General features: G+C 44.6%; 5 protein-coding genes and 4 long non-coding RNA genes across 20 annotated transcripts in view; 5 read left to right on the forward strand and 4 right to left on the reverse strand.

Moving 5' to 3' along the window:
• LOC310714501 overlaps window positions 1-2,736 on the forward strand; it is a 4,327-nt gene extending 1,591 nt beyond the window's left edge. The window contains exons 2-3 of the long non-coding RNA XR_014529844.1: window positions 1-415; window positions 448-2,736. The exon at window positions 1-415 is cut by the window's left edge and continues 843 nt beyond it. This is a non-coding gene — a long non-coding RNA (uncharacterized lncRNA). The remainder of the gene's footprint in view (window positions 416-447) is intronic.
• Window positions 2,737-8,032: 5,296 nt separating this feature from the next.
• On the forward strand, window positions 8,033-276,606 carry TRIO (trio Rho guanine nucleotide exchange factor). Of its 7 annotated transcripts, none has more exons than XR_014529571.1 (57): window positions 8,033-8,829; window positions 74,082-74,156; window positions 80,265-80,379; window positions 84,043-84,235; window positions 85,092-85,604; window positions 97,634-97,756; window positions 103,651-103,842; window positions 109,502-109,633; window positions 119,783-120,013; window positions 125,219-125,341; window positions 126,857-127,048; window positions 133,422-133,591; window positions 135,137-135,311; window positions 137,103-137,298; window positions 139,825-139,991; window positions 144,753-144,872; window positions 150,326-150,517; window positions 152,695-152,844; window positions 156,810-156,924; window positions 160,127-160,242; window positions 165,776-165,898; window positions 170,226-170,420; window positions 170,574-170,689; window positions 171,509-171,575; window positions 172,207-172,316; window positions 173,968-174,037; window positions 174,732-174,821; window positions 178,493-178,585; window positions 183,982-184,093; window positions 186,259-186,449; window positions 189,004-189,105; window positions 190,110-190,252; window positions 191,893-191,992; window positions 204,923-205,166; window positions 228,640-228,932; window positions 230,545-230,715; window positions 237,042-237,137; window positions 238,393-238,541; window positions 239,141-239,207; window positions 242,014-242,117; window positions 244,062-244,131; window positions 245,412-245,501; window positions 246,791-246,883; window positions 247,560-247,610; window positions 247,998-248,075; window positions 249,881-250,072; window positions 254,331-254,508; window positions 256,720-256,932; window positions 260,306-260,553; window positions 262,432-262,570; window positions 265,486-265,513; window positions 266,337-266,499; window positions 266,676-266,797; window positions 266,895-266,973; window positions 269,408-269,608; window positions 272,446-272,584; window positions 274,109-276,606. XR_014529571.1 is itself a non-coding variant. In XM_083518908.1 (57 exons), exons 1-57 carry the CDS (start codon window positions 8,724-8,726, stop codon window positions 274,649-274,651), a joined length of 9,219 nt encoding a protein of 3,072 aa, XP_083375034.1. In that variant the 5' UTR covers window positions 8,033-8,723; the 3' UTR covers window positions 274,652-276,606. The 7 variants fall into 7 exon arrangements, 6 of the variants coding, with proteins under 6 accessions (XP_083375034.1, XP_083375039.1, XP_083375037.1 ...); XM_083518908.1 differs by having other exon boundaries at window positions 256,720-257,492; XM_083518911.1 differs by lacking the exon at window positions 8,033-8,829 and adding an exon at window positions 10,533-10,811 and having other exon boundaries at window positions 256,720-257,492.
• Window positions 146,328-163,977, reverse strand: LOC310714426. Its single transcript, XR_014529745.1, has 3 exons — window positions 163,870-163,977; window positions 149,112-149,272; window positions 146,328-146,662 (listed from the first exon to the last, which is right to left on the reverse strand). It is a non-coding gene; the product is annotated as an uncharacterized lncRNA (long non-coding RNA).
• Window positions 247,331-308,999, reverse strand: LOC310714376 (uncharacterized protein). 2 transcript variants are annotated; one of them, XR_014529652.1, is made up of 6 exons: window positions 308,861-308,999; window positions 306,017-306,074; window positions 271,823-272,015; window positions 262,330-262,475; window positions 258,328-258,451; window positions 247,331-248,151 (listed from the first exon to the last, which is right to left on the reverse strand). XR_014529652.1 is itself a non-coding variant. In XM_083519814.1 (4 exons), the coding sequence occupies exons 1-3, from the start codon at window positions 308,957-308,959 to the stop codon at window positions 262,348-262,350; spliced, it is 285 nt and encodes a 94-aa protein (XP_083375940.1). In that variant the 5' UTR covers window positions 308,960-308,998; the 3' UTR covers window positions 257,499-258,451; window positions 262,330-262,347. The 2 variants fall into 2 exon arrangements, 1 of the variants encoding a protein (XP_083375940.1); XM_083519814.1 differs by lacking the exons at window positions 247,331-248,151; window positions 271,823-272,015 and having other exon boundaries at window positions 257,499-258,451; window positions 308,861-308,998.
• Window positions 282,332-316,058, forward strand: OTULINL (OTU deubiquitinase with linear linkage specificity like). 3 transcript variants are annotated; one of them, XM_083519646.1, is made up of 8 exons: window positions 282,332-283,137; window positions 304,236-304,389; window positions 306,062-306,093; window positions 306,195-306,286; window positions 308,999-309,148; window positions 310,088-310,216; window positions 311,845-312,117; window positions 313,987-316,058. In XM_083519646.1, the coding sequence occupies exons 2-8, from the start codon at window positions 304,283-304,285 to the stop codon at window positions 314,164-314,166; spliced, it is 963 nt and encodes a 320-aa protein (XP_083375772.1). In that variant the 5' UTR covers window positions 282,332-283,137; window positions 304,236-304,282; the 3' UTR covers window positions 314,167-316,058. The 3 variants fall into 3 exon arrangements, with proteins under 3 accessions (XP_083375772.1, XP_083375771.1, XP_083375773.1); XM_083519645.1 differs by lacking the exon at window positions 282,332-283,137 and adding an exon at window positions 289,183-289,334; XM_083519647.1 differs by lacking the exon at window positions 282,332-283,137 and adding an exon at window positions 289,209-289,399.
• A 19,410-nt stretch (window positions 316,059-335,468) lies between these two features.
• Window positions 335,469-337,861, forward strand: LOC310714515. Its single transcript, XR_014529857.1, has 3 exons — window positions 335,469-335,644; window positions 336,740-336,784; window positions 337,111-337,861. It is a non-coding gene; the product is annotated as an uncharacterized lncRNA (long non-coding RNA).
• A 30,258-nt stretch (window positions 337,862-368,119) lies between these two features.
• Window positions 368,120-505,217, forward strand: ANKH (ANKH inorganic pyrophosphate transport regulator). 2 transcript variants are annotated; one of them, XM_083519451.1, is made up of 12 exons: window positions 368,120-369,203; window positions 460,363-460,579; window positions 465,524-465,642; window positions 469,543-469,626; window positions 472,982-473,152; window positions 474,952-475,086; window positions 479,580-479,672; window positions 482,549-482,644; window positions 495,246-495,375; window positions 497,650-497,773; window positions 503,320-503,419; window positions 504,372-505,217. In XM_083519451.1, the coding sequence occupies exons 1-12, from the start codon at window positions 369,108-369,110 to the stop codon at window positions 504,483-504,485; spliced, it is 1,479 nt and encodes a 492-aa protein (XP_083375577.1). In that variant the 5' UTR covers window positions 368,120-369,107; the 3' UTR covers window positions 504,486-505,217. The 2 variants fall into 2 exon arrangements, with proteins under 2 accessions (XP_083375577.1, XP_083375578.1); XM_083519452.1 differs by lacking the exon at window positions 368,120-369,203 and adding an exon at window positions 376,404-376,789.
• LOC310713730 lies at window positions 412,196-418,005 on the reverse strand. The gene is made up of 3 exons (XR_014529434.1): window positions 417,920-418,005; window positions 417,218-417,407; window positions 412,196-412,629 (listed from the first exon to the last, which is right to left on the reverse strand). It is a non-coding gene; the product is annotated as an uncharacterized lncRNA (long non-coding RNA).
• A 9,270-nt stretch (window positions 505,218-514,487) lies between the features above and the next one.
• OTULIN (OTU deubiquitinase with linear linkage specificity) lies at window positions 514,488-534,245 on the reverse strand. 2 transcript variants are annotated; one of them, XM_083519461.1, is made up of 9 exons: window positions 534,114-534,245; window positions 531,879-532,126; window positions 529,349-529,678; window positions 523,154-523,230; window positions 520,395-520,498; window positions 518,701-518,844; window positions 518,260-518,385; window positions 515,788-516,057; window positions 514,488-514,741 (listed from the first exon to the last, which is right to left on the reverse strand). In XM_083519461.1, the coding sequence occupies exons 2-9, from the start codon at window positions 532,082-532,084 to the stop codon at window positions 514,547-514,549; spliced, it is 1,452 nt and encodes a 483-aa protein (XP_083375587.1). In that variant the 5' UTR covers window positions 532,085-532,126; window positions 534,114-534,245; the 3' UTR covers window positions 514,488-514,546. The 2 variants fall into 2 exon arrangements, with proteins under 2 accessions (XP_083375587.1, XP_083375588.1); XM_083519462.1 differs by lacking the exon at window positions 529,349-529,678.
• Window positions 534,246-548,774: the final 14,529 nt, after the last annotated feature.

Here is a 548,774-nt window from a genome sequence, read left to right on the forward strand (position 1 = left end):
GCTACGCAGTAGGCAAAAACCAAATGGCACCAGCCAATCTGCCAAATGGACAAAATTCCTACCAGGCCCCTGCCCCAAAAGCAGGCGACCCCATGACAGGCATAGCAATGTCAAACGCAACAGCCCTAAATTAGGGAGGGTTGGCGGGCGATCCGATGCACGCAGCAAAAGAGATAGAAAAAAGCTGCGTGCCAAGAATATATAATCTTCGGGCCAACCCTCTAAATGGTAACATCAAAATCTCCCCAACAACCCAAATTGGCTCAATCACAATCATGGCCATCCAAACAGTAACCAAGAGGGGGGTGTCCTGTTAGACCCCACCGCAACACGTGCTCTTCATGAAGAACACGCTTTGTATGATCACTGACTAGTGCTGACAGCGAGCTCCCTTGGCTGTGGTAGGGAACTTCTAGTTGGGGAATTCCTGAGTGCAGCCAATTCCAGTGGGGTTGATTGGTGCTATTGCAAAGTGCTGCTTACAAAGGAACCAGACAGGCCAAATTTGTGGGCCAAATTGGTACTCTTGTTGGGCTCACCAGTTAGAGGTTCCTTACCCCTGCAGTATATATTTAAAAGGGGGGGGGAGGTAAAAGTGAGTTCTCCTTTGAAATTGGTGCAGGACACAGAATTGCAGCGAGTATAAAATAAAGGAAGGGGGAATTAGCAGTAGAACAAATATAAATTTGCATTATGTGGACCACATCTTTAAAATATGGGATGAGAAACAACATTGTACATATGAGCAGGAAAGCTCCAAAACCACAAGGTGGTGGTCTCAATGTTCTGTGGCAAGCTGGTCCATCAATCTGAAAAGTTCTTAAATCAGAAGCAGAATTGGAGCGAGTGCCGGCAGTGGATTCAGTTCTGTTTCCCCACTGAAAAGGCACAGCAGGTAACCACAGGAAATCTGTTGTGCATCTCTCTCCATAGCTACACCCAGACAATGTTCCTCTTAATGTTGCATGAGCTCATCTACAAATAAAAATGTAGTAAGGCTGCCATATGGTCTGGCAACATGTAATAAAATAAGATTTGCTTTTGTTCTTTTTTAAGTACAATTTTACAGCTTGAACAATGAAGGAAGATTGAAGAGACCTGTGTTCTGGAAAGCTGAATTTGTGTGTGAGGGACATATGAACAGTATAAGCTAAACAAACTATAGCTTAGGGCCCCACTCACTTGGGGCCCCCCCAAAAATATAAAGGGAAAAAACTGGATGTACATTTCCAAAACAGAAGATAAAAAAATAAAAATAAAACCTAAATACAGCACCAGTGTTTTGTGTTGCGTAGGCTCCTATGATGTAAGTAATGGGCCCCGCCTGCTAGCCTGCTCCCTAAAATATCACTGGTTTGCTCATTTCTATATATAGGGTGCCTACATTCTGCATGGACTGGTGGCATGGCAACATGTGCAAATGGCTTTAGATACCTATTAGGTCCATAAATTCCATCTAGCATATATTCAACACAAAAACCAGCAACAATTTGTTGTTGACAAAGGACAGCTGGACATATAAAGGGCCCCATTACCTTCAGTAGCTTAGGGCCTCTTCAAACCTAAATACGGCCCTGAGCATGGGCCAGCTACAGTATCTCTTGCCTTCAGGCTGTCAGCAGTTGCAAAACCCTTTCTCTGGTAACTCCCATGGAGGTAACACAGTTTATCAGATCTTTATATAATTGATTTAATGCGCCATTCCCCAATACAAGTACCTTATACAGGGTATAAAATCGGGAACTGCTCCCTGTACAGCCTGCTGCAACACCAATGAGAGGTGCTTAAGGTAAAGGTAAAGGGACCCCTGACCATTAGGTCCAGTTGTGACCGACTCTGGGGTTGCGGCGCTCATCTCGCTTTATTGGCTGAGGGAGCTGGCGTACAGCTTCTGGGTCATGTGGCCAGCATGACAAAGCTGCTTCTGGCAAACCAGAGCAGCGCACAGAAACGCCGTTTACCTTCCCGTCAGAGCGGTACCTATTTATCTACTTGCACTTTGACGTGCTTTCGAACTGCTAGGTTGGCAGGAGCAGGGACCGAGCAACGGGAGCTCATCCTGTCGTGAGGATTCAAACCGCCGACCTTCTGATCGGCAAGTCCTAGGCTCTGTGGTTTAACCCACAGCACCACCCGCGTCCCTGTGAGAGGTGCTTACTTTGAACCAAATAATGAAGACCTGTTGTACCCTCAAGAAAAAATACTCAAGAGAATCTCTAAAGATCAGCTTGTAAACAGACACATGCGAGGACCAATGACACATTCTCAAACCCTGTGATAATAATTCTAGCAAAAGAACATATAGGTGACCATTTCCACCACAGTCCAATTATAGGAGCAACCAGTGCTTTTTTCTGGGGGGACGCAGGGGGTACGAATACCCCTAAACATTTTTGTGAATCTTTATACTTTTGTCCATTTACTGTATTTATTTTTCCCGATTTGAGCTATAAAATGGTGCTTTTCTTAAGTCAAAATGAGAGTACCCCTAAACATTTTTAAATAAAAAAAAAGCCATGAGAACAACATCTGAAGGAACTCCAGCAGCAAATCTACAACCTAGAAGGTTTGAAGTTAAACCATTAAAACGGGCCAATATAATGGCTTCTCTGTATTTAGGTACGGATTAAAAAACATTAAGACATATATTCAAGAGTAGACCCAAGCCATGCCCTGTGACTGCCATATATAACCCATTGGTTAATGTGTTTAGCTTCTGCAAATCCCTTTTTAAAATTTTCTCTTTAGCTATACGTTCTGGAGGTCCGTTCTTAACCTGAAACTGTTCTTAACCTGAAGCACTACTTTAGCTAATGGGGCCTCCTGCTGCTGCCGTGCCGCCGGAGCACGATTTCTGTTCTCACCCTGAAGCAAAGTTCTTAACCTGAGGTACCATTTCAGGGTTAGCGAAGTCTGTAACCTGAAGCGTCTGTAACCTGAGGTACCACTGTACATTTAGCTTGCTTCAAATCCACCGACCACAAACAAAAGGGAAAGGAAGCAAGGCATTTTTCCCTGTTAACTCTTTTACATGTAGACACTTAAGAGCCTACCAACTCCCAGTGACTTGGAGGCGGCAGGAGAATAAATTCAGAGCCAATAATTAAGATATATCTGGGCCAAATAAACATATATGGATAAACTTATTTATATGTATAGACTTATTTAGGCATATATTTATCAAGAAGCCTCCTCTGTACCCGGCTCAGACCTGCCCTTGTGGTGACAGTCTCAAGAAAATATTGGAAAGGATTCAGGTATTCCACCTTACCACCTCCTTCCAAGTCCCTATAGAACTGTTCTCCTTGCTATCACTGAAACACAGAGCGAAACACTTGGTTTCATATCCAATCTCTCAACGGTTATCATAATTCCCTGTTTTGCTGTCTTTGCATCTCATGTCAGATCTCATGAGAAATACCACCACAACTGACCTGGACAGAACAAGCCGGGATTGCCTTTTTTAGGCTAAAGTCTTGTCATTCCTTTCTTTTTTAAAAATTATACTTTTTCTCTTTTACATTCTAGAATATTCACTTAAACACCCTTAAAATATCAATGACTTTCCTCTCTTTCCATGGTTCATTTTGCATAACATAAATCCTTGCATATTTTGTATAGACCAGGGGTCTGCAACCCGCGGCTCCGGAGCCGCATGTGGCTCTTTTACACCTTTGCCGCGGCTCCGGGGCGGATACTAGCGAGGGGAGGAGGCACATTGTGCGCCCCGACACTCCCCACTGTGGCGGGCGCTGTACTGGCTGTGACATCACATGAGGGCAGTGTGTGCATTAGTCATGCACCGTCCCGACGTCACCTTCCCACCCACTGTCAGATCGGAGGGCAGCGGCGCGCATGCTTTAAATGTCGCAATGGTTTTGCGGCTCCCAGGGGTTTTTTTTCCTTCGGAAACGGGTCCAAGTGGCTCTTTTTGTCTTAAAGGTTGCAGACCCCTGGTATAGACCATTCAGTAGTCCATTATAACATCCATCAAAACTTATTTACACTGCTGAATTTAACTTAATGCTGCCCACGTTTTCAAATATACAGAGTTTTCCTCCACATATTCAATAAACATTTGCCAATCTTCTTTAAACATATGTTCTTCTTATTCTCTTGTTCTATATGTTTGATCCGTAAACTGCTCATATTCCATCAGTTTCAGTTGCCATTCTTCTTTAGTTAGGACTTCGCTCGTTCTCCATAAGTCTTGTCATTCTTAAGATCCCATTTTTAAAATGCCAGGCTTTTCTCAACCCTTTATCCTTCAGACGGAGGCCTCTGGTAGAAGCCTTTAGGTGCCGTCCTCGCAGAAGATTGCGAGGGACCAGAACACCTCCTTCTATATTTAAGTCACCAATTACTTCCCTGTGAACAAAAACTTCCCACCATAAAATGAGAGGCCCTAGCCATAAATTGGGCCATTCGTTCCCTGCATTATTCTCCATTTAGTTGCTGACGAATGGCGGAAAGATGCAAACCCCCACATTACTTGGTGGTGTTTGTCAATGCAGCTCTATACATTTACTATTGCCCATCAGAAAGGCTCACAGCCCCCCGCTCCACTTGTCAAGGATCTTGGGATGACACTTTCCTGGCAGAGAACCAACACGGCCTGATGTCCCTCTTGTTGGAAAGGGTACCTTGGCGTACGCTGCTACCAGATGAGAAGGCTGCCCTAATGTTGTCTCTGCTGAAGTTCCCCTGAGCTGGGGGCGAGTTTGGCTGCTGCCCAACAGCAGGGAAGCCGGTTGTTTGACTGGCCGCTACGCCAACCCAGAGACTAGAAAGGAACCGAGCTGCTGCTCAGTACTGAAGAAGGGGCAGGGTTGCCAAAAAAGCGCAGGTGAATGCAAACAGTGGTCAGTGCTGCAGAAAGAAGCAGAGTTAAAGGAAGCAGTAGAGGACAGGTCTAAGGGATGCGGGTGGCACTGTGGTCTAAACCACTGAGCCTCTTGGGCTGGCCGATCGGAAGGTTGGCGGTTCAAATCCCTGTGACAGAGTGAGCTCCTGTTGCTCTGTTCCAGCACCTGCCAACCTAGCAGTTCGAAAGCAAGCCAGTGCAAGTAGATAAATAGGTACCACTGCGGCAGGAAGTTAAATGGTGTTTTTGTGCACTCTGGCTTCCATCACGATGTTCTGTTGCACCAGAAGCGGTTTAGTAATGCTGGCCACATGAGCCGGAAAGCTGTCTGTGGACGAACGGCGGCTCCCTTGGCCTGAAAGCGAGATGAGCGCCACAACCCCATTGTGCTGGTCCTGGGGGGGAAAGGTACTAATACCGTAGCCGAAGTTCAGTCCAGAGTCACTAGCAGGGTAGACGATCACTAGATGAGACACGAGGTCCGAAACAGGGAGCCGGGCGGGGGAGCAGGAACGCTGGTAGGGAAGCAGCAGGAAGCCAGGTGGGTAACAGGAACACTGGTAGAGCAGAAGCAGGGAGCCAGGCGGGGAACAGGAACACTGGTGGGTCAGCAGCGGGCAGCCGGGCGAGGAACAGGAACACTGGAGAGTCAGGAGCAGGAAGCCGGGGGAGGAACAGGCACACCGGGAGTGCAGATCTAGGTCTGGGTAAAGCAGGTACTCCACAACGACGTTGCTCCCGCAACCTGGGACCGGGCTGCCTGGCCTTTATCTTCTTCTAAGGCCGGGGGCGGTCCCGGCCCCCAGGAGCCCCGCCTCTCCTGGCCTTAAGGCGAGCACTCCTCCTGGGAGAAACCAGTTCCCTTCGCCTCTCTGCCCTAAGCCTCTGCAGTTCAGGAGAGGCCGAAGGGTTACTGGGCCCCGGGGGAGGCTCACCTGTAGCCACTGAGTCCTCCAGCACCTCTGGGGCCAGAATGGTCTCACCTGGTGCCTGCCCCTGAGGATCTGGCACAGGTGCAGGCTCCTCAGCATCTAGGCCTTGCCCCAGTTCAGCCGGCCCTGGAGGCGGGGACTCCTGTGCCGGCTGGGATTCCTCTGGTTCACTCTCAGACTCGGAATCCCAGGCCATCACACCCATAGTCACCTTTGACTGGACGTAACCGTCCGGGGTCCTTTACATTTTCCCCCCAAAGGACAGCCACTCACCCAAGCAGAATGGGGAGAAACCGAGAAGGAAGGAAATAAGAGAGTCACTGAGCAAGGAGCAGAAGAGTCACTGAGCCAGGAGCAGAAGAGGCAGGCTTGGATGAAAGGGAGCCCAACATAAAATGCAAGAGGAAGGATGGAAAGGTTAGAAAGAAGCAAACAGGGCTTAAGCTACCCTGGTTAGGACCACAAGCAAGGCACTCACCTGTTGCTGGAATTGCAGGAGGCTCCTCCCCATCTTGAGTACATAGGAGGCAGATGGGATACCTACAGAACCTGTGCAGAAAAGGGACAATGACTGGATGCAACACCCCCCAGGCAGTTAGTCCAACTTCCCATATGGAGAACATCCTCTGCAACACTTACGGGAAGCTGGATTAACTGCATGTATTGAGGTAGATGGCCCCTTTTCTGCACAGGCTTTGTCCACGATGGCACTGAATGCTTCAATGTGCCTCTGCTTGCTGACCACTTTGCAACAGCCAACATCTAACGCAAGCATAGGCAAACTTGGCCCTCCAGATGTTTTGAGACTACAATTCCCATCATCCCTGACCACTGGTCCTGTTAGCTAGAGATGATGGGATTTGTAGTCCCAAAAACATCTGGAAGGCCAAGTTTGCCTATGCTTGATATAATGAATTGTCCAATGATGGATTTAAAGAGGTAATTCTACAAGTCATGCAACTGGTTCTAATGCAGGCAATACATTTGAGGAGCTTTCTTGCCAACTTAAATTTCAACCATTCTCTGCCCCTTGGTTTGAAGAAGAGCAGGGAAGGGACTTCTGTTGCCCTCCTGATGGACTGCAGCCATCATCACTGACCCATTGGTCATGTTAAAATTGTAGAGTTGGAAGGGAGGGACCGCAAGGGTCATATAGTCCAAACCGTGCAATACAGGAATCTTTTGCCCAAGGTGGGGCTTGAACTGACAACCCTCAGATTAAGAATCTCATGCTCTACCGGCTGAGCTATCCACAGGGCTAATGGAAGTTGGAGTCCAACAACATCTGGGTGGCCCCAACTTCCGCATCCCAATGTACAGATGTAACACTCCCTTAAAAAAAGCCGCCGGACCTTTAAGGTGAAATAAATCAGATTAGCGAAGTGGAGTGTTTTGGACCAGCAAAGTGTGTAGATGACCTTTTAAGACTGGTAAAAAGAGAACTGGGTTAATAAATTTTGGGAAGATTTCCGGCAAGCTGTCATCACTCCGCAGGTGGCAAAATTTGTTAAGGCCGGTGTCGCTCCTCTCAGACTTTGCCAGCACGTAGCTTGTCACTCTCTTTAATCTGCTTTACTTGAGGCTGTGATTTTTGCATTTCGTGTTAATGGCCCGTTGGCAGTAATAAACGAACTGCTACTTACTCCCATAATTGTAATTGCACACGTTGACAACTGATTCGGGCATCTTCCTCAAACGAGGCTCCTGCTAATAATGAAAGGTTAGAAAGCGGGGGAGGCCGCTTCACTTTCACCTTCCAACGCTCCTCACTGCTCTCGGCTTTAAGAGTTTCACTTCTGCCATAAAGGAAAGGGCACTTGACCTGCGGCCTCGCTTTATGGGCTCCCCATTGGGGGGAGGAGGAACCACACCTTCCAATGGCCTCCCCAAGAGAGAGGGCGCGCTCTGCTCCCCCCCCCCCCTGCCATCAAGGCGCATTAAATGCATACTCCGGCGCCGAGGCATTAAAGGGGATTTCCCCGCTTGCACATAATGCACCCCCCGCCCAGCCAATAGCAAAATGATCTTTCCTTTCGCTCCGCGCCCCGACTGCCTCTTTCCTGTGCAGCCTCGCCGAGCGCGCACGGAGCTGCCCGGAACTTCCCGACAGGCTACCGCTCCCCTCCCTCCCTCCCTCCTGCCCCGCTCCGAGGCTGCTTTCTCTCTTCCCCCAGCCAACCCCCGGCTTCCCTGGGCGGGGAATCGCCTCCCTTCCTTCCTTCGCTGTCCCCACCCACCTTTTGCAATGGCAAGCAAGATGGAGGAGCGGGGCGGCTTCGGCGCCCTCCCAGGGCGCTGTTGTTAAAAAAGCGCAGCTGCTCCCCAAAGGCTGCGGCGCCCTTGCTGCCCCCCCCCAGCGCGCCCCGCTGCCCCCCTCTTCCCGGATTGCATCCCTCCCTCCCCACCCTCTCCCCCCATGCGCCCTCCCTCCCCTCCTTCCTGGCAATTGTCTTTGCTTCTCCTCCCCCCTATCCCGCATGCACCCATTGCTTATGCACGCGCTCTCTGGAGAGGCTCTGCCAGAGCTGTGATCCCTCCACGCGCGCGCGCGCGCCTCCATCTATTATTGCGATCCTTTGGCTGCCGCCGGTGCAACCGGATCGATCCATCCACCCATCCAGCTGCCCCTTTCTTTTCTCTCCCCCCCCCAATTTCCCCCCTCCTCTCTCCCTCCCTCCTTGCGCCATCGTCATTGCCAGCGCCGCCGCCGCCGTGTTTCTTGGATGGATTTCTTCTTCCTGGGTGTTATTGCTGGAAGGTGAAGCCGGAGACCCGGGGCCCCCCGAGGTTTTAGATCTCCTCTTCCTCCTCCGCGACCCCCCAGCTCCTGTCAGCGATCAAGGCCGAGAAGGGAGCGAGGAGCCCGGTCAGCGTGGCGGTGGCAGCGCGCTCGGGTCCGGAGGAGCTACCGACCGCGTCTCGCAGCCATGAGCGGCTCCACCGCCGCCTCCTCCACCAGCGGCAACGCGGCCGGCGAAGGGGCGGAGGACGCCGCCAAGGATTCCGCGGACATCGCGGCTTTCTTCCGATCGGGTGAGCGCTCCGCTTGGCCGGAGGGGAAAGGCGGTCTGGCGTTGGGGAGGAGAGGGTTGGCCTTTCCAAGGAGTTTGGAGAAGGAAGCGAGGGGGAAATCTCGGTCGTTCCGATTTGATTTCCCCCGTCCGGTGGTTTTGTGCGCTTTGGAGTGTCGCTGCTTTCTGTGCCCAAGAGCTAAAAAAAAAAAAAGGGGGGGGGAGGTATCAATCCTTGCCTCGGCAAGCCTCATATTTTTGCAGGATTTCTATGGCCGTGCGTTGAAAAAGGCCAAGTGTTCCCGGACCAGCCATATGTATCGCTGTATGCGTTTTACAGGGTCTCTTTAATATTGGGTCGATGAATCTGGCTGTCAACTCCAAAGCCCCATATAGATTCTCTTTTAGCCAGTTGGGGTACCCCATTCTTCAGAGCCGCCTCACCTCCTTTAAAGACTAGATTTCCCCTCCTTGATAAAGTCAATAGACTACAGAAGGCCAAGACTATCTGTGGACTGTAGCATGTGTCTGGGTGTCATAATCCACAGCCTTTGTCACTGTTTCTAGACAGCTGCTGTAACCAAGGAATGGCAACCCAGCCGCTTCCCCATCTTTCCCTTCCTCCATGGGGGGGGGGGGACGAGCATTTGTTTTCTTGTCTAGCTTTTGGCTCCAGCTCTGGGTGTGTGTTTATTTCTATTAAAATGAAAAGCTTCTCTCTCCATCTCTGCCTGCCTGCCTTTGCGGTTCGAATGCAAGTCTGGGAAGAGCAGGGTGTAAATAATCTACAGAGAGGCTAAGATAGAGTTGGCTTTGTTTGTCCGTTTTTCTTTTCTTTTCTGGGGAGCGAACATTTATATTTTTATTTTTAATACAAATCTGGCCTAAGGAGCGGACAGTTGATTGTCTTTGTGCATTGATTTTGGTAGATGGTCGGATTTCGGGGGGGGGGGAGCTGTTGGCAGAGGAAGACATGCATCTTGCATAGTTAAGCTGTAAGGGAAATACTTTGACACAAGGCAGGTGCTGGGAGCCTCTCCTTACATGGTCACTCCAGCTGTTGTCCAAACCTCCTTGTATCCTGTTACCCTAGGGTGGTAAAACTTTTATTATTATTATTCTTGCTATTGAGTGCTTGAGATGGGGTAATGGCTGCAGCTGGGAAACAGAATGGATAAGGCGCAGAAGGCAGGCGATTCCTCCAAAACAGACCTTTCCCAGAAACCCTACAAGTGCAGAAAGGTAACCTGTACATTAATGATGCCTGCCCTGTGTGTGAAACTGCCATGTTGCAAGGCTCCCAGTGAATCCATTGCCTATGGCCACAGGGACTGTGGATTTGTATAAGACAGTAAGGGGTGGGAAAGGAGTAGTTAGCTGGGCCTGTACGTATGTGTCTGGGCTTGCAGCTGAACTGAAAACCACTTTCTCCCCTTGGAAAATGGGGTGAGGGAAAAGGGTGGTTGTCGGGTCATATATGCACGTCACAGACATCCCTTTGCTTCTGGAGCAAACGTACCCGGTTATGACAAATCCAAGCCAAAGCAACGGAGTCTCTGTGAATTCAGGTGGGGAGGGATATCTCTGGAAGGAGGGAGGGAAAAGGCATGGGGTTGTCCCAACCAATGCCTGCCTGCTGTTGGGGGGGGGCAGGGGGAGGAGGCTGAAGGGGAAGCCCAGCAGAAAGGCCCCCTGTAACGGCTTGCCTGTCAGACTTCTCCTGAACACTGCTTTAGACAGAAGCTCTCGCTTTGGGTTTTCCTCCCTCCTGCCAGAATTTGTTTGGTTCCTCCTCCTCTGCTGCTGATATGCCGCTCATCATCATCCTTCCAAGGAGGGGGGGAGAGGGGAAGATAGGGCAGCAGGCTTCTTCGCTTGCTTCATCTGGATGCCTTTAAAAGGACCGAGCCTAGGAAGTGGGGATAGGTTGTGGGGGGGGGGGGAAGAGAGAAAGAGAAGAAATGCAGTCTCATCTCTGGAGAACCGAAGGGGCTTCTGAGTTAGGTAGGTATTTTGCCTCTATTAGTGAAGGAGTAAACCACGATTGCTTGGAATAAGTGTTCGTTTGCTAGCGTTTGCCCTATTTGACGGAGAACTGGGGCAGTGGCGGGGGGGGGGGGGACACAGGCATATGGAGAAGGGAAGGATGAAAACTGTCAGTCGTTGGGTCTCCTCTTTATTCTCCTCCTTCCCACTCCCCGAGTTGGTTATAGTCAGGGAACTTGTATACAAGGGTGATCACAAGCTTCTCGGCTCACAGTCCCTTAATCTGGGCCAGATATGATCCTTGAGGGTGGTGGCTGTGTGGACAGGTGGCTGCTTTTCTCATGAGCTGTGTTGTTGTTGTTGTTGTTGTATGAAATGGGCTCCCAGGATAGACTGCATGGATCATGTTCCTCAGGAACCCATAATCCCTGTTGGACATCACTGCCGTGGTTAGATTGTCTCGCAGCGCTGAGTTGCAGGGAGACCCATTCATTCTGCATGGCTTCAAGGGTGAGTGTTTTGCTTTCCTGGGCATTTCTGTCATCACAGGAATTGGTGAGTTGCTTCCTAGGTACACTAACCATCCCAATTGAGGTTGCTTTCCTCTAGGTTTGATCTGTGCTGCGTGACAAAGATGTTCTGGTGTGTGCCCGTTGCGAGGCATAAGTGATTTTTTTACTGTTGAAAAGACTTTCTGCATTGGGGTTATGTCAGAGCGTTCTGGCTTCTCTTCAAGACAGGCTTTCAAATTCATCGGCAAAATTTACTGGCCTTCATACCTGTCTATAGATTCGCAGTTTTGGGCTGCAATCCTGTATCCACTGTCCTGGGGATAAGACTGTTGAATTCAGCTGGATTTGAAACCTGACAAAGGCAACATATGATTTCCCTTCCCTGGGCTACCTTGAGTTGATTCTTCTTGCCTCAGAGAAGTGACTACAGTATTTGCAAACCTTGTACAGAATGTGTTATGCCATGGTGGTTCTGCTTCAGGTTTTACCTGATTTCTGATTCACCTGTATTGCTACCCACTTTGAGCCATTCTGCAGTGAAAGCATCTCTGAGTGAGAAGACTGGGAGAATTGGAAAGGCTGTTAAACAATAAACACAGGAGCTAATCATTGACAAATCCTTCTCTTTAGAATCCACTTAGATCAGGCATGCAGAGACACATGGGCTGTGTGTTAGATTTAATCCCACCTAAATCATTTTTTTAAGAAGACCTGATTTGGCTTTCTTTGTGTCGATTAGCCATTGACTTTGGGAAATTGGGAAAGGCATTCAAATAAATGCACGTCTCTGTAGGAAAGTCCTGGTGTTAAGGGTAATAATAGGCAATGAATGAGGTGGAAAGTGCAGCAATAGGAGACAAAAAAAGGGGGGGGGGACTGGGAAGAACAGGGATGGGTGGATGGAATACCCTTATGGCGTTTCAAGCATGCAAGTAGGAGTTTGGGCGGGCACCATGACTGGTCTTCCAGGACCGGCAAAGAGGGGGCTTTGATTTTGGAATGGTGCAGCTGCTATGGAAGAGTATCTGAGTCATTGGGATGGGTGAACTTTTTATGGCGTGGAATGTATTAACTGTGGACTGCTGGTTGCTTCCACTGGACAAACAAATCAAAATAGGTCCTCGGAGCTTCAATGCTGAGGCCTGTAGGTGCTGTTGAATAGCTTGAGGACCTATTAAGATAAAGCCTGAAATGGAATATGGAGGGGCTGGGATGCTGTGCAATGGCTGGTTTGGTGCAGTTAATAATGGTACAGCACTCCCATGATGTTTGCTTGTTGTGGGACATGGGGAGAATCCAAAAAAGCAACTAAAATCATGCTTTAAAAAATAAAAAAAATCAGATAGCTGTGTTGCATGTTGGAGGTAGCAATGCCTCGTTTTGCCTATAATATAGGAATGACCTTTTTATTTAGCCTTAAAATGTTGGTCTCTTGAGCTATAGGAACTACAGACTTTGTGTCCAAACTATATGAGATGCTCTCTGATTAGATTTCCATAAATTTTCTGGGGAAGGTGGAAAATCCTCAAAATTGGATTCTTGGGGAGAAGGGGTTTCTGACTTCCTTTGCCCCCTACCCAGTCTGTCTCCAGGGTTAGAAACTCAGCTATATAAGCCGGGTGCCAAATGGGTTGCAGTCGCTAAAACAGAATGCCTAGTTGCCGTTTTGGGGCCAGGTGGCTCGAAAGTTGTCTTTTTCAGTTCGACTTTTGGGTTCCTGAAATTCATGCCGATCGTGCAAATAAAATATAATGGATAGAATTCCACAGGGTGTGTTGCTAGTGTGTGAAAACAGTCAGGGTCCAAGGATTTCTAGGCAAGCACCTCCAGATGGCGTAGACGTCAGGCGCCATCCTTGCGCCCGGGCATCTTCACTTGGTCACAAACGGCCAATAAAGGTAAAGGGACCCCTGACCATTAGGTCCAGTCGTGACCGACTCTGGGGTTGTGGCGCTCATCTCGCTTTATTGGCCGAGGGAGCCGGTGTACAGCTTCTGGGTCATGTGGCCAGCATGACTAAGCCGCTTCTGGCGAACCAGAACAGCGTACGGAAACACCATTTACCTTCCCTCCAGAGCGGTACCAATTTATCTACTTGCACTTCGACGTGTTTTTGAACTGCTATGTTGGCAGGAGCAGGGACCGAGCAACGGGAGCTCACCCCATCGCGGGGATTCGAACCACCGACCTTCTGATCGGCAAGTCCTAGGCTCTGTGGTTTAACCCACAGCACCACCCGCGTCCCTCAAACGGCCAATAGACAGGTGCAAAATGTGCCTGGCGAATTTCAAGCATGGTTTGCCGTCTGTGGGAAGCATGTGTGGTTTTTGCAGCTGTGCAAATAGCAGATTTGGCATTGTGGAGGTGCAGAATTTATTGATCCAGGATAGTGGCATAAGTGGAAAAGGGATAGATCCCCTTCTTCCCAGTGCCACAGCCCCAGTCCAGCGTGGCTGCTTTGTATAGATCAGAGCTCTGATCTCAGTTCATCTCCGTTAGCTTTCCGGTAGTAGGCTGTGGTACCTCAAAAGGAAAGAAGCACTTGAAAGCAATGCCATGTTTCCCGTTTTCTTGGAAAGGGTAGACGTATTTCTCAGCATGCTGTAGCTTGGGTGGAAATGTTTCCTTAATGCTTGAAATAACAGGCACAGTAACACTTTTGGCCCATTCCAATACGCACACTTTGAACGGATGTTGTTGCGCTTGTGGGCTTAATACTTTGGCATGCGCGCCGTTCCTGCCACTTTCAATTTCCTTATTTTTATTGGCAGAGATCAATATTGGTAGCACGATACTGCCCTCCATATTAAAAAGGCGGCGCGAGGGCCTTTCATGCGTTGACTTTCCGAGCCTCGTATACACTGCTGTGATGTAAGCGGGACCAGGAGAAGCGAAGACTTCCTGTGCTCTTGTTCTCTCTCGTTCCCTGCAATTATATAACTGGGCCCACTCAGTTTGATGTGCAGTATAGCACTTCGTGGTCTACATTTTTTAAATGCTTCCTAAAAATAGAGGGAGGGATGACTTTGAAACAAACTAGATCGAGGAAGTTGTGTAACGCTAAGAGTTCTTTTGCTATTTCAGTGGGTAATTTGAACTACTTTGAAAGCAGGGTTTTCTCCCTCTTGGGGGCCACATTCTCTTGCGGGGTAATCTATTTGGGGCCGCATGCTGGCTGCGGTCAGGGCTGCTCCCATTTCTCGCCCCCATTTCTTTCCCTTTTCTTCCCCAACCATTTGGTTTCATGCAGAAGGTCAGAGGTTTGAACTGAGAGTTTGTGGAGAGCTTTGTCCTTCAGTCCATTTCAGTTTTGCTTCCTTTCCACCCTCCTTGTTTCCCTCTAGTTTTCCTCACCTGCATGGAAACAGGCCATTTTAATGGAATTAGTATATTTTTATTAAACCTTTTTTTTAAAAAAAAACAAACCCCAAAATGCCCAAACTTTTGAAATGCACAGTGCATTTCAACTCTTGATTCCTGGATATAAAGTAAATATTTGCCCGGACACTCTCTAAGCCACTAGCAATCATACTTCCTACATTCAGATAACATCAACTTGTCTCAAATAAATGCTGCATATTGCTAAGAATTCTAGCATGCCCAGTTGGGTTCAGGAATAACACCAGACCATGGTGCTATGTGAACAAGCAATCAAAAAACCCTGGGCTCCTCTTCTCAGGCATGGTAATGATTCCCTATCCCGTTTCCTGTAAAAAAAAAACAGCTATAAGTAAGTCAGAAATTAAATCGCTATAACAAATGGGGGGGGGGACGCTATGTAAAAATCACAGAGATTTATTTATTTTTTGCTCTCTGGCGCCATTTGGGGTGTTGCATGTTTGTAGCACATTCAAAACGTTGTGTGTGGGGTTTTTTAGAAATATATATAACTAATGTAGCTGAGTCCCTGGTTTTAAGGCAAAACACAGTTTGCTGTTTCATCCAACCCAGCAACCTACAGTTTGTACTTCTGCAAGCCATAGTCTGCTAGTTTGGATAAAGTATGGTTTGCCTTAATCCTGGTGTGTGAAACCAAGGCTTCTTGACTGCTTATTCACAGAACACAAAACCATGGTTTGACATTGCACCAGAGTTTTTTGGTCTCAGCGTCTTTCTCTCCTAGTCTTAAGGTGGGGCATGGCAGGAGCACAACTTCTCATTTTTATGGCTTGATATCTTTTCAGATAAGAGAGAGAGACTACCAACAGACAGAAAAGTAAGAATAGAGAGAGAAGGGCAAAAATGTAGGGCAAAAATGGTCCAATCTTTCAGGCTGGGGTTAAACGTGGATCTAGGAAAGTTTAGATATTTATTACATTTGTATACCACCCTTCCTTAGACAGTCTCAGGGCGGTTCACAACAAAATAAATCACAAAATGAATAATAAAAATAAGAGCAAAACACACCCCAACCGACACATTTAAAAGGGCTTAGAATGTTGTTCAGCCAAATACCTGGTTGAAGAGGAACGTTTTCACCAGGTAGGTTCATATGGAAAGAGGCGGTCCTTGCGATATTGCAGTCCTGAGCCATTTAAAGCTTTATAGACCAAAACCAGCACTTTGAATTGGGCCCAGAAACTAATTGGTAGCCAGTGCAGTTGGACCAGGATCGGTGTAATATGCTCAAACCATCTTGCTCTGGTGAGCAACCTGGCCGCTGAATTCTGCAGTAACTGAAGTTTCCAAACCGTCTTCCGAGGCAGCCCTACGTAAAACAGTAATCTAACCTTAAGGTTACCAGAGCATAGACTACAACAGTTAGGCTATCTCTCTTCAGATAGGGGTGTAGCTGGGCCACTAGCCAAAGCTGATGGAAGGCACTCCAGGCCACTGAGGCCACCTGAGCCTCAAGTGACAGCAAAGAATACAGGATTATCCCCAAGCTATGAACCTGCTCCTTTAGAGGAAGGATAACCCCATTAAGAGCACACAATCTCTCACCCATCCGGTCTGGTTCTGAGATGTAGAATAGCAGAGTCTGGGACGATTCCTACGGAGAGAGATGGTCCTTGAGGAATAATAATAATAATAATAATAATAATAATAATAATAATAATTTATTTATACCCTGCCCATCTGGCTGGGTTTCCATCCACTCTGGGTGGCTTCCAACAGAACATTAAAATACAATAGTCTATTAAACATTAAAAGCTTCCCTAAACAGGGCTGCCTTCAGATGTCTTCTAAAAGTCTGGTAGTTGTTTTTCTCTTTGACATCTGGTGGGAGGGCGTTCTACAGGACAGGTGCCACTACCAAGAAGGCCCTCTGCCTGGTTCCCTGTAACTTGGCTTCTTGCAGTGAGGGAACTGCCAGAAGGCCCTGGACCTGTGTCCAGGCAGAATTGCGGCCCTGAGCCATTTAAGACTTTATAGGTCAAAACCAGCACGTTGAATTGGGTCCGGAAACTAATTGGCAGCCGGTGCAGCTGAAGACTGCTACTCAAGATAAACACAACATTTGTCTGAAGTTGCTTGTTGCAGGCGAAGTTCGGTGGTTCTGTGCAAAGCTATATATGCTTCTTGGGTCATTCCCAGTCTTCCAAATGAGTAAGCTTCTGAGAAACATTGGGATTCCCTGAAACATAACTTTGAAAGCCACTGCTTGTGAATGGAGCCAACATGCCTTCTGATTAAGGAAGGAAAACCTTTGGTCTTTGTTTTTTTCCTTGGTTATTTCCCCAGGACATCAGTTCTTTTGCCAGATACTGGCATTCTGTTTTGCTATTTCAGAAACTGTTCTTTTTTGTTCACCCTTCATTTCTCATCTTGGTTATCATCATCATCATTTTTAATTTGTATACCACCTTTCTATCTTACAGCGGTTTACAAGCTGAAGAAACAAAAAATGTACATCTTGCAACAATCTAATGCAATACAAAAATGTGAGAATAAAACATAACTTTAAAATAGGCAACCAACAATACAAAAGTAACATTCAACAATTATCAGAACAGTATAAAATAATAATATCAACATATAAAAGTTAAACAGAAATCCACTCAACAGTTACAATAAATAATATCTAAACTATGGTCAATAAAACAATGGCAAGCCACAGTACATAAAACAATACAATACACATTGAGAAGCAGAGACTAGAGGGTAGACTAAGGCAGGTGGAAGGAGGCCTTGCCTGATGGAGTCTCTTCCCTCATGATTCTTTTTTTGGGGGGGGGGGGACACAACGACTTCCTTCCTCAATATAACCTTTTGTCCGCAATTCTGCACTTTGTCCTGCTCACCATGAGATGCAGCTATTACTGTTAATATTACAGTGGTATCTCGGGTTACATACGCTTCAGGTTGCAGACTCCGCTAACCTAGAAATAGTACCTTGGGTTAAGAACTTTGCTTCAGGATGAGAACAGAAATCGTGCTCTGGTGGTGCGGCGGCAGTGGGAGGCCCCATTAGCTAAAGTGATACCTCAGGTTAAGAACAGTTTCAGGTTTAAGAACGGACCTCCAGAACAAATTAAGTTCTTAACCAGAGGTACCATTGTATTATTAGTTAATAATAGTTTATTAGCTGTCCTCCACCCTAACTTCCAAGGGTGGGTTGCAACAATTTAAAGAATACAACACAATAAATGGTTTAAAACAAATTCGTTCTGGAGGTCCGTTCTTAACCTGAAACTGTTCTTAACCTGAAGCACCACTTTAGCTAATGGGGCCTCCCACTGCTGCCGCACCGCCGGAGCACGATTTCTGTTCTCATCCTGAAGCAAAGTTCTTAACCCGAGGTACTATTTCTGGGTTAGCAGAGTCTGTAACCTGAAGCATATGTAACCTGAAGCGTATGTAACCAGAGGTACCACTGTACAATCACAAGAATAGGGTGGGTTCTAAACATTTATAGTTCAGGAGTCTTTGGGTAAAGAAGTGTGTGTGTCACTCTCATGTCACTTCCCTCTTTTATTCTAATCACTGACATCCAGTTTTGTTTTGTTTTCTTCAGTTTACATGGTTGCGTCCTGCCTTTTAGAAATTCCCCACAAAGCAGCATTCTAGCATTCTTTGATTCAGCTCCCCTTTGATTTCTCATTAGGCTTCAGTTTTGACTGTGGCTCTTTTCTTGTTAAGGCAAAGATCTCGTGTTCCACCTCCTTTTTTCTCTGGCCTCTTCCTGTGCCTGGAATGGTTGTTCTGAACATATTTTACCGTATTTAAAAATGATGTTTCCAATTTATCCAAATTGAATCTTTTTGAACATGTCACCCTTGATACCGCTAAGAAATTAAAATTACCAGGATGTCATAGATCCACTCTGCCACCAAATTCCACTGTTGAATATTAATATAGTACATCATTTTGCAATCTGCTGATTTATTCCCTTCTAAACTACAAATGGAATTTTCTACTTGGGCCAACAAAGCAGAAATTGATCTGCCCCAATATGAAATGCAACCAACGTGTTATCTGCAGTTCACTATGATATTCCAGTCCTTGCAACCCCTCTGAGCTTTTGAGCCTTTTTGGAGATAAAGGGTGGGCTTTTTAGTCACAGGACAACTTGGCGCGTGGTTTCATGAATTCTAAGGGACGCGGGTGGCGCTGTGGGTTAAACCACAGAGCCTAGGACTTGCCGATCAGAAGGTCGGTTGTTCGAATCCCCGCGATGGGGTGTGCTCCTGTTGCTCAGTCCCAGCTCCTGCCAACCTAGCAGTTCGAAAGCATGTCAAAGTACAAGTAGATAAATAGGTACCGCTCCGGTGGGAAGGTAAACGGCGTTTCCGTTAACTGTTTTGGTTCGCCAGAAGCGGCTTAGTCATGCTGGCCGCATGACCTGGAAGCTGTACGCTGGCTCCCTCGACCAATAAAGCGAGATGAGCGCCGCAACCCCAGAGTCGTCCGCGACTGGACCTAATGGTCAGGGGTCCCTTTACCTTACTTGAATTCTAGAAGACATTTCAAAATCAGGAAATCCTGAGAAGGTTAGAGTAGGGTGCCATATTTAGCAAAATGTCATGCTATAGTTCTTTCTAGCACATTATAACTAAAGGCTGCAGGTGGGTGAATAATGCTGGAATCTTTCTTGAATGTGCAGGGAATTTTTTTTGTATATCGAGGGACATTCTGCAGGGATGTGCTAAGTGCAACCAAAAACGATAATTCTCAAGAAAGAAGTGTCCACGAAATGTCACACTAGTTCGAACAAATTGGGGATTTCTAGTAAATGATAAGAAACCAACAAGTCTTGAGAGATTTGAGGTGGTGGAGCAATTATTTTGATCTCTCGCAGCTTCATGAACCATGGTTTATGTAGTGGGGGACAAGCATCGGGACCAAGTGCTTCTCCCATGATCCCCCACCTCACGTTCTGGAACTTTATTTCTGACTTTTATTAATCCAGGGTTGCTGTTACTATCTGATCTGTGAACTATTGCTCAATCTTGGGTAGCAAACCAGGATGTCAGCCGATACGCGAGTGAAGGGGAAGAGCACTTGAACCCAAAACTTGTTCCTAGCTTCAGGAACAGCACTTGAGCGTTTTGTCAACGCAGACAAAACACATACTGAGGAACTAACTGGTTTGTGAAGCTGGGAAGGATCACCCAGACCATACCAACATGTGATTTTGTAAGAAAACTCTGGAAAGAATTGGGATGCGGCTGTGTTAGACTAACTGTGAAGGCAGCCCCAAGTGTACCACCCTAAACTATGGAGGAAGGGTAGAACAAAAAAGCAGTGTCATTAATCTAGAGTGTAAATAAGGTCACTGGGCACCTTGTAATTTTACTTTTCCAATTCTTGAAGTGAGGAGAAGCTGCCATCTTGTGGGATTCCTGTCCTCCAAGGCTACGCTGCTCATGAGTAGAGCCAGAATGTCGCCTGAATGGGCTCTTGGAGCTCTTTGTGGCAAAAGGGATGGGTTGGGAGAGGAGCTACGGAAAAGCATAGCCTACTTTTTATGAGGCCAGTCATGTGACCGTTACATCACCATGTGGAGTTTTGAGCCTAGCCATGTGGCTGTTGCATCACAAGAGGAGTGGGTGGGGCTACAGCAGGTTGAGTTTTTCAGCCATCTTTCTCTAGCCTAGTGAGCACTTGGTCACTTGCTTACATTGAGGTGAAGTACCCCCATGGGATTCACCACTCCAGCAAAGGACCAGGGCTACTGTTGACCTGATACTCAGGTAAGGCGCCAAGGAACAATGTACTTCAATGAGGGGCACATGCTTTTCAGGCTCAATTGTGGACATCTCTGTTTAAAGGCATTCTGGAAGTGGGAATGGGCAGAATCTGTTCCTGAAGCCTTGGAGAGCTGCTGTCATTCAGAGTAGGGTAGTACTAGATTAGGTGGGTCAGCTGCTTGCATGCTTGGTTTGTAGTCGTCTTACGCAGCCAGAAAATGTGAGTATTGCATAGTTTATTTCTAACCTCTTTTTCTTCTTCAAGGAAAAGCTTGGATATCTTTTTGAAATAATTCTAAATGGTTCTTCATCCCAACCGATTCCCTCAGTGGTGAACAATAATAACTATTCAATAGAAGCAAAATGTGATTCATCATAAAACAATAAAAGCTAAAAGGCAGCAGCAAAAAACAAGCACTGTGTGCAAGACAAATGGAGCCCCTTTAAAATGCCCGAGTAAGCAAGCAAATCTTAACCTGGCATCTAAAATATTGTAATATTTTTGCCAGTTGAGCCTCCCATGGGAGAGTTGTTCTAGAGTTGAGGTTCCATCTCGGGAAAGGCCCTCTCCTTGTTGGGAACGTATTGCAGTTCAGCAAGCGATGGAACCTGGGGAAAGGCCTTAGCTGAACATCTTAATGCGTGAGCAGGACAAATGAACTATATGGATCCCAAGCTGTTTAGGACATTAAAGCAAAGGATCAACACTTTGAATTGTGCCTGGAAGCGGATTGGCACCCAGCGTAATTCTTTGAGAATTGGGGTTATACACCTCCATCTGTGCACAGAAACATTTGGATGGACTGAAGCTTTTAAGCCATCTTCAAGGGCAGCCCCAAGCATAATCCATTACAGTAGTCCAACTGGGTGGGCACCAGAGTATGGCTCACCATAGTTTAGCAATCCCTACCCAGGAATTATAAGCATACACAACTGTTCAGTTCTGTCAGTGGCTGTTGGTTACAATTGTCCCAAACAAATACCGTACTTTTCTGTCTATAAGACGAGGTTTCTTTCTTCAAAAATCATGTTAAAAATTGGGGGTAGTCTTATACATGGGTAGTGCATTGTGGGGACGTGGGATTGGTGGCTGCAACGAGTCGGAGAATGTTATTGGTGGCTGCGTCAAGGCGCTGGTGTTGATTGGCTGTCGTTGTGACAATTGGGCAGTCGATTTGCTGCTTTTTTCGGCGAGGGGACAGGGGATAGGTGGCTTTTGCAATGCCGGCAGCGGTGGATTAATGAACATATGCATTTCCCCCCAAATAAATAGGTAACCTAAATAGCCTTGGTGCATTTCTGTGGAGGGTGTTGCGCAGTTAAAAATAAATGTAATTGAAGCTTTTTTGTGGCCATTCGAGTGTGCCAAGTACAGTGGTACCTCAGGTTAAGTACTTAATTTGTTCCGGAGGTCCGTTCTTAACCTGAAACTGTTCTTAACCTGAAGCACCACTTTAGCTAATGGGGCCTCCTGCTGCTGCCGCGCCGCCGCTGCACGATTTCTGTTATCATCCTGAAGCATTCTTAACCCGAGGTACTATTTCTGGGTTAGTGGAGTTTGTAACCTGAAGCGTATGTAACCTGAGGTACCACTGTACACGCAAGGCACCGAGGCAAATGGCTGATTAATTAGCCGGCGCCCTGTTGCTGAAAGCTACTCCCTTCTGGCGGGCAGGGAGCGTTTGCAAAGTCCTGCACGCAAGGTTGGGGCAGACGCGGCGACACATCTCCCGATCCCTCTGGGAAGCATGCACTTTTCCCTGTTTTTAACGATGACCCCTAATTAGCGCCTTTTCCCCAGCCCCGGGGAGGAGGAGGGGAGCAGGAGGCACGTTTGGACACGCAGGTAGAAGTCTCTCGCGTGCAGCACTCGGCAGGGTTTTTGAGAGGGTTGCCTTGCAATGGCTTTTACAGTCCCAGTGAGTCCGAGGCTGGACTGAGACAGGAGGGGGAAAAGGAGGGCAAAGCAACGGTGGCGAAGCGAGAGGCTCAAAGCGTGGGCTGCAAAGACAGACCCCTTGGCAACCACGGCGGGTAAAGCCCAACAACTTTGGGGAATCGCCCCATTTTTGAATTTTTTAGTTCCCCAAAATAGGGGGCGTCTTATAGACGGAAAAGTGTGGTAACTTCAGTGTTCAGAGGCCAATAAGCAGATGCTAAACTGCCTCGGCCCAGTATACCTGAAGGAGCGTCTCCCACCCCCATCGTTCTGCCCAGACGCTAATGTCCAGCGCCGAGGGCCTTCTGGCAGTTCCCTCATTGCGAGAAGCAAAGCTACAGGGAACCAGGCTGAGGGCCTTCTCGGTAGTGGCGCCCACCCTGTGGAAACCCCCCCCCCCATCAGATGTCAAAGAGATAAACAACTACCTGACATTCAGAAGACATCTTAAGGCAGCCCTGTTCAGGGAAGTTTTTAATGTGTGACATTTTAGTGTGTTTTTGGTCTTTGTTGGAAGCTGCCCAGAGTGGCTGGGGAGGCCCAGCCAAATGGGCGGGGTACAAATAATAAATTATTATTATTATTATTATTATTATTATTATTATTATTATGTCTACGGGCTGAGAATCTATGTTACCTTACGAGCTTCTCAAGGAAATCTTAACAAGGGGCTCTATCTAGAGTCATACAGTGGGAATTAGTGTTTGATTCCGCAAGGAAATTCTTCTAAGTTCTAAACAGAAATCTAAAGCCAGTTCTTTTTGTGTAACTTTTATTATTTAGAAAGCCTGAGGTGCTTCTCCCCACCCCTAATTAAAACAGGGATTGGTGTGCGAGTCGGAACTGCGAGGGGGGGGGGGGGAATAAAATAAAATGGTGCTTCTGTTAATGCTTCTGAAACGACAAGTTGTGTTTTACCAGAAATCTCCTGCAGAGAATTATTAGCACTTCATTTTTATATTTCTGGGAAGCGTATATCTGTGTGGATGCCTTCCAAAAACATTAACTCTTTAGGAAGAAAAACCTGTTGTGGTTTTCATTACCAATATGGGAAAACATTTTGGGTCTTCAGAGCCTGTTTCTTACTGTGAGGGGTTGCACGGTGAGAAGGAGGCTGCTAGGCTAGATGTGCTGTTGTTGTGATCCATCTGGCTCGTAATGTTCATCCGCATCCTGGTTCTGGTCTTGTATGTCTTCTTCAGCCTGAAAGTTCTCACATCCCAGAATGTTCCTCCACATGGAAAATTGCTTCTTGCTTTTACTTCAGGTGTCTGCAACACACTGCAGAGGGGGCCTCCTGGGTGGGAGAGCTGTCCAGAGAACAGGGGCCATAGCAAAGACCCGCTTCTATGTTGCTTCTAGATGGCACAGTTAGCGGAGTCTCCTTTGATGATCTGGGTGACCACAAAGGTGTCTCTTGGGGGAAGGTGGTCCCACTCAATCACCTGGTTCCAAGTTGTTCGTGTGTGTTGCTAGCAAGAGGTGGAAAGAAGATAAAGTCCCGTCCAGAGAAGAATGGCAGATTAGGTTGATGGATTATGCCGAAATGGCAAAAATGACCGGAAGAATCAGAAATCGGGAAGACCAAATTTTTAATAAATGATAAGTTATTTCCCCATTCTCTATCTTAAGAACCATTGTAAACAGTTAAAATTGTCAGTAGAATTGGAATAACACTTGTAGTTTAATGGTGGATTTTGGATATAATGGAGATGTAAAAGATTTGGATTATTATAAAAGATGCAGGAGATAATGACTAGCAATAGGACCCACAAAGGGGAGGAGGGAAGTCCAGGAGATCCTTTGGAATCTTGTTCTTATGTTGCATGTTGAAGATGTGATTGTAAAACTAATTTAAAAGCCACTCCATTCTGAACTAGCTCTAGCTTCCAAACCATTCTCAGGAGTTCATAAACACTATTCCAGTTGCAAAGTTCCCAGTGTGCAACCGCAGTTGCTAAGCTCGCTCTGTCCAAGAAAGAGCGGTTGATGTGTCAACCAAAGGTGACCATCTATACTCCTTTCCTAGTGACAATAGTGGAACCTGGAGACCCCCCCCCCGCAAAGTACGGTCATTGGGAAGCCCTCCAGCTCATTTCTTTGTGTGCAGATGTTTCAGGTCCAATCTCCAGCATTTCCAGGCATCAATTCAGGTAAAGCATATTGGTTTGGGATTCTGATGTTACAGACAAGTAGAACTGGTTGTCATCAGTGCAACGTTCGAAATTCGCCAGGCGCATTTTGCACTTGGCCACTTGCGACCAAGTGAAAGATGCCCAGTGCCTGACTCCGTCTCCACCACCTGGGGATCGTTGGATGTTGACTGTTTTCACACACTAGCAACGCATCCTGTAGAATTCTACCCGTTATGTTTTATCTGCGCAATCAGAATGAATTTCAGGAACCAAAAAGTATTGAAAAATACGATTTTCGAGTCGCCTGGCCCCCAAATGGCAACTAGGCATTCCATTTTGGTGATTGCAACCCTGATTTAAGGAGCCATTTGGCGCCTAGATTATATACCTGAGTTTCTAGTCTTGCATCATTGTACAGTGATACCTTGGTTCTCAAACTTGATCCGTTCTGGAACTCCGTTTCAAAACCAAAGCGTTCCAAAACCAAGACGTGCTTTCCCATAGAAAGTAATGCAAAACGGATTAATCCATTCCAGACTTTTAAAAACAACCCCTAAAACAGCAATTTAACATGAATTTTACCATCTAATGAAACCGTTGATCCATAAAATGAAAGCAATTATCAGTGTACTGCACTATAAAATAAATAAGACAGTATTGTAGATGATAAAAATAAAAATGGTTATTTTTCCTTACTTGCACTGATGATAGTCATTGTTTGGATGGGGGGCTTTTATCCATTTCTGCAGTCACACAATCAAATCAGTCAGTAGCTGAACTGGGTTCCACACAGTCACAAAAACAAATTAACCAAAAAAGCCTCAAAAACAAAACCGCAAAATAAATAGCAAAAACAAAAGCAGCAAACTTAATCCGTTTGACTTCCGAAATGTTTTTAAACCAAGGCGCAGCTTCCGATTGGTGCAGGTGCCCCGGAAACAATAGCCGGCAGCCACATTGGATGTTCGGCTTCCGAAAAACGGAACACTGACTTCGGGTTTTCGGCGTTTGGGAACCAAGGCATTTGAGAACCGCTGTGCTCCAAAATCTCCTAATGACAGCTCCCTTCATCTTAATATTAGATAGCATCTGAGTTACAACAGCCATACTGTACCATCAAGGTTTGTATTGACTCCAGTTATCCCTCTCTGCCTGTCCCCCATCCCACTTTCCTTGAGAAGAATAGGGAAATTGGCAATCAAGCCATTGCAAGTCAGAACTAAAATTTAGGAGGGGTTTAGGCTCAGTTTATAATGGGACCTCCCACTTCCAAAATTTGCAGTCATTGGTATTGGCAACTGTTTTCTTATTTCCCCCACATGATAACATCTAGTTTGAGTCTTTCCTATGGATACTTTGCTTACTGGCAAGCGACCTAATCAAAAGCATCATGAAAATGAAGGATTCTGTTGCATATTGTACCGCTTTTCTCAGCGGGATGCAAAAAGAAGAAAGTGTTGTTGTTGTTTTTGTTGTTTAGTTGTGCCCGACTCTCCGTGACCCCATGGACCAGAGCACGCCAGGCACTCCTGTCTTCCACTGCCTCCCGCAGTTTGGTCAAACTCATGCTGGTACTTCGAGAACACTGTCCAACCATCTCGTCCTCTGTCATCCCCTTCTCCTTGTGCCCTCCATCTTTCCCAACATCAGGGTCTTTTCCAGGAAGTCTTCTCTTCTCATGAGATGACCAAAGTATTGGAGCCCCAGCTTCAGAATCTGTCCTACCAGTGAGCACTCAGGACTGATTTCCTTAAGAATTGAGAGGTTTGATCTTCTTGCAGTCCATGGGACTCTCAAGAGTCTCCTCCAGCACCAGAATTCAAAAGCTTAAGGGCCCTCAATTTTCGCCCTCCCTGCCCATCCTGTTTTCTGTGAAACATAGGTGGGGAGTTCTCTGACGCAGCTAAACTTGAAGTTCTAAATGGAAGTAGGTAGGAAGAAGGACTGTGATTCAGTTTGCTACCAGCCCCTGGAAAGCTGAATCACTTTGTTCAGGAAAAATGCGGCATGACTAGGAAGTGATTCATAGTGCTGGTGACTTCCTTGCAGCTCTGGTTTCGATGCTCACTGTTATAGAAGGAGAAAAGGGGGGACTGGAAGGGGAGGAAAACTTGGGTTGAAAAAGAGACTCCAGTTTGCACTTTTAGACTGCACGAGCTATTCTGCCTTCCAAGAACTCTTTTAAGTCGGGAAAGTCAATGTCCAGAAGATGCATGCAGCGAAAACACGCTATTATTGTGGGCACCCCGGATCAGATCTTAAAAGTCACAGGTGCTTTTTGGAACCCCAGTGCTCGTCCCCTAAAAGCAACACTTGCGTTCTGTGGAAGTAAGGGAAGCACATTCTTCTCCTTTAGTGAATGCTCCCTTTTCTTTCCTCAACCAGAGCCAGCTCAGAGGGTACTTCAAACTCTAACCCCATTCCTGGACTTCCAGGTTTGCATCCACCCATCTTTGCAGGGGGGAAGGGGTGAGTTTTCCCCCAGATGAGGGGGAAGGGCAAGAGGAAGAGGAAGAGGGAGGTGTTCCTCCAAACACCCTTTGAATCCAGCATTCGAATCTGGACACTGTTTGACCTCCAGCTCCTGTTGGCCCCAGTCAGCGTGGCCAATGATCGTGGAGGAATGGAAGTTGTAGGACAGTATCATCTTGTTGACCTCTGCTCGCATCTAGAATACAGCCATTTTTTTAAAATAAAGGTAAAATGCTACAAACCCAGTTGGAGTCTACTGCTTTTAGGCTGCAAGTGATTGTGAGTATGTTTGGACAAGCAAGCTAGTTAATAATAATAATAATAATAATAATAATAATAATAATAATAAAATAATTAGTAGACTTGTTTGTGGGGCCAATCCAGAGTATCTTCGGAGAACCCTTTTTATTTTTGCTAATGTCCTCTGTTCATCCTTAAATACTGCCTCTCAGTTCTCGTTATGGAAGTCTACAGTGCTGATGGATAGTCCCCCTTGATCAGCGAAACCGGGTTAGGGAGAGGACCGTATCACTGTAGGCCAAATATTTCCAGAGCTGAAAAGAGTTGTGACAAAGCTTCTAGAACTGGTATTGTTTTGATACGTCGTTGGGCTCCGTGCAAGGCCGAAAAGAGGCGTAGAAACAAATCATTGTGAAGCCTTCATCAGCAGAGAAGCTCCCTTGCTTCTCTTTTGTTCACGATTGTTGGAAAAATCTCTGCCAGGCAGACTCATTTTCTGGTTTTTGTTGTTGTTGCTGGAGGAAGTGGGCAATGCTTTCTTTCACACAGGGGGGTGGGGGTGGAAATGAGTCAGTGAAGCCAGGTAGGGAACATGCAAGCTGACTTTTGGCTAGTGGGAGTGTATCTGCGACACCAACCCACCTTTCAATAACGTGAGTGTCTTAAGAACTGTGATTTTTCCAGACCAGATGGCTTTTTGGGTTGGCCTTTTATTGTTACACGTGTTTCAGGCTTTCTTTCTTTTTAGTGTTTTGTGCTAGGTTAGGGTGGGTCCTAAATTCCAGTAGCTGCAGTGCTTTTGTTCTAGAAAAAAGGGTACTGGTGCTGAATACCCTTGCATTGAGTTGAGTTGGTGGTAGTGCTGTGGTCTAAACCACTTGAACCTCTTGGGCTCGCCAATCAGAAGGTCGGCGGTTTGAAACCCCGCAATGGGGTGAGCTCTCGTTGCTCTGTCCCAGTTTGAAAGCACACCAGTGCAAGCAGATAAATAGGTACTGCTGTGGCGGGAAGATAAATGGTGTTTCTGTGTGCTCTGGCTTCCGTCATGGTGTTCCTTTGTGCCAGAAGCGGTTTAGTCATGCTGGCCACATGACCCGGAAAGCTGTCTGCGGACAAACGCCGTCTCCCTTGGCCTTTAGTCACCTTTGACCAGACTTAACCGTCCACGGATCTTTTACCTTTACCTTTTACCCTTGAGTACCCTCGGGGGGGAAAAATGGTAGTAACTGCTGAGGGACATGTCATGCTCCTTCTGGGGTAGTTTGTCCACCTTTGGTTCCTACCCTGCACTCTGCTGTCACCTGGGGGTGCCTGCTTTGCACTTGTAGGTTCCCCACATGGTATTTAATGAAGGTGCCCGGTGAACTTCCCTGGGGAGAGCATTCCACAGATGGGGAGCCACTGCAGAAAAGGCCCGTTCCCGTGTTGCCACCCTCTGGACCTCTTGTGGAGGAGGCACATGAAAAAGGGCCTCAGAAGATGATCTCAGGGTCCAGGTAGGTTCATATGGAAAGAGGCGGTCCTTGTGATATTGCAGTCCTGAGCCATTTAAAGCTTTATAGACCAAAACCAGCACTTTGAATTGGCCCCAGAAACTAATTGGTAGCCAGTGCAGTTGGACCAGGATCAGTGTAATATGCTCAAAACATCTTGCTCTGGTGAGGAACCTGGCCGCTGAATTCTGCAGTAACTGAAGTTTCCACACTGTCTTCCGAGGCAGCCCTACGTATAACGCGTTGCAGCAATCTAACCTTGAGGTTACTAGAGCATAGACTACAACAATTAGGATATCTCTCTTCAGATAGGGGTGTAGCTGGGCCACTGGCCAAAGCTGATGGAAGGCACTCCAGGCCACTGAGGCCACCTGAGCCTCAAGTGACAGCAAAGAATCCAGGATTATCCCCAAGCTGTGAACCTGCTCCTTTAGAAGAAGGATAACCCCATTAAGAGCACGCAATCTCCCACCCATCTGGTTCTGTTATGTAGAATAACCTCCCTCCTTCAGATATTCTGCACCTCATGTGGACAAGAAGAAGAGGAGGAGTTTGGACTTGATATCCCACCTTTCACTCCCTTTAAGGAGTCTCAAAGTGGCTAACAATCTTCTTCCTCCCCTACAACAAACACTCTGTGAGGTGAGTGAGGCTGAGCTACTTCAGAGAAGTGTGACTGGCCTAAGGTCACCCAGCAGCTGGATGTGGAGGAGCGGGGACATGAACCCGGTTCACCAGACTACGAGTCCACCGCTCTTAACCACTATGCCATGCTTGGCCTGGTTCTTGGGTCCTGTTTGCTCCATTACATGATTGTGATAACTTGAGGAGATACAGTGGTACCTCGGGTTACAGACACTTCAGGTTACAGACTCCACTAACCTAGAAATAGTACCTTGGGTTAAGAACTTTGCTCCAGGATGAGAACAAAAATGGCGCTGTGACAGCGGGAGGCCCCATTAGCTAAAGTGGTACCTCAGGTTAAGAACAGTTTCAGGTTAAGAACGAACCTCCAGAATGAATTAAGTTCGTAACCCGAGGTACCACTGTAATGACTGAAGGGGGCTTATGAAGCTTATCAAGTGGCTTTGGGCCAGCTACCATCTCATGGCTTGACGTACCTTGATGGTTGTGAGCGTAAAATGAGACAATCTTTTTGGACACTTCCCTGAGCTTGTAGAAAGGGCAGGTTAGGAACAGGATACATTTGCACGTGTGTGTTTGTCTGCTGCCCGTTTTGCATGCGACCAAAACGTCAGCGTTTGGTCTGACTAAGAGGAACATAATGTATGTCTGGCTTTAATCTGGTTGCTCATGTCAGAAAGCAATTTCTTCACCAGGTTGGCTGCAGATAGGAGCAAACTACTGCCCTGTGTCCATGACTTTAAGCAAGATTCTGGCTCCAACTATAAAAGGGTGGTGTGGGGAAAACTAAATAGTTTCATAGCTCCTACAGCTAAGTGCCTACTCAGTCGCTTTGACCATGGAGGTGGAAAAGCCAGGTGAGATGTGGTCCAGGAACGAGCCCCTTTGTCTGCCTAAGGACAGGTCTTGTTCTCTTCACCCCTTTAGGGGAAGTGTTGAGGTAGAACTCCCTACAGTGATGAGCTTTCTAGGATCTCTTCCTGATAGATTGATCTGCTGTGGGTGGGAAGACTGTTACTTGACATCAGCTCTCGCCTGATGTCTGGAGAGCAAAGTGCTGTTGCACTTGAGTCCTGCTAATGGACTTCCTATAGTCATCTACGCCAGTGTGGTGTAGTGGTTAAGAGCGGTAGACTCGTAATCTGGGGAACTGGGTTTGCGTCTCCGCTCCTCCACATGCAGCTGCTGGGTGACCTTGGGCCAGTCACACTTCTTTGAAGTCTCTCAACCCCACTCACCTCACAGAGTGTTTGTTGTGGGGGAAGAAGGGAAAGGAGAATGTTAGCTGCTTTGAGACTCCTTTGGGTAGTGATAAAGCAGGATATCAAATCCAAACTCCTCTTCTTCTTCTTCTTCTTCTTCTTCTTCTTCTTCTTCTTCTTCCTTTGTGAACTCAGGATGGGCCACTTTCCTGGTCTGTCAAGCAGTTCTTACGTTCCACTTTGCAGCAAGAGACATAGAGGGCTCCAGATTCGAGGTGCTGATCTTCCTAGGACAGAACCCTTCCATCCTTGATTTCATGTCTCTTCTGGACCACACAGGGGCCCGTGAATGTCCTCAACCAGCTTGCTACTGGTGAATATGTCTTTTAATCTGGTGCGATGAGCTCAGTGCAACATTGGGTAGGGCTAGGCGACACCTGGTTTTCAACATTGCGATCTATCACCAGCTGAACATTGCGATACACTGATATATCACAATGTTTGAAATAAGGATGGAGCTATGTAGACACATTGTCTGCCTTCCTGATTCACGGTATATTGCCAGGTCAGGAATTTCGAAACCGATATCAGGATATGGACTTCAGACCAATTTTGGATGATATATTGATGTATCGCCCAGCACCAACGTTGGGTAGAGTTCTTGTCCTCAAGACTTTGGAGAAAGGCAGGGGATCTTTCTTCCAAAATAGCAGTGAAGTAGTGAGGGAGTTTCTAGATCTCAGCATGGTATCTAGGGGGAAGACTTTGTCCCCTTCTCAAGTGGTGGTGGGGAGGTGGCAGGGCTCGTGATGAGCGTAAGTTTTAGCGGACTACCAGGGTCAGCAACTCATTCTCCATACAATAAGACAAATCTGTGTTCAGGAGGCTCAGACCCAAGAGAAGGTAGGTCCCTGGAGATTTAACTCCCCTATGGGGATCAGTCTGTCTCAGTGTGATAAATCCTCTTTCCCTGCCACAGCGTGTGGAAAGGTTTTCGCCGGGTAAAACACACCATTTAGGCTTGATGAATGAAAATAGCTACTAAGGTTTAAAAGGAGACGAGGATTCCTTGAACTTCAGCTGTTAGCTCTGATTGCTGTGCTTTGCTTGTTATGTGGTTCAGAGCACACAAATGGACTGCGGAATGTAGAACGAAAGCATTAAAGGCACTGGGGGAGGAGCTGCTGGAAAGATTAATATAATAATATTAATAACAATCCCACAACCCACCCACTTGCCTGTTAGATGTCCGGGAGAATACCTACAGCAAGCAAAAGGATTATGAAAGATGGGCAGTGTTTTACCGTGAGATGAAAGGTTTAAAGAGATAAGATTCTGAAGCGACCAGCCTTGTTTATCCAGGCTAGTCCCTATTAAGTTGCAAGCCCATCCATTAGTGCGATATGTCCAGTAAAGACAACTGTATGGGAAGAATGTCTCGGATGCTTAGTGTGCAGTTTAGGAGACAATATAGCTTTTGTGTGTTAATGGCTTTCGGAACTGGCTTGCCAAATAGCTACACGACTAGAGATGAGAGTGTCTGGGGGAATAAAACAAAAAGAATACCAGGGTGCTTATGTGTGCATAAGAGAGAGAGGGCATGTCTGTCTGCTTTCTCTTCTTACCCATACCTTGCAAAGCAGTGTTTGTAGAAATTATTTCACATCACGGACATAAGAACCTTTTTTCTGGAACATGACTAATCTCCAGGCTTACAATGTGTTTTTAATGCACTCACCATTTACGTATGGAATAAGTTTTAGATACTAAAACATTGCTTTCCTCTCCAACCCTTTCTCTTCTCCTTTGTTATTGAAATGTTGAGTGTCTGGTGCTTGCTGTACGTTTTTGCTCCTGAATCTATAAAGTCCCATATACACCGACATAGTAGCAGTCATACAGAACAGGCACCGAATGCTACAGGTTTGTGACTGGGGCTGCAATCGTAGCCCGACCTACCTGGGAATAAACCCCTTAGAAATCAGTGAGACTCACTTCTGAACAGCTGTGGCAAGGAGTAAGACTTGTGCTGTAAGCTTGTTGCTGTTGTTTAGTCATTTAGTCACGTCTGACTCTTTGTGACCCAATGGACTCCAGGCACTCCTGTCTTCTGCTGCCTCCCACAGTTTGGTCAAACTCATGCTGGTAGCTTTGAGAACACTATCCATCCATCTCGTCCTCTGTCGTCCCCTTCTCCTTGTGCCCTCAATCTTTCCCAACATCAGGGTCTTTTCCAGGGAGGCTTCTCTTCTCATGAGGTGGCCAATGTATTGGAGCCTCAGCTTCAGGATCTGTCCTTCCAGTGAGCACTCAGGGCTGATTTCCTTCAGAATGGATAGGTTTGATCTTCTTGCAGTCCATGGGACTCTCAAGAGTCTCCTCCAGCACCATAATTCAAAAGTATCAATTCTTCGGTGATCAGCCTTCTTTATGGTCCAGCTCTCACTTCTATACATCACTACTGGGAAAACCATGGCTTTAACTATACGGACCTTTGTTGGCAAGGTGATGTCTCTGCTTTTTAAGATGCTGTCTAGCTTAGTCTTGCTGTAAAATAGTCCTTTTTTCTTAATTTGACGTGAGCAACTCCCTGGCATATGGGGCAGGGGGGTGTATGTCAGACTTGGTACATCTCTCTCCCATTTACCCCAATGGCATTATGACTAGAAGGTAGATCCCATTTTTTATTCTCTACCTTGAAACGGGCAAAGCTCTTGGGTTACCCTTTTGAAATGGTTTCTGTACTTTCCTGAGATATTTCCCTATTTCAAGAAAATGTATTTCTTGTTTCAGTATTCTTTAGTAACTAACCGGTTCTTTAAAAATGCCCACACAGCCTGCAGCTGGCTTCCTCCTAAGGAACTAGAAACTTGAAGGGAACAAAGCCTGTGTGTGTGCGTGTGTGTGTGTGTGTGTGTGTGTGTTCAAATGTGTAAAAATTGCTTATGTACACATGGCAGATCATTTGAAATGAAATACACCATCTTCTTAAGCTCCTTAGCGTGGCTTAATTTTGACAAAAGCTATTTATGTATGACCTTACTGCCCCCTTTTTATTCCGGGGGGAGGGAACTAGAAAATAATGGCTTTTCCATGTCTTCTGGGACAGATTTGCCCTGTTATCTATTGATTCGCACTGTTTGGCCATGTAAAAACCGGACTAATACCGTGATTTTCACCTTCCTGAAGTTACTTCATCTTTGTGAACAAACAGAAAATCCTGGGAATTTTCTGCCCCATTCCCAGTTCTGAACCACAGTAAGGAGAATGTGATCCAGATTCTTGGTATGTTCCCAGTTGATGTCAAGGAGAGGCACTTGAGGATTCTCTTTGGACCTGATTCAGTTATTTTTGGCTTGTAGTTTTGCTGCTTCTAATCAGTGCAGAATCCAAACTTCTGTTGTGTTTTAAAAAATGGAGGGGGTGAAGCATGCATACTCTCATCTATATTTTACGTGCTTTGTGGGTGAGGTACATAAACGCTATCTGGAAACTGAATTACCTTCTTTATGTTACTTTGACATGCCAGTCTGGATTTAGCTGGTATTAAAACTACATAGGGAGGTGGGGGAACATTATGGCTGCGTGGCAACACAACGTCAACTGTGGTTTAGTGTTAACATGAACAAGCCTAAGGCTTAGGTGCTCCCCCATTCCTCTAGTTTGCCCACAACAAGGATATTGAAAGCTTTTGTGTCTATTTTTAACTAACTTCAGTTCTGTGTTATGTCCAAACGTAGACAAAACTGTGGTTAGTATTTGCTTATGGCTTAGTGAAACAAGCCAACTTCAAACTAGGATCTACAGAGTTTGGCTTGTTTTAACAAACCCTTGTTAATATTAACCACAGTTTAGGGTGTAACAGTAAACTGCGGTTAAATGAAAACACCACTTGTGGTTCCACCAGAAGAACAGGGAGGATGGAGAGCGCACAAGCCAGACATAACATGAAACAGCAGCTTAGCATCACATTCAAATCAGGTGATTGACCAGACTTGCGCTGGAACAAAAATTCCCCTAACCGTAATCTGTACCTTGGATTATGACTTTGGCCTGCCTACATAAATGGAGCATCATATGAAAAAACTTTTCCTGTACCGCTTCAGAATGCAGATGTAGGATGTATATTTAAAAACTGCTTTATGGAAGAAGCAGACAACAACAGTTTCTTTATGGATATTTATACTCTGTAAATGGCCCTGTAAGCTACAACTTTAAATTTCCTAAGTGGGTGTGGTGTGGGAGGAGGAAATTTAAGAAATTGGTGAGGGAACAGGAAACGGGCAACTTCACTTACACCATATTGAGATTTGTTTCGTTTGGGGAATGAATTTCAGAAGTGAAGCCCTGCAGCACAGAGATTATGGCCTGGGATCTGAAGGTAAAGTGTACAGTGGTACCTTGCAAGACGAAAAACGCGCAAGACGAAAGAGTTTTCCGTTTTTTGAGTCGTTCCGCAAGACAAATTTCCCTATGGGCTTGCTTCGCAAGACAAAACGTCTTGCGAGTTCTTGCGAGTTTGTTTCCTTTTTCTTTAAGCCGCTAAGCCGTTAATAGCCGCTAAGCCGCTAATAGCCGTGCTTCACAAGACGAAAAAACCGCAAGACGAAGAGACTCGCGGAACGGATTAATTTCGTTTTGCGAGGCACCACTGTATTAGTTCTGGGAGAAGTTTCCAACCAGAAACGTATCACCAATCCTTTGATTGCCTTGTTAGCATGGAACGAACGCCATTCGTGATTGCTGTTTTGCAATAATTTTTTCACAAAATGGTTATGTGACGATTGCGATTATCGTCACTTTTGTTTATATGTGTACAGTGGTACCTCGGGTTAAGTACTTAATTCGTTCTGGAGGTTCATACTTAACCTGAAACTGTTCTTAACCTGAAGCACCACTTTAGCTAATGGGGCCTCCTGCTGCTGCCTTGCCGCCAGAGCACAATTTCTGTTCTCATCCTGAAGCAAAGTTCTTAACCCGAGGTAATATTTCTGGGTTAGCGGAGTCTGTAACCTGAAGCGTATGTAACCCGAGGTACCACTGTACTGGCCTTCGTGCGAGAGGAAATACAGAGGCGTTCTTCTCAAGTCGTTCCATGTTCTGACTTAGTACATTTATTTAATTACTGTTTCGTCTAACTCAATAGCCTGAAACCTGAGGTTTTGAGGGTGGTTCTTCCTGTTCACTGATGCTATTGCTTACTGTTTTGTATGAAAAAGACCATTATCTGCCTTTCTCTGAAGATTCTGGCTGATTTCATCATGGCCGAGGACTGGTGTATTCTTTCATTTCCTTTTGGGCGTTGGGAGCGTTAGTTTGTTATCCAGCTTTGCCCAAACAAACCTTGTGCATTGCTAAAAATAGGACACTCCGGGTGCCAACTTTCTCTTTGAGTCATGTCCTACACGGGTCATTCAAAAGAGGGAAACTTGTGTGAGAGAGTCAGAGAGAGAGGGAGCAGCTGCAACTGTAGACTAATGACTTTGACATCGTTCTTGAACGCCTAAGTGTAAATGATGTGCATCTATTGGGTGTGGCCCTATTTTTGTATTCATTCATTCATTCATTTAATTATAAAAGGTAAAGGACCCCTGGATGGTTATGTCCAGTCAAAGGTGACTATGGGGTTGCTGTGCTCATCTCTCTTTCAGGCTGAGGGAGCTGGCGTTTGTTCACAGACAGCTTACTGGGTCATGTGGCCAGCATGACTAAACTGCTTCTGGTAGAATGGAACACTGTGATGGAAACCAGAGTGCACAGAAACACTGTTTACCTTCCTACTGCAGCGGTACCTATTTATCTACTTGCACTGGTGTGCTTTCGAATGGCTAGGTTTGCAGGATCTGGGACAGAGCAACGGGCGCTCACCCCGTCACGGAGATTCAAACCACCGACCTTCTGATCGGTAAACCCAAGAGGCTCAGTGGTTTAGACCACAGCGCCACCCGCGTCCCATGCACATGATCATACATAGATAAATAGGTACCACTGTTGCAGGAAGGTAAATGGCTTTTCTGTGCACTGTAGCTTCTGTCATGGTGTTCTGTTGCACCATAAGTTGTTTAGTCCTGCTGACCACATGACCCGAAAAGCTGTCTGTGGACAAATGCCGGTTCCCTCGGCTTGAAAGCGAGATGAGCACCATAGATGAGCAAAGCAAGATAACCCCATAGTCGCCTTTGACTGGACTTAACCGTCCAGGGGGTCCTTTATTTAGTTATATACCTGGACATCAAGGAGATAGGATGTTGTAGTCACAAATGCCCATTGCTGGATCTGGATGCTGGCTTTTAGATCAAGAGGCAATTGTTCTTTCGAAGGACTCTTAGAAGTGGGTACATTAGCTGTAGATCAGGGGTCAGCAACCCTTTTAAGCCATGTGGCCAGTCCACCAACCACCAGACCATGTGGTGGACTGGACTACATTTTGAAAAAAACTAATGAACAAATTCCTGTGCCCCACAAATAACCCAGAGATGCATTTTAAATAAAAGCACACATTCTACTCATGTAAAAACACCAGGCAGGCCCCACAAATAACCCAGAGATGCATTTTAAATAAAAGGACACATTCTACCCATGTAAAAACACACTGATTCCTGGACTGTCCGCAGGCTGGATTGAGAAAGCGATTGGCCCGCATCCGGCCCCCAGGCCTTGGGTTGCCTACCCCTGCTAAGGATTATTTGTCGTTGAAGTGGCATCCTGGGGTCACTCGCACAAAATCCCCACACTAACAGCACAATGACCCACATTTCTCTTTATTGCACACCTGGGAAAGCAATAGTACACCTTTACTGGGAGTAACCAGCGTTCATCGTGTGCAGCCCAAGCTTCCTCAGAATACATTTTAAACCTTATAAACCTTTCACTTCAGCGTTGTTCTCATTGATCTTTCCCTCACAGTTTTGCTTTCAGCCCTTCTGCTGGCTGGCAGGATAGGTGGACCTGGGGTCATGTAAACCTCACAAAGTGTGTGCCATCCACTTCTTTCCTGTGGGGTAGCTTCAGATATGAGGGTCAGCACCATAAACCCCTGGCTAACAGTTTAATTAGATTAACTCGCTTTGATCACTCAACCGGGGGTGAGTTTTAATTAGCTTTCAATCCTCTGTGTGTGCAGTTGTTTTGCTGTTCCCACACAATTTGTCTGTCTTGCCCTGTTTCTTGCCCACTTAATTCTCTGATGCAGATTGTCAAACCAGTTCTGCATTAAATCCATATTTTCTCTTAACACCATGTGCCTGCTGTTCTGTTTTTACTGGAATGGTTTTACTTGTTCCTTTAGCTGTATTTTTTTATTATTAATTACTGTACAGTGGTACCTCGGGTTACATACGCGTCAGGTTACATACGCTTCAGGTTACACACTCCGCTAACGTAGAAATAGTGCTTCAGGTTAAGAACTTTGCTTCAGGATAAGAACAAAAATCGGGCTCCGGCGGCGCAGCGGCAGCGGGAGGCCCCATTAGCTAAAGTGGTGTTTGAGGTTAAGAACAGTTTCAGGTTAAGTACAGATCTCTGGAACGAATGAAGTACTTAACCCGAGGTACCACTGTATTATATTATTGCAACCTGCCCTGAGACATGATGATGAAAGGCAGAAAAAGACACCTCATCTATCAATAAATAGGTAGCTTTAAAACGGCATTCTCTCCTTTCCAGGCTATCTGTTTTGCAATTGAAACTTCTGAGGCTGACTTACCTATGTTACTGAATGGGCTTGAAAAAAAGGACCCAGGGAAAGGAATTGGGAGAAAGAGTTTTTGTAACGTATGGAACTTGCTGTGACAGCAAAAAAACCACTTCTGATAATATGTATGGGAGAAGTGGAAGATGGGACAATTCCATCCTGACTGAGAAGAGAACATTTAAATGGGGCATCTGTTCCGTTCCCTTCATGCCTTCTCTCATTCAGTGCATAGTTATTCAACATCACAAAATACAGTGATGGCCCCAAATTTGTTGTTATTTAGTCATTTAGTCGTGTCCAGCTCTTCGTGACCCCATGGACCAGAGCACGCCAGGCACTCCTGTCTTCCGCTGCCTCCCGCAGTTTGGTCAAACTCATGCTGGTAGCTTCGAGAACACTGTCCAACCATCTCGTCCTCTGTCATCCCCTTCTCCTTGTGCCCTCCATCTTTCCCAACATCAGGGTCTTTTCCAGGGAGTCTTCTCTTCTCATGAGGTGGCCAAAGTATTGGAGCCTCAGCTTCAGGATCTGTCCTTCCAGTGAGCACTCAGGGCTGATTTCCTTCAGAATGGAGAGGTTGGATCTTCTTGCAGTCCATGGGACTCTCAAGAGTCTCCTCCAGCACCATAATTCAAAAGCATCAATTCTTCGGCGATCAGCCTTCTTTATGGTCCAGCTTTCACTTCCATACATCACTACTGGGAAAACCATGGCTTTAACTATACGGACCTTTGTTGGCAAGGTGATGTCTCTGCTTTTTAAGATGCTGTCTAGGTTTGTCATTGCTTTTCTCCCAAGAAGCAGGCGTCTTTTAATTTCCTGGCTGCTGTCACCATCTGCAGTGATCATGGAGCCCAAGAAAGTAAAATCTCTCACTGCCTCCATTTCTTCCCCTTCTATTTGCCAGGAGGTGATGGGACCAGTGGCCATGATCTTCATTTTTTTGATGTTGGTCCCAAATTAGATGGCTTTAAAACAGGATTAAACAGTTTCATGGAGGATGAGGTTGTCAATAACAACAAGTTCCTCTTGAGGCTGAGAAGCAGTATGCCTTCCAATTCCAGTTGCTAGAGCGGGAAAGTGCTATTGTCGCCATATCCCGAGGCACCTTATGGGTCACTATGGGGTGCTGGGCTAAAGATCTAGCAGACCTGCTATGTTGCAGCATGGTGACTGAGGTTTTAGTTCTGTTGATTCATGAATAGAAGCGGTGGGTTCAATTGTCTTCTGAGACTTAGGTTGGAGCAAACTGGTTTGAATTTTTTATTGTTATTATTAAAAAAAGTTGACGTGATAAGAAATATTAGCTTTGGTGTTTAGCTCTTAGAATCATAGAATTGTGGAGCTGGAAGGGACCCTGAGGTTCATAGAGTCCAGGGGTGAGCAAGCTTTTTCAGCAGGGGGCCGGTCCACTGTCTCTCAGACCTTCTGGGGGGCCGGACAATATTTTGGAGAAAAAAAAATGAACAAATTCCTATGCCCCACAAATAACCCAGAGATGCATTTTAAATAAAAGGACACATTCTACTCACATAAAAACACGCTGCTTCCCAGACCGTCCATGGGCCAGATTTAGAAGGTGATTGGGCCGGATCTGGCCCCTGGGCCTTAGTTTGCCTACCCATGATCTAGTCCAACCCCTACAGTGCAAGAATATGCAGCTAGCCCATACAGAGATTGAACACATGAACGTGTGGCGCTACCAGCACCACACTCTAACCAAGTGAGCTCAAAGCACTTGGTATTCACTTCAACCATCCTTAAAACAGGCCTGCAAAGTATGTTGCTGTTATTCTCAGGTGACTGAACAGAGGGATGAGGTTGAATGATGGCTTGCTTGGCATCACCTGGTGGCCCAGAAGATGTTTCCTCCTCTCTCTTTTTTGTAAATATTTTACAAAAACTAAACCGTTCAGTACAGTGGTACCTCTAGTTACGAACTTAATTCATTCCAGAGGTCCGTTCTTAACCTGAAACTGTTCTTAACTAGAGGCGTGCTTTCGCTAATGGGGCCTCTTGCTGCCGCTGTGCCCCCAGCACACAATTTCCGTTCTCATCTTGGGGCAAAGTTCTCGATTCGAGGGAACTCTTCCAGGTTAGCGGAGTTTGTAACCTGCAGCGTTTGTAACCTAAGGCATTTGTAACTCTAGGTACCACTGTATTCCATTATTGCATCCATCAAAACTTGTTTACACTGTTGGATTTATCTTAATGCTGCCAGCGTTTTCAGTTGTTTCCCATATATTCAATAAACGTTTTCTAATCTTCTTTAAACGTATGCTGTTCTTGTTCTCTTATTCTATATGTTAAGTCTGTGAATTGTGCATATTCTGTCAACTTAAGTTGCCATTCTTCTTTGGTTGGGACTTGGCTCGTTTTCCAATTTGGGGCTAACAAAACACGGGCCGCAGTAGTAGCATACATAAACAACCTTTTTTGGCACCTGGGGATTTCAGTCTAAATTATCCCCAACAGAAAGGACTCTGGGTGGCTTTTTTTTGGGGGGGGGGAGTACTTTTAAACATTTTTCCGAAGACGCTTCTTCCTTCTGTGGTTCAAAGAAACAGCACTCCCAATCTTTCCATTCTGTGCTCCAGGGTGGAAATGCTTATTTATTTATATCAGCCTTCCTCTCACAGAGGGGTAGGGTGGGTCATGCAGTAAAAAAACCCCAATTGCAGTGGTACTTCAGGTTACATACGCTTCAGGTTACATACGCTTCAGGTTACAGACTCCGCTAACCCAGAAATATTACCTCGGGTTAAGAACTTTGCTTCAGGATGAGAACAGAAATCGGGCTCCGGCGGTGTGGCAGCAGCAGGAGGCCCCATTAGCTAAAGTGGTCTTCAGGTTAAGAACAGTTTCAGGGTAAGAACAGACTTCCAGAACGAATTAAGTTCTTAACCTGAGGTACCACTGTATGGTGAAACGTAATAAGAAAGAAATCCATTGCAGCAACTAAGCTAACAGTAATACTTCAAACCGTGTGTGTGTGTGTGTGTGTGTGTGTGTGTGTGTGTGTGTAATCTGTTCTGGAGGTTCCTGCAACACTCTGGAGTAGATTTAGGGAGGTTGCAGGAGGGGAGATACCTTATGCATGCTGAAATATTGCATTGGTGGAACATCTTGGTTGAATACCCATGAGAGACAGTTCTTCTTACTGGGGGAAGAAATGGCTTATCTGGAACCCCAGACACCTTTCAGAAAGCCCTTCATAGCTTTCTTTAAATCATAAGATGAGAATATCAGTGAAGGCCCTAACCCACCAACGGTCCATTTGTGTGGGGAGGAGGAACTACATCCCTGCACTGAAAGCTTGCCCTTAACTTGTATTTTTCAAACAAACGTGAGGCAGAATCTTCCCTTATGACCTCTGGAACTTGAAGCAGAAGTGAATTCCAAAAAGGCTCATTTGCTGCCTCCAAAACGGCCGCCTTCTTACACTTTGACATGTCGCCTCACTTCTGAGTCTTGTGTTTTTGGGAGTGGGTGGAGGCAAATGACGTTGGGCTTGCGGTTCGATAAATAGAAGTATTGAGACCCGGCCAAAACACGGGTCATAAGGGAAGTACTGAATCAGAAGCTCACTCCTAAATAAGGCGTCTGTTTTAAAAACACAAACCTTTTGCCTCTCGTATCTGCTGCTCCCTGGATGGCTGAATCGCTCGTTTTTATACATGAGTAAAGTGTGACCGGTGCTGTGAATCATCATTTGTTAACTCTCCATATCTGGTCTGTGTTGAAACTTTGCTTGTAAAGACCTAGAGAAAGTCTTTGTGCCCGAGATTAAAAAACAAAAATCAAACCCATGCTCAAAACTCTCCCTGTTTTGAGTTGGTGAAAGAATCTTTCTTTTCGCAAAATCCTCTGAATCAATAATTGCTTATTTGCCTTGCTTCTGCTCTTCCTCATAAAGAAGCATTGTCTGTTTGGCATTTCGTGAAATAATCAATTCTGGGTATGTTTGAGTATCTCCAACGAGGCGGCACAATTTGACGAACAGCCGTGAGGAAAACAGAAATATCAAACTTTCGGCGTAGCATTGCTCCGAAAAGGGTAGATTTTGATAATAACAATGAAAGGAAGTGTGCTTGTGTATGCATGTTTAGACTCCATTGTCCGTTGGTGGCGTTCAGTGAAGTTGGTGGGTTCTGAAACTTTTTGGAGGACAGCAGGCCTTGCGTCCAAGGGGAAATCTTGAGTCTCAGACTTCTTTCGTGAAAATGCCTCCCGTGAGGCAATGAGACAAATTGGGCTCTACGAGAGATGGGAACCTTTTTGACTTGAGGGCCATGTTCCTTCATGTGCCCATTTCTGTGGTGCATTGTGGCCAGAGGCAAACAATGGGTTGATCAACAGATGCAACTCCTCCTTTAGGTGACTTTCCAGCTATGCAGGAGTCAGATATTTCTACATAGAGACACATCTCTCCTTGCCCTTATCCAGGCAAGCAAGAAACATGTTCGCGGTTCAGGGATGCATTCCTGACAGGCAAAAAACACTTGAGGGCGGGGAGCAGGGCTGGTGAATATTGTTATTATTTTGACTGTTTCATTATCTCGTTATTTCCTCCAGGAAGTTCAAAGTGGTGTGTAGGGTGTCTCCCTCCCCATGTTTTCTTCACAACAGCCCTGTGAAGTCGGTTGGGCTGAGAGATAGCGACTGGCCCAAGATCACCCCAGTGAGGGATGTGGGAATTTGAACCCATGTCTCTCATGTTTCTAGTCTAGTACCACCCATTTTGTGTTATCTCTGAGGAGATAGACCCACTGACTTGGAGGGTTTCCTCCCCTCTTCATAGTAAAGCTTCTGTGTGTGTTTGTGTACGAATGCAACAAAAACTAGGTTAAGATGGGTAAATGTTAAATTGTAGGTATAAAAGTGATGCAATGAGAGATGGGCTGCTTTTATGAATTGCACAACTAATATCTTCAGTATCTCTTTGTTAGGTATTACGGACACTAATTAGTTGGTGTCTGATTTGTACTCAGTGTTGCCATGTACTTGGGTTTAACTTTTTTGGAAGAATTTGTATTAATTCATCTTGTATTTTTATGCTGTGAACCACCCTGACATCTGCAGATGAAAATATCATTTAATAAATAATAATATCTCATTTAATATAATGATGATGATATAAATGGTAGTAAAATGCCTGGGCCCTGATCCCAGTGAAGTCAAGCTCCTGTCAGCAGCAATGAGACTTGAATTATTTTTATTTTTAAAAACAAATTTTATATATACCACTTGATCGTAAGACAGCCTCTAAGGAGTTTAAAATATATTAAATGTGTACTGCTGATGCTTAAAGCTGCATGCTAGGCAGCAGAGGGACGCGGGTGGCGCTGTGGTCTAAACCACTGAGCCTCTTGGGCTTGCCGATTGGAAGGTTGGCGGTTCGAATCCCCATGATATGGGGTGAGCTCCTGTTGCTCTGCTCCATCTCCTGCCAACCTAGCAGTTTGAAAGCACGCCAGAGCAAGTAGATATATAGATACCGCCCTGGTGGGAAAGCAAAAGGCATTTCGTTGCAGTCTTGCTTCTGTCACGGTATCTCGTTGCGCCAGAAGCAGTTTAGTCATGCTGACCACATGACCGGAAAGCTGCCTGTGGACAAACGCTGGCTCCCTTGGCCTGAAAGCGAGATGAGCACCGCAACCCCATAGTCGCCTTTGACTGGACTTAACCATCCAGAGGTCCTTTACCTTTATTTTTATAAAAAAACCCCACAAACAAACAAAACCTGCTAGGCAATGTGCTTCTTCAACCCTGAAGCATTTTCTAAACATCTCGTTTCCCATGTTTTATTGTTTGCCTTCGAGTTATCTGGATTCACCTTTTCTGTGCTCCTAGGTTTGTGATACACAAGCAGTAGGCACCCTAATGCATTCCTGAAATATCTTGGTGTAACCAAGGAAGCTGGATGGGTTGTCAGCTGCTTAATTGTGTGTTGAGTATCTTTTGCCCATTGCCAAAGGTCTTTGGCTGCAATCCTAGATGCACTTACTTGGGGATAAGTCCCACTGAAGTCAATGATGCTTCCTTCTGGGTAAGCATATCTAAGGTAGTACTCACATTTCTTAACAGCAGTCGGGAGCTAAAAAGGGGGGGGGGGAGCAGGATACTTGCATCATTTTGACCGATGTCACTCCTTCTGAGAAGCTATTCCAAAATCAAAAGCAATCTGAAAAACAATTTGGTGTAGCTAAAGGTGAGAGGAATGAGTTAACCTGTTCCAAATCAGGAGGTCTCTGTAATATTCTGAGCCAATCAATGCTGCTGATAAACAAAAGGTGGCAATTTTTTCTTCAACAGGAAACATTGCATTTTCACTTGACGCTGCTGTGCTGGCTTTTGCACACGCAACTCCTAGTAGCAAGAAAATTGCATAGCTTGGCATTTTCTAAGGCTTCGCATTAGTAATTGCCCCGATTCGTAATTGCACTGCAATTCACTGGCTCAATTGATTGTAAACACACTAAAAACAATACTTCCCCACATCCCAGTTGCCAGCATAGCACCTTGCATTACAGGAAAAAATGCCTGAGGGGTGTGCACTGAATACTTACTACCATTTAAAATTTCTGAGTTGAGCATATGTAAGAATTTTGTTCGAGGAAAGTAAATCCGTCTTAAATGTAACATAGATTGACTTCAAAACTGCTTCCTCCAACTCTCCCCTCCATTTAACTGTTGTACAGTGTTAGGTTTCCTTTGACATCATGGAATCAAGGTTTGAAGCTGGTTCCAAATCCTGATTGATTGATTGATTGATTGATTGTACCGCCCTTCATCACAAGATTTCAGGCTGAAGTCAACAGTTGTGTTGGCCGAGTGACCTTCCCTGAAGCACAAGCCTAGGCACACGGTCTGGAGGCCCTGGGCTGCCCAGATGACAAGACCCCATTCCAAGCCTAACTGATGTGGTCCAAAGGAAAGCAGAGAAATACATTTGGCGCCAGCTTGTCCACAGGAGTTGACGGAAGGAGACCTACAAGGTGCCTTCCAACCATGTTAGATATTCCACTTTAGATTTCTGTAGGGTTTACTTCTCCTTTCCTTTTTCCAAAGATAGCCCCTGCAAAGCAGCAGAGATTTAGGGCCAGAGTTTTCCTTCTCTTGCATGGGCTGCCTTCCCAGGTTGCTGCACCTTACTTTCCTATACAGCATGTGCAGAAACTGCCTTTGTGACCCACAAATGGTCTTGTCCGCTCCATCCGCCAGGGCCTGTCTTTGTATGCAGAGCAAGTCCCTAACTTGGCTACCCTGTCCTGGTTTAGCTGCCCGGTTGAAGCCGTTCCTGTGCTGTGGCCACTGTCACATGCTGACAGCTTCTAGGAGCCACAGATAAAAGTGGACCAAAGGTGGACAAAATAGCCCAGATGGGGCACGACATGTTCCCCACCAGATTTAGTACCCCCTTCTTTCTTTCTTTCTTTCTTTGGCAATCGCTTGTAGCCGAGTAAGATTGTCTTCCATGAACACGGTCTTAACAGTGAGTCCGTAAGTTACTGTGGAGGCCAATTCTGGATCCACACATTCTTCCACAGTGGGGACATAGGTTTCTGGGCAGGAGTTGATCAAGGTGAGGGTTTGCCAAGCATGCCTTCCTCTTAGCACGCTTCTCCCTTTCGTCCTGAGTTCGAGCGTCTTCAAAACCCATGACACCTTTGGTAAAGGCTGTTCTCCAATTGGAGCACTCGCAGGCCAGTGTTTCTCAGTTGTCGGCATTTATACTACATTTTTAAAGATTTGCCTTGAGAGAGTCTTTAAACCTCTTTTGTTGACCACCAGCATTACTCTTTCCATTTTTAAGTTCGGAATAGAGTAGTTGCTTTGGAAGACGATAATCAGGCATCCGCACAACATGACCAGTCCAACGAAGTTGATGTTGAATAATCATTGCTTCGGCACTGGTGATCTTTGCTTCTTCCAGTATGCTGGCATTAGTTTGCCTGTCTTCCTAAGTGATTGAATCTTTTGAGGAGTTGGAGATGGCTTTTATAAGTGGTCCATGTTTCACAAGCGTGCAGTAAGGTTGATGATACAATAGCATTGTAAACAAGCATTCTGGTTTCCCTGCGAGCGTCTTGGTCCTCAAGCGCTCTGCACTTCAATCTGGAGAAAGCTGCAGTTGCAGAGTTCAGACGATGCTGGATTTTGGCATCAATGTCGGTCCTTGTGGAAAGATAACTGCCGGCGCCCATCTCACCTGGTTTCACTAAACAGAGAGCCAAGACAGTGAAGCCCTCTACTTCAGAATCATAGAAACATAGAATTGTAGAGTTGGATGAAACCCTCTAGACTAACCCCCTGCAATGCAGGGATATGCAGCTGTCCCACACAGGGTTTGAACCTGCAACCTTGGCATTATCAGCACCATGCTCGAACCAACTGAGCTATCCTGACCTGTCATGTGGTTTTTGCTCTGCCAGGACCGTTTCATCTTGATCACAAGTAACATCATGAAAGTGCTAATGCCTAGAGGTCCTTCTTTGTCTCTGTACCAAATTCTTCACGCTTTCAAAAATGCTCCACAATCTCAAAATTCACTATTGACAGCAGCACAAAAGAGAGAGACCCCCCCCCCAAAAGAAACGGCTGGTTATCCTATTCCAGTAGAACAGTTTCCTGCTTTGCATGGATACATAAAAGATAGGATGGAGTCTAATAATCTGAAAGTGGCTGCTCAGCTCTTAACAGGTGGCACTATAATATGTGTATCGAGAGAGATTCTGTATAATGTGCCGGTTACTTAGGAACTGGGATATTGCTTCTGTGATTGTGTAAACTAGCTTAGAGAACATGCTAGAGAAGAAAAACAATTTAATTGTTTTTGGTAGCGTACTCCTGCTGGACTGCCATTAGCTCTGGGAAAGGCTAACTGCAGGAGCAAGAAGGCTTCCATGGGAAGAGATAGTCTTTTAGGTACATATTCTGGACCTTCAGTTGAGCATGGCTGTCACACCACCACGTGTCAAATATTCTTCGACGCAGAGCACATTGCAGGTATTTAATTTAAAGGTAACCAAAGGCATGTCTCACTGTGGCCAAGTCTGATCTTCTTAGGTTTATTTCGATGCTGGTCATAACTTCTACTGGCGTATCCAAAAGCACTCCCAGACCAGAAACGTTTAATTTCGAGGGGAACACAATGGCATACAAGACAGGCTGAACCTCTGCTCCCAGATCAGTTGACGTCCTTTGTTCTTCCTGATTAGGCTTCGTTTCGTTAGTCTTCGACCAGTCTATTTTTGCTTCCCAGAACTGATTCAGAATATCAGCAGCTTTTCTGAAACTGAGAGAGAAAGCCTTGTTGGGTACACTTTTGGGAGAAGGTCACGTCCATTTTATAACAGCTGCACTGGCTTCTACTAGGTTTCTGGACACAATTCATTAAAGACCTAAAATGCTTTGAGCCCAAGGTAGCTAAAGGACCGGCTCACCCCTATAGGCCTGCCTACTTTTTTAAATCTGCAGAGCAGGATTTCCTCCACATCCCATGATTTGGGGAGACACAGCTGGCTGGGGCATTAGAGAGGACATTCTTTGGGGCAAATTGATTTGGTCCCCTTTCTTGGCATTATATTTGCTTCCCTCACCACCACACCAGCCTGTCAGTGCACGTTCTCCAGACAGATGACAAATGCTGGGGTTTGGTGCTTTGTTTTTGAAAATTGAATATTACTTGCTTCACCGGGCTTTGATTCTCCACCCCACCCCCCACCACCACAAACACATACATAGACTTTCTTATGAGAAACAGGTCACTTAGTCAGTGCTTCCTGGTCAAATAAAACAATGTTGTGACACGCAAACTGGCTTCATGATGACGCCAGTTCCACAACCGTAGCAGAAGCACTGCTTTGAACCTGTTTGTGATGTCTTTATGATGCTGCAACAAATGCACCTGGTTTTCAAACTTTCTATAGCTAAGGACCCCTCAAGCATTGCAGGGGATTCTGGGTAATTCCAACACATATCATGTGGCAAATTGGTCAGGCTTAGGCCTCTTGGTGGCCTTCTGTGAGAATGAGCACACACAGTGCTTCCTGCCATATTTGCATTGCAGTTTTTCAGTGGTGGGCAATGTTTCTTTTTAATAATATTTTATTAAGCTTTCTGTTTTACAATTTAAAATACTCTATTTCCCATCCTTAAGACATCAATGACTTCCCTTCTTTTCTTTCCATGGTTCATTTTACATATCACAAATCCCTGCATATTTAACGAAAACTTGAACTGGTGGAGGTGGTTGCTGCAACATCTCCATAGTGCCCAGACCTGGAAATAGCTAGGTTGGTGCATGTAGCCACCCAGAGCTATAGAAACGACTGTGGTATCTTTGACCATAAAGAGTTAACTGTCTGTCGTGTGCATTCCTTAGCTTCAATGCTTCAGGTGAAATACCTGAATTTCTGTGCTTGGAAGTTCAAGTTAATAAGGAAGCTGAGCCACTGCTGCAAAGGAGGTGAAAACGTCTATTCTAGTACAAATGTTTTACTAGGAAGAAAGGGGGAGGTGTGCTTTCGGATACCAAATACTCCAGTAAGAAGCGCCACTTGATGACTTGATTTCCTTAACTTGGTGTTGGCTGAGATTTCAGAAATTGCCTTTGAAATCTGGCGAGAATATGCTTCTGTGTAATAACAAAAACGTCCTCCAATTGCTTCCTCTTGCATGCTCTGTAACCTATCATTACCAGAAAAAAAATTAGTTGTTTTTTTTTACTGGTCAAGCTCATCTGTCTGTAGTTAGGCGGAGAAATCTGTACGCCATAGATGAGTCATTTTCAGCACTGACTCAGATCCTTTTCTCGACTCTTTTGGAAGGAGATGCTCACTTCAAAACCTTCTGGAACTGAAGGCTTGGCTGCCGCGTTTGCCTCTTAATAATGAGCTATGTGAGCAGAATCTGCTTCTCTTCCTAAACAGGCCTCTAGGGATAGGGAGTGAGGCAAGGATTGCTTTGGGTCAGTTGTACTGCATTGCATTGCATTTTCCTTAGGTAAGAGCAGGGGTTGGCAAGGTTTACCTCACCTGGGCCGGTTCACTCCAGCGCAGACCCCTCCGTGGGCCTGATTTCTGGCGCCTGCGCAGACACGATTTCTGGTTCCTGCGGAAACAAGTCCCCGCGCCGTGCTGCACCATTTTAGCTCAATGCGCGGGGACTCACCAAGTGGGTGGCTCAGTTCGGGGGCGGCTCGGGGGCCAGTTAAATGGCCCCCGTGAGCCGCTTGTGGCCCATGGGCCTTAGGTTGCCAACCCCTGGGTAAGAGCATAAGGAACCCCCCCCCATGGATTCAGTAGTGGTGAGGTTATGTTGTTGTTGTTTAGTCATTTAGTCGTGTCCGACTCTTCGTGACCCCATGGACCAGAGCACGCCAGGCACTCCTGTCTTCCACTGCCTCCCGCTGTTTGGTCAAACTCATGCTGGTAGCTTCGAGAACACTGTCCATCCATCTCGTCCTCTGTTGTCCCCTTCTCCTTGTGCCCTCAATCTTTCCCAACATCCGGGTCTTTTCCAGGGAGTCTTCTCTTCTCATGAGGTGGCCAAAGTATTGGAGTCTCAGCTTCAGGATCTGTCCTTTCAGTGAGCACTCAGGGCTGATTTCCTTCAGAATGGATAGGTTCGATCTTCTTGCAGTCCATGGGACTCTCATGAGTCTCCTCCAGCACCATAATTCAAAAGCATCAATTCTTCGGCGATCAGCCTTCTTTATGGTCCAGCTCTCACTTCCATACATCACTACTGGGAAAACCATAGCTTTAACTATACGGACCTTTGTTGGCAAGGTGATGTCTCTGCTTTTTAAGACGCTGTCTAGGTTCGTCATTGCTTTTCTCCCAAGACACAGGCATCTTTTAATTTCGTGGCTGCTATCACCATCTGCAGTAATCATGGAGCCCAAGAAAGTAAAGCACCCGCAAAGGTGTTCCATGAAGCTGCCACCCTATTTAAATGTTGCTTGCAGTGGGTGCTGGGCTACTTGCTTCTGCACCGGTGGAATATCCTCCTGTGACCCAGGCAGTCTGCATGCTGCGCCGTTTGTGTTGGACAGAGCCTCTTAAAGTCTTAATAAGACGCTAGCTGTGGGAAACAGCTATAGGATTAAGTGCTTTCTGCATTTGGGCTCCATCTGCACGAAGCATTTAAAACAGCATCGTACCACTTTAAATGGTCGTGGCTCCCCCCACCACCGAGTACCTTGGGAACTGTAGTTTGTTAAGGGCGCTTAGGGTTGTTAGGAGACCCCTGTTCCCCTCACAGAGCTAAAATTCCCAGATTTGCCAGAGGGATTTATTGTTACACCACTCTGGGAACTGTAGCTTTGTGAGGGGAACCGGGGTTTGCTAATAACTCTTTCACCTAGTCCCCCTACCCGCTTACCAGGCAGGTGGGGTATAAATAATAAAACTGTTAGAATTATTATAATTTTTATTTTGCCTTCTTGGGGCAGTTGGGACTCTGCTCAGATAATGAGCGGAGGAAGTCTATAAGCTAATCTTGGCGGTTTTGCTACTTGCCTTCTCTCATTCCTTCAGTAGAAATGATTTAGTACAAAATGTTTAACTTTCTCCCCTGTCCAGGCTTTGTTTTAAAACGAGCTGCTTAAACTAATGTGTGTGTGGTTGGTTTTTTTTATAGTACAGGTCCAACCAGTCTGAACCTTCCTGTTTTCTGTAGCGTTTTAAGGATTGTGTAGTTTAAGATCCAAATTGTCCTGAAATTGGCAACTGCCTGGCGCCCAGGCCTTACTGGTAGGGGGTCTGTCAATTTCCTGCAAGTACCTTATAGCAAAGTCTCCTACGTTTACTGTAAATCTCTCTAACGTCAGCTTTAAGAAGCTGTTTTGCATGACGTGAAGCTGCATGTGGGGAAAACACACGCGCGCGCGCACGCACACACACACACACACATATATATATATATATGCGCTTTGCAACTAATGCAGGTCCAATTGAGACCATGTGGAGATCTCTGAATGCCAGGCTGGTGACTAGGGAAAGCAAAATGTCACTTAGAGAAGGATCTGAAATATTTTCCTTGAATTAGTTTTATTCTGGATTGTTTTGTTTGATTTTTTTTCTTTATGTTGCAAACTGCTTTGAGATTTCTTTAAAATATAAAGTGGTATGAAAATGGAATCAATAATAATAATAATAATAATAATAATAATAATAATAATAATAATAATAATATCAGGGAAAGGGGAACAGTTTCTAGACCATGGGTAGGCAAACTAAGGCCCTGCGGCCGGATCTGGCCCAATCGCCTTCTAAATCCGGCCTGCGGATGGTCTGGGAATCAGCATGTTTTTACATGAGCAGAATGTGTGTTTTTATTTAAAATGCATCTCTGGGTTATTTGTGGGGCACAGGAATTCGTTCATTATTTTTTCCAAAATATAGTCCGGCCCCCCACAAGGTCTGAGGGACAGTGGACCGGCCCCCTGCTGAAAAAGTTTGCTGACCCCTGGTCTAGACTTGCCATTGTGGCGACTGCAGCCCAGGTTTAAGGTGCCATTTGGCGATTAGATTTTATGTCTTGAGTTTCTAACCGTGTGTGTGTGTGTGTAGCGCTGAATAAAGCACGTACTGTTGGCATGCCGCAGGCAGATAAACACTGACCAGCACTCCTTTCCAAAGCAGTAATATTAATGATAACCGAAAGTTTTAGCTTAAGGCAAAGCATTAACAGCAGACCAACCAGTGGGTAAAATGTTTGCATACATAGCCCTCTTTAAGTTCAGCGCACACAAATTAAACCTAAGCGAGTTTCTTTCTAGCATTCTTAATTCCTGCAATTCAGTGCTCCTGTCAGCAACCCCTCTTTCTGCAAAGATTTGTTTGCAGCCCTTTCACTACCCCGGTCTGGGACCTTTCCCTGTAGCAGTACTGGCCATGTCCTGTCGTTAGCTGTGAACAGTTGCAGCTTGGTATTACGAGGGGATTAAAAGCAATCATTGCCAAAGCCTATTTGGTAGCAAATCCAGTCAAAGCAACTGTTGAGCAAGCTGACGTCCTCACAGGGTCTGGGAGGAAGATGTCCAAGCAGACGTCGTGCGCCGGGCTATGGGTGTCGTGAAGACCCCGATCTTTAACGCACAGCCATGGTGGAAGAAATACTGTATCTTCAAGATCTGCTGTTTCAGGAAGAGAGCAAGACAGAAAGAAGGGGAGGTAATTTAAGTTCAGCAAGAATTGGCTTTGGCTAGCCAGACGTTTGGCGCTGACCTAGTTTGTGCTTGCATTGAAGCAGTGAATTCCTAGAACCTGAAGCTGCCCTTGTCTTCCCTTTTTAAGAGGGGACCGTTTTGTTTTAGCAGTGAGCTTCAGGGTCTATAAGCAAGTATATTGATTTTAAAAGTATATTGATTTTTAAAGTTGTTGCTTTGATTATGCTTGAGATTTAGCCCTGTACTCAGCTGTTGCGTTTAGCTTCGTGTGTGTGTGTGTGTGAATGCTAATTAGCATTAAAGGGTTTGGTATAATTTCCTCTTTCTTAGAAATATGTGACTCTTTTTTTTACCAAATGGAAGCCAAAGAAAATGGAGGGTTGGTGATACTCTAAGAATGGCAGGCTGGTTTGTTGGTTAATAGTCATGTAGCTTGCTGAACCTATAAATGTATTTAGTGTTTCATCATTTCTTCAGCTGCAGCCTAGGATCCACTGTCTTGGTGATTTTCTGCAGGTGATTTTATAATATACCAACTAGGAATGGTTCATTCCTATATGCTGTATAGAACATGCTCTATATATTATAACAACCTTATAATTAATTGAACAGTGATTTATTTTGATGAGCCATTTTTTAAAAATATAGTGCTGTCAATGTACAGGTCATTTTGTTGAGTACCACAAGCCAAAACCCCAATGAGTTTCCAATTTAAGTGTTGACGAACGAGCAAATGAACAAATGCCTACATCATTTCCAGTTTGGTGGCAGGCTGTTTGTGTGTGTAACTGTAGAGACCATACAATGCTTTGTTGTTAAAAACGTAGAAAAAAGAGAACCCTGGCCCGGTGACGGCATTTGGTTTGGCCTAAGAGGTGTCAACGCGTGTCTAATTTTAGAAGATGGTGGCAGAATTCTTACTTGACACTGTTTCCTGGTAACCTTTTTGTTGATCCTTTCGAAAGGCATCTGAGAAGGAAAGTTACACGAGAAAATGCCTGGTATGTGACCTCATTTTCCATTTCTGTTTCCAGATGTAACACTGTAGAGTCTCTTGAAAAAATAATAATAACGGGACTCTGGTCGTGTGATGGAAATGGCTACAGGTTTAATAATCTGATATTCTAGGCAGAAAAGAGCTAGGAAGTAATCAAGCCTATAAATGGCTTTTTCGGGGGTTGGCATGATACGTGCTTCATCTTTGCCATCTGATAACCTTCTATGGATATTAAAAGCATAGGTCTGAAAAAGAGTAATACAGATGTGATCTTGGTTGGAGTGGCCACTTACGCTGGAAAATTCCCAGCCAAGGAGACTCTTGGAAGATGAAAATGCTGAATAAAAATATTGACTTTGCCACTAGGCTGCATTAATGCGATTTACTTTTTAATCTTTTCATTTTGAGTCCCGGCCTTAATACATATTATAACATGAAAAACTGCAGTCGGGATTCCTGTGCTAAATATTACTGGCATCAGATGCTGTGCGAAATTTCTGTGGCTTTCACAGTCAGGTCCTCGTCTTTTTCGTGCGTGTGTTCCTGCCTATCGACTGATCTTTAGCAGCTCTCCGCTCTTCTTTACTGTCTCATTATGCAAATATTTTCAAGTGAACATAGATCTTCAGACAGATTCCCCCCCTTCCTTTGCCAACTTCCTTTATGCATCTGTATCTAGGCCAAGCATTGTTGGACTCCAACTCACATTAGCTGTAACCAGCATGGCGAATATTCAGAGATGTGTGCTAAAAAGCAAAACAAAACATGCCACTGCTGGTTAGGAGGAATTAAAACTATTTCCTTGTCTAGAAGAAGGAATCAACTTGAAGATATACCGCACACTGTAAGTGGCAACTTCTAACATTGAAAAAACACACACAATCTATGCTTCCGTGCTTGTGGTCAAATGTTACCATGATTGGAGTAACCTCAGGGCTTTCCTGATAGTCTCCAAAGCGATTGCTTGAAAAGCAAGCGCAGGTGGAGGATTCAAAGGTGTTTTAATGATAATTCAGCTGCTCCTATTAGATGCTTAGCAAGCAGCAGCTGCTTACAGGCCCTGCCCATTGTTTGATACAGTGCAAGGCTTTCTCTTTATGTTGACTGTCGGTGCAGCCCAGCAGCACGGTTTGCAAGAATTTGTTTACCTGGTGGAAGGTGAGGAGTTTGCTAAGTGATGTGTGTGCAACTGTTGTATCATGCTTTGGAAAGTGTACTTCGAACTTTATACTTTCAGTTTGCCCCACCCCTTGCTGCAAAGCCACAGGCTCATATTGGTGATCTCAACCTGTTGGTTTTAAATGATATTTACCGTTGTGTTGTGATTACAGTCCTATTACGAAGCTGTATGCATCTGTACAGACACAGCAAATGATTTTGGGGGCATTGGCTAGTACTTTGCATCAGGATTTGAAGTTCAATGGGACCACCAGGCCTTTTTAGTGAGCGCTCGTCTCCTTTCTCTCATATGGAAGGCATATTTGGGGGTCCTTTGAGTGATGATTTAACCTGCTTCCCTTCTGTTCTGAAGTTGGGGGGCAAGAGGTGTGAATTTTGCTTCTCTTTGTGCTATTACAGTGGTACCTCGGGTTACGAGCTTAATTCGTTCCGGAGGTCCGTTCTTAACCTGAAACCGTTCTTAACCTGAGGCGTGCTTTCGCTAATGGGGGCCTCCTGCTGCCGTGCAATTTCTGTTCTCATCCTGGGGCAAAGTTCTTAACTCGAGGTACTACTTCCGGGTTAGCGGAGTTTGTAACCCAAAGTGTTTGTACCCCGAGGAACCACTGCATTACACTTGACGGTAGCGTGCATATTTTGCTACAGTGAATTGCCTCTGCAATTTTGTGTTGTCGTGGATTAATGGCATCTGATCTTGGTGACTTTGCGCAGCGTCCTTAACTTTTCTATTGTGAGTCTTTTTCCATTGACAAAAAGGAAGGCCCAGAGGTCAAGTTAAAGCAGCAATTGTATACAGTGCCCCAGACATTAGCAGTAGTATTGCCACATAGCTTATATTTGGTTCTGGACCATGCCCCCAATGTCTTGATTGTTGCTTTCCTTTTTCTCCTGTACGATTGTTGGACATTTAGGTAGCTAGGTAGTTTTCCTTAACATTTGACCTGGCAGTTCAGCCTGGCTATAGTCCTTCCGATGGCACAATGGAGGAGGCATAGCTGTCAAAACTTCTTGTCTTGCCACAGCCCTATAGCATCACCGTGCAGTTTACCTGTTGCTTGGTAATGTTAGCTGTTACCTCTTTTGAGTTAGGTCCACAATCCACTCTATTTTTCTTGTGGATAGAAGTACAGTGGTTCAACAGTTTCCAGGTGTTTGTATACTTTTGGAATTAGACATCTGCTTCCATTGTTTATGATCAAAGTTGTACTCTAGTCTTCTTTAAAAACATAAACAATAGCCCCTTATAATAGGTCTGGTCTCCATTTTCACTGTAGTACAATTGCCAATAGCTTCCAGTATGGATGAGAGATGCTTTCGGCTGCATCCATTTATGACAACTTAATGGTCAGCATCTTAAAAAGCAGAGACATCACCTTGCCAACAAAGGTCCGTATAGTTAAAGCTATGGTTTTCCCAGTAGTGATGTATGGAAGTGAGAGCGGAGTCTGTAACCTGAAGCGTATGTAACCCGAGGTACCACTGTATAACATTGTTCCCTGCTCAGGCTGCAGAGAAGCAGCATTTTGGTTTCCTGAAATGCATTCCGATCGTGCAGATAAAATATAGCTGATAGACTTCTACAGGATGTGTTGCTTGTGTGTGAAAACAGTCAAGATCCAGTGATTCCCAGGCATGCACCTCCAGGTGCTGGAGACATCAGGCACCATTCTGGCACCTGGGCATCTTGGTCGCAGGTGGCCAATAGTCAGGTGTAAAAAGCGCCTGGCTAATTTCAAACACCATTAGGAGCTGATAATTTACAAAGCAATTTACAAAGGTGACAGTTGTGGCTGTCCTTACTGCTGTGGCTTTCCTCCCTCTCTTTGCTGTGGAGCGGGTCATTCACATATTTATAGAAGAGAGCTATATTTCTATCTATCGATCCATTATTATAGCTGTAACTCTTGACCAAGTGCCTAGCAGACAAAGGTCTTCAGACATTTATGGTTGCTGATGATAACCTAAGAGGTACAGACAGAGGCAAAACGGTGTTAAAGTTTTGCAGAAGGAATGGTTCATAACGTCTGTGTGTGTGTGTGGTGCATTCACTCGTGAATAACGCAGGAAAATGCACACAGACTATTTCATCTCCAGACAGTGCTTTGCGTAGCAGAGGTGGATCTTAAGAAACTAGCACAGACCATGCAGACCTTGTAAGAGCCACATGGTTAAACAAAAGGTAAGCGCTGCATTTTTGTACTGATGAGAGGGCTGATTTGTGTGTTCTCTGAGCAGGGAGCTGGCTACAGCCGACTGAATTCAGGCAGGCAGCAAGAGCTTGGAAAAAATGGGTGTTCCCTTAGTGTGGCTTATGTCACTAGTGTTCGCCACTGGACAGAGCGCTGACTTAATAGGCAAAGCACAATGTAAGTGAAGCAGCCGGCTGGGCTGAGCAACAAAGGGAGTTGCCACCAGTTTTTGTGTGTGTGTTTTTTAATGCACATCTGGGGAAAAGAGTGTTTAGTGCAGTGGAGTTGCCTCACCCTTAGGAAGGAAATTTGTTTTTTTGCTTTTAATGACAAATGGAAAAGGGAGTGACCTTCCTGTCCTCCGTTTACAAAACCCCACCCTTTGAATTCGTCCAGAAATCAGGTTGCCGTCCCAATTTTGCTGTGAGCTTAATACCATCTGTGGCTCCTGCTTGAGGTTTTAAAAGCAGGTTTCATCAGATTGCTTTGTTTGGGGTGGGAGAGGGAAAAACAGGTGTGTTTTGTGTGTGTGTGTGCTGAGTTCTTTCTGACACCTGGAAGCCCACGTAAGAAGAGGGGGATCAGGGCAAGGTGGATCTCTCTCTCTTTTTCCATTTTGTGACATTTTCCAGCTCCAAAGGTAGGAGGAGGCAGGTGATAACTGCAGGAGCAGCAGAGGCGAAGCAGCTCCATCTGGCTGGGTGCTTTTGGTTTAAGCGTATTCACTGGCTCAGCTCTGCAAAGCGATGATGTAATCCGTTCTGCTGCAAGGGCTGCTGACTGTGGGTAGATGTTCTGTTGCTGCATTTTGCACGGATACCCGTGGCATTGTGCGGCTTCATTATCCAGAGTGGTTTCAGAGCTATCGTAAAAGGCAGGTAGATTTTTGCCCCTTTCCCTTTGGAGTTTTGAATCATCTCCAGCATTGCGTCGCCTCTGAATTCTAGCAGGGCTGTGTTTGCTTATTAGGGAGGCGAGGGCTATCCCTTGTCCTCACAACTTGCCACTGTCAACATGGAATCTTTGGGACATGTGCCTGGGGATTGGATGCTGCCCTCATCCTCGGCTTTAGGGTGAGGCGGGGGAGGAAATATGGGTTGCTCATAGCAACCGCTTGCCTACATAAAAAGTGCATTTTTTCCTCTTTTGTGTGTAGCTCATTTTTCTTGGGATCTGAAAACATGTCACATATGGGCTCACTGCAGGAAAATCGTGGATTTTAATTTTTTTTTTTGCAATAAAAATGTGTTTTTCTTTTAAACCAAAGCATTTTTAATGGGGATTCAGGTGGTGCTTTTGAGATAGGGATATTGGGGTGGTGATTTTCCAGGAGTGGCTTGAAAGGAGTTCTGCAGTTTAGCACCAAACCTTTGTGCACAAATGCACAGCAACCAGAACTCTTCAAATCGTAGCGGAGGGAAGCAAAAAACGGATATGAAGGAAGATGAGCTAGCGCAAAATGAGCAAATTGGGGGAAGAGTTCAAGCATCAAATTGGGTTTCTTTACAATTGAAATTGGGGCGGAGGGCTCCTTAACACAGTTACATGATTGTGCTTGTCTTACTCAGTTTTGCAATTGCTCTTAACCATTCTCAATACCACTTTCAGTAGGGTGGGTTTTTCCTAAAGCATTATATGGGGAGTTGGCATTTTTCCAGCAGAGCTGGACACTGACTTAGAATCAAACAGTTGGAAGGGAGCCCTGAGGGTCATCTAGTCCAACCCTCTGCAATGCATGAATTTCAGCACATGGTCTCCCATCCAATTTGAAACCATATCTGACCCTGCTTAGCTTTGCAAACGTGCTAGTGGTTTTATTGCTGCACCGCTTTGGGTGGTGGTTATAAAAATCTGACAATGCTTCAACCCTCCCCTAGTCAAAAAAAGACAGGGTGTTTTCCTTTGGCCCTTATGACAGAAATAAGTTTTTAATTGTTTGGACAGTGTCTGGTGAAACTTCTTAAGCAGGGAGCGGCATGGCCAGCAAGCTTTCTAGTGATTGGAGAATGAGATGCTATTGTCCACCTTAGGACTTGGAGACGTATAAAAGAAAATCACAAAAATTGGAAGGTAGTAATTCACACGATCCATTGTTGCAGAACTGCACTCTTCTTGGTGTGGAATTTCAAGAGCACACAGCCCGGATGATTGGGGAAAGATTGCCAGTTATGTAGCTGAGGATCACATAAGAAACATTTATAGTCCCTGAAAGGGGTTAGAATTTGACCTCATGAATTTATGAAGTGTAGTGTTTATAATTATCTGGGTTGCTGTGTTTTGAAGTTGGATCAAACACAGACTTCTGACACCTGCTTCATCCCTTTAAGATGCTCCAAAATTTTAGTTATGCATCAAGTAGGATTTAACTTTGTTCACCCAAGACCCAGTCCCTTGCACTATTCTCCCCAAAAATTTCACCTAGAACTATAACTCCACTTCTTCAATTTCCCATAATCTTTGACCTGTTGGTGTGTTTGCAATTTCTTTTTTTAAAATAATATTTTTATTAAATTTTCAACAAAAACAAACAACAAACACAACAACAACCACCACAAAAAAAAAATATACACAAAAACAATATCAATACCATAAAATGGGATTCTCTTGGACTTCCCTCTCCCCTATTGTTAATCATTTCCTCCTGCATCTTTTATGATAATCCAAAATCCTTTACCTCTCCATTGTGTCCAAAATTTACTATCAAACTACAAAATTCACCATTTTCAAGCGGACCACTTGGGATTGCTGGCTACCGGGACTCTTGCAATGATTGCTGGGCTGGGTGGACCTTAATCTGACCCGTTGAGGAACTCTTTATCATGGTAACAAAGACAGCATGTGAAGGAACATTTAACACTGATTAGTTGTGCCTTCAGTACTTCGTTGTTGTTGACATCCATCTGTCTTAAGAGGGCACCTCCAAGGGTGAGGTCAAACCACTGGATTGGCAGTACTGAAGTGACCTTCCATGGTACGCGAGTCTGATCAGTGTGCCTGGAGCTCCTGGGCTGCCCAGATAGCAAGGCCCTCCTCTCTGCCTCACGGATGTGGTCCAAAGGAAAGCAGAACAACACGTTTGGCACCTGCTTGGCTGCAGAAGTTGCTGGAAAGGGGCATGGGGGCACCATCCAGCCGTATTAGGGCTTCCACTCTGGATTTGTGTAGGACTTACTCTCTATCTTCTCCCAAAGATATCCCACAAGGCGGCAGAGATTTACTTTACCACTAAGGGATAAGAAATTAAGAAGAAAAGATAAAAAGGTAAAGGACCCCTGGACAGTTAAGTCTGGTCAAAGGCGACTATGGGGTTGTAGTGCTCCTCTCGCTTTCAGGCCATGGGAGCCACCGTTTGTCCACAGACAGCTTTCCAGGTCTAAACTGCTTCTGGTGCAACAGGACACCATGACGGAAACCAGAACGCACAGAGACGGTGTTTACCTTCCCGCCGCAGCACTACCTATTTATCTACTTGCACTTGTGTGCTTTCGAACTGCTAGGTTGGCAGGAGCTGGGACAGAGCAACAGGAGCTCACCCCGTCGTGGGGATTTGAACCGCCGACCTTCTGATCTGCAAGCCCAAGAGGCTTAGTGGTTTAGACGGTAGCGCCACCTGCGTCCCATTACATCTTCGGGTATTTCACTATGCTACTGCTCTGTAAATTCAAAACTAGTCCTGAGAGAATATGGCCTTCTAAAATTCTCAGAAAACTGAGAAACTCTGATTCTCTTTATGTTCAAAGGAACTCTGTCTTGGTTCATACTGTTGGAAGAAGGTAGCTGGCGTTGACCAAGAGAGGAGGACCGGAAGGAGTGGGGGCCATTCTCATTGTTTCCGTTGCCCATATTTAGATGAAATTAAGACTGTTAGGATGCGGGTGGCACTGTGGTTTAGGGCTTGCCGATCAGAAGGTCGCGGTTCAAATCCCTGCGACGGGATGAGCTCCCAGCTCCCATTGCTCGGTCCCTGCTCCTGCCCACCTAGCAGTTTTAAAGCACGTCAGAGTGCAAGTAGATAAATAGGTACCGCTCCAGCAGGAAGGTAAACGGCGTTTCTGTGTGCTGCTCTGGTTCGCCAGAAGCGGCTTAGCCATGCTGGCCACATGACCTGGAAGCTGTACGCCGGCTCCCTTGGCCAGTAAAGCGAGATGAGTGCTGCAACCCCAGAGTCGCGACTGGACCTAATGGTCAGGGGTCCCTTTACCTTTTAAGACTATTATAACTGGATCTAGTTTGCTGGATCCAGATTTCTCCACCTTCTTACCTGGTAAAATGGGAGCTGCTGTTTCACTGATTATTATCCAGGGGATGACTGGCAGTCCTCAAGTTTGGTAGGGGCTTGAAAGAGAACAGTTTAAAAAAATTGTCAAGATTTTCTGGTAAATGTCAAATGCATTGGTAGTTTCTGGGGGTTTGACGGTGAAAAGGACTGACTGCAAAACTGAGGAGTGGGCTGGCTTCTATTTTTGTGTGGGCGGCTCCCCACCCCCACCCCTCCCTCTAATCCGTCTGTGACCCACCAACCTGTTTTCCAGCTAAGGTAATATTTAAAAGGCTCTGTGTATCTACTTCATAGTGGGTGGAATTTTGTGTGCCTTTTATACAATCTGGAACCAAATGATCTCATCCTGGTCAGATGCTGCAGTATGAGAAAGCACGCTTTTATCCTGACTTTCAGATGAGCTAGGATTATTTTAAATATTATGCTTGGTGGGGTTTTTTGTTGTTGCTTTTGGCAGTAGTGGTCTCCTTGGCTTTTTTTTGCTCAAGAAGAGTTGGAATGCGTCCCAAGTTTGGATTGACTTGCATGTTACGTTACGTTAATTTGTTTGAGGTTGAGATGCCATCATTCACTCAGATGGCACAGTTTAGTCTTGGTTTTCTCTTGTATAAATCACGAATTTGGAGTGACTGACTCTCAACAGCGATGCTCCTTAGGAAGGAAAGTGGGCAATAAATCTGCATTTGGGGCCGTTCTGTGGACTTATCTTTACATTGTGGCGATTACAGTAATTGACTGATAACAGGAAAGTGTGATTCTGTGGTCCCAGTGCTACTGGTAAGCTGAGCATTTCCTCTTGCTACAGCAAGCAGGTTTGCAACTTCAAAACTCCTAATGTTGATCTGGCCATTGCTGATTGGTTTGCACAGCCAGCAAGCTAGAAATAATATAAAGGGCAATATGGCGGCATACTCAACTGCTAGAAACTACAGTCCTTTGATATCAAAGTGGGGAGGAGATTCACAGGAACTGCGTGTACCAGGCTTCCTCACACTTGGCCCTCCAGATGTTTTTGGCCTATAACTCCCATGATCCCTAGCTAGCAGGACCAGTGGTCAGGGATGATGGGAATTGTAGTCTCAAAAACACATGGAGGGCCAAGTTTGAGGAAGCCTGGCGTGTATGGTGCAATATCCTCATTGGACATAAAAAAGAACAGCATTCATTTAGACAATGCATAGTCAGCTCCAAGAAAAGCAGAATGTATATATTTTTTTATGCACAGTGGGGTAAATTTACATCCTCACTTTGCATAATCCTGGTTTTGGTAGCTCTGGGGAGATGGAAGGAACTGTGCCAAAATGCTTGCCTCTTCCCTCCACCCTTCCATGTGTGTTTCATCCTAAAGTTTTGGTATTTTGCTCCATTTGTAAAACAGGCACATATGTGCTGTGCCATTGGCCCTTCCTTAAATATGGTGGCTCAGTCTAGACCAGAGTCAGATGGAAAGTGAAGATTCTGTCCATAACAGAATCTTCATCCGAACCAGCAGCCTACTGGAACTAGTGATTCTTTGCAGATTCAACCTTCCTGCTGAATATAAATCTTGGCTAGTTCTGATTAAGAGACATCTTGTCAACAGCTACCTAAAGGTGATCTCCTCCACCCTATCCTTTTGGCTCTCTAACAAGAGTCCAATTCTTGTGTGGAGCCAGGGCAACCATCCCAAGTTACCATCTCTCTCTCTTTGCTTAGGAAAGCTTGCCTTGCCTGTAGATTCCTGTCCCCCTTCTTGATTCATCCTTTCCTGCTATCACCACTACTTTCTCTTCCCAGCTTTCCACACCTCGTCCCCTTCTGGTCAAGCTTGTGGCTAAGCAAGTTGTGTGATAGTCACACTGAGTGCTAGTAAATGGAACTATATATGGCAGCAGGAATAATAATAATAATAATAATAATAATAATAATAATAATAATAATAATAATTAATTTTCAAAAATTATTTATACCTCGCCCTTCCCGGTTCAGAAAACCGGGTTCTGGGCTGTTAACAACAAATTTAAAACACTTAATTGATGGAACAAGAAAAGCATAAAATACAGTATAAAACGTGAATAACAATAAATTCAAAAATCAATTTAGGGGGGAAATCCATCCAATAAACATTAGATTATCACCAGGGCTAGCTGGCTAAATTAGACCTATTTGGGCCAGCAAGGAGACCAAGGGAGAATTAGCTGTGGGATCCCAGAGTGGGTAATCTTCATAAAAAGGGGAGGGGGAGGGAAGGAAGGGGAATAAAAGATCAGGCTAAGTTCAAATAGAAAGCCAGGCAGAACAGCTCTGTCTTACAGGACCTGTGGAAGGAAGTTAAATCCTGCAGGGCCCTGGTCTCATGGGACAGAGCATTCCACCAGGTCGGAGCCATCACTGAGAAGGCAGCCTCCTGCAGGTTTTAGTCATCAGAAAAAAACTGCTTCAACCCAACCTAACAATATGTTGGGCTAACTAACTTTGAGCCTGATCCTCAAAGTGTGATACTGATGGCTCCTTGTATGCAAACTAAGTTGCTGCGGTTCTGTGGCTTTTGTGACTCTTGAATGAGTTTGGGCGGTAGTATCAAAGTTCAAACACCAGTTACGCCACCACCACTTTATGTCCTCTAAGAGCTCTCAGTCTAGGTAGCTGAAATTGCTAAAGAGTTTGGGGAATAAAGGCAGCCAAGCAAATTAAAACTTTTTTAAAAAACAGAGAAATTAACTGATTAAGAAATCCAATTAATCATATTTTCTGATCCCTTGTCCCCGATGTTCCTTCTCCCCAGCATCACCATCAAAAATGAAGATGAAAAAAAAAAGGCTTAAAAAAATAAGACTTTTCTGGCATGAGTATTCCAGAGTTGGTTTCTATTAGGGCTGGTTAACAGGCAGAAGACAACTTTGGGCGCCCCAAGAAAATTTGCAATGGTTTTTCGTCCTTCCCTTTTTCAAGTTTTAAATTCCATGTATAAGACGAGTTGTTTTTTTTAATAAAAAAGTATGTTAAAAATTTAGGGTCGTCTTAGACATGGATTGTCAGTGGCTATTTGGTGTGTTATTGGTGACTTTGTCAAAGGCTTGTGTTGATTGGCTGTCACTGTGGCAATAGGGCAGGTGATTGGCGGCTTCTGCCGGCGCGGGGACAGGCGATAGGTGGGTTTTGCGACATGTATGAGTGGGAGTGTAGGTCAGGCTGGTGAGCGATTTTGGCAATCCCCCCTAAAAAACTCAACAACTCTGGGCCACCCCCCGCAAGAAAAAGGTCAACAGCGCTGAACAATCTCCCCCCATTTTCTTAATTTGGAGTCCCCCAAAATAGGGGGCGTTTTATACCCGGCGACGGTATACCTAATGGTCAGGGATCCCTTTACTTTATGATATATAAAATGAACCCTGGAAAGAGAAGAAGGGAAGTCATTGATATTTTAAGGATGTTAAAATGAGCACTTGAAATTGTAAAACAGAAAATTTTATAAAAATGATATACAAAAGAAAAGAAAAGAAAGATCTCATAGAATCATAGATTTGTAGAGTTTGTTCATGATATGCCTCCACACCAGACAGCTGGGATTTGGAGCTTGTTGAATGTTGGAAGGTTCAAGGTGCATAAAAGAATTTGCTTCTTCACGACTACGGAACTCACTTCTGAAGGAGGGTGCCCGTGGTTGCTACCAGCTTGGATAGCTTTAAAAGAGGATTTGACAAGTTCATGGCGGAGCGGGCTATCAATGGCTGCGAACCACAATGGCTACGCTCTGCCTCCACAGACGGAAGCAGTCATGCTTCTGAATGCCAGTGGCTGGAAACCACAGGAGGAGAGTATGTTGCTCTTCTGCTTGGGTCCTGTTTGCAGAATTCCCATGGGGATCTGGTTGGCCGCTGTGAGAACAGGGTGGTGGAGGAGTAGATGGGCCACCACTAACCTCTTTTTGGTGTTCTTGTTTTCTTGTGACATGGGGACACCTCCCTCCATTAGGGCATCGCTGTCAAGATTATCAGTGAACTGATACAAAACTAGGGCATAACTTTTCTAGATGGTTCAATAAATTCAGTATTTGGTGAAAGTATTGTTCTTAAAAGCTTTCTCCTAGTCTTCTTCTTAGGTTAGTCTTGTTTCATACCATTATTGCAGCTTGTAAAGGTAAAGGACCGCTGGACGGTTAAGTCCAGTCAAAGGCGACTATGGCGTTGTGGTTCTCATCTCGCTTTCAGGCCGAGGGAGCCGGCATTTGTCCACAGACAGCTTTCTGGGTCATGTAGCATGACTAAACCACTTCTGGTGCAATGGAACACCACAACGGAAGCCAGAGCGCACGGAAACACCGTTTACCTTCCCACCACAGCAGTACTTATGTGTCTACTTGCACTGGTGTACTTTTGAACTGCTAGGTTGGCAGGAGCTGGACAGAGCAACGGGAGCTCACTTGGTCTTGGAGATTCGAACTGCCAGCCTTCCGATCGGCAAGCCCTAGGCTCAGTGGATTAGACCGCAGCGCCACCCACGCTTGTACCCAACAGTGAACTGATTAGGGTTGCCAGATTTCTAGAAGTAAAATGGAGCTTTTGGGGGAAAATGAAATTCAAAGTTGTTGAACTTTTTAAAGGAAAAAATTCTGGGAAATTCTGGACGTATGGCAACCCTTGTAGTGATGGGATATTTAGAATTACAGTGTTAGTGGCTCACTTTTGAAATGTACATAGAATTAGCATTGATTTCATATACCTAAAGGAGATTATAGCTTTATAGAACCTTTTCCTTTTAGTTGTCTGAAAAGCTTTGAAGGCCACCACAGATGAGTTAAATAGAGATTTAAATGAGTTAAATAGAGATTTGACATGAGACGATGAGTAAGTTTTAGAAATGAGTCCTTGAAAAGTGCACACAGTCATACCTCGGGTTAAAGACGCTTCAGGTTGAGCATTTTCAGGTTGCGTCCCGCAGCGACCCGGAAGTAACGGAACGGGTTACTTCCGGGTTTCGCCGCTCATGCTTGCGCAGACACTCAAAATGATGTCATGCGCAGAAGCGGTGAATTGTGACCTGCGCAGACGCAGGTTGCATTCTGCTCAGGTTTCGAACAGGGCTCCGGAACGGATCCTGTTCGCAACCAGAGGTACCACTGTAGTTCAAAAAGCAGCCAGACCCCTGAAATGGAGGGTAGAGGAAAAGCCCATCCACAGTTGTTGTTGTTTTTAAAAAACAAAACAAAACAAAACAAAACAAAACCAGAGGCCAGTCCATCTAGTGTAGGCATAGGCAAACTCAGCCCTCCAGATGTTTTGGGACTACAACTCCCATCATCCCTGACCACTGGTCCTGTTAGCTAGGGATGATGGGAGTTGTAGTCCCAAAACATCTGGAGGGCTGAGTTTGCCTATGCCTGATCTAGTGCCTTTTCGTTCCTCCAAAATTTGGGCATGGGAGGACAGCTTTGTAGGTGATAGAACTTGAAGGAGGAGAAGCCAGCCAAAGGGGTGAAAAACAAACAGGATATATGCTACAATATTGTATGGGAGCAGAACAAAAACATCTGTAAAGTGATGGGCAAAATGCTTCCTCCAGGTGCTTCCCTGTGCTCAAATCCTCCTGAGATGGCAAGGCAAATGGACAAAAGAATTATTATTTCCTTGGACTTTTATGTCCGACAACATTACTGTTGTGAAATATGGACACAGTGAGTAGAACGAAGCTTAGAAGGCATTCACAGGGCAGTTTATTCCGTTTTCACGACTTTTCCCAGCCTAGCTGTTAATTTCTGCATTGTATTTGAGGTTTCACGTGACGTAAAAGCCACTTCTGGAACTGTAGTGCTCATTTCCATAGAAAATACTAGCTGGAGCGGCTGCACTGCATTGTAGGGGTCTCTTAGCCAAATCTTTTGCAGGATGCTTAAGGAATTATTATACCTGCATTTAATGGTAGATGAGAATGTCATGCTAGAATGTTAAAATTCCTTATAGAGAACAGATATGCGTATATGAAGGCATACTTTTTTGTGATTTTTAAAAATGTACGTGATGTTCAAGGTTATATGCATTAAATGGCTCAGGACTGCAATACCTCAAGGACCGCCTCTTTCCATATGAACCTACCTGGACCCTGAGGTCATCTTCAGAGGCCCTCCTTCATGTTCCTCCTCATCAAGAGGTGCAGAAGGCAGCAACATGAAAACGGGCCTTCTCTGCAGTGGCTCCCCGTCTGTGGAATGGTCTCCCCAGGGAAGTTCGCTGGGCGCCTTCATTATACACTTTTAGGTGCCAAGCAAAAACATTCCTTTTTAACCAGGCCTTTGGTTGACCCAATTTACATCCTATGCCCTTTTAAAATGTTTTTTTTTGGGGGGGGGCTATTGGGTTGTTGTTTTTATTTTTATTCGGTATTTTGTGGTTTTATATCTTGATTTTGTTCTGTGAGCCGCCCTGAGACCCCCCCTCCTTGGGTATATAAATTCAATAAATAATAATAAAATGTTAATAACGGGGTGGGGACAAAGTATCAAATAATATCAAACAAAGTTTGGATCGCTTACGGGGGGTGGGGGTGGGAGTGTGTTGCCTGAAAGTATTATTCCTTGCCTACAGTGGGGTTTATTATCTTGGCTATTTATAGCGGAGAGTTTGTTATCTATGACATTTGTGGCTTGCGAGGATAAACAGAAAAGAAGCATTGCAAAAATGGGCAATTCTCCCCACACTCATGAAGCAAATTAGCTGTTTCATTGTTCCTGCAGAAATCTTGTGGCCCTGTTAAATTCAGGCTCGTCAAAGCATAAACGACTGTGCTTTGTTAGGTCAGGTAGGAACGACGTGAAGCCCAGTTCGTGAATCGATACGGTTCAAGCGTCTGCACGGAATAACGAGATAATAATTCCCCTCCCGTGTGCTGCGTGCAAGCGGGATTCAAATAAGGGAGCTCTTTCTAAGCTCCCCAGCTCGGATCTCGGCTGCGCTGCCTTGCACTCTCGCAAATCCGGCGAATACTGCAGGCATTGCAGTGGCAGCAGGAGCTGCAGACTGCCCTGATTTTGAAAAGATGACATCATCTCTATTAATGTGCGGTGCTGAGGATGCTGGAGGGAGGGATGCCGAGGCAGTGTGTGAGTAGAGATGGATGCAGATATTTATGGATCTGTACACGCATGCAGCAATTTTCAGAAACCCTTCTTGTTCAGACCTCAGCTATAGATGTTCTGGGGTTATTTACTTTTTAAAAAAACAACCTTGTAAATGGCTGGTGCTAGGCATGAATTTCATGGCACACTTAGAGGGGGGAAAGAGGCACAATTTGTTTCTGGGTAAATAACCAACAATGAAATGCAGACTACTTTATTTGGTAATTGCTGATGCTTACCTGGGCTGAAATCCATTCTGGAGGGAATCGTTTTAAGGCAACCTTTTAAAAGACATGGAGTGTTTCCAGCTTTGTTGATATATTTATTTTATTGTTGGGATTTAATGAAAGGGCACCCAGTTCACAAAACCACCCCCGCCTTTCCCCTTCAGGATGTGTAGAACATCTTAATTTGGCCATAAACGGGTATTCTTGTATTTTATTAAGGCATTCCTCAAGAGTTGGGAGATATTGATTTCTTTGGATATCTGGAATAAATGAGCTATATATTTAAAAAGGGGGTGGGGTGGGGACCGGGACTTATATGCTTTTACCAAATGTAAAAAGCTGGTCAAAAGAATTGCCCACAAAAATGCAAGTATGGAAAAGCTGGCCACCTCCCAGAACAAAGGAAGCTGAGAGGGGGAATGGAATTAACAGGTAACACTGTGAGTAATGCAGTAGGGAGGAGAGAGGTGTATAGATTTAAAGCTCGTTGGTTTGCTACTGACCATCCTCTCTTGGTCCAACTCCAGATGGTTGGGTGGAAAGTCTGAAGGCTGGGGGATGTTGCAGATGATGCGTTTGTGTGTAACCACCCCTCCCCTAATGATTTTCAAAGTATTTCCAGCAGAAAAGTCTGAAATTGTTTTGTGTGTTGCATAAACGTATCTCATTCCAGGGTACAGTGGTACCACGGGTTAAGAACTTAATTTGTTCTGGAGGTCCGTTCTTAACCTGAAACTGTTCTTAACCTGAAGCATCACTTTAGCTAATGGGGCCTCCCGCTGCCGCCGCGCCGCCAAAGCACGATTTCTGTTCTCATCCTGAAGCAAAGTTCTTAACCTGAAGCACTATTTCTGGGTTAGCGGAGTCTGTAACCTGAAGTGTCTGTAACCTGAGGTACCACTGTACTTACCCAAGTTAAGAGAATTGCATTAAAAGTTCTTAAGCTAACGTAGCCGATTTCTTTGTAAGCCCATACGAAAGCTCTGTGCAGGGATCAAACACAGGCATAGGCAAACTCGGCCCTCCAGATGTTTTGGGACTAAAACTCCCATCATCCCTAGCTAACAGGACCAGTGGTCAGGGATGATGGGAGTAGTAGTCCCAAAACATCTGGAGGGCCGAGTTTGCCTATGCCTGATCAAACTGAAGCTCAAAGTTTAAAAGTACAGGGTCGTTTCTAGTTTGGGTAAGTATCTTCGTGGTCACAAGGCATCAGATACCTTTTGGAAGTGGGCCAAACATGCAGTGAAGCTCCTTTGATGGAAGAGTGCACCAACGTGTCTCTCCTAGGTTTGAATTCAGGAGCAGGTATATTTTTCCAGCGGTGCCAGCCAATGAATTTTATGTCTGCACCCGCGAACTGTGACTCGGAGGGGTCCTGTGAAATTGTAATGGAGGTGAATGGCTGCAAAGCAATTAGCAGCAGGCAGAGCCTGATTCCCATTTCATTTGCTTGCCATATCAGTTTGGCATTAGGTACCTGTACATGTAAGGGACGTGGGTGGTGCTGTGGGTTAAAACACAGAGCCTAGGACTTGCCGATCAGAAGGTCGGCGGTTCGAATCCCTGCAACGGGGTAAGCTCCCGTTGCTCGGTCCCTGCTCCTGCCAACCTAGCAGTTCGAAAACACATCAAAGTGCAAGTAGATAAATAGGTACCACTCTGGCTGGAAGGTAAACGGCGTTTCTGAGCACTGCTCTGGTTCGCCAGAAGCGGCTTAGTCATGCTGGCCACATGACCCGGAAGCTGTACGCTGGCTCCCTCGGCCAATAAAGCGAGATGAGCGCCACAACTCCAGAGTCGGTCACGACTGGACCTAACGGTCAAGGGTCCCTTTACCTTTACCTGTACATGTGGGACCCTCCCAGACTCCTTCGCTCATCATTTCAGGGCCCCTGGAATGTGAGAGGCAACGCCTCATAAAAGATATTACACAGTGCAGGATTATTCATGAACAGTAGCTTCATATAAAGTCGGCCTGGATTGGATCAATTTTAAATCATTGGCAATTTCCATCCGCTTCTTGCATTTCCAAACTCATACATTATCCCAACAAGCATGCGTACTAATTGGCTGCTAGAAGAGTTGAAATCTATTTTTCTTGCAGCTAAATAAAGTATGGGTAGCTACCAAGGAGAATAATTCGGAACATCTGGTCATGTTGCCCGTTTCCATTTTGTGCCTTGGAATGAATGTGTGTTGGAATTGATATACAGTGGTACCTCAGGTTAAGTACTTACCGTATTTTTCGCTCTATAAGACGCACCAGACCATAGGACGCACCTAGTTTTTGGAGGAGGAAAACAAGAAACAAAATATTCTGAATCTCAGAAGCCAGAACAGCAAGAGGGATCGCTGCGCAGTGAAAGTAGCAATCCCTCTTGCTGTTCTGGCTTCTGGGATAGCTGCACAGCCTGCATTCGCTCCATAAGACGCACACACATTTCCCCTTACTTTTTAGGAGGGAAAAAGTGAGTCTTATAGAGCAAAAAATACGGTAATTCGTTCTGGAGGTCTGTACTTAACCTGAAACTGTTCTTAACCTGAAGCACCACTTTAGCTAATGGGGCTTGCTGCTGCTGCTGCTGCGCCGCCAGAGCACGATTTCTGTTCTCATCCTGAAGCAAAGTTCTTAACCTGAAGCACTATTTCTGGGTTAGCGGAGTCTGTAACCTGAAGCGTATGTAACCTGAAGTGTATGTAATCTGAGGTACCACTGTAGAACAATGCTGTTGCTATGCAAGCACTCTCCCCATCATAGGTGAGACCTTGTGCAGGGCTCAGGCTGACAGCTATAAGACAGCCGAGCTTTGATGCTTTGACAGAGGAGCAGTCCTCTCCTTGTTGCTAGCTCAACCTTTGCTGAAAGGAGTCCAGCTTGCTCCAGCAGTCATTTATGTTAACAGAGTGAGGTAGATCCCGGTGGCAGTTGGGCTTCTGAGATGGAGTCCTCTGAGGACGTCAGTATGACATCCTTGGGCCAGAGGGGTGCGCTAATATCATAGGCTCATATTGCAGATGTGGCCGCCGAGATCATATAACACTGGTCCTGAAAGATCTTCATTGGCTCCCAGTACATTTCCAAGCACAATTCAAAGTGCTGGTGCTGACCTTTAAAGCCCTAAACAGCCTCGGCCCAGTATACCTGAGGAAGGTTTCCACCCCCATCGCTCAGCCCGGACACAGGTTCAGCTCTGAGGGCCTTCTGGATGTTCCCTCCCTGTGGGAAGTGAGGTTACAGGGAACCAGGCAGAGGGCCTTCTTGGTAGTGGCGCCCGCCCTGTGGAACGCCCTCCCATCAGATGTCAAGGAAATAAACAACTACAGTGGTACCTCTAGTTGTGTTCCGCTCTTGTTACAGACTTTCAGCTTATGAACGCGGCAAACCCGGAAGTTTACTTCCGGGTTTGCCACACACACGTGCGCAGAAGCGCTCGGTCGCGCCACGCACGTGCACGGAAGAGGCGCTCTAGTTGCAGACTTTTCAGGGTGCGAATGGCATCCCAAACCAGATTAAATCTGCAACTAGAGGTACCACTGTACCTGACTTTTAGAAGACATCTGAAGACAGCTCTGTTTAGGGAATTTTTTAATGTTTGATGTTTTATTGTGTTTTTAATATTCCATTGGGAGCTGCCCAGAGTGACTGGGGAGGCCCGGCCAGATGGGAGGGGTATAAATAATTCATCATCATCATCATCATCAGGGGATTGCCCCGCATGCAGTTCCCCTTCTGACATTAGTCCTTAGTTTCATTCCCTGAAGAAAAGGGAGTCATCTTCCAGGATCATGACATGCACAAGGCAGCTTACAAAAGAGATGAACTGTACAACCTTAACACCAAACAAATTAACAAGCAAGCAGAGGTTTTAAAAAGCAAATCACACAACGGAAGATTGAGGGCGGTGGGATTGCACTCTCCTCGCCTTCCCTGGCTTTAGTTTATCCTGCCAGCCGTAACCAGCACTGTTTGTTTAGGGAAGTAAATGTGAGATTAAGAGGTTGTGTTTCGCCATTCTATAGGTATCTAAGGATACTAAGCAAGATCACTTACTCGCAGACTAAAGGACCGAAAGTTTGCATGAGGAAAGGCTGTTGGTTAACTGGGCAGTGTAATGTGCCTGTCGTGAAAAATAAAATGTCCACGTTGTTTTGGATAATGCAACTATCTGCATTTTCTGGAAACAATTGAAGACATTTTGTTCTGATAAGCTTACCCAACTGGATAAAAGTTTAATGGCATCCCAAACCAGATTAAATCTGCAACTAGAGGTACCACTGTACCTGACTTTTAGAAGACATCTGAAGACAGCTCTGTTTAGGGAATTTTTTAATGTTTGATGTTTTATTGTGTTTTTAATATTCCATTGGGAGCTGCCCAGAGTGACTGGGGAGGCCCGGCCAGATGGGAGGGGTATAAATAATTCATCATCATCATCATCATCAGGGGATTGCCCCGCATGCAGTTCCCCTTCTGACATTAGTCCTTAGTTTCATTCCCTGAAGAAAAGGGAGTCATCTTCCAGGATCATGACATGCACAAGGCAGCTTACAAAAGAGATGAACTGTACAACCTTAACACCAAACAAATTAACAAGCAAGCAGAGGTTTTAAAAAGCAAATCACACAACGGAAGATTGAGGGCGGTGGGATTGCACTCTCCTCGCCTTCCCTGGCTTTAGTTTATCCTGCCAGCCGTAACCAGCACTGTTTGTTTAGGGAAGTAAATGTGAGATTAAGAGGTTGTGTTTCGCCATTCTATAGGTATCTAAGGATACTAAGCAAGATCACTTACTCGCAGACTAAAGGACCGAAAGTTTGCATGAGGAAAGGCTGTTGGTTAACTGGGCAGTGTAATGTGCCTGTCGTGAAAAATAAAATGTCCACGTTGTTTTGGATAATGCAACTATCTGCATTTTCTGGAAACAATTGAAGACATTTTGTTCTGATAAGCTTACCCAACTGGATAAAAGTTTTTACCACTAGTGTCTACTTGCTAGGGTTTTAGTCTTGCTTTAAATATACTTGTGTTTTAACTGTCATTAATTATCTTACCTGTAAATTGCATTGAGAAGGTGATTTAGAAGGCAATTAATAAATGTAATTATAATAATAAATAACAATTTTGCAGCTTACCTTGAAAAATGTCACACTGTCTTCATTGGTGTTCAGTTCCTATTAAGTGTGTTTTTGGATTGCAGCCTAAATATTTGCAGCACAATGATAAATACATGGCAATACTTATTGTGTCATACTTCTAGTGCTTGACCTCTCGGCTCATATTTTGGACCTGTTTATGTTCTCTTATGGGCTTTGAAATATATGTGTGAGGGTAATGGACTCAGATTTAAGATTTTATAACTGCAGTTGTTAGAGTAGGCTTGTATTGCATGTGGGTGACATTTAAACTAAGCTGTTTTTTAAAAATCTGATTTTAGGGCTGCTGTTCTACTACAGCTGCATTGGATAGGGTAGAGTTTTTCATGGGGAACTGTCCAATAAGCAGTCTTCTTCGCTCTCCGCAGTGTAATATGAAATGGTACAATCCATAAAAAAGCTATACCATGAAATGCTATAGTCCCAGAAACTTTTGTCTTTGTTGAATATGTATAGCTCAGTTCTCTTCTGGGAAACGCATATTGATCTTAAAGCCAAGTAACCTCCATTTTATTTATTTCTTCAGGATTTCGTAAAAATGATGAAATGAAAGCTATGGAAGTCCTGCCAATCTTGAAGGAGAAAGTTGCATACCTGTCAGGTAAGGAGATGCATTTTGTGTACAATCTTATTTCATGGATATTTATTCAGTGCTCACCGGCAACACAATGTTGTCCATTTTTACTCAGCAGTCAGGCTCAGTTGGGTCAGTTGAATTTACCTGCATGGGAGTGTGTTTTGGGCTTGCCGTCTAGGACATGAATGAGGTGTTGGCGGCAAAATAAAATATAAGATGCTTTGAAGAAAAAATTAACCAGGTGAGACATCCTAAACAGTTTCTGATGGGTTTGCCTTACTGGTTAAAAAAAATGAAAGGTTAAGGACCCCTGGACGGTTAAGTCCAGTCAAAGGTGACTATGGGGTTGCGGCGCTCATCTCGCTTTCAGGCTGAGGGAGCTGGCGTTTGTCCACAGAGAGCTTTCTGGGTCATGTGGCCAGCATGACTAAACTGCTTCTGGTACAACGGGGACACCGTGATGGAAACCAGAGTGCACGGAAAAGCCGTTTACCTTCCTGCTGGATCGGTACCTATTTATCTACTTGCACTGGCATGCTTTCGAACTGCTAGGTTGGCAGGAGCTGGGACAGAGCAACGGGAGCTCACCCTTTTGTGGGGATTCGAACCGCCGACCTTCTGATCAGCAAGGTTCAGTGGTTTAGACCACAGCGCCACCCACGTGTGCCTGAAGCTGTTACGGCATTTCAAAACCAGCTAGTTTCTAAATCTCTGGAAGAGCAGGAACTGAAAGCCGGTTGGTGAAAGAATTGGACCCTAAACATTGAAATGAGCTTTCTACGGCCCCATACGTCACTAGGTAGCTTTCCAGAGAGCAGCACGCAATGTGCTTTAATGGTTTGCGGCTGTTAAATAGACTACGTCTGTGACATTCTTTCAAGTTTAAACACTTTAAAAGCTGTTGGGATTATCGTGGAGCAGTCTTTTCGCCCACAATCCCTAAGCAACTGACTACTTAAAAGGATGTGTTCTGCCTCCCAGCTCTGTTTGGTTTAGCGGTGTGAAATCGCAGAATGCAAAAAAAAGGGTTTTAACTCTGTCCTATCGCCGCGGCCCAGATTTGCTTGAAAAACCCACTCGCTGGGCTCAAAACAGCACCCTCCCCTTTGACGCATCCCAACAAAAAATAAATGCGAATGCTGCTTATATAGTTGTGTTATTGTGCTCGTAGGAAAACATTTAGCTCTGTATAATGCTTTTCAAACTCGGAAATCTCTGATTTGAATCTCATCTTAGCCATAAGTAGCCTGAGGAAAATTCCAAATCTGAGTTATGAGGATAATTATTCTGATTAGAGACAAGAAGCTCCTTTTTTGAAAGGGGGGATGCAAAAAAAAAAAGGGAGCCCCCTCCCTTTCCCCTAAAAACTGAAAAATGTTGGACTATGACATATGAAAGGGTAGCGAAGTTTGTTTCAGTCTGGGCAAGCCTTCGGTTGTTTATTATTATTATTATTATTATTATTATTATTATTATTATTATTACTGCCTTTCATCTGAGAATGGCAGGGTGGTTTACAATATAAAAACTCAATAATGCACAACAAAGTAACAAAACCAGTAACACCCTGCCACACACACAATTTAAAAGGACATAGATTGTGTTAATAGCCAAAGGCCTGAGACAAGAGGAGTCCTAGAAATCCATGATAAATAGAACAAATATGAAGAAGCTGAAACTGAACGATAGCTCAGGAAAGGGGACTGATAATATTTCATGTAGTATTCATTGAGTCTTGGTTTCCTCCCTTTCTTCGCAGCTCTTTTTATGGAAATAAGTGCTTTATTTCTGCTTGACACTTAGCTCATGGTGCCTAAGGTTAGTAAGGGTCACGTGTTGCATGTTCTGCCACCGTGAGCAATGGCCCCGACACAAGTTACCACCTTTTAGTGGAGGCAAAACAATAGAGAAGATTTCTGAGATCCCAAATTCAAGCATGATTTATCTGACCGTTGCGCAGGAGCCCAGAAAAGCACTGACGCCGTAAGTCAAGACGCACACTCCCTCCCAACCCCATAACTGTACTTGGGGGGGAACTCAGAACCTTCAGAGTGCTACATGGTCAAAGTTAGCTCTGTACCCCTCAGCCAAGTTTGGGGCTGGCAGTGGGGTATCCGATTTGTAGACATTTTGAGTGTTAGGAATATGGTTCCGTCTTTCTCAATTTCTAATAGTCAAGGTGGCGTAGAACAGCCATTTTTGCTGACCTTTGTTTTACTCCAGACACTGCTTGTATGTTGGTTAGGACAAGCCATACTTGTATGGGCCCTCGAAGTGTGAGATAGAAATTTCTCTATAAATAAGTCAGTCAGTCAGTCTTATACGAGTGAACTATTCCCAAATCAAGCTGAGCTCTCAAATCAACCTACACACACACACACACACACACACACACACACACAGATAGTTGTACCTCAGAAGTCGAATGGAATCCGTTCCCGAAGTCCGTTCGACTTCTAAAACATTCGGAAACCAAGGTGTGACTTCCGATTGGCTGCAGGACCTGGTTGGACGTTCGGGTTTCAAAGAACGTTTGCAAACCGGAACACTCACTTCTGGGTTTGCGACAGTCGGAAGCCAAAATGTTAGACTCCCAAGGCGTTCAGGATCTAAGGTACGACTGTACAGCCTAGGCTTTAGTCGGGGTAGTTTGGTCTATGGTTAGCAGAAGATATGCGCCCTAGATTCCATGTTACATCTTTCACCAAGATGGGCCTCGGTTTCTTAATCAAAATGCCTGCCTTTTGCTAGGGATCTTCTGTAGCTGCGTAAGAGGCAGCCTACCTGCTTTTTATGTCAGCCGGTGAAAGTATATGGAGCTAGAACCATTTTTCTCTTTTTGTTTCATGGGCTGCAGTTCTGTGGTTCTCTCGTTCATTGTTCTTGGTTAAACAAGACTGTGTTTTCTCATCCGGGAGAGCTGACTAAGCTCAACTCGCCCTCGGTGTAAGTCTTTCTCTGCTAAGCCAAGTTAACGGAGCAACGTGGAGCTGATAGGTAGTTAGACTTTGGAAGTTTAAAGTTTCTCTTTGTTATCCTGGTAGTGCCTCATAATATATGAGTCCAACAATGCTCTAACCCCGGTAAGTGTTGGTATCTATTGACAATGTCTCTCTCCTGTGTTAGAATATCTTTAGTTTTGGCAGTAAAGCTGGAATAACTGAGCACCCATCTAATCTGGGCTTCTACATGACCCCTGGAGACCCCAGTGGGTTCTTGCTGTTGTGTTTCAGGGCAGAGGTGGTGTTGCCCTGTGTGTAAAACTGGGTGACACCATTTTTTCTTGGTTTACTGTACTCCAGAAATGTGTGAATCCTAATCAGAGATGACTGTCAAAGATTAGTGCTAGAGAGAGATCAATATCTTATTGGGTTTGGGTTCATTAACTGTTGCACATTCCTTTTCTGCCCCCGCCAAGCCCACATTCCTGGAGATTATAATTTTGCAATAGCGTTAAAATAAAGAAGAAAAAGACCTTCCCCCCCTTTTTAAAAAAGGCTGTGTAACTGTATAGATATGTTTGTTTAATTTAAAACATTTATTATGAGCTTTTCATTGCAAATACAACTCCTGAGCAGGTTACAAATGAAAGCAGTTCTGGATATAGATACTAAAAAGCAAGGCAGGTGGTTAAGAAACCAGCTGAAATAAACCTCAGCACTGGCACCAAAGTCCACAAACTGCTGTGTTGAATAACCAGGCCTTCATTTGGTTTCGAAAGGCTAAAGTAGTGGGTGAGTCTCCATGGCAGATCTCTACAAATAGCATGGTTGTTCCGTAATTGATTGGCTAATTTAACTAGAGTGAGCTGGAAAATTGTCCTGGGGGTGATAATAAAAACAGGTAAAGTTGCGCAGTTATGGGAGGAGTTGAAACTGATGAGATTGCTTTTTGTGCCTTTGCTCCACTGCAGTAAGTCCAACAAAAATTGTCTTCTGGCATTCCTTTTAAGTCAGGGGTTGGCAACCTAAGGCCCATGGGCCACAAGCGGCCCACAGGAGTCATTTAATCGGCCCCCGAGCCGCCCCCGAACCGAGCCGCCCACTCGGCGAGTCCCCGCCTGCTGCGCTAAACCAGCGCAGTGACTTGCTTCCACGGCACTGAAAATTGTGCATGCGCAGATGCTGAAAACTGCGTCTACGCGGACGCCGGAAATCATGTGCGCATGATCCGGCCCAGGGAGGGATCTCCGCTGGAGTGAACCAGCCCAGGCGAGGTAAACCTTGCCGACCTCTGTTTTAAGTGGTATAGTAATACTGATGTTAGTGATGGATGCCTCTACTTCCCCATAATTGGATCTTAAGTTAAGCACGCAGCATCACCAGGAATGCAAATAGTCCCCTGGACGTCAAGGAAATAGTCACAGCAGTGGCCACAGACTTTCCATGTCAGGTTTGGCACATGTCCTTTGTCCTTTCTCAAAAGGGGGCCAAGGTAGGAGATGAAGGAACGTCTGATGAGGTCATAGCCAGTCCTGGCTCCGTATCGTTTTGCACACTGTGCATGCAGCTGACTCCGCCATGTGTTCATTGCAGCTCAGTGTTTTGCTGTCTTTTGCAAATGCCTCAGCTTCTATCTCTTGTAGCCTTCAAGGGCCCCAGTAATGGATGCAGAAGGCACATGATATAGTTGCTGCTGTGAAGCTAAGGTTTCCGGGATCTGGCCAGTGTCTGCATGGAAGACTAACTGGGAACTCCGTGCAGCCTTCTCTATAAAGTCCTTGGAAGTAGGGATAGGGTTGTTGGTTTTCTGGCTTCGAAGAACAATCCTGGTCTGCATGTTTTTGTAGTGGTCATGTTGCTCCAATAAGTAGCTTTCTGTTCTCGGCCTTTCCAAGTGGTATGAGAGGCGTTGTAGAGTGTTATTAGGAGTACCAGTAATTTCTCTACCACTGTAAGTGTGCAAAGTGGTTCATAGACACCTAGTTAGCTGGATGAGACTGGGCAGGGGAATGGGAGGAGCAACAGAGGGGTGTGGTCAGGGACTGGCTGGACAATGAGGAAGTGTAGGAGGAGCCACCCTAGGGAAGCTTCAGAAGAGGACACGGTGGGATACGGGAACACAGATCAGAGGATGGAAGCGGGGGCAGAATGGCTGGATGCTGAACAAGTAACAGGCTCGAGTGAGAGAGAGGAAGAAGAGGCAGAAAACACTGCAGATGTAGGACAGGTAGCGGAGGAGGAGGAAGGGGCTGAGGCTGCAACAAATTCACAAGAGCCTGCCAGTCCTACTGTATTCCGCTCCGCTCCGCTTCCCTCTTGTCTCTGGGAACTTGGAGACTTTTGCATGTAGCAGAACGACGAGCAGAGACTGCAGGGGAAACAGCCTGACAGGGAGGAGACTTAGGGGGAAGTGGGAGGCTGGATTGTCAGTTCTGGCATCTGCTTGCAATAGGTTTCTTTGTATTCTGTTTCCTTGAATAAAGAATCAACTTTACTGCAGGTCAGTTTCCGTTCTGACCTGCAGCTCACAGGTGTGAGCAATAGATAGTGTTGGCATTGGGAGTGGAAGATCTGGGTTCAAATCTCCATTTCACCTTCCAAGCTTATTGGTACAAGGTCCCAGGGTACGGTTTGAAGGCACATGAGGCCACCACCTTGCTAAAAACTAAGCAAATTGTAGTCTGATCCGTGTCTGGATGGTTCACTGTCTGAGAATCACATCTACGCTGCCTTTGGTTCCATGATGGAAGGAAGGCCAGATACAAATGCAATAAAATAAAGCACAAAATAAATGTTCAGGGTTGTTTGGGGGATTAACAAAGGGTTGCTCTGTGAATGCTGATCTTGAGTCCTGGGACAAAGGCTGGAATGCCAATGTGTTCAGATAAATATTAAATATTTACTTCCAGCATGTTCAGCGTGGTTCTTGTAGACCTGAAAACAAGACCTTTTGTAAACTGCTTGTCCCCTGGTGGTGTGTGTGTGTGTTTGTTTTCAGCAAGATCTTAAAACATATTGGCAACATCTTTTTATTGAGCCAAAGCCACGCTTGTAGAAATGAACATGTGTAGAATCCCGTGCTGTCTTCTCAAATGCGTACTGTCAGATTTCAGCCCTCCCCTGGGCAAAATCTCTTATCGCCAATGCGCACCGTAGCCTGCAGTTGGCACTCAATATGTTTCTTTTTCAGGTGGAAGAGATAAGCGCGGAGGCCCCATTCTAACATTTCCAGCTCGCAGCAACCATGATAGAATACGACAAGAGGACCTTAGGAGGCTCATTTCATACCTAGCTTGTATTCCTAGGTAAGGGCATCTTCCCTGTATTATGATTTGAAGCTGCGCTACTTTGCTTCGCTGTGTCAAAACAGTTTAAAAGGGAGTCCTGTGTGGGTTCATATCAAGTTCATGTTCCTCTAACCTTCCAGTTGTTTAAGGAGATGTAACTCAGCAACCAGGCATGCTTCTCTGGAGAATTCAGATTGCTCTCAAAGAAGAAGCAGATCACCATAAAGTTGGAGTAAGGTTGTTTTTCTGCACCAATCTCGCCCTGAATGATCGGGGCTGCAATTAACAACGACAACAACAGCAAATGCATTATTCCAAGAGGATTGCCCTTAACCAGGAGTGCAAAGTGAATTGTGGCGTGAAGCCAAAGCCTGAATCACTATTGCTGCATTTGCTAGCGTTTTTCAGGTTGCAAGACTAGTTTATGCAACTGGTGATAAACTCAGATGATTAAAACAAACCTATCCCTGGACTGTACCACTTCCTGCAGCGGGTTTGTGGTTGTGGGGCACTTGTCTCTGTGCATACATATGTACACTATTCCACATTTACAGACAAATTGAAAACAGCATGTCAGGGAAAGGGTTCACCCTAGTCATCTCTTTGACATAATTTTTCCTGGGGGTGGGAGTGTGTGTGTGTGTGTTAGCCTTGGACTGTGCAACCTACGCCTGCTGCCTGAAGTGGCAGAGTCCGGGAAGAGCTTTACCACATGATTCTGTGGATTTATAAGCTATTCCGAATTTATGAGCTTTTTGGCAAAGGAAGAAACCAGTGTTCCAAGGAACAAGGGAGAAAGTGGCTTTTTGCGAACCGTAGCTTCTTGAGTACCGGCCTTGTTGAGAGTTATTTGTGACTTTGGCCAATTTAGGTGCTTTGGCAAAGTGGCAACACTTAAAATATGTTTTTCCTGGTTCACACTAGGCCGAAGCTGCTGCTTCTTTTTTAAAAGTGCCAGTTTCACAGGGGGAGGACATTTCGTTGAACCGACTATTAATTCCAGAGTAAAGTTTGCACCTTATAAATGGTACTGAACATGACTCTGCAAGACTGCTCTTCAACCCAGAAATAGCTCACATCTGAGCTGGCTGCCTCTCCTTCAGTCGGTCAGAATAATATTGAGTGAAGTGTAAATTTCCTCCTTAGGGCCAGCTGGCCTTACTGTATCTGGTTATGAATTGTAGGGCTTCAGAGCTTTCCAAAAGACTCGGCGTGGACCGAATGCCAGGCTGAATTTAGGCACTGGTAGCATTTGACTTGAGTAGTCAAGTACACAGCTCTTTGTTTTTTCTTTTGCCACTTAAGTAGGTTGTTTGGACAATGGGCAAGTCAGCAAGGCACCTTCGTGAAGGAAGGGAGCATTGTGGGATGGCTGACGAACATTAGAGAGTAGTTTTTGTCAGCATTGGAAACTTGGGCAGCGAGCTTAGCCACTCATTTGGAGGCAGCTGATAGCTGCTAACCTGGATGGCTTTAAAACAGGGTTAGGGAGATTCATAGGATTAGGCCAGCTCCTTGAAGAATAGGATGCTGGACTACAGGGGCCATTGGCCTGATCCAGTAGGTAAAGGTAAAAGTAAAGGGATCCCTGACCATTAGGTCCAGTCGTGACCGACTCTGCGGTTGCGGCACTCCTCTAGCTTTATTGGCTGAGGGAGCTGGCGTACAGTTTCCGGGTCATGTGGCCAGCATGACTAAGCCGCTTCTGGTGAACCAGAGCAGCGCACGGAAATGCCGTTTACCTTCCCACTGGAGCGGTACCTATTTATCTACCTGCACTTTGACGTGCTTTCGAACTGCTAGGTTGGCAGGAGCAGGGACCGAGCAACGGGAGCTCACCCCATTTCAGGGATTTGAACCGCCAACCTTCCAATCAGCAAGTCCTAGGCTCTGTGGTTTAACCCACAAATTGTTGCATACACAGGATGAGGTCCACTTGCACAACCAGACCACTCTGCCTCCTTCCCCTCTGCCCCCACCCCCTGAATCTGCTCTTGAGGGCTGGAGGGGGAATTCAGAACAGGATTAGCAGGGCACTGGGATAAGAAAGGGAGAAGGGGAAGCCCTGCTAGACTAGTGGAAACCCCTGCGCTGGATACAACCCACCCCTCCGCCTGTGCACGTCTGAAGTTTAAGCTAAAAAGTAGAGCATTAACATTGCTGCTGCTTCTTTGGCGATCCCTCATAGCAGAGTAAGATTGTCTTCCATGAACACAGTCTTAACAGTACGCCCATAAGTGACTGTGGAGGCCAATTCTGGATCCACACATCCTTCCACAGTGGGGACATAGGTTTCTGGGCAGGAGTTGATCAAGGTGAGGATTTGCCAAGCGTGCCTTCCTCTTAGCACGTTTCTCCCTTTCGTCCTGAGTTTGAGCGTCTTCAAAGCCCGTGACACCTTTGGTAAAGGCTGTTCTCCAACTGGAGCGCTCGCAGGCCAGCGTTTCTCAGTTGTCAGTGTTTATGCTACATTAGATTTGCCTGTCCTTAAACCTCTTTTGTTGACCACCGGCATTGCGCTTTCCATTTTTAAGTTCTGAATAGAGTAGTTGCTTTGCAGCTCTGCCCTGACTGATCTTTAAAGGAGAAACATCCACCATGAAGCCAAGGTCCCCTAGCAGATGGCTGAGAGAGTTGAAGCAGTAGCAAAAGTCTGCGGAAGGTCTTGTGAAACAAACAGCTTGCATGGATGCCTCTTCCTCCCGAATTCTTCACCCAACCAATATCACATGGAGGGGTGATGCAGAGGGAGGAAGGCACGAGAAAGCAAGACCTCGTTGGCTGCACACATAGTTGGTAGTACCCCAGCGTATTTTTATTGGGGAGCGTGGGGAATATGAGTGCTGTCACCCTGGCCTAGGGGACGAAACGTTGCAGTGTATTTTCAGCCCTCGCAATCCCAGAGGAGAGATAAATAGGTTTTCAAGGAACTAGGACAGTCCATCAACAGACAATTGGTTTTTTGTTTCCTGAATCTCCCTAGGCTAAGTGTCATCAACATTCTGAAGTCAATAGGTCCTTGTTAGACTATGTAGGAAGTGTTTAAATTAGAGGACATCGTAACAAAACAGAACTATTGTCTCACTGATATCTGGCTCTGTGACGCTACGGTTGCTTCTGTGCTGAGTTTTAAATGAACTGTTAAATTTTTGCTGAAACCTATGTTGTGCTTTATCCACTAGTGCAGGGGCACTCCAATAATAAAGGTAAACCAGGCAGGTGCCTGGGGAGTCGTAGAGTCATAGAATCGTAGAGTTCGAAGGTAGCCCAATGGTCATCTAGTCCAACCACCTGTGATGCTGGAATCTAAACTAAAGCATCCAAGACAGATGGCCATCCAACTGTGAATACCTGTTGCAGATGTTCAGATGTTCTGCAGAAAGAGGGAGGAGAGTGTGTGCCTGAATGTTTGAGGAGATGCACGAGACATCTTGGCATCTGGTTGCCTGGGTGATGTACATTTAGTATGTGTAAAATGTTCATTCGTCTAGGGTTGGCCATGCACTAGCGCTTAATCCTACCAGGTTGTGTAAAATTCCGGTGAGATGTCCCCTTTCTACAGGTGAAGCTCCCATTGAGTTGACGGATGGGAACGAGAATAGAATTGGCAGGCAGAGCAGCCAGGTTGGCGCCTGGGGACCACTCCTGCCTCTATTAACTGTTGTCTTGTTTGCTTTCTAGTGAAGAAGTATGTAAACGAGGTTTCACCGTTATTGTAGATATGCGTGGATCTAAATGGGACTCTATTAAGCCACTTTTGAAGATCTTGCAGGAATCCTTTCCCTGTTGCATTCATGTTGCACTGATAATCAAGCCAGACAACTTTTGGCAGAAACAGCGGACTAACTTCGGCAGCTCCAAGTTTGAATTTGAGGTAAACTTCTCAATAACCAATGTTGGGTGCCCAAAGTGCTGCAGGGAAACCCGCCATTTGATGAACAGTGTTTTGGGAAATGTTGTAGAACTTTCATTTGGTACATTAAAGCCTTCCATTTCAACGTTGCTGAGGAAACTTACGGAGCATAAACTCCTGTGCTCCTCCATTGATGCTCAAAAGGGCAAGTGGGAAAAATAACCCCAAATGGCAAAACAAACAAACTAGAAATAATTCCTCAGTGGCTCTGGGAATGCTGGCTGTGCTCAGTGCTTCCCAGCAGAGAGGTGACGGTGGTTTTCCTTGCTGCATCCCCTTTGCCGGGTTGCTGCACTGTGGGAACCACCGCTTGAGGCTTTGTTTGGCTGCTGGCTGGGCTTTCTGCCTTTGGCTTGGAGGGGCTCAGAAGCTGAACATACTTGTGCTTGGAAAACCCCTTATTTTGGCTGCTGATCCCTTATTTTCGAGGCTGCTAGTCCCTTATTTTCAAATCTGTAAGTTGACAGCTATGATGCCCATATGTTGCTCACACCGTGGAAGGAACCAATGAGCTCAGGTTGCTATGGACACATAGCAAAACTCCCTCTGCACCAACACATACTTATGACATCATAATGCCCATCAGTTTCAGTGACATCATAATGACCATCAGTTTCAGTGGCCCAGCCATGCCAAAGCTTAGGTGATCCCTACAGGCAGAGGTTCAGATCTCTTTACATGGTTAATCACTGCGATTTGGGGCCACAACACAGCTCCCCCATAGTTCCCTGGAGTTTGGTTCAGTGGAATTGTACATTTCCAGCGCTTTAAATGTATCTCGTTGTGTGGTTAACCTTTAACCGTTGCTGCTTTTCAGACCAACATGGTGTCTCTGGAAGGCCTTACCAAAGTTGTCGACCCTTCTCAGTTAACTCCCGAATTTGACGGCTGCTTGGAATATAACCACGAGGAATGGATAGAAATCAGAGTTGCCTTTGAGGATTACATTAGCAATGCCACACACATGCTCTCCAGGCTGGAGGAGCTGCAGGACATATTGGCCAAAAAGGACTTGCCTCAGGACTTGGAGGCGGCTCGGAGTATGATTGAAGAGCACTCGCAGCTGAAGAAGAAGGTCATCAAAGCGCCCATTGAGGACCTGGACTTGGAAGGGCAGAAGTTGCTGCAGAGGATACAGAGCAGCGAGACCTTCCCCAAAAAGAACTCTGGGTCTGGAAACGCGGATCTGCAGAACCTCTTGCCCAAAGTGTCCACCATGTTAGACAGGTTGCACTCGACGCGGCAGCATCTGCACCAGATGTGGCACGTGCGGAAGGTGAAACTGGACCAATGCTTTCAGCTCAGGCTTTTTGAACAAGATGCAGAAAAGGTAAAATGGCGGCAGGGGGTGGGGGTGTTTCTTGGCCAACTTCTTAAGTTGATGGGATGCGGGTGGTGCTGTGGGTTAAGCCACAGAGCCTAGGACTTGCCGATCAGAAGGTCGGTGGTTCGAATCCCCGTGACAGGAAGAGCTCCCGTTGCTCGGTCCCTGCTCCTGCCAACCTAGCAGTTCAAAAGCACGTCAAAGTGCAAGTAGATAAATAGGTACCACTGCGGTGGGAAGGTACATGGCGTTTCTGTGCACTGCTCTGGTTCGCCAGATGCAGCTTAGTCATGCTGGCCACATGACCCGGAAGCTGTACGCCGGTTCCCTTGGCCAATAAAGCGAGATGAGTACTGCAACGCCAGAGTCGGCCACAACTGGACCTAATGGTCAGGGGTCCCTGTACCTTTATGTGTCAGCACCCAGTGGCACTGTGGGGGTCCACAGGATTCTTTTCCAAGGAAGGGGCCAAGTAAAGCAGTCAAAGGATACTTTCTCAGAATAGAAATGTGGAGGAGAATGTCTGTAAATTTTACCTCGTATCTACAAATGCTTGAAACTTTCTGTTTTTTAAAAATGAAACCTGGGATTGGTTGATTTTGGTTCATCTGGAAACGGGGGAGAGCTGTCCCCTGTGTACTGCTCGCCCTGCAGATACCCATTGATTGCTCTGTGCAATGGACAGCTGCTGGAACACCCCGTACGGCTGGATGTCTTCTCCTTTAGGAGCCTTGGATTTAGTGTCTGTGTGACTGCTCAGGCTTGAGGAGGAGCTGGCTCCCCCTGTATGGAGCCAGCATGGTGTTGCCCAGAGCCTGCAGCCCATAAGCTCCTGGAACCAGATGTGGTCCATCAATTGGCCCTTTAAGTCATGCTAAAATGGAATTCTGAATGCTTATCTTTTTAAAAAAAGGTAGGGGGGCAATTGGCAAGCATAAACTAGCTTCCAGTTTTCATAGGCGTGAAGCCTCAAGCCTCACTATAGTCGTTGAGACCTATCCATGCTTAATTTAGGATTGGGCCTCTTAGACTGCCGTCACGCACTTTGGGGAGTAAGTCCTCTTGAACTCTGCATGCTTCAACTTCCAGATAAAACACACACATAGGATCTGCCCCTAGCTAAGCGTGGCGTTGTGGAGTTTCATGTTGGTGGCCCCTTTTTTCTGTTGCCGTAATGACTTATTTAGTGGGACGCTGGTGGTGCTGTGGGTTAAACCACAGAGCCTAGGACTTGCCAATCAGCAGGTCGGCAGTTCGAATCCCCGCAATGGGGTGAGCTCCCGTTGCTCGGTCCCAGCTCCTGCCAACCTAGCAGTTTGAAAGCACGTCAAAGTGCAAGTAGATAAATAGGTACCACTCCGGCGGAAAGGTAAACGGCATTTCCGTGCGCTGCTCTGGTTCGCCAGAAGCGGCTTAGTCATGCTGGCCACATGACCCTGAGCTGTATGCCGGCTCCCTCGGCCAATAAAGCGAGATGAGCGCCACAACCAAAGAGTCGGCCACGACTGGACCTAATGGTCAGGGGTCCCTTTACCTTTACCTAATGACTTATTTAATCCAGATACCTCTATGATTTAGGCAAATTAATCGTAACAACTGGGATTTGAGAGAAATGCTTTATGTGCTCACACTGCTTTTCAGCGCAGATCGGCTTTCGAAACAGATAACAATTAAAATCCGTCATGCAACAAACAAAAGCCCAATAAAACTGCAAGCCTCTCAATGCAGTGATTGTGGTTTACATCCCAGCACCCCAGACTCCTTGTTCTAATTTTTACCAATTTCTCTTAACTCCTCTTTCACTAGAAGGGTTGGGGGGTATACAGGCAACTGAAAGCAACACCTCGACCTGAGTCTCGAGAGAATAAACTAACCAGAGTTCATGCCCTTTCCCTAGCTTGCTCCTAAAGTGACCACCACAAAGGTTGTTGCTCCTTTGGGGTGGGGTGACCTGCCACCCTTGGTGGGCCCAGTGTAAATAACCTCTCTGGAGGTAATTGCAGAAGCAGATGTTACTCACAGCAGGGGTGGGGTAGGGCAGGCCTTCTCTTCTGCCCTGATATTTGCTCATAGTAGACCACTATAAAGCAAGCAGCACATAAGCGGCACACAAATCACTACCAAACCATTCTACGTTCTAAGACTTACATTAGTAATCCAGAACTTGAGAGAACAATGTACAAGATCTACTACAGAAGCCACAAACAGAAAACTCATTCAAATTGTGTCCGAAAGGAAGATTCAGTCTTTAAAGTTCCTTTAGACGGGCTCCTGTAGATATCAACAAAGGTAAGTTTGATCAAACGAAGTGTCGGCGATGTTGCACTCAAGGGTTAGATATTAACGAAGATAAGTTTGATCAAACGAAGTGTTGGTGATGTTACGCACAAGACTTAGACAGGGTGCCGGCGTTTGTCACCTGTTTCGCCTTGGGCTTCTTCAGTAAATTCTCTCTCATGGTTTTGATATATTTATAAACATTCAACTTCATATGCTAAGTCCTTTCTTGACTTAAGCATTTATTCATTTACATAAACTGGCAGCAGATCTCACCACAGCATCAACGCTGTAGTGTTCTGGATTTTCATGCCACTTAAGTTGTAAGTGTCCAGCGCTGCTTGTCGCTAGAATGATGTACGGATTATTTAGTAAGAACGTACTGACTACCCTTCTTGTCACAGGAACATGCCGGTCAGTTCAAAGATGGAGTTAACTCTTTATTAGCAAAAACACGGTCTCTGCAGACTTGGCTGAGTGTCAGGCCTAATGAGTAGAGCAGCTCATTCCCATTGATGATCTTCCATGAAAATCACTTGCCAAGACTGAAAGGCCCTGTCTCCTCGGGTCTTTCCGCAAGCAAGCGGAGACTGTGCCTGAATGTAGCCAACCTCTCCTCCAACCTTTTCATGCCTCTCCTGGTTCTAGGGGACAGAGGAAGGAGAGCTTGTCGTAGCAGGATGGGGGAAAACTTGTAACATTTCACCTTCCTGACTCATCTCTGCCTCTTGGCCTCCCTCCTCCCCGTCTCCTGCTTCCACTTCTGCCTCACTGCCACACTGGGAGCCAATGTGGTGTAGTGGTTAGGAGCGATAGTCTCGTAATCTGGGGAACCGGGTTCGCATCTCCACTCCTCCACATGCAGCTGCTGGGTGACCTTGGGCCAGTCACACTTCTTTGAAGTCTCTCAGCCCCACTCACCTCACAGAGTGTTTGTTGTGGGGGAGGAAGGGAAAGGAGAATGTTAGCCGCTTTGAGACTCCTTCGGGTAGTGATAAAGCAGGATATCAAATCCAAACTACTACTCTTCTTCTCCTTCTCCTTCTTCTTCTTCTTCTTCTTCTTCTTCTCCTTCTCCTCCTCCTCCTCCTCCTCCTCCTCCTCCTCCTCCTCCTCTGATTCTGGACATCTCTCTGCCATAGACTCTCCCTGCTCACTAAGACCTGTTACCTCTTCAGCTTCTGATACCTCTTCTTCCCTGTCCTCTCCCTCTGACCACTCATCGTTGTCCCACCACCAATCCCCGGGCTCTGAGCCTTCTTCCCTTGGTGGTTCCTCAGCTGGTTCCTCCATCCTCTGCTCCCAACCAGTCCATGACATTGTCATGGGGAAACAGAACCTAATCACTACATGCTCCCCATGTGCAACTCTTTGCAACTGGTATTCCAAGGCATATTGCCTCTGACAGTGGAGGTAGAACAAAGGTTTCATCGCTAGTAGCCATTGATTTATGTCTCCCTGTGCCAGGCTGCGTAGGTACAACTTCTGTGCTGTTACTGAACATATGCAGACAAGGATGAGTCTAGACCCCCCTAATCTATCTTGATTCCCACCATGGCTTTGCAAGAGGCATTTCACTAATCAAATTACATCCCGAGTAAGTTGTAGATTAAATAAAAGCCCACGTATATTTGACAGTGACTCCAGTTTAATATTGAAACATAGAATTGTGCTAAGCATTATTGCTTTATGTTGCAGGGTTACAACTACCTAGGGATGGTATCAAGGGTTTGTAATAGCCCCCAAGAGTAATTCCAGTGGGGCCTTACTCATACCTTACTCATACATTTTATCCTCCAACTAAAAGGTACCTAGAGACAGAAATTAAAAACATGAATAATGTGCATATTTCAATTTTTATTACAAAAAAGTAGGTATTGTGGAATGAATGTTTGGGGTCGTTTGGACCGCAAGTAATTTAGACATGCAGTTTTTAATTGCGCATTTTCTTTCTGTTGCAGAGGGGGTGTAAATGCTCGCAGTGCGCTCTCCTTAGCGAAACCCTCAAATTTAAGATAGAAAGCCCTAGAGCAGGGGTCTGCAACCCGCGGCTCCGGAGCCGCATGTGGCTCTTTTACACCTTTGCCGTGGCTCCGGGGTGGATACTAGCAAGGGGAGGAGGCGCATTGTGCGCCCCGACACTCTCCACTGTGGCGGGCGCTGTACTGGCTGTGACGTCGCATGGGGGCGGTGCGTGCGTTAGTCACGCACCGTCCCGACGTCACCTTCCCACCCGCCCACCCGCTACATTGTAAGTGGCATGTACGCTGGTCACTGCATTGAAAGGGGGCATGTACGCTGGTCACTGTTTTGAAGGGGAGTGAAGAATACACACACACAAAAAGGTAACTTGTTAATTTAACGTTTATTTCTATGAGGAGGAGTAATTCTGAGGGGTCAAACAAAGAAATAATAAAAAGTGAGAAAAAAGTTATTTTTATAATGACGAGTTTTGCGGCTCCCAGTTGTTTTTTCCTTCGGAAACGGGTCCAAGTGTCTCTTTTTGTCTTAAAGGTTGCAGACCCCTGCCCTAGAGGAAGCAAAACGATTGGCTTCTTTCACCGTAAAGTGTGCGTTACACCTCAGATGCTTGGGAGGGTTTTAAAAGGTTAAAGCTGAATATTGTTCAAAGCTCAGGCCTGCTTGTGTAAGGACCAGTTCCAAAATCAGAAAGCCACCTCTCTCTTATCTGTATGCAATTGGCGACCCTGAGGTTAGAACCCTGGATGTTTTCACTCTGCTTCTGCTGCAGTTAGAGCGATGGCTGGCAGGGGATTTCCTTTTGCAGAACGCTACGAAGCTATAACACTTCCTTTGGGCTCTTTCTGCAAAGAGAGTAGAGTTGAGAAGCTCCAGGTGTACTCATACCTGTTTTGCAGCCCAACCCGCGGGGAGAGATTTTCCTGTTTTAGAATATGCACATCCATCTAGCCCTTCCGTACAGCCAGGGAACTCCCCCCAAGATTTAGGGCTCAACAGGGGCTGGGAAGCAGCATATGGAAATAAGAGATTCATTCTCTCTGCCAATGACAACAGGAGATGATAACAGGAATCGGAGCCAATTCTGACATCATATTTTTTCCCCTCTAGCTGAATACCCGTGGAGGATTAACTATGAGAAAAGAAAGTTGCTAGAATGGAAAATGCATGTGGATTTTACTGTTTTTATCCTAAACGAAAGCATGTGTATATACAATGGTGTTTATATCGACGTTTTGCTTACTAGTTTGGACACTCTTCATTAAGTTGGGAGTGCAAGGGCCTGATTCAGTGCCCGCTCGCCCTGAGCAAATTGTTCCTGCCTGTGAAGTGCCATCCATTTTTGCAGTGGTTAAAAGCAGGGGGAAATTAAGTAGACACCGTACAGAGGTGGGTGGAGTACAGCACAAATTATATGCAAATCACAGGGAATCGGAGAACACGCTCTTCCGCCCAAATCTCTCAGCTGATCTGCACAGATCACCTCAGGAGGAGAGGGGGACAGTGCGCCCGGCCTGTGTGTATATGACAGAGATCCTTTTTTCGGTCTACGAATACATTGCAAGCTTTGTCCGTAAGCTTCTTTCACAGGTGTTTTAAGCCATCTGCAGGACCAGGGTGGTGATGAATAATAAAGCATGACTAAAGACCAACGTTGGCAAAGGAATTAGACAGATTCTTTCACACAGAGGGTGGGGAATCTTCTGACAACTGGTCCTTCAACGTTTTCTTACCCTCCATGTAGCTATAGATAGGCTCAGGCGACCAAGACACAGAATCATGGCAGAGTTGGAAAGGACCCTGGGGTTTTCCTCATATGTATATGGTTTTTCATACAGTGGTACCTCGGGTTAAGTACTTAATTCGTTCCAGAGGTCCGTACTTAACCTGAAACTGTTCTTAACCTGAAGCACCACTTTAGCTAATGGGGCCTCCTGCTGCCGCTGCGCCGCCAGAGCATGATTTCTGTTCTCATCCTGAAGCAAAGTTCTTAACCTGAAGCACTATTTCTGGGTTAGCGGAGTCTGTAACCTGAAGCGTATGTAACCTGAAGTGTATGTAACCCCAAGTACCACTGTATTAAAGTTTTACAATCACATATCCAATATACATCATAAAAAGAAGATTCCAAAGGATCTCCTGGACTTTCCTCCTCCCCTTTGTGGGTCCTATGGTTAGTCACTTCCTCCTGCATCTTGTATAATAATCCAAATCTTTTACATCTCCATTCTATCCAAAATTCACCATTAAACTACAAGCGTTATTCCAATCCTATTAACAATTCTGTTTACAATGATTTTCAAGATAAATTATAAATTTTCCCCATTCCTTATTAAAATTTTGGTCTTCCTGATTTCTGATTCTTCCGGTCATTTTGGTATAATCTAGCAACTTGATCTGCCATACTTCTCTGGTCAGGACTTTATCTTCTTTCCATCTCTGGGCCAATAACATCCACGCAGCGCCTAAACCTCCTAAAAGAAAGGCTTCAGGTTTTTTTTGGGTTTTTTAGAAAAAGTTATTTTAAACATTTTTTTCCATTCGTTATATATCATTTCCCAAAATTCTTTTACAACCTGACACGTCCACCACATATGATAAAAGGTGCCTCCTTTTTCCTTACATTTCCAGCATATATTTGACCCTGTTTTATACATTTTTGCTGGTTTACTGGGAGTTAGATACCAACGGTACATCATTTTCATATAGTTTTCTTTCAATGTACACCGGTACCTTGGTTCTCATAGTTAATCCATTCTGGAAGTCCGTTCCAAAACCAAAGCATTCCAAAACCAAGGTGTGCTTTCCCATAGAAAGTAATGCAAAATAGATTAAGACTTCAAAAAAAACCCCAATTTAACATGAATTTTACTATCTAACGAGACCATTGACCCATAAAATGAAAGCAATAAACAATGTACTACAGTCACACAATCAATCAGTAGCTGAACTGGGTTCCACACAGTCACAAAAACAAACAGAAAAGAGCCGCTAAAACAAAAATGGAAAATAAATAGCAAAAACAGATAGACCTCAGCATAACACTCAAAATGGAAGCATAACACTCAAAACGGAGCACGTTCGACTTCCGAAAAAAGTTCGCAAACCGGAACACTTACTTCCGGGTTAGCAGTGTTTGGGTTCCAGGTTGTTTGAGTACCAAAGCATTTGAGAGCCAAGGTACCACCGTATAACATGCTGTAAATTTTAAATTTCAATTCCGTAACTTCTTCCATGCTGTAAGTCCAACCCTCTTAAATGCATGGGCCGCAGATCTGCTTGGAATCCAAGCCTTCTCTCCGAAGTGCTACATTTTTGTGATGTGAGGGCACTTGCAGGCAAAGTCTTTGCTATGCGAACCTTCTTTCTGGTATAGCCCTTGCGTGAAGACTCTACCATCTTAGAGCTGGCTGAGATGTAATAACATCTAGGAACACTGAGAGCATGTTGGCACTGTGATTACTCTGCACATGTGCAAGCAAAGTGCATTAGTAATCATGCCAGTGGGGTTGGGGAGGAAAATTCACCCAAGAAAGCATCAGCTGGCAAGTGTTGTCTGTTCAGGGATGGAGACTTGCTGTGCGGAAATGAGGCCCTTTCTAGACTGGCCTTAGAAAGAGCACTAATTAGGTATGGATTAAGCATCAACATTGCTCACTTCAGGTGAGACGGAATGGTAAATCTCAAACCCAGATAAGGGATCTGTCTTGGAGATTTTTTGTGTTCGCCTGCTTGTTGCTAAACCATACCAAAAACAGAAATCAGACACAGATAGGTAGCCGTGTTGGTCTGCCATAGTCAAAATAAAAAAATTTCTTCCAGTAGCACCTTAAAGACCAACTAAGTTAGTTCTTGGTATGAGCTTTTGTGTGCATGCACACTTCTTCAGATACACTGAAACAGAAGTTGCCAGACCCTTCTATATAGTGAGAAGGTGGGGAGGGGTATTACTCAGAAGGGTGGTGGGAATGGGAGATTGGCAGATAGCTGAGATGAGCCTGTTGACGACTCTTAACGACTGTAATAGGTCTTACAGGAAAAGGCAAGGGGTGAGAAGGTGAGAAATGGCTTAGTCATGTATAATGAGATAAGAATCCAATGTCTTTGTCCCATTCCCACCACCCTTCTGAGTAATACCCCTCCCCACCTTCTCACTATATAGAAGGGTCTGGCAACTTCTGTTTCAGTGTATCTGAAGAAGTGTGCATGCACACAAAAGCTCATACCAAGAACTAACTTAGTTGGTCTTTAAGGTGCTACTGGAAGAAATCAGACAAATAACATTGGAGTTTTGTAGCGAAGCTCAAAAACATAGTGAAGGGGAAGAGCCAGCCGAGACAATATAATTGGATGTTTTATAGAACTCTATAAAATTGCAGCTGTGCCATCTAAAGCACACTACTGATAAAGAAGCAAATGTAATTCATTGACTAATAAATAATTGCATCTTTTTACACAGACTGTGTTTATTCCCTCCCCCCCACCCCCGTTTCTAACTAGCTGTGCCTCTGTTTCACAGGGGATTATCTCCCTCACTTACAGCCAGCCTATACAATAAAAGGCTAAAAGCCAAATTAAAACAAAGATTAATGCCTAAGAAGGATGCGCATGCACAGGGAATCGTAAGGTTGGCTTGTTAAGCGGAAGCGTCAGTGTCAAATTTTCACAGGAAGCGGAGTGCATGGAGCTTAGACGTATCTAAAAATCACGATTTGATGCCCTGAAGATTTCACTTCAAATCTGCAAACTTATTTTTTTTAAAAAAAAAATCTGGTGAACTCTGAAATGCCGTGAAGTAGATTATTAAAAAATCTAAATTGAAAATTTCTCAAGGGCTCTCTTGAAGCCAGTCTTCCATGTATGCTGTTTGTTAAATTACTCTTCTTAAACGCAGGCAGGAAGAAATGCTTTGTGACTGAAGGAAATAGTTAACCTGTTCCTTGCCAAACTGTACCAAATGATTAAGAGGGTTTTTTGGGGGGGGGGGTCTAAGTCTAAATAGGCCTTCAAGGCCATTTTGCCTGCTGCAGAAGCATAGCTGTCAAGCATCCCTTATTTGGCGGGACAGTCCCTTATCCCAGCGCCATGTCCCGCTGCTGTCCCTTATTGATGATGTCCCTTAAATAAGCTACTGAAGGTAATGGGGTCCTTTCTATGTCCAGCTGTCCTTTGTCAACAACAAATTGTTGCTGTTTTTTTGTGTTGAATATATGCTATATGGTAATTTATGGACCTAATAGGTATCTAAAGCCATTTGCACACAACAAAATATGAATTTTATCAAAGTAATTGTTGATCCCTTATTTTGGCTGCTGATCCCTTAGTTTTGAGGCTGCTGGTCCCTTATTTTCAAATCTGTAAGTTGACAGCTATGTGCAGAAGGCACAATGAAATACTCAAAGGAAGTAACTGATGCCCGAAGAGTGCAAACTATTAACAATGGCGGTGCAAGGGGCACCATTTGTGCTTGGGTTTCAAGCAGCGAAATGTCTCGGCCTGCATCTGTGCTGGTAGTGAACATATTGCTCCCCATTAATTAGAGCTGAAATGTTTAATCAAGCTTAGCCGGGCCAGCTCTGTTGCTGGGGGTGGTTGCCAAACGTCACTGGAAGCCAAGTTGGCCCAGAAATTTCTGTGTTTTTTGTGTCCGCCATTGCTTTTCCCCATATTTCCACGGCGGATGGAACTGGGAGTGAGCACGGAGCCCAGCCACGCAGGCTTTGTTTTGCTGCCAGTCCTAGGGACTCCTGGCTGCCAGGCAAGGACGCAGCTGCCTTAAGTTTTGTGTAGGTAGTGCCACAAGCGCTCACCTTCCAGCTCCCCAGTTTCCCAAGTTTGCACCATTCACAGGTGTACAAAATAAAACTAGGGTAGGTTTCTCCCTCTGTGAACTCTCCATTCCCTGGTATCTGGACCAGACATTGAGAAACAAGCTGGTTGGCTAACCCTTGTGATGTCGCCAAGAAACCCATCTTCTGCCCCCCCCCCCCAATCCTCTACATAATCTTGATTTCTAGCAAGACGACAACTTGCATGGACACTCTCTTAAAAAGCCCAGAGCAGACAGCCCGTCCGAAGCATGTCGGAAGAGGCAAGACTGACAGCTGTAGCCATGCTCGGTTTGATGTACGCTGGTCTGTCATTTCAGCTGCAAAATTAGTAAATGCTGTGACCGGTCCTTTTTATATTGCAGCTTGTCTTTCCTCCATATCTCAAAATGCGGAGAACTGGATATAGCATTCCCGCTGTACTTTAACTACTGCAGTTCCGGGTGGTCCGTGTGAACTTTCATACTGTGTTCATTAGCAATTACTTGTTGTGGCCCTTTCAATGTACACAGTTGCCTCGCAGCCCTTACAACATTTATTTCTGTGCTGGCCTCTGAGATGTCTTAGAAATGTGATATCCAGTGCAACTGAGGCCCCCTTTGCTTTTTGAATAGTTCTGATGACTGCTGCTGCTGCTGCTGCTGCTGCTGTTGCTGCTGCTGCTATTATCCTGAGTTAACCAAGTGTTTGTTGGTAGTATTCCTGCATAATTGGCCGTCTTACTTTCGGTCACTGTGCATTTGTTTAATGTCCTCCCTGCCTCTCTTTTAGCTGTAGTTTTTTTTTTTTGTTTTACATTAATCTCTTCTTTCACTCAGTTTTCAGCCCAATTTTCCAGTTTATTAAGAATCCTTTGGACCCTGTCCTAACCCTCAGTTGTGATAATGGCATTTCTTCCCAGCTTTGTGGAGCGCTTGGGGAGCTCATGTTTGCTCCCTTTCAAACTAGAGAATTTGAAGTGTTGGAACAGGATAGATACCCATAAGGCCCACCCTAATGCTTGCCCCTGCTGTTTTAGTCCATTGTTGAGCAAGTTGAGGAGTGTGGTGCTCTCACAAGTTAGGTATCCACCAAATAATACGGCCTTCTTCATAGTGTTTCTCTGTTTTTACTTGTGCTTTGCAAATGGGTACACAATGGACATTACTAGTAGTCCACAACAATTTCTACTTGCTTCACTAGTCACTCCTATCATTTACCATTTGGAGCATGTCAATGGCCGAAAAGAGCCGACTCATTTCTTTGCAAAAGCTTCTCCCAGCTGGTTGCTTGGGGGCAGTGCTTCCTCGCCACAGTTGTTGTTGTTTAGTCGTCTAGTCGTGTCCGACTCTTCGTGACCCCATGGACCAGAGCACGCCAGGCACTTCTGTCTTCCACTGCCTCCTGCAGTTTGGTCAAACTCATGCTGGTAGCTTCGAGAACACTATCCAACCATCTTGTCCTCTGTCGTCCCCTTCTCCTTGTGCCCTCCATCTTTCCCAACATCCGGGTCTTTTCCAGGGAGTCTTCTCTTCTCATGAGGTGGCCAAAGTATTGGAGCCTCAGCTTCAGGATCTGTCCTTCCAGTGAGCACTCAGGGCTGATTTCCTTCAGAATGGAGAGGTTTGATCTTCTTGCAGTCCATGGGACTCTCAAGAGTCTCCTCCAGACCATAATTCAGAAGCATCAATTCTTCAGCGATCAGCCTTCTTTATGGTCCAGCTCTCACTTCCATACATCACTACTGGGAAAACCATAGCTTTTACTATACGGACCTTTGTCGACGAGGTGATGTCTCTCCTCGCCACAGGGGTCTAGGCAATTGGTTATTTACAAGCCCGGCTGGCAGAACTCTATGCTTAAAGCTTTGCTAATTTGGAAAGTCTTTGCTTGTAAACATGCAAAATATGTTGTTGTTGTTTAAGCTGGTGCCCTGTCCTGTGATGAGCATTAATTCCTCTTTTCTTTTAGATGTTTGACTGGATCACACACAACAAAGGCCTGTTTCTGAACAGCTACACAGAGATTGGAGCCAGCCACCCTCATGCCATGGAGCTCCAGACACAGCACAATCATTTTGCTATGAACTGTATGGTAAGAATATTGGAACTTGCAACGGCACTTTGTATTTGGCAAACATCTTGTATTTGACAGTGCAGAGACTCATGAAAGTCTGACCCCAGGTGCTGGCCCTGTCAGTATGCAGTGTGCTGGAGAGGAAAGAACAGAATCCAATCTAAATAAACAAGGTAGGAGAAGAGAAGGGAGGAAGAGAGACTGAGAACAACATAGATGCTTCGGGTTTTGCAGAACTATTACAGCTGCCATGGTAGCAACTTGCAAGCAACATGTGAACAGGTCCCCCTACCCAGAGGGCCTGTAATCTTCTTATTCAGTGGAGGCAGGGAGTAAACTGAGAGAAAAATAACTTTGTACATTATGGCATGAGGACTAGGGAGTTGTGCCCAAGGCTAGTGAGTCATGCTGCATAGAGGTAGCCAGATTATAATGTATATGGACTCCTTCCAAATTCAGCGAAAGCTGGAGGCCTCATTCCTGTGTATGTGTGCTTTTGCCACAGGGATTGTGAATGGCTGTGCAGCGATAGATTAGCTAATAGTAATAATTCCGCAAGTTGCGAAACTCCGCTGAAACAGCTCAGCTTTCAGGAACCGTTTTCCAGGCTGTCGTTTTTAAATGAGGGTAGGTAAATTAAAGCCTGGTGGAGTTTTGTTTGCACACAAGAGAATGGGGACAACTACGTCACACACAGACACACAAACACACACACACCCTGAGAAGGCGCATGACAGTGTTACACGGATAAAACGAAACCAATCCTAATTTGATCCATGTTTGAACAGGGGTCAGCACTGATAGAAGAGACATTGGCAGTTCTAAAAAAACAGTTTGAAATGAACTAATATACCAGAAAGCTAGGATTTGCTAAAGCTTTTGTGGTTTTGGTTTGTCCTTGCTTGCATTGCTTTTGGTTTCAGATTAGGGATTCGAATGCGGCCTATTTTGACATCGTTTTCTAACGTCTTAATGATAGCGGTTCGTTGCAGAGGCCTGCATGGGCTTGCCTTTTATCAAAAGGCACTAATTACTGAAGTTAATTAGCATTTTGGACAGTCTGAGCCGAGGATAGGGATTGAGATCGAGATGGAAACAAATGCTGACATGTCTGAAGAGTTCGTTCTAGGTGAGGGTTATGCAAAAGCCGAGCCTTCTGCTTGTGTTTCTGGCTTGACATTCAGCCCTTAGGAGTCCAGTGAATAGAGAGGCCAAGCGGTCACTTTCCCAGAAATGTTGTCACTAACAAATCAAAGAGCAGGAGTATTCATCAGTCCAGCAGGCCATAGTGAACTATCTGTGAACCAGTGAAAGCAGTGAATGTCCTGTGTGAGTGCCTGGAGGTGGTTGGAGGATGGATGTCGGTTAACAGATTGAGGTTGAATCCTGACAAGACAGAAGTGCTGTTTTGGGGGGACAGGGGATGGGCAGGTGTGGGGGACTCCCTGGTCCTGAATGGGGTAACTGTGCCCCTGAAGGACCAGGTGCGCAGCCTGGGAGTAATTTTGGACTCACAGCTGTCCATGGAGGCGCAGGTTAATTCTGTGTCCAGGGCGGCTGTCTACCAGCTCCATCTGATACACAGGCTGAGACCCTACCTGCCCGCAGACTGTCTTGCCAGAGTGGCTATCTCTACTTATCTCCTACTTGGACTACTGCAATGTGCTCTACGTGGGGCTACCTTTGAAGGTGACCCAGAAACTGCAATGAATCCAGAATGCGGCAGCTAGACTGGTGACTGGGAGTGGCCGCCGGGACCACATAACACCGGTCCTGAGAGATCTGCATTGGCTCCCAGTACGTTTCCAAGCAAAGTGTTGGTGCTGACCTTTAAAGCCCTAAACGGCCTCGGCCCGGTATACCTGAAGGAGCGTCTCCACCCCCATCGTTCAGCCCGGACACTGAGATCCAGCTCTGAGGGCCTTCTGGCGGTTCCCTCACTGCGAGAAGTGAGGTTACAGGGAACTAGACAGAGGGCCTTCTCGGTAGTGGTGCCCTCCCTGTGGAACGCCCTCCCATCAGATGTCCAGGAAATAAGCAGCTTTCTTATCTTTAAAAGAAATCTGAAGGCAGCCCTGATTAGGGAAGTTTTTAATATTTAAGGCTGTATTGTTTTTAACACTTGATTGGGAGCCGCCCAGAGTAGCTGGGGAAACTCAGCCAGATGGGTGGGGTATAAATAATATATTGTTATTATTATTATTATCTCCCAGGCTGCGCACTTGGATTCAGCTATCCAGTCCTATCAGCAGAAGCGCTGCTCAAGGACTTTCACTTACGCAATGAACCTTCCCCCCACCCCAGTGACACACACACACACACACACACACACACACACACACACACCTGGTGCAGCCCCTGAAATTGGCTCTCAGTGGGTGGCAGGAGAATCCCCCAGAACAACATGCAAAGCAATGGGAGGAACATGTCATCTGGCAAACAGGAATGCTTGCACAGGTGGCACAATTGAAAAAGCGAGGCATTGAAATTGACCCAGTGGGTACCTAGTCGTCTGGGATGCAGCTCTGCACTGAGAGTGAGGAGGAAGTTCTGTGCAGAAAGCCCTAAAAATGGGACTCCTTTTTGGCCATATCCTTTTTATTAACTTTACAGTAATGTTTTCCATTACAATCTCTCCTCTTATACAATTTGGCTTTTTAGGGCCATGACTCCCTTCAAACCTTCCTTATGATTTTCTATCTTTCATTTCAAATTTCTGCATTTTCACTACTCGACCATTGCTTTCAAATCAAAAACATCAAAGCATCATATTTTCTAATTCGTCCCTGCAGTGATTTTTATACATTTCCGTACAAAGCTTCTTGCAAATCCTACCAACGTGTTTGATTGACTACAATTGTCTTTTAAATAATTTACAAATTTAGTCCAGTCCTTGATGAACTTATTATTATTTGAAAAATGGGACTCCTTTGCTTTGTATAATGGTGAGTTTGTATAGTATCGGTCTATAAGGTGTGGTTGTGGCCAATAGTTGGTAGCCTCCTTGGATTTGAGTGGAACTGCTAAAGTAAAATCTCACATCCTAGCAGTCTTATTTGAATACAGCATGAAGCAATGAGGTCAGATAAGGTTAAAAAATATATATAGTCCAAGAATAGGCAGTAAGAAGTCCTCCCTGACCCCCGTTAAAGTCCCTCCCAGCCCTTCTGAAGGCTTAAGGTTTCTTTTTCTTTTTTTCAAACTTCTAAGATTCCCTTTTAATTCACAAACCCGTCAGGCTGATTTAATAAGCTGTTTTTAAGCCCTCCCAAAGTTCCGTTTGAGGCCGCAGCAAACAAAAGTCACAGTGTTAATAGAAATCTGTGTAAATGAGATCAGTCGAAGGTACAGGGTGATTTTGCTGTTTCTGCAATGTGCTTTACTCGATCAAATAAAAGTAGGCTTTTGCTCGAGAGAGAGGTGCTCATTTTTCTGCCCTGCTTTGAAAACATGTTGCGGCAAAGGGCTTGGAGAAAGCAGTGCTGGCACGGTGGCATTTCGCTGTTGCTTTCCAGAAAACAACAGGGGGTGCTGAAATTGTGAACAGTCAGTTGCATTTTGTCCCTGATGGAATAGCGAATGCTGTTTACCTGCTAAGTGCACACACCCCTTTCTTCCCGTTTTTTTAAAAGGGAATATAGGAAGCTGTGAATTCTTCCAGAAGCCTTGGAGTTAAGAGGGGCTGTCTTGTGGCATGCCTAATGGCTAGGAAAAAACCTTCCCCAACGTAGTGCCCTTGCTGGCTGGAGCTGATAGGAGTTGTTCTCCAAAACACCTAGAAAGCACCAGTTTGCTAACTTTTAGCTACCTAAACTGGTGCTTTCTAGGTGTTTTGACACCGGTAAAGTTAGCTAAAATGTATAGAAAAAGAGAAAGAAAATGTTGGAAATGTAAAAAAAGTAGATGGTGATTATTTTCATATGTGGTGGACCTGTGACAAGGTTAAAAAAAAATTGGGAATCAATTTATGATGAACTTATAAATTTTTATAAATGAATTTATAAAAATTTAGGTATACTTTCCCCAAAAGACCGGAAGTGTGTCTGTTAGGTTTAATAGGAATGGAAATCAAAATGGGAGACCAAAATTTGTTCATGTATGCTACGGCTGCCGCAAGAACCCTCCTGGCCCAAAGATGAAAAACACAAGACATACCAACCATCCAGGAGTGGCAGGTGAAGTTGACAGAATACGCAGAACTTGCCAAACTGTCAGGGAGGATCCGGGACCAGGGAGATCAAAGATACCAAAATAATTGGAGTAAATTTATTGAATATTTAAAGGAGAATTGTAAAGAGGTCAAGACACTAGCAGGATTGGCATAATACCTTCAATGTAAATAGTACTATTGTGAGAATGATGTGCGTGATAGAAAGGGGTTAAATATATCAATTACAGGGAGGGAGGGGAGTTGCGACTCGGCAGAGTCAAAGGGAATGTATGGCATTAATATGGCTTGTTGGAAAAGAATATGTAAGGAAAACAATAAAAAATTTACTTTAAAAAAAATAGAAAGCACCGGTTTGTGGAAGGCTGGCCTACAATCTTAGTCCATGGTGTTCTCTGAAGAATAGTTCTCATGAGGGGTTGATGCCCATTTGACGCCCCCATTCCCCATAGTCCTTGTGCCTTGCCGGGCTTTGGGAAGGAAGTATGGTGGACCGGACAGTATCCCAGAGTCCTCCCTCCTTCCCAAAGCCTAGTTAGCGCTTGCCCAACTTTGGGAAGGAGATGGGAGGGCTCTAGGACCCTGCCAAAGCCTTGTGACACCTTCCCAAAGCATTTTATCTCATTTATCTGGCTTTGGGATGGCGGCATGGGGAGGGGGCGCCAAATTTTGTGCCAAGGTGACAACCTTTGTTGTTGGATGGGTAGCTAGGGAGCAGCAGTAAGCCATGTTTTCCTCTGTACTAATTACTTTGCGTTTAATGAAAGTTTAGATTTAATAATGCCCGTGTAAGCTCCGAATTTTGCACCATGTGCTGAATTTAGCATCCTTCCAGCCTACTCTCTTGTATTATTTTTTTTTAAAAATAATGGATGTTCCGACTTTCCCAGGATGTCAAATTCAGGATACTGAATTGTGAACTTACACAAAATGTGCACAGCCCTGGTTATCACAGTATAAGGATACGAGCGAAAAGCTGGTTTGCAACATGATAGACTCTTACTTTCTCAGAGAGGTCTGCGGCATGCTTGGAATAATAATAATAATAATAATTATTATTATTATTATTATTATTATTATTAATTATTTATACCCCGCCCATCTGGCTGAGTAGTAGTAGTCCAAGCGGGAGATAACTAGAGCATGTACCACTCTGGCAAGACAGTCCGCAGGCAGGTAGGGTCTCAGCCTGCGTACCAGATGGAGCTAGTAGACAGCCGCCCTGGACACAGAATTGACCTGCACCTCCATGGACAGCTGTGAGTCCAAAATGACTCCCAGGCTGCGCACCTGGTCCTTCAGGGGCACCGTTACCCCATTCAGGACCAGGGAGTCCCCCACACCTGCCCACCCCCTGTCCCCCAAAACAGTACTTCTGTCTTGTCAGGATTCAACCTCAATCTGTTAGCCACCATCCATCCTCCAACCGCCTCCAGGCACTCACACAGGACCTTCACCGCCTTCACCGGTTCCGATTTAAAAGAGAGGTAGAGCTGGTATCATCTGCATACTGATGGACACCCAGACCAAACCCCCTGATGATCTCTCCCAGCGGCTTCATATAGATATTAAAAAGCATGAGGGAGAAGACGGAACCCCGAGGCGCCCCACAAGTGAGAGCCCAGGGGTCTGAACACTTATCCCCCACCACCACTTTCTGGACACGGCCCAGGAGAAAGGAGCGGAACCACTGTATAATGTGTTTTTGTTCTTGTCTAATGTGTTTTGTTTTCTCTCTTTCCAGAATGTGTATGTAAACATAAACCGCATCATGTCTGTAGCCAACCGTTTGGTGGAATCTGGTCACTACGCCTCGCAGCAAATCAAGCAGATTGCTAGCCAGTTGGAGCAGGAATGGAAAGCGTTTGCTGCAGCGCTGGATGAGCGAAGTACCTTATTGGACATGTCGGCCATTTTCCACCAGAAATCGGAGCAGGTCAGTAATTCTGCACGGCGGCGACAGCAGGCTGAACATGTACGGCCCCATTTAATCCTGAAATGGGTTTTGCCTCTCATGAGCCCCTGTTTGCATGTTTGCCTCTTAAAGGGGCTTTGGGACAGGGCAAGTTCCTGGTTTCTTTTTTCTTTTATAATAATTTTTATTAGTTTTCAATTACATCCCAATAATAGCCTCATTATAACAATGCCAACTGATAATGCAATTGTTAATACCAATAATTCAAATACCAAATTATATGATTTAGATAAGGTGCCCCCACGAGCTAGAATTGATGACTTGATTATTTGCTTTGTTTATGTGTTCCAAAATTTCCATTACATTCCAGTCCTAATAATAATCCCTTACACAACAACTGCAGTATTCATAACTTCTGTTCGTGTTGACACATTAAATGATTTCTAAAACTACAAGTGAGGAGCTCAAACTATATCCTTGTTCTTCCTCTGTGTGGCAATTATCTTGTCCGTGGTGTTTCCTCCTGTCCTTGTAAGATGTTATGTCTTTCTTTCCCCCGGTTGTTGCTGTTATCCATCATGCCGTGGGCGAAGCTGATATCCCATTGTTGTTCCAAAAGTTTCCCCATTGCTCCAGCAGGTTCTGTTGATCCTCAACCTGCTCCAAGTCCGTTTGACTTGAGATCCTTGCTTTGGACAAGGGACGAGGGCCATCGCTCCTCAACACATCCTCACAAGGAAATCCTCGTCTTGATTTTGGTTTTTCTTGTTCCCTCCAGCAAAGCACACACAAGCTGCATAGGTCTGCCTTTCATCCTCAAAGCATGGGCAAGTAGAGGGATCTCATGGCAAGCCTGCCTGTAACTGCTTTGGGAATTGATGGTCACTATAAGCTACAAATAGTGACGCGGGTGGCGCTGTGGGTTAAACCACAGAGCCTAGGACTTGCTGATCAGAAGGTCAGCGGTTCGAATACCCGCGACGGGGTGAGCTCCCGTTGTTCGGTCCCAGCTCCTGCTCACCTAGCAGTTCGAAAGCATGTCAAAGTGCAAGTAGATAAATACCCGCTTCCGGCGGGAAGGTAAACGGCGTTTCCATGCGCTGCTCTGGTTCGCCAGAAGCGGCTTAGTCATTCTGGCCACATGACCCGGAAGCTATATGCCGGCTCCCTCGGCCAATAAAGCAAGATGAGCGCCGGAACCCCAGAGTCGGTCACGACTGGACCTAATGGTCAGGGATCCCTTTACCTTTACAAGCTACAAATAAGTTTTTTTAAAAAATGTGATGCCTTGTTAAGAGGCAAACGTACAACGTGGTCTTGGAACTCACCTGCTGGTGAGTAAAAAAAGCATAAGCAAAAGCAGTTGCTTGTGCCAATAAAGTTTCAGCGTCTTGAATGGCATCATGATAGTTCCACCGTCTACATTATCCATCAAACGTTTTGCAAGGATCGTAGAGGATAACTAGAAAGCTGAGGACGCTGGGATGCAAGATTAAAATTAAAAGTTTAACCTGAGGCAAGCGTTTGACTAGGGTCTCTAGCTGCAGGCGTTCTCAGCTATTTAAAGTAACAGTTCTAAGTTATGCGTAGCCACAAGTGAATTAAAAACCTGATTTAGTGAGAAGCAGGCATAAATGTTCCTCTTATCCCCTGGAGGGCTGTCTCTATAAGTAGAGCGTGTCTTCCTTAAGGGAATGAGCTGCTCACTTGCAAACTCGGCTTTGAGTTGCCCGTCAGTTTTGTTTCTGTTACAGTTAGTGGTGTTACTTAATTGTCCTTTTATTGAGCTAAACGAAAGAGTGAAATATACGGAGCGGCTCTCTTTGACTTGCTACGGCTGAAGTTTTGTATTTGACGCTCTAGATGTGATTTTTAAATTATTATTCCATTTTACAATTAAGATTAACATTCAAATGAAAATCATAATCATACACTTATAAGATCCCCTGAATCCTTGGATTCTCCCCCTCCCTGGGTTCCATTGTAAGTCTTTTTTCAACTGCGTTGTATAGTGCTCTCCAATTATCAGTTAACTTTCATTTTTATCACAGTTCTTGTTACATTACAAGTGTTGTTAAAATCCTGCCAATATTTTTAATTGTTTACAGTGTTCTTTAAGGTAACATATAAATTTTCCCCATCCTTTATTAAATTTGTTGTCTTCTTGATTTTTGATCCTCCCGGTCATTTTTGCCGTTTTAGCATAGTCCATCATCTTTATCAGCCATTCTTCTCTGGTAGGGACTTTGACTTCCTTCCATCTGTAGGCCAAAAGTAACCTCGCAGCTGTCGTTGCATACATAAATAGTCTTTTTTGCTCCTTTGGTATTTCTGCACCTAAAATTGCTAACAAAAAGGCTTCTGGTATTCTAACAAAAGGTTATTTAAACATTTTTTTAAATTCATTGTAAATCATTTCCCAGAATGCTTCAGTTATCTTGCACATCCACCACATATGATAGAATGTGCCTTCCTTCTCTTTACACTTCCAACACATGTTTGTAGCAATTCTATACATTTTTGCTAGTTTAGTAGGAGTGATTTATCCCATCAAACAGCGAAGAGGATCAGATTAAAGGAGAGCAGCCATCTCTATACCTTCAGTAGTTGTGAAGAATAGTCAATATTTCATATAGTTCTATAAGAACTATATGAAATATGGCAGAAAAGATTTATGAGACCGGATTTTAAGCTATGGGTTATTAGAAGTAATAGGATAACAAATGTAAGATTAAGAGATGAGGTTTGAAAATCATTAGACGTGGTTGATGGAAGTCTCAGGCGAAAATAGCCAAAATGTTGCATGAGACGAGATGATATGTTCTGTTTGGAAAATATATGTAAAAACTAATAATAATAATAATAATAATAATAATAATTTATTATTTATACCCCGCCCATCTGGCTGGGTGTCCCCAGCCACTCTAATAAACTAATAAAAATGTATATTAAAAAAAGAAAGAAAAGTCAATTCTGGCAGGGGCAGCTTTTTAAAATAGCTGCACAAAAAATAGCTGCAACCTGCCAAAATAGTATATTGCTATTAGTGGAGCAAAAGAGGGATGAATGTGGCGCAGATGGGAGACTTTGTACCAAAAGCAAACATGGAACTGGGTTGATTTTGCTTGTGGTGGAGCAGTGGCTAATAAGACATAGAAGACCTAGATTCAACTCTTCCTTCACCTAAAGGAAAGCCCTGAGCAGGTACACTATCTCTTGCAGAGAGAACTGAGGTCCTGACTTCAGATATCACAACCTGCCCAGGGCTGCTGTATAGGGATGGTGATAAATGCTAAGTATTTGGGGAGGGGTCATAGCTTAGGATAAGTGGTTTGCATGCAAAAAGTCAGTTCCTGGGGTCTTTAGCAGAAAATCTCACCAGACTGGGAAAGAGAGAGACCTCGAAGCCAGCTGCCAGTTGAGGTAGATGGCATTGGACAGGACCCAATGGCAGGTTCTTCATCTGCCATCTTCAAGGGGTTTAGTGCTTACCTACGTTGTGAGTTCAGATACTGGCGATGCGTTCGGTCTACCAGGAGGCAGGTTCCTCTGTAAAGCCAGTCAATTTCCCCTCCTTCTGCTGGAGATAGTTGAGGGTTTTAGGATTGGGTTTGCTTCCCAGCTCTGGGCCACGATTACTGTATTTTTTGCTCTATAGGACACACTTTTCCCCCTCCAAAATTTAAGGGGAAATGTGTTTGCATCCTATGGAGCGAATGCAGGCGCCTTGGCTTCTGCGATAGCAACGCGAAGCCTCCGAAGCGCAGAGGGAGTGCTCCCTCCGTGCTCCGGAGGCTTCGCGTTGCTTTCACTGAAGCCTGGAGAGCGATAGGGGTCGGTGCGCACCAACCCCTCTCGCTCTCCAGGCTTCAGGGATAGCCGCCTGAAGCCTTCGGAGCGCAGCGCGAGTTCCCGCTAAGCTCCGCAGGCTTTGGGTTCAGCAAAAGGAACCGGAAGCCTGCGGAGCGCAGCGGGAATTTGAAAGGAACCTGAAGGGAATTCGAAAGGAACCTGAAGCCTCCAGAGCCCAACGGGAACTCCCGCCGCGCTCCAGAGGCTTCGGGTTGCCTTCACTGAAGCCTGGAGAGCGAGAGGGGTCAGTGCGCACCGATCCCTCTCACTCTCCAAGCTTCCAAGGTAAGCCGCCTGAAGCCTCCCAAGCGCAGCGGTAACTCCCGCTGTGCTCCGGAGGCTTTGGGTGAATGCACCTTGACCGCACCTTGTTTTAGAGGGGGAGAACAAGAGAAAAAAAATCTCCCCCTCTCTGCACAGTGCCCCTTCAGCAAAGCGGCAGGAGAAATGGAAGGGGCTCTACAACAAGGAGCGAAAAATACGGTACTTGGCTACTGCTGCTGCTTTTTAGTAGATCCCACGAGATTAAAATAACACCATAAGGAACTTGGGTGACAGGGGTTGGCAAACCTTTTCAGCAGGGGGCCAGTCCACTGTCCCTCAGACCTTGTGGGGGGCCGGACTATATTTTTGGGGGGGAAATGAACGAATTCCTATGCCCCACAAATAACCTAGAGATGCATTTTAAATAAAAGCACACATTCTACTCATGTAAAAACACGCTGATTCCCGGACTGTGCACGGGCCAGATTTAGAAGTCGATTGGGCCGGATCCGGCCCCTGGGCCTTAGTTTGCCTACCCATGGCATCCAGCCTTCTTTCTCATTCCCAGTTTGCGTTCTAGTGCTTGCCTTAAGTTCTCCCAGTACTAATGCCAGTTTGAGCATGCTTCTGTTTCACAAGCAAAAGTTGGCATTGCGTAATTTCAGAACAAAAAAGGTGCATCGCTTGCAGCCAACTTGCTATTGGATGATGCGTCTATGGTCCCCCAAGTGCGCCTGGTCATTGTGGCAGGAGTGCCCAAATAATTAAGAGGGAGAGACTTTTCTTTCAGTGTTTTCGGTGTAAACTTGAGGAGAAATAAAAATAGAACATGTAGGCGGAGTCTGGGACTAATTGAATTAGCCTTATTAATGCATCGTTCTGCTGTGTGCTTAATTGTAGGGCTTTCGCCACAGGAAAACAGGCTACGAATTATAAGCTAACACCATGACTCTGTATGTTAGGGAGCGTGTTAACAGTGAGGATGATCGGGCTGCCTGATCCGACAGGATTTTCTGCTGCCAGAAATTGCAGCTGAACCCTTTAAAGATTTTTGGATGCATTTAGAACTGTCCTGTTTCGCATGTCAATTGAGGTTTGGCTTCGGATTGCTTTAGTGCTTCCATATGTGTTTGTTTCCTCTCCCAAGCCCCTCCACAGCTTAACAAAAGAGCTCTCATTTTACTCAAGCGATGTCCCCCCCCCCTTTCTTTTACAACTGTCTCTCCGTTGCAGAGGATAGCAAAATAAATATGTAATTCTTCTTCCTTCTTTTTTCTGAAGGCATCCTATTCTTTGATCTGGATTAAGCAAGGGCAGAAACAAATCGGAATTCATGCTAGTAGCTAGCCGAAGAGGTTCCTAAGGCATTCCTGTTATTCCTCGTAGAGCGTTTTCTGGATAGAAGAGCGCAGGGTTTTAAAGGCAGGCGGATAAAAAGCTTGCCTTCAGGAGGGCTAGTTTGCTCCTTGATTCACCCTCGTTTGTCTAATGTTATGCACGAAGCCTAATGCAGTCTCTTAATTTACGTTCTGGTGCAATTAACTAGGATTTTCCTTCCTTCCAGTATATGAGTAACGTGGATTCCTGGTGCAAGGCCTGTGGAGAGGTAGATCTCCCCTCAGAACTTCAGGACTTGGAGGACTCCATCCATCATCACCAAGGAATATATGAGCACATTACTCTGGCATATTCTGAGGTAGGTAACACCACTGCCCCTATTTTTAAGTGGGATGTTTGTCGGACTTAATCTGATGCAAGGGCTGCTTCACACTTTTTAGCACCGAAAAGCAGCACCCTAACGAATAACAGTTATAAAGGCATAAGTTTGTGGGGACTGGCGACTCCTTCATTAGATACATGTAGTGTTATCTTCAGTTGACGGCACGCACACGTGAAAACAGAGGTACTTGGGGCAGAGAAGAAATAATATGCCCGCTGTTTACTTCTCTTGTACAGTGGTACCTCGGTTTAAGAACTTAATTCGTTCCGGAGGTCCGTTCTTAAGCTGAAACTGTTCTTAACCTGAGGTACCACTTTAGCTAGTGGGGCCTGCCGCGCCGCCGGAGCACAATTTCTGTTCTCATCCTGAAGCAAAGTTCTTAACCCGAGCTACTATATTTCTGGGTTAGCGGAGCCTGTAACCTGAAGTGTATGTAACCTCAGGTACCACTGTATATGCAGGCAGTGACCATTTTGTGTGGGGTTTCCGTTCCTGGCCCCCACATGCTTTTCTTGGGGCGAGCATAAGCCTGCCCCCTTATGCCCCTGTTCTGCCCTCTCACTGCCCTTTTCCGGGTCCCACATGTCAGTTGCAGGTCAATTGGATGTATGCAAAATGGTTGCCACCTGTATTTCCAATTGAGGATAACAGTTGGTTCAGCTGATGAAATGGGGTCTAGTTTGCAAAAGCTTGTGCCCCACTCCCTTTCCTGGAGGGGCCATTGTATTTGTTGCTGCTTGGGTGTTCTGTATTTTATTGTTAGGTATTGTTTCAGCCTTCATTAGCATGAAATACTGGTTTGCTCTTGGTTGATATTAAGAGTGGGTTTTTGTTAACGTCGTTTCCTGTTTCGCAGCTGTTGATTCATTTTCTTGAAATGTTGTTAACTTTTATTCCACATGTCACTGTGCTGCATTGAGCATGGTTCTATCATTATCATCGTTATTATTAATTTCATTTCTATACCGCTTTATATTTTTAAGAAAAATGTCAAAGCGGTTTACAGCACATTAAAACATCAACAAAATGATCTAGAATTAAACTTTACTGAAGAAATTAAAATATAAAGCATACAAGTTCAAAGTAACATAATGAACAGAAAACTAAAATATTAAAGATTTCAAAATAAAATGTTACAAAGGAGGTCATCTACAGAATACGTACTTAACACAAACACAAACATGGTTCTATCAGCATACAAATAGACTCATGATATTAATAATATATACAAACGTGTTGGAGTAAGGTTACCAGATTTTTTTCAATGAATCCCGGGACACTTTTCAACTTGAGTGGATTGTGTATGGGAACTGATTTGTAAATCTGGGGACTGTCGTCTGGTAACCTTACGTTGGAGAGTATTCTGCTGCTTTTGCTACGACAGATTAACCCCGCTTTTCTTCTGGAAATGTTTACGCTTTTTAAGTGTACACAAAGATGCTTTAAGTGTACAGTTCTGCATAGTGCAAATGTCAGGCATACAGTTTGCAAACGTGTGCGATACGAATTTGCTGATTTGGGAAGGAGCTGGGATTGGCTGCAGCTCCCTGTTGAGAGTGCATCTGTAGGAAAGCCAGATTTGCTTCTGTGTGAAAGGCCCTAAGGGCTGAATACTACTAGGGACATTTCATGCTGTTTTTCTGTGGGCTGTGTGCAAGCGTAATGTCATTAATTAATTTGACTTTTTGCCTCATGGATGCAGCATTGATTTGATCATTCGGTTTGGGTCTCACAACAAATGCTGGCTTTGTTTCACGTTATCTTGGCGGGGAAGAGGTGCTATAGCTGTTAGATGTATTGTGTCAATAAAACAGCTGACCTGTGAATTTCACCGCATTTGTTGAGGTGATGGGTTCACTCAGTCTTTACCCAGGTTCCCTTCCTTGCTAGGGGATATTGCTGTTGTTATTACTGTCAGTAATAATAATAATAATAATAATAATAATAATAATAATAATAATAAAGATGATGATGTTGATGATGTCACCCACTCTTCACCATAAGGTCCCAGGGCAGATAGAAGCAACGAAAACAGTACTATTGAAAATAAAACCAAGCAACCATGCACAATGGGTATCAGGTTAATTTCCGGTTTCCAGGTGGGTCACAAATACTTTTCAGCTGTCAAAGGCAAGGGTAAAGAGATACGAAGAAAGCAAAATAATGATGCTAAATGAACCTCTGTAGACAGTAAATTGCACAATTTGGGGGATACCTGAAAGAAGCCTTCTTCTGGGCTGCCCCTCCTTGAACTTCTGAGATTGGTGGAGATATGAGGACAGCTTCTTCTGCTGAGCTTCACACTTCGATGGTCTGTAGGAGAATCAATTGGTCTTTTGGGAAAATGTAAGCCTTTTCACTCTTCCTGGCAGCCTTCAGTCTCACCCGCTCTACCTTTACACTTGGAAAGCTTTCCATTCTGTGCTTTTTCTTCTCTAGCTCTTGACTACAGAACATTCTTTGCATTTTTCTCCTCCCTCCACACCCAACTGCTTTTTCCTAAATCCTCACAGTAATTGCTGTGGAAGCCTGAGAAGAGGCAAGTAGAATGGTAGTTTTGTTCACGAATTGGGTAGTTGTGAAGTGTCCCTGATCCTCTTTACCAACTTCAGACACCTGTCAGCTTATTAGTGTCCCTCAATATAGTTTAACAGTGATAATCTTGAAGACTTGTTTTAGTAAATTATTGCCCTTGTTCTGTATACTGGCCAGAGGAGGGATAGATCTAACCTCACTTGCCTATCCTTTCAGGTTGAAATGTTCCAGTCAATTTCTTTCAGTATCCATCTTGCCTGTCTTTCGATTAACTTCAGTGTGTGGGCAGGAACACTAAAACAAGTATTTTCTGTGCTTCTATTCTCCAACCGTTATAGTAAACAAACAGACCTGTGAAAAACCAGAAATATTGTGTGTCGCGGGTGGCACTGTGGGTTAAACCACAGAGCCTAGGACTTGCCGATCAGAAGGTCGGCGGTTCGAATCCCCGCAATGGGGTGAGCTCCTTTTGCTCGGTCCCTGCTCTTGCCAACCTAGCAGCTCAAAAGCACGTCAAAGTGCAAGTAGATAAATAGCTACCGTTCTGGCGGGAAGGTAAATGGCATTTCCAAGCGCTGCTCTGGTTCACCAGAAGCGGCTTAATCATGCTGGCCACATGACCCGGAAGCTGTACGCCGGCTCCCTCGGCCAATAAAGCGAGATGAGCGCCGCAACCCCAGAGTCGGCCACGACTGGACCTAATAGTCAGGGGTCCCTTTACCTTTACTTTAACATCCACCCTTATACCCAAGAGATTCAGAGCAGGAGAAAAGCAGTTTGTGTTTATGAAGAGTCAATCAGATTGTGTGTAAATACAAATGTGACATCTCACATTCTTGTGGGATAACGGCCCATCATGACGCCACCTGTTCTCCAGAAGCAAAAAATGCACCTAAACGTGAAGGAGGGTGGGCCTTGGCCTTCCTCAACCCCAGCCCATTTACTGCCTCCTTAATTTTGCCTTAGCTCCTTGTGAGTTATAAATGTGACCTCTCACATTACTATCTTCATGCAGCGAAGGGAGTTAGGTGGGAGTTTGCAATCTGCTCCCGATCTCAGAACTCCTGGAGGCTTTGAAGAGTAGGGAGAGAATTGGCATCTGAAGGCGCACCAAAAATAATCCCTGGTTTTGCTCAGTCAGTCGTTGCCATCTGTAGCTGAAACATGAACGCTGCACCTTTGACTCGGAGCTATCTTGGCAGAGAGGAAAAAGGACACTTCTTCTAACAGTGCGTGTTGATACAAACTGAAGTCATCCCCCCCCTCTAGAAGAGGCAGCCAACACCTTAAATGAGCCCCGTGGCCACTTTTTCTCTGCTGGAGTCAAATGATGGAGACGCAGGAAGGAATTCAGTGTTGCACTAAATCAGGCCTCCTCAACCTCAGCCCTCCAGATGTTTTCAGCCTACAACTCCCATGATCCCTCGCTAGCAGGACCAGTGGTCAGGCATGATGGGAATTGTAGTCTCAAAACATCTGGAGGGCCGAGTTTGAGGAAGCCTGCACTGAATAAACATACGTTCCTTCAATACAAGCATTTCTTATTGACCTCACCGCCCTATGTTATATTCTGGGGGTCCTCCTGACCCCCTAAAACAAGTTGGGGTGGCAGAAGAGGGAAGAAAACCCCACTGCTTTAGTGGGAACCATTGTAGTGGCTCCTTCTGGCAGAACTACTTACTTGAACCTGGCCCTCAAAATCCCAGCCTTTTGGGTGAACCAGTTGCTGTTCCTTCACTCCTAGTGCCAGAGATGAAATCACCGCTTTGCTATAATTTCAGTACATAAATGTGCTGTGTGTCGTCGGCTACATGTGGGGGTTTCCAGCAGTTGGCGTCCAAGAAGCAGTTCTCTGTAGTAAGCTTCCACAGCAAGAAGATGCTCTAGGGCAAGAGTGTGGAAAACCTAGGTCCCCATTGGGCCAACTCTGACAAGTGGGTTGTTGCCCCGAGTAAGTAGTGAAGTTTCTTGAGAGACCTACCCAATACAGTTACAAAAGAATAAAAGTTTCCTCAAGGAGAGTATGTAGCTTTGTGTCCCTTTAAGGTTCCTGACTAATGCGAAAAAAACGACGAAGAGAGATGAGGCGAGGGAGCAGGATTGGAGAGGCAATGGAAGGGCGATAATAAGAATGATAATTTTATTATTTGTACCCGACTCATCTGACTGGGTTTCCCCAACCACACTGGGCAGCTTCTAACAGATATAAAAACGTAATAAAACGTCAAACATTAAAAACTTCCCTGGACAGGGCTGGCTTTAGATGCCTTTTTAAAGTTGTATAGTTACCGTACTTTTGGCTCTATAAGACTCACTTTTTCCCTCCTAAAAAGTAAGGGGAAATGTGTGTGCATCTTATGGAACGAATGCAGGCTGCGCAGCTATCCCAGAAGCCAGAACAGCAAGAGGGATTGCTACTTTCACTGCACAGCTATTCCTCTTGCTGTTCTGGCTTCTGAGATTCAGAATATTTATTCTCTTGTTTTCCTCCTCCAAAAACTAGGTGCGTCTTGTGGTCTGGTGCGTCTATTTATAGAGTGAAAAATACGGTATTTATCTGCTGGGAGGGCGTTCTACAGGGCGGGCGCCACTACCAAGAAGGCCCTCTGCCTGATTTCCTGTGATCTCGCTTCTTGCAGTGAGGGAACCAGAAAACCCTCAGAGCTGGATCTCAGTGTCCGGACTGAACGACTGGGTTGGAGATGCTTCTTCAGGTTTACAAGGATGATTGGGGTTGGAACAATCTTCCCTCATGAGGACTGAACAATGTGGTCTCTTGGGGACAAATAATTCAAGACTTAGATTCCTGAGGGGGAAGGGTTATCTGAGGCGATAGGTGAATTTGAATCTGGCCGCTCATAGGGAAAGGGGATTTTCCAGATGCACTGAGTCACACAAGGTATGGCAATCCAGTTTTCCCCAGTCACAAGATAGAGAGGGTGGTCTTAGAGAGCAGAGGCAAGAGCCATGAACCAATTATAGTAGTGGACCCAACATCTGTGCTATCCTTGGAATTTCAGTGCTGAATGCAAAATGGTGGCATCTGTGTACAAGACAGATGAAGAACACTTAAGAGATCCAAGCGACTGCTGATCAGTTTACTGTTAAGGCAAAGTCACTTAGAAGGGAAAGTTTTCACCTCCGAAGCCGCCATTATTTTATTGCAGTTCCTTTTAATGCAGAGATGAAGGGGCAAAATAAAATCTGTACTAATTGTGCACCACATCTCCTGCCTGCTAAATTTATATTTAAAAGCAAAACAGATACGCTGTGCTTTTTAGCTGGATAAATATCACATACAGCATCTTTAAAATAATAAAGTGAGAGTCTTGTGAAAGGTGGGAGGCGTCAAGTCTCTAAAAATGTTTTCAAACGAAAACCCAGGATATTTCTGAAATGTGGTGGTGTCGACTTGTTGCCATATGTGCTGGTTAGCAGCTAACCTGTATTGGGGACACTGTTTTTCAATTCTGCATTGGCAGAAAGGCCAGAAATGTAAGCTCTGCCCACTCATTGACACCTACGCAAGCCCAGGCCCAGGCAAAGGGCTTTTTAATCCCATCTCTCTCTGTGTCTGCAGCAAAAGCACATCAGCTGCTATGGGCTTGAACTTAGGAATGGGTAGCACATTGTGTGTAATTGGGGGCAAAAAGGTGCTACCAAGGTGCTTAATTGAGCTGGCACTCTGAGTATGCCCTTGATCATTTAGCTTCCTTCAAGAGTAGATGAACCAAGAGAGAGAAGGCTTTGACAAATGCACAGGTGCCAGTGAACCCTGGCATACCTTAACTATCCTCATTAATATCAGGCACACTTTCCCTCTGTATCTGAGAGTGGGCAAGAGCTCCAGATATACGCTAATACCCGACTCTGCACTCTTTATCAGTTTCCCTACTTCTAACAGGGCATCGATTAGCCCTGGTGTGAAACTTTGAATTGGCAGTCACACACAAATCAGGCTACAGTGGTACCTTAGGTTAAGTACTTAATTTGTTCCGGAGGTCCATTCTTAACCTGAAACTGTTCTTAACCTGAAGCACCACTTTAGCTAATGGGGCCTCCCGCTGCTGCTGCTGCTGCTGCGGCGCCGGAGCCCGATTTCTGTTCTTATCCTGAAGCAAAGTTCTTAACCTGAAGCACTATTTCTGGTTACAGATAGGTAGCCGTGTTGGTCTGCCATAGTCAAAATAAAAAAATCCCTTCCAGTAGCACCTTAAAGACCAACTAAGTTAGTTCTTGGTATGAGCATGTGTGTATCTGAAGAAGTGTGCATGCACACGAAAGCTCATACCAAGAACTAACTTAGTTGGTCTTTAAGGTGCTACTGGAAGGGATTTTTTTATTTTCACTATTTCTGGGTTAGCGGAGTGTGTAACCTGAAGCGTATGTAACCCGAAGTATCACTGTATATCATTTCAGCAGGCAGGAGGCAATTACGATGGCTGAGGATGTAAAAAATAAAATTAAACCTGGGAGAATGCTATGGTCCACATCTTCCCCATGCCATTCCTTGCACCTTCAACAACATGGTGCCCTCAGATATTCTGGACCAGGGGTCAGCAACCTTTTTCAGCAGGGGGCTAGTCTTACCGTCCCTCAGACCATGTGGTGAACCAGACTATATTTTGAGGGGGGAAATGAGCAAATTCCTATGCCCCACAAGTAACCCAGGGATGCATTTTAAATAAAAGCACACACTCTACTCGTGTAAAAACACCAGTCAGGCCCCACAAATAACCCAGAGATGCATTTTAAATAAAAGGACACATTCTACTCATGTAAAAACACACTGATTCCCGGACCGTCCGCGGGCCGGATTTAGAAGGCGATTGGGCCGCATCCGGCCCCCAGCGTTAGGTTGCCTACCCCTGTTCTTGACTACGATTCACTGTATCTTAACACCTTTTTTATTGTGCGCGAACATTCAGACCTTTATATCACCTAGCTACAGTTTCTAGTGCTATTATCCAGTAATAGACTGTAATTTCTCTCAGTATTAAACAGCTATTTGACATTGCTCTTTCAGTCATGTTAATTTGGGAGGATTTTCCCCCAGTTAGAAACAAAAACTCCCAAGAGATACCAACATTGTGTTGAAAAACCAATTCTTTAATCTGTTAGAATGTGTTTCAAGAGGGAGGGAAGTAAGCAAGCTTTTACTGTCAGGGTACAGAGTCGGTTATTGTCATTGGCGTGAAGCGAGAAAGAAATTAGACCCCATTTCTACATAATGTAAAAAGGAGCTATGAAGATTAAGGCAACCATGTTTTTTTCCTCGTGTTCAATAAACTTTAATAAATTGTAAGTAAAAGATGTGTTCACTCAAGCATCAGATTGATCACTGAGTGAAAAATTACTGCTGCCACCACTGTCATACTTCATATTTGGCTGTTCTTTGAAGATAGATGGGCAAAGGAACCAGGTTTACTGAAGACTTTCCGTCCTTCTGCAGACAAAGCCACTGCAAGCATTGAGCCCGATGAGGCTGGAATTCTTAGCTAAGCAAAATGCATTCATTTAGTCAAGCTAGATGCCGATAAAACTTTTCAATGAAATCGGTTTCAAGCAGACTCAGTTCCTGTATGGCTTCAAAATTCAGAGAGAGGCAATCTTGATTCTTGACATTCATTGCCAAATATGTCTTAACGCCCAGGCCTTAAAAACCCACCACGTAGTCAAAAGCCTCCAGCTGCCTGTAGCAACTTCTGTTTTCGGGAGGTGTTCGTCAGCTAGAAGGCCTCATTTTAGTGCCCCCTCTCTATCTTTTGTGTGCTGTTTCTCATCCGCTTGCTTGGTCGCCTGTCGTATACAGGTTCATTTTGCAGAAAGGCAGCTGCTTCGGTGCTTCGTATGGGTTCGGCTGGTGGTGGCACTTGTCAGAACCAATTGTCTTCTAACCATATGAAGACAATTTGGAGAGTTTACCATTTAATGCTAAAGTTCAGCGATAATACAACAGCTGGAACACACTGAAATGCTTGCTGCACTAATGTGTAGCTATCTGATGACAGCTAACAACTGGCCGAATAAATTTATTTGACAATGATGGCACTTTCCCACAATTGTGTGATCTAAACCGCAGCCTGCCTGTTGCTCCTCAGCCTTAAATATTATGTATTGAATGTAAAGTATTGAGTTATTGAAACTAAGGCCCCTTCTGCGCTGTAGATTTAAAACACTATTATTGCACGACTTTGAACAATTTTGGCTTCCCCCAAAGAATCATGGGAACTGTAGGGGTTTTTTTAGGGTCCTGACAGTTGTTAGGAGAGACCTGTTCCTCTCACAGAACTACAATTCCCAGAATGGTTCAACAATTGGTCCCTCTCCCCAGGAAACTCTGGGAATTGTGAGTGGAATAGGAGTCTTAGAAAGGGCCTGACTCTTCCACTGTATCCACACCCACCCCTCTACTTTTGGATCCACTTCAATGGTAGATGAGATAATTAAATATGACCATAACCTTTTAACAAGTTATTTAAAAATATCTATGGAATCATTTGTAAGATGAACGCTGTAGGGTGATAACCATATTTCGGGTTCCGTAAAAGGGGGGGGGGAATCCTGCAATTAATGTTTTTTTAAAAAATTCAGCAAAAGTAAGGTGACAAAGCTATTTGTGTTTGAAAGGCTCTGGGTTTTTTAATGGTGCCTGCTTTTATACAGCTGGATTCAAGTGACCATATGTCGTTGCTGCTACTTAAATTCGCATACCTCCCTGTACTCACAGGTCTCAGGGTGGTTACAACATAAAATCACAATATAAAAACACAAAAATACGTAATAAAAACAACCCAGTGCCCCGCCCCATACTCCAAATACCTTCCTTATTTCTGTGTGTGTGTCTCTGTCTCTCTCCCTCCCCCCAACCCCCTGCAGCTTGGGGGGGTCTTTGAGAGCAGGAATGGGGAACCAGTGGTGGTAACAACAACAACAATTATTATTATTATTTATTTATACCCCGCCCGCCTACCTGGGTTTCCCCAACTGCTCTGGGCGGCTCCTAACAGAATATTAAAAGCACGATAAAACATTGAACATTAAAAACTTCCCTAAACAAGGCTGCCTGTTATTACTATTACAGAACTACTGGTTACTACTATTATTATTTAATATATTACCTGTCCCAAGCAGGATTGCAATGCTTTAAAATCCAACATTTAGAGCAACTTACAATCACAAAAATAGAGTGGGTCCTAAGATGATGATATTATTATTATTATTATTATTATTATTATTATTATTATTATTATTATCCAGACATTGTTGGACTACAACTCTCATCATCGGGAGTTGTAGTTCGGCATCACCTGGAGGGTTGGGTCACAGGTTTCTCCACCCCTGCTCCGGAAGAAGAATTTATTGTAGCGAATGGGACTGTGGCTGAAAGAGAAAAGCTGTACTCCCCTCCTTTGAACACAGTCGCCTTTTAATTCCATCCATAATAAGTAATGCCATGCTTCCCGTGCTTGAGGTGGAGATAATCTCCTTCATCGTTAGATGGGTAAGCGACTGTGAAATTCTAGTGCCACATCCTGGAAATTTGCGTAGCCTGCAGGTGAGCTCTTAAATTCTTGTCTCACTGAACAGGTGAGCCAAGACGGGAAGTCACTGCTCGACAAGCTGCAGCGGCCTTTGACTCCTGGAAGTTCAGACTCCTTAACCGCTTCCGCCAACTACTCCAAGGCGGTGCACCATGCCCTAGATGTTATTCACGAAGTGCTTCATCACCAGAGGCAGCTGGAGAACATCTGGCAGCATCGCAAGGTCCGCCTGCATCAGCGGCTTCAGCTGTGTGTCTTCCAACAGGACGTTCAGCAGGTCAGTTCATGGCTCCTAGGGTTGGGAGATCTTCTGTTGCAGATGCTTGCAAGGGGTTTTTATTTTTATTTTTGACAAAACCACCCGTTTCCTATACGTTGCCTTTGACTGAGAAAAGAAGAGAACTGGGGGGGAATTAGAGTTCTCAGCCAGTGTGCTTCGGATCCCCTTTCAGTTAACCAAGGGCACTAGATGCGATTAAAATGATTATTGGGGGCGCAGGTGGTGCTGTGGTCTAAACCACTGAGCCTCTTGGCCTTGCCGATCAGAAGGCCGGTGGTTCGAATCCCCGTGACGGGGTGAGCTCCTGTTGCTCTGTCTCAGCTCCTGCCAGCCTAGCAGCTTGAAAGCACACCAGTGAAAGTAGTTAAATAGGTACCGCTGCGGCGGGAAGGTAAACAATGTTTCCATGCACTCTGGTTTCCGTCACAGTGTCTCGTTGCACCAGAAGCAGTTTCGTCATGCTGGCCACATGATCCAGAAAGCTGTCTGTGGACAAATGCCGGCTCCCTCAGCCTGAAAGCGAGATAAGCGCCACAACCCCATAGTCGCCTTTGACTGGACTTAACCGCCCAGGGGTCCTTTACCTTTTACCTAAAATGATTATTGACAGTTTATTGAAAACTAAGCTAAAATTGAAAACCAAGGCTGATAACAAATCTTAAATTTCCAGCTGAGAAGGGAGAACATTACTGCACACTGTTGATGGACGAGGATATTTGGCACTCTCTATACAGTAAGCCATTAGTGCAGAAAAGAAAATGGCAGCCGATTCTGGCTGAGTCTTTAGAGGCCTACAACCTGAGAATCTTGTGCATCCTCATTGTACTTTCATATTGCAGAACATGCACGTGAATACTATACTTTCTGAGTTGTACAGCATCAAGGCATGTATGATGAAGGCAGATTTGGTTTAAATTTAAGGGAAATTGTAAAAACAAGTGTACACCTTGGCTTCCACAGAAGGCCTCGCGTTCCTCCTCTCCTCAACCTTTCTCAGAACAAGTAACTAAATTTTGTGTGGAAAATTCCAAGCACGCTCAGTTGAAGGAAACCGGGAGTCTTCCAAAAGGAGGGTGCATATTAAAGGACTGAGCTTGAACTTTCAGTGAGGTGGCAGTTGATTCCCGGCCAGGTGACAAGAGAAAAGCCTAGTTGGGGATCTTGCATTTGGGTGAAGGGGGAGATCACACGCAGAAACACACCTCTGTTCGCTTTTGGTGATCTGGTGGCAGTAGAAACTCTCTACCTCTCAACACAAGTTAGTGGAATAAATAATAGATGGCATGGACAGGGCATGTTTGACTGTTAAGTAAAAGACTTGTGCGTCAGCAACCAGAGCTGGACTAACAGAGGAAGAAGCAGGACTTTGAAAACCTGTCACTGCGTTCTCCTTACCAGCCAATCTCCCAGGACCTTCCAGCCTCTTCAAAGTAAGTGAGGCATGTCTGGGTCTCTCGGTGGAGTATGGAGGCGAAGCCCCTACCATGCTTGTCAGGCAGCTTCAAAAGATCCCTGTAGGGACCTATTCCCCAAGATCATTTGTTGGCGCCATGCAGCCTCTGACAATTATAAAAATGACTAAGGTGACCCACTAACCTGAAATGCCTTCTTTCCTTGTCCCTTCCCCAAGCCTCACTGGCTTTCATTTACATCAGGAGCCCATGCTGTATCTATTCCCTTCTCCCACATTCTCACCTGCATTTCCTACTGGTGGATTAAAAGGGGGGTGGGGGGAGAGGAGGAAAGGAAACGGTTTTATTTTGTCACCAAATTGACAGGTGTAATTTTGAAAGTGGCACTGCTGTCATATCATTTGATCTGCACATACCAGTTTGTTGAAAGCAGCGGTTGACTGTCATCTGCATCAGTGACTATCAGATGAATTAGGGTGGCTTTGAATCCATCAAAAATTGACCTCCTGAGGAATGCAGAGACCCAGAGTGATTTCACTGTTTGGGCAAAAGCGTCATCTGTTGTAATGTTTTGCCACTTTCTGCTCCCATGTCTACCCTACATGAATTCCCTAGGTGTGAGAGTTTCATATCCTCCTTACACACACACACACAAACACACACACACACACACACACACACCCCACTTGAGCAATTTTTATCTGGCCTGATAGCTCACCAAATTTTAATCAAGTTTGCTCTACATTCTCGCCGACTGCAAATAGGTTGCATCTTCTCAGCCTGTAGGATTTAGCAGAAATGATAAGTTCTTCCAGATCTGCTTTCAAGCACCGTATCTTTTCATCCTACAGCCAGGGACCTGTAAAGTAAAAAAACATGAAACAGTATACAAAACAGTTGAAGCTTAAATTGTACGTGATGAACAGGCTTCATTTTGCAATGGGTTTTTCTGCTGCCTGGTCCCTAAGCAAATGATGTCACCTGGCTCCATGTTGTTGGAGAGCGAATGTGGCTTAGAAAACTAAATATAAGTTCCAATAGCTATTCAGGAAGCTGCTGAAAATGCTCATAGCAAGGATATACACACACACATAAAAACTACATCTGTTTCTTTTGAATCAATGGGGAATTCTTAGATGGAAGGATTTTGGGGCAGACCAGGGAGACCTGCTCCTAATATCTTAACGATGTTGACTGGTTAGGAAATTCTGGTTAAGAAAGAACCAGGGTTAGTCAGAACGCCAACAGCAGCCTTAACAATGATTTAAAACGCCAGTGGGAATTTCTGCACGAGGAGAATTTCTGCACGGCTGTTCCATTCACTCCTGACCTCTTAACCATGGTAAAGAGACCAGGTACTTTATTTACATTTTTTGAACCATCATAGAAAACCGCATGCTCAATTCAAAATTATAGTGCAGTGTTTGAAGACATCCTTTCTTCCTTTGCGCAGAACTGCTTCCTTTGTTCTTCATTCTTCCTCCTTCGCAGACCTGCAGTGCTCTCTTTTTCCCTCTAATTTGAACAATGGTTGAACTTCTGGCTAATGTTCAAGGCTTTTGCTATAGTCAACCAGGGAAGAATCTGTAGAATGAATGTTTGCCCGAAGGCTGTATAATATCTCTGACTAATATAAGCAGAAGCGGAATGTCTGATGAATGAGGCTTCGCTGTGTTTGCAGACTCCAGGGTGGAAGTTGGCTCTTAACGTTACATGCAATTCCTGAAAATATTACTTGGACGGGCTTGAATTAAACTTTGCTTTTAAGGAAGAGCTCTTCAGTTGCACTGGAGCCTGCCAGTATGATGCATCTGTAGAGAATTTGTGGAGTAGGGGAACATCTTGCTTTTGTTACCATCTTAATTGCAATAGCATTGTGATGTGTCTGTTGGCTTCAGAACCCAGAATGTTTAGCTGCTGAGTAGGTTCTGATTAGAAAAAACTTTGGGGCCCGATGTGTATTGAAAGCAGAGTTCTTGCCCGATGAGACAATTAAAGCCTTGCATTTGATGGTTAGACATGCAAAGCAACGTCTCAGGATAAGAGACAGTTCTACTTAATTTCACTGGTTTTCAAATGTGACGCCTACAGGGAACGCTTTGTATGAACTTGTCTGCCAAGCAGGCCTTGCATATAGACCTTGGAGTGTGCAAAGGATTCTGGGGAATGTTGTAGGGTGCACATTTAGTTCACATGAGATATTTGTTGGCAAGGCTTGTTACACCTTGCCATCACTGTATACAAACTGTGTGTATGTTTCGAAGGGCAATTAGTGCATCATATCAGTAGAATGTAGTGTAGGTGGCCACAACAACAAGCTATGAGATCTCTTAGGAAAAATATGGACATTTTATATGAATTAGCAGTTATGCAGTTAGTACTCGATGGGGCCGTTGCCTTTTTGCTGCTTCACAAAGATCCAGCTCTCACTCTGTGCAGCATCTGTGTGCCTTGGTCAGGCCACACCTGGAATGCTCTGTCCAATTCTGGGCACCACAATTTAAGAAAGATGTTGACAAGCTGGAACGTGTGCAGAGGAGGGCAACCAAGATGATCAAGGGTCTGGAAACCAAGCCTTACGAGGATCGATTGAAGGAGCTGGGTATGTTTAGCCTGGAAAAGAGGAGGCTGAGAGAAGATAGCCATCTTCAAATATCTCAAGGGCCATCACATGAAAGAGGGCACAGCTTGTTATCTCCTGCTCTGGAGGGTAGGACTTGAACCCATGGCTTCAAGTTACAAGCAAGGGGATTCCCAGTAAATGCCAGGAAGAACTTTCTGACAGTAAGAGCTGTTCAGCAGCGGAACAGTCTTCCCCCGGGAGTTTGTGGTCTCTCCTTCCTTGGAGGTTTTCAAGCAGAGGTTGGATGGCCATATGCCATGGATGCTTTAGCTGAGATCCCATCATTGCAGGGGGTTGGACTAGATGTCCCTTGGGTCCCTTCAACTCTACAGCTCTATGATTCTATGTAATTGAGAATCCTGACAGGTTTGGGGGATTTTCAGTTATGGAAAGTACATTTGACTGATTGATTGATTGATTGATTGATTGAAGTTCCTTTTATATTGCCTTTCAGGATCATAGATCCTCCCAAAGCAGCTTAGGAAAAATCAGCCATTGCCAACCTCATGCCCTCCAGATGTTTTAAACTATGGCTGTGCCGGCTGGGGACTATAGGAATGGCAGCCCAGAACATTGGATTCAGTAGCTCAAGCGACACCTAACCCCATAGGAAATATTTTGCTTGCTTGGTTCTAAAACCCTCCAAGGAGCATCTCTCCCTTTGGAGACTTGGCAGTCTGAGGTCCAGTGCGCACGATACAGCTGCCAAATTATACCAAGTCCATGTCTGCAGCAGCTTCTTGCATGGCCAGTTGACTCACTGTAGAGTTTTGAGATTATTATTTTTTGACGTCACTGCAGACTTTAGCCAGAGAATTGCCACAAATCTGTGTGGTGGACAACCACTTTGCGGATTGTTTTTAATGTAGCCTCTATGCAGCAGGTTTTTTTATGTGCAGATTAATCTGAGTTCGGAGTTTTAATAAACACTAGGCTTTAATTTGATTTTTACTTGGCTTTTATTTGGATTTGGATATAGATCTATATACACAAAATGTTGCCTGTCCTGGTCTTTTGGGATATTTTGGGGAGAAGGAATTTAGATAAACCTGGAACTTGATTGTGGTTAAATTGATCTGCCCTGTTCATTACAGCAGCAGTAGATGCCATTTGAGCTGCGTTGTAAGCATATAATTGGGATTCCTTCATGCTGATATTTTCTTGCAGGTGCTGGATTGGATCGAAAACCATGGAGAAGCTTTCCTTAGCAAACACACAGGGGTTGGTAAATCGTTGCATCGAGCCAGAGCCTTGCAGAAACGCCATGAAGACTTCGAAGAAGTGGCACAGGTAGGACTCACCCATGAGATGTTCATTTTAGCATGTCAAAACAGCTTGTAAAATAATGTACTGCAAGCCTTGGGGGGGGGATCAAGTAGTTTGGAATTTTGGCTGATATATCGTCCCCTGAGCTGGGTGATACTCCGATTCGTTGTCTGAACCAGCATGGCGTTCACATTGTGAACTTTTTGAGCTGCCGGTACATCACAGTTCCCCAGCCACTGCACCTCAAACCAAGAAGTTGCAGCTGACCATGATTTTAAAGTTGGCTTCTGAATCCTGGTTTGTTTGGGAGCCGTTAAAAGTAGTTCCCTGAACAGGAAGCTACGGCTAACAACATCACAAGCAACCTAGCGAAAAACAGATTTGTAAGCCGCTGATCATCTTTATTAAGACAGAGCTTTACTTTTGAGTTTAATCAGAACTGTTTGTGTTTCAAGTATACAGCACTGGAATTCAGCCAGGAATTCGGCCAGTTCTGGAGTTCCTTTCTTTCATGCTTGATGTTCATGGTGGCGATGTGGAAGAACTATTCATCTAGGATTATGTGCCATTGGCATCCCGTCAGTTTGGAAATAGCTCTTGTCAGTGGATTCTAAGTTCTGTGCTCCCGGTCTGTGTCTTGTGTTCTCGGCAGAGATTTGTTGGTGTACCATATTTTTCCAAATTGCTAGGCCGCCTTTCAGAGCTAACCCTCCCAAGGCAGCTCACAACATTGCAAACACTAACAATTCATAATACAGTCGTACCTTGGAAGTCGAACAGAATCTGTTCCAGAAGTCCGTTCTACTTCCAAAACGTTCAGAAACCAAAGTGCGGCTTCTGATTGGCTGCAGGAAACTCCTGCAGCCAATCGGAAGCCACGGAAGCCCCATTGGACATTCGGCTTCCAAAAATGGTTCGCAAACGGGAAAAGTCGCTTCCGGTTTTGCGGTATTTGGGAGCCGAAACGTTCGGGAACTAAGCTGTTCGAAAACCAAGGTACGACTGTAATAGATTACAATCCCTAAAGTTGCAATATAAACATGTCAGCCGAATAAAACACTATCACTATTAAAAAGTATAAATAAAAAATATAAAAACAAGCAGGGTGGAATAAAAAATAGAAACAGCAACCAGGAGCTCTTTGAATGTTGAACGGCTGTGCCATGCGTTGGATACAAAAATTTAGAGGAACTGAACAAAGTTAGCTATGAAAATGACAAACTTCAGTGGATCAGGTACTTGTGGGTTGTTGGTTTTTTTTGGTAAACTTGGGGGAATCTCTTCCTATGGATGTGTTGTAAGATTATGGTAGAGATCACCATATTTTTCCATGTATAAGACTAGGTTTCCCCCTAAAAAATAATGTCAGAAATTTGGGGGCGTCTTATACACGGATACCTCTCCCACTATTTTCTTAAATCAGAGTCCCCCAAAATAGGGGGTGTCTTATACATGGGGGCGTCTTATAGATGGAAAAATACGGTCAATCCCTGCAGAAATTTCCCTTTTGTAATAACCCTTGCCCTGGTTTTTCTGTAGAATACATACACCAATGCAGACAAGTTGCTAGAAGCAGCTGAGCAGCTGGCGCAGACAGGAGAGTGTGACCCCGAAGAGATTTATCAGGCAGCACACCAGTTGGAAGACCGGATTCAAGATTTTGTTCGGCGTGTAGAGCAACGCAAGATTCTCTTGGACATGTCCGTGTCTTTTCACACTCACGTTAAAGAGGTAAGTAAGCAGCAAAGTGTATATGTCAATGATAGTTCTGGGACCGTAGTTTAATGTAAGCCGGTTTCAAACTGGCTTGGGCAAGGATGACTTCAGATTTGATGGAGTCCTTGCAAACTGTCCTCTGGCGGGCCTCCTCTTCTGACTGTGCGCTTTGGCAAGCTAATGCTTTCCCTGGGCCTAAGTCATATTTCCTGGAGCTAGGGGACTCGTTATTTTTATTTATTATGAAATTATATCCCACATTTCTGCAAAAGTACACAGGGCGGCCTGGGCAAAGTTGAGACGGTGCAAAATACGACAAATATGCGACCTAAAAACAAGTCTAAATGCAACCTACAAGCAAAACCATCAACAGTTAAAAATGAACAAACTGATCACGCAGAAGATGATTGGGAGTTGTGGAACTGAAATCGTTTCCCTCTGCTGGCTCCCAATATCTTTTTGCCATCCTTAACCAGGGTGTAATGCTTCTAGGGGTTGCTCATGTGTAAGCCGGTGCAAACACCTGGCTGGGTTGCCTGAGTGAACCTTTTCTGTCAGGACAGCCACTCACCCGTGGCTGTCTCAATCGCTGGCAGAATCCGTCAGTGGGCGTTTCTTAAACTTCTTCCAGCAAAGAAGCTCTTTGACGCCTAGTCTCCCCCTACTCTCTCTGCGCGACAGCCTCCTGCGCAAGGAGAGCCGTAGGCAGCGGAGGACCCCTATTCTCCCCGCTGGTCCCCAGCAAGGAGTCATGGGACCGCCTCGCCGCTTCCCCCATCTGCCCCCCTTCTCCACTGGTGCTACGCGGATTCTCTTCCCCAGAAGATGGGCTGCCTCTCCCAATCCCGGGACGCTCTCTGGAATCCCTCTGGATTTTGCTCTCTCCCTCTGGCACTGATGGCAGGGTTACCTTTTAACTAAGATTTGAAGCCAGGTTCTGAATCTGCTTCCACAGTTCTGATCTCTGATTACAAGTGTGTCAGGAAGAAGAGCAGGCTCTCAGCCGAGGAAGGGCCTGGCGCTTTTCGCAATTCCTGCCTGACCAGGATTTTCAGCTCGTTGTCAGAAGCACTCAGGCTCTTAGCGCTTGTGTTTTGTTTTATCCATTATGTATTTGTCAGCTTCTTTCGGGGCATTCACCCCGAAAAGCAGCCTGAAGATATTTTAAGGAAGAAAACCGTTCTCAGCAAGCTCATAAAACCTACCATTGCTTGAGGCAGTTTGAAGCCATGCCATTAAGTTTGTAGCATATATCTGCTCATCTTCTGCATAGAGTATGAATCTTCAGTGCAGGGCTGACCCAGTACATTTTCTTTTTGCCTGAGGTGAAGGCCAAGAATGCCCTCATTCCATGTGCAGAAGTCAACTGGACTGACAGTTGAATGTTACTTCATTGTTGGTGACAGAAAAACATCCCCCCACCCTGCCATACCTTGGAAAGCAGGCTAGTTTTGGAGGCACAAGGCAAGGCATGTGGCAGCTGCCTCACTCTGCCTAATAGCAGAGCTGGCCCCCACATAGGTGAAAATCTCGCTTTGTGTTCTTAAACTCCAAAGTCAGTTGTTTTCAGCAGCCTTAATCATAAGGTTTACTGTATTGAGAAAAATGTAGTTTCCCTTTTTTCCAGGAACAAAATCATTGTTTCCATTGCTCTCTCGTGCCTCTGAGCTGCAAATTAGGCCATTTTCGAAGTTCAAATGCTTCCCCTTGGCACTTGAAGCTACTTTCTCTTACCTCATTACATAGCAACTTCCTGTCTGTCGTGTTCTCACCCTTACTCTGGATGTAACACGCAAACAGCAAGCTTGGCTCTGAATCAGAATGGCTTTTATGATCTCGGTGTAGCATTGCTCGATTTGTTTGCCCCAGAAAGTGTTGTCTATCTTTCCATTATTTGCAAATGGCAATCTCCACTTTGAGGTGGGAAGGTTTCTCCGTCGTTTGTAGCGGAGGAAATGTTCAGTTGAATTTGGTTTTATGGTGTCCATTTAGGCTGTATTTGGGCATGTGTGCATTCACATGCATGCAGCATGTGTGTACAGTGAAACCTCGTGTTACGTACCGTCCTCGCGAATGCTTTGGGTTACAAGCTCCTCTAACCCGGAAGTAGATGCTCCCGGTTGTGAACTTTGCCCTGGGACACAAGCGGAAGTCGTGTGGCGGCAACGGGAGGCGCCATTAGAGAAAGCGCGCCTCATGTTACAAGCAGTTTCAGGTTAAGTACGGACCTCCGGAACTAATTAAGTTCGTAACCGAAGGTACCACTGTACATAGATGTGCCCATGCCTTCCTGCAGACTTGAGAGAGAAAAGCTGGGTTTCAGTGGCAACTAAAATTAGGTGTCTGCCTGTGTCCGTATCTGTTAGTGTTTGTCCTAAGACATAAGTTGATCTTTGGTTCTGAAAGGGCTTGCAACTAATTCTGGCAAGAAGGCATTGATTGAAAGGCGCTCGTGCCATGATGAAGGTCACCTGCCAGAAGGATCTTAAATAAAGCCTTAAGATGTACTACTTGAGTAAAAATCGGAAGTGGCTTTGATGGAGGATACAATTAGATGTGATTCATAAACGTTGGGAAGCCAGCGCAGATGTATTGGAATGGTGCCTAGCTTTCCCCCAGTGCAGAGAAATAATACCCTGGCTTCAAACCTGCCCCCTCCAATTTCTCCGCATCTATTCCTTGTCTTAGTTATGGCAATATTCCATGGTGTGTTAAGGAAATATTCTATCTAACCTACCAACAGTGCAGCTGTAATTTAATGTGAATTCCTGGTGCTGTTTTTAGCAACCCCTGTGATAACCGGAATGAGTATATTGGAGGTGGATCAGGGAAGCTTAGGTTTGAATCTCAGTTCAGCCATCAAGTTCACAAGGGGATCTGGGACCAATTTGTCTGTCTCCGCCTAACCTTCAACAGTGGCATAGTGTGGGGGGTGCAGGGGGGCCGGCCGCACCGGGCGCAACATCTGGGGGTTAGGGGGCGCAAATCCATGGGTTAGGGGGCGCAAATCCACGGGTTAGGGGGCGCAAATTACTTGCCTTGCCCCGGGTGCTGACAACCCACGCTACGCCACTGACCTTCAAGGTGATCGTTGGCAGTAGGGGGCAACCCAGTGTTGCTTTGAGCTTTATGGAAGAGAAATGGGGTACAGGTGTGGTTGATAAATAAGCCTGAGAGGAGGATATGATAACCATCTTCAAATATCTTAAGGGCTGTCACATGGAAGATAGAGCAAGCTTGTTTTCTCCTGCTCTGGAGGGAAGAACCTGAACAGATGGATTCAAGTTGCAAGAGAGGAGTTTCTGAACGAGCATCAGGAAGAGCTTTCTGATGGTGGGAGCTGTTTGACATGGAGCAGACTCATTTAGAAGGTGGTGGACTCTCATTGGAGGTTTTCATGCAGAGACCTGTCATGGATGCTTTAGCTGAGATTCCTGTGTTGCAGGGGGTTCGCCTAGATGGCCCTCAGGGTCCCTTCCAACTCTACAATTCTAGGGTTCTGTGCGTATTAAGTTGTGCTGAGCTGAGGCAAGGCGTGTGAACTGGGTTTGAGTAACTATCGTGGAATTATTCTTCCTTCTTGATTGCAATACACTGGTACTTTGGGATGCGAACGGGATCCATTCTGGAGCCCAGTTCGCATCCTGAACAGAACATAAGACGCGTCTGCACATGCGCGGGTCACGTTTCGCCACTTCCGCGCATGCGCGTGACGTCATTTTGACCGTCTGCGCATACGCAAGCAGCGAAACCCGGAAGTAACGTGCTCTGTTACTTCCAGGTCGCCGCGGAGCGCAACCCGAAAATACTTATCCTGAAGCATATTTATCCCGAGGTATGACTGTAAGATGGTTTTGTGCCATGACCAGGTGTTTCAAGAAAAGTGATGGCACCCTGTGGTGTCATTGGGAAAGATGGCACTTTGTACCTTGCTGATTGCAGGAGACGGTGATTTCTATGCACCAACCTTGGATATTATCAATGGAATCCATTTGCACGTGCAAGTGGGAATCGCACACGGACCTTCCCACGTTGGTGAGGGCAGCTGTTTTTGCCGCCTGAGGCGAAACGAGAAGTTACCACCCTGTTTGTGTGCCACCCACTCTCCCCTTGCCACTATAGTTACTCAAACGAGTTCACACGCCTCACCTCAGCTCAGCACAACTTAATATTTTACTAGCGCCTCAGTAAGGCTGTGTGAGGACTTTGTGAAATTTCACAGGATTCTCCCTGAGGTCTTGCCAGAACCTGGAAGCCGCTGTAGCTGCGTCTCCTCCAGCAGAGACGGCCCTTGGATTCTGCCGCCTGAGGCAGTTTCCTCAGTTTGCCTCATGGGTGGGCCAGTCCTGCACATTGGCAACAACCAGATTAATAGTGGGTGCTATTCCCAAACGTTCACAGATCTGTGTTTCTTGGGGTGTTCATATCGACCAGGCCCCTAATTCCTCGCCTCAGATGTGGAAGGTGAACTTAACTTCACAAGTAACCTCCTACTTAGCGATGATATTCGTTGAATGCTCAGTGGCCCAAAATCATAACCCGGAGGCAAAAGTTCAAAGCATTTTTGCGAGCAGGCTCACAAACCGATTTAAACCCAAAGAAAAAAACCCTGACCTTTTGTGGGTTGTTACTCTTTCAGCTTCAGTGCTCAAATGGATCGTGAACTGAGCATCTTGCAACGGGTCTGGCTCTGCCTTGTGCCTGTAGTTAGGAGCTGGGTGAGAGACTCTGTCTTGAGCAAGATGAGTAGGAAAAGGAGTCTTGTTTACAGCAACAGTTGCTTAGATGGAAATCCCAGGGTAGGGATTAATGGCAGAAAACCTTCGGCCATTTCCCAGAGTGCCGCTTATCAACATTCCCCGAGTAACGCAAAGTCGGGGCGGGAGGTTGTTCAAAAGGTGCTCTGAGTAATGTCTGCATGTGTCTGCGCTCATAACTTTTTGACTGTCAGCCGTACAAATGTGCATTTAAATAACTTCCTTTCCTCCAATGGGAAATGCTGGAACAAGAGCTGGCCAGGTGTTTGCGCAGCGGTGCCAAAGCGCAGGGAACAAATCAACTCTGTCAACTCTTTGTGGAAGATTTCAGCAATGGACCCATAAGTGCCTTAATATTTTTTTGTGGTGCTTAGTACACCACACTCCTCGGTGTCTTGTGAAATGCGCGTTCAAATACTTTTTGTGTCAAACTGCCTGTAGAGTTTAGAAAGCCATGTCAACTTCTTCCTCGGTCATTGGTGCAAGTGTCTTCCTCCTGATTTTCTGCAGAACTCCAGGCTAGATTGGAAGAATAGAGGCCTTTATTGGCATTAGATGAGGATTAGAAGGCATGTTCCAAAAAAGTCTGAAGCTTTCGCAGTCTTGAGAAATGAGACTTCACTGCAGAAAGCTAATACAAATTTATCGTTTGCTTTTCTTGCCACATTTTCTGTGTTTGTGTCACTCGCATGCAACGAATCTCGTGTGATTTTACAGCTGTACAATCAGAAGGGTTTTTAGCGCTTAGAGAAACAGTGCTGTGCCAAACACAAAGCGGTCTGTTTCTCAATCCGCTTTTTTGGTGACATTGCTCCTCTTTTGCTTTACGCTAAAGATGCAAATGGAAAACCAGAAATGAAACAGCACTTTTGCAACGTCAGAATAGTCAGGGTGCAAGACTGCCACATGGAACAAGTGTCCGCTCTCAGATTCTTTATATCAAACTCTCGAACATTGAGGTAGGGGAAGTAACTCTGAAATGAATCTTAAATTGCTTTAAATTCAAATTGCTTCTGGTGCTTTGATTCCTGAAAAGAGATGGAGGTATTGTGCAAAGTATTCGGTTACACGATTTTACAAACTGGTAACATGCTCTCTCAGCAAGGGCAGCATGCAAATTTAGTTAATTAAGAATAGCTCAGAATCTTTACAGCCTCAGAAACACAGTAATATAAGTAGCACTATCTGAATATTGCAGGTGGAGGGTGGGGAGCTGGAATTGAAAAGCAATGGCTTGCCTAAGGCTCCCTAATGTGTTCAGACTGAGGTGAGACTTGAACTGGGGACTTTATCTGGCTCACACTCAGAGCCACTATTCTCTACCAGCTGTGAGCAAGGAGTTTCCAGTTTTAAATCTCAGCTTTTCCTGAAGACTCACTGGGTGACTGGAGGAGAGCTGCTGTTTCCCCCCAAGGCTCCTCTCCCATCTGTGGCACAGACTGAATAATACTTGGGGGCTGTATAAATGCTAAGTAGCATTATATTCACATCGCAACCAATTTTCCGTAAACTGCCAGCAGGAAAATGGCAAAGGGAGGGGGGCTGGGAAACCCAATTTGTTTCCCGGTTTGTTTTCTTCAAGCAGCCCGTGGGGCTTCGTTCTTTGCTGATTTTTCTTCTTCCTCCCGCAGCTCTGGACGTGGCTGGAAGAGCTGCAGAAGGAACTGCTGGACGATGTCTACGCGGAGTCGGTGGAGGCCGTGCAGGAGCTGATCAAAAGGTTTGGGCAGCAGCAGCAGACCACGCTTCAGGTGACGGTGAATGTCATCAAGGAAGGCGAAGATCTGATACAGCAGCTGAGGTAAGAGGCTGCCTTCCCTGGAAAGAGCAGCCCTGCATTGTGTTCTGTGCCTTTCCTTCTGCAACGTGCAACCGAATGCCTTCCGTCTGCTTCGGCTGGTGGCCCAGCTGCGTCCCTATCTGGACAGCGATAGCCTAACTACTGTTGTCTATGCTCTGGTAACCTCAGCATTGATCCAGAGCAGATTCCAGCATATAGTTAGCAGAGTAAAACCTCAAACACACTGCAGGATTCCCAGAGGCAATTAAAATTTCATCCAGCAGAGCGTTACTGCTACTGAAGGCAGATGAGCATAATGGTCACAAATCCATCACATTCAGGATTGGCACTGTCCATAAGAAATCCAGTTGTAGCATACTTAACCTAAACTTACAATAACATAATAAGTCTAAAACCTAAACACTAAGCATACTATGTACAGAACACCACACCAAAAGCAAGAGAGATCGAAAGAGAAAGTGAAACACAGGCTTCTTCTGGCCTTACTTTTATAGTCAGCATGACCTTGACAAAAAGAGATAAGAGGACCAGTTTAAGCCAGCTGTACTCCGCTTCTCTGAAGGAATAACCCAAACATCATGCACCTTCTGCTTGTTTCTTTCACACAGAGAAGCTTGCAGAACCCTCTTGAATTACAGTGGTACCTCATCTAGCGTCCGCTTCGTCGAGTGCCTGTTCCATCGAACATACGTGGCAAACCCGGAAGTACCGGAATGGGTTACTTCTGGGTTCGCCGCATGCGCAGAAGCACAAACCGCTCCGCCCGTGTGCGCAGACGCGGTACTTTGTCCAGCGTCCTTTTCGGCCAGCGACTGGGGCTCCGGAACGGATCCCAGTTGCAAAACGAGGTACTACTGTAATTAGAATAGGAAAGATCTCTTCACGTCTGATCAATACAGTGGTACCTCCAGTTACGAACGGGATCTCTTCCGGAGGCCCAGCCATATCTCGAAAACTTCGTAACCGGAGGCGCTTTTGTGCACATGCGCGCAGTGTGATCGAGCATTTCTGCGTGTGCAGAGCACTTCGGCCCATGCGCATGGCAAAACCCGGAAGTATACACTTCTGAGTTTGCTGCAACCATAACCCGAAGATTTCGTAACCTGGATGTTACGCAGCACGAGGTACCACTGTACTTTCTGCATTAAGAAATGCAAATTGACAGACCCTGTGCCCACCCTGCCTTTAGGGACAGACTTTCATATTCCAACGGCACCCTGTGAGAGCCCCAAATTTTGTACCCCAATCCACCTCCCTCCTTCCGTTCTGCTCAATTCATTACGTCATAGTTGTGGCGCTGAAGAATCCTGTGAGTGTTCTGAAGAATCCTGTGCTGGACACCCAAGCTCTGATTCCTCAGCCCTTGAGGAGATGTGGAAAGGGTTTCCTGAGGGAAGAGAGTTTGAAAACCAGTGGCAAGGACTGGCTCTTCCCCTGTGACTCTCGCAGGACAAGAAGGGCAGTGGAGACTACTATTCACGTACACATGTTTCCTTTCAGGTCCTGTTTTCCTACTTACAAGTTTTTCTCCCCCCTTTTTAATAGGGATTCTGCCATCTCAAGTAACAAGACCCCCCACAACAGCTCCATCAATCACATAGAGACGGTCCTTCAGCAGCTGGATGAGGCCCAGTCACAGATGGAGGAGCTGTTTCAGGAGCGCAAAATTAAACTGGAGCTCTTCTTACAGCTGCGGATATTTGAGAGAGACGCCATTGATGTGAGCCTTCAATTTCCGCAGAAATGTTGTGGTTTTTTCTCTCCTTTCTCGCCTGAAGGGTGGGCTGGGTTTAAAATGGGGCTTTTCACTAGAAGAGCAAAAATATGAAGCTGTTGTTGTTTCCTCTGATTGATTTGGTTTCCTTTAACCCCCCACAGAAAGAGACAGGACTGGGTACTTAAGGATTGTAATCTCAGTGCTAATGCAGACAGTTATAGCCCTGGGAAAGTTCAATCTATTTTGCTGTCAAGGAGTCTGAATTTACAGCCATCCCCTACCTGTTTTTCAGGAATGTGGTGTGAATGAATGAATATATCTGTTGGGACCAGAGAGAGAGAGAAAAAATATAAGTACTCCTTACAGGTTGCTTTGTTAGTTATCTGCTCCTTTCTCCTGTGTACGTCAGTCCCTTAAGTATCAATATATTTGTGTCTGCTTAAATGCTTCTGATGCTCCATATGTTTTCGTTTTGGAAAGCTCCACAGACATTGGCAGTTCTTCATTCTATCGTTTTAAATTGCAAGCACGAAACCTTTAATGCCATGCATTGTGCAGCACCCATTTTTAAACTGGTTTTAGTTCAGTCCCTCTTTCACAATCCATGTTCAGAAACGGTGACTTGCATAGATTAGAAGAATCTTTATTTGCTTCTGCCACTAGCCATAGCAATAAAATAAAATGTACTGAAGATAGAGGTAAAAACTTAACAATAGAAAATACATTTTGAGGGTTTACATCAATAATCAGATAATAGGACTTCTTCTAATTGCCCCTGCTAAAAACCTCTCAGCAGATGATCCCCAACCACATACTCAATGCTTCCCATTAAATCCATTTTAAAACTTCAGCTGAGGCGAGTGTGAAGTCTTTCTTCCTCCATCCGATATCAGTGTTGCCCACCGATTCTGCTTCTGTTCTTCAGTTCGTATCCCTTGATTTGTGTTCCAGCCAGCTGTTGAACATACAAATGGATGCCTCCATCCTCCTTCAAACATTGACTGCAAACTAAAGTCTTCTCCCCATGAGTTTATGAACAGCCGCTTTGAGATAGATGGCTTATATAGATTTCAGGTCTGGTTTTCATTTGTCAGCTTGTAATCAGACCTTGTCCTTTAAACTGTCCAATCTGGGTGCTCCGTGGAACTTGTCTTTCCCTCGGAAGTGAAGTTCAAAATGTCTCTTACAATCTTTTAGTGCCAGCAGTCTGATTCCAGTTCAAGGAGACCCCACCTTTTCAAATACAGTTTCTCCTGTCCGAAAATGCTACCCAAAGTCTAAAAGCTTCTCGTTGACCCATCAACCCCATTCACAACATTGCGACCTTAGTCTTGTTAACTAGACCTGCACATGAAACAAGAACCTCCCATCTAATAATCTTGGTCTGATATCTAGGCTTCTTTGACTACAATTCCCATTGTCTTTGGCATACCACATACCATGGGTGCCAACTCCTGTCAAACGTGCTTGGAAAAGGACAACGGCTTGTTATTATTAGTGACTTCCTACATCTCACGATGACGGTCTCCTGTTCTCAAGGCATTCGTTGTCCACAATGTTTGCATCTCTCCAGTGTACCTGAGATTCTCATGTGGGTTCCTTAGGTCTCTTGATCCCCACCGCCAAGGTGTTACAAAAAACAAACTTGTTCTTGGAGAGTAGACTGCTTTGTTACTTTTTAAACCAAGTGATTGATCCTCTGATGCCTTTTGAGTTCCACTGGATAGCCACGGCCTTTGTTGTTCTTACTCATGTGCTCAGTGTTTTCTTCTTCTTCAACTTCTCCCGCTTTAGATCATTTCAGACCTTGAGTCCTGGAACGACGAGCTCTCGCAGCAGATGAACGATTTTGACACCGAGGATCTCACCATTGCTGAGCAGAGGCTCCAGCACCATGCGGACAAAGCTTTGACCATGAATAACCTAACCTTTGATGTCATCCACCAAGGGCAGGATCTCCTGCAGTACGTCAATGAAGTGCAGGCTTCTGGTAAGATGCATGCGCCCCACCTTAACCAGGTTAATGGATTTATAGAGATTATCTAAGCTGATTTAGGGCACCTAGGGCTCCGCTGACTCTGAAAGAATCTGAAAGAATCTCTGAGAATTAGGACGCACCACGTTCTGCACATTAGAGGGGGGAAATACCTGTTTATTAAAATACATTTCAGTATGGATTAACACATATTCTGTTTTTAAATATAGACAGGCACGGTCAGGGCTTTTCAGCTGAGCGGTTTCGGCTACTAAGCTCTGCCCTGAATAAGTTCCTGGCGAAAACGTTAACTAATGTAATCTTGAAACTGTAAGCACAGAGGATATGATCCATTGTGCCCTTTGATGAATCCAATAGCTTAAGCACACCCTGCTGCTGCTTTTTAAAGGACCTCGTATGTTTTAACAAATGCCTTTTGAATGTATCCCATTTCCCTTAAAACTCCCCCCCCCAACCAAAAGCAGTCTGCCAATTCTTCTTGTGGTTTGCTGTTGGCAAAAGAGAAGCCTACAGTAGTATATTTTTGCAGAGTTCTGAAAGGCAAGATTGCCCCTAAGGAAAGAATTTCATGTCAGACAGTAATAAAATATTTTGGGCACTTAAGAGACCCTTTTCTCTCTGGTTTATTCTTGCATTCATTGCCTTCCCGCTGTGTTTGGTTTTGTGGTATCAGCTGGTTAGTCATAGGCACAAAGGACCAAAAACCAAGGCAAAAACCAAGGGGAGTATTGCTTACAAGCACCCAGGCCAGAAGTCAAGTCGTGTCTCTGTTTAAAATAATGGTGGTTAGTAGCAAAGCTGATGTATTTGAGTGTCTCCAACAGAAAAAGATTGAAATGATGCTCAATCTTTTGCTGTGTGATTTTTAATTGCACTTTTATATTTTCAGGGCTGTCCAGGACAGAATTAGCATGAGGGGGGGGGGGGGAATCGGCAAAATGTCTGGATTTTTGAAATTTCCCCAAAAAAAGCTCAGCAACTTTTTGTGTCCAGAGATTTACTTCTTGAAATATGGCAATTAAAATTAAATTAATTTTAAAATTTAAATTTAAATTCTGTCGATTTCAAATAGAATATAACAAACAAAAGAACAGTAAAAATGCAGCTAAAAATAAATACGAACATTTAGCACAATGGATGTGTTGTCTGCTGTCTTTGGCCCCAAATGCATGGACACACTGTGGACAATCTGAATGAAGCGTGTGGTTTGCTGGTGATCTGAGGAGCGTCCTGCAGCCAATGAGAAACCGCGATTTGGTTTTCGAACGTTTTGGAAGTGGAACGGACTCTGTTCAACTTCCAGGGTACAACTTTATATATTGGGTCAGCAAACTTTTCCATCTGCAGGCCAGATCGCCTGTACGCAAAAGCGCGCATACCCATGCGCATGCACACACGTCCATCGCTCTTTCCCCGCTGGCTTTTGGAGCCATGGCGGGGTGTGGGAGGAGGTGTCTGCAGCTTCCTATTGGCTGCAGGAGCTTCCTGCAGCCAATAGGAAGCTGTGGCTGCGTCCCGGAAATTAGTCCCTGCGCAGAGCTACTGCCGCAGCACAGGGACTGACTGAGCGGGCAGCAAGGGCCGGGGGCTGGTTTAACGACGCACTCTGGCCGTATCCAACCCATGGGCCGTAGTTTGTCGAACCCTGGTATATAACATCACACCAACACAAAAGGCCCCAAACTTTCACTGGCACCGTGCCTGATCAAGAGCCAGATTTTACAACCTGTATAAATTAGCATCTTGTTTTCTGCTGTTGATAGAGGCAAGATTTTAGGCGGAGCTCTGAAGCACCACAGCAGCACTTCCCCCCCTTCCTTGTGCCGCTTCCTTCTGATATGCCAGCAAATAGTACCCGCACGGGTGGCGCTGTGGTCTAAACCACTGAGCCTCTTGGGCTTGCCGATCAGAAGGTCGGCAGTTCGAATCCATGCGAGGGGGTGAGCTCCCGTTGCTCTGTCCCAGCTCCTGCCAAGCTAGCAGTTCAAAATCACACCAGTGCAAGTAGATAAATGGGCACCACTGTGGTGGGAAGGTAAACAGAGTTTCTGTGCGCTCTAGTTTTTGTCATGGTGTCCCATTGCACCTGAAGCAGTTTAGTCTTGCTGGTCACATGAGCCGGAAAGCTGTCTGTGGACAAATGCCGGCTCCGTCGGCCTGACAGCAGAATGAGCGCCGCAACCCCATAGTTACCTTGGACACGGGTCCTTTACCTTTTTTTTTTTACCCACGCTTGCCCAAATCCATTTTTTTCAGGCACTAGGGCTATGCACCCATCTTTAAAAAGGCATAAACCTGAGATATTATGCACACAAATAAATGTGCATGGTAAAGTCAAGACCTGGGAGGAAGAAGTAGTGGGAAGTCCCAAAATAACTGCTGCGAAAAAATGGGAAATGTTGTAATTGTAAAACTGAAAACTCAAGGTGGGGGGGGGGAGGTATTGCTGTGTGATGCTGTGAAGGAACTTCAGATGGTACCTGTGTTTGCCGAGGTGACATTTGCGAATGGTGCTTGCAGGTGTCGAGCTGCTCTGTGACAGAGACGTAGACATGGCAACGCGGGTTCAAGACTTGCTGGAGTTCCTTCACGAAAAGCAGCAGGAGTTGGACTTGGCGGCAGAGCAGCATCGGAAGCACTTGGAGCAGTGTGTGCAGCTGCGCCACCTGCAGGCCGAAGTCAAGCAGGTACGAGGCAGTGCTGTGCTACGTGCCCGTCTGTTCGGTACACAACCTTCTTCATAAAATGGTCACGGGGATAGCGGTTGTACAAGCCTGTTTGAAGAAGCAGCAACCACGGCACAACAGCAGTTCGTGTTAATCATTCCACTCTCAAAATCAAATACCTTTCTGGGTCTGCGTCCCTACCCTACAAGTACCAAAATACCTGTGTGTGGCGGTGTTTTTTTGCTTCATTTTTTTAAAGTCCAAAATTGGGTGGCATGCTGTACACAGATGTTCAATGCACAGGGGTTAAAAGCGAAGCTGCCTGAATCGCCAATCTCTCCCTCAAAAGCTCAGCAACTATTTTGCGAACTCCCCCCCCCCCCAGCTCTTAATTTTTGGTTCAGAAAATAGGGGTCATCTTATACTTAGGGGCATCTTAAACACAGAAAAATACAGTACTTTTTATGTACAAAAACATGACACTGGACTCCATAAAAGATACAGGAGTGGTCTGTAGAAAGCTGCCCCCGGTCAAGTTCCATCAAAATGAATGGGAATTGTAGCATAGATGATGATGAATTGTTTTTTTATACCGCCCTTCATCCAAGAATCAGAGGGTGGTTTACTGCATGAAACCACAAAAACGGAATGGCATAATAACAAACAAAGCAATACCCCCAAAACAATAACAACACACAATTAGTTTGACAGGCCATAGATTGTTTAAATAGCCGGAGGTTTGGGAGAAGCGAAGTGTTTTCACCTGGCGCCTAAAGAAACATAGAGACCTCTCGTTTTATAACTGAGCTACGCTGTCAACCAGCGTGGCAGAATGAAACCAGAGGCTAGCCACTTTTAGAAGCAGAAGCTGAAGCTGTGGCTTTCAACCAGGGTGCTGTGGCACCCTGGGGTGCCTTGAATGATGGTGGGGGGTGCCACGAGCAACACTGGCCTCTGTCCCCCTTTCCTTCCCTCCCTTCCTCTTATGCCCTCTTGCGTTTCTGCCTCCCAAAGGCTTGCATGGCTGTTCGTTGCAGCAGCCCTGACTACAAGCTCCGCAGGCAAATGGCGCCTCTGGGGCTGGCCAGTGGGTACTGGTTGCCAGGAGCTGAAGCAGCCGTGGAATAGGCAAGCAATTGGGTGAGGGAGCCCAGCCAGTCAGTCTGCCAGCCCTCGCTGTTGGGAATGGACGGATAAGTGGGAGACCGGGCAGGCAGGCTGGCCTTTCTTGTGCTTGATGTGTGAAAGGCCTGCCTGGGAGCTGAGTGCCCGGTGCTGAAGGGGAGCCTTTCCGTCATGCAGGCTGCTGCCTCCCCAATCTTTGGCCAGTCTCTGTCGGGCCACTAAGGCTGGGGGCGCATCCTCGTCCCAGGCCCTTGTGGGGCAGTGTGTGGGGGCACCTCTCTTTGGGGCAGACCAGGGTAGTGGCGGCTGCTGCCCAAAGGACTCCCAAGGAGAGGGGAGATGAGAGGAGGCCGAGGGAACCCCCCCCCCACAAGGGGAGGGTGTTTGGGAAAGGGAGATAGGCTGCCAGCTCTGCAGGCAAGGGGGGGACATAATTGGGCCCCTGAGCCCCACAGGGCTGCCCCAGAAAGTATGTGGTTGGTCAAGGGAGCCATGGACTTGAAAAGTTTGGAAACCTCTGAGCTGAAGAATTACGACAGTGCAGCGACTTCTAGCTGAAGGGATCCCACAGAGCTCTGCCTACGTTCTTAAACTTTACGTCGGAGCTGTTCTCAGCAGATTGCTTTGTATGCATCATGGCACCGATATTGCTTTACTCTCCTGCTTAAATTGCTACTCTTAATAACTGCTGGGATATCACTGTATCTCATCTTATCCTTCCTGCTAAGTCTTTTGAGTGGTGGTGTTTTTAAAAGAAAAGTTTGTTACTTATCAGCCAGCCAGCTTGAGCACGCAGGACATCTGAACATATATGCAGCTTATGCATCTGGTAAATTTTGCCCCCGTTGTCAGAATTATTATTATTATTATTATTATTATTATTGGCATTTTGATTTTGCCTTCCAGCAGATGCGTTTGAGGCAGCTGACAAAAGCTAAAAGTCATCAGTATTAAATAAAAACCAAATGCCAAAAAGCAACAGCAACCATTAGTACCCTCCATGGGTGTAATCTGTAAGGAAATCCACTATAAACTTCAACATGGCCAGCATAGTTTCCATGTTTGCTCCTTCTCGAGAAACTTCCTTCACAGGGTCTCTGTTGGAAACTTAGATTAGGAGATTAGATGGAGGAAATTTAAAATAAACTAGTCAAGTGTTTCACATTTGCATTGTCTCATAGATATGTTCCATATGCATGTTGATTTATCTCAGCCAATGTGCTAAAAGCTCTTAAGTTACTGTTTGCATTGTGAATTTAAACATATTAGGAGTTGAGGCCAAAATAGTTCTATTTCCCCTCTTTTATCGATTTGCATGAAGTTGGATTGGTGGAATTTACTCACAAAAGACCAGTGAATTAGAAAACCCCCAAACCAGATACATTGATCCCAATTCTGTAGTCTTCCCAATGAAAAGGATTCCTGAATTGAGTTTCTTCTCCACAACTCTTATGTTGTAAGCCTTTGGGGGGGCGGAAAGCTCTTTTTTATCTGTTGACATAAGTGACCTTGATGCAGAAATACACATTTCATTCTTAAACCAGGAAGGAAGATGTCTTGCTGTTTTTCCTCTGAGATAGAAAAAGCTTTGCAGCTCGGCAGGTGTTCAGCCAGACAGAGAGAATTGAGTGTTTGCTGTTTGTTGTGTCGGCTTCCTGCGACACTTGATCCACAGTTCCTTTAGCTAATGACCGCAACTTCCTGCCAGATTTGCTGCTGCTGGACTAGGGGACAAAAGGATACTTTCTTAGTTGGTTACACCAAACTTTGGCTTCACTAAAATGGCGGGTGGTACGAATAATCTGATGAGACATGCATTACTATTTTTAAAAAGTTTGCTGTACAAAGATGCAGGCGGTTGATAGTTGAACACTTTGTATTTCTGGTGTGACATTTCCCTCTGTTCTTTGTGTCCTTTAAAGCGTGTCCCTAACTTTACCCTTTAAGGCTCACGATTTTTGCAGGCATAATTTCTTTTGAATTAGGTTTCTTCTGTGCAGTCAAGGTAAAAGCAGCCATGCTCTGTAAATACAACAATAATAGTACAGTTTCTGTCTCCCTTGGACGTATTTCCAAACAGTCGATATTTTTAATGTTAATCTTGCTTTAATAAAGTACATATCTGCAGTTGGTGTTTTATCTCTTACCAGAAAAAAATGCAGCTACATGTTGAGCTGCCACTAATAAGAATGTTGTGGCTTTGTTTTCTAGATAGTGCTGAGTTTATCCAAAGCATCCATTAACAGGACACAATGGGATTGATCTCCTTTGTTCTTTTTAATCTTCCTTGCAGAGAAAAAGGCTCTGTGCTTTTGCCACCATTATTGTAAAATGGTGATCTCTGTAGCACTTGGTCCATCATTGCGAAGGTGCATTGCGCTTTCAAGATCTAGTGCAGTTGCCACACTTACTAGCATGGAGTGATCAGGTGTGAACCAACTCACCCTGCTCCACCCTTGCACATCGTCTCCCTCCTCTGCTAGGGCGCCCTGTGATACTGAAAAATTGCTAACCCTGGCCCACGATGCACCTTTTAGAATCCTGATTAAATTTCCATTCATGGCAATCAAATGTATGGTAAGCCAGGATTTGAGGAGGCAGGAGGAGGGATGGGAGTCCACAGGAAGTATGCTGCTTCCTCTACGGAAAAGAACAGAAAACCAAAGTACGTTTGATAATAAGCTGGTGAAAGCTGAGCTTTGGAACGGTCTGACGTTGGCACCATCGTTAACACTGCCGCGTGAAACAAATTCCCCCATCTTTGAGTATTGCTCTTTAACAATAGGAACGTTTTCAGATGTATTGCTCTAGACCAGTGTTTCCCAAACTTGGGCCTCCAGCTGTTTTTGGACTATAACTCCCATCATTCCTAGGTAACAGGTCCGGTGGTCAGGGATGATGGGAACTGTAGTCCAAAACCAGCTGGAGACCCAAGTTTGGGGAACTGCTCTAGACGTAAAGAGAATGTTCTAAACCAGTGGTTCTCAAGCTTTCCCCCCAGGTCACACTTTCAGAATAAGAATTTGCTTGCACCACACCGAATTTTACGTTGTTAGAAGTACATTGGAAAACCAAAAGATACAACTCCTAGCAGTGCTTGGTTTATAACATAGAGCACAACTACTTTATCATATGATCGTGGGACATCAAGAAAGTATAAATCAATGCAGCTACATACGAACATGGATCATTCCCAAAATATAAGGATAAATGAGTCTTATTCAGCACACTGTTAGAATGGTGTTTCTGGATCACAACTGGGATTGTCTTCAGTATCACCCATCCATATTCTGCAAATAAATAAATACAGTGGTACCTCTGGTTACGTACTTAATTCGTTCCGGAGGTCCATTCTTAACCTGAAACTGTTCTTAACCTGAAGCGCTACTTGGGGCCTCCTGCCACGCCACCGCACGGTTTCTGTTCTCATCCTGAAGCAAAGTTCTTAACCCGAGGTACTATTTCTGGGTTAGCGGAGTCTGTAACCTGAAACGTATGTAACCTGAAGCGTATGTAACCCGAGGTACCACTGTACTCTGATACTATACTGTATTATACTATATGGAAATGTTTAAATGTTTGCTTTTTCTGGAATCTTCCTGCCACCCCCTTTGAGAACCACTGTGCTAAGCTGTGCTCTCTCCTGCTGCATTTCAGGTATTGGGCTGGATCCGAAACGGAGAGTCCATGTTAAATGCCGGACTGATCACTGCCAGCTCGCTACAAGAAGCTGAGCAGTTGCAGCGCGAACACGAACAATTCCAGCATGCAATAGAGGTAAAAGTGTTTTGGGCTATTGCTCTCGACTTTGCGGTCCAGCAGAGCGTGCCGAGATACCTTTCGTTCTCTTTTTGCACTTACACTAGAGCAGGCTTCCTCAACCTCCGCCCTCCAGACGTTTTTGGCCTACAACTCCCATGATCCCTAGCTAGCAGGACCAGTGGTCAGGGATGATGGGAATTGTAGTCTCAAAACACCTGGAGGGCTGAGTTTGAGGAAGCCTGCACTAGAGGAACAACTCGGTTTATAATTTAAATTTGCTGGTTACTAATCATGTGTCAGATTGATAGTGTTTAAATCTCCCAATGCCAGTAGATAGCTGCAGAAACAAGGCAGTCCTTGCCTGATTTTTCATGAGTCTGCTGCTAACTATATTTTACACAAGAGGAGAGATGTTAGTCAAACGCCCGTTTGCCTGTTGATGTGTATCAGCCAGCAGAAAAACGACTAAGGTATTTGTCAACATGGCACAATGACCAGTGAAGGGTTCCTAAAGATGCCGAAATAATATTTTGGCTCCTGCTTAGTGAAAGTCTTCATGCAGAATGACCCAGATTCAGTCCAGGTCTCCAAAAGACTCTTTTGTAAAATGCTGGAGAACCGCGGCCAGTCAAGGTGGACACAATATTGAGCCTGATTGCTTGCTAGTCTGACTCTGCTTAAAGCAGCTTTCCCGCCTTCTTACAAAAGCGTCAGCCCTCAGCAGGACAAAACGGAGATTAAAAACTTTGTTCATAAATTTGATTTCTGGTTACCTCTTGAGCAGCATTTGTGGCTATCACTGTGCATTTCACCGGGTGGAATTCATTGCTGAAGATTTATTAACCAAGAGATAGTTCATTTGCTATGGGGGCATCATCATTTTCCATTGCTAAATGCCACGCACTACCATGAAGCAATAATGTGGAAAGCCCTCGTGCCACTGCTAACGTGCCTCTTAATTTAATGTGCTTCTTTAGTTCAAGGGGCCTGCCAGACTGGTGACTGGGAGCAGCTGCCAGGACCATATAACACCGATCCTGAAAGATCTGCATTGGCTCCCAGTACATTTCCAAGCCAAATTCAAAGTGTTGGTGCTGACCTTTAATGCCCCTAAACACTTTCAGCCCCATATACCTGAAGGAGTGTCTCCACCACTGTCATTCAGCCCTGAGGTCCAGCTCTGAGGGCCTTTTGGGGGTTACCTCACTGCGAGAAGTGAGGTTACAGGGAACCAGGCAGAGGGTCTTCTTGGTAGTGGCACCCGCCCTGTGGAATGCCCTCCCTTCAGATGTCAAGGAAATAAACAACTATCTGACTTTTCTAAATGCAGCCCTGTTTTGGATATTTTACAATTTGTTGTGAGCTGCCCAGAATGCCAGGGGCAACCCAGTCAGATGCGTGCAATATTACTACTACTACTACTACTACTACGACTACTACTACTACTACTACTACATGACCAGCAATCCTGTTCTAATCTTCACCTTACTTGGGATAGGTGACGTGACTAAAATAGAGGCCCAGAGCATTGAAAACGACTGCTGTACGGTTTAATTTTTTTTTCTGGTAATACGTAGTGAGATGTGAGTGCTTAAGATTGCTAAAAGTAAAATCCTTTGCTTTTATCCATTGGGAAGCTTTTTATTTTCAGAAATCCTTGGTGCTACAGTAACTGCCTTCTGTTCTACTGTCGTTCTGCGGAGTTTTCCGTTTTCCCTTTCTGTTGTTCACAGTTTGCAGTGTCTGTGTCCTCACTCTTGGCAGCTTTGGTAAATTTTCGGTATAACATTCCTTCCTTTTAGAATCTGCAGTGTAGATATTTGTCCTTTTAGGGGATAAATGTGTAGGAACTATAACCGGGGGCTACTTTGGTAGAATGCGATAGAGCGGGCTATATACTGGTTATACTTAAGAATTCCAGAGCAAAGTTAGATTTCAAACCTGGAGGTTCTGCTTTCCTCCAGCACACCCTCTCTGCGTCTCCTTTTTATTTATGCATTTGTTTTCTAGCGTTCATACCCCTCTTTTCTTCCATCAGAGCCCAGGGTTTTTTGCTAAAAGCAGCAAACGTCTCAAGTCAAAAAGGGACCCAGGAATCTGCGTGGCCACAGAGCACTTAATAATAACCTGTAGCAAAACAGTTTGGTACATTTATGCTCTTTTGCAGCTCTTAAACAAATATCTACTCTTCATTGCTGTAAAGAAGTACCTGGTTACTAATACCAGCCTATCTCACATTGTTGTGGTAAGGATACTGTGAAAGTATCTGATAACCACTTTGAACACTCAACAGTAATAGGATTGAAGCTTGTTTGAAAAGTGATATTTAAAATTACATAATAGCAGTAATAAGGGACGCGGGTGGCACTGTGGGTTAAACCACAGAGCCTAGGACTTGCCAATCAGAAGGTCAGCGGTTCGAATCCCTGCGACGGGGTGAGCTCCTGCTGCTCGGTCCCTGCTCCTGCCAACCTAGCAGTTCGAAAGCACGTCAAAGTGCAAGTAGATAAATAGGTACCGCTCCGGCTGGAAGGTAAACGGCGTTTCCGTGCGCTGCTCTGGTTCGCCAGAAGCGGCTTAGTCATGCTGGCCACATGACCCGGAAGCTGTACGCCGGCTCCCTCGGCCAATAAAGCAAGATGAGCGCCTCAACCCTAGAGTCGGCCACGACTAGACCTAATGGTCAGGGGTCCCTTTACCTTTAATAGCAGTAATAAAGCATTTTGGCAGCGCAGGTGGAGTACAGTTGTATGGGCTTCCCTCTACACATTCAACGAACCCATCACGTATGATTGGGAGAAGCATCGTAGCTGCAGGACCCCCCCCCCATTCACTGCATGCACATTATTGGGGTGTTTTCAGTCGGCCCACATCCCTCTCCAAGCAATCAGGAACACACCATCTTTGAAGAATTCCCGGTCTTGTTGAAAGGGGAACGCTTCTGCAAGCATAGGCATGCAGTCCTATAGCAGACAGGTGAAAAATGAAAAAATTCCTTCCAGTAGCACCTTAAAGACCAACTAAGTTAGTTCTTGGTATGAGCTTTCGTGTGCATGCACACTTCTTCAGATATCTGAAGAAGTGTGCATGCACACGAAAGCTCATACCAAGAACTAACTTAGTTGGTCTTTAAGGTGCTACTGGAAGGAATTTTTTTATTTTGACTATGGCAGACCAACACGGCTACCTATCTACTCCAGGTGAAAAATGGCCACATGGCAGGGGGAAACCTGCTTCCCCTGCCCCCACCCCCAACCCATGAGCGTTCCAGAAGACTTGATAAAAGTGGGACAAACTTATTCCCCAAGGGTCCCACTTATAGGGTATAGAGAGGTCCCCTTTTTGCAAATAGTATAATTAGTATAATAGTATAATTCATATAACTTCGTATAATTCGGGCAGTTGCTCCAGGTGTGGTGCTCTGGTTATGGCATGTGAAGCTTTGCGAGCACATAAAAAGGCAACCAGTTACTCCCAGTCTCCCGAGGCTGCTTGAACTGGGATCCAGTATGCGGAGCAACAGGGGCCTGTTGCCTAGTGCGCCCTGCTTTCCCTACCTACCCAGTTTAAGGGTGTGCGAGCATTGTGTGCAGATATATTACTCTTCATTCGCGTGCCATGTAGTCCCCGTTACAACCTAGACCTGGAATCCTTAACTATAATCAGGTGAGAGTGCTCTGATTTCTGTCTCGTGGGGCTTGCTTTCTCGCGCTGCTGTATTGTTGCAGCTGTGTGTAGACTAGATGTAGATGACACAAAAGGTGTGTGCTGAGAGCCTAGCTTTTAGGGGAGGTGGTGGGGAGGTGGGACTGAAATATGAATCCTGTTATCAGCTTCTCAACCATTCCAGCAGTGGCTTTCCTTCCCCGTTAGAAGAAGCTACACAGAACCAATGGAAAGAGAAATACTTGTCTCCGTGTAGTTTCATCAGTCATAGGTGACCACTCCCTGATTTTCCACCAACATTTCATAGGTTGCCTTCCCATTCCTGGTGGGAAAATACCCCCTCTCCCCAGTGTGGTACCCCCTCTCGATGTGATAAAAGCCTACCATCTTGCACAATATTATCAGAGAGCTTCTGGAGCATCTTTTCTGCTTCCCTTGGGGTTCGCTACTTGCAAAGAGGAGATTCTGTTCTCCTGCCATGCCTCTGTCTCATGGCTTTTGCCAGCGGTGCTTTGGCTTGGCTAAGGAAGACTGACAGAAAGCCTCAAAACAGGAAACACCCACCAAGAAGAGAGCCCTCCAACTAACCTCATTTCAGGAATTTTGGGATCTGTGGCGTTTTTTGCGTCGCGACCTCCTAATTTCTCCTGCAAAGTTACCCTTCAGAAAGTGGCCGCTCTCCCACCGATCCTGAACTATTTCATTCTGTCTGAACGCAAGAGACGGTTCCGGTGAAATGTTCTGGATTCCTGTGGGACAATGCTTGGAACCATTCACAAGTATCATTCCATGTTGGGGGGGAGACAACGCTTCACGATGCTACACACATAGCTCAAGGGACTCACATGAATTATTATTGGTAAGAAATAACTCAGCTGCTATGTACACAGCGCTGTTTAGAGCAACATAAGCAATGGGCGTTGGGGGGAACATGGGTTAGTGCCCCAACAAGCTCACAATTTAAACTACTACAGCAAGGGAAAAGGTGGGGATGTAGCAAGTTTAACAAGGTGTGTTTGGTTCACATTCTTTTGTTGGGGATGAGGTCAGGTGCTGTGGTCTAAACCACTGAGCCTCTTGGGCTTGCCGATCGGGTTGGCGGTTCGAATCCCTATGATGGGGTGAGCTCCTGTTGCTCTGTCCCAGCTTCTGCCAACCTAGCAGTTCAAAAGCATGCCAATACAATACAAGTAGATAAGCAGGTACTGCTGTGGCAGGAAGGTAAACGGTGTTTCTGTGTGCTCTAGTTTCCGTCACAGTGTTCTGTTGCACTAGAAGCGGTTTAGTCACGCTGGCCACATGACCCAGAAAGCTGTCTGTGGACCAATGCGGCTCCCTCGGCCTGAAAGCGAGATGAGCGCCACAACTCCAGTTGCCTTTGACTGGACTTAATCGTCCAGGGGTCCTTTACCTTTATAGCTTTGAGAAGGATTTCTAAGGCAGAGGTGGCACCTAGAAGTCAGTCTAACTGTTCTGGCTCGTGGATAATTCTTTAGTAACACTTGTGGACAACATATACAACTGATGCCACATTTTAAGATACACACACAAGGATAGCCTCAAAAGCCAGCACTTGAATACAGATTGCTGCATTGCTGGGTTGGCTTCCTTGACCCTAAGTTGGCCAGAGTTAGGAGGAGGGAGAAAGAGGAAGGACATTTCGCTTGCAGTTGCCAGATTAATGAGCATTTAGCTGTTGTGCAATCGCCATTTAACTGTCAAGAGGAGGGCGTAACCCATTTTGAAAACGCACAGAATGCTTTTCACGAATTAAGTGTTGTGTTCCGTTTGTATTTGATCAGAAAACGCACCAGAGCGCATTGCAAGTGCAGCAGAAAGCCGAGGCGATGTTGCAGGCGAATCACTACGACATGGACATGATCCGGGACTGCGCGGAGAAAGTGGCCTCTCATTGGCAGCAGCTGATGCTCAAGATGGAAGATCGGCTCAAGCTTGTGAACGCCTCTGTGGCCTTTTACAAAACATCTGAGCAGGTAGAGGGCAATGGCTCGCCGAGCCAACAGTGTGGCTGCTGGTAAATGGTTTCAAGGGCTGGTTTCACGACAGATTGGTTTTAAAGCCCAGATTCACTCAACTGAGGTTAATAAGGGAAAGCAATTCCATCTTACAGACTTGGTTCATTTGCTTTTCTCTGTATGTTGCCATCCAGCATTACAGTCACAATACTTGAAAATGGAAACACGTTCCTAGGTGTAACTTGAAAATGAGCATCTCTGTGTGTATATTTTTTGTATAAAACGAAACACACCATTTCTTGAATGGACTGGGTTTCAGGTAGTAGGTGTATAAGTCCTAAAGCCTGCTTTCTAGAAGTTTCTCTACCACTCTCCCTTTAACCTCAGTAGTTTATTGATTCCAGATTAAATTAATCTAAGGCCAAAACTAGACATCAGTGAAGGCGAGAGGGTCCTGTTGCTGCCCTTAACTTTTTTTTTAGAGCTTCTTAACTTTTCTTAGGCTTCTTAACTTTTCAAAAAGCGAGCCTTACAAGTAATTGCAGCTCGGGAGCAATTAAGCCGTTCCAGTGCTAAAGATGGGCTTGCTCACATTACCAAGGGCTTACTAACAACTGCTTTGTTCACTTGGCTTTAGCAGAATGGACCTGTGGTATTGAAGTAACCTCTGTTTGCAAACCACAGGTGAGGGAAGCTGGGAGTAGTGAAGAGACGTAATGTTGACCCAGTGTTTGCATTGTGTGACTTCTGAGGAAGCTGTCAAATCAGGTTGTAGATGTGAAGTGAATGCCAGTCCTTTCAGTCTTCTTCTTTGGCAATCACTCGTAGCTGAGTAAGATTGTCTTCCATGAACACGGTTTTAACAGTGAGTCCGTAAGTGACTGTGGAGGCCAATTCTGGATCCACACGTCCTTCCACAGTGGGGACATAGGTTTCTGGGTGGGAGTTGATCATGGTGAGGGTTTGCCAAGCGTGCCTTCCTCTTAGCACGTTTCTCCCTTTAGTCCTGCATTTGAGCATCTTCAAAGCCCATTAAAAAATTGTCCAGTAGCACCTTAGAGAACAACTAAGTTTGTTCTGGGTATAAGATTTCATGTGCATGCACACTTCTTCAGATAACAGACTGTTAATGACTGCAGTTAGTCCTACAGGAAAAAGCAAGGGATAGTATGCAGATGACCAAAAAAAGTCAACAGGTTTACCATATCCATTGAGTCAATCACCCATCTCCTACCACCCTTCTGAGATAAACCCCACCCCACCCTCCCACTATATATAAGGGTCTGGTGACTTCTGTTTCAGTGTATCTGAAGAAGTGTGCATGCACACGAAAGCTTATACTCAGAACAAACTTAGTTGGTCTCTAAGGTGCCACTGGACATTTTTTTTTTTTAATTATTTATTTCAGCTGCGTCAGACCAGCACGTCTACCTACCTGAATCTAGATTCAAAGCCCATGACACCTTTGGTAAAGGCTGTTCTCTCTCTTTTTTAAAAAAAGATATTTATTAGGAGTTTGCAAGTTACAAAAAGAGAAAAAGAACAATAAAAAATTAAACAAAACAAAACAATACCTTACATCAAAAAAGAAAAAAAAAGAAAAAACAAAAAAATACAATAAAACAACGAAAAAACGGAACAAAAACATTTAAAAACACATCCAGCCTTTCCATGTCTTTACCTTTCATATACTTGTTTCATCGACCTCCTCACACCTCCCTTTTTTGTATTCTAGTTCAATTAGCTATTTCAGCAAGTCCTTTCCATCTTTCTCAATTTTCGTTCTAAAATTTGACTTAAGACACTCTAACCTTAAATTTTCCACTTTGGTCCATTAACAATCTATTTTTACTTAATTCTTTATAACATTTCTGCTAAAGCCATATAACTTCGTTCCAGCATCCTTCTAACATTCAGGTAAGGCTGTTCTCCAACTGGAGCACTCGCAGGCCTGTGTTTCCCAGTTGTCGGTGCTTAGACTACATTTTTAAAGATTTGCCTTGAGAGTCTTTAAACCCCTTTTGTTGACCACGAGCATTACGCTTTCCATTTTTAAGTTCGGAATAGAGTACCGTAGTTGCTTTGGGAAAAGTTAATCAGGCATCCACACAACATGACCTTTCAGTATTGATGGGTTAGCCCTCATCCTGCAACAGAAACCCTTACTCTGTCTTTTCTTGTCTGTTGGCCAATAGGTCTGCAGCGTACTGGAAAGCTTGGAGCAAGAGTACAAGCGAGAAGAAGACTGGTGCGGAGGAGCTGACAAACTGGGCCCCAACTCGGAAACAGACCATGTAACGCCTATGATAAGTAAACACCTTGAACAGAAGGAGGCATTTCTGAAGGTAACAAGGAGAAGTTCGTGTGTCTATGAACACTATATTTCAAGGCTGGGTTTTGCAACCGTGCATATAAAACGGGCAGACAAGATTGCCTAATCCACGGGTAGGCAAACTAGGGACCGGATCCGGCCCAATTGCCTTCTAAATTCGACCTGCGGATGGTCCGGGAATCAGCGTGTTTTTACATGAGTAGAATGTGTCCTTTTATTTAAAATGCATCTCTGGACCAATGGTACGAAATACTATGGGAAACAGCCCTACTAGAAAAAATAACCAATAAACTGAAACTGACACGGGGACAAACAGAAGAAGACGCCTTTACCCCGGTATGGCTCCCCTTTATCACATACACAGCCCAACAAGACAATGGCAATAATCCACCAACAGCATACAAATCAATATGGCTAACCTGATTCAAAACACCCACCCACCCCACTCACACACGAAAACACAGATCACGTCAGCCAATCACAAACAAACAACCATACCCTAGGCCAACTCCAACCTCTCACCACCAAAGAAACTCAAATGAACAGCACGAGCAACGCTGACACCAAACCCTACATACATTAAGCAAAAAATAAAAATAAAAAATGCATCTCTGGGTTATTTGTGGGGCATAGGAATTCGTTCATTTCCCCCCCAAAAAATATAGTCTGGCCCCCCACAAGGTCTGAGGGACAGTGGACTGGCCCCCTGCTGAAAAAGTTTGCCCCTGGATCCATTACGGAAGGATTGCCTATTTTGTGAAATTCTCTCCCCCTTGAGATAAGCCGTGCCCTTTTGTTTTATTTGCGTTTTGACACTGCCCCAAACCCATACCTTTCCACCTAGGCTTTTTGGTAGAGTTGTGCGAATGCTCTACTGCCTACTAGTGATGATCTGCTGAGATCTGATTATTATATCTTTACCTTAATGTGTTTTAGCTGATGTTTTGCCCATTTAATTTTTTTTAAATTGCATTGTCTTATCGTACACTTAAGTTGTACCTACTGTACCCTATGTTGGTATTATTGGGCCGCCTCCAACCTTAGTCATCCTTAGAGTAGTCCCATGGGAATCAATGGACTTGACTCACTTGGGTCCATCATCCTAAAGGGAAGGTGCTACACAGCGTGGAATCCTGTTTGTGCTCGTGGAAGGGTTTTTGATTCTGCTTCCTCCTAAGGAAGAAAAGGAGAGATGGTTTTTGTGTCCTTCTCCCTCTCTGTGCAGCCCTCAACACCCCTGAAAATTTGCTATATTTTGTTGGGGGACCCTCCAGAGAAGGCGGAAGGAGGAAGGGAAAAACAGCAAGAAATCATCTCCCTTTCCTCGGCCATTAGCAGCAGGTGTCCATCGAATCAAAAGCCTGTCTATCAACTTAAGAGCACCAATTGGATCCTCCTACCTAGTAGGAAATTGAAAAGTGGGTCCCTGGTGTGGCAAAGTTGAAGCCAGCAGCTGTCAATCCGTTCTACTCTTTCTGCAGAGAAAAGGGGCAAGGAAAGATGGACTGGAAAGCTAACGGGCGGGCGCAGGATATAGAAGAAGGTTTGCGGCTTCTCAAAATAGCAAATAAAAGCTGTCAAACACAGTGCAGTTAGTTAATTGGAGCAGAAGGCTGAAGAAGCGAGGAAGCACAAGGACATGAATCTGCTTGATTGCCCATTTAATATTGAAGCAAGCTCATTTTTGGCCGTTTCTGGCGGTGCTAAAAATAAAGCAAAGCTTATGAGATACCTTGCGAAAACAGCAGAGTCTTGCGGCAGTTTTCAAAATTAATAGGTTTAATTGTGGCATAAGCTTTTGTGGATGAGGGTCCACTTTGTCCATGAATTTTGTTGAATAAATAAGAATTCTAAGGTCAATGTATAAAGGGCTTAACATAGTGACTTGACCGGATCGGGGGCTTCCAGCTGTCACCTCTGCTATCACTTTTCCATTTTTTACTAGTAATCTGTTTTCAGATATCAGAAGCTCATTTTTAGAGAAGAGAGAGAGGCAGGAAAGGCTGCAGTGGTTAAGGGAAGTGTGTGTTCTGTAGTGTAAACTGATTGCTACTTTGTCCATTTAGGTGAAGGTGACCAGAAAGTGAACCTCAATTCGTACCATGCATGAAATGCAAAATGCTTCCCTTTATTTCTATTGGCTTTTCAGCTGCTACTAAACATGGTTACTCAGATGTGAACCTCATTTGAGTACCTAAATCTACATTTAGGGCTGCAGCCTTTATAATATCAGTGGGCACCTCTGTCTTCTGCCTCCGATATTCAGTTAGTCTCCTTGATTAGTAGCTTCAAGAGATTTCAACAGAACTGAGTGCTGCTTGGGTTTTTTTTATGTTAGAGCTTGTTTTATTCTTTGGCCTGCTACCCGAAGAACTCCAAATCTCCAAAACGAACACTCTTGCTCTTTAGAAGCTAGTATAATTAAGAGATTTTTGCACGTATGTCCTTGTCTGCTGGTGCTCCTCGTTTATAATCTGCAGATTATGAGTCCTAGCAAATAATGTAATAATTGAGGGCAGCTGGTCACATCAAGCAACTATTTCCCTATTAGTGTTTAAGAGCAAAACACAGCATGGAAATGCTGTGAAAGGATTTACTTCTGTTCCTGAATCCTGAGTGTTGCTTAAGGAAGAGAGAGCTTAACCACAGTCTCATGTTTGGCTGCTGCGCTAAACCAGACCTTGTTTTGGCTGCCACGGCATGCTAAAAGACTCCAATTACTGAGGTCCTCAGATGGGACGCTTCTAGGGGTTATCCACACCCCTGAGGTCCCTTTGGTCATCACTAGGGACCAAGCCCTTAGTGTGGCAGACCCTGCCCCGTGGAACTCCCTGCCACAGTACAGATTCAACAGGAAGCATCCCTCCCTTCTTTCAGACAACTTTTTGTTGAAGCACCTTACAACATGCATTTTTTCCTTTTCTTTTAACCTATCAGTATTTATTGATGTATTTAATGGTGCCTTAACGGCCATTTGGCTCATTTTTATTTATACACGTTGCATCCGATCTTGCTATATATATTTTTGTATGAAAGTGCAGATTATAAGTTTGCAAATAAATAAAAGGACTTGGGGGAGGAGGGTGGGGAGCAAAACCGGTGTAATCTCCTCCTTAGGAACCAGTGTGCTCACGCTAAGCTATGTTTCTTGGCTCAGCATTATGTCTGAACATGGCCCATGTAAAAATATGACCAGCGACTGTCCTATAAACGTAACTAAACTGCTTTTCCCCCTCTCTAAACCACTGTGATGATGTTTTCCTTGATCAAAAAATAGCTTGACAGTTGATGCCCTGCAGCCACGCTCTGGAAACAGTGCTAGCGTGTGGTACTAGGAGAACTGAGGTTGGGGAACAAGACTCGCACTTGCCAGGCATGGAACATCCATGGAAGAACATGGCACAGAGGAATTGAGCCTTCCTACTTGCTCATAGAAGGGACACAGGTAGCGCTGTGGGTTAAACCACAGAGCCTAGGACTTGCCGATCAGAAGGTCGGTGGTTCGAATCCCCGCAACGGGGTGAGCGCCCGTTGTTCGGTCCCAGCTCCTGCCAACCTAGCAGTTCGAAAGCACATCAAAGTGCAAGTAGATAAATAGGTACCGCTCCGGCGGGAAGGTAAACGGCATTTCCGTGCATTGCTCTGGTTCACTAGAAGCGGCTTAGTCATGCTGGCCACATGACCCGGAAGCTGTATGCCAGCCCCCTCGGCCAATAAAGCGAGATGAGCGCCGCAACCCCAGAGTCGGCCACGACTGGACCTTATGGTCAGGGGTCCCTTTACCTTACTTGCTCATAGAGAAGCATCTGTGTTGTGCAGCCCAAGAGGAATGGGCCAAATTTGCTTTGTTTGTTCAAGCCATTACACGCAGGCTGTAGCGGAATTTAAATTTCCACTTGTAGTGCCTAAAACGACAAGGTCAGTGAGCATCACTTTGCGCATGCCTGCCCTGATGTGTCTGTCTGTGGTCTCTTCCAGGCTTGCACGCTGGCTCGGCGAAATGCTGATGTCTTCCTGAAATACCTGCACAGGAATAGCGTCAACATGCCAGGGATGGTGACTCACATCAAGGCCCCTGAACAGCAGGTGAAAAGTAAGCATGCACGATGGGCTGGCTACCTGTCGATCTTAATACAGTTCAACCATTCCGCTGGTAAGGTTGTGATACAGTTCTGGTTTATGCGGGTGATACTCACGAAGCACACACAGAACAAGGGTGCAAATCAGCTGTGCATTAGCTGCCCCTGTTAGCATCTCAAGCCATGCTAAGAGCAATAAAGAACTCCTAGCTGTGGTTGTCACCGGGCAAAAAAATAAGTTTTTTTGGGGGGGGGAGCACAACAGTGGAAGTTGTGGGATTTTTTTGCAACTTGAGATAATGTATTAATAACAAATGACCACAGTGCCAAACATTTAAGCATGTTTCCTTTGTTTGTGTAAATTACACACTTACCTGTGCCTGCGTGTGAAACAGAGTTTCTTTTTCCCCTCTTTTTGAATAAATTTTATCAGGTTTTATAAAGAGAGATACAAAGATGATAATCAAATATCTTTTTTTGTCCAGGCTTTAGATCAGTGGTTCCCAACTTTTTTTGGCCATGCATCTCTAAAATCCTGATTATTCAAAAAGTGAACTCCTATTCACATGGAGGAAGCCTAAAAGGCCATTCACTGTTAATAACTCATTCTCGAATTGCCTCCCTTAAAAATCGAATTGCTCCCCTGGTTGGGAACCACGGATCTAGATAAAATGAAAACATCGATCGGGGGGGGGGGGGGGGAGAGGAAAAATAGAGAGAACAAAAAAGGAATAGATAGAGATAGCATTAAGAGAGAGGGAGAGGTTAAAAAACTAAGAAACTTCCAATTAATTGTCCGTCAGCTATATATATAAATACACAGATTTTCTAAATATTTCATGCAAATAAAATATTCCACAAACCCAGCAGCACATTTATTTATTGCAAACTGCTAAATAAAACAAAATAAGAGCTGTAACAGAGACATTAACACAGAGAAAATGATCAAGACCTATCCTTAAAATAAGCAGGAATCAGAATGCACAAAAATAATGAAATCAGTGTCCTATGTAGTGCTTATAAAGTCTTCCATGAAGTTAGTTGGTGGTTGCATTTTAAAACCCTGCACAGCTTGGCCAACGTGGGTCCCCAGTAGAACATCTCTTCCTACAGCAGCCTGACATACACCTGTTTTCAACGTCCCTCCTCTGAGTGGCCAGACCATTGGAGGTAAGGCAGGTGATAACTGGGGAGAGAGCTTTTTCGGTTGTGGTGTCCCATTACTAAAACTCCCTCCCCAGGTGAGCTTGCCTGGCACCTGTGTTAGTAACTTTTTAAGGGCATGGTGGAGAATTTTTATTGCCCGCTCCCCGGCCAGACTTTTAACACCTGGTTGGTTTGTTTTTTTAAGTGATTAGTGGCTCTGTTTTTAATGCTTTTTCTGCACTCTGTTTTATTGACTGTTCCTTTAAATAGAAAAATGATAGTTGTAAATTGAAGGGTGTTACAGAAATACCTTAAATGAATAAATAGACGAATTAATGTGTTTGAAAACAGCAAGCTGAGGACCAGTTATGAGTATGATGAACACTTTGGAGTGTGGAAAAAAATTGCAGATCTCAGTGAGGAGCTGAAATGGCACCACTCTGCTTCATTTATTTTATTTTGTGTGTATATTCACAGCTTTGTATTTTCATGTTGATCTGCCATGAATTCTGGGACATTCAGTGGCCGCCTTTGGATGATCGTATCTCCATTTAATAAGCCAAGATACGAATGGATCTAGTATCTGTGCACTTCTCCCTTTGTGCAAGCAAATGAACACGCCAGGAAGTCTTCAGTTAACACTAGTTTCTCATTAGGTCTGAACTGGGATGCTACGGCCAGTGGTTTCAGAACAAGCCAGGATATGAATCCAACTCTAAACTATGATTTCATATCCTGGCTTGTTCTGAAACTGTCAGCGTTATGTTCCTAGTTTGGATGCAGTGGAACACATTGGTTAATGATAGGAAGATTTGCTGACTTGTTGGTTCACTCACATAAGAGGAGGTGGATGTGTGCAAGGGTACTAAGCTTGTTCATATCGCAGCTTATTAAGCAATATATGATAATCCAAACAGAGTTAGATACACTGATATCCCGAAAATTCAAGCAGGCAGCACTGGGTGTAGAAGTTATCGCTTGGAGAGTTGCTTCATGCATTGACCGCTTGCCATAACAACATAAAGGCCATATTTAAATGTTAGGCACAGATACACCAGACACTTTAAGCATGTGGGTGGTGCTGTGGTCTAAACCACTGAGCCTCTTGGGTCAGCAGTTCGAATCTGCATGACGGAGTGAGCTCCCATAGCTCTGTCCCAGCTCCTGCCAACCTAACAGTTCAAAAGCACACCAGCGTGAGTAGATAAATAGGTACCACTATGGTGGGAAGGTAAACAGCGTTTCCGTGCACTCTGGAATTTGACGTGGTGTCCCGTTGCACTAAAAGCAGCTTAGTCATGCAGGCCACATGACCCGGAAAGCTGTCTGCGCACAAACGCCAGTTCCCTCGGCCTGAAAGTGGAGATGAGTGCCGTACCCCAAAGTCGAATTCGACTGGACTCAACCGTCCAAGGGTCCTTTACCTTTACCCTTTACACCAGACATAGGAGATTCAACCTTCCTACAGACAAGGAATCCTTACTTTGTATTGCAAGAGCAACATGTGAGATTTAATGAAACTTCTTTTTCAGTCTGTTCTCTTGCCACTGCTGCTTGTTTTCAACTATTGCTGCTGTATGCCTGACTTCTTTATGTTCATTTGAGTTACCGTATTTTTCGCTCTATAGGAAGCACTTTTTCCCTTCCAAAAATTAAGGGGAAATGTGTGTGCGTCCTATGGAGCGAATGCAGGCTCCTTGGCTTCAGCAATAGCAACGCGAAGCCTCCGCGCTCCGGAGGCTTTGCGTTGCTTTCGCTGAAGGCGGGAGATCAAGACTCTCCTGGCTTCAGCAGAGAGGGAGAGCTGTGCAGCGCCCCTTCAGCCAAGCGGGAGGAGAAAGGGAAGGGGCTCCATTTCTCCTGCCGCTTTGCTGAAGGGGCGCTGAGCAGAGAGGGGGAGATTTTTTCCCCCTTGTTTTCCCCCTCTAAAACAAGATGCATCCTATGGTCCGGAGCATCCTATAGAGCGAAAAATACGGTGCCTCAACGGCTTGCCAGATATATCAGTTCCATAGGCCTTTGCTTTTTGCTCAGCGCACCGATTGATTTGGCCTCTTTATGATCCGGCAGATATCCTGAACGAGCTCTTCCAGAGGGAAAACCGTGTCCTACACTACTGGACAATGAGGAAAAGACGCCTTGACCAGTGTCAGCAGTATGTGGTCTTCGAGAGGAGCGCCAAACAGGTCAGGGCCTGTATTTTAAGCAGCCTTTTCTTCCTGACGCTGTTGGATTGGAATGCCCATGTTTGTTTGCAGCCCTTCTCTCAACAGGCAGCCCAGAAGCGAGTCGCATCACGTCTCGCTGATTTGTATAGCCTGTGCTAAAAAAATGCCCTCGTGTCCCTTTTCTCCGTTGTGGCAATGCTGAATTTGCTTGGGAGTGTGTCGGCACTCTAACCTCTGGTCCTTTTGCGCCACAAGGAGTTTCAGTCAGCACGATGCAGCTTGTGTGCGAAGTGCTGTATGTGCTAATAAATCCCTAAGTATAAATGACTTGGGACGCGGGTGGCGCTGTGGGTTAAACCACAGAGCCTAGAGCTTGCCGATCAGAAGGTCGGCAGTTCGAATCCCTGCGACGGGGTGAGCTCCTGTTGCTCGGTCCCTGCTCCTGCCCACCTAGCAGTTTGAAAGCACATCAAAGTGCAAGTAGATACATAGGTACCACTCCGGCGGGAAGGTAAATGGCGTTTCCATGTGCTGTTCTGGTTCACCAGAAGCAACTTAGTCATGCTGGCCATATGACCCGGAAGCTGTACGCCGACTCCCTCGGCCAATAAAGCGAGATGAGCGGCGCAACCCCAGAGTTGGCCATGACTGGACCTAATGGTCAGGGGTCCCTTTACCTTTACAAATGACTTGCTTTTAAACTACAGTAGGTTGTATGCTGGTGGCCCACTAGCAGAAAGTTGGAAGCACATAACTGGGATCTAGAGGGCCAGGCGCAATCTTCTGCTTTGCAGCCTCAGAGGTGTTCAGGTCCTGCATTCCCTACGCATCTCCCGAAAAGCCGCTTGTGAGGGACCCGCTAGCATCTTTTGCAGCAGCAGGGTATGTAGACCGCCAGCGGCGCTCAAGCTGGAGTTGCCTGTTGTTCGCCCTAATTGGCTGCGTTTACTACAGCCGCCAAGGCATGGCTGGAAGGATCCAATGGGCTGGCTCTGGAGATAGCACAGGTAGGGAAGGAGATTCAGGGACCAAGCAGCCTCTTTCACCAACCTTCCTTGACCCAGCTGCAAGATTTTATGAGCCATATACAATAACAATAATAATAATAATTTATTATTTATACCCCACCCATCTGGGTGAGTTTCCCCAGCCACTCTGGGCGGCTTCCAATCAAGTGTTAAAAACAATACAGCATTAAATATCAAAAACTTCCCTAAACAGGGCTGCCTTCAGATGTCTTTTAAAGAGAAGATAGCTGCTTATTTCCTTCACATCTGAAGGGAGGGAGTTCCACAAGGCGGGTGCCACTACCGAGAAGGCCCTCTGTCTGGTTCCCTGTAACCTCACTTCTCGCAATGAGGGAACCGCCAGAAGGCCCTTGGCGCTGGATCTCAGTGTCCAGGCTGAACGATGGGGGTGGAGACGCTCCTTCAGGTATACAGGTATACAACAGAGAAAGGAAAAAGCGAAGGGCAAAGGAAGAGCGAGTATGTACCGGTGCCATAGAAAAGATGGTCCACTCGTTTGGGTAGTTCTATGGGGATGGAATTTTGTATGTTGGAATTCACCAGCTAGAGTGTTTCTCAGAGTGCAGGTTCCTAGTAACTTTATTTATCACAATCTAGCTTTTACTAAGTTTTCTAGGTAGCCTGTTAGTTGGGAGTATCCATTTGTGGGTGGGGGGTGGGGGGTAGGGGTGGTAGAGACACAAAGATGGAATGAAAAAGTGTACAGTAACCCAAATTGTCTTTTATATATTTTAATATTATACAGTGCAGTCACAGCAAAGAAAAAGAATGTAGCATTAAGATTATGGTGTCATTTTACATGGTCTTAAAACACTGGCAGTCCGTATAGATTCTCCATGGACAGTTTGGGGAGGCTGGTGGGAGAGCTTTCCTTTCTTTCCCCCTTACATTTGAAAAAAAAAAGGTTTCGTCAAATGTCTTTTCCTTTATAACCCCCTTTGCAACTCTTCTAAGCCCGGTTAGTTTCTGTTCTTTCTTTTTTCTTTCTAGACATCTTTATTGAAAGTTCAAAAAAGTACTTAATTATATTATATGTGCGCTAAACTTGGTGAGACGTAAATAAAAGAGGAAAAAAGAAACAGCACCCATGTATAAGGGGAAATTAAGCTGGAGGAGGAACAACCCCAAACTGTATACTTTACAAAGCTGTTATTATACAATAACCCAGATTGTGCAGTTTGCACTCTGCAGCTAGTGGCACATTTTAACAGTGGCTTAATAGGGTTGTATCCAGCACTGCACAATTCCATTCATGCAACAGAACGTTCCCCTTCTCTTCCCTGCAGCTTCCCACACACCTTCCAAATCTGGTCCAGAGTTTTTGGCGGAACCCTTTAGAGCAGATTTTGGGAACGTGCGAGGAGAGGAGGGAAAGAGGAAGTCCTGTTGCATCCAACCCAATGAATCGCCCTTCCCCCTCTCCAAAAGAACTCTAAAATTGTGTTTTTGTTGGGGTGCTAGGAGTAGAGATGTAAAGATGGCCATTGCCAACACAACGGTAAAAGAGGGTTGAAAACCATTTCTCTCAAATTTGGTTGAAATGGATTCAGACATGTGATTTGATTGTAATGTAACATATTTCTAAAATGAATGTATTTAATACAGCTGTAGGAACTCATTCCAATACTATAGAAAACAAGCTTTCAATTAAATGTAATAAGACCAAAATAACTAAATACACAGAAAAGTGGTGGGAGGTCAAGCTTTTTCCGGGCAATATCAGCGGGGACTGGTGGGGCAGGTTTCAGTAAGTTTTGTTTCAAATGAGGTATGGATCTCTGCAGATTTTCTGATCTCTTGGAAAATAAGCTATTCTTTATTGAACTGCTGGTCCAAAAGCTGCTGTTCTATTCTCAGCAAAGTCCCGCTGTTTCATTTCTGTAAAATTATGTGTTTGAACATTGATGCTCTCAACAACCAAACTTCTTTGATGGTTGTATTCAGCTCAGTTTAGCTGGTAGATATTCTAGTGTATAATTTTTGGTAGCTGGTATGGAGCTTCAATTGCAGTGTAAAAAGACCCCTGACGCCTAACATCTCTTTATATAATTCTCCAGAACATTGTATTCTGCCTGTCGCATCTCAAGTATTTCTGACCTGGAACTAGCTGTGCTTTGTGCATTTTTTAAGTGCTGATGTCATTTCATCCTTGAAAAATGTTAAAACAGAGCAATCATAACCCTTTTTTTTACTCAGAAGTAAGTCCCACTCAGTTTGGTGGGAACTACTTCTCAGGGACGCTGGTGGTGCTGTGATCTAAACCACTGAGCCTCTTGGGCTTGTCGATCAGAAGGCCTATACGTGACCGCTCCTTGATTTTCCACCAACATTTCAGAGGTTGCCTTGCCATTCCTGGTGGGAAAACACCCCCTCTCCCCAGTGCGGTACCCCCTCTCGATGTGATAAAAGCCTACCATCTTGAACAATATTATCAGAGAGCTTCTGGAGCATCTCTTCTGCTTGACCTAGAGTTCGCTATATGCAAAGAGGAGATTCAGTTCTCCTGCCATGCCTCTGTCTCATTGCTTCTGCTGGTGGTGCTTTGGCTTGGCTAAGAAGACTGACAGAAAGCCTCAAAACAGGAAACACCCACCAAGAAGTGAGCCCTGCAACTAACCTCATTTCAGGAATTTTGGGATCAGTGGCATTTTTTTGCGTCACGACCTCCTAATTTCTCCTGCAAAGTTACCCTTCAGAAAGTGGCTGCTCTCCCACTGATCCTGAGCTATTTCATTCTATCTGAACACAAGAGACCATTCCAGTGAAATGTTCTGGATTCCTGTGGGACAATGCTTGGAACTATTCGCAGGTATCATTCCATGTGGGAGTGCTATACACATAGGCCAAAGGAGTCACATGAATTATTATTAGTAAGAAATAACTCAGCCACTATGTACACAGCGCTGTTTAGAGTAACATAAGCAATGGGCGTTGGGGGGAACATGGGTTGGTGCACCAAGAAGCTCACAGTTTAAACTACTACAGCAAGGGAAAAGGTGGGGATGTAGCAAGTTTAACAAGGCGTGCTTGGTTCACATTCTTTTGTTGGGGATGAGGTCAAGTGCTGTAGTCTAAACCACCGAGCCTCTTGGGCTTGCCGATCGGAAGGTCAGCGGTTCGTCTCCCCATGACGGGGTGAGCTCCCGTTGCTCTGTCCCAGCTTCTGCCAATCTAGCAGTTCGAAAGCACACCAGTGCAAGTAGATTAATAGGTACCACTGTGGTGGGAAGGTAAACGGCGTTTCCGTGCACTCTGGCTTCCGTCACGGTGTCTCGTTGCACTAGAAGCGGTTTAGTCATGCTGGCCACATGACCCAGAAAGCTGTCTGTGGAAAAACGCCGGCTCCCTCGGCCTGAAAGAAAAATGAGCACCACACCCCATAGTTGCCTTTGACTGGACTGAACCATCCACCCTTTACCTTTTACCTTACTTTCCAGAAAGACTGGTGTCCAGTTGGTGCCCTTGCAGTTACAAAGGGCTTTTCATAGAATTGCAGAGTTGGAAGGGACCGTGATAGTCCCCCCTGGAGTGCAGGAAACCTCTGCCCAATGTGTGCCTCAAACCCCTGATCCTGAGGTTAAGAGTCTCATTCCATACTGACTGTTCTGTCCCAGATACGGTCTTCACAATATTTGAGCAGTAGTATATTTGCATGGAGAAGAAGGAATCTCTGAATTGTAGAAACCAATGGCTACATCTCCCCGCCACTTAACTCCAGGCCTTGATGTTCCAAGGATCATTCACAGGTTCTAATCTCTTTCTCTCTTTGCAATTTGTGGTTTGTGCCATCAAAGGCTGCTGGAAACCTTTAAGCAAGTATCTCTATTCAAAGCACATTCACTTCGATTTTGATCCAATGGAATGCTTCCGCTATTGGAAGGAGGAGGGCAAGTTTTGCCCATCTCCCCTCTCCCTCCCATCCTGCAGTCTCCAGTTCTCCCCAGGAATTGGAGACCCGCTGCAATAGGGTGACATGTGGCAGGAGGGTGTTACAGGAGGAAGGACAAATTGGCAAAAAAAGAAGAAAACCATTAAAAGCTCTTCCATGCACAGAAGGGCGTTGATTGAGTGCATTTATCTATTTATATTTGGTGCAATTGTACCCCGCTGTTCAGCCAAAACAGACTCCCAGAGTGGCTAAAACGAAAATAGACCCTAGAATCTAAAAGGCACGGCACGCAAGGAAAAAGGGACAGGGAGGGAAAAGGTGTAAAAAGCGATTGCTGGCGCCACTTCTTGAAAGTTATATAATAGTTCTTAAAGTGACCAGCTAAAAACAATTCAGGGGTAAGAGCTGCCTAATGGAGCTGATCTTTCAGGAGAGGTGATGTGACAAGCTCTGCTTGTCATCTCTCCCACTGTGGCAGCCTGCTTGGATAATGTTAGGAGATGCCTGGGCGATGTTAGGAGAAGCCCAGGAACTGGTGACCTGAGTTTCAAATGGGATTCTACACCTAGGAAATAAGTTGCCTTTGCTAAAAGGTAGTCTAACGCTTCTTCTTTGTGATCTTTTTCTCCCTTAGGCTCTTGAATGGATCCATGACAATGGAGAATTTTATTTATCTACGCACACTTCCACTGGCTCCAGTATCCAACATACTCAAGAGCTGCTAAAGGAGCATGAAGAATTTCAGATTACGGCCAAGGTAAATTGCGATGGTGGTTAAGGTCCCCTGCCATTTTCTTGCTGTGTCTTGCGCCTGTTTTTATCTCTTTGGGAGAAGTGGAGCCACATTGTTGATCGAAAGGGGTGCAGGGCAGGCAGGTATGTTCCCTCTCCCCAACCACATGTAGTCTCTGCATCTGGACTGGGGGACCCTTTTCTGTCAAAGGCCACTTTCCCTGAGCATGCAGATGAAGGATGGAGCCAGAGACAAAAGTGACTGGGCAAGCTTCCAGGAAAGGACATATCTCTCTTGTTGCAGAGAGCCTTCTCCTTCATCCTCCTTACATCGCCTCATCTTTTGGGGCTTTCTCCACCATGATTTCCCCCTTCTCCTCTCCAGCCAGGCTCTGAAATTGAATTGAGGGGTGCATATGACCCTTAGCTCAGCGGTTGTCTACACCTCCTCTACTTACTGCTACTACTAATAAAATAATAATAATAATAATAATAATAATAATAATAATAATAATAATACAGTCATACCTTGGGTTACAGACACTTCAGGTTGCGTTTTTTCGGGTTACAGACCACCGAAACCCGGAAGTACCGGAACGGGTTACTTCCGGGTTTCAGCGGTCACGCACAGAAGTGCTAAATTGCGCATGCGCAGAAGCGCCGAATTGAAAACCGTGCATGCGCAGATGCGACACAGCGGGTTGTGAATGTGCATCCCACACGGATCACGTTTGCAACCCGAGCGTCCACTATAATAATAATAATTTATTATTTATACCCCGCCCATCTGGCCATAGCTGTCAACTTGCAGATTTGAAAATAAGGGACCAGCAGCCTTGAAATAAGGGACCAGCAGCCAAAATAAGGGACCTGCAGCCTCACCTGTTCCAGGCACTCCAGTCTTCCTGTCCTCCTGCAGTCTGGTCAAACTCATGCTGGTAGCTTCGAGAACACGGTCCAACCAACTTTGTAACCAGAGGTTCAACTGAATAGAATCTGAATCACATGCACCACAAGGCCTATGCAGCCTCAACTTAAGATGGCTCCCCAGCCTGGCTTTGCACTGCAAAGTTTGCAGCAGCACGTGCAACAAAATGGCGTCCAGCATTCAAAAAACCCCTCAGCTTGCATTAACTAGCCACACACAAGGCATGCAAGCTCCACCCCCCAGTCGTTCTTAGACTTCTTATTGGGGGAACAACACAAGCAACACAGTTAGAGCCTCCCTCCTCCCTGGCCGGCAGGCAGGGAGGGAGAGGAGCTGCTTCATTTGAAATTTAAGGGACATTTAAGGGACATCCATCAATAAGGGACAGCAGTGGGACATGGCGCTGGAATAAGGGACTGTCCCTTCAAATAAGGGACACTTATGCATCTGGCTGTGTTTCCCCAGCCACTCTGGGCAGCTCCCAACAGAATATTAAAACCATGATAAAACATCAAGCATTAAAAACCTCCCTAAACAGCGCTGCCTTCAGATGTCTTCTAAAAGTCAGATAGTTGTTTATTTCCTTGACATCTGACAGGAAGGCGTTCCACAGGATGGGCGCCACTGCCGGGAAAGCGTGGTTCCCTGCAGCTTCACTTCGTGCAGAGAGGGAACCACCAGAAGGCCCTTGGAACTGGACCTCAGTGTCCGGGCTGAATGATGGGAGTGGAGACACTCCTTCAGGTTCCAATGAGTTCTTTGAAATGACTGTGTGGTTTGGGGTGCTGCTGCTCTAATTTGCATTATGCGTCTTGCCCGCTTGTGCCAAAGTTTCTTGTTAAAGGGGAAAAGAAGATGGCAGCAACACCAGTCTCTCTTTTTGCTTTGTAACAGGGTCCTCTGTGTTCTGGAAGCATATAGGGTTGGCTAGCTAAGCATGTAGGGATGCGGGTGGTGCTGTGGTCTAAACCACTGAGCTTCTTGGACTTGCCGATCAGAAGGTGGGCGGTTCGAGTCCCCGCAACGTGGTGAGCTCCCGTTGCTCTGTCCCAGGTCCTGCCAACCTGGCAGTCCGAAAGCACATCAAAGTGCAAGTAGATAAATAGGTACCGCTCCGGCAGGAAGGTAAACGGCATCTCCGTTCGCTGCTCTGGTTTCGGTGTTCCGTTGCACCAGAAGCAGCTTAATCATGCTGGCCACATGACCCATAAAAACTGTGCTGACAAACACTGGCTCCCTTGGCCTGAAAACGAGGTGAGCGCCACAACCCCAGAGTCCGTGACTGGGCTTAACTGTCAGGGGTCCTTTATCTTTAGCTAAGCATGTAATGAACAACTCAGCACTTGACCACTAAACCGCATTCTGCTTATATAGAGCAAGCAAAGATATTGTGTGCTTTGTAGTCGCAGGTATTTTGTACCTACGGAGTCCATTCCATGATGGATACGCATATTTGAGCTATGTTGTGAAAGGAACGCAAGAATACATTTCATTAGTTGATAGTGGTATCGAAACAATTTGAGTATGGTGTTTATCAGTAGTGTGTTTCAGGAAATGCAGGGTCCAGAGGAAGAACTGTGCTTGAGAAGTAAATGAATTATATTTTATTTTATTTATGACCTGTGTGTGGTGCCTCAGAGCATGCCCTCAGAGCCAGTGTGGTGTAGTGGTTAAGAGCGGTGGATTCGTAAGCTGGTGAACTGGGTTCGATTCCCCGCTCCTCCACATGTAGCTGCTGGGTGACCTTGGGCCAGTCACACTTCTCTGAAGTCTCTCAGCCCCACTCACCTCACAGAGTGTTTGTTGTGGGGGAGGAAGGGAAAGGAGACTGTTAGCCGCTTTGAGACTCCTTAAAGGTAAAGGTAAAGGTACCCCTGCCCGTACGGGCCAGTCTTGCCAGACTCTAGGGTTGTGCGCCCATCTCACTCAAGAGGCCGTGGGCCAGCGCTGTCCGAAGACACTTCCGGGTCACGTGGCCAGCGTGACATCGCTGCTCTGGCGAACCAGAGCCGCACACGGAAACGCCGTTTACCTTCCCGCTGGTAAGCGGTCCCTATTTATCTACTTGCACCCGGAGGTGCTTTCGAACTGCTAGGTTGGCAGGCGCTGGGACCGAACGACGGGAGCGCACCCCGCCGCAGGGATTCGAACCGCCGACCTTTCGATCGGCAAGCCCTAGGCGCTGAGGCTTTTACCCACAGCGCCACCTGCGTCCCTTGAGACTCCTTAGGGTAGTGATAAAGCGGGATAATCAAATCCAAACTCCTCCTCCTCCTCTTCTTCTTCTTCTTGTAGTAAAGAATTTCAACAAGAATCTTTGCTGGTTCTGTTATTGGATCCCACCTTTTATGCTCTTAGCTGTGCCACTGAAGTTTGGTTTAAGTTGAGGCTGTGTCAGAGAGCCAGTCGCTTAAATGACAACACCAACATCACGTTTTATATTCTTCTTATTCCAGTTCTTGAGATTTAGGCCATCTAGGATGGTTTATGTAAGGGGGGCCATAAAGCAATTGGCATGTGATGAGCAGGAAGACAGGGATTAGTTTGGGGGTTGTTTAGGAGAAAATGGAAATTGTAGGGAGATATAAATATGCTGGCTGCGAGGAATCCTCCTCCCTTACTTCTGCAAATCTATTGAGATATTCCTTGGCTTTCCTCTGCCACCAGGAGGATTAGAAACTTCAGCTCTCTGTTCCTCGCTTATCAGCAATCTGGGGTAACATAAACTTGAGCTGCAAGGCTGGAGGAGCAGATTTCTAAGATTAATTCTGCCTGTCAAATCCTGACTTTGTAGGACCCCGAAAACTCAAAATAGATGGTTCCTCCTTTAAATTGATGGTTTGAAATCAAATAACAATCCTGATTTTTTTGTGTTATGGCAAGAGCAACAGAAAGCTGTTCAGAGATGCCTCGTCTGTTTGCAAACTATCTGCTAAACATCTTGAAGGTCCCAGGCCACAGAGAGGTTAGGCTGGCCTCAACTAGAGCCAGGGCTTTCTCGGCTGCGGCTCCGATCTGGTGGAACGCTCTGTCACAAGAGACTAGGGCCCTGCGGGACTTGACATCTTTCCGCAGGGCCTGCAAGACAGAGCTGTTCCGCCTGGCCTTTGGCCTGGGCACAGCCTGACTCCCTCCTTTGGCAATCTTCACAGAACTCTAGCCCAATGGTTGCCATTAATCTGATTTGAATTAATTTTATAATGAAATGATTTTAGAATGTTGTATTATTTTATTGTTGTTAGCCGCCCTGAGCCCGGCTTTGGCTGGGGAGGGTGGGATATAAATAAAATTTATTATTATTATTATTATTATTATTATTATTATTATTATTATTATTATTATTACACTTGTGAGGATGCTTCTTTTACTGGATAGTTGTCGTTCTGCCACAGTTCTACCTTTCTGCCTTTTGTGTTTCCCACAGCAAACCAAAGAGAGGGTGAAGCTGTTGATACAGCTGGCCGACGGCTTTTGTGAAAAGGGCCATGCCCATGCAGCGGAGATTAAAAAATGTGTCACAGCGGTGGACAAAAGATACAGGGACTTCTCTCTGCGCATGGAAAAATATAGGACCTCTTTAGAGAAAGCCCTGGGGATCTCTTCGGATTCCAATAAATCGGTAAGTGCTGCAGGGTTTTTCGGGTTTTTGTTCTTCTGCTAGCAGAAACGTGGGCTGGCTTAGTGCGGCGGCTTAAGCTCCTTACTAGACAGCTGCCTTTTCTCTTTTCCCCCTGCCTCTGCTAATTCTGTTGTCTTCCCCCTCTTAATTCAGAGTAAAAGCCTGCAGCTGGATATAATCCCAGCCAGTGTCCCTGGGTCAGAGGTGAAGCTGAGAGATGCTGCTCACGAGCTTAATGAAGAAAAGAGGAAGTCTGCCCGCAGGAAAGAGTAATACTGTGTTTTCCGCACTCTATAGAAATCTTTGTGCATGGTTTAGCTTCGTGTGTGGTTTGATATCTCCCCCCCCCCCCATTTGTGCTTTTCCACTTCCCAGTACTAGCCTTACACATTGAAAGGAGCAGGCTTTTTGAGTAGATGAAATGTTTGTTTTTGTTTGTTTTTTTAAAGCTCTCTTCCTGTATAGATGGTAAATTTTAAGTTCTCCTTTTGGAAATTCTCCATATACACGATAAAAAAGGACAGTAAACCAAGCATGGTGTGCAGAAGAAAAAGGGAGAAATCAAAGGGTTCCAAAAATACATGATTTATTATTTTGTTAGGAATCTGGCCTCAGTCTGTAAAATCCCAATGCTTTCACTTCTCGCTTTTGTGTGTATTCTTTGGATATACTTGAAGTGATTTATTTTCCGGGTTTGTTCACTGACTTTACAGCAGAGTTCCCCTGTTCAGACGTAACGGGGAACCCTGGCTTAATCCAGGCTACCATCTCCGTGCCAAAGCTGGTTCTCAAGGGGTGAGGGAGAAGTCTTCATAAACCATGCTTTATTCAGTCTTGGACTGTTGACCCAACGTTGTCTCTGCTCAAGAATCAGCGAAAACAAATAAACTCCTCCCTCCCCCCTTATAATTACCGTATTTTTCGCTCTATAACACGCACCCGACCATAACACGCACATAGTTTGTAGAGGAGGAAAATCCGTAGGCATGCCATCCGTAGGCATTCCCTCCATAACACGCAATGGTGAATCAAGAGGAGAGCGGTGTGCGACAATTCCAGCACACTGATGTTTCCTTTCTGTTTCAAAGGTTCATTATGGCTGAGCTTATCCAGACAGAGAAGGCTTACGTGAGAGATCTCCGGGAGTGTTTGGATGTAAGTGTGTGACCATGTGGGGTGGGTCTCACGTAGAACTTTTGCAAACTGTAGAATTGCAGGGCCAATTTGTGCCATCTTGCATCGTAAGCAGACCTGTTTGGTCAACAGAATTGTACTAGGCAGCCATTGTTGACTTGGCCAGCATCTTGTTTTGCTGCTGCAAAACTCCCATGTTAGCTGGACATGGGCACAGTTTGTTTACACTTTTTATTTTTGGGGAGGAATCACCGTGAGCGGACTGCTGCCTTTGTTTACGCTTTGGTGTTTTCTATAAAAGAGATGATCCTCTGCTAATGCTTCCATTATGTGTATCGCACATTCGAGAACTGGCTCATTCTCTTTGAACAGAAATGCCTGTTCATTGTTAAAACCAGAGAGGAATCGTATTCCTGTTGTAGCTATTGCAGTGCTTGGATTTTAAACTCTATGACTTCATGAAGTATTTTGCCTATGGTTAGAATTTCATTTGTATCAAACCAGACCAGAGTTTACAATAAAAGCTAAAGTGGCCATACATTACAGATATTGGTGTGGTCTTGTATATCTCAGTTTTGGAAAGGTTGCTTTTTGAGTTGTTACCCTCGAGCAAATTCACAGTTCACCCTTTTTGTCTTGTGCTTTTGACCAGACATATCTATGGGAAATAACAAGTGGCGTTGAAGAGATCCCACCTGGTATTGTCAATAAGGAACATATTATCTTCGGAAACATGCAGGAAATCTATGAATTCCATAATAAGTGAGTATGAAGACCTGATGTCAGTAAAGACTGACTTAATGCATTTCTTCCACTTGTAAAGAAATATATGGTTGTTACTTGCCTGTAAATATACCGAGAGAGTACGTAGCTACAATGGGTGAATCTTCAGTTCCTGTGGCACCCACTTTTTGTTAAACAGCTGGTTAAAATAGACTTTAAATCTCTAGGCCAGAACAAAAGTACAAAATGCCAGGTGGTTCAGTCTGGTAAAGAATGAGATATTCTGTATTTCTTTTTCTTAGCAGATCTGCATAGTCCATAAACGAACGAGTATGACATTTCATTTTTCATTTATGGGGTGATAGCTGCAGAAAGCTCTTTTCAGATATCAGTAACGGTGAACTTGCCATAATTGGAGCGCACAGCCTGAATTCAGGATTTGTATGAAGCTTCATACTCAATAGAGGTGCAGAACAAAGAGTATTTGCCAGGGAGGTGGGGATATAACTGCACCACAGTGCACAAAAACCACGCCTAGGCCTCCTGTTAACAAGAGGCCAGTATCACCTGCTGGGTTCAGAAATGCTAGTGCACTGAGTTGACAAAACGATGTTGCTTTTCTGTTTTTTAAAAAACATTCTCACAATTTCTGAAATGCTGCCCTGAACATGAGAACAAATACCAACCGGGCCTTGCAAGCAAAGAAGTCATCTGATGCACACTTGTGTGGCGGAGGAGCCCTATTTTATCCAAGATTTATCTGCGCAAACTGGAAGTCAGGAGGTCCTCTGTATGTTTCGAATGGTGGGCACCAGAAACAAGCTCTGTGCCACCCAGTTCTCTTGCCCTCCTGCACCTTTTAAGGAGTGACATTCAGATCTTAATGTGACCTGTGTGGAGACCTCTGCTCCATGTGGACATATACACAGATTTGGGGCTGTCTGTAGGCCCTTTCTTGGCTCCTCAGTATGCTACCCAGGATTATAGCCAAACCAGTTCTGAGTATGTAACTAGGAGTCTGTCATTTACTCATCTTCACTGTTGTGCTTGAAACTACATCAGGATGGGAGATACAGTGGTATCTCTAGTTACTAACTTAATTCGTTCCGGAGGTCTGTTCTTAACCTGAAACCGTTCTTAACCTGAGGTACCACTTTAGCTAATGGGGCCTCCCGCTCGATTTCTGTTCTCATCCTGAGGTAAAGTTCTTAACCCGAGGTACTGTAACCCAAGGTGTTTGTAACCTGAGGTACCACTGTATATTAATTGGGTTTCCACAGTGCGCCATAATTTCTTACTCTGTTATAACGCACTGTGTGTTCAACGCCCAATTGGGGGCAGCTTGAGTTAGCCCTTCGTGGTAGAGTAGAAGTGGGTTTTATGAAGTTTGGCTGCTGCTGTCGTCACACCTTTCCTATAACGTGTTGATTGTGTGGTCCAACCAAAGTAAAGCAATTTCGAAATTGCATTTAGTTCTGTGAGGGAATCCGTAGCATGTAGCATCCTTTTATTTCTTCTGTTACTATTAGTCGAATGTAAATACTTCAGCTGAAACTGGATTTTACAGATAGTTTTTCACAGGTATATGTACGTATATGTTTATGGTCACTACTTAAGATTTTTGGGTATCCTAATGAAAATCTGGCAAGGGCTTTGAGAATAATTTTGTCACTTTGTTGTTGTTTTACAGTATATTCCTGAAAGAGCTAGAAAAATATGAGCAGCTTCCTGAAGATGTTGGTCACTGTTTCGTCACTTGGGTAAGAGAGCTGGTTTTTTCTATAGCAAATAATCAGAGGTGTGTGTGTGTGTGTGTGTGTGTGTGTGTGAGAGAGAGAGAGAGAGAGAGAGAGAGAGAGAGAGAGGGGTGTGTTGTTAAAAAAACAACAGCCCTCTGTACATGTGACACCACTGTCCTGAAAAAGAAATTAAGTCAGATTCAGAGACATGTTATGAGAAGCTGAAGACTAATGGGGTTCATCAGCTCTATAAAGAGCCAACTTAATTTTTTTCTGCCATTTATTTCTATTGATTTTTCAAATTACTACAAATAATTGCCAAATTGATACAATCTAAAGAGCCAACTCTAAATGGTGTTGGGGCATAGAAGATGGTTTGCAGAATGCGAATAAGAATTCTGTGTTTCAGTTTTAAAGAATACAAAGAGGCATAAAACAGGATCAAAATGCAACAATATTAAAATGAAATTAAGGCAACTCATGGTGGATCCTTTGGATTTATTGATGCAGAATAGATTCATGGTTAGAATCTTTAACTGCTAGGCGAAGACACGTTTGTTAATAACATCTGAATGGATGAGTGTCAGAGGGCCTGTTACAGTTTTAACTTTATATTCTGACTTTTCTTTCCTCTTTAATTGCTCTTGCAAGTTTCCTTATCCAGCTGATGTAACGTTTGGAAGAAAACGCTCAAAATTTGTTTGTGTTTTTGCAGGCAGATAAGTTCCAGATGTATGTGACTTACTGCAAGAACAAACCAGACTCTACGCAGTTGATACTGGAACACGCAGGTTCTTATTTTGATGTAAGTACCAGGACCCTTGTGCTTGAATTAAATTTCTCACCCTTTTGAAAGTACAGTGGTACCTTGGTTTACAAACTTAATCCGTTCCGGAAGTCCGTTCTTAAACCAAAGCGTTCTTAAACCAAGGTGTGCTTTCCCATAGCAGCGGGGGACTCAATTTGCAAATAGAACACACTCAACAGGAAGCGAAACATGTTCTGCTTCCAAGGCAAAGTTCACAAACCAAAACACTTCCTTCCGGTTTTTCAGCGTTCTTATTCCAAGTTGTTCATAGACTAAGCTGTTCTTAAACCAAGGTACCACTTTATGTTTATGAATGAGACACCTCTGTGTCCCCATGTTTGTGTGTGTGGTTCTTAGACAGAAGTTCATAATGAGTTGAGCAATATCCTATTAGTTGTTGTTCATTTTTTAAAGTTACCAGCCTGCAGACTTTGTAATGCCTCGTCGAAAGGGGTGCTGCTATTATATTGTAAAGTTATTTAGCAACCATCGGCCACAGAACTTCTCTGTGAGTGAAATTATAAACTGCCCTGTGGTCATTCTATGTTGGACATTTTAAAATAAAATAAAAACAACTCAGCAAGAATATAATCAGTGTCCCTAGTTGTGTACACACACACACACACACACACACACACACAAATATCAATATGCTGTTATTTCAACAGCTGGAGCAGAAATTGCTTTTAAAATACGGTGCTTTGTTCCTCTTTGAAACCATCAACTGTATTGTGCTTGTAGGATTTGCAGAAATAGGACAAGGCGCAGTATATCTCTGCCAGGCATAAGTGAAAGACGAAAGCTGCTTCTGGAAGCACAAACGGCTCAGAAATACATATAGGGGCTTAAAACATTATATTCTGAGTATTATAACTTAGTCTAGCTGGTATTGATTGAACAGATCACTATATTAAAAACCCCTACCAGTGTGTTGTATAAAGAGTAGTGAAGACCATTAGGTCCAGTCGTGACCGCCTCTGGGGTTGTGGCGCTCATCTCGCTTTATTGGCCGAGGGAGCCGGCATACAGCTTCCGGGTCATGTGGCCAGCATGACTAAGCCGCTTCTGGAGAACCAGAGCAGCGCACGGAAATGCCGTTTACCTTCCCGCCAGAGTGGTATCTATTTATCTACTTGCACTTTGACATCCTTTCGAACTGCTAGGTTGGCAGGAGCAGGGACCAAGCAACGGGAGCTCACCCCATTGCGGGGATTCGAACCACCAACCTTCTGATCGGCAAGTCTTAGGCTCTGTGGTTTAACCCATAGCGCTACCTGCATCCCTAGCTCAACCAAAGACCTGGTTAAAAAGGAACGTTTTTGCCTGCAGCTGAAAGGTGTATAATGAAGGCGCCAGGCGAACTTCCCTGGGGAGAGCATTCCACAGATGGGGAGTCACTGCAGAAAAGGCCCGTTCTCATGTTGCCACCCTCCGGACCTCTTGTGGAGGAGGCACATGAAAAAGGGCCTCAGAAGATGATCTCAGGGTCCTGGTAGGTTCATATGGAAGCAAACTTGGGTGGTCAAGTGCCTATTACTTTGGACGTAAAATGGCTCCACCCACATATAAGGTAACAGTAGCTCCTTAAGTATGTAGAAATGTGTTCATTTTTAAATTAAAAGCAAAGGAGCAGGTGGGATGGACCCTGGAAGCCCAGTGATGGTCTTCAGAAAGTATGCAATGGCACCAAGAAGGGGAGTTCTTGAATTGTTTTGTTTCAGCCCCCAACAATTTAATGCCATCTTACAGGCTTCCCACTGTGAGAACAGGATGCTAGACTAAATGGACTTCAGACTTCACATGGGCGCTTCTCTAAATGCAGCCCACCACATTCATGCATTATTCTATTTGTTTTTAAAACTTGTAGCTCCCTCTGCTGGCTTTTTCTAAAAGAAAAATATCCTCTCTGGTACAATAAGCAGTCCTTAAAACGGCAGATCCACATGTGGTGGACGTGTGAAAAGATTAATATTTTGGGGGGGGGGATATACAATGAATTAAAAAAGATGATGGGGATAACTCTTACTAAAAAAACCAGAGGCATTTCTATTAAGTATTTTAGATAAAGAGATCCCAAAAAATCTAAGAGAGGTATTCTTGTATGCAACCGCAGCGGCTCATATACTTGTGGCCAAGGGATGGAAAGATCACGAGGCTCCAAAAATAACAGATTGGCAAATCAAATTACAGAAATTGGTGGAGACAGCTCATCTGACTAATAAACTCAGAGGAAACTCGAAAGCAAAAATTTGCGGGAAAATGGGATGGTTATAGAAGATATGTTCAAAAATACAATACTAGTTTTGACTCCATGCTATCATTCGAGTGAAAAAGGAACTAAAAGGAGGTGGACAACAATTAAGGATTTATTATGTTTTCAGAATGTATTGGAAAAATTATATAGAAAGGTTTATTGTTTTGTGTACATTCAAATGTAAGATAAAATATATGCAAAGGGACTTGACAGGAAGTCATAGTTGAAGAAAAGATTTTGGAAGATAAAAGGGGGGAAATATTTACTTTCATTATTATCATTTTCTGTGCGGGTGTGGGTGTCTGCACATATGTGTGTTTTTGTATGCATTGTTCGGGAGGAAATAAGATGGTAAATAACAAATAACAAACTAAATATTGATGTATGTAATTTTTATTTCTTAATTATATTTAGTGGTAGTATGGCTGTATTGTTTTTTGTAACATAAAACCATTCAGTAAAAATTAAAAAACACAAAAAAAGGGCAGATTGCACTCATAGGCTGTCGCCCTCCCATCCATCTCCCAATGTTCTCATTTCTGCAACCAGAATAAATACTGTAGAGGAATGGTTGATTATAGTTTCTCTTGGAATGGATGAGAATACGATGCGGCATGTAAATAAAATTAGTAAGCGTGCGGCTGGATGTTGGATTTGGTATATTGTATTTTGTGTGCGTTTTCTTTAGGCATGTGTGTCCTTAAAAAAATTACTTCATTAAAAAGAAATTAAAAGGAAGGTAGTCGAGGAGCTTACAACCCCAAAGACAGAGATTCCAGGGTACCAATAGAGGAAGGGGCTTTTGGGGAAAGAATCTGAAAACTCATGCTAGGTTCTCATCATAACTGCAACACATCTGAACATTTCTGTGTTATGCTGATGAGAAGCAAGTAACACTTGCCTTCTGTTAACACTACCCAACTTTCATGACATTGCACTATTAATATATTATTATTATTATTATTATTATTATTATTTTATTTTATTTTATTTTATTTTATTTTATTTGTAATCCTCCCAGCTGATTAGGTTGGCCCAGCCAACACTCTAACTCTACCAAGAGTTCTGTGTATTATTTTTTTAGTTGCCTCTGTTTTTTTCTCATCCTGCTCGTGGTGGGAATTCTAGTAAATAACGCTCTTCATAATGAGTGGCTTACTTGTCAGCTATAGTTCTGTTTTGTGTGAAAGTAGTTACAGTCCTGTGTGCACTGTGATAACCCCCATGGAACTTAGTGGTACTTGCTTTTAACTAAACAAATGTTGACTCCACCTAAAAATTGTAAACCGACTTTGGATCTCATAATACAGATGCATAACTACTGTGAGTTCTGCTCCCATTCTTGAAACAGAGAATGTTGCAGCAAACTTTCTAAGTTGGCTACTACTCTCATATATTTTTCTTTCCAACACAGGAGATACAGCAGCGGCATGGGCTAGCCAATTCAATCTCCTCATACCTTATTAAACCTGTCCAGCGGATAACAAAATACCAGCTTCTTCTAAAGGTAAGCACCATTTTCTTATTGGCATAGCCACCAGATGTGTGGGTGGGTACCTTTTACACTCAAAAAGGTGCTGCTTCAAACGTCTTATGTATTTGAGTGTGGATATTGAGGTACAAAATAGGCTTATTGCGTCAGTTATGAAGGACATAAATCCTTTACTCTTTAAAAAAGGGGTGATAAATTGTCATAGGGTTCTTTCAGAAATCACATTTCTAAAGTGCACCTTCAGTCTACACTTCATGCAGGCAACACGATTGCTACAACATGCACAGCAGTGCAGTTCTACATCTTGTACATGAATCCAGGACACCTGTCCAAACAGTGTACGCCTGTATGTCTTCTATAGGTTATGTACTGCAAGAGCACACACTTAATTTGGCAACTATGTTTACCGCTTCACGTTTTGCAAATGTTTGATGGGATGTACAGTGGTACCTCGGGTTAAGTACTTAATTCGTTCCAGAGGTCCGTTCTTAACCTGAAACTGTTCTTAACCTGAAGCACCACTTTAGCTAATGTTCTGTAACCTGAAGCGTATGTAACCTGAGGTACCACTGTACCAGGAAAAATAGAGCGGTGACGTTTGCCATGTGAAGCATGTGTTCTGTGCTAAGTGGATTTTCAGGACCACCTTTTGATTTAGGTTTTTAATGGCATTCAATTAAATGTTTTTAAATAATATATAACTTTTTTAAAAGCATAAGTGTTTGGGGATGAGGAAGATTTAAAGTCCTAAATGAATAAATGAGGAGCTTCAATCCCATGCAGTTGTATTTTGGTTGCATTCTGACCCAAAGGGCCCCACTTGAAGCAATTTACAGCAAACCATAAAATACAAATTTAAAACAACAGTAAACAGCATAAAATGTTCAGCAGCACAAAAACAAAACCATCAGTGGGCAGAGAGCCAGACAAGGATCTGATCAGAGCGAACAGACCATTGAATCCCCGTTTGAACTTCCTGAAAGATGCTTGATGAGTTTCTGGGGGGAGGAATTCCCAGAAAGCCCCCACCCCCCATGCCGCCCTAGAGATCCTGTCCCAAAGAGCTTAGTAGGCAGGGAGAATCAGATAGGAGCAGGCGGTGCTTCAAATACCGCAGCCCAAAACCATTTAGGACTTTAAAGGTGACATCCAACACTTTTGAATTTGTCTCAGAAACAAGCCAGGAACCAAGGCAGATCAAATAATGTCAGAGTGATGTGCCTTTGGCATCTAGTGTCCTCACCAGCTTCAGTCTCCAGCACTCTTCAGAGGCAGTTCCATGTGCGGAGCATTGCTGTAGTCCAGCCTAGATGTGGCAGCGAGTGCAGGCATTTGATCTCCATTTGGGGCACAGTCTGTCACCCCCTTTTAACATCTGCCAATCAGCATGGTTACATTGACCCCTGAGGCTGCTCCCACACTGGCCAGTGTGATCACTTTCTTAGCCATGCAGCTCCTCTTATTACAGTCATACCTTGGAAGTTGAACGGAATCCGTTCCAGAAGTCCCGTTCGACTTTCAAAACATTCGCAAACCAAAGCGTGGCTTCTGATTGGCTGCAGAAAGCTCCTGCAGCCAATCGGAAGCTGCGGAAGCCCTGGCGGACATTCAGCTTCCAAAAACAGTACCAGGTTTGCGGCGTTCAGAAACCAAAATGTTCGAGAACTAAGCTGTTTGAAAACCAAGGTACGACTGTATAGTGTTTTGGGCTTACAGGGCAAAGGGGCCATATTTTCAGACATGAGGCTAAACAAGCTGCTAAATGAACTTCACACGCTGTTGTTGTTTTAAAAAATTGTATACTGCCCTATATCCATGGTCTCGGGGCAGTTCACAATATACGAAGCACAAAATACGAAATAAAAATAATCAAAACAATAGAACAGTACTGATGTATACACACTTACAAACAACGTAAAGGTAAAGGGACCCCTGACCATTAGGTCCAGTCGTAACCGACTCTGGGGTTGCAGCGCTCATCTCACTTTGTTGGCCGAGGGAGCTTCCGGGTCATGTGGCCAGCATGACTAAGCCGCTTCTGGCGAACCAGAGCAGCACATGGAAATGCCGTTTACCTTCCCGCCGGAGTGGTACCTATTTATCTACTTGCACTTTGACATGCTTTCGAACTGCTAGGTTAGCAGGAGCAGGGACCAAGCAAGGGGAGCTCACCCTGTTGCAGGGATTCGAACCGCTGACCTTCTGATCGGCAAGTCCTAGGCTCTGTGGTTTAACCCACAGCGCCACCTGCGTCCCTTATAAACAACATACTCCCCAATAAAAGCCCCTAAACAATACTCCAGCCCACAGATGGAAAAATCAAAATTAACATATAGCATTTAACAACAATTTAAAACAACCCAACCCTCCAATTAAAACAGCACCCACGCAAGTTAAACCCTCATCCCTGTTAAAACAGTAATTTTAACACAAGGGGGCTGGCCCCACACCCTTGTTCCACCCTCGAAGTGCTGCCACCACAGAGACGACGCTCTTTGGTCTCTCCCCTTTGGCGGCGACGGCCCCACCAGGAAGTTTTTACTTGGAAAGCAGCCACAGAAAAGTCAGTTACTGTGTCAGTCAGTTCATGCAAGGAGCGCCTTGCTTGACAAGGTTTCCTTTGGTTTGTGAAGTCGTCGGGAGGAAAAGTAAAGGAAGAACTGGGGTTCATCCCAACTGGCCTGAGCGTACGAAATCGAAAGGAGAAGTGCCCTTGTTTGGCTCCTCCTGCCACCTGGACAAATCAGTGCACCTAATAAAATCTAGAATATGTAATTGGAGACAATTGCTTTGCATATGCGTTACTGCTCTTGCTTATTCACAGGCACTTCACTTTATTCATAAATTAAGTCTTGTTGTTTGCTTACAGTCTTGCCCCCACCTCTCTTTCGTGGTTTTAATTAAACATGTTGCTTCCCTTCCCTTGCATCCCTCCTTCCTCTGTGTAGTCAGCAGCAGAGAGGGATCCCATCTTTCCAATATGCTTCAGAGAGCAAGGTTACTGCGCACCTGCTCAGCGGAGTGTCCAGGGACCCAAAATCCATTAAAAGCAATTAAAGGAGGTTTGGCAGATGGTAGAGCTTGCGTATGAATAACTAGGCAAGAGACTTGAGAGCCTGCCCATGAATGAAATTGTCTACTAAATGAAATTTGTGACATTCAAGCAACTTTTCTGAATTGTATTAGATGCACTTAATCCATCTCCTTTGGATCCCTTTTAAGTGTCACGGGGGGGGGGGGGAACGACCCCAAAGTAATCTAGTTTTTTATGGAATACAGTAATCTAGTTTTTTCTGGAACACATTAATAGCCCTTTGAGAAACCTCAGGCATTCTTTATACCGCAAGGCTAAGGTGCTGTTTGCTGAAGATTTTACACTAGCCTCTTAGATAAAAGCAGTGGGGCTTGTTTATAATTAAATGATGGGGCAGAATTCTAAATGTGGGGAGAAATTCAGACCCGTGGTATAGTTGAGTAATTTGAAGACTTCAGGCTTAATGTCCGCGTGTATTTATTTATTGATTGGAGAGTGCTTTTTAGATGGCAGTGGGCATCGCTTTGCTTGCTTAAAAACATGGTAAGATAACCCTGCTGTGCTTTCTGTCCCCTGCTTCTTCCATTGAGTAAGTGGGGTCCTGAACTTCTGCCCCACAGTCCTGCTCCAACAGCACCACTGCTTCACACATTGATTTCCTGACATCTAATGCTCCTCTCCATCTGGTCCAATCAGGGTCAAGCTCAAATCCCTTTGGGACTGACCCCCCAATTTCTGACCACAGAGCCAGTCTTACCTGCCATTGCTTTTTTCCTAACTTTTGGAGACACTTGGGGTGTTGGCAAAGCATGCTGATACCCAGGCTCTGAGTTCTGGGAATGTGGTTATATGCTCATAAATAGCATTCATGCAAAGCCATGCCAGTAGCGTAACATTGCCCCATCCTGCTGTTCTCCATTTCCCCAGTAATTTGGGGAACAACGGAGATCGCATTGGGCTCTGCAGTAGGGACCTGATATGCTCCAGGTCTTCTTTGGAGAGTAGGTGAGTTTTCAGTTGTCTGACATTCAGAAAGGCAGTGTGTGCTTCCTGAATTATTTCCAAAGGGTACTGGGGGCAGTGTTTGTATATAAAGCCGCTGACTTTTGTGCCACAGTTTCCCCCCCTGAAGTTTCCCCTTTTGTGACAGTTCTCAGGTGCTAACAAGCTTTACTGTTGGTTTTTGTGAAAGGAATACAGTGGTACCTCGGGTTAAGTACTTAATTCGTTCCGAGGGTACGTTCTTATCCTGAAACTGTCCTTAACCTGAAGCACCACTTTAGCTAATGGGGCCTCCCGCTGCAGCTACGCCGCCGGAGCACAATTTCTGTTCTCATCCTGAAACAAAGTTCTTAACCTGAAGCACTATTTCTGGGTTAGCAGAGTCTGTAACCTGAAGCGTATGTAACCCGAGGTACCACTGTAGCAGGAGAGCAGAGTTTCCAATACTTAAGACTGTTTCTTAGCCTCCTCTGAAACCCTGGACATTGTGACCTATGGAGATGAGCCATAGCTGAGCAAAAGTGCATTCTTTGCACTCATAAGATCCCACATTTGAACACTCGTATCTCCAGTTAAACGCTGTTGGGTTACTTCCACTGGGAAGGATCTCTGCCTTGAGGACCTGTACAGTCACTACCAATCAGAGTAGACTGACTGACAGCATCACAATTGGGGATTGTGATTCCATCTGACATCAGACAATCTCCATCCCCTGAAGGTTTCGAATGGGCCTTGAAGATTTTAGTACAGCCTTTAGCAGCTTACATTATCTTGAGTTTCAGAGCCAGTATTTTCACCTGATTTTGCTAATTTTATGTTATGCTAGATCAGTGTTCATCCTCTTGTCATATAATAATGTTCTGAAATCTGTTTTGAGATTCACATGGTGGAGTTTTTTGTATTATTTATTGAGGCTTGAGTTGTATTCTGTTGTATGTTTGATCTGCGGCTTGTAAACCACTTTGGGAATAATTTTTCTTTGAAAAGTAGTACAGTGGTGCCTCGCAAGACGAAAAGAATCCGTTCTGTGATTTTCTTCGTCTAGCGGTTTTTTCGTCTTGCGAAGCAAGCCCATTGACGGATTAGCGCTATTAGTGGCTTTTAGCAGCTTATCTGCTGATCAGATCAGCTGATAAGCGGCTTAGCGGCTTAGGAAAAGGGGGGGAGGAAAAAAAACCAGCAGGAACTCGCAAGACATTGTCGTCTTGCGAAGCAAGCCCATAGGAAATTCGTTTTGCGAAGCACCTCCAAAACGGAAAACTCTTTCGTCTAGCGAGTTTTTCGTCTTGCGGGGCACCACTGTATACAGATTTGTAAAAACAGAGAGATCCAAGCGTGATAAGCACTGTAATAAATGATTCTGTTGTCTTTGCAGGAGCTGCTCACCTGCTGTGAGGAAGGTAAAGGAGAAATTAAAGACGGCTTAGAAGTGATGCTAAGTGTGCCAAAGCGAGCAAACGATGCCATGCATCTCAGCATGCTGGAAGGTAGGATCCAGGGCATTCACTTTGCTCTGTGAAAACTTATTTCTAAGAACTCAACAGCAGCTCTGGGTAAACACCTATTTACATGACAGCCTGTGGCAAGCAAAAATCACCTCCAGGTGACCAGGGAAGGTTTTGTAACCTGGAAAACAGCTTTAGAAATTGTGATTGCCATTGCTCCAACCACACTGAAATAGTCTGCTGGACCATGAGGTTCCACTTTCACAGTCTGTGTTCAGGTTGTTCATACATTGGTAATGGGGAAGGCCTTTTTATTGTACAACTCATTTCTTACCAGTAGAGGGATATGCAACCAGATAATAAGAGATCAGGCCCATGGTGAAATCACTAAGCAGCTAGTTTGTGGCACACAGTCCATTTATATTCAAACAGCATCTTGGGTGTGGTAGAATCATCGCCAAATTACTACTTTGAGGTGAATTTTGAGGGTTCTGCGGATAAATTTATGTAGGCATTTCATTGGTCAATTAAAATATTTGTTATAAGTATAAAAAATGTGTGTGATTGCTGCTTTTTTTCATCTTTTACAATGACAACCAGTTGAAGGGTTCTGTCTTTAATAACATACCTGGTCAATGCTTTCTAGAATATTTCATCTTAAATCTTTATCTTGACCTTCCCATAACTTGAGTTCCTGCTTAAAAGATGTCACACGTTCAGTTTTTAAAAAAACCTGGTGGCATCTGATTGAAAAACTTTCGCAGTTACATTTTATGTGAATTATGCCTGTCTGCATGCTTAGTTTATTGAAAGTTTTTTTTAGTTCAAAAATGAACTTTTTTGGAAGCCTTTTCCTCAATAAACAATCACTTACCTAGTAAACCTTTTATTTTTGCCTTCATGGTCTGTCACTTTGCACAGTTTCTAAACCCTGAGTAATTCATATCAATAGTGGTTTGTGAGGCCTTTACTACCACATATTTAAGCAGAAATGCTGCAGTGACCATGAAGTCTAGCATTAGTAGTTGCCTTGTCAGGAAGCATGTGGGCAGGCTTTATGGAATATTCCAATATTTCTTTTACACAGGTCAGCCTTTTAAACAAGCTCTGTTGAACATTTGCATAGTTGACATGTTGACATCTCAAGTGAAAGCATTTCCTTTTAGGAGCTGATTTCTACGGCTCCAAATCCATCTGTTGATACTTGTGTCCTTTGATGGATTATATAATAGACTTTATTAAAGTGAACAGTTCCTTACTACCATATACATACATTTTCAGTTTGGCGAGGCAGGGATGGAAGTGATGGAAATTGTGTTTCACTATTTCAAGCCGGTTCTGTCTTTGGTAGATGCTCTTTGGAAAGTATAAAAAGCTTCATCCACGTTAAACCATTGGCTTGTGTCTTTCCTGCGGACTGAATACCTTTTATATGGAGCTAATAAATGAAAGCATCTCCCACTTAATAATAGGGAATGAACTTTTAAGTAATCATGATTTATTCCCCTTGTTTTCACAACTCCTTTATGGGTTTGTAAATTCAAGGTAGCAGCTACATTCCAAATGGCTATTTGGGAGACACTAGTTTTAAGAACTGCTACATGAAGCCATATTAGCTTTTCTAAAAGAGGCATTGTATTTATGCATGCGGTCCATCCCTAGCAGGTTGAAATGAAGCACAATTGTGGAAGTTCTGGAACCATTTTTGGTTGAGAATCAGTTGAGTCAAAACTGTTATTAGAAATTTCCATTGCAAAGCAGCTTGTAATCAGTTTTTTTTTTAGTTTTTTTTTGAGGAGGGGGGAGACAACTTCCATGAAGTTTTGCAAAATGGAAATATTGTTCAGTGCGAAATTAAATGCTAAATAATACATTAAAATATGTTGGTAGCTTTACTGAGACTGTAACAAAGTATTAAGGCAGGGGACTTCCAATTTTGCATTTTCAGGAAAACCCTTGCAAGGACATGTTGATTATGTAGATTAGTTCTCTTAGAGGTACCTAGCTTGTCCATCATTACTAACCTTGTCGTGGGGGGGGGGGTGCATTAAAGGCTTCTGAGGAAGTCCAATGGTTTCCCAGAACTAGTTCAAAAACTGCTAAGGTAAGAGAGTGTAGGAAGCTTTGTCACTAAAACAGAGCTTTTTGGCTCCTCACCAGCCTCCGTTTCTCCTTGCTTCTTTCAACTATTCCAACTTTCTTCCTAGGTTTTGATGAGAACATTGAATCTCAGGGGGAGCTCATCCTTCAGGAATCCTTCCAAGTGTGGGACCCCAAAACTCTCATTCGTAAAGGTCGCGAGAGGCACCTTTTCCTCTTTGAGATGTCGCTGGTCTTCAGTAAAGAAGTGAAGGACTCCAGTGGGAGAAGCAAATACATCTACAAGAGCAAATTGTTTGTAAGTTTGAAGCGAAAACCCAGCCAAATCTAGTTATTAACGACAAGCAGATGGGCTCGGATGTTGCAACCATGCGGAGCTTTTCGGTATAGTCACTACTCTTCCAGGCTTTCCTTCGAGGCTGGAGAAAGGAAAAGAGCCATTTGAAGGTTAACTGTTTGCTGTAATAGGGCCATACTATTTGGCAGCTGTAGGGAAAATGGCAAATCTTGCAAAGCCAAGGGGAAAGATAGCTGAAGGAGCACAGATCCATTTCAGAGGCCTCATTCTCTGCACATCGCTGACACGGACTGGCTGGCCCAGTTGCTAGCCAAACACTTGGTTGGGGCCGCTCAAAGCCTGGCCAATTAACTTCAATCTTCATTATTCCATTTTTGAAGCTCAGACACATGGTGCTCTCCAGACGCCATTTTGCCTCTAAAGAATCAACAGCTTTTTAGGGAAAAACAGATCTGATGCAGGAGTGTGCACACTTGAAAACCACAGCAGCGCATTTCAATTTACCAGTCTTATAATAGCCAACTAGTAATCGCAGACCCAGCTCCTGGGATTGGGTGGAGGGATGGATGTGAGAAGAACTCAGGCAAAAGGTGTAGGAAGTTAATTATTTGCAGTCTTCTCTAATGGACTGATGTGGAAAGAGAGTGGCTTCTGGTTTTCTCCTTTTTTGCAGATCAAGTGAGAAAATTGGGTATTTTAGGGTCTTTCTCTTATGTGCTGATGAGGATTCCTACTTTTTTAGGGGGTTCCATTGTCGTATCGTTTTAAATGTCCAGGGGTGGAGAGGTGGTGTGTCTACTCCTCATTTAATGAAGTGAAAAGCTTTCCAAGTTCCCAAATCCAAATAACAATTCTTCCTTTGTGGAAATCATCAGTTTTGCAGATCCAAGGCAGATGTCTATTAAGAGCTGCATTAGTTCTTCCTTGTGCATTTCTGACAATTCCAACATCAATGACTGCTGGCTTTCAGGGAAAGTCTTTCTGCAGTGGCCATTCCAATGCACAGATTCCCCCATGTGGAAAGGCCCTTTAAATGTACCTGTTTAGAAATGGGTCCTGTATTGCGAATCTTAATTGAGAAGATTGTGGGTGTCGTTCCACATAATTAAAAGACCTCAAATTTATTAATAGTTGGATGATTTGAGTAGTACACAGGTATTTTCAGAGAGGGTCCCATGGAAAACATATGGTGGTTTATGCCTTTTTATTGCAAAAGGAACTAATATTAGTGTCGGAAGCCAGAATGAGGGAGCTGAAACAGTCACATATGCACCTCCTAGCATGGTTCTACAACTGTGACCTAGAAACAGACCCAACATTAGACAGAAGAATAACTTCAGGGCACAGACTGCCAGTCACGCCAATTTGCGTGAAAGCTTTTGACTGATGCAACCAAACATGATAGCTTTTGTCCTAAACCAGGATTTGACCTAGAGCTTTCAAAGGAAGAGACTCACAAATTTATTCCACTGAACCATGTAAAGTGAGAATGATCTACAACCGATTGTCAACTGCAGCATGTCAAAGAACAAAATCCAGACATGTCATCTTTTGGCTTTTGAAATTATTCCAGTGTTCTGCTTTTTGTCCAGAATTATTGATAGAGCCTCTCTTTGTCCTATGTAGAGTTAAGATCCTGAACTACTTTATTCTGCAGTATCCTGTTTGACAACTGAAACAGAATGCAGAAAAGAAGTAGAGAAATAAACATTCCTAGAAGGGGGCTACAGAAATCTTCTGAAAATGCCAGCATAATAATGGATCCTTCAGAGTACTGATTGACACCCACTCTCACGAGAGAGAGAAAATACACTCTAACAATTTTATAGCTAACTATAACTGTGATCCTAATGCATAACTACTCATAAATAAGTCCTATTCAGTTTACTGGAGTAAGTGTATATATGATTGCAGTCTAAACCGAAGCATTTTTGGATAGTCTTTGTCCCAGTAATGACAAAGTAGATGAGAAAGGAAGGTAATTATGGAAGCTTATTATAATACTCAACCTATCATAAAACACCCTATAAATCAGTAACTGACATCACCTGCTCATTCTTTTATCTCAAAGCGGGAATCTGAGATTAGCAATTGGAAATTAATTACTGTCGATCAATACCTGTGTCATGTTTAATGAGCTGTAACTTTCCCAAAATCAGCAACCTCTGTCCATTCAGAGCATTCAAAAATACAGTAGAATTTTAGCAATAGCTTGGTCAGATCGCAAAATACTTTTTATTTAAGATTATGGCAGAGCAGACATTAGAAATCACTTAAGAAGTATTTAGTGTTCTTGACTAAGCGGGGGAAAGGACAGACTGGCTGGGGAAACTCAGCCAGATGGGTGGGGTATAAATAATAAATTATTATTATATAATTATTATTACTGAAGGTTGGCCATGGAATATGGATAAAATACAGGGCTGTTGTCAGCAGGAAACCAGTCAGGGAACAATGGAAGCAATTGTTTGTCTGAAAGGGCATTGACCAGAAGTATGCCTATGCCTGTTCTAAAAATCTGAATTATATTCCTCTAATCTCTTCTGATTTTCAGACCTCAGAGCTGGGTGTCACAGAGCACGTGGAAGGTGACCCTTGCAAATTTGCACTCTGGGTTGGTAGGACTCCTACTTCAGACAACAAAATTGTACTAAAGGTAACCGTGGGTGTGCAGATTCTCTTTAAGTGTGTGAAATTATTTTTCAATAACTGTCCCCCCCTTCATCCGGCCTGCAGAGCACATTACCAACAGTTCTGAGCCTTACACATGAATTCGGGGTTCAGTAAGATGGCTTCGAGAGGAAAAGAGCAAGCAGTTGAAATGTCCTGCTGCATTATGGTTTAACTGTCATTGAAATTCTACTCAATATTGATCCATAGCAGATTCCAATGTACAGTTAGTAAAAACTTCAGCACGTTGCAGGATTCCCCAAAAATAGACCAGAGGCAATTGATATTTCATCCAGCAGAGCTTTACTGCTACTGAAGGCAGATGAACATAATGGTCACAAATCCAATACATTCAGGATTGGCACTGTCCATAAGAAAACCAGTTGCAGCAGACTTAACTTAAGCTTGCAATAACTTACAATAAGTCTAAACCTTAACACTAAGCATACTATGTACAGAAAAACACGCCAGAAGGAAAAGAAGTAGAAAGAGAAAGTGAAACCAAGGCTCCTTCTGGCCTTACTTTTATAGTCGGCATGACCTTGACAGAAGAGATAAGATAACCAATTTAAGCCAGCTGTACTCTGCTTCTCTGAAGGAATAACCCAAACATCATTAACCTTCTGCTTGTTTCTTTCACACAGAGAAGCTTCCAGAACACTCTTGAATTAAGTAGAATAAGAAAGGTCTTTACACATCAGATCAATACTTTCTGCACTAAGAAATGCAAACTGACATTAACTCTGTGTGCAAACCAGGCAACTGTATGAAGTATAATGTGAACTTCTCTTTTTCACAACTGCTGTAATATAATTAAGAAATACAATTTTGCAAATATAAACCATGAATATGCAACTGTAAATGACACAGCCAGGTTTGCTTCATCCCTCCATCATACATGGAGTTGACTAGTGAAGGTAACATGAAAAAAAAATTAAAAATCTGCCCTATTTTTGTATACCAAAACAAGTTGCTTATTTTGTCTTAAAGGCCTCCAGTATTGAAAACAAGCAAGACTGGATCAAGCACATCAGAGAAGTAATACAGGAAAGAACGATTCATCTCAAGGGAGCTTTAAAAGAGCCAATTCATATCCCCAAAACTGCACCAACAACAAAACAGAAAGGAAGAAGGTTAGTAACTGCAGAGAATGTCAAGGTATACATTTTCAGCCTGTCATTCACGAGATTTGTCTCAAATGTATGTGGGGGTTTTTATGTTGCTTGTTAGATCTCAGTACTGAACTGTAAGTTCTTCAAATAATTACACAGCACAGAAACTTGAGCACATGCATTATTTTGTTGCATGCTATTCAGATCCTTCTTTTAAAAGTTGCTGTGCTTGGCTTTTGAAGAAGTTGACACATGTCAGATGTACTAAACAAACAAGCAAGCAAGCTGCTGACACTGTACTGAAATGTATTGCATAGCAAATTGCAGTCACCAAATGTCTGGCTCCGTAGTTTCAGAATGCATAGGTTTAACACATTAGCTCCCTTTATTTTGGGAAGTATGGGGGGGTGAGTGGGATGTGGCTTGGAGAATGTGCATAAATTGTCAACCTAAACAGGGATTTTTGTGCTTTCCCCAGTTCATAATCTCCTGATATATAGTAGTCTGTCTGTGCTAAAAGTGATGGACAAAGGAATTTATTCATTTCATACATGCCAAGATCAGTATACTTTCCAGTGAGCATTGTAAAAACAAAACACCTCCTCCCTTAGGCTCACTATTTGTATGGATTTTCTGTACCTTCATGTGAACTTGCAGTTGGTAGTGTTTGTATACATCCTTTATCTAGTTTGCATTATCCACAAATTATATTAACCACAATTGATTTTAAAGCTAAGCGATGTAACTAAAAGTACAACAGCATGTCTGATTTCCTTCTCTTGGGTTTTGTGTAGCATATTATTGGCCTCCGATTTGAATGTCACGGGACACGGGTGGCACTGTGGGATAAACCACAGAGCCTAGGACTTGCCGATCAGAAGGTCGGTGGTTCGAATCCCTGTGACTGGGTGAGCTCCTGTTGCTGGGTCCCTGCTCCTGCCAACCTAGCAGTTCGAAAGCACGTCAAAGTGCAAGTAGATCAATAGGTACCGCTCCAGCGGGAAGGTAAACAGCGTTTCCATGCGCTGCTCTGGTTTGCCAGAAGCGGCTTAGTCATGCTGGCCACATGACCCAGAAGCTGTACGCCGGCTCCCTCGGCCAATAAAGCAAGATGAGCACCACAACCCCAAAGTCGGCCACGACTGAACCTAATGGTCAGGGTGTTGGGATACTGCCAGGGAGATAAAGCCCATCATGGCCCCCACGTCGTCTCCAGACGATCCATCGATCTCCCGTAGATACAGTATCAGCAATTAGCGACACGAGCTCCAGAAAATAGCTTGTGACATTCCAGAGCTGATGCACACTCTATCGGCAGATAATTCACAGCAGAAGTTGCACGCAGGAGAGCGTTATTTACAAGTTTTATTCAGCATTGATCAGAACAAAGAAAAACATGACTGCCTGCTTCAGTGTCTCCAGACACAGAGAGAGAAACAAAAGCAATAGAAAACATAAACTTCCTGTGAACAGGAAATGCGCTGACTCTGTGACTCACAAAGCCTGCTCCCTTTTAAGGTGGAACGGAAATATCCTAACACAGGGGTCCTTTACCTTTTACTATTTGAATGTTTGCTTTTGTACATGGAGATGAATATTAACATCACCCTACACAGAAAATGTTTTTCCAGCTAATGACTCTTAACTTCTTATGTTTTTAGAGATGGAGAAGACTTGGATAGTCAAGGAGATGGAAGCAGTCAGCCAGATACGATTTCAATTGCATCACGAACCTCCCAGAACACACTAGACAGCGATAAGGTAAGACAAAAGTATAATTAGGTTTTTGGTAAAAGTTTGCTTATGCCTTTTTTTTCCCTATAATCATTGGCAAGTGATAGCTGTGACTTCCTTTACATTACCTCTTCATATTTGGGAATAATGCACGTTTTTTTCCTACAGTGGGTCAAAATGCCACTTGAATGGGCGCTCAGAATTCATAGGCTCGAAATCCGATCTTCATGTACCTAAGAATGGGATTGTATGTTTCCTTTACTTGCTTTTATTTCCTGTTCTTCCTCAAAGTAATGTACAGCTGCTTACATATGGTTCCCAGGTGGTGTGCTGTCCAGACATTGCTCATGGCCCTAACCCTTTAGTTTCAACAGTCCAAAACCGTACAATGGTCTTCACACTATTCCCTGGGCCAAGATAATGATCTGTGCAAAAGGACTCTAGCTACTCATCTTTTAATAGGTCTCGTGGATGCTTTCAGTGCAGCTGTATATAAAATATAAGTGGATATTTTTACATTCTCCAGTAAATCAATTCCTAAGTTTCTCTAGTTCATGGTTTCCTTTTGTTCAGCTTGGGCCTTAGCCTAGTACAGTCGTACCTTGTTTTGCGACCGGGTCCGTTCCGGAGCCCCGGACGCTAGACGAAAAGGTCTCACGACAAAGTGCCACTTTGCGCATGGAGCATTTTGCGCTTCTGCGCATGCGCGAGCTGCAAACCCGGAAGTAACCCATTCCGGTACTTCCAGGTTTGCTGCGGATGTTCGGCGAAATGTACACTTAACGAGGTACCACTGTATGTGAAGCTTTTGGTTTCTTCACAAAGGCGTTGTTGAGCGCTTCCATCACCAGAAAGCAGCTTTTCTTCTTAGAATTTGCATCAGGGGATGGTTGTCGGAAGCAAAACTTATTTTTCACTATGTAATTGAAAGGTTTGGAGGTGTGGATCAGCTGACCTGATCCACAGCTTTAAAAATATTTACAGGCATTCTCCTCTTCTCTCTGCCCTCCGCAGCTCCCCTGCATACAGAGAGCTAGCTTGGAAAGGGAGAGCTTTGAAGGTGCAGATTTATTTTTTCAGACTGACAGCCAACTCAGTACAGGGTCTTTGCAGCCTACCCATTGCTGGGCAGTCTTACACCTGAGAAGTAACCTTTCTGCCTTCCAGTATTTTGGCTAATAACACACACACAAATTAAGATTACTGGTGGGAGCATTTTTATTAAAATTGTGCTGTTCGAATTATGTACAGTTTAATGTTAAATTCAGTGTATTGGACTACTTCTACACAGACTTCTACTGTTTGGCTAATTAATGGCACCCTGCAATTGTACGTTTGAGGCTCAACGTTCACCGCAAAATTTATGACTCCAGGCCTAGCCTTTCCGTGTTTGTGTCAATATTTGGACACTGCCAGGATACCTGTGACTCCTGAGAACTATCTTGCCACAGGCAATTCCAGGGCAGCAAATCTGTCACCTGAGTGTCACAATGTAAATTTATTATAAATATCTTTTCTGGCATCACTGTGCCAGTAGCAAAGGTGCGATTTATTTGTTTGCTTATTTGTTTTAGAACAATGCTGTCAGAGAAACTATGTCAGTTCTGTGTAGGAAAAACCTCTTTTTAGTTTTCAGACGATGATAGGACCAGTAGATGATGCTGTGACATGATAAATTTAGACCCTTGGGAATCGCTTCGCTTTTTTCATGGAAAGTAAAGTTTTCCTCCATATCCTCAGGAATGTTGGAAACAACTTTGACCACAAAGCGCTTCATAAGGAAGATTTTTCAAGAACGGGCCTTTATGGGTGCACAAGTATTTATTATTTGTGGTGAATTCACATAACCGCTCATTCTGAAATCCTACACCTTTGACTCAATATTACTGTGCAAGCAAGGGGCAAATAAAAGATTCAAGTGACAAGCCCTCCTGGTAAAACAGGGGCTCAACTTTTATCTTAAGCTTGAGCCAGTAAATAGTACATTGTTATTTCTGGTCCTCCTGGGTGAGCAAAGTACAGAGGACTAGAGACTCAGCTACACAGCTGCAAATAAAACGCTTTAAATGTGTTGTAAAGTGCAATATACAAATGTGACACTAGGTGGCAGCAGTGAGCTATGCAAAATTCAATGTATTTTTCCAAAAAAAAAAAAAATTAAAGCATTTTCAGAGCATTTTTTTCTATGTGTGTAGATTCCACCTTGGTGTGCACAACTAGTAGAGTAAGTAAGTACTAGCTGGCTGGACCTGGTTACCTTATGAGAGTAGCAGTTTGTAACAGAGCTAATGCAGCTGAATGATGTTTGGATAATTTGCTGTTCAAGATGTTGTACACTACATCATTATTCTGATATGAAGGCTTTACTGAGAACTTAATGGCTCCAGAGTAGATTTTTAGTTGACAAATAAACACACACCTCGAAATAATGTTTTAACGGGCTGACAAGCTTGTGACCCTCTAGATGTTGTTGGGATTAAAGCCACAAAGGAGGAAACTAAGAAGAACTCTTTATTTTGAGAAATCTTTTTACATATATAAATCATAATACGTGGCTTACTGTGAGTACGCAGGCAAGATGCCTATGTGTTTTCTAGAAAGGCAGTGTGGAGGGAAACCTGGGCAAAGTTTCTGAAGTTCTGATTTGCAAATTCATTAAAAGTTGGGAGGTTAAACTGGTATTTAATTTCATTTTTATTATTCATTAGAAATATTTATAATCTACCGTTCAGCAGAACGTCTCAGGGCAGAAAGATGCATTGTCCAAACCAACAATTAAACACTAAAATGCAAAATCCCACTACAAAGAAAACCAGCAACCAAACTCAAATGCCCACTTCACCTCACTTTTTAATTTTGCATATTTGTTTCTGCATTACTGTATTTAGGAGGTTCAAATCTTTGTTATGCAGCTTATCAGCAGAATGTTTATGAAGTGATGAGCAAAATCTAATTTTTTGATTTTGCAGAATGAGGTAGTAATGAGGTGGATTTGGATTTTCGATCGTTTCACTTTTGTTGTGATGTGAGCCGCTCTGGGCATATTCGTAGGGGAAAGCAATATACAAATAGTAAATAGTACATAAATAATAAACCTAAAAAGCTGAAGAAATAGGATATTTGCTAACTTGCGGTTAAGAAATATTGTTCAAAGCATCATACAATAAAGACTAAAAACAAGAGTCTTACAATAAGTATAATCTCCTTAACATCTATTAACAGATACCAAAACTCCCTTAGAAATGTATCTAATTATTTTCAGGCCCATAATACTAAGATGGGACTGCCCTGATGAAGACTCGGGCCTTCTTTTCATGCTTAATGGCACAGACCTAGTTTCCTCAGGAAGGTGGCTAATTCCTTTTAAGACCCAGATTGGTTCAGTTTATGAGTTTCGCTTTTGATGGGGGCTAGATGCATTTTAACTGCTATTTTTATTTGCTACGCAGCAGTGCTGCGCTTCAGTTTTGCTTCCCTCCTCCTTTCCACTTTCTTTATCAGAATTGCTTTGATGTTTTATGAAACTTCAAAGGCCATCTGTGGCAGAAACGCAACACACACACTTTGTAGATTAAGTGAAGTGGTGGGAGAGTCTGGATGAGGCATGGGTCTGCGGACGGCGGTTAAAAAATAAACTGTTTGCCACATGCTAATTTGAGGCATGACTCTAATAGTAAAATGTCAGCATCTTCCAAAGGGTGGTGATGCTTGCTGCCTTGTAAATCGGCAACTCAATCTGTCGCGCTTTTTTTGTAATAGTTTTTGGGACTTCTCTGAAGTGTTGCCTTATGCTTCTTCCCTCTCTCCCCCCCCCCCCCGGGGTTGGTAAATCATACACAATCCTGAGCAGCATGTCTTGGGTTATCTGTACATTCAAAAGACAAAGTAGGGCTCGTAAAGAAGCCCTGCTTCTCTTGAACTTCGGAACTGACCCCCTTGAAATAGCTGTTTATTGGGCTTGTCTGAGGGCCGCAGCAGCCATATATTTTAGGATCTTATATATGGTGTTTGCTCTCGCCCAAGTCAAATTTGCATGTCTCTTTATGAAAGCAACCATCAGCTTTGCATGGGCTCAGAAGCACTTGAGGTACCCTGATTGTTGTTGTGTTTTTTTACACAAGTTGACAGCCCTAGGGTTGCATTCTCAGTGCTAACAACAGGAGCCACTTTTCCATAAGTGTATGGGAAAATGTTCCCTCCCGCACTGCTTGCAGTATGGTGTAAGGTGAAGGGAGCCCTGACTATTAGGTCTAGTCATGACCGACTCTGGGGTTGCGGCGCTCATCTCGCTTTATTGGCCGAGGGAGCCGGCGTACAGCTTTCGGGTCATATGGCCAGCATGACTAAGCCGCTTCTGGCAGAGCAGCGTACGGAAATGCCGTTTACCTTCCCGCCGGAGTGGTACCTATTTATCTACTTGCACTTTGACGTGCTTTCGAACTGCTAGGTTGGCGGGAGCAGGGACTGAGCAATGGGAGCACATCCCGTCGCAGGGATTTGAACCGCCAACCTTCTGATCGGCAAGCCCTAGGCTCTGTGGTTTAACCCACAGCGCCACCCACATCCCCGCAGTATGGTGTATGAGGCCCAATATAAAAATCAGAGGAAGGGGATGTGACTTGATCAAGATCTATAAGATCGTGTATGGTGTGGAGGAAGTGAATGTGACTTTTGGTTATTAGCCGTGACCCCCGCTAATTGATTTACGAACCTCTATTAGCGATTTATGGCTGCCCGGTCCGGCGCGCTTCCCTCAGCTGCGCCACTCAGTCACGGCTCAGCAGAGTTTCACACAGCGGTGTAGAACTGTCACCAGCTTGATTCAGCTTCCAGACAAACACACAGAGTCCAGTTTGTCTATTTACAGCTTTTTATTCCAACATTTCTCAGGAATTTCCAGGACTATTTGCAGCCATGCCCAAACTGCGTCTTTTCCCCACGGAACACAGAGTGGGACTGGCTAACTCCTCCCAAACTCCTCCCAGCTTCGAAAGCTGACGTCAGAATGGTGTGGCATCATGGGAAGAACTTAACTCGTTAAGTTCCAACTCCAACACCCTCCCTTGCCGCACCTTCTGACAAGACCCTTTTGAGTTCAACACCTTTCCCTTTGCCTTGTGCTCCTTCCCAGCATCTTTCCCAGGCACCTGTTGAACCCCTTCAACATTCCCAGAATCACACTGTGCGAACCAGGCCCACGCACTTGTTGCTTGGTACCTTTCCGGCGGAATGCCCTTTGTTGAGCGACTAGACCTTCTGGGCACAAACTCAGATGTTACCTCTGACTCACTGCCACCAGGACCTGTGTCCTCAGCCTCACGGGATTCCCCCTCTGACTTAAAACGTTTTCGAACCCTCTCCATTACACTCACCGGAGAACTGGGCTCGCTTTTGGGTGTTCTCTTAACCTGTGGAGAAATTACAGATACCTCCTCCTGTTCCTGACCTTGGTCAGTTACCTGATCGTCATCATCAGACTCAGTTTCTTCTTCCTCCCCCTCAGAATCTTCCTGTTCTGAATCAGAAAGACATTCTGAAAGAACATCACGCTTTGAAGCAGGTTTTGACTTTTCATCCTGCTCATAGAACTCAGCGTGCTTACTGATCAGTAACTTACTCTGATCACCTGATGGAAATGCAAACCTCCATGCACTTGCTGTTGGCTCATACCCACAGAAGATCATTTTCCGGAACTTGGATCCATCTGGCCCCTGCAACGCAGCAGGTACTGACACAGACGCATGTGACCCGAACATACGCAAAAAATGAATCTGGGGTTTCCTGCCATGCAACAGCCCAAACGGTGTGTCCCCTACCATGGAATTGTAGGTGCGGTTCCAGGTGAAGCTCACATACTTGATTGCCTCCAGCCAAAACCTTGGAGGTAACCCAGAATCTTTCAGCAACACCTGTGCAGTTTTAACCAGAGCCTGACACTTGAGCTCTGCCTCCCCCCTCTGATTGGGTGAAGTCACTGTGTGACGTATCCCTTTCTTGCGAAAGTACTTCTGCAAAGCAGAACCTGTAAACTCAGCTCCCCTGTCACTTGTGACAGCTTGCACTTTGGTGGAAAACTTTACTTCCACCTCCTCAATCCAACGTTTGATCAGCTGTGCTGCATCACCCTTGGATTTGAGACCGTGTGTCCAGGAATTCTGTGTAAAATTATCCTGTATCGAGAGCAGAAACCTTGACCCTCCCAGACTTGGTTCTTTTACAGGACCCCACAAATCTACGTGAATTTGTTCAAAAGGCCTAGTGGTTGTCCTCTCAACTTTTGGATAACTGCATCCTTTTACCTTTGCCAGCTTGCAAGTTTCACAACTTACAGCATGTCCACATTCTAAAATCTTACACCCCTTAGAAACCTCCGGCAGCACCTGTAGTTCTTCTACTGAACTATGTGCCGTCCTAGCATGCCAAATATGGACACATTCATCATGATTGGGAATTGTAGCACGCAGTGCTTGTGCTTTCTTAACCTTCCCATCACCCTCCAGAGACGTTTTAAGAATGAAGAGATCATTCTGCCCCTTTTTAACCTTGGCAAGCATCCTCCCTCCTTTGGAGATTGTGCACACATCACCCTGAAAACAAACCGTAAATCCCATTTTCAGTAGATAAGGCACAGATAAAAGACAGTGGTTCATCCCAGGAACGGTACAACACTCCAGCGTTTCCTGTAAAATACGAAAATGCAGATTTACAACGTTAGTCAAATTTCCTTTCTGTCCATTTGCAAACAGTACAGATTTTCCGGCAGGAATTGCCGTGCAGTTCCACCTCTCGACAGCAGGTGTCTCTGGAATCAAATTGCGATTAGCTGCAGAGTCAATAACGAAACGAAACTCAGTGCTTTGGTCACAGCTGTCTTCAGACAAAGCCAGACTTGCTGCTATCTGATACGTCTCCCCACGTTGTTTTCCGCGTCCTCCTCTTGCGTTCCCAGGCTGGCCTGCTCTCCCAGACTGGTTCCCATGGAAACCCGACTGATTTCCATGAAAGGTGTCCTTGAAGCCTTCCTGTCCAGCTGCCCTCCCTTGCTGTGGGCAGTCTTTTTTCAAATGACTGTGAGATCCACACACGTAGCACCGACGAATGGCAAAAGCCTGAACAAAGCTCTCATCTTGCTTAGCCCCCCCCTTTTTCCCGGTGGAGCTACCTGCACCAGACTTGCTCTCCCTGATGCGCCTTTCCTGTTCGTCGGCCAAGCGTCCTGTGACGTACGCCAAAGTCAGATCCTGCGGACTCATAGACTCCAGAGTTAGACATAAATTGTCATAACTTTTGTCCAGAGAGCTTAGCAAAATATAAACCTTCAATTCATCTGTAAAGTTCACCTGCAACAGCCGCAGTTCATTAAACACAGAGAGCATCTCTGTAACATGTTGTCTTATGTCCCCACCTGGACGCAGCTTCATTTCAAACAAACGCCTGGTGGTGTGGATTTTAGCACCAGCCGTGGTCCTGTGGTGCACTCTTTCAAGAGCAGCATAAGCTTCATGCGCAGTTTCCAAACCCTCCACATGGGGCAGCTCTGAACCCTCCAAACTGAGCACTATAGCTCCCAGGGCCTTCTGGTTTTTTCTCTGCGAAGCATGCGCATCTGCAATTACTGCTGCTGCAGCTCCGGCGGCTGGTTGAGGCAGTGGAGGCCTTAAGACCGCGTCCCACAGACCCTTGGCTACCAGCCAGGCCTTCAGCTTTCTGCTCCATTCTCCCCAATTTTGGCCGTTTAACTTTTCGAAAGGTACGGAGAATGAATCATGGCCGTCCGCCATCTTCTTCCGTTCTCCCAAGGGGGCCCCAAGCTGTACTTACAATAACGTCAGCTCCTCTGGCTTCTCTCCCTGGAGAAACGATACCCTGCTGTTCTCAGCTCCTGGCTCCACAGCAAACCTCTGCGTTTTTTCAGCTAGCTGCTTTCAAACTCCGCAGCTGCTCCTTTGCCTCCTGCTCGACACCGCAGACTTCAAACGCATTCCGGCAATATCTTCCGTGACAGTTTTACAAGCGATGATTTAGGATCCATAACCTGTGACTTTTGGTTATTAGCCGTGACCCCCGCTAATTGATTTACGAACCTCTATTAGCGATTTATGGCTGCCCGGTCCGGCGCGCTTCCCTCAGCTGCGCCACTCAGTCACGGCTCAGCAGAGTTTCACACAGCGGTGTAGAACTGTCACCAGCTTGATTCAGCTTCCAGACAAACACACAGAGTCCAGTTTGTCTATTTACAGCTTTTTATTCCAACATTTCTCAGGAATTTCCAGGACTATTTGCAGCCATGCCCAAACTGCATCTTTTCCCCACGGAACACAGAGTGGGACTGGCTAACTCCTCCCAAACTCCTCCCAGCTTCGAAAGCTGACGTCAGAATGGTGTGGCATCATGGGAAGAACTTAACTCGTTAAGTTCCAACTCCAACAGTGAAAAGAGGGAAGATTCATCCTCTCTCACAGTGCTAGAACTCTGGGCCAACCATTGAAGTTGAATGTTCGAAGACTCGAGACAAACAGAACGAGGCATTTCTTCACACGGCACGTAGTTAAAATACAGAATTTACCACCACAGGAAGTAGTAATGGCTACTGTTGGACTTTAAAAACAGCCCTGTTTGGGGAAGTTTTTAATATTTAATGCTGTACTGTTTTTAACACTTGATTGGGAGCCGCCCAGAGTGGCTGGGGAAACTCAGCCAGATGGATGGGGTATAAATTATTATTATTATTATTATTATTATTATTATTATTATTATTATTATTGGGGGTTGGACAAATTCAGGGAAGATAAGCCTATCAGTGACTAATGGCCATGATGACTGCATGCTGCTTCCCGTGCTGGATGCAGTAGGCCGCTGGAAACCAATGGCTGGGGAGCAGAAATGGGCCGCCCCACTTGCTAGCAGGTTCCACAGGGGCAGCAGATCTTGCCTCCAAGGAATGTGTCGCCCACTGCTGCTGCCGCCACACGATCAGTAATGGCTGTGGCCTGTTCCTTGGAGTCACGATCTGCCTCCTCCTTGGCAGCCTCTTGGATTCGTCAAATCAGATGGATGAGCTTCTCCTCTTTTTCCTGATGTAGATCTTCACTCATCCCTTCTTCCCTGGTGGAAGGGGGAAGGGTGCCATTTTGTGGTTCTCCTCAGGTGCCAAGATGGCCGGGCTTCTAATAGTCTATTTTGAGCACTGGTTGTGGAACTAGGTGGATCTTTGAGCTGATCCGGTAACACTCTTCTTCTTTTGCTAAATCCTCAGTGGTTAATAGTGGAGAGAGATGCAGAAGCTGTTAAGCACCTTAAAATTGCACTTCCTGAGCTGCCCTGATGCATTTTCGATGCAATTTCATGCAATTTACTCGAAAGTCAGTCCTACTGTCCTCAGTGAGGCATACTCCCCAGTGAATATGACTGGGATGGCAGATTTCCTGTCTTGAACCCTTACTTCTCAAACCCCAAGATAAGTGAGCAAGACTGGGCTTCCATCTGCCCTTCCAAATACCTCTTAGCTAAGTCATTGTGCTTTGCAATGCACTGTGAAGAGCAAGCTTTTATCTTTATGGCGTTTCCCACTTTGATACAGCTTCCTCTGGAATGAGCACGGTATCTCTGAGGCAACAAGAAGCACTTTCAAATGCTCTTCAGTAAAAAGGCTTTCATAAGGATGTGTTTCATTTCCTTCTGTGTTTAAATTCCAGCTTGGCTGACTGACTACCTTGGGAAGGCTGTAAACAGGCAAATGTTTCGGTCAGGAAAATAGGATAAAGTTAATAATTCTGTCATGGTTTTTGAGGCGTGCCTTTTACTTAGATAATTATAGAGCATAGGTTTTCCCCCCCCTCCAGTTGCTGCTAAATTGTCAAAGGATACCAGTAGCACAATAAGGTTCCATAATCTGGAATATATTCTCTCACACAGAATCCAGAAAATATATTTCCTTCTTAAAGCAAGCTTCTAGTCCTTATGATTTTTTAAAAAAAATTTTTTGAAAAGGCTTTAGCAAAGCAAAATGATACTGCTCATGCAAATACCCTTCCGCTTGCTCTACTCAAACCTCTGCCATTGCTTAAAACTGCAATTTTCTTCTCAGTATTCTTCCTTTCTTGTTATACTCAAAGCTTCAGCTCAGCTGCCTTGGTGTGTGAGAGAGACAATGGGTGCAGAACCCTCAAATACTGCACAATACTTTACTCAATGCATTTTATTTCTGGAAGGGGTCTGTGTTTGAGGGAAAGTTGAGGGAGGGAAAAAGGAGCTGAATGTGAAAATGGGGGTTGCAGAAAAGCAAATAAGAAGCTTAGGACTGGGTGTGAAGGTGGAATTGAGTGCGAGAGAGGCTGCAGAGTAGGAGACAGTGGCCTTGTAACTGGGTGGAAGTTGAAAGAAGGCCTTAATAGTTGCTTTTTAAATTTTTATAATAATTTATTAGTTTTCAATTGCAGTCCAATAAAAGCCTCATTATAACAATGCCAGTTTATAATACAATTATTAATACCAATCATTCAAATACCGAATTGTAAGATGTTATGTCTTTCCCCTGATTGTTGCTGTTAATCCATCATGCCTTGGGTGGAGCTGATTTCCCATTTTTGTTCCAGAAATTTCTCCATCGCTCCATCATGTGCTTCATTGTTTTGCACCGAGAACTGTCCCAGTAAATAAGCTGTTTTCACTACTTTTCCTCTCAGCTGGAAAGAAGGAGTGGTCTGTGGAACTGCAGATGACTCAATAAAGAACCTTATCAGTTCCTTGGCAGCTCATAGACGCCTTTCATCCTTCCTTCCAGCTGAAGATATATGACCATTTATCATTCAAATTGTATTAAATTCCAAATCCTCTTAGCGTTATTCAGTTGACTTCATAGATACTAAAGGATGGGGAAGAGTCAGCTCTAAGTTTCCATTGTAAACCTTTTGCAAAATAGAGCTTCCCTCCCTTTTTCCTTCCCCCCTTTTTTGCACACACTGTTCCGTTTGAAGTTATATTCTATATTTATAATCCAATTTCCTCCATCCTTGCTTGTACAAATATAATTTGAACTAGCATTCAGAGGAGGGTGGCTGAATCATAAATGTAGAGAGGAAAACTTTAAATAAAGAAACCGTAGGCTCCCCTCTCCCCCCACAGTCTTTTGCACCGAATGAAGTCTTATCTCAAATTTAAACCTTGAAGTCCTTGCAGTTGGTTTGTTCCGCAGTTTTGATCTCATCAATTCTATCACGCATCCGTACATTAGTCCAAATTAAGCTCTAGTTAACAAGAGAACCTCTGCTTCTTAATGGTGACATTGGAGGGTTTTCGGCAGGCAAAGTGCTTTTGCACTCAGCGCCTCCCTGCCCACCGCATCCCATGCCGGAGCGAGAGCCAGGTACCAAGACGAACTCTGAGTGAAGTCCATTTCCCCCATCCCTGGGGCGGAATTTGCAAGGATGATTTACCCTCAATCATCCTTGTTTTTCCTTTGCCAACAATCTCCCGCTGTCATGAGGGCTGTCTCCAGTAAGGCATGGAGGAACCGGAAGCCCTGGCCTTAGACATTGCAATGTGCAGCAGGAGAAGAAAGAAGCAGGAGATTCCCATGGGAGTGGTCTGTGCGCAACAAGGGTGTAAAGCAGGGCTGCAGAATACAAGATATGGCTTCAGAAATGGAGTTAGGAAGTGGAAAAGTGAGGGCAGTAGTTGAATAGGGTTGGAGGACCAAGGGGGTTAATGTAGGGGTGATTGTTGAGTGGAGGAAGCAGGGATGCACCCCCTAGTTATACATACAAAGGACCTGCCCTAAGTCCGCCCTCTCCCTTCCATCCTTGTTTTTCGTTTGCACTGCTTTACTTCCTCCTTGTTTGGTTTAATACACCAACGCCCAAACCTGCAGGAACGCCAGCTTCCCACGTGGAGACTGACGTGTTCCAGACACCTGCAGGTTATTTGAGCCTCGATCCTCCATGACAAAGCTGGTAGAGCCCAGTTTTGAATGATCTGTTATTCAGGCTGATCTTCAGAATGTTCTGTTTGCAAAGTTGTCGGTGTGTGTACATTTGAGGGAGGCCTACGTTTTGTGGTCAAACTCTAAATCAAAAAGGCCCTTTTCTCAGAGCCTTCGGGCATACAGCTGTTTTCAATTGTTCCTGACTCCTATCTAGGGAGAGCCATAAAAATAAATCAGTACCAAAAAAAAAAAAAAAAAAAAATCGAGAGCTTTCCTTTGCCTCCCCCCTCCAGCCCCTCTCCCAGCCTCCCTTTGGCATAATTTTGAATGGACTGAGAGCAAATATATAAGAGAAGTAGGGCTGAGGTGGGAAAGGGCACCCCAGCTCACATTTAACAAGCGAGAAGGCAGCTTGTTTCTGAAAGTGTGCACCTCATAACTTGAGTAGAGACTGTCCAGAGAGACTTAAGTAGGAGCAGTATGATTAATTCCTGCCTGTGTCTTGACGGGTTCATGCTGATTTATTTTACTTCATTATGAGAAACATAAGGCTTCTCTTTACCTCCCCTCTCCCTCTTCCAGAACTAGGATTTAGGAAGCAAGGCTGGCAGGCAATGGTCATGGGAAAGCTCTGAGAGAATTGCAGACATCCTGAATAAAGTTGTGTCACACAGAGTGTGGAAAGGAAGGGAGAAATTGACCCAACTTTTTTTTTAAAAAAAGTGACTCCGTAGCAGATAGCTTCTTACACTTTTCCTTAGCATGGCCTATCAGTGTCCTTAATGACCAAATACATTTTCCTCACAAAATCGCCTGTGCCTTTCAGAGTTCAGAAATGACACCAACCGGTTTAAAAAAACTGGCACAGTAAAATCACTTTCCTTGCAATGTGTTAGAACGTGGCTGAGAATTGCTTTTTTGCCCCTGCTTGTTTTAGGACCATTGTAAGAAATACTGAAAATATATTGATGTGGGATCCCCACCAGAATTCTACGATACTAAACATTTCTCTGTTTTGTTGGCTTCTTCTGCAGCTGTCTGGTGGGTGTGAGTTGACTGTGGTCATCCACGATTTCACGGCATGCAACAGCAATGAGCTGACAATCCGCCGTGGTCAGACAGTGGAGGTTCTAGAGCGGCCACACGATAAGCCTGATTGGTGCCTAGTACGAACCACCGACCGTTCCCCAGCTGCGGAAGGACTTGTACCCTGTGGGTCTCTCTGCATTGCGCACTCTCGAAGCAGCATGGAGATGGAGGGCATCTTCAACCACAAAGGTAGGAGAACCAGGACTTGGAAGTCGTCTGCCCTTATATTTCTCCAAGTTTTGTTTATCAGTGCTCTGAGGGGGTCTTTGGAAATTGGTGCACTGCTTAGGAGTTACAGGGGTTCATGCCTGTTAAATGACCGCCACCTCAGCCCTGCACATGTATTTTTTTTTTTAGATTTTAGAATATTTTTATTAAGTACAAATTAGAAAACATACATATTCACAACAAAAGAAAATACAAAAGAAAAAGAAGATATATCTAACCAAGGGAAAAAAATTAGAGAATATTTTGTCTCTTTTCATACTTACAGTTATTTATACCTCTATAAAATGCTATTCACAATAAAGCAGTGGAATGAAAGATAAGGTATCAGAAAAAAAGAAAAAAAGAACAAAGAAAGAATAAAGAAGTAAAAGAAAAAGATCATAGGTGCAGCCCTGCACATGTATGATGAGACTCTGTGCACCACGTTTTGTAGACTTTGGGTTGTGACATTAAAGTGGAGCTTCACATAATTGTTGTCCACACTGAGTATTCCAACAGCTCCATGGGTGTGGCAGATAAAATATGGGTGGTAATTTGGCTGTGCTTGTTGAACAGCCCTATCGGAGTGGTTGAAGAACTGCGGGACGTACCACGTGGCTTCTCAAAAAATTGCAATAGTTCCACACAACTCCCAAATGTAAAAGCGTGTATTGCCATATAGCTAAATGACTAGGCTCTACAAATCGAGATCCCTCCGACAGCTGGTAAGATCCCCTCTCCCAGTTTCCCCCTGTGAATTGCGGAGGAAAGGGAAAGGGTCTATTCACAGGTTTGCCCGCACAACACACTGGCCAGACCTTGGCTTAACAAGACTGCATGCGTATGTGAGCTCCCGTCTCCTTTTTGCTGCCAAGCCATATTGAACCAAGCCAAGGTTTAGCATAGCCTGTCATCCAAACTGAGCCTGGTGGTTAAGCTCTCTCCTCTCTAGCCGTGAGCTATATAACCAAGATCTGGGTTGAGTTAAACCCTGTGGCTAGTGAGGAGGGTGGGTAACAAGCCCTGATTTCGTTGACATGCTAAGCCAAACTTTGGCATAGTAGCCAAAAGGACCAGAAAGGAGAAAATCAGCTGTGAGTTCTTCTCCAGGAGCCCATGCATTCTCACCAAGGTGCAAGGTTTGACATGACCTGGTAAAAGCCAGGTCAGTGTGCCAGGAGCGAGAGAGCGCAGCCCCAACTCCTCAACATCCACGTCGCCCAGAGAAAACTTTGGAAGCTGAGCAAGGGGCCAAGGTTCGCACTGGTCTTTGGAGAAAGGAGTGGGAGTGGTAAAAGAGATTTATATTGCTTTTCTCCTGAGGTCAGCACAAAGTGTGAGAGAGATACTCCCACCTTGAATGCAGTGAAGAACTTGAAGGGGCTGGGTAAATAACGCCCACAAATAATGGCTGTTAACACCAGCGTGATATTTGTGGACCCTTGCGCATGACAATCTCGTGCTTGACAGTCCGAGGGAGTTAGAGAAGTTTGAGGGGAGCGCCGTGTGTTTAGAACAAGCCAAAAGATATATTGTATGTACTTGTAAAACAGACTTACCCAGCACAAACTGCTTGTTAAAGTCTGAGCCGTTTGTTCCATACTTAATTGGTATAAGACATCCGTGTACTCAGAACTGTCTCGGTGTTCTGTTTAATGTATTTGTCAGACTCTTCATAACAGTTTGCCCTGGAGAGAGACTGCAGCCTTCAAGAGTCTCACCACCACAACTTTCTTACATGCACTAGGAAGAGCTTGCAGAGTAGAATACATAGTAAAGTAAACTGGTTTTAGATACTTAGCTTTGTATGTTTTCTCTGGTTCCAAATCATGGAACAACTTATTAAGTTGCAATTGTTAAGAATTTTCCCCGGGGGGAAATAAACCTTAGCATATATTTAAGATGGTGTTTGCAGCCTATCTGCTAAGCGACTGAGCTGTGAACCAAGAACACCCAGGTTTTAATCTTGTCTCTGGCCTGAGTATCCTTCAGTAAGCCAATAACTCTGAACCTCGCCTGCAATCTGTGGATAATACTTTAAGGACTGTTGGAAAGTTTACTGAGAGTTTATGAAGTGCTTTGAATGCTCACATCTTTGAATGCTTATTATTGATAATGTTATTATTACAAAGAAAACCTTGGAGTAATTTTACAGCTAAACCTTAGGATGGTTAAAACACCAGTATGCTAGGCTTTGTTTATTCTGCTCACTTGTTCTTCATCAACCAAAATACGCAAACTGTCATATTGCTGGGGGCATATTTCTGTACAGTATTGGTTTTTAATAGCTCTCAGTAAAAGGCTTTGTGTGAACACTGGGCCAACTACACACACATTAAATATACAATTGGTTGGAGTTCCTGGACGACACTTGACCATGCAGCCAGATGTGTTGATGGAGTGAAATCAGGTTGTGTATGTGACAGGATGGCTACATTTGCTTCTGTCTCTTGCTAAATTCGAAAAAGTCATTTCAACATTAGCAGAGAATGTTCTGAAATCAGCGGGCGTCAGGGCCACCAGATTCTGATGATGTAGCAACAGCAACTGAATTGACTGGTATTCCTAAAAATCACGGTTGATATGCCAGCCCATGATAAACAACTGCCTCTCAGGCCTTGAAGAACTTGATTATCTTATGATATCCTGTTTTAAGTCAACTATGTCAATGTATTTCTTATCAGGTTTATACCTTGTCCTTCTGCACTAGGCTTTCAAGGCAACTGACAAAAGGACATAGCAATACAATATAAAAAGAGTTATTAAGGTGTAGGAACCACAGTCACTATAGAAGAACAATAAATTGTTCAGCTGCAGAGAGAAGGTGTTTGTGTGCTTGCCCTCCATTAGATTGTTCTTGCTTCTTAAAGTAATTTAGGTGATATATGCTGCATTTCTCAAGATAGCTTAGTGAATTTATTTTGCAGCTGTTTGGGACTTCTTGTTTCCGTGTTTGTCCACAGGGCTGTTTTGAACATTGTGGCCAGTCTTTCATTGGGAGTGCAACTAATTCCACATGCCACTAGGCCGCATGACAAACTGTTTCTGATGTTATCAGGACTTTGAAAAGCAGTTTGTGATATAGCGTTTAAGGGCTTTTATGGATTAAGAGGACTTCCATGATAGCACCTGAGTGTCTTCTAAACATAAATTTAAAAAATCCATAACAAACTTGCAGAAAAATGGCAAGCAGTTCAGTTTTAGTGATTCTGAGTCTTGGGCAAATGGTGTTGCAAATCTCTTGCAACTTTTGGGGTTTCAGTAACATAAGTAAGCTTATTCCTGGCCAGCATTTACCATAAAACATAACTGAATCATTTGGTAAGGCAAAAGGATTTAGGTATTATCTATGTTGGTTTATTCTGTATTTCCTTGACAGTGCCTTGAAAAATTAAAGCAGAGTTGGGGATCTGTATGCTTGAGTCATAATTTTGCCAGTAAGTGTTCTAAGGCATGCATATTCAGAAGCTCAGGATTTTGCTTCCAATTAGTTGGCTAATTAATTGCTTAGTTGTGAATTGCCACACTTTCACCGCTCAATTTTGGAGCTCCGCAGAGAACGTGAATGGGTTAAATGAAATCCTAGTTAGTCATAAATGTGGACATTCTGATGTCTTGCTCAGGGTTGTTTTTTTTATCTCCCATTGTGCTAATGTCTCATTCACTTGCATCAGTTTTGGCAAGATTTGTAAAGTCAGGCGAACTAGAAGCTGAGACGCATTTGCCACACCTGAATGTTCCTTGTTCCAGCTGTGGCTTCATTTAACAGTCCACATTTGAGTAGTCACTTCTTTTTCACGAACAACAAAAGTTAGAAGGCAGAATTCTTTATGCAGTCTTTTTGACCACCTTGAAGCAATTCCTGAGCCTTTCAGGCCATCTCCCATCAATTTCAAAAAGGCCTTTAATAGGATACTGTAAAGAAAGCAGAGCTGTTGGCTGTGTCTTGCAGGCAGGGGGTGTGTGGGGTGGAGATGCAGTGAATTATTGAGCACTTGGAAGAAAAGGCCTTTGGGCCATTTGCACTCAAATTGGGTCAGCATCTGGCTGACCCAGTAAAAAAAATTGCTTTTGTTTGCAAGGATGCGAAACTACATGAAATAATACCCTAGATATTTTCCAAAAGAAACAGTTTTCTAGTCATTCAGTTCCTTTGCAAACTGGCTTTTTAAAAAAATCTGGGGGGTAGAAGGAACCGCGAGAATTCAATGAACAGGGCAATCTTTGTGTTTATAACCTAAGAAACCCAAACCCTACTGGGTGCAGCTGTGCTGGTAGTGCTGAAACTGTAGGCACATTGTACAGTAAAGGCAAGAAGAACTCTGTCCAGAATTTGTTATAAAGTCACATTGTGTTTACCCAGAAAGTATTGACCCCAGAATGATTTACCGAAGCTTTCTTGTTGGGGAAGATTGTGCAGCTTTTTTGGCTGAGTCCAAGGTAGTTAAGGGCGGAGAACAAAGATGAAACTGGCAGGATGGAATGATTCTTTGCTGCTGAGTTCATGAGCAAGCACTCCCTGCCTCTCTCCTTACAGGAAATGTGTACTGTAAATAAAATTCCTGGTAATTTGTGTAACTTGCGTTTTAATCCAAGCATTGAACAGTTGCGGCCTTATGTTGGACCTTTTGACTTTTGGGATTGGGTGGCCTTGCGTCCTGTGAGTTTGAGCAATGCAGCATGATTTCCAAGTTGCATTTTGCCAAAATGACAAATTGTGATTTATAAGACGAGGGAATTATTGTAAAGTGCGTAACAGAGAGAAATTTGCTCAGTAGTTCAGTAGAGTGGCATGGAGCCTCCCTCCCCCTCCCGCACCAAATGCTCCATCTATTAATCCCGTATTCTCTTCAATATAAAATTCTCAAAAATGAGGAGCAGTATTCACAGTAACATACATCAAAAAATCAATGAAAGCAGGAACTTAAAAGCAGGCAGAGGGACAACAACTACTAAGCCAATGTTTTAGCACTGAAGGGGCTGCATAAATAAGGAGTCTTTGGAGCCTTTATAAAACGTAACCACCCACCTAAGCTTTCTTACACAACCAGCGTTAATTGGGAAGGGTGCAGGAGGGGCCATACTTGGAAAATTAGATTCTGCAATTTCATGTGGCTTTCATGGGCATAATAATCTAGAGAACGTCCTACGACTATGTCTTACAATAAAAGAAGAAAAGGTGGGTTTTGCTGGCAAACCATGTTTTCTTGGCAAGGTGGAAGGGCCAAGGAACGGAGAAAGGCCTTGGTGCGACCTCCTCTCAATTACCAGCTCCTTCTTGCCATAGAGTGAGTCAGGTTTACTGCATGTTGGCAAAGTGTTTGTTGTATAGATTGGACCAGGGGTAGGCAACCTAAGGCCCAGGGGTCGGATGCGGCCCAATCGCCTTCTCAATCCAGCCCATGGACGGTCCGGGTTTCAGCGTGTTTTTACATGAGTAGAATTTGTGCTTTTATTTAAAATGCACCTCTGGGTTATTTGTGGGGCATAGGAATTCGTTTATTTATTTTCAAAATATAGTCTGGCCCACCACATGGTCTGAGGGACGGTGGACCGGCCCACAGCTGAGAAAAGTTGCTGACCCCTGGTTTGGACCAAAGGGGCTGTTGTCTCTGACCCCCATTGTCCAATACAGTTACTTTAGAAGGGAAGACTCTGCCTTCCTTCTTCCCCCAAAGCAGCTGGTGTGGGGAAGGATTTCTTTGCTGTAATTTATAAAAGAAGGCCTAAACAATTAAATTGCAAAAAGAACATCAATCACATTGGCTACAGGAGTTGCACAGTGATAATACTTTCTAGCCATTATGACACTCAAACTAAGATGAAAATATGTCTTCAACAAAAGTTTTGTGATACTTCTGTAAATATATAGTTGCTAATGGCTGCATCCTGTTTAAGAAGGTAGAGCTTAAAAATAGCACCTCCTATTGGCCACTGTCTTCCCACACAGATATTCCACATATACACACAGAAACGCATATGTATGTGATGCTATATTTGACAGTGCACATACAGGCTTTCTCATAATATTTGAAGAGACCTTCGCTAGTATAGGAAAAGTTCCCAAGGAATGGTAGAATCATTTCTGTATCATAAAGTGGTGTGGAACCATTTCCCCCCTCAGTTCTAAACATTCACTAGAATCGAAATAGCCAAAAAATATATGTGAGAATTTACACTAACCAATCACACACACACACAAAACGGTGATATGTCGTGGCATTTTCTCTCTCCCTTTGGGCAAGTAGCTTCTGGTGTTTATGATTGGGATAGCCATAAGTTGAAAATTAAGGTAGCATTGGAAAAGAATGCCTAACTCATGATTTTCGAGCTTAAGTTCATGATACAGCAATGTGCTTTTTATTAGCTTGACTAGAAGAAGGCCTTACTGCTGGATGGGCTGGTCCCTTGCTTTTGCACCGTGAAATTAACCATCCACGGTCCTTTCTGCTCGCTGAATTGCACTCCAGCCTCTCAGAGGGAACGAATGAGCTAGTTGTCGGTGGAGCCAAGAATTTTTCTTGAACTTCAGTTAGGCTAGTTACGGTAGAGGGTAAGCCATCGCATCTGGCTATTCCCACGTGTGAGCCTAAAATCTGGAGCTGCGCTGTGCAAGTGAGTCAGAGGAGAGCATCCCCTGAAGGGAGTCGCTGCCTTGAAGCTACGACAAGGGGCTTTAAAAGAACTGTTATTCTGCTCTCAGTTCTTAGCTAAGGAGTTCTCAGAGGGAAGGAGGAGGAGAAGGAGGAGAGCACAGTGTGTGGAAATCCTCTGCAGGAGTTTTGCAGCAAGCTAACAGTTTGCCATGTCAAACGGAGTAGAGCAAATTGACACCCTGGAATCTCTTCATTCACCGTACTGTGGAAATGGGCAGCCGGGCAGCTGCAAATACTGGATCCTGGACTTAGGTACAGATGGCAGGCAAATATTGGTTTGGGCGGGAGGAGGGCAAAGGGTTTCTTCCTCTCCTTTTCAGAAGCAGATGTGTTTAGGTGAACAGTATAGCATGCTGTGGGTTTAATACCAGCAAAGGGGAGAGCAAATGTACTTCAAATACCTTCTATCAGACTCTTATTTCTAGAAGGTACAAGCACAGTGATGCTATTCTTTCCATTCCTAAATTGCTATAAAGGGAGACAGGGGGGTGGGGGGGTGGAAATGGGGATTTGCAAGCCAGAACGGGGAAGAGTAGCATAGCTGTTCCTGTCCAATGGTCTACCTAAGAATATTTATCCGTAGCAGAAAGAAGCCACTTTCCATTTGCATGAAATGAAGGTTGATGCGGGGGACAGGGAGAGATGCATGATCTAAAATGTCATTTATCTTATGCAAATTTTTGAAAACCTTCTTCAGCAAGGGGGGGAAAAGATTCAGACATCTACAAATTAAACATTTCCAATTAAATATGATCAGGCAAGTCAGGAATCAAAAAGGAGGCGGTCTATTAATACATCAATGCTAACTGTGTGTCTTCTATACACTATTACAAAGATACACAAACCTATCAGGGATCAGATTTTTCTGTTTGCCTGTTGTACCAGACCAGTCATCCAACAAATGGGTTGATTGGCTCTCAATATTATCAGATGTCATTATCTGTTCCAAAACAAGTTTTATCTTCTTCCGTGGCGTTGTTTAGTCTGCCCGCATGAGCAGCCATTAACTTAAATCTAACCATGGTAATAAATTTTAAAGGTCTGTGTTTCTTTGGGTGAAAGGAATGGGATACTTGAAACTTGCTTGATGAATAGAAATTACAAGGATTTGCACTAGAGACTGTTGAAACCCATTGTCATAGAGGTTGATTAAAATGTATCTGGATCTTTATGTTCCCTACTTATCTTGAATGTAATCTAAATGCAGTAACTGGCATTCTAAGGATCTAAGGCATTCTAATGTTCATGTGCAGCCTGATCCTGTTTATAACTTAAAGGTAAAGGGACCCCTGACCATTAGGTCCAGTCGTGGCAGACTCTGGGGTTGCGGCGCTCATCTCGCTTTATTGGCTGAGGGAGCCGGCGTACAGCTTCCGGGTCATGTGGCCAGCATGACTAAGCCGCTTCTGGCGAACCAGAGCAGCGCACGGAAATGCTGTTTACCTTCCCACCAGAGTGGTACCTATTTATCTGCTTGCACTTTGATGTGCTTTTGAACTGCTAGGTTGGCAGGAGCAGGGACTGAGCAACGGGAGTTCACCCCATCATGAGGATTCGAACCGCCGACCTTCTGATTGGCAAGCCCTAGGCTCTGTGGTTTATAACTTACTCAGAATCAAATCCCTCTGGCTTCACAACTGCTTACCAGTTAGGATTGCAAGCTCAAAGTGAATTAGGAACAGTTTGGGTAGACTGAACCTGGGGCATGCATCTGGGCTGGAGGAGTTTCAACTGTGGAAAAATTACTGCAAGGTACGGCTGATGTGTGACAAATGTCTGAAATGAATTGGAAACAGCATGGAACTGTGTACCTTTCATGTTCTTCGTAGTGGAAGAGTTCTTGTGCCTTTTGAAAAGTCTGTAGATCTCACTGTGCTGTTCATGATAAATTCCAGCTCCAAAGATAGCGTAAACATCTCTGAGGAACATCTGACAACCTCCCAGATGCGTTACTTAGCAGGAATGTTTCTCAGATGCCACAGCCTGCAGTGTCGTTCGGATAGATGCTGTACCAAACCAGGTAGATAAAGCACATTCAGTTGTGCATTGCATTTGCCAGCTTAGGCTCATAGAGCATGCTCACGCTGGGCACAAGCAGCAGGAAGTAAGTGCACCTGGCTAGATGGCACATTTTTAAAAGCATACTGGATCTGTGAGCAACCTAAGAGGGAAAACATGAGGCAGAAATGCATTATAAGAGAATTTTGCTTTCATGCAAGAATCTGATTATCTCAAGCTCATGTTTGTGGCCAATGCACTATGCATTCTGATGACTATCTAAAAATTAATTGAAACTATTACTTCCATGCATTGGCATTTAGGCTTATTCATTTTTCCTCTTTTCGAGGTCTGTCAAAGCCTCCCCACTTTATTAATCATTACTGCACATTTTAGTGCAGAAATCAATATTTCCAAGGCCATCCTAATGTTTTCCCACTTACGCCTCAAGTTAAAAATGGCTAGCAAATGGCTTGCATTCCAATGAGCTGAATCACCTGGCAGGAAGTCTCTACAGTTCCTGGGTGTTGTGCAGTCCATTCTGGGTTTTTCCCTGTTTCCTTTTGGTCTGTGTAGAACTCTTCACATTGTTAACTCCTATAGAGGATGTTCTGGGGGCAAGTCAGCAGAAATAACTGTGATATTGTATAAACCAAAACCTCATTAATTACCGTTGTACATTTTGCATGTCTGTAAATAAGAACTGAAATTTGTAAGATTCAGCCTCCTCTTTGATATATGGTTACTTCTATTTAAAATAGACAGAGCCTTTTCAATATGATTCTCCTCCAGACATCTATAATTGCTATATCACACTTTGCAGTACTGGGATGTTGGCTGCAGCGGGGCAGCAAGCATGCTTTCCCACCAAACTTTTTCTTTGAGTATTAAAATTCATACATGCTTTAAAATCTAGATTAAAATCCTTTGTGTTACTACATCACAATGCCTTAAAAACAAAACAGTCAACAAGTTGTTACAGAGAAAGTCCTCTCCCAGGAAGAATGAGAAGAGAAACTGTTACCGCATTTTCTGCCCCAATGTAAGATTCTTTAGGGAAATGTAACAGGGAGAGGTTAGAGTCAAACAAAAACATATTTTTAAAACACTACTAGCTATCTCAAAAGCAACAGCTTCTTAGCTTGGGTTTCGGGTTTTAATATTGTAATTTTATGTTGTGAACCACTCTTGATATCTATGGATGAAGGGCTGTATACAAATTTAATAAATAAATAATAATAATAGATTTTGCCCCCCACTGTAGGCAGCAGTGGAAATGTACAGTCATACCTCGAGTTAGAGACGCTTCAGGTTGTGTTTTTTCAGGTTATGGACGCTCTGAAACCCGGAAGTACCGCAGCGGGTTACTTCCAGGTTTCGGAGGTCGCGCATGCGCAGAAGAGCTAAATCGCGCTTTGTGCATGCGCAGAAGCACTGAATCGCAACCCGTGTGTGCGCAGACGCGCCGCTGCGAGTTGCGAATGTGCATCCCGCACGGATTATGTTAGCAACCCAAGCGTCCACTGTATATTGGATTGTGTAATGGACACACTTGATTTTTATTTTCAAATAACCAGAGGCATACCTTCCTACTTCCTTAACAGATCATACGAAGCCATGTTTCACTGGTAAATTTCAAAGGTGACATGGAACAGTATGGATGGAAACCGAAAGAAACATGAGACATGTTAATGCATTCTGTAGCGTAACAGGAAATAGTGGGAGGAGGGTTCCGTTAGCTTTGCCTTTTAGTTATTACAAAATCCTATTCACCCTAATCGAACATACGCAAATGGAGCCCCGTGAAAGTAAGCCTGGGCTGCCTTATGCTTTCCAGAGCAGGAAATGCTCCATTCTTGCCATGAGACTGCACACACTGAGTATTGCCAAGCACTGCAAGACATGTCCACGTGGGACTATCGTTTTCAGGGAGCTGTACCACAGATTCAGCGCATCTGATCCCCACGATCCAAATGCAGAGAACAGTATAAAATCAGTAAAAGAAACAGGTCTCACAAGTCTTTAAGATCCACAAGCATGAGACTCGTAATCTCGGGGTGGTGGGTTCGAGTCCCACGTTGGGTGGAAGGTTCCTGCATTGCAGGGGGTCGGACTAGGCGAACCTCCCTGGTCCCGTCCAATTCTACAAATCTGTGATTCCGTAATCTGGACTGGGGCATGTGTATCCCTTTCTGTGGGGGCACTGCTTCCTGTTGTGTGCGTTTTATCGCCCTGCAGAGAGAGCTTGTAGCTGCTACATAAAAGGTAAAGGGACCCCTGACCACTAGGTCCAGTCGTGACCGACTCTGGGGTTATGGCGCTCATCTCGCTTTATTGGCCGAGGGAGACGGTGTACAGCTTCTGGGTCATGTGGCCAGCAGAAATAAACCGTTTCTGGCGAACCAGAGCAGCGCACGGAAACGCCGTTTACCTTCCCGCCGGAGTGGTACCTATTTATCTACTTGCACTTTGACGTGCTTTCGAACTGCTAGGTTGGCGGGAGCAAGGATCGAGCAACAGGAGCTCACCCCGTTGCAGGGATTCAAACCGCCGACCTTCTGATCGGCAAGTCCTAGGCTCTGTGGTTTAACCCACAGCACCACCCGTGTCCCTTCAGCTGCTACATAGAGAGGCTGAAAAAGAGTGGGGTTAGGTGTTGCTCACGTAGGGCTCTCATATTTGTGCTCAGGATTTGTTGCCGTAATTGATTCCGGCTGTACTTCAGGTAAGATTTATGGCTCAAATGGAACACACGAGCTTTCCTCGCTAAGTACTTTTTTTTTTTTTTAACATTCACATCCAGTATCACGATGGTGCGTGCATGTAATATATCTCTCCGTTTCTACTTGAGGGATAGTGTTACCGTGAAGCGGTTGCTGGGAAAGGGCGCTCAGGAAAAGAGGGTGAAGGCTGGAATGCAGTAAAGTATCCAGTGTAGCTTGCAGGGTGGTGTAACTCTTGGATGCGTGCCAGTTCTGAAAGAAGTGCGTAGTCCTAGCCTTTGTGGCACAGATGGAAGTTGTTAAATGTGTTGCTGTAGACCCTCGCCAGAGTCGGCCAGAACAATGGGCTGCAAAATCTCCCCTGGAACAGAGCACATCTGGGTGCTGAGGAGAGGCATGTCTCTCGGCTAATGCACTGCAGGCCTGTGTTTCCTACCTTCTCTCAGTGGGGACCGTCTCTCAAGCGTTCTTTTGTGCACAACTCATAAACAGGAAGTTCCAGTTGAAATCTCCCTTTTAACGAACTTGAAGGTCTTTTTTTAAAAGCAAAAAACCCCTATTTTCACGTGTGCCCATGGAGAGGGGAGGAGGGTGTCTAAGGAAATAGCGATTTGCTCCTGAATGGGCTTTTGTTAACTTGAGTTTAGGGGCACAATTTCTGCCTGTGATGGATGTGGTCTGAGGTTCGAATTCTTCCAAAGAGCTTTAAACCACAATAAGGTGAGAGACCCCCATCGTTTTCTTGCCACCCACTTGCTCCTTTTAAATATCAGTTCTCCCTAATGTATTGTAGGGCTAATTCGTGCATGTTAGGTTCATAACTTGGTGGTAATAAAAAAAAATGGGAACTCGCATAGGATTTGAGCCATCGCAAATCAAACACCATTTGCATTGCAAGTCAAACCCACTGCTTTTCTATGCATTCAGTTTATGTGTTCTGCGTCAGATGGTCACATTATGTTCATGTATGTGTGAACTAGCTGGAAGCTCCTTTCTGAAGGCCATTAAAGGTGGAAAAACTGGAGGGGGTTGTCAGAGCTAATAACAACTTGGCATGGGAATGTTGAGGGTGCATGAAAAGGTATGAGAGAAACATATTAAAGCGTCATCTCTCAGAGTTTCACTTCCTAGATCCAGCTAAGCTGAACTTCTAAATAGGGGTGTCTTTTTAAGGGTCTAGCTTTGACCCATAAGCAGTGGGACAATGCGCTGCCTCTATAGCATGGGGCTTTTTGCATTACAGATTGGGAAGCAGCTCTGTGGCAACTCTCAGTGCTACAAAGCTGATTTGAGAAGCTGAACCTCTCAAAATTTGATGGCAACCAAGAAGCCAAATTTCTTGGGGCTGAAAAGGTCTCTGATGAACCCCAAAGAGCCATCCCATTAGACATCTAAACCCAGCTGTTCACCTGCCTAGCTCTTTCATGAATCTTTCTATGAATCTTAGTCATAGCCTTCAAACCACTTCCTCCGGATTAGTCCCGGTGACTTCACTATGACTACTCCAGAATAAGTATGTTTGTGAATATGTTGGTCCTTAACATTCCCCATTGGTTTTGAAGTGGATACTTTTGTTCTATCATTTCTCGTAATGTCTCAGGAAAGGGGAAAAACATATACTTGCATAATTCCTAAAGAGCCTTCAAATCTTAATTACTAATTCATCAGGCAAAGACATTTTTTTCTATTGTATGTTATGCATTACTAAATGCATGTGTTAATAAGCCAACATTGTATTATTACATGATCATGAACTTGCCTGCGAAGCATTTTTAGTTATGCCCTGCTCTCTCTCTCTCTTATTTTCATACGCAGAGAATTGTAAGTCTTTGTTAAGCAAAATCCATATGGAGGAAGGTGCTGGCTTTGAACCCCATTAAATACATTGGGGATTTATTTACTTAACCCACAGCTTCTCAATACTTTTGCTATTAAAACAATGTTCCATAAGATAATGGGAGGGGGGGAATGCTTTCCTAACAGTCTTATAGCTTTGCATCCCATCAAAGTTTATGCATTGCTTGCAAGTTGCATGAAGCTCTGAAGGGAAGAGGAATATGTTGGTATCCATCTGTTTCAAGAGACAAAGGAGCACATGTTCCCCACTGAAAGTAATAGCCCTTCCCTAACATCCCATACACCCCAAGAGGAATATAATATAATCTTCTTTGTACACATAGTAGAAGGATATTTATAATTTATCACTCCCTACCTTGGTGATTCCTTAACTTAGATACCTGGGGTACAGTTTTGACTTTTCGTTTTCTAGATGAAAATTGGTGGTGCCCTTGACACTTGGAAATAGAGAATTTCATACTCTTGATAAATCCCAGAAAAATGGGTAGACATCATCATTGCAAATGCATAATAGCCATTAATATTGCCTCCTGTCATCTTGCTTTTCCCCTTTGTCTTGTGACTTCTAGGCTGTAGTGATGGTTCTGCAATTGCCCTGCACTCATCAGCTGTGAATACCAGGAAATCCTGGTATATGGCTTTGCCTCTTTCAAGACGATATATTGGGACAGAGATGTTGGCTCAATGCTTTGGACGATATAAAGTGTTGGGTGCATCTAGTGTAGTACCTTAATTTTTCAAGATATTATTTCAGCCCCTCTGGCAGTGTTAACACACTGTTTGAGAATGCCCTAGCTATGAAACATGTTTGCTGCAGAATTCCTATGAAAATTGGTGAGGTTTTGGTGCTGGAGCTATTTGCTGTGCAACTGTGATTTTACTTCATACTCTCTAAGGAACATTACACACATTGCATAGCAGTGAATCAAAGTTTTCTGCAGTGCATTCACTCTGTGCCATAGTTCACACATAATACTAAGCCATGGTTTGTTTAACAAACCACAAGTTTTTCTGCAGCTGCTCAAACAACCCAATAGCTTGTTTCTCCACAGTTTGTTTTCTTTCCAACTACTCTTTGCTTCTGCCTTTGTAGCTTGATGAGTGTCTGAGGTGGGTAAATTGCTGGCTTCACACATAATACCATGCCATAGTTAAAGCATAGTTCATTAGGCAACAACAAACCATGACTTCGTATTGTGGTTTGTTGGCATTAAATAAGCCGTAGTTAAACCATTGGGTAAAAGTTGGATGATCACATTAACAATTTTAAAATAAATCATAGTTTAATCAACCCATGGTTTAGCTCTATGTGCGAACCAAGCCAGTGAAGGGTTGCAACTAAAGCTGGGTCTCTCAAGTACCTATATGACGATTGCACAGGCTTTTTGCCTGCACACTTCTTGAATCCAAGATACTTTTATAGATATACCTTTAAAGCAACTTTAAAACATGGGTAACTGAAGTTGAAGAAAAGTGGTGATGCTTTTGACTTGTGTTTATCCTTTGGGGTGCAGAGAGGAGCAGTGGCATGTTGTTGTTAATGTTGTTGTTGTTGTTAAAAATGGATATTTCATGCACCTAGCAGCGGCTTTATTTCATCAACTGATTCATCATTTTCATTGAGATTTGGAGCAAAAGGAGCTAAGAAACAATTCAGTGGCAAAAGCTGCAGAGCTTCCCCCCCCCCCCTTTCAGAACACTGTGTTTTAATCAGAACTTGTCATGATCTTGGAAGTGCAGAAAACCAGCCGTACCACAAAAATATATTGGTTGAAACATGGAACTCTTGGCACTCATGCTAAAACAAGCCCCACAGCACAGTGATGGGTTTTTTTTGCCAGAAGAAAGCCCTTAAGTAATATCCGTATAAATCCGAAACCTCCGGTTTTAATCTAGAGAGAGGGCTAAAGTTGGCTCTATTAACTGCATCACATAAAGTGATGCCTGATTCAGTGATGATGGAATCCTTTGTTCTTGGCTACTAACAACATGAATGATACTTTTCCTTTTGTAGTTTGGAAAGCATCCTCTTTGGAGGGGAAAGGAGATTTGAGTCCCGTTTCCTCTTTGGTTAAGAGCTCATAAAAGTACATGTTTGGGACATGGCAGTCACTGTACAACATATTAATATGTATGGTTTTCCCATTCTCCTTGCCCAGTTGTACTGTGTCCTTGCTTGGCTTCACTGTTGGGCAGGACAAAGGTGGTAAATGTAGGTTGAATGCTGTTAATGCCTGTTTCCGGGTTTAGGGCAGTCAGCAGGCAAATGCAATGCCCATGCTCAGATGCAGAGCAGCATACCAGAGATCCAGCAGGGGGCAGTAGTCTGTTTTCCTTGGCACTTGCCCTTGTTCCCAAGCAATGGAGACCAGACTCTGAGTGGCTTCCTCTTAGATCGTGCAGGACAGATGTTCTCCACCAGCCAACACTGCTGATGGCAGCTGTAGTCTAAAACAGGGATGTCCAACAGTTCGGTCGCAATCTACTGGCAGATCCCCGAGAGGTTTTGGTAGATCGCGGTCCATCTCTGGTTCCCTTTCCTTAGCGTCACTAAAACTGACTCCTGCCCTGCCCTCCATTGTTGTATGATCTCTGGAAAGGAAGATGGGAGCTTTCTCTGTGCAGCTGTTTTGATCCATAGCAATCTTTTTGTGAGTGACTTTACCCCCTTTGACCCTTGCCTTTAACTCCCCCCCCCAAAAAAAGTTAACCCCTAAAAATGGGGCTTTTCTCCTCCCTAAGGAAATCTCAACAACTTTGAGCTGAACCCAAAAAAATAGGGGTAGATCACTGCCAGTTTTTAATTCTGAAATTAGATCGCAGTCTCTTGAAAGTTGGCCACCCCTGATCTAAAATATTTGGAGGGCACCAGATTGGGTTTTTAGCTGTCAGATCTGTTCATTCACCATATTTTAAGTGTCAATAAGAACCGTCCACTGAAAATGTGTAGCAAAAATGTTACACGATGGGAAATGAGCATCAAACGGCTATGCTAGTTGAGGAAACAATATTGGTTATGACTCTTGGTTGTGTTTAGTCACAATAGCAAACCAGGATTTGCTTTGTGTAATGTGTGAAATGGCCCTTCCTTGTTGTTGCACCTTCCCCGTCCATTTGCCAGCTTCAGTTATCCTTCCTTGGCCATTGACATGTGGAGTGCTCCATGCTTCTTATGTCGATAGCGTGCTCTGTTGGCCATAAATTATGCCTCGAGGGGATACACAACCCACTGTCTCAGTAGTAGCATATGTGTCACATCTGGCTTTTAGAAAGCATACCGTGGAGGAATTGGACACTTCTGCTTTTATGTCTGCCTTGAGTGGAATGCTAAGTTGAAATTAAGGCCCCCTTTTTTAAAAAAAAAAAAAGCTTTTATCCTTGGGCTTTTGTTGAATCTTATAGCATAATATTTTCCTTGCTTGGAGGACCCATACCAAAGATCCACTTAGCACAACAGTTGTATACTTTCTAACACGCCTGAGAAACACTTAAGCTGGACTTGACTATCTCTTGTTTGACCTCAGCATCTGGTACTCGGAGGTACAGTATATCTGCAAATCAATTTAGCCACCTTTGCTAATAGCCATGGATATGTTAGATTTCATGTTAGCTTTCAATCAGTCTTTAGTGTCCTTTTCTTCACATAAGTAGGCTGGAAATTATGATAGGCCCTGGAAGGTCTAATGAAAACTGTCCATCTGTCTGCATGCGTAGGGAGCACTGCCTTGGCCCTTGAGCCCTTGGAATATGTAGGGTACAGATGTGAGTAAGTTTTGCCACAACCGAGCTCCTTAAGTCAGGAGAAAAACATAGAATAAGCTTGTACTAATGAGATTCCCCAAATCATGGCGTGCCCCAATAAGAATTTTGTGCTGCTTAAATGATGGCTTGTTGCTTTATTTTGTTAGATTCTTTAATTCTACTTCAAGGAGGCCACGTCAGCTTCCATACTCATTCTCTTTCTCTCTCTCATATACTCAATTTTGTCTGCAAGGTAGGTTAGGCTAAGAGACAGTGATGTGGCCAAGACCATACAGTGAACATGAATAAGAATTCTAACCTAGGTCTCTATGCCCATCACAACACACTATTTACTACAGCACATTTTGTCATAGAAGCATGGGAGTTGGAAGGAACCCTGATGATCATCTAGTTCAGCCACCTGCAATGCAGGAATACGCAGCTGTTCCACCTGGGATCGAACCTGCAACCTTGGCGCTATCAACACCTCACTCTAACCATCTGAGCTATTCAAAAGGTGTCCGTAACCATGGGAAGGAGAGAAAATGCTGCAATGAGGTAGAGAAGCAAACGCCTCCGGTGTTCAAGTCAAACCTTCAATTTAGTATTATTATGACTTGACCAGAAAAAGAGCAATTTCATATGAGTTGGGAAATGGCCTGCTTCCCATATAAACAAGAAAGGAAATGACTTCAAGTTGGACTCTTTCCAACACTCTTTCCAACACAGTTTGACTGTGAGGGACTCGGTTGTAACCACAACTTTCATTGGTTTCCCTTCCCTACAGGTAATCTATATGCATAACTTCTTGTGTGCTTAATCTCTCTCTCTCTCTCACACACACACACACGAATTTTCAAAGCACTTTATATATGCTGTCTGTAATTTTTGCTATGGTCATGTAAGGTTTGCCAGTAACATTCTGCATGTCACAGATGGGGGCCTGAGAATATGCTAGATGCTTTTTGTGAACTATAATAGCTGTATTACTATGCAAGAACATACAGGTGGGCTTGATTGACAGCAGGGCAGGCAAGTGGAACATGCCCTTGGGGAACTAATTTGATGTTGAACTGTAACATTTCCAAACAGGTTAGCCTGTGGTCAGTAGAGTCTTTTACACTGGTGTGCATAGTCTGGTTACAATGTGTTGCTTTACATTGTGGGCTCAATCCCATTGAAACCCAGCAAGGAACACGCACGGCTCTCTTAATTATGGAACTTACTGTCTCTAAGCCAACTGCTTCGTTTCCTACATTTGCATCCCACCCTTTCTCCAAGGAGGTCAGTGCAGGATTATAACCACATAGCATAACAGCGTATGTTAGATTAAGTTCAGATATCTTGATTTGCAAAGGCCCCTGAGGAGGATTCCTAGCAGAAAAGCCTTCTTGGTGTCAGTCCAGTTTTTCTCTGATACTCCACACGAGCGTGTTGTATGAGAGGCAGCAAAGTGACACAAGCCCTATTTAATGTATGCTCTCAACTCGCAAGACTATTGCTGTTAAAAAGGAACAAATGATCCTCATTATGTCAACAGCGAAAATGAAAGGGCTTCCACATAGTGATTCATAGTAAAATATTCCTTTTCATAAAATGGCACAGTGGCCATTTCCACTGATTACCTAGAACAGAACAGCCTTTTGTACCTGTATCTGTACTCTTAGATACAGATATTTGATTATTATTTTCCCCCCTGCTGGATGGTGGTCTAAATAGCAAGAACTGGGAACAGGGGCTAGCTCTGTTCATCTGAGAAAGCCTGTTGAAACTCTGTTTTTTTTGTCATGAAAAAAACAACACATCACTAGTCAGTCACTCAGGAATGTAGATTCACTACCTTAGGCACCAGAAATAGAAGGGCAGCTTTCTATGAATACTGTAATGGTTTCATTATTTTGATTGCTGTTGTTGTAACGTTTAGGGTTATCTGACTTTAGACAAGTACAGACTTACATAGAGGTATTTTTTAAAATCTCCATAATTTGTCATCCATGTGCTTAGCTGAAGGTGATGACTGCTGCTGTCGCATAATAGGAAACCTTTCTCAGAGAAGTACATTTACGGCCCTATTCTCTGACAAGTATATAATAAAATGTGTCCGTAAACATATGTCACATGAATGCATGACATTACTACATAGAAAGCATCTGGGGGGAGTAAAAAAAGAACCTTGAAGCTCCATATATGTAATTGAACACATGCAAGTGAGGCCTTCCAAGAAATTGTTACACTGTGGAGCATTCATTAATTCCAGTGTGTCTGGTCTTCTTCTTCTTCTTCTTCTTCTTCTTCTTCGGCGATAACTCGTAGCCGAGTAAGATAGTCTTCCGTAAACACGGTTTTAGCAATGAGTCCATAAGTGACTGTGGAGGCCAATTCTGGATCCACACATCCTTCCACAGTGGGGACATTGGTTTCCAGGCGGGAGTTGATCACAGTGTGGATTTGCCAAGCATACCTTCCTCTTAGCACGTTTCTCCCTTGCATCCTGGGTTTGAGTACCGTATTTTTAGCCCTATAGGACACACCTTTTCCCCTCCAAAAATGAAGGGGAAATCTGGGTGCGTCCTATGGGGCGAATGCAGGCTTTCGCTGAAGCTTGGAGAGCGAGAGGGGTCAGTGCGCACCGACCCCTCTCGCTCCCCAGGCTTCAGGAAGACATCCGCAGCCTAGGCAGCCCTGCGGGACTTCCCGCAGGGCTGTCTAGGCTGCGGATAGCAGCCTGCCGTCTGGCGCGAGGGACGCCCTGAAGCAGAGCGCCCCTTGCGCCGGGCAGACATCTGCAGCGTGTTGGAGCCTACGGGAGTTCCCCGCAGGGCTCCCCACGCTGCGGATAGCAGCCTGCCGCCCGGCGTGAGAGCCGCCCTGAAGCAGAGTGCCCCTCGCGCCCAGCAGACATCCGCAGCGTCTTGGAGCCCTGCAGGAGTTCCCCACAGGGCTCCCCACGCTGTGGATAGCAGCCTGCCGCCCAGCGTGATGGGCACCCTGAAGCAGAGCGCCCTGCGCGCCAGACAGACATCGGCCAGCCCCACAAGCTCGGGGGACAGCAAGGAGGCGCAGCGCCGCCATCCCGCTGTTCCTCGACCTGGTTCGGGTTCCCCGACCTGGTTTTGGGGGGGAATAATGGGGGGGAAATTCCTTTATTTCCCCCCAAAAAAACTAGGTGCGTCCTATGGGACAAAGCGTCCTATGGGACGAAAAATACGGTATCTTCAAAGCCCATGACACCTTTGGTAAAGGCTGTTCTCCAACTGGAGCTCTCGCAAGCCAGTGATTCCCAGTTGTCGGTGCTTAGACCACATTTTTAAAGATTTGCCTTGAGAGTAAGTTTTTAAACCACTTTTGTTGACCACCAGCATTACACTTTCCATTTTTAAGTTTGGAATACAGTAGTTGCTTTGGAAGACAATCATCAGGCATCCACACAACATGACCAGTCCAGCGAACCCAAGTTGCATACCACCTGAGGAGTTTTGTACATTATGCTGGAAATAGCAAACAGAGGAAAGAGAGAGAGAAGGTGCTTTTGCACAGGTAGATTTAGAAAGCAGGTATTTCATCTCTGGACACCAAATTGTCTCTCCCAGTATTGATCCTAAGTGGACATACAGTCGAGCATAATTGTGTAGTAGCAAGCGTCAGCTCTACCCTATATGAAGCGCACATTTCAGTTAAAGAAAGGGGCACTTGGATGTGTGTTTTGTTTGGCAGAGGAAAATTAAATATATCTGTTTCATGGGAGGAAATGGGTTTTTCGTTGCCTCTGGCCACGTCTTAAATATTATTAAGTTGTCTGGAGCTCAACAGGAAAATCTGAGGCAGATGCCTTTCTTTCACCAAACAACAGGGCATGATTAAGGGGATTTTACACACATACAGTGAGCCTGCAACTTTAGTGCATTTAACTTGTACGCATCCACATTTACGCGCATGGCAAAAAACTAGAAAGGGTGTAGGATTCCCGGAAAAATGACTTTGGCAATCCCACCCACCATTGAACCCAATCGGTTTTGACTATATGTGATTTTGGCTTTAGGAGCGATTCCTTGAACGTTACCCACATAAATTGTCATACAGATAAACAAGGTCTGATTCCTTGACTTTGGGTTTAGAATGAGTACTTGGCTGTAAAATTTTGATTTCCATCTATTCTGCTTTCTCTTCAGTTCCTTTGTTTTGTTGTATTAAATGGACTTTGCCTGAACTCCGACCTCCATTAGCAGAGGTACATATGGAGCTGTACTTCGAGCTTGTGGAGAATGTAGTAAATTATCCCTTGGAGGGTTTGTGGCTAGTCTAAACAAAAGTGCACACTTGAGATATTTGATAAAAGCGAGTCCCAAAGGCTCATCTGGTGTCTGTATTTATGATTAGTTTTATGAACTTGGACAATACCCTTGACTAGCCTTGGAGAAATGTGAGTTACATTCATAGACTTAACAAGTGGGATAAATATTTATCATCTTGTTAATGGAAGATCTGGGGGACTAGTGGGTGGACATCTTCTTAAAAATTCACAGGACATTAAAATGGATGCAAACGCAGTAACTAATCGGTTTCTTAGCAAGTTTTATATAATAACTGAGGGGCATTTTTTTACAATATAATGTAACACCACTATCCACACACCCACACATGCAAAAAAAAAAAAGAGATAATTCCCTCAAACGGTACCAGGGCTCTATGTGCTAAATTGCCCCCTGCTGACATCCCTTTGACATGTGAAGATGTCTTAGTCCAGGCCTTTAGGCAGAGATGAGGTTTGGCCCTGAAGGGATATTACTGGTTTTTGTCCACTCACTGCTTTTTAGGCTGTTTTTGAGGTTTTATGTCTGTGTAATGTTCTATATGCTTTACTTCGGAGTTATTGTTCGTTTTTTGCTACGTGCACCACGACCTAGAATGGTGAGGGCAAAATTAATACGGCAATGAATAAAAACTCATAGAACGCGATATTGGCGCGCAATTCAGTTCCGTAGGAAAGGGAGCGTCCCTCCGCTCCTTGCAGCTTCTGCCCCTTATGAATGTGAAGATAAGGGCTGCATAGTTTATAATTTCAGAATAATTGTGAAAGGGCAAAATGAATTGTGTAAGATAAGTTATGCAGTTGCGCTCAGTTTGCCCAAGTTGTGTGAGTCCTGAGTACAGAATTTTAATTGTTGAGTTCAGAATACACAAAAGCAGCAGCAATTTTGTGCCCCATGTGGAAGTGACAGGTATAAAAAGCTAGGCTAGAACTTGTCTGCCTCATCTGGTAATCAGATCCAGGGAAGTTTTTGTGGTTTTGCGGGGCAGGGTTTAATAGAGAAGCATTCAGTCGCATGAGCCCCAACCAGCAGTCTAACATAATGCAACCCAGACCTGGGTTAACAACCTCAGTAACGAGGAGGCCTAAAATAAGGTAGTGTTTTATCCCTGTAAATTGTAATTCAGATACTAGGCATTTTGGAGGTTGGTTGCACATCTGTCCCAATCCATTGTACAGCATTATTTTCACCCCATGTAGAACACAGTGGTACCTCTGGTTACGAACTCAATTCGTTCCGGAGGTCCGTTCTTAACCTGAAACCGTTCTTAACCTGAGGTACCACTTTAGATAATGGGACCTGCTGCCGTGCCGCCGCCGCACAATTTCTGTTCTCATCCTGAGGTAAAGTTCTTAACCCGAGGTACTATTTCCAGGTTAGCGGAGTTTGTAACCCAAAGTGTTTGTAAGCTGAGGTACCACTGTACACTTAAGTTTACACACCAATATTCATTGAAAATCAGGCACGATTGTCGAATACTAAGGCAAAGCATATATAAACTACATTATGTGTCTGGGTAGCCTTGTTGAAACAAACAAAGAAGGGTTTTAGCAGGAATCTAAAAAGCATAGGGTGAGAGCCTGCCTAATGCTAGAATTAGAAAATAACTGTGCAAAAGGAAAAGGAGAAATATAGCTTGCATTTTTTGTGAGGCGGAGGGGAGAGAGACTTGGCTAATCAATATCAGCTACTAGTAATGCCAGTTTATATGCATGTGCTGTACAGCACGGTTGCTGGTTGTGCTTGGGTGGAGTTCATGTCACAATATTACTACCTCAGACTGGGTCGTTGTTGTACAGAGTCCCCACACTGACATTATATCTACCTGGGAGCCAGCAGTTCTGGCATGGAAACCCCTCCTGTAATCCAGCTGGCTCACATGGTTGCAGCAGGGAACCCTCCGTACAACAGCTGACATATCATAGTGCCTATAACTGAGTCTTGTGTCTGATCCATGCGTACGACAACAAATAGCAATATGGTGTTGCACAGTGACCAAGGTTGAGTTCACGCCAGTTTCCTTGCATTTGGATAAATTACAGAAAGCGGCTTCGACGTTGCAGTTGTTACCCGTGGCTCTCGCTGTTCCTCACATGAACTCAAGTCTACCCAACGGGCGTGGTTGCTGATAGATCTTCCACTGATCATTCCATTCCCTTCTCTTTTTCAGATTCCCTTTCCGTTTCCAGCAATGATGCCAGCCCTCCTGCGTCGGTGACATCACTCCAGCCCCATATGATTGGGGCACAGAGTTCCCCAGGTCCAAAGCGCCCGGGTAACACCCTGAGGAAATGGCTCACCAGCCCAGTGAGGCGACTTAGCAGTGGAAAGGCAGATGGGCATGTCAAGAAACTGGCCCACAAGCATAAGAAGAGAGGCGAAGTTCGCAAAAGCGCTGATACCGGCTCTCAGAAGGACTCCGATGACAGTGCTGCTACACCACAAGATGAAACTATTGAAGAGGTGTGTGTTTTCCAAGTTTTTCTTTGAATATTATATAGGCACACAAAGTTGAAATAGGAGTGTCGATTCAGGTATTATTATTTTTTTGGCCCTACCTATGGCATCCTGGTACTTTTTGTTTTGTTCTTGTACACACTGCCCACACTGGGAGAAGCACCACTGCCTGGGTCTGGTTCTGTTTTTTTTATGACCAGAGAGATACTTCCTTGTCTTCCGTTGCTGCCAGAATCCTTAACAAACAGTTTGTTTTCTAAGTCTTCCATGGCACTCTTCCATAAACAGCCGCATCTGGCTGTTTTCATTCCTCAAAATGTGTTGCCTCATTTCTCTTCGCTATGTTTCACTGCAAAGAGAGGGAATCTCACGGGACATCTTGACTATTCAGAAACATCTATGCTTTGTGATTGCCGTCCTGATCTATACTATGTGATACATTGCACTCTGATCCTGCAGAGTTAAATCAGACAGTTGTGAAAAAAATAACTGTTAACTAACATTAGCTAACAGTTTAAGTACCAGCAAGATATGATCTCTGATTGAGGTTTACTATACGTGTTTTAGCCCCTTCCCCCTTAGTAGTTTTAACATGGAAGCATGAGCCCAATTTTGCTATATTGAAAAGACATACTTGCATGTGTCTGTAGTGCACTTTCAGTACACAGACCTGACCATTCTGGCCCAATTCAGACATGCTGATCCCAGTTTGATGATCCAAGACCTGTGAAACTGGGGTCAAGGTTTGTGCTCAAACGCCCTCCTTGCCCCCTTCCCTCATGCTCCCAGCTTGAGCAAAGTTATCTGTTTCTTAAGCCCGGCTTCGGCTGGGGAGGGTGGGATATAAATTAAAAAAATTCTTATTATTATTAAAACACAGTGTCCCACGATTCCAAAAAAGGTACCTGTTTTAATGGCTTCCTATAAACCAGGCTGAGGTCAAGATTTCTAGGGAGCAGGTGTTTGCTCTAGTATGAAATAATCAAAATTTGTAAATACAGTGGGTTTGTTTTAAAGTGGAAGCTTAAATTCTCCAGGGAGGGGAAGGAGGAGGGTGTGAGCCCAAGATTCGGCATGGCTTCTTCCATAGCACATAAACCGTGGGTTATTTGCTTGTCTGAGCTAGGACATAGTCAAGCCCACTTGATTTTGAACCAACATAGGATTGTTGTTTTTTTAAGGACATCAAACGCCTCTTCACAATCCAAATTCAGTAACAGAGTGAACTTCCATTCTATTTTGTATGATGGGTTTCCAGTTAAAATTCTCATTTGTTATCAGTACTGCTGCCATTGCAGGTTTTACTGTCAATTGACATGTTTCTTAAAAGCACATTTTGGGGAGGCTTGTCTTCTTCCACCAGAAGGTTAAAATGAGCTGAACTCTCCCAAAGGATATATGAATAGCCATGGGGTCTATAGAGTGCTCTCGGATTTGATAATTTTCATGGCATATTAGAAAGGGAGATGAGACAGTGTGTAAGAGACTGGGCCATGTACCAGAAATGCTGGCCTTCAGACATTATAAGACTGCTGTCAGAAGATGAGGCTCTATGAAGTAATTTCCATATTCTGAAACATTATATAAATGCTAAGTACTGTTAACGTTACATTTGTAGAGAGGGCGTAATGAGGGTTTGAGCAGTGGCACACTCTCCAAATCATCCTCGTCAGGCATGCAGAGTTGTGGAGAGGAGGAAGGTGAAGAAGGGGCTGACGCTGTTCCACTTCCCCCTCCAATGGCAATCCAGCAACACAGTCTACTCCAGCCAGATTCGCAGGATGACAAGGTAAATAAATGAAAGGAGGGAGATCCCGTGGCAGAATGGTTCGACTGAAATGATTTGTGTTTGGTAATCAAAGCTGTTCGGCGTGCAGTGTGTCATGTCAAACCCGAACATTTTGCAGAGCAGTATGGGCTCCCTGTGAACAGACCAGGAAGAGAGTAGTAGGTGGTTCATATCCAGAAGCCTGTGTGGTGGTGGTGGTGGTAGTGGTAATAAAATCCCTGCGCCACAAAAGTTTGAAGTCTACACAGTTAAAAACAATAAAACAGCAAGCCAGACCCACAGCACAGCCTAGAGCAACCTCAGTCCTGTTTCCCAAAGGCCTCCCTGAAGAGGAACATTGTCATTGATCTTCTGAAGGTCTGGGGAAAGAGTTGGTTGGGTGTGCCTTCCTAGACCTTAAGAACATCATCCTGCCTAGCTGTTCTCATTCCTGCATCTCGCCCCTCCATCACTGTGGCATGCGGAAGTTCCTTCCATCTTTTTGGATTGTTTGTCTGCTTTTGACCTTCGTTCATCTCAAATTGGAAGGCTTTGTCAGCGCAAAGTTTTGCTAAGCAACCTGATTCTTCACATGTTGCATTTCACTCGACGTTCTGCTGCTTTCAGGCTTATCATTTGAATTTTTTAAAAAAACACCCACTCGGCATAATTTATGCCTTCTGACATAAACAAAAATTTATGATTCACACCTAACTTTTCGAAAATACAGATTTTGTTGTTGTGTATATAGTTTTCTCACGGACTTAGTTCTGCACCAAATACTTATTTTCCAAATGCACTTTTGAAAAACCAGTGACTTTGCTTTTTAATATTTTCCTCTTCCTTTTTTGAGGGGCGGGGTATTTTTTTATATGAGATCGTGGCTACGCTTTCTTGGCAACAAGCCACCATTTTGGGCAAAGCAGATGTTTTCAGCATTTGGGGGTTTCCTACCGCCCCCCTTCCACACTCTTGTGGCTTTCTTGAGGATCTTAATCATTGTTAAGGTAACCACATCCTGACTAGCAGTGGGAATTTCCTGCATGCTCAGTAAAATTGACTCCCACAGTGTATAAAAGCATGGTAGAACCCAAAGTGAAATGTTCCTAAAGATGGACAGGAAGACCCCAAATTCCTCCTGTCCTTAGAATAAGTTTGATTCTTTTGCACATTAAACATTTGAGCCCCTACCCAGATGCTATCACAGGGCTCCAGCCAACAGAAGGAGCCCTACCTGGGTCAGAGCTTTCTCCATTCAGTGAGTTGAGGAATGCCATGTCACAGAAGCTGCTAAGAACTTCCATAGCATTGGAGGCCCTGCTGCTTTTGGCTGAGATGCTAGCTCTCGTACTAAATGTAAAGCACCTAAAATCATTTTGTCACCCTTGGAAAGGATTTTGCTTCTGTTTCTCATCTCTGTGCATGGGAAAGTCTGGAACAGACCTTTAAGGTTCATGTGCTTCCATCTAGACCCTTGCTCTCCTCACCATTTGTATTGTCTGGTGGTTTTAAAATAGGAAGTGTTGGAAGAGATCTGGAATACAGTGGTACCTCGGTTTTCTAACATAATCCGTTCCGGAAGACCGTTTAACTTATGAAATGTTCGAAAACTGAAGAATTTACTTCTGGAAGCATTTACTTACGGAAAACTCAATACGTTCAACTTCCAAAAAGTGTTCGAAAACCAAAGCAGTTACTTCTGGGTTTTCGGCGTTCAAAAACTGAAACGTTTGACTTCTGAGACGTTCGAAAACCGAGATACCACTGTATTAGAAACACAGGAACTTCTGTCTTTTTGGAGCCATGTTCTGCATGCTGTGAGAGGACTGGGGAAGAATATGCATGAGCCAGAGACATTGTCTCAGTCTCGCCATACATAGCAGCGTGAAGAGGGAAGCAGCACCTAAACAGTCCTAAAGGTCTGAAAAGTAATTTGACAAACCATTAAAAGTTAATTTCCACCCATTCCTCCACACTTCTCCATTCTGGAGTCCCGTGTGTCGTATAAACTTGACAGTGCTAGAGGGTGCAAGTATCAACTACTTTTTAAAGGGATTTTTTTTTCTCACAGGACTTCTCTGTGCACCAGTACAAATGCCAGAATATAAAACCCACCATCGGTTGCATGCTTGTGTTTTGCTACGGGGCAAATAGGGCTTCCGCCTTGGCCCAGTCATTGCTCACACATTCTCTTAGAATATGGTGAGAAAAATACATGCATGATGCTTGATGGACACCATGTGAGCTTTGTGATTGGCTATCCATGTCACAGAATCGCAGAAAAAAGCAGCACGGGGTTTGGAAGTGCATCTCAAAACTTCCTTTACTTTTTTTTTTAAACTCATCTGCTTTCCTAGTTGGGTAGACACTACTTAGATCTGATTGACATACGTATAAGGCATTAAGAGTTCTAATCGCTGTTTATTGTGCCAAATGGCTTTTCCATTGTTAAAACACTTGCCCAGGCCTTTTTATGGTGCAGGAGTGGCCCAAACCTGCATGCACACTCATATTTACACACACAGTTATATCACAGGGTGCTCCAAACTGACACCCACACTCATGCTGACTCATAATCGTACGTGTGGTTTGTTCCCACTCAGCAGAAGTCTCGCATACCGGGTGTTGGTGTGATTGGGTGTTGATGTGAAGCACCCGGTTCATAGCTGACATCATTGCACAGAGGAGGGCTGAGGGAATCACTCCTCCTTCGTCTAAAATTCTGGGCAACCGTCTGAACTGAGGCTAGAATCTAATGTGGGCTTTATCATTAACCCTTCGATCGCCAACACTGATACTGTTTTGTGACTCTTGATACCCCACTCCTAAACACACTTGCGCCCGTCTTTTAACCTGAAATGCCATCTTTCATAGGCCTGCTAAACAGTTGTCTGGGCTTGTTCTCTGTCTCACTGGAGCCAGGAACACAGAAAGTTCATTGAAAAGTAGCTTAGGGTAAGAGGCCTGCCTCTGCGCAATTTATTCACTGCCCCTAGTTACCCTCACAACCAAGAACTCTCGTTGTGCCATAAACCCACCTTGTGCTATGTCCCTAGCGAAATCGTCAGAGACACAAATGAATCACATCCCGTTCCCACCCCCCATTCCCCCCCCGTAGTGATTTAAAGGGAACTTGTGTAATTTCATCCTGATTGGATTTTAAACACACACACCCCCAAAATGTGGCAAGCTCTAGTTGACGTATTCAAGCAACTAGGTTTGGCTGAGTTTTCCTCTCCCTGGGCTCAGTAATTACACCTGAAATCTTTTATTATGTACAAAAAAGCTTTTGCATTATAAATATTTTGCTCTGTTCCATTTGGAAAAAATAATACTAAATATGGGAAACCTAGTAAAAGGTGATTACAGAGAATCTTTCTCTTTCTCTCCATGTTCAATAGGTTGACCATAAAGCATTTCCCCTATTTCCTTAATATTTTTCACCCTGACAGGGTGAAACAAAAACAAAAACAAGCGGGTCTGGCAGTCACATATTTCCTTATTGCAACTTTATTGCAAGGTCTGAGATAATAGTATAACTGTGGTAACCTGTCCAGTTCTCAGGTTCTTATCTTCTAGTTTCTTACAATGTTTAGGAATTCAACATAACTTGCCGTTCGGACTAAAGCAACCAAGAATGCCTCTACCACAAGGATTATTTATAATTCCCACAATCTCTGGATCAGTTCTCACAACTAGGCCTAGAGTCAAGGTTTTCCTCTTCAGATTCCAGTCAGGCAACAGGCGAAATTAACAATTATCTCAGCTCCACCTCCAGTATGTGACAGCGTTCAAGTTGCTTGAGCGTCTTCTTCTCCTACTTTAGTAATGTAACATCCCTTAGTTTGAACTCCATAGGGCCATGGTTTCAAGCTGTGTTCCAGGGAATTCTGGGATTCCTTGGAAACGTCATGTAGGCATTTCTCAAATAGAAGATCAGTAATGGCGAACAAGCTCTCTGGAAAAGGGCTTCTTTGCAAGTACAGTACTGATCTTCCCCTGTAATGCATGCGTAGCTACATGGCAGTTTTGGTCATGTTCTGAGGAAGTCAAATCTCCGTTCTCATGCGGCTATGGTGAGGCCCACAGGCTTCACCAGTGTATCTTATGCACTGCCTTGTATACTCAGGAACATTTCCCAGAATTCTCTACAACTTGTGAGGGTGCCTTGGCAGCCAAGCTGATGTGGGGGGAAATCCCTGAAGGAAATAAACAACAACAACATAGTGATATATAGCAAATTTCATCCGGGCAGGAATGGGCATACTCCAGTCTCAAGCTGTAGTGGGCTGCAAGGCATATGTGCCAAAGAAGTGCATGTTTTGTTGTAATATGTAGCCATTAAAAAGACAGTTCACAAGTAAGTATGCACCTCCCGTTTTATGATGGTATTCCTGTGGGAATTAATTCTTCTCCAGTGTTTTGGTGCTACACAACCAAGCTGTTAATTGCTTTTTTTAAAAAAAGAAGGTATCTCCTGATTTGTATTTCAAGTCAGTCATTGTGAAAGAATTGCCATTCTGATACACATCCAAGGTTTACCCAAAATAAAAAAAATTCCTTCCAGTAGCACCTTAAAGACCAACTAAGTTAGTTCTTGGTATGAGCTTTCGTGTGCATGCACACTTCTTCAGATACCTTGATGGACTTCCATTTCATGCGGCTCAATGTGGTGCCTTCCATGGTTCCAGTAGTAGATAGGTAGCCGTGTTGGTCTGCCATAGTCAAAATAAAAAAAATTCCTTCCTTCTTCAGATATCTGAAGAAGTGTGCATGCACACGAAAGCTCATACCAAGAACTAACTTAGTTGGTCTTTAAGGTGCTACTGGAAGGATTTTTTTTTATTTTGACTATGGCAGACCAACAAGGTTTACCCAGTTACAATGAGCAGAAAGGAAGGAGACAACAACAACAATGGCTACCTCTATTTCCCTGTCCCTTTAAACTTGCTCAGGTGACATCTCTGTCCAGCTGCTAGCACTATCAGGCCACCTTAATTCGGTGTCACTAAATAACAACCACTTCCATCACAGGATCTCAAAGATTCTTCAGTTTTCCATTTGGCGGTGCCATACATCATCATGAGTTGTGCTTAAATTGTAGCTTCTGAGTTTTCTTCTTGTTTTGGAAAGACTTGCTAAGATAGCTGCTATATTACTGTATAACTAATCTTTGTTTTTGTTTTTGTTTTCCTTTGTTTCTTTTCTTTCTTTTCTTTTTACTCTTCCTGTAGCATTATGTTGATTTATGTTCTGTCTCTGCTTTGGCTCAGTTTCCCTACCTCTCCATTTAGAGTTTCTTGTGTGTTCTCGCATTTGCCCCGCTCCCAATGTCCCCTGTCTCATCGAAGCTAACTCTACAGCACATGAAACTTGCACATTATTATTTCTATTCTTTAAATTATGGGAGCTAATCTTTCTGCTCCCATAGATGAGGTTGAACAGAGTTCCGTGTTCTGAAGCATTGTACCTGTTGGTTTAACTTGTCCGTCCAGTGGTGAAGAACAACGTAACCTGTGTTTGCATGCTGTACATCCCTGCTGGTCCTTGTAATATGAAGTGAGGTTCATATTATTATGCCTTGTGTGCTTCCAGTTACTTAATGGTACATGTAATCTGCAAACAGGCTTGCATGTTTGCTAATTACTGAAAGCCAAATTCAGTGGCCACCAACCCTCCCAATATCCTTTTGCTGTCAACACCTTTTATCCTCAGTTGCAGCCATAAATTGGCATCTTGTAGCTTTTGAGGACAGAGATCTTCTAGACTCTGCACTTACCTTTGGGGGAGATGGATGGCACAAGGAATGGTGAGCAAAATGACCCTGCTCCCTTTTAGAATCATCAATTAGCTCCTTGTTTAGTAGTCTTAGCCTACTCTCCAGTTGATTTATTGTTTCATTCATTCGTTGCAGTTCTTTTCCCTGTGGCTTTATAATGTGAGTTGAATTGGGAGGGGTGGGAAAGGATCCTTAGATAATTCGGTACATCCGGCATTGGCTTTGCGTAGTTGCTTTGATAGGTTCTACAGAAAGAAAAAAATCAAGGGTTTCCAAAAAACATTCCCAGTCATCCAGCTGCAAATGGAGCATTATGAGATCCTATCCAGGTATTATAAAAGCATTAAATGGACACAGGTAGATTAATGTTTGTCAATACCAGAGTTTATTTAAAACTTCCTTTGGTGCTTGTGTCAAATAGAGGTTTCTTTTAAAAAAAAAAGTAGTAGTGGAAAGAGAGGCATTTTGTTCATTAGCAAGATGCCTCGGGGACAAATATTGATAGTGTGTATAGCCTCAAATTGATATTGGGGATGCCTCTTCTCCTGCTTTTCACCCCATTGTGCAGACGTCTTCCCGGTTATTGGTACGTCCTACCAGCTCAGAGACTCCCAGCGCAGCCGAACTGGTCAGTGCAATAGAGGAGCTTGTGAAGAGTAAAATGGTGAGTCTGGTTTGTTTGATGGCATGTTTTCCTTCCTTTTGGGGGGAACCCTAGAGGCCCTCAATACGTTGTTGGACCACAACTCTCATCATCCCCAACCATATTAGCTGGGCCTGATGAGAGCGTGATTCCCACAATATGCAGAAGGCTATGGATTCCTCAGCTGAGGTCCAGCTCCGAGGGCCTTCTGGCTGTTCCCTCACTGTGAGAAGAGAAGTTACAGGGAACTAGGCAGAGGGCCTTCTTGGTAGTGGCACCCGCCCTGTGGACTGCCCTCCCGTCAGATGTCAAGGAAATAAACAACTATCTGACTTTTAGAAGACATCTGAAGGCAGCCCTGTTTAGGGAAGTTTTTAATGTCTGATGTTTTATTGTATTTTAAATATTTTGTTGGAAGCCGGCCAGAGTGGCTGGGGAAACCCAGCCAGATGGGCGAGGTAAAAATTTATTTTTATTTTTATTATTATTATTACCCCTGTTTAGAGCAGGGTGGAATCCTGTCAAAACATGTGGCTCTAAGAGCCATACTGGGGAATCAGACCAGAAGTCTCCCCTGTTGTTTTGTGTCCAAGTATCTGGTATTCAGTGGTACACTACTTCTGAACATGAAGATTCATTTAGCTCTGAGAGCCAGTCCAGATTACAGTCACCTAAGCTAGCAGCTGTCGCCACTTATCATGGTAGTAAACTTCACAAGATAAGGAACTTGTTTCATTTATCCAGGCTTCAGCTTTGATTGCTGGTATCAGGGCCCTTCCTGGAACCCTGGACTTAGGCACAGTTAGCCTGTGTTGGTGTGGACCTGAAAGGAAACTGCTTGCTGGGTGCAGCAAGGAGGGCTGCAGGAGGACCTCTGGTGCCTGCAAATGGCCACACACATTGCAGCACACCTTGCCACTGTTTAATTGCACCAGGGAAGGAGAGAGTTGTGAATACCCGTACACAGTTGACAAAGGTGTTAGAATAATAAATGATCAACATGTTCTTAAAATAGATAAAAGTACAGCATGTAAACGGCGTTTCCGTGTGCTGCGCTGGTGCTGGCTCGCCAGAGCAGTTTCGTCACGCTGGCCACGTGACCCGGAAGTGTCTGCGGACAGCGCTGGCCCCCGGCCTCTTAAGTGAGATGGGCGCACAACCCTAGAGTCGGACACGACTGGCCCGTACAGCCAGCATTTTTTACAGCATGTGTATGTGAAATAGATTGTGCTGATGGTGTTGTCCCAATCTCACTTGTTTATCGTTTTCCTCTTAGGCTCTGGAGGATCGTCCAAGCTCGCTGATGGTGGACCAGGGAGACAGCAGCAGCCCATCATTCAATCCATCAGACAACTCACTTCTCTCCTCCTCTTCGCCCATAGATGAGATGGAAGAGCGGAAGTCCAGCTCTTTAAAAAGGCGACAGTAAGACTAGCCCACCAATCCCTTTCCCTTATATGCTTAAGAAGAGCATCTGTCCTTTGCCTTCTGTGTTGTAAAATCTGTGTTATTGTAGATGTTAGTTTCTACCTCTTTTGTTCAGCGAGTTACGACTTTGATCATTTCAACTGTTGGAGGATTTTGCCAGAAAGCCAGCTAAATTGCAATAATTTCCCCTATCTAGCACATTAGCCCCCAGTCTTGTGCTTGTAATGCTTTTAAAAACTTAGCAGGAAAGTTGAGAGTCTCAGAAACATAAAATGTTTACTTTGGGGGGTTCTTCAGTTCTCACAAATGGTAGCTGCAACAACCAGTAAGGCCTTTAACAGTGCCACTTTTTGGAATATTGATTATATTAAATCCACTTGGCATGTACACTTCAAATTTCAGTATGAGGAACATTAGTACTTTTTAACTATTCTTGAAATAGATAGATATGTTTTTTAAAAAAAATCTCATGTTGCTTAGTCACACCATCTTTTACCACAGTATTCCCTACTGTTGTCACATTATTTGCATGCATAGAAATTGTTCATATCGCAAAACGCCACCCTTAACTATTCTCACTTTTCGTAACTTTGCAGCTATGTTCTACAGGAATTAGTGGAGACGGAGAGAGATTATGTGAGAGATCTTGGTTACGTAGTAGAGGTATGTCTTTTTAAAATCAGTGTGCTGCTTACAGTCCGATCAGAAACACAAACTTCAGAAGGGTAAAGAGGAAAGCGCCATTCCTCTCCACCGAACACCTTTGGAGGATGCTATCAGCAATGCTTGGAGAAATCTACTTTGTCACCTGTTATATTAGTCCCTTTTTAGCTAGTTATGAACTAGGTTAAGATTTGTAATTACTAGACAACAGTTTCCAGTGTTATGGATGAGCTAGCAATAATTCCCTATGTAAAATATCTTTGAGAAGGCGCTTTTTACAAGCTGCCAACTTAACTGCATATGGACAGCTGAAAATGTAAATTCTGAATCCTGGCTGTAATTAGTTTCCATTCCAGCACGAGATCAGGACCGCCTGCTGTTTCTTGGCTCTTCTGTAAAATAAGCTGTTGAATCTTTAAGGCTGGCTTGGTAATATATTTGCAGTGAAGGGGCCTGTTCAGCCCTTGTGCAGGAATGTAGGCAATGGAATGGCTGGCAGTATTTCAGTTTTAGAACGGACAGCTGGAACACCTTTTAATAAACAGGCCTCTTAATAGATTTAGGAACAACTTCTGAACGTGGCAGCAAATTAAACAAGTACAATAGGTGTACTTTAAAAATGGATTCAATTAGATTGCTTTGAGTTGCTGCTTCTGTTGTCCTGAATTTATGATCTGGAAAGAATCAGAAGTGTGGGATCACAGGGCTCTCTAGGCTGAGTTACAAATTGTATTGAGTACCCCAGCTTCTGTGTTCCAAATTGCGTTCATTCGTGCAACCTAATTGAGCAGATTGTTGCCCACACCAGGGCTGCTCTACATATAGGGCTTCTTCGGGCTCTTAATAGCAGAGTAGACAATTTGTATGCTTGCATTCCTTGCACTAGCAGATCTGCTTGCTCCCGCAAAGGTTTGTTTCAGGCTATTAAATCCCCCTACGCAATAATATACATGGGTCCATGACCAAACAGAAAGCAGTTTGTATAAACTGGATGGTACGTGTAGTGAATCGTTAGCTGTTGCTGGAACGTGTGCAAATACACTCGTGGAAGTAGCTGTTGGTTCTGCGCGTATATTATTCTAGTTCACAACTACCGTATTTTTCCATGTATAACATGCCCCTGTGTATAAGATGCCCCCTATTTTGGGGGACTCCAATTTAAGAAAATGGGGGGAGATGGCCTGAAGTTGTTGAGCTTTTTTGAGTGCCCAGGAGATTTCCTGCTTTTGGGGGGGGGAAGGGAGTGCCCAGGGTTGTTAGACTTCTTTTTGCTGAAAATCACTCACTCCAAAACCACTTGCCACAGCCACCAATCACACACACAGTCACCGCTGACAAGCGGCTGCAAACAATCGCCCATCTCCCATCTGCACTATCCGTGTATAAGACAACCCCTGATTTTGAACATCATTTTATAGTAAAAAAAATCCTGGTCTTATACATGGAAATGTACGGTCATTTGTGGAAGACTTCAATATTGTTGGCTAGTCCAAAGTAACTGTGAAAGCTCTATACCAGGGAGCTACATTGGGAATGTAGTTAGTTTCCATTTACTGAAAATAATACTTTCACAGATTTTGGAACGCAGAGATTTTGGAATGCAGAAATAAAGAGAATAATAAAATCTAGCATACGGAAGGGCACTTTAACTAAATTATATAATTTGGTATTTGAATGATTGGTGTGAATAATTGCATTATAAATTGGTATTGTTATAATGAGGCCAATAATAATTGGACTGTAATTAAAAACTAATAAAAATATATATATAAAAAGAAAATAATACTTGCACACATATCACACAAACTGGCCCCCAGTAACGCACAATGAGTCTCCATAAGTCTGGATCCAGCATGAATTTACTGTCAAGATTAGATATTTTCCTTTTGCCTTTCTGAGCTGCTTTTCCCACAGACTTGGTCCAATGAGTTGATGTGTCAAGCCAGATAAGGAGCAATGTAACATTATACATAAAGCACGCAAACTGATAATATGAAAAAGAGTAAATCAGGATTTGTTACGAGTTTCAGTACTTACGTGACCACAATGTGGAAGCATGTTGGAAAAGTATTTTCAACTAAGCGGTTGCAAAAATGTTTGGCTTCCAATTGGGCCTCTTGTGTTTTTTTGTGATCTAAATAAGGGCATGGCTTATGGCAGGTGTGGGCAGAAGACCACTGACCAACCCTGATGGTTGTTGATCCTATCCTGCGAGGCATTTCTTAAACAAGAGTTCATACTCAGAATCAATGAATGCATATTAGTTATGCCATTAGCACTTCATCCTAAATACAGTGGTACCTCGTGTTACGTACTTACTCCGTTCTGGAGGTCCGTTTGTAACAGGAAATCGCTCGTAACATGAGGCACGCTTTCTCTAACGGCACCTCCTGCTGCTGCCGTGCCACCGGAGCACGACTTCTGCTTGCATCCCGGGGCAAAGTTCGCAACAAGGGGCATCTACTTCCGGGTTCGCGGAGTGTGTGACCCACAGCATTCATAAGAGGGATGGTACATAACACGGTACCACTATATGTACTTTCAGCCACCCCGATAGATAGATAGATAGATAGATCGATAGATAGATCGATAGATAGATCAATAGATAGATAGATAGATAGATAGATAGATAGATTAGATTTATAGATAGATATTATTAAAAACACATCAGCCGGCAGGGGGATTTTGGGGGATGGGGGAAGAATGATAGAGGGCCCAAGATGATACTCAGCAGTTTGCAATGTTAAAAGTAATAAAAAGGTGAACAGCGGCGCTCATGTCCATTTTTCTTACTAACTTATTCCAGGGTTACATGGCACTCATGAAAGAAGATGGTGTTCCGGACGACATGAAAGGGAAAGACAAAATTGTGTTTGGCAACATTCATCAAATATATGACTGGCACAGAGAGTATGTATGTTTTTGTTCATAACTGGGTTTCTTTCTGGTTCTCATCTCGCATAACCAGCTGAAGAAGTGGACAAAAACCACCCTAAGCAGCATTAAAATATTATACTGGAAAAATTCAGGCGAGCACGTTGTAAAGATTGACATAGAACCATAGAATTGTAGAGTTGGAAGGGTCCCTGAGGGTCACCTAGCCCAACCCCCTGCAGTGCAGGAATCTCAACTAGATGATATATGACAGGTGGCCATCCAACCTCTGCTTAAATATCCCCAGCGAAGGAGAGTCCACCACCTTTCATGGGAATTGGTTCCATTGTCAAACAGCTTGTACTGTCAAGAAACGTCTTCCTGATGTTTCGTTGGACTCTCCTTTCTTGTAACTTGCATCCATTGGTTCGGGTCTTATCCTCTGGAGCAGGAGAAGACATGCTCGCTCCATCTTTCATGTGACAGCCCTTCAGAGACCCTTTGCCAAGTGTCAGGCAGGGAGCTACTGGCTAAGGGGGTCTTTTCTCTGGAGGCACACAAATTATGTATTTTTTCAACCAGGCATCCACCATTAGGTGCCAGGCAAAGGTTGCCCTGCTCTCTTGTGCTTTTTGTAATGAACAGATACTGTTGGAAGGCCATTCCTGGATATGCATCTGGTGCCCAGTTTATTTCAGTAGAAAGAAATTACTTTAGCTTTACCACTTGGGGGCAGTTTCCAATTGACAATATGCCACAGCTGGAACTGTAAGCCAATTATTTCCAGCACTAAGGTGGTTTAGCTGTGCCTTGTTTCAGATGGAAGTCTGACATCTATATTACAGTTTTATTCTTAACATTTGGACGTGTCTGCTACCTAAGGATGGAGCCTTTGGAGTCTTATTAGTCCTGGTTGTTCTAGTAACAGGGATGCCCTTGATTTAAAGTAACTTTGTGGCTCGAGAATGTGGTCTCAGCTGAAAGTTCCAGATCCCTTCATTTCACAATTGTGCACAGTCTGCCATAAGATGAGATCTTAGATTTTGGTTCTGTTCTATCTGAGCAGCAATTGCTCCTAGTGTCTGGGAGTCTTATATTTGGAAAGTCTACAGACAAGAATATCTGTCTGGTGGACTATTTGGACTATTGCAAGACATTTCTGAATGGATTCATTTATCTCTGCAGAATCTGTGGATGGAAGGCCTACATTGCAAACATTGTTAGGGCCCCGCAAATGGCCTTCTGAGTGTTCTATCCCTTTAGTATCTCTACGAACGAGTGGTGGCAACTACATAATTGACAGACCTTGGATTTGAGCCAGTTCCTCAACTGCTAGTGCAGGTTCATGTAACATGATTCATCTACACTGGAATTTCCCTTATCCCTAGATAAAGATAATTTTGCAATTTGCTTTTGCTCAAGTTTGGAAGTAACATGAGTGCATTGACATGCAACTCTACACACCGTGTTCACTACTCAGCTATTTGCCATTGTGATGAAGAGGACATGGCATATGTGTTAGTTGAGCTCTGATTCAGAGGAATCCCAAGTTAGGGCAAAGCTTCCTTGCTGTTGCTTGTTAACTTTCATTTTGAAGAAACCCTACACTTTCCCCAGATGTTCTTCGCCTGGGCTCAGAATTGTCCCAGCCACACAGTCAAACCAAGTGGCTGTTTGAGGCAATTATAATTTTAAGGGAACTTACTCAGCAGTGTCCAAGCTGAGAGGGGCACCCTGGGATTTCTTGCAGCATTTAAGAGGTTGCCGGGCTGGACATAACACTGGGGCGATGTGATATGGCTGCTGGCAAATGACAAAAGTGTCTTCAGCCAATCCACTGATGCGTCTTCCACAAACCTTTCTATTTCCGAAAGTGGATGCCTCCCACAGAGGAAATGCAACCAAACTGTTGTCTGCTGTTGAATCAGTTGTCTGTTGCCACAATGAGGCTAATAATAAATATATTTTTGTACTGCTCAGTTTCTTTTTAGGAGAATTAGAGAAGTGCCTTGAGGATCCAGAAAAATTGGGATCACTTTTTGTTAAACATGTAAGTATCTTCCTCCTCTCCATTGCATATATAGAAGCCGCGTTGATCATAGATCTGGATATTCGACAACATACAAGCAGCCCTTATAGCTTCACCCATGTATTCTCCATTCTGTGCCTTTTAAAAAAAATGCATGAACTTACTTTGCTTTGCTTCTTTGCCTTCCAAAATGCTTAGTTAGAGTGGTAGGAATAGTAAACTTGGGGGAGATATAAAGAAATTATGCACAGAACAAATTCCAGCACTAACGCCTTCCGTTCTTTCTTAAATGTGTAGGCAGTGACAGAACGTGCAATCTGTTACACTCTCACTTAGTTTCCTGATTTTTCTACTTAGCCAGACTTTTGTGGCTTTCCATATGTACAACGAATCTGAAATATGCTCTTAAAGAACAGAGGTTATTTCTTCACTTCTTTATTTGGACCATGACACATTTCCTCATGGTGGGGGTGGGAGTCTCCTCCAGAAGATCAGCCACACTTCCTGAAAGATAGAGTTGTTCATTACTGTCATTTTAGCCCTGCAGAGCACACAGCCAGAGAGAAGTGTTGGACCTTGCTTTGACTCGAAAGTGTGCCCTAGAATGCCCACAACCTTAGAGTTCGCTCCAGAATTCTTTGCAATATAAGGAGGGTTCATGACTGGCTCTGACAGTTCCTTGGCAGTGGGAAACAGTCCCTGAGGGCACAAAGTTTTGGAGCAGCTGCTCTCATGCACAAGCCTGCATAACAAATGGATTTATTAATTTGGGGGCAGCAGGGAGGATATGCCTTGACAGTAACGTGTGTCATAATCCTCTGCCAAATGTCTCTGGGCACAAAGTGTAGACTTGAGGTGAACATAGATATGACCACCAGCAGGCTAATTGTGTAAAAGGTGCTCTCCTTCAGTTGCAGTTATCATTGTTGGCTGTGTTCGTGTACGGCAGTCATGGGGAACCTCTCAAGCTCCTGCTGTTGCTGAACTGCAATGGCCATCACCTCTGAGCATTGCCCATGCTTTCTTGGACTGATGGGAAGTGTCGTTCAGCAACATCTGAAGAGCCAGAAGTTCCCCACACCTAGTCTGTTGCACACTTGATTTATCCAAGCACTTGTGAGCATATGCAAGGAAGAGAGTAGGTGAGACAGTATGGAAAATGCAATATCTTATATGGACCATTATATTCCTGCAGAATATGGTAGCTTTTGTTCTAATGATCTGTGCTGTTCTGGTCCGTGCCGAGTATGCTTTACGTTTTCATGAAATACAACATCCTTGTTCTTTTACCTCTGCTCCAGGAGAGAAGATTGCACATGTACATAGTTTACTGCCAAAACAAACCAAAGTCTGAGCATATTGTCTCGGAATACATTGATACTTTTTTTGAGGTAAGTGCCAAAGGCAGGGGAGAAGGGGGTTGGCTGTCTCTTTCTGGACAGAAGAAATATACTCATAATCTTTTCCAAAAATTCTTGTTCTTTGCAGTCTCTGAGACATTATCTCTCTCAGGATCTGTGGCTGAGATCGAAATTAGTTTATTGTTACCAAATGAATAAACTCTCTCTCCACCCCCTCAACCCCCATTTAGCTCTAGGGTTTAATGACTCTGTACATCAAATTCCGCTTCAAGGTGAATTACAGCATGGAATCGTGTTTTTTTGTGATTTTACCATACAATGCTTGTGAGACATCAGGAAGCTGAGTGACATCGACTCGTTTAACTGGATCTTAAGATGTTGTCATAGCAACCTGAATTCAAATCACTAGCTGCTTTCACATACCAGGCCAAAGACATTGAAATGAGGGGAAAAGTTTAAACCATTTTTTCCCAAGCTTGGGTCTCTTGCTGTTTTTGGATGGTGCTCCCATTATCCCTAGCTAGCAGGACTAGTGGTCGGGGTGATGGGAATTGTAGTTCAAAAACAGCTGGAGACCTAAGTTTTGGAAAACACTGGTTTAAATGAAGAGTAATAGAGACTACTACTTATTCAGATGTGGCTAAATCTCTGTTTACGGTGTTGATTCTGTCAGCTTGAAGGTACAAGCAAGGATAGGTGTTGGTCCCTAGATATGTATGAACACATGATGCCTCTGTATTGACTGAGCATCAGGTGTTAATAGAAGACTACTTTTAGCCCAACAGACAATCCAAGGGAATAGTTTACTTATGCATCCTTCTTCTGCCAGCCAGTCAAAGCCTGGAAAATTAAGTAGGGCCAAAGTGAGTCTTTCTTGTTCCCAAGCTGGCCTGAGGTTGCTGCCACCATCATCTCCCTTTCCTATTAAAGTTTAAGCCCCCAGGTTATTAAAATGTAAGCCCCCCAGGTTTGGCATCCATAGATGGTCTGGCTGTGTGTAACTAAGAATAACTGTCGTCCTTTAACAGGAGGGATGATAGGCCCAGACAGGATAAAGGGGATGAGACTCAATAGATTTCTTTGGGATATGGATAGAATGAAGTCAGGGAAGACGTGAGCCCTACTGAAAAGCAAACTTCTGTTTTTTTAACAGTTCATTTTGCTAAGTAAATTAGAGAGTTAATCTAAGGGAAGCTGTTAGGAATCCTGAAGGGAAATCTGTATTACAGTAGATGTCAAAACTAGCCTCCTTGATGATACTGCCTCTCAAAAGAGAGAGTTACAGGATCTGCTCTGAACTTTTATTTTACTACTACTAGGACCTGAAGCAACGTTTGGGTCACCGACTTCAGCTCACCGACTTGCTGATAAAACCAGTGCAAAGAATTATGAAATACCAATTGCTACTAAAGGTAAGGCACTTTGAATGCTCTCGGTTGGGGTTTTTATTGCTGTATAGCATTTGGAACATTTTTTTTTAAAAAAAGATTGCTTTGCATCTTATAGATATAGGCAGATATTTCTCAGAAAGTACCCACAAATGTTCTTTGTTTTTGTTGGAACACTGTGTGTCTGCTAAGGTAGTTTACATAAGTATGCATCAGGAAATAGTAAATAACTAGTGTTAATTCTGATCTGAAAATGTTTCATTTCCTCTGTTTGCCAATTTCAGAGAAAGCAGAGCCCTTTGTGGGGATTTAGCTACTTGTGAATAAAAGAACATTTGTTTTGTTAGATTTCTTACCTCCCTTATAACATATGGTTACAACCATAAAATACACAACCTAAAGCACTTCCCCGTATAAAACAAAAACACAGTAAATATGCAAAACAATCTGAAGGACAGTTAGGAAACACACTTTCTTTTTACTGTTTGATTTCTTCACCTAAGCATTTTATTTCTGATATGCTGTACATCAGGGCTTCCCAGAAGTCCCAAAATGGCATGGTAGATAAATGCACATTTTATTATCATCAGCAGTTTCAGATCATCAGGACTGCCCAATATATATAATACATACATACAATACATACATATATAATTTTAATGGAAGATGTCAACTCATAGTTCTTTCTTTTTCTTTGCAGGACTTCCTTAAGTACTCCAAAAAAGCTAATCTTGATACAACAGAATTAGAGGTACTTAGAAATACTGTTTTCTTAAATATTTATGCCAGCATCAAGACAGCTGTTGTAGCAGAATTATAGCACTCTTTCTGTATCTGTCTGCAGTCTGTGGACCTCCTTCACACAGATTGTTCTGTTTTTGTTTTTCCACATTGCATTTATTCTGGAATTAATGGTTAAAGCAGCAGGTCCATCACTTTGGGCAAATTCATCATGGAGATTACAGGAAGGGGCAGGGTGTTCCCAGAAGCAGTCTCCCAACAAATTTTATTACATAGCCTGCCTCTTTGATATCTGCAATCAATCTTGGTAGTGGCACCTTAGAGAATCTGAGAAGAATAACTAAAAGGCATTGCACAGTTGACTGTTCTAATCTCTCTCTCTTTCTTGATTCAATAGAGGGCTGTAGACGTAATGTGTATAGTCCCAAAACGGTGCAACGACATGATGAATGTTGGTCGTTTACAAGGATTTGATGTAAGTCCTTCTTTGGGTTTGGGCACCTTTTTCTTCACAAACAGCATACTTCCATTACAATCTGCTTTCGAGTCACCTGGAAGCATTTTAAGAATAAGTGCATGCAGTGGCGTAGCGTGGGTTGTCAGCACCCGGGGCAAGGCAAGTAATTTGCGCCCCCTAACCCGTGGATTTGCGCCCCCTAACCCTAACCCCCAGATGTTGCGCCCGGTGCGGCCGGCCCCCCCTGCACCCCCCACGCTACGCCACTGAGTGCATGTACTCTTAACATTTGGACTTGTTTTAGCTTCAAATTTACTCCTAAAATCCAATTAGAGGTTGAAAACAGACCATAGGGAAGTAGCCTTCTCGCTCGCTTGGCCCTGCTAGGTCCCTGAACTGTAATGCTGGCAGGAGGGCAAAGCATGAGGATAGGAATAGTACAGGGAACCGTGCCCCTGTAGGCTTGCACCCAAACTTAGAACTCATGGCCTCTTGTCCCTGCTCTTTCATCCTCCTAGAGCACCTGGGCTGGATCTACACTGATCTGGAAAATGCTATTTTAAAAATGCTATTAAAAAAATAGCTCCCAGTGCAATTTCCCATTGGCAACACATCGCTACTCTACAGCTCCCTCTGGTGTTACATTTTTATAACACATTTTAACGTTATAACTCACCAATATAGATTAGTCCCTGTGCTCATCTGACATATGCATGTTGAATGTCACAGTTGTTTGAACAAGAGCCAGTATATAACGTGCAGAGATAATGCAGTGAGGCCGAATTCACGTGGTTGTTATGTAATAATGGCTCAGATGATATACATCAGGTGGAAGTAAGGCATAGCTGTCAACTTTTCCCTTTTCTTGCAAGGAATCCTATTTGGAATAAGGGAATTTCCCTTTAAAAACGGGGGAAAGTTGACAGCTATGGAGGTAAGGAGCTGCATTCCTGAACCCCACTAAATTGTACATTTGCTAACGGGTGGGGCTGCTTGGTTGTGACATTTCAAGATGTGTCCCAAAGGAAGTGTGCACACAACCCATGATCAAGTGGAATGGGAAAAGGCTTCCTGATGACCATGAGAGATTGTGTGGTTTTCTTTCTATAACCTTAACTGTATTGATCCCACTATTTCTGCCATTTTGTTGTTGTTTTTAATCAGACACATGCCCCTTTGGATTCCCATCTTCAGTCTTCTACAGGCTACAGTCCTTCGGGGGTAAATTTAGCAGAGCACCGTAATAATGTAGATATAGTTTGAATCGGAGAGCAGCACTAATTCTCAGTAACGTAGCCATGTGGAATGTAAAAACGTTGTTAGCCATACTTTCTTTGGTAATATAACTACTTGTTTCAGCTGGAACTGGATCCAGCAATGGGGCAAGTGGATCCTGTGCCTCTCAGAGAGGAAGGAATAACAAGTAGGGAGAGCACCCAATTAACTCTAATTGCAAGAACTGTTGAGCATATTTTCCTACAAATTAGAGGTATTGCCTCTCAAATAACCCAATTATCCAAAGATGTCCACAGTTTATCAGTTAATAACAAGCAGGCTTTAACAGAACACCATAGTACCAAAGTGAACTGGCGACAACAAGAGCAGACCCCCTAAGCTCAACATAGAACGCACAGAGGCTCTTAAAACAAACTCTTCTTATTTAATCTTCCAACCAAAAAAGATCTGCATGACAATTTGTGGAAGGCCAGATCAAACTCCTAACTGGAAAGGTGCCCGGCGTTCCAAACGACATTCATCAGACTTGTTTCAGCTGATGGACTAAAAAGGGTTGTCTCAACTTGTTCTGGCCTCTCTTTTTTTAGGGTAAAATTGTTGCCCAGGGTAAGCTGTTGCTGCAAGATACGTTCGTGGTTACAGATCAGGAAACGGGACTCTTGCCACGTTGCAAAGAAAGGCGGGTGTTCCTGTTTGAACAGATTGTTATATTCAGTGAGCCACTAGATAAAAAGAAAGGCTTCTCAACGCCAGGATTCTTATTTAAAAACAGTATCAAGGTAAGTCTTCTGCATATGTCTTTTTTTTTTTTTAGTTATGCAGTAGGCTGGAGGGTTCAATTCCATTTTGACAACAGTTTCTAATCCAACTGTGCTCATAGTCTCTTTAAAGGGGTGTGTGGCTGTGTGTCCCCCCCTTCCTCTGGGATTAATCTCCTGATTCTGCAAAAACCACTGGGAAAGGGTTTATTTCAAAGCTTAGTGAAAATATATCAATGATCAGGAGGTGAAAGACGAGCTAAGCTCTTAACCACCACCATGAAGATTTTTCATTCCACCAACCCTTCCTTATCTTTTCTCTCATTTTCCACAACTTTGCCCTAGTTTGCCCTAGTTTATGTTTCTTTCGCATGTGGTTGGTAGTATTGGTTTTAAAAATTATTAAACCTCACGAAATGTAATTCCTATCATAAAACAAAAGACAAAAACTAAAAACCAACAGTAAATGGAATCCCTTCAAATGCCAGGCCAAACAAGAAAGTCTTAACTTAGCCATGAAAGGTTTTAGTGTTGACACCAGTCAAGCTTCTCTAGGAAGGGTATTTCAGAATCAGGGCACCACCACAACAGAGGTCCTTTCCTTTGTGTAAGAATAGCTACATACGATTATTGGAGAGACGTGGGTGGCGCTGTGGGTTAAACCACAGAGCCTAGGACTTGCCGATCAGAAGGTCAGTGGTTCAAATCCCCGCACCCCTTCCGTTTCTCCTGCCGCTTCGCTGAAGGGGTGCTGCGCAGCTTTCCCTCTCCAGCTTTCCCTGAGGAGCACCTCTCCAGCGAAGCGAAGCCAGGAGAGCAAGAGGGATCGGTGCGCACCGATCCCTCTTGCTCTCCTGGCTTCAGCGAAAGCAACGCGAAGCCTCCTGAGCACAGTGGGAGCGCTCCCTCAAATGACTGGGTTTTAGGAAATGGTTTTTGGAGAAATCAAGTGAATTACAAAGGAGGAATTAACTTCTGTTGCCTACTTTGGCTGCAGCACAAATGCTTATTATAGCCAGAAATTGGAAATACTTGGAGCAAACCAACCAAAAGGCCTGGAACACAGTCAGGTGTGGTTTCTCTTAATTATGGGGGAAATTGCAAAATGCAGTTGATTAGGAGTCAAATTAAAAAAAAAAAAAACTATTTCTCATGTGTCTGGCAAAGCTTTATAAGTTAATGATATCAAAACTGTTCCAATCAGGTATGCCAGCATTTAGAATGCTGGACCACCCCATAGTAAGTCTGGAAATTGTAGATGGTGTCTTGTGAACGATGTGCCTCTTCTAAGAACCTGTCTAATGACATAAAGAATTTTATTGATTTATGGCAACATAACATTGCTCAACCCCATACGTCAACTGCAAATGATTGTTGTACTTCCTTTACCTGTTTTCTGTGCTGGTGTGCTTTTCCAAACCCCATTTTATTCATGCACATTCCCACTGTTCATCTTTTAATATCAGATATAAGTCAATATCTATGTTTATATTGAAACTCCATGAAGGTTTACTCCGTGAAGCAGTGTGCCCTCCTCCCCTTTGTGTGTCCATAGCACACATATTGTGATCAGGCCCCTTGACCTCCCTGCCTTTTTCAGTATGATTCACTTTTATCTCACCATACTTGGAAGCTGTAAATGTGCGTTTTCCCACCAGGTGGCCTCAACAACTCACTTCGCAAACTGGATGTGAAGATGTTGCATTCTTTATTGGCTCATCTGTTGGAACGACTTCCCGAGTTTGATTTCTGGGTTGTTTGTTCACACTTGAGTCAAGATCCTAAGCTGTACTTGGTCGCTCCAAAAATTGCTGCAGAGAGCTCTTTAGTCTGTCAGCAAACTAACCTGGAATGGAATTTTATGAATCCCTCCCTTCCTCCGGGGAGCACAGAGCAGCAATTTATTCTCACCAGTGCCCTGTGACGGATGTTGGGTTGAAAGAAAAACGATTCAAACAAGGTCACCGCAGAGTGCTTCGTGACTGAGTGGGGACTTGATTCTAGGTTTGCCAAACCCAGCACTCTAGCCATTGCAGCACACTTAATGCAAAACTACTGTGTGTTTCAGCTGAGCTAAGAGGAACAGGTGCTAGTTGGCAAGTGGCCTGTTGTTAAATGTTAACCTGAGATGAAAATTGGACTGAAAGGGGTTGTTCATAGTCGCTGGCAGCATCTTGTATTGTTTTGTAGCTCAGCCTTGCAAAAGAGCCCACGCAAGTTACTGGCCTGCGCAAAAAGTTATTAGTCTGCTAAGAGACTAAGAGACTAGATGTGGGTGGCACTGTGGGTTAAACCATGGAGCCTAGGGCTTGCCGATCAGAAGGTCAGCGGTTCGAATCCCTGTGACGGAGTGAGCTCCCGTTGCTCGGTCCCTGCTCCTGCCAACCTAGCAGTTTGAAAGCACATCAAAGTGCAAGTAGATAAATAGGTACTGCTCCAGTGGGAAGGTAAACAGCGTTTCCGTGCACTGCTCTGGTTCACCAGAAGTGGCTTAGTCATGCTGGCCACATGACCGGCTCCCTCGGCCTATAGAGCAAGGTGAGCCTGCAACCCCAGAGTCATCCACGGCTGGACCTAACGGTCAGGGGTACCTTTACCTTTAAGAGACTAGTAGCCTGTTATCTCCATGCTGGCCACAGACAGAGGAAAGTAAGCATGGAAATACATGCTAGTTTTAAAAGTTGCCTTCTCCCAAGAGGACTGGTGGACTCCACTGTTTCCTTGCTGTCCATGGAAAAAAGAACTACCCTTTTTCTGCAGCCAGTACAAAAACCAAACAAGCTTGAACAGAAGGGATGGCATGACCCCTCCCTCCTTTGCCATCATGCTCACTTACCTGCATGAATTTCCTTGTCATCTACCAGGCAAGTTGTTAATTACAAGGCTGTTGTGATATCCTCCTCCTTTGACTGTCCCCTGCAACCAATTTCCCTGTTGCTGCATTCTGCAGCTTTGCTAACCTTTGAAATGGGGTCGAGGGTTCCCATGTTAAGGCCACCAGCCCACTTTTATGTTTCATACCAGAGTGACATGGGATGCAGTCATAGAGGAGCTGCTCCTACTTTGCTTGGGTAATGACAAATCTGTTGGGACACGTGGAATGCTGAGAATCAGAGGCACTGTCTCATTTGTTTGGTGTTGAGCACGACTGCTCCCTGGTTTAGCATTTTTTCTCATTGCTAGGTGTATTTGAAGCCTTTCAAACAATTCCCCCTCATCACTAACAAAGTGATCAGCTGTCAAAGCGCAAATGGCTTTTGCTGTGCCTTCCATAGCCAGTTGAGCAGGGGCAAGTCAGAAATTCCCTTGACAAGTAGGGAGGGAAGTTTTTAGAAACTTAAGAGAAGGTGCGTTTTTCCTTCTTTGCTGTCAGGCTGTTGTTACGCAGTTTCGAATGATTAATATAGCACTGGCTGTCTAGGTAGGCTAGTGAAATTTGCTTGAGGACTTCAAATTAAGATATGACTATAATAATTATTATTATCATGTAATAATAATAATATTATTATCATGTAATAATAGTGGCCCAGCCACTCTGGGCGGCTCCCAAAAGAATATTAAAAACATGATAAAACCTCAAACTTCAAAAGCTTCGCTAAACAGGGCTGCCTTCAGAAGTCTTCCAAAAGTCAAATAGTTGTTTATTTCCTTGACATCTGATGGGAAGGTGTTCCACAGGGTGGGCGCCACTACCAAGAAGGCCCTCTGCCTGGTTCCCTGTAACCTCACTTCTCGCAGGGAGGGAACTGTCTGAAGGCCCTCGGAGCTGGACCTCAGTGTCAGGGTAGAACAATGGGGGTGGAGACGCTCCTCAGGTATACTGGACCAAGGCCATTTAGGGCTTTAAAGGTCAGCACCAACACTTTGAATTGTGCTCGGAAACGTACTGGGAGCCCATGTAGGTCTTTCAGGACTGGTGTTATATGGTCTTGGCGGCCACTCCCGGTCACCAGTCTAGCTGCCGCATTCTGGATTAGTTGTTTGACGCTTTGTGTGGGCTGGGCTGCGAACAAAATGGACTAGAAATGAGTATTACACCCCCAACTCCAGTGCCAATAGGCTCTGGTGCAACAAGTTCTCCAATTGCTAGTGCCTTTTCTGGGGTCGCTTCTGGTTTTGGCTGTGTATAGTTGTGACCTGCTTGCACAGTGGTCTTTATTGGGAATTCCTCGACATGGGTACTCCTGCTAAGTTACCACATGCCATCTGATCAAAAGTAGTAACAAAAGGATGAATTTGCCATTTTCTGAAAGCTTTTCCCTTTTTCTTTTTAATGAAGGTGAGTGGCCTGTGCTTGGAGGAAAACGTAGACAACGATCCCTGTAAATTTGCACTAACGTCAAGGGCAGGTGATGTTATGGAGACTTTTGTTTTGCATTCCACCAGTCCAGGAGTCCGCCAAATGTGGATCCACGAAATCAACCAAATCTTGGAAAACCAGCGTAATTTTCTAAATGGTAAAGTGAACTTCGTTTCTACTTCCGGTTTCCTTTGTCTTGCTATTTTAAAAGTTCCCCTCTATCATGGTTCTGTATTTTGAGTTAATTGACGGGGCTAATAATTTTGCTTTCCTTGTGAAAGCTTTTTGTCAGGCTTTAGTTCATTCCCAGTAACCTTCCATGCAGAATCACACTAAAGCTAAGTTTTTAAAAGCCAGCTGTAATGGTGTGTCATGTCATTTTGCTTACCTTGCTTGTTAATTAATTACCATATTTTTCATCCTATAGGACGCACCGTCCCATAAGGCGCACCTAGTTTTTTGGGGGGGGAAATAAAGGGAAAAAATTATTCCCCCCCCCCCACCGGCGCGGGGCTGGGGCAGGGGAAGCCCGAGCTTCCCCCGACCCCAGCCCCCAAACAGGCAGCTCTCTGCAAGCCGTGGGAGCCCAGCGCTGGCTGCCGCTGCTTGCGGAGAGGTCCGCGAAGCTTGGACGCGCTGAACTCAGCACGCGCAGGCTTCAGCATGCAGGCAACTCTCCGCAAGCAGCGGGAGCGCTCCCACTGCTTGCGGAGAGGTCCGCGAAGCCAGGACGCGCTGAGCTCAGCAAGTGCAAGCTTCAGCATGCAGGCAACTCTCCGCAAGCAGCGGGAGCCCAGCGCTGGGCTCCTGCTGCTTGCGGAGAGGTGCGCGAAGCCTGCATTCGCCCCATAGGACGCACACACATTTCCCCTTCATTTTTGGAGGGGAAAAAGTGCATCCTATAGGGTGAAAAATACGGTATGTTTGAGAGTGGATGTCCAGCTTCCTTTTTTTAAGAACTTCTGCTAAATATCTTGTCCAGCCCTGACTTCCTCTTTTTAGCACAGATACCCTAAATAATGTCCCACAATTTATTCAGTTTAAAATACCTAGATACCATTGTCTGATTTACAGATACATATTTCAGATAATCCCATTTTTTCCATCCACCCAAAATTATTCACATGGTTGTTATAATCCCACTATTTCATATAAATAGATCATCAAAGCAAAAATAACCGATATGCTTTCACTTTGACATTCTTGGACAAAGAAGTTGTCCATAGTATGTCCATACTGTAATTCAGCAACTCACACAATGCAATGTTAATTTAATTACAGTTGTTTCATAAACAGTATTGTGTTCCTTTTCAAATACATCAGAATTTTTTGCTGCCATGAATATATTTGCTTTAAAGTTGCTTGGCTTTATCTGGGAATAATGGTGTGAGTACCGTATTTTTCGTACCATAGGACGCACCGGACAATAGGACGCACCTTGTTTTAGAGGGGGGAGAACAAGAAAAAAAAATTCTCTCCCTCTCTGCCCAGCACCCCTTCACTGAAGCGACAGGAGGTGCTGCGCAGAGAGGGGGAGAATTTCCCCCCTCTTGTTTTCCCCCTCTAAAACAAGGTGCCATTTAAGGTGCGTTCAGACGCCTTCAGGCGGCTACCTTGGAAGCCTGGAGAGCGAGAGGGGTCGGTGCGCACCGACCCCTCTCACTCTCCAGGCTTCAGGTTCCTTTTGACCTGCTCTTTGGGGCTGGCGGGGGGAAGCCCCCCACCAGCCCCAAAGAGCAGGTCGGGGAGCAGCGCAAAGGCGCGCAGCTATAGAGGCTCCTGCCATAGCCGCATGTCACCTCTCCAGCCGGGAGAGGGTCTCGGGGGGCTTCTTTAGCCCCGCGTGCACTCTCCCAGCTGGAGAGGTGACACGGGGCTGTAGAGGTTCCTGCCATAGCCACGCGTCACCTCTCCAGCCAGCAGAGGGTCGCGGGGCTATGCTGTCTTCGCTCCATAGGACACACACACATTCCCCCTTCATTTTTGAAGGGGAAAAAGTGCATCCTATGGTGCGAAAAATACGGTAATACCTGCCAAAAAACATGGTGATTGTGCAAAAGAAGATACAGTCAAACCTCGGTTGTCAAACGTAATCCATTCCAGAAGCCCGTTCGGCTTCCGAAATGTTCGATAACCGAGGCGCAGCTTCCAACTGGTTGCAGGAGCGTCCTGCACTCAAGCAGAAGCTGCGCCGGACTTTTGGCTTCTGAAAAACGTTCAAAAACCAGAGCATTTACTTCGGGCTTTCGGCATTCGGGAGCCGAGGTTTGACTGTACTGTTATTGGGGCAATTGAATTTGAGACCCTGCTTGACAACTGACTTTGCATTGCCTTCCATTTTTGTGTGAACCCCTCTTGCTTTTCTCAGCCTTGACATCACCGATCGAGTACCAGAGGAACCACAGTGGTCCTGGTGGCGGCGGCGGCAGCAGCAGCAATAGCAGTGGCCCTAGCACCTGCCCTGGAATCCCCAGCTCCAGCCGTAGCAGGCCTTCCCGGATCCCGCAGCCGGTCCGACACCATTCCCCAGTCCTGGTCTCCTCTGCAGCCTCAGTCCAAGCAGAGGCAGACAAGATGTCAGGTATGTCCATTCACAATTCCTCCCTGCCTCCCCACACCACCACCACCCTAGCGGCTGGCCTTAGCCAGGCAGGCAGGCACCCGGTACCAAACGCTCAGCAGAACGCTCCAGAGAGAGAACCCGAGAAGATCCCCAAGATGAAAGCGATGGAGAGCCCCCGGAAGGCATCGGGAAGCACTTGCGGCTCGGCAGACGCGGATCAGAGGGAATGCCGCGGGAACTCGGAGGAGATCCGTTCGAGGAGCAGCGTAGGATCGCTGGCGCTGGGGAAACCGAGGCCCGGAGCCGTCTCGCCAATAAACTCTCCTCCCGCAATGACTTTCCCTTCTCCTTTTGGCAAGGAAGCCTTTCCTCCCAGCAGCCCCCTGCAGAAGGGCTCCTTTTGGAGCTCCATCCCAGCATCCCCTGTCAGCCGCCCCGGCTCCTTCACTTTTCCCGGGGACAGTGACTCCCTCCAGCGCCAGGTCCACCGCCACTCTTCACACAGCAAGGACACAGACCGCATGAGCACATGTTCCTCGACCAGCGAGCAGTCAGTACACTCCACCCAGAGTAATGGGGTAAGAGCTGGAGCGCTTCTATCCTGCGAGCTCCTCTAAAAACAAAAAAATCTTCCCATGCTCCTCCTCCCTTCCTGTGCGTTGCCATCATTCTCCGTACTAACTTCTGGCTCTCTGGTGCTGCACCGCTGCTCTGAAATAATAATAATCAGTCGCTCCCAGTCTTTCTATGCAAATCTCAGTAGAAACGTATGTCGCCTCTCTGTGTGTATACATAGTATGTATACAGACACGAAGAAAGCCTTTCTAACTCTAAATGTGACTTCCACCTCTGCTGGGGGGGGGGGCAAATCTGCTAGTCTGGTTTCTACTAACTTGCTGTTGGCTTCCTCCCCCTCTAACACGAAGGCACAAATTAACATTCTGTGTACAGCTGCCCTGGTGGAGCTCAGGTCGCGCCTCACCTGTGTTTCCATAGGCAGGTTTGCTTAGGGATTCCCCTCCCGTTCACATACATGCATACAATTCACACCCCGTGCCACCCCAGCGAGACTTTGAAGAAAATAATCGCCCCGCTGGATCAAAGCAAAGATCCATTCTGTTCCCAACATTGGCCAGCCAAATGAACCCAAGATACCCACATGGCAGTACATGAATTCAACACTCCACTCCTCTCCCCTAAACTCTCCGACATCCAGTATTCAGAGAACATGGAGGTTCTGTTAGGCAGCGCTTCCTGTGTTTCGGTTGAGCTGAAGCATTCTGTTGACTTGCTGTCTTTTAAAAATCCGTACCTGGTCAAGGAATCTTCCAGCGTCACAAAAATTAATCCTGATAAATACACTTAGTGCACACAGATAGAAGGCTACCGTGATCAAACCTCCAAGCTAAATACCTTCTGTTCTCTAAGAAGCGCTGCACTGGGGCCACCTGGAGATTTCGTTTTTCGGCCCGCTCTGCGAGGAAAGATCAGGTTGTCGGCCAGCAGACCTCGGCTCCTTTTCTTTAAAGCTGCCAATCTGGAAATGCAACATGGCAGTCAAAGGACACCTATTGTTATTTTCAGAATAATCATTCTTCAGGGGGGGATGCAATAGTTGCATCCTCAAACTCGATGCTGGTCTTAAAGCCACACTCTCTTAACCCCACCCCCACCCTAATTTAAGTGTGTGGTACACTTCTTCAGCTCCTTTCACAGCTTCCGCACAACCTCGATCGCACATCACTTGGCCTTCAGAACCTTTCTTGAAAGCATGCACTACTTGGTTGAATTTTTTTTTAACAATGTAGACCTCTTCTGATTTCCTCTTTCACTCACTGTATCGTAGCTGTAGGGTAAGAAATTCCGCTTTGCATGTTTGTTCTGTTTCTGAGCTCCTGTTATATTTATTTGATTTGGCTTTGGCATACCTCCTTAAATTGTTTTCATAGCTTAGGGAAATGTCAGCTTGGCAGCCAGCGTAAAAAAAAAAAGTTGTTCACTGTAAGGGATGGGGCTGTTCAAGGTAGTATTTCTATGTGTTCTTAATATGCTGCTTGGGGGGGGGGGGATGCCATTTCTCCATATGGAGAAAATGTGCTGCAGAGGCGGATAGCTTCATACTAGGAACTAGCTGTCTTGGGTTCGAGACTATACCTATGCATCAGGCAAATAGCCAGAAGTGGCTTAAATTTAAAGCAAAACAAATCTTTTAAGAGGACTCGGCAGTTATTTGAAGGGAGATTGCCTTATTTTTTTTTTAAAAAATGCTTCTTAGACTCTTACACATAGGGGAAATAATAATTGTCCCTCCACCACCCATTCACTAAAGGTGGATACTGTTTATTTCACCAGCAAACAGGAACATTTGAAATAGGAATCTCACCATTAATGGAAACGCCACCTTCCCCTTTAGGCTTGGCAGTATATTTCTTCCCCGATTAACTTTCCTTTTCCAGATACTGTATTGGGATAAAGGAACGACATACTTCCCTGTATCAGTGGCTGAAAACATCTTGTCCCCAAGTCATTTTTGCAGAATCTGGGGATTTGTTAAATTACTGCCAATCTCTGATTTCAGCCAAATAAAAAAATGTAGGTGTTTTTTTTTTAATAGTTCAGGCATCTGGCGTTCTTGAGCCCAGAATGGGTACTATCCAGTGCTTTCTGGACAGAATGAATTTAGCAGCACTGGGATGGGCAGGGCATGCAGCTTACGAACTCTAGAAAAGGCAGTGTAAGGTGACTTAGTGAGCCATTTCTGATAAAGTGATCCCACTAAACCATAGCTTATCACACCAGAAGGTAGTGTCAGTCCCACACCACTTGTTACTCACCAGCTTTAACTTGGCTATTTTAAATTGCAATTCCCTGTTGCATCTGAAATGGGGAACTGAGATTTAATGTTGGTTTACTAACCAATATCTTAAGCTGCTGTTGGGTACTGCTTTTAAGCTCCTGATGAGTAAACAGGCTGGTGCTTGTTTGTTTAATGGAAGGTTTACAGAGATTTTCTTAAGCCCAAACGTGCATCCTTTCCTGTCCTTAAGAAAGGAGGCTAAATGATTAGTGCATGAACATAAAAACCACAGGTTCACACTTATTGATGGGATATTAAGAACATAAGCCCTCCTCCAACTACTGATCAGTTTAATTTACTTGCTCTGTTTATTAGATTACAGCTCTTTGGGGTCTATCTAGATTCTGAAAAATCTCAGTACTCATATGGTTCGTGTAAAGGTTTGATTTTAATACAAGCTTATTGAAATGATTATTCTTAGGCGCTAATGTCATGGAAGAGAGGCATTCTCTCCCCCTCCTCCCCGGTATTTTTGTAAACTGTCTCCTTTTCCCTCCTTGTTTTCCTCTCTCTACCTGATTGGTTCACCGACAGAGTGAAAGTAGCAGCAGTAGCAATATCTCCACCATGCTGGTGACACACGATTATACGGCAGTGAAGGAGGATGAGATTAATGTCTACCAAGGAGAAGTCGTGCAAATTCTAGCCAGCAACCAACAGAACATGTTTTTGGTGTTCCGAGCCGCCACTGACCAGTGCCCCGCAGCCGAGGGCTGGATCCCCGGCTATGTCCTGGGGCATACCAGTGCAGTCACCATTGAGAACCCCGATGGAACAATGAAGTAAGTGTCTTGAGTGCTCCTTTTAAGGTGGACGTTTTTGGTAAGATTGTTAGTTTGCCATGCACCCCAGAGGAGTGGCTGTGTTGGTCTGTTGCAGCAGGAAAACAGACACGTGATACATCTGGCTGGCTGTCATGGACTGGTTGGACACAAAGGAATGCTGGGAGGAACCAGCTGAGGAACCTTCCAAGGGAAGGAGGCTCAGAGCCTGGAGATTGGTGGTAGGACAAGAGTGAGAAGACTGGGAAGATGAGATGTTAAAAGCTGAAGAGGTAACAGGGCTTAGTGAGCAGGGAGAGTTTGTGGCAGAAAGAAGTACAGAATCAATGGCAGAAGCAGGGCAGAGGGAAGCCAGGAGGCAGAGATGGGTCAGGCCGCCTCGAAAATAAGGGACCAGCAGCCAAAATAAGGGATTTTGGTTTAGCTTATGCATAAATCCACCACTGATGAAGCCATGCTGCTTTGGCTGCAACTGACTGTGTTTTGCAGGGGGTTGGACTAGATGATCCTAAGGGTCTAAAACTCCGACCAGAGAAGAGTGGCAGACAAAACTGATGAACGACGTCAAGATGGCAAAGCCTACAGGCAGAATTAGAAACCAGGAAGAGGACCTCTTTAATAAAGAATGGGGGAAGTTTATAATTTAGTTGAAAAGCTATTGTAAAGCGTTACATACATTGGTAGGATTGACAGAAAACTTGTAGTAAAAATGTGAACTATGGATGGACAAATGATTTATAAAAATAGAGTTATGAAAGGGATGCAGAGGGGGAAATCACTACATTAAGATGCTGCACTGGTTGGAGGGTATGCTAAGCAGCACGTCAGGGCTGCCGTCATCCTGGCGTGAGGAGTTCCATCAGCCCTTCCGCGCCCGAGGGGGGGGGAGGGAGAGAGACTCTCACCCACGCCACCTGCGAGCCCAGCATGAGGCGGTTGCGGTGCCGCCGCGGCCGCTGAAGCACCACCCTTCTGCATCCCTCCCCATCCCCTCCTCTTCCTCCTCCCTCAGGCTGCCTCCTCCGCTGCCACTGCCGCCTCCGGCTTCCCTTGGCAGCACAGCAGAAGTCTCGGAAGAGAGGGGCTGCCTGCCTGCCCGTCGCCACCCATCTCCTCACGACACGCCCCTGAGGGGGGAAAGGGAGAGGCGGAGACGCGGCAGCTTGTGTATGCGCTCTCTGGCACGGCGGAGGACCCCGAGCCGCTGCTTCCCTCCCAAGTCAGGCGAACATGAAACCCGGGGAATTTAAGGGACAGCAGCGGGACACGGTGCTAGGATAAGGGAGTTTCCCGCCATATAAGGGACGGTTGACAGCTATGGTCATGCCTGTGAAGAGTCACAGGTGTTTCCCCCCCCCTTTTTTTTTTTTTCTTTCGTGGAAAGGTAAGTCTGAGGCCTAGTTTTCACTGAGGTGAAGAATCTGGAGCGGTTGAAGCTAGACGCAGATGGGAGCTTACATAACAGAGTGCTTTCTCATGCAAAAATAAATCAATCTTTTCACAAAGAAAACTTACATGTGAAAGAGGAAGCTGAGCTCGAATTCTTCCCCCGATATATAGTTTTCTATGGGAGAAAACTTTTTTGTATGGATGGGGAAAAATAACTGAGCCCTGCAGTCCGAAAGGGTGCAGCCTAGACACAGGTTTACAAATGCAGCAAGAACTAGAGGCTCAAACTAGTTGTTCCTGTAAAAATGATGACAGAATTCATACTCTTTGGGTCAAGGCCACCAGAAGAAGCATGTCATTTCATCGATCATTTGTTCGTATACTCACTGTTTGGTGGAATATCCATCAGATGTTCCTCCTTCTGCATGTTTTAATGTTTTCCAAGACAAGGGTCCAGCTAATCACATTGCTGTTGTGTTCTGGCTTCAGGAAGTCGTCATCTTGGCACACAGCACTCCGTCTAAGGAAGAAATCTGAGAAAAAAGATAAAGACAGCAAAAGGGAAGGCAAGCTGGAAAATGGTTACCGTAAATCTCGAGATGGACTTGCCACTAAGGTTTCCGTGAAGGTAACCTTTCTTCCTCGTGTTCTTAGTTGTTCTTAGTCTATACAGTACAACAAGTATCTCACTTTAACAATACTTTTTTTACTTGAAATACATTTGCGCCAGTGTTCTTTTCTACCTTTCATTACTAGAGATACAAAGTGCTGAAGACCTGTTTTCATGTCGTGTTTTAGGGCAACTGTATATAATTCAGATTTGAGTATCCCTGGTCAGGCTAACCTACATACTGGAGAGTAAATCCCATTAAACTCAGTCTTATTAGGATTGCACTGTAAATGTGATACCATTTAAAGGGGGGGATATCAGCTAGTAGGATTCTTGCAGAAATATGGTGGGTTGGACACCTGTATTTCAAAATCTGTCGTTAACATGCAACTAGAGCCGTGGTTGAAAACTTCACGTGGGAATAGGTAGTAGGAGTGAAGGTTTAAGATTGGAACTGGGTCCAGGAGAAGGAACTCTCTGATGTAGGTATTCTCAGGTAAAGGGTGAAAGCCTGGGTTGACTATAGCAGTGTATTTTTTTGTGTTGGGAGGGAAGAATGGGGGAAAGTTTTCATGAGGAAAAAAAGATGGCTGGACTCAGGAAAGGAGTAGGTGCAACAGCTTTTAAGAAAACCATTAACAACCAATAAAAGTTTTGCAGCCTGAACAAGAACAGTAGACACCTTGTAGTAGCTTTGTTGTTGTTTAATCGTTTAGTCATGTCCAACCCTTCATGACCCCATGGACCAGAGCACGCCAGGCACTCCTGTCCTCCACTGCCTCCTGCAGTTTGGTCAAACTCATGCTGGTAGCTTTGAGAACACTATCCAACCATCTCGTCCTCTGTCTTCCCCTTCTCCTTGTGCCCTCAGTCTTTCCCAACATCGGGGTCTTTTCCAGGGAGTCTTCTCTTCTCATGAGGTGGCCAAAGTATTGGAGCCTCAGCTTCAGGATCTGTCCTTCCAGTGAGCACTCAGGGCTGATTTCCTTAAGAATGGAGAGGTTTGATCTTCTTGCTCTCCAGCACCATAATTCATAATTGTAGTAGCTACGTTTGTGCATTGCTAAGGACCTCATGTTGGAAAACAATAGGTGTACATTGTCTTATGGTTGAATTCAGCAGCTTGCCAGGCGAAACAATCCCCCCCACCCCCACCCCCTGTCCCTGAGCCAATTTCAAGGGACACAGTGGCAAGGGAGGAAGAAGCCCCGTTGTGTAAGCCAAAGTCATCTTTGCACAAGGTTTCGACCAATGGGGCTCGTTCAGTGCATTTTGCACACTGAATGGCTGCCCGCTTTTAATAACAAACCCCTTCCTTCCTTATGGAACAGCAAAATGCACAAAGAGACTGCAGATGGTACAGATAAAGCTCGTTCAGCTTTGTTCAGGGAGTTATATTACAGAGACGATTACTCACTTTCATTTTTTCTGGAGTGCATGAGTCAACTTTCAGAACACACAGGTTGAGCTCACAGGAAGCAACCGTTTGCTCAGAGAACAACAAATACTCTTGACCTGTTAGCAGTTTTAAGGCAGAAGTGCACATGCCCTATGTTGGCCAAACCGCCTTTAACATCAATCCGCAGTTCAGAAGTTAAAAGAAGCATCTTTTCTGAGTCCTAATTAATCCTTTCAGAAGCAGCAGTAACAACCACTTCCTCAGTGTATTGACAGTAATTTTACTACCATGAGTTAGGATATTAGATTATGTAAGAAGAGATAAATCATCTCTTTCCAGCAGAATTTTGTTTATCTGATGCAGCATCCATAACAGACCACAGGTGCATGACAGAAACCTCCAAAAGTTTACAAAGCTTTAATTTCAAATAAATCCCTTTGCCATGACTTCCTACAATAAATCCAGATCCATATTTCTACACCCCATTTTAAACATTTTCAGTACCCCCAAAAAGGGCAGTTCTCAAGTCAAATATATTATCAATATCATATAATCAAGACAAACTGTTATATAAATATCACTTCCATACAGCTCTAACAGAACAATAGATGGAATTGTTACTCACTTTAAGTGGGGGGGGGGAGCATTTCTGAACCATTGTAGGTGAGAATACTTTGGGCTAGACTTGTAGTGAATAAAATTCTCTCTGTATAACATCATCATGTACAGTGGTACCTCTGGTTACGAACTTAATTCGTTCTGGAGGTCCGTTCTTAACCTGAAAGCGTTTTCAACCTGAGGTACCACTTTAGCAAATGGGACTTCCCGGTGCTGCTGCTGTGCCGCTGGCACACGATTTCTGTTCTCATCCTGAGGTAAAGTTCTTAACCCGAGGTACTATTTCTGGGTTTGCAGAGTCTGTAACCCAAAGTGTTTGTAACCCAAGGTACCACTGTAATATCATAGAGCCATCATACTGGCACCATGGTTGGGTGATGTCACAGATGATATTTGGTCACAATGGATCCACCAGGATTCTGAGCACTCCACAATTCCTGTGCTGAATGAAAAGGGAGTGTACAAAGATTTTCAACCTGCCTGAATTTTACCTGGAGATTAGATCTCCAGAGGAGCAGGGGGCATTGTAATCTGGTACATCTTCAGAGACCCAGCAAAGGGGATATTTCTTGGTGGCGTTGTCAGTCAGCAATGTACCGCTTTATCTTTTCAGGAAACATTTTGGCATAAAAATCTCGCTGCTGGTCTCTAAATGTCCCATTTTAGGGAATGTAATGGGAAAAGCTTTGTTAGTACAAGTGCACAGAAAATACCACATTGTCTATTGATCATGATATGTTAAGTACACCTGGCTATGCTGATGATTGTTGACCTTACAACATCATTGAGCACAACTTCACACAGTCTTCTATGTCAACAGTTGACAGATGTTTAGACTTCAGTTTTTAACCTTATTGTCCTTAAGAAATGCCTGGAGACTTTCGAAATGCTAACATTTTTCAACTTCCCTTTTCAGCTTCTCAACCCCAACTACATTTATGATGGTAAGTTGTGTTTAAGTTCACTGTTGCCAATAGTATGAAAATACATTTTTTCATTACAAAGGCAGAGGAAGTCTAAAATGCATTTAAAATGCGGCTGGTGAGCCTGCTAAGCCAGCAGAGGGAACTATCTGTGAGGCTGCAAAACGTCTGGGGAGTCGTAGATGCAATCCCTCTTCAGACATTTTCTAAATACCATAATGGCCAAACCAGTGGGCACCAGAAATGGGCCTTGGTGCTGATCAGTAGTCAGTGATGGGTGAGCCACCTGATCTGACTAAAGTCTTTTCAGTTTAAATGTAGAGATGTATTTTATCAGAGAGGCAATAGCAGAGATACAGTTTCTCCAATATCTTGGTTAAGTCGTGAGAAACATTGCGTTGTCACAGGAAAAAAGGAGTGGCTGCATTTGAGAAATAACATTTTTTTCCTAGCAGAATGTGAGACACAGTGCACTAATTGTGTCCGTCCCTCTTGACTAGGCAGGAACCCACATGACAAACTTTTTCATCACTTCCTCCTCTCCTCCTTTTGCTTTCAGTTAATTTCCATGTCAGAGCCAGACAGAGAAAAGAGGCAGCCTATAGAACCAGAACAATAAAGAGAAATAGAAACAAATGATCTAAGGGTTCGTTCCTAGTCTCTATATAGGTCACACACATCCTAATGGGCCTTAAGGCATAATGCCGCCCCATATTTTTACCAGACTTAAACTGTACTGGCACTAACCGCATCACAGAGGTAACATGCAAACTGCATGTATTTAGGTGACAGAGAAGATGTATGAATTAACTCTTTAATGGCAATTGTTTCCTTCTCTTCCCAGTTCCCCCAGAATTCATAATACCATTAAGTGAGACAACATGTGAGATAGGAGAGACTGTCATTCTGAAATGCAAAGTCTGTGGTCGTCCCAAAGCTTCAGTAACTTGGAAAGGTCCTGAACATAACACACTGAGCAGTGACAGTCATTACAGCATCTCCTACAGGTACCTGTGGCTTCTTCATTTGCATGCTTTATACTGTGTCAAAAAGGGGAATTTGTGAGATAGTTGGCAAGAAAGCAGAAAGAATATTTTGAAGGGACTAGATGATTGTGACTATAAATAATACCAATTGAGTGTTTATAAACCTCACATGTTTACAAATTTCCAATATTTTGCAGTGACTTGGGAGAAGCATCTCTGAAAATCATTGGTGTGACCACAGAAGATGATGGTATTTATACCTGTGTAGCTGCAAACGATATGGGTTCAGTTTCATCTTCAGCCAGTCTACGAGTTTTAGGTGGGTCTATCTCTGTGGCAAGGAGGCACAGAATAAAGATAGCAATGCTTTTTCACATGTTAAATGCTCAATGTTAGATTATTTTTCCACTTTTCAGGTCCTGGAAGTGATGGGATCATAGTAACCTGGAAAGATAACTTTGATTCCCTGTACAGTGAAGTGGCTGAGCTTGGCAGGTATGATTCAGCCTACTTATATAATCATAAATATTTTTGGAGAGGAATGATTTCTGTGTTGAGATGTGCATTCAGCTGTCCTGGCATACATTCAAGGACCCTGATAATGCAGAAATCAAGTGCTTTCTTAGAAAAAGAGTTTGCATGGCAAGAGTAAACTCAGTAATGCGAACATTAAGCTTTTGGTGCTGGGGTATGAAAAGTAGCCTAAAACAATGTTATTACTTAACATATATTAATTAAAACCTGAGTCATGCATTGGAGCCACTTCCACTAAGGAAAAATCATTTCATTCAGCTAACAATGTGCAAAAGCTACCAATCCAGAATGAGATCAGGCAATTGTAAAGTCACCTCCACACCATTTTGGTTGCATATGAATCGGGCGAAATAAGCTGAACTTTGGGAAATCTTTGGACAGATCAATGTGCATTCAGAGAGGCTCCATTCACACAACATTAAAACATAGTTTAGCAGTAGAACCTGCAAGAAACATCAGGCCTGTGCTCCTCTTCTCTGTTCATTCATAGGCAGGAGAATTAGTTTCACTTTTTATGATGGACTTCTTGTTGCATGTGATTATGGTTTAACGTGAACTCAGCAGTTTCAAAACAAGCCAAACCATGGGGTATGCAGTTGGCTTGTTTAACTAACCAGAGTTTGCTTTAAACCACAATCTCTGGTTCACACAATGAGCCAGGAATTGTGAGAAATGAAACTTACCGTATTTTTCGCTCTATTCGACTCACCGGACCACAGGATGCACCGGACTATAGGAGGGGGAGAATAGGGGGAATTTTTTTTCTTGTTCTCCACCTCAAAAACAAGGTGCGTTCAAGAGCAGACCTTGCCGCTGCCCCCCAAGCATGTGGGGCTGGCAGTGGGGGGAAGCACTGCTTTCCCCCACCGCCAGCCTCAAAGATCCCTGAAGCCTTTGAAGCGCAGCTGCACTCCAAAGGCTTGAAGCTTTGGGGACACCCTTTGTAGCCTCCACAGGGCGGTGGGGTGCCTTCACCCCACCGCCCTGCGGAGGCTTTGCGCAGCCATCCCGAGGCTGGAACAGCGAGACAGAGGGCTGTGCAGCGCCCCGTCTTGCTGTTTTGGCTTCGGGGACAGCAGGCTGCTATCCGCAAGCCTTGGGAGCCCGGCGGGATCTCCCGCCGGGCTTCGCAGGCTTGCGGATAGCTTCCTGGAGCCTGGAACGCGAGAGGGGTCAGTGCACACCGACCCCTCTCACTCTCCAGGCTTCAGCGAAAGCCTGCATCGCTCCATAGGACGCACACACTTTCCCCCTTCATTTTTGGAGGGGAAAAAGTGCGTCCTATAGAGCGAAAAATACGGTAATTCTAATGAACCCCTCCTCCTGGCCCAGAGGCAGGGTGGAACATATAAGCCCAAGTCTCCTCTTTCTACTCATGAATGTAGCTCTAAACTCTTGAGTTTTAATTTTGCTCTTGTATTTCCCTGTTATAGCTGGCTCACATGAAAATACTGATACATACACTTATCATAAGAGCATCATATTTTTAACCTGCACACCTGACTGTCCAGAACATGACAGTCCCAGGCTGATTTAGTATACTTCATATAAATTGTTATTATTAAAAAATTATTTAGTACTGTAAGTGCCTCAGCAATTGAACATCTAGTTGCATTTCAAAGGGAGAAAGTTTTTCTAATAGTTTAGTTCAAGACCAGCTTTGAATATGTACCGTATTTTTCACCCTATAGGACGCACTTTTTCCCCTCCAAAAATGAAGGGGAAATCTGGGTGCGTCCTATGGGGCGAATGCAGGCTTTCGCTGAAGCCTGGAGAGCGAAAGGGGTCGGTGCGCACCAACCCCTCTCGCTCTCCAGGCTTCAGGAAGCTCTGCGCAACCCTCGGGAGACCGGCTCCGAGGGTTGCGCAGAGCTGCCTGCAGTCCCTGGCTCAGCGCAGCTCTGAGCGGCCACCGGGAGCCGGGGGCAAAGCCCCGCCCACTCCGGATGGCGGCGCAGAGCTGTCTGCCGTCCCGGGATCAGCGCAGCTCTGCACGGCCTGCCGTCCTGGGATCAGTGCAGCTCTGCGCGGCCACCCGGAGCGGGGAGCGAAGTCCCACCCCGCTCCGGGTGGCGGCGCAGAGCTGCCTGCAGTCCCGGGATCAGCACACTTCTCCCCATCGCCAGCCCCACAAGCTCGGGGGACAGCGGGGAGGCAGAGCGTGCCTTCCCACTGTTCCCCGACCTGGTTCTTCCAGCCCCGCACCTGGGGGGGAAATAATTTTTTTTTCTTTATTTCTCCCCAAAAAAACTAGGTGCGTCCTATGGGCCGGAGCGTCCTAAGGGGCGCAAAATACAGTATGTTTGCAAGTGTGGGGTGCGAAAATAAATAAATCTCTCTTTCTTGCATTCCTTGCCTTGTGGAGCTGACTTTCCTTTCACCATTTGTTTTGCAGGGGCAGGTTTTCTGTCATTAAGAGATGCGACCAGAAGGGAACCAAGCGAGAAGTAGCCGCTAAGTTCATAAATAAGAAACTGATGAAACGAGATCAGGTCACCCATGAACTCGGAGTTATGCAGAATCTCCAACACCCTCAGCTTGTTGGCCTCCTAGACACCTTTGAGAGTTCCACCAGTTACATCTTGGTGTTAGAGATGTGTGTGCCCTTTTATGTTACCTAATGTTATGTTGTGGATTATTTTATATGCCACTTTTTTGGCCCAGACTCTTCCCAAAGTGGTCAAAAGCATATTAATGCAGAGGAAAAATGTACTAAAACTGCAATAAATCAACCAAAACAATACAAAATCTAAAGAAAATCCCTATGATGCTAAACATCAAAGGAAAAAATAGGCAAACTGTTCCCAGCGCTAGCCCCGCTAACCCCCCTAGCTCATCACCCATTATTCCAACACACAGCCCAAAACCTCCAGATAAAAACATGGCAAGCCAAAGGCCTACACCATCTTAAAGGCTTTCACAAAAACAACAAACCCATACTGACATAAGAAAAACACCAAAGACACCCAAATACCCTGGCTAACACACCTTCTTAAACAATCCAACAGTAAAATCAGGTGCCACTAGGCCCTTGACCACCTTCGAAAGTCTTCTCCTGACAGTTCTTTGACACAAAGAACAATGGGAGCATGACCTAGGCTATGAAATTAACCCCACCCAATGGACTAGAAAGTGGTCTAAACCTCCATCTCAGTCAAAAGAAAGGAACTCACACTGAAACTCACATACAGATGGTACTTAACACTACAGAAACTGGCACTGATATGCCCAGGAACAACACCAAAATGTTGGAGAGGCAGCACCTCTACAGGCACATACCTGCACATGTGGTGGGAATGCCCCAAAATCCAACCCTTCTGGACAGCAGTCCTACAAGAGATATGCAAAATAACTAAACAGGTATTAGAACTCACCCCAGAACTTGCCCCACTAAACATTTTCCAAGAGCATCATGAAGGCTCACATGAGAAAGACCTTATAATCCACCTACTCTCAGCAGCCAGACACTGGAGAGACCAGTCAGGAATGAACATGGACCAATGGTACCAAATTGTATGGGAAACAGCCTTACTAGAAAAGCTAACCAATAGACTGCAACTGTCACGGGGACAAATAAAAGAGGATGCCTTCACCCCAGTGTGGCTCTCCTTTATCACGTACACAGCCCAGCAAGAAGACAACAAAAACCCACCAACAGCATACGAAACAATCTGGTTAACCTGACACACCCCCCAACACACGCAAACAAATCTCACTGCAGCCAACTAAACACAACCAACCATTCCTTGGGCCCCCCAGCCAACCTCTTTCACTACCAAGGAAATATAATAAACAGAAAGAGAACCTGCCCAAATGATACTGACATAAAAACCCCACATACAAAGTATAATAACATAGGTTTACCATTTCCCCGCCTCCCACCAGGCAATAGTCCTGTTACTGCAACCTGCAGATATTTTGCTCCTATGTGAAGCTGGTGATACACAAGACTCTCAACTTGCACAGGGGTTGCGGTCAAGGGATAGTGCCTAATGCCAAAATTGCTTATAGTCAAAACACATTGAGTTGAATGGTGGGTGGGATTGCGAAAGTCTCTTTTCCCAGAAGCCCGCCCCCTTTTAAATGTTTTGTGTGTGTTGTTGTTGTTGTTGTTAAGCACATAAAACTGAATGTGTGCATGTTGCGAGTTATTCCTCGCTATTAACTTTGAGGGGGGAAAATACATTCCTGTTTAGGTAAATGTAAACATTACTGTTTACCAGGGTATTTGATAGCTAAAAGTTCTGTCCCAGGCAACCCTGAAATTAATAGTTGCAGAGCGGGTGATTGCTTTTCATTAGTTTTTTTGGAAGGGGATTTTAAACCATTTTAAAATATGTTTTAATAGCATTAGTATGGATACGTTTGCAGCCCTGGGCTCCTTTGGAGGAAGATTTGGGGTATACATCAAGCAAACAAACATCCCTCTAGCCTCTTTTGCCTCACACATCTGGTTGCTTGGAAAGCCACTCAGTCAGGATGCCAAACAAACCAGGATTACGCCTGAATCCTTGGTTCAGACATGATGACAAACCACATTTAAAGCAAGCTGAAACTGATAAGCTAACAGCAAACCACGGTTTCAAGTTATAGTTTGTTGCCGCAGAACAAATGATAGTTATTTGTGCAGAATGTGTTTGGGTGTTCAGACAAACCATGAATTAAACAAACTATGGCTTAGCTCCTATATAATGTTGTGAGCCTCCATCCATAGTTCTTCAGGCACTCTGTCCACCAAATCTAAATCCTTAAACATGTTCCTCACTTCCACTGTGTATTCATAAGGGATTTGATTTAGATTGTATCTTACCAGCCCAGTGGTTTTTCCTACTTTCTTCAGTTTAAGCTTGAATTTTGCTATAAGAAGCTGATGATCTGAGCCACAGTCAGCTCCAGGTCTTGTTTTTGCTGACTGTATAGAGCTTCTCCATCTTTGGCTGCAGAGAATATAATCAATCTGATTTCGATGCTGCCCATCTGGTGATGTCCATGGGTAGAGTCGACTAAACAACAAGAACAACAACAACAATGGCTTAGCTCTACATTCAAACGTGGCCAATATGTTATGCTCTTGCTTTCTAGATGTTAAATGTTGAAGATAGGAAAATCTTACATAATTAGAATCTTACACTTATTTTGTGAGTACATCTTCATAAATACACACCTGAGTTTAAATTGGGCTACATTTCTACTTCAAGTTAATCCTAAGAACACGTAATCACAGAGCAATAGTGGAGATTTCTCACTTCATGGTGAGATTTGTGTGGGTTAAAAAAAAAAAAGTTAATTTATTTCTACACACACACACCCCTCTATAATAGTTAGGACTAGCTCTACCATGCAGCAGAGTTAAATCATTTGCTTTCTCCCCCCCCCCCCAAATGTGGACAGCTGATGATGATGATGATTAACATGACACTTATGCTTTCATAGTGCTAACCAGGGCCGTCTTCTGGACTACATCGTGCAATGGGGAAACCTCACGGAAGGAAAGATCAAGCTGTATCTGGGGGAGATTCTGGATGCTGTACAGTATCTTCACAATTGCAGAATAGTGCACTTGGACCTAAAGGTGAACTGGATAACAGGTTTTTCTCCCCCCGAATACCGTCAATACCAGGATATGCTTCAGAGCACCCACACATTTCTGACAGACTAGCTGGTGGTCCAGTCTTGTGTGTAGAAACAAGGTGCATCCAGGGGACGTATTATTAGCCCACTCCCATCTCCTTACTGCACAAAGGCTGTAAGTGCTGTGAGAGCCTTGTGTGAATAGGAAGCCAACTCAAGGAACAATGTACAGTTGTGGCCAAAGCCCACATTGAGCCTGATGTCGGGGACTGGCAGGACGCTAATGAGTGGGCATCGGGGGCAGGCGAGCTGGAGTCCGACTCGGGAGAGGGGAGCAGTGAGTTGGGGGGACCCATGCCAGCCAGGGGGCAAGAATCGGAGGATGGAAGAAAGAGGAAGACGCTGGTCAGGCAAGGGACCCACCCTCTCCTGCCCCACTCTCTCCCAGAACCAGGAGAGAGATGAAGCGGGAAGAGCAGAGGCAAAACCTTCCACGCAGGCGTAGTCTCTGGCTGCGTGTGCACTGCCTGTCAGGGGGAGGTACTCAAAGTGGTGGAGGCGGAGTGGTCCCCTGTTGCTGCAACTGCTCCATAGGATGCAGACCTGGGAAGAGTTGCCAGGACACTAGATTGCTGCATATAGCTATCCAGGCTGTAGAAGCAACCAAGTTATCTTTGACCATAAACTATCTGTTGTGTGCCTTCCATTGGCTGGAAAATGCCCTTGACAGCTGTGTACACATCCCTGTAAGCCATGGTTTATGCTTAGCGTGAACAAGCAGCATTCTGCTCAGTCATGTCTGCTCTACTTATGCTTTGTTTGGAAAAAAGCAAACTGCTGAGTGTCGGTTTTTTGTTTAAAGTGAATTTGGCTTTCTTTCTATATGCCGTACCTTGATGCTTAAAGTAGGAGAAATTATTGTGACTTTCACATCTATACTTCACAATATTTGGTTTGCAGGATTCTTAACGTCAGGGGCAACCTATCTAGAAAGTGGAAGGAAATTTGACTTTTACCCTCTCCAATTCCCTAATGCAAATCTCCCCACCATCCCTGCAAAAGAGAGCAGTAACTGCTGTTAGCCACAGAGGAGGAAACATAAAGGCTCTTGTATTATTCCTTTGTGTTTTCTCCTAGGTGGCTAACAGCGGCTTCAATAGGAGCATTTTTTATTATTCTGTAGCATTGAGGGAATGCAGAACCACCTAGTTTGCAGTTCTGATCACCCTCCACAACCGCTCTTCCCAGCGGCTGCTTTTAGCAAAATAAAAAGATGCTGCGAGATGCATTCAAGTATTTCTCACATAGCATTTTAAGTTTTCCTCTCGTACGTTAAATGTGTAGATGATACGTTCATCTCGTTTTGCTGTGCGTTTCATTTCGGAATCTGTCGAACGTTTAGAAATCGTGCCGACATTTTTAAGGCTTGAAAGTACAAGTTAGGTTGTTACGGGTGAGGCTATTTAACATGTGGCGCTTTGCTTGGCGTAACAAGTGACAACTTCCCCTTCTTCGTCTCTTCCAGCCTGAAAACATTTTGGTGGACAAGAGCTTGGCCAAAGCAACGATCCGACTGGCTGACTTTGGAGATGCAGTCCAGCTCAACACCACGTACCACATCCACCAGCTCCTTGGGAACCCAGAGTTTGCAGCTCCCGAAATTATCCTTGGAAATCCTGTCTCCCTGACCTCAGATGTGTGGAGCCTCGGAGTGCTCACATACGTTCTCCTTAGCGGCGTGTCTCCTTTCCTGGACGAAAGCGTAGAGGAAACCTGCCTGAACATTTGCCGCCTAGACTTTAGCTTCCCAGACGACTACTTCAAAGGAGTAAGCCAGAAGGCCAAAGATTTTGTCTGTTTCCTATTGCAGGATGACCCAGCCAAGCGCCCTTCGGCTGCACTGGCTCTGCAGGAGCAGTGGCTGCAGCCAGGCAGTGCCAAAAGTGCTGACAGCATTGACATAGCCAGACTGACTTCATTCATTGAGCGGCGAAAACACCAGAACGATGTTCGACCCATTCGTAGCATTAAAAACTTCTTACAGAGCAGGCTCTTGCCAAAAGTTTGACCTATCTTTGATGTGTTCTCTCATTCTCTTTCACCTGTCAGCTAAACTGCGGGTGAACCTCTCCTGCCAATCAGCTGTTGACTTGAATTTGGGGTGAAGGAAAAAAGAAAAAAAAAACAGAAGCCAATCAGCTGCTAGCGTATTCATCGTGTGGAAATGCATTCCAAGTAAATCTTAAGCACGGTTGTACTTGGGACTAGCACTGCAAAACTATGTTGGGGTGGAGGACTGCAACATTGTACTCTGCAAAAGGCAATGAAGAACTTGACACTTAACTACAGTATTTTAATTCAGGGTTCTGCAAAAAAAATAAAAATCCTTTTTTAAAAACGTCTGACGAGAATTGAAATTTTGCAACCGATCTTAACTAGCGTTTTCAAGATTTTAGACAGAGGGGGAAAAAATATGCCTTTGTTCAAAGCACTGGTATTGAGAGACAAGGTACAGACACTGACACTTAAAAGACGACTGAACAAAATGGCTGCCCGTCTAGATGGTGTCCGTTTTGACCCATCTGATTTTATTTTATTTTTTTGGACTTGGACATAGAGCTTTCCAGTTGCCTCGCCTGTGTGTATCTTGCATAGCAGTGCACTGAGATCAGACTCTGCTTTTAAAGTGCACCCAACCTCAAGATTTTTGCATACAAACAGAATGAACCATTTTGCTCTGATAAAATGTAGGCCTTACTTGTAAATAGACGGTTACCTGCCTTCAACCTGTGTCTCTTTAATTTCCCCCCTCTTCTCCTCTCCCTATAACTTCCCCCTAAATGGTGGTGAACCACTGTGTGGGTCTTCAGTTCAGGTCAGCCTTGGCTTGACCTATCAGAAAAGAACTCTTGGGTTTGGTGTCCTTAAGCCCAACCTCTTATCGTCAAGCAGTATACAGCAGGAAGAAAATACTGTAAATGCACTCACTTTGGGATTTTTGTTTTGTTTTGGGGTTTTTTTTAATTTCATATCATGTGCAATGTTGTGGCTTTAACATTTTATGCAACTATTTATGAGGACCCCTGTTGTAACTGTAATAAATATATAGAAAAAGCACATTCATAGTATGGCGAACTTTATGACTTTTGTGTTGGGGATTTCCAGGGCTGAGTTGGGGGGCTGGGTTGGGGGGTTTTATCACTGTGTCATTAACTTGAGCCTTAGCTTAGGACCTAGTTCGGAAGTCTTGCTGGTTTTAAAAGGATTGTAAAATTACTTTCGTTTCCTGAAATGCAAACTGGATAAGGAAAACAAGGCGACATTTTCAAAAGACGGTTTGTTTTGTTTGTTCGAGATGCCAAAGTGTTATTTCACCCCGTAATCGATCTCTGCTTTTTAGAATTTTCAGATTTGTCTATTGCTTTCTGTACAATAACTGAGTGAATGGTGTGTGTGTTTTTCCTCTTTGAAGAAAATACTGTCATAAATTGGACCGGAACCTGACAGAAAATAACTGTCTGCTTTTTTAAATGAGTTCCAAGACATAGGCAATATATGTGAAATATTAAGTCATTGATGGTTTTCTGTGCATAAGTGAACTAGCATGGATGTTCAGCCATCCATGTTTCTCTTTGTGATTTATGCCTGTTGAAACATACCTAGCCTGCATCCCTTACAAAATAGACATAGCAGTCCGTCTTAAGCCATAATCTGGCTTTGGTTTTAATTTTAATAATTGCAACTTCCATTGTAATCTATTTATTTCTCTTTTTTGTAAAGTTGTACAGAAACTTTTTAAACAAGAAATTAAAATCAAAACTGGATGGATATGTATTCATACCAACCATAACTTTTTTTTTGCTTGTGAATTATTATTTCATTCCTTATTTTAGTTGGATTTTTGCTTTATTTTGCATGTATATTTCTTTGTACAGCAACATTGCGTGTTTACACAGTATGATGTGATGTAAATATTTTATTTTGCCATCAGTTATTTTAAAAAAATTAAACATATTTAACAGATGTGCCTGATTATTACTATTTTTTTTTAATTAGGAGCCTCTAGTAGATCGAGTGCTATAGCAGTTTTCATTATAAGTATTAGAAATGTGTTCAGTGTTTTAAAAAAAGGAAGGTACCTTCTTTCTGACTTTCGTAGGTGTGTGCCTGATAAAGGCAGGATGCCCATTACAAATGTTTGCACAGAACGATAAGCCTCTGGCTTAATAAACCACACTGTGCACAAACAGCTTGTTGGTACAGATAGCCTGATGTGTACCATTGCTTTGCAAGACCAGAAAACTGGATATCTTAACATTTATTTTGTGTCTTCCTCCAAGACAGGATCGTTAGCAAGCCTTAAATGCAAATTTTGTTGTTGACTTACCAGGGTAGATTTGATTTAAATCAAATCGATTTAAATCACAATTTAAATCCCAAGTCAGTAAGACTTGATTTAAAAAATCTTCTTTTTTCCCCAGAAAGACTCGTTCTTGCTGGTATAATCTTACTATTTACAACCAGATGAAGGTTTCATTTTTGGAAGAATAAATTTTCAGAGTAGTTTTTACAGTTATATCCAAAATTACTAATTTAGTTATACTGTTAGAAATACATAAACAGGTAAATGATGAAATTATTGTGACGTTCAATAAGTTAACTGTTTATATTTGGGCAACTTTTCTGCTGCACTTAATTGGAAGGAGAAAAATAATCATTTTCTTAATAACAATTTAAACTATTTAACTAAAACAGGCTTCCTCAAACTCTGCCCTCCAGATGTTTTGAGACTACAATTCCCATCATCCCTGACCACTGGTCCTGCTAGCTAAGGATCATGGGAGTTGTAGGCCAAAAACATCTGGAGGGCCAAGTTTGAGGAAGCCTGAACTAAAACAAAAACATTATAGCATATGTATCCATGTTTGTTAACTGATGTGGATAAACAAGTTTTTAAATTAAACAAAACCAGACTGAGCTTTAGCACTCATTAAAAACTTAAAACAAATCCTTTTTCCCTGGTGAATAGCCTTTCGACTATAATGTAACTTAAGTAGAAAAATCTTTAGAAAGATTTTTCCTCCAAAAGCAATTTATTTTAAAAATCCAATTTAAATTTTAAAAAAAATCCATTTTCAAAAATAAAAAAAACCATTTATTTTTATCCACCCTGTGACTTACAAATCCTGGCTTCTTAGAGAGAAGCACACCATTATTCTGAGTTCAGGTATAATGCTAAGCTGTCTCCTTCCTGGTTCATTTGCTTGCTTTTGCAATGGGAAGAGCAAAGTGGGAGAAACTGGGCCACATGCCCCAACACACAGCCTGTGTGCACAGTGTTAGTGTGGTTGCTGCAAAGGATTCTGTTTATTAAGAGACCAGAAGAAATACAGTTAGATGTATTTGTAACTGTGTGCACACAATCTATTTCGGGGGTAGGCAACCTAAGGCCCGTGGGCCAGATGCGGCCCAATCGCCTTCTAAATCCAGCCCGCAGACTGTCCAGGAATCAGCGTGTTTTTACATGAGTAGAATTTGTCCTTTTATTTAAAATGCATCTCTGGGTTATTTGTGGGGCCTGCCTGGTGTTTTTACATAAGTAGAATGTATGCTTTTATTTAAAATGCATCTCTGGGTTATTTGTGGGGCACAGGAATTCATTCAATTTTTTTTTTCAAAATATGGTCCGGCCCCCCACAAGGTCTGAGGGGCAGTGGACCGGCCCATGGCTGTAAAAGGTTGCTGACCCCTGGTCTATTTGCTTCAGGTAGGTAGCCGTGTTGGTCTGACAGTGGGAAAAAATAAAAATAAAATAAAAAGTTGTCCAGTAGCACCTTAGAGACCAACTAAGTTTGCTGCTTCTGCTGTTTTTAAAAAGTGTATTGATCTGTTTTTAGCATAATTGTATTCTGCAGTTCAAACTGCAGTAACATGAATTCCCAACTTGAGGCTCACCTCACAACTTTGCAACTTGGTGCCAACTTGGAACAAAATATTGTTGGGGGCCAAGGTAAGCCCCACCCTGCATAATCAATTAGAAGACGTAGTGCGCACACATAATTTGAATGGGAATGCCCCGTCAACTTTGTGGGGGCCCGGCCCCTCAAATATTTTATTGGGGGGGGGGCAAAGGCCCCACAGCCCTTAGGAGTTGGTTCATATACAGCTTTGTCATTGGACAAAGGTATTCCCCCCCCCCCAAAGCTTTTAATGTTCAATTCCAGGCTGTTTGATCCTTGTAGTTCTCTGGGCCCATGGCTAATGTACTGAACTAGGGCTTGTTTCCATTGCTCCACAAGTCCCTTAAGTTTATAAAAAAGGTTTACTGGATGAAACTCTGGTGTGTGTATGAGGCAAGGTCACCCAAGAACTGCTTCACAGCGTCAGCATCAGCTGAGTAACATGCAAGCAACATGAGCCAAGAAAGGCACAATTTGCGTTGGGTTTGGATAACAGGACTGAGCAAATTGCCGTTCAAAAATAAATGGAGAAAAATAGAATCTTAATAAAGCCCAAGTTGCTTGGTGGTGGTGTTTTTTATTTTTTAAAAAAATGGCTTGTTCCCGGGCACTCTGTTTTCACGGCTTAACATGTTTTGCTTTCACAGCCTTCCACATCCCAATAATCCCACAGTTTAAATAGCAAACAGGGGAGCACCTGGGTAAATCGTCCATTATGTGTTATACTTTCTCCTTTAACTGGGTGATCAATTTTGGATGGTATTTTTGAGACGCTTTTATAAGTAGGCATGATTTTGCCAACTGTGGTACAGTGGTGCCCCGCAAGACAAATGCCTCGCAAGACGAAAAACTCGCTAGACGAAAGGGTTTTGCGTTTTTTGAGTCGTTCCGCAAGACGAATTTCCCTATGGGCTTGCTTCACACGACGAAACGTCTTGCGAGTTCTGGCGAGTTTGTTTCCTTTTTCTTTAAGCCGCTAAGCCGTTAATAGCCGCTAAGCCGTTAATAGCCGTGCTTCGCAAGACGAAAAAACCGCAAGACGAAGAGACTCGCGGAACGGATTAATTTCCAAATATGCAATACAGTGGTACCTCGGGTTAAGAACTTAATTTGTTCCAGAGGTCCATTCTTAACCTGAAACTGTTATTAACCTGAAGCACCACTTTAGCTAATGGGGCCTCCTGCTACTGCCGCGCCGCCGGAGCCCAATTTCTGTTCTTATCCTGAAGCAAAGTTCTTAACCTGAAGCACTATTGCTGGGTTAGCGGAGTGTGTAACTTGAAGCGTATGTAACCTGAAGCATATGTAACCCGAGGTACCACTGTACATATAAACAGTGCTTTTTTCTGAGGGGACGCAGGGCGACGCATACCTCTAAACATTTTGTGGATCTAAAGGGAGAAGAAACAAATTTTTACAAGATGTTTAGTTCCTTCTCTAGCACGGTGAATCATCAGTTCCGTTGCTACCCCTTTTTGTCCATTTACTGTTTTAATTTTCCTGATTTGAACTATAAAATGGTGGTTTTCTTGAGTCAAAATGAGAGTACCCCTAAACATTTTTTTAGAAAGCACTGCATATAAAGTATCAGTATGTTTGGAAGGTCCACTATTTGTGGCAGAGACGCCTGTAATGACGAGTGTGATGATGTGGAACCTCTCAACTACTCGGGGAGAAAAGCTGTTGGTCACGCAAGATTCATAGTCCCAATTCTGCTGCCCTAGCTGCTTCTCACTTCTCCAGAGGTGAAGGCCGCCTGTGGCAACTCCACCCTGCTCAAGATGACGGCCTCAGTCTGCCTCATGGTCCTACGAATTACACAGAAAATGAAGCCTTTTTCAGAGGAAGAAAACTTTCAACAAACTGGAGGACAGGGCTACAGCAACCATTTTGGGTTTTCCTTGGAGATTTAAGGAGTTCTTGTAATAGCCACTTCTCCCACATCCGATCTCCAGGGAGAGAGATACAGTGGTACCTTGGTTTACGAACTTAATTTGTTCCGGAAGTCCATTCTTAAACCAAAACTGTTCTTAAACCGAAGCGTACTTTCCCTAATGAGGCCTCCTACCACCGGTGCCCATCCACCATTTGGATTCCGTTCTTAGACCAAGGTAAAGTTCTCAAACCAAGACACTATTTCCGGTTTTGCGGAGTTTGTAAACCAAATCGTTCTTAAACTGAGGTACCACTGTACTGTAGTTTTACATCTTCCTTTCAGACTCTTATCTCATTCCAAACTTTCTCCCTCTCGCCGTCCCCCCAGCCCTGCTTCTACTGTTTACACACACACACACTTAACGCATCAACCTTGGTTGAGAGACAGTAAATATACGATTCCTTCCCCTGAAGACTTTCACGCTTTCGAGATTCTAGAGTTGTCTCTGTACCAAGGAATCATTTCCTGAACATCTCAGATCACAGAGAAACAATTTGCCTGGTAAGATATATGGCCAAGCCAGTACTCTGGTACCATTCGCATGAACAAGCAGTTTAGCGGTAAGGGGAGTACTCCAGGTATCTTGCAAAACCGTTTAAAAAAAATATTCAACAAGATACTCAAACTCTGACAGGAAAAGTGGAGTCCTCTGATTTCTGAATGAATGCTAAACATGTTTGCATCCTATCTATGCATCATTTATTCTGCCACGGTCTTGGGTTCAAGCTCCAAATCAGAGGAGGAGCCAGCTGAGTCCAGGGTGGTTGTACTACCAAGTGGAGTAGAAGAAGAAGAAGAAGAGTTTGGATTTGATATCCCGCCTTTCACTCCCCTTCAGGAGTCTCAAAGCGGCTAACAATCTCCTTTCCCTTCCTCCCCCACAACAAACACTCTGTCAGGTGAGTGGGGCTGAGAGACTTCAAAGAAGTGTGACTGGCCCAAGGTCACCCAGCAGCTGCATGTGGAGGAGCGGGGAAGCGAACCCGGTTTCCCAGATTACGTGACTACCGCTCTTAACCACTACACCACACTGGCTCTCTGATGCTGATGGTTCAGTGTTTGAGGAAGAGGAGGTTGATAGTTCAGAGCCCACAGTACCTGAGCCAGGATCTGCCATCCCTAGAACCAGATGTTATCCGGATGTGCCTCTGGCACTAACACACCTGCCCACTTGTGCAGGGAGCACACAGGAATGAAGCCACAGAGAAGTAAAGAAGCACTCTTCCGGGCTAAAGTCTTCAGGCCAAGGAGGTGGAGCTTGGGAAAGGGGGTCACGAGGAAGAGACATATAAGACCTCAGTTTAACGTCAGTGTTTGTCGGAGCAAGCTGCTCGCTCAGAGCTATCTACAGTGTCATCACCTCTAATCTGCCTTGATCCTGTGGGTATCTAATATGAACAGGTCAGAACACACTGCTGCTGCTTCTCCTCACAAGGAAGTGTAAGGAGACACATGTGGAACTAAAGCCTCACCCTCTGACTTGGAAATTGTACTTAGTGGCTTCCTGATACTAACTTTTTCTGTGAGATTTAGGTCAGAAATTTTGAAAGGGTTTTTTTGGGAGAGGAGGTTATTGAAAACAATTAGAGTGTTTAGTTACTTTAAAGGGTGTTTTCTTGGTTCCTAACATGGGGGACGCTGGTGGCGCTGTGGTCTAAACCACTGAGCCTCTTGGGATTGCCAATTGGAAGATTGGTGGTTCGAATCCCTGCGACGGGGTGAGCTCCCGTTGCTCTGTCCCAGTTTCTGCCAACCTAGCAGTTTGAAAGCACTCCAGTGCGAGTAGATAAACAGGTACCACTGTTGTGGGAAGGTAAGCAGCGTTTCCTTGCGCTCTGGTTTCCGTCACAGTGTCCCGTTGCGTCAGAAGTGGTTTAGTCATGCTGGCCACATGACCCAGAAAGCTGTCTGTGGGCAAACGCCGGCTTCCTCAGCCAGAAAGCGAGATAAGTGCTGCGACCCCATAGTCGCCTTTGACTGGACTTAGCCGTCCAGGGGCCCTTTACCTTTACCTTTTAATGCAGAGCGATGGCCTGTGAGAAGCCACCATTTGATGGGATGTATTGGGTGCTTCATACAACCTGTGGAGGCCTCTCTACCTTCCTGAATTAGAATTCCACCCTTGGACATAATCGCTCCTATGGACATGGGCAAGTGCACAGAAGGCTCTTTGAATAATCCTGGTAGAAAAACCTGATGCTGTTAATGGGAATGCAATCTTTTGTACACTGCTCCAATTTAGGACGGATTAAACTGAGCTCTCCTGCAGCCATCACAGAAAAGAGAAGGCCCCTTCCTCTATGTTACGTTCAACTTCTTTTTGTGGTTTGCATCTGGAGAAGTATCTGCACAAACGATGAAATGTTTCTTGAGAAGTTTATCGGAAACGTAACAGGAAGCCTGGGCTTCTCGCTGTTCAGTCTGTAAAGATTAGCTGTTTCTGAAAAGGCGGCTTTCTGTGGCAATGAGCAATTGAATTAAAGGGGGAAAGAATTCTAGCTCGAAAGACCTTTCACTCAGCTTCCAATTTAGAGGATTTAGAGATGTTTTGAACAATTGGACAACCAGGATAATGATACGGCAAGTAGATGATGAGTTGACAAGAGTGAGGATTGTTAATTCAGCAGAACAAAGGGGTGAGTTCCTGGAGCTGAAATGGTGTATATGTTAAGAACTCTTAAGAATTTTAATCTGTAGCATTACACAGTTGTTTAGGGACACATTTGCAGGCGAATATTACCATATTTGATGCTAGGGATGGGTATGTAGTCCAGTATTTTGTACATAAGTGTAAAATTTTGGGTAAAAGTGTTTTCTTCCCCCACCCCCAGGCAGAAGCGCCACTGGTTATCATACAACACTATTTTTTACTAGCCAAATGAAAGTCTTATAAGGCGGTTGAGATGTCTGTTGCTGAGCGCTATCAGTGTTTGCTGGCCAGCCTTGTACTGGCTAAGAAACTCAGGTTAAAAGATAATCACCATAGTGGTATTGAGACATGTTTCTTTTGTATGGATGTATGTGCATGCGTGTTGGGGAGCGAGGATATATTTTGCCTTCTCTTGGTAGCGCAGCGTGAGGTGTTTGGTAAGCCGGAAATAAATTAAAAATTGTTGATGGAAAAGCATTCTTCTCGTGTCACTGAGAGCTAGTTTAAAGAGAATCAAGTGGTAAACCCTTTCCTGGCTTTTCCTCATGCCCTGATTGTGGGAAACAGGACTTAACTGGGCTCATGGCCTCATCCTGAAGCAGTTATGCATGTACCATTTCAGAAGGTACGTAGAGGATTCCATGCTTAAAACTCCCCTCAACAAAAGAAAAGAAAAATTCAAAAAATACTACCTGCATGTAGAAAATGAGAACACCAAAGAAGTATTTGCTAAGCTTTCTCCTTGGTTGGCTGGTTTAGAACGTATATGCTACCCAAAAACCTAAGCTGTCTCAGCTGCTTCCAGTCAAATTTTTAAAAATGATCTTTTTTTTTTAATGATCATAAAATCATAGAAACTAATACTGCATACAATCCAACATAGTCTAAAAACAGCAGGAGAAAATAAATCAGGACAGCTAAACTCACAGCAGTCCCAAAAAGTTATTTAAATGCTATTTTAATAGGTGAACTTAGGACTTTCATATCTATGTGGGGGAAGGGTTAGTGAAATATTACTCTTACCGTGGAGTAAGAGCAAGCTTTACCCCTTGGTCTTTAGTGAGAGCCCTCCCACATTTGCTGCTTCCACCTCAGTGGCAGAAAAGACTACAAATAAGACTTTTGGGGAAACCTCCTCCCAAGATAAGCTCACCAAAAACATTCCCTTTTTCTGTCAAGGCTGTTGAGCCCCTTAGAGTTTATTTTCTTGCAAACAGGAAATCGAGAGCAGGTCCTGAATTGCTTTTTAAAAAAATAATTTTTGTTTTTAAACTTCTCAAGATGTTGGTTTTGCTTTGCCTCACTGTAAGCCGCAGTGGCAGCCATGTAGGGTAAAGTTAATTATAAATCTAGATACATCAATCAGTTGCGCAATGTGTTTGCACCAGTCCTGAAAGCCTCGCCGGCCACCTTTTAATTGCTATTTCATTCCACTGGCAACATCTCATAAAAGCAAAATGTGAGCATGTTGTTCTGTGCAGGAGTTACTTGGAAAATAAATGTTGACCTGGAAGTCTGTGTTTAATTTGTACATTTTAGCTACATAGATTTGCATGTAATGTTTCATAGTGGCTGCCACACTCCAGCTTAAGGGAACAGTGGGTTTGGTCTAAAGATCTGCCTCTACAAGGAGCAACACGTCCATTTTCTGTCTATATCTCCAGTGTCCCAAAAGTTTAACTAGTATCTGGGCCACAGTGACTTGACAGCAATTGATGATACTCAAGTTTCACCAGGCCTGAATCACTTCCATTAAAGTTTTGTCTTGAAAGCTCCCGACAACTGAAGAGATGGCTATCAACAAGAATTGTAATTTCTAGATCTGGCCGTGAAAAACCTTCTAGGCTTTTAAGGCTGATCAGTACCTGCCCTACTGTGAACTAAGGTGGGATTTTGGGCCACTATTAGAGGCAGCAAGGTAGAAGCCAGTGATCTGTGTTGCCTCTTACTGGGAAGTTGTTCTGCACTCATTCCAGTGAACTGGAAGAACAACTTAGGAAAAGCACAGCCAAACTGCCTGATTGTGACAGAAGTGGCAACTGGCTGATCTTCCAGTCTTTCACAGGTGAATATTGGGATGCTCTGACAATTGGAAGTTTCCAGACTCCCTAAGAAGAGACAGTACTCTTTAACCAAAGCTGTGGCAGAGTAGATAGCTAGATAATTTATTATGGTCGGAGACCAGCTTATAAAACACACTTGGGGGTACAATCCCAGAAGGAAAACAAACATTTAAAACAATGTACAACAATAAATTTAAAATTTATAAATGCGATAAGCGTATAGACACCTAAAACTTTAAGATACGCTACCGCAGAGAGATGACCCAGAGTCACCCATGGAACCGAGTTTGGGGATTTTCTTAACAAACTAGTTTGGGTTGGGGGATGGTCTGCGCCTACAGATCTGTACACAGAATCTGGCGACCATCCGGGTCGTCTTATGATCTTTGCCTAACAGGAAAAGGTCAAATATATCTTTTCCGGGAGGTCAGTGAGCCTCACCAGCAGGGGATCAATGGTCTTCGTGCCTCTTCATAAAAGGGACATCTAAAGAACAAGTGCTCTGGGCTTCCTATATCCCCCAATGAACAGGCGCAAAGTCTCTGAGCATATGGGACTTTTTTTAAAGGATCCTTCCAGGACCAGCAAAGGCAGAGCCGAGCTTCTGGCGAGTGTAAAAGCCCTTCTTGCATTTTTGGATACAAGAAAGAAGAGATATGCTGCCGGTGTGGCTATATTGATTTCTCCAATTTTATAGACGGGGCACCTTGAGCAGTACTGTTGGTGTCTATGATTCTTTGCCTGACTGTAGCTTTTGCCTGGCCCAACCGGAGACTTAAAAGGGCTTGAGGGGCAAAACCCAGTTCCTGAAGGGTGTTCAGGACTGCTGTCTGCCAGCCTGACTGGAAGTGGTCGCAGAGGATCAGTGGGGCTATTCCTCAGGGGAGCAGATTCAATGTCAGCCATTTATAGATTGATATTAGGTGGATATAAGCCTCCACTCTCATCATCCCTGTTTCTAGTCTAACCCATGCGTTTGAAACGCATCTGGGGACTTGTAGGAGTTTGCTGTGGCAGAGTATTTTTTAATAATATAGACCTCTGAGGATTGGTATGTGCGTGTGTTGATTTTTTTTAAAAGCTGTACCTTGTGATTTGTTTATGGAACAGATGCAAAATATGGCCTTTCCCATAGCAGTACATGTAAAATACTGCATTTCCTGGAAACTAATTTCCATAATCAAATATATAGCACAGGGATGAAGAACCTGGTTTCCTCCAGTTCTGTTGAGGCTGTCAACTCCCATCAGTCCCAGCTGATCTGGGATGATGGCATTTGTAGTCCATCAATATTTGCAGGGCCACAGATTCTCTGCACCTGACACAGTGGCTAACATTTGAATTATCAAGCATTCTAATGTTTTGAATTGGGGGGTGGGGGCTAAACCCTAGGAATTAATAAAGGGTAGGATTTTGATTATTTTGGATGTGAAGGGATAATAGAAGCTGCAGAGGAATTCCTGGGCTAGCTTTTGCAAAATGACCTGGACAGGCTAGGGCCATTTAAAGCAAAATACGGGGCCATTGAGGTCCACTGGCAATGCAAGAGAACTGTCCTTCCCCACTGGCTAGAGGTGTGAACAGAGGCAGCAGATTTGGACAGTTGCCAGGATAACTAGGTGTGGTGTCACCGGAAGAGTTTGGGGCTTTTGACAAGAGGCTTGGAATAGCTGGGAAAGGGGCAGAACCATTTTGGCTGGCTGGCTGAAGGCAGGTTGGGAGAGATGCCTTGGACTCCAGTGTTGCACTGCTGTGAGGAACAAGCCTCACTTGAGCGGACCGTGCTGTAAGATCTGGACACCCTCTATGTAGACTAAAGGTGTAAATATGTGTAATTAAAACATATTTCTAAAGGTGCGACAGTTCCCACCATATCTTGATTCTCACAGCAACACAGACCCTTGGTGAGTGCCTGGAATCTTGCCACATGTTGAGGGTGGAGTCCAACTTTTGCAACACTATTTTCAATAGCTACGAGCCAGATACAAAATGCACCCGAAAAGATAGGATATTACATTGGATAAAATATGATGTTTCAATGCAACACAAGCTATACAGATGTATATTACAGCCATATAAGGGACACGGGTGGCGCTGTGGGTTAAACTACAGAGCCTAGGACTTGCTGATCAGAAGGTCAGTGGTTTGAATCCCCGCGACGGGGTGAGTTCCCTTTGCTCGGTCCCTGCTCCTGCCAACCTAGCAGTTCAAAAGCACGTCAAAGTGCAAGTAGATAAATAGGTACCACTCCGGTGGGAAGGTAAATGGCATTTTCGTGCGCTGCTCTGGTTCGCCAGAAGCGGCTTAGTCATGCTGGCCACATGACCCGGAAGCTGTACGCTGGCTCCCTTGGCCAATAAAGCGAGATGAGCACTGCAACCCTAGAGTCAGTCACGACTGGACCTAATGGTCAGGGGTCCCTTTAGCTTCACCTTACAGCCATATAAACTAGAGGCCAATTTCAAATAACATTTTCCGCCTCTGAGACTGTTGTTCTTCAATCTCCACCATTCAAAAACCAAGAAGTTTAGGTCATTCTGCATTACTTCTGTCCTGCTTTTTTATGGACTACTGAAGCAAATGGTTTGGCAGTTATTTCCTGAAGAAAATTATTTGGGCTGCTGTTTGTTTGCTAAATTATCAGCATGTACAAAACGCACGGGGGGTGGGCAGTTGCCCCTCCTGGATTAGCTATCATCTCTGGATTCCCAGATTTCTTAATGAAATATTTTTTAGAAAGCAACTCTTGCCATTGTAGAACCTAAAATAATTGGCAAAATATGCAGGAACTATCATGCCCGTTCATTTTCTAACAAACTAACCTATTTCCCCAAGTCAATGTGTTTATCCAACGAATGAAATCATGGTAATGACTAATGTCAGGAAAGCAATTGGCCAATTAATCACTTGAACAAAGAGAAGTTGAGAAGGACACACCCATTGTCCAGAGAAGAAACTTATTGACTCATTTTATAGCCATTTTTGGTCTTCCCTGGTAAAGTAATTGCTGCAATCCAACTCGTGTTATTACGCCACGATCCCCAGCTAAACAGGTGCACAACACTGTCCTGAACTGTAGTCCAGTGTTGCTCCGTGTTCAAATTTGTTTTAGATGGGGCAAGCAGGCCTGGCTACTGCTTAGCCTCCAGACCTACCAGAAATGATAGACCTGTTATCTGATGCTAATCGTATTTGGTTATGTATTTGGAGTATTTAGTTATTCCTCCACCCTGCAAAAAAGCAAATCCTGGGGATCCCCCATAAGCATATTGCTCAGAGTGGCTCTTTCTGCTTTAACTGCAGACTCTAATATAAGCTTTTATTCAGATCAGGGCTATGAATTGTTCTAGTGACCAGTTGGCCAGAATTCATGTAGGCCTTTTTCTGCTGAACAGGCTGTGTTTTTAGAGGTCTTTGAGCTGGTTATGTGCATTTATTCTGAAACTGCTGCAGTAGGAACAAAATAACTTTTGACTGCTAACACCTAAAGGCCCTTCATTGGCTCCTCTTTCTCATCTTGCACAACGTTTTCAGAATGTGGATGTCAAAATAGTACCATGCAGTGCATTTCACAAAACCTAGGCTCATTAATTTTTTTAAAAAGGCTTTTCAACATGCTGTGTCCAACAGCCTGTCAAACCCAACACAAACTTTTTTTAAAAAAAACGGAAGGCGGGGCTGGTGAGGTTGCAGTATGGTTTGGATGCAGTGCGCGATTCTGCCTTCACAAAAATTGTGGAATACCTCCCTTCTCATGCCTTCCTTCCAAAACACGACCAGGACCAATTCAAGAATCAATGGCAGTCTTTCCTCTCTTGTTTCTCGCTTCCTTGCCCTTACATCTACTTGTAACCTCGCCTTTAAAATGCCCAAGTGCGCTTCGACTCCAGCAGCACCAAGAGAAAGGGAGAAGAGAAAGTGGGCTGTTACTCCGCGAGGGCTTTTCTGGCCATCGGGGCGTCTCTCCTGCCCGGGCCGCCAGCCTCCAGAGGCGTGGCCGGTGTCGCCTTTGTGTCCGCCAGCAGCGGGCGGAGTGAGGCTGGTGTCGCGCCTTCTCCCTTCCTTTCTGCCGCCTCCACTCACCCGCGACCGCCCTCTGAGTGCGCCGCAGGCAAGAAGAGGCCCGAGCAGCTGCGGAGGCGGTAAGGAAGACCAGTCCGCTGTCAGCGGCTCTTCTCCGAGAGCTTCCCCGAGGGCGAGACCCGGGGTGGGGAAGGGGCGCTGGCTGCGCGCAATTACGCAAACAGCGGAAGGCAGCGCTTACTTCTCTCTTTCTGCACTTCCCTTCTCTGTCTGGCGCGCCCAGCTCTTGGGCTTCCTTTCCCCACAAGCAGATGTAGCTGAGGGCCCCGATTCCATACTTCCTCGGCAACTCCCAGCAAAGTCCCCCCCCTTTTTTTTTTTTTTTGCTGCCTGACTTGTTCGCTGGGAAACCTCGGGCAGCGCCTGGTTTTTCTGCCCGCGCGCAAAAGCGCTCCAGGCAGAGACTTTTTACGCGTCGCCTTTGTGTATAGGTGCGCGGTTGAGTTTTGGACAAGGAAGGGGAGGGGTGGGTGCGTTGCTAGGTTTTTATTTTATCAGATTGCATGGGGGAGGGGTGGGAACATTTGCTTGTAGACTCGAGAGCGTTTGGCACTAGGCGTTATGTGCCAAAAATGGAAAATAGGGAAAAGTTCAAGGCCAGAGACATCCTTACTTCTCATACAAGTTGGATGGCTCAGCTGGTTAGAGCCTGGTGCTGATAATGCCAAGGTTGCAGGTTCGATGCCCATATTAGACAGCTGCATATTCCTGCATTGCAGGGGATTGGACTAGATAATCCTCAGGGTCTTTCCTAACTCTTATCATTCTAAGTCGGCAGTGAACTACACCTCCTCTTCACAGTAGAAGTTAAGGCTTGAGGCAGGGGTGAGAGAAAAAAGCAGTCTAAAAGGCATTGTGGCTAGAGCATAATCCTCACACATTATTTGTGTTGTGTGTGATCAAGGATGCAAATGTTTGTGGTATCCTAATGTGGGTTGCAGTTGCTTATTATATTCTTTTGCGCACTCACACTCGCAGGCAGCAGAATGGGTACCTGTTATATTTCTGCCCACAAGTAAATAGCAACTTCAGGGGGTGGTTTTAATTGAGAGGGGAGAGTTAACACTTCCCCCCATTTCCCAGTCCCAATCCTGCCCCATGCAGTTGTTTTCAGTCCTTAAAAAAAAACGTGGGAGATCTCATTCACAGATATTCTACATCACATCTGATTTGGCCTGAAAGAAAGAGTTGTGTATTAGGAAGCTGTTTGCTCAAATTCATCACTATTGTTAGATTATCATTTTGGAATCCATCCCAGTAAGCCTCAAAACTCAAGTTTTGCTCAGAGCTCTTGTGTGGCAGTGGGGTAGAGTGCCAACCAACCAGAAAAACAGGCTAGCCCCTCACTGGTTTTATGTTATCCCTCTCTCAACAGTCAGCCTCCATTCCGTGGCACACTCATGCTCAGCCCTCATTGCTTTGGTTTGGAGTCCCCCTCTTAGGGTACTGTCAGAGCTGCTTGAAGATCCTAGCTCACAGAGGATCACGCTAGCCAGCGATCATTAAGTAAAAGTCTTTATTGAATTACAGTTTCCATTCTCACGCTGCTGTGCGCAACTCTACGTCTAGTAGCTAGATCGGCGAAGCTCCGTCTGAGTCTCCGCCCCGTGTGCACCAACTTAATATCCTAGCCTTGCTCCACCTTTTCCGCCTGACTGTCCTCCTCTGGGTCCCTCTACCCCCCGGGGCTTCTTCCTTCCGGGATTCTTCTGACGCTGACCCGGACCCTCCTGCCTCCTTGCGCCGGGCTTTAGGACCTGGTTCCCTTTCGGGGCTGCTTACTGCGCCGCCTTCCTCTGCATTTGAACTTGGCGCGCGCGCCCAACCTTCCACTTTCCTCTTAACCATTTCTTCGCTCCCCGATGGAGGTGTGGCCACTCCTGACTCATGCCCTCCCTCCTGTGGTGAGCTGCCAGCGCTTCCCCCCTGGCTCCCTTCCTCTTCCCTGCTTCCTGGCGGTGACGCTGGTCCCGATTTCCAGCTGCTCCCCCCTGAGTCCCCTCTGGCTCTATCTTCCTGGGGTGCCCCCCTAGACTCCCCCCTTGCCCTGGCCACTGGTGCTCCTTTCTGTGAATCCTCTGATTCACTGGAAAGACTAGGAGATCTCGGGTCGTCGTCATCACTCATCTTTTCTTCTGCCTCCTCCCCTTCGCTCTCTGTTTCCTCCCTTGCCCGTGCCTCTGCTCCTAAACCCCTGACATCCATCCCCCCCTCGAAGCCCCCCATTCCCCCCTCCCCTCCTTCCGGTGCTGGAGCTGGGGGCTGCTGTTGCAAAGGGACGAACGTCGGATATCGGTCGCTTCCCGTGGCGGGCCTCCATCTGAAGTCTCGCGGGTCTTCCTCCCTGCTCTCGTCGACAACGGTCACCTCCGCTTCCATCTCTGTGCCGCCGTGCTCGAAACCAGGGTCGTCCCCGAAAACGTCCATGTCCGTCTCTCCCTCACTTCCTCCTGGCGGTGTTGCTCGTCCTGGGCCTTCCAGCCACCGTCTGCGGAACTGCTCCTCTGGTCTATCGTCCCACCAATACGAGGGTTCTGATGCAGATCCCGAGGGTGACCCCTCCGGGGAACGGACGTCTTGTGTCGGGTCCTCGTCCGAGTCGAACCCCCGGAAAGTGCTGGCCGAAAGCGTGAAAAGCCAGTCGTCGAAAAAGTCTGCTGGCATAGGTCTATGGGGGAAGAGGGCATGAAACTCGTCTTTGAGGAGAGGTTCGTCCAAGGCGTAGCCCGGCACCCAGCTGTTCGCACTGGCCGGGGTGCCCTCCTTGGCGAGAAAGTATTCTACCCCCTCTTCCCCCCATCTGGAGTCCAAAATCTCCGTGACTTCGTTGATGCGCTCCTTCTGTGCCACTCCCGCGTGCCCTGTTCTGTCTCTGACCGGACTCGGCGCCGTTCCGGGTTCCTGGAACCTGTGCGGTGCCTTGTAGGGAGTGAGCACCGATCTGTGGAATACCGGATGCATTCTGGAACCCTCCGGAAGTGCCAGTCTGAAAGCTACCGGGTTGACCTGCTCTTCGACTTGGTAGGGCCCCAGTTGTTTATGCCCTAGTTTCTTCTTGGCCAACGACCTGGCCGGCACTGCGTGGGCTGCTAACCAAACCCAGTCTCCCACGTGGAGCTCTTCGCCAACCCTTCTGTGCTTGTCCGCTTGTACCTTGTATGCGTGCTTGGCCAGCTCCAGGTGGCGCCTCAGCTGATCGTGGACTTCCTGCAGCTCCGACGCGAACGCATCTGCTGTCTGCGGCTCCCCCTCCCCCATTCTTTCCAGTCCCGGGAAGGTTCTGGGGTGCCTCCCGTTGTTGGCGAAGAACGGCGTGACCCCCGTGGACACGTGCTTTGTGTTGTTGTAGGCGAACTCGGCAAGCGGCAGGTAATCCACCCACGTCGCAGGCTGTTGATTTGCATAACATCTCAGGTACTGCTGCATGATGGCATTGACCCGCTCCGCTTGCCCGTTGGACTGCGGGTGTCTCGCCGACGCCAGGTTGATCTTGACGTTCAGGAAGCCCATCAGCTTCTGCCAGAAATGCGAGATGAACTGCCGCCCCCGGTCGGACAGAATAGACCGTGGCAGACCGTGAACCTTGAACACGTGGTCTATGAACAGTTTGGCGGTTTGCTCCGCCGTGGTCACCTTAGCACACGGAATGAAATGCGCCATCTTGGAAAACAGGTCCACCACCACCAGCACTGCCGTCTTGCCCCTCGAGCTGGGCAGATCCGTGACAAAGTCCAGGGCCACCCTTTCCCAAGGTTCGACCGGAGTTTGCAGCGGTTCCAACAGTCCGGCCGGCGGTTTGTGCACTGGTTTGGCCCTCTGGCAGGTGTCACACCTCGCCACGTAGTCTGCGACCTCCCCTCTCATTCCAGGCCACCAGAAATCCCTGGCTACTAATTCCACCGTCTTCTCCTTGCCAAAGTGCCCGGCCGTGGGCGCGTCGTGCAGCTGCTGCAGCACCTTGGCGCGAAGGTCGTCTCCCGGCACGTAGATGGCCCCTTTACGGATGAGCAATCCATCTCGTAGCTGGAAACCGTCGGCTGCAGCCGTGCCCCTTTGCACCTCTGCCATCTTCGCTTGCGCGAAGGAGTCATCCTGCAACGCTCGTCGCACCGCCTCCAGGTCCACGGTGGCCGCGGCGCACGCCCATACTGTTGGTGCGAAGATGTGCATGGCGGCCGCTGGCGTTGCGTCCTCCAGATACTGTGGCTTACGGGAGAGGGCGTCCGCCATGATGTTAGTGTCCCCCGGGACATACTCTATGCGGAAGTCGAAGTTCGCAAAAAACTCAGCCCAACGTATCTGCCTCTGGTTTAGGAACTGTGCCGTGCGCCAGTGCTCCAGATTCTTGTGGTCCGTGCAAACCTGCACCGTGTGCTTGGCGCCGATCAGGAAGTGCCTCCACGCTTTGAACGCTGCATGAATGGCCAGCAACTCCCTGTCCCAGATGGTGTAGTTCTGCTCGGACTTGCTGAGCTTCCTGGAGTAAAACGCTGCCGGTCGCCACACCCCCTGCTGGTCCTTTTGCAGCAGGACCGCCCCCACGGCTCTGTCCGAGGCGTCTGTCTCCACCCTCATCGGCCTGCTGGGGTTGACGTGAAGCAGCTGCTCTTCCGACGCGAAGAGACGCTTGAGTGCCTGAAAGGACTGCTCCGCCTCCTCTGTCCAAACGAACTTCTTTTTCTTGGAGCTAAGCGTGTCTGTGATGGCCGCTGTCTGCATAGCGAAGCCCTTGATAAACTTGCGATAGAAGTTCGCAAAGCCGACAAACCTCTGGACCTCCTTCCGGTTGCGTGGACTCTTCCAATCCAATACCGCGCGAACCTTGGCGCTGTCCATGGCGAGCCCCTTGTCAGACAACTTGTAGCCCAGAAAATCCACCTCCGTCACGTCAAATTGGCACTTCTCCAGCTTGGCGTAGAGCCTATGTTGCTTTAGTCTGGTCAGCACTTCCTTGACGTGTCTGTCATGCTCCTGCTGCGATTCCGAAAAGATCAGGATGTCATCTAAGAAACAGACGCACGTCTTGTAGAGAAGTCCCGCCAACACGTGATGCATGAAAGCTTGAAAAACGTGGGAGCCATTTTGCAATCCAAAGGGCATAACTCTGTATTCGTAGGTACCCAGTGGCGTGAACATGGCCGTCTTCCACTCATCTCCCTCCCGCATACGAATGAGGTTGTACGCCCCTCGCAGGTCTAACTTGGTGAACACTTTCCCCTTCCGCACCTTCGCCAGGAGGTCGTCGATTCGGGGCATGGGGAAGTCCGACGGCTTGGTCCCATTGTTTAAAATGCGATAGTCCACGACCAGTCTTTTTTGGGGCGTGTCTCGCTTTTTAACAAAGAATACTGGACTGCCCCCCGCTGCCTTGGACTCTCGGATGAAACCGCGCTCCAAATTATGATCTATGAACTGTTTGAGTTCCTGCAGCTCGTCCTCTGACATGGAATACAGTTTCCCCTTAGGCAGCGCCACCCCCGGCAGCAGGTCAATCTTGCAGTCATATGGTCTGTGAGGGGGTAGCCTGTCTGCCTCCTTCTCGCAGAAAACTTCCAAAAATTCTGCGTACTTGTGGGGAATCGCTTGCAGCGTGCCTAGCAGCAGCTGTGACTCCTCTTCCTCTCCTTCCTGCCGGGGCACGATGCAGTGTTCAGCACAAAAGGAAGAGCCGAAGATCAGCTGCCTCTGGTACCAAGCCAGCGTTGGGCTGTGCTTGTCTAGCCAACTCATTCCCAATACAATGGGCGTATCCGATAGTTGAGTGACATTGAAGCTGATGATTTCTTTGTGATTTCCAAGTCGCATCGCCATGGGCGGCGTCTGCTTCACCACTTGCCCCCCTAGCAACTCCCTGCCATCCACCGTGACAACCTGCAGGGGCAGTGTGGCCGGCAGCAACTGTATAGCGTGCTTGTCGACAAAGTCCTGCCCTATAAAGTCCGCGTTGCTGCCCGAGTCAACTGTGATGGGCACGTCAGTGGTGATTCCATTGGGCAGCTGGAGAGATGCGGTGAGCCTCACCACTGGTTTGGGCGGGAGGGGGTTCACGGGCTGTAAAACCTCTGGGGACTGCGTCACTAACACGTCTGGCTGGGCCCCAGGGCCTCTTCCTCCAGCCAGACTGCGTCGTTTCCCTGCTGTGGTCCCCCTTGCTGCGTTGCTGCAGTCACCATTGCCGAGGCTGCAGTAAGCTTGTGGAGCCTCTGGGGACACTCTTTTGCCATATGCCCTGGCTCCTCACAGACGTAACACTTCCTGTTCCCTCTAGGAGGCTTCGCTTTCACTGCTGCCGGTGCTAGGGCTCTGGTCGCTGACTGAGCCCTTGCACCTCCAACCTCCATAGGTTCGGCTCCTCCTCCTGGCGGAGGCGTGGATTGCGCCTGCGCTGCTTCTCTGGGAAGGAAGGAGGGGTCCCTGGCTGGTTCGCGCCCTCCACGCCCTTCGTCCCTGCTCCACGGACGTTCTTCCAGCCTCACCCCCACTGCCAGTGCCCTCTGAACGACCTCCTGGGTGGTTCGGGGTCTCTCCCCCCTCGCGATCTCATCTTTAATCGAGTTGTGCAGCCCCTCCCAAAAGAGGTCTCTTACAGGAGCCGAATCTCTGTCCCATTCCAGGGCACTGACCAAGGCGAAAAAGCGGGCATGATACTGCCTGACGCTGGCCCTCCCTTGTCTCAGCCCATGCACCTCCTTCCGTGCAAGATCCACGTCAATACTTGATAAAAAACACCCATCCATCGCTTTAATAAAGGCATCTGCATTCTGGAGCGCCGGATCCTTATCTCTCCATAAATTGCGTAGCCATGCTTTAGCATCCCCATGCAAATGGGACATGATGAATCCCACTCTCTCTTGCTCATCTCTAAAGTCTTTATGCAGCAGTTGCAGTGCGCACAGTACGTCGGCTCTAAAGTTGGGATACTGTTGCAGGTTCCCATCGAAGTGAGAGACCAGCCCGCCTGTCCGTCTCGCCAACCCAATTCCCTCCTGCCGGGGTGTCTGCTTTGTCAGCACGTCTAACCTGACCTGGAGATCCCTGCAGGCGGCAGCTGCCTCCTCCTCTCTCTTCCTGGATGCGAGAGCCTCGGCATTCAGTTGTGCCACTGCTTTTCTGAGTTCCTCTATCTGCTGCTCAGCCGTCATGTCGTCTGCCGTTCGTGAGCTCGCTAGTAGGCACCTGTTTCTCTCCCCTCCTCGAGGCTGTAGATGCCCACAATCGGGAGACGGAGCTTACTGTCAGAGCTGCTTGAAGATCCTAGCTCACAGAGGATCACGCTAGCCAGCGATCATTAAGTAAAAGTCTTTATTGAATTACAGTTTCCATTCTCACGCTGCTGCGCGCAACTCTACGTCTAGTAGCTAGATCGGCGAAGCTCCGTCTGAGTCTCCGCCCCGTGTGCACCAACTTAATATCCTAGCCTTGCTCCACCTTTTCCGCCTGACTGTCCTCCTCTGGGTCCCTCTACCCCCCGGGGCTTCTTCCTTCCGGGATTCTTCTGACGCTGACCCGGACCCTCCTGCCTCCTTGCGCCGGGCTTTAGGACCTGGTTCCCTTTCGGGGCTGCTTACTGCGCCGCCTTCCTCTGCATTTGAACTTGGCGCGCGCGCCCAACCTTCCACTTTCCTCTTAACCATTTCTTCGCTCCCCGATGGAGGTGTGGCCACTCCTGACTCATGCCCTCCCTCCTGTGGTGAGCTGCCAGCGCTTCCCCCCTGGCTCCCTTCCTCTTCCCTGCTTCCTGGCGGTGACGCTGGTCCCGATTTCCAGCTGCTCCCCCCTGAGTCCCCTCTGGCTCTATCTTCCTGGGGTGCCCCCCTAGACTCCCCCCTTGCCCTGGCCACTGGTGCTCCTTTCTGTGAATCCTCTGATTCACTGGAAAGACTAGGAGATCTCGGGTCGTCGTCATCACTCATCTTTTCTTCTGCCTCCTCCCCTTCGCTCTCTGTTTCCTCCCTTGCCCGTGCCTCTGCTCCTAAACCCCTGACAGGTACTTTTTCCATCAAAGTTTTTAGTATGCCTAGAAACCTTGAAGGTTCCCGCAAACCTGCCTGAAACTTCCCTCTTGTGTGTGGCTAGCAGGATTTTGACTACATGAGGATCCACACTTGGATAATTGAGTTTGCCATTAGTACAGTGATACCTCGGGTTACATATGCTTCAGGTTACATACGCTTCAGGTTACAGACTCCGCTAACTTAGAAATATTACCTCGGGTTAAGAACTTTGCTTGAGGATGAGAACAGAAATCGCACGGCAGCGGCATGGCAGCAGCAGCAGGAGGCCCCATTAGCTAAAGTGGTGCTTCAGGTTAAGAAGAGTTTCAGGTTAAGTACAGACTTCCGGAACGAATTAAGTACTTAACCTGAGGTACCACTGTATACAATAAGCCCGCAACTTATGTGGGAGTTACGTTCCAGGGATAGTGCCTTAAGCCAATATTGTTTATAGTCAAAACCTATTGGGTTCAGTGGCTGGTGGGATTGCCAACATCATTTTTCACAGAACCTCACCACTTTAATTTTTTTTTTAAAAAAAAATTATCAAGTGTGTAAAGCTGAATGCACACAAGTTAAATTAGCTAAAGTGGTGCTTCAGGTTAAGAACAGTTTCAGGTTAAGTATGGACCTCCGGAACGAATTAAGTACTTAACCCGAGGTACCACTGTACTTTATACCATTGCCAATGCCTGGGCTGTCTACTCTGGCAGTGGCTTTCCAAGGTACCTTTCAGGTCTGAACCCTGCACCCGATCCTTTAGCTGAGTATTGATCTGGGACCTTCTATATAAAAAGCATGACCTCTGTCACAACAACTATTTCCCCAGAGAGATTCTGCAGAACTGTGCCTCGATACTATCAGTTCTGTGTTATGCTGCTGTCACACAGTGGAAGAACTCAGAGTTTCCAAAATAAGGTTAAGGTTGTTTGTTTAACAAAACACCTTAAAATAAAACAGATGCTTCAGGTTACAGACTCTGCTAACCCAGAAATATTACCTCGGGTTAAGAACTTTGCTTCAGGATGAGAACAGAAATCGTGCAGCGGCGGCACAGCGGCAGCGGGAGGCCCCATTAGCTAAAGGGGTGCTTCAGGTTAAGAACAGTTTCAGGCTAAGAACAGACCTCAAGAACGAATTAAGTTCTTAACCCGAGGTACCACTGTAGACGCTTCTGGCACAGGGACATTCCACACAGGAATTGCAATTGAAGAAGAGCTACAGAATATTGCAAGTTTGAAATCAGCCTCAGGGGCAAGAAGTGTGGGGATACCGAACCCCTAATATTAAACAGCTGCAGGATTTTTAACAGACTTTTAGTGGGCACCTTATAGAAGCCTTTAAAGAAAAGAAGTGAGCTTGGGTGTGGCATGCAAATGCTCAGTCAAAATAGGCAGGCTTTTGTAGTTTCTGTTCCTCCCGATGAAATATCAGAATCCAAAGTCCAGGCTTTCTAGACCACTCCCTTTCTGACAGGTGTACCTAAAGCACCTCAGTCCTGTGCATTTCCCTCAAAGACAGAGAAAGGGAACCTGCGGCACTCCCATTGTGATTGGACAACAGCTCCCATAATACCTGGCTATTGTGTTAGTTGGGGCTGATATGAGTTGGAGTCCAACAGCATATGGAGGGCCACAGGTCCCCCCCCCTACAAGAACCAACTCCTAGAAGCCATGGTCTCTTCACTCACCACCAATAAAATATTTGAGGGAGCTGTGCCCCCCCAAGGTTGATTGGCATTGACATTCAGATGGTGTGTGTGCACACCATGTCTTGTGATCTACTATGTACCAATATTTTTTTTCAAGTTAGTGCCCCTGCTCCCCACCACAGCTCAAAGATAAGGCCTCTTCTGAAAGCCTAAAAGGCAATGCATATATTTTTAACCTGATTTATCAACCTCTACCCGTTACACATAAGGGATGCAGGTGGCGCTGTAGGTTAAACCACAGAGCCTAGGACTTGCCGATCAGAAGGTCGGCGGTTCGAATCCCCGCAACGGGGTGAGCTCCCATTACTCGGTCCCTGCTCCTGCCAACCTAGCAGTTTGAAAGCACGTCAAAGTGCAAGTAGATAAATAGGTACCACTCTGATGGGAAGGTAAACGGCGTTTCCGTGCGCTACTCTGGTTCGCCAGAAGCGGCTTAGTCATCCTGGCCACATGACCCGGAAGCTGTATGCCAGCTCCCTCGGCCAATAAAGCGAGGTGAGCACTGCAACCCCAGAGTCAGCCATGACTGGACCTAGTGGTCAGGGGTCCCTTTACCTTTACATGTTACACACAGTTTGAAATTTAGGGACTCCCCAGACATCCTTTCTATTCTACACACATAGTGATTTATGTTCGTGATGATGTTGGAGTCATTATACATGATCCTGCTATTTGAGCCTTCAAAAATTTTGGAATGGGCATACTACTTCATTTCCAATCAGTGCATGCCCTACTGAATCCCTGGGGACTTCTCATACGACAAACGTTCTGGTGTTTTGCTTGGGTTTTGTCCTGCTTTCACTGCGCTGCAGTGAAAGAGCACCCCCATCCAGACAGAAATCAAGTGGTAACATTGGGGAAGCGTCGCAGGACAACTAATAAAGCAGAATGGATGTGTGGACAGTCCAGTATGAGTCCACCATTAATGCACCAGGACTGCATCAATAAAGACGCCCTGATTTGAATGATTTACTTCTGCCTTTGCCAAGTTAATGAGGCGAGGGAAATGCCGTATCTCTTTGGAAGAGCACATGCCTTGCATTCAAATGTCTGAAACCCTAGAGAGCTGCGGTCCATCCGTGTAATGAGCTAGATGAACCAATGGCAAAACTTTGCATAAAGAAACTAAGGCTTCTTTTGGCAAGGTGTGCTTTTGTCGCCCTATATTTAGACAACTGTTTTATAAGCAGACAGCTATCAATGATGTATCAATGACGCAGGTGGCGCTGTGGGTAAAACCTCAGCGCCTAGGACTTGCCAATCGCATGGTCGGCGGTTCGAATCCCCGTGGCGGGGTGCGCTCCCGTTGCTCGGTCCCAGCGCCTGCCAACCTAGCAGTTTGAAAGCACCCCCGGGTGCAAGTAGATAAATAGCGACTGCTTACTAGCAGGAAGGTAAACGGTGTTTCCGTGTGCTGCGCTGGCTCACCAGAGCAGCTTCGTCACGCTGGCCACGTGACCTGGAAGTGTCTGCGGACAGCGCTGGCTCCCGGCCTCTAGAGTGAGATGAGCGCACAACCCTAGAGTCTGTCAAGACTGGCCCGTACGGGCAGGAGTACCTTTACCTTTACCTTTATCAATGATGTTGCTTTTTGGAACATTAGCAATCAAGACAGGCATTTGCATCGAGCAGTACAGAGGTAAATGTAGGTATTTCTTCTATCAGGTACAAACTGACCTTCTGCACTGATGCCAGCAGCAAAGTAAACTTATTGAGGGAAAACATGGTTATTTAAAGTAACCCCTCGATTTTTTTTAGGGTGCCTGTCTTAAAGCCGGAGGTCATTTCTCAGGAAATGGAAGGGCACAGGGGCTAGAATGAAAAGTTTAGAGATGATGATGAGCTTCCTTTCTGATTTTGAGTTACCTGGAAGTGATGGGAGGCAGGGCAAGCGACCAAACGAGCTTCTCGCAGCCTTTAAACCACGGGTGTCAAACACAAGGCCCGTGGGCCGAATCCGGCCCGCCAGACCTCGTCATGTGGCCCGTGTAGCCAGCAATTCCTGGTGTCCGTAAGGGCCGCCCCCCTTCCCCCGCAAGCCCTTTTATCAATGACAAAGGCAGGGACGCTCCTTCCGCGCCTGTCCGGCTCTGCAAAAAGCAACACTTTCACGCGCTTGATTTGCAACCCAACCCAGCCGCGCGGTGCCCTTTCGGGTTTCTCCCTCTCCTCCTCGCCAAGCCCCGAATCGAGCCCGGCCTCCGCTGTCAAGGCCTGTCTGGCTCGCAGTACCCATTGCGGCGCTTGCTTCTGGGAAATGCGGACTGCTTCCCGGCTCTCCACCCTCGCTTTGCCCGCTTGGACGGAGCAAAGCACACGACACCGGCTGCGCCATCGCGGGGTCCGCGCACGTAAGAGCCGCCGCTGCGCACGAGGCTAGGGATCCTTCTCTCTCTCCCTCCCTCAGTTCACCTTTGGCCCTGATCGGAAAGGCCTGATCCCGGGCCATCGCTCGCTCTTCCCTCTTGCACGGGTGACTCGCCCGCCGCCTCCCCCTCCTTCTCTACTCCCAGAAAGGCAGGCTGGATGCGGGAGGGTCACTGCACCTTTAAAGTCCTGCACATTTTCTGCAGTGTGTACAAACACCGAGGTCTAGCCACAAAGTTAGCAAGCCTAGGCCCTTGTTAAGGTGGGCTGGAGGAGGGTTGGCTCGGAAAGCCACGCGGGTCACTTTGTGTGCGCCCCCCTCCAAGAAACCCACGCGCGACGGGTGCTGGCTGAGCAAGGTCGCTGCTGCAAAAAAATAAATAAAGAGAGCACGAAAGCAAAACCCGCGCCCCAGGGGAAGCTTGATGATAACCTCCATGCTGTTTTGCGGATTGCTACAGCACAAGACCTAACGCCAGACATCAATGGACTGACCTCAGGAAAACGATGTCAGCCATCTAGTCAGAAAAGTTAAAAAAAGTTAATGCCTTGTGTTTGCCATATGTGTAATAAACAGTGTTTGGCAATATTTGTATGTTTAAAAAAAAATTACTGTCTGTTACCAAAAATCATTTTTCAATAAATTGTACAATAATTGTACATTTGAATATCTACTTGCCATTATTCTGACTATGTTTCTGCTTTCAGAGCTAGTTATTACATTATTACAAAAAACACTAATAATTGAATGCAGTGACAATAATTTATGATAATAAAGAGTGGACACATAGTCCTACAGATACAACCGGCCCTTTGAGGGTGACCAAACTGCTGATGCGGCCCCCGATGAATTTGAGTTTGACACCCCTGCTTTAAACATTCCACACTAGCAACTGTCTCCAATTTGACCTTTCAGCTGAAATGCCTGATGGTGGTCACATGGGGAGACCTAAAATGTGAGATCTGAGAAAAACAGAGCTAAGGAAGTCCTTTTCGAAAATGAGGCCGACACTAGGCTTGCTACATCGCAGAATGGTTCACAGAATCAGAACTGTAGGATTGGAGGGGAACCCAAAGGTCATCTAAGTGCAACCCCCTGCAAATACAGGAATCTCCGTTAAAGCATCCGTAACAGATGACCATCCAACCACTGCTTTAAAACCTTCAAGGAAGGAGAGTCTACCACCTTCCGAGAGAGCCGTTTCTCAACCTTGTGGTGTCTTTTCGCTGGTTGACTTATTTCAGTTTCGTGACTTCTCAGTTGCAAGTACAGTGGTACCTTGGGTTACATATGCTTCAGGTTACATACGCTTCAGGTTACAAACTCCGCTAACCCAGAAATAGTACCTCGGTTTAAGAACTTTGCTTCAGGATGAGAACAGAAATCATGCTCCGGCGGCACGGCAGCAGCAGGAGGCCCCATTAGCTAAAGTGGTGCTTCAGGTTAAGAACAGTTTCAGGTTAAGAACGGACCTCCAGAACGAATTAAGTACTTAACCCGAGGTTCCACTGTACAGGCTTCTTTTTTCCACTTTTTGTTTACAAAATGGCATGAACTGCCAACAGTAAAACAAAAGATTTCCTTTGCACCATTTTTCTTTTTTAAAAAAGGGGGGACTGGGAAAATCTGAACAGGGTCCCTGATCTGTAAATACTGCTTCTGTTTTCCTGACTGCCTGATGTTTCGTTAGTTACGAATGTGTCATTAATATGGTGGGACGGGGCAGGGGGGGTCCGTTGTGTGCTTTCTAGGAAGAAGTGAGGGTATGCTGTTCTATGGTAGGGGACTCTGAAACGGTTGTATCGTCACATTGATAATACAGTAATACCTCCGCGAACGTCCGCCCCATCGACCGTCCATTTCGGTGAACGTCCGCAGCAAACCCGAAAGCACTGGAACGGGTTACTTCCGGGTTTGCAGCTCACGCATGCACAGAAGCGCTAAATCGCTCTGCGTGTGTGCGCAGAGCGGCGCTTCGTTGAGCGTCCGGGGCTCTGGAACGCATCCCAGACTCAAAAAAAGGTACCACTGTAGTGCTGAGAAATTAATAAACCTAACTGTCAGGGGTTCAGAGGCGAGGGCAAGGGAGGAAACAGAGAGCGAGGGGGAGGAGTCCGAAGAAAAGATGAGTGATGACGACGACCCGAGATCTCCGAGTCTTTCCAGTGAATCGGAAGATTCACAGAAAGGAGCGCCAGTGGCCAAAGCAAGGGGGGAGCCTAGGGAGACACCCCAGGAAGAAGGGACCAGAGGGGGTTCAGAGAGCAGCAGTTGGAAATCGGGGCCAGCGTCCCCAGCAGAGCGCAGTGGAGAGGAAGGGCGCCCGGTGTCGAGTTCCAGCGGCTCGCCGCAGGGGGGAGGGTATGAGTCAGGAGTGGCCACACCTCCATCGGGGAGCGAAGAAACGGTCAAGCGGAAAGTGGAAGGTTGGGCGCGCGCGCCAAGTTCAAATGCACAGGAAGGCGGCGCAGTAAGCAGCCCGGAAAGGGAGCCAGGTCCTAAAGCCCGCCACAAGGAGACAGAAGGGTCCGGGGAGTCAGCGTCAGAAGAGTCCAGGAAGGAAGAGACCACGGGGGGCAGAGGGACCCAGAGAAGAACGGTCAGGCGGAAAAGGTGGAGTAAGGCTAGGGTATTAAGTTGGTGTACAGGAGGCGGGGACTCAGACGGAGCTTCGCCGGTCTAGCTTCTAAGACGTAGGGCTGCACGCTGCAGCTTGGAAATGGAAACTGTAACTCAATAAAGACTTTTATAAAGTGAACGCTGGCTAGCGTGATCCTCTGTGAGCTAGGATCGGGAAGCAGCCCTGACACTAACATTTAAGAAGAATTACTTTGGCAATATATAAAAACAATGAAGGTTAATAATAATTCTTTTTTTCTGTTTTTAGGATAGAATGATGTACCCTCTTAGATCAGAGCTGTCAATCACCCCTACATGTTGCAAGCTGTAAAGGGACAGTTTGAATTAACCATGACTCTTCTTGCCACTGCTCTGTGGTGTTGCAGGCAACTCTATACATATATTGCTCATTTGCTAAAATGGTAGGTTTGATGGAGTAATTATTCCTCTGAAGTGCCACTGGCCCATGGTTAAAGTCAATGGGTGGGAGGGAAAGCACAGTCAATGGTCAGTGCAGCCAGATATTATGGTGGGCAGAGTTTGCAGGATTGCATAGTTTTCCTCTGTGTCATCCTACCCCATCCCTTTTCTCTCATGTGTGCACATGCATAGAACCATGGAATTGTAGAGTGGGATGGCACCCGAGTATTATTTAGACCAGGGATGTCCAACAGGTTGATCGCGATCTACCGGTCGATCGCGGGGCATCCCTGGTCATGATCCTTATTGATTACACACACACCCCTGCAAAAAAACCCCCACAACCCAGCTCTTTCCCCCCAAAATAAACTCAACAACTTTGGTTAATACAATGGGTAGATCGCTGCCTGTTGTTTTTTTAGTGGGAGTAGACCGCAGTCTTTTGGAAGTTGGACATCCCTGATCTAGACAACCCCATGCAATGCAGCTGCCCCCTACATGCACATATAAACACACACAGAGGAGACAATTACCAATTGGAGCAGTCTGGAAAGCTAGAAGTTGGGTGTGCAGTGTCCAGAGATTCAGATGACGCGGAGGGCTGCATAAGTAGGTTTTTCCAGCCCAGCATTAGAACCAAGTAACAGCCTTGCTAAAACAGATCATGAGTCCTTCTAGTCTAAGAGCAGGGAACCAGGTATCTCTGCCAGCTTCCAAGGTTTGGTATTCAGAGGTACAAGATGGACCAACATTGTAGTGTGGATTGATGCTGTTCAGCAGTCCAGCTATTCTGCTCCATTTGATTTCCCTCTCAGCTTTCCCTCCATTTTTAAAATACCGTTTTCAGTGTATTAGACGCCCCCATGTATAAGACGCCCCCTGTTTTGGGGGACTAAAATTTAAGAAAGTGGGGGGAGAGGGCACAGAGTTGTTGAGATTTTGGGGGGGATTACCCAGGGTTGTTGAGATTTTTTTAGGGGGAATTGCCTAAAATTGCTCACCCACATGCAGGGCACTTCCTCTTGTCTGTCCCCTCGCTGGTAGAATCTGTCAATCGCCCTCCCAATTGCCACAGCATCAGCAAATCAACACCAGCCATTGACGCATCAACCAATAACACGCCCAATAGTCACAGCAGCAACCAATCAAACATCCACCCTATGCACTACCCATGTATAAGATGACCTCCACCTTTTAGTGTAATTTTTAAAGAAAAAAGCCTAGTCTTATACATGGAAAAGTACAGTACTTCTGCAAATATCAAAATTCCTCTCGCCCCAACCTCTATTGAGCCAGTGCTGCCATTTTGGGTACATAAACAATGGTCCTCACAGCCTGGAAATTTGAAATAGAGAGCATTGGGCAGCCTGAATAGCAGTAGCAGGAAATTCCACATGGAGACTCCATTTTGCCATCAGGGCAAATACTTCTTTATAGCGCTTTAATTTTTCCTAATCCTTTCTGAAGGGCCATCTAAGCTAGTGGCCATTTACCATATCTTGTAGTAGCGAACTATATTTGTTTTTGTGTTACACAATGAAGTGCTTCCTTCAGTCATTCACAAACCTCCTGCTCACCAGCTTCCAACAGTATAAATTATTATTATTATTATTATTAAACAGTGCTTACTTGATGCAGACTTTCTGACTACTGTTCTTGCTGTTTGGCTTCCAGGTGGAGCAGATACCTGCAGAGAAAATTCACAAGTAATATATGCAGTACTGTGTTAATGTTGTTTTTTGGGGGAAAAATTCATATAATCTTAAACAGATTCATTTTATTAACTGATACCTGCGCTTATACATAGATAACCAAGGTGTTTCGGCTGAAGCTGATTTGCTTGGCTACTGTGCAAAAGAATGGAAAGAAGAAACAGAGCAGGCCAAACACATGAGAAAGGTAAGACTAAGAATGAGAGGGGTGAGTTACTAATACGGAAATGGACACACTGCATGGATGGCTGAGCAAAATTCAGCTTGCTTGTTTGGCCTTCGGTTTTGTATATTTTTAACACAGAATCTCTGCTAAATGCCCGAGATAGCAAGATGAGTTTGGGCACCTGCATACAGAACACAATTCCCTGCTGCAAATTACAATTTCAGCATGACCGACCCTTGTGCCATTTTCAAAGCAGGGAGGAAATTATCATCTGTTTATTAAGTTTTCCGTATATACCGGCCTTTCATTCGAGGATGACAAGGCAATTTACAGTGTAAAGACACAAAAATATGTAACTTAATAAGAAATGAAGCAATACCCCCCAGTTTAAAAGGCCACAGGTTATTTATTTAGCCAAAGCTCTGGGAAAAGAGGAAATGTTTTCACCTGGTGCCTTAAGATATGTAACAAAGATGCCAGATGAGCCTTCCTGGGGAGCTCATTCCACAAGAGGGGAGCCGCCACAGAAAAGGCCCAGTCTCATGTTGCCACCCTACAGACTTCTCATGGAGGAGGCACACAAAGAAGGGCCTCAGAATATGATCGCTGGGTCTGGATCAGTTCATATGTGGGGAGGCCATCCTTGGGGTAATATACTGCAATGCAGTATCTGCCTTGAAATTTGAAATATCACAAAGTTGGCATGCAAATTCAGGACACAGTGAGTGTGGTTCGATGCAATTGTAATAAATGGCTTAGTTTTAAAAGAACAAGTTGACTCATGCCTGCACCCCTTGCTTGGAGGAGGAGATCGAAACCTTCCACTTTTGAATAAAAGATGGCGTTCTGTTACATCCACATTTGAGAAACCGTGCTTAGTTCAAAGGAACCAGGGTCATACTGGTTTCAGATTTGTTAATGAACCAGGTAGACTAAATCACAGGTTCCCACATAACTAGAAACTGGGATTTGGTCAAAAGGTGATGCTTTCAGTCCTCCCCCCTCAGATGCAGAGGAGGAGAGGGGAGCAAAGACTGTGCAAACATACGACTTGTTGCAGCTTGTTCTCCTACGAAACCAAAGTTCAAAATCCAGCTCAGCCCTCTCCCACATCAACAGACTTTCAAAGACTGCATGAAAGATGCAAACTGCACTACAGTGTCTCCCTTGAATGCATAGATTAAGCAATAACATTGAGCACATCCCTTCGCAACGTAATTCCACTTCATTCCTTACAGCCATTTTCAAAGGGGAGCAAAGACGCAAAATAGATCATAATGCACTATCCATGACAAGGTCTCCACCTCAAAAAAAAAAGGGATGCTTCATCTAGTAGTACATAGGTTTATAATAAAGCAGAACTCCAACTTTAAAAGCTTCCAAAACATGTGATTTTTGCTGTTGTTGTTACTAGCTAGCTTTCTACTGGTTTATGGCCTTGCCTTGCTTCCTGCCTGCCTGCTTCACCTGTAGCACATAAAGAGGTTTGTTGCCCAAGGCTAGGATATATTCAAATTAGGCTTCAAGGTGCTACAGTGGTACCTTGGTTCTCAAACACCAAAAACCCAGAAGTAAGTGTTCCGGTTTTCAAATGTTTTGGGGAAGCTGAACATCCAGTGCGGCTTTCGGCTATTGTTTTTTGGGGCGCCTGCACCAATCAGAAACTGCGCCTTGGCTTTCAAACTTTTCAGAAGTCAAACAGACATCCGGAACAGATTAAGTTTGGCACTTTTGTTTTTACTATTTATTTTGCATTTTTGTTTTGGAAACTTTTTCGGTTAATTTGTTTTTGTGACTGTGTGGAACCCAGTTCAGCTACTGATCGATTTGATTGTGTGACTGCGGAAATGGATAAAAGCCCCCCATCCAAACAATGACTATCATCAGTGCAAGTAAGGAAAAATAATATATATTTTTTTATCTCCTACAATACTGTCTTATTTATTTTATAGTACAGTACATTGATTATTGCTTTCATTTTATGGATCAATGGTCTCATTAGATAGTAAAATTCATATTAAATTGCTATTTTAGGTTTTTTTAAAAAAAAGTCTGGAACAGATTAATCCGTTTTGCATTACTTTCTATGGGAAAGCGCGCCTTGGTTTTGGAACGCTTTGGTTTTGGAACAGACTTCCAGAACAGATTAAGTTTGAGAACCAAGGGATCACTGTACTTTGTTCAGTCCCTGAATAATTGGTATCCCCGAGGTGAACACGGCTGTCTAATGGTTAGTTCCCATATATCGCATTGCAGTGAAGGAGACAGAACACAGGAGAAGGAAAATGAAACGTTCTCAGTGTCTGGAATCTTGGCCATTCAGGTATTAGAAAATTTGATAAGGTGTGCTTTTCCCCCCACCCCCACTAATTAACATGGTGCACAATCCATTGGGAAGCTCTCCTTCACAAGATTCACCGAAAATGTGGTGGTCTTGTGTGAGATAACAACTGTGCTGCTGCGCAGCTCCCATTTGCTTAATTGAGAATTGAATTGGAGGAATTTCTCCCCGTGGGTTGCATTCCAGTGGTCAGCTCTGACTGCCACCCATTCGGCTGCTCTTGCTGATACCCAAAATTGAGCCCCTGACCTTACCTCGTGGTAGAGCTGCTTGTGATGGTCTCCTTTAGAATGGTCCTCGATCAACTGCTCCAGCCAATCATTTGTCCCCATCCAAAATTCAGGAAATAGCATTCCTTGTTAATTTGGTATTTTCTCTCTTTTTCTTTTAAGGCCTATGAAGAGTTGTTTTGGAGACACCATGTGAAATATGTACGGGAGGTCAGGGGAGATAACTACTGTGTGCTGAGAGCTGTGTTGTTCCAGATTTTCAGCCAAGGTATTCCTCTTCCATCGTGGACAAAGACAACAGATGTCCTAAAGGTACGTCCTGAAACAAATGATTATATGCAAAGTGAATGATTTTCTAGTATATTAGTACATTTCCAAGCACAATTCAAAGTGTTGGTGCTGACTTTCTAAGCCCTAAACGGCCTCAGCTCAAGTATACCTGAAGGAGCATCTCAACCCCCGTCATTCAGCCTGGATGCTAAGGTCTAACTCCGAGGGCCTTCTGGCGGTTCCCTCACTTTGAGAAGTGAGGTTACAGAGAACTCGGTAGTGGCGCCTGCCCTGTGGAACGCTATCCCATCAAATGCCCAGGAAATAAACAACTATCTGACTTTTAGAAGACATTTGAAGGCAGCCCTGTTAAGGGAAGTTTTTAATGTATGGTGTTTTATTGTGTTTATAATATTCTGTTGAGAGCCGCCCATAGTGGCTTGGGAAACCCAGTCAGATGGACACACACAAAGTGGTACCTCGGGTTAAGTACTTTATTCGTTCCGGAGGTCCGTTCTTAACCTGAAACTGTTCTTAACCTGAAGCACCACTTTAGCTAATGGGGCCTCCTGCTGCTGCTGCTGCACCGCCGCCTCATAATTTCTGTTTTCATCCTGAAGCAAAGTTCTTAACCCAAGGTATTATTTCTGGGTTAGCGGAGTCTAACCTGAAGCATATGTAACCTGAAGCGTATGTAACCCGAGGTACCACTGCGTGTGTGTGTGTGTATACATATATTATTATTATTATTATTAATATTAATGTAGTATACATAGTTCTTCCCCTTTCTGTTTTATCCTCACAACAATCCTGTGAGGTAGGTCAGGCTGAAATCAACTAGTGAGCATTATTGCCGATTTCAACCCCGTGTCTCCCGGGTCCCAATCTGACACTGTACCCAATGCACCATGCTTTCATTCAGACAGAAATCCTAAAATTCCCACTGAACTCCTCCACTGGTTGCGCTCTCTTCTCTTTCAGCTCCCGGAAAAACTTCTTTATTCGCAAGGCTGCAACTGGATCCAGCAATATAGTTTTGGCTCAGAACAGTACACGGGCTCCAATACATTGGGGAAATTGCGCAGATGTATTGAAACGTTGAGAAGTCAGGTGAGTGGGAAGGTATTAGCAGGGTGGGTGGATTGCCCATTGTCACTATAAACTATCGTTGTGCTATGGATGAAATTATTAGGGCCACAACCTTACATAGCAAGCTGCCATATCAGCCCACTGGTCTATGAAACCCACCCAGTATTGTTTACACTGACTGGCAGCAGCTATCCAGGATATCAAACAGGGTTTTCTCTAAGCGAGAACTGGAGATGATTGGGATTGAACCTGGAATCATCATTCAAAGCAGATGTCCTACCACTGACGAAATGGGAAGGAGACAATTGAGGTGCAAGGAGGCAGAACATTCAATTAGTTTAATCTGTAGATCAGTTAACAGAAGCTCTAGTCAACTAATTAGTGAGAGTAATCTTAATTGGAGAAGGTACATTTAATATTAAAGGTAAAGGGACCCCTGACCATTAGGTCCAGTCGTGGCCGACTCTGGGGTTGCAGCGCTCATCTCGCTTTACAGGCCAAGGGAGCCGGCATACAGCTTCCGGGTTATGTGGCCAGCATGACTAAGCCGCTTCTGGCGAACCAGAGCAGCACACGGAAACGCCGTTTACCTTCCCGCCGGAGCGGTACCTATTTATCTACTTGCACTTTGACGTGCTTTCGAACTGCTAGGTTGGCAGGAGACATTTAATATTACAGGCTTGCAAAATAGAATTAAAATACACTTTTTGATGGGATGGGGAGTGGAGTGGAGTTATTCTTATTACTTCACAGTTACTGAAGAAAACGTTCACACCTTTTTTACAGAACCATAGAATCTCAAAAAGGCACCACATTGAGTTTTCAGTGATGTGCAAATTTATTGAACCGATGTGGTTTTAAAAAGCGAGAGATTAAGTGCATCAAATAAAGGCTTGTCTCAAAGGGTACCGTTTGTTTTTAAAGCTTGATAACTCACCTTTAAGGACAACTACTCAGAGCAGTGAATGGCTGAGATCTGAGTGGCTGAACCACAGGTGTTTCAAGCTACCTTTTACATCTGTGAATCATCATTATCTGTGTGCAAGTGGGACCTGTAACCAGTGGCGTAGCGTGGGTTGTCAGCACCTGGGGCAAGGCAAGTAATTTGCACCCCCTAACCTGTGGATTTGCGCCCCCTAACCCTAACCCCAGATGTTGCGCCCGGTGCGGCCGGCCCCCCCTGCACCCCCCACGCTACGCCACTGCCTGTAACAAAATCTTGCAAGGTACAAAATATTTACAGTGTTCCTGCCAATCAGCACTTCTATTTCATGGTATTTCATTTCATTCCTTCTCCCCACAATTTTCTTCTCTTTACTTCTGCAGCCAGTTGGCATTCCATGACCACTGAGCATGCTCAGTCCTCGCTGGGCCATTTTGGGATTTATTTACTTTTTTGCCACCTTGATAGTATGTTCTTGTTTTGGTATTCTGCTGTCCTTGGGCTTCACTCAGCTTGCTGGTTCCTTACTCCTACTCTTAGTGCCATTTTGGACCAGAATTCAGAGAACTTGAGTTTGCTGTTAGTATATACAATATTAAATACTTCAGCTAAAAATAAAACTGCTACTTGCTATTTAACTGTTTTATTCCTCAAGCTAACTTTTTGCCCTCACATCTTCTGCTTTTTGTTGTTCCATGCATTATAGTGGATGGAAGTCAGTAGTATTAAAGACCCATATGAAAGAGGGAACTTGTGCAACGCCCTTTTTGCTGATGAAAGTATGGAGCACAAACTGTACGAGGCCATAAAATTCATCATGCTCTACCAAATAATAGAAGCCTACGAATGCTTGAACAACAAGCAAGAGTGCATCCCAAGTTTTTTTAACCAGCTTTTTGTACGCGATACCTCCTTGGACCCTTTGAGCTACATGATGAATCATCTGAACGCCTTAGGGGAGAGAAGAGGCCTCGATCAGGTAAATATGAGCTGGAAAGCGTGTTCTCCATAACAGAGAGCATGTGTTGCGGTGGGGGCCAAAAAGGCCACCCCACTGTTGTTGGGCAAATTGGCCGCATGCTGTGAATGGGCAAGGAGTGTTGCTGGAGAGAATGTTATGTTGCTAAAGTGTGGGAGGGGTCAGAGGTCTTAAATACAGGGCTCGCAGCCTGGGGCCTTCTCTTGGGCTGCGTGCACCGGATCACCCACCCACCCTCCCTGAAAAGGGGGGTTCGTTGTCCTCTGACCTTGCTATGCCTGTCATGGGGTCGTCTGCCTTGGGGCAGGGGCCTGGTAGGAATTTTGTCCATTTGGCTGATTGGCTGTTGCCATTTGGTTTTTGCCTACTGTGTAGCAAATTGTCACAATTTGTAAGGTTGGCGGTTAGGCATTGGTTAAAATTGGTTGGTAGAGGGGTAAGTGCCTACCCCTCCAATGGTGGTGCTGCAAGGGAATTCCGTTAAAGGAATCCAGGGGCTTGCCATCCCTTTCATCCTAGTCCCTGGCATCGGACTTGGGCTGTGCAAGCCCCAGGGGGCATGAGGGTGAGAGATGAGGGACTGATATCCAGCTTCATTTCTCCCCAATCTGGTTCTCCCTGACCGGCTTCCGCTGGAATCCGGAAGTCAGTCCTGTCCCCCTGACTGGCTTCTGCTGGAATCTGGAAGCCAGTTCTGTCCCTGGGGTAAGGGCTTCCGCTGGAATCCGGAAGTCAGTTCTGTCCCTGTGGCAAGGACAGATAGTCGTAACCAATGCCTAAGCAACCACTCACGTGTGTGTATTTAAATAAAGTTGTGGCCAAATTCATGCCAAAAACCTTAAACAAAAATTGATGTGTGAAGTGTGAGTTATTGGGGTGGCCTGGGGGATCTCAACGCGCAAAAACGAAATACAACGATTCTGTAGCATTCAAGAAAAGCTTCAAATATGGCAGTACTTGGATGGGTTCATGAGGTTAATGCATCTTTGTCTACATCAAGAAAACAAATAATAGGGCAAACTGTGTGCAGTAAAAAAACAAACAAACAGATTTTTTCTTCAAGAGGCAACCTGAATTATGCTTCTGCTTTCTCTATCTCTACTAGTCACAAGGAAGGGACAATAAATACATGGGCCCTGAAGCTTGATCTCCTGAGCAGTGAAAACCTTATTTGGCCATATTTATTTTATCTGAGATTTCACAAGACATCCCCCATGCACTTTCAAGCCTATCTTATTTGTCACCTGGATTAGTAACTGTTTTCTAAAATGAAGGAGCTCATTTTCTTTCTTAAGAAATTGAATTCTACTCGTGTTAGTTATTTGAAACATATATCTCCATCTTTTCCGCAGGAAAGCATACAGAAGCTAACAAGAGAGTTAGAAAACCATAAATTAACAGTTTAAATCATCCCTTGCAAGGAAATACAAGAATATAGCAGCATTTTTAAATGAAGTCCAGAGACAGTTAGAGCTACTTCAATAAAACAGCAATTTACGACCCGAGTGGAATCTCACCAAACCTTCTCACAATGCTTATTCACATACACGTTTTTTCTCACATCAGATTTAAATTTCCAGAGGTATATCAGTCAGTTTCATGAGTTTTAGTAGATATTCCAGATATAGAATGCCACCCTACATGTCACAAATAGAACAAAAAATATAGGCTTGGGGTCACTCATCATGAAACTTCTATTCATTGGTTCCCACTTGTTTTTATATGGTATTTTTCTTCACTGCCTTTAAATGTCTGAGTTACATCTTTTAATTGCTGACATGACTCCAAATCAATGTCATGTTCACACTCGACAAACTCAATTTATTATGGCTTGCTAGTGTGTAATTCTCATTCTTTTCTGCTTAACAGGTTGAAATGTTTCTCCTTGGGCATTCTCTTGAAGTCAAGATAACCGTTTACAGGTTGTGCAAGTTTAATTCAGCCGTTTCCCAAGAAAGCTACACAGACGTGTATCAGAGGGACTGGCCAGAAGTCTTTCTTCTGACTGAAGATGACCGTCACTATCACATCCCTATTATCAGGATGTAAACCTAATTTCTGGGGATGCTGTCAGAACTGCCTGCCATCGGATCCCCCTGTTGAAGAACCATAAAATATCCAAACCAGGCTTAAAACTATGATCTAGGCCATTTCTCAGCTTAAGCTATCTCACAAGTTGTGAGGGTAACATGTTATAAGCCCATATATTCCATTCTCAAGGTCCCACCAGCAGCATATGCCTATTGATAAACATCTTTGGTAATGCCACAAATTGGATGTGAGGGTCAGTTCACACAATATTGGTTTTGTGTTCTTTTTAAGATCAGATCACATTGGGTGTATCACATAGACTTGTAAACTAATAGCCATTCCTTTTCCCCAGGGAACTAGCTCTGTGAGGGAAGTGGGAATTAACACATAATTTTCAACAATATCACCCACTTAAAATTTGCAGGGAAATCATATAGTGGCATTGGTATAAAGCCGGTATTAAGTTGGTAATGTAAATGGGCGCTGTGAGGCTGTGATCTATGGACAGCTCAGTTTTACTTATATCAGTCAGTATCGATTGATAACTATACAGTCTCCAGTGTGGCCAGTTCTGCTTACTTAACAGAAATAAGGCCCTGCACTGGGATTGCCGAAAGTAATAGTATATCAAGTCCTTCAGAAACACCACAGTATTCTTTAAAGCCACTTACTTGCTTTGCAGTTAAAGGACTTTGTTAGACATCCCATTGTAAAAAATAAAGGGGGGGCGGTTACCATTGACTGTACTTTGAATCTTGTCTCCTTAGCAACCAAAGTTGTTTGCACATGTATTTTCCACATTTACACAGTTCATTCTGTGCAAAATAGTCCACAGGCAACAATTACATTGGCTCACAAAAATATGGCAGACAGATGCTGGGAAGAGCTATTTGTGTTAACTCTGCTCAAGCACATCACTTCCACCACCTATAGCTGACCCAGAATGCCATGGGATTTGATAGGTCATTACTACCAGAATGGTTATGTTGTATTAGTTTTGAATAGGATGCCTTAGAATATCCTCTGGTAGAATTCAGAGCATTGCATTCGGCCGTCATCAGAGCTGTGTATACGTTCCACATTCTGTGCCAAGAAAAGGAAAAGCCTGCCACCTAAGTAAATTTGCATAGTTCTGTGATTTGCACTGTACTGCATACTTTTTTCTGGTTTTGCCTGCCATTTAGAAAGCCAAAGAGTTGCGCAAGGCACTGCTGCCATATCGCTAGCCAATGGAAATCTTATTAAACTGCCCCGGTGACTGCTGAAATCTCACCTGCAAACTTTCAAACATACATTCACAGCCATATGGATTAGTAACCTACTCTTATTATTATTACTTTGAAAAAGCTGAGATTCTCATACTGCTGAATTATCCAATCAATGCCCCTTTTTGCACTCCTTGCAGTCATATGGAGTCACAACATATACAGAGCCTAGGCCGTATTCTTTTTTAGAAAGAGTAATTGTGACTATCTCAAAGTAATCACTGCAGTACCTTATTCCTCTCAAAATGTACTTAAACATTTTCAACTTGCATTTTTGGTGAAAATGTTAAGCCTCTGGCTTTGTAATACTGAAAAGATTTCATATTGATTCATTTCTTTGAAGAATGGTTTGTAAATCACTTATGATCTTTACATCAGTGTTGTTTAATCTTCCTAAGAATAGATCATATTAAGCACTGTGTGCTTTTGGTAGCAGAGGCTAAATTTATTCCGTGTTGTAGAGCAAATTTCTCTTTCCAGTTTGTGTATATATGCGTTGCGCAAAACCGTAATATCAAAATGAGTTGTCGAGTATTGTAAGTAAGCTCCGGGAGTTGTGTTGATTTGATGTCTTCTGTGACTTTGCAAACTTCAAAACAAATCTAGAACCCTCCACTTGCTTAAATAAATATATTTATTACTACAGGCTTCGACTCCTCACGTTGCTTGCTAACTCTGCCAACCCCACATCTCATTGACTCCACTACCACAACTCTCTGCTACATTTTGTCCAGAAATCTGACCCACCCAGTTACTTGCCTTGCCTTATTCTGTTGTGTATGCATGCAAATGGGTAGGCAGGTGGTGGTGATGATCATGATCATGGGGAGACTCTCTGGGCCACCTGCCTGCTTCCTTGCTCTTCTAGCCTGCTTCATGATGGCTCCAACCTCTGTTGACCTTGTACAGTGCATATTGCTGCCTAAAGGTAAAGGGACCCCTGACCATTAGGTCCAGTCATGACCGACTCTGGGGTTGCGGCACTCATCTCACTTTATTGGCCAAGGGAGCTGGCGTTTGTTCGCAGACAGCTTCCAGGTCATGTGGCCAGCATGACTAAGCCACTTCTGGTGAACCAGAGCAGCGCACGGAAACGCTGTTTACCTTCCCGCAGGAGTGGTACCTATTTATCTACTTGCACTTTGACGTGCTTTCAAACTGCTGGGTTGGCAGGAGCAGGGACCGAGCAACAGGAGCTCACTCTGTTGCGGGGATTCGAACCGCCGACCTTCTGATCGGCAAGTCCTAGGCTCTGTGGTTTAACCCACAGCACCACCCGCATCCCATATTGCTGCCTACTGGCAGCCAAAACAAAATAAAAAAAATTCTTTCCAGTAGCACCTTAGACACCAACTAAGTTTGTTATTGGTATGAGCTTTTGTGTGCATGCACACTTCTTCAGATTGTCTTCAGAAGAAGTGTGCATGCACACAATGAGCTCATGCCAATAACAAACTTAGCTGGTCTCTTAAGGTTCTACTGGAAGGATTTTTTTTATTTTGTTTCGACTATGGCAGACCAACACGTGTGCCTACCTGTTACTGGCAGACACAAATGACCATTTTCCCCCCTTACAAAAACACTGTATAGTAAGATAAACTTATCCATTCATTTACATACTTTTGCTAATACTACACTTTTTGTACTTGATCACTGTAAACTCTGTCTAGCTATACCCGACTTAAAAACATGGAAGAAAGGGAAAAACAGAAAGAACTATACTTATTTCCCCTCTGGAAGGCTTGAGGCATGTAGCAAAACTCCACAGAGGCACTTCGGGGTTTGTTTGTTTTTTACGATCCAAGTGGTGTATAAATTTTATGACACCCCACAACAGAATCAAATTTCTCTACCCATTGAAGTTAACAGACATAACTAAGGTTCTTTCATTTCAATGGCTCTAACTTAGCGATACACAACCCAAGATACAAACGTAGATATATACAATTAACTCACATCTTTTGTGGGGGTTATTGAGTGTATAAGCAAAATTGTGTAAAGCCAGGAAGCCCCAAGACTGCTCCCCAACCCCTGCAAGTTGGAGGGAAGGAGGCATGAGGGCTCTTGAAAGGGTCCCAAGGCCATTGTGCCACATTTCCAAAACTAGGTAAGCTTCCGATTGCAGCACTGCCAGATGTTGGGGGAGAAGAGAGATAAATAAATAAATAGAGAGTGGGTTTCTCCGCTCTTCATTTATTTATTTCCCACGATCACACATGCAAAGCTGCGGTCGCATAACTAAAATAAACAGAAGTTGAAAGTTATCTGTATTCGTTTCACAGTCGTTAGTTACATGTATTGACATAGGACTCTTGTTACAATTAGCTATAAAGCCTGAAACAATGGCGAAGCAGCAGCAGCATCAACATTTTGTATCTCAATTGATGGCCTAGTTTGTAAATCTGTCTCAGACCAAAATAATCTGGGTATCAGCTGACCAGCGAATAGCAAACATGAGGGAATTGGTTGCTTCTTTCTGCCATGAGGGAAGAAGTAGCTCTTCCGTTTCTGACAAACCTATATAGCTTTCCTTCCTTAAGCTGAAAGCGTTTAAAAACCCAAAAGTTTTGAATTTTGTCTGTCTGGAATTCCAAACATTCAAATTCACAGCCCTCTTTACCTCCCAAAGCTTACCTCCTAGGCGCTTGCCACACCTTTGTGGGCTAGTTGGTTTTAAATGGCCATGGTCCCTTTTCCTTTGCATACTGCTCTCAGTACTTTTTCCTGTGGTCACAGGTTTGTTCTGTCAACATCCACCACAGTTAATTCAGAAGTGGGTTGTTTGCCGCCCACAGCAGGAGATAAATCAGCAGCATCTGCCTCCTAGCAGGTCTGCATCCACACTGAGCCAGGTAGGCTCAGAGACACCTTTCCTGTCCCTCTGTCTCCATGGCAACCAAACTCCCCACATTATTACATACAACCTGAAGGTTCAGGGCCCAGCTTTAAGTGGGGAAGGCAGTAGCAGCTGTGAGGCATTTAGTAAACAGGGCAGGTGATGACTAGGAAAAGAGACGAGTTAAAGGGCAATATACTCAATTCTCCCTACTCTCTGTTCATTATTGAATTTAATTATATCCAGGCTTTTCAGCTGAAGTGCTCCAAGTGGCTAACAGCACTTAGAAAACACAACAGAAACACAAACATGAAGAACTGAAGCAGGCCCTAGTGTCCTCGCCTGCCAGCTTTCCCCCTCATCCCTTTTGTTTCACCCATTTTCATAGCTTGCTTTTGGCCCTCACAGACACAACGCTTCAGAAATCCTTGTGCATTCTGGCTGCCATCTAAGTGCAAAGGAAATGGGGTGTTTCCCCACTTTTAACCATTTCTTTCGACATTCCTCTGTAGGAGTGCATTTCTTGTCCTGTAGTTAAGAATGGCACCATTTCAACGTTAGAGGGCAGCAGACAACCGCCATATGAGGAAAAACTGGCTTTTAAAAAGATAGGGACAGTTTTTCTACCTTGTTTTTGTTGTTGTTCCTTCTAGCAGCCAGAAGTAAAATCCTGGTTCTGGCTGATGTAGCCCAAAGGTAAAATAATGGCCACTGTTTCTTTAACATAGCCGAAAAGTAAAACAGGAATATATGAGCACAAGTCTAGCTATGAATCTATATATTCATCTAGCTATGACTATATTTTCATAACTAGAGTAATTATTTGCCTGCTGCACTTTTAATGGCTAGGCCAGGGCTTTTTTTCAGCCAGAACTTGCCCCTTTCAAGTAGGTGCCATTGCCATTAAAAGAGAACAAAGGAGGTGTTCATGGTGAGCTCTTTTTCTAGAAACATGGCACTAGGCTAGAGGAAACGGCAACAGCAGGTTGTTTTTTTTAATGGGTATAAATTGGTGTCACCCAGTTGACCAAAGCTGTCAACTTTTCCCTTTTCTTGCAAGGAATCCTATTCGGAATAAGGGAATTTCCCTTTAAAAAAGGGAAATGTTGACAGCTATGCTGTTGACCCAAGAAATGGGGGAATTATATAAAAAGAAAGAATTCCTCTGAAATCAATGCCTTCTTTAAGTTGACCTCTTAGCAGTGTGGCCAGAATTGCCGGGAGCAAACACTGAGAGGGTAAGCCTTGCACCACTTCAAGTCTGGAAGTAGAGAGGTCACATCATTTAATTGCTCCTCCATTCAAAAATAAATAAATTCTCCTGTGGTGTATGTGTGTGTAAACATTGAGAATCATGGTGGCAACTAATTTTCCAGGCTGCCCTCTGCGAGGTGGTGATGGCAGGCAAAGCTTCTATTACTCCAAGTGACTTGGGGTGGGGTGTATCTAGAGAGACGACTGATGTAACATGCATTTGGAGCAATGCAGCTGAGCTGCCTTTGATGGAGGTTGAGATATTGAGAGGTGCGATGTTGGCAGGAGGAGCACAGTTGTCAGCTAACCCATTGGTAAGTTCCCTGATATGCGCCCCATGCTATTTCTCTTCAGAAATCAGGTTTATTCTTTAACTCTGCACACACTATACATTTAAAGCACATTTGAAGCACTTTCTTTCACTCTTAAAGAGTTCTGGGCATTGCATTTTTACCCCCCATGAAATTACAATTCCCAGAAACCCTTAGCAAACTGTGATGCCCAAAATTCTTGCAGGGAGCAGGAATGTGCTTGAAAGTAATAAGGAACTGTGATAGTAAGTACTAGGAGTACCAACTTTGCCACGCGAACATGGGTGTTTGGGGCCATGAATGCCATGCAGTGAGCATGGCCCTGGCACTAAAATTTGTGGGTGCCTGGCCCCTTCATGGGGAATTTTGTGGGTGCTCAGGCACCCAGAGTCCCAGAGAGTTGGCCCCTATGGTAAGAACTGCATTATCAAGGGCAAATGGAGCCACCAAAAAGTATTCCTCTAGCCAGACCCTTTCCCTGCTGTATGACTAGGCACCAAACACTAACATCAAGGCAAACTTCCCACTATTTTAGGTGGGCAATTGCAACATAATTCAGTATTTACCCAGGTGAGCTGTGATTCACTTTCAATCTACAGTCATTATGCCCAGCTGTTAGTCCTCTGGCTGTTCTGAGAAGATTGTTCTCATCAGAAGGCAAGTTTAAGGTTGCAATCCTAAAACAAGTACTGGAGCCCCATCAATACAGTGGAATTTGCCTCTGAATAAACACACATAGGATTGCATTGTAAATCGCTAGAACACTTCTTACTGCTTTTCTCCTGCTACTACCCCTTTTTTCTGGTCACTCCTTGTTTTTCTACTCCTCCTCTTTTGGAAAGCCTAGTCCCAGAAGCCAGTCTTCAGAAACTCTAAAAAGACAAAACTTCTTTGCACCAAGAAATAAACTGTAGGTTCTGGAAAACTAGGCATGGAAGTAAAGATTATGGGGCTCTTCACTTTAACTCACTGTGCCTGTTTTAAAGATCTTCTAAAACACAGCGATCTTTCTCTCTTGTGTACTCATCTTTTTTTCTACAGCCAACCCAAGATGTATTTCCTTTCACCCATGTTACCAGCAGGAACCAAACCATGTTATTAACCAATTTGCAAATAAAACACGCCTGTCTGCAAACACGCCCACTGCGTGGCCAGGTTTGAAAATGCAGCACTCTATTTTTATTCAGTGTCTCTTCTCCCATTAGGAACCTTGGGGTTGTTTTTTTCCTCCTCCCCCACAGACCTAAAGCTCCAGCATCAAAGCCGAGAAATGGACAGTCTTTTGCCATAGGTTTGCTTCCTCAAATGGATTTAGCATTTCTACCGATGCTCTGCAGTGAATGGAAAACTAGTAAGGGCAATATGGAAGAAGTCTTAGCAAAAGTAATAACGAGACAAGGTGTCCACAGCAGAAATTTAGTTAGAAATATCATGAGCCATAGACATGGAGGAGGGAGGAATTTGTGGGGGACGCGGGTGGCGCTGTGGGTTAAACCACAGAGCCTAGGGCTTGCCGATCAGAAGGTCGGCAGTTCGAATCCCCTCGACAGGATGAGCTCCCGTTGCTCGGTTCCTGCTCCTGCCAACCTAGCAGTTCAAAAGCACGTCAAAGTGCAAGTAGATAAATAGGTACCGCTCCGGTGGGAAGGTAAACGGCGTTTCCGTGTGCTGCTCTGGTTCACCAGAAAGCGGCTTAGTCATGCTGGCCACATGACTCGGAAGTTGTACGCCGGCTCCCTCGGCCAATAAAGCAAGATGACCGCTGCAACTGAAGAGCAGTCCGCGACTGGACTTAACAGTCAGGGGTCCCTTTACCTTTAGCCCCCTCCAGGATATTAGAGGCCCTTTCCTTTAATTTCCAACTTCCTTAAATAAAAAATTGTATGTTTCCAGCCCCTGTCCTTGTGTGCAAGAAGAAATATTGTTCACTAAAAACTGGCACTTCCTCCGTTTGAAAGGCCACCCACTACTAATCCAGTTCAAAGATCATAGAATTGTTGGAAGGGATCCCAAAGGCCATCTAGTCCAACCCCCTGCAATGCAGGAATCTCAGCTAAATAGATTCATAAGTAGGAAGAGTAGAAGCTGCCTCTAAGTCACCCATCAACAGTTAACACCTGAGCAGCGGATTACACAGCGGATCACTTGGTCTGAGTCTTCCTCACTATAGTGCAATGGATTGTACAATATCTAAATTTGCATCTGTCTGTATACATAAATGAGTATATGCAAATCTTTGTCATCTTCTTTAGCAACGTGGAAAGTGCTCCCCCCACACCTGTATTTTGGTTTTGGCTATTGTATGTTGATCTAGGATGCCTCATGATCCCATCCAGCTCAATACAGTGGTGCCTCGCAAGACGAAATTAATTTGTTCCGCGAGTTTTTTCATCTAGCGAATTTTTCGTCTTGCAAAGCACGGTGTCGGGAAAGTTTTGGAAAAGCTTCAAAAATCACCAAAGTTTTTAAAAACCTCAAAAAAGGCTACCACACTGCGTTCTATGAGTTGCTCCTCGAAGTCAAGTCGCAACTGTATTAACAGTGTTACGAAAAAGGAAACAAACTTGCAAGACGTTTTCGTCTTGCGAAGCAAGCCCATGGGGAAATTCGTCTTGCGAAGCAGCTCAAAAAACGCAAAACCCTTTCATCTAGCGAGTTTTTCATCTTGCGAGGCATTCGTCTTGCGGGGCACCACTGTAGTTCTATGATTCTATCATTCCAGCCTTGCTACCACACTTTTCGTGTTAGGGTAGGGCTTCCCCTAACACTTCTGGGAGCAATGCGATAATGACAGCTAGTGGTTTCCAATTCTGAAACATCTCACTCCACAGGCCTGATCTCTGCTACAGCTTACCCAACCTGACATCTCTTACGACAACTCACCTTTCTTGGTATCTGTACTGAACCCATACTCTCCCACAGCAATGTTAAGAAACAAAACAATCTCGTTGCCTGAAGACCCTATGTATCTGCAACAAGCAGCTAGGTGGGTGACTATCAACAAGCCTGCTTTGCGGATTTAAGAGTAAAGTATGCAAGGTTTTTGTGTTTTGTTTTGTTTTGTTTTAATGATATCGGAAATGCCAATAATGGCTGCAGGCTATGGAAATGCAACCACGGCTGTAATTGGCGAAGTTACCCGCTGCTGTCAGTACTTATGCTGTTAAGTACTGAAGCATGTTGCACTGATAAAGTCAGACACATACTTTACTCAGCTCAAAAGAACATAATTGTTTGTTGATGTCAAACTGTCAAACTGTCTAGAACTCTCGCGGTGAGCTGCATGCACATCATTTCCAAACTTATAAAAGTGCAATGAATTACCCTAAGGGTAGTGGCAGTTTCAGCATTGCACAGCAAGTCAAGCAACTATAGTTACCGGAAAGGACAAGTAAGTAAACTGTTGTATGCATTTGTCTTGGAGGAAGGAAATGGGCGTTGGGTGGGTTCTAATAAGCCTTTTCTTTTTTAACTTTTATAAAAATGTACTTACTATAAAACAAAGTTTATATCTCTTATCTAGTGCTTTTTTCATTCCATGAATAAATATTAAAATTACAGTTTTCTAATGACCGGAAAAAAATACCATCAGCAGGATCTTCATAATATAAGTTCTTTTTAAAGAGCAGCAGAACACAAAGTGTCAAGCTGTGGCAGACCTACATTTGGGGGGCCCTGAAGCTTGAACGGTCATGGGGGGCCCTTCACAACCACCAACGAGGTCTGGGTAACCACCGTTATCTTCTTCAATGGGGTTGTTTCATGCCAGATCATCACAATATTATTTTTTTTTAAAAATAGCTACTATATCTCAGATTTTGATTAAAATTGCTGTACAGTGGTACCTCGGGTTAAGTACTAAATTCGTTCCGGAGGTCCGTTCTTAACCTGAAGCTGTTCTTAACCTGAAGTACCACTTTAGCTAATGGGGCCTCCTGCTGCCGCCGCGCTGCCAGAACACGATTTCTGTTCTCATCCTGAAGCGAAGTTCTTAACCAGAGGTAATATTTCTGGGTTAGTGGAGTCTGTAACCTGAAGCGTATGTAACCTGAAGCATATGTAACCCGAGGTACCACTGTACTGGATTATCTCACACATAAAAATCACAGGTGTAAATAAAATTTCCTAGGCCTTATAGTTTTTGAGTTATATGTATGGGGGGGGTGAAAATTAGGGGGAGATTGGGAAATGTTATAGATGTGCATAGTGCACTGGTGTCTGATGGTAGCAGGTGCTCATGACAGAGATGTGAGTCCTCATACAAAAAAAGCTATAAACACTTAATGCTCAGACTCCTGGGGCAATGTTGCCACTACTTCTGCCACCAACACTACTAAGAAATAGGGGATTCAGCTAGCAGACCACTTGGGGCCAGTTCTGATTCATGAGCTTCTGTTCACCACTCTTTTTTAAGTGTTCATTGCTCAACAACAACAAAACAACCCCCTCTCCCATCACCTCACAGCTCACCCCCATTCCCACGCTCTCCTTGTCATTGCTGCTTCCTTCTCTTAGCGTCCTGAACCCCTGGCCTACCTGGTGGCAAAAGCCAGCATGTCAAGTCCCCAGTCCAGGGTCAAGCCACACGTCCAAAATCCAAACCGAAGCACAGTCCCACAGAGATCTAGGGTCCATCAACGTGGGCAGTGGGGCAGACAGAGCACCTCAGCTCTGCTGCCCTGTTGGCCTTTGCATGCTGGTTGCAGCATCTGGGCTTGATAAGGCAGGTGATCTCACCTGTTCCAAGCTGAGGAATCACACCCCTCCTCCCAGAGCTAGCGAGCCCCACCTGGCCAGCTAGGGAGCTGGAATGTGGGCCCTTGCCTGCCTCAGCCCTGCCTGCTGCTCCCTATGCCCCAGAGCCCTCCATGTTAATGGAGACAGGGGCCCCTCTGCCTCTGGTGATGGGTCCTGCTGCTGTGGTTCCTGTGCACTGAGCCCACCCTCCATCATCCTGTGAGTACTTCCTACACCAACCTCTCCTTCCCCATCCTCAGCTTGCCCCAGGGTGTCCTGGTCCCATTTCCACCCCTTGCTGGTATCCTCTTTCTCCTCCCCATTGTCCTGCCAGGTCATGACGCTCAGTGGCAGCAGCAGTGGTGGGGCCAGCAGGGAGAAAATGCCTGAGCCACCTGCCTCGCTGCTTTCTTCCTCTATCTACCTGCCTTCTTGCTTGCTCACTCCACCAACCTGCTTACCCAGGGCTTCCCTTGCTTCTCTCGCTACTTTAACTAGGCTGCACATGCACCTTTGGTTGCCGGTACGATGACAGAGAAGTGAAAACATAGTACAGAGCAGTGTTTCCCAACATTGGGCCTCCAGCTGTTTTCAGACTACAATTCCCATCATCCACTGGTCTTGCTAGCTAGGGATGATGGGAGTTGCAGTCCAAAAACAGCTGGAGACCCAAGGTTGGGAAACGCTGGTATAGAGAGAACTTCTATGCTGCAATCCAGATAAATTAGGTAAAGGTAAAGGGACCCCTGACCATTAGGTCCAGTCGTGACCGACTCTGGGGTTGCGGCACTCATCTCGCTTTATTGGCCGAGGGAGCCGGCGTACAGCTTCCGGGTCATGCGGCCAGCATGACTAAGCCGCTTCTGGCGAACCAGAGCAGCACACGGAAACGCCGTTTACCTTCCCGCCGGAGCAGTACCTATTTACCTACTTGCACTTTGAGGTGCTTTCGAACTGCTAGGTTGGCAGGAGCTAGGACCGAGCAACGGGAGCTCACCCCGTCGCGGGGTTTCGAACCACCAACCTTCTGATCAGCAAGTCCTAGGCTCTGTGGTTTAACCCACAGTGCCACCCGCGTCCCTCCAGATAAATTAAGTAGCACTTAAAGCACACTTAATCAACGTGTGAAGGTAGTCATGATTAACTTGTCTGTGAGACTTAAGTGTACTTGACTTTGTCCGAAAGTAGTTAAATGAGTAATATTGGAGGGGGGCCGGATTTAGGTTTGATGAGGCTCTAAGCTACTGAAGGTAATGGGGCCCTTTATATGTCCAGCTGTCCTTTGTCAACAACAAATTGTTGCTGTTTTTTGTGTTGAATATATGCTATATGGTAATTTATGGACCTAATAGGTATCTAAAGCCATTTGCACATAACAAATAGGAGTCTACACAACACAAAACATTGTTGCTGTATGTAGGTTTTATTTTATTTGGTTTTTTTATTTTTTATTTTGGAAATGTACATCCAGTTTTTTTCTCTTTAAATATTTTTGGGGCCCCCAAGAGAGTGGGGCCCTAAGCTATAGCTTGTTTAGCTTATACGTAAATCAGGCACTGTATTGGAGTCCCATCCTATACGTGGTTGCTTGGAAGTAAATTTCACTGAGTTTACAGAGGTGCCCTTCAATGTAAGTGCACACAGGATGGCTATCTAAGGTGGGTAAAGTTGCTTTGTGGCTGAAGGGAGGCAAAAATGTAGTACTCTCACTGTGGCCGGCATCTGTTCTGGTACACATCTGTTTGCAATCCAGACAGAAACAATATACACTTTTATTTTGGGGACAATGAAGGAAGTTGTCTAGAAGTTTGAGAGGAAGTGAGGAAACGATAATTCTTTCAATGTGATGTTTCCAGTATTGTTACTGTGGCTCTAAGCTCTGCAAATAGCATGTTAGGGGAAGGCAAAATTATAAATGCTCATGAATTGTCGTATAAAAGGCGCATAGCGAGGTGGAAATAGAGTTGTGACACCGTATTCTTAAAAAGTAATAACAAAATAAATGGAATACTGAGGTTCACTGTGGTCCACAGCCTAGTTCACCCAATACCACATGTTGAGTTTATGAGAGTTAGGCCACAATGAATCTGTCAGTCTCAAGGTACCCGAAGCTCCCATTAGTGTGGTAACTGCTATTCTGAAAATACAGATGTTATTCACTGCTGCTGCCAGAGTATTGTTTTCAATACATGAAAAGGATTTGGAGACGAAAGATATTATAAGCTGTACTATTTCAGGCTCTCTTTCATAATGTGGTAAAAAATAATAATGCGTGAAAACATCATGTAGGAATCTGGGAGAGATAAGACAAGATATGTCCAATATATGCTGGAAAAGGTAGCCATATACTTTAATTTAAGCCAGATTTGCACAGGGGGAGCCCTTAAATAGAAGACACCTTCAAAGTGAGGGCTGCCTTCTGACTGCCCTTCAAAACAGGACGGTGCTAAGGCTGTGCCTCACTGAATTAAAGGGATGAAATGGCAGCAACCCATCTACCAAATTCCACTTCACGGTGTTGTGCCCTAGCAACCGAGGCAGGCTGTGAATCAACATGCCAAAGGAAATGCCAAGAGGGATTTGTGTTCCTGAGAATGCTGAATGATTTAATGCCATAGAAGAGTAACATTGAGTAATGTTGTAAACCTTGTTTTTGGTTTTCTTAGGCAAGGTTTGTAATACAGTGGTACCTCTGGTTGTGAACGGGATCCGTTCCGGAGGCCCGTTCGCAACATGAAAAGCCTGCAACCTGAAGCGTCGTATCTGCGCAGGTGCGCGGCACGATTTGGTGCTTGTGCACATGTGGGATTGGCGAAACCTGGAAGTAACCCTTTTCGGTACTTCCGGGTTGCTGCGCAACACAACCTGAAAAAATGTATCATGAAGCAAATGTAACATGAGGTATGACTGTACTAGATAAGGCTCAGGATCATCAGGAGTTGAACAGGGCATTTTATATAAAATAAAGGAAAATGCTTTTCCAAATGCAGAATTATCTAATGACAAGGGGCTAAACTACACTATTAAAATGCTTTATAATGCCTGGCTTCCCTTCACTGGAATTCTGGCTTTTTCCCCCCCTGTGAAATCACAAAGAGTGTGGCGTGATTGACTACTGCAGAATAACACATGGTGTGGCGGCCACTTTGAATGTTTTTGTAGTGGAAAAACAATCTACGACACACATACTATCCACAATCATGGGGGCCTGCAGTGTAAGTAAGGCTCTCAACATGAGCATGAAAGTCTGGTTCACGTGAGTCTTCTGCTATTTTGTGAGGGAGGAGAGCATATTGCAAAGGAATACTCCATGGGGTTGGGCATTATTTTGTACAGAGGACCCCGCTTACTCTGCAAGTTACGTCTCCTGGAAGGAAGGGACTCCTGTTCAGGCCTTTGAGGCACAGGCTCCTGACACAAATTTGCTAAAGATAAGAAATGCAAATTTGTATGTATAGACGCCTGCCTCTTGGAAATTAAGAGAGTGGGTGTTAATGGAGGAATCTGAGGGCTCCCTTGGGCAAAAAACAAGACATCAACCAGGACAATTTGGAGCAAAACAGCAGCCTGTAGGCTTGGCCTGTATTGGAAACTGTCGCGACAGGACTCCCACCCACAACAAGATGAAGCAAAATGGAAAACCAGAACAAAAGAAGACCCCAACTTTTATTAGTTACTAATCCCCCAAACTACACCCCTAAGACTACATCACAAAAAGGAGGGGTTGAGGGAGGAGTTGTGAAGGTAACCTGAGTATCTTGTCACCTGGCTGGTTCCTCCTTTCCCTCCCTCCCCATGAGTACTTTCCAGGAGACAAAGGAGAGTTTGCAGTTTCCTGCCCCCAGAGGAAAGAGCTGATCATTGTTCCAGTCCGTGCTGAATCCACTCCTATATGCAAGTTCTTTGTGACCTTGATGGTCTTCTGTTTATGGCCATCAGGGTTGGCATAGCAACTGGGCAGGGCTCCTGTGGATGTGCTGGTATGCTCAAGGGATTATAGCTGCCCTGTATCAAACCTTCCCCATTTTGTAGTCCTTCATGGAGTAAAATAAAAGTGGAATGGTGCAGATCCAATGTATGGTTGATTTTCTATGAATTTATAACAGAAGCGTAGTGTATGTTGTGTGTGTGTCAAGTTTGTACAAACTGAATGATTGAGGGAGGGGGGGTTTCCTGTGACAGTGGGTGACTTGGAATTCACCAGCATTGAATTTTGCAGTTTGCCCAGCTGCCCTATCAGCAAAGGGATTTTGGTTTGGTGTTTAAAAAAAAAATAACGAGGAAGAAGGAGAGAGAAATCTAGTGCATGCTGCAAAAGACCCGAGGCTTGGGGCACCCCATACCAATCTTTCGCCCCACAACTTATCTGCTCACACTGCTCTTTCCCACTGCTGTTGTAGCACTCGGTTCTAGTGGAGTGGAGCATCGCATGTTTTTCCTGACCACAGTTTTCACCTTCTTGGCGCAGCTATCTCACACGTTTTTTCCAGAACTATGCCTGCAAAAGAAAGCAAAGTAACAGATTTCTCACTCTGTTTGGAAATGGAGAGGAGGCCAGCCCATGGTAACATAAAGCAGGACAAAATGAATTGAGGCAAGACACACACCGTATCCTAGAAAGTCCTCTGTGAGTACAAACCACAAGGAGGAAGCAGTCTGGCTTTCTGATATTTTTATCCTGAATTGTGGCTGCTCAGCTCAACTAATCTGACCAGGACCAAATGTCAAATTCTAACGAATTGTCATGATTAAACTGTGGCGGAAGAACAGCAGGACAGCAAGGCCACTAAATTGCAACCATCTGCTTTCCCTTCATCCCTGTTTTTGCTTGACCTTGGCAGATCCTTCCTACGTGAAACGAGACATTCAGCCCATGAAACTAAATAAAAAATATTTTTAATATGTACATAAGTTTCCCTGCTGTTTCTGAGAAACTTAACTTTGTAGCGGTTGTTGTTGGTGGTCCTTGTTAAACCTGCAATGTCTGTTTAACCACAGCAGGGCAGAAGAATGAGAGAGAATATCCTGAGCAATGATGCCTGGCTATAAGAAGAGGTTCTGGAACATTCCTGCACATGGTTGTCATTCCCTGCAAATTACCTCTGGCTGTTTTTACCTGTTGAGGCTTATGTCCAGAGCACAGCTAGGTGTGGGTGGGTGTGTAGCAGAGCAGGATTAAAAACTGGTGTGCAAGTGTTAAGCACCCTCTCCGACTTGCTGATTTCCCCCTGCAAATTATATTTCATCCATATCATGAGGGAACCTCAGTAATAGGAAGCCCACTCTGAAATTCTAATCCATTATTATTTCTTCTTCTTTGACAAGTAATAAGAAATAATTGAGAATAAGATATAGTTTGTCGTGGCAATTTCTTATTTGTGTCTAATGTCAGCTGCTGAAATGCAAAAATGAAAATGTATTAGGTAAATCCAGGGCCAGATTTAGGTTTGATGAGGCCCTAAGCTACTGCAGGTAATGAGGCCCTTTATGTCCAGCTGTCCTTTGTCAACAACAAATGGTCACTGTTTTTTTGTGTTGAACATATGCTATATAGTAATTTATGGACCTAACAGGTATCTAAAGTCCTTTGCCACTGTTGCTGTATGCAGGTTTTATTTGTTCTTTATCTTATATTTTGGAAAAGTACATCCAGTTTTCTTTTCTTTAATTTTTTTGGGGGCCCCCAAGAGAGTGGGACCCTGAGCTATAGCTTGTTTAGCTTATACGTAAATCTGGCACTGGGTAAATTCAAAGGACTGATTCTCATGGAAGAATTCCATCCGCTGAGATGCTCCGTGATGCTCTATTTTTGGTTTTTGCTCAGTATTTCAGTCTCCAGTGACCTGTTTCTTATTGATTTCTTTGACAGAGTACATTACTGCAGAACAGCTATTTCTTTATTTCTTTGTTTTCACAGTCGGTCACCCTTCACAACTACTTTGGGGAATTAAGAAAAATAGTTTAGCAAACAAGATTTATCTGAAGCAAACAGAGGACTTGGGTGGCGGCGTGGAATTCATTGAGAGGCAGCTTACATGGTTACATACAACCAAGACAACGCTGTCTCGCTAAAGCTTCTGCAGAAAGTCTGCATTCGCCTCCCTTGCTTTGCATCCTTATCTTGAACAAACTGTTTGCTTTAAGTTGATCCCAAGTCATCTCACTCAGAGCAATGCCAACTAGGGATCTTGTTTTTGACAACTGACGGTTTTGACAATGTGAGTAGGCCTTTTGAGAGACCATCTTGCCCTGACGGGAGAAGAGAGGAAAGAAACCGCTTGGAGACCTGCTGCCACACAGCTTCCAGTGATGGATAAATGCTTCTATCCAAGCTTGAAATTGACCTGCATTACGCTGCCCCTGGGATGCGGATGGCACTGTGGGTTAAACCACAGAGCCTAGGATTTGCCGATTAGAAGGTTGGCGGTTCGAATCCCTGCGACGGGGTGAGCTCCCATTGCTCGGTCCCTGCTCCTGCCAACCTAGCAGTTCGAAAGCACATCAAAGTGCAAGTAGATAAATAAGTACCACTCTGGCAGGAAGGTAAACAGCGTTTCCATGCACTGCTCTGGTTCGCCAGAAGCGGCTTAGTCATGCTGGCCACATGACCTGGAAGCTGTATGCCGGCTCCCTCGGCCAATAAAGCGAGATAAGCTCTGCAACCCCAGAGTCGGCCACGACTGGACCTGATGGTCAGGGGTCCCCTTACCCCTTACCTTTACTCTACCCCTGCAAAACAACGAAGACTTCCTCCTTCGGTTGTTACCTTCTGGGTTCAGGCATGAACCAAATTGTTCCATTGCTGTCCAACTCACAGAGGACATCTGTGTGAACAGGAGAGCCTTCCATATCTGTGTGTGACACCTGCATGTTTTAGAACTTTGTTTTCCAGGCTTGCAAAACAGATTGGGAGCCCCCGCAGATGTAGCAGGCTGCCTGCTCCACGCAGCTGGCCTTCAAATGGAGGACAACAGAGACAATTATGGAGTCTGGCAGAGCTGGTATGTTTGCCACACAACCCTTGCATGTTTTCTGAACCCAGAAAGGTAATACCTGAAGAGGGCCATAGCTGGGTTGGGGGAATCCCCAGAACAGATTCAGGGCACAGGGAGAGGAAAGGTGGGAAGTTCCATTGCACAACCAACATGCTCTCCATTTCTAAAAATATATAAATGTTTGTGGGGCAGGAAAGGGCTTATGGAGCCAGCAGAGAGCATAAGCAGGAATGCCTTAAAGTGAGTGCATTGTTTTATAGAAATATAACATGCAGGGTTGCTACTCTGAAAATCAGAGTTGCTGTGTAGTGTAATAACAAAAAGACATTAGCAATCTGTTTTTCCAATAACAGGACTATGTATCTATTATTAGTTCCAATAAGACCCTTGGTGTCCTAATTACTTTGCTTCACCCATGTGCTGAATGGCTGATCTGTCCATAATCTGCCAGGTCAAAAGGTTGGTCAAAAGGTTGGTATGTGTGTGTTGCATATTTGAAATATACTTTGGAGAATCGTTTTGTTTTTGCTTAATTCCTTATGTTAGACTGAGGGCAGTGGAAAAACTGCTCACTTGTGGTCATGAGAGGGAACTAGCTACGAGCAATTTCCTTAGCTGTGCTCCTCTGAAAGGTCAATAATAGATGACACATTTTCCAAGGAGGAAGTTGCAGACTCACTTGCTGGCAGTCTGGGCAAAGTGCAGGGGCTATTTGGAAGTGAGTCAGCACTCCAGGTATGCACAGGGTGCCCACAATCAGGATACAGTCCAGTCTTTTAAAAATTATTTTAATGTCCCCCAAATTAGCAGTAGCTGGATGTGCTATGACACCTCTTGAAATAATCAGATCATTGTGATATTACAAGTTGAGCTGAAGCCCTTGTTCACGGTCAGAGTCGGATACTACGACTGTGGCTGAAAAGGTGGCTTTGGGATTGTATGCTTAAAATGTTTATAGCCTGCCTTTTGCCTTCAGTTGTCACTGATGGCTCATAACAATAAAATCCACAATAGCAATTTCATAGAATCTAAACAGCAGCACAAAAGGATATAACCCGATTCTAGCCATTGACTTTTATTTTTTTTTGTCTTGTTCAAACCATCAATTTAGTCTAATTTCATGCTGGAGGCAGAAGCTCAGGTATTTTACAGTTGGTGCCACAGGAAAGTTGACTTAGTACTTAATTGGAAAGGTTGTCAGGTAAGCTTTATATACATGAAACAATAAACAAGGCATTGGCAGGAAGAAAACAGTTGTATTTCACACCATTTTCACAGTCCAAGATACAGTGGTACCTCAGGTTACAGACGCTTCAGGTTACAGACTCCGCTAACCCAAAAATAGTACCTCGGGTTAAGAACTTTGCTTCAGGATGAGAACAGAAATCACGGTGAGGCAGCAGGGTGGGGCCCCATTAGTTAAAGTGGTGCTTCAGGTTAAGAACAGTTTCAGGTTAAAACCTCCAGACGAATTAAGTTCTTAACCGAGGTACCACTGTAATTCAACGAGGAGCTGGACTTTATGGATAGATGAGCTTTCTGCAAAATAAATTGCACACCTTTATTTCCTCCAGCATTTTTACTCAGCAGTGCAGAAGTAAACTCCGTTGAAATGCAGGAGAGCAAACAAGCCAAAGAAATGCAATCAGGTGATTTAAAGTAGGGTTCTTCCTCTCTATATTTAAAAACTAATTGAAATCCCCCCCTAAAAGTTATTTTGCTACAAACTGATTGATAGAGAATAGGTAAATTTGAAGCACTGTAATATTTAAGGTAGGGTCTCATTTTCTATAGTAGAAACTTGGTTTCTAAGCGGTATTTATTTTTAGTAGAGGAATGTTGCATGCATTTGACAGACACAATTATTGGACTATATGTGCAAGACTGGAGTCATCTTTTAAAATGTCTGCACCACGATCCCAGTCTTTCTCAGCCCTTGCTTTGCTCCCATTTCAACTGCACTTACACCTATCACCCCAACCCTACTACAGACCTATGCAAGAATATATTTTGTTAAGTTGCTTAAAGCATAGCTTTCTGGAAAGTTTGGCAGTTAGGAAAGCAGCAAGATAATGCACTGAAAAGTATGGGTTAGGCAAATGACTAACAGGAAGATGCAATGCTATTCCTCTAGAAAAAGAGGTGCCAGAATTCTCCATGAACACCTCCCTTGTTCTCTTATAATGGCAATGGTGCCCACCTGAGAGGTGCAAAAACTGAGTTCCGGTGAGTTCTGGCTGAAAAAAAACCCTGGGAAGATACATAAACAAATAAGCAAGCAAATCAGGATAAATTCAAGGTGATTGCTCATTTTTTTATAACCTTCCCATAAACCAATCATGACTAATGCTCAATACAGAACAGACATGGTCTAACCTCCATGTTAGGTCTGTGCAAGCAACTCAGGATAAATGATTACAAGGCAGGTCATGTGGAGCAGCCCATAAGTGAATCTGGCTTGACCAGCCCATATCCTTTTTTCTCCCACTTTGAAACTGTTATGTACTGAAGTTCTCACCCTGGGCCAGCAGGGGGATACTGTAGTTTTCACTCAGGTCCACATATGCAAATAAGGGATTGAAAGTGACGTTCAGTGATTGGATAGTTACAGAAAATGGTTACTGTTGCGTTCTAGTGGAGCTCTATATAAGCAGGCCGGCTGAACCCTTCAGTTCAGTTCTGTTCTGGCCTGTGAATAAACAAGAGCAGTTTGAAGAATCGCTGTGTTGTCTGATATGTTCACCCACAACTTAACAGAAATCCCCCCTGCTTCCTTCAAAACGGAAACGTCATTTACCTTCCTGCCGGAGCAGTACCTATTTATCTACTTGCACCTTGACGTGCTTCCGAACTGCTAGGTTGGCAGGAGCAGGGACCGAGCAACGGGAGATCACCCTGTCACGGGGATTTGAACTGCCGACCTTCTGATGGGTAAGTCCTAGGCTCTGTGGTTTGGAGAAATGTTGGAGGGCATTCTTCAGGTGGAGGCAGGATTGTCATCAGAACTACAGTGGGGTAGAAAGGGTTCAGCCCTCTTTCTCCTTGTGCCCAAGCCTGATCCTGATTGGCCCTCTCCCATGACTGTATTTAGGGGGGACGAGACTTGGGGGAAATGCAATTAAAGTCATGTCTGGTTGGCCCTGAGTGGCCCTTTTCTTTTTTCTTTTCCTTCTCCTGCAATGAGGCTACATTTTAATATTTTAATGTTCCATTATTTTAATGTTGTATTTTATTTTTGTTTTTAAGTTGTAATCATTCATCTTGTTTTTATTATTGCTTGTAAGCCGCTCTGAGCCCGGCCTTGGCTGGGGAGGGCGGGGTATAAATAAAAAATTATTATTATTATTATTATTATTATTATTATTATTATTATTATTAGTTCACTTACGTGTGAAACTGAAGGAGTGCGGTCAGGGATATCACCAGGCCGAAGAGAGGGCAAAGATTTGGAAGTATTTACACCAAAGTACTGTACAATCAATAATTTTCAGACCAATTTTAAAACATGTCTTTTGATCTATGAGCACATTTTTCTCCCGGTTCAAGCGTGCGCTTCAACAGAATAACTTCAGTCAGCCACACTGAATTCGCTGTTTCTAGATGACGTTTGTCAAAAGTGTCGATTTAGACAGGCGATCGGATTTATGTGTTGGTTCGGGGAAGTGCTCCAACAGTATATCGCAAAGCAATTTTGGAATTTCTGGATGGAAATGGGGCATCATTCTTGTGCCCAAGTCGTCTCTGCTCCCCCATTAGGCTCCTTTGGCTCACAGCTCAGCTGTGTGAAGCTGGTTACGCTACAGTCAGGAGGCTGGTTTGTCAGAATCAGCAGAGAATGCATCACCATTGTGCATTATGACATGGTAATTTCCACCTTATGGAAACGCAGGTGATTGGTCACTTGACCTCTGAGTACAATGAAGCAGTCATAAGAGCCATCCCTAGTCAATTCCACCACCCCACCAATCTTTAACACTATTATATGTGCCCTTGAAGAGTAGCAGACTTCAGCAAGCGCTCCAGACTCCCTTGATTATTATCTTTGTGCCTAACTTTGTAAATATCTATTATAAAGTTAAAGGCACCCCTGACCATTAGGTCCAGTCGTGGCCAACGCTGGGGTTGCTGTGCTCACCTCGCTTTATTGGCCGAGGGAGCCGGCGTACAGCTTCCAGGTCATGTGGCCAGCATGACTAAGCCGCTTCTGGCGAACCAGAGCAGCGCATGGAAACGCCATTTACCTTCCCACCGGAGTGGTACCTCTTTATCTACTTGCACTTTGACGTGCTTTCGAACTGCTAGGTTGGCAGGAGCAGGGACTGAGCAACGGGAGCTCACCCCGTCGCGGGGATTCGAACCGCCGACCTTCTGATCGGCAAGTCCTAGGCTCTGTGGTTCAAGCTTGCAATCACTGCTTCCTTTTTCATTCAGCTGGGACCTGTGCCAAGAGGAAATGGCATGGATAACCTAATGAATAATCATAAAGACACTACCATCTCCCCTAAGCCACTTCTGGTGAACCAGAGCAGCGCACAGAAACGCCATTTACCTTCCCACCGGAGCAGTACCTCTTTATCTACTTGCACTTTGACGTGCTTTCGAACTGCTAGGTTGGCAGGAGCAGGGACTGAGCAACAGGAGCTCACCTCGTCGCGGGGATTCGAACCACCGACCTTCTGATCGGCAAGTCCTAGGCTCTGTGGTTTAACCCACAGCGCCACCCACACCCCTAAATATCTATTATACTCCATCTTTTTTAGCATGAGATTTTAGCTGCCATTGCCAGCAGAAATGGTTAAGAATTCCAGCTTCCAATAAGAAATTTGTTTTCTTAAAAAGCTGCTGCTGGCCCTCCCTCCTGCTGTATTGGTGATGTGACTTCCTTGGCTAACCAAGGTGAAAGGAGCAGCCGACTCGTGTTTTCATAATGAATCTCGTTGTTTTCACAAAACCTACTCAAGGAAGTCGCCCACTTCAGTGAGTTGACTTAAAACGTCAAGTTTCTAAACCTCTGAGCTGTAGGAGGCAAAATTCTTACAGAAAATGCACTGTAATGGTTCTGAAGGGTGGGGGACGAATGGAAGAAATACAGCTTATAGACAGCTCTGTGCTGCTGGAAATCATAGTAAGTTAAATATTGTGGTTTGTCCAAGGTAAGTCGGGTTCAGAAGAGCATCCTGATTTGTTTGTGAGACAGGAAGACAAGGAGAATATTCACATGAGGCAATTCATGGCAAGGTGAACAAAGGCTGTATTTTGCCTCGCTGTAATTTGTAGTATTAATAATCTCTTCTGCCCCTACCCTACCTGAGTGCTTACATCTGAATTGACTTCTATGGTATCTTTCTTGTTTATTTCTGTTTTGTCCGCATGCTATATTTTCTTCCAGTGCCATTTCTCTCAGATTGCACTGGTTTTCCTTTTCTAAATTAAACCTTCAGATCTACACTGGAATCTGGTGCCCCTGTGGATCCTGCCACCGGAGGCAGTTACCTCAGCTTGTCTCAAGGGTGGGCCGGCCTTGATCGCCAATTTCCCTCATACTATTTTCCGATCAATTTTAGCAGGAAAATTGAGGCTCTCATCCAACAAGCGACTGTCTACGTGTATGTGTATCTTAAGAACTGAAGTTCTGATGAGACCAAAGCTGAGAAAGACCATCCTTTTGCAAACTACTGGAACTTCTTGGTGCAAGTTTTAGTCCTGAGTGTTTGCCCCGAACCATCTTTCTTTTGTGTTAGACTAGAGGAAGTTTGGTGTAATCCAGTGTGTTTCAGCATATCATAAGTAAATCACTGTAAACTCCAGAAATAAAGGCACTCATTATTTCATTCTCCATATACCAAATAGGACAAGCTGAATGTTTCTTTTCCACACAGGAGATTCCAGACCTACATCTTTTACCACTGCTACTTAAAAGGAAGTTCTGGTTGCACACAATATGAGCTGCTATTCCTCTGGCTGACCAGGACAAGACTTCCTTGCAGACTTTTGATCCGGTGAGGTTACTTTTACGTCAGCATCTGGATCCTCTTTATACCCCTGAAATAAAATCGGAACACTGTTTCTGATTCATTCGATAGTTGTTTTTCTCTACCAAAGATTTACGGAGCAGCCATTTCCTTGGGGGAAGTTTCTCTGCCTACTTACTTTTAATTTGTTGAGTCCACTTTAAGGCATGGGGGTGGAGAAGGAGATGTCCTCAAAGAGGCAGCAGGCCTTCTCGAGTTAAAATAAATGTGTACATAGCTAACAGAAGTGGAGAAGTGGAAAGCACATTCTGAATCGCTGGCTTCCTGAGATGAGCGTAAAAGCAATGAGATGTGAAGAGCAAAGAAATGCCAACCTTTCCACTGGGTGCCACGTGATTCCATCCCTGGGGGTTCTTTATAGCACCTAATTGGGAAACTATGAAGTTTCTGCAGATGCTCTTCAAGCGAGATTCCATGTTTAAAAGTATGGCTTTCCCAACCTGTGTTTTCCTTCCTCATATAACAAATGTGGGGACAGGTGGCCACTTGGAGAGGAGACTCACTGAATACTCCTTTCCCCACGAGCAGATTTCCCCTGCAAATGCTCACCCAGTTTATTTGAACCATTTTTGTGGGGTTTGCAGCCCAATCACAGATGCATGTTTTGCTAGACAAGCACAGGGCTAGAAACTTCCTAGAAAGGACCCTCTGTGTGGTCATTTCCCCTCCCCCCTCTGGGCAGGAATCCTGTAACAAAGGAGATGATCCTTTGTACTTCCTTCGGCCTCTGAGCATAGCTGTCAACTTTTCCCTTTTCTTGCGAGGAATCCTATTTGGAATAAGGGAATTTCCCTTAAAAAAGTGAAAAAGTTGACAGCTATGCCTCTGAGGAGACTCTCCACCATGCTTCCAATCTGATCAGACGTGTGTCGTAGGGTTGCTGTATTTCAAAAAGTGAAAACCCGGACGCAGTTGTTGAGCTTTTTGGGCAAAATGTGTCCAGACAAAGGCAGCCTATTTTGTATGTTGTGTTTTGTACATGTTATGTACTGAGTTGAATAGGATCCAAAATGCAGCAGTCTGATTGGTCCTGGAACAATAGGATCCAGAATGCAGCAGTCTGATTGGTCCACAGGAGCCACCCAATCCAGCTCCAGGTGGAAGGGAATCCGCAACCTGATTGGCCTACAGGAGAATCCTGGAATTAGCCAATCACATAGGGCCCATTGTGTAAATAATGTATATAAAGCAGACATACTGGGGGAACTTCCATTCCTCCTCACCACTATGAGCTGAATAAAGAGCATGAAAGCCACTCTCGACTCCAAGTGTATTTCAGTACACGAGACATTTTCTTACTTATTTGCTGCCTGCTAAAAATGTAAGTAAACCTTTTTGTCTTACTCTGCACCAGAGGTGAAGAGGGGACCACAAATAAAAGGGGTAAAAAGGTGTGATTGCCTTATTCCTAAACTCTGGTAAGCTGCAAAACGTGTTAGTGTTTTACTCTGCTAAAAAGGCTTCACAGGACACTGACTTTGTTTTTCTCCCACACACAGATTTAATCCTCAATCCATTTCCTAAAATTATTCCCCAGCCGAACTAAAAACCTGGAATCCCACCTGCAAGGAAAAGAACCAGGCTAGGAAGGACATTTCCAGAAGAGAATCAGTGGGAAGAGAAAGGTTAAGTATTCCTTCCCACCCACTGATTATCTCCTAACCTTCACTCAAACTTGTAGAAAGAGAGAGAACGAGAGGGCCAAAGTGTGTGAAGTGACTTTTCATTCTGCCATCTTTCTCTAATAATGGCTTATGCTGCAGTCACTGCCACAGTGAGAGGGTTCTATCAGAAACACTGCGATGGTTCTGACTCCAGAATCCCTAGAATACACTCAACTTGGCTAACATTGCTTGCACCCAACCCAGGAGCAGAGGTTTCTGCAGTGATCTGCATGCCTGCTAGCAATCAAGTTATAGCCAGGGGCTATGTTTTCTCCACCGGCAGCATTTCCTGAAACTTTCTTGTTGTGGATACCAGGATTTTAATGCAATTCGGCTGCTTTGCGGCGGTGTATTCCCCACCGCCCCAGACAGAGGTAACCTCAGGATGAAGAATAGGAAACATTCTGAAGGAACTGTTGAAAACCCATTGAAAGCGGACTTCTTGTTTGGCGATCCCTCGTAGCCGAGTAAGATGCTCTACCATGATCACAGTTTTAACAGTGAGTCCGTAAATTACTGTGGAGGCCAATTCTGGATCCACACGTCCTTCCACAGTGGGGACATAGGTTTCCAGACAGGAGTTGATCACGGTGAGGGTGACTTTCTCTTAGCACGTTTCGTCCTGAGTTCGAGCGTCTTCAAAGTCCATGACACCTTTGGTAAAGGCTGTTCTCCAATTGGAACACTCGCAGGCCAGCGTTTCCCAGTTGTCAGTGTTCATACTACCTTTTTTTTAAAAAAAAAAAAAAGCATTACAGTGGTACCTCGGGTTACATACACTTCAGGTTACATACGCTTCAGGTTACAGACTCCGCTAACCCAGAAATAGTACCTCGGGTTAAGAACTTTGCTTCAGGATGAGAACAGAAATCGTGCTCTGGCGGCACACAGCAGCAGGAGGCCCCATTAGCTAAAGTGGTGCTTCAGGGTAAGAACAGTTTCAGGTTAAGAACAGACCTCCAGAATGAATTAAGTATTTAACCCGAGGTACCACTGTAGAGGGGACGCGGGTGGCGCTGTGGGTTAAACCACAGAGCCTAGGACTTGCCGATCAGAAGATCGGCAGTTCGAATCCCCACGACGGGGTGAGCTCCCGTTGCTCGGTCCCTGCTCCTGCCCACCTAGCAGTTTGAAAGCACGTCAAAATGCAAGTAGATAAATAGGTACCACTCTGGCGGGAAGGTAAATGGCATTTCTGTGCGCTGCTCTGGTTCACCAGAAGTGGCTTAGGGGAGATGGTAGTGTCTTTATGATTATTCATTAGGTTATCCATGCCGTTTCCTCTTGGCACAGGTCCCAGCTGAATGAAAAAGGAAGCGGTGATTGCAAGCTTGGTATGCATCCACCCACCCACAATGCCTTTGGGCAGGGACTGCCTACATCTGTTTTCAAGTGTGCACTGCAGTGTAAAGCAGAATCAATCTGCATTCGTAACAAACCAGTTTCTCGCAAGGCACTTTTCAGCAGCAAAAAATATGCAGTAGATGTAGATTGTTTGTAGACTACGTGGGTTGGGGGGCTAAGTGCTCAGTCTCCATTGATTTTAGAACAACACATTTGTTTGCACACAGAGTCCATGTGTCGAGGTAAGGTTAGCCAGAGTTTTGCAGACTGGACAGCTGTGTATCTATTGCCTGACAACAACTACTTTTATTATTAAATTTATATTCCACTTAATGCCCAGATGGCTTCTAAAAAGTGATTTACAATGGGTTATTTAAATAAACGGCCCATAGTACAAATTTGCTCAATTCACGATAATTTTAAAAAATATGCAGTAAAAATTCCCAGGTCAAGAGATCACGGGGAAGCCTTTGCAAACAGGTGTTTCTTCAAAAGCTAGTGGAATGCCATTACAGACAGGGCCTCTCATATTTCACTGCATTCCACAACACTGGTGCCACCGGTGAAAATGAAAATTGCTCCAATAGCTAATATGTGGCTGGCCAATTTATTTACATGTGGCAAAATAGGATATAAAAGTTCAAAACTAGTGAGTAGTGCTGGGCCAAAACTACCGTATTTTTCGCCCTATAGGACGCACTTTCCCCCCTTCAAAAATGAAGGGAAATGTGTGTGCGTCCTATGGGGCGAATGCAGGCTTTGCGGACCTCTCCACAAGCAGCGGGAGTGCTCCCGCTGCTTGCGGAGAGTTGCCTGCATGCTGAAGCCTGCCCGCGCTGAGCTCAGCGCGTCCAGGCTTCGCGGACCTCTCCGCAAGCAGCAGGAGCCAGCGCTGGGCTTCCACAGCTTGCAGAGAGCTGCCTGTTTGGGGGCTGGGGTCGGGGGAAGCTTGGGCTTCCCCCGCCCCAGCCCCGCGCCTGGGGGGGGAAAATAATTTTTTCCCCTTTATTTCCCCCCCAAAAAACTAGGTGTGCCTTATGGGACGGTGCGTCCTATAGGGCGAAAAATACGGTATTTATTCAGTTTCGTTTTCACTGTTATCCTTAAATACTTCCATTTTCCATTGTGCTTTTTAGAGTTCCCTTAACCTTTTCTCTACCTTTTAAATCTAAAATTAGGTCTCTACAGTTTCCTTAGAGCATGATATCTTGGAGGTATTTTTTTTCCTTGGCAGGGAGAATCATTTTTGTGTAATGTGAAAATATGTTTGACAAAAGATTCTCCCTTACTTCAAATGCAAATTTCAATCCCAAACTAAAACCGGATTAAAATTCTCTTCAATCCTACTAGAGACATGTTTCTGAGAGATTGAGAGGGAACTTCTTTAGATTTTGGAAGAATAACATTTCTCTGTAAATACTTAAAGCTCTGATGAGTTGGCATCAAGTATATGTCATAGAATAATAGAATTGCAGAGTTAGAAAGGATCCTCTAGGGGTCATTTAGTCCAACCCCCTGCAATGCAGGGATCTCAACTAAAGCATCCATGATAGATGGCCATCCAACCTCTGCTTAAAAACCTCTAATGAAGGAGAGTCCACCATTTTCCAACGACATCCATTCCACAGTCGAACAGCTTTTACTGTTGGACAGTTCTTCCTGGTGTTTGATAGGAACCTCCTTTCTTGTAGGGACACGGGTGGCACTGTGGTCTAAACCACTGAGTCTCTTGGGCTTGCTGATCAGAAGGTCGACGGTTCGAATCCCCATGACGGGGTGAGCTCCTGTTGCTCTGTCCCAGCTCCTGCCAACCTAGCAGTTCGAAAGCAAGTCAAAGTGCAAGTAGATAAATAGGTACCGCTCCTGCAGGAAGGTGAACAATGTTTTTGTGCACTGATCTGGCTTCGCCAGAAGCAGCTTAGTCATTCTGGCCATATGACCCGGAAAAACTGTTTGCAGACAAACGTTGGCTCCCTCGGCTAGTAAAGCGAGATGAGCGCCGCAACCCCACAGTTGTTCGCAACTGGACTTAACTGTCAGGGGTCCTTTACCTTTACCTTTTACCTTTCTTGTAACTTGAAGCCATCGGATGAAGTCCTACCCTCCAGAGCAGGAGAAAACAAGCTTGTTCCCTCTTCCATGGGACAGCCCTTGAGATATTTACGTAAATATGGCTATCATATCTCCTCTCAATCTCCTCTTTTCCAGGCCAACATACCCAACTCCCTCAACTGTTCCTCATAAGGCTTGGTTTCCAGACCACTGATCATCTTGGTTGCCCTCCTCTGCGCACGTTCCAGCTTGTCAATATCCTTCTTAAATTGTGGCACCCAGCACTGGAAAGTAAATGGTCAAATAGTCTCATAAACCAAGATAGTTCATGTTGAAGAGAACAACAAAAGAAGGTATTCAAGGTTTGGTTTTTGACCTCCAGCTCATTCTGTACCATCTAGAGGACAGTGTCCAGGTTTCTGAGTTCATAACTGAGGTTTTCAAGGGGTGTGTGTGAAATAACATACCGGGTTTCTGAAACATGACCAAGCCAAAGTGACTGAAAATAAGTATTTCCTGGGGACTGTAAAACACAAATTGAGCACTGGTTCACTACTTATTCCTCAGGATGTGGTTGCACTTTTGGCAATACAGTCTCATTTTGGCAATGACCCTGTGACAGAAGGGGAATAAAATCAGGAATTAAACAAAAGTCCTTTAAACCTTATTTTCCCTCCTCCCTTCTAGGGCTCAGATACCCTCATTCACCTTGGGTTTCTTCCTCCAGTACTCTGCTATATACAAACACTTGTTTTTATCATGAAATTGAACCTGTGGCAAATTTATTTCACTTAAAGTGAGTTGAGTCCAGACTTATTTTCAGCAGGGATGTTTGCACACTGTAGGAAAGCAGCAGCAGGGGCAGACTTTGGTAATATGGCGCCCCGAGCGAGGACAAAATTTGGTGCGCCCCCTCTTAAATATTTCTTATTTTCACAATAATCCCTTTTGGTACCGTTGCTTTTTAATGGCTCTTCTCATCAGATACCCATATAAATGTATTATTATTATTAGTGCGTCCCCTCAGCTCAGCACCCTGGATTGGGGAACCGCCTGCATGGCCCTAAATCTGATGCATGGCAGTGATTTTACCAACTGTATGGTCCACCTTCGTTGCTGTTATGGAAGCCTCTGTTGGATCCTGATTCCCTCTAGCAAACAGAAGGGGCATGTCTCTAGGTCCAACACATTAGATAGACTTTTGATCTGCAGTATTCCAGCCCAACAACTAAAGCAGACTAATCTTGGAATATAATTTATGAGATCAAATGATTATTTGATTATTATAAATTATTTTTTTTAAAAAAAATCACTAGGTTAGATTATATTTTAAAACTGGCAGTATTTATTTTCCAAGCCACACAACTTTAACAAGGTTTAGCAGATATACAAATGGAGGTGTTTCCCTCATATGCAGAAAGGTTTAATTCTGTTCCTTAAAAATTGCCTGTCTCCCAGCCTCCATCATCATGCTAACATTTCCCATAGTCTGGCTACTTTCAAAATCCTACCACATCAGTGAAGAGTATCAGTAAATACAAACATGCCTGAAAGTTCATTTGTCCATCCTTACACCATTAACTACATCCCCATCACAAGGCGCACCTGTAGATAAGTGTTGTCTATATTATAGACAATGGCCTCAGGAGAGATAGAGTTGAGCCGATATGTCATAGAATCATAGACTTGTAGAGTTGGAAGGAACTGTGAGTGTCCTCTAGTCCTATCCCCTGCAATGCAGGAATCTTTTGCCCAGTGCGGGGCTCAAACCCACTGAAATATAGGTGGGTTCACACGAGGCAGGACACAGTGATAACAGCAAGAACCTTGCCAGATTGGTGCATGCTCTAGTTATCACCTGCTTGGACTACTGCAATGCGCTCTACATGGGGCTGCCTTTGAAGGTGACTCAGAAACTGCAATTAATCCAGAATGCGGCAGCTAGACTGCTGACTGGGAGTGGCCGCCAAGACTATATAACACCGGTCCTGAAAGATCTTCATTGGCTCCCAGTACGTTTCCGAGCACAATTCAAAGTGCTGGTGCTGACCTTTAAAGCCCTAAACGGCCTCGGTCCAGTATATCTGAAGGAGCGTCTCCACCCCCATCGTTCTACCCAGACACTGAGGTCCAGCTCCAAGGGCCTTCTGGCAGTTCCCTCACTGTGAGAAGTGAGGTTACAGGGAACCAGACAAAGGGCCTTCTTGGTAGTGGCGCCTGCCCTGTGGAAAGCCCTCCCAGCAGATGTCAAGGCAATAACTATTTTACTTTTAAAAGACAACTGAAGGTGGCCCTGTTTAGGGAAGTTTTTAATGTCTGATGCTGTATTGTTTTTAATATTCGGTTGGAAGCCGCCCAGAGTGGCTGGGGAAACCCAGCCAGATGGGCGGGGTATGTATGTATGTATGTATGTATGTATGTATGTATAAATAAATAAATAAATAAAATTAAACTACAACAGGGGCAAAGCAACTGCTTATATACATTTCTGAAGGCCTGGGCCACTCCCACTCCAAACATGATTGGTTATCTAAACTTCCAAGCTGCGAATCATGACTCAGAGTTTAAGGGCCAATGGCAGAGGCCCAAATCCTGAAATGTTCTGTGATTGGATATCATGTATCGAATCAGAACACAGGGACTCAGAATCCTTAGTCCAGACTCAAGCTCAGACCACTGAATACATAACACCCACAACCCTGAGATTTACAGTCTCATGCTCTACCGACTGAGCTATCCCAGCAACATCTTGTTGGTGGCGCAAATCTGCTTCGTTTTTATTTTGGTTTTTGTGTACCATCCAACTAACCATGTCCTCTGGGTAGTTCATAAATTAAAATCCATAAAATACAAATCCCATAAACTTAAAACGGTTAAGTTCTGGGACTGGCGCTCCTGTTGTAGGAACATGAAACCAGTGTGAATCAACGTAAAATCAATCAGAGCAGCGTGAAGACCTGGCAAGCGGAGAAATCAAGTACTGTAGTTGTGTCCTTGTGTGTGTGCCACAAAAACCCTGTGCTACAAAATCCAGAGGCTATGTAGCAGACGGACAGGGGATTCCTTTGCAAATAAGTATGGAAAAGGTTTTCTGTGTGCAGGAAGTTGGAAAACCACTACCAGAAGTGACTTAGAGATGTTTCATATATTACCAGCAGGATACAGGGGGAGGTTTATAACAGGGCTGCTCCCACACTGCTCCCTGCTTGAAGGAAATAGATCACAGGGTGTGTAATGTGGTTTCTTCCTTTGCCAGTATTGTTTTGTAAAGTATTAGCTGTCCTTTAATGGAGTAACTTGAGAATAGGAGGCAAATTACTTTTCCCCACCTTGAAAGTAAAAGCTTAAAATGCATTTGTTTGGACTCTCTAGAGCATTTAATGCCATGGCCCTACATTTGCAAAAAAGTTTAAATTTCCACTGCCCCCAGAACAAAGATTAGCTGCTACCCATCATTCCATGATTAGAGAATTAGAGTAAAATCTATCTATCTATCTATCTATCTATCTATCTATCTATCTATCTATCTATCTATGCTTCCAAATTGGAGGTTAGCAGAAGAGAAGGTCAACACAAGTCTCTCTTTCTCTCTTGGTTTCTTTTTCATTTTAAAATCCTACTACGTCAGAACCAAACGGAAGAAAACAGGCGGAAACCACACGAAAATGGAAATGAAAACGTTTTCGAGTTTTGTCGCAAAGTGAGGTATACTTTGTCATTTGACGGTGATCGGGAAAGTGTAATGGGATTGTGGGTCTTCAGTACTATGTGCTTTTACTCTACCCACAAGCCCACACACTTCCTCTCAGTTGTTGTTGTTGTTGCCGCTGTCGTACTTTTGGACTTTATTCTTCCTGACCTGGTCTGTGAGACCAAAGGATTCCAGAAAGTATAGGATTGTGGGACAGAAAGAGCAAAAAGTATGCTTCCACATGGGGTTTGACTCAGTTCACTGCGGCACTAATAATATATCTGGAACAGCCCATCATTTGCAAAGGTTTCTTGAGTATTCACTGTCTAGAAGTACATTCACATTCTGATATGTGTGAGTGCCAGATTCTCTGGCTCACTGCAAAGGAATCTCTGCTTTGCGGGGATCAAAAAACTGTGAACTAAATTTTGTGCACACATCTTCCTGCCTACAGTTTAAATTAGGGAGGGAACATATATCCAGAAAAAAGGAAGCTGTTTTTCTTCTCTTGTCCTGATTTCAAAGTACAAAACATCAGGAAGCAATGTGAGAAAAAACTCAGCGTAAAAATGCTAACTAATAAAATGGTACGATAATTGCTATTGATCATGCCAGCATTGTCTGCTCTAGAGAGTCACCAGCAATCGATCAAACATAATGTTAATAATTGATGTCCTGAATCTGAAAAATAACTGAAAAAGGGGTGATTTATTAATCCTTAGATGTGCCAGTAACTTTGTGATAATGACATGTCCGATTTGAAGGGCAGTCATTTGCCATTATGAAGATTGTGCAGGGTAAAAAATAAATAAACCCCACCCATCTGACTGGGTTGCCCCAGCCACTTTGGACAGCTCCCAACACATATAAAAACATAATGAAACATTAAATATTTTAAAACTTCTCTACATAGGGCTGCCTTCAGATGTGTTCTAAAGGTTATATAGTTACTTATCTCCTTGGCTTATGGGTTGCATAACTCCACACTCTACAATATTTGTCTGATGAAAATAGGGACATCCTAAGGAAAAGTTGAGAGGGACATGGGTGCAGCTGTGGGTTAAACCACAGAGCCTAGGACTTGCCGATCAGAAGATCGGCGGTTCAAATCCCCGCGACAGGGTGAGCTCCCGTTGCTCGGTCCCTGCTCCTGCCAACCTACCAGTTTGAAGGCAGGTCAAAGTGCAAGTAGATAAATAGGTACCGCTCCGGCGGGAAGGTAAATGGCATTTCTGTGTGCTGCTCTGGTTCTCCAGAAGCGGCTTAGTCATGCTGGCCACATGACCTGGAAGCTGTACGCTGTCTCCCTCGGCCAATAAAGCGAGATGAGCGCCGCAATCCCAGAGTCAGCCCTGACTGGACCTAATGGTCAGGGGTCCCTTTACCTTTAAGGAAAAGCAGGACATTCCGGGATCAAGTCAGAAACCATGATGGCTTCTGTAAATCCTGGAAAACAAGGGCACTTGGAAGCTCTGCCTCTGTTTGGTTATTGTGAGAACCAGGGTGCTGGACTAAATGGGCCCCTGGAAATACCATCTTTCTGTCTCTCACTCTTTAGACATGCGTTTTTCTTTACATTCTGGTAAATGGTTTTAAATGTGGACCGGACAAGACTGTAATGAGTATGGGTTGCTCGTGCGTAAGTTGCCGCCTCTCCTGGCTATGTTGCCTGGTTAAACCTTTCTGTCTGGACAGCCCTTCACTTCGTGGCTGCCTCAGTCACTAGCAGAATCCGTCAGTGGGCGTTTCTTAAACCTTTTCCAACATAAAAGTTGTTTGACACCAAGTCTCCTCCTACTCTCCCTGCGCGGAAGTCTTCTGCGCAGGGAGGGTGTGGGTAGCGGAGGACCCGTGCTCTCCCCGCTGGTGTCTGGGGAAGAGTCCTGGAGCCCTCTCGCCGATTCCCCCATCTGCCCCCCTTTATCCCTGGTGTTGCGCTGATTTGCTTCCCCATCTGTTGAGCTGCTTCTCTCCCTGCTGGGCCCTTCTCCAGCATCATTTGAGAGCCTTCCCTCCGCCTCTAGCTCCGATGTCAGTTCCCTGACAAAGACCTTGGAGGAAAAGTCTACCGATGGCAATTTCTCATGATGGTTATCTATTGCCTGCAGGATCAGAGGGGGTCAGTATGTTCTCTATAATCAGGTCCATGGAATGTTGGCCATGACTGGAGAACAGCAGCAGGAATAGACCTTTGGCCTCCTTGTGGGTTCTTGGGGAATTGTGTTGGCCACTGTAGGAAACAGGATTCTGGGCCTTTGGTGAGATCCAGCAGGGTTCCTCTTATGTTCATATGTGTGCAAATCTGGGGAGGGAAGGAGTGGTCAGGAGTATACTTTTACTGTAAGAAATTCAAGGTGCGTCTGTGTGAAGGAGACTGATTTGAATGTCCGCTAGAGCTGCAGCATGTGCTTAATTATAATGGTTGTAATGTGTTAACCAACAGATTGGTTCTGGGGAAACTTGTGCCTCCTTCTCCTCAGTTCCTCTCAGTATGTAGGTGCCAGTATGATGGTTCACCCTCAGCGCAGTGGCCCTGTGAAATATACTCTGAGTCGAGAGTGGATTTCATGCTCTATATTCAGCTCATAGTGGTGAGGAGGAATGGGAGTTCCCCTACAATATCTGCTTTATATACATTATTTACACAATGGGCTGCACGTGATTGGCTAATTCCGGGATTCTCCTGTAGGCCAATCAGGTTGTGAATTCACTTCCATCTGGAGCTGGATTGGGTGGCTCCTGCAGACCAATCATACTGCTGCATTGTTCTAGGACCAATTAGACTGCTGCATTCTGAATCCTATTGTTCAAGAACCAATCAGACTGCTGCATTTGGATCCTATTCAACTCAGTACATAACACCCTGGGAATATAGGGGTACCGTTCTGGTCGGGCAAGAAGACTGGAGACAATTCTCTTTCCTCGTGGAACAAAGATGCAACTGATTCTGCGAAGCTTGGCAGTAGAGATCCTGGGCTGCAAATCCTATTGCCTGAAATTGCACATAACCAGTGCTTATCCCTCCCGGCTGAAATTGTTGCTAGAGTGGGAGGTTTGTGAGTTACACTCACATCTGGGATCTTGCTTTGCACTTCCTATCAAAAGGAACTACGAGAGGCTCTCTGCTGCCACCTGCTGCTTGGAGTACAAATTAGCGGTTCTTGCCACCTGCCCAAACAGTTAATACTGCAACACTATCAAATGTTTGCATCTTTGTGGAAGATGCAAAGGAGCCAACTCTCTGGCCGTGCCCTTAAATCAGGCATAGGCAAACTCGGCCCTCCAGATGTTTTTGGGACTACAACTCCCATCATCCCTAGCTAACAGGACCAGTGGTCAGGGATGATGGGAGTTGTAGTCCCAAAACATCTGCCTGCCTTAAGCTAACCACGAGAAATGCCAAAGGGCATAGACTTTCACTGGCGTATCAAGACGGTGGAAGGAGGGGAGCAGTTCTGAATCTGAAGATGTCATGTGGCTTTGTCCATTCATAATATCCTGTTGATATTGTTGTATATATACACTGTTGCCTAGCAATATCTTGGGTTGTGGGGTTGCTAACTAGATACCCACATTGGAGACCCACATTTTCCTGAGAGGGAGCTTGAGGTTACATACATCTGTGTGTGTGTGTGTGTGCCTTGTGTTTGTGCAACACACACACACACACAGCTTTTCCACATGGGTGTTCATGCAGACCTTTCAAAGAACTGCAAAACAAACAAACAAACAAATTAATAATAATAATAATAATAATAATAATAATAATAATAATAATAATAATAATAATAATAATAATAATAATAATTTATTTATACCCCGCCCATCTGGCTGGGCTTCCCCAGCCACACTGGGCGGCTTCCAACAAAATATTAAAATACAGTAATGCATCGAACATTAAAAGCTTCCCTAAACAGAGCTGCCTTCTTCCTTTTTAGTGAGGTCTTTCTATTTACAAAACCTCACCCTACCCAAAATATTGCTGCTTATTATTAGGGAGCAGGGGCAGTGAATGATGTGAGAGCAATAGATGTTGTTGCAGCTGAGCAGACCTGATGTTTGCTTGGATGTAACCACTGGGAGCCCCACATAAGCCTCTGAACTATTAAAAGGTCTAACATCACAATCATTTAATAGTAGTTTCTTTGAAATATTATTATTATAATTTTTAATTTCATTTCTATACACCTTTATGTTTTTAAGGGTGGGGGAACCTGAAGCCATATACAGCACATTAGAACATCAAACAAAGCAATCCAGAATGAAACATTACTGCAGAAAGTCAAATATAAAGCATGCATTCAAAGCAACATAATTAACAGGAAACTAAAACATTATCTTAAAGATTCCCAAATGAAACGTGACAAAGGAGAATGCACATTTAACACAACAAAGTTAAGAAAAAAAACCTATCTTAAACATCTCAAAATAAAACATTACTAAAGGAAATCGAATATAAAATGCGCATTTAAAACAGCATAATTGGGAAGAGAATACTGTACGGTATTACCATAAGCATAGAGCATATCTACTGCCAGTCCTGCCAATGGTGGTTTCTGGCGGCTGTGGAAGCTCAGGCTCAGTGACCTGAATCTTCACTAAGAGACAGCCAAGATGGTCTCTGGCCTCTTGAGCAGACTCAGCTTTTGTAGTTGGAGTCAGTCAGAGCCGCACCCTCCAGGCCAGGTGGGAAAAGGCCTGCAAGGCAGGGAGCTGGTCTTCCAGGACTGACAAATATGTGTGCTTCTACTTCCTCAATACTCTATCTGTACCACTGCTCTCATTTGTTCACTTTTGCAAAAAGTCATGGCAGGTGTGCCTTCTCACCTGTCTTGCAAGCTGGCTGTGAAGACACTCCTTATCCACGCTTTGAAACTCTGACAAGCATTTGACACCCATCTCAAAGCCCTGCTTGCTGGGCAGTTATGAACTTTGAACTACCGCTAAGAAAACATTAGAAATATTTCGTATATCTAGGTCAATAATTCCATCCAAGTTTGTTTTGCACTTGACCCTGGTCAATCCCTCTGCAGTTAACAAAACCACACTGGGTGTAAACGAAGGCCAAGTTCCGTCCTCTTATAATTTTTTTTTATTTTTCTTAACCAACTGCGAAGAAGTTTGCAGCCCCGAGAGGAAGGGAAACAAACTAAGGGTGGGTTTTAAAAATAGAACTGGACTCATTCAACCAGACTGAGAAAATGCACTGCATGACCCAAAGCAATCTGTGAGGATTATGGGTGAATAAATGAAGGCATATTTGAGCAACCTATAGTTTGAATGGTTTGTTTATACAGGCCTACATAACCCACCAAACTAGAACCTAGTCAGTAAAGCTTTGGGACTAGGTTGGGAGAGGGCATGTGTAGGCAAACTAAGGCCTGTGGGCCGGATTTGGCCCAATTGCCTTCTCAATCCAGCGCACGGACAGTGCGGGAATCAGTGTGTTTTTACATGAGTAGAATGTGTCCTTTTATTTAAAATGCATCTCTGGGTTATTTGTGGGGCAAAGGAATTCATTCATATATTTTTTCAAAATATAGTCTGGCCCCCCACAAGGTCTGAGGGACAGTGGACCGGGCTCCTGCTGAAAAAGTTTGCTGACCCCGGTCTAAAACCAAAGCTTCCAGTAGTCACACTCTCTATCTGTACCACCAGCACTCACTTACTACTGCAAACCTGCTGGGCTTCAAGGGTAAAGGTAAAGGGAGCCCTAACCATTACGTCCAGTCGTGGCCGACTCTGGGGTTGCGGCGCTCATCTCAATTTATTGGCCAAGGGAGCCGGCGTACAGCTTCCGGGTCATGTGGTCAGCATGACTAAGCCGCTTCTAGCGAACCAGAGCAGCGCACAGAAACGCCGTTTACCTTCCCGCCGGAGCGGTACCTATTTATCTACTTGCACTTTGACATGCTTTCGAACTGCTAGGTTGGCAGGAGCAGGGACCGAGCAACGGGAGCTCACCCCATCACAGGGATTCGAACCGCCGACCTTCTGATCGGCAAGTCCTAGGCTCTGTGGTTTAACCCACAGCACCACCTGCGTCCCAGGGCTTCAAGGGTTTCTAACAAACATCTGTGCCTCTAGCCTGTTGACTGCAACCATGATGGTCAACCCCAGTGCATCAGGCCTACATTAGTTCATTTTTAGCCTGCCCTTCAGATCTAGCTTGCCAGATTGAGCAACTTACCAGGAGTCTCTAGACCACCAGCTGGTCTAGAAACTCCAGTGCCTTGCTTTCCTTACCCCAATATTTGCCTTCAGTCATGACCCTGGTTAGACATTGCTCTCATATCTGTTTTTGGCTCTCCTGGCCTTCAGTTTCCTGCCTTAGATTCCATACGCCACTTCTCAAGGCTTTATTTTGACATTTCTGTCTCTAAATACTTTCCTATCGCCCTTGAGTCCCTGATCTGACATCTCTGGGACTTGACCTCTGATAAGTCATTTTCATTTTTGTTGCCTGTATAACTTGGGAAGAGGGGGAAGAATCACAGAGGTTTGCAAGCACCTGTTAAATCACATTATATTTCTTATCTCTTCTAAATTACTGCGTTGAATCTGGAACGTCACAATTTGGATCCCTTCCAGTCGGGATTCAGGCCTCATCATGGGACTGAAACTGCCTTGGTTGCACTGGTTGATGATCTCCGGCGGGCTAGGGACAAAGGTGAGAGCTATTTCCTAGTTCTGCTGGATCTCTCAGCGGCGTTTGATACCATCGACCATAACATCCTTCTGGACCGTCTTGAGGGCCTGGGAGCTGGGGGCACTGTCATACAGTGGTTCCGCTCCTTCCTCCTGGGCTGTGTCCAGAAAGTAGTGGTGGGGGATGAGTGTTCAGACCCCTGGGCCCTCACTTGTGGGGTGCCTCAGGGTTCTGTCCTCTCCCCCATGCTTTTCAACATCTACATGAAGCCGCTGGGAGAGATCATCAGGGGATTTGGGCTGGGTGTTCATCAGTATGCGGATGATACCCAGCTCTACCTCTCTTTCAAATCAGAACCAGTGAAAGCAGTGAAGGTCCTGTGTGAGTGCCTGGAGGCGGTTGGAGGTTGGATGGCGGCTAACAGATTGAGGTTGAATCCTGACAAGACAGAAGTACTGTTTTGGGGGGACAGGAGGCGGGCAGGTGTGGAGGATTCCCTGGTCCTGAATGGGGTAACTGTGCCCCTGAAGGACCAGGTGCTCAGCCTGGGAGTCATTTTGGACTCACAGCTGCCCATGGAGGCACAGGTCAAATCTGTGACCAGGGCAGCTGTTTACCAGCTCCATCTGGTACGCAGACTGAGACCCTATCTGCCTGCGGACTGCCTCGCCAGAGTGATGCATGCTCTGGTTATCTCCCGCTTGGATTACTGCAATGCGCTCTACGTGGGGCTACCTTTGAAGGTGACCCGGAAACTACAACTAATCCAGAATGCGGCAGCTAGACTGGTGACTGGGAGCGGCCGCAGAGACCACATAACACCGGTCTTGAAAGACCTACATTGGCTCCCAGTATGTTTCCGAGCACAATTCAAAGTGTTGGTGCTGACCTTTAAAGCCCTAAACGGCCTTGGTCCAGTATATCTGAAGGAGCGTCTCCACCCCCATCGTTCTACCTGGACACTGAGGTCCAGCTCCGAGGGCCTTCTGGCGGTTCCCTCACTGCGAGAAGCCAAGTTACAGGGAACCAGGCAGAGGGCCTTCTCGTTAGTGGCGCCTTCCCTGTGGAACACCCTCCCACCAGATGTCAAAGAGAACAACAACTACCAGGCTTTTAGAAGACATCTGAAGGCAGCCCTGTTTCGGGAAACTTTTAATGTTTGATGTATTATAGTCTTTTAATATTCTTTTGGAGGCCGCCCAGAGTGGCTGGGGAGGCCCAACCAGATGGGCGGGGTATAAATAATAAATTATTATTATTATTATTATTATTATTATTATTATTATTATTATTATAATTCTGGGAAGGTTCTATGGAATATTTGAGGGCTTCACATCCTGGATCTGCCTCACGTGAGGCAGCTGAGGAAATGGAAGAAGGAGAAGTTTTAAATTGCCATCTTTCCTTTCTCTCTTCTCCAACAGTAGCAGTTTGAGTAAAGTGGGAGTGGAGAGACACTGAGATGAAAACTGTGGTTTTCAACAACGTATGTATAAAAATGCTGTTGTATTTTAAAAGAGTAAATGTTTCAGAAGCTTTTAATATTTGATGTTGATGTTGTTTCCTGGTATTTTTGTTGGAAGCTGCTGAGAGTGGCTGGGGCAAACCAGTCAGATGGGTGGGTTGTTGTTGTTGTTGTTGTTGTTGTTGTTGTTGTTGTTGTTGTTGTTGTGTCAGGTCTTCCTTCCTCTCCTCATATCCCCTCACTCCAGTTCCAGTTCTTTCTTGGTACAATAGATTGCTTTTGAACTAGCTTTATTTGCTGGAGTTAGGGGAACACATATGAGTAAATTGAACCATATTTACAGAAAATGCTGTGGGAGTGAGTAGACTTACTAAGCTGTCATCCTTCTGGGAAAATCAGTTAGCTCAGACTCTAGTAGGAACTAAAAGGGAGCTACCTCTCCCGTCTGCCCGTTTCCTGGAAAGAATGTTGTTTGCCTGCCATCTCACGTCTAGACAGCCACAATATCTAACCCTCCAGCCATATTGTGAGTTAGAACCAGACTGGAGTGGCCTACTGAGCCATTTCCACCACTGACTCTTAAGTCAGACTTTATATTTCCTATCCACCCCTGTCTGTGCTGATTTGTAAGATCAGCATCGGCATTCAAGAAGTGTTGCGCTTCACACCTACAGATGATTTTGTGGCCGGACAACACATGTTACCAGAGATCCAAGATCAGATCTGCTGATGCCAGTGCTGTTCTTCTAGAACAGGCATGTCCAACCAGTAGATCGCGACCTACCGGTAGATCCCCAGCTGATCCTGGTAGATTGCGGGACCCTTATCGATCGTGGGATTAAATAAAGTTTACCGAAAGTTAACAAATAAAAGCTGGAGAACTCTGGACAATCCTACCCCAAAAAAGCTCAACAATTCTGGACAATCCACCCACCCCATGCACGCTCCTCCTCCCTCCAATGGCAATGAGTAGATCACTGCCAGTTTTTTTATACTGGGAGTAGATCACAGTCTCTTGGGAGTTGCACATGCCTGTTCTAGAAAAAGAGGTGCCAGAACTCACCATGAACGCCTCCCTTGTTCTCTTACAATGGCAATGGTGCCCACCTGAAAAGAAAGTCCTACGTGATGCATAGGTTAAAACCCCTCCCCTCTGTGCACATTGACCTTTTGCAGAGCTGCTACAGACACTCATTGTTGTGCCTGCATGCCTTGTCCCCTGCAGCTCCAATTCTCCTCCAATTAAATTAAAAACAAAACAGGCTTTCAGCTGCATTCATATCAGGTTCTCTCCCACCCACGGACAAGTCAACACCCAAGCCCAAAGGCATCAACTGTAGAAATTCAAAAGACTCCTGCATGTTCAATGAAGGATCAAATTCTTACAGATTCTAGACAATCCAAGGAAGCTCACCCATTTAGACCAGGACTAGCAGCTTGCGGTCCTTCAAATGTTGAACTCTCAGTTCCCACCAGCTCAGTCAGGGATGATGGAAGTTATTGTTAAGTTGGGGGTGAACATCTCAGACGACACAGCAATTCTTCAAACAGCTCTTGTTTATTCACAGGCCAGAACAGAACTGAACTGAAGGGTTCAGCCAGCCTGCGTATATAGAGCTCCAGTACAATGCAACTGTAACACTTTCTGTAACTATCCAATCACTGAATGTCACTTTCGATCCCTTATTTGCATATGTGGACCTGAGTGAAAACTATCTACAGTATTCCCCTGCTGGCCCAGGGTGAGAAATTCAGTACATAACAGTTATAGTCCAGCAACATTTGAAAGGATACAGGTTCAGAACTCCTGATTTACTCGGCAAGCACAGTACAGTGGTGCCCCGCAAGACGAATGCCTCGCAAGACGGAAAACCCGCTAGATGAAAGGGTTTTCCGTTTTGGAGGTGCTTCGCAAAACGAAATTCCTATGGGCTTGCTTCGCAAGATGAAAATGTCTTGCGAGTTCCTGCGGGGTTTTTTCCCTCCACCCCTTTTTCCCAAGCCGCTAAGCCGCTTAACAGCTGATCCGCTAAGCCGCTTAACAGCTGATCCGCTAAGCCGCTAAGCCGCTTAACAGCTGATCCGCTAAGCCGCTTAACAACTGACCCGCTAAGCCGCTTAACAGCTGACCCGCTAAGCCGCTTATCAGCTGATCCGCTAAGCCCGCTAAGCCGCTAATAGCGCTAATCCGCTAAGCTGCTAATGGGCTTGCTTCGCAAGACGAAAAAACCGCAAGACGAAGAGACTCGCGGAACGGATTCTTTTCGTCTTGCGAGGCACCACTGTAAATGGATGGGAAACCAGCATTAGACAGAGAAGTAGCCATTATTGATGATAACTTATTTATACCATTTTACTGACTATACTTGGCGACATGGCCAAATATGTTTAGGCCCATAATCTTTTTGTAATCAGTTTATTCGAAATCTATATGTTAAAAAAAAAGTTTCCAACATTCCAGCACACACCCTCACGTAGCCATACAAGTTGAGGAAACTTGAAGGATGTTGACAAGCTGGAATGTGTGCCAAGGAGAGCAACCAAGACGATCAAGGGTCTGGAAACAAAGCCTTATGAGGAGCTCTTGAAGGAGCTGGGTATGTTTAGTCTGGAAAATAGGAGACTAAGAGGAGATAGCCATCTTCAAATATCTCAAGGGTTGTCCCATGAAAGAGGGAACAAGCTTGTTTTCTCCCACTCTGGAAGGTAGGACTTGAACCAATGGCTTCCATCTACTGGCAGTAAGAGCTGTTTGGCAGTGGAACAGATTCCCAGGAGAGGTTGTGCCTTCTCCTTCCTTGGAGATTTCCAAGCAGAGGTTGGATGGCTATCTGTCATGGATGCTTTAGCTGAGATTCCAGCATTGCAGGGGGTTGGACTAGATGACCCTTGGCCCCCTTCTAACTCTACAATTCTATTATTACAAGTCCTCCTGTTCAAGATTCCAGCCGCCACTCATATCCTCCTTCCTTAGGGGTGCAAGCAGGCCAGTTCACCCATTCCCCTCCTCCTTCCCCAGTTTTCCATTTTTATTTTCCAAATGGCCCCAGAAAGTCACTGAGCATGCTCAGTCATCATTGGGCTGTGTTTTTCAGTTTTCACCACCTTTTCAGGTTGAGGATGATGGTGGTGGTGATTGAAATAATGGTTCCAGTTACAGATAGGTAGCCGTGTTGGTCTGCCATAGTCAAAATAAAAAAATTCATTCCAGTAGCACCTTAAAGACCAACTAAGTTCTGTGCAAGTTTCTTGGTGAGGTTGATGGACTTCCATTTCATGCGGCTCAATGTGGTGCCTTCCATGGTTCCAGTTACAGATGGGTAGCCGTGTTGGTCTGCCATAGTCAAAATAAAAAAATTCCTTCCAGTAGCACCTTAAAGACCAACTAAGATCCATATAGAAGGATCTGGCAACTTCTGTTTCAGTGTATCTGAAGAAGTGTGCATGCACACGAACGCTCATACCAAGAACTAACTTAGTTGGTCTTTAAGGTGCTACTGGAAGGAATTTTTTTATTTTGAAATAATGGTGATGTTGATGACATACCTTGGGGTTCACCCAAACATACGCCTCCCTCTTTTTTAAATCTCAGCGGTCCCATTTTAGATCTAATTCTGTCATCACTCTAGCTCCTGTGTTTTCCCTTTGAAAAAATATTTTCTTGTTTTAAGTGGCTGGGGAGCAAATTCAACCTGCAACCTAATTGCTTCCCCAACTGCTCTGTTATCTCTCATTAGGGAAAAACGGGAAGAATTTAATTCAGTTCACATTTAAAGGCAAATGTACCACACTCATACCTTCCAAACCAATGTGAAAAACAAAATACTGGCATCCTTTTAAATGAGCACTTATTTGAATTTTGTGATGCAGTTCTCCAACCAAACGTTTTCAAAAATGCATTATATTTGGGGGAAATTGTTGGCAAATTTAGCTACATTCGTCAAAACGGCATACAAAAAAATGTACTTATTAGGAGAAATTTGCACTAATTTCTTTGATGAATTTTCATGAGGATTCTTTTTTTCTAAATCCCAAATTGCTGCAGAATTGTGGAGAACTGAATGTACAATGGGGAAAGATGGAGAAACTGAGAGAACCAAAGCTGACAGATTTTTCCATTCCTGTCTTTCATAAAGAGTCTGGTGTATTTGCTTACATTCCTGCTTTTCTTGGGAGGTGGATTTTCTGCTTTTCTTGGGAACAGATTAATATTATTTTTTTACTGTAGTGAAGGGTCACTGAACACATATTGAAAAACCTGGCCACTTCCCCCAATCTCTAACCACAGTTTCCTATGCTCACAGAAGATTTTGAGATACTCTTGATTCTCAGATATTTTCAGAACGAAAATGGACATCTTTTAATAGAATATGAGGATTGTCAGTTTCACTGGGAAAGATTCCTGAAAAGGAGTGTGTTTGTTCTAATTATTAATATAAGTCAACCTATATGAAAAAAATGTTTGAAGAAAGTATCGTGAAGCAATTAACAGTTCTCTCAAAATTAATCTGCATTACTATCACTGGCTTTTACCAATAAAACCCAGTCACATTCCATGTTGGAAGTTGGGGTGGTGTTGTTGCTTTTTTAAAAAATACAGTTTTACTCCATAGTTTTTCTCAGGTATGAATTAAGATTCCAGTATGCTTTGAGTTTTGTTTTTCTTTTGTTTTCTGCAGTTACATCATCTCCATTGCAGTCAAGGCTGGCCCAAGAATTTTGGTGCCTGAGGCAAACTACCAAATGGCACTCGCCTCCCCACCAAAGAAGAAGGTGTGAGTGAATATCTAAATCAGGAACAAGGGCGAAGGGGGGGGGGATTATGGGTCTATGTTGGGATCTGCTGCCTCTGTGGACCTTGCCGCCTGAGGCAATTGCCACATGTTGCCTTATGCTTGAGCCGGCCCTGATTATAGCACTGGAGGAAGAAAATAGTCAACAGGCCAACCAGACAACCTATGATGTTAAAAAGGGAATTTTGGGACATTTACAATATTTGTCAATGTTCTCTTGCTGATGACAAGGTCTAGCAAAGTACAAAGCAGGTGGGTGAAAACAGTTGCGCCTAGCTCCCATTTGGGTATTGTGGTTCTTGAAACACCAATATGGGAAATAGGATTATGGTGGCAGCAAGGAAGCAACCTTTGCTGTGTGTTGATGGCTTATAGAGATTAGGATGCAAAATGAAGTCATCTTTCAGAACCTGGCATACCGGATTGCTTTGTGGTCTATGGAATTAGATATTAAAGTACACTCTTGACAAATTGCCCCGCTTATGAGTTAAAGTGGAATGTCTGCTGTTTACTTCAGGCAGCAGAGGGAAGTCCCTGATTTGGTTTTCTGCAACGTCCACCCAGCTCTCCAGTCTATTATTGCTGGCTGACAAGTGATTCCTCCTTGACCCAGTTTCTGCAATCTCAGGTAGACATCATTAAGTCATTGGGGGGGGTCCCCTCCACTTTTCTATATTCTATGGTAAAGCTGTTTTCATAGCTAGGACAGAATTTTCAGAGGATGTGGGACATTGTACTCATTTTCAGTCCTCAATCCACCCATTTTTATTTTGTAAAGAAGTTACTTTTTTAGATATTGTCCCTCTGCCACAAATGTTTTCTGCATTTTTGGGAGGCTGTTCCCAAAGTTCCCATGATTAAAGAAGGATTTGGCAGGAAATATGGTGGCAGGCCGTATTTCAGAAGGTGAGACGTACACAGAGGTGTCCGGACAACTTGTTGCAAACCCTCTATAGCTCACCAAGCTGGCCACCCAAACAGGTTTGGAGGATAGCTTGGCCTTAGAAAGGAAGCATTTAATTTAACAATGAATTCCACCCTTGTTAATCTGAGGCTGTAAAAGAGCATAACAATATGAACACCCTTGTTTACAAGCCTGAGTTTCTGTGGTTGTTCATGAACTGCAAAATTATCTCGAAGGAAAGCCTTGACTCAGACGACACAGTTCCATATACAAATCCTTGTGGCATCAAGGATAGAACATGTTGTTTCTTCTTTTGACTTAGCAAGTCACTTATTTGGCATCAGTGATTTCTCAAAGCCAGGGAAGATTGAAATATAGTTTATTCGCCATTTTGAAGTGTATTGTTTTTAACCGGAGGCCGACACAGCAATTATTTCTGCTCTGCAAAACACACAATAGATTTTGTGAGCCCATTGAGACGTCCCAAATTCAAGTTTGCTTTAGGTATTATTCAGTGACAGGTGGTGACACTGGAACCTCCTGATAATTTTTCCAGTCTCATTGATAAACATTTTAATTCTTTTGAATATCCTCAGATGATTTGCTTGAAGAGGAACCTTGAAAGTGAAACTGATTTCACTTTGGTCAAATAGAATTCACTGTGTGTACCAATAGGAAAACAGGTAAGCGTCCTCTCTGAGAGTTATTGATAGGGGCCTCGCGAGTGTTATTTGTCTTGCGACAAACAAGTTGCAGATATTTAACTGCACATACGTATCCTTAAAAATAATGAGCTCTCCAGTGCATTCCTATCCATGTTTATTAAAATGCAACTCCCAAAGTGTTGGGTGAGATTTACTCAAATGTAAGTGTGCACAGGATTGCACCTTTAAGCTATCTGCAACTAATGTGGTCCATTTATTTAAATGGGACTCATTCTCAATATATTTGTTATGTTTGTAATTAATATTGGCACAATTTTACCATTAAGAGTCGAACCAAATGGATTAAGAAGAGCAAAAGATTTATTTCATTAGGAAATCTCTATTTCTCTAGAAGGTTCTTGAGTTCTTTTCTTTTTTTAAGTACTCCAAGATGTTCATTCTTTAGATAAGACTTTTCAGCTTCCAGTGTAGAGGGTTTTACAATAGGACAGCCTTATCTACATTATAACAAACAAGGTCTGGAACACTGACTAATGACAACACGCAAATGCAAATATCAGCTGTATTTGGTTTTGCAACTGTCCTTGTCTTTGAGCTCCATACAAATAAATTAAACATGTTATCCTCTTTTTATTGCGGAAAAAGAGGATCCTAATCTCCATGGACCATTAGCCCTGCTGGCCATACCACAGCTACAGAATGCTGCCTGGTTTTTTTTGTTTTTTGTTTTAAAGGTAAAGGACCCCTGGATGGGGCCACCGTTTCTCCACAGACAGCTTTCTGCGTCATGTGGCCAGCATGACTAAACCGCTTCTGGCGCAAGAGAACACTGTGATGGAAACTAAAGCATGTGGAAACGCCATTTACCTTCCTGCCACAGCGGTACCTATTTATCTACTTGCACTGGCATGCTTTCGAACTGCTAGCTTGGCTGGAGCTGGGACAGAGCAATAGGAGCTCACTCCGTTGCGGAGATTTGAACTGCCAACCTTCCGATCGGCAGTCCATAGGCTCTGTGGTTTAGACCACAGCGCCACCCGCGTCCCTTAGCATATTACATATTTAGGTATAAATGTCCTTTATGACATACTTTGGGTACACTTAAATGTTCACAAAAGCATGCCAGGAATATGGGAGCAGGAACTGCTACAGGAGAGGACTGGCAGGTGGGATTGTTTTAATTTTTAACTCCTCCTGTGCTCACAGAATCCCCTCTACAAATCCCACAACTTGTTAACCAGTTCTGCTGGGCTTATATTTGTTTGTTTGTTTCTGAGCCCCTCTAGAGAAAAACCAACACATTAACAAGTGGGGTGTGTGTGCAGAGGAGAACTGGCAGCTTAAGTTAAAGGTAAAGGGACCCCTGACCATTAGGTCCAGACGCTGACGACTCTGGGGTTGCGGCGCTCATCTCACTTTATTGGCCAAGGGAGCCGGCGTACAGCTTCCGGGTCATGTGGCCAGCATGACTAAGCCACTTCTGGCAAACCAGAGCAGCGCACGGAAACGCCGTTTACCTTCCTGTTGGAGCGGTACCTATTTATCTACTTGCACTTTGACGTGCTTTCAAACTGGTAGGCTGGCAGGAGCAGGGACTGAGCAACGGGAGCTCACCCCGTCGCGGGGATTTGAACCGCCGACCTTCTGATCGGCAAGCCCTAGGCTCTGTGGTTTAGACTACAGCGCCACCCGCGTCCCGTTAGAAAATGGTTAGGACACATCGCCTTGATGTGCAAATGCTCTGCCTGCTTCCCACTGCATTAACGTTTTCTGCAGGAACAGGGGATTGGGAATGCTTGTTCTTCCTTGTGTCATAAGGTCCTGTCCTTAAAACACCATGTTGACTAAATGCAGCAACAATGAATTTGAAAATATATCTGTGCCTCAAAGCTGAAACTGTCTGCCTGTTGGAAAGAGCCATCAAGGGCAAAGCTGGGATTTTCCTATTTGTGGATTTGAAATCAAGGCTGGATCAAGACCTTTTGCTGCCTGAGGTGAAAGACAAGATAGCAGCCCTTTTCCAGTGGATGTGCTGTTTGGACTCTCACATCAACATTGGGACAGCATCCTCCTTTGTCCGAGAATATAGTGGGTTGGTTTGGGGGCACAGGACGATTTTTGTAGCTGTACTTGTGATAGGAATTTTGAGGTCTTAGATATATTGTAATGTTCATAAGCGTACCAACCAAGCACGTACATAGATCAGCACAGGAAGACTGACCTTGGAACCATTTTGATGTTTTCTCTGCAAGGTCAAAGTGGGAAACCTCCCATTGTCTTTTCCTTCACAAGGGCACATTTAAGATATGAAGAGGGTGTGAGCCTGTGACCTGGCCCAGGAACTAAGTATTTATCATTACAAAAGACTGGCCAGGTTTCCCAGGCAATCCAATCAAGTAACCTGCCAGACAGGAGATAAACAAAAAGCAACATTCAAATTTCTGTTTAGACCGCCTTTTCTGTGATGTAGGTATGATGTATCTGAGGGGTGGTCTCAGATTACACCCCTTCTGTGATGTAGGTATGATGTTTCTAGGGGTGGTCTTGATCTACAGGGTGGCAATTTCAAAAGTCTTTATAAGGCATTGCACGCCATTGTTCTGGGTCCCTCCTCTCTCCTGCGGGTGAGGGGAACACCCTGTTGCAACAGATCAATAAAGATCAAGCTTACTAGCTGCTTTGCTTCTCAATATTCTCTGGTTGGCCTCTGTTATTCTCTCCTACCAATAGGAAACCTATGTAAGGACTCTATATGGGCTCTTGGATACCCCATAAGGGAAACGGGCATTTTTTGTTTACAACATATTCTCTAGTCTCTGACAGCGCACCGTCAGGCTGAGGTGGCCACTTCACTCTGCCTCATTTTGGTAGGAAGTTTCCCTTCTCTTCCTGTGTTCCTCACAACGTGAAAGGAGAACAAATATTAACTGGCGCTGTCACTTGGTTACCGAAACCTGAGTTGATTTTCCATCAGAGCAATCCTAAAGTTGTTTACTAGGGAGTAAGCCCTGCTGAGCTCAGTTGGACGGGCTTCTGAGTAAACATGCAGAAGAGTACACTGTTAATCGATTAGCTAATTAAATCTACATCAATCTGTGATGGAATAAAACCAGTAGAACAGAAGATATTATTTTTAAATGAGAAAAGAATGCTAAATTATTGGAATCAGCTGCCTGGCTGGGAGGAAGAGAAGCAGCAGCAGACAACAGGGTGAACTGCTGTATTTGCCATCTCCACTTGCGACCCTCCAACTGTTCCTATTTTCCAGGTACAGTTGCGGATTGACAGAAGCCATCCCAGTTTCTGATTTGATCTTGGAATGTCCCGCTTTTCCTTAGGATGTCCCTATTTTCATTGGAGAAATGTTGGAGGGTCTCCTGAGCCAAGGAGAGAAGTAACTACGCAACCTTTAGAAGGCAGCCCTGTATAGGGAGGTTTTTAAAATGTTTCATGTTTTATCGTGTTTTTAGATATGTTGGAAGCTGCCCAGAGTGGCTGGGACAACCCAGTCAGATGGGCGGGTTATAATTATTATTGCCATTTTTCTAGCAAAAGAAGTGCCAGAACTCATATGAACACCTCCCTCGTTCTTTTATAATGGCAATGGCACCCACTTGAGAGGTGCCAGAACTGAATTCTAGCAAGTTCTGGCTGAAAAAAAAGCAATGATGATGATTATAATACAGTGGTACCTCGGGTTACATACACTTCAGGTTACATATGCTTCAGGTTACAGACTCCGCTAACCCAGAAATAGTGCTTCAGGTTAAGAACTTTGCTTCAGGATGAGAACACAAATCGTGCTCCGGCGGCGCGGCAGCAGCGGGAGGCCCCATTAGCTAAAGTGCTGCTTCAGGTTAAGAACAGTTTCAGGTTAAGAACAGACCTCCGGAATGAATTACCGGTAAGTACGTAACCAGAGGTACCACTGTATAGGACGTCCCTATTTTCCCCTGAGAAATGTTGGAGGATATGTACCTGCTGCAGCTTTTGCCAGCTTGGCTAGTCTCCTTTGCCCACCCTCCTTCCCATCTCTCTACACACGCCACAGGAACCAACGGCCCTGTAACGAACAGAAGGTCATGATGCAAGATTACTTATTGGAGGCCATCCACAGCTTCTTTTTGAACTGCAAGCAGCCCATGATAGCGAGTTTATTTGCCTTTGAGGCCAGAGGTGTCATCTTGTAACGAAGAACTAGTGCTAGTATTTACTTTCTCCCATCCTGATTCCTTTTCCTTTTGTGTCATATCTTTTAGATTGCAAGTCAACTTATTGCTCTTTGAAAGACGTCCTGGGAACCTTTTTCAGCTGAAGGGTGTGGTAAAAAATGCTTTAAATAAATAAAGGAATAGTGCATGCACGTACACACACATGCAAACTGCAGAGAAGGCATGCCTTTTCAGCAAGGACAGTGCATGTCCACATTGGTGTTTTTTTAAAAATAAAAAATAATTGTTTAAAAAACAATTATTGTTAGCCAGGGATTCCTTTCCAAATGATGAAAAAGTTTTATTGGACTAGAAATCGCAAGTCCAATATTGACCTACTTCTGCAATGAAAATTGCCCATTTAAAGATTTGTTCAGAGCTTAGGCTGCATACAGATGTACCTTCAAATCATTTGTTCAGAGGTTAGATTGCATATTCCAACATACCTTTAAACAGAAGCCTTGCCTTGAAGTGAGATCCATTTAGGCCTCTTGCTCAAAGATATCTTGCTGTCCAAGGTGAAGGACAATGTGATTCCCCACCCAGGACATTAAAAAGGGGTAAAGGACCCCTGGACGGTTAAGTCCAGTCAAAGGCGACTATGGGGTTGTGGCGCTCATCTCATTTTCAGGCCGAGTGAGCTGGTGTTTGTCCACAGACAGCTTTCTGGATCAAGTGGCCAGCATGACTAAACTGCTTCTGATGCAACGGGACACCGTGACGAGTGCCAGAGCACGCGGAAATGACGTTTACCTTCCCACCGCAGTGGTACCTATTTATCTACTAGCACTGGCATGTTTTCAAACTGCTAGGTTGGCATCTGTCTCCTGAGAAATCTCTATGTGGGACAAGAAGCTACAGTTAGAACTGGATATGGAACAACTGATTGGTTCAAAATTGGGAAAGGAGTACGACAAGGCTGTATACTGTCTCCCTGCTTATTTAACTTATTTGCAGAATTCATCATGTGAAAGGCTGGGCTGAATGAATCCCAAGCCGGACTTAAGATTGCTGGAAGAAATATCAACAACCTCAGATATGCAGATGACACAAACTTGATGGCAGAAAGTGAGGAGGAATTAAAGAACCTTTTAATGAGGGTGAAAGAGGAGAGCGCAAAATATGGTCTGAAGCTCAACATCAAAAAGACTAAGATCATGGCCACTGGTCCCATACCTCCTGGCAAATAGAAGGGGAAGAAATGGAGGTAGTGAGATAATTTTCTTTCTTGGGCTCCATGATCACTGCAGATGGTGACAGCAGCCACGAAATTAAAAGATGCCTGCTTCTTGGGAGAAAAGCAATGAAAAACCTAGACAACATCTTAAAAAGCAGAGACATCACCTTGCCAACAAAGGTCCGTATAGTTAAAGCTATGGTTTTCCCAGTGGTGATGTATGGAAGTGAGAGCTGGACCATAAAGAAGGCAGATCACCAAAGAATTGATGCTTTTGAATTATGGTGCTGGAGGAGACTCTTGAGAGTCCCATGGACTGCAAGAAGATCAAACCTATCCATTCTGAAGGAAATCAGCCCTGAGTGCTCACTGGAAGGACAGATCCTGAAGCTGAGGATCCAATACTTTTGGCCACCTCATGAGAAGAGAAGACTCCCTGGAAAAGACCTTGATGTTGGGAAAGATGGAGGGCACAAGGAGAAGGGGACGACAGAGGATGAGATGGTTGGACAGTGTTCTCGAAGCTACCAGCATGAGTTTGACCAAACTGTGGGAGGCAGTGGAAGACAGGAGTGCCTGGCGTGCTCTGGTCCATGGGGTCACAAAGAGTCGGACACGACTAAACGACTAAACAACAACAACAGGTTGGCAGGAGCTGGGACAGAGCAATGGGAGCTCACTCTGTCACGGGGATTTGAACCGCCGACTGAATCCCACTTCAAACACTAGGATTGATACAACCGCCAATCCTTTCAGTCTGCAGTAAGACCCACTGCATTCAATGGAACTTACTAAGTGTCCACAGGATTGCACCCCTAGGCTGCACTATATCCTTTCTTGGAGTGTTACAGAACTGAATGCAGTATACTTCTAAGTAGACAGATGTATAAGAACACACTGCTAGATGCAGTTACTCACTGTATACATGCATCCCCTACTTTAAATAGTTTAGAGCTGAGTTCTCGACCTGATGATACCTAGCTCAAATGTAGTTCTGGCAGTATCCCCAGCATCTTAGACGAAGAAATATATTTTGGTGTGGTGGTGATTAAAACGTTACAATATAGTAGATTAAAATGCATCCTTTATGGCTCAGCTCCTGCCCACCAAATGCTCCCTGTGTGCATAGAACAATATGTGTAATTCTGCTCCAGAAAATAGCCACAATGTTTTTCCCATATGATACCATTTTAAAACTCTCTTACTCACTTTCTGTCCCATTTAACAAAACTGAAGAGAAACTCCATGATAAATATATATATGGGAGAGATGGGTTATTGGTTTGTTTTGTCCGTATTTATGTTTTTATTATGCATTTTGTGCTTTTTTTATCTTGTAATTTTATGTTGTGAACTGCCCAGAGATCTATGTATGAAAGACGGTATACAAATTTAATAAATAATGATAATAAATATATTTAAACAAACCCTTAAGATTGGTCCTTTGGAAACACTGTGTACAACTGGTATTACAAATGTTTTTGGTTTGAGATTGAGATTTTTCACAATAATTGTAACAACACAATCCTTTCTGAGACACAATGTTCCTAAGGGAGTGGAGTCTTTCTCTACTATAAGACATTGTGATGGCCACTAACTGTTATTTAAACAATAAACAAGATTAAATGAATTCCTGATCCACCTAAGGAAAGCTGGCTGAGATACCGCCATTGAACAGATACTGTAACTCTGAAGACCAGATCTTGGGAACAAAACCCAGAAGGAAGGGTTGGCTGCCTTCCGGCCCTCCTTATGACCTTCTAGATACATTTAGGCTTGCCTGCTTTTGGTGCCAATACAAACGCTGGTCCCGATCCTGCGAAGGACCGCTCTTTAACCCTCTTTGACACTCCTGGAGCATTGTTTGGCCTACGCTCATCTCTGCAGCGCGCAAGGCAGCCTGCAAGCCGGAGGCTGATGCTGTGCCCGGGCTCCGGCGATAGGAGGAGCAGCAGCAGCTAAATAAAGCCTCTCTTTCTCTTTACTTTTCCTCTTTAGGGGAAAGAGGAGGGAGGGGAGAGAAAGAGAGAGAAAAGATAAGCAACGAGCCTGTGCCAAAGAAGGCCACGTGCTTATGGAGCACTGGCAGAGCAGCAACCCAAATAACATTTAATTTTTTTTAATTTCAAAAGATCAGGGCCTGCTTGTGTGCGTGTGTTGAACGGCCTCTCCTCTAGCCTGCTTTACGGTTCTTCCTCCGCCGCCAGCAGCAGCAGCAGCAAGCAAACTCATCCGCCCCCCTCCCCACCGCTCACCCGGGAGAAAGAAGAGGCGGAGGAAGGAGAAGAGGTGGTGGTGTAGGAGGACGACAGGCAGCCGGGCAGATCCTGTCTGATCTGTGCGCCGGTGATGGGTGGTGGTGGTTTGTTTTCCTTGCCGCCCTCCCCGCGGCTCCCATCCTCTTCCTGCAGCCGGCTAGCCTAAACCAAGGCGAGGCGCAAAAGCGAAGCGCAATTACGCGCGCCTGTTTGTTTTTTTGTCCTCCGGGTTCTTGATAATGGAAAAAGTGCCCAGAGAAATTTCTGGCGGCGATGGTGCTGGTGCCGGCGGCGGCGTCCCTCCTCTTTTTTTTTCCACCAGCAGCGGATCACCATTGTGTGGGAGGAGGGCAGCGGCGGCAGCAGCGGCGGCGACAGGGATGGACTTGGTCTTTGGGATTTCTTGCTAAAGGGAGCAGCACAGACACCCGGCGCACCAGACCAGCAGGGAGGCGGACGCGAGAGGAGCTGCTGCGCTCACTTGCTGCCGTTGCCTCCGCCTGGGCGCACCATCGCCTTCTCTGCCGGCAAAGCCACAAGGCTCTTCCGTAAAGAAGCGCCTGGCTTCTCCCTTCCTGCCTTCGTCTTCACCGCCTTCCCACCTTGCAGCCTCCCCGCTGCGGCAGATGTGTTTGGGGTCACCGCGCAGCTGGGACTATGGTGAAATTTCCGGCGCTCACTAACTACTGGCCCCTGATCCGCTTTTTGGTCCCTTTGGGCATCACCAACATAGCCATCGACTTCGGGGAGCAGGTAAGAGGCCACCCGCGGCCAGATAGCCGCCCATTCTTTTTTTAGTTTATGGATTTATTTTTATTTTTACTTGCAACTCTTTCCTGCGTACTCCCAGGGAAAGGAAGCCGTCGCTGGGCGATGCAAATCGCCTGCAAGGTTGCTACGGTGCTTTTGCCCGGTCTATTTTTAGGCTCCCTAATGCTGAGTGATGACAAAACGCGCAGCGCACTCCTTTTCCTCGGGAGCCCAGAAGCTCTGGCTGAGAGCAACAAAGCGCTGGCTGGATGTTTGAATGTCAGAAGCCAGCCGGCTTTCCTTTTCCAGAACATGCAAGGAACAGAGACCAGGCGCGGGGCGGAGGGGGGGGTGGATTGTAGGGATGGGCTGGAGGGGGTGTGCAATGCAAAAAAGCAACCAGAGGGAGGGGGGTGATATAACACTCTGAGGAAGGCACAGCCGACCTGCTTTGGGGGCTGATTAAGGCCACGATTGGAAATGCAAAACAGCCATTCATCTTCCTGCGTCTTTTTGCTGTTATCCAATGTATGTGCTTTTCATTCTCCAGGCTCTTAGGCATCAATGTTACTGGGGATGCTCCAGGCATCCCTGTTACTGGGGATGCAGCAAAGGCCTGAAAAGCTGCTCACAGAAGAATTATGTAATTTGGAATGCCACTAAGTGCTGGCTACGCGTACATACCTTTAATAGGACACCTCGCCTGAGTTTCTGCAATCTGGGCGGATGTCAGGTCCATTGTTTATTAGTGCTAAATAATGCTCAGGCTGGAGGTGGTGATTATGGGTGTTGCACGCACGGTTGTTTTGCAGAAACATTTAGAAATTCATTTGCTCACAGCTCAAGCTTGTGTATGTTTACTTGGAAGCAAGTCTCACAGTAATCCCAAATGAGCGTGCCCTTAATTGCTGATTTCCCCCTCCTCCTGGGGAGTTGTGGCTGTGGGTGAGGACTGAAGGCGCTAAACTTTTTTGCAGGCATCCATATTATTTTTCCCTACTCATGGTCTCCCCCCTCCCTTCACAGAAAAGCAGGTGATGCTCTAACCCCTTCAGCCACCAAGGAGCCAGTGGTGGGATGGTGTCAGCTCTGCTTGCTTGACTTAAGCTGCCCTTGGATGACTGAAGATGCTGTGTAATAATAGCATTAGGAGAGAGTGAGTGCATTGGCGTGGGGGGTGGGGAGGAGAGCTGGAAAGGGATCATGCTGCCAAACGCTTCTGCTTAGAAGTGAGGCCTTGCTTGTTAGGACTTGTGCAAACGTTGTTTTCTACAGAGTAGACTTTGAAAGCCTATTGTTTTAATCCTATAGTATTAGCATTAGCCGGGCCTGTTATTCTTTAGTTGCAGGATAAATTAGAGAAATGGTTTTCTGGTAGTTTTCTGCAGTAAACAACTGTGTGCATTTCAGCTTTATATGTCTGATTGCTTGGTTCCTGTGCTGAGTAGCAACATGAACACTCTCTTAGGTCAATGAAGTAATCACAGTGGGAGAGCTGGGAAGCCCCTGTAATTTTCAGGTGTTTGTACCCACCAGAGATGCTTCACATACTATAGTGGTTTTATAAAAGGTATACTACTATATATATATTTAATATACACCAAAAAATGTCAAGCATGAATGTGGTGAACAGGTGTTTAAAGAAATTCATATCCAGCAGTGCTAAGACTGTGTCTGGCTTTTTGCCGCATGTATCCGCTTTTGCAAACCCAGGTTTGTTCCTGTTCCATGTGTAAAATAGCCCTTATTCCTTTAAGTGCCAGAGTGCTAACTTTGAGCTCTGTGATGTTTGCATTATTTGATACTGCTGTGTTGATGAGCAGCAGAGTGTTTTTCCTTTTGTGTTACTGCCAGTTGACCAGGGCAGCATCACTCATTAGGCAGTGTTAAGTACTCTTTGGACTGCACGAAACTCTGTGTAAGTGATTAGCAAATGCTAGAGAACAAAGGTTGATGCACCTCCTAGGTAGCTCATGTTTTCAACTGCTGGCTCATTCAAAAAAGTGAATGGAAAAAGAATCCCCCAGAATGCATGTGTGTTAAAGGTGTGACTTGTACTTCCCCATGCTTTCCTCCCTCTGAGCCGCTGAGGAGGGGGGAGCCCTGCGTCACATACTTAAGAGCACAATATTGTATTCCACATTAAGTCACCCAGTGGTGACTCCTTATCAGTTCATCCAGGCCAGCTGCTGCCCTTCTGAGTTCCTCATCTCACAGCGCAATCCTACATAGATATACTCAGAAGCAAGCTCTGTTGAATTCAATGGGGCTTACTCTCAGAAAAGGATTGTACTCAACAGTTCGCAGTATGAATGAGAAACTGCTTCCCTTCCTTTTTAAGGATGCATTGAAAATGGAAAGCGTAGTTGCAAAATGGTAGTTATAGGGTGCCGATGTGTAACTAATTTGTGTTAACTGATCTTGAGTTTTCTTGGAGGAGGAGGAAGATGTATCTTTGACTACAGGGCACTCTTCATAGCATCATAGTGGGAGTTAATGGGGATTATGGGCTGGGATGGAAATAGCAATGTGATACGTATATGGTTTTTACATGTGGTTTCTTACACTTAAGACTTTCAGTCAGCTGTTATTATACAGAAGACACACAAACCTATTTTTACTGTTTGTAGACTCAAATAATTCTTTATCTCATTCTCCCCCCACCCCCGCCACAACTGAACATAGTAAAGATGCTTGAAAGGGAAGCAAGGCATGCAAAGTTAGAGAAGTACAGTACATTTTTCTCCTCTAAATCTATTAGGTAGATAATGGCCTCATATAACAATTCCACTTCAACCATAACATCTTACTGGGGTACCTGGGAGACTGTTACAGTGACCCAACAATCCAAGGTTTACTTTTAAGCTTGTTGCTCCCCAAAGTACCATTGACAGATCCAAGTGAGCAATTGGTTGAATTTTGTTATGTGAATCTCAAGAGAAGGGTGGGGAAGCATTTGGCTTCTGTGCCTACTCTGTTCTTAATCCCTTTTCCCAATTCTGCTTGGCGAAAAGGTCCTTTCAACATACAATGTCTACATACTCCCAACAGCAACAGATGGGGATCCAGTAAAAGTATCAGTATATTCCAACTGGGTTTATTCTATAAGAACAACCAAAAAAATATAATAAAAATCTCCCAATCAAGAGAGAGAATGTCAGTGGTTTTTTTTAAAAATTCATAACCTTTTAGTGCCTTCTGGTTTCTTGCAAATTTACTGAAGCAGAGCTAACTAGGAAGCCATAGCCAGCCCCATCTGCACTTCTGAAAGCGTTGCAAATGAATTAGGCATAATTGGCTCAAAGTGTGACCACCCCACACTCCTGAGTTATCAGTCGATTCTTGGCTTCTTACAAGAATCGCTTTTCAGAGCAAGGTCCACCTAATTCAGTTTTATGTTGCCAGTAGTGGCAGCCAGATACTTGTAAATGCTAAGTACTGGGTCATTGTTCTTTGTCCTCAGTATCTAGAACAGTCATACCTCTGGTTGCGAACGTGAACTTGAAACTGTTCTCAACCTGAGACACCACTTTAGCTAATGGGGCCTCCTGCTGCTGCTGTGCCATGGCGGCGTGATTTCTGTTCTCATCCTGAAGCAAAGTTCTTAACCCGAGGTACTATTTCTGGGTTAGCGGAGTCTGTAACCTGAAGCTTCTGTAACCTGAAGTGTCTGTAACCCGAGGTACCACTGTATTTAGAGGTATACTGCCTCTATTCTGTGTAGCTATGGGGGCGGCGGGGGGGGGGGCTGATAGCCCTTTGTTTAAAGCCACCTAAAGTGGCAGCAATCACCAATAAATTTCATAGTTATGTGTTGAACTACAGTTCTTTTTGGCTACAGCATATAAAAAACAAGTGTTAGAAACTCAGCTATCTATTATAACCCCCAAATGGCACCTTAAACCTAGTTTACGGTTGCCACAATGGAATGTCTAGGTGCTGTTTTGTTTTTAAAATTGAGTTGTTTATTATTATTATTATTATTATTATTATTATTATTATTATTATTTAATTTATTTACTGTCATTCATATCATTTCTACACTGCTTTATATTTTAAAGAACAAATTTCAAAACGGTTTACAACCCATTTAAACCGTCAAATAAAGCAATCCGGAATAAAACAAATTCAAGCTTCAAGGAGAATATTTCAGACCCTCCTTCTCTTAAGTAACATCTTGCTTTCCCCGGTTGCAAACCTGGCATCTATAGATCTCCAAGTAGTCGCAGTTGACCCACAACAATCACAAAATGCACCCGGCGCCTGGCTAATTTCTAATACTGTCAAACACCTACCTGGGACCGCAAGTGCTGCAGGCTTATTGGAGGTGGTTATAACAATTGGGGCAGTAGTTTTGATGTGTTGAGAGTAGCATAGTATGTGCAAGTGCAACCCAATAATGTTTGTGCTATACTTTCTCAAATACCGACACATGTAAGGACAGTGTTGGCAGCCAGTGCCTCTATCTGTTATTGGTAGTATTCTTACTAATGTTACCTTAGGCAGAATTACTCTATATTAGGAATTCCTTCGGTAGAATCTAAGTCTACTACACCATTGTACTGTGACTCATTTAACAGAGTAAAATAAACAAGGCTGTTGTGTGATAGCTAGCCAGCTATATGAGTTAGCTACTTTTTATAGAATCATAGAATTGTATAGTTATTCTTATTGCAAATGAATTAGGCATAACTGGCTCAGAGTGTGACCACCTCACACTCCTGGGTTATCAGTCACTTCTTACAAGAATCGCTTTGCAGAGCAAGGTCCACCTAATTCAGTTTTATGTTGCCAGTGGTGGCAGCCAGATACTTTTAAGTGCTTGAATTTACCTCTATTACACCATTGTACTGTGCCTTATTTAACAGAGTAAAATAAACAAGGCCATTGTATGATGGCTAGCCTGTTATATGAGCTAGCTGCTTTTCATAGAATCATAGAATTGTAGAGTTATTATTATTATTATTATTTACTGAATGTACCGTATTTTTCGCTCTATAACACGCACCAGACCATAACACGCACATAGTTTTTAGAGGAGAAAACAAGAAAAAAATATTCTAAACGAAATAGTGATATATGATTTTTGTGGTTCATGCTGTGGCCACAGACATGTGATCTGACAGTGAGTTTGGAGTAGCCCAATGCAAAAATCCTGAGGATCCATGTGGATCTATGCTTTGTAACCACGGAGGAGGGAAGGACGGGGAACCATGGATCCTCTGCTCACGACTGCAGCAGATTCCCCCCCCCATCCGCAGGCATTCGCTCCATAACACGCACAGACATTTCCCCTTACTTTCTAGGAGGAAAAAAGTGAGTGTTATGGTGCAAAAAATACGGTATATACCATCCTATACCCGGGTTCTCTGTTGGAAGGGACCTTGAGAATCCTTTAGTCCAAACTTGTACAATGCAGGAATATGTAGCTTCCCCATACAGGGATCAAACTTGCAACCTTGGCATTATCTGCGCCACACTCTACCCAACTGAGCTATCTTGTGTGCCCTTGTGGGGAATGTGCTTCTGAATAATCCCTGAAATAAAAACAAACTTGCGTATTCCCACCCACCCCAGATTCTCAAGGCCTATTTTTCTCATCTGGGTGTCCGATATTGTAAATGTCCATTGTCACATAGCATTTCACTACCTACCATTACAGAAAGCACATGCACACACACATATTTTTTTTACTGTCATGGGCCAGGAAGAACAACAAGAAGAAGCCTGGTGATACTGAGTTATGAATATGGTTGCATGTTTAGAAATCTGAGATCTGGTTATTCAGTTGACTCTAGAGTTTTAGCGCTGATCCGTCCTGAATCAATAGGACCAGCTTTTGGCTTGAGGGGCACCTGTCCACTCTACAGGGGCGTCCCAGGCAGCCATAATGGGTGGTGGCTCTATGTTGGGCCTTTCACAGCATTTTAGGGAAGCTAAATAGGAGGCCCACAGGTGCCCCATTTGAGAGTATCTGCAATAGTAAGGCCCCATCAGAATTATGAGGCCTAAGCAGCTGCCCCAAAATGGCAGGTATTGCTATAGACCAGGCATGTCCAAAGTCCATTTCGGGGGCCTAATCCGGCCTGCTGGTCCATTTAATCCGGCCCCTGTGGCAGTTTATTTTATTTCCTGGGGGAAAAAACCTCAACAACTTCAATCCTAAAAGAAACTCAATAACTCCAACCCTAAAAGAAGCTCAACAACATCAATCCCAAAAAAAAGCGCAACAACCCCGGGGTGAAATCATTAAAAAAGCTCAACAACAACTTCAATCCTAAAAAAGGTCAATAACTTTGGTTGGCCCTTTCGCCGGCCCCCACAGCCCTTCACTTCATCAAATCTGGCCCTTTTTGAAAAAAGTTTGGACACCACTGTAAGACCGTATAAATAAATGACACATTTGAGGAGGGATAGTGGGGGGGGGGGGAGGAATGTTCGGCGATAATAAGAGTATTCAAAATGGCAAAAGGCCCAAGGAAGAAGCCTCAAAATAATCCTCTGTTATTAGTTTTGGACATGACAGTGTGTGAATCACAGAATCATAGAACTGTAGCCTTAAAAGGGACCACGGGGTCTGTAATAATAATAATTTGATAATAATTTATTATTTATACCCCGCCCATCTGGCTGGGCCCAGCCACTCTAGGCGGTTCCCAACAGAATATTAAAAACACGATAAAACATAAAATATTAAATGCAGGCATCTTTTGACCAATGTGGGTCCCAGACTCATGACCCCCCAAAGTCTCATGCTATACTGACTATGTCAGATAATTTTTTTTTTAAAAAGCATATATAGTATTACATTTTGGTATGCTTACTTTAAAACAATGGCTGATAACTTTTCAACTTCAACCGATTAAGGGCAGAGACTTGAGAATGGTTACTTTGGAAGCAAGGCCTGTTAACATTATTTGAGGCTTGCTTCTAAATAAATGTGGTTAGAATCGGGCTACAAAAGTTTCTTACCTTAGCATGTAACTCAATTCAGCTTTTATCATTTTGGATGCTGAAGGATTATCTGTTAACTCCTTTCCCCTGCCAGATGTTGATTTAACAAAGAGAGCATTTTAACTGTACAGAAAGCACACTTGGGGTTGTGTGGGAGAGTGTGTCACAATTTTCTATTGTGATGACATCAGCATATTGTGATGACATGGGTATATTGCAATGATGTAACAATCAACACCCCAGAAGAAAAAGCTGAAGCCTACAAACCTTTCAGTGTAAAAGGAAACATGGAAATAATTTCAAATAACTGTAAAATGGCCTTCTTCCACTTGCGTTGTGCCAGTTTGGAATAATTCTCAAGAAGGTGCCCTGGAATGAATCCAGCAGTAGCTGAAATATTAGTATTTGGCTCATACATAACTGAACACCGAGAAATGTGAGCTTTTCGGAGAAATATTGCTGGCTTAGCTGCAGTGGAAGACAGCTGAATGTTTCGTTAGGTCAGATTGCTTCGTTTTCCAGTTTTTCTGAATAAGGAGAGTGGAGAATGTGACAGAATGAGCGGATATTTTGAAAGGGACTTGAGAGATGGAGCAGCCACCAAGAAAATCCAACTGACAAGCTGACAGGCCAAAGTAAGTGAAAATGTATCAAATGATTGCATCTGGCCTGTTTATTGCTTATGATTCTACACAGGGACGGTCACTTTCAGATTTACTCCAAACAGCCATTGGTAAAATGGCCACTTGTTTGGTTTTTAAATGGCTGTTGGGTTTAGTGACTATCTGACTTTTAGAAGACATCTGAAGGCAGCGCTGTTTAGGAAAGTTTTTAATGTTTGATGTTTTGTTGTATATTTAATATTTTGTTGGAAGCTGCCCAGAGTGGCTGGGGAAACCCAGTCAGATGGGCGGGGTACAAATAATAAATTATTATTATTATTATTATTATTATTATTATTATTATTATTATGAGGTATTCTTTGGCTGATTGAGGTTTCCTTCTGGCTTCCCGAAGGCACTACTAATTTGGTCGCAGTCTTTCCTGTGGACACATTCGGATCACAAGTGCTTTGCCATTCATTCGATTCCTTTGCAAAACAGGGATTTATGCCTCAAGGGTGTGGGCGGCAACCACTTTGCGCGGGGCCTTCTGTTCCTGGCCCCCGCGTCCGTCAGCAGAGCGCACTTCAGCCCTCCCTACCCTGCTTTCTCCCGGGTCCAAATGGACCCTCACGTTGGCGGTCACTCGCCATTTCTGAGGGGCACAAAATGGCCTCCCTCTTGTATAAAGTGCCAAGTCCCATGGGGAGTTGCTCTCAGGCAAGTATATACAGTGGTACCACTAGCTGCGGACACAATCTGTTCTGGGGTGCCGTTTGCACCCTGAAAAGTCCGCAAATAGAGTGGCGCTTCTGCACAAGTGCGGAGTGCGATAGAGCGCTTCTGTGCACGTGCAAAGCGCACAGAACGCTTCTGCACACACGTGTGACGAAACTGGAAGTATACACTTTCGGGTTTGCTGCATTCGCAAGCCGAAAAGACGCAACATGAACCTAACGCAACACGAGATATGGCTGTACAGTCATACCTCGGGTTGAAGTACCTTCGGGATAAGTATTTTCAGGTTGCGTGCTGTGGTGACCCGGAAGTAACGGGGCGTGTTACTTCCGGGTTTCGCCGCTCGTGCATGCCGCAGTCGGTCAAAATGACGTCATGCGCAGAAGCGGCGACGTGCGGACACAGGTTGCGTTTGCGTCTGGATTCGAACGGGGCTCCGCAACGGATCCCGTTTGCATCCAGAGGTACCACTGTACAGGATTGCAGCCTATAACAGTTGCTACAAGAAAAACTGCTTCCTTTCCCTTAAGAGCCCGTATAGAGTCCTTAAGTAGGTTCCCTATGGATAGGAGAAATTAACAGAGGCCAACTAAAGTATATTGGGAAGCAAAGCTTGATCTTTATTCAAGGAACTGTTGCAACAGGGTCCCCACACCCAGGAAGGAGGATAACCCTGAACAATGGTGCGCATGCGCTTGTATAGTCTTTTGAAATTGCCCACCCTGTAGCCGAAGACCCCCCCCCAAAAAACACATCATACATACATCACAAAAGGAGGTGGTCTATGGCAGAAATCCTGTCTGCCAGGATACCTGATAATGGTCGCTGATTGCATTACCTGGGCAGCCTGGCCATTCTTTTGTGATGGTTAATACTTTAGTTCCTGAGTCCAGGTCGTAGGCTCACCCTATTCATACACAAATATGCCCATAAGACAGGATTTGCAAGCAAAAAGACAATGGGAAGGCTTTCCCTCCATTTGCCTCCCTTACAGCAGAGGAATATTTGAGGTCATTGGGAGAGTCAGAATGGCTTCGGGATTGCTCTCCCATACTATTTCAGACGCGTGGTTCATATATTTAGATATGTGTGCATTTATGAATATTTATTCTGTATTTGAGACCTTAGAATTCTTAGAACACAGTCGGCACGCACACGATGCGCATGATGTCACATACAGGCACAGATTGCATGTGACATCAGCGCCCCCCCCATGTCAGGCGCAACTCTGCACCTATGTATATGTGTGTGCTTGTTTCTTGGCGCATGTCCATGCATGTTGACGGGTGTGTATATCTCAAAAAGAAATTATTAACGACGTGGAATAGGTGGGATAGAAAACTTTTTATTGGAGTTATCAAGAAGAGGGGAAAATCGTAACATAAAGATCCCCCAAAAGCGGTGGGTTTTAAAAATAAAATATTGGTGTATGTAAAACTGAAAAATTCATATTTTTTTTAAAAAAAAAGAAAGAAAAACTTTTTTATTTGATGGGGTTTTCTGGCCAGTTTGATACCACTGATGATTCGGCCCAGGATAAGAGAAATCTCTCGCCTCAGTTATATAGTGAGTTTGGTTAAGCGATGCACCATAGCAGAAACACCCTCACAAACATTTGGACAAAAACAGCTTACAAGGATGTTATTACAATTTTATTAAGATACCTTACGCTTAATTTTTTAATGAACGTTTCCTTTGCTGGTTCCTCCCCCTCCCCACCCCACATTTATGGAAGGAAACATCTTAGTGTCCCTTCTTCTCTCAGAAGATTTATAGGATGCAGGTGTAATTGGACATGTTAATGTGCATTCTGTATAACCCAAAGTAGTAATTAGAATTGTAAAGTGTTCTGGTGGCGGAGCATTAACTTGAATTTTATATCATGACATTAGGAGTGGCTTAATAGTCATAATTTAATATCCCCTGCCAAAAAATACCCACACACACACCCCAGGGTTGTGTATGGTGCCTTACAGATTCCTCTAATCCAGTAATTTCCAAATTTTGAACTGTTGTAAAAGCACCGTTCTTCCCTTGCAGTAATATAAGGCTTCTGAATCAATAGTATCCTAAGATTATTTGTTGTTCTGGCTCCTTACAAACAACCTCTGCTTGGGTATGGTTGTGGTTGTTATTTAAATTTCTATCCTGCCCTTCCTTTCAGGTGAGCCCAGAGTGGCCAACCCCCCCCCCCCCAAAAAAAAAAAACCAAAGGAGTGAAAATACAATTAAAATAAAAACACACTTAAATACAACCACATACCCTTCCGGCTAATTATTTAATGTTTTATAATTCCTCCTGTATGTTGTTAATAAGGGAAACAAACACATTACACCGGGGAGAGGTATTGCCGCTGAGGAGGGTTCCTGTCAGATTTCAGCACCAGATTTCAGCTTTCTATGCGCAGACATGGAGGAGACTCTTGTATCTCTGTGTGAGTCAGTGTTCTGGGCTTGCCTCCTATCAATCAAGAGGCATGCCTAGATTAGTTACTCATTAGAGCCACAGGGGATTGGCTCCTCTGAAGGTGGGCAGTTTTTATCTAAAAGCTTATCTAAAAGCATGTATGAGGGACACGGGTGACGCTGTGGGATAAACCACAGAACCTAGGACTTGCTGATCAGAAGGTCGGCGGTTCGAATCCCTGCAACGGGGTGAGCTCCTGTTGCTCGGTCCCTGCTCCTGCCCACCTAGCAGCTCGAAAGCATGTCAAAAGTACAAGTACATAAATAGGTACCACTCCGGTGGGAAGGTAAACGGCGTTTCCGTGCGCTGCTCTGGTTCGCCAGAAGCGGCTTAGTCATGCTGGCCACATGACCCGGAAGCTGTCTGCTGACAAATGCCGGCTCCCTCAGCCAGTAAAGTGAGATGAGCGCCGCAACCCCAGAGTCGGCCACGACTGGACCTAATGGTCAGGGGTCCCTTTACCTTTACCTAAAAGCATGCATTTCAGAATTTGAAACGTGTGTCCAGGTTTCATGCAGTGTGCCTCAACCTTTTGCAAATCGAAGTCGCTGCCGGCAGCAATGATGTTTTGTTTTGTTATAATTAAGGTCACTTGCGGAGCTTTATTGATATTTTTTAACATTTCCTGTGGCTTCCTTAGAGCTGTTTCTTTGTCTCTCGGAACAAGGTAACGAACTCTACAGTTTCTCATTGCAATCCTCCGAGGAGCTCCGTGTTCCTTGCCATCTTATCCTTTGAAATAGTGAAATGGGACTTTTTGTTAATGTGCAACTAGGTCACTAGATTACATTTCTTTCGGGCCGCTTGTAACGTTACATTCTGTAGCTATGTCTTCTGATAACGTGGATCTAAATAAGGCCATGGATAGGGGGGAAAAGAGAGATTGTGTCATGTAAACTGAGCTGAACTACTGGGGACATCAGGAGTTCTTGTGGAGTTCATCTTTTCTCTCGTTTCTTTCTAGATTAGGGGCTGTCTCCTCATGATTTTTTTAGTTTAGCTGTGAGAGCACAACCCAACATGAACTTAACTGCATGGTAGTTCTCCCACTGAATGCAGAGTGTTCACCCCACAAATGGCTGGGGTGTGGTCCTTGATCTGGACTATAGAATGGGCAGCAGTGGTGTTGTTGTTATTGTTTAGTCGTGTCCGACTCTTCATGACCCCATGGACTAGAGCACGCCAGGCACTACTGTCTTCCACTGCCTCCCGCAGCCTGGTCAGACTCATGTTGGTAGCTTCGAGAACACTGTCCAACCATCTCGTCCTCTGTCGTCCCCTTCTCCTTGTGCCCTCCATCTTTCCCAACATCAGGGTCTTTTCCAGGGAGTCTTCTCTTCTCATGAGGTGGCCAAAGTATTGGAGCCTCAGCTTCAGGGTCTGTCCTTCCAGTGAGCACTCAGGGCTGATTTCCTTCAGAATGGAGAGGTTGGATCTTCTTGCAGTCCATGGGACTCTCAAGAGTCTCCTCTAGCACCATAATTCAAAAGCATCAATTCTTCGGCAGCAGTGGTAGGATGCTGTAAATTTAACCCTTTGTCCCCACTTCAGTCCTGATTCAGATCAGACCACCCCAACACCTGCAATTTGAATTGCAGTCTGTCTGTCTGTCTCTGTCTTTCTCCCAGTGCATGGGGGTCCTCATCTGGATTACAACCACAGCACGGGGCAAAGGCCTAAAGCTGGGATAGCTCAATTGGTAGAGCACAAGACTCTTAATCTGAGGGTTGTGGGTTTGAGTCCCACATTGGGCAAAAAAGATTCCTGCATTGCAGAGGGTCACTAGATGATCCCTGTGGTCCCTCCCAACTCTACAATTCTGTGAAGATCAAGGCCCCTGTCTGGCAATTTGTGGGGGGTAGTCCCCACTGCATTTAAGGGCAGAACTTCACAGTTAATGTTATGTTAGTTTGGCCTCTAACCCAGGCACCCCCAACCTTTGGCCCTCCAGATGTTTTGAGACTACAACTCCCATCATCCCTGACCACTGGTCCTGTTAACTAGCGATGATGGGAATTGTAGGCCAAAACATCTGGAGGGCTGCAGGTTGGGGATGCCTGCTCTAACCAAAGGTTCTAGAGCAGCGGTTCTCAACCTGTGGGTCCCCAGATGTTGTTGGACTACAACTTCCATCATCCCTGAGCTCTGGCCTTGCCAGGTTGAGAAAGGCTGTTCTAGAGTAACCCCTTTTCCTGCAAAGTCTAATTAGGTGCTTTTTCTGTAATAATATTCTGGGCCTACTCAACATGTTGCCCTCCATATGCTGTTGGTTAACAAGTCATGCTAATTTAGTTGAGATCCTTGCATTGCAAGGGGTTGGTCTAGATGACCCTTGGGATCCCTTCCAATTCTATGATTCTAAGTCCCATCAGCCCCACCCAGCTTAGCTGATTGTAATGGATGATGGGAGTTGTCGCTTTAAACACACACCCAACGTGAATGCCCTGGGCCAGATATCTGGGCCAGATAGCAATAAATTGGTGCCTTACTCATGAATATGGAGGTGGAAACTGTCATAAGGTGTGTGTGTGTTTGCTCACAGTTCATTAGACGGCATTAAATAAAGGATTAGACCAGTGTTTCCCAACCGGTGTGCCGCGGCACACTACTGTGCCGTGAGACACCGGCTGGTGTGCCGTGGGAGGGAGGCGGGCGAGTCGGGCGGCGAGAGGCGGCGGCGGCGGCGGCGGCGAGGATCCGCGTCGAGCCGGGGGCGGCTCCGCGGTGGTGGTGCCGAGCGGCGGGGCAGCTCGCGCAAAAGGGAGGAGCGCGAGACAGCGGAGGAGGAGGAGGCCGGCATGTCCGGGCAGCAGCAGCAACAGCAGCAGCAGCAACTCCCGGCGACGGCTCCTCCTCCGCCCGCTATCGCCGCCGCCGCCTCAGCTGCCCTCGCTCTGCTGCCTCCTCCCACCCCGGCAAGGGGAAGGGAAAAAACGTTCACTTTTGTGCGTTCCCCCCCCCCCCGCGTGACGCTGCGCGCTGACGTCACGGGGCGGGGCTTTAATGGTGGTGTGCCGCGAGATTTTTTTCCGGTAAGCAGGTGTGCCGTTGCCCAAAAACGTTTGGGAAACACTGGATTAGACCACTTTGGGGATGGGTGGGTCTATCTATACCCATTACCCATAATGGCTAAATGGAACCTCGATGTTCTAGTGCAGTATTCCTTTGAAGGTGACTAGAAGTGGGTTGTTGTATTCATGTTCAAGTTAAAAGTTTCCCAGAAGGATGTGGTTGGCCCAGAACAGGGGTCAGCAAACTTTTTCAGGAGGTGGCCGATCCACTGTCCCTCAGACCTTGTGGGGGGGCCAGATTATTTTTTTGGGGGGAGGAAATAAACGAATTCCTATGCCCCGCAAATAACACAGAGATGCATTTTAAATAAAAGCACACATTCTACTCATGTAAAAACACGCTGATTCCCAGACCATTCGTGGGCCGGATTTAGAAGGCGATTGGGCCGGATCCGGGCCTTAGTTTGCCTGCCCAAGACCTAGATGACTCCCAGTCTCACCCAGCGGTGCCATTTGTGCCTTATGAATCACAGGAAGCTCTGGTATTTAGTCTATGACTTGCCCATCTTCATGTCAGCTGTCCCAGGACTATGACTTCTTAAGTCCTTTGGTCTGGCAATAGATGGCTACTTTTAGTGCAGACCTGATTTAGGACATGGGGAAAAAGCGCTAGGCAAACCTTTGTATTCTACACCATATGTAGAAAATTCTGAGCCACAGAAGCTGCATAGCATGAGAATTATCAGGGAACTGTCCTTTTGGAGACTATTGTAAAGGCCAAGGAGGCCTTTCAGACCTCGCATGAAGTGTAATAACTGCTGTTCCAAAAATCCCCTAATTCTGATGGCTGATCGCCACATCTATTTTTGTTGCCTTGACTCAGTTTAATTGGTATTTATGAAAACTGCTGACATTCCATTGATAAAGGTTTGTGTGCTAAAGGTTTCTGTTGGTGGAAGTAATTCTGATTCAGCATGGAGGCCTCTGCTAAGAGAAGGAGGGAAGGCATTTTATCTGGACCCCCCCCCCAAAAAAAGAGTGTAAGGGGTAATGTTCAGAGGACTGCCCCCCAGACCATCTGAGGGGAAGGGCATTTGTATAAATTGCCTCCTCTCTTCAATTAGCACTGACCTTGCCACAAATAGGACTACTTCCACTCTCTGAAGGGAAACTATCAGCTATCCCAAAGGACTTGGGATGGAATTAAACATTATTATCGGCAGAAGCAAACAGCTAGTAGGCTTGATCTTTATTCAACTATTGCAACAGGGTGCCCCCTCACCGACAGGAGAAAGGAGGAAGAACCCCTAACGAAAGCGTGCCTGCCCTTATATAGACATTTAAAGTTGCCCACCCTCAAGTCCAAGACCACCCCCAGAAGCATCATACTTACAACACAGAAAAGGCAGTCTACAACAGAAATCTGAGTGCGCTGTTTATTTCCTGTCCGGCAGGTTACCTGTTTAATGGTCACTTGATTGGATTACCAGGGCAGCCTGGCCAGTCTTTTGTAATGATAAATACTTAGTTCCTGAGCCAGGTCACAGGCTCACACCCTATGTTGTTGTCGTTTAGTCGTGTCTGACTCTTCGTAACCCCATGGACCAGAGCACGCCAGGCACTCCTGTCTTCCACTGCCTCCCACAGTTTGGTCAAACTCAAGTTGGTAGCTTCGAGAACACTATCCAACCATCTCATCCTCTGTCGTCCCCTTCTCCTTGTGCCCTCCATCTTTCCCAACATCAGGGTCTTTTCCAGGGGGCCTTCTCTTCTCATGAGGTGGCCAAAATATTGGAGTCTCAGCTTCAGGATCTGTCCTTCCAGTGAGCACTCAGGGCTGATTTCCTTCAGAATGGATAGGTTTGATCTTATAACAATATCATCACTTCTCCCCTGCAAGTGATATGCAGCACCCATAACACCCACATTCTGAGGGAAACACAGGGTTGGGAGCCTTGTTTTCTCCTCTTGACATCTAGTTTTGCCCTCGAGATGTCTACCGATATACAAGAATTGCTATAAATAAAAGAAGTATGTTTGCCAGCAGTTGCTAGTACAGTATGCTACCAGAAATACAGGAAAACACTGCTAGCTTCCAACCCTCACAACGTCCTACAGAATCACACTACTGTACTTAATGGTGTACTTTGTAATTAAAGAGCCATGTTTTCTTGTGGAATATTTCTGCGGGACATCAGCACCCCTGATCTTTGTCAAGCAGTGTTGGTTCACAGAGAGGCTTGCAGCACTAATAATTCCCCTTTCCAGTTGTTAGTGCCGTTGCAACTGGAATTTGTTTAGAGACTTTTAAAAGGGTTACAGGTATGTGTGCCTGGACTCACCTGTGTGTAGCCAGCACTCATGTATGTGCATAAACACACTTCTGAAAAGTTTAGGATCTTTTGCTGATGCTTGTTATGAACGTGTTAACCTGTAACCTTATGCCCACAAGGAGCTGTCTCTCAGAGAGGAGCAAAGAAAGCTTAGTTTATTGTATGAAATAGGAGTGTCAGAATATATGTAAATGCTGCTTCAATAATATGTATACAGTGGTGCCCCGCAAGACGAATGCCTCACAAGACGGAAAACTCGCTAGACGAAAGAGTTTTCCGTTTTGGAGGTGCTTCGCAAAACGAATTTCCTATGGGCGAAGCTTGCTTCGCAAGACGACAATGTCTTGCGAGTTCCTGCTGGTTTTTTTCCCTCCCCCCCTTTTTCTAAGCCGCTAAGCCGCTTATCAGCTGATCCGATCAGCAGATAAGCCGCTAATAGCGCTAATAGCGCTAATCCGCTAATCCGTCAATGGGCTTGCTTCGCAAGACGAAAAAACCGCTAGACGAAGAGAATCACAGAACGGATTCTTTTCGTCTTGCGAGGCACCACTGTATAAATGCTGCTTGAGACAGCAAAGTTACAATTTGATAAGGTAGCAAATTCTACAATACACACACACACCTTGATTAAATATTAAAAGATTCCCTAACTATTTTTAAAGGCCTGTAGAAACGTGGGCACGAGGATTCTGCTATAACCCGACACTAGAAGTGGGGAGAAGGGAGAAGGAAAGTATAACTACCAGAAAGTATGGGGTTTAAATAACATTCTTGGCTAATGCTTCCTAATAGGGAAGGGAGGGGTTTTGAGATGAGAAATTCCTCTCTTTATCTCCTGCCCATTTCTCACCTTGCCCATCCTAGTGAGAAAATGACTGAAAACTGGCCATCCTGTTTGTTTAACAAAAGGGTGAAAGACTTTGATAGTGAGTCATTATCTGGCCATCTCTGCTATCTGCATTCAGATCACCTGGCCATTGTGCTGATGGCTCCCATTGAGAAGTTGAGTACACTGTATGTGGCAACTAAATTTGCATGTGTTAATCTTCAGGTCAGATATGGGTGAACTCTGGATATGCCTGCATGCCTTGTAGGAAGAGGCTGGAATCAGGTTTGTTCCAGGGTCACCAAAGCTCATCATGGAGGGTCTTGTGTCATATTGGAGTTATGCCAACCTTATTATTAATGCCATGATCTACAGAGATAAACCATAAGTTCAGATTCATACACACCTCTTTACAGGAATATTCAGCAGTATATAAATGCTAATGAATGAATGAAAATGAATGAATGGTGCTCAGGTTACCATAACACACAATGGATTCTACAGAAGCAAAATATATTCAGAGTGGCACATAGTTGGATTGTCCCCAGTATTGCCAGTCCCTGGGCCAGCTTTTGTGATGTCACCATGGAAGATTGCAATTTACGTATTTTGATGGATCTTGGGAGCCCATACCTGAAGGTTTCCTCCTTGGAAACGACTCCCATGTTCCTCCTTCTTTTGACTCTTACTTTGCTTGGATTAATTCAGGTGCTTAACGTGGACCGTGCGTTTGTTTGTTTTGTGTGTGTGTGTTGTATGGTTTCACTTTATTAATACAGAGTTCCAGTGGTGTATGAAAGAGGATGGCTTGGATTACTGAAAGGGTTTGCCAAGCATTCCCCAACCAGCCCTGGAGTAGAGCAACTGGAGGGGCTCTGTAAGCATGTTGTCTAGCTATGGATCTGTTTGCTCAGACAGATTGTTGACTAAGAAGAACTCTGCTGAATTAGACTAAAGGTCTATCTAGTGCATAGGTAGGCAAACTAAGGCCCGGGGGCCGGATCCAGCCCAATTGCCTTCTAAATTTAGCCCACGGACAGTCTGGGAATCAGCGTGTTTTCACATGAGTAGAATGTGTCCTTTTATTTAAAATGCATCTCTGGGTTATTTTGGGGGTATAGGAATTCATTCTCCCCCCCCCAAAAAAAGACCGGCCCCTCACAAAGTCTGAGGGACAGTGGACCGGGCTCCCTGCTGAAAAAGTTTGCTGACCCCTGATCTAGTGCATCATCCTGTTGTCCGCCGAAGCGTTCCTTGGAAGAGCATACACAGTGGATGACAAAAGCCGTTGTCCTTTCCTGGTGGTTCTCCAGCAACTGCTATTCAGTACAGTGCTGTCTTTGAACCTGGAGGTTCTTTTTTTTTGAGCCACCTTCATGCCCAATAGCCATTGATAGACCCGTTCTCTAAGAATTTGCCTAATCCCTTTCCTAAAGCCATGTGAGCTTCTGGTCATCAGCACATCTTAGGACAGTAAATTGCATACAAGAATCATGTGTGTGTGGTGTGAGTTTCTTTTGGTTGTTTGACAGTTTGATATGCTCACATTGCCTGTTGTTTTGTTTGTTTGTTTCAAAAGGCCTGTTCCACAGGTTAGAACTGTGTATTACAGTGGTGCCCCGCAAGACGAATGCCTCGCAAGAAAAACGCGCTAGACGAAAGGGTTTTCTGTTTTTGCGTTGCTTCGCTGGACGAATTTCCCTATGGGGTTGCTTCGCAAGACGAAAACGTCTTGCGCTTTTTTTAAAAAGCCGCTTGAAGAGGCGCACTTGCGACGGACCGTGCTTCGCAAGACGAAAAACATCGCAAGACGAAAAGACTCTCGGAACAAATTCTTTTCGTCTTGCGACGCACCACTGTATTAGTTTCCCTAGATGCTTTCCTTATCAGCATGATGCTGGCAACAGCTAAAAGTAGGGAGCAGGCAAACCACTGAAGGGAATCGGTTTGTGGTAAGGAGGAGCCTGGCAGAGATATCAAATACGTCTAATTGCAGGCGTATGTAATCCTTGGGACGCGGGTGGCGCTGTGGGTAAAACCTCAGCGCCTAGGACTTGCCGATCGCATGGTCGGCGGTTCGAATCCCCGCGGCGGGGCGCTCTCCCGTCGTTCGGTCCCAGCGCCTGCCAACCTAGCAGTTCGAAAGCACCCCCCGTGTGCAAGCAGATAGGGACCGCTTACCAGCGGGAAGGTAAACGGCGTTCCGTGTGCTGCGCTGGCTCGCCAGATGCAGCTTGTCACACTGGCCACATGACCCGGAAGTGTCTGCGGACAGCGCTGGCTCCCAGCCTATAGAGTGAGATGAGCACACAATCCTAGAGTCTGTCAAGACTGGCCCGTACGGGCAGGGATACCTTTACCTTTATGTAATCCTTGGATAGAAAGGCATGTTACGGCTGGTTCTCCTTTTTAAACTTGCCACTGCTGCTTCTCTGCAAAGCAGCTTCAGGGAAAGGAGCTATGTGGAAAAGGGAGCAGGATAAAGGATGTTGTTGTTTAGTCGTGTCCGACTCTTCGTGACCCCATGGACCAGGGCACGCCAGGCACTCCTGTCTTCCACTGCCTCCTGCAGTTTGGTCAGACTCAAGCTGGTAGCTTTGAGAACACTGTCCAACCATCTCGTCCTCTGGTGTCCCCTTCTCCTTGTGCCCTCCATCTTTCCCAACATCAGGGTCTTTTCCAGGGAGTCTTCTCTTCTCATGAGGTGGCCAAAGTATTGGAGCCTCAGCTTCAGTATCTGTCCTTCTAGTGAGCACTCAGGGCTGATTTCCTTCAGAATGGATAGGTTTGATCTTCTTGCAGTCCATGGGACTCTCAAGAGTCTCCTCCAATACCATAATTCAAAAGCATCCATTATTCAGCAATCAGCCTTCTTTATGGTCCAGCTCTCGCTTCCATACATCACTACTGGGAAAACCATAGCTTTAACTATACGGACCTTTATTGGCAAGGTGATGTCTCTGCTTTTTAAGATGTTGTCTAGGTTTGTCATTGCTTTTCTCCCAAGAAGCAGGCGTCTTTTAATTTTGTGACTGCTGTCACCATCTGCAGTGATCATGGAGCCCAAGAAAGTCAAATCTCTCACTGCCTCCATTTCTTCCCCTTCTGTTTGCCAGGAGGTGATGGGACCAGTGGTCATGATCTTCGTTTTTTTGATGTTGAGCTTCAGACCATATTTTGCGCTCTCCTCTTTCACCCTCATTAAAAGGTTCTTTAATTCCTCCTCACTTTCTGCCATCAAGGTTGTATCATTTTCTGCCTGCAACTTTACTTTCCCGTTGCTCTTCCATGGCCCACCCGGCAAGGGATCCAGACCATTGTTTCCTGCAACCCCACCTAGGAGAAAAGCAGTGGGTCATCCTGCAGGACAAGACACTTTCTGTCACCTGCTTCCTGGTTGCAAATCTTCCTTTGTAATGCCAGCTTGCAGAGGAGAAGGGGCGGGCAAGGTCTAAAGAGCAGAAGCTGCCTGGGAAACATTTGATTCCATTCATGTGTGTGTGTTTGTGTGTACACATGCACTGCATTCCCTATTTCATTCACCTCGGTTATTTGCTTGCTCCATCATTCCAGCTGCTGCCAACATCTTATTCGTAAGGGAAGCCACTAGGGGAAAAACAACTGCTGTCTGTATAGTCACGGCTGGCTGGGCCTCTTCATACTTCTAATGCACTTAGCCTCCTATCTAGATGTTGTTGTTTTTTATCTCTAACATATTTAGCATAACAAGTTGTTTCAACAGTTTTTTGGAGCCTTTGATCTTTAGCCTTCCTTTCAGAAGCTGAACGCAGGGGGATTGATGCTAACCGACTGCGTTATTTATAGCTCTCTGAATCCCGGCCAACTAAAACGAGCGAAATTTCAGATATTATCTTGGGGTCTTGCAGAGCTGTCGGCCAAGGTTTCCCTTTTAAGCTGACCTTTAGTCTTTCAGTTATAATCCTGGAAGTCCCTATCGATGGGGGCTGAACAGCTAGCGACCCACTTACCTTAATGCAGACTACCCAATGTCTCAGAGACAGTGGAGTGCTCCTCTGGGGGCAAAGTCCAACTGCTGGAGAAGCACAGTGCCTGTTGTGGCTGCAGAGACTGGTAACCCATAACTGCTGTATCCTGCGTTGTTTTTGCTGTGTTAGCAGCACTGAGTTACCTCTCCAGAGCACAAGCCTGGGCAGTGTGTATGGGGTTGTTATCCTGCCTAGATGATAAGACCCCCCCCTCTCGGCCTCGCTGATGTGGCAAAGCAATACATTTGGCACCAGCTTGGCTTCAGGAGTTGCCTGAAGGAGGCTTTCATGACGCCATCCAACTGTCTTAGAGACACCTCTCCGGATTTATGTAGCGTTTACTCCTCAGCCTTTTCTTCACCTGAAGGTGTCCCACAAAGCAACGGGGACATACTTTTCCTCGGGGTTTACTCCTGAAGCCTTTCTTACGAATAGCCGCAAGGCGCAGTGGATGTTGGGGATCAGAGTTTTTCTTCATCTAGGTCATGGCAAACTAAGGCCCGGGGGCCAGATCTGGCCCAATCACCTTCTAAATCCGGCCTGCAGACGGTCCAGGAATCAGCATGTTTTTACATGAGTAGAACATGTCCTTTTATTTAAAATGCATCTCTGGGTTATTTTTGGGGCATAGGAATTCGGACATTATTTTCTTCAAAATATAGTCCTGTCCCCCACAAGGTCTGGGGGACAGTGGACCAGCCTCCTGCTGAAAAAGTTTGCTGACCCCTGATCTAGGTGGGCCAGCTTTCCAGGTTGACTAGCCCCATTTGCTGCTAACTTCCCTCAACCGCACGGGCAGAAACTGCCTCCTTGACCGTCGGATCCACAATTGGTCTTGTCTGCTCAATTTGCCAGAGCCTATGTTTGCATGCAGGCAAAGTCCCTAACTCATCAATGGTTTGAGACCTATTGGCTACCCTCACCTGGTTTAGTCGGTCAGTCAAAGCCATTTCCTGGGGTATGAATGCTGTCACATGCTGACAGCTTCAAGGAGCCACAGGTGAGAGCTGAGTACAAGTGGACAAATTACTCCAGAAGGAGCATGACCTGTTCCCTACCAGAAGCACCCCATATCCTAGTTTCCAGATTAGGGACACATGTATCAGTGTGACATGTATCATGTCACACTGTTTGGCTGCATTTGGGGCTACAAAATGATATCTTAATCTGCTTGTCAATACAGTGGTGCCTCGCAAGACGAAATTAATCCGTTCCGCGAGCCTCTTCGTCTAGCGGTTTTTTCGTCTTGCGAAGCAACCCTATTAGCGGATTAGCGCTATTAGCGGTTTAGCGGCTATTAAAGGCTTAGCGGCTATTAAAGGCTTAGTGGATTAGCGGCTAAAAGGCTATTAGCGGCTATTAAAGGCTTAGCGGATTAGCGGCAAAAAGGCTATTAGCGGCTTAGCGGCTTAGAAAAAGGGGGGGAAGCGGAAAAAAATCGGAACACTTGCAAGACGTTTTCGTCTTGCAAAGCAAGCCCATAGGGAAAATCGTCTTGCGAAGCAGCTCAAAAACGGAAAACCCTTTCGTCTAGTGGGTTTTCCGTCTTGCGAGGCATTCATCTTGCGGGGCACCACTGTAATTGGGGAAATTGTAGGGCAGCTATGTTCACTGAGTTGCAGTTCTTCCCATCCACTTTCACAAAGTCTCGGCTGTCTTGTCCTGCATTTTAGTAAATGAGTGCTGTTAAAAAATAATAAGCACAAAGTGAGATTTGCCATATTTAAACCTCTGGATAAGTGCTACTGAGTTAGCATTATACAGTACAGGGACCACCTAGCTTCCAGAGACATTTTTAACAAAAATTGACCAGAAGGAACGGAGTCATATGGGGTCAGGGGGCACAGAATAGAGTGCTATTTTCCAACTGCGGTAACAATAACCAATAGTTATGACCCACACAGCAGTCTCAACACAGCAGTGAACATTTTGCAGAAGAGCCTTTCATTTTTTTATGGTGCAAAACTCATGTGCTTTGAGTGTTTGCAAAATGAATTATCTGCTAAGCCTTGAGAGATGAGAAACAAGTATGCATTCATTATTTAATATACTGGTTGATCCCTACACTGGAATTTAGAAAATGGGTTGTAGAATATATTGAAGTGCTATTCCAGAATAAAATGTAATGCTTTTAGTGATTGCATACTTTCATTAGCCGGCTTTTAGGTGCTCAGTGAGTGCAATTAGATTACAAACGTGGGAATTTCTCTTGCATAACCTGTTGTGTGGATACACTTCAGTTCTTCCCCACCGTGAAAAGGCTGACCTTAAATGAACAAATGAAGAGAGTATAGTCTTTATAAGCACTGAGTTTGCAAGCTTTTTCTCCAGGCCTTTTCTTCCCAGCTACTAAAGCATGACGACTTTTCTATATTTGCAGGGTTGTTTCCCCCCCTCTCTCTAAAGAGGTTGGTGAGATATTGACAACGGTCTGTTGGTTAGGCTCAGTTCCAGCATTGTAACATGCTCTTAAAAAAGATCATTGAGGAAAGGTTGTGCAGACCTATGAAGATGTTTATTTTACAAACCAGCTCTCTCTCTAGACAGTAGGACTTCTGCAGGGACAGCTTTATCAGCCACTTGGTTGGCATTCACAACCTTTTTTGTGCATTTTGAGACAAGGAATAAATTTATTTGTACATAATGTGTGTATTCTAGAAAATATTTTAGAAAACACTTACCGCTGTTGGGGTTTTTTGGGGAGGGGACACGGGTGGCGCTGTGGGTTAAACCACAGAGCCTAGGACTTGCCGATCAGAAGGTCAGCGGTTCGAATCCCCGCGACGGGCTGAGCTCCCATTGCTCGGTCCCAGCTCCTGCCAACCTAGCAATTCGAAAGCACATCAAAGTGCTAGTAAATAAATAGGTACTGCTCCGGCGGGAAGGTAAATGGCGTTTCCGTGTGCTGCTCTGGTTCGCCAGAAGCGGCTTTGTCATACTGGCCACATGACCCGGAAGCTGTACGCCGGCTCCCTCTGCCAATAAAGCGAGATGAGCGCCGCAACCCCAGAGTCGGCCACGACTGGACCTAATGGTCAGGGGTCCCTTTACCTTTACTATAAAGTGTGTGGAGAATGCATGAAAACAGCATACTGTGTCAACTCAAGTAGGTTCTATGTGGGTTGTCTGAAGGCTTTCACTGGATGAATCATGCAAATTGTTGAGTCCGTACGGTCATCTGGTCCAATGCCCTGCTATTCAGGAATCTCAGCTAAAGCATCCATGACAGATCGCTTGAAAACCTTCAAGGAAGGAAAGACCACCAGCTCTCATGAGAGTCTGCTCCACTGTCAAACAGCTTCCACTGTAAGAAAGTTCTTCCTGGTATTTAGTCGGAATCTCCTTTCTTGTAACTCAAAGCCATTGGTTTGGGTCCTATCTTCCAGACCAGTAGAAAACAAGCTTGCACCATTTGCCATGTGACAGCCCTTGATATATCTGAAGGTGGCTATCCTATCTCCTCTCAATCTTTTCTTATCCAGAAGAGACTTGCTGTCTCTCCAAACCTGATCCACTCCCCAACCCCCTGCTAATCTCTTCCTTTTTAATCAAATCAAGTAAGCAGTGGAAGCCTAAACTGCTTTGGCCCTACATACCTGAAGGAGCGTCTCCACCCCCATCATTCAGCCTGGACACTTGAGATCCAGCTCTGAAGGCCTTCTGGCGGTTCCCTCACTGTGAGAAGTGAGGTTACAGGGAACCAGGCAGAGGGCCTTCTCCATAGTGGCTCCCTCCGTCCCTCAGACCTCATGGTGGGCCAGACTATATTTTGAAAAAGAAAAAAAAAATGAATTCCTATGCCCCACAAATAACCCAGAGATGCATTTTAAATAAAAGGACACATTCTACTCATGTAAAAACACGCTGATTCCTGGACCGTCCGCAGGCCGGATTGAGAAGGCGGTTGGGACGGATCCGGCCCCCGGGCCTTAGGTTGCCTACCCCGATTTAAACCATCTGTCTTAGGCTGTGGCTTGCCCTATTCTCTCTTTACCATGACATTTTTGTGAGACAACTAGGCTGGACAGCTCCACTAGGCTTCCTTCCAAAGCAAAAGTGTAATCTCTTTGCCAGCATTATGACCTCACAGAGCCAACCCCGTCAGTATTGGCAGGGAAATGATTCTGTTTCCTTCATCCTTTTCAGTTGTTTTTGAAACAAGTTCATAGGCATGCCCCTATGTACGTACATAGGGGCATGCCTGTCAGGAAGTTGTATGTTTGTGACGTATGCATCATTCCAAAGGAGGCCATCAATGTGGGGTTTTTTTTTTAAATTAAAAAACCACTTTCCCCCCAAAATAGTGATGGATAGATTATCTGTATTAATGTACAATGCTAAGAATTCTCTGGCCTCTTGTGTCAGGCATTGATTGCCCCATAAAAATCTCCTAAGCAAGAAATGTTGTTGAGTGAGTGTAGTACGTATCCCATTGGTGATGGCGTTTCTACGATTAAGCTGTTGCTGGATTGCACTTTTATTTATTAGAACGGCTTTGTCTGTTTACAGCCTGTGTGAGATCCTGTGTGATTCCTACAATGGTTTTTTTTTTTTTTTTGCTCTTTTTTTTGCACCCTTATGATTGTAGCATCAGCTGATGCACTAGAGGTTAACTGAGTTAATGACGTTGCTTGTCAGCATCGGTCAGAATTAGACCACAAGGTGTCCACCATTCTGCCTCCTCTTTCAACATTTAAACATTCAAACGCTTCTGTATACCGGGCTGCCTTCAGATATCTTTGAAAGGTTGAATAGTTACTCATCTCCTTGACATCTGGTGGGAGGGCGTTTGCTACCACTGAGTGAGAAAGCCCTTTGCCTGGTTCCTTGTAGCTTCACTTCTTGCAGTGAGGGAACCGCCGGAAGGCACTCGAAGCTGGACCTCAGGGTCCGGGCAGAACGATGGGGGTGGAGATGCTCCTTCACGAACTTGGGGGGTCCACCCCCCATTGGCCCTGTTGTATCCAAGAGCCCATATAGAGTCCTTACATAGGTTCCCTATTGGTAGCAGAAAATAACAGGCAAACCAAGGAATATTGAGAAGCAAAGCAGCTGGTAAGCTTGATCTTTATTGATCTGTTGCAATAGGGTGCTCCCCTCACACGCAGGAGAGAGGAGGGACCCAGAAAAATGGCGCGCAAGGCCTTCTAAAGACTTTTGAAATTGCCATCCTGTAGATCAAGACCACCCCCAGAAACATCATACCTACATCACAGAAGGGTTGTAACCTGAGACCACCCCTCAGATACATCATATCTACATCACAGAAAAGGCGGTCTAACAGAAATTTAAATGTTGTTTGTCTCTTGTCCTTGTTTATCTCCTGTCTGGCATGTTACTTGATTGGATTGCCTGGGTAGCCTGGCCAGTCTTTTGTCGTGATAAATACTTAGTTCCTGGGCCACGTCACAGGCTCACACCCTATTCATATCTTAAATGTGCCCTTAAGACAGAATTTGTGAGGAAAGAGACAATGGGGAGGTTTCCCACTTTGACCTTGTAGAGAAAACATTTGCTCAGTTTAGGAATCAAAATGGTTCCAGGTCGGTCTTCCTGTGCTGATCTATGTATGTGCTTAGTTGGTACGCTTATGAACATTACCATATATCTAAATTCCTGTCACAGCCCCAATTTTTTTCCTGCCTGCAAAAACATAGTGAACCAGAAATAAGAGTTTTGGCTTCAATTGACCAGTTTTGCGGGCCCAAAGTAGTAGGGAATTTTGTTTTTGAAATCCATCACAGTCCTGAAAGGTTTTATTAGTATTTGTTCATTTGGGAACCGTATAAAAACAACATTTATGTTATTATGGAAAATGCCCCCCCCCCCATGTAGCTGGTTCAGTTTTCACAGCTGTATATTGTTCTTTCACCCAGAGCTGGGGAAGGCCAGCTCATTGCTTGAGCAAGGCTGCCCTTGCTGCTGATGGTGGACCTGATAAACAAACAGACTACTGTTGAGAGTTTATGGAAGGAATGAGTGGGAGCAGAAGGCAAGGGGGTTCCTGGAAGGCTGCAAGGGGGCTGATGAGTGCGGGCCAAAATTGATAGGGAAAGGATTTATTTTCTGAATGTTTGAAGAGCCCAGTGCCACAGGGGAAAGACAAAGAACAGCGCCCTTGAATCCCTTGTATCACGTGCAGGCTTATCTATTCAGCTTCACGTGCTAATTGTGTATCAAAGACAGGCTTCGGTGTTTGTTTTGCCATTGATCCTGGCCTAGAAAAGTCTTCTACGCAAAGTACCTTTTACGTTTTTCTTCACTTGCGCTGCTATCGGGATCACCGCTGGTTATTTTTGTTACCAGGAGCAAACAAACGATAATGCTTTTCTGGAGAGAGCAGCCAGATTCATGTACCCAAAATGTGCAGTAGATCGTGTTATATATATATATATATATATATATATATATATATATATATATATGCAGGTTTTGGTGTCCTCGGGTGTCTTCCCGTGTAAAAGTTGGGGTGTCTAGGCGACGTTTCGACGAGGTCTCACTCGTCATCTTCAGGCTGGTGCTTTCGGCTTCTTGTTACTGGAACAGAGCAGGATCTCAGTGTTTGAGTTCCTATAAATACTGTTGAGGGGGTGTGGTGTATAGCCTCCAATGTTCTGGGCAGAGAGGAAGTTCCCAGGCTAGTGTGCCTTTTCTTCTTTTGTTCCTTAATTACTTGAGGGATATCTTGAGTGATTTCTTGGGTGATATTCTGAGTACCACTTAGGTGGGTCATTAGGTGTGGATTAGTTGCTAAAGCCTTCGTGTCTTGACATCTTGAGCTTTGTGAAGAGTTTTTCTGAGAAGATGGCTGTACTGCACTTAGTTGTGCTCTGGCTTGGCTTCGTGTATAGGGGCGAGCTGTGGTTTTGTGTCCTGTGCCAGCCAGATCTGTGTAGGGATTGCAGGGGGGTGCAGCATCCGGAGGTGCCACCATGGTTTGGCTACTGGATGGTGTCTGTAATTTATCTGTGGAGAGGGTCTGGGTTTGGGTCTGGTGTGGTTGATTGGTGATGGCGTTCTGTGTGCCTCTGGATCTGGTGTCGGTTTTTGTGGGGAGGGCTAATTTCCAGATGTCTGGCAGGCGGGATGTGTCGTCACGCTTGTTCATGTTGTGAGGGTGTTTCTCTATCTCGATGGCTTCCATGATTATTCTCTTGTGGTGATGTTCCATGTTAAAGAGCAATTTGGAATCTGCAAAATTAATTTCGTGTCCTGTTTCGCTAAATTTCTCGCTAAGCAACTTCAGCCCTATGCAGAATCCATCTCTTCACACGTTACAAACTCCTTCCAGTTCATAGAAATAATAAAGAAGCAAAACCTACATCCCAATGACCTACTTGTGAGCTTCGATGTTGTATCTCTCTTCACACAAGTGCCCATTAATGAAGCCTTGACAGCCATTCAAAACAAATACAATCCCCCCGAATACATCCTGGACCTGACCAACCACTGCCTAACCAACACGTACTTCATCCACAATGGACAAAGATACAAACAGATAGAAGGAGCACCTATGGGATCACCCCTCTCACCGGTCATCGCAAACCTGTACATGGAACACTTTGAAACCAATGCTTTAGACAAGTCAGAACACAAACCCAAACTGTGGCTCAGATATGTTGACGACACCTTTGTAATTTGGCCACACGGGAAGGAAAAACTAGATAGCTTCCTCACACATCTCAACAGCCTACACCCCCAAATACAATTCACTATGGAAATAGAAGCCAACAACCAACTTCCCTTCCTTGACGTCCTAATCTACAAAAAACCTGATGGCTCCCTAGGACACACTATCTACCGGAAAAAAACACACACCAACCGCTACTTACATGCACAATCACACCACCACCCTGCACAAATAAACTCCGTAGCCAAGACTCTCATCTCCAGAACCAAACGCCTGGCTGACAAAGACCACTTGACAACTGAGTTACAGAATCTCTCAAATGTGTTAATCGCCAATGGATACCAGCAAAACAGGGTTACGAAGCTAATCCAAAAAGAAACACCCCCCAAAAACCAAGACACAGAAGAAAACAATGGCATGGCCCTCCTTCCTTATATCAAGGGCACCACAGATAAAATTAGCAAAATCCTCCATAAACACAATATCAAAACAGCCTTTTGCACCAACCAAAAAATAGCCAATATCCTCAGAAACCCCAAGGATAAAATCCAGTTGGAAAACCAAGGGGTCTATGAAATACCCTGCAAAGTCTGCCCAGCCACGTACATTGGACAAACAAACAGACGAATAAATGCACGTATCGCAGAACACAAGAATGCCGTCAAAAAAGAAGAAAAAACTTCCTCTCTTTTCCAACACATGAAAGAAACAGGACACGAAATTAATTTTGCAGATTCCAAATTGCTCTTTAACATGGAACATCACCACAAGAGAATAATCATGGAAGCCATCGAGATAGAGAAACACCCTCACAACATGAACAAGCGTGACGACACATCCCGCCTGCCAGACATCTGGAAATTAGCCCTCCCCACAAAAACCGACACCAGATCCAGAGGCACACAGAACGCCATCACCAATCAACCACACCAGACCCAAACCCAGACCCTCTCCACAGATAAATTACAGACACCATCCAGTAGCCAAACCATGGTGGCACCTCCGGATGCTGCACCCCCCTGCAATCCCTACACAGATCTGGCTGGCACAGGACACAAAACCACAGCTCGCCCCTATACACGAAGCCAAGCCAGAGCACAACTAAGTGCAGTACAGCCATCTTCTCAGAAAAACTCTTCACAAAGCTCAAGATGTCAAGACACGAAGGCTTTAGCAACTAATCCACACCTAATGACCCACCTAAGTGGTACTCAGAATATCACCCAAGAAATCACTCAAGATATCCCTCAAGTAATTAAGGAACAAAAGAAGAAAAGGCACACTAGCCTGGGAACTTCCTCTCTGCCCAGAACATTGGAGGCTATACACCACACCCCCTCAACAGTATTTATAGGAACTCAAACACTGAGATCCTGCTCTGTTCCAGTAACAAGAAGCCGAAAGCACCAGCCTGAAGATGACGAGTGAGACCTCGTCGAAACGTCGCCTAGACACCCCAACTTTTACACGGGAAGACACCCGAGGACACCAAAACCTGCATTCCTGTACCCGTGAAAATCTACGAAAGCATATATATATATATATATATATATATATATATATATATATATATAATTTCAACACAATAATTTCAACAAAAATACTTCATCCACATTATTTCCCCCCAACCCCTCCCCCCCAAAACATATACCCACCCTCCCATCCCCGCCCCCAACTTCCCTCAGCTCCTATCTCTGGTTTCTCAACATATATTTTCATCTGCATGTTATAGAGTTGTAAAGATCCTCAATTTATCTGTCTATATATTACCAACAAAGATTTTGTGAATGTTTATTCAAAACCTGCCAAAGAGTCCAGTTTGTATTGTTGTTTCTTCAAATATTTCGTAAAAGGTTCCCATTCATCTTTAAAGTCACAGTTATCCTTGTCACATAGTTTGTGTGTCAAAAAAAAGGGAGGGCAGTAGATCTAGTCTGTTTGGATTTTTAGCAGAGCTTTCCATGCGGTACTGCATTAGAAATCATTCAAACCATAAAAAAATGGGTATGCAGTCATACCTCGGGTTAAAGTTGCTTCAGGTTGAGCGTTCTTGGGTTGCACTCCGTGGCGACCCTGACGTAACCCTTTCTGGTACTTCCGGGTCGCCACGGGACATAACCTGAAAGAACGTAACATGATGTATGACTGTACAGTGGTGCCTCGCAAGACGAAAAGAATCCGTTCTGTGATTCTCTTCGTCTAGCGGTTTTTTCGTCTTGCGAAGCAAGCCCATTAACGGATTAGCACTATTAGCGGCTTTTAGCGGCTTATCTGCTGATCGGATCAGCTGATAAGTGGCTTAGCGGCTTAGAAAAAAGGGGGGAAGGAAAAAAACCCCAGCAGGAACTCGCAAGACATTGTCGTCTTGCGAAGCAAGCCCATAGGAAATTCGTTTTGCGAAGCACCCCCAGAACGGAAAACTCTTTCGTCTTGCGAGGCATTCGTCTTGCGGGGCACCACTGTAGTTGTTTATTTCCTTGACATCTGATGGGAGGGCGTTCTTAAGTGTGGGCGCCACTATGGAGAAGGCCCTCTGCCTGGTTCCCTGTAACCTCACTTCTCGCAGTGAGGGAACCACCAGAAGGCCCTCAGAGCTGGACCTCAGGAGGCTGAACGATGGGGGTGGAGACGCTCCTTCAGATGATTTGTTGTGACACTTCATCTGCTACCAGGCTTAAGAAAGGTCAAGTATTGGAGCTTCAAGGGAACTGTTGCTTCAGCAGTTGCTCAGTTTAGACTGAGACCTTATATAGGCTCCCTCCCTCCTGGCTTCTCAGCCAGACTCTGACCCAAGCAGTTGCTTTCATGAGCTTCACCTTCATCCTGAGGAGATGGCTATCTGGGCACTTCACCATCATCTTTGAAGATCCTGCCGGAGTGCTCCTCTGCTCCCTTGGGTGTGTGGGTGTCTGATAACTATCCAGGAGCCCAGGCAATAGGTGTAGAGACATCATCTCCAAGAAGACTCCTCTTCTACCTCCTTCTCCACCCCTAAGTACACTCATGTGTTTGCAAACCTCCTTTGTAGAACCTGAGTGAAATTATTATGGTGATTCTGTCAAAGGAACAACAAATAGGTGGTTAGATGTATAGTGCAGAAATAGCAGCTGCACTTCAGCTACACTTTTGGTTCGCAGCCTTCAGTTACTGCTGGTGGTCCAAGGCCCTGAATTTTATCGAAGTAACTCCAAAGGAAAAAGAAATAGGTCTGCATCCAGGCAATGCATTGTATATCTTTGCAGTGGCAGAAAACCCCTCCATTTAAGTCTTCATCTGACAAATGATTGCCTTTGCTGAAGTGGCTTCAAATACCCAACAGGAACAGAACACGAGGTACTCCAATTACTCTCCCCAATAGTGTTCCCCCCCCCTTCAGGAGTTGCCTGGGTGAGATAAGAAGGAAAGGTGCGGTGTTCACACCTAAACCGAAGAGCAAAGCTTTTCACTGAAAAAGAGGACAGGGAAATACAAAGAAGAGAAAAGGATATCTTGGAATTGGAAAGGAGTCACAAAGTTGAGCAGCACGAACTCTGCAGAGTTTTTCCTTTTTTAAAAAAACATCTAACACTGTAGTCATCATATTTCCAGTATTTTCAGAACAAAGGGCCTATTATGTTGGGATGCAGAATACAGCAAAAGCACGTAGAATATGCCAGTGAGTAAGGCTGCTGATTGCGCAGAAGAAATATAGGACAGTTCAAGGCAGGAGCAGTTTCGACACAGTGTTTGCCTTCGGCCACCAGCCAGGTTGCCTGTCAGGAAAAAATACAATTAAGCAGGCATATTGCTAAACTTCACACGCACAGCAACTCCCTGGCTTAAACGTGTCATTAAATGTTTTCTGCCTTTGAGAATTGCTTCTTTGAAAGGGCTTCTGAACCTGTGGAAGAAAGGCAGAATTAGGGCTCCGTTCACACATGACCCCAGTGGGTAATGTTCAGTGGTTCTGTATAGTACATATTCTCAATGAAGCAATTCAACTCAGCACAGATAGTAATGAAATCAGTGTTTCTGCTTTCATTTCTCAAAATTCACATCCCAGTAGTAAATAGCGTAGATTCAACCCTTTCCAACCATTGTTTAGCAATTATAGGCCACAGCTTTCTTTTATAAAATCATCTTTATTGAATTAAAATACAAATATATATACATAAGGTAAAGGGGCCCCGACCATTAGGTCCAGTCGTGACCGACTCTGGGGTTGCGGCACTCATCTCGCTTTATTGGCCAAGGGAGCCGGCGTACAGCTTCCGGGTCATGTGGCCAGCATGACTAAGCCGCTTCTAGTGAACCAGAGCAGTGCACGGAAATGCCGTTTACCTTCCCGCTAGAGTGGTACCTATTTATCTACTTGCACTTTGATGTGCTTTCGAACTGCTAGGTTGGCAGGAGCAAGGACCGAGCAATGGGAGCTCACCCTGTCGCGGGGATTCGAACCGCTGACCTTCTGATCGGCAAGTCCAAGGCTCTGTAGTTTAACCCACAGCGCCACCCACATCCCAATATATATATACATATATACATACATACATAAAAAGAAAAAAGAAAAAGAAAAAAAGAAAGAGGAAAAAACACACACATACAAAACAAGAATTTGCATTATTATACAATCGTTCATTGAATTTCTAAATAAGACTTCCAATTCTTCTCATTGTACTTGAGTTGTTATTTACGTTTAATGCATAGCCTTCTATTACCCTAATTTGTTTTCGTAATATGGGAGGACAGGCAAAGGTGTGTGATCTTGCCAGAGCCAGGTCATAAAACTATAGGTAGTATTTGTGTAGAGCACCCACCAGGGATCTAGCCAAAGTTCACCATGCTTTGAAGTCTTGATTTCAGCAGAGAAGAGAGTTGAACTTACTGCAGAAAAGTGAGACTTAAGAGGGGCTTGTGTTTGTTTGAATTGTTTCCCATGTTTGTTTGAATTTATTCACCATGTTTGATATTGCCGAATGGTATACAGTTAAGAACCACAACACAAAGAAACAAAGTCTAGCCGGAGTTATTAACTGGCAGTGAGCAAACGTAAAGCGGTTTGAAAACAAATCACTTCGTTTCATGAAAGTTTTCATAAGGGAAGGTTATACAACAGTTAGAGAGAATAGAGAAGATTAGGCTAAAATGATGTTTTTAGAGATTCTTGGTCAGGAAGGCGCAACAACAAAGCCCAAAGACTCAACTGACAGCATAGCATTTCTTGTGAAGTGTGGGGAGGGGAACTCACAAAGTGTTGTGTGCGCAAATGTTCACAGTTTGGGAATACCGGTAAACTTGAAGCCTGCGAGTATGTTCTGCAGCAATTTTGATGCTTTGCTCTGGGTATCTACTACCTGCCTTTCTGTCATTCTTGCATGATAGAAGTTTGACATGAACACAATGGGGAACAGAAATGTTTGGAGAACATAGAAGGTATCATTTAATTTATTTATTTAAATTGTTTGCACTCTCCTTTAAGAAAGAAAAAGTAGTCCCCCCCAAGGCAGCTAACAATCCAAAAATTTGCAAATATTAAAACAACTCATAATCAACTCAATTCAATCCACCATAAAACCAACAGAATGAACAAACATGGCAACATGATAAAACAATCCCAAGCTATAGCAGTATGAAATGTTTATTTTGTACCCCTTATAACAGCTTTGTAGGATAGGGCTGCTTTGGATATTTCCAGGAATAGAGGTGAGAGTAGCAGGCAAATTCCACTAAGATGGATTTCTGTCCTAGGCACCACAGTAGAAAAGAATATTTACCTGAGTAAAAAAGGTATGCATCATAGAAATATAAAATTTTCAGGCATTGGAAACAGAAGCACTTTGATCCCTAATACCCATCAATGTTTTCTGATGGAATTTGATTGTGTCACGTTTAGATTTTCTGTAAGATGTGGCCATTTTCTTCCACTGAAGTACAATGTGTTAATTCAGCCAAGTAAATATTCTTTTGTCGCTTCAGGTGGCATGTCACAACACATTTAACACTTGGGTGCACACATTGGCCAGGAGGGAATTGCAAAGTAGTGTAATAACCTAAGAACCCAAAACCTCAAATCAACTCCATTGTCCTCGGAAAACAAGAATCCTCAGGGAAAGCTTTAAAAGAGTCTTGTGGGAATGGGGGTGAATTTTAAAATGCATTGGAATCGCCTCTAAAACCGAAGCAGCTTTCCACCCTTTTGTTTAGAATGTGGAAGATTAATATGTTGAAATATGTGGAAGTTGCATATTTGGGGAGAAGGCTGGGTTAGGGAGAGGATTAAGGGAGTGCTCATAATGATACTGACTTGGATGCTAATACAAGTGTTAGAAGAAAAAAACGCTCCTTTATCCCTTACGGGGTATCCAGGAGCCCGTATAAAGTCCGTATTATGTAGGTTTTCTATCGGTAGGAGAAAATAGCAGAGGCCAGCCAGAGAATATCGAGAAGCAAAGCAGCTAGTAAGCCTGATCTTTATTAAACTGTTGCAACAGGGTGCCCCCCCCCCCCGTGCAGGATGGAGGAGGAACCCAGAACAGTGGTGTCCAAGCTCTTATACAGCGTATCCTCAGGTTACGTTACCTTCAGTTTTGCTGCATGCGCAGAAGCATTCTATCGCGCCGTGCTCATGCGCAGAAGTGGTTCCTCTTAGATGCTGAGTTTTTGGGGTACATACGGACCCCTGGAATGAATTAAGTTCATATCCAGAGGGTCCACTGTATAGACATTTGAAATTGCCTCCCCTGTAGCGCAAGACCCCCCTCCCCAAGAAAAACATCATACACAGGAGGTGGTCCCCAGCAGAAATTTGAGTGTGTTGCTTCTCTCCTGTCTGCCAGGATAATGCCATATCTGATTGCCTTTTCTGGGTAGCCTGGCCCATTCCTTTGAGATGGTAAATACTTAGTTCCTGAATCTCTTACGCATATTGATGGTGCATATTGATGGTGTGCTCAGTTTAAGGGATACTTGCCAGACTGTATTTCCAGGGAGGTGTAAGCCCCTCCAGACCAAAGACAATTGGAAAGCTTTTTCCATTTCCTTCATCCTTGCAAAGAAATATTTGAGCTGAGTTTGGGAGAGTCAAAATGGCTTCAGGATTGTTCTCCAGTACTATTTCAGACACATGGTTTATATACTTATGTATGTGTTTGCCTTGTACATTTATGAACATTTATGAACATATTATATTAGGGACGCGGGTGGCGCTGTGGGTTAAACCACAGAGCCTAGGACTTGCTGATCAGAAGGTCGGCGGTTCGAATCCCTGCAACAGGGTGAGCTCCCGTTGCTCGGTCTCTGCTCCTGCCAACCTAGCAGTTCGAAAGCACATCAAAGTGCAAGTAGATAAATAGGTACCACTCCAGCGGAAAGGTAAATGGCATTTCCGTGCGCTGCTCTGGTTTGTCAGAAGTGGCTTAGTCATGCTAGCCACATGACCCGGAAGCTGTACGCCGGCTCCTTCGGCCAATAAAGCGAGATGAGCACCAGAGTTGGCCACGACTGGACCCAATGGTCTGGGGTCCCTTTACCTTTACCTTATATTAATGTGTGTGTGTGTGTGTGTGTGTGTGTGTGTGACCTTGGAATTCCTATAACACAAGTTAAGGATGTTCATGGAAGTAAACTATTTCCTTCCCTGCCCCGTGCAGCCTCTTGCACCTCCCTCCCCTCCCAAAAAATCTCTCTGGAGGGTCAAAGGGCTCTCCTGAACAATGTGGGATGAAGTCAGGGAGGCAGCCAGGGGAGGAGAGATGTTCGCTCACGAGCCAAGCATTTTGAATTGCTTCATATGCTACACTTAGGGTAGGTACCCAATGGTACCGTGTGATCTTGAGTAGCCAATCTCAGTTCCAGGATGGCTTTGGAAGCAGTCTCGGTTGATGCGGAAGTGGGAAGTGCATGTGGGAAGTATTAAAACTGCCTGAAGAAACATGCCGTTGGACACTGCCGCCTGCAAGGGGTGCAGCTGGATTTGCTGATAAAGCATTTCTTGGTGACGTTAGCTGCTTCTTGGAGAAGAAGCAGAAGTTAAGGTTTATTCAATCTGAAGATGCCCTTCATATTTTCCTGCTTATTGACCTCCTGTCTTAATTTCTCTTCAAAAGTTTGTCGCTGTCCAGTCCGAAGCAGACTGCTGTTGAAAATAGGTGCTGCTGTTTTAAGTGTTGTTGTTTAGTCGTTTAGTCATGTCCGACTCTTCGTGGCCCCATGGACCAGAGCATGCCAAGCACTCCTGTCTTCCACTGCCTCCCGCAGCTTGGTCAAACTCATGCTGGTAGCTTCGAGAACACTGTCCAACCATCTCGTCCTCTGTCGTCCCCTTCTCCTTGTGCCCTCCATCTTTCCCAACATCAGGGTCTTTTCCAGGGAGTCTTCTCTTCTCATGAGGTGGCCAAAGTATCGGAGCCTCAGCTTCAGGATCTGTCCTTCCAGTGAGCACTCAGGGCTGATTTCCTTCAGAATGGATAGGTTTGATCTTCTTGCAGTCCATGGGACTCTCAAGAGTCTCCTCCAGCACCATAATCCAAAAGCATCAATTCTTCGGTGATCAGAAATAACATTAATGTGCCTTGACATTTTCTGTGCTGGCCGAGATAATTTCAAGCCTGGTATTCCAACAGAGGAGACACACCAATGGGTGGAAAATCTGCTGATGATTACTACTACTGTTAATTATTAAATTGCTTATATAACTTTAGTGCTTTATTGCCCATTCTGGGCGATTAAAGATGGGAGCAGATGCCTTTCTATGCTAGTAAACATACTGGAAATGAAGGGCTGACGTCAGAGACTAATGGCAAGAGAAAGCAAGCCTGTCTTAATTTTGCTACTCATATCCAAGTACTGAACATACCAAACAATGGAAAAAATGTACATAAGGAACATTTCCAGGTTAAAGATGACTTGCCCTTTCTGACAAAGTGCTAATCCTTTAAGACACCAAACAAATAAATCCATTGTATTACTTCTCAATTAAGTTCCAGTGGCACACATGATTCCTAAAAGATTTAAGAACTTTTTGGTTCCATCTCCAGAAATTGCAATCCAGTCAAACATTATTTGTGTGGTTGGAGTGTTGCGATTATTGGAAATGGCACATGATGAATGTGTTTTGCTGGTGTATTTTGATAATGTGATACATTTATCCAAGCTCATAAAAGTGGTGGCCATTTATATATTGTCGTTTTGGAAATGTTTAAATAAAAAAGTCTAGATCTTTGATTCTAGATCTTAACGGACAGGCAAAATAAGGCAAGTTTGATACCACCCTCAAAAAAACTAGCTGGATGTGAAATTATTATTACTTTTTTACTGGGCTTTGCTACCACAAGTTGAGAACTAGAAATAAAACAGCATGGCTCAAAGTCCGTAAAGTGCCACTGTATTCTGCTCTGGTCAGACCTCACCTGGAGTACTGTGTCCAGTTCTGGGCACCACAGTTCAAGAAGGACACTGACAAACTGGAACGTGTCCAGAGGAGGGCAACCAAAATGGTCAAAGGCCTGGAAACGATGCCTTATGAGGAACGGCTAAGGGAGCTGGGCATGTTTAGCCTGGAGAAGAGGAGGTTAAGGGGTGATATGATAGCCATGTTCAAATATATAAAAGGATGTCACATAGAGGAGGGAGAAAGGTTGTTTTCTGCTGCTCCAGAGAAGTGGACACGGAGCAATGGATCCAAACTACAAGAAAGAAGATTCCACCTAAACATTAGGAAGAACTTCCTGACAGTAAGAGCTGTTTGACAGTGGAATTTGCTGCCAAGGAGTGTGGTGGAGTCTCCTTCTTTGGAGGTCTTTAAGCAGAGGCTTGACAACCATATGTCAGGAGTGCTCTGATGGTGTTTCCTGCTTGGCAGGGGGTTGGACTCAATGGCCCTTGTGGTCTCTTCCAACTCTATGATTCTATGATTCTATGATTCTATGATTTGACTTTTAGAGTCAGTGTTCTAGCACAGTTTTGAATTTCAGTGGAACCACATTGTACTATTGGTACGTTGATGTTCATGGTGGTTGAGGTGGGTTGGATGATGTTATAGCCAAAAGCATTTAAAGATATTTGGTGAATTATGTAGACAGTTCTATACCATAAATGTAGTGGTTAAGGTACCCCTGCCCGTACGGGCCAGTCGTGTCCAACTCTAGGGTTGCGCGCTCATCTCGCTCAAGAGGCCGGGAGCCAGCGCTGTCCAGAGACACCTCCGGGTCACGTGGCCAGCGTGACTAAGCGGCATCTGGCAAGCCAGCACCAGCGCCGCACATGGAAACGCCGTTTACCTTCCTGCTATAAAGCTGTACCTATTTATCTACTTGCACTTAGGGGTGCTTTCGAACTGCTAGGTGGGCAGGAGCTGGGACCGAATGACGGGCGCTCACCCCGCCGCGGGGATTCGAACCGCCGACCTTGTGATCAGCAAGTCCTAGGCACTGAGATTTTACCCACAGCGCCACCCGTGTCCCTAATGTAGTGGTTAGTTATACTCAAAAGACCGGGCTCCTGTAATAGTTTGTATAGACTACAGAATTTCACTAGGTGCACATTCCCCCCCCCCCATGTGTCATCAGTGTCCCTCACACTATATAGCAGAGCTTTCCAAACTGTGTGTCACGACACATTAGTGTGTCGGCTGCGTTGTGTAGGTGTGTCGCACAAGCACTCCCCATGCTCCTCCCAGGGCTGGAAAGGGGTCAATTGAACCTCTGGTTTGCTAGTAAAATTGAATTACTGTGTTGCGAAATGCTGTACAGGGTGACATAATAAAACCAGCCCTGATATAAGGCGCTTCCAGGAAAAGATGTCAAGAGAGGCTTCATAAAATGAGTATTATTTTTTTTAACTTTATTTTTCAGTTTCTGAAGATTCCACTGGGGTTACGTTCTGGGGGATAGCGCCGGAAGCCAAAATCGTGTAGTCAAAACACATTGGGTTCAATGGTGGGTGGGATTGCCAAAGGTCCCCCCCCCTCCCCAGTTGCCCGCCTGCTTTCCACACCCTTTTCAATTTAAAAAATTGTCAAGCACTTAAAGCTGAATGTGCACAAGTTGTGAGTTACCTGAACTGAATAAAAAAAATGTACCATACAGTTACAAATTTATCTTTGGCTTTTGTGTGGCTTAGTGCTCTGAGATACTTTATTAGACACTGGAACGTACCGTAGCTCCTTGTGGAGAAATGTATCCCACCATGCCTCTTAAGTTAGTAGCTGTTTTCCCATATTGTGTTAATATATTTCTAGCTGCAGACATGAAAAAGATTAGTTGGTCCTTAAGCAGTAAATTATTATGGTCATATAAAAACAGATTTAATAAAGCCTGCCTTGGGTCAGGCTGTATCAGGTTGCAGTAGCTATCTTCCTTGTAAGCAAGCACAGTATTGACGAAGGATTTCATTGCACAAAGGTAGCACTAGGTATTGGTTCATCAAAAGTTCTTTGCATAAGAGGCAACAAGGGATAATTAATGCTATAAAGCATGGGTAGGTAAACTAAGGCCCGGGGGCCGGTTCCGGCCCAGTCGCCTTCTAAATCCGGTCCGCGGACTGTCTGGGAATCAGTGTGTTTTTACATGTGTAGAATGTGTGCTTTTATTTAAAATGCATCTCTGGGTTATTTGTGGGGCTTCGGAATTCGTTCATCCCCCCCAAAATAGTCTGGCCCCCCACAAGGTCTGAGGGACAGTGGACTGGCCCCCTGCTGAAAAAGTTTGCTGACCCCTGCTATAAAGCAACAGCAGACTTGCTTGTGGCTGAGTGTAGTAGAATTAGTGGAGGAGAGGGAAGAGGCTGAAGTGAGGCCCACATGAAAAAAAAAAATTCTAAAGGAATATAATAGAAACGTGAATCTAAAATAGGAAGCCCTAGTGAAAGCGCAGTTGCCCCCCAAATAACTGAGCTGTGTTTCAGACAAATGAACCTTATTTAGATGTACAGCTGTATCGTGAGAATGAGCTGCAGTGAGCCTCAGACTTTCATCCAACCCCCAGTCCCCCTTCTTGCTGCCACGAGGAGGAATTTGGAAATTTCCCCCTCTTTTGGATTAACCAGTTTAGAGCATACTAATCTTAACTGGAGTTTGTTGGAACGAACGTGCTTCAAACCATGGTTTACGAAGCTGATTCGTTACAACACACCATGGTTAAGAATAGCCACAGTATGGTTCAGATGACTCCCTAAACCAAGGTTAATCTGAAACAGAACTGGAAGCTATAATTCTCAGCTCCTTCTCATAGCCTCACCAGGGGAGGGGAGAGTAGAATGTGTGAACCTGGGAGTCTTACATGTCCGAATGCAGCCACCATAGGATTCCAAAGCGGGACCAAGAGATCAGACTTGGTCTTACGAAATGTGTTTGGCATCCATCCTAAACAGATGTTTGCAAATCTTCTCCAATCCCGGAGCCACTGTTGTGATTCTCTAATGTCTTTTGGTCCGAGGTTGAGTATCAGCCCTCAGTATCGTTTGATGTGCCATTAATCCTAACCAGATTTGTTGTTTTGCAAGGAAATACAAAGGCAAGTGACTCAGCACTGAAAAATACACTTTGTAGCATGTCCCGGAAGGAAGATTAATATGAAGAAAGTAAACAGTGTACAAATGACCCAGCAGATACAATTTATGAAGGGCATTGAAGCTAGCAAATCTAATGGGAGTCTCTGCAGCTCTAAAGTAGTAATGCACAGCTAGGAAAGAGGGAGCGTTCTGTGCAAGGTTTCTGTCTGCATTCTGCAGGAACACACAGGGCCGGATTTAGACCTGATGAAGCCCTAAGCCAGTGTTTCCCAAACTTTTTTGGGCAACGGCACACCTGTTTACTGAAAAAAAATCTCGCGGCACACCACCATTAAAGCCCCGCCCCGTGACGTCAGCGCGCAGCGTCACGCCGGGAGGGACGCACGAAAGTGAAAGTTTTTCCCCTCCCCCCTCAGTCCCTCGCTCGGAATTCAGCTCGTTTGGGGCATCGCTCCGGCTGCTCCCTCTCCCGCCGCGCAGGAGCAATGCCTCTCTCTGGCTCTCCCTCCGCGCAGGCTGAGGGAGGGAGGGAGGGGCGCGTGTGACCCGTCTCTGCTGGGAGACCAAACCCAGCGAGGCAGAGTCGCGCGGAGGCGCCCAGGCAGCGCTGCCGGCTGCGAGGAGGAGCGCCAGGCAGCAGCAGGAGGCGCGGCCTCTCCTCGCCGCCGCCGCCCCGCCTCTCGCCGCCCGACTCGCCCGCCTCCCTCCAGGCATCTCGCGGCACACCAGCCGATGTCTCACGGCACACTCGTGTGCCGCGGAACACCGGTTGGGAAACACTGCCCTAAGCTACTGAAGGTATTGGGGCCCTTTATATGCCCAGCTTTCCTTTGTCAACAACAAAGTGCCACTGTTTTTTGTGTTAAATATATGCTATACGGTAATTTAAGGACCTAAGAGGTATCTAAGAAGGGACGCGGGTGGCGCTGTGGGTAAAACCTCAGCGCCTAGGACTTGCCGATCGCATGGTCGGCGGTTCGAATCCCCGCGGCGGGGTGTGCTCCCGTTGCTCGGTCCCAGCGCCTGCCAACCTAGCAGATCGAAAGCACCCCCGGGTGCAAGTAGATAAATAGGGACAGCTTACTAGCGGGAAGGTAAATGGCGTTTCCGTGTGCTGCTCTGGTGCCGGTTCGGCGGAGCAGCTTCGTCACGCTAGCCACGTGACCCGGAAGTGTCTGCGGACAGCGCTGGCTCCCGGCCTCTAGAGTGAGATGAGTGCACAACCCTAGAGTCTGTCAAGACTGGCCCGTACGGGCAGGGGTACCTTTACCTTTACCTTTAAGAGGTATCTAAAGCCAATTGCACATGTTGCCATGCCACCAGTCCATGCAGAATGTATGGGTACCACTGTATAGGGTACCTCAGGTTACATACGCTTCAGGTTACATATGCTTCAGGTTACATACGCTTCAGGATACAGACTCCGCTAACGCATAAATAGTACCTCTGGTTAAGAACTTTGCTTCAGGATGAGAACAGAAATCGTGCTCCAGCGGTGCGGCGGCAGCAGGAGGCCCCATTAGATAAAGTGGTGCTTTAGGTTAAGAACAGTTTCAGATTAAGAACGGACCTCTGGAACGAATTAAGTACTTATCCCGAGGTACCACTGTATTTACTTCACTGGGTTCGTCTGACTGGCCATGTAGTTGTGCACAGTGGTGCTTTAGGTTAAGAACAGTTTCAGGTTAAGAACGGACCTCCGGAACGAATTAAGTACTTAACCCGAGGTACCACTGTATATAGAAATGAGCAAACCAGTGATGTTTTAGGGAGCAGGCTAGCAGGTAGGTCCCATTACTTACATCATAGGAGCCTACACAACGCAAAACAATGTTGCTGTATGAAGGTTTTATTTTATTTGTTCTTTATCTTCTATTTTGGAAATGTACATCCAGTTTATTTCATTTAATTTTTTGGGGGGCCCCCAAGAGAGTGGGGCCTTAAGCTATAGCTTGTTTAGCTTATATGTAAATCCGGCACTGGGAATACATATGCACAAGCTGCATATACTGTCATAGGTGTCTTAGTTTAACTGCAGCGGAACAAGATATGAGAAGGGTGAAAATACAAACTAGCAGAAATGTGGATCATGCAGTAGTTCCAGCATCCCTTGTTGAATTATTGCACCTCCACTCTGTACACGTAACAAAATACATCATGTTCTGATGTTCTCGCACGGACTGTTTATTCCATGCACACCTCTCATATCATTGACTTTTGCTGACACAGCGCAACAGGGAGACATAGGGTAAGGTTTCGTCTCATTACAACCAGGTGTGCAATATGTTGTTTTCACATAGGGCGTCTTAATCGCTTAAATGTTCCCAGTATTGTGTGGTACGTTCTTTAGAGATGACTGCACCCATGCTGATATTCTAAAAATGGAAAACAAACAGAAAAGCACAAACTGTGTGCACCTTACTGTAAGAAATGGCAGTATTAATTCCTTCCATTCAAATTCTGTTCAATTACTGTGGATTAGTCAAATAGGCAAAGTTTCCGTACAAAAGCTAAGGGGGTACAGTGGTACAGTGGTACCTCAGGTTAAATAATTCGTTCCGGAGGTCCGTACTTAACCTGAAACTGTTCTTAACCTGAAGCACCACTTTAACTAATGGGGCCTCCTTCTGCTGCCGCGTCACTGGAGCCCGATTTCTGTTCTTATCCTGAAGCAAAGTTCTTAACCTGAAGCAAAATTTCTGGGTTAGCGGAGTGTGTAACCTGAAGCGTATGTAGCCCGAGGTACCACTGTAGTAGTTTTCAAGGTTTCTAAACTAATCCTAAATGCTAGGAAAACTGGGTTATAGGTATAGCAGAATGACTCAGAGGTTCATTTTGTGCGCCGAGCTGCCCCCTAATCCTGTAGTGTTGGGAAAATCACGTGCTCTGTACAAAACTCATGGCACTTGCGAAACTACGGACTGGAAACATTGGCTCTTAAAATATGGGTTGAAAATAATGGATTTTCAGGGTGTGCCTGGTATGTTATCTGGTATGCCCATATCTCCTGACAGGATTGATTGATTTTAAGTGAGGAAGAATGAGCTGTGTCAGGTATAATGCAGGGAATTCATCCTGTATTGGCTTTGTTGACAGCCTTCCTGGACCTGTATGCCAGAGGTCAAGGTTGGTGGAGGAATGCATACGACTTGTACGTTTGTACGGTAGTCTACATTCCAGTTGCATGAAAGCCAAAAGTTTGTGGGCGCGCGCGCACACACACACACACACTCGCACATCTCCCTTCATCCGTCCACAAGGACACATTTCAACAAGGGGAAATCAGCTGGAGTAAATGGAGCAGGTCCAGCAATGGGTGTGGCTTGGGGAGAGTTCAGAGGGCCGGACACAGAGGACTGGGGACCATATTTTGCCCCTCCCATTCTGAAGTTCTCCATTCCTAGGGTTTATTGGTTGTTTCTTTCAAGCAAGCTTATAAATGGCCACCTATGGTGAGCTGGCAAGGACATCTTCCTAAATCAAGAAAACAGCTACTTCTCTCCTTCTTCCAGGCCTTCTGTATGAATTTATTAATGCTAGTAAAAAAATATAAAATCAATTATAAAATACAGTGATTGTTCACTCGAGTTACCAGTACAATTTTGCTCTACCAAGCCTCTCAATGTGTTTTAGATGCATTAATTTATGACTATATACAGTGGTACCTCTGGTTAAGTACTTAATTCGTTCTGGAGGTCCGTTCTTAACCTGAAACTGTTCTTAACCTGAAGCACCACTTTAGCTAATGGGGCCTCCTGCTGCTGCTGCCGCACCGCCACTGCGCGATTTCTGTTCTCATCCTGAAGCAAAGTTCTTAACCCGAGGTACTATTTCTAGGTTAGCCGAATCTGTAACCTGAAGCGTATGTAACCCGAGGTACCACTGTACAGGGTTGTCTTAAGCATATGCAGTGATGGGGTGGAACGATCTGCCCCTCCCCCCATTGCCCAATCTCAGGTGCGCAGGAGGGCGGAGCCGGCCGCCTGCCTCAGCATCTCGCTGGCTTGGTCACCCCCGAACTCGCGGCTCAGAGCCGCCCTGGACTCAACTCTCGGGCCCCGGACTCTTGGCCTGGTGCCCTTGAGAGCCCGGCTCCTGGGTGCTCCACACCCCTTGCGCCTATGGGTAAGATGGCCCTGGCTATATAGTTGTCATTCTAATACACTGAAGTTACTATGGGTAGGGAGAAACTATCACAGGGCTTATTATATATAGTTTTCCGTTTTGGAGGTGCTTCGCAAGACGATTTTCCTATGGGCTTGCTTCGCAAGACGACAATGCCTTGCGAGTTCCTGCGGGTTTTTTCCCCTCCCCCCCTTTCCTAGCCGCTTATCAGCTGATCCGATCAGCAGATAAGCCGCTAAAAGCCGGTAATAGCGCTAATCCGCTAATCCGTCAATGGGCTTGCTTCGCAAGACGAAAAAACCGCTAGACGAAGAGAATCACAGAACGGATTCTTTTCATCTTGCGAGGCACCACTGTATATATATATATATATATATGAATTTCAACATAGCAAATTATCAAAACACATCATCTTCATTCTTCCCCCCCATTTTTTTCTCCCTCCCCCCTCCCCAAGAAAATCCCTCCCTCCCCCCAAGACTTCCCTCAGCTCCTCTCTCAGATTTTTCAACACCTGTTATTCTCTGCATATTGTAGAATTGTAAAGATCCTTCAATTATCTGTCTGTCATGTTAACAATTAAAAACTTTGTGTATGTTTATTCAAAACCTGCCAAGGAGTCCAATTCATTTTGTTTTTCCTTTAAGTCATTTGTAAAAAGTTCCCATTCTTCTTTAAAGTCTTTTTTTTTAAAAAAAATGTAGATCTTCTATCTGTCTGTACTTCAGATATTGGTTGTTTTCATGAACATCTCATTGATGCTTTGCTGTCAACAGTTTGAACCGCTAACCTTTTCGCCAATACAGCCGCTTTACTGAACAAGCAAAGCTCTTTTGTAACTCTCACAAGTAAAAACAAACAAACCTCTCAGCAAGTGGTACTGCATGCCACATATGCGATAGCTTTGGGGTTTGGTTTAAACACCTATCCCACCACCCCCGGTGTTACTGCTTTCCCACCCTTTGACGTCAAATGCCTCGGAATAAAATTAAACATGCCTGCCGCAACCCTAAAGTAACATTTCTGCAAAACCACTTCCTTTCTTCCCCAGGAGTTTGTTGTATTTTGCTTGGCTGGTTCCTTCGCTGAGGGATTCTATAGGAGAGAGGTCACTTGGGTTTCTGCTGTACAGTACTATTGATCACAACAGCTATCCTCTCAAGAAAGCTTGTCTTCGGTGACCTAGGAAATAGGTTTTTGTTATGTGGAAGATGATGAACCAAGTCAAACACATAAGGCCTTCTTGTTGAATATTAAGTATGTCTACAATCCAGAGAGGGACACTACGAGAAGGGAACGTGAAACCCTGGTGACTGGATCCTCTGTTCTCAGATGTCCACTAGAGTTATATCCATTGCCATATTGGCAGGGTTCGAAATTAGCAGGGGGCCAGGCGCATTGTGCACCTCAAGTTTTTCCATTTGCGAGCACCTCCAAAAGTCTGAGTGCCATTTTTTTGGCGCTTGGCTGACACTCAAATGTATGTGCTTTGAAGCCTTGAAATATACGTTAAGGAGTTTAACAATAAAGAGTAGAGTGTTTTGAAAACATGTTTTAACAATGTCTGCTAAAAGTGTGATATTAACAACGTGTCACTTATGCGAATTGCGTATTAATTCATGCTTATCAGAATACAGTGGTACCTTGGGTTACATACGCTTCAGGTTACAGACTCCACTAACCCAGAAATAGTACCTCGGGTTAAGAACTATGCTTCAGGATGAGAATAGAAATCATGCTCCTGCGGTGCGGCAGCAGCAGGAGGCCCCATTAGCTAAAGTGGTGCTTCAGGTTAAGAACCGTTTCAGGTTAAGAATGGACCTCCAGAATGAATTAAGTACTTAACCCGAGGTGCCACTGTAATAAATTAAAAGTGTTACCTATTCCCGCTCCCGGTGGCAACTAGATATTCTGTTTTGGTGCCCACAACCCAGGTCCAAGAAGCCATTGGGTTCCTAGCTATTCTGCCCCCATTTCTAACACTGCATATTGGTCCCAGAGAGTAAGTCTCTGTCTACTGTGACATTTTGCACTCTGGTGCTGATACCTGTGCACAAAAAATAGGAAGAATGATGAGTCGCAGCTTTCCCTTTCAAAATACTTGAGTGTTGTGACAGATCCAGGTCTCTCTTCTCAAGTGTTTTGAGGAGAAAAGCAGCTCTCTTGACCTTCTCCCACCTTACGCATAACCTCCCATATAGCATTGAGTCCCAAAGTTATTAGTCTCCCTTACTTCCCTGCTTGCCTTCAGTATAGTAGATAGCTGTGTTGAATGAAGCTGTTTACTGACCATTGCTGTTGTTGTCATCATCTGTCTCGAGAGACAGGTTACAGACTCCGCTAACCCGGAAATAGTGCTTCAGGTTAAGAACAGTTTCAGGTTAAGAACAGACCTCCGGAACGAATTAAGTACTTAACCCAAGGTACCACTATACTTGCACTTTGACATGCTTTCGAACTGCTAGGTTGGCAGGAGCAGGGACCGAGCAACGGGAGCTCACCCCATCGCAGGGATTCGAACCGCCAACCTTCTGATTGGCAAGCCCTAGGCTCTGTGGTTTAACCCACAGCGCTACCCACGTCCCTCTTGTTGAATGAGTTAAATACTCACAAATTCTTGAAACATCTTCACAGCCCCAGTAGTGATCTTTATTCAGAATGAAGAACTGGAATCCATTTAACAACACTGTGCTTACTGGCTCTCAAGACGAGCCATTACGGTGTATTTTCAATATATTGAGAATAAATAACCCCTGTCAAATTTTGAAATGAATTTACAGATAAGGCTAAATTTGGCTAAATGGTTACATCATTCTTCCGAATGCTTCTTCCACATACCTTTTAGTCGATCTATCGTTTATGAAGAATAGAAAAATATGTGCAGAATATTTTTCTCCGCCTGTACTAATTTTAAATGCAGATTATTGGCAACCATGCCACCTTGCAGTCACAGGATACTTTGTTTTTTGTTTTGCTACCCGACCGCCGTTACTCATCATCTGTGCTTCACCATATGGCTCATTTTTCTCTGCGTGGAAAGTGATGCCTTTCACGGGATGACATTGGATAAGGTAGTTACCATGAAATATTTTGTTCGTTGGTTTAGACAAATGATGTCAGTTTCTCTGTTTCAGGAGGAATAATACTCTTCCCCCACACCATAAATAAACCATTTCGACCTGATAAATTGATTTAAATTAAGTACAGGTATGATTTTAGTGAAACTATTGCTCCGCACTTGGGGTGGGGTGGGGAGTTGTTCAGCTGCATCCAGCAGAGTATCTTGTCCCCCATGCTTTTTAACATTTATCTGAAAGCACCCAGCTCCAGCTCTCTGTTTCACCTAAATTAGGCAAGGTAGACCAGAAATTAAATGGTGTTTGGAAGCAGTGATGGGCTGGATGGGGGCAAGCAAATGTTAAAAGGTGTGCCTTCCACTTACATTATGCTTTTATTTGTTTGTTTATAAAAGTACCGGTATATCAAAGAAGTTGACAGCAACCATTCCTTTATACAATAAGACCACGTGTAAAAGAAAACCTGAGATTGATGACTGAATTGCCCACATAAGCTTGGCGGCATATAAGAGATTCCAGGAGACAGTTGAAGGTTAAAACAGAATGCATCTCCTGAATTTCTGTTGGAAGAGTGTTCCATAGAATCATACAGTTGGAAGGGACCCAAGGGTCATCTAGTCCAACCCCTTGCAATGAAGGAATCCCAATTAAAGCATCCATGACAGATGACCATCCAGCCTCTGTCCAGAGTGTGTGGGAACCATGAACCTTTGCAATTCTCCAGTTCATGTCCAGAAAGTGTCGCCAAGTATTTGGTGATGCAAGTCTCCTTGCAGAGTTTATGAGCAGAACCAATGCCTGGTCTAGTTGCAGCAAAAATAATTGTTGCGGGACATATGTTCTCTATGAAACTTCTATGGATGTCATTTTTGATCAATTTCCCTTCACATATTGGGGCAATTAAATTAATGTCCACTTCTCTGTACATTGGTAGATAGGAACATGCATGAATACAGTTTTTATCCAATTATGCCATATCTTTACCAAAGACATACCGTAAATTTCCATGTATAAGACAAGCTTTTTGCCAGCTAAAATCATCTCAAAAATTGTGGGTCGTCTTATACACAGATAGCATATAGTGGTGACAGGGGATTGGTTTCTGCTGTGAGCAGCAGATTGCCAGCGGTGATTGCGCTGTTGATTGGTGCCTGCGACAAGTGCTGCTTTCGATTGGCTGTTGCTGTGGCCAATGGGTGGGTGTTTGGCCGCTGCTGTGGGCAGGGAACCTATGGCTTCCGTGATGTGTCCATTGATCAGGCTGGTGAGCAACATTGTTCTCCACTCAAAAAAGCTCAACAACTCTGAGAGCAACCCCACCCAAAAGTTCAACAACTCTGGTCAATTCCCACCCACCCACCCATTTTCTAAATTTTGATTTCCCCAAAATAGAGGGCGTGCTATACATGGGGGGGTGTTATACATGGAAAAATATGGTACTTCAGTTCAGCCTTATGCAGTCCAGCGTTTTCTATTGAAAAGGAGCCAAACAAGAATGGGATACACAAGAGGAACATGAAGTTAATAGCCTTCACTTCTTTCTCATCATCTTGTATTCGGATGCCTCTGAACATGGACGTCGTATTTAGGTAATTGTTGTTGATAGGCATCCATTAATGTGTCTGATCTTTTTCTAGTCCTGTCTTGTGCCAACAAATTCCATTAGTGAATTATGTGGTGTGCAAAGGCTTCTTATTGTATCTTACATTTCATTTCCATAGAGTTCTTTAGAGAGGGAAGAAACCCCATGCCTTTTTTTTAGTCGACAGACAGATGTGACTGCTAGTGTCCACCTGTGCCTTTTAAAAACACATTTTTTTATCCGACATATCCTCAAAGTGGCATTTGTAGCCCGCTCTCCTTTTTATCTTCACAACCACTCTGTGATGTAGGTTTTGTTGCGACAGGTACTCCTACTTGAAGTAGACTCATTGAAATGAATGGACCTGAGTCATGACTAACTTAGGTTCATTTATTTCAGTGGGTCTACGGTGCTGTTTTCCTAGAAAAAGAGGGGCTGGAACTCGCTATAAACACCTCCCTTGTTCTCTTACAATAACAATGGCGGCCACCTGAGAGGTGCCGGAACTGAGTTCCAGCAAGTTCCGACTGGAAAAAACAACCCTGATCTACTCTTGAGTAGAACTTGGCTGACAACAAACCAGTGATTTACCTGAGGGTCTCCACAGTCAAACTCTCAGGATGCCGAGCTACAACTCCCAGTAGCCTTTGGTCATGATTGCTGAGGTTGATGGGAGAGATATTTCAGCCACCCCTGATCTAACTGATGCACCACACTGCCTATTATTACTTTGCTTTCCAGTAACATCTGACACCTTGGCCAGCAACACAGACATCCGCAGCGTCAGTTCCCATTAGTGTTAGCTCTGTCGCTCGCAGAAAATGCTTAATCCGTTGCGCTGTTGTTAAGTTAATTTAATTTTGCCGCCTGACGTAATGTTGTTAAGTGTAGAAGTAGTTCCCAGGATGTCTATTAACAGTGTTTGATAAGGGCAGCAGCTGCTTTGAGCGGGAGAGGACAACGAAAGGGGCATTACAGGAATATCCTGGGATCAAAACGTCAGTTTTAAAGCTGGTGCAATAGCTTCTACCTTCTGATTGCTTTCCTTGGCTTGGTTGCTGATGGACTTTGCTGCATTCCATAGCCTCCCGTAAGAATTCTTGGAATCCTGCCTGTCATTCACGTGGGCGCCACATACCCGTGAGATGACCACCCTCATAATTGCTCAGCCCCAACATACTCCTTATGGAAAATTGCCAGGTGGAGTCTTTCTTTGATATTGTACCACTTCAGATGTGCATCTGTTCTTACCACCGACATGTCCTGTGGATTGCATTGTCAAGCAGAGTTGTGCATCACAAGCCATGAGATCTATTTATTTTTCCACCATGATGGCAAATATTAAAATAACTATATTGCACAGAGGGACGCGGGTGGGGTGGCGCTGTGAGTTAAACCACAGAGCTTAGGACTTGCCGATCAGAAGGTCGGCGGTTCGAATCCCCGCGACAGGATGAGCTCCTGTTGCTTGGTCCCTGCTCCTGCCAACCTAGCAGTTCAAAAGCACGTCAAAAAGCAAACAGATAAATAGGTACCGCTCCAGTGGGAAGATAAACAGCGTTTCTGTGCGCTGCTCTGGTTTGCCAGAAGCGGCTTAGTCATGCTGGCCACATGACCCGGAAGCTGTACACCTATAGAGCGAGATGAGCACTGCAACCCCAGAGTCAGTCACGACTGGACCTAATGGTCAGGGGTTCCTTTACCTTTATATTGCACAGAAACACACAACAAATGAATAGCTGGAGTGAATTGGGATAAAGTGTGTAAAGGGCAGTGAATTAATGTGAAATCAGAGGGGATGGGTACTGCAAAGATCTGAACTCTAGCTTTCCCCAGAATAAAAGCCCTTTCCAATTTGCTATTTTCGGACAGGCTTCATTTATATGTCTCTGACACTTAGCAGGCCAAGTGTGAATTGCTTTATTCCTCCTTGACCCCCCCTTCATGCTCTGACAACTGATCAGCTGATGCTCAGCTGTTATTGACCCTTTACTTTCTTCAGCTATGAGTGATTTCCAGCTCCCACACATAATTCATGGTTCAATGGGTCAGCCTATATTAACCTCTGCACTGATACCAACATCTACCCTGCCTCTTTGCAGGGGAGAGTTCAGCTAGCAACACAGCTGTGCATCTAGACCGATCGTTAATTCATAAATTAATTCTGTAATTGGCGCATTTACAGTCGATACATCTTTTGTGTAGATTGTGGCTTTGTTACAGGGGGAATCAGCATGATAATTCTGGGCAGGAGTTGGACGTTGGATGTGCACTAAATGATCAAATTTTATACCATCAATAAATCTCTGGGAATGTGCTCTGAGGCAGCCCAAATTCAGTGCTCATCATTTAAATTGCCCATTCTCGGAGCTGCTATTTTCTGCGCGAAAGTGCCATATAGATAGCTACCTGCATATTTTCTTCCCAGGGATAAGTTCAATTGGGGGGGGGGGGAATGCTCAGGGAGAAAAAGTTAACCTCCTACTTTTCCAGTGCAGTGGTTGTGCTATGATTTTGGTCTTCCTTCTCCCCATAGCTGCTTTTAACTTACTCCATTTTAAGTAAAGCCCTGGGAGATTTCCATCCTCACATCTCATTTAGTTGTGCCCTTGCTGGGGTTGTCAGCCCATGTGTCTAGGCCTGTGCCATTTCATCCTGCACATGGGGTTCTCATGAAAAAGGAATTTTCACACAGAGAAAATTAGTGTGTCAGGGAGAAGAAGAAAGCTCATCTTCTTGATATCTAGGAGGGTGGAATTTTCAGACACAGAGTTGCCAGTACAAAATGTTACAGCTCAGATACAGGTTTACCACTTCAACAACTAACTACAGTCGTACCTTGATTCTCAAATGCCTTGGCACCCATACATTTTTGCTCCTGAACGCCGAAAATTCAGAAGTAAGTGTTCCGGTTTTCGAATGTTTTACGGAAGCCAGATGTCAGACACGGCTTCTGCTTGAGTGCAGGAAGCTCTGGCAGCCAATTCGAACGTTTTGGAAGTCAAACAGACTTCCGGAACGGATTGCGTTCTAGAACCAAGGTACAACTGTACTAGGTCAGAGTCGCAGCATGGTTGCTGCTCTTTCACATGAGCACAGGAACAGAGCAGCAAGAATGCACCGCTGCATCACTCCCAACCTGGGAAACCATAGTGAAGGAAAATAAATTCAGATGTACCCAATTTCTCTGAAGGAGATGGCCCTGATTTGATCTTAAGACTGAATAGTCCTTCTTTGTTCCGCAGAATTAAGTTTGTGAGGGGTATGCCAGCTATTAGGACAAGACCAGGAGACACCGTGAATACATTAAAAGAACCATATCTATATCTATGGAAGATTATTCCCTAGAACAGTAAAGGTGCAAACAGTTAGCAGACACACTCAATAGACCATCGGATATGTTTCCTTGATCAATGGGACCTCACTTCTGACAAGGAATGTAGACCCCGTTCCTATATGAGCCACCTTTTCTTATACCCTAAATTGTCAGCACCATCTTCTTGGGACCTACATAAATCATGATGCTATCCTTCATCATTTGATTGACCACACACCCCAAATCTTCTCATTTTTGCAAAGACCCTTGAAAGTGGTTGTTCCTCATTTTCTGTCCGCCTGAAAGGTTGACTCATCTCCTGTCTTCCTCCGTCCTCTGCTTCGCCTAAGAAAGCCAGCGACCTACTCTGAGTAATGCCCCCACGTGTTCACTTTGCCCCATAAACTTGCAGTTTCAGTTCCTCATTCTTGCGTGAACGTCCATGTTCTCATCACATGTACCCGAACGTGCAAGAATATTCTTGCAATCTCCGTTAGTAATGTTTTTCCAGTCTTGCCCTCTCCCCACCCACCCCCCAATCTCAAGCATAAGCAGTTTTCAAAAAACCAGATCACCATATCAATACAGTTTAATACAGGGGTCATTGAGGCCTTCCCCTAAAAGCTTGAGCTGCTGGGAAGGCTTCAAAACACCCACACCTACAAAACCATTCTTGACCCCACACCCCACCCCAAGATCCCATAACTGTTTCTCAGTCTTTGTGCTTTCTCAGTGAGCAGCTTGTGTGGGAGAGGTGATTATTTTCTGTGATATAAAAAGTTATTTCCGTCACTGTGTAGGCTTGGCTCCATCCATCATGCCTCGTTTTTTGTTTTGCTTTGCTGCGTCACTCTCTTCCCCGGCCCTGACTTACAGTTGCATGAAGTGGGCACTATGCCCTTAGAATAACGCATTAAGCTTGGCCTGGAGCAACATTGTCAGGACGTGAGTGGAGAAAACTGTCACAGGTTACTGTGTGCTTGAAGCTTCATGGTAGTAGAAAATACTGTTTCTGAATGCCTCCTCTTCACAACCACCTCGCCTTAAAATAGATTACCTAGGAAAAGAAAATGCATCCAGAATGTGTAATTGCTTACACATAAGAGATTTGAAGAAAGGGGCAAACAGCAGCTTCTGATGGGGTGGGTGATGGATGGACAGCTTTTGCTGGGGAGAAATGTTGCAATGGTTCAGATCTGAAATTGTGCTAATCGGGTTTGTTTGTTTTTTAATGCATGAGAATCCTATTCACATAGCTCTCAAGTCATGCCCTATTGGGGCAGAGGCAATCGTGCTGTTTAGCCCATATACAGAGCTGCCTTCAGATGTCTTCTAAAAGTCAGATAGTTGTTTATTTCCTTGACATTGGATGGGAGGTTATTCCACACATCGTTCAAAACTTCCATTGTTGTAGGCGCATTTGTGACAGGGAATCTCATTAGCATGAGCAGTTTCTGAGCTCTGGGCGCAGTACTGCGCCTAAGATTTCAGATTAAAACTGCAGAGTGGAAGGAAAGGAGGGCCTTTTTCTGCCTCCCCACTTCCAGCTGCTCTCTGAAGACTGGAGAAGAGACCCTCTTAAGAATATTAGGGGGTTGGGCAGGGAAAGGACTGGACCATGTGAAAAATGAACACAATATTTTACCTGAAGTTGGTTCATTTTCAGCTTTGTATTCTTGTTATATAAAAAAGCGTGCCTTGACATTCCATTGTTGAGCCCATAACCTCGGCTTAAGGTGCCATCAAGCTCTCAGCCTTCATATCTCAGTTTCTAACACTTGGTTCCACAGGGCGGGGGCCACTACCAAGAAGGCCCTCTGCCTGGTTCCCTGTAACCTCACTTCTCGCAGTGAGGGAACCACTGGAAGGCCCTCGGAACTGGATCTCATTTCTCCATTCTGCCACAATTCTACAATTTAGATTATCCCCACACACCCAAATGAAATGTGATTGTCTTGTTTTCCTTCTTGCATTGGCTAAGCTGTTTATTGACCTTGCTTAGTGTGGGGTTGGGGCATATGAAGCCATCCTTTATAAGAAGTTAAATTTTCCTAAATTAAAAATCTAGACTTGGCTGCCTCTTCAGTTTGTCTGTGGATGCTTTCTTGATCCTCTGGGCAGTTAGTACCAAAAATATGTTTCCTAGATGAAGAGCAACATGTTTGGGGGATCAAAAATATCTGAGTGTTCTGAAAAGGAACAGGAGTATGTCATGTTTCAGATTTGTCATATCAGCCTGATAGGACTTGTGCAGTTCTTCCTGAGCAAATTTCTTTGGAAGAGAGAAAAAAAAGGAGTAGATAACCTACACAACAGCAACATATTCCCGTTTTTCTCCTCCAGACTTCCTGTTGCTATAGAGACACAAAGAAGGGAGAAGCAGCAGAGGGCAAATTAAGACTGTGGTTTAACGCAGCAGTACTTCAGACATGAAGCACAAGGCAGATTATATACTGAAAGCTTCAGGCGAAAAATATTCATTTCCTGACCTGCTAGGGCATTTGTGATAATTTAAAAATATCTTCGAACACTTAAAACCATCAAGATTGTAATGGAGAGTCTGTAAAAGTGGTTCATGGATTACCTCTTGACTGTGGGTTTTATTTACTGTGTTGGTTGTCAGAAAATTGATGTAGGATGGCTTTGTCTCTTTACATCTATGGAGAATGTGGCAACGACAGAACAGTTTGCTCCAGAAGCTTAATAAGTCGTAAGGCAGGGTACAAAAGTTTTTTCGTTTCTTTTTAAAAGTGGATTCAGACAGCCCAGGCCTTAAGCAAGGAGCAGTACCACTCTGCATCCTTCCAGATACTTGAGATTCTTCCCTCACCCCAGTGTCTGTTTCAGCTTCTATGGGCATGCTGTTGAAATGTCTATATTTCAGAATTCATCCATATTGCAAATGAAAAGTTTTATTTAGGAAAAATAAGTTGTTTCGAAAGACTCCCATATTTTTTGCCCCATATTGTATCATGATTGTCTCATTGCTTGATGCCCGCTTCATAAACTACCATCAGTGATGATCTAGTTCTTATGATGGGGTAGGAAGCAAGGAACATCCCTTGCTTCTCCCCTGGGTGCAATAGGCATTCCACTGTACTCTGCTGTAGCCACTATCTGCCACATAGCAAATACTGAGCCAATAGCTCACTCTCTCTCTGAGTCGTCAGGTAGTACAGAGAGAAAGGTCCTGGGTTGCCTTCAGAATTCGCTGTTTTGCAAGTAGGGATCCACACCCATATGAGTAAATGTGTGTAGGCTCAACAGACTTTTGCAGTAAGGAAAGTAATGGGGAGAAGTGCCAGGAAGTGTGAGATGCTGGAAGAGTGACGGGAAATTGTACAACCTCAATGTAAACAAATTAGGGTGAATACTCAGTTCAGGAGTGGATGCCGTAAACCTCTGCGCAAGCTTTGTGAAAACAAATTGGGTTGAATGCTCATTAAGCAGGGCGCATCTGGAAGCAAGCTCCCGGCACCCATGTGTAGGAGCTGAACAGTTTCAAATCCTATCCTTGGCAGCAGAATTAAAAGCAAAGAAATTAGACAGTGTCCAAGCTATGATAAAAGGTGGCTCTCTCCATCTTGATCCTGCTTAACAAAGAATCAGGCAGCAACTTGTAAAGTAAATTTAAAAGTAAGATTTACTTTATTCATAATCATGCATTGGTTCACAGCAATGGCAGCAGTAAAAACTATGCAGGCAAAATACTTACGTTTACTTATACTTTGGCTTGTGCCTAGAGGTGGAGCAAGTGTTAGCTGGTCAAAGGAAGAGAAGAGGGGAAATGACATCACACAGAGCCTTCTCTACCAAATACATTCTCTATGGTCTGAGTATCTGCCTATCAGCAATACAGCTCTGTGGACTCAACTGCTCATGCTAAGTAAACAGGTCTGCCTTCAGATGTCTGGTAGTTGTTGTTCTCTTTGACATCTGGTGGGAGGGCCTTCCACAGGCCAGGTGCCACTACCAAGAAGGCCCTCTGCCTGGTTCCCTGTAACTTGGCTTCTCGCAGTGAGGGAGCCGCCAGAAGGCCCTCAAAGCTGGACCTCAGTGTCCGGGTAGAATAATGGGGGTGGAGACGCTCCTTCAGGTTGGATTGGGTCCCACATGTTGAAAGTTCCTGGCTTGAATTTGCCTTTGCTAGGACTCACCAGAGCACATTTCTGCAAAGTTGTGCTCTGTTTAACTTCTCGTTAAAAATGAAGTATTTAAATCAAGGCCCTATCCGATCCCACAGATAAAGCCAGAAACATTTTCACTGTAGCTTTAGTAGTCCAGTAGTCTTCATAATATGTACATATAGAAGCATCTGGAAGGAGCAAAGCCAGAATTGCTTTGATTCACAACTTCCTCCAAGTTTAAGGCCAATGAGAGACTCTTACAAGAAGGCATCCTTTTTGTCTGGGTTGAGTTGGCATAAACAACAGAAAAGTACAACTGCCTCCGTCTAGAGGAACTGAAGCATTTTGCCCGGCAAAAAAAAAAAAAGGTTTAAAATTAGAAAACACATTAATGTACCACAAAAGCCTCAGAACAAATTCTTATTTAACTCCACCTTCGTGTCGGTGGCAAAACATCCTGGCCACACAAACCAAGAGAGCATCCTTTGTGGAAAAGCTGGCTTCAGTGGCGATTACTCACAAGTCCAAACAAAATGATTGATTTTGTTTTTCAGTTTTGATCCTCCACTCCTTCAGTCTTCAAAAGAGAGTGGCTTATTCAACTCCCATTGCTTGTTAAGTATAAAGGATGACTGGGGTTGCTATATTGCCAATTTATAACCGTTTAGACCATTTTAAAAAAAAGTTTACAGTGGTGCCTCGCAAGACGAAATTAATTCGTTCTGCGAGCTTTTTCGTCTTGTGAAGCACAGTTTCCCATAAGAATGCATTGAAAAGGAAACAAACTTACAAGACGTTTTCGTTTTTCATCTTGTGAAGCAAGCCCATAGGGAAATTCGTCTTTCGAAGCAACTCAAAAAACGAAAGACTTTTGTCTTGCGAGTTTTTCGTCTTGCGAGGCATTCGTCTTGCGAGGTACCACTGTATTTTAAATACACCCCCCCCCGCCGCCTCAAAAAACACCACCACCACCACTCACTTCTATTTTAATGTTTGGCAATGTGGATTTTGAAGACTACATATATGGAACTGTGAAAGCAACCAGTGGTTGCCATATGCTATGGAGCTGTGTGCGCTTAAAACCTATCCAAAATAATGGGACCATTTGCACATAACTAATCAAGATTTTAGCTGGTGGAATTGGCAAGTGTATCTGAAAAACACTCTTCAATGTGCTGCTTTGAACAGATATTTCAGTATGATGTGACTTTTATGTAAGGAACAGGACACCGAGAACTTAAAGGAATATGCAGTTTCTGAGTCATTTATTTAAAGGCATTCGTGTTTACGGGAAGATCTCTGGAGCAACAGACTCCAAATTTGACAAATTCTTAACTAACTACCCTGATTTAATTGCTCCAACCCTAGGCTCATCAGACAATGCAGTAAGCTGAAAGCAAAGAACCCACAGATAATTGGGAGCTCTTATGCTTATCTTTTCCATTTTCAAATAAGTGACCTTGGATGGAAATTGTATGAAGTTTGCAGAGGGGGATGGGGGTCTTAGATTTACTGCAAAGGCTCCTCGTATTAAGATGATCATTTTCAAAATGTGTGCACCACCCTATGCCAGCCTGATTTCATTGCAGCTTGCAATCTCATAAAATAGATGTGTCTCGCTGAAACTAGAGTAAAGCAGCAGAATGCAGAAAGAAAACCAACTGACATCTCTAAAAACTCTGAGTAATAGCCTTAACCAACTGCCTAATAAAAAGCAAGGAAGTTCCCAGTTAGGTCTCCTTTAGCAGGTATCAAGAGCCAAAAATGCCATATGTTTGTCATGACCCACCTGATTGCTTCCACCTATTGTTATGGAAGATCATGTAGCTGAATCACCCAGAGATTCTTGCATGGGGAAAACCTGATCATTTGAGAAAGCAATCCCGAACAAGCCTTTGAACTGCGTAAACAACAATGACAACAGAAAGTGCAATACTAGACAGCAACTGTGGCTCTGTGGTCAATATCCTGTTGACGGTGAGATGTATTATAGCTCTTATCCTTGCTGGCTTTGTTGCCATGGATACAAGAGTCTTAAAAAAGGGGTGATAACTGGGGGACAAGATGTTCTAGGAAACACAGATGGATTTAATTGAGTTAGTGTCTCGGCATCCAAAAGTAGCCCAGGCTGATTTCTCAAACAAGTTTGCACCTGTTCTCTGGCTACATTTGATGACAAATAGCAGTCAGGACATCTTCCCACACCCATATTCCCAGGAATATATCTTAACTTTGGCTGCAGGATCAGCCAACACAGAAGGGCAGAAGCTGCAGCAAGCTATTTTCAGCACAGCAAATTTAAGTCAGTTGTGGAAAACAACACACCTGCATGAAGACTTCAGTATCAATAAGTTGTTATTATTATTTATCAAGTTGTATACCACCCTTCATCCAGGGACCTCAGGGCCGTTCACAGCATGAAAATACAAGATAAAAATGTAAAAAAAACAAGAACACAGCAAATCAATAAACCACCTGCCCTAATGCTTTTAAAAGGATATAGGACAGGCTTCCTTAACCTCTGCCCTTCAGATGTTTTTGGCCTACAACTCCCATGATCCCTAGCTAGCAGAACCAGTGGTCATGGATGATGGGAACTATAGTCTTAAGACATCTAGAGGGCCAAAGTTGAGGAAGCCTGATAGAGGATGTTCATCAACCAGAGGTCTGGTTGAAGAGGAACGTTTTCGTCTGGTACCTAAAGGTATATAATGAAGGTACCAGATGAACCTCCCTGGGAGAGCATTCTCCAAACGGAGCCACTGCAGAAAAGGTCTGTTCTTGTGTTGCCATCCTCTTGGTGTCTCATGGAGGGGTGACACGAAGGAGGGCCAAAGATGATGATTGTAGAGTCTGGGTCTGTTCATGTTGGCAATCTGAAGGAGTAAGTCTGCCTGGTGATAACAGAGACATGGAGACAGCTCTCAAGGGAGTGATAATTAATGGCCTACTAACTGGAATGTGTTAGTTCAGAGTTCAGTAGTTTAGTTGTTCTGTGTCATTGTAGGAGTTGTGAGTCGTGTCAGAGAGAGCTAGCTAAAGATCCATTTTCTGTTCCTGTAAATAGTCCACTGTATATAATAAACACCTAACCATATGTTCCTGGTTCTGCTTTGTCTATCCTGTCTGCAGCCAAGTTGCCAATTGCTTCTGTGGATTCTGCGTTTACTCTGCTAGGTCTGGCTAAGGTGCTGGAACTGAGTTCCGGCTGGGGAAAAAATGCCCTGTAACTATATGGTTAGAGCATGGGTAGGCAACTTAAGGCCCGGGGGCCGGATGCGGTCCAATTGCCTTCTAAATCCTACCCGCGGACGGTCTGGGAATCAGCGTGTTTTTACATGAGTAGAATGTGTGCTTTTATTTCAAATGCATCTCTGGGTTATTTGTGGGGCATAGGAATTTGGTCATTTCCCCCCAAAAAATATGAACCGCCCCCCCACATGGTCTGAGAGACAGTGGACTGGCCCCCTGCTGAAAAAGTTTGCTGACCCCTGGGTTAGAGTGTTGGACTAGGACCTGGGACAACAGGGTTCGAATCTCCAGTTATGAAGCTGACTGGGTGACCTTCTCTAAGCCTAACCCAACTCTCAGAGGGTTCTTCTGAGGGTGACATGGGGAGGAGAACAATACATACCACCTTGAGACCCTTGGAAGATAAAGGTGGTATATAAATGTAATCGATTGTGATATATAAAAATAGCTATACGGTGGTACCTCGGGTTAAGAACTTAATTCGTTCCGGAGGTCCCTTCTTAACCTAAAACTGTTCTTAACCTGAAGCACCACTTTAGCTAATGGGGCCTCCCGCTGCTGCCGCGTGATTTCTGTTCTCATCCTGAAGCAAAGTTCTTAACCTGAGCTAATATTTCTGGGTTAGTGGAGTCTGTAACCTGAAGTGTATGTAACCCGAGGTATCACTGTATATAATAAACAGCATGACCCTTGCCACATTGCCACATTACCTCGTGAGGCAACAGAGCCTGCAGTGGTGGCGCTGGTGAGATGAGAACATGAGAGCCAGTTTAGTATTGTGGCCAGAAGACCGAACTCTCAACTGGGAAGGCCCTGGAACAAAAAACCCCCTCACTTGTTCCACAAACTTCCTAACTAGCCTTAAGGTAGTCTTCGTGTTCAGTCTCACATTTGCAGTATGGAGATAATAACATTCTCCTGCCTCACAGGGTGGCTGTGAGACCTCCGACAAGATAACGTTTGCGAAGTGTTTCAAACAGTCAGGAAAGAATGCCATATAAACACTTCAGTATTATTATTCTGCAGCAGCGACACCCAGGATTTATTCTGTTCCAGCTGTAATTTCCAAACAAGTGCTAGGTGATCTTTAAGCAACTCAGGAAAACGTTCCTTCTTCATTGGCAGAACATCGCATTTGTCTAGTTGATCCCAGATAAGGAGGTTTTGCAAACAGACTGTCTGGCAGTGCTTCGCAGTCAGAATTTAATTTCCTCCAAAGATATTGCCTGAAATCCCCTTTGAGAGTACTTCAGAGACCCGAGGTTGTTTTCCTGATAGGTATATTGGGGTATTGTTCAGTAATTTCATATAGCCTCATACCTTGACAGCCAACTCTACTAGCGATTTCTTCCATATGTGCCTTCAGGTACATTTAAAGTAGCTGTAAATAAACGCTGAGGAGTAATTGCTCTTATTATTTAGACGCTTCAGGAGATCTCGAGTGTATCCCCTTTGTCCTGAAACCTTAGGAGTCAGTGCTATAATTGTAACAGGTGACTAGCCAGATGAGTTGAGGCACATGATGGAAAAGAGTCATCATGCACACTGCAGAAGTGTGATTCCTCGCTGTCTTGTTCCCTTCACCCCTGGTGTTTACTATATTTAACCCTGTCCTACTTCTTATCAAGGCAGAAGGTGTCTAATGCCAAAGGAATATGAATGGTACATATTTTTCTTTTTTTTCTTTTAAAAAACCTCTTTTAAAGAAGCAATTTGAAGAGAAAAGATAAGTTTGTATCTTCACACAAAGAGCAGCCAGTGTGACAGTTCTGATATGTTGTAGGACTCTGCAACTCCTGCCATTCCTTATCACAGGCCACATTGACTGCACTGACAAGAGTTGTGAGTCCCAACAACATCTGTCTATTACCCCTGCTTTGCACCAGCCTTCCCTGACCTGTTTAAAAACTTTCTGTGGGAAACAGAACTATGTGTGAATTCTAGTTAGTGCACGAAGGGGTTAAGAACACAGAGTTGGATTTCTAGACTCATCTAGGTCACTCCCACTACTTCTCTGATGAAGGAGGTAACCCACCAGGGAGAATGTGTCTTAAGCAAGCTCAAAGCTCAGGGCGTGCGTTTGAAGCTATCTTTCTGTAGTTTCTCCCCAAGAGTATTCTGCCTATGCCCTCCTTGCTGCTTGGATAAATTCATGAATCTGCCTTTGAATCTGTAAGTAAAGCATTTTTAACTTACCTATCAGTTTGTGGTCTGTTCATTGCAAGATGGGTAGAAGGAGTGAGACCTGTATGGGATAAAAACCTCTAACAACCTTTTCTTTGAACTTCCCTGAGACCTCCAGGTATAAAGTGGTATATAAATTCCAACAACAACAACAGCAACAACAACATAATATACAGCTGCTAAACTTTGATGAGCTTACACTCTGCTACTGGGGGCTCTTTCCTGCTGGAGAGTAAGATCAGCCCTGTGTTTTGAATCTATACACCCAGCCAATTCTTTTATTATTTACCCCACACACAAGGGTCACAAGGATTCAAATTCTCCCTACACACACTTTCAAGTATATTGCCCAAGTTGTTGCTTCTCCCTACTCCAAGGAGCTTACTTGTAATCATTTATTAAGAACTTTTTGACAGTGCAGCGGACTCCCTCGAAAGGCAGTGGACTTTCCTTCCTTGGAGGTTTCCAAGCAGTGGTTGGATGGTCACCTGTCAACGTATGATCTAGTTGAGATTCCTTCATTGCTGTGGGTTGGACTAGATAACCCTTGCGGATCCTTTCCAGTTCTACAATTCTATGATTCTGTGCTTATTTCCCAGAAGAAGAAAGATACAGTGGTACCTCAGGTTACATATGCTTCAGGTTACATACGCTTCAGGTTACAGACTCCGCTGACCCAGAAATAGCACTTCAGGTTAAGAACTTTGCTTCAGGATGAGAACAGAAATCGTGCTCCGGCGGCGCGGCAGCAGCAGGAGGCCCCATTAGCTAGAGTGGTGCTTCAGGTTAAGAACAGTTTCAGGTTAAGTACGGACTTCCGGAACAAATTAAGTACTTAACCTGAGGTACCACTGTATCAACACACATCTTTTGTAACACAGCCATGGACAGGTGGCATAACTGTGGCGCTTTACAGTAAACAGATTGGGATGCAACATCTTCTTCATAAGGATAAACGTGTCATTAGGGTAAGCAATGATTACTTGACGCTAAAGTAATAGCATTATTCATACACAGGTTATTGGCACGATAAAGCAGAAAGAACTTCAATTATGCAGTAGAACGAGTTGTAAACAGCCATAGTTAGCATGCATAACAGAAGGCAAAGGGAGAGTGAGAGCACATGACAGTAGCTGGATGGTAGACACATGTCTCCTGTTCTGTCGGTAAGGAAGCCATGTAATTAAGACCTTTCCCGTTCTTAATGGGCTTCGTCCAAAAGCCTGCCTTGATGCCAGCCAGTGTGTAGGCGGTAAGGCCTTGCGCACCAAAAAAGGAAAGGAGGAAGGCCTAACCATAGTGCGGATAAAGACAGACAGATAAACATCTATAAAAAGAGAATTTGAAAACCATGACTTTCAGGGAGACGGGGACCCATGGAGCTCTCAGGGCTGAAGCATGTTGTACTCCTTGACCCTGCTGATTTATAGGAACAGATTAGTTCCCGAAAGAGAGGAACAGTGGGTTTTCAGGGCAGTCGGTGGTTACCAGATGGTGCAGGGTGAAAAATCCCTCTGACAGGAATCTTGTACCTAAGAGGGGGCGGAGTGGGGACAGGCCAAAAAGGCAGGCATTAGAACAGTCTTCATTCTCTGTGAAAATTGTGCTTAGGAGAAACAATATGAATAAAATAAAGGAGTAGCTAAGCTGTCTTCCTTCCTGAGGAGAAAGAAGCCTGTTTGCTTTAGAATGAATGTATCCCTCTTTGCTTTTCTGTGATTCTGAAGTTAGAACATTTCCCAATACAGGCACCTTAGTTGTTGTTGTGCCTTATTCCTCAGTTGCACAAGTTTAATGGCCTGCTCCTTTTGTGGGTGAAGTATGTAATGTATCAGAATGCAGTTTTAGTATTAATTCCAGGAACCCACCCACATGGTGTGGTTCAAAAAGAACCACAGAATACTGGGACTGCTGTTAGCTGAAAGCAGCAGTCTTGCATCCCACTGACTTGGTGGAGTTCCATGATGCTTGGTAAGATTGACTTCCTTGCCTTCCTTGTTTTCTAGGCAAGCAGAATAGAAGACTTGTGATACGCTGCTTAACAGCAATCCACAGGCTATAGAATCATGGAATCGTAGAGTCACCTAGTCCAACCTCCTGCAATGCAGAAAACTCAGCTAAAGCATCCACGACAGATGGCCACACAAGCTCTGCTTAAAAACCTCCAAGGAAGTAGAGTCCAAAACCCCACAAGGGAGACTGTTCCAGTGTCAAACAGCTCTTACTGTTGGAAAGATTTTCCTGATGTTTAGTCTTTTCTTGGAGTTTGAAGCCATTGGTTCGAGTCCTACCCTTCTTTCTGGAGTGGGAGAAAACAAGCCTTCACCATCTCCTACGTGACAGCCCTTGAGATATTTGAGGATGGCGATCATATCTCCTCTCAGTCTCCTCTTTTCCAGGCTAAACATGCCCAACTCCTTCAACTGTTCCCCATAAGGCATGGCCTCTAGACCCTTGATCATCTTAGTTGCCCTCGTCTGCACAAATTCCAGCATGTCAACTTCCTTCTTAAATTGTGGTGCCCAGAACTGGACATGGTATTCCAGGTGTGGTCTGACCAAGGCAGAACAGAGTGGTACTATTACTTCCCTTGATCTGAACACTATACTTCTGTTGATGTAGCCTAGAATAACATTTGCTTTTTTCTTTTCTTTTTTTGCTTCTTCTGTTGCATCACACTGTTGACTCCTGTTAAGCTTGTGGTCCTAGATTCTTTTCCACATGTACTACTAGGCTATGGGCTGCTTTTGCCCCTTGCTTCTGCTTTTCCTTCTTTAATTATCAAGAATAGATCATTAGAAGAATAATGCCAGGATTTGAAATAGCAAAGATATGTGCCTAGGACTAAAACCTAAACAACTCTTACTTCGTCTGTGTTTAGGGATGCTTCAAATAACCATGATTTAATGTTTTGATGAGGGAGCTGCACATTTCCTGTGGCTGAACAGGTGACTGGATGTATAAGATGCGTAATGCAGAACAATGAATCATCTGTATTATAGAGACATGTCTGTGCTTTCCAAAGGGGAACGTGTACCCCATGAAGCCAGTTGCAGATAAAAAGGTAAAGGGACCCCTGACCATTGGGTTCAGGCGTGACCAACTCTGGGGTTGCAGCGCTCATCTTGTTTTATTGGCCAAGGGAGCTGGTGTACAGCTTCCGGGTCATGTGGCCAGCATGACTAAGCCGCTTCTGGCAAACGAGAGCAGCACACAGAAACACCGTTTACCTTCCTACCGGAGTGGTACCTGTTTATCTACTTGCACTTTGACGTGCTTTCAAACTGCTAGGTTAGCAGGAGCAGGGACCGAGCAACGGGAGCTCACCCCATTGTAGGGATTCGAACCACCGACCTTCTGATCGGCAAGCCTTAGGCTCTGTGGTTTAACCCACAGCGCCACCCATGTCCCAGATAGTGGCTAACAATTATGTGCAAGATGTGCAGTGAAGTCTGTGGTATTCAAATATGTTTCAGATCTCCATTTCATTGCCTAGAGAGAGATGACTGCTTTTGAATGGGAAGCATGACATGCAGTTAAGCCCAATGCATTCGCCAACGTGTTTTGGCGATACATTGCAAAAACTATATCTGCTTTTGCAGATGTGTCCACAACGTGTAATGCCTTGTGTAATGTAGGGATATATGAAGAAGTGGATAGGTTTTGCACATTCCTATTGTAGCATTTGCCAGTCAATACCTCTCATGTCTTTCAATATGCTTTTTTTGCGCGTCACTTTTCTTCTTCATAAATTCTTGTTGCACATAAGGATCCTTTACCTGCAGAGAGCCAACTCCAGGAACATACAGTGGTACCTCGGGTTAAGAACTTAATTCGTTCTGGAGGTCCGTTCTTAACCTGAAACTGTTCTTAACCTGAAGCACCGCTTTAGCTAATAGGGCCTTCCACTGCCACTGTGCCATTTCTGTTCTCATCCTGAAGCAAAGTTCTTAACCCAAGGTACTATTTCTGGGTTAGCAGAGTCTGTAACCTGAAGCGTCTGTAACCTAAAGCATCTGTAACCCAAGGTACCACTGTATTGAAGTTAGAGAGCTTGTCTTCATACTCCCTCTCCTTGAGAGCAGATACCAGACCATGTGTGCATAGGAGCGGACTTTGTCTATCTTTAGTAATATGGTGCCCTGTGTGAAGCCAAAATTTGGCGCTCCCAAATGGATCTTCTCAATTTTTCGCCCTCTTGGCTTGGCACCCTGTATGGGGGAACTGCCCACACCTCCCTAAATTCAGCATTAGAAACTGAGATATGAAAGCTAGGAGCTAAATGGCACCTTAAATCTAGGTTATGGGTGCCACAACAGAATGGCAAGGCACACTTTATTTATAACCAGAATTTAAAGCTGAAAATGAATGAACTTCTGCTAAAAATCCTATGTTCATTTTTCACATGGTCTAGTCCTCATTTGAAGACTGCAAAAAAACCAACACAAAGCCATGCTTCCCCTGCTCGTCCCCCTAATATTCTTAGTATTCTCCAGTCTTCAGAGAGTGGATGAAAGTAGAGAGGCAGAAAAAGTTCCTCCTTTTTTCCCCAGCAGTGGCAGTTTTAATTAGAAATCTTAGGCTCAGTACTGCGCCCAGAGCTTAGAAACTGCTCGCTCTAATGAAATTCCCTGTTGCAAAACATTGCTAGAACAATGGGAGTTTCGAATGCTTTCTATATTCTATATTCCCATTTAACACCCCCATACCCTTAGGAAAGAAAATGGTGGACTAACACCACTTTGCTTTCTATGGTCTTGAGTTGAGGATCTGTCCTTTGGTGCTGACGAATTGTTTGGTACGAGAAGACAACCCTGTGGTGACAAAAAAAAAGGAGTATCCCAACACTAAAAGGGGTTTCCAAATCTCTTCATCAGTTCTCCTCACCACCAGAAAGCCTTTTATCAGGAAAGCTTTTGTCCTTGATGCCAACCAGTATCATTTTGACCCCTTTCACTTAGAACACTTGAGTTATTTCTTCATTACATGTTGATGTGGCAGCAGTTGCTGCCTTTCAGTTGCTTTTTCTTCTTCACCACATAGTAGAGCAATTTTTAAGGGCCTCCCTGACTTGTACCCATCAAACTGCAAAACGCGAGACTGGGATTTATCCTTGGTCCTCTCTAAGCTTGCATACATACCTCTGGCCTTCTGTCGTCTGATCTGAGCCATCTCGTTTTTCTGCACGGAAAGTACAACAGCTCGGCAGGCCTGTTAACTGTGTAACAACCCACTTCTTTATATGAACGGAGACAAGGTCATAGCATAGCCTGATTCTGCTTTTCTCTGGCAGGTGGGGTCTGGCTTTCATCTTTCATGTGTGTGTGTGTCCCCTCATGCCTTTGTTTCCTGATCTACCAAACAATAAAGGAAGAAACCTTGCAAACTCAGGATGTGCACTCAGACTTGCCCTTCGTTTTCACAAGACTCTGCAATGGGACAGCCCAGTCAGTAGACTCTTAATCTCAATGATGGGTGCCCGCCCCACATTGGGCAAAAGATTCCTGCATTGCAGAGGGTTAGACTAGTTGACGCTTGTAGTCCCTTCCGACTCTACAACTCCACAAAGGAAAAATTGTATGAGAACAATTAGTTTGCCTGTTTTAAGAAGGATAACGAGGGTTTTCTCCTCAAAATATTATTTTGGTGTCTTGCTGTTAAGCAACCCATTCCATCTGGAGTTGAGAATCTAGCGGTATCACCTGCTTTTTCTAGAGGCATATAGTCATTATCTACAGATGCAGAGGGGCGCAGGTGGCGCTGTGGGTTAAACCACAGAGCCTAAGGCTTGCCGATCAGAAGGTCGGCGGTTCGAATCCCTGTGACAGGGTGAGCTCCTGTTGCTCGGTCCCTGCTCCTGCCAACCTAGCAGTTCGAAAGCATGTCAAGTGCAAGTAGATAAATAGGTAACGCTCCAGTGGGAAGGTAAACGGCGTTTCCGTGCGCTGCTCTGGTTCGCCAGAAGTGGCTTAGTCATGCTGGCCACATGACCCGGAAGCTGTACGCCGGCTCCCTCGGCCAATAAAGCGAGATGAGCGCTGCAACCCCAGAGTTGGCCACGACTGGACTTAGTGGTCAGGCGTCCCTTTACCTTTACAGGTGCAGAGTTGTACCTGGACAGGCCATGTATTCCCCTTCATAAATATTACGCAAATACCAGCAAATGGGCAAGGCTGACATGCATTTGGCAAGGCTGATCTTCGCAATTTGTTTTCCAAGGGATACCTGCACCCCCCTCCTGGTACATACGCCAGCCACGTGTGATTCTTCAGAGACCACACACACAAAATGGGTTGCGTACCTGTAACTGATGTTTTTTGAATAGTTCTGCAGTTGTGCAACGCCTGCATCTTTCCCAAAACAGGGATGTGAGTCCCTTTATTCTGTGCTTGCAGAGAGACTGAATAGGAAGCTGCCCATTTTTAACTATTGGGCCTATGCTTCTTTGACATATTTCTTGACTCCCTGACTGAAGCCATGGAATTATCCAGGATTTGGCTTTATTGATCTGCTTGCGGGGTTTCACTGATGAACACCTGAAGGACATCAGCTACAGTTAAAAAACCTGTTATCTCTTCCACCTCCAGGACTCTACTTCCAATAAAAACGCAACCATTGTTTTTGTATGTTTACATACTTGGTTGTTGTTTTTTACTGCTATTTTTTAAAAAAAACTGCTTTGAGCTTTTATTACAATCAAGAAGCATATAACTCTTGTGAAATAGGAAAGAAAAAAAGAGCAGAACAAATTATTACCTTGTTCCTAGACATGCTTAAATTGCATTGTACATCATCCCGGATGACTTATTTTGTTATCCAGTACAGTTGTGTTTCCAGGGACTAAAGTGCTGTCCAAGTTGTTGACGTGGAAGTAATATTTAATACAGGTGCAAACAGTGTTCCAGCTGACATTCCCCACAGTCTCCTTTTAACTGGATTTATCTTCAATGTTCACAGCCCATTTATGTTTCCAGACGTGCCCCAGTGTGATCCTTTCTGTCCCACTGTGGCACCGGTACATTGCAAATGACTAACCTGGAATTTATTAATTGTATTTGTAGTTGAGGTTCTTTAAATATTAATTGCTGGGGAGAGCGAGAGATACTATTTCAAGACATTCTGCTCAGATGATGCCTTAACAACATAATTAAATGGTACCAGCTGCGTTGCCTCCATAAGCTATTATTTTTGGATTTCTGGTTCAGATGCGTCAGCTTGCTCTGGACAGACGGTTGGGGAGGATTAAAACAACTTTTTTCATTATGGTGGCTACCTATAAATCTTCTAAATTGTGACTGTGACGTATTGGCCATGGGCAGCATGCAGTTCATGTGGCGATGCAACTTTTGCCATGTTACATTTCAGTCAGAAGAGTAGGTTTGCATTTGATGGCACGTTTAGAACAACCTTATATGAAGGTGGGCCATCAATACACTCTTAGTGGGGTGTTAGGGGAGGGGTAGTGGCTTTGGTACGGGACATGTCATTCTCTTTCTGGGGTAGTTTGTCCACTTTTGGTCCCCATCCTGCACTCAGCTCTCAGGTGTGACTCCCAGAAACTATAAGAATGCAACAGCAGCCACGCCACGGGAACGGCTTCGACTGGCTGACTAAGCCAGGTGAGGGTAGCCAGTGGGTTTCAAACCCTCAGTGAGTTAGGGCCTTCCACTGCATGCGAAGACAGGCTCTGGTGGATTGAGCAGAAGAGACTAATAGTGGGCCCAATGATCAAAAGGCAGTTTCTGTGTGTGCTGTAGAGGGAAATAAGGGGCTGATGGGACTTGCCAGCCTGGAAAGGTAGCCTGTCTAGGAGAAGGAAAACTTTGATTCTAAAACAGGTAGGTAGCCGTGATGGTGTGCTGTAGTTGAAACAAAATAAAAACATTCCTTCCAGTAGCACCTTAGAGACAACTAAGTTTGTTATTCGTATGAGCTTTTCTTCAGATACTTCTTTGTACGGGTGGCACTGTGGTCTAAACCACGGAGCTTGCTGATCAGGTCGGCGGTTCGAATCCCCACGACGGGGTGAGCTCCCATTGTTAGGTCCCAGCTCCTGCCAACCTAGCAGTTCGAAAGCACGTCAAAGTGCAAGTAGATAAATAGGTACCGCTCCGGCGGGAAGGTAAACGGCGTTTCTGTGCACTGCTCTGGTTCGCCAGAAGCGGCTTAGTCATACTGACCACATGACCTGGAAGCTGTACGCTGGCTCCCTCGGCCAATAAAGTGAGATGAGCACCGCAACCCCAAGGTCGGTCACGACTGGACCTAATGGTCAGGGGTCCCTTTACCTTTACCTTTACCCATAATAAATATTACACCTGGTGTCTATCCATATATTTTGGCCGCATGACCCAGAATCTGTTTGCGGACAAACGTCGGCTCCCTCTGCCAGTAGAGCGAGATGAGCACCGCAACCCCAGAGTTGTCCACAACTGGACTTAACGATCAGGGGTCCCTTTTTTAAAATTTTGTTTTGATCCTAAAACTCCCTTGTGGGACATCTTCGAGAGAAGAAAAGGATGAGGAATAAATCTGGATTGGACACCCAGCTCTAAGACAGTTGGATGGTACCTCCTTGTAGCAGCTCCTTCAGCCAAGCTGGTGCCAGACGTATTGCTCTGCTTTCCTTTGGACCACAACAGCGAGGCTAAGTGGGGTGTGTGTGTCTTGTCTGTGCAGCCCAGAACCTCCATACACACTGCTTAGGCTTTTGCCCCAGAGAGGTCACTTTCAGTGGTGCTAACACAGCAGTTTGACCACCCCCGGAAGTGCACTCCATTGTCTCTCCCTTTGTGTCTTCCAACTGCAATCAAGTTCCAACATGTAGATCAGGCCTGCAGAACACTCAGCTGCTAGGCGGCTCTCCTGTTTTTGTAGTCCGAGATAAGAAGACAGATGGTTTATTGAGCCTGCCATACCTTGTCTGGGGACTGCGTTTGGGGCGATGGGGTGTCACAACTTAATAACACCTCAGGTGCTAGTCTTACTCTAAAAGACAAATGCAGTACCTGGAAACCCAACAATTATACAGGAAGTTTGAAGCAATGTCATTAAGAAAATCCAAGAGATTAAATAGAATAGACTTTAATAAATGTTTTGTAGAAGTGAACTATTATGGTCAGTCTTACCCCCCCCCCACCCCAGCCAACTGATACCAGTGTCTGAAATCTGTATTGCTACTTAGCTGAAGAAACTCGCTGCCAGAGTCATCTAGTAATGAGTCGACCCCACAAAATATATATTTGTGGGTGGCACATGATTTGTGTGATTTGATGAAATGGAATGGTGAAATGTTCATTTCCCTTAACTACTGGTGTGGTCCGTCCGTGTCTCTCTCTCTCTCTCTCTCTCTCTCTCTCTCTCTCTCTCTCTCTCTCTCTCCCCCCCCCCCTTTCTCTTACATTACACCTTGCTTCTTCGCTTCCTCTGAAGTTTCACAATGCTGTCTTATGCAAAACATTATTCAGTTGTTCAATATACATTAACATAGATGGGCACAGATATCAGCAGCTCCTTGTTTCAAAGCAGTCATTCAGAGCTTAGTAAGGAAATTTGATGGATGTTACTGGCCTGACGCAGAGGCAAAGAACAGGTCAGAGCTTCCCTAGGAAGGATGCAGAGACTGCAAGCTAAACTTGTAATTTCTCGCAGAAAGTTGCAAGTTTGTTCCTGGGTCTACTTGCCAATGCTGTCTGAAATCGGAGTAGCAATATACCCAAAACAGCCTTCACAATGCAGCTGCCCTTGTTTATTTTAATGGAGGGTAGTTTGCTGCAGATGCGCTTTCAAGTTAAAGCTTAATCACGATGTCACAAGGGGACAGGTAGTATTGTCAACACTTCGATAAAAGCACCCTGGCTATGTTTAAACTAGACTGTTTTTTAATCAGCTTATTGCAAACCCGCAGTTGGTGATCAAAGGGCCTTAGAGATAATACAATATCCTTTTTATTACGCTACTCGTGAACCGTTTTGAATCCTGCTAATATTTAGAAGTCTGTTAGTAAAAGAGAAACAAAGCCACGCTTCCTTTTGGGCAACAGAGCTTATGGTGTGCAGTTTATTCAGGATGTTGACTTTAACTGTGTGTCAGCACCCTGAATAAACTGTGCGGGCTTCACATGGATGTATAAAGCCCAAATGTAATTATTTTGTTTGGCATGCCATAGTATCAAATCATGATGGAGGCAATTAAGTGCTTTCTTAAGTACTACGAAGCCAATACTTCGTATTCCTTGGATTATCATTGAAAGTAGGTTCAGCTTCCAACAGGTCCATCAGTGGAAAGTTGAGCACATGGTTAAGATGGTGGTAATGGTACAAGAAGGAAGAGGCTGGGTTTTCCCCCCAGCAGGAACTCACCGGAACTCAGTTCCGGCTCCTCTCAGGCCATTATAAAAGAACACAGGAGACGATTGATCGTGGTGAGTTCTGGCACCTCATTTTCCAGAAAAATAGCACTGGGAAGAGGTACTTATGGGACAAATCCATGATTTAACTGTTTTACTTAAGCTGTAGCAGACCTGTCGTTAATTACAGAGTTCCTTTTGAAAGCCTTTTCCTAAAGGAAATTTAAGTTGTTGCCAGAGCAATGGCCATCTCTTCCATTGGTGGGTCCTCTTCCTTTGCTTTCGTCAAGTTGTCAAACTTGGGCACTTGCCCTGGACACAAAATAGGCACTAAAGATGATGTACGATTGTTACACGTATTAGAATAGTGCTACACCATGGAATATTTTATTTTCCGTGTGGAATGGTTAATAAGGGCGTTGATAAAATGGCAGATGAAAAGCCAAATGGATGGCAGTTTTCTCAGAGGGTTAGTGAAGACAGCAAAGTGGCACAACAAATACAAGCAATGCATTCTTCATGCCATAAACCACTAAAATAAAAAATAAAACAACAACAATTTATGCCCATCTGACTGGCTTCCAGCAGAATAGAATGAGGCAGCAGCTGAAAACATGCAGGCTATAGCAGTGTATCTCAACAGTGATAATTTAGTCTTCTTTGGCAATCACTCGTAGCCAAGTAAGATTGCCTTCCATAAACATGGTTTTAACAGTGAGTCCGTAAGTGATTGTGGAGGCCAATTCTGGATCCATACGTCCTTCCACAGTGGGGATATAGGTATCCAGGCGGGAGTTGATCACGGTGTAGATTTGCCAAGCATGCCTTCCTCTTAGCACGTTTCTCCCTTGCATCCTGAGTTCAAGTGTCTTCAAAGCCCATGACACCTTTGGTAAAGGCTGTTCTCCAATTGGAGTGCTTGCAGACCAGTGTTTCCCAATAGCCCCAGATACTCTGGGTAGCTTCCAACAGAATAGAACAAAGCAACAGCTGAAAACATACAGTAGGCTAGAGCAGTGTATCTGAACAGCGAGAGCGCAGTAGTAGTTCCAGGAAAGGTCCGAATTTAGTAGTAGTTCCTGGTGGTGTGTATGTGTATAGATTTGGAGGCCTGACCCAGAAAAAGGACATGAGTAATTGTATCCATGCTCTCTATTAAGAGCACTATTAAGCTCTCTTTGTAGCCTTAGGCAAGTCATTATCTCTTGACGAAGTCTGTTTCACAGGGTTATCATGAGGATAACACATCATTCCGGCAACCCAGTACCATGCCTGTATTAAGTAGGGATGGAAGGATCTGTCAGTTTCAGTTATCTCAGTCTCTCTTTTTTCCAGTGTTAAATTCAGTTTGCTGCCTTTCTGCAGCAATTTGTGATTTTTTTTTTATAAAAAGATCCTCATGGAAATTCTCCAGCATTTGTTTGATTTTTCTCCTACTAAACACATTTTTTGTGTTCAGTTTTGACTAATGTACACAATTTTTCAATATATTTTTGCTGATGTAATGCATTTTGCATGTTACTTTCAGTGCACGTTTTCTCCTAAAATATGCATTTTTATAAACTGTTTGGTTGGAGAAGTGGAGTGCAAAATTTGGATATGTGCAAATTTTGAACAATGGCTGTTTTTCACTTCTCATAGTGTTTCAAAAAGTATTTGATAGCTGGCGGCTTTAAATGCAACTTGGATTTAATTTCCCCTCCATCCCTACTCTGAAGTAAGTCCTACTATGCTTTCTAGGGCCTTCTTTCAGGTAAATGTGGTGAAGATTGCAATCTGAGTTTATTACTAGAGGGACAGGATTTGAATGAAACTAATATTTAGAATATTAGTTGTCATTTAATAGTAGTCCTTTCTGTGCATTCTCTTGGCAGAAATAGAAACCATTATTCATAACTACAGTCTGTGTTCCATCAATGTGTTCTTTAGACTCCATAAATGCTTAGTTTAAGGCTTTCCTCTTAGTTTTGATTTACAGTCTAAAAGAAAATCTTGCAGGGCAATATCTCTGGATGTTTGAAGATTTGTTACAGTACAGTGGTACCTCGGGTTAAGAACTTAATTCGTTCTGGAGGTCTGTTCTTAACCTGAAACTGTTCTTAACCTGAAGCACCACTTTAGCTAATGGGGCCTCCCGCTGTCGCCACGCTGCCAGAACACAATTTCTGTTCTCATCCTGAAGCAAAGTTCTTAACCCGAGGTAATATATCTGGGTTAGCGGCGTATGTAACCTGAAGCGTATGTAACCCGAGGTACCACTGTATAGTTTTAATCATGCATTTCTGCTAAAAGTGTGTGAGAGTTTGAATGAAGAACTCACAGGGACAGTGTACTAAATTAGTGCATAGAACATACAATTCAGAAGCTGAAAAGCTGACATTTCAGTGTCAGCTATCGGACGCAATTATTGTGCTACTTGCTAGACGTTTGCTTATTAAACCAGTCATGCAACATCCTTTAGCCATGTGGAATAGATAGTTCAGGTCAACCTGTACCCCTCATGAATGAATGAAATATTTACACTGAGTGCTGCATAGAGAGGCTTAATTTCCTGTTTGATTTATGGAATTAGATTGCCGAGAAGGATTAGACAGGTAGACTGCAAACTCCGGTTTCATCATCCTAGCAAATATATATTGTCAGGAAAACCATTTTGCCTTGTGCTTAGATTTCCAGATGAGTTTGGCTTGTTTCCGTTGGTTAGTGAGCAGTCTTAGATTGTGCATTATGGTAAATGCAATTTTGGGGTAGAAATTTGCAACAGAGAGCACGCAAACACATCTTTGGCTTTATCCAATTGTGTCTTCGCACTAGCAAGAAACACTTCCGGTTGCACAAGACAAGACACCCATTTTTGTTGATTCACACTGCCCAGCACAACTTGTCTGAAAGCTGCTTCTGGCGTTTGGGGGATCCTCTAGAGCTGGCATGGGGGGGGCTGCATTAAATAGGGCATTGGCAAAATCGGGTGCCCCCCCTGTGTGATTGGAAGCAAATCCTGCAGCACAGAACCACATGGAATACAACTGGTACTGCCTATTCCCCCCCCCTTGTCCTTCCATATATTCAAGACCACAACCTTGCAGGGAAACTACTATGAATCATCTGCCGGGGAACAGTATTCATATCTCTTATTGAAGGTTCTTCACACCATGGAGAGCGTACAGCTGCGTACATAGAGCTATGCAATGATAAATATTGTGTCTTAAGAGAAACCAGGTGTAGCGCTTGCAAGTCTGAGCACCTCTTAATGTTCTCTTCCTTTTTTCTCTTTCCCCTGGTCCTTCCTCCTTAACTCAAGAATGCAAGGCCTTTGCATGGACAGTTCCATAGATAAAACAAGCACACAAATTTATTGCTGTCCTTTCCCCCATTTTCCTCACATTTTCTCAAAGAGCAGTTTTACGACAGCTACCCAGCAATCAAGCAGTGCTTCTTTTTCATGGCACCTCGTTCTTAGTTCATGAACCGATGGAGTAAAACATTGGCATTTGACACGCTTGAAGGCTGGAAAAGGGGGTGGTGTGCGGCGAGATGCGCACAATGGCCTGGAACGCAATCCCCACAGAAATCGGGAGTTGCTTGTACCACGCTGAAATGTTTAGATGTTTCTTTGATTGCCCTTGAATCTTCCTGCCACACTTGCCGTCCTCTCTTGCAGCGCGGTGCGCCGCACTCTTGGAGAACCACTGACCTAGAGCAGGAATGTCCAACTCCCAAGAGACTGTGATCTACTCCCAGTATTAAAAAACTGGCAGTGATCTACCCATTGTCATTGGAGGGAGGATGAGAGTGCGTGGGGTGGGTGGATTGCCCAGTTGTTGAGCCTTTTCTTAGGAGGGAAGTTCCCATAGTTTTTTTGGGGGGGAGGATTGTACAGAGTTTTTTAGCCCTTTCCCCGTAAATTTTTGTACATGGTAAGGATCCCGCGATCTACCAGGATCAGCCGGGGATCTATCGGTAGATCCCGATCTACTGGTTGGACATCCCTGACCTAGGCCAATGACGGCTACACCAGCTTTTCCCAACCTGCTGTCTTCCAGATGTTTTGGAGCACAACTCCGACCATTCCAGACTGTTGGCCCTATTGGCTCAAACTGTAAGGAATTGTTCTCCAGAACATTAAGAAGACATAGGGTTGGAGAAGGCTAGTCTATCTGGAGATGCCAGGAACTGAACATGGGGCTTTTTGCAGGAAAACTCATACTTGGTCGGCAACCTGTGGCCTTTCCTCGATTCGCCTATAAATTGCCCATCCACAGACACATTTTTGTGCAACCTCTTGCCCTCTTAAAAAACCCCTGTGTTTTTCAGCCTGGTGTGATGAAATATATATATATGCAGGGTGAAAGCTTAGAAGCAGAGGGGAAAGCAAAACAAAAAAACCTGAAAGGATAATTTATTGTCTCTGTCTGTTTTGATGCAGTTGATGTTTTGAGCACTTGGAAACGATGAGCTGGGGAATATGCGACCTCTAATCCCTAACTCACAAATATTAAGACATGAACTAATCTTGTGGCTCCACAGTCTCTCACTCTTAACAAAACTTCTTTGTACAACCAGTAGTGGACGAACTGCTGCTTTTCTGCTTTTTCCTACACTAGCTGAACAAAAATCAAAGGCCACAGAAGTGTCTCAGGGAAAACACCGGAGCATTGCTAGTGAGTCAGAAGTGGAGGAAAATCAATCTCTAAGAGCAGTTTTAATAATATTGCTAGACCAAGATACATTACTGAGCCAGTTAAGGAGATTGGCTAATTGCTCTTGCAGCCATGTCAGATGATCGCATCAGTATATCCAGTTATAAAGATTTAGAACAAGGTTAGTTGAGAGTTGGAAGATACAGTCTTCTGGTAACTGATTAGTCTGAATACCTTTTGTACATGGGGGTTCTGCCTCCCAATGTATTGCTTTTAATGGATCATTCCTATTTAAGGAACTCTACCCATAATAAATATTACACGTGGTGTCTGTCCATATATTTTGTGCAGATAGAATTGTGTGTCTGAGCCAGCTTTTCACCAGTCCTTCCTTTTAGATTAAAAAGAGTGTGTTTGCTTTGAAGGAGAGAAAATGGGAAGAGCTTCTTCTCAAGGAGGCAAAGATCGATATCATGTTTGCTTTTGACAACAGGAAACAGAACCTAATGAGGGAAATGTTCTGTGGAAAGATATTATGCACAGTACCTACCAACCCTGTGGCCTGGAGTTTGGCACTCCTATCGTTTTTGTAGTTCTAGATAGGGTTGTCATATTCTGAAGAGCAAAAAAGAGGACACATTTGCCAACTTTTAACTATGGATTGCTATGACAACACTCATTTAAGTACCCATGAAAAAGAGGATGAGTCCTGGAAAAAGAGTTCATATGGCAACCCTAAGAAGGCATCAAAAACAGTAGGTTCATCTACTTGGGGTGTCATACACCAGTGCTTCTCAAACTATCTGATGTGGCAAACCAGCAATTTTTTCCCTCTCATGTGCAAGGGAACAGTACCATATTTGGTCCCTGAAGTGCACCACCCAAGCTAGGTTGTGGTGGAGTTGCCACGGTCTGGTAGCCAACTGGCATCAGTCTGTAGCCCACCACTTTGAAAAACACTGCCATACATAGCTGGTGGGCTCTGTTTAGCTTGGTGGGAGATGAGTTGTGCAGGGCTGATCTGTTCCCAAGCGCAATGACCCCTTTCCAGCAGTTTGCGCAATAAGCAGTGGCGTAGCGTGGGTTGTCAGCACCCGGGGCAAGGCAAGTAATTTGCGCCCCCTAACCCGTGGATTTGCGCCCCTAACCCGTGTATTTGCGCCCCTAACCCCCAGATGTTGCGCCCCCCCTGCACCCCCCACGCTACGCCACTGGCAATAAGAATCTTATGCACAAGAGACATGCTCAGTATATTCATTTTATTACTGATTATTCAATAAGATGAACTATTGCATCTGATTTCCACAAATTGTGGCATCCATCCTTATCCGTCACTTGATTTCTCCTCTCTCCAGTTGTCCACAGAAGACATCTGGCCAGCTTTGGTCTTGGGTGTTGGTGGAAGAGTTTACAATGGAGGAAGGAACATAGACACCCACACAATGTAGTTTGTCGTTCTACTCCCTGGGCTTCTTCTGGTTGACTATTCTGGTTGTGTCATTAAGCTTCCAGTTCAGCTGTAAGGCACCTGTTGTCTCCATTTCAGACTTTATTTATAATATTATTGCTCTTTCATAAAAACCACAGCCTAGTCCGTGGGTGTAGTGTACTCGGTTGGAAAAAGGTTTCTAAAGTTCAGCAATAGTCTGGAGGTTTAATAAACTTGAGACGTCTGCTAGAAAAAGTATACAGAAAAGTGATCGTGGGTGATTAAAAATAGTCTTAAAAGTATGAGGTGGCATCATGATAGACTAGCAAAGAATTTCAGAGCTTGTAAACATGTTCTAGGATTTTTAGTTAAATAACCATTAACACTGTGCACCCTCTTTTCACAAGGGAAATTCATTCTATGGGAATTGTTTTATTTCCTACTAATTTAGGACATTTGAGGGAGCTTATTTCCCAATAAGTTAGGACATGTGAGAGAGGGTATTTCGCCAGCTGTGGACTAGACGTACCTGGGACCATGAAGGAGGTTCAAGAGACCCTAGGAACAGTGAGAAGACTATCAATGATACCAAAAGATGCTGAACTAGATTGGGCTTTTGCCTGTCTCACAGAATGATTCTTATATTCTTTCTTGGGAGTTCATTAATCAACTAGTGATGGTTCTGTTAGCTAGAACAATTTTTTTTTCCAATAATAGGAGTTAAACTTTGGTTTAAGTTAACTTTAAGTTGCTGTTGTATAAGGTAGTGCGGTAGCATCTTTGACAAAGTTAGTTCATAAACGTTTCACATAGGATTGTGGTGTTTTGGTCAGACTGTGTCTCCTGAAAAGGCCACATTTGAGTGGAGTCAGGTAAAAGGTAAAGGACCCCTGGACGGTTATGTCCAGTCAAAGGCGGCTATGGGGTTGCAGTGCTCATCTGACTTTCAGGCTGAGTGAGCTAGCATTTGTCCACAGAGAGCTTTCTGGGTCATGCGGCTAGCATGACTAAACCGCTTCTGGTGCAATGAAACACCGTGATGGAAACCAGAGCACACGGAAATGCCGTTTACCTTCCTGTCGCAGCAGTGCCTATTTATCTACTTGCACTGGCGAGTTTTCGAACTGCTAGATTGGCAGGAGCTGGGACAGAGAGAAGTGGGAGCTCACCCCGTCGTGGGGATTCAAACCGCCAACCTTCTGATAGCTAAGCCCAAGAGGCTCAGTGGTTTAGTGCAAAGCACCACCTGCGTCCCAATAGTGGAGTCAACACACCAGTGCAGCAACCCCAATTCCAATGCAGGTGCAGTAGAAGCTGTTAAAAACTTCTGCACCAATATCTGCCTTGTGATCCAGCTGTAACCAACGCTTACACCACGCAGGGATATCTTCTGTAGTGAAAGACCACAATTCAGGGCTTGTGCATGCAGAAGGTCCCAGATTCAATCGCTGACATCTCCGATTAAGAAGGGTCAGGTAGCAGATGACACTGAAGGCCACTGGCTGAGACTATGGTGAGCCATTGCCAATCAGAGTACACAATACTGGATAAATTATCTGACCTAATGTAAGGTAGCTTCTTATACATGCACCAGGGCAAGATTATGCCCCCAGACCACTGAATCTTAAGGAAAATGTAGACAATTTTTCTGCAGCACCCTTTCCCAAACTTGGTGCTATCCGGGTGTTGTTGGACTACAACTCCTATCATATTCTTTGCCCATGTTTTCTGGAGTTGATGGGCTCCAACAACCTCTAGACCAGCCTTTCTCAACCTGTGGGTCCCCAGATGTTGTTGAACTATAACTCCCATCACCCCTAGCTAGCAAGGCCAGAGCTCAGGGATGATGGGAGTTGTAGTCCAACAACATCTGGGGACCCACAGGTTGAAAACCACTGCTCTAATGGTACCATATTAGGCAGGGTTGCTCTACAGCAGGGGTAGGCAACATAAGGCCCAGGGGCCGGATGCGGCCCAATCGCCTTCTCAATCCGGCCCACGGACGGTTCGGGAATCAGTGTGTTTTTACATGAGTAGAACATGTGCTTTTATTTAAAATGCATCTCTGTGTTATTTGTGGGGCATAGGAATTCGTTCATTTTTTCCTTCAAAATATAGTCCGGCCCCCCACAAGGTCTGAGGGACAGTGCACCCAGCCCCCTGCTGAAAAAGGTTGCTGACCCCTCCTCTACTGCATCTCCTCGGGTCTTCCTGGAAAGGGTAAACATTTCTAGTTTTCCATCATGCTGGATTAAGGCTCTTCAACTTTTTTGCTACAGAAAACTTGACTTGTCATAAATAAGCTCTCTTCCATTTTATTATGCTTTGGATCAAAGGATGTTCTTCAAACTTACTCATTGCATTGGGATAATATTTTATTTTGGGCAATCGCGGAGGAAGATGTTTGTCACATAAATTCTTCCTGGCACACAAGTATTCTCCGGTTGGCTGGCTGGGCACTCTTCCCAGACAATAACTGTTCAGTTTCTTTAACCTGTGTCATTGAATTATTTTGCAAAACTCAATCTGAGTACTGACACTTGTTTTTCGTGACCATGTACAGAAAAACTAAGAAGTGAAAAGGAGGGTGGGGAAAACTAAGCATTGCTTTATTATTATCTTTTTAATTAATAGATGAACTAAACTGTGGGGCTAATTTTGATTGGCGAAGTTGTGAATTATGGGCAAATTTGCTCCTAAGAGTTTGTGTGGTGTAGGGTTTGGAGTCTCAAACTAGATGACAATGTGCAGCTTGCTCTCTCACCCCCTAACCAGCCTTACAGGGTTGTTGGGAGGATAAGATAGGTAAGAAAAGCAATTTGACCAGATCCTTCCATCATCTGAGACATTTTGGAGATGGGTATCTGTATGTGTTGCAAAATATGGTCTGAAGGTCAACATCAAAAAAACGAAGATCATGGCAACTGGTCCCATCACCTCCTGGCAAATAGAAGGGGAAGAAATGGAGGCAGTGAGAGATTTTACTTTCGTGGGCTCCATGATCACTGCAGATGGTGACAGCATCTTAAAAAGAAGAGACACCACCTTGCCAACAAAGATCCGCATAGTAAAAGCTATGGTTTTCCCAGTAGTGATGTATGGAAGTGAAAGCTGGACCATAAAGAAGGCTGATTGCAGAAGAATTGATGCTTTTGAATTATGGTGCTGGAGGAGACTCTTGAGAGTCCCATGGACTGCAAGAAGATCAAACCTATCCATTCTGAAGGAAATCAGCCCTGAGTGCTCACTGGAAGGACAGATCCTGAAGCTGAGGCTCCAATACTTTGGCCACCTCAGGAGAAGAGAAGACTCCCTGGAAAAGACCCTGATGTTGGGAAAGATGGAGGGCACAAGGAGAAGGGGACGAGAGAGGACAAGATGGTTGGACAGTGTTCTCGAAGCTACCAGCATGACTTTGACCAAACTGTGGGAGGCAGTGGAAGACAGAAGTGCCTGGCGTGCTCTGGTCCATGGGGTCACGAAGAGTCAGACACGACTAAACAACAACAACAACATCTGTATGTGTGCTCATGTGTACCCAAACTCTTGGTTTTGTTTCTTTGCTTCTGCAATTGTCTCTCTGTCATTTCATCAGCCTATTTTCTTTTTTGGTGTATTTTTGGAGACAACCTATATTTGCCCAAGGTGTTGAGAATGTACTGTTTTGCTGTGCAGTCTTGGCGACAGCATAGAAGTCACTTTGACCTACAGTGGTTGCTCAGGGTTGAATTTTCTTTTATTGCTGTCATTCGTTTCATTCCATCCAATTGCTGTAGTACTTCCGGGCTTCCGGAGCTGGGGCAGGTTTTAACGAGCATCTAACTAGTCCTGCTTGCTCTGATCTGGGCCCTGATTAAACCATGGTCCTACCCTGAAAACTGACTGAATACAGAAAAGAGAAAGGTGGGACACCAGAAGCAACATTCAACCAGGGTATTCTGGAGCTACAAAGCGCATTAGCTGTGTCTTTTTTTTTTTGTGAGGGTTCTGCTTGTATGTGTATTTTTGAGTGTACATACAGCTTCTAAGAGTTACTTAGGGTGATACCTACTCGGGTATCAAAAATTTGGGGAGCACTGAATCAGTGTTCAAAATTAGCCAGGTGCCAGCCTCATTTAGCACCTGGATATCAGCCACTTAAGGGACGCAGGTGGCGCTGTGGGTTAAACCACAGAGCCTAGGACTTGCCGATCAGAAGGTCGGCAATTCGAATCCCCACGATAGGGTAAGCTCCCATTGCTCGGTCCCTGCTCCTGCCAACCTAGCAGTTCGAAAGCATGTCAAAGTGCAAGTATATAAATAGGTACCGCTGCGGTGGGAAGGTAAACAGTGTTTCCGTGCGGTGCTCTGGTTCACCAGAAGTAGCTTAGTCATGCTGGCCACATGACCTGGAAGCTGTATGCCGGCTCCCTCGGCCAATAAAGCAAGATGAGCGCCACAACCCCAGAGTCGGCCACGACTGGACCTCATGGTCAGGGGTCCCTTTACCTTTATCAGCCACTTGTGACACAATCAGAATTAATTTCAGGAACCCAAATGCTTTTTCCATGCAGCCTGGGCACGAGCACTGAACAGTTGTGAAGGCTATCTCTACGTTATGAATAGTCCGTATTACCATTAAGAAAAAGAGGTAAAAAAAGGCCAAACTTTTCTTCTTTAACTTCTCAAAGCTCGTAACGTAGCTCAAGGTTGGCCTCTGAACTACCGTATTTACTTGAATATAAGCCGACTTTTTCAGCATATTTTTTATGCTGAAAAAGCCTCCCTCGGCTTATACTTGAGTGAGGTGGGCAGCGGCGGTGGGATGAGCCCTTTCTCGCCGTTCATCCCTCCACCACTGCCCGCCTCTCGCAAGGGCAGGCACAGGACCTGCAGCTGGGAGAGGCTCTGCGCTGTGCCTCTCCCAACCGGGCTCCTGTGCCTGCTCTTCCTAGCGGCAGAGGTGGTGGCGGCGGAGGAGTCCTTTCAGGCTGCTCCTTCTTCCTCCTCTGCCTTTGCCGCTGTCAGCAGCGGCGGCGGAGCAAGCAGCCCCTTTGGGCTGCTTGTTCTTCCTCCTATGCTGCTGCTACCACCAGGTTTGTGGTGTGGTGAACCGACTTATTCCCATCAATAAGTTTTTTTTTGCTAAAATTAGGTGCCTCGGCTTATATTCGGGTCGGCTTATACTCGAATATATACGGTAGCCAGATTTTTAACTAAGAACCAACACGGTTGGTCTGTCGTTTGAGCAACGAAACTCTAGAGCCATCTTGCCACAAAGTAGCAACTAGACATTCCATTTTGGCGACTGTAACCATGGTTTAAGGAGCCATTTGGCGCCTAGATTACATATTTGAGTTTCTGATACTGCCACTGATTTTTCTAGCCTGAAAGCATTACCAGTGAATGTTTGAGCACCCGGATTTATTAGCCCTTCTTTGGCTTTAAGAAAGGGAAAGGCTGAGCCAATTAGTCAAAACATTTGGTTTGTCTGGAGGGAGTTAATTAAGCTCGACAACCAAACTTCACAGAAGAGCTTTCCACCCCTCCACCCCTCTTTTTTTCAGTGGTCATCCATGGGGATGCCACCCTTGGCATGATGTCATTGTTTTTACAGTGCCAGCTCTCCAGTGATTCAACCCGTCAGCTATTCCTTCTTAGTGGAACAACTGGAGTGAGACGTTCTCTCACTATGAGTTCTTAGCAAAAGAAGAGCTCTGGCAGACCAGACCAAGGATTCGTCTAGAGCAGTACAGTGGTGCTTCGCAAGACGAAATTAATTCGTTCCGTGAGTTTTTTCGTCTAGCAAATTTTGCAAAGCACGGTGTCGGAAAAGTTTTGGGAAAGCTTCAAAAATCGCCAAAAACCTCAAAAAAGGCTACCACACCGCGTTCTATGAGTTGCTCCTCGAAGTCAAGTCGCAACTGTATTAAGGGTGTTAAGAAAAAGGAAGCAAACTTGCAAAAAACGCAAGACGTTTTCGTCTTGCGAAGCAAGCCCATAGGGAAATTCGTCTTGCGAAGCAGCTCAAAAACCGCAAAACCCTTTCGTCTAGCGAGTTTTTCGTCTTGCGAAATTCCCTGCAGTCACACAGATAATTCTGGGGAGCTTTTAAGCAAGGCTTAAACAGGGTGGTTCTGTTTGGCCAACGTGGCTAGCAACCATTTTTAAATCCATTTATGTGGCACATTGACACCTGCTGTAGCAGTGAATTCCATAAGTTAGGTTTTTTTTTTTTTTGCAGAGTGACTCAACTCCTATCACCTGTCCATGGACGCTCAAGGAACATGACTTCACTTGCAAATTGACTTGATACACCTCCCAGACTCATCAGAACATAATTACCCTTCAGGGTTTATGTTTCTCCAAATTTGGGAATACAGTTGTCGGCTCAGAAAATAATAATAATAATAATAATAATAATAATTTATTATTTGTACCCCGCCCATCTGGCTGGGTTTCCCCAGCCACTCTGGGCGGCTTCCACAGAAACCAAGAAACACTAAAATATCATACATTAAAAGCTTCCCTGAATAGGGCCGCCTTAAGATGTTTTCTGAATGTCAGGTAGTTGTCCATCACCTTGACATCCGATGGGAGGGCATTCCACAGGGCGGGCGCCACCACCGAAAAGGCCCTCTGCCTGGTTCCCTGTAGCTTCGCTTCTCGCAATGAGGGAACCGCCAGAAGGCCCTCGGCGCTGGACCTCAGTGTCCGGGCAGAACGATGGGGGTAGAGACGCTCCTTCAGGTATACTGGGCCGAAGCCGTTTAGGGCTTTAAAGGTCAACACCAACACTTTGAATTGTGCTCGGAAACGTACTGGGAGCCAATGTAGGTCTTTCAAGACCGGTGTTATGTGGTCTCGGCGGCCGCCCCCAGTCACCAGTCTAGCTGCCGCATTCTGGATTAGTTGTAGTTTCCGAGTCACCTTCAAAGGTAGCCCCACGTAGAGCGCATTGCAGTAGTCCAAGCGGGAGATAACTAGAGCATGCACCACTCTGGCCAGACAGTCAGCGGGCAGGTAGGGTCTCAGCCTGCGTACCAGGTGGAGTTGGTAGACAGCTGCCCTGGATACAGAATTGACCTGTGCCTCCATGGACAGCTGTGAGTCCAAAATGACTCCCAGGCTACGCACCTGGTCCTTCAGGGGCACAGTTACCCCATTCAGGACCAGGGAGTCCTCCACACCAGCCCGCCCCCTGTCCCCCAAAAACAGTACTTCTGTCTTGTCAGGATTCAACTTCAATCCATTAGCCGCCATCCATCCTCCAACCGCCTCCAGGCACTCACACAGGACCTTCACCGCCTTCACTGGTTCTGATTTGAAAGAAAGGTAGAGCTGGGTATCATCTGCATATTGATGGACACCCAGTCCAAACCCCCTGATGATCTCTCCCAGCGGCTTCATATAGATGTTAAAAAGCATGGGGGAGAGGACGGAACCCTGAGGCACCCCACAAGTGAGGGCCCAAGGGTCTGAACACTCATCCCCCACCACCACTTTCTGAACACGGCCCAGGAGAAAGGAGCGAAACCACTGTATAACAGTGCCCCCAGCTCCCAACCCCTCTAGACGGTCCAGAAGGATGTTATGGTCGATTGTATCAAAGGCCGCTGAGAGATCCAGCAGAACTAGGAAACAACTCTCACCTTTGTCCCTAGCTCGCCGGAGATCATCAACCAGTGCGACCAAGGCAGTTTCAGTCCCATGATGAGGCCTGAACCCTGATTGGAAGGGATCCAAATGGTCCGCATCCTCCAGGCGTGCCTGGAGTTGTTCAGCAACCACACGCTCAATCACCTTGCCCAAGAATGGAAGATTTGAGACTGGGCGATAGTTGGCCATACTGGCCGGGTCTAAAGATGGTTTTTTAAGAAGCGGTTTAATGACCGCCTCTTTCAGCGGATCTGGGAATGTTCCCTCACAGAGGGAAGCATTCACCACCCCGCAGAGCCCATCGCCCAGCCCTTCCTGGCTAGCTTTTATAAGCCAGGATGGGCAAGGATCAAGGAGACAGGTGGTTGGTTTCACTCGTCCAAGCAGCCTGTCCACATCCTCGGGGGTAACGGATTGAAATTGATTCCATGCAACTTGACCAGACAGGGCTCTAGCACTCTCCCGCCCCAGCCCTGCTCCCACGGTGGTGTCTAGCTCCTTCCGAATATGAGTGATTTTATCTGCAAAAAACTTTGCAAAATCGTTGCAGGAGATCTTGGGGTCTTTACAAGGCCCCGATGGTAAAGGTGGTTCCGTTAAATTACGGACCACCTGAAAGAGTCTCCTGCTACTATTTTCTGCAGATGCAATAGAGGCGGTGAAGAAAGTCTTCTTCGCCGTCGCTATCGCCACTTGGTAGGCTCGATGTTGAGCTCTAACCTGTGTCCGGTCAGATTCGGAGTGAGTTTTCTGCCACCGACGCTCTAGCCGTCTCAGCGATTGTTTCATCGCCCTCAGCTCCGAAGAAAACCACGGGGCTGTCCGGGCTCCATGCAATCGGAGAGGGCGCTTCGGAGCCAGACAGTCGATAGCCCTGGTTAACTCCGCATTCCAGCGGGCCACCAGGGAATCAGCTGAAAGGCCATCAACATGGGATAAAGCATCCCCTACCACTCTCTGGAAACCATTTGGATCCATTAAGTGGCGGGGGCGGACCATCCGAATTGGTCCCACCTCCCTGCAGAGGGGAAGGGTCGCGGAGAAGTCCAGTTGCACCAGGAAGTGATCTGACCATGGCACTTCTTTGGTTTCATTTTTACTTAGTGTCAGATCACCCACGTCGCTAGAGGTGAATACCAGGTCTAAGGCATGTCCATGACTATGAGTTGGGCCCAACTTATTCAGGGACAGCCCCATGGAGGCCATGCTTTCCACGAAGTCCCGAGCGGCCCCTTGTAAGGTCGTGTCGGCGTGGATGTTAAAATCCCCTAGGACAACCAAACTAGGTGTCTCCAGGAGAACATCCGCCACGACCTGAAGCAGCTCGGACAGGGAATCCTTGGTGCAGCGGGGAGGTCGGTACACCAAAAGGAATCCTGTACTGCCCCTATTGCCCAACTTCCAGAACATGCACTCAGAAAACTGGGTCTTCCCAGTAGGACGCCTGGTGCAGACTAATGACTTCCTAAAAATCACTGCAACCCCCCCTCCCCGCCCACATGACCTGGGTTGCTGTGCGTAAGAGAAACCTGGTGGGCAAGCGGCAGCAAGGACGGGCCCATCTGTCTCATTCAACCAGGTCTCTGTCACACAAGCCAGGTCAAATCCTCCATCCACAATCAGGTCGTGGATGGCAGTGGTTTTAAAATGCATATTTTAGATGCTTTATGAAATGCATACATGGAGATAAAATATGTCTTTAAATAAGAATTTAGGTAGGAATTCTTTTGGAGGAAAGAAAAATGCCCACGGATTAATACAGACACTTGGATGGAACACATTTATGAATAAAATGGACCCACACTCAAAATAGATAGATTTGTCTATACCTGGGCCAGTCTGTTTAAATGTGTACCTCTTTGGGGAAGGGGGAAGAGAAAAAAATTGTACCCACCACCTGTAATTTTCTGAACCTGTCATATCTCCCTACCCGCCTTACCTTTTCTGTAAGTACTGTATTTTTCTGTGTGTAACACACCCCCTATTTTGGGGGACTCTACATTTAGAAAATGGGGGGAGATTGCCAAGACATTGTTGACTTGTTGAGCTTTTTTTGGGGGGCGGAATTGCCCAGAGTTGTTGACCTATTTTTTGGGGGGGGGATGGCGAAAATCAGTCACCCGGCGAACCATCGCACACAACCTATCGTCTGCTTGCTCGCCACCATCAGCTGCCAAACGTCCTCCCAATTGCCGCAGCGGCAGCCAGTAGATAGCAGCCCTTGCTGCAGCCACCAATCACCTGCCCAATCGCTGCTAACAATCTCCGGCTTGTAGCTAAAACCATTCGCCCGTCCCACCACGGCACTACCTGTGTATAAGACGCCCCAAAATTTATAACCTTATTTTGGGGTCAAAAAACCCTCGTCTTAGACATGGAAAAATACGGTACTTTTTAGTGCTTCCTAGTAGAAAAGAAACTCTGACTTTCCCCTGCCTTCTTGGAAGTTGCTGCATGCCTTGAGCTTGCAGGCTAACTTTTTTTTGGGAGAATCAGGGCAGCCAGAGGTGAAAGAAGCGCTGTCTCTGCTGGAGTGCTCCTTTGTACAGTCACCGCCAAATTGTGCTTGCTTCTTTCTTCCATTACATCATGGGTTTTCTCCTTTTCTGTACGGTGACACCGCTCCTGTGGCTGTTGGCAAAAACATAGTTATTAGATGGTAATTTTCCTGAGATGCTCTCCGCTGTAGACTTCTTAAATCATTCTTCTATTTAGGCAATTGGAAACTGAAAGGACAATCTCGGATACAGTGTCAGGCTGCCATCCTGTTGGTGATAAAATCCCTTTTCTCTGCGTGTATGCTTTGACACGGAACCAAATTGCCGACAGGATGGGAATACATGTCCCGGTAAAGTGAGCGTACAAAGATACACAGCTTTGTTAGTAAATGTCAAGAGGAATGTTAGGACACAGAGCAGAAAAAGTGCTGTCATGGTGCAACCCTATACATAAAGGTAAAGAGACTCCTGACCATTAGGTCCAGTCATGACCGACTCTTGGGTTGCGCGCTCATCTCGCTCCATAGGCCGAGGGAGCCGGCGTTTGTCCACAGACAGCTTCCGGGTCATGTGGCCAGCATGACTAAACCGCTTCTGGCAAAGCAGAGCAGCACACGGAAACGCCATTTACCTTCCCACCGAAGTGGTACCTATTTATCTACTTGCACTTTGACGTGCTTTCAAACTGCTAGTTTGGCAGGAAACCCTATACATATCTGCTCAGAAATAAGCCCCCTTGAGTTCAATGGGACTTGCAAGCAAGTGAAAATAGGTTTACAGCCTAAATACGTCTTTCTTGGGAAGAAAAACTCATAGTATCCGTTCATTAGTGGCCGAATGATTAAATGATCATTTATTTTATATCCTTGCTTTACGTTTACAAAATAGAATAAAACATTACTCAGGAGACAATGGAGGAATGTGCCTTTGGAGGTGAAGTCAAAGTTTAATGTATTTGAACAATTAAAGCAATTAGTTAAAATGTGGGGGGAGATTAGCACAAGATAGAAATTGATACACAGCACAGATGCAGTGTACCTGCCTTATATTAATCCTCATAGATTTTGTCGAGCAGGAAAATGTTCAAAGCATGGTTAAGAGGGACAAACAAATAAAAGGTTCTGGGCATTTGAGTTTTGCCACGGAGAAAGGTTAACTGCTTGATAGGATAGCATGAATCTGGGAGTTATTTAGTGTGTGCAAATGCTTGGGTCCTAATTTAGCTTGAGTCAGATCTTAGTAGTGCCACATGGGAATGTACATCCCATCAAATATAGTGCAATCTATATATGTCAACAGCTAAAGCACACTCTTTGTGGGGCTTCCCCTGAGGCTAACCCAGAAGCTGTAGCTAGCTGAATATTTGGTGAATCAAATGCTCACCAGAGCAGAATATCACCACCAGTTACGCCCGTACTGAAAGAATTGCACCTGCTGTCTATCAGTTACTTGGATAGGTTCAAGGCGATGGAATTGGTGAATGAAGCCTTATACAGCTTGGGACCAGGATACCTTAAAATATCATCTCATCCCCTACATAGTCAACAAACCATTGTGTTGCACAGGAGAGGGGATCTCACAGATACCATCCTGTCTGGAGATCTGTTTTGAACCATTTTGAAATCAGGCCTTTAGTGTGGTGGCCCCCGTCCTTTGGAACACCCTCCCACTTTTTCTGTCATCTTCTTGGTGCTTGCGGAAGACATCCCTCTTTCAGCAAACCCATTCAACAGAGGTCTTTATCCCAGTTACTGTATTGGATCTGATTTGTTGCGGTCTGTTCGTGATTCTCTAGCAAGATAGAGAATAATTTGGCTATCATGTTCTGTTGTCTGGAGTTGGCTTGGCACATCTTAAACCTCTGTATCTCCTTTGCTTTGCTTTCCCTTCAGGCCTTGAACAGAGGTATCGCAGCTGTTAAGGAAGATGCTGTGGAGATGCTGGCCAGCTATGGGTTGGCCTACTCCCTCATGAAGTTCTTCACGGGCCCAATGAGCGACTTCAAGAACGTGGGGCTGGTTTTTGTCAACAGCAAGAGAGACAGAACCAAAGCAGTGTTGTGTATGGTTGTAGCTGGTGCTGTGGCCGCTGTGTTTCACACCTTAATAGGTAAGCCTTCATTCCATTTGCTGAGGGAACAATACTATTTTTTGCTTATACGACTGGTTAATCCATTTCTCCTCTACATCCTAAAACCTGGTCTGCTTATGTGCATATTTCTTGGAGGAACCGGGGAGACGTTTTGTGGCTAGACTTCTCTGCCTCGACTAGGAGTGGGGAACCCCATGTTTAGGGATTGATTCCTGCCCTCCAGGCCCCTCTCTGTGGGTCTTCCCTAGGTCATACGCTCCCCACCTACACCAGGCCACAGCGCTCACCAAACCTGTTCCACATTCCCCAGGGTAGCCTTGCTACAGGGGAATGTGTCTTGTTGGTGTGTGTGTGCGTTTCTCGAAACCTCTGGTTTTTTTGCGGATCTTCAACGTAGCCTCCTGTGCAATGCTCTTTCCACTTTTATATCTGCCCTGACCACATTTGCACCTGCTCCCACCCACCGCTGGCACGAAGGATTTCCATGGCATCTGGTTGGATGCTGTAAGAACAAGATGGCGGACTTGGATGGGCCACTGACCTGGTGCAGCAGAGCTGTTTTTAAGGGCTTATGATTCATACACTCCAACATTTGAACCCAGGTAAGAGTCCCCACAAGTCCAAGGGTGAATGGCTTTAAGCAGGGAAGACTCGTCTACCTGTGAAGGCTCCCGGCTCAATTTATAACCCTGAGTCTGAAGACCTAGTCTTTTAAAAAAGGCCTTTGCTTAGTTATGTCGTTTTCATTGGTTATAAAAGCTATGCTGTTCTGTCTCTGTGCTGCCGGCGTCTCTTGGAACAGGTTGAATATTGTTAGCCTCTTAATTTGAATGTATATTGGGGCTTCTAAGGGATTATGTTCTGTTTTTGTTACTTCTTGTTAGCTGTCTTCAGAGAAAATAGGTGGGATGGAAATGTTTAAAACAAATAAATTCACTGCAGGCTAGATGAAGTTGTGCACAATGGGTTTCTCTGTCTTTATCCTCTTTTTGGAATGATGCAAGCCACTTAACTTATGATTAAAATGAGTATACTAATACTTTCCCCTTGCTGTAAGCCTTGTCTTAGCATAATGATAGTGTTCTCAAATGTAAGGCCCTGCATGGCACAGTAGAGTGTATTATTGGTGCTAAGTAACTCAGGGAAAAGCGGTAGGTGCTTTTCACATCTCCGAACATCGCACTGTCTTGCATTAATGTACCTTACAGTGCAATCCTATATAAGCCTGCTCAGAAGTACCGTATTTTTCGCTCTATAAGATGCACTGGACGATAAGATGCACCTAGTTTGGGGGGGGAGGAAACAAGAAGAAAAAAATTCTGAACCCCAGAAGCCAGAACAGCAAGAGAGATCTGGCTTCTGGGATAGCCTCTTGCTGTTCTGGCTTCGGGGATAGCCTGTGAAGCCTCCGCAGGGCAGTGGGGTGAAGGCACCCCGCTGCCCTGCGGAGGCTTTGCACAGCCATCCCCAAGCTAAAACAGCAAGAAGGAGCGCTGTGCAGCACTCCATCTCCCTGTTCTGGCAGTGGGGTGCCTTCACCTCGCTGCCCTGCAGAGGCTTTGCACAGCTAACCCCAAGCTAGAACAGCGAGTCGGAGTGCTGCGCAGCGCTTCGTCTCCCTGTTCTGGCTTTGGGCTTAGCCGCGCAGCCTGCATTTGCTCCATAGGATGCACACACATTTCCCCTTACTTTTTAGAAGGGAAAAAGTGCGTCCTATAGAGCGAAAAATACGGCAAATCCTACTGAGTTCAGTAGGACTTACTCCCAGGCACGTGCGTGTTGCATTGCAGCCTTAAAGTTACAAGAGTTACAGTGAGTTTAATGAGGCACTAGCATGCCTCTGGACACAATATATTTCCTCAAATTAGATGAGTTCAAGAACCATTAGCTATTGAAGCCCTGAGGCTGTGAGCAGCCGTAATGTGCTAGCTTTCAATTTTAGAGGTTTTCATCTGTTTGTTTACAGCATGGCTAGAAAATGCAGGTTCTCTCCAGAATCACTTGAGATCTGGCAGTATATTTGGCCAATGTTCAGTTACCTGATAACGTCTTTGAAAGTAAATAATAATAGCCTATTCAAGGAAGACTTTCTTCTGATGATGTAATGGTATTAAATGTAATCCTCCAAGTCTCAGGCTGGGACCTCTTTTTCTTCCAGCTCACAAATGTGTTTTACGAATAAAATAAATCTTAACAAACTTCCAAGAGTTTTGCTTAGATTTGATGATCAGATGTTGAATGGGAATAGTGTGATAATTAAACAATGGTGAAAATACCAGCATAAGAATAGCAACACCCATAATGCTGCAGTAATGTGTGAATTGGACCCACCGCTGAAACAATTTGAGACAATTTTAGATTGAAGGATTTTGACCTGGTGTAACAAAGTAAACCCCGGTGTGTCCCCCTCCTCCAGGTGTGTTGGTTATTCAGACCATGTACTGTAGATTTCTCCACTTGGACTTTACACTGTATTTTCTCAGAAGCATCCAGTCCATATTTTTGTACTCTTCTGATTTTGTCACTCCGTAATTGATCCTTTAGTGAGAGCCTCAACTTCGCACTGTGGTCTGAGATACTAAAAGGAAAAGAGGTTTTCGCGGTCAATCTCACAAACCATTTGTTGTTTGGATACCACACATAAGAACGTTCCTGCTCACAAATAAAGTCTGCTTTCATAAAGCTGCTATTTTCAAATACTTCAGAGGGAGTATTCACAGCTAATTTATATTGCAATGGTCAGGCGTCCATAGATTTTAGTTGGCTGTATTAGCCAACCATTATATTTGATTGCTCGCTCCCAAAAGTCCTTTGGCATATATAGAGAATTTAGAGGAGTTGTCAGCCTCTCCCGTGCAGCGGGGTTTGAAGGATCTTAGAAGCCGGGATAATCGCTTTTGCAACTTTGGAGGTCTTTTTTAAGTGCACAACTTAAGTAAGCTATTCCTTCCCTCCCCTGAGTTCCAGAGGATTTGGGGAAGTCTGAGCGAGCTGTTTCTCATTTTTGCCGGGATGTGCAATTTGTCTTGTTGCTCCCGTAGCACGAAATGAGTAATTTGCTCACTTTTGCGTGCTGTGCTTGCAAATTCTGGCAAAAACAAAACAAAACGAGAGTAAGTTCCTGCTACCTAACTTCCCCAAGTCCTCTAGGCATGCCAGTGGATTCAAGAAGGGACAGCCTCTGTCTCCCTCGTGGCACAAAGTGAAAGAGAGCTGGCCCCAGGGTAATCCATGGAAAACACCAGAGGAGTAGGTCTGTGATGGAACTTGGCAAGCAGTCACCTAGAACAGTGTTTCCCAAACTTTTTTGGGCAACGGCACACCTGTTTACTGAAAAAAATCTCGCGGCACACCACCATTAAAGCCCCGCCCCGTGACGTCAGCGCGCAGCGTCACGCCGGGAGGGACGCACGAAAGTGAAAGTTTTTTTCCCTCCCCCTTGCCGGGGAACCTCCAAGCTTTGGGGGTGGGAGGAGGCAGCAGAGCGAGGGACTGAGGGACGGCAGCAACTGAGGCGGCGGCGGCTGTTGTGGTGGTGGCGGCGATAGCGGGCGGAGGAGGGGGCGGCGGCGGGGCTTGAGGAGCCGTCGCCGGGAGTTGCTGCTGCTGTTGTTGCTGCTGCTGCTGCCCGGACATGCCGGCCTCCTCCTCCTCTGCTGTCTCGCGCTCCTCCCTTTTGCACGCGCTGCCCCGCCGCTCGGCACAACCACCGCGGAGCCGCCCCCGGCTCGACGCGGATCCTCGCCGCCGCTGCCTCTCACCGCCCAACTCGCCCGCCTCCCTCCCACGGCACACCAGCCAATGTCTCACGGCACAGTAGTGTGCCGCGGAACACCGGTTGGGAAACACTGACCTAGAAGACATTCATGGGTGCTTGTAGCAACATAACAACCCCAGGTAATGGTTTCTGACTCACCGACTGAGTCACAATTTATCCTCCTTCATGGTGCTTGTCAGCAGTTGCCACTGTTTCCTAGGAAAAGGTGTGTGTGTGTTTTAAAAATGTGTACAGTATATTATGGTAACTTTCTACATTATAGCGCAGGGCTTATGTGAGCTTTGGTATCCATTAAATACTTCTAAAATTTCCCAGTGCATAGCAACATATTGAAAAATACATTGACCTGCAGACTATTGCTTGTTAGGTAAAGGTCAAGGGACCCCTGACCATTAGGTCCAGTCATGGCCAACTCTGGGGTTGCGGCACTCATCTCGCTCTACAGGCCGAGGGAGCTGGCGTTTATCCGCAGACAGCTTCCGGGTCATGTGGCCAGCATGACTAAGCCGCTTCTGGCGAACCAGAGCAGCGCACGGAAACGCCGTTTACCTTCCCGCCGGAGTGGTACCTATTTATCTACTTGCACTTTGACGTACTTTCGAACTGCTAGGTTGGCAGGAGCAGGGGCCAAGCAACGGGAGCTCACCCCGTCGCGGGGATTAGAACCGCCGATATTCTGAACGGCAATTCCTAGGCTCTGTGGTTTAACCCACAGCGCCACCCGCGTCCCTCTTATCGCTAGGTACATTTTAATCCTAGTTTGGTGATTTTAATTACCCTGGAGCTAGATGGGAGGAATCCTGCTCACAGCTGTCCCTAGATGGGCTCAAACCTGGTTAACAGCCAGACGCATGGACCCATTCTGCCACAGGAGGCTGTCTTACTTCTGAGTAGATATTGTAAGGATTGCGTTGTTAAACCCTGTTGAATTTAGCGGGGGTTACTCTTGGGTAAGTGGGGTTAGGATTTCAGCCTTAGTCTAGAAGAAGCTGATGTGATTTAAAGCAAGTTGGTTTAAGTACACCTGCTAGAATCATTGTTGAATTGGCTTGCGACAGCAGCCCATCAAGATGGTGGTGTTAGGTGTTCCTCCCTGCTCCTCCTTTCTCCCTCTTTATCCCAAAACAGACCTGGGTGCGTTAGGTATGTGATTTTTAAAAAAATGATTATATTTATTTTTGCAGCATACAGTGATTTGGGGTACTACATAATTAACAAGTTGCACCATGTGGATGAATCGGTGGGAAGCAAAACACGCAAGGCCTTCCTGTATCTGGCAGCCTTCCCGTTCATGGATGCCATGGTGAGTCTACAACTTAGTTTACTATCCTCACTCAGAGTGGCGCAATGGATGCCAGCCCTTCCCTTAGCTTGTTCCCTGTTTTGTCCTAGTAGTGGATCAATATAAGCACTTTGCTGACCTCTGATTCATAGGTTTTGCGGGTCCAAGCCGCCTGGTTTGCACATCACATTAAACCATAGTTTAAAACAAATCCTGTATTTTATTATTGGTTATTGTATTTTATTATTGGTTATTATTATAGGTTATTGTATTTTAGTGTTTTGTTGGAAGCCGCCCAGAATGGCTGGGGGGACCCAGCCAGATGGGCGGGGTATAAATAATAAGTTGTTGTTGTTATTGTGGGCGGGGTATAAATAATAAGTTGTTGTTGTTATTGTTGTTGTTGTTGTTATTATTATTATTATTATTATTATTATTATTATGGTTTAATGTAAACGAGCAGCATGCATTCAAAATGTCCCAGGGGCATGTAATGAGGCTGAGGTTACATTTTATCATATGTGGTGGGCTTGTAAAAGGGTAAAAGGATATTGGGAAATGATAATTAATGAATTGAAAAAAAATGTTTTAAAAGTCCCTTTCCCCAAAAAGCAGAGTCCTTTTTGTTGGGGGTAATTCAGAGGGAAATTCCCAGGTGTCAAAAAAGACTATTTACGCATGCCGCTACTGCGGCCCGTGTTTTGTTAGCCCCAAAATGGAAAACGAGCGAGGTCCCAACCAAAGAAAAATGGCAACTGATGGAATACGCTCAGCTTGCAGATTTAACCTATAGAATAAAAGAACAAGAAGAATGTACGTTTAAAGAAGATTGGAAAATGTGTACTGAAAATTGTGTTTATTTAAAAACGCTGGTAGTATTAAGATCAATTCAATGCTGTAAATAAATTTTGATGGATGTAACAATGGATTGCTGAATGGTTTAGTTGATGTAAAATATGCAGGGATGTAATTGATTTAAGGTTGTTTAAATGAATATTTTGAAACATAATTAGAATACACACACACACATCCCTTCTTCTCCTTCCATGGTTCATTTTGCATATCATACATCCCTGCATATTTTGCGTCAACTAAACCATTCAGTAATCCATTGTTACATCCATCAAAACTTATTACACACATCCACACAAACACACCCAAAATGTCCCAGGCGCATTTTGCACCTGGCTATTGGCCATTTGAGAGCAAGTAAAGGTGCCTGGATGCCAACCCTGTAGAATTCTATCTGTTATATTTTATCTGCACAATCGGAATGAACTTCAGGAACCAAGAATTCACACTGAAAAATCTGACTTTCGAGCTGTCTGGCCCCAAAATGGCAACTAGGCATTCCGTTTTGGCGACTTTGACCCTGGTTTAATGAGCCTTTTGGCGCCTAGCTTATAGATCTGAGTTTCTGGCACTGGTTGCACGCTGCTCAAAAGTTCTCCTGGCGCTCCTTACCCACAGACAAAACGAGCTGGAGTCTGGCTTGCTGTGTCATTCAAACCCAGGCTTGTGGTTTGTTTCTCTCCAAGCAAACCATGAACGGTAGTCAAAGTTTGTCCTTGGTTTACCACTCACAATTTGTTTGCAGGAAGCAAGCCATGAGCTCGGGTTTCGATGGCACAACAAGCCAGACTGTGGCTTGTTTAGTCTGTGGCATGGCAGCGGTAGGAGCAGGGAAGGAACTTTTGAGCAGCACAACAAGCACATTTTAAACTATGGTTTAGTGTGATATCTGAACTGCGCCGCTGACTATGCAGTCTCAATTTCATTTCTAAATATTTTAGAAAAATAAATACATTTTCTGTCACTTCTTTGGCAAGTGGTTATTAGGTGTGAGCGGTTAGCAAGATACTTAATGTTTCTTTAAAAAGATACATTCTGTTTTTTTAAAAAAGAGATACAGTAGTTTATTCCTCAGAGAGGAAAAAGCAAATTCAAAACCCCCAAATGCAAATGATTGCTGAAATCTCAGCTACTTCAGATTTGGGATTAAATCAGTTAGTCAAAATACATCTATTTCTCCCTCCCAGCCTTTTCAGCTGACCTGGTTTTGTTGTTTCCAGCTGCTATTTTTATAATCTTTATTGTAACTGTTTCAGATTTCCCTTTTGCGTACGTGCACTTTTTCATCTCAACCCCTCGTTGGCAATCCTTTGTCATCATGTTCCCCCTTTGTGCAACGTCGTATATTTGTGATCTTTTAACAACTGCACCTGTGAGCATGAAGGGCTTTTGCCCACAAAGGAACAGCATCTGGCTGCACATTAGACGTGGAAGTCCGAGCAGGAGAAACTTACGTGTTCCATAGGAGCCAAAACCCTGTGTGATCAGGGTTTTGGCTCCATTGAAGTCTATGCACATAGATTTCACAACTGGCTTTGCCATGGCATGCCTTACTAAGCCAAGCCAAGGTTTAACTTAGCCTGCTGTCCAAAATAGGGTTTGTGGTTAAGCTGTCTCCTCGCTCATAGCAAGCAAGTTGTAACCAAGGTTAGCAAGGAGAGATTTTAACCAGAAGCCCTGGTCTGGATTGCACTCTAAGCCAAATCTTAGAGTCATAGAATCATAGAATTAGTAGGGACCCCATGGCTTATCTGGTCCAACTCTCCAATGCAGCACTATGGGGATCTATCCCATGACATCTTTTATTAGTTTAGCATGGCAGAACAGAGGACTAGGGAGGAGAAAAGCAGAAGGGGGAAAAGTGGATGTGAACTCCTCTGGCAGCTCTTATGCTATCTATCTATCTATCTATCTATCTATCTATCTATCTATCTATCATCTTCTTTCTTTCTTTCTTTCTTTCTTTCTTTCTTTCTTTCTTTCTTTCTTTCTTTCTTTCTTTCATTTTACACCACCCTTTAACCAAAGATCCCAGGGCAGCATGCAACATTAAGAACCTAAGTTACACAGCATAATAGTAAAAACCTAAAGGGACGCAGGTGGCGCTGTGGTCTAAACCACAGAGCCTAGGGCTTGCCAATCAGGAGATTGGCGGTTCGATTCCCCGCGACGGGGTGAGCTCCCGTTGCTCGGTCCCTGCTCCTGCCAACCTAGCAGTTCAAAAGCACATCAAAGTGAAAGTAGATAAATAGGTACCGCTCCAGCGGGAAGGTAAACGGCGTTTCCGTGCACTGCTCTGGTTCGCCAGAAGCGGCTTAGTCATGCTGGCCACATGACCCGGAAGCTGTACGCCGCCTCCCTCAGCCAATAAAGCGAGATGAGAGCCGCAACCCCAGAGTCAGTCACAATTGGACCTAATGGTCAGATGTCCCTTGACCTTTAATAGCAAAAACATAATACACAATACAATAATACACAGCTTGATAATAAAACAGTCATAATAATAACCTCTGCCAAAATTTATCAAGCCGTAATTATTTAATGGCCAGAGGCCTGGGTAAAGAGGAATGTTTTCGCCTGATCCCTAAAGATATGTAATGATGGCGCCAGGCGAGCCTCTCCAGGGACAGCATTTCACAGGAGGGGAGCCACCACAGAAAAGGCCCGTTCTCATGTTGTCACCCTTGGAACCTCTCAGGGAGTTGGGATGTAGAGAAGGGCCTCAGATGACAAGGTTGGTTTGAATGGGGAGAGGCAGTCCTTAAGGTATTGAAGTCCTGTGTAAGACTTTATAGGTCAGTGCCAGCACTTTGAATTGAGCCCAGAAACTTAAGCCATAGTTCAGCTTTTCATGATGTCCAGACCAGGCAAATGTCTGCCTGCCTTGCCCAATGATATTTCCAGTTTCTCTTATTCTCCATACGGTCTGCTTCTTCAGAGAGCCCCTCAACCTTCTGGAGCAGGTTTGGAGGGGGAGCCAGGAGTTGCAGGGGGAAGGAGAAGCAGGAGGAGACCCATTGCCTGAGCTTGTGCTAAACTGGATCTCACCCATTCTTCTGTCCTCTTCAGGCTTGGACCCACGCAGGTATTCTTCTGAAACACAAATACAGTTTTCTGGTTGGGTGTGCCTCCATTTCAGACGTCATTGCTCAGGTAAGGATTGATTCATGTCACGGCTATTTCTACTGTGAAAAGAGCCGTGCCAAATTTGTACAATAACCGTGTTTGGAACAGTCTGGGTTTGCAAGATTATCTATATATATTGATATAGGACCCTTTTGAAATGGAGTGGAAATAGATCTGCTTGCTGACATGGGGACTGAAGAGTTGACACTAAAGACATGTTAAATCGTCTCAATTATTGCTTGTTGGGTCTCATTTCTCGATAATAGAGTGGTATATTTTTTCTGATAATAATTATTGTGTTGCTGAATAGCTGGATCTAGCTAATCTACTTCCTGCTCATGTCATTATAGCCAGTATGAATTAATCTGCTGTGCATTAGACAGCTGCGGAATAGATGTTATTAAATCCAATTTTGACTGTCTTTGTGCTTATGCTATACTTTGGCGTTCTTCCTTTCCCTCTGAGCCAGTTCACACAATTGCTTTTGGATAGAAAAGTCACAACAGATAAATTTTCTCTGTCAACCTTCATGTGGTAAAGTAGATGTTGTAGAAGCATCCTTTAGTGCTAAAAGCGCAAGTAACAGCATTCGGAAAGGGAATTCCCTAAAAATGTTGGTGTGAGTTCTCTTTCAGAACATTATAAAAGTTCCCTAAAGAAAATGGTCAAGCTTCCTTCTTTGCGGTTCAAATAAAAAATTATTCTGTCCTTAGCATAATTCAAGACGACACTTCACACCAGTTAATGCCAGCAGGTGCATTAAATACAGACACATGGAAAACTTAAGTGACCAGAGAAAGAGTGTGCCATTGGCTACAGTATATTCCCATTTAAACTCTATTAAACTCCAGCCACTTATAGGCAAATACATTTTCTTCGCTGTTGTTCACAAACCCAGGGCTGTCAGGGATCCTTAAAGACAGCTGGAAATTATGAAGGATAGCATCAGGCCCATAAGTTAAAATGGCTGCAAAAGTGAGCTGTTTCATATTTCCTAGATGGGGTTTTAGAGTTTGCAAACTCAAAGGATAGTAAGTACCGTATTTTTCGTTCTATAGGACGCACATTTCCCCCTCCAAAAATTAAGGGGAAATGTGTGTGCGTCCTATAGAGCGAATGCAGGCTGCGCCGCTAAGCCCAAAGCCAGAACAGGAAGACGGAGCACTGCGGAGCGCTCCGTCTCGCTGCTCTAGCTTGGGGGCGGCTGCGCGCAAACCTCTGTAGGGCAACGGGGTGCCTTCACCCCGCTGTCCTGCAGAAGCTAGCAAGGCTGTTCCCAAGCCAGAACAGCAAGACAGAGGGCTCCGTCTCGCTGCTCTAGCTTGGGGACAGCTGCGCGCAAACCTCTGCAGGGCAGCGGGGCGCTGCGCTCCAAAGGCTTCAGGGATCTTTGAGGCTGGCGGTGGGGGAAAGCAGCGCTTCCCCCCACCGCCAGCCCCACAAGCTCTGGTGAATGTACCTTGAACGCACCTTGTTTTAGAGGGGGAGAACAAGAAAAAAAAATTTCCCCCTGTTCTCCCCCTCCTATGGTCCGGTGCGTCCTATGGTCCGGTGCGTCCAATGGAGTGAAAAATACGGTATAGTATGACTGTTATTAATTCAAGCAATTGGAGGAAATGCAAAAGGGAATAACTCTCTGTTGGAGGGAATTGTTTTAGTGCAGAGGAAAGGACCATTATGATTATGACTTGATTTCCCCATCCTTTGAATTCAATTGTTAAAATTAATCTATGCCCCACTTTGACTAATTATCTCTCTATCTCTCTTCTACCTCTTCTTCCTTCTACCTCAAAGAGCAAAAGGCTGAATACATGGTTTTTCCACACCATGTTATCCTCACAACAATTGTGTGGTGGTTGAGAAAGCAATTGGCTTCAGCTTCATAGCTAAGTGAGGCTGTTTAAGCATATTTTTAAACAGTAAGTTTGTCTGACACCTAATTTGCCCAGGGTGGTATAGAGGCTAACACAGGGTCACCATATTTCAAAAAGTGAAAATCTGGGCACAAAAGGTGTTGAATTTCTGCAAAATCTAAAATAAAATAGAATGAAGTTTTAAAACTAATTTTTAAATGAAAACAGCCACAAAATTAACACTGCCGATATAAGCTGCCACCAGCTTTTAAACTGCTTTTCTAAAATTCCACCCAGACGCCATTTTCAAATCCCAGCTATGTCCGGATGTATGGCAACCCTCGGCTAGGACTTGGGATATTCAGATTTAAATTAATTACATCTACCAATGCAATGTAGTTATAAAACAGTTCCGCTAGGAGCGTAGACATCGCCGATTCAGAACTTACCCCATTAACTCACTAGATAGCTTAACTAATGTGATCCTTTTCCTTCAGCTTCTCATCTGCAATATGGGGATAAGAATACTTACCTACGCTACACAAATGTTGTAAGGGTTACAGAAACAATACTTCTAAATCTCTTTGAACACTAGGAACCACTCGTATCATTGTTTAGTATTGCTATAGGAATCCTTTCCCAAATATGAATTGTGTCCGTTTTAGCATAGTTAGCATTGTGCGTGTACAACATCTCTCATGCTTTTTTGAAGGTGACCTCTCAGAGGTCGAAGTTATTTTCCCACCTCATTGTTACTGGGCGATACCCAAGTCCTACTCGAAGTAGACCCATTGAGATTTTAAGTTCATTGATTTCATTGGGCCTGCTCTAAGTATGACTTTGTTGAATATCGCCCCTGTCGTTCCTTGATTTCTGACATTAAATTAGCCTAATAGTATAAACGCATTCAATATATAGCTTTTTGCTATTGGATTTCACTGTGTTTGTCATTTGATTTCTCTGTGTAGTATTTTTTAAGTGATGCATGTTACTAGATGAGATGTATTGTACTGCGTTGGAACGTATCGTTCAAGGCTGCTTCTGAATTCATTCATTTTCTCCCTCATACTGCATATACATAATACAATCTTATTATAGATACCCTTTATCTCTATATTTCTTTAAAAATAATAATAATCTCGGGCCTTCTAGCCATACCCATAGCCCTTGATGAATAAGCTCCTAACATCTAAAGAAAATGCTATCGTCTTCATAGCCTCCTCTCAAATTAATGAAATCGTTGGCTTCTTCAGACAAGTTTATTGGGGGGGGCAGGAACAGACTCAGAAGCTTCTGTTACATTTTTATAATAGAAAATCAAAATAAGTAGTTTCATGAAATTAGAGGACCAGAGAATTTCCAGAACTGAACATACATTTGCAGCAAAGACCTCTGAATAATAATTAAGAATTGCATTATGTTCTGAACACTATGACTGTGTCCAAAACTATTTAGTTTTCACATCAGAATTCAGAATCTTGTTTTCATAACCAGTCTTTCTTATTCCCCCTTTCCCTTTCTCCTGACAGGTTGTTTTCGTAGCCATTTTGCTCCACAGTCATTTGGAGTGCAGAGAGCCCCTCCTCATCCCTATCTTGTCGTTGTACATGGGAGCCCTTGTCCGATGTACCACCTTATGCCTGGGCTACTACAGAAACATACATGATATTATTCCGGACAGTAGCGGGCCAGAGATGGGGGTATGTTTTGATGCATTTGTCGATCTTGCTATATGATTACGTTCAGTACACCAGGATTGCAAAACAGAACCTAAAAACCACTGGCCCTATTTACCGTATTTTTTGCTCTATAAGACTCACTTTTTCCCTCCTAAAAAGTAATGGGAAATGTGTGTGCATCTTATGGAGCGAATGCAGGCTGTGCAGCTATCCCAGAAGCCAGAACAGCAAGAGGGATTGCTGCTTTCACTGTGCAGTGATCCCTCTTGCTGTTCTGGCTTCTGAGATTCAGAATATTTTTTTTCTTGTTTTCCTCCTCCAAAAACTAGGTGCGTCTTGTGGTCTGGTGCGTCTTATAGAGCGAAAAATATGGTGCTATAAACTACTTGCTCATCTGCCCGCATACACTTGTATCATGTGCAAGACCCGAACTGAAAAACAACGCTCTCCATTTGCTAGACAACTGGGGGAAGCTTTTGAAAGTGATTGTTAATTGTTAATTGTTAATTGGCAGTTTAATTGCTGCTTAACAGGCTTACAATGCACCCCGCTAAGGGGTTGCTAAGGTTATAAACTTCATTTATAAACGAGTACCGGCACCTCCTTTTATACCCCCAAAACACACTGCCTATTATTATTATTATTATTATTATTATTATTATTATTATTACTACTATATTTGTGCTAAGGGTAACCTCCACCACAATGCTATACTCATTATTTGGCAGCAATTAATTGCCAGTTTAAGTTACTTCTCTTACATCCTTTGATATATGGAAGCTGTGACTATGCCCTGATATTTTATACAAAATATATTTGTATTTATGTTGCAGCCTTGTCTCTGCTGATTGCAATTCTCGTGCCATAGCCTCTCTCTTGGCCATTTCTTGTAACCACAGTATTTTCTTCAGTGTAGTGAAGTTCGGTACTGGATTTAGAAAAAAACCCCCCACCACATTTCTTTCTGTGCTGTTATTTTAAGATGTCAGCATGATTAGCATTGAGCCAAGGAAATACACAGATAGTTGCAGGACCATTTCTGAGTCACTCAAAGCCGCATACCTTTACGAATGCTTCCTTGCAGGAGTGTATATCAGAATGGATTTAAAAACGTTAAAAAATATGGCACTTCTTAAATCCATAGTTGCAGATAGTACTTTCGTTAGGTGCCAGAACACTTTTCCTCATGAATTGAAAGCCCAGTTCTGCAATAATCCAAATCACATAGTCTAAAATCTATATCTATAAAATCTTCTTTTTAACTTACTGGCAGGTGATATATGCATGCTTATGTGTTTCCTTGCTCTTTTTTCTGCTTGCACATACCATAGCCAACATTTGGAAAGGAGATTCTTTAGCTATTCTGTTGACTGCATCTCCATCGTTCTGCCCGGACACTAAGGTCCAGCTCCGAGAGCCTTCTGGCGGTTCCCTCGCTGCGAGAAGCCAAGTTACAGGGAACCAGGCAGAGGGCCTTCTCGGTAGTGGCACCCGCCCTGTGGAACGCCCTCCCACCAAATGTCAAAGAGAAAAATAACTACCAAACTTTTAGAAGACACCTAAAGGCAGCCCTGTTTAGGGAAGCTTTTAATGTTTAATAGGTTATTGTATTTTAGTGTTTTGTTGGAAGCTGCCCAGAGTGGCTGGGGAAACCCAGCCAGATGGGTGGGGTATAAATAATAATAATAATAATAATAATAATAATAATAATAATAATAACAACAACAACAATAATAATAATAATAATAATAATTATTATTATTATTACTGCGTTCAGGTGCTGTCATTCACAAGGACTGCATTTTCTCATTTACCCGCAGGGAGATGCTACAATAAAAAAGATGCTCAGTTTCTGGTGGCCTTTGGCGTTAATTTTGGCTACTCAGAGAATCAGCCGGCCAATCGTCAACCTCTTCGTATCCCGAGATCTGGGTGGCAGCTCTGCAGCTACAGAGGTAAGAGTCCTTGATTTCCCTGTATTTATTCAGAAAAGTAGAGTGCCCAGTTCCCTCTCCAGCTGTCTCTGTTTTCCTGGTTCTTTAGGAATTCATTTTGCTGTTAAATGTCAACTTCCTCAGGGTGTTAAAGAAACCTACAGGCTTTTATGTGAATTTTTTTTTCTAAGTCTGAGCATCTGAAACTATAGCGTTTTCTTTCAAACCTAAGGGCCAATCTAGATGCTACATGGACTTCTATATTATTTTTCCTCAGCATTTTTACTTTTAGAAATGTAAGCGGCCTCAGCCAACTGCCGTCCTGAGTGGAGGAAGTGAAAGTGGATCATGGCTGCTCAACTCTTCCCCCTCCAGACATTTTTCACCTAACAAAATACACGGACCCCATATCTCTTTTCCCATGGATAGAAAAAAAAGGAAACCTCATTCTTCTGTCCTGCCCACTACTGCCATTTGAGTCTGATTTTTTAAATTATTATTTTAAAACATGAAGGAAGAGAGAAACAGAGTCCTGTCCATATTTGCTTTGGCCATTAGCCGACCATTACTGTTTCCCCCCGGTTTCTCAGATCTTCAACAGAGTATTTGGTAACTCAGAAAGCAAAACAAAGACACTCATTTAGAGTCTGATTCCTCACTGACTCATCTCTTGTGCGAGCAACGTTATTGGGCGAGATTCAGAGAACTGTGAGTGGTGTTGCACTTACGGAACTGTCGTCTTCTGCTTCCTGCCGCATCACCCAATGCCATCTGTGTTGCTGGTTCCGAGGGTATACTGACGTTCAGGAACGGCATGTTTCAAAATATGGTGGACTGTCAGTGGAGTGAAAAGGCATACAGTGGTGCCCTGCAAGACGAATGCCTCGCAAGATGGAAAACTCGCTAGACGAAGGAGTTTTCCGTTTTGGAGGTGCTTCGCAAAACGAATTTCCTATGGGCTTGCTTCGCAAGACGACAATGCCTTGCGAGTTCCTGCTGTTTTTTTTTTCCTTCCCCCCCTTTTTCTAAGCCGCTAAGCCACTTATCAGCTGACCCGATCAGCAGATAAGCCGCTAAAAGCCTCTAATAGCGCTAATACGCTAATCCATCAATGGGCTTGCTTCGCAAGATGAAAAAACCGCTAGACGAAGAGAATCACAGAACGGATTCTTTTCGTCTTGCGAGGCACCACTGTACTCTCCTCTAGTGCAAGTGTAAGTGCCTTTCAGCTTGTGCAAGGAACATTTAGATGTAATACCTGGCCAAAAATGTTACAAAAACCCTCCTCCCCAAATTCTGAGACCTCTCTGTATGCATACCCTAAACCACTGGAGCTTCTTCAGTATGGCACGATCCCATGGGCATAAATGGGAATAGCACGACTACATGGGTTAGGTTAATTGCACAGGACTCTTTTATGAAAAACGAAAATCCCTGAAGGTGTTAATTCTGCAGGCAAGTCAATATTATTGGTCCCTCCCACGTGGCCAAGCTGTGAGCAAGGTGCCTGTATCGTGCTGACTCTTTTATACTGCATATAATAATTTTAGGCACTTTACAAACAAACGAATGAATGAATATAACCGTACCATACTTCAGTGGCTCACATATTGCAGAGTGTACATGCAGGGGAGGGGGTAAGATTTTACCAGATATTGCCCAGATGTTTGGAAACCTATCATTGCAGCCCATATGAGCTGGAAAGATTATTATTTTTTTAAAAAAAGCTCAGATTCTTAGTATATTTCCCCTCACTGCTAAATTCCACACACTTGCAGAATCACCGAATATGCACCACCCTTATTATAAGATTATATTCCTGACAACTTAATAAACATTAAGATGACAGTCTTTTTGTGTATATTTCTGCTTGTGATTTAAAGTAGAATAAGAGGAAGTATATAGAATTGTATCTTGTAGTTGAACTTCGGAGTTCAAGCACCTGGAAATACTTAATTGCACATTTCCCGGTTACTGCCCAAAATGTTTGTGCAATTAATATTTTAAGCATACCACTTTAACGTGGTTTCAGTTGCTGTGCAAAGAATGCATTCACTCAAAAGCAAATACTTCTCATATTATCTATCAGCTGATAGCTGACTTCATTAGTGCCTATTGTCCATTTGTTCTTTTCGCTTCCGTTTCTGAAAGCATCACTACTGAAAGAGAAAGCGCTGGCAGAGCCGACAATCGGATAAGCCTGCCAGCACACAAGCTGAGTGTACTGCAAATTTCTGTACATGGCGCTGCCAGTAGCCCTTGATTTTGGCAGGGGGAGAAAAGAAGGAACTCTATGAAAAATAATGAGTGTGCATGTTTTACTTTGTTCCTGGATTTTTTGGTCAGGCGCTGTATTTGGCTTAGATTTGGCCAAGTACAGATGTAATCTTCTAACCATGGTTAGGAAATTGGAAATATGCCATGAACTTATTCTCCCTGAGCATAATTCTGTGCAAATCCCCCTCATTTTTGATACTAGCCACTGTTCAGTGTTCGCTCTACAACAGTACTTGTGCTATGAACCATAATTCATAAATATGGTTTGTCTCCTAAGTGCCAACACGGCTATCTTCTGAGCAGCAGGCAAAACTCTTTCCTATTTTCTCAAGCTTTTAAGTTCTGGGCATTTAAAAATAATTCTTTATTTATTGAATTATAAAACAAACAGGAGCATAACAACACATCCAATTGGGGAGAATTCATCAAAGAATAATTGTTTTCAGTGTCACATTACAAAGCCACTCATCTGGTATTAACAGTGCAACAGCATCAATAGAGGAGTGCGTTTTTGAAATAAATCCCAGTGATGAGGTCCCAGTTTCATGCTCTGCTTATAGGCAAAGACGTTTGCAGATCATTTGCAGTAGCATAAGCAATAAACTCCCACATAACAGGGTAGTAATGGGCTGGGTCTTCAGATCCTTTTGAGACTTCTAAATTGTGTGTTGCTTTCTCAGATGCCGCCAGACGCCAGACATTATTATACCACAAACACAATTGTAAATCAATTAGATTTTGTTGATTATCTCTGCTAAGCACAATGCAAGCGCTCTTTTTCATTGTGTGTAAGCAACCAGGTGGGACACGGGTGGCACTGTGGTCTAAACTACTGAGGCTTGGGCTTGCCGATCAAAAGGTCAGCAGTTCGAATCCCCATGACGGGGTGAGCTTCCGTTGCTCAGTCCCAGCTCCTGCCAACCTAGCAGTTCGAAAGCACATAAAAAAGTGCAAGTAGATGAATAGGTACCACTCCGGCGGGAAGGTAAATGGCATTTCCGTGCGCTGCTCTGGTGTCAGTGTTCAGTTGCACCAGAAGCGGCTTAGTCATGCGGGCCACATGACCCGGAAAAACTGTGCAGAGCGGACAAATGCCGGCTCCCTCGGCCTGTAAAGTGAGATGAGCGCCGCAACCCCAGAGTCGTTCATAACTGGACTTAACTTTCAGGGGTCCCTTTACCTTTAAGCAAGCAGGTATGGGGCAGTGTGGCCATACCGCTAGGCTGTGCCCCCTCATATTCAAGGCCATTATCACTTTTAGAGCATAGCTGTCAACTTTCCCTTTTTAAAGGGAAATTCCCTTATGCTGAATAGGATTCCTCGCAAGAAAAGGGAAAAGTTGACAGCTATGTTTTAGAGTTTGAGGACAGGTTTGAAGCAGGGGCTTCATATTTGGGAATGCTTCCTCTGCACTTTACAGACCTAACTGCGTAGCACCCCATATTGGATGAGATGGCGTCTTCCTGCTTCAGAACTCCATCCTCAAATTCGTGGAGGACTTTAAACTCAGGGATAGTGATGTGCCAGAGGGGGCGGAGCTAACAGCCCTCTCTCCCCGCCCTTTCTCGCATATTTAACTCACCCTCAGCCACACCCACCCCTCACATCTGAACAGGGCTCTATTTGCTTTTGTTTTTAATTGCACATTTTCATTTCTGTGGCCACAGTTGTGTAAACCACCTGGAACCAGCTTCAATGAAGGGGGGTATAGAAGTGTTTTAAACAAACAAATAGCTTTAACCAGGCTGGCTGCAAATTTTGGTTTAAGCTAACCATGGTTAACCAAGTAATCTTGGTGAAGGCAGAGAGCTGAGCTAAAAATGGTCTTAAATTGTTTCCCTCCTTTTCTGGTTTTAGGATTAATATCTAAATATAATACTGAGGAGAGCTCACCCTGTTCCTTTTTTTAAAAAAAACAACCAACCGTCTCTATTAACATTTATTAACATACAAAGGAAATGCTTTATATTTCATTCAGTTTTAAGATGGCACACCAAGACCATTATTATTTTATCATGGAAAAGGAATAATAAATAAAGAAGAAACACGAGTGTATGTGTGTTCATAAGCTACTTTTTAAAATCTCTACTGTGCAGGAACCATTTTCTTGCTTGACCATCTAAAATGTTACTGGTGTAACTCATAGGATTATGTGAATCTTGAGCGAGAGGCAACCCTTACGAGTTTTTCCAAGGATTTGACCTGTAATGTTCTCTCTCCCCTCTCCTCTGCTATAGGCGGTGGCAATTCTGACAGCTACATATCCAGTAGGGCACATGCCATATGGCTGGTTGACAGAAATTCGAGCTGTTTATCCTGCTTTTGACAAGGTGAGCTTGTTTTCTTTGATGAGAGCAAACCCTTCGCTTCTCTTTCAGACGCATCCTTGCCAAGTGTCAGTTTTATAAGCGTGTGAAGCGTATAGAAAATGAGTCAGATTCCTAGATTCTAGGAAACTTCAGGGTAGTTTTGTTGTTGCTGTTATGCTGTGCAATGCTACACTTCTTCGATTCTATAAAATACTGTTGATGAGTTCACCCATCTGTCTATCTGTAAGTTTGGCATCTCCATCTCTTGGGCCTGTTGGATTTCTGTAATGGCCAGGAGATGAAGTCCTCCAGCTGGTTTCTTTCTGCAGGGAGAATTATCACAGGGAACTGCTTGCCATTGGGAGTTGGAAAGCACAATTCAGGGGGCAGCCCCATGCTGGAAGCAGCGTGCAACTCCAAACTGATGTGACTTGCATGTGTCAACACAGGATGTAGGGCAGTGCAGACTGAGCTGAGGGGGTACAAAATTCAGAAAATCCATAATTGAGAAGATCCATTTGAGGGCACCAAATTTTGGCCTTGCACGAGGCACCAAAAGATTACCTGGATGTGGAAGCCCCTGGATGTGTGCTCTGAAAGTGGGGATGCGGGTGGCGCTGTGGTTTAAACCACTGAGGCTCTTGGGCTTGCCGATCAGAAGGTTGGCGGTTCGAATCCCCACGACGGGGTGAGCTCCCGTTGCTTTGTCCCAGCTCCTGCCAAACCAGCAGTTCGAAAGCACGGCAGTGCAAGTAGATAAATAGGTATCACTGTGGAGGGAAGGTAAACGGCGTTTTCATGCGCTCTCGTTTCCGTCCCAGTATTCCATTGCGCCAGAAGCAGTTTAGTCACCGGCTCCATCCGCCTGAAAGCAAGATGAGCGCTGGAACCCCATAGTCACTTTTGCCAGGGGTCCTTTACTTTTACCTTTACCTTGCTCTGAAAGTACAGCTCCAGAAGCTTCTGATAATTGTGGGGCATTTCAGGACAAACCCCCAGTTTATGCCAGGAGCCCACCACCCCTCCAGAATCGAATGTTAGCACGGCCAGTTCCCTGTGCTAAGTAAGAATACGCCCCAGGATCTTCTTTGATGTCATTGGGAGCACCCGTTTGCCATTGTGCATGGGAAGCCCAAAAAACATTGAGCTGGTCTCAACCTGGCAGAAGTTTGGATGAAGAACAGGTTGGAGGGTGGTCCTTCAACTCCTTGCTCTCCAGCTCCAAGCTGTTTCCTTCGTCCTTAATGGCCTGATTGGCATGCATCTCTCCCTGCCTCCCTACCCGCAGTATGTCCCTGAATGCTAACACCTCCACTTACATAAGCCAGCCATGAGCGATTGAGATTCCCCTGTTGTGTTCCTTGGGCATCAGCAAGGAACATGCCCATGGTTGCTTAAGGGTCAGAAAGCCAATTTTCAATAAGGAAGTTTCTCCAGGGCCCAGAGACATTTAAAGCAAAGGCTTCGCATATCCCTGCAGAGGATCCTGGGAGCTGTAGTTAGTTAAGGGCGCTGAGAAGATTATTTGGGGAAAACAATGTGCTTTTCAACGTATGCTGTGTATGCAGCCTTTATATACCCATTGGTCCCTCTTTTTTCCTAATCTACGAGACTCATTGTTTGGATGAAAAGAACGAGGAAGCGGTGAGTAAGGAAGATTTCAGTAGCACACTTGAAATTTCCTACTCTTTCTGTGCCTTTTAGCTGTAGTTCTTCATTGACAGATCCTGTTGAAGATTCCACGACTTCAGCTACATTCTGCTTTTTGCTGTTTACGGAAACTACATCTGCACATGTAGATTGAGGGTGGGCTCTGGGGAGGGAGACGGGGTTTGATGTTTGCATAGCGATACGTGGAATCTCTGGGCAGGACAGAACATTGAATCCCTTAACTTGTGTACAGATCATTAGAGTGAAAAGGAACCAGGTGTTTGGGGCTGTTTCTCTAGGTTTCTTCCTTTGCTAATTGGGGGTGTAATGACTCAGGAACTGCCACAGTGATTTGGATCAGCTTGTACCAAGCTGTATTCCTGGAGCAATATATTTATTTAAACAGAAAAGGAAAAAAGGGAAAAAACAAGCTTGCAGTGTGATCAGCATCTGCAGTAGCATCTTCCTGCTTCAGACCACAAGGATTGCTTGTTTAAACTCCCGTTAAGAGCTAGGAAGTTCAAATTTTGGACAAACAGGGCAGGTTAATGAACTCTGAGCCAATCTGAACTGTGGTTGTTGACATGGAAATATATCCTGCCGTCCCTTGTAAAAATCCTGTTTCGAAGCTGCGCCCATTTGACTACGACCAACCAAACCACAAGTCTACTGGGTCTGTATTATTGTTTACGGCACTGCAAAAACCTAAGCTTGCACTTTAATATCTAAAATGCGAACCTCATTTGCTTGTTGCTTGCCAAATGCCTGTGATGCAGCCCACAGCTGAAATCCAGAGACCTGCACGTGTGTAGGTTCCTCAGTGTGGACTATGGCAAATGCCTTTTGTTTCAATTCCCAGTAATTGCAGAGCTCTGCCAGTACCTACAGAGCAGCACCACTGGATTATGGCTGGTATCTGCAATAATCAGAATTTCAGCCAGGTTTTTCCTCCTCCTCTTCATGCTATAAACACAATAGCATTTGGGGACCACGTTATTCATTCTGTAAGCAAAAGCCAGCTAATGAGATGCTCCTAGTTTATTGCCTAGGAAAGCTGATGCTCCAGGAAACCAGCTGTTTTCTACGATTCACACCACAACCCTCTGCATGCTTGTACAGAAGTAAACCCCACTGAAATCAATAGAGCTTAGCCGCATGAAAGTGGGTTTCAGATTGCAGCCTCATTGCTGCCTTTTGCCGCTTGTCTAGAAGGCTAATGCCTGTTTTTCTCTCCCTTTTCACCCTAGAATAACCCCAGCAATAAATTGGTGAATACCAGCAGCACCGTCACAGCAACGCATATCAAGAAGTTCACCTTTGTCTGCATGGCCCTGTCTTTAACGGTAAGGCATCAATCATCGCATGACTGTTCCTTTTGATTTATGCATTAATGCTTTTTTAAAAATCCCACTCTCCCACCCAGGAGCTCAGAGCGGCACACACTGTCCTCTTTCCCTCCACTCCCACCCCCCGGTTTTGCCCTCGCAACAATCCTGTGAGGTAGGCAAGGCTGGTTCATAGCCTTAGCAGGATTTGAACCCAGGTCCCTCCTGATCCAGCATCCTAACCACTGTATCACCCTGGCTGAAGTGAAATGAAATATTGGGCTTTGAAGCACGGGCACCGAGCTTTGGGTTCATCGCCTTGTGGTGCTGAAACGGGCCTTCCACTGGGGAAAATAGCAAAATATTCGTTTCCACCTATGTGTGTGAGAGAGAAATTGTGTGTGCATTTGGCGTTAAGTAAAACGTAGAGGCTAAGTGCGAACTATGAGCAACAAAGCTCACATTTCACCTCAAGCATGCTGTCAGGGGCTCAGGAACAGAGGCACAGGGGAGGGAGGAAATGGAGAGCGAAGGGGAAGAATCTGAGGGCAGCGTAGGGGAGTATGACAGTGACCCGAGAGATTCCATGAGCTTCAGCGAATCAGGAGATTCCCAGAAGGAGGCGCCGATGGTCAGGGCAAGGGGGGTCCCAGGGGGGACACACCAGAAACAAGGGGCCAGCGGGGACTCCCAAAGCAGCAGCGGGAGATCAGGACCAGCTTCCCCACCAGAGCGTAGTGGGGGGGAAGAGTCCCATGTGTCAGGGCCAGCGTCTCCTCCAGCAGGGAGAGAAGATGAGTCGAGACTGACCACGCCTCTATTGGAGAGTGGGGGAACGGAGGGGAGGTCAAGTCCAGCTAGCCTCCCCGAAGGGGGAAACAGTGACAGGAGCAGTGTAACGGTCAGGAGGAAGGTTGCCGGCTGGGCGCGCGCGCCAAGTTCGAATGTACAGGCGTGTGGGACAGCAGAAAACCCGGATTGGGAACCAGGTCCTAAAGCCCGCCGGAGGCAAGGGGAAGACTCAGGGGACTCAGCGTCAGAAGAGTCTAGGAAGGACGAGATCCCAGCGGACAGGCGGAACCAGAGGAGGAAGGAGCAGAGGAAGAGGTGGGGCAAGGCCAGAGTCTTAAACTGGTGTCTGAGGGGAGGAGATTCAGACGGAGCTTCAGCGGTCTAGAGTTTCAGACGTAGAGTTGCACGCTGCGGCTGTGAAAGCGAAACTGAACTTCAATAAAGACTTTTGTATATAACAACGAACCGGCGTTGGTCCTTTGTGAGCTGGGACCTCGGGCAGCTCTGACACATGCGCTCACTGAGTAGCCTTTGGCATGCCATCATCTCCTTGCCACAGCCTACTATGCAGTAGGGAAACAGTAATGCTGACCCGCCTTTAAAGAGCGGTTGTAAAGATTACAGAGATCATCTGTGCAAAGCACTTTGAGCGCTGAAAAGCACTTACAAACTCCTCAATATTATTGCGAGTGCTCGCAAACAATAGGGATTGTTTTGTCCTGGGTCTGGAGTAAGTCACCTCCTTAAAAGCAGAGGGTGTTAATGTGTGGACAGGAGCGGTACTATAGTTTGGTTTTCGCGCTGGCAGCCGCCACGCGTTCTTTGCCCTCCCAGCACTAGGAAAGGTGGTTGCGTAAGAACTTGCAGCGATGGAGCTGAATCACTTGATGATTATCTGCTGACTTGGTCTGGTTCATTACTCACCTCCCTGTTTGTTCTTGCTCACTGCAAAGTCACCAGATGGAGTTTGGAGAGGTGAGAGCATATTTTCTGGGTAGCAGCGAGGGAGCTGGACATGCCTGGAAGAAACCAGTACAGATAGAAACAGCTCCTCTTTGAAAGCCCGGTTTTGGTTGTGGTGGCAATTTTCCTGCCCCAGAGAGAGGAATTGCCTGCAACAAGATGCAGAGGCCGCGTCTGCTGGCTGTTGACTGCTTATGTCCTGCTACAGGCTTCCCATAGTCATCTGGTTGGCCCCTCTAGGAAACAACTTGCTGTCCTTCATAGGCCTGTAGTCCATAATGTGTGGCAAACAAAACAAGGGTTGGGTGGAGGACCGCCTCTCCCCATATGAACATACCTGGACCCCACAATCATCATCTGAGGCCCTTCATCGTGTGCCTCCTCCACAAGAGGTCTAGAGGGTGGCAACACGAGAAGGGCCTTTTCTGCAGTGGCTCCCCATCTGTGGAATGCTCTCACCTAGCACTTTCATTATATAGCTTTAGGCGCCAGGAGAAAACATTCCTCCTCAACAAGGCCTTTGGCTAGTCAACATCCTATATCCATTTAAATGTGCTTGGGGGTGTTACTGTTCCATTTTTGCCTTCTCTTCTTGTTTTTATTATGTCTTTTGTGTTTTTATCTTGTATTTTCATGCTGTGACCTGCCCTGAGATCTTTGGATGAAGGGCAGTATACAGATTTTAAAAATAAGAAATAAATTCCTGGGCAGTGGCTATGTCTGCATTTCTCCCCGCTCTCTCATGCCACCAGTGCCAAATTTATGTATAAGCTAAACAAGCTATAGCTAAGGGCCCCACTCTCTTGGGGGGTCCCAAAAAAAATTAAAGGGAAAAACAACAACTGGATGAACGTTTCCAAAATATAAGATAAAAAACAAATAAAATAAAACCTACATAAAGTTAGAGCTTAATAATTATTTCACTATTAATATACTTCTTAATTGTATTTCACTATTAATATACTTCTTCTTAATTGTCTTTCACTATTAATATACTTCTTCTTAATTGCATTTCAGTTCAACAATTGCTTTGATAAAATACATATCTTGTTATGTTCAAATGGCTTTAGATACCTATTAGGTCCATAAATTACCATATAGCATATATTCAACACAAAAAAGCGACAATTTGTTGTTGACAAAGGACAGCTGGACATATACGGGGCCCCATTAGCTTCAGTAGCCTAGGGCCTCATAAAACCTAAATCCAGCCCTGCGTGCCACCACAAAGGTGGAGCGTTTAGCAGTCATGTGAAGAAAATTGCCATAGCACTCCTAATAGTGAACTCTGTTGGAGAGTTCTGACAGGATTGTAGCCAGTGAGAAAGAATTGGGGGGGGGGAGCATTGACATGCTCAGGAGGACTCCAAGGTTTGCAAAAAGCACATTGAAAACAACAACCCTCTAAGCAGAAACAGTCAAATGAGGGCTCAGCATGCTTAGTCTCTATGGGGAGAGAGAACACTAGAATGCCCTTGTTGCGTTTCATATAGCTTACAAAATATCCTGTTAATTGACTGGCATAATTGACTGGCTAACTGGAACTTTGAGTATAAGTCATGAGCGTTTGACACATTTTGCTGTCACTGCAAAGGCTGAATGATTTATAAAAGTGAAAAGAAAAAAGAATTAGAAGTCCCTTTCAAAGAGGGGTCCATCTCAAAACATGGACTCCGTTCCCCGAAACAGCAGAAGGAGGAAGCAGGTAGCTTTCCAAACTCTCAGCTGATTACTCCAAAATACTGAAGAAAATCCTTGCCGATTACTCCAAAATTGAGATTGTGGGAGGGCAGTTTGACTGGGGACCAGGACTATAGTGTGCTGCCTTGGCTTGGACTGAAACAAACAGTGCTGTGAAAAGCAGAGCTTGGGAAATGTAAGCACTCTGTTCAGCTCCATCAATTCATCAAGCTTCCCAGGAGAGGTAAAGATGGGGTTCTTAGCACTTCTGCAGTACTGAAGCCATAATTAGCGATATTGCTTCGCGCTAAGAAGTCAAGGCATTCACATATGTCTTATGAGAAGGGTTTCTTACGCAAGGCGTTTCATTTCAGGGCTGTAAAGACCTCAAGCAGATAAGGAACAGCTGTCAAGACTTAAGGATGAGTGAAGGGCCCGTCTAATTAATCAGATTAATGAGACTCTTGATTAAGAACAAGCACCAACTTATCCTGAGCAAACTGTTTTTTCAGAAGCCAGGCTGAACCATAGTTGTTCAAATCAAGGAAGAAGATTAATGGCGCTGAAAAGGGTTCAGACGATGTCTTTAAATAAGAGATTTGAGATATAGTGCCACACTCTTAGAATAATTACATCGTCTAAACAAGCAAGTATTTATAGTGAGGATTCACTACTTAAATCACCCCTTTTTTCATATTTATCAACTGTTGCAAAAGAAAAAGAAAAATCAGTAGGGATAGATTTAAAGACATGCTAAACTCTCAAGCTGAAATTGCTGGAAGTTAAAACTTCTTAACTCAGGGTCGTATCCTGAGATTTGTTTTTCAGTGGTGTTGTTGTTGTTTAGTCGTTTAGTCGTGTCCGACTCTTTGTGACCCCATGGACCAGAGCACGCCAGGCACTTCTGTCTTCCACTGCCTCCCGCAATTCGGTCAAACTCATGCTGGTAGCTTCGAGAACACTCTCCAACCATCTCATCCTCTGTCTTCCCCTTCTCCTTGTGCCCTCCATCTTTCCCAACATCAGGGTCTTTTCCAGGGAGTCTTCTCTTCTCATGAGGTGGCCAAAATATTGGATTCTCAGCTTCAGGATCTGTCCTTCCAGTGAGCACTCAGGGCTGATTTCCTCCAGAATGGATAGGTTTGATCTTCTTGCAGTCCATGGGACTCTCAAGAGTCTCCTCCAGCACTATAATTCAAAAGCATCCATTCTTCAGCGATCAGCCTTCTTTATGGTCTAGCTCTCACTTCCATATATTACTACTAGGAAAACCATAGCTTTTACTATACGGACCTTTGTTGGCAAGGTGATGTCTCTGCTTTTTAAGTTGCTGTCTAGGTTTGTCATTGCTTTTCTCCCAAGAAGCAAGCGTCTTTTAATTTCATGGCTGCTGTCACCATCTGCAGTGATCATGGAGCCCAAGAAAGTAAAATCTCTCACTTCCTTCATTTCTTGGGTTTAATTTCCAGCATCTTCAGGCAATACAAAGTTCAATGGATAAAATGGGGTGACTCTGCGGCACTTGCTAAGATGTGAAAACACAGGAATTGATCTATTCAGAGCCCTTGGGAATTTGAATGCTGGTTGCTTGCAGGGAGGAAGCAGGAAGAGAGAGAATCTTCTGGTCTGTAAATAAGGATAGCTAACCTTGATTCATTGTTCTAAATGCTAGGACTCTCAGAATAAATGCTGTCTTTGCCACCTAAGTGTCGGCACCCTCAAACACACATAAACATCCTGCTTCTGTTGCTTCTAAGTACGGACCTCCGGAACGAATTAAGTACTTAACCTGAGGAACCACTGTAGTCGCTTGGCATTGCTTTGCTTTTGTATGGAATGTGTCTTGGAGCCCAGCTGATTTGCATTGCCACACATCAGTTCAGTCCTATTAGTGGCATGCTTCTTAACACATACAGTGGTACCTCGGGTTAAGTACTTAATTCGTTCTGGAGGTCCGTTCTTAACCTGAAACTGTTCTTAACCTGAAGCACCACTTTAGCTAATGGGGCCTCTTGCTGCTGCCGTGCCGCCGGCGCACGATTTCTGTTCTCACCCTGAAGCACTATTTCTGGCCTAGCGGAGTCTGTAACCTGAAGCATATGTAACCCGAGGTACCACTGTATTGCAGAGGGTTAACCAGTGCAGTGGTACCTCGGGTTACGTAAACTTCAGGTTACAGACGCTTCAGGTTGCAGACTCCGCTAACCTAGAAATAATACATTGGGTTAAGAACTTTGCTTCAGGATACCACTGTATAAATATAAATACCACTGTATTTACTTCACTGGGTTTGTCTGACTGGCCATGTAGTTGTTCACCCTTTGCCAGTTTCAACTACTGTTCTAATAGAATTTGCTTAAAGCTGCAGGGGGAAAGTGGCTTTGTGTACGCAGGTTAATTCGGTCTTCATTTGCATTTCTCCAGCCCTGCATTTTCTGCAGATGCAGCCTGGAGCGCAAGTTGCCCGTTTTGTTGCTGAGCAAACCGAATACAAAGAGCGGCCCATTAAGGGGCAAATGAAGTTCTGCATCAGTATTAGAATGCTGATGTTTTATAAAAGACACACAGACCCATTTCCTCTTGCTTCTCATTCCTACTGACATCTAAATAAGGGGGGGGGGGAGGAAAGCAGTTGGGTAGTAAGGGATTTCTCCCTCACTCCTGGATGTGGGATAAATAGGAAAAGCACAGATTTGTGTTGGGATGGAGAAGGGAGACACTAGAAGGGGATATGTGCAAAGGCGCTTTGCAAATAAAGAAATAGTTGGATTCCGCCCCCCCCCCCCCGGGGTTTCGACTTCAGCTGCCAAAGGTGAGGAGTCAAGCTGTGGTTTTGCCTCGGCTCCTTCATCCACAAGGATCATGGCTTTGGATCATTGTTACTGCGAGCCACACACCGTGCTCTAGGAAGCTGGTGGGTTTAAAAAGAAGATAACTTAGGGCAGCGATGGCGAACTTTTTAGAGATCCGAGTGCCCAAACTGCAACCCAAAACCCACTTATTTATCGCAAAGTTCCAACACGGCAATTTCACCTGCAAATCTCATTTTGTGTGTGTGTGTCTCATGTTTCTTCTGTTGTAATAAATAATCCTTCTTGAAAGTTACTGCATTACATTCTTCATTAAGTTACCTTTCCGTTGATATATAATTTTATGGGATAACGCAGTGCTTTTTCTCTCCATTCAGTTCCTTTCTCTCTTAAGCCCCTTCTATTTATTCATTTATTGAATTTGCATACCGCCCTTCATGTGTTGGTCCTAGGGAAGTTCACAGCATAAAAATACAAGATGAAAAACACAAAATACAGAATGAAAGCAAGAACCAATAACCCTCCTCCTTTCCAAAACTTATTCCGCATGTAAACATCTACATTCACAAGATAAAAGGGTGAACACAAACCACACAACTCGAAAAGGGTCAGCCTTCCGCCTGCCAAGAATTAAGCACCTGTTTCTTGCAAAATTCAACCTGCACAAGCGTGTTTACATGCATCCCTATCAGTCCCAAAGGAAGTCGGCTGGCGGAAGTCCTGTTGAGCCACCTCTCAGATCCTCTTTATAATGGGAAACAACCCTCCAGCGAGGACGCCCATCCATCACACCCCAGTGTCACCCACCATGTCGCTCTTAATTCCCTCGCCTACACCTTGCCCCTTTGGATTCCTCGCCTGGCTTCCCTCCTCCTTATTCTGCACACCCTTACTCAGGAGTAAACCCCACCGACCTCGAAGACGCTTCCTTCCCGAGAAAGCGCGGGAGGTTTCAAAGGCCCCCGCGCGCAAATTTCCATGCAAGATCACCTTCCGTCTTGGATTTCTTTCTCCTTTTTTGCACTCAAGTCCTGTCCCTTTGTCTGGGGAGGCTGCTGCTTCGACGACGCCCCCTCTCCTTACCCTAACCCTAACCCAGCCTGTTATGTACTGAAGTTCTCACCCTGGGCCAGCAGGGGGCTACTGTAGATAGTTATGCAAATAAGGGATCAAAAGTGACGTTCAGTGATTGGATAGTTTTAGAAAATTGTTACAGTTACATTGTACTGGAGCTCTATATAAGCAGGCTGACTGAACCCTTCAGTTCAGTTCTGTCCTGGCCTGTGAATAAACAAGAGCTGTTTGAAGAATCGCTGTGTCGTCTGATATGTTCACCCACAACTTAACACAGCCCTCCTCTCCTCCTCACTCCTCCCCTACCCCCCGGCATGGAAGCTACGCCACCAGGGCGGCATGCTTTGGACTTTCGTGTGAGATCTCTCACCTCCAGCACGGTGGGGAGACTGTGCGCGTGCCCACAGAGAGGGCTCTGAGTGCCGTCTCTGGCACCACTGACTTAGGGGGAAAGGTCTGTAGGCCAGTGGCAGACATCTTGATCTGCATGCAAATGGGAGCAGCATCTCTAGGTAGGGCTAGGTAGCCATTCTACCTCAAATTCTGAATTGTCACTGCACATAATACTGAGCTAGAGGAGCCAGTGGGCTGCCCCTGTAACAGGTGGCTTTCTACGTTCCTTCCTCATTCTGATCCTGAAGAGCCATTATTAGAAAGAAACAGGACCGGGCAGAACAATATCTGCTGGAGATCTTTGTGACGCTCCATTTGATCTTAGGTGTACGCATTGGCACGGCAGGTTTGTGTGCCGGACCGTTTGCCCCTGAGGTTCTGCACCTCTTAGCATCTCCAGGTGTTCTCAGTTCTGCATATTCCGTTCTTTGTTCATGAAAGTGCTGGATATGTTTTTATATCCGATCAAGCTCACTCTTTGGAGATGGAAGCAAGTTGATCAGCCCTATCTTGTCCTGTCCCCTGCCTTTTTGAAGCTGAACGAATTAATGAGTGCTTTATTGAAAAAGGCACGGAGGGAGAAGTTTAATCCCTCTCTTTGTACCGGATTCAATTTGAGGACCTGCGTGGCTATTATATTTCTGAATGTGGCTTTTAAGACAGCACGGATAACATGTTTGGCCCTCAATCTCTGACGCAGAAAATGGAGGACGTGTTTGAGGCAAACTACCTTTTAAGTCCTCTTCTGCCAGGCAACTGGCCCATCTGGAAGACGTCCGCAATCCCATTTGTGTCTGCCAACTCCCAAATGTTCCTAAACTCTCTGCTTTAGAGTTTTATGGCCAGTTCTCCCGAGTTTGCTTGCTATAAAAGGAGCTGCAGTTCAACTGTGCGAAATACTTCTTTTTAGGAATTCTAACAGCATTTTTTAAAATTATTGCCTGTGTTTAGAATAAACTTGCAAATACAGGAGAGAGTATATATTTTCCTTCATATTGCATGCATAATGCAATGAGGAAAGTTATCCATTGTGCTTATATAAGGAAGGAACAAGGGACCACTTTGAGAGCTGTGTTTGTACGGAAGAGAGTAGCTGACATTTTTACCCCATGCAAGAAGTTGGCAGCTATTTAAATCTAATTTACCAAATCATGTTGAAATAATTTAGATATAAATCTTTGCTGGGCGTGTGAGCCCTTGAAACAAGTTTAAATTCACTGAGGGTTTGTCATTCCCAAACACATTCAGATGGTAAATGAGAAGAATGAAATACATTACAAAAAGAGGGGGAAATGTTCCCTTTAGGGATGCAAATGGATCTCTTTATTCATGCAGGGAATAGTGCCTTCATAAGAAAACCAACTTGTCTTGTCAGGGCAAGCAATCCTTTCTTAATTCTCACAATAATATACTAATCTTTAAATTCAAGTGTGACATTGCTTCCCCAGCACCCAAATCCAATCTTGTAAATGTCTTCTCTTCAGCCATGAAAGCAGATAAATCACTTCCAAGAATCAAGAGCAGTAAAACAGAAAAAAGAAAAAAGGAGAGCTTTTACAAAGCCTTGAACTCACTTTAATCCTTCATAGCTGTGTACATTTTCACCGTAATAAAATTGTTGCCATTTCAAAAGAAGGTTTTAATTAGAAAACGATGTGCTCGACTCGCACATCTCCATTTTCAAAAGCAAGGTCACCTTTAAGGTCTCGAGTTACCTGTCCCAGTAAGAAGAAAAAAGTACGCTAACTTCACTGGAATTGCAAGATAGTGATGGCCGTGGCAGAGCAGGGAAACCCAGCCAGATGGGCAGGGTATAAATAATAAATTGTGATGATGATTTATGGATATTCCTTCGGTGTGTAAAGTGGCTAAGAACAGGCAAATCTACTGTATTGGCCTGAATATAGACTGCACCCGGATATAAGCCGCACGTTTAAAATTAGTAGGGGAAAGAGAAAAAATATCTGAATACAATGGACGCTCTGGTTGCGAACGTGATCCATTCGGGATGGATCCGCAACCGCCGAGACCTGGAAATAACCCGTTCTGGTACTTCCAGGTTTCAGTGGTCCGTAACCCGAAAAAACGCAACCTGAAGTAGCTGTAACCCGAGGTATGACTATATAAGCCGCTCCATTCCTTGCTACTCCTGGCTACGTGGGGGTGGGGTGGAGGGGACTATGCGTGGGGTGGGCGCCTCTTTGCCGTGCTCCTGGCGCTGTTTGCCCCACGCTCCTGGCTGCCTACCATAAGGTCGTGAATACAAGCCGCACTTCAACTTTTCGCGGTCAGAATTGGGAGGGAAGTGATGCTTATATTCAGGCCAATACAGTATATGGGCAGAACTGACTTCTGTGGTTGGGAAGAGCTGTAACCAAAGGTAAGAGCAGAAGATTCCAGAGCCCCTCTGCTTCAGTCAGTGCCAGTCAGTGTAGCAGGCAGTACTGAACTAGATATACCAATGGTCTGACTCAGTATAAAGCAGCTTTCTATGGTCCTGGTGAATAGAATCTTGGACTGAAATCCCCTCTTAGTCTTCAGGTTCACTGAGTGACCTTGGACTGGCATCTCTCAGACTTAATTTACTTTAGAGGGGTGGTGTAGTCTTCTAAGAGTGGATAAAAATCAATGTGTTTTTTTTTAAAAAAATTGCTTGTTTTTTAATTTAAATCGGATTTTTTAAAATTTAAATTGGATTTTTAAAATAAAATGCTTTTGGAGTAAAAAAATCTTTTTAGTTTTCTATTTAAGTTATGTTATAGTCCAAAGGCTATTCATCAGGAAATAAGGATTTAAGTTTTTCATGTGTGCTAAAATTCAGGGTTTTTTAAAAAAATTGTTTATCCCCATCAGGTAACAAACATGGATACATATGCTATAATGTTATTCTTTCAGTTAAATAAATTGTTTAAATTGTTATTATTATTTTTTTAATAATCTTTTATTAAGTTTTATCAATAGAAAAGTTGAAAAAAATACAAAAACAGAAAAATACAAAATTACAAAATACAAAGATACAAACATTAAACACAAAAAAGAAAAAGAAAAAACACAAATAAAAGAAAACAAAACTCCCTCTTTTTTTTTTTGATTTCTCATCTTTAGTTAACTTATTTTCCTGACTTCCTCACGCCTCCCTTTTTTGTATCCCTTTTAAAAATTGGTTCAGCAAATTCATATCCATTTTATCTTATCTATTATCAATCCCATCTTACATTTTACCTTGTTGCTAGAACCCCTTCAGTTCATTTCAACGTCATCAGCATTCAGAAATTTTACAATGTTTCTGTAAATAAATTTTAAATTTCCTCCAATCTTCTTCCACAAGCTCTTCTCCCTGGTCTCGGATTCTGCCAGTCATTTCCGCCATCTCCATATAGTCTATTAGTTGCATTTGCCATTCTTCCAAGGTGGGCAACTCTTGTGTCTTCCAGTGCTTTGCACTGGAAGTTTAAATTGTTATTAAGGAAATGATTGTTTTTCTCCTTCCAATAAAGTACAGCAGAAAAGTTGCCCAAATATAAACTGTTATTAAACCTCACAATAATTTCATAATTGTCTATGTATTTCTAATAGTATAACCAAATCAGTAATTTTTTATATAACTGTAAAAACCACACTGAAAATTTATTCTTCCAGAAATGAAACCTTCATCCAGTTGTAAATATTAAGGTTATACTAGCAGGAATGAGTCTTCCTGTCAAAAAAAAAGATTTAAATCAAATCTTACTGACTGGTGATTTAAATCATGATTTAAATCATGGTTTGAATTGATTTGATTTAAATCAAATCCACCCAGGTCTTCCCTGACTTCCTTGGAGGAAGAGGGAGATCCAAATGTAATAAGCAAACTCCATGGGTTGTACCTTGTGCTGCAGGTGCAGAGTTCAAATTGTGCCTCTGGATTTCCCCTTCTCCTCCTCTCCACTGAAGGGTCCTCCAACTCTCTGGAGCAAATGCGCAGAGAGAAGGGGGAAGTTCTGTTGTACACATGGAAATCTGCTGCACTAGCGGAACAGCAATGCTGTATTTTCGACCCAACCCTGTATTTTCACAGCACTTAAAAAATAATAATATCAGTTTTCTATTAAAAGCATCCAATTAATAACAAATCAAATCCAATCATAATCCAAATCAAGAAAAAACAACACCAAATTACAATCCGAATTATTAGATTTCAGATGGACTTCCCATATTCTGGACCTCTGAAGCAATCATCTCACACAATTATATTTTTTGCTTTTTTCTTCTTGTTCTCATATTTTCACCATTCCAATCTTAAACTCTCAAAGTCCTCAGTCCCTAGTTGATTGAGTCTCATCATGTTAAATAGCCACGTATCCTTTCATCTGCCAAGTACAGTTTGATATATATATATATATATATATATATATATATATATATATATATATATCTCCATCCATCCCCTTCTGTCCATATATTTTTTTTCCTTCAGTGTTTTCACAACACTTATTAACTGCATTGATGCTTTCTCACTGTTGCTTCATTTATAATCACTAGGCACTGGGCTCTTTCTAGTGGGATTGGCCAAGGCATTTTCCAGTTTAGTGCACAACTAATTGTTGCTGGCCAAATTTCATTTATTGTGCAAAACAGGCCCCAAATTATATATATATATATGAATGAATGAATATGAGAATATGATGAGACTGCATTCTGCAGGGAGAGTAGAGTACCTTAAGAAATCTGAAAATGTTTTTTCTTTGAGTGTTTACTCTTCAAGGCACTAAAATCGTTCCTAATAGCCTACCCCAAAGTGCAGGGAACATATAGTAAAAACCAAGGGGAAAATGAGGGACCATTTCTAAATGTGTTTAGAATTGAGAGTATGGGACGATGTCACATGTTTCACCTTTTTTTTCCATTTTCCGGTTCTCCTCCCCCAGCTCTGTTTTGTGATGTTCTGGACTCCAAATGTGTCTGAGAAGATTCTGGTTGATATCATTGGAGTGGATTTTGCCTTTGCGGAGCTCTGTGTCATTCCACTTCGTATCTTCTCCTTCTTCCCAGTTCCAGGTACGGGAAAAGGGAAGGGAGGGAGGGAACCATCTGTCAGATTATACATTAATCCTGTGCCTTTCCATTTCCTTCTCCCTGACCTGTGTAAGTGTCTAGCCTGGTTCAACCAAGGAGATTCTACTGATGGCACCATAATTTATATCGGTGGAGGCTGGGTGCTTTTTTATATATACGTAGTGCAGGTGGCGCTGTGGTCTAAACCACTGAGCCTAGGGCTTGCCGATCAGAAGGTCGGCGGTTCGAATCCCCGCAACAGGGTGAGCTCCTGTTGTTAGGTCCCTGCTCCTGCCAACCTAGCAGTTCGAAAGCACACAGTGCAAGTAGATAAATAGGTACCGCTCCGGCGGGAAGGCAAACGGCATTTCCGTGTGCTGCTCTGGTTCGCCAAAAACGGCTTAGTCATGCTGGCCACATGACCTGGAAAAACTGTCTGCTGACAAACGTTGGCTCTCTCGGCCTGTAAAGCGAGATGAGCGCCGCAACCCCAGAGTCGTTCGCGACTGGACTTAACTGTCAGGGGTCCTTTACCTTTACTTTTAGTGCAATGTCACCAAGAGGAAGCACTTGGGCCTGGTTAATGGAAACAGCAGAGAAAGTGGCAAGCCTCTCTGTATTGTTCTGGCCCAGAGGCGTAGCGTGGGGAGTGCTGTGGGGGCCATGGCCCTGGGTGCAATTTTGGGAAGGGCCTGACCCGGCAGCAGCAGCTCTTCTGATCCAGCGGAAGAGGGCAGCTCTCCTCAGCCGCAGCGTCTCTGTCGCCAGGTCAGGTCTGACCTGGTAGCTGAGAGTGGGTGGCACCTTTCTCCCCACCTCTCCTACACTGAACTGTGGCACATGGGAGGGCGCCTTCTGCACCCCACACCCCTTAGGGGGCGCCCCACCCCAGGCTGAACGGGCATATGCTTCGCCGCTGTTCTGGCCACAGATGGGCAATTGCATCATTGAATGCATTCAGGTCCTGAATACCTGAAGGAGCGTCTCCACCTCCATCGTTCAGCCTGGACCCTGAGATCCAGCGCTGAGGGCCTTCTGGTGGTTCCCTCATTGTGAGAAGTGAGGTTACAGGGAACCAGACAGAGGGCCTTCTCAGTAGTGGCGCCCACCCTGTGGAACGCCCTCCCAGCAAATGTCAAAGAGATAAACAATTACCTGATATTTAGAAGACATCTGAAGGCAGCCCTGTTTAGGGAAGTTTTTAATATTTAATGCTGTATTGTTTTAAACATTTGATTGGGAGCCGCCCAGAGTGGCTCGGGAAACTCAGCCAGATGGGCATGGTATAAATAAATAAATTATTATTATTATTATTATTATTATTATTATTATTATTATTATTATTAGGTTTCCCGCACGTCAAAATCTAGCACATTCAAGAGATTTTCGGCTAGAACCTTTCTCATGTTTTTGTTTTCTATGTGCAGATAAAGAACAAATAGAAGTAAAAACAAAATGTTTAGATTTTTATCAGCAAGTGAGAGTACAGTGGTACCCTGGGTTAAGAACTTAATTTGTTCAGGAGGTCCATTCTTAACCTGAAACTGTTCTTAACCTGAAGCACCACTTTAGCTAATGGGGCTTCCTACCTCCACCTGGAGCACAATTTCTGTTCTCATCCTGAAGCAAAGTTCTTAACCTGAGGTACTATTTCTGGGTTAGCGGAGTCTGTAACCTGAAGCATCTGTAACCCAAGGTACCACTGCATTCTAATTGTTTTGTCCAGCAGGGCTTTCCTCACCCATTATACTTCTCACAGGCAGGACTGCGACTATTAAGTGGTGTCTTTTAATTGTGTACCTGCTGCCCTAATATCTGAAATGTTGGTGGTTTAATTGCATGGACTATCTGCAGCTTTTAATAACAGCCCATGGGGAGCTGTTATTAAACTTCCATCCATATTAAGCTTGAACTTCCATCGTGCAAACTACGGATATTGTCGTGAACTTGTCAGCAAATGATCTCTGAGGACTGCAGGCGGTAGCATTGAGAGCTTAGGTCAGTGCAATGCGTTGGATTGGCTCTGCAACCAGGGGCCACACTGGACTGTGGTTCCTGTGCCTCACCCCTCCATCTCAGCAAGTGCCAGTGACCCACTGTGTTAGGAAGCCAGGGGAGCAATGGTGCTGTACCTCTGCCACCTCACCAGCTGCTACTGGCCACAGGAGACCAAATGGTTTATCCAGAGAGAGTCAGAATGCACTCTGCTGCAGGCAGGATGTGCCGCCAAACTCTCTCTGCCAGTATCTGATTGTTCTTCCCACATTCTTTTTACAGTCACAGTAAGAGCACATTTGACAGGATGGCTGATGACGTTAAAAAAGACTTTTGTGCTGGCTCCCAGCTCAGTACTGCGGATCATTGTCCTCATCACCAGTCTGATTGTGTTGCCTTACTTGGGGTAAGTTCGTCTGGTTCCCTTTTTTTCAGCCCCTGGATAACACATCACCCAAAACATAAGAGGCACACGAAATCTCCCATGCATAAAATAGAACCACAGTCTCATCCACCCACATGAAATTGCTCCACTGGTAGGTAGAAGAAAGGCAGGTGAAGTTGGCGGATTATGCCAAAATGGCAAAAATGACCGGGAGTACAGTGGTGCCTCGCAAGACGAAAAGAATCCGTTCTGTGATTCTCTTCGTCTAGCGGTTTTTTTCGTCTTGCGAAGCAAGCCCATTGAAGGATTAGCGGATTAGCGCTGTTAGAGGCTTTTAGCGGCTTATCTGCTGATCGGATCAGCTGATAAGCGGCTTAGCGGCTTAGAAAAAGGGGGGAGGGGAAAAAACCAGCAGGAACTCGCAAGACATTGTCATCTTGCGAAGCAAGCCCATAGGAGATTCGTTTTGCGAAGCACCTCCAAAACGGAAAACTCTTTCGTCTAGCGAGTTTTCCGCCTTGCGAGGCATTCGTCTTGCGGGGCACCACTGTATCAGAAATCAGGAAGACCAAAATTTTAATCAGGGATGGGGAAAATTTATAATTTATCTTAAAAACCATTGTAAACTGACAAAATCATTAGTAGGATTGGAATAACGCTTGTAGTTTAATGTTGAATTTTGGATATAATGGAGATGTAAAAGATTTGGGTTATTATAAAAGATACAGGAGGAAATGGTTAACAAAAGGGAGAAGTGATGTCCAGGAGATTCTTTGGAATCTGGTTTTTTTGTTGGTTGTTGGATAATTGACTGTAAAACTTTAAACTGAAAAACTGAATAATTTTTTTTTAAAAGAGTTTGCTGCAGTTCTGTTGCAATGCACACAGATGCCAATTTGTCCAGAAGAGCTACCAGTGCCATCATCTCTGAATTTGTTTATTAATGAGATATCTAACATTACAGTTGGCCCTTTATCTTTCTACGCATCCTCATCTGTGTGGTGCAGCAAGCTATATTGTCAGGGCTGCCTCAGGTCTCAGCTCACAAAAGACCAACGCCAAGTTCTTCTTATATACAAGGATGTTTATTGCAGTTCATTATTGGTCCCACAACCGAGGCGTGCAGCCCCACGTCTCTTTGCCTTAGACCGTTGAAGTCCCCTCTGAATCGGTCCCTCCCCTGCACCAGTTTAATAGGCTTACGCTGCTCCACCTCTTCCTTTCTTTCCGTTTCTGCAGGGTCTTCCTGCCCGCTGGGGTTTTGCCCCTCCTGGATTCCCCTGCCGTGGAATCCCCAGACTGCTCTCCCTCCCTCCTGCGGGCTTTGGGACTTGGCTCCTCCTCCGGGCTCCCTGTTCTTCCGCGCGCCTCCACATTTGAACTTGGTGCGCACGCCCAACCTCTAACCTTCCTTTTGACAGTTACACTACTCCCTTCACTACTCCCCTCCCCTTCCGGGAGGGTGGCTTGCTCCGACCCCCCTTCCCTCTCTGCTGCCGGAGCTGCTTCCTCTGATACACTGTAACCTCCTCCCCCTTCGCTGCACTTTGGCGGGGAGGCTGGTCCAGACGCCCAGCTGCCACTTTGGGATCCCCCACTGGCCCCCTGCTCCTGACACGTCCCCCCTGGGGCTCCCCTTGCCTTGACCACTGGCGCCCCCTTCTGGGAATCCTCTGATTCGCTGGAAAGACTCATGGAATGCCTTGAGTCATTGTCATCCTCTTCCTCGCTGTCCTGCGATTCATCCCCATCGCTCTCCATCTCCTGCCTCCCCTGTGCCTCTGTCCCTGAACCCCTGACATATATTATTCTATTATACTATAACTAAAACTAAACTTCTGCTCTACATAAATTTTGCTACACCACCGAAATGAACCACTGTTCAGCCACATGCCTAAAACTGGTAGCTGCAGCCTTGCACCCAATCCAGTCCTTTGCAGTTAGCACCATTAAGGTACACCTTTACAAAAATAACCCCAGAACTATTCTTATTAGGTTTATTCACAACAGACATTCCAAAAGATAATAAAAGATTTTGTCTGTACGCAATAATGCCCGCCAGGATAGTGATTGCGAAATATTGCAAAAGCAACATAAACCCAACAAAAGAATGTTTATTAAAATTAAGTGAATACCTCGAACTGGCGAAATTAACAGAAATAGTAAGAAACCAACCAAATGAAAAAATCAGGAGAGAATGGGATGTCTTTACAAATTATATGAAGAAAGTCGGTTCCCAAAATTATAATTGGCTCAGTCTGACTAAAAGTTCCACAGGTAAACAAATAGTCTCTCCTTTTTAATGCCAAATGATTACAGACAACTAAAGATATGAGATCATATAAACGGTGTAGTGGTTGAAGGAAGTCAACTTTTTCTATTTTCCTTTTGACTTTTTTATTTCTCTTTTTTCCACCTTCCCCTTTTTCTTTTCATTATGTATCATTTTCTTATTTTCTGTATTTTTTCTTCTTATTAGTAGCTTTTTGGTATTTGGTAACGTATTATTTGTATAACTGTACTCTTTTTTGACATGTATGTAATATTTATATAGAAAATTTACAAAAAATTGTGGAAAACCATTTGTTTGTTACACCACTGAAATGAACCACTGTTCAGTCACAGGCCTAAAAACTGGTAGCTGCAGCCTTCCATCCAACCCAGTCCTTTGCAGTTGGCACTATTCCCAGTTGTTTCCACAAAGCTATCGGCTGATCAGTTCACCTGTGTCTGGTTTCCAGGGTCAGCTCTGCCTCTCTTGCCTTGCCCCTTCTTCTTTTAGCCTTTACTTCTCAGCTCTCATTCAAAGGCTCTCAACAGAAAACTGCCTCATACCAGGTCAGGCAGCTCTCTTTGTCCACCTCACCCTGGCATTATCTGTTCTGGCCGATGGTGATTTTTCCAAGGTCTCTCTTTGCAGAGAGTGGGGTTTCTCATCACCTGCAACTGATCCTTTGAAGGGGAGATGCGTGGAAAATATGTTCTTTTCTATTGAGCTATATAGCCTGTCCTCAAGTTCACCTGGAATTTATTTTCTTCTTCTTCAAAGATACTTTCCCTCTCATTCAAAGATTTCATTTCATGGTGTATCATGGTGAATGTATCTGTGCACAGAAATATCAGCCCCAGCCATTTTGCTCTAGGGAGGGGGCACCATTAGTTGTTTTTGCTTGTACTCTCTTGACAGCAGGAAGAATGAAACTGGCACACAGCCCTCAAGATTCTTGAGCTGACAACATGACAGTGCCCTGATGGTTCTTCAGAGAATATGCATATCTTGCCCTGTGTCCATAATTTCCTTCTTCTATTCACCTGCATGCTATTTGTGTGGGCAACGAGACGCGGGTGGCGCTGTGGTCTAAACCACTGAGCCACTTGGCCTTGCCAATCAGAAGGTTGGCGGTTTGAATTCCCGCGACGAGTTGAGCTCCCGTTGCTCTGTCCCAGCTCCTGTCAACCTAGCAGTCCAAAAGCATGCTGGTGCAAGCACCGTTTTTTTCACTCTACAGGATGCACCCAACCATAAGCCGCACCTTGTTTTAGAGGGGGAGAACAAGAAAAAAAAATTCTCTCCCTCTCTGCCCAGCGCCCCTTTAGTGAAGTGGCAGGAGAAAAGAGCCCCTCCCATTTCCCCTCCCGTTCCGCTGAAGGGGCGCTGCGCGGAGAGGGAAAGCTGTGCAGCGCCTCTCCAGCGAAGCGAAGCCAGGAGAGCAAGAGGGGTCGGTGCGCACCGACCCCTCTCGCTCTCCTGGCTTCAGGGATGGCCGCCCGAAGCCTCTGGAGCGCAGCGAGAGCTCCCACTGTGCTCTGGAGGCTTCGCGTTGCTTTCGCTGAAGCCAGGAGAGCAAGAGGGATCGGTGCGCACTGACCCCTCTCACTCTCCAGGCTTCAGCGAAAGCAACGCGAAGCCATGGAGCCGGCATTCGCTCCATAAGACGCACACACTGACTGAACTGTCCAGGGTTCCTTTACCTTTTTTAAAAAAACAACCCTATTTTTGCAGGATGAGGGGATCCCCACCACAGAGGACGGCATTGTTTAATGAGTTGGTTTTAATACCAGTGCTTTGCTCTGCTGTCTGTGATATAAGTTTGCTGAAAGGTTCTGCTTTTCATATTCGAAAAAACGTAGTTAACACCCGTGCTTTGCATAAGAGAAAACAGTTTCGTTTCCAATTTTCTAACAATTTATTATTATTCTTCATTAAATTTGAATACCACCTTTCATCCGAAGATCCCAGGGTGATCTGCAACAGAATTTAGAGTGCGTTCCGTAGCTGTAGTACGGTGATTTGGGCTTTCTAGAAAACTCTTGACAGGATTACTTTAAACGTCAGAAAAAGATTATTAACACCTACCTTGCACTTTAGCTAGAACAGTGGCCTCTTTGAAGGCATGCTTTTACTGCAAATTTGATCTCTTTTTTTTGGGTTACTAAATAATAAAAATAATCATTCACCTAGCTGCAGCTGCCAAGGTATTGTACGGTCATTTCAAAGCAATGCAGTCGTGAAATTCAGCCTCGTCCCCTCTACGTCTTTTTTCTTGATGTTCCTTGGCTTTAGCCCAAAGGCTGAGCCCCTTCTCCACCATCTCTTTTCCTCCAGTAGCATGCAAATCTTCTGATCACTGTGTGAGATGTGTATTACCCCTGCCTTGGTTCCTCTTCTCCGTGTCCCTTGTTTCTTCAAGTCCCTGCTCCTCTTTTGCTGCCTATTCTGTCCCTTCAGCCACTCAGGCTCCTGAACTTACCTGTGCTGCTTGTCACAATTCAAGCTCCCTTTCTAGCTGAAGCCCTTTCCTGCTTAACTTTGAAGCCACACGGACATACCATTGGCACATAGCCTCTCCTGTCTTTATATCTAGTGTAAGTCTTTTCTCCCTGCCATGTTCTTGTTTTAGCTTCGTGCAGTAGCTAGGTAAAGGTAAAGGTACCCCTGCCCGTACGGGCCAGTTGTGTCCGACTCTGGGGTTGCGCGCCCATCTCGCTTAAGAGGCCGGGGGCCAGCGCTGTCCGCAGACACTTCCGGGTCACATGGCCAGCGTGACGAAGCTGCTCTGGCGAGCCAGCGCAGCACACGGAAACGCCATTTACCTTCCCGCTATAAAGCGGTACCTATTTATCTACTTGCACTTAAGGGTGCTTTCGAACTGCTAGGTGGGCAGGAGCAGGGACTGAACGACGGGAGCTCACCCCGCCGCGGGGATTCGAACCGTCGACCATGCGATCGGCAAGTCCTAGGCGCTGAGGTTTTACCCACAGCGCCACCCGCGTCCCTCGTGCAGTAGCTAGCGATGGTTAAAGTTGCAGGTTGACAGCTACCAGTCAACATTCTGTGCCACTGGAGCCAATGACTAAGAGGAAGGAATGGTTACAGGCGACAAGGCAGCTATTGTTAGCCTGTTACACTGCAAGAGACAACTGTGTTTAAAACGTCTGTAATGCCTATCCTTTATCGTTTTAATTCTACCCTTCCTTATAGTAGCACAGTGACCATGGATTAAATATATATGTGAGAGAGATGATAATGAAAGTTGGTGTATTTTTTCTTCTCCTCGTGCGATTAGGGTTCATGGAGCCACCTTGGGAGTAGGATCACTTCTGGCGGGCTTTGTAGGAGAATCTACCATGGTTGCAATAGCAGCTTGTTATGTCTATCAGAAACAGGTAAGAAATTATTGTCGCAGAGTGATTGCTTCCGCAGAGCAGGAATAGGAAACCTGTGTCCTAGCTCTCACTGAGATGACCGTTTTTGAAATTAGCTTGAGATGGAGGGAACTGAACATGCCCTTGGAGCCCAGTTTGAGTGTCCCATTCCCCTATTTTCAACAGATGGGGGTGGACCACTTAACTTATTGTACTGTATTAGGTAGCCATGGAACCTCGTTTTCCTCTTTCAACACTGTATAAACAAAGCAGATTCGAGTTCATCAGAACTTCCTGGAGAGCCCATGTGACTACTTGATTTTGCAGGAAGTGCTGCCACGCTGTCGGCATGTGTTTCTCAAACTTCTCCAGCTATTGTTGGACTGCGAATCCCATCATCCCTGACCACTGGTCCTTCTAGCTATGGATGATGGGAGTTGTAGTCCAACAACAACTGGGAACCCAAATTTGAGAAACACTGTGTAAGCTGACATACAGAGAGCTTTGTGCTGCTATGAGTGCACACATGGTTTTGTCCTTTACAATTCTTCTTTTTTAAAAAGCGAGGGGATGAAGCAGCGCTGAACAATATAAGCCTTTCCAGGTATAGACTGCAGCTCAAACTATATGTGATGTGAATGGCACACTTCCACCACATTTTCTTTTGTTACCTGAAGCAACTTCCCCACAGTAAGGTATGATGCCTTAGCGGGGGGAAATCTTGTTTTCAGTCTACGTTTCCCCACTGATCCCAAAGTCAGCCTCTTATTGGTGACTATTGCAGCCTAGGATCCTGTTTTGCTGAGAATAGGAAAAGGGCACGATTGGGGCAACTCCCACTTGATTAACATCACGAGTAGTTTCCAGTGAGAATTAGGGCTGAGCACTTGGGGATTATTTGGTTCCCTCGATTTTAAAAGCCAAGCAAACGCGCAAGGCTGTCTCCCACAATGCTCTTGTCTCTCCCCATTAGAAAAAGAAGAGGAACGACAATGAGACGGCAACAGAAGGCGAGGACTCTGCCATGACTGACATGCCTCACACAGAGGAAATGACGGACATTGTCGAAATGAGAGAGAACGAATAGCAAGTGACAGGTGACTGTTCTCTGCAGGGACAACTGGAAGCGTATTTCTCTCTCTTGTTTCTCTCTCTCGCATACTTCATTGTTTCTTTGTAATAAAGAGGCCTTGATTCTAAAGGTTTCCGATAACGAATTCCCTAGCATACCAAGTATGCAGGCATGGATGAGGGACTGAAAGGAACAGTCTCTGCTTCCCTTCCCTCTCCCTTCGACTGAAATTCTTCTCTCACCACATGCAAACTCAAGAGAACGTGGCCGCAACTCGGTAGTTGGGATCTCCCTTCCGGTCTCCATTTGTCAACCAAAGTCGGCTTATTCGTGGATTCTGCTGCCGTCCTTTCTGCCTCTGCCAGTGCTTCCCACACACTTCCTTTTTAAAATAATAATAATAATAATAATGGAAGGTTTGAAATGCAGCCTTTGGGACGGGGGAGACACACATCGTTAGCTTTATTTTATTTGCTTGAAAATGACTTTGATCTATTGACCTGTACCACGGTGGGTTCTTCACTATGGTTTTCTCATTGTTCCGTGTAATCTGTTGTATACCGCTGCAAAGCATAATTCTGAGGCGGGGGTCAAGAAAATAATAGGTGGCATACATTAAATAGACCATGATAAACACAGGACAAGACTTTTGTTTAGAGTTTATGATAAGATGCAAAATAATCTTTCTGTTCTCTGGTTTCTCAGTTGTTATCTGTGCTACACTAACCTTATAACTGTGTTGTTGTTTTTTTTAAAAAAATCAACTATGGACATTTAAATCAGACGCTTTATATAGAAAATTAGTGTCCAGTCTAAAATCCTTTCTTCACGAGACTTTGGCTTCCATGCTCAGTGGTGTGCGGGATACTGTTGTTTAAGGTTTGAGGCAAGCAATTGTTTCCCAAAAGGAAGGTGACGAAAAATGGCAAAGGGGGGAAATAACCCACAGCCAATACTTAGAAACCAAAGTTGTAATCCAGTGTTTTGAAAATATGGCTGTTTGTACTGTCTATTCAAAAAAATATACACATGCTAACATATACAGAGAATATCATGGTATATCCCTTTAACGGAGGTAACTCTGTATAGGGTTGTCGCTTCCAACGTTTTACCAGCACTGCGTGGAAAAAAGCCTACTGCATTGAAAGAAGGCAGGCATTTTGAAATGCTGTGTTTGGTGTCTCTGGCCAAAGGAATTAGTATTTCATCTGTCACCCATTAATCTGCTTGGGCTGGGAGTGTCTACATGGGCCGCGCTCTGGTGACTGAATGAGCTTATGCTTGATCCGTCACAAATAAAGGTCACAAAAGCCCAGGATTTCAGCCTTCATGTGGCAGGGCTGACTGTAGAACCAGCAAAGGATATCAGATTTATGCAACCAGCTTCCTGCTGTTGGTGCGGAAATGTGGTGGGGAATGTACCTGTTCTCCTTGGGACCTTCCTGCGTTTCTGGGTGTTGAATCGGAAACGCCAACACTTTCCAAGCAGGTGTGTGCATGCGTAGACAGGGCAAAGTGGGTCTCCCAGGTGCCCGTCTAGGAACTTACTTTTGACCACATGACATGATGTAATCATAATCTGAGAGGAAATGTCTTGAAATGTTCCATTTCAAGGTTTCTTTAGCCAAATTATATTTTTCTATAAGGTGTAGAGCAGTAAAATGACTTTATTTAATTGTGCTCAAAGCCATTTTCTAGATTTAGGGTGGGGGCAGGTAGCTTAGAACAGATGAAATTTTACAATTGCGATCCTTTATCAATATATGTGTATATATACATATGAATGTGTATAAATATATATATTGTACATTATTGTGTAATTTATTTTAGGCTGCAACATGTTTCTTATTTTTCCAAAGCTCAGTAAAAAAAAGAGAAAAAAATTCTAATGCAAAGCGAAGTTTGATTGTGTGCTGAAACTTAACCATTAAGAAGCGTACTTTTTTTGGTAAATGTTGCATTTCTGCAAAATGGATAATTCTTTTTGGCACGTGCACACAAACACACATGTGCAAACGCAATAAAGATGTCAGGGTCCCTTTCACAACCAGCAAGAATTCTACAAACCTGTTTGGGAATATGGATCAACAACTTGGAGACCCCAGAGATTGAGCCAGCCAGCCTGAAGAGATCACCAGCCAGCCTTCAGTTGCTGAACCAATGGCAAGAGAGGTGTGTGCAGAATTAATGGGATTCCTTAGCACCTTCCTGTGTGAAATGGAAAATAAAATACTGCATAGTTTATATTCTGTCTTCACATACATGAGGCTCATGTATGTATCATATGTCTGGGTGCGTGTCTGTAAGCACTCACACAAATGTTGGCAAATGTTACCAGTTTTTCTCGGCCAGGACAATACTGATTTCTCTAGCATGATCAAACTCAAAATTTGCATCTCTTTGGAAATAAAACGAGAAGAGTTTATTTCTTGTGACAGTCCCTCTGATATCGTTAACAAATGTATGCTGTAATATTATTTATTTGGGTCTAGAGCCGGATAAATATTAAAGATCTAACATTTCAGTGCTGAAATACTTATTTAGCTAGATGTTTGGCTAAATGGCAACTTTTTAATTATCTGTGTGGCTGGAATATTTAAGATTTATTTTTTTTACCTGAGACTGTAACTTCAAATGCAGTCATATTTAAGGAAAAGGTCCTTAATTCCAAGAAAGAAAGAAAATACTATTGACTATAACAAGTACAGCTCAAAGTACACCAGTTTGACAACTTATACTGAGCAACCTGTGGCTTGCAAATCATGTGTTGCTTCTTTTTTTCAGTAGGTTATTCATGTTCTAGCCTGGTGTAGGTTCAACTAGGGAATGTGTACCTTTCTCTGAACTCAAAAGCCAAATGTTTGTGAAGTTATGAAATCCCTGCAGTTCAACCCTTCAACTTCCACTCTGCAAACCATTATGTCTGCGCTATTGATTGACATATAGGCATTTTCTAGCTCAAGGCCCTTTTTAGTATTTTATTTCTACACATTGCTGTAAAACAGAGAACAATACATATGATGTGGCCATGCCAAAGACACACATTGCTTTTAAAATTGCCCTTGATCCTTTTTGAAAAGACCATTGTTTGTTTCTACTATTCTAGTTGGGCCTCACATCTCCCATTCATGGCTGAACTTCATTGGTTCAAAATTTAATTCCAGTCAATCTGTAATAGAAGTATCCTTCAAACATTACTAGCAGACATAGGTAGTACTGTAAAATTGTACCTTGGATCCCAAACGCCTTGGTACTCAGACATATTGGCTCCCGAACGCCGCAAACCCGGAAGTGAGTGTTCCGGTTTTCAAATGTTATTTGGAACCCGAACATCCGACGGGGCTTCCAATTGGCTGCAGGAGTTTCCTGCAGCCAATCAGAAGCCGCACTTTGGTTTCCAAACATTTTGGAAGTCGAAGAGACTTCCGGAATGGATTCCGTCCAAGGTACAACTGTACACAATTGTTTTATTTTTGAAAATGTGTAGCAGTTTGATGGGACGAGAGCCCAACTCAACGAAAACTGGTTTGCAGATTGCTCAGAGACTTAGTATATCTCAGTAGCAGAATACAGAGGAAGGAACTTAAGGATAAATTACAGTTTGTGGCTTTGTAAGTTAATGAGCAGGTGAAGCTGGGAAGTCAGATCTCAAACAGATCGGTCATGCTCCCGCCATTTTCCGGCTGTTGATCCTTGCACAGGATCTCCTCTTGGCCATCATGAAATGTTTTGGAGAAGCATAGGAAACTGCTCTCACATGGGGAATCCTGAAAAGTCACAATGCATTCATCTCTTTTGTTGGTCTCCGTCCCTGTGGAGATGTGCTTGAGAACCTTGAGTCTTCTGAACTCCCAAGATGGACATCCATCAATGTTCAGGGACATGCTTCTGCCCATCATGTATGTATGTGAATACAAAGGCAAGGAAGGTATTTTGAGAGGGATTTTGTGTGTTGGCCAAGGCTCCCCTTTTGACACCCCCCCCCCAAAACATCTGCTGGTGCTTCGCTTCCAGTTATGGAGCCCAGCTTTGAAGGGGAAAACCACAATAAATTCATGGCTGAGAATGGCATTTGCAAGTAGAATGGAAAGGAGCAGGGCAGGATTGTTCCCTCACCTCTGGTCTTCTAAATACCCCTGCAAATGGCCCCCATTTTAGTTGGGTACCCCATGTTTGCTTCGTGCTATGTATCTCTGCCCTTAGACCTGAAGTGCAGTTCCCATGAGGCTTATTACGGACAAGCAGAAAGTTTACTGCACCATCACCTGAGGAATTGACCTGAAAATTAAGAGGGAGAATAAAAGAATGACCCCCCCCCCCGCCCCTGACACGTGGCTTACAACATATTCATTCTCAGAAGCTTACCAGCATCCGCCATTTTTGGAAGTGAAGAAATAAACGCACAAGATATTGGAGGGGAAAGTCACATGCAGCTACTTCTACAGATATTCTAACTCTCAAATAAATAGATATAAAAGACTGCTTCAGAATGATTTCTCCACCTTCATCATAACAGCATATTTAAAGGGTGGTTTGTTTCATGTCACAGATGGGTTTATGTTCTGTCTTCTGTTACTTCACTTGCCGTGCAGGAATTTACCTGAAAGGTCCTTTTTTTTTTTTTTTTTACATTCGATGGCTTTCCTCATGACAAAAATAAAAATTTAGTTCTTGACTAAACGTCGATTCATGCAGTGATTTAAGAACTTTTAAGGATCTTTTCTCTGGGTAGGTGTTTTCAGTTTTCAAATCCTGATTCTATATTTGCCGCCTCAGTGAGTTTTTCCTGCCTGCACTTGAATCGAACCTTACTTGCAGCCCATCAGAAATAGGCCACAAGCAGTGGGGGGGGGGGAAGAAACCCCCAAATTCTTATTGACTCGGGGCAGAAAACACTAAAAGCTTCTAAATAATAAATCTGAATCTATGTGATCCGAGTATCCCATCAGCACAACCGTTTAGTTCAATAGTTGAGGACAGAAGGTGCATGTTTTTAAAAGGCGACTGTCCCCTGAGGATCTTGACAATTGGACGCATTTTTCCACCCACCGATCAAAGCCTTTCTTTAAGAATTAGAAATAAGAATCATAGAATCATAGAATCATAGAGTTGGAATAGACCACAAGGGCCATCGAGTCCAACCCCCTGCCAAGCAGGAAACACCATCAGAGCACTCCTGACATATGGTTGTCAAGCCTCTGCTTAAAGACCTCCAGAGAAGGAGAGTCCACCACACTCCTTGGGAGCAAATTCCACTGTCAAACAGCTCTTACTGTCAGGAAGTTCTTCCTAATGTTTAGGTGGAATCTTCTTTCTTGTAGTTTGGCTCCATTGCTCCGTGTCCGCTTCTCTGGAGCAGCAGAAAACAACCTTTCTCCCTCCTCTATGTGACATCCTTTTATATATTTGAACATGGCTATCATATCACTCCTTAACCTCCTCTTCTCCAGGCTAAACATGCCCAGCTCCCTTAGCCATTCCTCATAAGAAGCAATTAAGATTTCTGGAAGGGAAAATTGCAATGGTTGGTGATAGACAGCTAGTAATGGATTGCATGAAAGATGGCATCGGAAAGGCAAAACAACTCAAAAACACCTTTGAAGCCGTAAAGCAATGAATTTTTCATTTCGTTGCAAGATGTATGGATGTATCACCATCCGGTGAGGGGCGCTGTCTTATTCAAATTGGGAGGAAAAGGTTGCTTCAGATCTGATTTATTAAGTTTCAAGTTAATAGTGCCTCAAGTACGCAGCCCATTGTCCAGTGTTTGCATTTTAATATCTTCTAAAAGGCCAGTCACTAATAAAGGGTCACAGCCGACTTACAACTCATTTTATATTAATTCAACCGATGAGACTCAGTTGGAGGACATGGTCTAATTTGGTTGTGCTCTCAAAGCCCTGTGATGGAGCAAAGGTTATTTTCAGAGTGTCAGTGTGTGACTTTTGTGAAATATTTTTGCTGTCCTTAAAGTTATGTTTTTTTATATATATAAAAAGAATCTATTATCCAGGGCAGAAATGGCTAAAAGCCTCTAAATAATAAATAGGCCTCTACATAGGGGTCAGTATACGTTCAACGTGACATTTTAGTTCAGTGGTGACTGTCACAATAAATATTTCAAGACCTACGCAGAGAAACGAAGGCGCAATCTGTCGAGATTTCATCGGGCCTTAAGGCAGAGGCGCTGCTTCGGGATGACTTGTTATTCAGATGACTAGATGAAAGCACACACTGCTTTAACATTTCGCCCACCTAGCCAAAAAAGGGGCCTGAATGTCAAATTGTCAGTGGTTCGTTGCTTTGAAGACCAGGCCACACTCTGCTTGAAAGCTATGCCGATATACCAAGACGTCCTCTTGCATAAATTCAGGCAAATCAGGGGGTTCTCGGTAGAGTCGCTGTGCCCCAGTTCAAAGGTGCCATTTACCTTAGCTGTTGCTCCAACCAAGCCGTGCTAGAAGTTGCAGAGTAATGCAAATTTATAAAGGCCTCTTTTATATTGGCAAATGCAAAGATCATGCCTTTGCCGCCATTCAACGATTGGACTGTTTAGTTGGGGTCAGCTTTTAAACACTTTGGTGGCTTAGCTATCTCAAGCCTTGGAGGGAAGAGAAATGATGGAGATAATACATATTAAGTAATTTTAAATTAAGCTTCAAGTCTCAAGGGGAAAGAAATTTAACCCACATTCTGCCTTATTGTAAAGTGCTCCGTTTAATTCATATCCTGCTCCAGTGGTCTCTCCTCCCAAGTTGCTAGCAAAGTTCACACATATACAGTCACAAACACATAGCTTTGCTAAAGCCAGTACTTGCTAGGCTTAGAAAATACAATACCCATGAGCCTGGCCCTCCAGATGTTTTTGGCCTACAACTCCCATCATCCCTAGCTAACAGGACCAGTGGTTAGGGATGATGGGAACTGTAGTCTCAAAACATCTGGCGCGAGAGCTGAGTTTGCCTATGCCTGCCCTTGAGGGAATTGTGATTGACCGCCTTCATCCTGCAACCATACAGACAATGGCGGATTCAGGTAGGTAGCCGTGTTGGTTTGATGCAGACGAAATGAATAAATAAAAATAAAAATTGTCCAGTAGCACCTTAGAGACCAAGTAAGTTAGTTCTGGGTATAAGCTTTCATGTGCTTGCACACGTCTTCAGATATACTGAAACAGAAGTCACCAGAACCTTATATATAGTGGGAGAAAACTATCTTAGTTGGACTCTAAGGTACTACTAGACAATTTTTTCATTTTTATTTATTTAGACAATGGTGGAGTTAAAGTATCTGCTTTTAACATGCACGCATGAGGGAAATATTGGTAGAACCGAGCATCAAATGCAATTGTTCCATCTCATGGTTAACTGGAATTACAATTCTTGTTCCTCTTTCAGCAACAAACACTTCTCTGCGTATAATTTTTTCCTATAAAGGGGAACGACAGAGTACAATAAATTCACGCTTCTGTACTACAGCAATTAAACCAGAAACGCATTCGCTGCCCATCTATCATGAACAAGTCAGCACTAATGGTAGAACTAAGATTGCTTTGATAATGGCCTTTTCAGGGGGGGGGAAGAGATCTGCTTTCAATCTCGCCACGCTATTCAACAACTAAGGTCCACGACCAGCCACAGACTTATGTTCTCTTCGCTTGTGATATATGGAAGAAGGAAGCCCTAGCAACGGCTGCAGCATCTTAAATCAGTGGGATATGAATCAGGATTACTACTTTGTCACATTAAATAGCAAGGGTGACATGATGGAAGGCTTTGGCTTTACATCAACCAGCCCCCCAAATTCAGTAAAATTTACTGTTATGGAAGGAGACACTTTCAGAGAGAAAGCATTTCCATTAACACCGTCACGATGAACATACCATAACTCCAGTAGCTGATAACTGAGTTGCGTACACATCTGTTCGATGAGTCTATTGCATTATAAAGTGACAACTATACCACCATTTATGAGACAGAATTGTAGAGTTGGAAGGGACACCGAGGGTCAACTTGTCCAACCCTCTGCGGTGCAGGCAACTAAACTAAATCATACATAACAGATGACCATCCAACTTTTGTATAAAAACCTTGAAGGAAGGAGAGTCCTCCTCAGATTCTGTGGAAACGCCTTGTAATCTCTCCCTCTCCTTCAGCCTAATGAACTGACTAAAGTCTACATCAAAATTCAGACATTTAACTTTTTGGATTATGATATAGAAAATGGGAATGGGGGGGGGGGTTGGCTTTTGCTGCCCAGCATCCCAAGGGACTGAGTCCCCCCAAGTCAAGGCAGATTACAAAGCCCCCATCATTCTGCCCGGACACTGAGGTCCAGTGCCGAGGGTCTTCTAAGAAAAATACAAAACATTAAACAAAGCCACAAAGACTTGCGAACTACCCAGCCTAAAATGAACTTATAATGTCTGGTTTCAATAGATTTTTCAAATGCTTAACTCGGTCTTTTAGATAAGTTCATGAAGATACCAACAAAAGGTTAAGATCGGTGATATTCGCAATACCGAGAGATGCTAGTAGAGTTGTAGATAGGTGTTAATAAAATTGTAGGCAATGAAGTTGTAGACGACAGGGTGCCGGCGTTTTGCACCTGTTTCACCCTGGCAGTCCAAGCAATCAAGAGGCCGCTGTTCGCCTTTTACTGGGGCTTGCAGGTAGCACACTCCCAAGGAAGTTTTCCGAGCTTCTTCAGTGGTCTAATCTCAAAGTCGTATATTGATATTCAATCTTATAGAGAATACTCTTTCTTGGCTTAAGCTTAAGAGACTGATTTGCTTAGACTGAGTTAAGCATTTGGAAAATCTATTGAAACCGGACATTATAAGTTCATTTTAGGCTGGGTAGTTCGCAAGTCTTTGTGGCTTTGTTTAATGTTCTGTATTTTTCTCAGAAGGTTGATAAAGTATGTATAATTATTGTTCAGTAAAAACAGGGCAGCTCTGGTCTCTCTCTTAGCCTGTCTGTATCTGCAAATGTGGGGGTTAAAATAACCCTGAAGAGGATTAAGAGTAATCAGCGATAAGCTTCCTGTTGCATTTCTCCTAGAAGCTCTTAAGGTCACCGCAGCAGCTGTGTCCTGTGGACGAAAAACATACCAATGTTTCAACCAACCTCTTAGGTTGCACATAATGGCTCCACTCCACATACATGGTTACATGCAGCAACGCATCCATTGGTTGGGAAAAGTGGCTTGGAGATGTGTATTCTCATCTGCATTGCAAATGCCAATTCATAAGCCACACCTACAGTGGCTGGGGCAACCCAGCCAGATGGGCGAGGTATTAAATAATAAAATCATGATTATTATTATTATTAGTGCAAATGGGGATGCTGTCTTGAGACACACACCAAGTGTGACACACACCATGTGCCTCCAGATCCAGTAAGAGCATCTCCAGGCAGAAACTGCTTCTGTACTTGGATCTCCTGGCCTTGGTCACAAATATTGCAAAAGTGAGTTCTGAGTTGATTTTTTCGGTGTCTTGATTCGTATGGCAAATACCGTTTCAGAAATCAACACATCTTGCATTTGAAGTGGGCATCATCGCTTCCCATGGAAGAGAATGGCTGCATCTTGGTTAAAAATTAACCTTTTAAAGAAATTTATCCAACAGACAGGACAAACTATTTTTGCCTATTGGTGAAACAAAAATACTTGGAACTACAGTGGTACCTCGGGTTACATACGCTTCAGGTTACAGACGCTTCAGGTTACAGACTCCGCTAACCCAGAAATAGTACCTCAGGTAAAGAACTTTGCTTCAGGATGAGAACAGAAATTGTGCTCCGGCGGCGCGGCAGCAGCAGGAGGCCCCATTAGCTAAAGTGGTGCTTCAGGTTAAGAACAGTTTCAGGTTAAGAACGGACCTCTGGAACGAATTAAGTACTTAACCTGAAGTACCACTGTACATTGTATTAGGATTTTAATTTCAGAAGTTTGCACCAAAGTGTTGAAAATTTAACTGCCTTTGCCGGAAAAAAAATAAACCGGAAACTAAGATTTGCTGTTAAGTTGTTTATTCCATTTACGCACCTGTTTGTTTTTGTTTTTTTGTTTTTTTACAAACTAGTCTCTTCGCACACTCGAGCAGGGATATTATAATGTCTGTCATCTTCAGTTATAAGGGTTACAATTGGCCAGGCCTCTTCTGGGTCGTTGGGGTAAAGAGTGATGAATTCATCTGTGTTGTACTTATAGAGTCGATAGACCTGGATGGTGTGTTGCAGGGCGTAAGCCAGGAGAAACATCTCCACCTAGGTATCGAGGGGAGAAAGTGAAAAAATAATTGCCTGCATTATTTAAAAAGACAAATTACTGATTTGGCCAAATGTGTTGTGGACATGTATTCTGGGACGCGGGTGGCGCTGTGGGTTAAACCACAGAGCCTAGGACTTGCCGATCAGAAGGTCGGCGGTTCGAATCCCCATGATGGGGTGAGCTCCCGTTCTTCGGTCCCAGCTCCTGCCCACCTAGCAGTTCGAAAGCACATCAAAGTGCAAGTAGATAAATAGGTACCGCTCTGGCGGGAAGGTAAATGGCATTTCCATGCGCTGCTCTGGTGTCAGTGTTCAGTTGCACCAGAAGCGGCTTAGTCATGCGGGCCACATGACCCGGAAAAACTGTGCAGAGCGGACAAACGCCGGCTCCCTCGGCCAATAAAGCGAGATGAGCGCCACAACCCCAGAGTCATTCGCAACTGGACCTAATGGTCAAGGGCCCCTTTACCTTTACCTTTAATATATGAGATAGACTCATGACATGAAAAGCGAGATATGTCAAGCCTTTATTTGTTACAATTGTGATGATTATGGCGTAATTTGTTATAATTGTGATGATTATGGTGATGAATATTCTGATATTCTAATTTTTCGAGTTTCACCTGTAGTTATATACTCAGAGGGAAATGCCAGTGTAAGCACTGGATTTGTTTTTTCAGTGATCCATGCAGCTGGCAAGGACCTTGGAGGTCTTCTGGTCCAATTCCCGCTTCTCAGTGCAGGATGCAACCTTCAGCATCCCTGACCGATAGCCGGCCAACCTCTGCTTAAGGAGAACGTCCAGAGGAGACTGGAAATTGCAAGGCCACAGATTTCGTTTATGCATTAGGAGAAACATCAAAGTCAGAATTGTAGACTTCAGATTCTCTTGAGATTCCCTGCTACTTTGCTTGGCAGGTCCTGCCTGGGCCTATAAAGGTTGAGTTCTGGATTGCACCAAATCAACATCTGCTTCCCCTGCTCCTAATGAACAGCAGGGAACAAATGTTAGATCCCATTTTGGTTGAATGTGAGGAACTTACTTGTTCAAGGCCTCCCGTGTGACCGAGTTGATTCAAGTGGTTTTCCATCAGTTGGGAAGGATTGCTGGATGTATCCCGGGCAAAGAGAAGCCAGGCGAAGACGGGGACTTCCTTCCCCTTCTCGTTGTCTTCGTACAAATGGATTGCCGTATTGAGCATGAGAAATTTCACAGCTTCGTAGAGTTTGTATTCATCTTCCTCACTTCTAAAAAGCTCATCGCAAGCCGCTTGCCTCTCAGCGAAGGCCTTCATTTCACTCATACGTTTCCACTGTAAAGGCAAACACACAAATGAATGGAATGCAAGAATAACAGCAGGAAATAAAAGTCCAGTGCGAACAACGCTAAAGAATGCGAACAGCATCCCTTCTGGACAGCTTGGATTCAGATCTCTAAAACCATCAGTGAAACCTTTTATCCGTAAAGGTAAAGGTAAGGGGACCCCTGACCATCAGGTCCAGTCGTGGCCGACTCTGGGGTTGCGGCGCTCATCTCGCTTTACTGGCCGAGGGAGCCGGCGTACAGCTTCCAGGTCATGTGGCCAGCATGACTAAGCCGCTTCTGGTGAACCAGAGCAGCACACAGAAATGCCGTTTACCTTCCCGCCAGAGTGGTACCTATTTATCTACTTGCACTCTGACGTGCTTTCGAACTGCTAGGTTGGCAGGAACAGGGACCGAAGAACGGGAGCTCACCCCGTCACAGGGATTCGAACCGCCGACCTTCTGATTGGCAAGTTTAACCCACAGCATCACCCACGTTACTTTTATCCATAAAGGGCAACATTAAATTGGTGAGGTTGCAGGCCAGGAGGTTTCATTTGGTTGTGATGTATTAGTGTAGCAGGGAATGAAAGAGAAAATACAAATGATTACTGGGGACGGGGGGAGAATTAGAGGGGCTTCTATTCAACTGTAGGTTCTCAAACTTCCTTCAGTCTTCTACTCAATATTTTGGAAAGTTTTTTCACTATGCACTTGGACACCTCAAGATAGCATTCCCAAATTTTGCATGACAGTTCTGAAGATCAAGGAGCTATAGATCTTCTTTATACTTGGAAACGACTGAACACCATTTCCAATCAAGAGGGAAGGCTGAACCTTCCAAAACTGCCATGATTTGGGGGCTTCTTAGAATTCACAAGCAACGCCAAGTAGCAAAGTGCTGCTAGCATCTCATAAGAGTATCTATACTGTGGTGTTGGTAATCTATAAACATTTAAGACTTAGATTATTCGATTGATTGGTGAGTTAAAAGACAAGGGCTTAATTTCAAAACCTTGATTTCATAATTGCACGCCAGGCTTCCACAAACAAGTCCGAGTGCGAAACCAGGTACAGTAACAGCTACATGAAATTAAATTTCAGCTGAAATAAACTAAAGCACTAGACTGAGCAAATCAAATTCATAAAGAAAGTGCCACAATTAGATAATAAGTAACATTGCACCAACATAGCATTAATGACTACTGAGCAAAATATCTATTAAACAGCAACCAGTAACAAGAATTACAATAAGTATTGTACCAACACGGCACCAGAACGATCTGTTCCCCCCATGAAACATGTGAACACCGGAAAGGATCTGGAAGGGTAATTTGCACAGACAAATCTGTTTCAGTATGTGGACTGATTCTTGCTGAAGTGGTGTGATTAAAACTGCCGTCTGTTGTTTTAATCAAAGAGACAACGGAGTGTGCCTCCGCCGGGGAAGCCAAACTGCTGCGTGATCTCCCCGGGGCTCAAACCTGGGCAGTGTGTTGAGAGGTCCTGGGCTGCCCAGGCAACAAGACTGCCCCACCCCTCTCGGCCTTGCTGATGTGGTCCAAAGGAAAGCAGAACAATACGTTTGGCACCAGCTTGGCTGCACGAGATGCTGGAATAAAAATAAAAAACCACACAAAAACAAGGCGCCATCCAGCCATCTTAGGGACTCCACTCTGGCTTTGTGTAAGGCAGCCTTTCTCAACCTGTGGGTCCCCAGATGCTTTTGGACTACAACTCCCATCATCCCTGAGCTCTGGCCTTGCTAGCTAGGGGTGTTGGGAGTTGTAGTTCAACAACATCTGGGGACCCACCGGTTGAGAAAGGATGGTGTAAGGTTTACTCCTTAGCCTTCTCTTCTCCGGAAGATATCTCACAATGCAGAAGAGGTTTAGGATCAGAGTTTCCCTTCTCCTATATCAGGCATGGCCAAACTTGGCCCTCCAGCTGTTTTGGGACTACAATTCCCATCATCCCTGACCACTGGTCCTGTTAGTTAGGGATGATGGGAGTTGTAGTCCCAAAACATCTGGAGGGCCAGGTTTGGCCATGTCTGTCCTTCCCTCTACAGCACGTGCAGAAATTGCCGCCTTGATCATTGGACGGCCGTCTAGTCCCCAGCTAATTCCAATCTCCCAACTGCTTGTTTTAAATAGTTAGAAATGTGGAATTGACAGTAAGGTGAGCTAGGAATGCACAATTTGTCAAACCTTGCTTTTTAGTAGTATTAAACAGTCTTTAATTTCATCCACCAAGTTTTCAGCTTTGCTGGTCCATTTTTGCCTCAGCTGCCATTGCGCAATCCAGCCGTATTTCTCCATCAGTTTCTCCGGGAGCTACAATTTTCAAAAGATAAAAGTTAATCTTTACCAGAAATTCGACAAGGCAACTCATTATCTAGTGATATGTTTTTATTTAATCAGGGCATCTAATTCCTGCTGGCCAGAGTTTCTTTGACCAGAATGGGTACTTTAGAATACTGCACAATGAGAAAGAAAACTTGTGTCTTGCGCCTTTTGCTTTTGTGTTTGCTTTTGGTATTAGTTAAAAAATAATTTGTGGCAGGCGAACAAGCCTATACAAATACTTGCTAAGCAAAAGCTACCATCGTTTTGTTCTATCAAGAGATGTGCTGGAAGTTGGCGACCTACCAACATCATGTCCTCTCTCTTCAGCCAGTCAGGAAGCTGAACAGCTTGGCTAAGGGCTTGAAACAGCGTCGCTCTGACGGCGCAATAGTTATCCCCTCGCACTCTCCTTATCGAAATAAATTTCTGTGAAACTGCTTCGTAGCCCTGTGCGAAGAACAAAAAACTACTATTAGATGCACACACCCAAACAAAATAAATAAATCAAAACCTTCACGTGCAGGAGCCCAATATGAGGCCTGATGTATAGAAGCATCACTCAAGAATTTGAAATCTCAATGGGGTTGCAGTCCCTCAGATGACGAAGCACACACTGTGACTCTATCTGGAAAGATCAGGCAACAGTAACCCATGCCCTTGTTGCATTTAGGCTTGACTACTACTACTACAATAACAACAACAACAACAACAACAACAACAACAACAACAACAACAACAACAACAACAATAATATATTATTTATACCCAGCCCATCTTGCTGGGTTTCCCCAGCCACTCTGGGCGGCTTCCAACAGAACACTAAAATACAATAACCTATTAAACATTAAAAGCTTCCCTAAACAGGGCTGTCTTTAGATGTCTTCTAAAAGTTTGGTAGTTGTTTTTCTCTTTGACATCTGGTGGGAGCGCGTTCCACAGGGCGGCTGCCACTACCGAGAAGGCCCTCTGTCTGGTTCCCTGTAACCTCACTTCTCGCAATGAGGGAACCGCTAGAAGGCCCTCGGTGCTGGATCTCAGTGTCCGGGCAGAACAATGGAGGTGGAGATGCTCCTTCAGGTATACAGGACTGAGGCCATTTAGGGCTTTAAAGGTCAGCAGCAACACTTTGAATTGTGCTCAGAAACATATTGGGAGCCAGTGTAGGTCTTTCAAGACCGGTGTTATATGGTCTTGGCTGCTGCTCCCGTCACCAGTCTAGCTGCCACATTCTGGATTATTTGTAGTTTCCGGGTCACCTTCAAAGGTAGCCCCACGTAGAGTGCATTGCAGTAGTCCAAGCAAGAGATAACCAGAGCATGTACCACTCTGGCGAGACAGTCTACTATGATGTGTTCTACATTAAATTTTCAGAGTAGTTTTTACAGTTCTGTCAGAAATTACTGATTTTGTTATACTGTTAGAAATACGTAGACAAGTAATTATGAAATTATCGTGAGGTTTAATAAGTTAACTGTTTATATTTGGGCAACTTTTCTGCTGTACTTTATTGGAAGGAGAAAAACGATCATTTCCTTAATAACAATTTAAACAACTTATTTAACCAAAGCAATAACATTATAGCTATGTATCCTTCAAATACATCTGACCCATGCTGTTTTGGGCTTTCCCATTTGGACGATAGGGCCATGATCTCAAACGCTGGACAAGTTAAGCTTCGGCGCCAAATTCAAAAGGAAGAACTGGGAGCACACTTCTTGAATTTGGCATCCTTATCCTTTTCCCATCTCTTTTTGAAAGTTTAAAGCCAGCATGTTTCAGTGACCTCATTCTGAACCATTGTGTGTTTCTGGGCCATCATTAAAGGCAGCCCTATGTAGAACACATCATAGTAGACTGTCTTTCTGAGTCTTTCTGTAAAAAGATGATTTAAATCAAGTCTTACTGACTTAGTGATTTGAAATCCAATCCACCCTGCTACCAGGTAGGATTTTGTTGTACACAAACCTATGGACTATTGCAAGAAAATGAGATCAGACCTTCCTTATACATTTGGCCTGCGAGGTGGTTCCTCTCCATTCTTTTTGACAATAATCCATGATGCCGACTTCTGGTTCAACACTTAGCTTATTTTCTGGAAAGTCTGAATTGCAATTAGGAAAAGAGAATCCATTTTAGTGGGGGAAAGTCAAAAGAAGCACAGTTCTTGTCTGCATTACAAAAAAAAAAAGCCAATCTGTATATACATTTGTGGAAATTGCAGGCCTCTTTGGCTGCAAGACCCCTGAACCTGGGTGAAGGGCACTCAGGGAGCTTATCAGCTTCGGTACAAACTACTTAAACTTCAATCTATTCCGTTTTGACATTTAATCAAGTCTTCTCTAAAGAGCTCACGCTTATTTCTGACGAGCAAAAGGAGTGTCTCACAGGTGGGCGCAGGACTACTGGGTTGCGGGGCAAGACCTGCAGGGAAATCTTCCTTGAAAATAAATGGTTGAAGTAGAGATGAAGGACTGCCCACCCACACTGCTCTTGTCCCTTGTAGGATATTCTGGTCTAATATTTGCTTCCTCCCAACGCAAAGCCTGGCTTTACATACCTAGCTTTGTTGGAATTGCGTGGAAAGGCTAATCGCAGTCATTCTGCGATACCTGGTTTTCAACATCGTGATGTATCACCAGCGAAACATTATCATAATAAATAACAAGATGAAAGATGAAAAAATCTTTTTAAATAATTCCAGTGGAACCTTAAAGATCAACTAAATATAAGCTTTCAAGGTATGAGCTTTCGTATGTAATACACACTTAATCAGATACAGATAGGTAGCTGTGTTGGGGTATTACTCAGAAGGGTGGTGGGAAAGGGTGGTGTAAGACCTACTGCAGTCGTTAAGAGTCGTCAACAGGCTCATCTCAGCTATCTGCCAATCTCCCATTCCCACCACCCTTCTGAGTAATACCCCTCCCCACCTTCTCACTATATAGAAGGATCTGGCAACTTCTGTTTCAGTGTATCTGAAGAAGTGTGCATGCACACGAAAGCTCATACCAAGAACTAACTTAGTTGGTCTTTAAGGTGCTACTGGAAGGAATTTTTTTATTTTGACACTTAATCAGAGGAGAGGAAGTGTGTATTACATATGAAAGCTCATACCTTGAAAGCTTTTATTTATTTATATTTTTCATACTACCACTAAATATAATTAAGAAATAAAAATTACATACATCAATATTTAGTTTATTTGTTATTTACCATCTTATTTCCTCCCATACATTGCATACAAAAACAAACGTATGTGCAGACACCCACACAAAATGATAATAATGAAAGTAAATATTTTTTCCCTTTTTATCTTCCAAAATATTTTCTTCAACTTTGACTTCCTGTCAAGTCCCTTTGCATATATTTTAACTTGCATTTGAATGTACACAAAACAATAAACCTTTCTATATAATTTTTCCAATACATTCTGAAAACATAATAAATCCTTAATTGTTGTCCACCTCCTTTTAGTTCCTTTATCACTCGAATGCTAGCACGGAGTGAAAACTATTATTGTATTTTTGAACATATCTTCTATAACCATCCCATAGTTGATCTTTAAGGTGCCGCTGGAATTATTAAAAATGATTTTTTCCATCTTTCATCTTGTTATTTATTATGACTATGACAAGTCAACATGGCTATCCGCCTGAATCAGCAGCTAAACATTGCAATATATAGTGATATATCACAAAGTCTGAAAAAAGGATGGAGCTATGCAGAGGCTGGATTCACAGTTTTCCCCACATTGTGATGTTTTGCATAGCGCGTGCACACACGCACACATCACGATTTGTAATAGATTGGCAGGTCAAAAATTATGAAACCAATATCATGATATGGACTTCAAACCGATTTTAGATGAAATATCGCCCAGCCCTAACACACATCATGATTTGCAATATATTGCCAGATCAAAAGCTATGAAACCGATACAGTGGAACCTCCGTGGTTGAATGTAACCCGTTCGAGAAGACCGTTCGACTTCCGAATAGTTCAACAACTGAGGCGCAACGGGTGGTTAGCAATTTCAATGGAGAAAATGGAGAAACTTGCCTCACAAGCCGTTCGACTTCTGAGGCGTGTTCGAAAACGGAACCATTCACTTCCGGGTTTTCAGCGTTCGGGTTCCGAATCGTTTGGCTTCCGAGACGCTCGAAAACTGAGGTTCCACTGTATCACGATGTGGACGTTCAAACAGGTACTGGGTGATATATTGATATATCACCCAATCCTACTCTAGGAGGCAGCAATAGACTACCGCTGGGAATGAGGTTGTGTTTGGGGTGAAACTTTACAACTCATTTTGCTGCAAGAAGAAGAAGAAGAAGAGTTTGGATTTGATATCCCGCCTTTCACTCCCCTTCAGGAGTCTCAAAGCGGCTAACAATCTCCTTTCCCTTCCTCCCCCACAACAAACACTCTGTGAGGTGAGTGGGGCTGAGAGACTTCACAGAAGTGTGACTGGCCCAAGGTCACCCAGCAGCTGCATGTGGAGGAGCGGAGACGCGAACCCGGTTTCCCAGATTACGTGACTACCGCTCTTAACCACTACACCACACTGGTGCAAGGCATTAAGGTGGGGGTCCCACTGCCCCCCCAAGTCCTGATGCTATAGGTTCTGTGATTTCCTCTGGGGTTGGCAGGTGGCAGGCAGCTCCCCTGAGGGCAACGCTCACAGAGAAGCTGACTTCTACTTTACACAGAATTCAACTAATATATCATGCTCTATATGTGTAGCGCTGAAATGTACCTGAGGAGCCTGTCCCACACACAAGCAATACTTTCTCTCTCTCTATTTCTTCCGCATCACGGTACATGTCCTCCTCGCTGCAACAACATCAATACACACTTCACATAATGGCAAAGGGCTAATCCGTAGACATTTCTTTGAGTTAACTCCGGAGTGGGGAACCTTTGGCCAAGGGACAGGATGTGGCCTTTAAGACCTCACTAATTGGCCCTTGGCACCACCATTCTAGAATTATGATCATGGCTCTCGGTTGCATAAATGAGGAGAGGCAAGTACAGTATAGAAAACCCTGGATTTTGTGTGGGTGGAATGCAGAATTTTGGGTAAAGTGCAAAGTTGCACCTGTTGCTCCGCCCACTTTTGGTTCTGGCCCCACCCACCACCATCATACTGCCCCCAGGAGACTCCCTTAAAAGCCAGTGTCAACCTTGGGCTGAGAAAGATTTCCCATTCCTGGAGTAAATAGCTATTAATAAGAAACAAGGTTGTTTGGGGCGATTGTGGGTTGTATCCAACGAAGTCGTCGTCTGAGCAGGACACTATCTGCAAGCACAACAGAACTCTGCCTCCCCTCTCATCCTCCCCCTGAGTGTCGTTCCACAAAAGAAGGTAAGCTCTGTTCCTTCAAGCCTCTGGAGCAGATCTGGGTGTGGAGGGTCAGGAGCAAAAAAGAAGTTTCCTTAATAATTTTGTTAGCTCCAGCCACGCTGTGCAGCTTCCCTATACAGTCGTACCTTGGTTCTTGAACTGAATCCGTTCTGGGAGTCTGTTCGACTCCCGAAACTGTTTGAAAACCAAGGTGCAGCTTCCAGTTGGTGCAGGAGCTTCCTGCAGTCAAATGGAAGCTGCGTCGGACCTCCAGCTTCTGAAAAGCATTCGCAAACTTACTTCCGGGTTTGCGGCGTTCAGGAGCCAATTTGTTTGTCAACGAAGCCATTCGAGAACCAAGGTGTGACTGTACAGGGCTGCCTTCAGATGTCTTCTAAAGTTTACATAATTACTTATTTCCTTGGCAATTGATGGGAGGGCGTTCCACAGGGTGGAAAATGTTCCCTCTTCCCTCGCTTCTCGCAGTGAGGGAACTGCCAGAAGGCCCTCGGAGCTGGACCTCAGTGCTCATGGGATTCTACCTGCTCACACAATGACTTGGTTGGAGTCAACCAAATGGGCTTCAACTGTACATTCATTTGAGTAACAGTAAAAAAAGAAAAAACTTTAAAAGTTGCAAATACTCCAAAAAAAGTCAAAAGCAAGTAATAATGAAGACACACCTTTTCTTAAGATCTTAAGATCTCTAACAGTATCAGATTGTTGCCTCCCAGATTTAGAATGCATTTTGTTGGTGATGGCAAAACCTTTGGAATCATAAAAGAAGGGAAATAAAAAAAATCACATTATATTCAAAAAGCAGTCTAACAAAGCTTCTGCTACATTAAAACATAAAAACAAACCCAAACATGTAAAATAGAAATCTTGGGATACTTGGAAGTAACATCCTTCTGAATTCATATGGGGCTTAATTTGAAAGGAAATCAGCATAAGGTTACATCACATCAAGGTCATCACATCTAGGACACATTATGGCCCGCATCCTAAGAGACTCAGGTACCCGCCTAAAGTTGTGGAATGTCCCCCAAGTGAGACACATCTGTCTCCACCATTATTAACTTTCAGGAGGAATTCAAAAACATTCATGTTTATTCAGGCTTTTAGGTGGCTGAATTGAAATTGTAATTGAAATTGGAGACAATAGTTAGAGCTTCCATATTTCAAAAAGTGAAAATTCGGACACATAAGTTGTTGAGCTATTTTAGGCAAGGTTGTTGAATTTGATCCCCTGCTAAATTTGCCTGTTTGCCCTCTGACGAAGAAATGACCAGTCCATAATTTTAATGGTAGGTTTATTGTAGCTGTGAGAGACAGAATAACAACAGAAAAAAACCCTGGAAACCCAGAAGACAAAAGTCAGAGATTGATGTCCGTTATAATGAGTGAAATAAGTATTTGATCCCCTATCTTCGTCAGGGGGCAAGCGGGCAAATTTAGCAGGGGAACAAATACTTTCCCCCCTCACTGCAGCTATTAATGATAAATTAACATGAGCCATTAAGGTAAGACGGGGAATACGCAGGAGAAATAATTCTCAGGAGATATGGAAGGTGTGTTTGTAGAATATGTACTGTTAAAATGGAAAGGGGTCAAACCATCGCAAGAGGTGTTGAAAATTTGGGAGGTTGAATAGTTGCGATGGAATGGAATAAAATAAATAAAAGTGGGATATAAATTAAGAAGAAATACAATAGATCAGGCTTCCTCAACCTTGGCCCTCCAGATGTTTTTGGCCTACAACTCCCATGATCCCTAGCTAGCAGGACCAGTGGTCAGGGATGATGGGAACTGTAGTCTCAAAACATCTGGAGGGCCAAGGTTGAGGAAGCCTGGGTTAGATCCAGAGAGGATCTTCCAGGAGCCCTTTTCTGTGAGCAGAAAGAGTTTTTCCAACTTAACACAAGAAAAGAGAACTAGCAATGTACATCCGTATAGTTAAAGCTACAGTTTTCCCAGCAGTAATGAATGGAAGCGAGAGCTGGACCATAAAGAAGGCCGATCGCCGAAGAATTGATGCTTTTGAATTATGGTGCTGGAGGAGACTCTTGAGAGTCCCACGGACTGCAAGAAGATCTAACCTCTCAATTCTTAAGGAAATCAACCCTGAGTGCTCACTGGAAGGACAGATCGTGAAGCTGAGGCTCCAATACTTTGGTCACCTCATGAGAAGAGAAGACTCCCTGGAAAAGACCCTGATGTTGGGAAAGATGGAGGGCACAAGGAGAAGGGGACGACAGAGGATAAGATGGTGGGACAGTGTTCTTGAAGCTACCAGCATGAGTTTGACCAAACTGCAGGAGGCAGTGGAAGACAGGAGTGCCTGGTGTGCTCTGGTCCATGGGGTCACGAAGAGTCGGACACAACTAAACGACTAAACAACAACAACAAGGTGTATCCACTAGCTTCCGCAATCTCTGGTCTATACTTGTGCTAAGCCCATCTGGTATTTGTAGCTCTTCTGGTGCTTGTGCAACACTCCAGAGAATCATGCCACCGCGGGATTTTCTTTTGCTTCTGCAACTCTGGATCCACCCCGATAGTTTGGCTAATTCAGGTGGTGGCTGTTCTGAAGGAGAGTGTCCCAACACCAGAAAGAGGTTGCTATCGAAGGAATCTAACCCAAAAATTAATCTCAGAAGTACTTACTGTGGCCGGGGGAGCAAACAGCAAGGAAGCTGGAGGAGCAGGTACGTCATCGCCATCAAAATGCATGCTAAGTCATCCTGCTGGGCAGGAGAAGACAGCAATCCGTGACGGACAGAGACTTGAAAAACAAAGGTAGCTTTTAGGTCCTGGTATTTGACTTATTTGTCCAACAGCCTTGGCCTCTAAAACGACACCTCTCCTTTCAATGAAAGAAGATTTGGACAGTTGGAAACACTGTATGCTTTTGTCAGAATTTTGGTCGCCTCATCTGATTTGTTTAAAAGCCCTGGACAATTTCCATGAGAACTACAGTGGTGCCCCGCAAGACGAACGCCTCGCGAGACGAAAAACTCGCAAGACGAAAGGTTTTTTCATTTTCGAGTTGCTTCGCAAGACGAATTTCCCTATGGGCTTGCTTCGCAAAACGAAGCTTGCCCCTGCACCCCGGACCTCTTTTGAAGCAAGCGGCGGCGGGGAGAAGATCGCTTCTCCCTGTTGCCAGCCCCGCAATCTCTGGGGACAGAGGGGAAGGTGCACGCGCGCCTTCCCCTCTGTCCCCGGACCCCTTTTGAACCAAGGGGCGGCAACGGGGAGAAGCGATTCTCCCCGCTGCCCCTTCTCTTGCTTTAAAACAGATCCCCTCTGTCCCCGGACGGTCTCCATAGGAACGCATTGATTGATTTTCAATGCATTCCTATGGGAAACCGTGCTTCGCAAGACGAAAAACTTGCAAGAAGAAAAAACTTGCGGAACGAATTAATTTCGTCTTGCGAGGCACCACTGTAGATCTGTTGGGATGAATGGATCCAGCGGATCTCCATTTCCCATCCTCGGCTCAGCTGTAACTACAGAGCATCTCCCCCATCCTTTCTGAGCCAAGTTCAGTGGATCTTAAAGAGAGAGGGGACTTAGGTTGGATCCCAAACCCGTTCAAACTCAGTCATATGTCTTGGCAACCTAGCATAAATTAAGCCAGCAATGCAGTACAGTGGTATCTTGTTTCTCAAACGCCTTGGTACTCAAACAACTTGGAACCCAAACACTGCAAACCCAGAAGTAAATGTTCTGGTTTGTGAACTTTTTTCGGAAGCTGAACATACTCAGTTTTGAATGTTATACTTCTGACTTGAGGGCCACACTTCTGTTTTGAGCGTTACGCTGAGGTCTGTCTGCTTTTGCTACTTATTTTGCGTTTTTGTTTTTGCGGCATTTTTGTTTTGTTTTTGTGACTGTGTGGAACCCAGTTCAGCTACTAATTGATTGTGTGACTGCAGTACATTGTTTACTGCTTTCATTTTATAGATCAATGGTCTCGTTAAAATAGTAAACTTAATGTTTTAAGGGTTATTTTTAAAAATCTGGAACGGATTAATCCATTTTGCATTACATTCTATGGGAAAGCGCACCTCGGTTTTGGAACGCTTTGGTTTTGGAATGGACTTCTGGAATGGATTAAGTTTGAGAACCAAGGTAGCACTGTATTTTAAAGGCTTGTTTCCCTTTCTGCCAGGCGTAGGCAGACAAGCAGCAGCTCCACTGCTGAATGGAGCTAGAGTTGTGTAACTTTATGCTGGCTGACTTACACCAGCTTGCTTTTCGCCAGCTTCCTGCACATAGGGCTCGACCCCTTGGTCTTTCCACACCCTGGAAGTGAAATGGGCACAATGTTGCTCTAAAAAGGTGCCAATTGTTCTGCCTGGGGTACTAGGTCGTGCCATTTTAGGGGGTGAAGCTTAATTTTTGTACATTTCTTCAGTGAGGGGTATTAGCAATCTGTTTGGGGGTATGAGGAAACTTGCTGTTGTTTTTGTGACTGGACAATATTTAGCTGGACAATATCTACACTTGAACTACTTCTGCTCAAATGGTTACTCTGTTTGCTATTCACATAAAGGTAAAGGTTAAGGACCCATGATAGTTCAGTCCAGTCACAAACGGCCTTGGGGTTGCGGCGTTCATCTTGCTTTACTGGCCGAGGAAGCCGACGTTTGTGCGCAGGCAGTTTTTCCGGGTCATGTGGCCAGCATGACTAAGCCGCCTCTGGTGAAACCAGAGCAGCGCACGGAAACGCCGTTTACTTTCCCGCAGCAGCAGTACCTATTTAGCATCTCAAATGCCCAACTGGATTCTACATGGGCAAAAGTTTTCGTTACATCAGATTTCTAACCTCTGCGGTAATATTGGCCACCAAACAATGGAAAATACTTAAGCCCCCTTTTAGTTGTTTTACATTTTAATATACCACTTTATCTTTTACTAGGAATATTTGAGAGGTTTTGTACATAGGCTTGTAAGATTTGGCCTAGAAAGAGAGGCTGGGGAATCAGAACGTCTTGTTTCCCAAACAAAGGATCAAATCAGAATTTCAAGTTGGCTTCTTCATCCTGCGGTTACTTATTTTCTACAGGTACCAGAACACTTACCATGGTGATTGCAAGGTTAATCAGTATCAACACACCAAACAGGAAGATTTGCTGAAAATAAATGGGTTTACCCATTGGTCCCCCAATACAAAGAAACACTTTGAAAGAACAGGCGAACTGAGGTTTAAATTGTGATCAGGATTTGGAAGCAAAGCTTGAAATGGCCTAGCAATTCTAGATTAAAGCAGCAACCAGGTTAGCCTTAACCATGGTTAGTGCAGGCACAGAAGTAAATATCAAAGGGTAGTTAAGGCAGACCATGCAAAAGAGAAGATTTGTGCTAGAAAAGGAAGGGAAAAGCCCATGTTTTTCCAAGCAAACTTTCTATTCGCAAAACACAGTTTGCAAGGACCACGTTTTGCATTTGTCTGAAGAACGAACCCATCGCACATGGAAACTTGCTCATTCTTCCAATAAAATAACTTCTATTACTATTTAGCATCTGGAAAAATATGGTAAAGTCAAGTCACAGGTCTGAAAAGGCTTCTTCAGCAAAACTTTAATGACAAAAACTCACTAGTCTACAGACGATTCCATTGGGGAAGTGATGAGCGAGGCAGGCAGGTTTTCTTTACTTTTGTGAGAATTATCTTGGTGGGGTCGAGATACTTTTGAGACCTCTGTCTGGGTCCTCTTTGTACAATTGCCGCCATCTTCTTTGATGGTCAACGCAGGGCTCCCTTTGTAGCTCATGCTTGAACTTACGGAAGACATTTTGTCATGAGGAGTGCATTTTTCCTTTTTGTTTTTAGAAAACTGTATACCAAAAATACTTTTTTTCCGCTTCTCTTCTGCGGTAACGGAAGGACCAGTTGCCTTCCTCGCCATTGGCTGTGACATCCCAGGGCTATGAGAAAAATATATGAAAAGCCTCTGTGAGGCTTAAAAGCTTATTCACTCTTACACAGTTCAAATAGTCCAAATGAGACATGAAGCAACATTGGATGGGGTGTCTGAATAATGGATGGAGGAAGCCTAATTTGAAGATCATCATTTCACATAATTAACTGAATTTGCATGTGGTCTTAACTCCCAGATGTAGACACAGCATTTAGTCTGCAATATTCTTATAATGAAATCAGTACTCATTTGTATCACCCCCTTAAAGTCCAAAACCAGACAATGTAAACCGTAATTTAATGTGGGCTTGTTTTTCACATATATTCCCGTTTCTCTTATCTTTCGGCATATGCAAAATTAACTCACTAACTACAAGTGGTAGAAGTTTGCTTCCTGAAGCAAAGAAAACGGGCATCTTCAATATTCCAGGAAGAGCTGTTTCTTCGCAAGTTACAGAGCAGAAAACCCAAGCTTGCCATTGAGCATAAACCCAAAAGGGATCTGCAACCAGTCCTGGCTGCATGGGAATTGTCCTTGCACGATAAGCGTGCTGATCACATTTTTACAGAAAGTGCCCAGCCAATAATCTCAGTATTTTAGAAACCAAACCTCCACTCACCTCATATTTTTTAATTAATTGATCCGAGCAATTTTACCACCCTCCTCAAATGTTCACATTCTCTCTGTGCCTACAAAACATCTTTGCATCATCTCTCCTTGAAAGTTGATCAACAGTCAAGGGAAAAATGGCTGCATCTGCATGGCACATTTAAAGACATTATCATACCACTTTTAATTGCCCTGCTCTCCTGGGAGCTGTAGTTTGTTAAATGTCCATGGAGGCGCAGGTTAATTCTGTGTCCAGGGCGGCTGTCTACCAGCTCCACCTGGTACGCAGGCTGAGACCCTACGTGCCTGCGGACTGTCTTGCCAGAGTGGTGCATGCTCTAGTTATCTCCTGCTTGGACTACTGCAATGTGCTCTACGTGGGGCTACCTTCGAAGGTGACCCAGAAACTGCAATGAATCCAGAATGCGGCAGCTAGACTGGTGACTGGGAGTGGCCGCCAGAACCACATAACACCAGTCCTGAGAGATCTGCATTGGCTCCCAGTACATTTCCAAGCACAATTCAAAGTGTTGGTGCTGACCTTTAAAGCCCTAAATGGCCTTGGCCCAGTATACCTGAAGGAGTGTCTCCACCCCCATCGTTCAGCCCGGACACTGAGATCCAGTGCCAAGGGCCTTCTGGAGGTTCCCTCATTGTGAGAAGTGAGGTTACAGGGAAACAGAAAGAGGGCCTTCTCGGTAGTGGCACCCGCCCTGTGGAACGCCCTCCCTTCAGATGTAAAGGAAATAAGCAGCTATCTTATCTTTAAGAGACATCTGAAGGCAGCCCTGTTTAGGGAAGTTTTAAATATTTAATGCTGTATTGTTTTTAACACTTGATTGGAAGCCGCCCAGAGTGGCTGGGGAAACTCAGCCAGATGGGCGGAGTATAAATAAAAAATTATTATTATTATAAATTATTATTCCTAGGGAATGCTGACAACTGTAGCTCCTTCCCAATATTTTATATATGGTGAAGTAAGCACTCCTGTGTAGGAATTTGGGTTTCCCCGAACATGCATGTAATTGTATGTAATGAGGCTGACATGTGTGCTAATTTAATTACAAAAGACCATCAGAACAATGTCTCACATCTTGCCTGTGCACAGCAAAACAGACGGCTTGCGGACAAGTGATTTTTTTTTTTAAATAGGAAATTGATCATACACAAAGCAGAATTTACTCTTGCTGGCTGCAACACAACCAGAAATCAAATGATCGAGATTATTCGCAGTTTCGCTATTTATGAAGTGCATGTGTGTTTGTGGGAGCCAGTCAGACAAACAGGACTTTATTCACTCTGCACCGGCATTTTACAGAGAGGAGGGGAAGGAATTCAACTACAAAGCTTGTATGTGAACTATTCAAAATGTTCGTGTGTGTGTGTGTGTGTGTGTGTGTGTAGGGGCAGCTGGCAAAGGGAACGGATATGTGTATTTCTCATCTCTGAATCTTACCACCTTTTACTATGACAAATAACGCAGCTTAGATGTTACCCAAAGAGGTAACACACAAATCGAATTGATGAAACAGAAACGTAAGCAAATCCTCGGCTTTATTTTTAAACCCTATTAATCCGCGGTTAACGAAGGCGCTTACCTTTCTTGGGGGGCCTGGCTGCTACTTAGCTTAAATCGCTTAGTACTGTCTGTAAGAGTTGCAATGCCAGGGCTGGTGCAAACCTGCCTTTCCGGAACTGGTTTTGGCCCAGTCGGTTTGTTCTCATTTCCCTCAGCAGCAGCAGCGAGGACAGTCTTTCTCCCATCCGGAGGCCTGCAAAGCTGTCCGTCCTTATCTGCGCTCATCTCTGCAGGGCAGGAAAGCCTCTTTGAAGTTTCAAGCCACCACTTTAGAGGAAGGGGAATCAGGAAAAGAGAGAGAGATCCATCAAAATCCACAACCACAAAGAGGAGTACCAGATGAATGGAAGAAATTTAAGGATTATTTAGTTAAATATGCTAAAGATAATATAAGTAGAATTACTTGTGTGTACAGTGGTACCTCAGGTTACATACGCTTCAGGTTACAGACGCTTCAGGTTACAGACTCCACTAACCCAGAAATAGTACCTCGGGTTAAGAACTTTGCTTCAGGATGAGAACAGAAATCGTGCTCCTGCGGCATGGCAGCAGCAGGAGGCCCCATTAGCTAAAGTGGTGCTTCAGGTTAAGAACAGTTTCAGGTTAGGAACGGACCTCCGGAACGAATTAAGTACGTAACCAGAGGTACCACTGTATTTATACCCCGCACATCTTACTGGGTTGCCCCAGTCACTCTGGGCAGCTTCCAACATATGTAAAAACATAATTAAACATTTAAAAAGACACACTTCCCTATGCAAGATTGCCTTCAGATGGCTTGGAGGGGGTCGGATAACTCCATAAAGGTAAAGGGACCCTTGACCATTAGGTCCAGTCATGACCGACTCTGGGGTTGCGACGCTCATCTTGCTTTATTGGCCGAGGGAGCCAGCGTACAGCTTCCAGATCATGTGGCCAGCATGACTAAGCCGCTTCTGGTGAACCAGAGCAGCGCATGGAAAGGCCATTTACCTTCCCGCCGGAGTGGTACCTATTTATCTACTTGCACTTTGACGTGCTTTTGAACTGCTAGGTTGGCAGGAGCAGGGACCGAGCAACGGGAGATCACCCCGTCGCGGGGATTCTAACCGCCGACCTTCTGATCGGCAAGCCCTAGGCTCAGTGGTTTAACCCACAGCGCCACCCGTGTCCCATGGATAACTCCATACCCTCCAACATTTCTCCAATGAAAATAAGGACATCCGAGGCATGGCTTTTTTTTCAGCAGGAACGCTCCGGGACTTTGTTCCGGAACCTGCCCTGAGGGTTCCATCACCTCTCCTGAGCGTTCCGGCAGACCCTCTCTGTGGCCACAATCATCCTGGTGCTGCGGGCGGCGCATTTTCTGGGTGGGGAGATTTGGATGGATCGGGAGTTGACACGTTGCACGCTTTTTTCAGTGATTCTCTCCTCTTCCGAAAGAAGCTCTATAAGGGAGGCGTGACGCGATGTGTGTTTTTGGCGACTACCTAAAAAAAATCCAAACCACTTTGATGGCTCCCTAAAAAATAGCCCAACCACTTTGATGGCTCCCTAAAAAACAGCCCAACCCCTTTGATAGCTCCCTAAAAAAATAGCCCAACCACTTTGATGGCTCCCTAAAAAACAGCCCAACCCCTTTGATGGCTCCCTAAAAAATAGCCCAACCACTTTGATGGCTCCCTAAAAAATAGCCCAACCACTTTGGCATCCTTTTGAAAGAAACTCAACGACTTAGGGTTGTCCGTTCCAAAAAGCGGCGGTGGGAGTTCCTGCACCCCCGTTTTCTAGGGGGTGGGAAAAGCACTGATCTTAACTGGGATCAAATCAGAAACCGGGACGGCTTCTCTAAATTAGGGACGTCCCTTTAAAATAAGGGACACTTGGGAAAGGTCTGCAATCCTAAGCGAACCCAGCGGGGGTTGCTTCCAGGAAAGCGAGTTCGGGGCTGGGATGGGGGTGGTCCAGAATCCTGATCAGGCACGCTTCTCCTTTGTGGTTTTACTCGGGAGTAAGCCTCGGCGGAATGAAGCCCACCACAGCAGCCGCGCGTCGGGAGAGGGAACCCCTGGAAGAGTCGAGATTGCCCCGCCGGGGTTCTACTGGGGCGGCGGCGGCGCTGTCCTTTCCGCCCAGCAGCCCTTTGGAAACCTCCGGGCAGATGCGCGCGGACAGGATCGGGCGCAGGGCGGGGCAATCGAATCTCTCGCCTTTTGCAGGGCGCTGCGGAAATAATAATAATAATGATGATGATGATCGTAAGATTTGAAATTACCTCGGTCGCAGCAGTGGTTTCATCATTCAATGTCCGGTTCTACTTTAAATATATATCTATATCTATCTACTGTTCCCTTTGCTTCCGCGTTTTCTCTATAAACTTACATGTCAGTAGACTCACACGTGCCGAACTAACTTCCGGGTACACCTACGAAGCCAAGTTCCGGGTTGCATTGCATTGATAAAAACTATAAATCTCCAACGGGTTGACTTCACCCCCTTCATGGTCTCCTGAGACAGTCGGAAGCAGACAACAATGGCATATGTATTATTATATCGTGTAGAATGCATGTATTATTTTATACCATATTGCACATTTGTTTTTTTTAAAAATTGTATTACTATAGATCAACATGCTGTGCTATATTATATAGAATTATATATATGATATATTTTATATCTTCTCCTTCGGCGGTCGCTCGTAGCCGAGTAAGATTGCCTTCCATGAATAAGGTCTTAATATTACATTACTGTATATAATATGTGTGTGTATTACGCCAGGGGAAAATGCGGGGTATGAATAAATGAACAAATGTGTAACAATAAAATAATAATAATAATAATAATAATAATAATAATAATAATAATAATAATAATAATAATAAATTTAAACGAACCAAGAAGTTCCATCTCAGGCAGCACCGGTTGCTGTTCTCTACTTTTCGTACCTCTTTGGTGCTTCTTCCCCCTACTTCTCCCCGCCCCCGCCCCTTGGCCTTAAACGCCAAAGCCGCAATTAATACCCCTCCCACAATGCTTTGCGAGAGGAAGGGAAGGGGGTGGCCTTTGCCCTTGCCCAAGATGGCCGCTCCCTGTGTCTTTGGGGTCTGCTCTCCTCGCTGCCTTTGCAGAAGCGATCGAGGTCCTTAGTTAGCCGCGTTATTTTATTTTATTATTGTCTATTTTTTTTATTTTATACCTGCAGAGAGGGAGAGAGGGTTGTATCAGGGGCGCCGCGCCTGCTTGCAACGGCGTGTTTTGGCAAATATTTACTGTATTTTCTTTCCGAGCGGGCAGAACACCCGCCCTTCCATAGCAAGGGATATTGCAGCGAGGCTGCAGTCTTACGCACGCTTCAGTTGGGACAAGAAACAAACAAGGGCAAAGGTGTCCCTTAAATAACCTGACATTTCAGCATGTTGCAAGCTTCCTTGTCCCTGGAGGGTCCTCTTTGCAAGGAGTAGGACTTCTGTAGGAAGCGGGTGCACCCTGAGCCGCCACCCGGCTTGCGCAAAAGGCCCAATAAAACCTGTGTCGCATGGTATGCAGTCGGGCTGGTCGCTCGTGGCAGGGGAAAAAACCCCATAATATCTGGGGCAGGCCACAGACCTGGAGAGGAAGGCTTGCGACTTGCAGGGGAGAAGTGTTTTCTCAGCCCTCTCCACCCACAGTAGGGCTGTTAAGAGCGTTGACGCAATGGATATTGTAGTTAGGAAAGGTTCGGAAAATGGCAGCCAAACACACACACCTCAATCTCAACGGGAAACTGTAAAAGCAGGTAGATGTGAAGTGCACAACTTCTAGTCTAGTCCAGAAGTCATGCATGTTGTTGTTGTTAGAATTTATATACAGTACCGTCCTATACTCAGGTCACAGAATAAAATCAAGATATAGAACCACAAGATGGGACGCGGGTGGCGCTGTGGGTTAAACCACAGAGCCTAGGACTTGCCGATCAGAAGGTTGGTAGTTCAAATCCCTGCGACGTTGCTCGGTCCCTGCTCCTGCCAACCTAGCAGTTGGAAAGCACAAAGTGCAAGTAGATAAATAGGTACCGCTCCAGTGGGAAGGTAAACGGTGTTTTTGTGCGCTGCTCTGGTTCGCCAGAAGCGGCTTAGTCATGCTGGCCACATGACCCAGAAGCTGTACGCTGGCTCCCTTGGCCAATAAAGCGAGATGAGCGCCGCAACCCCAGAGTCGGTCACGACTGGACCTAATGGTCAGGGGTCCCTTTACCTTTTATAGAACCACAAAATACATAATAAAAACAACAACCCAATAACCCCCCCCCCATATGTGGCCAAATTGAAAGTGGAGGAAGAAAAAGCTTGCATTTCTGCCCATCAGCTGTGCAGGAGAAAACTCCACAGTAAGCGTTGATTCAGTCCTGCTCTGTGTTCTCCTTCCCCTGCCAAACAGCCAGATCACACAGGACTCAAGCTGCTATGTGTAGTATGGAGAAAGTTGCTAGAGACAATTTTCCCCCCTCTCTTATGACACTGAAGCTGAATGTTGGAAGATTCAGGACAGACAGAAGATAGTGCGCAGTTAAACAATGGAATTCACTTCCACAAGTGAGGGCCATCAACTTGGATGGCTTTAGAAGAGGATTAGACAAATTGATGGAGGATAAGGCTAAATTTTTGGGGACGCGGGTGGCGCTGTGGGTTAAACCACAGAGCCTAGGACTTGCCGATCAGAAGGTCGGCAGTTCGACTCCCCGTGACGGGGTGAGCTCCCGTTGCTCGGTCCCTGCTCCTGCCAACCTAGCAGTTTGAAAGCACCTCAGAGTGCAAGTAGATAAATAGGTACCGCTCTGGCGGAAAGGTAAACGGCGTTTCCATGCGCTGCTCTGGTTCGCCAGAAGCAGCTTAGTCATGCCGGCCACATAACCATGAGCTGTACGCCGGCTCCCTCGGCCAATAAAGAAAGATGAGTGCCGCAACCTCAGAGTCGGTCACGCCTGGACCTAATGGTCAGAGGTCCCTTTATCTTTACCTATTTTCAAATTGCTGTAACCTGGATGGGAAAGCTTATGGTGAAGGGTGGGCAACACAGTGAGATAATAATAATAATAATAATAATAATAATAATAATAATAATAATAATAATAATTCACCATTCATTAATATTGTATACTAATGTGTGCAGGGATACCCCCCATTGCACCACAGTTTTAGGATGCTGGGGGAGAAGGTGAAGAAAATGAGGTAATTGAATTAAAGGATAAACTGTGGCAAGATCACCAACACTGCCATTGAGACAACAGATGGTTGTCAATCTTAGCATCAGCCAGACCTGGAGAAGTGGAGCATGAGACTGCCAGCACCTTGGCCCCAGGCATGGGACTGGCCAGGGTTAGTGACTACAACCTGCTTGAGAAAAAGCCTACTCATGTGTAGGAAGGTGGCATGGTATAGGAAATGGGTGTGGCTTGAGCTGCCTATAAGAGGCCGGCAAAAAGAAGTTTCCATTGTCTCCCAAGCAAGCCGGGAGATGGGGAAGGGCAATTAGCTGGGAGTAGACTTCTAAAGCAAAAGAAGCTGTGTTGTATAAATCTGTGACCTGCTTTAGTATTTGTGCAGCTGCAAGAGTTCTGTTTTGAACTTGGTGTTGGAATGGCAAACAGATTTCTGGCCAGTATATACAATTCAGTACAGGCAACTTCCAATTTATGCTAGGGTTATGTTCCAAGTCACCACACGTTTAAGTGAAATCACCTACAGTGGTACCTTGGTTTACGAACTTAATCCGTTCCGGAAGTCCATTCTTAAACCAAAGCATTCTTAAACCAAGGTGTACTTTCCCATAGCAGGTACTCAATTTATACTCAACAGGAAGCGGAACATGTTCTGCTTCCAAGGCAAAGTTCACAAACCAAAACACCTGTTTCCAGGTTTGCATCGTTCTTAATCCAAGTTGTTCATAAACTAAGCTGTTCTTAAACCAAGGTACCACTGTATATTTGAAATGCCATTGAAAAAGCTTGCAAGCACCCGGTTCTGACTTGGCCCCGCCCTGTTCCTCCCCTTTTGTGACATTTTAAAGGCCATATTTGTGATGATATTTGGTTTCTTTTTTATGGGGGTATTGTTTCTATTATTTTCAAAGAGGCTTGTGTTGGTCAATTGCCCCCCTCTTGTGGTTACCCCTCGAGTTACAGTATTTAAACTGGTTAACTTTTGTCAAGAGATGAGACCAGCAAACCTCTCTGAGCCTTACGTTTGGGGGCTGGTACAAGCCCACCCCAAGAAGAGGCAAGTTTTTAAAGCCCCTAGGTTATAGTTGTTGTTTAACTTGGATTATAATACTGTACAAGCCACAGAGGAACTGATGGCATCCTTTGGCTTACCACCACTCATCCACTCGCCCCAAACATCCCCCTTACGTTTACTTACTGATCTGGTGATATTGGGAGTAGCATTGCTGCCATTGCAGTAGTACTGAGGAAAACAAGAAGTCCAAAAACCATTCCACTTTTCAACTTGGGGCACTGAGATTGACGGTGACGGAGGTTTTGAATCGAATGTGCGCACTAGTCAGTATGTGCCCTCCTCAGCTGACTTCTCTGGTTTCAAGAAACCAGTGCAAGGGAAAACCAGTGCAAGGGGGAAAAGCACATCTGTTGACAGAGTGGCAAAGATTATATCAAACCACCTCTACATTCCTAAAATTAGCCTTGGCTTTACAGTGGTACCTTGGGTTACAGACGCTTCAGGTTACAGACTCTGCTAACCCAGAAATAGTACCTCGGGTTAAGAACTTTGCTCCAGGATGAGAACAGCGGGAGGCCCCATTAGCTAAAGTAGTAGCTCAGGTTAAGAACAGTTTCAGATTAAGAACAGACCTCCGGAATGAATTAAGTTCCTAACCCAAGGACTATATTTAGGAAGTCTATTTATGTTTATCTTGCATGTCAAAAACCCAGTGATTCAGGTATAAACCAGCTGAATGGAAACCAGGCCTTAGGAAGAAAGCTTGAAGGAGCTGGGTATGTTTAGCCTGGAAAAGAGGAGACACAGAGGAGATATGATAGCCATCCTCAAATATTTCAAGGCCTGTCACATGGAAGATGGAGCGAGCTTGTTTTCTACTGCTCTGGAGGGCAGGACTCGAACCAATGGCTTTAAGTTACAAGAAAGGAGATGCTGACTAAATATCAGGCAGAGGTTTCTGACAGTAAGAGCAGTTCAACAGTGGAAAGGTTGTGGACTCTCCTGGGAGGTTGTGGACTCTCTTTCCTTGTTTTTTTTTTTTTTAAAAATAATTTTATTGATTTTTACAAATAATTTCCAAAAATCATATAACAGACTTTCTTATCTTATACAATGTTTTGTACTTCCATCAACCGCATCTGAAGATTTTTCAGTCTTTATCACTTAATCTGCATTTCATTATTTTCATTATTACATTTAATACTCCTTCACTAATCATTCTTATCATAGTTTTCTCTGCAATATTTCACATAATCCTCCTTACAAAACTTCTTGCAATCCTGCTAGCGTAGTCTGTTGATTACAATTGTTTTCAGATAATTCATATATTTACTCCAGTCCTCTGAGAATCTCTGATCCAGCAGGTTTCGAATCCTCCTGTCATCTTATCCAATTCTGCATTGTCCATTAATTTCGTCTGCCATTCTTCTTTCGTTCGTAGTTCTTCTCAGTGGCGTAGCGTGGGTTGTCAGCACCCGGGGCAAGGCAAGTAATTTGCGCCCCCTAACCCGTGGATTTGTGCCCCCAACCCTACCCCCCAGATGTTGCGCCCGGTGCGGCCGGCCCCCCCTGCACCCCCCACACTACGCCACTGGTTCTTCTTGTTTCCATTTCTGTGCTAACAATACTCTTGTTGCCGTTGTTGCATATAAAACAGTTTATTGTCCTGTCTGTTAATTTCCTCACTTAAAATGCCAAGTAAAAATGCTTCTGGTTTTTTTCATAAATGTATATTTCAACATCTTTTTCATCTCATTATATATCATTTCCCAGAAGCTTTTCACTTTCTTACATTCCCACCACATGTGATAAAATGATCCTTCCTTTTCTTTACGTTTCCAACATTTATTACTTGTTTTATACATTTTAGCTAATTTCACTGGTGTAATATAGCATCTATACATCATTTTCATCACATTCTCTTTTAAGGCATTGCATGCTGTAAATTTTATTCCTTCTTTCCAAAGTTTTCCCCAATCTTTTAACTGTATGTTGTACCCAAAAACCTTGGCCCAGTGTATCATAACTCTGACTTCTCCTCAGAATCTCAGGTTTTTAAGCAGAGGTTAGATGGCCATCTGTCATGGATGCTTTAGCTGAGATTTCCGCATTGCAGGGGGTTGGACTAGATGACCCTTGGGTCCCTTCCAATTTTACAGTTATATGATTCTATGATTCTATGAATGTACTATTGAAATGGAAAGTTGTTGGTATTCAGACCATCAATATGGAAACTCCAGATGCACACCCTAAATTTCATTGTCCTCTGCTATCAAACACGGGAAACAATACGGTTTAAGCCCCCTTTTTGCAATTAAAGTATAAACACTGGAAATGGTAACACAAGAGTTGTATTCTCCAGGTGGTCTTTGTCCTCTTTTTTTGACTATCGGATTTCAAAAATGGAGATCCTCACACAAAGCCCATGCTCTCCTCCAAGCCACATCTTTAATAACAACCCAAACAGAGATTTCCTCTTCCAAGAAATTCAATTTAATTAAATTCCAGCTTGAGAGAACCCACCGGTATATGTCTAGACAACCGCTGTGATTCTTTCTAAATTACTTTCACATAATATCATGGGGAAAGCAGGACTGAGCAAACAGGATTGTCTTATTATGTGTTTTAAAATAAGCTTTTCCCTGGAGGGAGTTTAGTACTGCAGTATCCATTCATAATCCAAACTCACTGAATTGCCTGGTGTCTTCCTTCATAAATGTCACCACAAGGTGACCTCGTAAGAACTTTCTGAGTCCACTCTTCCAATTTCCATCTAAGATTTTATTCCATTTATTAATTGATGGTCAAAACTACACATTGCCCCGGATCAAACATAACACTAAACCATCATCACATACATCAATAAATCTTGGACCCATGCATTCTCCTCCACTCCTCCAGACATTTTCTATTAACTACAGTTTATCATTACCCCCATGCTGCTCTTCCAGTCCATGCTGCCCTCCCTCCCCAGTACTAGCCCACCTTGTGGCAAAGATGGAAGGCCTTGTTCACCAGAAGGTGTATCATGGGATCAACATAGTCTAGAAGCAGCCTTTAATTTAGATAAGCACCTAGTGTTTGTGAGAGACCAGGATGTGCCTTTACGGTGCCTAGGTAGCAAAAGGCATGTAAACTATTTAGAGATTTTCCTTGCAATCCCGCAGTATATAAATTTTGTTAAATAAATGAAATAATGTGGGACAGACCTAATCCCTCTCCTTTCCATGGATTCTCTGCAACCCAGAGGGACATGTTTAAGAAATTAGAGGCCAGCTGAAAAGTGGGGAAGGAGTTCTGGGCAGCAAAGACACATGGACCAGGAAGTGTGTTCCTTTTGTCATTAAATTTTCCCTGCCCCCCCCCCTTCATTCACGATTGAAGCAGGCCCAATAATGTATGCCCAAGACATAAAATGGTCTGCCACCTGTAGTTCCAGTCTAAGTCTCATTGGAATGTGCTTGCTTTCATATACAGTAGTACCTCGGGTTAAGTACTTAATTCATTCCGGAGGTCCGTTCTTAACTTGAAACTGTTCTTAACCTGAAGCACCACTTTAGCTAATGGGGCCTCCTGCTGCCGCCGCGCCGCTGCTTCATGATTTCTGTTCTCAACCTGAAGCAAAGTTCTTAACCCGAGGTACTATTTCTGGGTTAGCGGAGTCTGTAACCTGAAGCATATGTAACCCAAGGTACCACTGTAGTGTATTTGGAAACATGTAACACTGCAATACCTCTTGCTGAAGAGGTAGTGTGGTGTAGTGGTTAAGAGTGGTAGACTCGTAATCTGGGGAACCGGGTTCGCGTCTCCGCTCCTCCACATGCAGCTGCTGGGTGACCTTGGGCTAGTCACACTTCTCTGAAGTCTCTCAGTCCCACTCACCTCAGAGTGTTTTTTTTTTTGTGGGGGAGGAAGGGAAAGGAGAATGTTAGTTGGTTTGAGACTCCTTGGGGTAGTGATAAAGCAGGATATCAAATCCAAACTTCTTCTTCTGAAACCTTTGTTGTAATTTTATCTATCTGCTTCATGAATCAACATGCCACACCTCAATAGCTTTTTCCACAGTGGTGCCGTATCCTTGCACATGGAACATCATATCAGATACATGGAACCAAATGACAGTATTCTGGGACAATTTCTTTGGCGATCACTTGTAGCCAAGTAAGATTGTCTTCCATAAACACAGTTTTAAGAGTGAGTCCGTAAGTGACTGTGGAGGCCAATTCTGGATCCACATGTCCTTCCACAATGGGGACATAGGTTTCTGGGTGGGAGTTGATCACGGTGAGGGTTTGCCAAGCGTGCCTTCCTCTTGGCACATTTCTCCCTTTCATCCTGAGTTTGAGCGTCTTCAAAGCCCATGACACCTTTGGTAAAAGCTGTTCTCCAATTGGAGCTCTCGCAGGCCAGTGTTTCCCAGTTGTCAGTGTTTATACTATATTTTTTCACAGTTTCTCATGTGTTTGTGGGTAACTTTTACCTTAAGCTTTAAAGATGAGCTACAACCCACTGTTCTGCTGTTCCAAGAGAAGCGAGTGAAAGCGGGATGTATTTTATTGCGTGGTTTTGCCACAAGATGTCACTAAATACTGGGTTTGTTTGTTTGTTATATGGTTGTAGCTGTCAATGAGTTCTTATGGGCTTATAAAATGTAGGTAGGATATTTTGAGACTGAGAGATGGACGAGAAACAGGCAAGACTTTAGGCAGAGCATGCTGAATTATCCAACAATACCACACCTGATTCATTCTGCATTGTGAGACCTAAGGCAAAATCAAACAAATGAGCCATCATTTAAAATTTCCCACCATACCCCTGAAAAATCTAAGTTGGAGACGGAGTTGTTGGATACTAAAGGTAAAAACTTGTCTAAAATGTACAAATTATTGTTGGAGTGGCGTACAAAAGACGAACAAGTTAAATCAGTAATGATAGACTGGGCAAGGGATGTAGGACATAACATAATGTTTGAAGATTGGGAAAGATTGTGGAGGAAAGGGATCAAGTTCACTGCATGTACGGTGTTAAAGGAAAATATAATGAAAATGATGTATAGATGGTATTTGACTCCTGTTAAATTAGCAAAGATATATCATAACTGTGATAATATATGTTGGAAATGTAAAGAAAAGGAAGGTACTTTTTATCACATGTGGTGGACTTGCCCCAAGGTGAAAGACTTCTGGGAAAAGATTTATAATGAATTGAAAAAAATGTTAAAATATACATTTATAAAGAAACCAGAGGCCTTTCTTCTTGGAATAGCAGGTTTGGAATTGCCCAAGAAAGATGTTAAATTATTTTTGTATGCCACAACTGCTGCCCGAATTTTACTAGCTAAAAAGTGGAAAATGCAATAATTACCTACGGTGGAAGAATGGCAGATGAAGATGATGGAGTATTCGGAGCTAGCCGACCTAACCGGAAGAGTCCGCGACCAGAAGGAGGAGGAATATCAGGAAGAATGGACAAAATTTAATGACTATTTAGTTAAATATGTAAAGTTAAATTAACTGGAAACAGCTTGCAGATGCTTAATTGGCTTAGGATTTTATATAAGTTAAGTGATGCATTAATATGTTTAATCTTAAAATGAAAAGATTTAAGGATGTTAATGTTTAAGTTAAATTTTTAAAGAACTTTGATTTGGAAAACCGTTAGAAGGATATGCATTGAAATTCAACCAAGGGGAAGCGAGGAAGTCACTTAACTAGTGTAATTTTAATAAGGTTATGATTTATGTTTGTTTGTTTATTTGTTTGTTTATAATTTTGCGAAAACTATTAATTTTTTTTTTTAAAAAAATCCCACCATACCCACAATGGGTATAGTGGGGAAAAGGGAACGGTGTCGTTCAGGGCCTTTTTCAAAGCAAAGCTCACAGGGGAAGTCTAACTAGCAAGAGTCACAACTGTTGCTGTATTTACTTTTGCTTCTGGCCATGGGGGTGGGGAAAGAGCCATCGGGCTGAAAAAGTTTTCCCACCCCTTTACATCCACATGCTTCTTTCTGTGGCACAGTGGTTAAAAGGTTAAGAGTAGGATCTGAGAGACCAGGGTTCAAATCGCTACTCGGCCATGAAGCTTACTGAAGAGAAGAGTTTTGGATTTGATATCCCGCTTTATCACTCCCCTTCAGGAGTCTCAAAGCGGCTAACATTCTCCTTTCCCTTCCTCCCCCACAACAAACACTCTGTGAGGTGAGTGGGGCTGAGAGACTTCAGAGAAGTGTGACTAGCCCAAGGTCACCCAGCAGCTGCATGTGGCGGAGCGGGGAAGCGAACCCGGTTCACCAGATTACGAGTCTACCACTTTTAACTACTACACCACACTGGCTCTCCATTGGCTCTCTACACCACACTGGCCCAAGGTCAGTGGGTGACCTTGGGCCAGTCACTGCTTGTCAGCCTAACCTACCTCACAGGGTTGTTGTGGGGAGAACCATCTACGCCATCTTGGGGTGAAAAGGTGGGATATCAATGAAATAAAGAAATACTTATCACCACCCCAGATCCTGTGCATTTCGGCACTGGCGTTGCATTTTAAAGACGTTCTGCCCTTTTAAGTGTGGTTGCCGTTTGAAGAAGCATTCAAAAAACATTCAAAACTTATTACCTGCTCCTATTATGTTTTTAAAAGAGCTAACTCCAGGATGCTGATTGCTTTAAAGTAAAACACACAAAAAAACTTCACTGCAGTGTCATTTTGCCAAGAGCTTGTGCAGGCTCGGTGAATTCCATCAGGGAATATTGGAAATAAAATTTTAGTAGGCTGCACTGTTTCTTTTGGGAAAGTTCCAAACTAAAGTTCTTTTTCTTCTTCTTTTTTGCTCAGTGGAAGCTGTTGCAGATCTGACTGAAAGCCATTGCATGGATTATTCTGGAGCCTACCCGCAGTATCTGGGGAAGGGAGGGGGGCAAAATATTGTCACATACCTTTGAACGACTTTGGGAAGGTTGTCTTGCTGCTGCCTAAATCCTTATTTTGACAAGTTCAGCTTCATGGGATTCTTGCCAGCTCTCTGGGGACCTTTTGAAAGCAGCAGAATCCAATTGTGAAGTATTTCTCCAGCATACTATTTAGGGAAATTGACAACTTCCTGATCTGTTCTTAGGTTCTCTTCATATATTGCACAAAGATTCTAAACGTGCTAAGCTGAATGTGCTTAGAACATCCCTTGAGAACTTCTCGCTCAACTTGGGAGGTCCTGAAGTGGAGCAAGGATTTTGGGGCCCTACCATTAGGCAGAGTGAGGCAGCTGCCTCAGAAAGATTCTGAGTGGCAGGAAGTGGACAGAGCAGTGTTGGCCACACACCCTGTTGTACGCTCCCAAAGCTAGTCTACTTGCCCTCAAGGGCAATGGAGGATGCTGTCCAGTCACTAGTGTTGAAGTAAGATTCAGCCAGCCTGGTTGACTTGTATACATGGAATGAAGGAGGCGCCATTTTGTCCTTCACTTCAGGCAGCAGAATGCTTTGGAGCCACGTCCCACCCCTTCCCACTTTTTGCCCTGAAGAAGTGTGCATGCACACAAAAGCTCATACCAATAACAAACTTAGTTGGTCTCTAAGGTGCTACTGGAGTAGTGATGTATGGAAGTGAAAGCTGGACCATAAAGAAGGCTGATCGCCGAAGAATTGATGCTTTTGAACTATGGTGCTGGAGGAGACTCTTGAGAGTCCCATGGACTGCAAGAAGATCAAACCTATCCATTCTGGAGTAAATCAGCCCCGAGTGCTCACTGGAAGGACAGATCCTGAAGCTGAGACTCCAATACTTTGGCCACCTAATGAGAAGAGAAGACTCCCTGGAGAAGACCCTGATGTTGGGAAAGATGGAGGGCACAAGGAGAAGGGGACGACAGAGGACAAGATGGTTGGACAGTGTTCTCGAAGCTATCAGCATGAGTTTGACCAAACTGCAGGAGGCAGTGGAAGACAGGAGTGCCTGGTGTGCTCTGGTCCATGGGATCACAAAGAGTCGGACACAACTAAACGACTAAACAACAACAAAGGTGCTACTGGAAGGAATTTTTTTATTTTGTTTCGACTACAGCAGACCAACACACCTACCTACCTGTGAAGCGAAACACCAGCGAGTCAGGACTGGCAGCAGCTTCTTGTAGTGGGGTTACTTATTTGCAAGCCTGATTTGTCTTGCATTGTGCATGAAGCATGTCTCATAGCAAACACATATCATTCCACTAAGTAAGTTTCCTTTAAAGAACTCGATTGAAGACTAACCATGAGAAATGCCTTTGTTCCCATACTTTGAGCCAATCTCAATGAATCCGAGCCTATATATTATCTCTATGAATCTGGCTATCTACAGAAAGCGTTAATAAGATCCATCTCTTACTTTAGCATTAGAACAAAAAACTGATCACATCTATGGCGATGTTAGTTCTTCTACTAACCATAGTGAAACGCTATCACCGCCAGTTAGGAAGCATTTTGAGTTGTTAATAACCCAATTTTTGTTCATTATCGAGGTAGCTTTCAACTGCTAGTGGTGTGAGATGTTTTGTTATTAGCATTTTGCTCAAACAACAGGTTGTGAGTGATAAAACACTGTTGTTTTCTTTAAAAAGCAAAAGAAGCTTTTCATTGACTATCTCTGGTATAAGGGACTACAACTCACATCAGCCTCAGTCAGCATGGTCAATGGATGATGAGATTTGTAGTCCAACATCTGGAGGAAACTCCATTGGCTACCACTGGGAAAATAAGTCCAAAGGTCATCTAAGCCCTTTGGTCACCTTACCATGACCTAATGTGCTCCTCAGTAAGCCAGTGCTTATCCTTGTTATTTTAAGATGTATCTAGAGTTAAAACCATTTGTTCCTTTTTCATTGTCCAATATTTGCTGGACGCTCAGCAAACTTGCCTCACTTAGATGGAAAATGGTTTTCCTTTTTACTCCTCTGAAGCCTATTTTTAGACTTGCCAGAAGCCTATTCCGCGTGGTCCTCGAGCTTTCAAAGTGCACATCGATCTTAATTTTTTAGCAATTTCCTCCAGCAAAAGCAAGTTATAATTAACAGTCTCCTCAGTTTCATTGCCAAGAAATTCTGGCCACGGTCTTGCGTTTCCTCCTAAGTGCTGCCCTCCCCTCAAATAAATACATACTTCTGCACCTTGTTCGCACATTATTTTGTTTCCTTAACATCTCACAATTACTGCCTTTGAAGGGATGAATCCCCTTAAAAAAGAGAGAGGAAACCATTTTTCTGTGAAGGGACAATTGGAGTCTGCAACCGATGGTGGTGGAGTCAGTTGCATTGTGGGATTGCTACCACATTTCTCTCTTTGACATTCCATCTTTGGGGGGGGGGGTTACATGAAATTAGACACACAGGGGTGTAGCAGGGGGGCCATAGCCCTGGGCACACAATTTTGAGGGTGCCGTGAATGCAGGGAACCCCGCTGAGGGTCATTGGGCAGCAGAGCCAAGCCTGGCCTCACCACCATGTCCCCAGCCCTCTCACTGAAAGGCTGCCTTGCCAACAGGGGGTGGGGGGTGGGATTCGCCAACCAAGGGATGTGTCACCTGTCCAGGCTCCATGTGGTGAGCACTGGGCTGGTGAGGCAGTTCTGTTTACCCTCTTGGAGAGCCAGTGTGGTGTAGTGGTTAAGAGCGTTAGACTCGTAATCTGGTGAACCGGGTTCGCGTCTCCGCTCCTCCACATGCAGCTGCTGGGTGACCTTGGGCTAGTCACACTTCTTTGAAGTCTCTCAACCCCACTCACCTCACAGAGTGCTTGTTGTTAGCCGCTTTGAGACTCCTGAAGGGGAGTGATAAAGCGGGATATCAAATCCAAACTTTTCTTCTTCTTCTTCTTCTTCTTCTTCTTCTTCTTCTTCTTCTTCTTCTTCGAAAGAAGATAAAGTCTCTACCAGAGAAGAATGGCAGATTAAGTTGATGAATTATGCCGAAATGGCTAAAATGACTGGGAAAATCAGAAATCAGGAAGGCCAAAATTTTAATAAGGAATGGGGGAAATTTATTATTTATCTTAAAAACCATTGTAAATTGTTAGTAGGATTAGAATATAACTTGTACAGTGGAACCTCGGTTGTCGAACGCTTCGGAAGTTGAACGTTTTTTCAATGGATTTTGCCCACTGGCAATTGCACCTTGGTTGTCGAACGTTTTGGAGTTCAAATGGTCTTCCAGAACAGATTACATTTGACAACCGAGGTTCCGCTGTAGTTTAATGATGAATTTTGGAGATGTAAAAGATTTGGATTATCATAAAAGATGCAGCAGGAAATGACTAACAATAGGACCCACAAAGGGGAGGAGGAAAGTCCAGAAGATTCTTTGGAATCTTGTTTTAATGTTGTATGTTGGATATGTGATGGTAAAATTTTAATCTGAAAAAAGAAATAAGTAATTTATTTATTTTTAAAGTTCTGTTTACCCTCTGCACCTTGCTCCCGCCCAGAGTGCGCCCTCGGTCCCAGCAAATGCCACAACTCCGTTGCACATAGTTACAGGTTTCCCAAATCTGTTGTAATCGGAATGGGGTGGAAGTAGGTTATTTTTAAGCTCTTCCTTCGATTTTTAACTAATCTAGGATATTGTGTTGTTGGAAAAGGTTTGGAAAATGGCAACCGATACGGTCAAGGGGATCGCACAACTCCTCTGTGGGAAAAGCTTAAAACATCTGGGGATTTTCAACTTAAAGAATTTAAAGGGCTTACCCACACATATTTTTTGCCA

The sequence above is a fragment of the Podarcis liolepis genome (assembly GCF_965112155.1).
Source record: "Podarcis liolepis genome assembly, chromosome: 8".
NCBI lineage: Eukaryota > Metazoa > Chordata > Lepidosauria > Squamata > Lacertidae > Podarcis > Podarcis liolepis.

Bases quoted from the DNA above. Each gene is read 5' to 3' on its own strand.
- TRIO (XM_083518908.1), top strand. From the start codon at position 8,724: ATGAGCGGCTCCACCGCCGCCTCCTCCACCAGCGGCAACGCGGCCGGC. The intron at 84,236-85,091 runs GTAAACTTCTCA...GCTGCTTTTCAG, and splicing joins GCTCCAAGTTTGAATTTGAG to ACCAACATGGTGTCTCTGGA. The intron at 184,094-186,258 runs GTAGGATCCAGG...CTTTCTTCCTAG, and splicing joins GCATCTCAGCATGCTGGAAG to GTTTTGATGAGAACATTGAA.
- OTULINL (XM_083519646.1), top strand. From the start codon at position 304,283: ATGTTGCAAGCTGTAAAGGGACAGTTTGAATTAACCATGACTCTTCTT. The intron at 306,094-306,194 runs GTAATATATGCA...GCTTATACATAG, and splicing joins CCTGCAGAGAAAATTCACAA to ATAACCAAGGTGTTTCGGCT. The intron at 306,287-308,998 runs GTAAGACTAAGA...TTTTCTTTTAAG, and splicing joins AGGCCAAACACATGAGAAAG to GCCTATGAAGAGTTGTTTTG.
- LOC310714376 (XM_083519814.1), bottom strand. From the start codon at position 308,959: ATGCTATTTCCTGAATTTTGGATGGGGACAAATGATTGGCTGGAGCAG. The intron at 306,075-308,860 runs GTAAGGTCAGGG...TTTTCTCTGCAG, and splicing joins ACAAGCAGCTCTACCACGAG to GTATCTGCTCCACCTGGAAG. The intron at 262,476-306,016 runs GTAAGCACTGTT...CTTTTTTCTCAG, and splicing joins AGTCAGAAAGTCTGCATCAA to ATTTCTTCCTTAGACGGAGT.
- ANKH (XM_083519451.1), top strand. From the start codon at position 369,108: ATGGTGAAATTTCCGGCGCTCACTAACTACTGGCCCCTGATCCGCTTT. The intron at 460,580-465,523 runs GTAAGCCTTCAT...TTATTTTTGCAG, and splicing joins TGTGTTTCACACCTTAATAG to CATACAGTGATTTGGGGTAC. The intron at 503,420-504,371 runs GTAAGAAATTAT...TCTCCCCATTAG, and splicing joins GTTATGTCTATCAGAAACAG to AAAAAGAAGAGGAACGACAA.
- OTULIN (XM_083519461.1), bottom strand. From the start codon at position 532,084: ATGAGCGCAGATAAGGACGGACAGCTTTGCAGGCCTCCGGATGGGAGA. The intron at 523,231-529,348 runs GTGAGTTTTTGT...ATGTTGTTGCAG, and splicing joins ATGGAATCGTCTGTAGACTA to CGAGGAGGACATGTACCGTG. The intron at 518,386-518,700 runs GTAGGTCGCCAA...TGAAAATTGTAG, and splicing joins AGAGAGAGGACATGATGTTG to CTCCCGGAGAAACTGATGGA.